This window comes from Mugil cephalus, chromosome 3 (genome assembly GCF_022458985.1).
Source record: "Mugil cephalus isolate CIBA_MC_2020 chromosome 3, CIBA_Mcephalus_1.1, whole genome shotgun sequence".
In the NCBI taxonomy this organism is placed as follows: domain Eukaryota; kingdom Metazoa; phylum Chordata; class Actinopteri; order Mugiliformes; family Mugilidae; genus Mugil; species Mugil cephalus.
Window position 1 is genome coordinate 25,800,865 of NC_061772.1, and position 470,990 is coordinate 26,271,854.

General features: G+C 41.5%; 26 protein-coding genes and 1 long non-coding RNA gene across 41 annotated transcripts; 13 read left to right on the forward strand and 14 right to left on the reverse strand.

Annotated features, from left to right (window-relative positions):
• Positions 1 to 569: 569 nt before the first annotated feature.
• Positions 570 to 5,380, reverse strand: LOC125005419 (C-type lectin domain family 4 member M-like). The gene is made up of 2 exons (XM_047580771.1): positions 5,215 to 5,380; positions 570 to 2,566 (listed from the first exon to the last, which is right to left on the reverse strand). Exons 1-2 carry the CDS (start codon positions 5,247 to 5,249, stop codon positions 745 to 747), a joined length of 1,857 nt encoding a protein of 618 aa, XP_047436727.1. The 5' UTR covers positions 5,250 to 5,380; the 3' UTR covers positions 570 to 744.
• A 5,437-nt stretch (positions 5,381 to 10,817) lies between these two features.
• tgfbrap1 (transforming growth factor, beta receptor associated protein 1) lies at positions 10,818 to 24,886 on the reverse strand. The gene is made up of 13 exons (XM_047580175.1): positions 24,613 to 24,886; positions 21,873 to 22,588; positions 20,485 to 20,679; positions 19,532 to 19,686; positions 19,344 to 19,426; positions 18,839 to 19,019; positions 18,597 to 18,757; positions 18,123 to 18,180; positions 17,871 to 18,014; positions 15,576 to 15,719; positions 14,690 to 14,849; positions 13,944 to 14,413; positions 10,818 to 11,810 (listed from the first exon to the last, which is right to left on the reverse strand). The coding sequence occupies exons 2-13, from the start codon at positions 22,567 to 22,569 to the stop codon at positions 11,622 to 11,624; spliced, it is 2,637 nt and encodes an 878-aa protein (XP_047436131.1). The 5' UTR covers positions 22,570 to 22,588; positions 24,613 to 24,886; the 3' UTR covers positions 10,818 to 11,621.
• Positions 24,887 to 26,169: 1,283 nt separating this feature from the next.
• Positions 26,170 to 39,777, forward strand: cul4a (cullin 4A). The gene is made up of 20 exons (XM_047580176.1): positions 26,170 to 26,842; positions 28,936 to 29,051; positions 29,309 to 29,412; positions 31,461 to 31,530; positions 31,616 to 31,689; positions 31,788 to 31,950; positions 32,070 to 32,159; positions 32,535 to 32,617; positions 32,950 to 33,017; positions 33,280 to 33,398; positions 34,548 to 34,740; positions 34,835 to 34,939; positions 35,031 to 35,141; positions 36,155 to 36,240; positions 36,353 to 36,460; positions 36,653 to 36,766; positions 38,140 to 38,245; positions 38,341 to 38,513; positions 38,620 to 38,772; positions 38,860 to 39,777. Exons 1-20 carry the CDS (start codon positions 26,698 to 26,700, stop codon positions 38,953 to 38,955), a joined length of 2,277 nt encoding a protein of 758 aa, XP_047436132.1. The 5' UTR covers positions 26,170 to 26,697; the 3' UTR covers positions 38,956 to 39,777.
• A 4,018-nt stretch (positions 39,778 to 43,795) lies between these two features.
• lamp1a (lysosomal associated membrane protein 1a) lies at positions 43,796 to 54,096 on the forward strand. The gene is made up of 10 exons (XM_047580577.1): positions 43,796 to 44,017; positions 44,160 to 44,232; positions 48,381 to 48,487; positions 48,571 to 48,790; positions 49,882 to 50,043; positions 50,126 to 50,328; positions 51,766 to 51,891; positions 52,770 to 52,827; positions 52,919 to 53,086; positions 53,170 to 54,096. Exons 2-10 carry the CDS (start codon positions 44,178 to 44,180, stop codon positions 53,307 to 53,309), a joined length of 1,239 nt encoding a protein of 412 aa, XP_047436533.1. The 5' UTR covers positions 43,796 to 44,017; positions 44,160 to 44,177; the 3' UTR covers positions 53,310 to 54,096.
• A 197-nt stretch (positions 54,097 to 54,293) lies between these two features.
• grtp1a (growth hormone regulated TBC protein 1a) lies at positions 54,294 to 62,094 on the reverse strand. Its single transcript, XM_047580578.1, has 8 exons — positions 61,475 to 62,094; positions 58,974 to 59,125; positions 58,724 to 58,882; positions 58,156 to 58,280; positions 56,631 to 56,727; positions 55,768 to 55,940; positions 55,081 to 55,266; positions 54,294 to 54,938 (listed from the first exon to the last, which is right to left on the reverse strand). Exons 1-8 carry the CDS (start codon positions 61,546 to 61,548, stop codon positions 54,846 to 54,848), a joined length of 1,059 nt encoding a protein of 352 aa, XP_047436534.1. The 5' UTR covers positions 61,549 to 62,094; the 3' UTR covers positions 54,294 to 54,845.
• On the reverse strand, positions 62,086 to 71,983 carry adprhl1 (ADP-ribosylhydrolase like 1). 3 transcript variants are annotated; one of them, XR_007112441.1, is made up of 10 exons: positions 71,447 to 71,983; positions 69,919 to 70,083; positions 69,714 to 69,839; positions 69,487 to 69,627; positions 68,591 to 68,718; positions 68,375 to 68,507; positions 68,116 to 68,281; positions 64,158 to 66,780; positions 63,158 to 63,399; positions 62,086 to 62,217 (listed from the first exon to the last, which is right to left on the reverse strand). XR_007112441.1 is itself a non-coding variant. In XM_047580575.1 (8 exons), the coding sequence occupies exons 1-8, from the start codon at positions 71,658 to 71,660 to the stop codon at positions 64,752 to 64,754; spliced, it is 3,102 nt and encodes a 1,033-aa protein (XP_047436531.1). In that variant the 5' UTR covers positions 71,661 to 71,983; the 3' UTR covers positions 64,148 to 64,751. The 3 variants fall into 3 exon arrangements, 1 of the variants encoding a protein (XP_047436531.1); XR_007112440.1 differs by lacking the exon at positions 62,086 to 62,217 and having other exon boundaries at positions 62,901 to 63,399; XM_047580575.1 differs by lacking the exons at positions 62,086 to 62,217; positions 63,158 to 63,399 and having other exon boundaries at positions 64,148 to 66,780.
• Positions 71,984 to 74,322: 2,339 nt separating this feature from the next.
• Positions 74,323 to 82,735, reverse strand: dcun1d2b (DCN1, defective in cullin neddylation 1, domain containing 2b). 3 transcript variants are annotated; one of them, XM_047580708.1, is made up of 7 exons: positions 82,608 to 82,735; positions 79,998 to 80,214; positions 79,754 to 79,922; positions 79,542 to 79,672; positions 79,335 to 79,417; positions 79,065 to 79,161; positions 74,323 to 76,566 (listed from the first exon to the last, which is right to left on the reverse strand). In XM_047580708.1, the coding sequence occupies exons 2-7, from the start codon at positions 80,170 to 80,172 to the stop codon at positions 76,487 to 76,489; spliced, it is 735 nt and encodes a 244-aa protein (XP_047436664.1). In that variant the 5' UTR covers positions 80,173 to 80,214; positions 82,608 to 82,735; the 3' UTR covers positions 74,323 to 76,486. The 3 variants fall into 3 exon arrangements, with proteins under 3 accessions (XP_047436664.1, XP_047436662.1, XP_047436663.1); XM_047580706.1 differs by lacking the exon at positions 82,608 to 82,735 and adding an exon at positions 81,674 to 82,012; XM_047580707.1 differs by lacking the exon at positions 82,608 to 82,735 and adding an exon at positions 80,919 to 81,058.
• Positions 81,340 to 95,291, forward strand: tmco3 (transmembrane and coiled-coil domains 3). 2 transcript variants are annotated; one of them, XM_047580705.1, is made up of 14 exons: positions 81,340 to 81,424; positions 84,889 to 85,204; positions 86,077 to 86,244; positions 86,701 to 86,880; positions 88,360 to 88,560; positions 88,642 to 88,770; positions 88,864 to 88,956; positions 89,798 to 89,984; positions 90,644 to 90,764; positions 92,166 to 92,361; positions 92,545 to 92,695; positions 92,789 to 92,868; positions 92,942 to 93,091; positions 94,073 to 95,291. In XM_047580705.1, the coding sequence occupies exons 2-14, from the start codon at positions 84,947 to 84,949 to the stop codon at positions 94,184 to 94,186; spliced, it is 2,028 nt and encodes a 675-aa protein (XP_047436661.1). In that variant the 5' UTR covers positions 81,340 to 81,424; positions 84,889 to 84,946; the 3' UTR covers positions 94,187 to 95,291. The 2 variants fall into 2 exon arrangements, with proteins under 2 accessions (XP_047436661.1, XP_047436660.1); XM_047580704.1 differs by lacking the exon at positions 81,340 to 81,424 and adding an exon at positions 82,739 to 82,882.
• A 593-nt stretch (positions 95,292 to 95,884) lies between these two features.
• LOC125005523 (potassium-transporting ATPase subunit beta-like) lies at positions 95,885 to 101,124 on the reverse strand. Its single transcript, XM_047580911.1, has 7 exons — positions 100,856 to 101,124; positions 99,309 to 99,437; positions 99,108 to 99,221; positions 98,808 to 99,013; positions 98,656 to 98,718; positions 97,295 to 97,387; positions 95,885 to 96,325 (listed from the first exon to the last, which is right to left on the reverse strand). The coding sequence occupies exons 1-7, from the start codon at positions 100,965 to 100,967 to the stop codon at positions 96,167 to 96,169; spliced, it is 876 nt and encodes a 291-aa protein (XP_047436867.1). The 5' UTR covers positions 100,968 to 101,124; the 3' UTR covers positions 95,885 to 96,166.
• Positions 101,125 to 102,177: 1,053 nt separating this feature from the next.
• On the forward strand, positions 102,178 to 108,735 carry grk1a (G protein-coupled receptor kinase 1 a). The gene is made up of 7 exons (XM_047580895.1): positions 102,178 to 102,969; positions 103,811 to 103,938; positions 104,072 to 104,229; positions 105,196 to 105,279; positions 105,707 to 105,831; positions 106,186 to 106,387; positions 107,913 to 108,735. Exons 1-7 carry the CDS (start codon positions 102,268 to 102,270, stop codon positions 108,203 to 108,205), a joined length of 1,692 nt encoding a protein of 563 aa, XP_047436851.1. The 5' UTR covers positions 102,178 to 102,267; the 3' UTR covers positions 108,206 to 108,735.
• Positions 108,736 to 109,440: 705 nt separating this feature from the next.
• On the forward strand, positions 109,441 to 131,826 carry LOC125005338 (transmembrane protein 255B). 2 transcript variants are annotated; one of them, XM_047580631.1, is made up of 9 exons: positions 109,441 to 109,716; positions 110,119 to 110,261; positions 110,346 to 110,408; positions 119,692 to 119,781; positions 120,978 to 121,058; positions 121,767 to 121,852; positions 123,483 to 123,642; positions 124,070 to 124,219; positions 126,091 to 131,826. In XM_047580631.1, exons 1-9 carry the CDS (start codon positions 109,653 to 109,655, stop codon positions 126,328 to 126,330), a joined length of 1,077 nt encoding a protein of 358 aa, XP_047436587.1. In that variant the 5' UTR covers positions 109,441 to 109,652; the 3' UTR covers positions 126,331 to 131,826. The 2 variants fall into 2 exon arrangements, with proteins under 2 accessions (XP_047436587.1, XP_047436588.1); XM_047580632.1 differs by having other exon boundaries at positions 124,073 to 124,219.
• gas6 (growth arrest-specific 6) lies at positions 130,277 to 150,553 on the reverse strand. The gene is made up of 15 exons (XM_047580630.1): positions 150,106 to 150,553; positions 148,713 to 148,873; positions 146,899 to 146,923; positions 146,747 to 146,809; positions 143,576 to 143,698; positions 141,140 to 141,259; positions 139,473 to 139,595; positions 138,052 to 138,173; positions 137,807 to 137,925; positions 136,415 to 136,604; positions 135,047 to 135,211; positions 134,776 to 134,944; positions 133,717 to 133,856; positions 133,419 to 133,620; positions 130,277 to 132,115 (listed from the first exon to the last, which is right to left on the reverse strand). The coding sequence occupies exons 1-15, from the start codon at positions 150,179 to 150,181 to the stop codon at positions 131,961 to 131,963; spliced, it is 1,953 nt and encodes a 650-aa protein (XP_047436586.1). The 5' UTR covers positions 150,182 to 150,553; the 3' UTR covers positions 130,277 to 131,960.
• A 2,153-nt stretch (positions 150,554 to 152,706) lies between these two features.
• Positions 152,707 to 163,495, reverse strand: pros1 (protein S). 2 transcript variants are annotated; one of them, XM_047581600.1, is made up of 15 exons: positions 163,326 to 163,344; positions 163,000 to 163,132; positions 162,332 to 162,489; positions 161,583 to 161,607; positions 161,397 to 161,480; positions 161,191 to 161,313; positions 160,987 to 161,112; positions 159,541 to 159,669; positions 159,222 to 159,462; positions 158,346 to 158,532; positions 157,213 to 157,377; positions 156,950 to 157,118; positions 155,845 to 155,981; positions 155,517 to 155,745; positions 152,707 to 153,727 (listed from the first exon to the last, which is right to left on the reverse strand). In XM_047581600.1, exons 1-15 carry the CDS (start codon positions 163,326 to 163,328, stop codon positions 153,555 to 153,557), a joined length of 2,082 nt encoding a protein of 693 aa, XP_047437556.1. In that variant the 5' UTR covers positions 163,329 to 163,344; the 3' UTR covers positions 152,707 to 153,554. The 2 variants fall into 2 exon arrangements, with proteins under 2 accessions (XP_047437556.1, XP_047437557.1); XM_047581601.1 differs by lacking the exons at positions 152,707 to 153,727; positions 155,517 to 155,745 and having other exon boundaries at positions 155,844 to 155,981; positions 156,946 to 157,118; positions 163,326 to 163,495.
• A 2,564-nt stretch (positions 163,496 to 166,059) lies between these two features.
• Positions 166,060 to 216,182, reverse strand: rasa3 (RAS p21 protein activator 3). 5 transcript variants are annotated; one of them, XR_007112428.1, is made up of 26 exons: positions 215,876 to 216,182; positions 200,644 to 200,761; positions 197,206 to 197,309; positions 194,585 to 194,679; positions 189,867 to 189,943; positions 185,388 to 185,468; positions 185,215 to 185,287; positions 182,326 to 182,399; positions 182,129 to 182,233; positions 181,109 to 181,265; positions 180,870 to 181,018; positions 180,510 to 180,624; positions 180,339 to 180,413; positions 180,112 to 180,235; positions 177,985 to 178,091; positions 177,104 to 177,181; positions 176,858 to 176,935; positions 176,695 to 176,768; positions 174,607 to 174,666; positions 172,218 to 172,324; positions 171,357 to 171,439; positions 171,012 to 171,220; positions 170,786 to 170,889; positions 170,500 to 170,683; positions 168,712 to 170,031; positions 166,060 to 168,657 (listed from the first exon to the last, which is right to left on the reverse strand). XR_007112428.1 is itself a non-coding variant. In XM_047580338.1 (25 exons), exons 1-25 carry the CDS (start codon positions 215,928 to 215,930, stop codon positions 169,956 to 169,958), a joined length of 2,562 nt encoding a protein of 853 aa, XP_047436294.1. In that variant the 5' UTR covers positions 215,931 to 216,182; the 3' UTR covers positions 166,060 to 169,955. The 5 variants fall into 5 exon arrangements, 2 of the variants coding, with proteins under 2 accessions (XP_047436294.1, XP_047436295.1); XR_007112427.1 differs by having other exon boundaries at positions 166,060 to 168,409; positions 168,492 to 170,031; XR_007112429.1 differs by having other exon boundaries at positions 166,060 to 167,991; positions 168,284 to 170,031.
• Positions 216,183 to 224,804: 8,622 nt separating this feature from the next.
• tpp2 (tripeptidyl peptidase 2) lies at positions 224,805 to 243,221 on the forward strand. Of its 2 annotated transcripts, XM_047580569.1 has the most exons (29): positions 224,805 to 225,198; positions 226,678 to 226,806; positions 226,949 to 227,044; positions 228,178 to 228,282; positions 228,395 to 228,519; positions 228,619 to 228,782; positions 228,921 to 229,075; positions 229,164 to 229,240; positions 229,324 to 229,451; positions 230,738 to 230,986; positions 231,077 to 231,192; positions 231,279 to 231,450; positions 231,542 to 231,699; positions 231,785 to 231,861; positions 231,969 to 232,075; positions 232,631 to 232,785; positions 232,881 to 232,997; positions 233,081 to 233,181; positions 233,263 to 233,359; positions 233,446 to 233,583; positions 233,697 to 233,941; positions 235,553 to 235,631; positions 238,615 to 238,653; positions 239,136 to 239,287; positions 239,402 to 239,498; positions 239,597 to 239,727; positions 240,165 to 240,420; positions 242,098 to 242,217; positions 242,320 to 243,221. In XM_047580569.1, exons 1-29 carry the CDS (start codon positions 225,034 to 225,036, stop codon positions 242,407 to 242,409), a joined length of 3,840 nt encoding a protein of 1,279 aa, XP_047436525.1. In that variant the 5' UTR covers positions 224,805 to 225,033; the 3' UTR covers positions 242,410 to 243,221. The 2 variants fall into 2 exon arrangements, with proteins under 2 accessions (XP_047436525.1, XP_047436526.1); XM_047580570.1 differs by lacking the exon at positions 238,615 to 238,653 and having other exon boundaries at positions 224,807 to 225,198.
• Positions 243,222 to 243,609: 388 nt separating this feature from the next.
• On the reverse strand, positions 243,610 to 252,636 carry LOC125005305 (protein-lysine methyltransferase METTL21C-like). Its single transcript, XM_047580571.1, has 5 exons — positions 252,522 to 252,636; positions 251,596 to 251,723; positions 251,106 to 251,254; positions 249,383 to 249,500; positions 243,610 to 247,067 (listed from the first exon to the last, which is right to left on the reverse strand). The coding sequence occupies exons 1-5, from the start codon at positions 252,632 to 252,634 to the stop codon at positions 246,682 to 246,684; spliced, it is 894 nt and encodes a 297-aa protein (XP_047436527.1). The 5' UTR covers positions 252,635 to 252,636; the 3' UTR covers positions 243,610 to 246,681.
• A 2,356-nt stretch (positions 252,637 to 254,992) lies between these two features.
• Positions 254,993 to 257,510, reverse strand: mettl21e (methyltransferase like 21e). Its single transcript, XM_047581609.1, has 5 exons — positions 257,238 to 257,510; positions 255,883 to 256,049; positions 255,684 to 255,801; positions 255,500 to 255,597; positions 254,993 to 255,417 (listed from the first exon to the last, which is right to left on the reverse strand). The coding sequence occupies exons 1-5, from the start codon at positions 257,287 to 257,289 to the stop codon at positions 255,097 to 255,099; spliced, it is 756 nt and encodes a 251-aa protein (XP_047437565.1). The 5' UTR covers positions 257,290 to 257,510; the 3' UTR covers positions 254,993 to 255,096.
• A 214-nt stretch (positions 257,511 to 257,724) lies between these two features.
• On the reverse strand, positions 257,725 to 266,473 carry ercc5 (excision repair cross-complementation group 5). Of its 2 annotated transcripts, XM_047581606.1 has the most exons (16): positions 266,390 to 266,473; positions 266,200 to 266,294; positions 265,903 to 266,078; positions 265,678 to 265,793; positions 265,006 to 265,107; positions 264,767 to 264,848; positions 264,469 to 264,612; positions 264,172 to 264,382; positions 262,932 to 263,780; positions 262,560 to 262,834; positions 261,883 to 262,002; positions 260,979 to 261,192; positions 260,497 to 260,641; positions 259,950 to 260,150; positions 259,743 to 259,827; positions 257,725 to 258,503 (listed from the first exon to the last, which is right to left on the reverse strand). In XM_047581606.1, the coding sequence occupies exons 2-16, from the start codon at positions 266,285 to 266,287 to the stop codon at positions 257,952 to 257,954; spliced, it is 3,360 nt and encodes a 1,119-aa protein (XP_047437562.1). In that variant the 5' UTR covers positions 266,288 to 266,294; positions 266,390 to 266,473; the 3' UTR covers positions 257,725 to 257,951. The 2 variants fall into 2 exon arrangements, with proteins under 2 accessions (XP_047437562.1, XP_047437563.1); XM_047581607.1 differs by having other exon boundaries at positions 266,200 to 266,448.
• Positions 266,474 to 267,107: 634 nt separating this feature from the next.
• Positions 267,108 to 271,845, forward strand: blzf1 (basic leucine zipper nuclear factor 1). The gene is made up of 7 exons (XM_047580573.1): positions 267,108 to 267,191; positions 267,462 to 267,539; positions 268,343 to 268,803; positions 268,969 to 269,168; positions 269,349 to 269,477; positions 270,298 to 270,523; positions 270,624 to 271,845. Exons 2-7 carry the CDS (start codon positions 267,521 to 267,523, stop codon positions 270,807 to 270,809), a joined length of 1,221 nt encoding a protein of 406 aa, XP_047436529.1. The 5' UTR covers positions 267,108 to 267,191; positions 267,462 to 267,520; the 3' UTR covers positions 270,810 to 271,845.
• On the reverse strand, positions 271,770 to 273,649 carry trmt10c (tRNA methyltransferase 10C, mitochondrial RNase P subunit). The gene has a single exon (XM_047580572.1). The coding sequence runs from the start codon at positions 273,454 to 273,456 to the stop codon at positions 271,927 to 271,929; it is 1,530 nt and encodes a 509-aa protein (XP_047436528.1). The 5' UTR covers positions 273,457 to 273,649; the 3' UTR covers positions 271,770 to 271,926.
• A 204-nt stretch (positions 273,650 to 273,853) lies between these two features.
• On the forward strand, positions 273,854 to 275,658 carry txnl4b (thioredoxin-like 4B). The gene is made up of 3 exons (XM_047580574.1): positions 273,854 to 274,055; positions 274,162 to 274,313; positions 274,881 to 275,658. Exons 1-3 carry the CDS (start codon positions 273,924 to 273,926, stop codon positions 275,044 to 275,046), a joined length of 450 nt encoding a protein of 149 aa, XP_047436530.1. The 5' UTR covers positions 273,854 to 273,923; the 3' UTR covers positions 275,047 to 275,658.
• Positions 275,659 to 279,509: 3,851 nt separating this feature from the next.
• mrpl16 (mitochondrial ribosomal protein L16) lies at positions 279,510 to 281,580 on the forward strand. Its single transcript, XM_047580511.1, has 5 exons — positions 279,510 to 279,738; positions 280,058 to 280,129; positions 280,324 to 280,472; positions 280,581 to 280,874; positions 281,193 to 281,580. Exons 1-5 carry the CDS (start codon positions 279,669 to 279,671, stop codon positions 281,382 to 281,384), a joined length of 777 nt encoding a protein of 258 aa, XP_047436467.1. The 5' UTR covers positions 279,510 to 279,668; the 3' UTR covers positions 281,385 to 281,580.
• A 667-nt stretch (positions 281,581 to 282,247) lies between these two features.
• Positions 282,248 to 289,070, forward strand: LOC125004911 (centromere protein Q). Its single transcript, XM_047579739.1, has 8 exons — positions 282,248 to 282,552; positions 282,634 to 282,691; positions 282,790 to 282,901; positions 282,994 to 283,062; positions 285,520 to 285,649; positions 286,867 to 286,986; positions 287,754 to 287,828; positions 288,202 to 289,070. Exons 1-8 carry the CDS (start codon positions 282,454 to 282,456, stop codon positions 288,391 to 288,393), a joined length of 855 nt encoding a protein of 284 aa, XP_047435695.1. The 5' UTR covers positions 282,248 to 282,453; the 3' UTR covers positions 288,394 to 289,070.
• A 198-nt stretch (positions 289,071 to 289,268) lies between these two features.
• LOC125004910 (C5a anaphylatoxin chemotactic receptor 1) lies at positions 289,269 to 292,230 on the reverse strand. The gene is made up of 3 exons (XM_047579738.1): positions 292,056 to 292,230; positions 291,206 to 291,328; positions 289,269 to 290,442 (listed from the first exon to the last, which is right to left on the reverse strand). The coding sequence occupies exons 2-3, from the start codon at positions 291,299 to 291,301 to the stop codon at positions 289,504 to 289,506; spliced, it is 1,035 nt and encodes a 344-aa protein (XP_047435694.1). The 5' UTR covers positions 291,302 to 291,328; positions 292,056 to 292,230; the 3' UTR covers positions 289,269 to 289,503.
• Positions 292,231 to 315,036: 22,806 nt separating this feature from the next.
• LOC125005511 (ephrin-B2a-like) lies at positions 315,037 to 324,069 on the forward strand. The gene is made up of 5 exons (XM_047580890.1): positions 315,037 to 315,370; positions 316,253 to 316,536; positions 317,563 to 317,655; positions 321,417 to 321,524; positions 322,607 to 324,069. Exons 1-5 carry the CDS (start codon positions 315,222 to 315,224, stop codon positions 323,002 to 323,004), a joined length of 1,032 nt encoding a protein of 343 aa, XP_047436846.1. The 5' UTR covers positions 315,037 to 315,221; the 3' UTR covers positions 323,005 to 324,069.
• Positions 324,070 to 329,165: 5,096 nt separating this feature from the next.
• Positions 329,166 to 332,312, forward strand: LOC125005581. The gene is made up of 2 exons (XR_007112458.1): positions 329,166 to 329,678; positions 331,155 to 332,312. It is a non-coding gene; the product is annotated as an uncharacterized LOC125005581 (long non-coding RNA).
• Positions 332,313 to 332,973: 661 nt separating this feature from the next.
• Positions 332,974 to 467,151, forward strand: gpc5a (glypican 5a). 2 transcript variants are annotated; one of them, XM_047580685.1, is made up of 9 exons: positions 332,974 to 333,487; positions 336,942 to 337,103; positions 362,413 to 362,873; positions 362,978 to 363,211; positions 363,872 to 364,002; positions 364,116 to 364,241; positions 402,926 to 403,046; positions 418,986 to 419,148; positions 465,576 to 467,151. In XM_047580685.1, exons 1-9 carry the CDS (start codon positions 333,337 to 333,339, stop codon positions 465,731 to 465,733), a joined length of 1,707 nt encoding a protein of 568 aa, XP_047436641.1. In that variant the 5' UTR covers positions 332,974 to 333,336; the 3' UTR covers positions 465,734 to 467,151. The 2 variants fall into 2 exon arrangements, with proteins under 2 accessions (XP_047436641.1, XP_047436642.1); XM_047580686.1 differs by lacking the exons at positions 332,974 to 333,487; positions 336,942 to 337,103 and adding an exon at positions 343,324 to 343,437.
• The last annotated feature ends 3,839 nt before the right edge of the window (positions 467,152 to 470,990 follow it).

The window sequence follows — 470,990 nt, forward strand, 5'->3', positions numbered from 1 at the left end:
GGATGTTACTTATACATGTAGCACCCACATAGACCAGACCACACCTCCCCACCCCACCCCATAGCGATGACACTCCTTGAGCCATCCCCAGCAGGTTGCAACCTGACACAGACACACACACAAAAACGGTTTTGAAAACATGAAAAACAGATTTACTACATCCCAAACTGATCAAGTATGTGTGGGATGATCCACAGAGCCCTGATCAGTGTGTGTGGTTAAGGACGGTATAAACATAAGGTATAACACATAGACTGTAAAAGAATTGGATGCCAAAGTAAGTGGAGGTTATATAAGCTCCTCCTCCTCCTCCATGTTTGTGGGCGGGACTTGGGCCAAACTAAAACACTAAAATATAGGTCAAATAAATTTCTTTCAAGGACGGTTTAGTTAATACAATACTGATGTATGTTCAAGAGACATTTTGTTTTAGTTATTAGTTATGTGACCTATAAAATCAGGTTGTGACATCATGATTAACAACTCTGAAGTGGTAGTTAATAAGTGCAGTATACAAACCAACAGTTGTCAGGAAAAAATAAACACACATGTTTGAGCGTTAAAGCGTTTTTTAATTTTTTTTTTCTTTTTTTTTTCGCAAGATCAAATAACTGGTGTGGTGACATCCATGACTCATGACTGACTATTCATTTTGCACAACATACATAGGGAGAAATGCCACAGGTCGCGGGCATCAGAGGATCTTGTGTGGAAGAAGAAGAGAAGAGTGCAAGAGTCTGCCAGTTAGGTCAAATTCAGAGCAGTGGTTTCACATATGTAGTGCCGTCTGCCGACACAGACAATATCATCCCACGAGTTCATCCAATCTTTCGTTCCAATTTTTTTCGGCGGCACAATGGCAACACAGTCCTGCCCTGCTTTGTCACGGTCCCAGGAAGCAATTGCATTGTTTGGCTCCAGTTTTCGCCAGTGAATGAGACCATACTTGACTGTGGTGCCAGTGAGCCAGAAGTGGGTGCCCTCCTTCACCATGTCCTGCAAGCCGATCCACGCCGAATGGAGTTTTATTTCAGGGTGTTGCTGTACAAACTGATAAGTGAAGTTGGTCAAGAACGCCTGGTCTTCTGTAGTCAAAACTACAGCCAAATCACCACCCATGGAAAGGCAGTCCCTGCGAGCATTTTCCCACTTCCTTGGTTTCGGGGACAGGAAGAAGCAACGCGAAGCGTGTTCGGTCCAGCCAGGGATGCAGCGTGAACACTCCAGTGTGGTCTTGTTGCAGAATCTCCATAGAAAGGACAGCTTCCTGTTGAACAAGATTGAACGCTGATGTTGATTTTTTGTCGCCAGCCTTGCAGAGGTTCTCCGTTCACTGCTTAACAACAGGTGCAACTTCTTTTTATCTGCAGAAACCTTCATGATGAGGCGCAGAGATTCATTGAGGATCACATTCAATTTCCTGTTCTCCTCTTCCACAAGGTTACAGTTGCCCAGGGTTGTATTTAAAAGCTTGCTCAGCTCTTCGGTCTCCTTTTCCAACTGTGTTTTTTCTTGCGACATGTTCTTCAGCAGCTGGCTGAACCGGGTGTTTTCAGCTGACAACAAGGTGACATTGTGCAAAGTGGCATTTATGAGCAGCTTAAGTTGATCATGCTCATATCCCTGGGCAGTGAGGTTTTGAAAAGTGGAGTTCAGAAACTGTGTCAGGTACTCGTTTTCTTTGTGCATCTGCTTGAATTTGTTCCACGCAGTGAATGCCTCCTCTGCCATCGCCTGGGATTCTGCTTTCAGACTTTGCTGCCTATTCATCTGAATATAGAGGACACCAACCGCAGCACAAAGAAGCAACATCAAAATTGCAATCAAAATAAACTGACAAGTGCTCTTCAAGCAGCCTCCGCCTCTTTCGCTTCTTCTGCCTTCATTTGGAATCTCTGGGATCTTTGGGTTCTCTGGGATCTCTAGGATATCGGGAATATCTGGGATTTCTGGGATCTCTGGGATCTCTAGGATATCTGGGATCTCTGGGATCTCTAGGATCTCTGGAATCTCTGGGATATCTGGGATCTTTGGGGTCTTTGGAATCTCTGTAACCTCTGGGATCTCTGGGGTATTTGGAATCTCTGTAACCTCTGGGATCTCTGGGGTCTTTGGAATCTCTGGGACCTCTGGGATCTCTGGGGTCTTTTGGATCTCTGAGATCTCTGGGATCTCTGGGGTCTTTGGAATCTCTGGGACCTCTGGGATCTCTGGGGTCTTTTGGATCTCTGAGATCTCTGGGGTCTTTGGGGTCTTTGGGGTCTTTGGAATCTCTGGGACCTCTGGGGTCTTTGGATTCTCTGGGATCTCTGGGATCTCTGGGACCTCTGGGATCACTGGGGTCTTTGGAATCTCTGGAACCTCTAGGATCTCTGGGGTCTTTGGGATCTCTGAGATATCTGTGATCTCTGGGACCTCTGGGATATCTGAGGTCTTTGGAATCTCTTGGATCTCTGAGATATCTGTGACCTCTGGGACCTCTGGGACATCTGAGGTCTTTGGAATCTCTTGGGTGTCTGAGATATCTGTGATCTCTGGCACATTTTCCACTTGATCTTCATCAGTACTAAAGAAAAAATAAGTTGTACTGTCAGATAAATAAAATATTTTATTTACAGGTTATTGGTATATTCTCAAAATCCACATATTTTTATATAATCTCTTTAGGCCCATCAATTATTTTACATATAAACTTCTGTTATGAAATTAACCCATAAGAGATCCCGGGTACATTTTTTATTTTCAAGACATTTTGGCTGTGTTTTTTACAACTGCTGTGTCCATTTCTTGAATAAGTAAACTGGCTAAGATACAGGAAAAACAACACATTCTTTCCTTGGGACAAAAAAAGTCCTCTTGAAAACCTTTGAAAATGCTTTTTTTTGATCCCACATTTATCTTAACATGAACAAATGCATTTCTCTAGGTTGAGATTTCATTGTGGACTACTGGCCTTTAATTGCATTTTTATAGTTACTATTTCCCCTTTCAGTGCAGGCGACAAAATTTCACGCTTTGTACGGTTTTCTGCAAGGGTGCCATGCTATTGAAATGATGAGCGTGTGTCGCTTTTTTCTCTTAGAAGGCCACAAACTGCGTTATAAACTAATTCAATAATAAAAAATGTTGTAGAGCAAGAGCCAAAACAAATTTGCACTTTGTTTCGGGTCTTGCTCTGGTTGTTTATGTGCTCCTCATCCTCCTCCCAGGACTCTGAGGCTCACATGGAGGAGGCCTCAGAGGTAGAAACAAACCAGCTGGAGTCCAGCTCTGACATATGTGAAGATGAGAACGGAGGGGAGATGGATAAACGCAGGGGAGGGATGGACTACCACAAACACTGTGATGCTCCACTATATACCAGAAGCCAGAGGGGACCTACACATGCTGCGACCCGATTCCAGCTTTGCACTACTGCTGATGGATGAAATCCTTTAGCATATTGTGGACACGGAGGAACTGCATCCTTACATGTGGCTGCTTGTTTTGACCTGTGTTCACAGGTCAAAAACCGAATCAACTCTCATGCTCTGCAGTGACAAATCAAGATGATTTCATGTCCCACAAGAGATTTCACCACATCTGCCGAACACTGCGGTTCGACAACAAGCTTCCTGACCCCGATACCGTAGTGACAAGCTATCTGCGGATGGATGCACCCCATGTTGATGCGGTTAAGCCCGGATGGGGACATCTGCGTGGATGAACAGTTTGTCCCATTCAGAGGCAGGTAAGACTTCAGGCAGTGCATGCCAAAAAGATGGCCAAACATGGAATAAAGATATAAAGAGATTATATAACCTATAATCTCAAAACGTATGTCTGGAGACTGCAGGTGAACGTAGGTATAGCAGCTGCGGAAGTCAAGGGCTCCAGGGACACATCATTACTTGTGATAATTTTTTCGTTTTTTACCTCGTTCGCACTGACAGACGAGCTGCTCAGGAGAGAACTGGCCCTGGTTGGCACAATTCACCAAAAACAAACCTGACCTTCTCATTTGCTCATTTTGACCCTCTTCTACAACTTGGTTGAAATGTGGCCATCCTAGCAGCAGCAGCAGAAAACCAGACTGGATGAAGCTTTAACATTGAAGAGGTGGGAGAAAAGCTGGTGACCCCACACATCAAAGAAGAGAGAGCGCCATCACTGCTCAGTCGCTGCAGGAATAGCTGCAAATCTGCAGGTGCTGCTACAGGCGCCTCTGTCATCAGTAATAGTCACGTCAGGAGGCCTTTTACACAGACATAATTGAAAGAGCTGGCAGCACCTGCTGCAAATGTGGAAGGTGCACATGCAAGAAGCAAAATCTGTCCATTTGCTGCCTCTGCTCCACTCGAGCTCGAGTACTCTCACACCCAGACACATACACTATCTTTGTCTCTGTCTCTGTTTCTGTTGCTGCCCATCATTGACCCATGTGAGGCCCTTAAAATAAATATTCAGTAAAATGTGTTTTTTGTTTTTTCGATAAAAGATTTTGGCGTTTTATAAACATTAGCCTTTAAAGGCTTTACAACAAATAAATAATAATTATTGAATATGTATAGTTCAGACTGAAGTAATTTTTAAAGACTGACCTATTTAAAGTGGAGGGAAATATAATACTTTATAACAGTATTTAGGAAGAGGACATTGTATATCCTTAGGATATATAAGTGTGTGAACAAACAGTGAACAAAGTGTATATAAGAGTTTTCATTCAAATTTGCCATTACAGAAAAAAATAGCGATGCATCAAAATCAATGTTGCTGCCAAACATTGAACCATCTGAGGCCCTTAAAATAATGATAAGTAAATATTCAGTGAAATGTGAATTACGGAAATTAATATTAATATTTTAATTTCTTTTTTTTTGCTGAATTATTTGGAGTTTTGCAAACATATTGGCCAGTGTTAAACTTGTAAAGGCCTTGCACAGATTTGTAACATAATTTGTACTAAATCAATAAAACATAAACTGAGAGCAAACACAAAATAATCATTCTTTTATATGTATAGTTAAGGCTGAAGTAGTTTTAAATGACTGAGTCCTTTAAAGTGGAAAAAAATATTACTTTTACTTTTTTGTCATTAGGGACACATGATTTTAAAGGATCTCTTAAGGGTTAACTTGCATGTTTATGCTAAATATAACAAATATTCGTACAATTTGTGATTTATTTACTAAGAGTTAACTGTACAACCTAAATTTAGATGATAATGCTAGTTACCTCAGTGTCACTTGAATCTCCTCTGTGTCAGCCATGGCTTCTCTCAGTTTTAGTTAGGTTTCTCTTTTTTTTCCTCCAGTGCTGTTCATTTTTGTTTTTGTTTTTTTTACCCTCCAAACGCAGGACATGCAGTGGCGCTAGATGGGGGCAAAACCTCCTCCAAGAATCGCCACCGGCCACAAAAAAAAAATCAGTCAAACGGTTGCCATGGTTGCCGTTTTCTTTCCCACTGGTTGTCGTAGCAACGCAATACGCCCTGTGGAATTTCCGAGATGTCGTTGGTCATGTCTCGCGAGATAGAGCGATATTTACTTAAACAGTTAGTTTGGATTTTCTTTCATTTTTCCTTTTTTTATTTTTATGTTATGTATGTTTTTTTGTATTTGTGTGAAAAAAGTGAAAAAAGTAGAAGTAGAGAAATAAAAATTAAAAACCCGAATAGCGAGAGACGACTGTTGATTTGGTGTTAGCATCGTTGTTAGCTACGTTTACGTTAGCATTCTCGTTTAAAGTTTAGTTTAGCTCTTACGTTTCATTTTCATTTTTTTTTTAGTATACTTCTGTCAAATTACATTATAGTGACAAAATTAGTTTTTGTTACCCAATATACAATATATATTATTAAATTTATTTAGCTTGTAAAATTATATATATTTTACAATATCAATAAAAAGTACAATGTTTTTCTTGTTTTACAAAAACATTTGAATATGACTTAGGCAATTATACTAGTGGGCTAACAATTTAAATAATAAATATTTAACTTAAGAACAACCCATTAAAAGCTACCAACCACCTGTAACAGCAGTTTTCTTCTGCATAATCATTGGTTGTGTGAATGTTATAGGCAAATACTTTAGCCTTTATACGGTTAAATGGATGCTATTTGCAGCGGTGATATAAGTTACAAAATATTTACAGATTCACAAGAGCCCTTTTAATTTGCACTTTTAATACACTTTCAGTTCAGCATATATTTTGCAAAAAACAAAACACAAGAGACGTTTTCACTGCAGGACTTTCACGAGTTTACACTTGCTTGCCAGTTCATTGGGTACATCAGTGAAAACGTGTATATTCTAATTCAACCCAGTATCATGGTTTGTATGTATCCATACGTTTTTATTATTTTGTCAACCCTTTGTTAGTCAGTTGTGTTGGCTAAATAATTTTATGGTAGCATTTTATGGTTTGGCTCAGTTTAACGACACCACAAACCACACCATCCAAAATAAGGGCTGAATTACTACTTTGCTCATCAGTTTTATATCCTGAATGAGGAAACATTATGAGCAGGGAAAAAGTCTTTTCTACTGACATTAATGTTTGACATGATTTTAAAAGTTGACTGTGAAAATCCCTTTTGAATGCCTTTTCAGCTTCAAGTGGGAAGAACGTTGCACATCTTCACATGTGGATGTCTACAAACACCAGCGCATAATTAAGTACGTTCTCGCTTTGAGTGACAGTCGTATCCGGAACAAATAGCGCAGAGTTGCTTGAGCGAGTCTCAAGTGCTGCTATGCTTGGAATGCAACGTGACAAACCTGGGCCCGCCCACCAACCATTATACACCTAAAACTGTCACCGAAAGTCTGCACCATGTGTGGTCCATCATTCTTTATTCTTCTCTCTGCCATCGTTGGTCCTGTCTATGGACTTTACATCTATGCAGGTCTGGGGGACTCTGTTTAGTTTCCACCTGCTGAAAAGTGCAAGAATGTGGGGGTCTCCGTCAGGCTGATGCACCTTTGTGAGGATAAGAGCCGGAGACTGGACGGGTGTTGGTTGAAGTATAACATGTTTTGGAGTGATTTTGATGGAAAAACAGCATTAAACCATTAATCTATGAATGTTATGCAATAATCAAACCTATCTCCAAGATGAACAATTAAAAATCTCTCTCTTATCTCTCTTCAGGATCACTACTTAAATTTATGAACACAAAACAGACAGCTGTGAATGTGACATGCCACGTATCAATTCTTTATATATTTACCCTGTTTTGTTGTTGTTTTTTGTAGCAGTTCCAGCAACATCCACCTCCAGCAGGACAGCAACTCCTACCCCTCATCATGACAAGTCACCTGCTACTAAAACAGGTTTTATTTATTTTATTTACATTTTATATTTATATGAAGCTAAATTATTTACAATGTACTGTAACAACCTTGTTTTTTTATTTTTAACAACCTTTTTTTTTTATTGTTCTTTATCATTGTATTTTCACATTTGGAATTTAAAAAACTTCATGGATTTTTTGTTGGTGTCAGATTATTTATAACATATTGGTGATGAACTCTGGTCAGAACCCCCCCCGGCTCGGAAATTTGTGTTTGGGGGCCACAGTAGACTCTAGAATCGCCTCTGCTCCAGAGCGCTGAAGTTACGGCTTTAACCTTTTAATCGTGACACCTCTTTCAAAGAAATGGACGTCGGCTTCACCGGGAACGTTCTTCACAGTCTCGTCATCACAGAGCTCGGCTTCGTCCTCCCCTGCTCCCAGAAACGCTGTGTAACGTGTCAGATAACGGTAAAGTGCAGCTTGGACCTCATGAATGTTCCCCCTCAGACGAGCGTGGCTGTGAGCAGGTGCATAATATGTTTATTTAGCGTTAACAGTCAGGATCAGGGACATGCTCCTAAATATACGCCGGAGGTGACGCTTTGCCGGGGAAAACATGTCTAACTGTGTCGCACAATTTGAAAAACTCTTTGTTATCTGAGGCGGCAAGAGACGCACAAACTCCAACAACGGAGGAATGAGGGAAAACCTTGACAGAAACTAAACATGATTATGTAAATCGGCTGTACTTGGAATTCACTCACAGTCTGAATCACTGTTTACCTCCATGCTTTTCTTTGGTCTTATTTAACAGTATTCTGTTGTCCAGATTTACAAGGCTGAGACTTTTTCTAATTATCTGTAACAAAACAGACATTAGTTAATGAAGTCTCAGTTGTCTGGGCTATTACAAAAAGAAAAAAGAGAAAAAACATTGACGTTTGTTTAGTCTGGTTCCTTGAGCTACGGATGTTAGCAAAACTGCAACACATCTCAGTTTGACTCACTTTCAAATTCACAGCTTATGCAAAGCATCTGTTAGAAGAATTTCAGTGTAGCTCACTTAACGGGCCTCCTTGTATAACTTAAAATAACAACACAGAGAGAAGTTATGAGAAGTGCACCAATCAGCCATAACATTAAAACCACTGTCAGGAGAAGTAAATAACATTTAAACCGTCCTGTGCCAATTCAGTCTTCTGCTGGGAAACTTTCATTCAGGTGGATGTCAGACATGTAGCATCCACAAATGTTTTAGGAAGCGGTTATAAAAGCTGAGATGTATCAAGTTGAACTATATGAGCTCGGCCATCAGAGTTGTGGATGATAAAAGGTTTCGTTTTCTCACAGTATGGTGCATTTAAGTGTTAAATTGTCCCAATCAGCAACTTAACGTGGAGATGTAGTGGAAAGGTCGTACTCAGTCGCAGTACGCCTGATGTAGTGTTAAGCATCATAGGTTTGTAATTCAGTGTCTTTTTTTTTTTAATCACACAGCTCCAGTGAAAGGCCGTGGTATAAGTCAGTAATTATGTGTGATGTGGGAAAGACATAAAATCAAGCTTATTGGGAGAGAAGTTTATGAAGTATATATAAAAAATTAAAATCCTTCAGTAGAGTAAGGGTAAAGGAGTGATTTCCACGATTCAGTGGATCAGACTGTGTGTTTTTAACTTGTTGTATATTACTGCCACCTTCTGGTCAACTCATCCTTCCGTGGCCTCACTGACCCTAACGAGTTTTCAACAAAACACAACGAGAGTGTGAAATGATTCAATAATCGTACCGTTTTAAACACCAATCAGTCATAATGATATAATGTACGTCTCTTTAGAGAATGGACATGGTGTCCTGTGACGTCTGGAAACAGGATGTTGTTAGTGGGGGCCTGTGGATTAAGGGGCGGGGCCTCTGTGGATCCTCCCACGGATACTTGATCAGTTTGGGATCTAGTTAATTTAGAGTCCAGGTCAACGCTTTGTGATGTTCTTGTGCATGTCTGTGTCAGGCTGCATCCTGAGACCATCAAGTAATGTGATTTCTATGGGGTGGGGGGGGGTGTCTGGTCTGGTCTAGGTGGGTGCTACATGTCTAAGTAACATCCACACAAATGAAAACCAGGTCCAAAAGTTTCCCAGCAGAACGCTGAATTATCACAAGATGATTTAAATGTTATTCACTGCTCCTGTCAGTGGTTTTAATGTTGTGGCTGATCGGTGTGAAGCCGTGAGGCAGATTTGTCCGGCTCAGTTTCTTCATCTGTCAGAATCACTTCATTTTCAGTTTCTACCTCCTTCCCCGCTCTCGTCCAATAATCCCTTTTTTCCTGCCTCCTCTGAGCCGATCAATTCCTCGAGCTTTAAATTCATGACGTGTCCGTCACTCCACTTTTATTCTGTCTGTCCTGCACATTTCTCTAGTCCCTCATCATCTGGGACACAGCTCCATGATGCCGTCCATCACAATAAAACATGCTCTTACACCCGAGCTAAACGCTAAAACTGAGCAAATCTTTCATAACCGTGTTACTTTATATTTTGGGGATCAAGTACAATTATTTCAGGATGACACCATTTCCACTCATTTAACATTTTAGAGATATTGCACAGATCCATGATGGTGAGCGGCGAAGATCCACTCATGATTTATTTTACTCAAAGCCATAAGCCAGACAGAAACGGAGCTTGATGTCGAGCCGCTTGCAGATTCCCACTGGGCCACGACATCAGCCGTCATGTTCCACAACGTTTCATGAGCAAAGAGTTATTTTATTCTGCACAAGGTTTAGAAGAATCTGATTGGTCCTTGATGTAGTACGAGCACTGACTCTCCCGGGTTACACTCAGTGACGATTAGTGGGAACCAACGTAAGACGACGTTTCATCAGTTTGATAATAAAAGTTACTGGAAATCCGACGAGTTCGGATCAATTCACCGTCTGCTCGTTCTTATGGTCGAGGGCAGAAAAGCAGCAGCAACAATGAGACCAGATCAGAACCAAACACTGTGAAAGACCCACGGAAGAAGGAAGGAAGGAAGGAAGGGAGGGAGGAAGGAAGGAAGGAAAGGAGGGAGGAAGGAAGGAAGGAAACGTGGAGGGAGGGAGGGAAGGAAGGACGGAAGGAAGGAAGGGAAGGAGTTAAGGAAGGAAGGGAGGGAGGGAGGGAGGGAAGGAAGGAAGGCAGTGTGGAGGGAAGGGAGGAAGGAAGGAAGCGTGGAAGGAGGGAGGGAGGGAAGGAAGGAAGCAAGGAAGGAAGGAAGGAGGGACGGACAAAGGGAAGCAAAGAGGGAAGAAGGGAAGGAGTTAAGGAAGGAAGGACAGAGGGAAGAAAGGAAAGGAAGGAAGGATGCAAGGAAATGAAGGAAGGAAGGCAGTGTGGAGGAAGGGAAGGAAGGAAGGAGGGAAGGAAAGAGGGAAGCAAGGAAGGAGTTTAGGAAGGAAATAAGGACAGATTGAGGGAAGAAAGAAAGGACAGGGGAGTAAGGAAGGAAGGATGATGGACGGAAGGAAGCATGGAGGGAGGGAGGGAAGGACAGAGGGAAGCAAGGAGTTAAGGAAGGAAAGAAAGATGGAGAGAAGGAGAGAGGGAAGCAAGGAAGGAAGGAAGAAAGGAGTTAAGGAAGGAAGGAGTTCAGGGAGAAACAAAAGTAGGAAGGAAGGAGGAATCTGATTGGTCCTTGATGTAGTTTGAGCACTGACTCAGTGACGATTAGTGGGACCAACATAAGACGACGTTTTATCAGTTCGATAACAACGTTACTGGAAAACCAACGAGTTCGGATCAATTCACCGACTGAGATGTGACGTCTGCTCGTTCGTTCTTACGGTCGAGGGCAGAAAAGCAGCAGCAACAACGAGACCAGATCAGAACCAAACACTGTGAAAGACCCACATAACAGACTCGTTTCAATCATGGGTCTTTGTAGTATTTCACATTAAAACCTAACGCTGCAATGTGCAACTTAGGACAGAATTAATACGACACTCGTCTATGAGTTGATTAGAGCAGAGCTGTGACGGCTGTAATGCTTTTCATGCGCAACAAGGACTGAAATATCGTGTGTTCAAGCGGTTTTGTCGGGTTTAAAGTGTATAAGAGGAGACGGGACGGGCACAGAACTGAAACGTTTTTTTTTGACTCTGTGGTATAAATGCAGCACATGAATAAATAGCTGAAATCATCAGTTCCTTCTCTGCGCACATTCGCACTGGCCCAGCTTCCTGTTTGTGTTTCTGGTTCTTCTTCCCGCTGAGGAAAGATGTGTTTCTGTGCTTTATTTTTTAATTTTTTTTCCTCGGTGCGTCCCGCTGTTGTCCCGTCACACGAAGGGTCCGTGTGTCTCACGTGTGGTTACTGCTGTTAGTCAACTGTCTCTTAGTGGGAGAGTCTCTGACTCTCTGTGCGACACAGTGAGTGTGGACGGGGACGCCGCCGGGAAGACACACCACGGCCGGGTCGCTGAAGGTGTTGTGGCACAGGTGACATCCTTTCTTCTCCGACACAAAGATGGGCTTCTTACGCTCCTTCAGCTGCAGAGGAGGAGAAATAAATAATAAAGTAAAACAAGAGACGAGTTAAGACAAATAAACTACGGAGACTCAATTATGTAGTTATTTTATAAAGGAGGGAAGGAAGGAAGGAAGAGAGGAAGGAAGGAAGGAAGGAAGGAAGAAGTTAAGGAAGGAAGGAACAGAGGAAGGTTGGAGGGACGGAAGGAAGAAAGGATGGAGCGAAGGACGGAGGGAAGAATGGAGGGAACCAAGGAAAGAAGAGAGGAAGGAAGTTGAGGAAGGAATGAAGGAAGGAAGTATGAGGGAGAGATGGAGGGAAGGAAGGAAGAATAGACCGAGAGAAGGAGGAAAGGTAGGAAGGACGGATGGAAGGAGTTAAGGTAGGAAGGAGAGAAGAACGAGGGAAGGATGGAGGGAAGCAAGGACGGAAGGATGGAAGCAAGGAAGGAAGGATGGAAGGAAGGAAGGAGGGATGGAGGGAGGAGGGAAGGAAGGAAGAGAGAAAGGGAAGGAGGGAAGGTAAAAAGGACAGAAAGAAGGAGTTAAGGAGGGAAGGATGAGGGAAGGATGGAGGGAAGGAAGCAAGGAAGGAAGGATGGAAGGAATGAGTTAAGGAAGGAAGGAAGAGTGGACAGGAGGGTGGAGGCAAGGAAGGAAGCGTGGAGAGAAGGATGGAGGGGAGGAAGGAAGGAAGGAAGGAAGGAAGGAAGGATGGAAGGAGTTAAGGAAGGAGGAAAGGATGAGGGAATGACGGAGGGAAGTAAGGAAGGAGGGATGAGGGAAGGAGGGAAGAAGGAAGGGAGGGAGGAAGGAAGGAAGGAAGTACAGAGGGAAGGAGGAAAGGTAGGAAGGACAGAGTGAAGGAGTTAAGGAAGAAAGGATGAGGGAAGGACAGAGGGAAGCAAGGAAAGATGAAGGGAAGGATGGAGAGAAGGAAGCAAGGAGGGAGGATGGAAGGAATGAGTTAAGGAAGGAAGGAAGAGTAGAGGGGAGGGGAGGACGGAGGGAAGGAAGGAAAGAGTTAAGGAAGGAAGTGTGGAGAGAAGAATGGAGGGAAGGAAGAAAGGAAGGAGCGAAGGACGGAGGGAAGAATGGAGGGAACCAAGGAAAGAAGAGAGGAAGGAAGTTGAGGAAGGAATGAAGGAAGGAAGTATGAGGGAGAGATGGAGGGAAGGAAGGAAGAATAGACCGAGAGAAGGAGGAAAGGTAGGAAGGACGGATGGAAGGAGTTAAGGTAGGAAGGAGAGAAGAACGAGGGAAGGATGGAGGGAAGCAAGGAAGGAAGGATGGAAGGAAGGAAGGAGGGATGGAGGGAGGAGGGAAGGAAGGAAGAGAGAAAGGGAAGGAGGGAAGGTAAAAAGGACAGAAAGAAGGAGTTAAGGAGGGAAGGATGAGGGAAGGATGGAGGGAAGGAAGCAAGGAAGGAAGGATGGAAGGAATGAGTTAAGGAAGGAAGGAAGAGTGGACAGGAGGGCGGAGGCAAGGAAGGAAAGAGTTAAGGAAGGAGGCGTGGAGAGAAGGATGGAGGGGAGGAAGGAAGGAAGGAAGGAAGGAAGGAAGGAAGGAAGGACGGATGGAAGAAGTTAAGGAAGGAGGAAAGGATGAGGGAATGACGGAGGGAAGTAAGGAAGGAGGGATGAGGGAAGGAGGGAAGAAGGAAGGGAGGGAGGAAGGAAGGAAGGAAGTACAGAGGGAAGGAGGAAAGGTAGGAAGGACAGAGTGAAGGAGTTAAGGAAGAAAGGATGAGGGAAGGACAGAGGGAAGCAAGGAAAGATGAAGGGAAGGATGGAGAGAAGGAAGCAAGGAGGGAGGATGGAAGGAATGAGTTAAGGAAGGAAGGAAGAGTGGAGGGGAGGGGAGGACGGAGGGAAGGAAGGAAAGAGTTAAGGAAGGAAGTGTGGAGAGAAGAATGGAGGGAAGGAAGAAAGGAAGGATGCATGAAGCAAGGATGAGTGGAGGAAGGAAGGAAGGAAGGAAGGATGCATGAAGCAAGGAAGGACAGATCTGTTTACTGGTTTAAAACATTAAAGGACTAATCTTTACAGCGTTTCTTTCATTTAGTTAAACCAGGATTTCTCTTCATACTCGTCAGTATTAAAGGAGCCGTGGCTCCGTCTACTAGAACCACCAGGACCGTGGTGTGTTCCTCACCCTGTCGTGGAGCAGCTGCAGGTTTTCCGTGTGCGCTAACCCCAGAGCGATCTGCGAGGTGCGGCAGGTGTGCACGCTGGCCCTGATGGCTCGATTCAGGAACGGCCTCAGCAGCTGCAGCGACCATCCCTCCGGGAGCATCCTCAGGACACGGACGGCGTCGAACACCTCGCCGTGTCGATTCAGGAGGTCGACCGCCGCCATCTCCAGCTCCCCACTGCTACCACTACCTCCTCCACCTCCTGCTCCTCCCGAGCCACTTCCATCCAGATACACTCCCAGGAGCAGGTGAAATAGCTGCTGTCGGTACGACGAGTCTCGGCTGGAAGAGGCCCAGACGCAGAAGGCCTCGGCGGACGGGAAGTCTCTGAGCTGGTGCACCAGTATGTGCAGCGCTTTGTCGTGCTCCTCCAGTTTTCCATGTAGTGTTGCACGTTCTGGCAGCAGCTGTTCACACTTCTCCACTTTACCTGAACACAGAGAAAACACAAGGTTAAGTTTAAGATCTATAGAGAGAAAACCAAGTCCGATATTATTTAACTTGAATGTTTCCATATTTCACAACAGGAAAACAGTTTCTACGCCGTATTTTAGTGATCTAACAAACAACAACCAACAAAGTGAGGTAATAATTCTTAATTTAGCGCGACACTTCCTGCTTCTTCCATATATCTTAAACTGATTTATTGGTCGGCTGATTTAAATAAGATTGTACCCCAAAATAGAAAGACAGCTGGTAATCTCACCTAAAAGAAACTGTACACGGTACAGGCTGGACTCCCTGAGCAGGGCTTGGAGCTTGTCCCTGGCTTTGTTCAGCCGCTCTTTGTCTCTCGGCGACTCGGACAACAGCGACAGGACCCTCTCCAGGTACAACACGGCCAGGTGAGTGTGCAGCTTCTCCTTCTGCATTGAAAAAAAACAGACAGGACACGTTCAAGTTCGGATGAAAAAAATAGTAAAAATCTGAACAAGTTATCCTGAAACAATCCTATATAAAAAATGAACTTGGCTCAGTGCTTTTTCCACTCAATTAATATGAATATTAACAAAAACTACATCACAAAAGAATATATATATTAAAAAAAACTAAAGAGGGAATGACCTCATGTGATTTAGTTTAGTGTTGTGTGTTCTGCTTTTGGGGTCTGGGACAAAACAACCCGAATTCACCGAGCTCATAGGTGCGTCTCACTGACCTACTTTCCCAAAATAAACTCATATTTAGACTGTGGTTTAAACTCTGTGACTGAAGTGTCTATAATAATAATAATAATAATAATGATAATAATAATAATCGTAACAACAAAGCCGTTCAACACATCAAAGAACCGACACCGCAGGGAAATTCCACTCGCTGCGCTTGCTTTACTTGCCAGGAAGATCAACTTCTGAGTCAGCTACAAAACCACAACAATACTTCAACTCTGTCAACACTGAAGCAGAACCTCAGCCAAATGTTTTTTCTCTCTCTTTCTTTTTGTGCGTTTGTGTTTTAATCAATCTGTCTGTCTGCAACTTGGTCAATGCGCTTCGAAAATACGATCCTGCATTTTATCTGAGCCTGAAAGCTCGACGCGTCTCACTCATTCTCATTAACAGTTTTTTTTAATTGTTCTTTAATAAATGTACCTGTATCCGTTTCTCCAGCACCAGATGTTCTACGTACAGAAGCAACGCCTGGCTGTGTTTTCCCAGGTAGGCGGTCACATCGTCGGGATTCAGCTCCGGATGCTCTTTACCGATGGGACGCTTGGTGAAAATGTGGACACCTATCTATGGACAAAAAGGGAAAGAGGGGGAGGTTATTATAACAGCAACTTATATTGTTATAGCATGACATCTTTTTTAATGTCGATAATCGTGGTATTAAAAAATGAAAATGCCCGTTTGATAAAATATCGTGTGACTTAAACACAGTGTGCGTTTTAAATCTGCCCCAGTTTTTGTCCGTTCTACTGATTTTTTGAGTGTAATTCATCCCCCAAAAGAGAGAAAATGACATAAATAAAGTTCGGTGTGTACTTATTTTGTGATACCACACAACAACTTAGCAATTAGCTTAGCACATATACAAGAACTAAAAAACGCTGCATATTCTCAGTTGGGATATTTGTGCTCCTCAGCGTGGCGGCTTCATAACAGATAAGAGTTATATATATATATGAACGCAAATCCCATCGGGGCTCAACGGTGCAGGTAGTGAACGGAGAAAAAACAGCTGCTCATCACCCGAGAGACCAGATTCAATTCCCCCGCTGTCAGAGACGGTATTTCACGACCGCCCTAATGTCGACACTGAACAACACACCGCAAAAAACAAAATGTGGTTTGTTTCATCCACTCAAGTGTGCGTTGTTTTCCCCATTTTATTTTTTATTAGTAGTCACGTGTCAGCAATGTTGCATATAAACCGCTTCGCAGTTTGTTAACAGTGTGATGTTTTTTTGAGGGGCGGGGCTTAGCTGGAGGCAAAACATCTTCGACACTGTAAACACCAGTTAGCAAATATCTCAACAGGCTGTTTTGGCAAGAATGGATGAGGAAAATTTATATTTTATAGAATATACTGATACACTCACTGTCCAAGACTGTGAGTGTTATTTTAAAAAGTTGACTCTGACTGATGAGACTATATTCACTGACCCCGACACTCTCACTGACTCGATGGACGATTTGACCAAAGGACACAAAGGAGACGAAGTCTGGTCTGTTTTTATCAAGTGAAGCCACTTAAACAAAGATATTACAAGAAGAAAGTGTGGAGGGTAACGTAGTAAATGCAACTTCTGCTTGGACGCCACTGAAACATACAACTAATGTTGCGTTAGCTAGCAGTTAGCATTAGCATTAACATGTAACAAGAATCCTCCAAATAATGATTAAATTTTCACGAATTTCACGATTTATTCTAACCCATAAGTTTATCCAGGCTGAAACTGATGATGCTTTACATATTAATCTTATCTAATATGAGGTGTGTGCGTTGTTAAATGTGTCACTCCAGTCCTTTCTTTTAATCGCCAAATCCAAACCAAAGTTTCCAAGACTGGCAGTGGCTGGTATGTGATAAAACTTCAAGTTAGTGTTTTTTTAGATTTTGATTTTGCCCCCCCCACCCAAAAAAAGTGAGTGTCAAAACAGATGCTTGACACTGTTTTGCCTCCAGCTAACGTTGCTAACGTTGTGACGTCACAGTGACGTAGACCATGAAGAGGTCGCATCTTCATAACATTGTTACTCATTTTGACCCGGTTTCTCTTTAACGGTGTATTTTTGCTGGTTATTACTTATTTTTGTTTTACTTTAATCTCGTTTTATTTTATCTTTCTTGTGTTTTCTATGAGTGTTTACTCTTATGTGCAATGAAGCTACTGTGACAAAGTAATTTCCCTCGTGGATCATTAAAGTCAGTCTAAGTAATAAGACCTAAACAAAAGAAGGGCGTCTCAGGAAGATACACATTTTCTGTTTCATCCAGATGTCTTCACATTTGGATTGTTGAAGTTTCATTGAGAAAATGATTCTTTCCATCACAACATTATCACAGGTGATATGATACCATTCATCTGTTCTTGGGACGTCAGGTTTAAGCCACTTCTTTGTATTTGTTTTTCTTGGAACTAAACTTAAAATTCCAAATAAATATTATCATATAATAGTATTATATACTGTAATAATATTAATACTTAGAGTAGTTGAGCGTACAAATCCAAAAACAATTTGGTACCAGTTAAAAATGTTGTCTGTTCCAAAAATAGCCACTAATTCTGTGAAGACCTTTTACCAGATAATATTTATTTTTGGAAAGGACCAAAACAAGTGACTGGCTTCCTGGGAATGTTTTTCTTTTTTCTATTTCTAGGTTTCTAGGGCAGAGAATCAACTTAATTTGACTGCAGAGTTAAATTTTTTTTGTTAACCTACGGTGGGATCCTTCCGTAAGGCCCAGTCCGCGTACTTCCACACCAGGTCCAGGTTGGAGGAGGAGCACAGGAAGTCCACGATGTACTCGTACAGGTCGGATCTCGTGGAGTCCTGCAGATCCCCATCGACCACGCGAATCCACAGCTGTCAGGAAATAAAAAAAGAAAAGAAAAAGAATATGTTTAAAGTCCGAAACATGAGGTTACAGCAGATTTTTTCTATGAGAACTGATAAAAATTCAGGCGTACGTACCTGAAGTGCTGCTGAATCCTGACCATTATAGTGATAGAGCAGCCCAAGTGCAAAATATCTAAGACATAAAGAGAATAAAAAGACTGAGTGAAGCAAAGATACATTTATTTTATTTTTTTTTGTACAGTAACTAAACTGGACACAGTAATAAAGATTTAATTAACAGCCCGGTCCAGGAAAAGTATTTACCCAACAAATCTCAATCTGCTCCTCCTTTAGGAATTTGTGTATTTTACAGCTGCAATAATTAACGAAAATTACCCCGATTCCCACAAGATATCCCCCCGAGTGTTATTTTTCTTTTTGCTAATTACCACATCACGATTGCACATGACCACACTGGGATTAATAATTCTGGTTAATCAGTCTTTATATGGCAGCCGAAGCAAACACAAACAATAATGCAAAGGTTTTGAAATGTGTGAAATTAAAGAGTTTCAGTTTCTACAGAAATAATTTGTTTGAACTACACACTTGTGATATTTCTCCAGCCACGGGACGCTGTCCGCGAGCACGCAGGCGTTGTCTGACGCCAGGAGGTCCAGGAGGCTGTCGTGATCCTGTTCGGCGTAAAGCTTCAGCAGCGCCGTGTCCACGTCCTCCCTGCAGCCGTTAGCCACCTCCGTGCTTCGTACCTGCGAGCACACGCGAAATAAAAATGTTAACAAAACGTATCCGACGAGTGAAACCGAAAATGCTTTTAAAATTCCGGTTACCTCTCCTAAATAACTGATGAGGAATTTCTTGTATCTGAGCACTTTCTCCTGGTCGCCCTGCGCCAGCTGGTTGAGATCGGCAAACTCGTGGAGAGGAGGGTGGCAGCGCGTGAACGAAGACGAGGCCGGCAGCAGTAACGGGTAGAGAGAGATCAGCTCCCGCACGTCCAGCTGACCCTTCCTGAAGACGTGATGGTGAGATTACAGCTGAACTAAACACGTCCACGCAATCCTCAATGTTTACGATCATTTTAAATTATATTAGTCTGGCAGTTCAATAGTATAAATACACCGACCTGACTACTTATGTGCAGTATTTGCTGTTTCCAATACAAGATTAACTCCAGAAAATAAATTCTTAGACACTCACAGCTTGATTTGTAGTGTATAAAGGAAAATGTCAGGTCTGAATATTTACTTTTAAGACTCAAATCAGACTTTTTATCACAGGTAAAAACAAACTTAACTCAATAAAAGCTGGGAAATGATCAAAGTAGACTCATACTTGAAGTGTTCCTTCGCTTCCAGAAACTGAAGTTGTCCAAACTGTATGAAGCCGGCCTGCTGCAGGATTCTTCTGTGCAAAATCTACAGGAAGCGAAAAATATAGATATAGATAATATAGCTGGTGCAGAAATACTGTCAATATTTGTCTTGCAAACACGATATATTTTAACCGTCCTGGTTCGTTACCTGGAACTTGTCTTTGGGTATATTTCTCTGCGCCCCCTCGGTGAGGACGAGCGCCTCCTCCACCCTGTGACCAGCCAGTAAGTCTTGAATCTGTCTCTCCAGAGGCAGCGGCACCAGGACGTAAACGGCCTTAGTGGACGCCAGAATGACCTTCCCTAAAAAAAAAAAAAAAAAAAACAAGTCAGGCACCATTTCACAAGTGCCCTGTTTATGAAGATGACTTCATTAATTTTAATCCAGTGTCTCTCTCTCTTAGTCTTTAAAAAGCTCTGGAAGGAGACAGTTTTATGTGCGTCTGTTATTTCCAAACGACCGCAGGCAAACCAGAGATAACGCGCAGCACATCAAAATCCTCCAAGAGAGTTTCCTGCTTCAGCTCAATTTCAAGTAAAATGTGTTTCACTTGAAATCTCCAGAGCAGAACATGACTTCAGCTGCTTTTTATTATTATTATTATGATTATTATTTATGATAACACCCAGCCTTAGCATTTCCTGGAATAGGAAATGGTTTGAAGTGCTGCAGATCCCATTAAGAAGTACAGGGTTTTTGGTTTCATTGTCCAGTTTGCCAACGCCAGACTATTTGTTAAGCAGTGGGCTGCTTTCTGCTTTTGATTATTCAGGGAACTGTGCGCAACCAAGAAAGGCCATTAAGAGACAAAAACACATTAGATGTTATAAGTGGGAATGTCCCGATCGGACAGAAACCAGGACTAGGATCCTCGTAGCACAAAAACATCTTATTCCTCTTTGTTGTCGGACTCAAAGCTGCCAAAAAAAAATCATAGTAGAAGCCTGAGTGTATTTCTGCAGTAACTATGATTATTTAAAATCAGACTGGTAGATACTGAATATTAAAAGATTCTGGACATCCTAAGTTACAATAGCCACAAATGCTCGATTGAACTTTAATAAATAAACAGCTAATTAGACCTAAGGGTGTGAGGGCACCTTCGAAGTCTTGAAGAATGTGTCCGTCCCTGAATGAAAGGGTCTGTTTGAGCTGTTGGTCCAACATGCTGTGGATGGTGATGAAGCTTTCATCCAGAGCCACCACGTACGGGAAACACACGGCGGCGCCGATCACGCTCTCCGACCAGTTGACCGGCGCCCGCTGAGACGTCCCCTCGGCGTTGGCAAACATTCCTGGAGGGAGGTGGTGGGATGTGGAGATGCAGGTTTAGAAGATGAAGCAGGACGTGACAAGGCAGCGTTTACTTTAACAACCAAAAAACAAAAACAAATAAAAGAAAACAAGCTGACGCAGAAAAGCTGTGAAAACTACAGAAGATGTCTCACAACTAATTAACTAAATATTAAATATTCCACATTAGTTTCATATAACTATTTATGTCCAGGTATTTGATTACACAACATTCAAAACATTCTGCGCCCCGAGACTTTGTTTCAGACCAATTTTCAATGTAGCGCTGCTAAACACACATGATGCGACTGAGTCACTGTGACATTTGGTGAAGATGGAAATATCTGAAAAATGAAGCAACAGAACGCGAGAGGACTTTTGCCAATAAAAGTTGTTTTGGGTTTATTTTTTTTTTAGGGTGATTAGACTGGGACAGTCCCTGCTTTGTATGACATGTCCCTCGGGTAAAGCTGTCCCCAATTTTAGCTGTTTATGTATGAGAAAAGAAAAAGGTTTTGCACAGATTACAATTGTTACTGTAGCCAGTTGCGCTGCTATTGACATTACAGACGTTCATATTTAAACAGAAATTTGATTAAGTACCAATAAATAAATCAAACCGTAATCGTCTTAAAAAATTGTTCCTTCACTCATGTTGATAACATTTAGTTCTCTTTGTGTTGTTTTTATCTCTGAGCTGTAAATATCCCCGGATTTCCGCATCAGTAGTCAGTGCGAACACGGGGGCCATGCAAACCTGTTTTACTATTAGTGTGTGATTATTCTACAGTGTTTACTCATCATCACGGTAAAATAGTGAATCCTTAGTGAAGCGGTAGAAAATGTTGTGAACACGTGAAATATGGTAATATACCGTCAGAATTTTGAAAAATTAGCATGAAATACATTTTTTATCATACCCGCCGAGCCCTATTAAAGACAATTAATCATAAAAAATAAATAAAAAAATACAGATTTTAACCCTTAAATCGTAAAACTATGAAACTATTTGAGCTCACTGGAGGCATTCATGCAAATAAAATGGAAAACACAAGCATGACAACTGCTAAAAACACTAAGCTCACCATCTTTTAGAGACGTTCAGATTCATACATCTCATTTAAATCACACATGAACCAGTTATAGTTCATAGCAGCTTCATGACAACCGTCCTCCTGACCCTGCGTTGACTCACCCAGGCCACCAGGTGCTGCTAAGAGGAACTCCTCCCGGTTGATCCTCTTCACGATGGGCCTCCTCTCCTCGCTGTTGTAAGGGAAAAGCTCCTGGGAGGCTCCCGTGCTGTAGTTCAGGATCACGTACTGCGAGGTGAGCGCGAGGCACAGGAAGTAACCGTCCAGGCTGACGGCGCAGGGCTGCTCGGGGGTGCTCACCTCTTTCACCAGCTGCACCCTGTCCTCGTGCACCATGTAAATCTGCACCGTCCGGCGCTTGGAGGAGAGCACGCCCATTTCCACGCAGAAGGGGTCCCCGTTCACCGGGTTCTCGTTGATGCAGAAAGACGTGACGCCTCTGATCTTGGCTCCGCCCCCCGCCGCGGACGGGACGGTCTCCAGCGTGACCATGTCGACGAGGAACACCATCCCGTCGCAGAGCACGATCAGGCGCTCCAAGGCGGACGCGGCGCGCAGCTCCGCCACCGGCTTCTTGAGGCCGAGGTATTTGTGCAGCAGCTTCTGAGCCGAGTAGCTCGGCTTGCCCTTGGAGGAGGTGGCCTCGTCCAGCAGGAAGTGGTGGATGAAGCAGTCGTTGGTGCCCACGTACAGGTGCTTCCCGCAGCATTCGATGCACTCGATGTTGATGCGAGCTTTGTCGCCCATGAGGAGGTCTCGCTCCACGGCGGGGACAAGCTCAAAAGCCTTCACGCTCATCTCGGCCACGGCATCTAAACTGGAAGATGAGATAAAGAGGCAGAACAGACGTCAACGAAGCCGCAGATGAGTTGAAATGATCAATATGAAAGAACATTTTCCTGCCATGCATTATTAATTCACCGGGAACAGGGCAGGATACAGTAGATGCGCCTCTTATTCGCAAAAAAAAAGCGCTCAACTTTGCAGCTTTCTAGACACATTTTTATAATTATATGCTGTGTGTTGGCAAAATACGTGAATGAAAGGCACTTTCTAATCTTTAAGACATTCCCGTCTCTTAGAGCGACATTTCCTGCAAAGCACTGCAACCCGTTTAACACGACAGATGACTTTAGATCACCCGTGCCTTTGTCACATCTAGATTAGATTATCGCAGTTCCCATGTACGGTGGCTTGCATCAGTTCTCTCTGAACTGCATCACGCCAGCTTTAGCTTCCCCTTACTGGCCGCCTGTCCGCTTTCGTATTGGTTTTAAACTTCTCTTAATTGTTTTTTTCCAGGCCTCAATGGTCTTGCCCCTTTATATTTATCTGAGCCATGTGCCCACACCTCGACCAGAGGAGCAGCTGCTAAACTCTGGGACAGTATCCCTTTCTACAATAGAGCCTCGCAGTCCTTAGAGACTTTTAAATCCTTCCTAAAAACCCACTTCTTCTTCCTGGCATTTCCTAAGTCAGCACACAGTAATTTTAAGCAGTTTTTACTGGACCCTCGTTTGTCACACTGGGGGGTAAAAGCGGCGAAGGCGTTGGATGTGGAGGTACGGGGGGGGGGGGAGCTGACTGCATATCTGCATCACAATCTTAGTGTCTCAGTCCGGAGAAAACCTTGATCGGGTCCCGGACAGAGTCAACCATCAGCAGGTGTCGGTGGGAAGTGAGGGGGGGGGGGGGAATGTGATCTGCAGCGATCTTCACGGGGAGCTGTTATTCCAGCAACGGTCTTGACCGAAGCCGGTGCCGTTAGGACGCCGAAAGCAGATAAGATCGGGATTGTTTGGTCTTTGGGGGGAGAAGACGCATTTCTTTTTTGCACGACTACTCTGTTATATCGGATAATTCATTAATTAACCCAAACCTCATGCTTGAGACCAGTTAAGACGTCTTTGTGCATTTGTGTTGTTTAGAATAGAATCGACCTTCACAATCAAAAATATCGACACCGAGTCCGATATCCCAAGAAAAAGTGTTTCTTTTATGTGCAACTAAGATACTGCGACCAAATAATTTCCCTTGTGGCTCATTAAAGTCTAAGTATAAAATGCCCACACCTGAGATACTCAGAGATGCACTCGACATCCAGGTACATGGTGAAAATACATCACAGTGCCCATCACAGGCACCTAGACCAAGTAGATCATGTCAACATGTTTGTTGTCAAAGTTCAATTCTAACCTGAAGGCTACTCAGTCTAGTTTAAGTGCAGGTTTGTTTTTTTTTAATGTGATTTACTCAGATTTTGAGTTGACTTGTTGCTTTGCACAGATTGTATTTAACTGCTCTGATTAGAGAGAAGTAATCTTATTAAATTCTTATGCAGAGGTGTAAAATACATTTTAAATAATTATAAATAAATGTTAAAGTCATAATTTTCATATACACAAGCGGACGTCTACAAGTATCGATATCGGTATCGGGTTATTAGCCTTGGTATTAGTATCAGATCGAAAGGGAAAATTTGTGGTAGCGCTAGCTTCCCAAATCCAGAGGCTAACAGCAGCAGCATAAAGTTTACTGCACACTTTAAATGTGGGGCATTCACTTGGCATCATAACGTAGATTTATCGAGTGAGGACGTAGTTGTGGTTGTTGTTATTCTTTTATTTAAAAAAAACGTGGCTTCCGGGGCCAGCTAACTCTGGCTGCGCTAATGCTAGCGTGCTAATTAAGGCTAAAATGGCTAAATGATTGCTTGGTCATCGTTGAGTCCAAAACACGGTTGTGCCTTTAAGTTAGAGCAGAATGAGCCTGTTCAGACGTTTTAACGTGGTGCACCGGGAAACCGGGTCCCTGCCCCGGTTTCTCCGGGATGATACCTACCGATGCAGAGAGCACTCAGGACGGATGGGCAAGACAGACAGACAGGCCGGGACACCACACACCGACGAGCCTCAAAACAGCGGCCGCGAAATGTGTTTATAGCTAAACATCAACGTAGCCATGGTGCTCGGGGTCGGCCCCGCACTGGCAGGCTGAAAATACGGCTTGTACGGTGGCGTTAGGTATTTCTTTCCCAGGATAAAAAACGCCTCCCATTTACATTGAAGCCCCACTGGTTGCAGGTGACACAGCGGTGCGTTCAGGAGCGTCATAGCCAGTAGGAATAAAAGTTATTACAGACCGTTTCTCAACGCAGCGCAAAAAAAAATAAAACGTTTATTATTATTATAGTTGTTTGTTGTTATTATTATTGTCATTGCCCGGTTGAAACTGAGGCCATGTTAATCTTCTCTGTCTGTGTCGATTTCTGGTTATCTTATGTGCTGCCTGATCAAGCACATGGACCCTGCGAAAGGATGACACGCAAATTCGTGAAGCCTTTCCACATTTTTAAGTATTTTAAAAGATCTTATCTATTCCTTTTTGTCTTGATAAAAGAATCAGCCACATCAAGTTAAATAAAGACAAAATCAACCTTTTTTTGATATCCACTATAAGTTCCTTGGTCTACGTATAACTCGTGAATATTCATATGAAAATATTCCTTAACACTTGCAACATGTAATCGCCATACTGTTTGACTTAATTAAACTTTTCTTTTTTCTTATTCAACATGATATGTTTCGGTCTGCTGCTTTTATGTGATTTTTATTTGTGAATCGCAGTCTCGCAGAGACTGAAATGAAATGTCCCAGTTGTGATATGAACGCAACTCGGCCGCTTATCACCCAAGATGCACCTGTGCTAGGGGCGTTCGATACCACTATTTTTCCTTTCGATCCGATACCAAGTAATACCAAGGCTAAAAAAATATCGACACCGACATCGACACCTTGAGACGTCTTCTTGTGAAAACGAAGATTTTTACAATAAACATTTATGGATGTAATTGTGAAAAATGTATGTTATACATCTGTATAAGAATTAAACAGGCTGATTTATTTTTAATTGGAGCAATTAGAGAAAATCTGAGCAAATCAAACTTAAAAACAAAAATAATAATACGTAAACAAAAATGAAAATGAGGAGAATCGCTCAGACTTTAATATAATTTTTTTTTGGACCAAAAGGTGCTTGAGAAGAGAAAATTATTTGTGTCAGTTGGAGTCTAAAACCTGTTAAAAAAAAAGATGTTTGTTGTCAGTGGCGAAGACAAGAGCGGCGCCTTCAGACTCATCGCACCATTTCGCTAATATTCGCTAATATTAACATGCTAAAAGGACAACAACAAAACATAAGTGCAACATCACGCAACACAAACAGACTTTCCAATTGCCCCCTAAGCCCACAATGCTTTGCGGATTTTGTCCTCCCCTATTTGTTGTGAAAGCGGGCTCGGTATCGATATTTTTTTTTGACGTGAAGATCGAGTCTAAATAACAAACAAACCAGAACGCACGTATCGACATTTTCAGTATCGATCCGCGCATCACTGGTTGTCCAACTGAAGTGGTTGAAAAGCCATTTTGTTGTTCTGGCTAAGCTACATGCTAAAGAAAGCCACCACCAATAATATGGGTCCGTCTCATCAACGCTAACTATGTCGCCTTTATTTATTATTATTATTTTTTTTGTTTAATGTCGCAAAAATACAGTAACTGAAGTCGCCGGTGTGTGTGTGTGTGTGTGTGTAAGTCGTCTTCATGGATTAGCCTGGTTTGTGGTGTGGACAAGACGAAAGGCTGGTGGCTAAAGTGTGCTGCAGCTTCAGATAACATATTGTTAACTATCTTCCTGTTTTTTTCTGATTAATTAACGGCACCCTAGCCACTTGTTTTTTTCCTTGTTTATATGTGCTCTTGAATAGCCGGTGCCTGTGCTGCCAAAACCAAAAGTCCACAGGAGGAAAAAAAAGAGGCTGTTGTTTTCTAAAAGAGGCGTCTGAACAATCTTTTGCTACCAAGTAACTTAGGGGGGGAAAAACACTTGGACCATACAGCGTTAAGCCAAAGCGCTAATCTGATAATGGCAGAGGACACACGACAGGACAAGAGGACCAGCTTCTCTGCCATAACGGAGCACAGCACCAACGGGATGGCGAGGACCTCCTCAGCTGTGGCCTCCGGCAAAAGTGGGGCTTCAAAGAAACTAGTCATCAAAAATTTCAAAGGTACTGTTGTTGTTGTTGTTGTTGTGGTTGTTCAGTTTTCTCCCCTTTTCTGCACCTAAAAAACCACATACACCTGAGTTATGTTTACAAAAAGAAACAAAACAGATGAATTGGGTTGTGCATGTGTGTTTAGCATAAATGTAAAGTTGTTGTCCAAACTGATCTGATGTGTGTTTAGATTTTGGTGATTGACATTTGTCTTCTGATTCAGATTTTGTCAAACCTCCACAGTTTATGTCACAAGTTTAAATGCAATTTATCATATTCTACTATTATTAATAGTAATAATAATGATAATAATACATTTTAGTTGTAGGTGCCCTTCAGGACGCTCAATATCACCACACAAAGTTGTTAAAATAAACAAACAATTAAAATTATACACATACATGTTTATGAAAACTTATAGGTACATAACATTTCTCTTCCAATAGACGTTACGATTTTGTCAATTCACGCCACAGGTTTACGTTACAAGTATAATTTATCAAATAATAATAATAATAATAATACATTTTATTTGTAGGTGCCCTTCAGGACGCTCAATATCACCACACAAAGTTGTTAAAATATACAAACAATTAAAATTATACACAAACAATATTCTAAAACTAAATTAAATTTAGTTAGTTGATCAATTCGTTTAAGTGGACGTCACTAATTAACATTTATCTTCCAATAGACGTTACGATTTTGTCAATTCACGCCACAGGTTTACGTTACAAGTATAATTTATCAAATAATAATAATAATAATAATAATAATACATTTTATTTGTAGGTGCCCTTCAGGACGCTCAATATCACCACACAAAGTTGTTAAAATATACAAACAATTAAAATTATAAACATACATGTTTATAAAACTTATAGGTACATTAAAAAAATCCAAATTAAATTTAGTTAGTTGATCAATTCGTTCAAGCGGACGTCACTAATTAACATTTATCTTACAATAGACGTTATGATTTTGTCAATTCACGCCACAAGTTTATGTTACAAGTATAATTTATCAAATAATCATAATAATATATTTATTTTTCGGGCACCTTTGACACAGGTCACTGTATAAATTCGTTAAAATAAAACTTTGCTAAGTTGATTAGTTGACATATCACATATCTATTTAGATTTACGTGATTGACATTTATCTTCTGATTAAATATTAGGATTTTGTCAATTGCCACGAGTTTAAATATAATTTATCAGATACTAATAATAATAATACATTTTATTTTTAGGCGCTTTTCAGGACACTGAAGGGCACAATACAACATTATTAAAATAAAACATTAAAATTACACACATACATATTTATAAAGCATAAAGGTGCATAAATATCACATAAATCACATGTAATTTCCAAATGAAATCAGTTTGTGGTTCAAGGCGTCGCATATCTGTTTAGATTCTGGTTTGATGTCCTGCTTTTATATCACAGATCTGTCTTATCTAAGGGTTGAACATGAGGAAGTTACTTATTAACATTTATCGTCTGATAGATATTTTGATTTTGTCAGTCCTCCACAGTTCACACCACAACTTTACGTTACAAGTATAATTAATCAGATAATAATAATAATACATTTTATTTATAGGCGCCTTTCAGGACAATTAAGATCACTTTACAAAATTGTTATTAAAGAATCTTATAATCTTATAATAATAATAAAAGCAATTAAAATTATACACACTGATATATTATCGTAGCAGATGTAGTATCTGTTTAATTGTTAATACCTATTATTAATGTTGGAATAATAATAATAAAAAAACATGTTTAAGTGACTTTGAACACAGACACAAAATATCCTTACATAGAAAAATTATAAATGTTTGATCCAATCTTTTGTGTAATTGTGCGAAATTTAATTGATACAGACTGTAAATGGAACCAGAAGAATTTTACGCACTTTCCACCTTGTTTAATGTTTATTTAGCAACGTACTCAAGAGTCCAAAGTGTGGATTCCAGATGTGCTACTCAGTGTTTTTGTGTATGATCTGTTTTACGTGCTCAGTACGTCTTCGTTTGTTCCTGCTCTCAGTGTGTAGATCCCGTAAACGAACCCTTGTTGCTGTTGTTTTCTAACAGACAGGCCAAAACTAGCCGAGAACTACACAGAGGACACGTGGCTGAAGCTGCGAGATGCGGTGGGAGCCATCCAGAACAGCACCTCCATCAAGTACAACCTGGAAGAGCTCTATCAGGTTCGCTTTTTTTAAAGATAAACCTGAAGTTTGACTCGTCTTAGTTGTAAGATCCTGACGTAAATGTAGTAAATGGTTAACTTTATTTGCACACAATAAACCAAACGGAGGCAAAAACAAACTCTTCACGCTTGATATAAGTTCGCAAAGTGGATTTTTGTATCTTACGTAAAGTAATTTTTAAAATATGTCATAAATCCGTTGTATCCTGTGTTCTTGTCTCCTCTCCGTGGTTCTGCTGTACCATCTCGGTGAAGGCGGTGGAGAACCTGTGCTCATATAAAGTGTCCCCAACACTGTACAAGCAGCTTCGCCAAGTCTGTGAAGATCACGTGCAGGCTCAGATCCACCAGTTTAGAGAATATCCTTTTATTTATATATAAAGCGTTGTTTGTTTAACCCTTTACCTTTTCCACTGGGTCCTATATGTGACAGCAGGAGCTTTTCGAACCAATCAGAGCTTTATGCAACCTGCAATATGTCATTAGAAAACTAATTTTGGACTGATTTCATTGATAAAAGCCAATAGAATCCGACAAAAAACAATTCAGACGAACGCAACAGGTCCTTATTTTTGTGCGGCAACTTTGATTACTCAAGAACAATCTCAGCAATTCTGACTTTTGTGACAGAAACTTTAAAAAGGGAACAAGACCATCCACCAAAATGTTCAAGAACAGCATTCAACTTACTTTGGGTTCATCCTAAATAGGCGTTTTTATGGAAGAAGGCTGGACTGATGAGAGATTAAACTCAGGGAGACATGGACCAGCTGTAGGATGGTTTGTTGTTTGGTTGAACACATTCAATACAAGATTATCAATATAGGCGACCAAGCAAATTTGTCAAACTCCTGCACACTCTCTGGTCGTAAAGCTGCGTTTTTAAATATATTATTTACTTACTCCTCTTCGTCCCCGATGGGTCATGACTGTATTCACTGTATTCAGTCCTTGGCAGCACGTTGGGCCTCTCTCCTCATGACTTTCAGGTTCATCTGATCCAGCTCTTGCGTCACAGTTGTGCACCAGGCGGTTTTGGGTTTTCTCTTACCTGGTGGCGTCCGCCTTTTAAGGATACGTCTCCTCCTCTCCTCTGTGACATGCAGGCTCCTTGTTTTTCTCGTACAGTTCATTGTTGGAGGTTTTGTTTGGGCCAAAGGATCTGGCACCTGAGGCATGAGTTGTGGGACACTTCCAGTCTCCTGAGCATCTTTCTTTTAAGGCTGTACTGCTTGTTCTGTGCTGTGAAAGCAGCCTGAGCCTTTAGCATCTTTGCCTTGACGTCTTGTGATGTTTACATGCACAGTTTTAATGGAGCTACGCTCTAAATTTGACTTTCTGATCGCGGTCCTTGTCCTAGTTTACATCCAGTCAAATAACTGACGGGAACATGTCCTCTTCCTCCTCCTCCTTCACACTCGGTGGTTCTGTTTACTCGTATGTTTTTATTCCGGGGTCATGTCCACGCGTGTTGTCTAGTTTAACTCCGATTAAGCACATACATAACAGGGAAAATCGATTTCCAATCACATTATCTGGGTGTCTTAATCGGATAAGAAGAACTCTGATTTTAGTCACGTTTACGTGCACTTAAGTTGTCCAGTTAAAGTCGGATTAAGGCAATAATTTTGTTCTTTTCACATGCATGTAAACCTATCGACTGATGAGGTTTTCGCAGGTAGGTGAAGTCTTCCACATGCTCCAGTGGTTCTTCATTCAGGATCGGGGCTTGTGGAGGTGGAGTTTACACAGATCACTTGAGTTCTGGAGGCGTTGAGTCCAACCAGTTTGTCAAAGTTGTTGAGTCTGTTAGTTTTAAACCTGCATGTTGTTGTGGTTGGTTGGTTTTATTTCCAATGGAGTCCCTTCTTTTTTTTTTTTTGCAGTTGTTTCTCTGAAGCTCAGTCAGTAGCTGTGTTTCCATTACCGTTTTTTCAAAATAAAAGCAAAATTTCTATAAAGTACTTTGTGCTTTGTACATGTTTCCATTGAAAAGTGTTTTGCGAATGAGCTGTAACTCTCGTCTTCACTTTGCGGCCAAGATGGACTTCAAATAAACCGGTCACATGACCCCCTGTTGTGACGCCGGTGATGAGAAAATGCAAAAAAAAAGTAAACGTTTATATCGATACGTCTGAAAAAACCACCTCACGAGAGCGTAAAAGTGTTGTAGCTTTAGATATTTCTTTTGAAATGTAGACGTCTCCTTCGCGATATTTAGGTTTTGTGAATTTCTAGGGGTTAATGAAACACAGCAAATGTTCAACAAGTTTTTTTTTTTTTATCTTTTATATTTGCGAATCCTGCACAGTGGGCCAGACCGCAGAGTTTTATCCTTGTCACAGGAATACTTTTAGGTTTTATGTCATAACAGAATCGACGACTTTCTCCTTAACGCGAAGCTCACAGAGTCTTTGGACAATCTTTCCTTCCTGAAGAGAATGAATCGTTGCTGGCAGGACCACTGTAGACAAACTGTAAGTTTGACAAATCTTCAATTTCCCAAAAAAAAGACCGAACACCTTAATTTATTCAATGTTTAAACTGTTCCTCTCTTTGCAGATAATGATCCGAAGTATCTTTCTCTTCCTGGATCGCACCTACGTGCTCCAGAACTCCCTGCTTCCCTCCATCTGGTAAACACACGCGCCGTTTCTAACCCGAGTTGTGTAGCTGGAAGTGTTTTTTTTTTTTTTTTTTTTGTTGAGGCTGACGTTTGTGCGTGTCGCTGCAGGGACACGGGGCTGGAGCTGTTTCGTACCCACATCGTGAGCGACGGCGCGGTTCAGAAGCGAACGGTCGAAGGCATTTTGGAGCAGATAGAGCTGGAGCGGAACGGAGAGACGGTCGATCGCAGTCTGCTGCGCAGCCTCCTGGGCATGCTGTCGGACCTGCAGGTACCTGAACGCACCCTTTTTTTTTTTTTTTTTTTTTTTTCTTTTGTTTGTTTTTTGGAGGTGGACTCGAGGTCAAAGCTTCTGACTTGGCTTCGCTTTTTTTTTTTTTTTTTGTTCAGGTTTACAAAGACTCCTTCGAGGAGAGATTCTTGACCGAGACCAATCGGCTGTACGCAGCAGAGGGACAGCGGCTGATGCAGGAGAGAGACGTGAGCGAGACCGTCACTAGATGTACACCGATCTGCCATAACATTATGACCACCTTCCTAATATCGTGTAGGTTTTACTTGTTGCCTCCGGAACAGTTTTGACTCATCAGAGAATGGACATGGACCTTCTGATGGTGTCCTATGGACAACACAATGTTATTATTAGGTGGGGGGGGGCTGCCATCATTGCTGTTGGGTGGGGGGGCCTGGTCTGGTTTAGGTGCGGCATGAAGTTTCCCAGCAAAACGTTGAATTGTCAGAAAATGGTGAAAGTTTTTTTACTTTTCCTGTTAGTGGTCATAATGTTATGCCTGATCGGTGCGTGCCTCTTTCTCACCACCCTTCATACGCATAATTTGTTTATTTAATGTCCAGGTACCCGAGTACCTGCACCACGTGGCTCGTCGGTTGGAGGAGGAGAACGATCGGATCATGAGCTACCTCGACCAGAGCACCCAGTAATTATTTCTAATTCTTTTTTTAATGATATTATTGAAGTGTGTAACAGACGCTTCTGTCTACTTGCTTTACCTGTTTAGGAGTTGGCTCTAGTCCCAGCTCACATTTCATGTATAAGCCAAGATTCATTAAAGATGTAATAGTTTAATTACAGTTTGATTTCTACATGCGTTAACATGTTTTTTTTTCATTAGCTTATAACAAATAATTGATGAACAGCAACTCTTGAACTGGAACATTTATGCTGCAGAAAAGTCAGAAAGACATTTACTTTATTTAGTTTATTAGTTTTCTTTCCTGCGTCCTTTCTTACTTTTCCCTCTTTTCACAGGAAGCCGCTAATTAGCTGCGTCGAGAAACAACTTTTAGGAGAACACATGAATGCGATACTACAAAAGGGTGCGTTTGTGTGAAATTCTCACGTGTCTGTGTGTGTGTGAGGTGGTTGTTTACATTTGTGAAGATTTTAGTTTTTTGATTTCAGTCTGTGACCGTTTTTCTTTTTTAAATTAAACCCATTCATCTGTTTGAGTCACTGACTCTAAAGTTTAAATCCTGTAATTTTTTTCCTTTTGCACATTCGATTTGGTGAAAGTGAACAAAACAATAAAATTAGCTTGTATGATGTGAAATCTAAATGAATGTGCTTGTGCATTAACAGGTCTGGGAGTTCTGCTGGATGAGAACCGGGTGACTGAGCTGGCTCTTCTCTACCAGCTCTTCAGCAAAGTGAAGGGAGGACTCCTCACACTGCTGCAGTTCTGGAGAGACTACATCAAGGTGCACGAGCAAAGCAACAGATACTCTGAATACAAGAGTTGAGATTGATCCGCGTGGTGGTAGCGTGTTTAGTATTTCCAGCTGGGGTCTTAAAAAGTCTAAAATGTAATAATCCCAATTAAATGCATTTAAAAGTTTAGCATATTTTGCATTGTTGGTCTTAAATTACATTTAGTCAAGTTTTAAATCCTTATGTCCATTTATTAGCACTTCATTTGCAGTATGACCTGAGTCCTTGAAAGAAATTCTGGGTAATTCTGATTTTCTTTATTTTTCGAACTTTGTGTAGGTCTTAAATAGGGATGAGTATCGTTAAGGTTTTATCCGATACCGGTGCCAAACCCGTAGTTGTGAAACGGTGCCGATGCTTAAAAGGTGCCTGAACTGGTGCTTAAAGAATAGAAATCATACAAACTTTGTCCAAAAGTGGTGCCTTTTTATTTTTTTTAAGCCATTTTGTGATGTGCAAGTTGAACAGAATATGAATTGAAATCATTTAAATACAACTAAGAAATAATTTAACCAATATAAAATAATATAGACAGCAGAGCGTCTGCAGAGAGTATTGGTACCAATCCCTAGTCTTAAATTTAATGGTCTTAAAAAGTCTTGAAATACACTTGTCCAAATTTTCAAATTGATTGTTTTGGATCCATAAAAAGTCGCCATTGTTGAAAGTGAAGCAGGAAGTAGAAAATGTTTTTATCTGACTGGCAAAAAAAAAGACACAGAGCCGACTGGTGTTTTTACAGAGCGAGTCAGACTGAGTAGAAATGTCTCGCACAAGCGCAGGCAAGTTTAGTTCAGATCAGATTTATTGATATATCCCGAAGGAAATTACTTTTGCAGCAGACGTCAGAGACACAGTGGACAAGGAAAACATCAGAAGACATCAGCCGAACACAATCAAATTAATAGAACATGACACGTTAAAGTGCAAAGTAGAAGTGCAAAACAATGCATAAAGTGCAAAGTTCTAAGAAATGAGAAGTAAAAGCAACGTGTAAAATAAATACAAATAAGTGAAGAGCATGAAAGTGGTACAAAGTTGAGCTCGTCTGTGGCGACATGGATGAAATAGGGAGGAGGTCAAACTCCTTATAAAGTGGACGATTAGTGCATTTAACCGCTTTTTCTCTGGTTTTTCAGTCCTTTGGTGGAGAGATCGTATGCACTCCGGAGAAAGACAAGGACATGGTGCAGGAGCTGCTGGACTTCAAGGACAAGATGGACAACGTGGCCCAGAGCTGCTTCTCACGCAACGAAGGCTTCATCAACGCCATGAAGGAGGCGTTTGAAACCTTCATCAACAAGAGGCCCAACAAGCCGGCAGAACTAATCGGTGGGTGGCTCGTTTGTGTGCGTTAACAAATCTGCACTGTCCCGTTTTACTCATTGTTTCCAGTGTGATAATGTGGTTGTTTCTTCTCATTCAGCTAAATATGTGGACTCGAAGCTACGAGCCGGGAACAAGGAGGCCACGGAGGAGGAGCTGGAGAGAATCCTGGACAAGATAATGATAATCTTCCGCTTCATTCACGGTCAGTTTACGACTTCTGAGCGCGAGCGACGAACGTTGCCTCGTTGGCCTCGGATCAGTCCTCTTGATTTTGTTTGGTTTGGTCCCTGCAGGAAAAGACGTGTTCGAAGCTTTCTACAAGAAGGACCTGGCCAAGCGCCTGCTGGTCGGCAAGAGCGCCTCCGTCGACGCGGAAAAGTCCATGCTCTCCAAGCTCAAGCACGGTAAATCTCCGGTTTGTCGCCAAAAATCCTCATCTCGCACTTGGATATAAACACATTTCTACAAAATAATGACCAATAGGTCAAATATATTATGAGAAATAAGTGGCTGCAAAAGTTTTCACTCCCTTTAGGTCAGTATTTTAGTAAAACACCCTTTCAAGCATGATGCTGCAACCACCGTGCTTCAAATGGCAAATAAACCAGCGCTATAAACTCTAATCCAGAAACAAAACATGTTGCAAAACTAATTCCCCCCGTGCTGTGTGAGTTTTTAGTAGCTCCATACCTGTCAATATTATATTACAGGTGTACGTTTCTGGCATATGTTCAATAAAGCATTTTTATTTAATATGCCAGAAATCACTTTTTCTGGCCATGTTTTATATGAAAGTAAAAGGAAGTCTTTTGACATTTGTGGTTTTAACTCGCAACTGACTCTGCTGTTACTTAAGACAAAAATCTAAATATCGTATGTATCACCTTTCAACTAAAACACATCCTGATATGATAATTGATCCATATCACTCAGCCCTTGAGTCCAGTCTGGTGTCATCAGACAAAATAACGTTTGCGCAGTTGAACTTTTTTTGACGTGACGACCCCAAGTCAAGACTTTATTTGTCTTTGCCACGGTCACAGGAAGATTTAATGAGGAACCCATGTATCCACAGTCTGTCTCATCTCTGCTGCTGAAGCTTTTAACTCGTTCAGAGTCGTACGTGTCTTAGTGACCTCGTAGAAACCTGTTTTAAAAAAACATTCATAGCCTTTTATATATTTTAAATTTTAAATAAATAAAGACGTGCCTGCACATTAAGTATTTGAGGGTTTCTCATTGACATTAACTCCTGTGTATCCTGTGGTCCTGCCCAGTTACTTGAGGGACTGAGGTGTGACGCTAAAATCTGTTATCGCGTTCACATGTACAATATGTGGTGGTGGTAATAGTGGTGGTGAGATATGAGAACAAGTCAGATGTGTTCATTTTGCGGTTTGGTTTTCACTTCCTGCAGAATGCGGCGCGGCCTTCACCAGTAAACTAGAGGGCATGTTCAAAGACATGGAGCTGTCTAAAGACATCATGATCCAGTTCAAACAGGTACTCGACTCGGAGGCTCATAAACACACAAACAGCCGTGACCTTTGATCAAGTACTTTTTTTTTTTTTTTTTTTTTTTTTTTTCATGCATAATTGTTCTGTCTCTACCCAGTACATGCAGAACCAGAGCGAGCCGAGCAATATAGAACTAACCGTTAACATCCTCACGATGGGCTACTGGCCTTCATATACCCCCATGGAGGTCCACTTACCCCCGGAGGTAAGTGGTGGGGTGGGAGGGGGGCGGGATTGCGCAATCTGAGTTATAATAAAAAGACAGAACAAGGACAAGCAGTGTCAAAACAAAAGACCTTTGCTCGTTTTTTTTTTTTTCTTATTTCCTTTATTGCAGTGTTGGTCATTAATTGATTTTTATTTTTATTTTTTTTTACCCTTTTTTATGTTTCGGTAGATGGTCAAACTCCAGGAAGTGTTCAAGCTGTTCTACCTGGGTAAGCACAGTGGGAGGAAGCTGCAGTGGCAGCCGACTCTGGGCCACGCGGTGCTAAAGGCAGAGTTTAAAGAGGTGAGGACTCAGGAAAATGTCGAAGTGAGGACTGTACTGTGCTCCCAACTTCAGTGGTTTACATCATCATAGACTGTGTCTGCTCCTCTAAAAGTGAAGCCAAAGCAGGTAGAGCTCCCCCTGGTGGGTGGCTGAATGCAGTACATGTCCTGAGCTCCACCTCCTCCTCCATGTTAGTGGATGGGACTAAAACACTAAAATACACGTCAAATACCCTTTCTCATGTTTTTTTTCAGTCATATTAAGTTAATACAATAATAAATATATATATATAATATGATATAATGTAATAAATACACTTTTTTTTTGGATAAGTTTCATTTTAGTTGGTTATTTGATGCTGTAGAAACAGGATGTGACATAATGACGACTATCAGTTGCCACGCCAACACCCCCATAAAGCAAATCCTGAGTTGTAAAAACAATTTTCAAAAATAAGTACAGTGTATAAGTCAACATTATTTTGTTGTTGGTGGAGGTGGAGTGAGTGTAGAGGAAGTGTAGTCGGGTCACCGATATCACGGCTCCACTCTGGGACCGTACTGATTCAGACTCTGACTCCAACAAGATGGTGGTGCCCATATCCCGGGAAAAAAGCTTCTGTTTGGTCGATGTGAGGAAGTGGGGGACACGTTGTCCATTTTTATACAGTCTGTGGTTTACAGGGACAATAGTCAGGGTACGTAAGTATGAAAAATAAAGAGTAGTGTATCGAAAAATATTCATGTTTCCAAGACTGTTACCACTGTCAAACTTTCTAAAACATAAAATTATGAATATCTAAGTCTGTTTTGTCAGCACAGTTAAAATAATCATTGATGGATGATTCATGTGCAACTTACAATACAAAACATGCACTGATTTTATCTGCGTTTGATCTAAACTTATTTGTATGAGCTACATTATCCAGCTTTAATGTTCTGGAAAATTGTTCAGTGACATAACAGCATATATATATATATATATATATATTCAGATTAATGAAAACACAAACGATTAATTCCATAATTTATTTACATGATACACAACTATTTACTCAAATGCCATAAATCTGATTAAAAGTCTGGACATTAGGATCTGGAAAAAGTAGAATTTTGAAATTTCAAATATGTGGGAACCTTAATGATCCACTAATAAACAATAATAACAATAATAAACCAGTTATAAGGAATAAAAAATGTCTCATTTGACCACCTCAATAAAAACCACAGCTGTGATGGATATAATTTCCTTGTATCATCCGTACACACATACATTTCTAATTTCTGAATACAACGGTGTCGATACAGTTTCTCCTTATTCCTCATCAGGTCATATTAGTTGTCGTCTTTATTCAGACTGATCTCATAGTGATTGTTTTCTTTGTCCTGCAGGGTAAGAAAGAGCTGCAGGTGTCTCTGTTCCAGACGCTGGTGCTGCTCATGTTTAACGAGGGGGAAGAGTTCAGCGTGGAGGAGATTCGCACTGCCACTGGCATAGGTTACACTTTATTTATTTATTTGTTTATTATTTTAAATATTTCGGTGTGACCGTTCTGGTGTGGTGTTTAAAACACTCTCCCGTGTGTGTCGCAGAGGAGGGAGAGCTCAAACGCACGCTTCAGTCCTTGGCCTGTGGAAAAGCTCGCGTCCTCAACAAGAACCCGCGAGGGAAAGACGTGGAGGACGGAGACCGCTTCAACTTCAACAACGACTTCAAACACAAACTGTTCCGCATCAAGATCAATCAGATCCAAATGAAGGAGACGGTAAAAAATATTAGTACTTTTTCCCATGTTTGCGATATCTTCTCATGCACACACAACGTTTGCTTGTGTTGTAAAAAAAAAAAAACAAAAACCTTTTCCCGTGCAGGTGGAGGAGCAGGTTAGCACCACGGAGCGCGTGTTTCAGGACCGCCAGTATCAGATCGACGCGGCCGTTGTGCGCATCATGAAGATGAGGAAGACGCTCAGCCACAACCTCCTGGTGTCGGAGCTCTACAACCAGCTGAAATTCCCCGTCAAGGTGACGACGCATCGCCGACCTTCTCACTTTTCGTTTCTTTAAAACCACGTAAACTCATTTTTTCCCGCTCTCCTCCCCCCTCCACAGCCGGGTGACCTGAAGAAGCGCATCGAGTCGCTCATAGACAGAGACTACATGGAGCGAGACAAGGAGACTCCGAACCAGTACCATTACGTTGCCTGAGGGGGGGCCGCCGCTGTCACCGCCGTGCTTTTTTTTTTTTTTTTACGCTCACAGCAAGCGTTAACAGCTGGCTCCCCCCTCAAATACAGGATGACAGCCCCCTCAGCCGCCTGACTCTCCTCTGGTGCCCACCTTCCACCCTCCATCCACAATCCTGGGACAGGAAAAGTCCGGACGACACAAGAGCCTCCAGAGAAACCAGAGAGTCCCAGCTGCGCTGTTCCCATTCTGCGACATCTTTTTTTAATAAAAAGTGGGATTGGGGCCCCGAGGAGCAGCCCGGGTTGTTGATGGTTGGGTTTATGTGACTTACAAATCCGCTAATGCAAAACACAACTGAAAATAACTAGCACTTTCCTCCTTTTATTATTTTCTCCTTGGGGTTGTTTTTTTTTTTTTTTTGTTTCTTCCTCCGTTGTGTTGTTGTTCTAAAAATCACTTATTTTCTATTATAGTTGGTTTGAGTTTTAAGACTTTATTTTTGTGTTATTTTACCTTTTCTGTTCTGTTCTCCTCACGAAATGGCTGCATAAACTGCTGAGTGTAAAGCTGACCCGGTTAGTCGCCTGATTTACACATCGGAGAACCAGCTTTCGAGGACACGGAAGAGGAAAGACATTGACTGTGCTGAAAGGGGCTTGGGTCGTCGTTTGCATCACGAACGCTGAGTGACGTGCAGACGAGCCACTTCGGGTATTACTTTTTGGTATCTCGTATGTTTTGACCAAAATGTCCAAATGTCAATGTGCTGACGTTTCTTTTTGTAGATCAGATTGTATTCTATGTAAGAGTGAGAAAAGTGAATAAATGGATATTTAATGATTCAGCTGATTATTTGCAGGTGAGAAGCTAGATCATCAACGCATTGCAGGGAGAAAAGACGTTATAAAGCACATTGATAATGGTGAAATAAAGACTAAAGATATCAAGATCTATCAACTTACTGGAAGATGGAAGCAAAAATTAAACATTGAACTGTCTAGAATTAAGTTGGAGATCTACAGTGACAATAAAAACTAGTCACTCTTTGTGTTTGCTTTTGTGAATAGATAATAATAGACCCCTTCATGGTTTACGTCCCTGACGTCACGGCGTTAGCTGGAGGCAAAACGGGGGGAAGCTTGAAGCGAACGCTGTCAACTGTGAAAATGTCTTGCTGTATTTTTACAACTTACATTTTTATCACATACCAGCCACTGCCAGTCGTAGACAAATTTTTCTTTTGGCTTTGGCGATTAAAAGAAAGAGACGATCATAAAGAATGTGCACACTTCATATCAGATTACACTGAAATGTAATTACATCATCGATTTTCAGCCTGGATAATGTTATGAGTTAGAATAAATTGGGACTGAAGTTAAGTTGATCATTATTTGGAGGATTCTTGTTACATGTTAATGCTAACGCAGCATTAGTTATATGTTTCAGGGGCGTCCAAGCAGAAGTTGCATTTATTACTTACACTTACGTCTTGTAATATCTTTGTTGGAGACGCTTCACTTGATGAAGACAGACCAGACTTCGTCCCCTCTGTGTCCTCCTTTCGTCAAACGTCCATCCAGCGAGTCAGAGTGTAGTGGTCGGTGAATATAGTCCCATCAGTTGGTCTTTTATAATATATAACGGTCACGGTCCCGGGGAGTGAGTGTATTAGTATATTCTCTAAAATATTTTTACATTTTCCTCGTCCATTCTTGCCAAACAGTCCGTTGAAATATGCTAACCGCCATTTACAGGCTACAAAATGTTTTGCCTCCAGTTAAGCCCCGCCCACTCAAAAAAAAATGTAACATTGTTTACAAACTGTGAAGGGGTCGATAATTACTTTGGCTCTTTACTGTCAAAAAGAAAAAAAGATTTCTACAAAGTCGTATAAAATAATTAAAAATGTATAAAGTAAAATAAGTGATTGTTTAAGTTTTTACCCCGTTCTAGTCAGTATTTAGTCTGGACAGTTTTATTCCGTTCTTTGTGAAGCTGCACAGGGGGTTCGATGTGAACAGCCACAAATATTTAAACCATGTCTGTGTAATATTTGACAAAATTTTGACTTAATTTTATTACCTTTACTAACTGGGAGAAGTATCCTCACAGCATGATGCTGCCTCCTCTTTGCTTTCACAGTGGGGACGATGTGCAGTGTTTGGTGTCCACAACATATATATATATATAAATATATATATATATGAATGTTATTTAAAAAACATTAATCTTGTAAGGCAAGAAAAGATGTCTTGAGCCACATTACAGCAGGATTTGCTAATTTACACCTGGACAGGTAAAAACTGATGGAGAAGTAAGTAATATATATATTAAAAAAAAATGCTGTAGTAATATTACAGCTTAAAAGAGATATTTTAATATCTTAGCAGTATTTTAAAGCTTTGACTGGCGAAGAACCGACTTTTAGTTGTTGTTTTTATTTTACCTTTGGGGTATATTCTATTCAGAGTCTTGGATTTTTTTTTGTATTCATTCATTTTTTTTTAGTCATTTTAAGCAAGAAACGCAGATTAACCAGTGACTGGACCTCAGAGACCGAGATGTTTTTATACCACAGCCACTTGAGACACATTTACTGCACTCTGTTAATCTGCATTTCACTTACTGTGAGTCTACTAGTTGAATTAGTAATTTAACTATGGCCACTTTTTTTTTTTTTTGTTTTACTTTATATATTTTTATTTAATTTACATTTACTCCGTGGACGTCTGCTTAAGCTTTGACAGTGAGGAGTTTTTTTTTTAGATTTTTTGTTTTTTGAAGTATACTGACAGTAAATTTAATTCACAAAAGCAATCAAATGGGGGAAAATCTCATGATAGTCTAATTTTAAGACAGGAAAACTGCATGTCTGGTGGTTAAAAAGCTTGGTAGCGTTCAGTGAGAATGTAGCAGGGTCCTGATAAGACTTGGACAGTGGCATTTAAGCGGCCTCTGCGTTCCTTCGAGGGTTTTTGCACACACTCGTGAATTGATGGAGGAGTCAGCTGACTTGCAACACATGCACTTTGAAGCTTGCTGCACAGCACAGCACAGCACAGTGTGTGCATGTGTGTGTGTCTATGTGTGTGTGTGTGTGTGTGGACTCTCACATGCTACCTCCCATTACAGTAAAAACCAAATGCTGTACTCGAGATTATGCGCCTCATAAAACGAATAATTAATCTTTAACATGCCAATAAAATGAATTTAATTCTAAACAAAACGTAATCTACTTTGTTTATTTCCTGCAAAGGCAAAACCAGAAGAGATGACTTGACACACACACACACACACACACACACTCAGGACATTTTAATGAATCAACACAGTGTGTGGCACTTGTATGACAAGTCATTTTTCAGTGTAACATTATTCCTGGAAGGAGTCTTCTCTCATTAGATGTCTTCTTACACCCGGCTGGTATGTCATACTCTACGTTATTGTTGCCGTCGCACATCGAACATACAACGAAATTACGATGACTCTCCTCAGAAGGCACAAAAGACAGAAACAGTGACATAAATTACACCCCTGAACCCATATATAGGTCCCACGGCCACAAATACTTCCTTCCTCACTCGTGCACACACTCAGTCCCTCATATAGTGCCGAGTCTAAAGTGACACTGAAGATGATTTTGCAGAAGGGATGTGGGTCCGTGAACAGGTGATGGAAGAGGATGTGTGATGTCTTTGATCTGGACTGGTAGATGTCCTTCCAGAGGTGGATTTTGGACACCAGTGACTAGTTTTTATTACCCTCTGGAGAGTTTTCTGGGCAGACGGGCCTCTAAAGTCTCTGTTGAGCCTTTTTGACGTCAGCAGTAGAGTTCATCCAGGTCCAGAAATTTAAAACTAGGCACCCTCTCCATTAGTTGCATCTCTATGTGTGTGTGTCCACAAACTCAACAGCCTCTATTTCCAGTGGTTTTATGTTGCCTGAAATCAATGATGATTTCTTCCATTTTATTAATGATCAGTTTTAACAAGTTATGTGGGAGGTTAAATACTCACCTTTTTTTTTTTTTTTGCAGTGTGAATTTGTTAATTTATTCTTTGTTTAATGGAGATGAAGTTGACCCATGAAATGTTCACAGAGGAAGTAAGAGGAGAGGAGAGGGAGGGAGGGAGGGAGGGAGGAAGGCGGCCTCACGTGACTGCACAGCTCTAAATGCTGGCGATGGGAAGTTCGGCTCTTTTCTGAGAGTCGGCTCTTTCGACAAAGCTCCTGAGAGAAGAGTCGACTCCTTCGGCTCCCGAGTGGCTCTTTCATGAATATGATCATTTCTAGCTCAATATTTTAGCCCAACACAGTAAATACACACGGTCTTGTGTGTTGAGAAGCCCTTTCACATTTAATTCGATTCTTTTTTTTTTTTTTTTATGAGAAGCCCAGTTATTCTTGTTTCATATTTCAGTAAAACTTTAACTGTGCAAACAACTAAACAAAACGCTGTCATACAAAATGATGTAGTTCTTTTTCATATAACTCCTCATCAACACTGTAATTTTTGTGGTTTTGGTTGGATTATTATTATTATATAAAAATAAATTGCAGTCTTCTATGTAATTTTCACACTTAGACCCTCTGGTGTGTCTAAAAAAATATATATATATTTTTTTGTTTATTTAGACCACTTAATAATTATAAAGTTATGTATATTCTTTCCAAATTTTATATTGTTTTTTTCACCTCTATATTCTTGTCTAAATCCGTGCTGCTGTGACATCATGGGATAAATAAATAATGTCTTAAGTAGCTTTTCTAATAATGATAATCGACTTTACGTGTCGTCATATGTGATTGGCCACGTGGGACTCGGATCTTCTGACCCACTACCAAACATCGGCTCTTTTACGCATCGCACATCAGATGCTACGGTTCACATGACGGGACATGGCTTATCCACACAGAGCGTCTCAGGCCGACATCTAACCGCACTCACTGCTCCTTTCCACCACCGAAACCTGCTGTAAAGATACGAAACGACCCTAAAAATCAATTTCCAGGCAGCAGAGGAAGCAACAACAGGAAGAAGGATAACAGCGAAGCTCCAGTTTTTTTTTTTTAGCTTAAGGTCCGTGAAGTCAAGTGCATTTTTTTTTTATTTTATTTATATAGACCCACCTGCGCCTGCAGCGGCGGCGCAACAACAACACCACCTCCTCCTTTTTTTTTAAAAAAAAGATTTATTTTATTTCTCCTTCTTCCTTAAATAGAAGCTAAAAACTTCAAGGATGACAGTCTCTCGTGGTCTGTTCGCTGTCGTCGCCGCCTGGTTTGCGGTTTTAGGTGAGTGTGTTTTTTTGTTTTGTCTTTTTTGTTTTTTTGCGGTTAACCCACTGGTCCAGCGTGTAATTGGTTTTTACTTTTCATATTTCATCTTAAAAAAACCAACCTCCTTGTTTTGTTTCGTTCTTTCCAGCACAGCCTGGTTGTCATTTTGACAACCCGCATTATCACATTGGACCTTAAACCCACATTAAAAACCATAAAATCCGAGTAGGAGAAAGTTTCACTTTGAACACCACAAAATACGTTTTTTTATCGTTTTGAAATGCAGGTCAAAAGTGTAAATTGTGAAATCAAAAGTTTACGTTGAAATTTGGCAAACAACAAAGCTATTTACAACTATTTGCATTAAAATACAGGAAATGCATCAGGCATTTTTTTTTTCAAATACTTATGACCATTTACAGGTGTCACAATAAATGATCTAAATGTCTAAATGTCTCAAATCTCTCAGATCACCCCATAGACTGTATGTAGTACAGGTGTCAAACATACGCCCAAGGCCCAAAAGCAGGAAACCGTGTTTCACTGTAAACCATAAAATATTTTATGATTATTAGGCCTAAACCATAAAATAGAAAAAATCATTTAAACCATAAAATATTTTATGGTTTACGCTGTCCGTCTTAACGGAGCCGGTTTTTTTTCAGAGGCTGAAACCGCACATTTTTGAAACCGGTTTCCAAAGTGGGAAAGTTTGAAAATGCCACCCGTTGCTTTTTCTCTTAACGCAAATAGCTATGTTATACGGTCCAAGCTTATACATGCTCCTGGTCTTTTTTTTTTTCTGGTTTCAGAGAGTGACATTACAGCGCCACGTACGGCCCGGCATGGGTACTGCAGCAGTTTCAGTCGTTTTCAGTGGTTCCGTCTAGATGCTAACATTTTTGGGGTCGCTTTTAAAAAAAATACCATCTTCGTGTGTACATGGCGTTAACAGCAGACAGCGCTTCTTCTTCTAAAGACATTTTTTTTCTAAAACATTTTTTTCAACAGACACATTAAGGATGGCAGTTATTTTCATTGATAATTTTCAGTCAACGTACTTTTCGCACTTCATTCAACTTCATGCTATGGGCCAGATTAGACCCTCTAGTGGGCCACTCTTGGCCCACGTGCCGTATGTTGACACCTGAGTTGTAACTGTTCTTCATGTTTTTTTTATGAAATAAAATTTTGAAATTTCCACCACTAGAACACGAATCAACTATCAACTATTTTGGGCTATTTTTGAATTCATTTTTTAATTTAGGCCACTTATAATTATATATAAGGCAATGTTTTTTGTTAATAATCTATCAATTTTTAGTCTATGAAATGTCAGAAAATTGTAAATCGTATTTAATTTACTTGAAAAAATGACTGAACGTTCAATCAGAGAAAGAAATTGATAATCAAATGATTGTTTTCTGGTTTCATCATACATAATATTGTACATAATAACCATAACGATAGGGTTAATTGAGCCAGATCGACAAAGTTGGTCAGTAATCTATTACTAAATAATTTCACAACTAATTTAAATATAGGGAGTTAATATTTTTAGGTTTAACATGTCACTTTTTTGTCTAATATATGAACTTTTAATTTAGAGCTGTATCTAACAATTTATTCAATAATTGTGTGATTTTTTTTTTCTAATTAAGTATATACTCTATAGTAAAAAGTCGAAATCTATTGAATTTACATCACATTTACACAAAAGTATCCAATTCTTCTATTTAACATAGTGAAGCCAACAAATACTTGGCTCTTTTTTAGTTTAAAACTTGATTAAAGCAACTGTTTATCCGTCTGTTTAATGTCCACATGCCCAAAATTATGTACTTCATAGTAGCAAAAATATTTAGCTTCAACTTTAACAGCTGTAACAGATTTAGTATTTGTTAAATACTATGTGGGAGAGCTTTAAAGATGTTGAAACTGATAAATCCATTCATTTCTAGACTAAATATGTTGGTATGAAAAGGTCCCTTGTGTTGAAGGATGAAAATGTGTCACACAGAAGTTAAGAGTTTCCTTTTTTTTTTAATTCTATCCTAACATAACGCCCAGGTTGTGTTAATGTTGTGGAGCGGCACATCGGCCTCATTGTTGTGTCATCTGAGAGCGTCACGTGACCACCGTGATGGCTTTGTTGTTGCAGGGGCCCGCTGACGGTGTCTGTTTATGACCAGTTTAATCACGCTGACGCATGCAGCTCAAACACTTACAGCGCATATTTCAGCCTCATTCTAAAATAATCAACCGTGATAGTTGTTTACCGGGAGTTCGGTTTTTGTTTTCCACAACAAACCCCATGAACGTTTCCTAAAAACAACAAGGGGCTGTTTTCTGTTTCGTATTCTACCTACAGCCTGACAGTTTGTACACACGATTTCTTTTACTTGACGATCAGGTTACAGAGTTGTGTAAAGCGCCTGCTGCGTGTTTACCGGGTGAACGGAGAGGTGACACCGGGGTCAGGTTTCGGTTGGGCAGCGTGGTGAGGACGTGCCTTGTTGACGAAGACTGAGGCACAGATTGTATAAATGGAGAAAGCACAAGACGAAGGGAAGAGAAGGGCAGGAAAGTGACAAGAAAACAAAAGAGGGGAAACTCTCAGGGAGTTATGAAATTACCAGGAACACTATAATTTATGACAGATAAGTTAATTTTATTTTCCCACCACACTTAAGTCTTTAACTAGATTATCAGTCAGAATAAAGACACAAAAAGCAAGTTAAAGGGAAACAAGCTCAATGTCATTTTAGTCATTCTGGGAAGTGTGAAGCAAGCAGTGAAACTCTTGAGTTGCGTTATGTGCGATGAAAATGGCGAAAAAGGTTTCTTAAGATAAGAGTCCTGAATATCTGCTGTGGCTTCTGGACAATATGTCGTAGGACTATGCAAACACACCCAGACAGTGAGTGGAGGACAATGGTATTAATAGTCCACAATGCAAGTGTGAAAGTTGCCAGGTTGGCTGATAAACGTTCACAGGAGTCACACTCAGGACATGTTCCTACACCTGCTACAAGTCTGCAGCAGTGGAGCTAATTAACTCTTATTATTCAACTAAGAGACGTATGTAAATCATGGGCGCCATGTTTGCTACATCAGAGGTTAGACTCTACAGTGTAACCCAATGGGGCGTATGTGTTATGTTGAAATAAATGTCTTATTTTCACCATTAACAGGTCTATAAATGTTATTGCCAATTTCTGTCAGTATGTAAAATGCCCTCGCTTAAATATTTCAGTGTTTACTTCCTTTAAATATCTTAAATGAGCCTGTAAAATGCTTTGTAGCCCAATCACCTCATCAGTCATGGAGCTGTGTTCACCTTCTCCTCAGTCTCCGTGTTCATCCATCACTGTTAAAAAGTTGGAATTACTCAGAAAAATGATAAATAATCAGAAATAGTGAAAATTAAACTGGCCTTACTATTGAATATTATCATCATAACATTAGCATGCTAGCCAAAATAACTAGTAACTGAGGCAAAGTTACGCGTCAATTAAATATGTGTATCTACATGGACATAAATTACATGCACACATGGATTTCACAGTATATATGATGGTAGCTGCTATTTTTCTAAGCCTTTAGTCTAGATAACTAGCTAGCATATGGCTAGCATAAGGCTAAGTTAACTTCAGACTTCATCCATTTGTAAAGCAGCGTTTTTGAGACCAAGGTTCACATTGATGGTGGTATGACTTTATTTTTCGTATATAAAATCTTAACATTCTCTATGAGTCAGTATTTGTTGGATGTATCAAACATGGCGCCTGTGGAACACGTGACCAGCTCAGAACCAATCAGCATAGAGGGACAGCTCAGACGGTCCATTCCCTAGTTGGCCAGACTCTCTCTTATATACAGCTCTGGTTTAGCTGTGTCTCCCTCTAGTGGTGGCTCGGGTGAACAGTTTTTTTTTTTAACTGTGGCTACTGTTGTAATCAGCACCTTTTACTAATTAGTCAAATTAACAAAATGGAAAATACACTAGTGCAAGTCACACATTTCTAACCTTAGTGTTTATCTACCTCCAAATTAAACCATATGGTTACATACTTTAATTCTCAGGTGTGTTGCATATGTGTGCATATCCTAATTACATTTTCACTTTACGTTATTTATTTATTTTTTTTATCCTCCCACAGGTTGCATTGAGGCCGTCTCCCTTGAAGTGAGGCAGGGGAACTCCACCTGCATTAAGGCCGATCTGTCTGCATCCTTTTCCATCCCCTACAACACCTCCAGCGGCAGAGTGAGTGTGCGGTGAAACAGATTTCCTCACGTTTGTCGCCGTATCTCTACATTAACACTTTGTTTATTGTCGTGTCCCCCCAGAGGACGGCGCAGATCTCTCTGCCCAACTCCACCACCGTCGACGCAGGAAGCAGCACCTGCGGCGGAGGCGGCCTGTCGCCGTGGCTGGTGGCGGTGTTCGGATCCGGCCACTCGCTCGGCCTGAGCTTTTCAACCAACGGGAGTCTGTACAGTGTCGCTAACCTGACTCTGCAGTACAACCTCAGTGACGCCGCACTTTTCCCTGACGCCAACAGCTCCGGTGAGAACAAATACCAGAATCAGTTTGAAGTTAAAGCTAAACATACCAAATAAAAACATAAAAATATTAAAAACATAAAAATATGTCAGTATGAGTACGGTCTAATGAGACTATAATACAGGTTACTGATATATATGCTGATATATATTAACTCTTGGACCATCTTGGGGACCAAAAGTTATATTTTGCTTGTTTTATTTTTTTTTTTTACGTTCAGCTCTCAATATACCGGTCAGTTTAAAGGTTAACTGTATGAATTTTTATTTTTTTTATTTTTATTCTTAACAGGCTTAATTCCAAAAGCCTGTATATTATATATAGAATAGGAGATTTGCATCATACTGACACTTTTTACACCTCGTGACCAAATTTGTCCCATTGACTCCCATTATAACCACATCTGTTTCATAATACTACACTATAATCCTGACACGTTATAGTGCTTTTTCCATTAATACCTAATCGATCTAAGCCTCTACCTTCAAAATATAGGGAAAATATGTTTTATGTGTAATGAACAACCAGAGGCAATGACATAAAGTGTCTTACCTCGCAAAATGCATAGAAATAACAAAGGTGAACACCATAAAATGATCTTAGTATATGTTAACTGCAATAATAATAATAATAATAATATATTATGATAAGTAAAGAATCAGTAAGGTTAACTGAGGTGGTTTGGAGATACAGACATTATTTTGACTCGTGTCAGGTGAAATTTTCAAGTGAAAGTTTCAGTTGCTTCTGTTGAAAGTGAAGCAGGAAGTAGAAACAAAAATGAAACCGACTGGTGAAAAAAAGACACCGTCATTCTTTTTTTTTTTTTTTTTTTTACTCACAGTGGGAGCCAGACTGTCGTAGAAATGTCTCACACTAGTGGAAACCACATGCGAAGGTCATGTCTGTATCTACGTCCTGCAGTTCTATAAAAAACACGTGAATTCAAATGAGTCGATGGTTTGACTTTGAACTCGGCATCAACTATAATTTTATCTTAAGCGCGATGTAAACATAAGAAAAAAGTGTCACTCTTTATGTAAGTTCACAGTCGGGTGAATGAAGTGAATGTTTTTTTTTTTATTGCGTCCCAGATGTGGTGACCGTGGTGTCGGCTTCAGTCGGGATCAGGGCAGCAGTCAACACCACCTACCGCTGCATGAGTCCCACCACGGTCGCAGTGGAGGACGCAAACGTCACCTTCACCGACATGAGGATGGAGGCGTACATGCCAGGAAACGACCTGAGTCCTACAGGTGAAACTGTCTCCGCGTGGTTTTTAACCTGCTTCTTTAAACGCATCTTAAATAAATTCATCATTATTTCCTGTTGTCACAGAGAGCGTGTGCGCGGCGGATCAGACCAGTACAACAGCTCCACCCTCCACCACAACCGCCACAACCGCAGCCCCCCCACAGCCGACCCCCCCGGGGACACCTGAGCGGGGCAACTACACCGTGGACAACAACGGCTCCTTGTGTCTCCTGGCCCAGATGGGACTTCAGCTCAACGTCTCCTACTTCTCCCAGTCTCAGAATAAGGTAACACAAACACTACTGCACCTCACTTTTTTTTTTTTGGTTACACTATTTTCTATTTTAAATTTCAATTTTAATTTTATTTCTTCTTTTTACTTGTGGTTCTAAAGAGTGTTTCTTTTGTATGCTAGGTCATATATAAGTATCGATACCGGTTAATATCGGTATTGGATCGATACTAGTGTGATGAGATCGATACTTTTGTGACAGTTTCTCTTCTATACGTCCAGTAAATTAATTACTCATCACAGAGTTCATGTGAGTGCAGCTTCTCTCCAAGTCTGAGCTTCTCCATCTCCTCCTGTGGTAAAATATGGACAGAGTTTGAGACTCAAATCTATGTTGAAATATTGAAATACGTTGGTACTCGGAAGAGAAGATAATTACACGTCGTGTAAAAAACTAATCGTGGGTCATTGTTTACTTATTTGCTCAACAGATTTTGTTACTGACTTCATATTATACCACTGCTGTTGTGTTGTTTACATTGGTCTATTTATATTTGTCTTATTTTGCACTAATGACTTTTTTCTATGACAAGTGTGTAGTAAAAGGGGAATTATTTCATTTTTATGCTGTTAAATTGAAATATTGAAATTAGTTAATGGAAACGGATTCATCATAATCAAATAACTAAAGGTAAAGTCATGAAGTTGTTCAATGATCACGATGTTTCAAGTGAAAAGTACTGGTGTCAGTGTGGGCGATACTAGCCTGTATTTACTTGGTATCAGATTGATACCAGAATTCCCAGTATCACCCGCCCCACTGTGGACGACTAAGCTAAGTAATTGCCCTTTAAAGTCCAAGTCTAAAGCCCTATTCGCACGGGACTAGTTTTACCTGGGGACTCCCGGCAGTCTGTAGTAATCACCTTTTGATTTTAATCCTGTGCAAATTATCTGTGATTTGTAAAGTAAAAATTACATGGAAATTACCTGCCATAATTCTCGTAACACAGACATCCTCTGATAAAACTAATCCAGTGCAAATCGACATCTATGTGGTTTAGGGGTGAGTTTTGAGACTTTTGTTTGCAGCTTTTTTTCTGTCTCTTGTGCTATAATTCCAAGTCTGGACAGATGTTATGGAGCAATGTTGCTGAACTAGTCGCCTGTTTAGACACTTGAAACCATTAAATCCACCGTTAATGTGTCCGTCTGTAAAGGTGGTTCTGATTTAAATAATAACAGCAGGATAAATAGTATCAAAAATATATTTTTATCATCCATTATCATCTGCAAAGTAATTAAAACTGCCTCTAACATGATGTAGAGTGAGAAGGAAAGTAGCAGAGCCCTAACAACGGATCATAAATTGTGTAAAAGTTTGTTTACTCCGTACGAATGTGCCACATGAAACACAAACATATATCTGAAACTCAGGACGTCCTCAGGTAAAACTAATCCTGTGCATTTTTTTTTTTGTCTATTTTACCAGACCATCCAGGAGTTATTAAACCTGAACCCCAGCCTGACGAACTCATCGGGATCATGTGAAGCCAGCAGAGCTACTTTAGTTTTGACCCAGGAGCGAATGATCGCGCTCACCTTCACCTTCACCATGGTAACTACATTTCCTTTTTTCTTTTTTAACGTCTGTTTATTGATTTTTCTGTTCCAAAACCCAAACACTACAACCACAGCAACACCCGCAGGAGTGTGAAACATAATCTCGATCAAACAAATTAAACATAAATACATTTGAAAAAGATAATAATAATATTAATACACACAATACAGGCTCTCAATACCAAGGCCTCCTTCATGTCCATATTTTTAATGAAGTCCAAGAAGTTCTCCCAAAGTTCATAGAATTTATAGGTTCTTTTTTTCCACATAAACATAAGTGAGTCTCTTAATGTTAAGCTTTATGTTTAATTCCTTAACTAAAGTCTGATAGAGGGACAATAAACATTCCTCCAACATCTAATGAACATCTGGCCTGAAGCAGACAAAGCTCAATCCTTTTCTTTTCCTTATTTGATGATACACAATTCCTGGGATATTTACCACGTATGCACAGTTTAGGACAAGAAGAGGAGGAGATCTGAGATATATAACCACAGAGCTCCAGATAATTTAATAAAGCGTGGCCTTGTATGTTTTGCACTTATCTGGGTTATTAGGATCAAACTTATTCAATTATTCCGTGGTGACATATGTTCTTATTATCCAGTTATAGTAATTTTAACCTCGTGTCTGCGTTTGAGCTTCAGAGCACATTGAACTCCACTCCTCCTCCATGATATCCTCTTGTAGATCTTGAATCCATTTCTCTTGTTTAATATCAGTATTATCATTATGATTAACTATCATATAATTTTTATAAATTAGGCCTTTAGCTAAGCGGTTTTGAGTAGATAACTTAATTTCTTATCATCTTGTGGTTTGATCAGTTTGTTTCTGTTGGTGAATGAATGTGACTCTTGTTCCCATTCACAGAACTCCAACACCAGCAAGTACCACCTGAGCGGGATCGATCTGCAAGCGAATTTATCCGGTTTGTGAACCCGGAACACGTGAAGCAAATCATTTTGTGACTTCTTGTGACTTCTTAATGAAGCTCTGACCCCTCTGGCTCTTTTCTCCAGATCCGTTCACAGCCGGTAACGACAGCCTGAACTACCTGCAGAGCACGTTGGGCCGCTCGTACATGTGCAACGCCGAGCAAACCCTGCAGGTGGCGCCGGCCTTTTCCCTCAACACGTTCAGGCTGCATGTCCAGCCCTTCGACGTCAAAACCAACCAGTTCGCCACAGGTACGAGCGTTTTTTTTTTTAACTGGCTGTTATTTTATGGGACACGTTTACCTCTTTTTTTTTTTTTTTGTTTCCGCGTCCAGCTGAGGAGTGTCAGATGGACCGAGACCAGATGCTGATCCCCATCATCGTCGGGGCGGCGCTCGCCGGCCTGGTGCTGATCGTGCTCATCGCGTATCTAATAGGCAGGAAGAGGAGCCACGCTGGATACCAGACCATCTGAAACCGACCGGACCCCTCTTCACCTGAACTCGGACCCGACCGGGGGGGAGGAACGACGGTGAACCGGAGCCTGCGGATGAGAAAAGACTGTGAACATGAAGGCGTGAATGAATGTGAGCAGTCGTTTTGCCAGGTCCTTCACCTCTGGATGTTTTTATTTTTTATTTTTTTTTGTCTGGGTGATGTTGAGAAGCTAATTTACCTGCTGGCTTTAGATGGCGCGCACCTCGGTGAAGCCTAAAAGGACTTTAAAATGAAAAGCTGGAGGGAGTTTGAATTCACCGCAGACGCAGTTTGGCTCGGATTTTTTTTTCTTGAATGGCTTTTTGTTGTTTTTAGCTGTGTCATTATTTATAAAGATCCATGCGGTTAAAGAGGTGAAATGAACTGAAAGACACGTTTTAGTCCCACAAATTAAATGTTTAAAGATAACGGTCTCATACCTGCACATGATTACAGGTGTTTTGTAAACTTTATGAGCATTAATAACACCAGGCAGCGATGCTTAAGAAAGGGAAAGATCTTAATATGTCTTCTCTAATAATATTCACTCTCAGTACAGAATAATGGAAACGTGTCCAGTGTGTTGACCTGTGTTAATAGTGTGTAGTGGTGAGGACGTATACACACGGGTTCATTTTCCATCATTGCTTTTTCCTTTAGCCTCTCGACAATAACAAAATGTTAATATGAATTTTAGTCATTTGATCTTGTATTTTTTTATAGAAAATGGTTTGATCTCATTTTCTATTATGAATCTTACTGCAAGTTAATAAAAACAGTTTAAACTAAAGCGCTGATTTAATGATGGGATTTTTGTGAAATAAACACAGATGTTCACAGTTGTTGGTTCAGGTGCACGTTACACACCAGTGTGTCGGTCTGAGCTGGGACTGGTGCCAAGGATATTTCTAGCCAGTGTAACACAATCTGAACCCTGAGAGTGAGCGTAAATAAAACAAAACAAAACAAAGCGAAGACAGTGTTGTTAGAAAGAGTGCAGCCCTTTCAGTCGTTTATATTGCTTTACCATAGTGCACTTGACTTATAACCATTAACTACATGTTAATTAAACCAATATAATTCACATTTGATCACCACAACAATGTTGTTCCAGCATTAAATATCGTCAGTCAACTAAAAGAATAATTAGCCTTCATAATATTCGTGTGAAATGCAGTCGACCGGTTCCTCTTGGCTGTGTTTACAGTGTGCGACATGTCGTTACCGCCTTAGTAGCTCAGACTTCCCGGACTAAAGTGCACAATTCCACATTTTAACAGAAGGAAATAATCATTTAAGACAAACTACATGTTAATTTCACATGGAATCATCAGTTCATACCGCACATAACTAAAAACATCCTCACATGTTCACATTTGTTGCACTGTATGATTGTCTCAAATGTTTAAGACTATAGTCTGGTGTAGTCGCTGTGACTTGGTTTAAAAAAAAAAAAAAAAAGAGGTGCAAAGAATCTGCCGGGTGTCAGTCCCACTGGAATGTGTGAAGAGGTTCGGAGAAACAGGAAGTGAAGTCAGGATTCCTCCGCGATGATTCGGGATCGGCACGTCTCCCGCAGCTTATTCAAGGTTGCCATGGAGAGGCTTCCGGGCTCAGTGAAGATTTTCTGGGAAGAGCAAAGAAACGCCAGGATTATGGGATTAAAGAAAGGAAATCACACAGGACGTCTCGTCTCCAGCGACTGATCACTCCTCGAAGGAAGGACTCTCTCTTTTAATAACGAGAAGCAATTTCTTCTTTTTTATTACCTGCATGAATGTGTGACACTCATCGACGAATCGTCCGTGCGTGATCTTCTTGAAGGCCTGGCAGATGTCTGGCAGCGAACCGGCCTCTTGAATCAGAGCCTGGTTGTGGTGGATCAGAGTCAAAGCGACGCGGAACAGGATTTTTGAGCCCTCGTAGAACAGGCAATCCCAAATCCGCAGAACTGTCTGCAGAAAAACGGCAACAAAGAAGTGAATATAGTGCTTAGTTGAAATCTGCGGCAGGAGCAGCTCTTCCTGGTTGACCACAGTGTTTGTGTGCGTGGATTAAATCTCAAGGGCGCAGTGTGATCATCTACAAGTGTTACACCCTTTTATGTGTGTTTGGTGAACAAACACATCCACACCCTCCCCGGGCCAGCAGAGGAGGATGACAACAACACGGGCTGTTGTCTGAAGTGGGTGAGCTGGACCAGTTTTAAAGAAGAGGAAGAACAAAACCAAAACAGCTCTTGCTTTTATCCTGGTCCAGTAAAAGCAGAGCAGGAATAAACACATTAGCGGCCGGTGGTTGTAGCGCAATGAATGGTGGGTTGTGTCAAAGCTTTTATTCTTTGAGAGATTAGAGGCATATTTTTTACAACAAAACAAAACTTTTGTATCTATTGTCAACCTTTTCTGAAGTTCTTGTTCCCCCTGAAGACGAGACATTTTCCCGGATGCACTCACCTCTACGGGCAGGACGTCTATGTAGAGACAGATGAACCACCGAGACACCACCAGGGTCCACATGACGTTGTGATCCATCATGAGCTGCCAGACTGGGGGCACTTTAAGCTTCACCAGCTCCCCCAACACCTCCTGGTCTGTCTTCAGCCCCATCATAGCTGGACTGTAGTAGTCTGCAACCACAAACACACACAACAATTAGAACTGGAACACAGCAACTCCACAAATATCTTAAATGGAAAACAGTTCAAATGTTTTATTTATATTCTCATTCCCTCAGCTGAGTGAGTATAAGACACTAATGAAAACACACTGTGGGTCTTAAGCCACTGACAGATAAAGACCATGTGACCCCAACAGGATTATTCTCAGCCTAGAGCAGGTGTCAAACACACAGCCCTCAGGTTGAGTTTGTAAAATTATATTCACTGCTTTTTCTTTTTAATAAAAAATAAAAATAAGTGCTATTCTTAATTTGCCTGCTAAGAGTTGAGCTCTTTTAGAAAGAGCTGCAGACAAAACACAACACTGAACCAGAACTAAACAGCAGATGGCAGCGATGCGCAGAGATGGAACTTCATTTTCTTAAACACTTTCAGGTTATTCATGAGATGTTTTGTAAAAGTATAGCTCATTAAGTGTTAACATTTTCATAATGTGCTTGTTCTGCTTTGTATTAAAACAAAAGGAAAAAAAATTAGTTGTTGATATACATAGATTACTGTGGTATTATGTTCCTGCCCTTGCCCCCTTCAGATCAAACTGGAATTTATTGGACCCTGAACTAAAACGAGGTTGACAAACCGAGCACCTACACCTGAATGAAAACCAGAGCTGTGGTTAGTTACTGTTTATACACACACCTGGTAGGATTCTACCAAGCAGAGCGTCCATCAGCCAGAAGGATTTCTCTTCATCTTTTGTGACGATCAGTAGATACCCGGCCACGAAGTTCATCCCCTGAAGACGAAGAGACACACACTGAGGTTAGCCTCAGGTCAGCCTGAGCAGACGAGAGGCAAACGAAACCACAACGAGTGCAGCCTGACTATAGGTGAATGGGTTCTATTTATACTTCACTGAAGATGCGACTGTGAAGGCGGCCGTGTTTGAATTGCAAAGCGTGATCCTCTAGTGAAAATTTGCCTGTCAAATCCTGATGATTATCATACTGAGTCCGACAGATGTTATCTGAACACAAGTTACTGGTGAGTTTTGTTAATGTAACAAAACCCCTGAACATATAAACACACCAGGGTTTTTTTTTTTTCCCCCGTATGCAAAAGCTGAATCTATGACATGACATCTTTCCTGCTGACTAAATATTTGAAGTAAGGCCTGATTATCACTACACCTATCTGAAGGTTGCTGTGGTAAATGACACCAAACTCTAAAGAAATAGTTAAACCCCACAAGTCCAGTTGTTTGGTGTTTTTTGATATACACAGATTTGCCTGCAGATCCTTCAGGTTGAAGAGTCTCCATGTAATTATCCACCACATCAGACTGAAGCTTTACTGGACTGAGATCTGGGTAATTTAGAGTCTCTAAGTCAACAATCAGCTGGCTTGTTATGTTGCTCAAACCTTTCCTGAACTATTTTTGCTGTGAGCCAGGATGAACTATCCTGCAGTAAGACGGCGCAGCCCTCTGGGAATTTGGTTTCCATAAAAAGGGTGTTCGCGGTTTGCAACAATGCCAATGTAGAGGGTACATGTCAAAGGTTTCCCAGCAGAACAGCAGAACCCAAAGAATCCCACTGCCTCCACCAGCTTTCCTTCTTCCTGTAGTGCATCATGGGGCCACGCTCCAAGCTCAAGTGATGCAATTACATTGTTTATTGCCATGTTTGTTCTGTGCTCACTGCTATAAGCATTTTAGCATAGACGGTCATTAGACTGACAGTCTCAGCCCGTATTAATGAAATGTGATGGACTGTCTTCTGACAACTTTCTATCAGAACTAGCATTAACTTGGCTGTTCGCTGGTTCACTGCTTTCTGATGCCAGGTACAAACCACTGCAGACTGGGAAACACCTCACGAGCGCTGCAGGTTTGCAGATGCTCTGACCCAGTTGTCTAGTCATAAAATGTGGCCCTTGTCAAAGTCGCACATATCCTTCTATCTGTCTATATTTACATAAACCATGCACACACAGGTATTAGTGTTATACATAATGTTAAGGCGGTTCTTACTACAAAACTATATAACATAATAAAATAAGACAGGAGACTGTCACCGTTCTAATACAAATGAAAACACTGAATGATGATTCAAGGACCTTAATAATTCTAAAAGCTCTAAATGAGGAACTGAATTTCTGTATCAATTTTCAACATATGCCATTATTCAAAAACTCCTGTATCCTGGATCCTAAGCGGTTTTACCTGACAGTAGCCCACAGTGGGATTGTGGTGACCGTAGGCCAGCAGCACATTGTACAAAGGCTTCTGCAGACATGGGCTGGATGTCTTGCGGAACAAGACGTTGTCTGGAAACGTCCGGTTCAAGTCTGAAAGAAGTGGAGAACCGCAGACGCTGATCAGACTGTGTGGTTGTGTATCTGAGCGAGAAGGTAACAGCGAGCGTATTCAGCAGCGCTACAGCAAAGTTCAGCCACAAAGGAACAACTTATTTTGAGAGGGCGGTGACTCTGCACGCTGGTATTTAGGGAGTTACCCAAAAAGACTCAAAGGTGTAATCGCCACTGCTGCTACTGGATGTTTAAATGAGGGCTGTTATTTAATGCTCTACCTTCTTTGTTTTTATCTGTTGTTTGTTTCACATGTAAACGCCACGTGAAGAAAGAGCTGAAGTAAATTTTACAGTGCACTGCAACTTTTATGATGATCCGGTGTCGTTTTTGTTAGTTTTGAGGTTAGTTTGGTTTGTGCCAGTGCTTTTAAAAGGTTTGAGCAAGTGCACGAGTGAAAGAAAAACTGTTGAATGTCTGACCTGTGTTGATGGTCTCCACCAGTTTCGGGTCGTGCTGGGCTCCCAGCAGGGACTGGTAGTATCCCGGGTTCTTCTCCAGCTGGTCTTGGGCCCCACTGGCTGCCATCCAGATCAGAGTCCGGTGCTCATTGGGAATCCCCTTACGTACATAGCGCTTTACTGAGGGAGAGGGGGGGATGTTTAGTTCGCTTTTGGAGTAAGGATGAGTGAACTCTGTGAGGATGCCGGCGTCTTTTGGTTTCACACTTACATTTTACATTCTTCTGCACCTTGCTTTTTCCCTTCAGTAGTTTGGACCATTTGATGGATCTTCGCGTGAGCACAACCAGATACTCAGACATGAGATCTTCATACGACTCATAATCAAAGTCCTCCGAGCGCTCGAAGCCGTACGGATCCACACTGGGTCAAAAAGAACAAAGTTACAAACTACATCAGTGGCCAAGAAAGACAACAGTGGAAACATTTTTGTATTCAAGTGCTTTTAGTTGTGTACTCCAAACCTACTAGGTCCCAAACTGATCAAGTATCTATTGGATGCAGTTGAATAAGTCTGATCCACAGAGGCCCCCACCCTCAACTCACATGAACTTAAGGCCCCCACTTTCCACAGAACTCCCTCAGAAGGCCCGTGTCTAATCTCTGATGAGTCACAACTGTTTTGGAAGCACAAGGGAAACCCACACAGCATTTGGCAGGTGGTGGTGTTTCTTGTGTAGCATGTCTACTACCTAGTGTTGCATGGTTGTAGGTGGCTCAGCGTAATGCCTTAGGTAACACGATAATCCTCCTGCAGCTTAACCCTTCAACAAGAGCAAAGTCATCCCTGAAGAAGAAATGCACCTAAACATCCTTAGTAGCCCACTGCATGTGTTTTACCTGTACTGTACTGAAGCACAACGTTCTCTGCAGGGCAAAGCCACTTTATTGTGACATACAACACACACAAACAGCAAACTCTGAGTGGAAAGAAAATTGTAAACATGCAGACTTTCTCATTTGTAAGTGTCCTTGTTGCCAAAACAAAGGCGAGGGTACACAGTAGACATGTCATTGGGGAGTTTATCCACTTGGCAAGTGTTAGTTTGAGTTATCACTGTGTGTTTGAACTACACAACAGCTCCTGTCCTTATTTAAAAAAAAAAAAAAAAAAGACATCAGTTTTAATAGTGGATTCTAAACACATACAAAAATAAACAGGTTTGATATGAACCTTTTGGTTTTATTTGTGTTTCCAGTTTTTGGTGCACTCTCATTAGTGTACATCAGCGTCTCTAAAGTTTAATGTTAACGAGGTGGACAACATATATGAAAGATGAACACAAATAATGTAAATTGGCAACTCTCTGAAACAGGTTTAAATAAAAGTGAACATTAGAATCTGCTCAAAAGTAGGATTTAATTACAATAAATATGAATAAAGTTTATTTACCTGCAACTACAGCTTTTTGGTCATATAAAAACATGTACCATGAGATGAAGTTGTTCACTAGAGTACAAGAATCTAGTGAACAACTTCATCTCATGGTGCCAAGTGAACCACCTGTGGCTTAATACAGCTAAAACAAAAGAAGCTGTTGTTGATTTTTGGAGGTCCAGCCCTCACCTGCAGCTTATAACCATCAACAGAGAGTGTGTGGGACTGGTTCAGACCTACAAGTACCTGGGTCTACATCAGATCCGTCTCTATTTACACAGGAGACTAAGGTCGTTTAATTGTTGCTGGTGCCCTCTTCTACGCTGATACTCTGAGGTACGAGCATAGCTGGAGTCCCATAAGCTCTACAACGCCTCCCTGTGAGGAACCAACTGGACTTTGATAGAATATATAGTTTTACTATTTGTTTACAGTATTTTTTACAGTATTTTTAGACCTCTGGTTCACTGTCTATATAATCAGGTGGGTTAATTGGCGCAGGTGCGCACATTGGGGAAGCAATACTGTGTTTGATGGTGCCAAAGAGTGCAACGTGTAGAGTGCACCATGAATGTAGTGTGTAGTGCTGCGTCTAAAGTAAATCAGCATAAGGAAAAGTTTGGAAAATCTTGCTGTTTTTGTATTGGTACACTTACACCTGTACTTATAGCAGTACAGTATGTGCAGATAGTAGCAAGGTAGCCACTATACTATTATTATTATTATTATTATTATTATTATTATTATTATTATTCTATGCTATTACTATATTAAATAAATACGTTTGGTCCCTGCAGACACTTACTCAGGACTCTGACCACCCATCCTCACACTTTATTGGGGACATTTATACTGTATCTTATATTGAAATTAATTAATACATTTTTTTTTACCCTACTATGTATATGTATTTTTTCTTCTTCTTCTTTAAATCGCACATTTGTACATTTTATGTTTAAGTTGCTGCATCGTATGGTTCTGAGGAAGCTAATTTCAATTTCGCGTATGTGTCGCACAAACCAGAATTGACAATAACACTGACTTACTTTACTTATATAAAAATATAAATAAAGTTTATAAAACAAGTTTGTGAACTCTAAGCAGTTATCGCGATTTTTTAAAAAATACAACGAGATTTAACTAAATTACCGTTAACGGTGCTAACGCCTCTAGTAACGGTCAACGGTCAATTAAGTTTACTGGTTTAAATTGCCATAAAAAGAAGAATAAAATTGTTAATTATTTCTATGTTTTTATGGGCATGTGGTTTTGTGGACTTGCAATAACTTCCTTGCCCTCCATAATGTATAGTTTTAAACTTTTTTTAATGTTACCTGTTCACTCTGTCTTTAGCTCTGCCGTCGGGGGAGCGGCTCCCGTTGGTCGCTTGGGTTTTGTTCTTCTCCATTTACCTCTTCTTCTGCTCCAGTGATAATAACCTGAAAAAAAACCTTCCTAGTCTTCAACCATGGGTCTGCCGAGTTAATATCTTCAAACGGACAAAGTTTACAGCAAACGCGAAACCCGAAATTGTTGTCGAGGTAAATAAAGCTCGACGGTCACTTTCTCCATGTTTGCGTGCGGAGGGAAACGGGACAGGGACGTGTTTTTTTTCCTGGGGATTATAAACATGCTATTCTCGACCAGGGAGAGCCGTGAAAAGCATTTTTTTTTTACACTTCTTCCATCCACCACGAAGTCGTTTAAGCTCCTCTTGCTCGGTTAGTAGTAGTTTATCGACCCACCGACGCTCACAGCCGCGTGAAACGGTTTTATCGGCATCCACATGCACCTGCCGCTGGTCCTCGGATCCTCGGAGTTCAAACAAGTGGTCCGGAGCTCTGACAAGAACATCCAAACATTACGGGTTGGCTGATGAGATCCGACGGTGTCCCAGATGGTTGGTTACTTTCTCCCGGATCCTCTTGTCCGGAGAAAAACTCCGTGGAAGATTTCGGAAGACGCGTGACGTTTGCCCCGGGACACCCAGTTCTAATGGTGCATTCAGGTGAATCCAGTAAAGTCCTGGATTAGGTGGCGCATTTACGACGCTTTGAGCAGGGAAAAAAATGTAGAGCTGCAGTAGAACAAGAGAAGAGGAGAACATGTGCATCGGGTTTAGGTTTTAAATAATTAAGTTCGGTTGATGATGTTTTTAGAGTTGAAAATTCTCACAAAACGTATTATTAGCCATGTCTTCATTTTGCTCCGCTTTTTCTAACAACTGGTGCTGTTATGTCGTACAGCACTTAAAGGCACAATGACGTTATGAAGCCACGCCCTCTCTAGCACAGCCACGTAGCACAGGTGTAAACACCTCACAACGTGCTGCATGGTACAATAAAACGTGATTCAGACGTGGCCGGTGTATGGTTGGACTCCTGTGATATAAAGGTAATTCAAGCTAAACAGAAAATAAACAAAAATAAATGTGGTAGCCTGAAAAACGTCTGAGACTCAACAGTTTATCTCAGCTGTCTTCTACACTGTGGACTCTGCGACAACACAGCTTCACTTTTGGTAAAGTCACAGCGGAATAACTTGCACAAACTCAAAGTATCAGATGTCAAAATGATTATGTGGTGATAAGAGATTCTGAAGCACACCATGGCCAATGTTATCTCCAAAATACTTAACTTTTACCACACTTTTGTACAGCTATGACTAAAGTTAACGCTGATGAAATGGTAGGCCTGTTTGCAAATTGTTGCTAAAAATATTCTGGTATTTTATTGTGCCTCTTCTAGGTGCAGCTGACTTTTTGTTTCATGTGGTGATTCATAAAGTAGTTGACAGAAACTGATGATGACTCAAATACCTTTAAACTAAGTAGTGTCTGTGTGTGTTTAAGCTATAAGACTGTGTGTATATTTGGAATCACAGTGGATCTGTAGAAAACCAAGCAAGCAAATTTGTCCAGAGCCACATTTAACGTTTCCTAAATCAAATTACTTAAAATCTGATTAGAGCGTTTCTGCCCTCCATGCGCACATGACCATTCAGTGACGACAGCATACTCCTTATCATCAGTCCCTGGCAAGATTAGCCCGGGGATGGACAGATGATGGATCATGTAGGCCTGGGGCTCTTATCCTCTTGTGGAAATACCGATCCAAATGCAGCCTCATGCTTCTGCACTGGTGTAATCCTGCCAGTGGGCGGGGTTGTTGGATCAGTGGCTTGGACCAAAGTTCCAGCTACTGGCATGTTTGGCACCACATGCGACCATTCATCTTCTCCAGACAAGCGTCACTTTGTCCTTTTTAGACACAGCAAAATCCAGTGTAAGTGTGTGTGTGTGTTATTAACTCTGAACTATTCTGTAAGTCTACACACAAAAATATATATTTTTTTACGTTATTTCAACATCTATATGAGAGATCCTGCATCATGGTAAACAACTTTATTACATAGTGACAATAATTTAAATAAATTATGCAGCATTAACCGTGCTATCATACATTTGATAGGTTTATTTAACAAAAATGGCCAGTATCTTCATTCAAGTATAATACTATGGTTTCTATAATATTCAGAGAGAAAGAAAATAATCTAACATGTATTGCTAAAAGAAAATGTGTTGATCCATTAACGCATACAGGTTCTTGGATTGAAGTTTGTTCATATAGTAATAGACCCTTTCATGGACCACGTCGCAGTGACATCACGGCGTTAGCTGGAGGAAAAACACGGGGTTGTGAAGCAAACAGTGTCATTGTCGGGAAAAACCGGGAAAAAGTCATCTTGTTATTTTTTGGGGGCCAAAAAACCAAAAAAGCAACAATACCAAATTGAACTTTTATCGCATACCAGGTAAGATTAATATCTAATACACAATCATTTTCAGCATGGATAACGTTATGGGTTAGGGTAAATTGTGACTGAAATAACATTAACTTAATCATTATTTCTTGATACATGCTAACGCTAACCGCAAGCTATGTTAGTTGTGTGTTTCATGGGTGTCCAATCAGAAGTTGCATTTATTACATTACCCTCCACAGTGGTTTCACTTACTTCTTGTAATATCTTTGTAGGAGAGGCTTCTCTTGATAAAGACAGACCAGACTTCGTCCCCTCTGTGTCCTCCTTTGCTCAAATCGTCCATCCAGTGAGTGAGAGTGTAGGGGTCGTCCCATCAGTACGAGTCAACTTTTGTATTAGTATATTCTCTAAAATACGTGTTTTCTTCATCCATTCTTGCCAAAACAGTCTTTTGTAATATTCTAACCACTGTTTACAAACTACAGTGTTTGAGATGTTTTGCATCCAGTTAAACCCCACGTCTCAAAAAAAACTCATAACTGTTTACAAACTGTGAAGGAGTCTATAGTAAATGAAGTTGGCTGTAGCAACATTTCAACCTTGACACGCTCTTGGTAAAAGCCACAGTAAATGTTGTAAGCCACTTAAAAGTTATCAGCCAAATCACAATGTTGAAGGACATTGAATGTGAAAATAATCTTTGCATCCATATTGCAAAGATTAGTAATGTATGCACAAGATAAGTGCAGTAGATATTGTTCGTTTGCTCTGCATGTGCAGCTTAAAACAAACTTGTTCTTTTGTAGTTGCTGTGTGAAGCTGCACTGAGAGTTAATCTCTCACTACCTAGAAATTAAAGGTGTCCGTAAATCGTATGATTTTGGGTTTATATGTTTGTTTGACTGAAGGATCCCCGTAGTTAATTGTTTTGTACTTTGGTCTCAGTTTTGTGTTGCCTCTCTCTGGACGAATCTCTGTTTGTGTTACAGTCTCTTTGTCTTCAAAAGCAGCGTCTTCACAAAGTCTTGTGAAAAAACTTTGTGGCAAACAAGTCTGTTTTCTTTCTTCTAGTATTACTTCTTTTTCCTCTTCGGCCTCGCTGTTCCTTTCTCTTGGTTTACCCTCTTCTGGTTTGTTTCTTGTTATTGCATCAAAGCTGATGTCACGAAACGTTTCCATTGTCTCTAACACAGCGGACGTAGAAGCATCGGATTGTGATGGTGGAGTTACAGCTTGTTGGTTCTGCGCCAGTTGAAAGGAGGAATCGTTGTGATCAACCCTGTAAACACGTGGGATGACATACTTGGGCAGCCCTCTTTGAGTGGCCATAGGCTCCAGGGGATTTTGTTCTCCATTTTCAATGGGGTCATGACATGCGTCCATGGAAAAGCCTTTGATTTTTGGTTCTAAGTTGCCTTCAGTTGTTGTAGTGGAGGATTCACTTGTGACCGACACACTGTGAGAGTGTGGTTGACCTCCACAAGAACTTTCTTTTATTTTCCTTGATATCTTGTCCAGGTTTTGACTTTCTTCAGCCTCAGGTTTATTGTGGTGCAGCTGTTGCTCTGGGGAGGAATCGACGCATGTGCACCACACAGGAGAGGAGGTGGTGATGGTCGCCGCATTAACGTTCAATGGGGCTTCATCCTTGGGAAGAAGCACGAAAGGTTGCGGGAGTGACCACTCTGTCACGGAAGTTAAACAGAGCACCTCCAGACATCCACGTCTTAATCCGTTGGCGATACACTGAGTTTCCTCGGCTGCAGTCTGAAATTTATCAAAGTCCTCGGCCCCCGAATGTTTAACATCAGTGTCATAAACTCGGTCCTGGTTTAATGAAGAGTGAACGCTGTGATCTGAAAGTTGGTCTGCTTCCAATTTATTATTTTCTTCTGTGTATGACTTCACTTTTGTTAAAATGTCTGCTCCCTGATCTGGTTTTTGTTCTTGCCCATTTGTGATTCGATTTCCTTCCAACTTCTCTCCCGCTGGTTCAATATTTATTTGCTTCTGCGGGTTTTGTTTGTGGACACTTTGATCTCTCACTTGTTTCTCTCGTTCAAGACAAGCCACCTTCTCTTTTATATTAGTTGCTAGCTTGACTCCTCCGGGAGGCTTTCCGTGTAAACATTTCAAGTCGCTCCCCTTGCGTACGGTGGCTATGGCCTCGAACTTCTCCATTAAGGAAGGTAAGAGGCCCCCCTTTCCAACGAGTCTGGGTTTGATCTGCGTTTTCAGTCCCTGTTCCTTCTGCTCAGCCATCACAAACTTAGCCACCATATCCTTCACGCTGCCTTGTCTCTTTATGTCTTGTGCTCTTTTAGCTTTTCCCTTTTTTTGCACGTCACGTTCATCGTCTTTGGTTGGGTTCACGTGACCCTGAACTCCTCTTTTGGAGGACAGACTTCCTACCTCCCTCTGGTGGGTGATGGTGGGTTTGGGTGTGGTCCTTGTGAATTTGGATTGCAGGAGCTGGAATGTGGTAATGCGCCTGGGTATCAAGTCTCCCGCTCTTTGATCGCCTCCACACCTTCTTGGCAGCTTGTTTGTTTGTGGAGCCAACGAGCACTTTTCAGAGCTGTCGGGACTGGTCTCAGGAGTTTCCCCACGGTTCATTTTCCCAGGAAGCTGAGCCATCTTGCCGCCTGCCTGAAGCTGAGTCACTGAAGTCTGACAGTCTGCGTTCGTTTGTGCTGGAATACCGACTGACTTCTCCGGGTTACTGTGTCTGGTGGTCCACATGGGAAGATCCTGTGTTAGGTATCGCAGAAGACTCTCGAGAATCCCTCGAAGCACCGGGTGGCTTTTGGGGTCTCTAATCAACTTCCTCAGTGTACTGCCATTGGGGCTGATAGTGGTTTTCACAGAATCTGGTCTACAGAAAATAGAGGAGATGCAAAACTTAATCCCTGCTCCTAAATCTATTCTCTAAAAGCAGATAGCAGCAGCATGAACAAGAATTTTTTGGGGGGGAGCTATTAGTGTATAAAAGGGTGGGATTATACTGTTAGGGAGGGCTTGATCTCCTTTACTGACATAACTGCTTCTTGTTTCGACTTATATGACTTATATTATTAATCAGTCGGCCTAAATAATTCCTGTAATTGTACCGGATGTTCAACGAACGATCCCACCCCTGCAGCAAAACAGAGGAGGTAAATAAAATGTTCAGACTTGAAGTGAAACCGTGTGAACTTGTCATAAATGATTAGTTCAGGGGAGTGTTGAAGAGACTGTGATAAAAAGAGGAAATCTGGCAGATAAGGAAGAAGCTTTCAACATAAATGTCGCAGTTAAGGTAAAGAAAGACGGGCACATTATATGAGTCCATTTTAATTGTCATGCCATTTTAATATCAACCATGTAGCGGTGCTCTGACAGTATAGTATCCGATAAGAGCGACATCATGCGGAAAACAATTAATCATAGTATAAGAAAACATGGCTGCCATCTCAATGTCAGTGTTTATTAAAGCATTTCATAATTTCTACCACATCTCACATGCACTGATAGATAAATAGATCTGTTTAAATGTATTTACTTGTTCCGGTTCTTTAGATTCGAGTTAATATTTTTAGATAAAAGCAGGAAAGTGCCGAGCCTAATGTTAATCAATTAGGCTTCGCACAAAAAGTGGCAAGATTTTGCTCAGTTGGACAGCATAAGAATGTGCTTTATGTTAATACAGATTAGCTACAGAGAAGGTAAAGGTCGGATAAAGAAAATACATTTTTCTTTTCCCCAAATATCTTATTGGAGCTGTTATTGGAGTCATAGGTGTTGTGTCCCATGGCGTCAGAAAGTTAAGATTTATGTGTAGTAAACTGATAACAGACGTTGTACCGGACAGCTAGCATTCCAGATCCTTCTAGATATCCAAAAACGCGAAAGAAAGGAGACAGCAGCTTCCACGTTTTAGCCAGAGATGGTCTACAATCTACTTTCTGAACATCTGTAGATGCCTGAGAAACCTCACAGACATATTGCCACTACTTTTAGATGCCCCCTTGGTTCCACATTTATAGCGAGATGTGATTTTGCTCTTACAATTCATGTCAGATGTGTGGCGGAGAGGTGAGGAGAGGACCCTCCTAAAACTACTGAGACACTACAAGGCAGCGTGAGACAGAGGTGAAGCAGTATTTTTTTAGAGTCGAGTGCAGTTCTGCTGATAGCCAGTTGAGTTCAGGCCAGTGAAGATGAGGATTACTTGTCTATGCATTTCTCTGAAGATGCCGCCTTGAACAGCGCTTCCCCCAGCTCCTCCAGGCGTTCTCGTTTGTCCAAATCCTGGTACAGGCCTGGAGGAACCTGGCTCAGGCCGTGCATGAGGCCATAGAGACAAGCCGCAATCAGGCCTGTGGCTTCGCTCTCACCTGTAAGAGAGAGAGTTTATACAAGATGCGCAGTTTAGCGTAGCTTTAGCGTTAATTATGCGGCACGGAGGTCAGGACTGCTGCAGTTCTCACCTCCGTGGAACATGGCTCGTTTACACAACTCGGCCCAGTCGCTCCCCGCAGCCAGAAGGGCGTCGTAAGCTATCATGGGGGCGTCATGACCTCTCCGACCCGCACGGCCTTCTGAGCTCCAGCGCTTGTATGTCTGCATGGACGAAGAAGAAAACTGTAAGGAACGCGGACCTGTCGGAATAAAAAGCTGAAGAAAAAGCCTGAAAAAGGACTTACTTTGTCTGTCTCCTCGGCGTCGTAGCGATCCGGGAAGGAAGGTTTGTTCTGCCCCTCCTTGTCGATCTCTCGCTCTTCGAGGTAAAACTGCCACTTGGCCTCAAAATAGAACCAGTTTTCCTGATACTCTGCGTAACAATGCACAGACGTGTGCATTAACACAACTTAATAGAAACTTGTTTTGCACAGCCTCTTTTTCCAACTTGTTCCTGTTTTTTTTCTATGAAGAAAATAAAGAACCGTAACATTCACTACCAGTCAAAAGTTTTAGAGCAGCACTCAGCATCCTCTGGAATAGTTTGTCAGAGATTCATCCTACAGCAAGATAATGACCAAAAACTTTCATCGAAGCTATAGACTCCTTCACAGTTTGTAAACTGTCCATTCTTGTTTTGGCAAGAACGGACAAGGAAAACGTATAATACAGTCACTCTCCATGACTGTGTTGTTTAAAAAAAAGTTGACTCATACTGATTGGACTACATTCAACGACCCCTACACTCTCACTCACTGGATGGATGATTTGACCAAAGTAGGACACATAGGGGACGAAGTCTGGTCTGTCTTTAAGTGACACACATTTCTGGGAACTTGCTCCGCAAAATTGCAAAGAAAAATATTTGATTTCCATTTTAGAAAGAAAGAATGTCACTAGTGTGTTCACACACCAATGATTTCATGATTATCTTCAGTTGTTTATTTGGTCTATTCTCTCATTTCAGAGTAAAATGAGACATTAAACTGCATACATTTCGATAAAAAAAATAAAGAAATATCGGCGTGTTCTAAAACTTTTGACGAGTTTTGTAAATTAAAGCAAGCATATTTATTACCAAAATCCTGAGGAGAATCAATTAAACATTTATACACAAGAGCACAGACGGAGACCGTCTAACCTGCCATGTGTCGTATGGTCTTCTTGCAATACTCCTCAGCTCGGGGGATGACTTTCATGAGGTCCCGGCCCCAGTTCACAACAGGCTTCCCCTGGATGGCGTAGGATGCAAACAGCGCTGTTGTCAGGGAACCTAGGAAGCCTGAAGCCACGAGAGCAAATCACTGTTAATGCAAGTAAAGGAGCATAAATAATATTTTATTGTTGGTGGTTAGATAACGCTATCACCTGTAGGGTGGTTGTGCGTCATTCTGCCAACCTCAATGCTGACCTCCACCAGGTTTTCTAGCCTCTCAGGTTGCCAGTATCGCATACCCACACACATGGCTTTAGCAGCTGCTCCGAACCCAGACCCTGCACATACATTAATATTAATATTATTACGCCGGCCTCATAAAATAGAAATTATGTATGTCTTAAATCCTCCAATGACCTTTTTCATTGAAAGGTGTGTGCCAGGCGAGAAGGAAGTTGTGAGGTTTGAGGTGAACGCAGCCCTCCACGGTTGCAGGATCAGGAGCTCTGCCCTGGAGGGAAACCATGGCTTCAACGTAGAGACGCACCAGCTCCCGGTACAGATCCTCCAGACACCAGTAATCTGAACACACACACACACACACACACACACACACACACACACACACACAGCGGTTGAGAGTCATCCACGACTGGCATGCAAGGCGAGATGAGTGGCACTGCGATGGGGCTAAGTTTAGCCTCAGCTCGCCACACCGCAGATTAGGACCGGCATGCCTGCGGTGGAAGTGGAGATACTTCCACACGCCGACATGAGGTCGACTCGGATTCACGAGCAGGGTTCACAACCGCGGCGCTAGAATGTGCGCACTGTATATGAGACGCAGAGGGAGGCAGCATCATCTGTGAGGTAGCGATACAGGACGTCTGGAGGATGAAGGAGAACTGACATGTTCATCTATGCCATGCTGTTCTTGTCATCTATGCCATGCTCTTCTTGTCTTTCTCATTGAATTCAAGTACAGAACTGTTGTGTTATATTTCCTTTAGCTTTGACGTGTCTTAATTGTAATTTCAGCACAACATATAGTAATAAGTTGGGAAGAAATTGGTTAAAAATATGTCACACAGAATCAGGTGATGCTTTAAAAATAGTCCACCAGACCTGGAAAAGATAAAAGATGCCAAAGGAAAACATAAATAACGTGCAATACACTCCATACGTACATTGTGCGTGTGTGTGTAATGTGCAGGCATGCTGCAACGTGGTTAAATAGGGCTTCCTAATCTCAAAATATGCCATCACCATTTTTATTTTTTCCTCTCCAGGACCAATGTCATTGGCTTTGAGCCTCATCTGCAGCCAAACATGAAACCAGCAGATTACAGAAGAGTCCGACCGGCTATAGTTCAGCAAAGGGGAGACGAGGATCAGCTTTTTATCGTCTATTTTGGACTCTTTTGTCCCGGCAACTCCAAGCCACACTGCTGGGGGGGGTTTCGATATGACATTTGGGTGAGGGCATTCGTAGTAAAGTGATGCAGAGATGAATTGAAGAGGTGGTATGTCAGCAGGTAAGGGATTAGCAGCTTCCACTGACTGTATGGAAAGACATATTCTAGGTTTTCTAAATGTGAGAAGATAAAAGTCAGTTGTTTCTCTAAGACTTAATATAAAAGCCCATGTGGTACAGAGTGTAGCTGCTAGAAAATCCCTAAATAAGACCAGACCAGACTTGCCCTCTCCCGATGATAAATATAAAATAATCCATAAAAAGAAACTAAATTTGATTTGAAAAGTGTTAAAAAATAAAGAATTAAACGCAAAAAAAAAGGAACAGTTTTATACTGTGCTGTAAAATAGAATTAAGAGAGATATATTCAGATTTTACATTAAACATTTTAAAACATAGGAAAGATTAGGTTCGTGTTTAATCGCATTAATCGTAAGTTCTTTCGCTTCTTGACGTCAACCCTAACCGTACCTGTCACGAGCGCCTCTGCTGTGGTCATATGCATCAGCGCCGCATCACTCAGTGGCCAGTTATCAGGGTCCAGCTTCAGGGCTGCCAGTCCCCCCAGAGAGGCCAGCTCCTCCTGGATCTTCTTGCCCGAGGTGCAGCTCTCCCAGCGGCCCTTTCTGTAGCCCAGGGCGTCTCCAGCACATCCCAGAATCATGGCGGCCTTGAATTTCTCCATGATGATGCTGGGCGTTTGTTGGTGTTTGTATTCTCCTGAACGTTGTAGTCACACTGAAATTCAGATTTTAAAAAAAAAAGAAAAGAAAAGAAAAGAAAACTCCTTTGTGGCGTTTTTTTACAAACTCTGTAGACACACGGTCACATAAAAGAAAAAGACACAACAAACTCTCTCGACTCCAAACATCCTGAAGAACTTCCTCCTCTGTCTCTGCTGCTTAACAGCACGACCCAAACATCCCACTCACTAGCTCCTCACACACAAAAAAGGGTTGGCAAACAGCAAACAAACACACACACACACAGTATAAGCATCACGTTATCAGCTACAGCTTCTTTGTGTTGGGGCGGCGGCGGGTTCAGTTCGAGCGATCAGGTGTCTCCTAAAAAGGCAATCCCCGTGGTCCCGGAGCCTAAAAGGCTGAATAGCCGGGGTGTAGAGTGCTAATGCTAATGTGCTGCGGGGCTGGACCGCGTTGACATCCCACCAGCCCCCCAGGGCAGGGGAGGGAGGGGAGGGAGGGGAGGGAGGAGGAAGGGGGGTAAGAATGGAGCATCATCCCAACTGATGCCCCTAATCCGTACGTCACTATTTTAAACTTCTTTATGAATCATCTTTTGTTACCTGGCATGAGCCAATCTGCTCTCGCCTTCAGTAAAGTCCAGAGGTGTGTGTGTGTTTTATAAATATATATATATGTATAGATATATATAGATATTTTTTTTTGCCCATCACTTTCTCAGATGATGAGATGTGGACCCGAAACCACAGTAACAGCAGACAAAGCATTTCCAGAAGAGCCAGTGGTGGTGGTGATGATACTCAGCAGGAATGCAACCTGATAAGGGACAACTGTTACCCAGCAGACACACACACACACACACACACACACACACACACGGACACACACTGCTGCAGGACAGCTGGTTCTCAGCAGGAATGTAAAGATTTTTGTTGCTCCATTTTGATATCTCTCTGAAATATTATGTAATACTTTGCATACACAACCACTGGCTCCAGAGCTGCAGTGGACTCACAACGACTTTTACATGAGGTAACACTTTAAAACAACTTTTTTCCACTAATCTAAGGCATTAATATTTCCATACCAGTAATCAGACTACTTGATTTAAGTTACTGTGCGTTACTATTCTTCCCATTATATATTATTGCTTTCTTCTTGCGTCTCCAGCAGTGACGTCACGTATGCAACAAGTCACGTTCTCAGCATGAGGAGAACTCACGTGTGATATCACGCAGCGACACAAACGTAAACAATAATGGAGGAAAGAGAAGAGAAGTGGTTGGAGGAGAAGCTCGGAGGCCGAATGGTCAGAGGTTTACTTCCCCCGGATTAAAAAATACATAAATAAATTAAACTTAATTGACCCTAAGTCAAGACCAAGACCTGAAAAAGACATTTTGATCTAACTTAGTTACTTTAGTTAGTTACTTTTTAAAGGAGTAATCAGTAACTGGATTACTTTTTCCAGGACACTGTGGCAACACTGGTTGCAGCCACACCAGATGCTTCCATCCCCACTTGACGTTAAGCCAGATTAAAATAAATTTGTTGCTTTTGCGTGAGCGAAGATAAAAACACTCACTGGCCAGTTCATTAGCTGATCAGCCATATTAGTTTGTTTGAGTTCTTTTTGTCTACGAGTGTGAAATCCTCTCAAGGTTTGAGTCATTTTTACACCAAAATGTTCTCTGACATTTTTATTAAAAGTCAAAAAATATGTTTTCTTATGTTCATTATGATCATGTCTTTACAAAATCCATAATTATTTATTATTGAAATGACCACTGATTAATAAAAGTGACTTCATCCACCTTCTAATTAGTAAAACTATAATAAAAAGAGCTTATTCATAATTAGTTTTGATTGTTTTCTTTTTTGTTGAGATAAACACAACAGATATTTTTATATGGAAAATAACTAATTGTAGCTGTGTCCCAGAGTTACTCATTACAAACACATGACACTCCACCTCTGAAGTAAATGTGTTAAATCTAAATCACACGACCTGCTCCAAGGTTTGTTCTTTCTCCTCTTTCTTAGTTATTTAATATAAAGTAGTGTGTGAGTCAAGTGAGGATGTATTTATATCAGCAGTGTTCCCACTATATATATATTTATAAATAACTTTCAATTTACTCAATTGTATATATATATAATATTTAGAAGAACTTTTTTTTTTTTAACGTAAAAATGACATGCAGTGATTGGTTATAGTTGGTTATGTTGATTTTAGGCCTGAAAACAGACAAAATTTCAAAAATTTTCAATATTGACCCAGAAAATGAATGAACCCAGGAGGATAAAATTCTCCAGTGTTTTTTTTTGTTGTTGTTTTTTTCAAATGAACCCAAAAGGTCACTGGTGAAAATAAATTACAAACCACAGTGGGCTACAGACACCACATTAAACTACGAAGCCTTTTAACTTCTTGAAGCTATTTAAGTTGTAGAAAATGTGTAGAATGATTTAATAAAATGTTGAAACTGTGCTGTGGTGTTAGCAGTGATGCCTCATAGTAAGAAGTATCTTGGGTTTGAATCCATCTGGGGCCTTTGTTTGTGGAGTTTGCATGTTGTCCCTGTTCCCACCCTTAAAAGACACGCTGGTTAGGTTGATAGAAGTGCATCTGCTACAACACAGTTTAAAAACCACATGCTTTATTGACAACATTTTTCAAGAAAATGATGGTATGGTATGTTTCTGTGACGAAACATATTATTTTGTAAATGCTAAGGTTTTCTTGCCGGCAAAAAATAATAAAAATAATAATAATAATAATAATAATAATACTGTTTTTAAGAGAAGAAGACCACACATTTGACAACGTACCAAAACGTACCATATTAGCAAACTGAACACTGAAAGGCGTTTTCTCGCTCCTGAACCTGAGGATGTCAGGTTTTTTTTTTTTTTTTTCCTCCTCACATTTCTCCGTCTGTGTGCGACGCTTTGACAGCGTCTGCAACAGTCAGAAACACTTAACCCAGCTAACACGTATGTAACCTAGTTACTATGATGACATCTTAAATCGGCTCCTTTCTCATTCAAATTCAGTCTGGGGCTGAATTCCTAATCAAAAGCTGATTTACCTCCTTTTTTTTTTGTGTCTACATTCACACACACCAACCACAGATTATGACTGATTTTTGGATGCATGAACATTATTGTGTTCTTCAACCCTAATGAGATCTCCTGCAAGTGGCTGATGCATCTTGTTTTCAACACACAGCAAAAACTCAAATGTCTGTTCAGAAACAGAACAGGAAGCTACGTGCTAGAAAGACTAGTACCTGAGCTCTACCTTCTGTCACCGCATGTAGCATAAAAAAAAATAACAATAATAATAATAAATTAAAATGAAATAAAAGAAAAAAAAAAAGCAGTGCAGCTCTGACCTCTATTGGTTAAAAAGACTCAAGTTTGTGATGTAGCGTTTTTAACTGAGGCGTGCAGTAACACACAGCCGCCGCTAGGTGGCAGCACACGCACTGTTCATTGCTTCCTCTCTACTCATCCACAAAAAAAAGCAACAGGTGTCTCCAAAAATTAAAAAATAAAAAGTGTAAACGAACAGTTAAAACACTCCATGGCTGTGATGTAGATGTTCATTAAAAAAAAAAATATATATATGTAAGTGAAACCTACTGTCATGTAAACTCAAAGGCTGTACACAGTGCTGCAAAGAAAACAAACATTAACAGAAAAAAAGTGTAGATCAGTGCAGTTTGTAGAGGTGACCAGTCATTATCACCTGGATAATAGAAAACAGTCCAGAAATGTTTCTCTTTGCGTCCGATTACGCGCTGCAAAGGGAAAAACAATGGCGATCTTAAATGCGTCTTAAGTACCAATATGATTATAAACCAATCCTCACCAAGTTTTTTTCTCACATAAACTATTATTTTTTTTTTCTTACTTCTGTAACAATACGACTCTGCTGGTGCCAAGCTCAGAAACATGCTGCTTACGTCCCAAATTCTCAGTCTGAATACAAAACGTGGATCTGGATGTTTTTTTTTTTCCCGCTGCCGGTCGGTAAAAGGCGAATCATAATATCCTAACTTATATTAATAAAACCTAATGAAAATATTTAGCATTGTGTCCTAAAAGAGGAGATATCTTTAACTCCCCCCACATCCTCCACCACCACCAATCGCACACACACGCACACAAACATACTATCACGCATTCCTCTGCTCTCTTTGTGATTGTCGGAGAGCATCACAAAATAATGTAGTTCGCTTTAGTTCCTCCTCCGCAGCGTCAGCACATGCAGATTGGTTTCATTCACGAGAGTCCTACTGCATCTATAACTTAATCCTCTGCATGTGCTAAAAAAGAAAGAAAGAAAGAAATAAAGAAACTGAGAGAAAGAAAAAGCCGACTCTCACTGCGCCAATGGTGCTCGTTGGTGAGTCCACAGTTCAAAGCTACAACCACTGGGAGTTTGAGTGATGAGCGAACGCATCACTTCCATATTGCAATCCCAAAGTCTGTCCAGGCCAGTAGACGGCAACAAAATCTTATTTATTTTTTTTACTTTCGGTTGATTCCCTTCCTGCTTTCCTCTCTCCGGACCAGCTCTCCATCCAGGTCGCGCCCCCTCTCTTTTCTCCGTCCGAGGCGTCTTATGCAGTTGGAAGAACAATCGTGAAGACAAGCTGCTCATACAGGCTCATTGGGGAAGTTGTCTCTTTTTTTTTTTTGGCTCATTTGTATCAAAAACCTCATTCAAAGAAAAGAAAAAAACTGGAAGAAACACAAACTCCTGTGTCCCGCAGCACAAAGCCCGGGACCGACATTATGTCACGCTGCGTTTACTTCCTGTCACGATTGGCCGAGCGAACTCCACAAAGTCGTCGATGAGGACAGGCCAGGCCCCTGAAGACAGACGAGAGACGAGAGACGAGACAGAGGGAAAAGAGAGGGCTTTATCAGTTACATCCAACAGGGTTCAGTCTTCTTACCTTGAGGCAGAGCTGGATTCTCGTGAGATCACAAGATCACACAACAATCTTATATTGTCGGGCTTGAAGCTACGGGACTGTGACTGAAACACAGCGGTGTGAACCAATGTGTGGTGCAACGAGTATTAGATTTTCTTCACGAAAGACGCCAAGAAACATGCATTTGACTGATGGTACGCACATGATGTCACAGCTAGCTGAAATCTCCATGGTTACGACCAATGAGAGACAAAACGTGACATTTGAACGTGGAGATTAGCAGCATTAGTTTGAATCATAGGCTTTAATAGCATCTATATTGTAAAATTAATTAAAAAAAGAAAAGGTGAAGAGCTGTTGTGGGATTGACTGAACCAACAGATTTGAAAAGCAGTCAGAGATATATTTTTATATATCTGCCAAAGAAAAGAATAGTAAATCGATGCATTATGAAGAAACAGCTGGAATCCAGACACTGAAACCTGGTGTTGTGGTTCACATTTAGTGTCAGGTTATATTAATTTATGCCGTATTTTCTAATGAAGTCATATCTTAAGTTACTTATCAAGTTACCTTCGTGGAGGGCTGTCAGTTAAGTTTATGGATGTTGTTGTTTTGCTGTAGTTATGGCCGACAGTAACTATGTCAGTTCCAACAATAAATGACAATAAAACAATAAAAGGAATATTTATGATCACTTCTCGTCAGTATTTTATCGCTAACCTTACTCCTCAGTAAAACTCTTAGCATCTTTTATTTAGCTACATTTATCATAACTTAAACTAACTGAAACTGAGGCTAATACACTTTTCCAAATCCACACTAACTCATATGGATCATTGCTGAGTCCAGTTGTCTTTAATTTGATCTGATAATCCACATTTTTCCAAGTATTTCTGTATTTACTAATGGATTTCACCATGTTTTTGCCACTCAGGGGGCGTGGCCCCCAGCGGCAGTGACGTCAGCGCATACCATCTATACTGAGACTGTGTTGCGTGTCCTCTTCAGCGCTCTCCTCCTGTGTCATAGGGTTTGTTTATATGATTGCTTGATGGTATTCCTACCTTGTCTGTGCAGTTTTCAAGAACCACTCCCCAGATGTTTTTGTCTAACAAAACCATCAGGTTCTACATATGATTTAACTCCCCAGCAAAGTTCACCTAGAAGTTAGAGCCTATGTTGTCTGAGAGGCCGACGATCTTTCTTGTGTTGATGTTAAATGCTGTGGACGGACTAAAGAAATCGGACGAGATTGAAAATATTTATATTTTTAAAAGTGAAGGGAGGCATGTTTCCTCAACGCTCATGGACGTTACACCCTTGTTTATAGGAAAATGTGATTCAGGGCGTATTCACACCAGGAAAGTCCGATAGTTCACTTGTTTTGATTTTAAAAAAATAAATAAATAAATAAATTGGATTCACGCTGCATTTTTGGACAACTGGGCCAACATTGTAAACAAATCCACGTGTGTCCCGTAGCTGCTCAGTCAGCTGATATATGCTCTCCTCTGACTATATATCGAGGAGGCAGCGCGTCATTCTGAAACGAATGAATGAATGAATAGATGAATGAATAAATGAATGAAACAACCAATGACCGACCGATCACAACATTTTTTGTAACTTTTTTGTTCCTGGTATACCAGTTAGCAATTTAATCACACATTTTAGTTTTTTTCTTGTTTTTGCAGACGACACTGTTGCTTATTTTTCCTTTGGACACCTGCGGCGAATGGATTATATCAAGTTCGTTTAACTTCACGACATTGGCGGCCTTGAAGTTAAACAAACTTAATATAATTTAAATATTAAACATTTAAGAGTGGGTTGAATGGAATGGAAATTTAAGTTTTTTCCTTAGATTTGGAGTTATTCTGAATGTACATGATGTAAAAAAGGACATTATTTCTGTTCATTAAATGCGGGATGCCCTACACGTGTCGGGTTTTTGTGTGTTGTATTGGTGGTTTCAAAGGCGGTGTCAGTTTTTCCATAAGATATTAATGACATTAAAAGGTACTGTTGTCCTGAAAAGTTCCCCCTTGTGTGTACGGTGATTTGTTACAAACAGAAGCCCCGTCTAATCCAAAAAGGCGCTCAGATGTTGCATTTGGTTCAGAAAAGGTTCGGATTACATTCACAGGACAAACAAAGCGGAGCAGGGTTCGTTACGGACTCCGGTGGGGACGAAACAAGTGAACTGAGTCCCAGCTGCAGAGGTGGTCTCGGTCCACTTGTTTGGTCCGCACCAGTCCGTTGATTTGTATTCAAACCTACCCAAAAGGTCCGACCGCACCAGAGAAAAGGTCCGTTACAAGCGGACTAAACGAGCCTGGTGTAAATACGACCTCAATGTTGCAGTTTGTGTGGGATGAGGTTAAAACCAACCCACTGGGAGCACAACTCGCGTCACCTTCATGAGCTCACCTTCCTCGTCGTAGTTTGACATGTCGTCTGCAATCATGTTGCCGAAGTCGAGAAGAAGGTTCCATGTGTCCTTGGGAATCGAGCGCTTGTGGTGCTCCTGAACGCAGCACAGAGGAAGAAAAGAACAGTCTTTAATAAACAGGAGCAACGTGAAATCTGTTGTAATTTGTAGATAGATGGATAGATCTCTCAAGAGATCACAGAAATCTATTCATGCACTCATGCAAATACACAAGAACGTACGGGGAGAAAAGGAAACTTCAGACTCACCAGCAGGAAACGGTTCCAGAGATCTAAGAACTTGAAGCGACCTGTGAGAACTAGGTTCCAGTAAGCCACAGCCATCTCTAGGTCTAGGAACAAGACCACATGACCATTTTCAGTATGGGATATTTAATTTTTTTTTTTTTGGATGATTTTGATTAGAAATCCAGTTTTTAAAACTTGCATTTTGGGATGACAATCTGTTCTGCGTACCTAAACCTTTCTGGCCTGGGTTCTTGGCAAAATTGAAGGTAAACTGGTAGAAGTCCTTGAACTTTCCCGTGTCTTTCAGCTCTTGCTCTAGTCTGGGAAGGATCGCCTTGAGTTTCTCGGGACTGTCGCAGCTAGAGAGAACACAAAAGTACGACGTTTTAAATCCTTGTAAGGCTCGACACCGACTGCCATGATAAATGTCGTGTTCTCACCCGAGCTCGGCCATGCCGTCCAGGAACTCTTTCCTGCTGAACTCGCACTGCGTGGCGGCTCTGAACTTCCACGCCACCACGAGGATGCTCATGCTCGCCGGGTCCAGGGTCAGGTCATCGCAGAACTGCTGGATCCCGTCTATACCGATCTTATTATCATCCTGGGGGTCTGCGGAGACGGATGAAGTTGAGTAAGCATGACAACAGTCAAACGAAAAGAGGACGACGCTCGCCCGACACTCGCCTTTGTATCTGTTGTAGAGCTGCTCCAGCTTCCTGCGGTCCACGGAGGTTTTCATGGATTCTTTGTAGTAGAGGTCTGGGTTCTGGAAGTAGTTGTCCGTGGCAACTTCTAGTTTCCAGTCATTCTGCGTCAGGCAGTACACGGCTGTCCTCTCCCCGGCCTGCGTGAAGGACATGAACTGCCGAACCTTGTCCTTCTGCGACGACTTCAACTTGTGCTGTGAAGCGGCAACGCACGCGTCAATTAAAACACACAAACTAATCAAAACAACAATAAGTAGGGCTGGGGAAAAAGATCGATATCGCAATGTATCGCGATACGATATCGATTTTGAATGTCTTAATATGATTTTAAAAGGAAAAGTCACGTTTTGGGTTGATCGTGAACGAGCATGGTGTTGGCGGCAGCAAAACTTCAAACGGCATCAAAATTTAAAGCTGATACTTGGATGCACTTTCAAATGGTAGAAGAAACCAATAAGCTGCTGGACAAAGAGTTTGCAGCTTGAAAACTGTGTTTTGACATTTAAAAAGAAAGAAACGTGCCACTTTTTGCAACGAATTAGTATTCTCATCTGATTTGCATACAACTTGTATTTTAAGCAGCATTTAAAACATATGCAAATATATAAATAATATCACAATAATATATGGTATCATAATACAATCTTATGGTGAAGTCTTTGCCAATACCCACAACTAATAACAAGACAGAGTTTGGACTCAGGTCCTTTTGAAAGACAGTAACACCACTAGTCTAGAGAAGTGAATCGCCATGTTTCTGTGACAGTCTGGTCAGGTGCCCACTTTTCCAGGTGTTGTTAACGCAGCTTTGAATAAATGTGACGCAAACGAGTGCATGTGGAGTTCAAGAGCGCACGTAAACAAAAGTTTTAGTCAAATATGTGATTTGCATTCAAACCTGGAGAGAGAGTTGCTGTAGCTACACGTTATGATCCAAGTTTTCGTTCTAGGGGCGATGAATGGTCGGGTGTGCATGTCATTAAAAAAAAAAAAAAAAGTAAAAGACGTGCAACAACCTCTGTGGGCAGCTCAAGTGCACAGCAAAGGATGCACCGCCACGAGGTCCCGTTACTTTTACAAAAAACACACAAAAACAAAATCGTCCTCTTATTTTAACGCACAGTAGACGAATTACCGAGGAGGCTGCAAAAAAAAAAAAATTGCACGTCCTTTGCACAACTGCAGACCTGACCCACCCGATGATCAAAAAGCAAATTCACCGTGACAGGCCAAGTGCTCGGCGACCCAGTTTTTCCTGGTCAGGGAGGGAAGGAGAAGGAAAGGAAGGAGGGGAAGGAGAAGGGAGGGAAGGGGAGGAGGGGGGCGTTTGATCCTGCAGGCTCTCCTGACCCAGGGCAGCAGCAGCAGCAGCAGCAGCACAGGCGAGCTACCAAAAAGGGAAAGGTACGTGGTGCAAGTGCGTGTCTCAAAATACCATCAACTGACCTTCCATTTCCCCTCATATTCCCGACACACACACACATACACACACATACACACACCACCCTGACAATGCGACACTTGGCCGAGGACACCCCGGCCCTGAATATCGCGGTGCCCCTTTAACCTTAATGACAACCGCTATCAAGTTGTTAACCCTGTTAAACGGCGTTAAACAACTCCCTCCGGTTCCTCAATTTTAATCGTACCTACCATTTTATCACCCGCTGTTTTGGCCAAGTTGATATTCAATTTATCCCAATGTGCGCATGCGCGACACGAACTGCGCTACTGTACGGCGAGGGGGCTCATGGGAAAGCGAGTTCAGTAGCACTGCACTGCAACAGGGCCTGCCGTTAGCTTTCTGTGTTAGCCGAGCCAAACACATGGCAAAACACTTACTTTATTGTTAAGTAACACACACCCCACTGTCATGTGTTCAAAGTTAAGTGTCTCAATATTTCTGATAAAATCCTAAAACGTAGTGTTACAACACCGTAAACACAGTTTAGAGTGAGAGCAGTCGATGAAAACTCGCTGTACTAGTTTAAAACGGGGTGTTGTTGTCGTTTACAACAAAAACACATCAGGTTAAACAACTATTTAAACATTTTTAAATCAAATTAACCCCAAAGAAGGCACAGCAAATAAAAAACAACATTATTAAAACACTTGACACTATCAAGCGGAAACTATCACGTCTAAAAAAAAACTACAACTCCCATATCAAATCTGATAAAGATGTTTCGGAAGTAATCTGGGCGATGGATCTTAAAAAAATATATATATTATTGTCCCGGTTATATCCAGTTGCAACGTTTGTTAAGTTTCAGCTTCGGGTTGTGTTTTGTTTTTTTTTTTAACTGGAGACAGTTTCCAGAACAGAGAAATAAATAAAGAAAGAGAGAGGAGTCGTAGCTGTCAACATTCATGACTTGGCTAATGTTAGCAGAGTTGTGCTAGTCTGGAGTGAGTGTTTACGGACTCAGCTGTGAGCCGGAGCAGCTCGGTGACAGCTCCCAGGAATTCAGAGACTAGTTCAGAGACTAGTTTCAGCTTTAGCAGACTAACGCAGACTGAACTTTACACGCAGTTTAAGCCAAGTTTTCAGTAGGGATAAAGCAGGCAGGCAGCACGTCGGGCTTACCTGGACTGAGGCAGCGTGTCCGGCCTCCTGTAGCCTGCTGATAGCTCCGCTGCAGGTCGAGAGTAAACATGAAGTTGGTCGCCAAGTGAAAAAACGGTGAACGCCTGCACCGACGCTGGCTCCAGCTATGTGGCAGGAGGAGGAGGGGTGTCTGTGGTGGTGTCGGTGCGGCACAACACCATGATTGTTCCCCTCTTCTTCTTCTCCTCCTCCTCCTCCTCTTCCTCCTTCTTCCTTCAGTCGTGGAGTCAAGAACCGGGACACTCATTTCTCAGGTAGTTGCTGTTTTCTTTTCCGTGAAAGGATTTAATAATAATAATGTACGTGTGTGTGTATGTATGTGTGTGTCCTAGCGATCACGTTTGTTTCCTGGTTCCTTCATGTAGGACTGGTGATGTAGTTATTGCATGTATAAGTCAAATATGTTCTCATCTGTTATAAAACAGCCTTTGTCTGTTTAGTAATTAGAGCGAGTCAGTGATCAGTGGTGGAAAATACTGCTAAATAATCACTGTTTTACTGTAATGCTTCCAATCTATTATATTTTGCAGAATCTGTGTGCATTTATTGCATTAAGCTTGCTACTAGCAGTACTAGCAGTTTTACCAGAGTAAAAGTTGTCAATGCAGGATTTTTACTTTTAAAATAACAAAAAAAATACATGTATTTAATTTGAGTATTGCCTATCTATCTATCTATCTATCTATCTATCTATCTATCTATCTATCTATCTATCTGAGGGGTTCATATACACTTACTTCTCCTGCACTAAATCATAGCTTCATGAAGTTTGTGATATTAAATATTAGTTTAAAACAACAACGAGAGCTGTTGATTCAACTGTGTTTTCAGTATTAGAGGCTGCGGTTTATAGTACTAGTGACCTGTGTTATTTACTTATTATTTTGACTACCCCATTTTAGTCAGTCAGGCTTTTTAACTTCTTTTTTAATTTCAAAATACACAGTGTGTCCATACAGTTTGATTACAAGCTCTCTGTTAAGCCAAACATAATAACAGATTTAGTGCAGTGTCCATTTTTCAAAGTTTAGGACTAAGTTTAGGACGTCTTTAAATGTCCCTGTGTTTGTGTTGTTGCGTAGAACAGTGGTGCTACTGGTTTTTTTAGTGACAGCAGCAGAGCGGCCGTGTCCGTGTCAGACGCAGGAGAAGTCTGAAAGGCAAACAACACTCGGCTTGACTCATCCTCACGACTGTGCGGATCAGCTTGGCCGCGAGCCGGTCGTCTGTATTCTTAGTTAAAAAGGTTCATTGTAATAGTGAACTGGGATCATGTTCCTGAGTTTTGTGTGAAGAGAAATGTCACAGCGGGAGCGTCTGCAGCAATCAGGGCTGGAATTTATACACCTGACATGCTCGGTGTAGTCACGGCCCTATTAGGACACATTAGAAACCCCTTCGAGTGTGACCGCACCCTCCCTAAAGATTAACCAGCCCGTTAAGATTGTAAGAAAACAATATGAAAGATATGAAAGAGATTGTGTGTATGACATGAAGTCTCGTGCAGTAGTTTCTGCCACATCCTGTGCTTTGAGTGGCAGCTTCTCTATCTTTATTATTTTTGTTCTGTCAGCAAATCTGAGAAGTCGACCAAAACTAACTATTTCTAATCCAGTCTCTCAGAACCAGTTGCTTTGCTTGTCTGAAGCAGAGGACGGAGCTCATTGATTAAAGTCAAGATGTAGATCTTAAAAAAATCAAGTCACAAATGCGCTGATCAGCCACAACATTAAAACCACTGACAGGAGAAGTAAATGACATTTAAACTAATTTAATGTTCTGCAGGGAAACTTGTGGACCTGACATTCATTCGTGTGGATGTTACTTAGACATGTGCCACCCACCTAGACCAGACCAGACCAGACACCCCCCCACCCTAGATTAATGACAGCAGCCATCCCCACCAGGATGCAGCCTGACACAGGCTCTATATACAGCACACGTGTGGTGCAATTACAGTAAAGCAAAAATGATGCTTTTAGGATATTGGTTAAACTCCCAAGGTGAACAAGTGCAAGGGAATTGTTTGTATGCAGTGGAGGAATTTTATGTTTAAAATGTACATGTTAATAATTAACAAAGTTATCCAGGTCTTGGTTGAGCCTAGACTGAGATACTCTTACTGTTTCTGGAAGCATTGGAGTAAATATTTGTTTGTGTTTCTCTGTCTGAGTTTATCTGGACCATGCTGTTCTGATTTAAAATTAAGTTTAAACATACATCCTAACCTAACGCTCTTTTCCTTTTTTACTACTTGCAGCTAATGAACTCTTCATCAAACCCCACACCCTGGTGAAGGCAGAGAAGCAGCAGTTTGGATGCAGGTTGTGTGTTGTCTGCTGTGCCTTGGCCTGGCGCAGGCGCTCGCCGTGCTGCACAGAGACCAGGTGGCCCAGCATGCCATCAAGCTGTATCGGACCAAGGGGGCCACACACGGCAACGGCTGGGTGGCTGGAAGCTGCAAGCGGCTGGTGGGTCTCCTGCGCCAGAAGAACGTGGTGGTCAAGAAGCTGGCGGCTGCTGCTAATGCCGTTAGAAGAGACAAAAGCCTCTCGGAGCCTGAGAAACACTTCCAGGTAAAAACCGGTGGAACAAAAGGGAACATTTAATGGGACTAGATACATCCTATTTGGTGCAACAACAATACATGTTTATATTTCATTGTAGTTCAGTTCTCACACACACACGAGAAGATGACCTGGTTAGATTAGCGCTGCGACACACAATGACTTTCATTATGTGTGAATGAGTCAGTCCAGGGAACATTTACAGCCCAATGTGACGATGTAAAGGGTATATAAATATAAATATAAAGATATAAAGATATAAAGTATCGTTTTAGTTAGTTATTTGACACTATAGAAACAGGATGTGACACGATGGAGACACCAGTTGCCATGTCAAGTGCTCCGTGAAGTGGCCCTAAAGGACTGTGACAGTTGTAAAAACTATTTTAAAATACGTACAGTGTATATAATCCAACATTTCCTTGTATCTGTGGAAGGTAGCGCAGAGCGTAGCATTAACTAAACGAAACCTGAGTGAGTCTATGGGCTGGATCAGTAACATAACAGAACAATAACCTATAAACTCCAAGTATTTGTTTTAGTGCAAAGACGTACATGATGAAAATGTTTACATACAATGAACTATCCATTAACAAAGTAATTCATGACAACAACCTGACATTTTTTAAGAAAAATAAGCGCAATTTCAGTCCGTTGCTGTTTCTTGTTGTAATTCCCATGGACAAATTAGAAATAGGTGCAGATTTTTATTGAAAAATTGCAACTAATGTCTTCTGGGTTATTTTCAAACTTTGCAAATTCCCTCCACGGGCCAGATTGGACCATATGTTTGACACCTTCTTGCACTACAAGTGGATTATGTTTCTTAAAGTAGTGTCTCTTGTTACCTGACTGAGTGTCGTCTGTCTGTTTGCATTAAGGTTCACACTCTGGAGGTTTTCCAAAAGGAGCTGAACGAGAGCGAGCACCTGGTGTTCCAGGCGCTGCACAGCCTGCAGAGGGCGCTACAGGGAGACTACAGGGACGTGGTAAACATGAAGGAGAGCAGCAGGCAGAGGCTGGAGGCCCTCAGAGAGGCAGCCATCAAGGTGAGTGGTGTGTTTAACCGGTCTGGGTGAACTCTGGGTGGTGTTTCCGATTTAAATATCGTGCAGTATGTAGAGTTCTCTGTGGAGATCTACAGTTTTCTATGTTTTAGAAGTAGCTATGAAATAAAAGAAACTATTCTATACTATTCATAGCAGACTAATCTTAACACTTGTGTACATGATGCACACATAATAAAACATAAAAATAAAAAATAAAAATGTGGATTCCTTCATTTTTTTCAGTTTGCATAAAATGCAAGACTCGTATCACTTCTCTAATTACAAACTAATTAAAATATGAGCAAAATCTGTACATTTTTAGATATTTGCCCTCTTATATCCATTAAATTAAGCGTAAAACATGTTATATATCAGGCTGCATGTACTATGAGTGTTTTTACTGCACGCTGCCTCATGCTTCTTAATAACACGTTGGGTTCTGTTGTCCCACTTCAGGAAGAACAGGAATACGTGGAGCTGGTGGCCGCTGAGAAACACCAGCAGGAAGCAGCGAAGAGCGCTCTGGCCCAGAACAAGACCCTGTCCATGCTGGACGAGATCCTGGAGGACGTGAGGAAGGCGGCCGACCGACTGGAGGAGGAGATCGAGGAGCACGCGTTCGACAACAACAAACAGGTCGGCGCTTTTCACAGAGACACTGCGGTGTGATACGCGTCGATGGAATCGCTCTCAGATTAAATTTTTATCTAGCAGTAATATTTATTGAGAGTGTAAAAGTGTCTCAGCGAGGCATTTTATATCTTCAGTTCTACGTCCTCGTCTGTAACTTTCCACAAAGTAAGTAAAGAGCTCATTGGCCACTGCCCTCACGTGCTCTCTAGCTAGCGAATCGCTGCTAAGACGGCGGAGTAATTAAAAAACTGGCTGCCTTTGTGGAGTAAAACATGCACGGTGTATTTTTGACAACGTGAAATGAGCATCCTTCCTGTGTGTGTTGTTGTGCGTCTGACTCTACACACACCTCTTATAAGTCTATCAATAAGCCCACTAGTTAACTGCACACAACGTGCTGAGGGGAAACGTTTGTCAGGCTTCTGTTTCTTTCTGTACATTTCTTTTGTCATGGAAAAGTGCATCAGAGAGATCGGAAGTCGCAGGGTTTTTTCTGTGTTTCTAGAGGCAGTGAGGCATAGGCCATGTTATTTCTCTAAATCTATGCAATGTTCATGCATATTCACATATTTTGGACTATTACAGAGTAAAGATAAAAACAACAATAATTTGGGGGATTTGAATTGTGATGGTCTCAACCTCTCGTTAAAGTCAGTACTTGTTAACAACATTTGTGTATATATACACACAAATTAAATATAATATGCATCAATATACACTCACCAGCCACTTTATTAGGTACACCTTGCTAGTAAAAGGTTGAAGCCTCCTTTTTCCTTCAGAGCTGCCTTAATTCTTCATGGCAAACTCTCGACAAGGTGTTGGAAATATTCCTCAGAGATTTTGGTCCATATTGACATGATGGCATCACACAGTTTCTGCAGGTTTGTCGGCTGAACATGTATGACGTCAATCTCCTGTTCCACCACATCACAAAGGTGAAATATTGGATTGAGGCCATTCGAGTACAGTGAATTCATTGTCATGTTCAAGAAACCATGTTTGAGATGATATGAGCTTTGTGACATGGTGCATTATCCTGCTGGAAGCTACACTGTGGTCATAAAGGGATGGACATGGTCAGCAACAATGCTGAGGTTGTACCTAATAAAGTGGCCAGTGAGTGAATAATTTAATATTTTTTAGGAATTTTAAAGGGCAGATTATAATCGGCACATCCGAGCAAATTTGTGGTTGCACAGTGTAATTGTTGAAATGACACAATTTGAAATGTGGATACGTTGTGATTTCATCGTACATTATTTATGAATATGAGTTGCTACAGTTCAACCAGTTTTATTGTAAGGTACGTTTCTGTACGGTCTTATAAATTCGTGCTCCATGTCCCGACTTTTATCTTTGAGCGCCTTCCTGAGTGGGACCCAGGAGAACTTTAATGTCTGTATCTACTGACACAACTCCTGTGTGAAGCTCAGACGGACGGATAAATATTCTGAATGTCCACTCCCATCGTTTGTGTAGATGAAAGGAGTGAACGTGGAAGCAGTGCTGAGGGTGGAGGAAGACGAGGAGAATGGAGGGAAGAGGAAGAACAAATCCAGCAAGAAAGAGGTGGAGGACAACTTTGGACTGAGCATGCTCATCGACTCGCAGAACAACCAGTATGTTCTGACCAAACCACGGGACTCCACGATGCCCAGAGCCGACCATCACTTCATCAAGGTCCGTTATCAGCTCAGCGTTTTATCCTTTTGATTTTCACACAGTGGAAGCATTAGTTTTTTTTTTTTATGTTTTATTCAGGACCTGGTGTCTGTGGTGATGTTGTCTCTGCCCTGTGGCTGGCTCTGCACTCTGGTGGGTCTTCCTCCCATGTTTGGATACATCATCTGTGGGGTCCTGCTCGGCCCGTCTGGCCTCAACAGCATCAAGGTGTGTGTTTGTGTGTGTGTTTGTGTGCGATTTCCAGTGTCAGCAGATGAGACTTAAACACTGACTTAATGTCTTAATGTGTGCGTCTTATAGTCCATGGTTCAGGTGGAGACTCTGGGGGAGTTGGGGGTTTTCTTCACTCTGTTTGTGGTGGGACTGGAGTTCTCACCTGAGAGGCTTCGAAAGGTAAATCATCACATTTTAATTTTTAATGCCTTTCTGTATGGGCAACACTCCTAAAATTAATTAATTAATTAATTAAAGCTAGAGTCATAGCAGTATTTAGGCTCCCTGCACTTTTTGATATTAGTAGTTAATAAGTAGTTATTTAAGTTTCATGTTAAAAAAGCAAAAACAAAAAATGCTAAAGAAGTCATTTTACCTTTTCTAAAAAGAACATAACAAGAAAACAGACGTTAAGTGATTTATTTATTTACCAGACGTTTTTATTGTCGGAGGCTACTTTCTGACTTTTATTTTTTAACCACCTTATTAGAAAGAACATTAGATTAAATTTATTTTTGTTTTAGAATAAAGAAGAAGAAAATAAATATTTCCTTTTTATTGTTTCCTAATTGGATTTAAGGATAAAAAAAAAAAACAAATAATCTTTATTTTGTTCCAGTTTTTGTTTCTGATTTTAAAAGCAAACTTGTTATAGAACCATTTGGTTGCTCATAGGGTTTAAATATCATTAATTTCCAGAGGGAAATGAGGAGAAATTACCTCAGATGGGTGTGTGCATTTTTATTTTTTATTTTATTTATTTATTTATTTTTGGTCAAAACCAAATGCACTAAATGCAAAACCAAAAAAGGAGGTAAATAAACCTTTCTTTTGTTCTGTCGTCTAAAAATACAAAGATAATATTTAACTTTATTTCTTTTTATGCAATTTACAAGTGATTTTTCTAAAAGCAAACTACGAAAAAAGAAGTAAAGGGACCCTGATCATGCTTTTATATTCAGACTTTTTTGGAAAGAGGTTTTTCAGAAATCGTGTTGTTGGTGTGTGTCTGTTTGTGTAGGTGTGGAAGACGTCCGTCCAGGGCTCCTGCTACCTGAGTCTACTGATGGTGGCGGCCGGTTTGTTGTGGGGTCAAGTCCTGCGTATCCGACCCACCCAGACTGTCTTCATATCCACCTGTCTGTCCCTGTCCAGCACTCCACTGGTGTCTCGCTTCCTAGCAGGAGGAAGCAGGGGGGACAAGGAAGGTATGTGGGTGTGATTCAATGTAACAATGTTGAAATGTGTTGTGTTTCTATTATTTTGAATCATACATATGAATTAAATTATTATCACCTTTCTGAAGGAGTTTTAACACAAACCAAACATTTGAACAGATTTAATTCAGCACTTTCAACTAGAATATATTAGAATGTATTTGGTTTTCACTACTGTACCTAATGTTTTGGCATTATACTGTTCAAAGCTCCTCCTTCCACTCATCTTCTTCTTCCTCTCTTCTTCCATCTCATCTTTCTCGTTACTTCCGTTTTCCCTTCTTCTCCTCTTCCTCCTCCTTCACCCTCTTCCCCATTCTTCTTCTTTTCTCATTTATGTTTCCTCCTTCCTTACTTTTCTTCCTTCTTCTCCTCCTTCCTCATCTACTTCTCCCTTTTCATGTCCTCTTTTATCTCTTCCTCCTTCTCCTCTTCCATCTTCTCATCCTTCTTCTTGCTTCTCCTCTTCTTCCCTTTTCTTGTCCTGTTCCTCATCCCCTTTCTTCTTCTTCTTCTTCTTCTTCTTCCCTTGCTCCTTTGCTAACTCGTCCCCCTGTATATACTAGTTTGTCCCGTGGGCTGTGTTGACAGTTTGGTTGTAGGGGACGTTCAGCTCACCTGTTCTTTCCGTTGACATGGTAACGTGGCAGGTGACCTCCTGGACTACAGCAGCGTCCTCCTCGGGATGTTAGTGATGCAGGACGTGCAGCTCGGCCTCTTCATCGCTGTCATGCCGACTCTGATCCAGGCACAGAGCGGAGACCTGGACAGGTCCGTTTAAGTCTTTTTCTTGTAATGGTGCGCTCCATTTGTACTCAGAAGTCGGAATTTCAGAGTTCAGAGTTGGAATTTTCAACTGGAATGCCCCTCGAAGTCGGATTTTCTACTCAGAAAGTCATGGGCTGTGTCTGAAATCGCCCCCTAACCCCTATATAGTGCACTATATAGGGGTTAGGGGGCGCCATTTTGTAGTGGCGTCCGAAACCTAACTAAAAATTTCCCATAAAGCATTGCAAAAACTAGTGACCAACGGGTGGTGGATATCCCATCATGCAGTGCGTCTGTAACGGCGCCGCCGTTAATGGCCGTTAGTGACTGTTAAGTGAGACACATTTTAAAATTTCGTCGCGAAAATATGAAACATAACTTTATTTTTTATTTCATGAACATCGCACAACATTATCACGTTTTAGTATTGTGTAAATCATAATGTTATAACCAGGTTAGCCGCAGCAGTCTGATACGAAATGATGTGACCGTGGATATGGCTGTGACGGCAGCGATGTCATTAACCGCGCGTCAAACGATGATACGTGTAAAGTCCGAAAGCTGCTGGGATTGAGCTCATTATATAATGAAACCCCGCATAGGAAGTAGAGGTTAAGGAGTGGGCGAACGATTTCGGACACAGGCTATACAGTCAATGGAAACAGGTAGGATGGGTAGAATCCTCACTAATTACCCCCGAGTTGAGTTACCAAGATGGCCGCCCCGTCGGTAAACAGTAAGTAGAAGGTCCTGAAACGTTCCGTTTATTAGCGCGTCTGATTAAATCAGTCGTACAGACAGTATTTTAACACATACATATGTAGAAAGTATGTTACTGTGTAATTTAACTTTTTCATGTGCTATATGGGAACTAACTTACAAGTCCATGTCGCGCTAACAGTGGCTAAAACCATAGCTTGGTAAAACCACAACAGTGCGAAACACCATCGTGGCAAACTGCGATTAATAGTGTGTTTTTCTTTCTACAATTAAAAGCTATTGAATATATTTTTTATATATAAATTTCTGCCTCTGTGGTTTTGTAGATTTCATCACTGTAAATAATTCTAGTAAAAAACTCATGACTTAAAGTTATGTTTCACTTAAAATTTGTTGACTAGGCTTACATTTAGTTTAACATTATAGCAATAATATTAGTTAATATCAAGAAATTAAAGAACTTATAACTGATTTATTACAAATTTCACTCTGCACTCAAAAAAAAGTAAATATTAAACACACCAAGTTTCCACCAAATTATATTCGGACAAGGTAAGCGCTTTTTATGGACACGGCTACCTTGTTTTCCAACTACTGTAACTTGAACTGCCTTTCGAGGTAAATGTAACGCACCGTAAGTGTACACTAATCACGAAGCATCATAATCACCTCCTCCTCCTCCAGCTTTCTGTTTGGGAGCCTCCATGTCCTGAGTCTCCTGGTCCAGGTCCTGGTGTCTCTGGCCGTCGTGCTGCTGCTCTGCTCGCTGCTCAGATCCTTCCTCATCGGCCCTTATTACAAGAAGCTGCACACGGAGAGCAAAGGCAACAAGGAGATCCTGGTCCTGGGGACGGCTGCTTTTGTCTTCTTCATGCTGACGGTATTCTCTTTGTTTTTAATCTCTGCTGGGGGAGTTTCATTGCAGCCAGTGACGCCAACAGACTGAATAAACTGATGAGGAAAGCTGGCGCTGTTATTGGCTGCAGACAGGAAACTTTTGAAGTGGTGGTGGAGCGGAGGACACTAAACATACTGTAATATATCTATCTGTTGGATGCTGTAGGTAACAGAGTTTCTGGATGTGTCCATGGAGCTGGGCTGTTTCCTCGCTGGAGCTTTGTTGTCCTCGCAGGGTCACATGGTCACGGCGGAGGTCATGGGATGCATCGAGCCAATCAGAGATTTCCTCGCCATCATCTTCTTTGCATCCATCGGTCAGGCTCAGGATCATCTCTGACAGATCTGTCTATGACGGTGTTTTCATGCTCTTTACTTGACTTCTCTTGTGTGTCTGTGCGATGCTGCAGGCCTCCACGTGTTCCCGACGTTTGTGCTCTACGAACTCACCATCCTGATGGTGCTGACACTCACACTCGTCATTATGAAGGTATTTTTTATTTTATTCCTGCTCTTCTGCATTTCCTGTTTCCCTCTTCACCTGACTTCTCGCTACCTTCCAGTTCGTTATGGCCGTGCTGGTGCTGTCGGCCATCTTGCCTCCGGGCTCTCGACACATTCGGTGGGTCGTCTCGGCCGGTCTGGCTCAGGTCAGCGAGTTCTCCTTCGTCCTGAGCAGCCGTGCACGCCGAGCCGGCATCATCTCCAGAGAGGTCAGTGGTGATTTAAGCATCCACTACGGCAGTGGTCTCCAACTTTTTTTTGCACTATGGACCAGTCACCGTGTATATAGCAAATCTACTCTACTCTATTGCTCCAAAGGGTTGTCTTTTGGTGCAGGGGCTTTATCTCTATGTTCTTCCTTAGAAAGACTGTAGCCAAATATAACACAGAGTGGGTTTGGACCAAATGAATAGTCCAAGTAGAACTCTTGGTATTTTCTTTTAACCCTTAAACATTCTGCTGTGTCATATGTGACATAGCAGTAGCTTTTTGAACCAATCAGAGCTCTGAACACAAGTAGAGTAAATGATAAATGCTGCATGCAATATGTCTTTTTCTTCTGATCCCATCGATAAAAGTCATTGTAGGATTCAACCAACACATGTTTTCAAAACAAAAACATTCACAGACGGACCAGACAACTTCCTATTTTTTAACTGTGACTTTACTCCAGAACAAAACCACTTAGTGATTCTGACTTTTGTGACTCTTTGAGAAGAGATCAGGATCATGTATGAGCTCCAAAATGTACATGAACAGCATTTAATTTACTTTTGCTCTGTCCTGAATAGGCACTTTTTCAAAAAGTCTAGAATAATAAGAGGTTAAAATGCAGCTTTTTCTTTTTGTTGACACTCTCGGTGTCTCCTTCTGTCTCATCAAAAGTTCTGCCGAGAGCTTTTTGCTCATTTTGCCCGGGGTTCAGTTGACGGTGTTTTTGTGTGTGTCTGTGTCAGGCTGCTTCCATCAAGGGGTGTCATTGCTCTGGGGTGGGGGGGTCTGGTCTGGTCTAGGTGGGTGTTACATGTCTAAGTAACATCCTCATGTATGAATGCCAGGTCCAAAAGTTTCCCAGCAGAACATCGTATTATCACAAGATGGTTTAAATGGTATTCACTTCTCCAGTCAGCGGTCATTATGTTGTGGCTGATCGGTGTATTTCTTTGTTCTGCCCCTCTGTCCCCTCCCAGGTTTACCTGCTGGTCCTCAGTGTCACCACTCTCAGTTTACTGCTGGCTCCTCTGCTGTGGAGAGTTTCCACACACAAGTGGGTCCCGCGCGCCGAAAGGAAAACAATCACGTGACCACACCGAGCACAGGGCCTTAAAGGCTCCCGTGTTAGTTATCACGAGTCTCACTTCATTCCTACTCGACCAAACGTTCCTTTTCTCCTCCGTCTTTATTTAAGGAGACTCGTTATGCTGCTACAGAGGAGAAAATGGAAAAAACGCCTCCTTCGGACTGTTAATAAATAAAGTTTTACATGAAGGCACTTCATACTCTGTTAGACATCACACACACTAACAATCACTGACCTCTTTCATGGGTTGATGGGAAGCACATCTGCTTCACAGGTAAGAAGAAAAGCACAAAGGAGAAGAGAAGCAGAAAAGAGAAGCAGAGATATTTGTTCTTCTGTTCTTTTCAGCCACTTGAAGTCTGAGAAGTATGAGTTTGTAGAAATCACACGGACCAAATCAGTCCGTTCAACTCTGTGTATTGTTTCTGTTTTTTTTTTATCTACATTCTTCCTAAAAATGACATTATTATTATTCTGTATAACTGTTATCTCGTTTCAGATTCTGCTTCTGATTGAAGTGAAAACCTGCATTTAACCGACTGTACTTGTAGTTTGTTCTGATCATCGTAGTACTGTGAATTTGGGTGTGGTGACTCCTGGTGTTACAGAGAAACTTAAGAATCTCTGTTTTGTCAAATTTTAGAAAAAGAAAAAAGAAAACGCTACACTATACTGCACTGTAACCTGACGCTAATAAAACATGATACTAGGGAGCAGAGATCCAACTGATTTAAGGAAGAACTGCACTAGTTGCACCACTGAATGTCAAACTAATGTGCCTGCAAAACACGTCCCTGCACTAAATCCAAGACACGGAGTGGAATTTTCTCTCTATAAACGTCCTTGTCTTATAATTTTACAACGTGCAATGTTAATGTGTGTCTCACAGCCGATTTATACTGAATGATTTAATATTTTTTTGCTTTAATTTTCCTGCAGTGTGTCAACAACGAGGCTGTTTTGAGTTTTACATGTCTGTGCCGATGACCAATCTCTGTCTCCGCAAGGGACAAAAGAAACGGCTGTTCTCATCCAGATGTTCATGTTTTTTTTTTTTGTTTTTTTTTTAAATCGTCACCTTGGTTTGTTTTATTTATTAAAAATAAGTTGACAAAGACGTATTTACTCTGAAATGCATGAGTGCTTTCTTTCTCTGGGGGGGGAAATGAATCGTCAAGCAGTTTTATTGAGTCCTTTCATCAAAAGATTTTGGTCTTGTGTCATCTTAAATAAAATAAAAATAAAAGTTATATTTATTTATTTGGTGCAAGTTATAGATTTAGTTAATTTGAGGCGATGTTTAAAAGCACAAAAGAGCCAAAAATATTCTCTATTTTACAGTTTTGTTTTTTTACAGGATTTGCACAGTTTTTGTGTTAAAAATATGTCTTTCTTTTGAATATTAGTGTGCAGCTATATCCTTCTTCACCCTGTGTGCAGTCGAATCAAGCGGAGGGAAGAAGATGAATGGATGAATGAATCTTCGCCACGATAATCTTTTTCGGCTAAACACTGCACACGTCTCTGTGTGTGTGTGTCTGTGTGTGTGTGTGCCAGCACACCTGCAACATGTAAGCTAATTACCCACAAACGCTGCAGTCAGCACATTTCTAATACACGTCGCCATCATCATCATCATCATCATCATCATCCTATTAGAAGGAGCCAGTTACACACACAGATACGAGTGACTATGCCAAACTGGAGTTGTGATTAATTTTATTTAGAAACTCAATATTTCACGTAGATACATTTGACTCAACTTATTGTCAGATTTATAGATGGTGGATGTCAGAAAATCAGGAATCGCTCGGAAAATCACGTCTTTAAAAAGCACCACACTGCGCAGAGATTTACAAGCAAACTTTTTAACTTTAGGATCGTGTTGAACTCAAGTGGGTTTTTAAAGCTTTATTAAATATTCACGACTCATCCGCAGACGCCTGATACCCAAAGGTTGAGTATTTCAACAATTAGCAGTTTGTCATTTCACTGCCTTGAGGTAGAAGATGACTTTCCCCTCGTAGGGGTCGTGGAAGTTTTCGTAGCTGATCACGTCCGAGACGACTCTGCACTGGATCTTGGCGTGTTTCTCTCCGACCAGGCTGAACCGGACGGCCACCAGTGGGTTGACATAGGTCGGCTGGAGTAAAAGGAAGAGGGTTAATGGGACACGGGTCTGATTTTCTAGGATGATATGACACAATTTACAGAGATACTTTGGTGGAAATGCACCACTCTGCATGTTTCTATGATTAACACAAAGCTACAATATATTTTTAGGGACATTTTTGTTTTTGTTCATTGGGGCAAAATGTTTACTCTTCATTTCACTGCCATTTTGGCTGTGATCGTGCATATGGCACAATTTTTTGTAACAAAGTCTATCTCTACACATATTTTAAAATTCAAAAAAAAAAAATTATTTAAAAATTTGTGTAGATATATACAAAATATATACTTTGAATACTATCTATTTATCAAGTTAGCTTTGCTTAGCTTGGCGTGAACCACTAGCCTAGCGTAGCCTAGCCTAGCTTATATTTCATTTCTACTTAGATGTAACATTATTGTTAATTAAGGAGCTTTAATGATCTGGTTGCTCTTTGACAGAGCTGTTGACTCTCTTGTTTGTGCTAAGCTAAGCTAAACAGTGGTGCATTGTTTTGTTTTTTTCAGTAAGGAGCACGTAAGTGTTAAAATTTAATCACAGGTTGAGTTATTTATGACTGATCTGACACATTTCTTCTGCCACTATATGGAATTTATTGCTTGTGTGACAATAATTTCAACATTTGTAGAGACACCTGTTTCTTAAGCTGATTTTAAATCAAAAGTATTTTAATATGCCGATTGTTTGTTGTCATTAAGTTAAATACCTTTATTCAGGGAAGTTAACTGAGCTAAGCTAAGGATTAACTGTAGCTGATGGTCCCCGTTGAGGTGTCCCAGATCTTTAACTTAGTTAATTAAAATGCTGATTTATTTAATAATGAGCACCATGTAAGACCTGTACCTAACAGGCATATTAAAGGTGTTACAATTAAATTTAAACACAGAGCCCCAAGATACTACTATTTTTAGTCCATAAGTAGATTCTGATGGATTTTACCTGCGCCAGTCTTCCATAGTAAGGGAAGTACGAGAGATCCATAATCCCCCTGTCAGGGAAATACTCAATTTTGGCCACGTTGTTTTCTCCCTCCTGTAAGAAAAACATAAACGATTAATCATTTAAGCATTTAACCTCTTGAGACTTAAGCTTTTGTTTGCTATGCATTTTTAATTTCTCCATTTCTCTTTATTTGGGACTAACAAGATCTAAGCTCTATAAAAACCAAGCATCCTCTTTGAACAGGAAGTAGTTTTTTGGAAAAATGAAGTCCTCATGCATGGACACAGGGGTTATTTCACTCAATATTATAATGAAATTACTGATATGTAACAAAATATGTTAATGTGCATGTCCAATGTCTTCAGTACGTGATAACTTTTAATAGAATTTGCGTATTGACTCCGTCACCGTTTGTAAACAATGTGACGTTTTTTGAGGGGCGGGGCTTAACTGGATGCAACACATCTCCAACAGGAATCCTGTAAATGGCAGATAACATGTTTGAATGGATCGTAGTAAATGCAACTTCTGCTGGAGCACCCCTGAAACATACAACTATCGTTATGTTAGCTCGTGGTTAGCATTAGCATTCATGCGTAAAAAGAATCCCCTAAATAATGATTAACTTAACGTAATTTCAGTCGCATAACACATAACGTTATCCAGGCTGAACTGATGATGCATCAGTGTGCGAGTTGTTGATCGTCTCACTACAATTTTAATCGCCAAAGCCAAACCAAAGTTGTCTACAACTGGCAGTGGATGTTATGTGATTAAACTACAACTTAGTGTTTTTGGTTTTTTCGCTTTTATCAACCAAAAATACAGCAAGACGACATTTCCATGGTTGGAAGTGACAAACTTGGCCTCAAGTTCCCTCTGTTTTGCCTCCAGCTAACATCCTGATGTCACAGTGACGTAGACCCTGAACGTAAAACTGTAAAGAAGAACTGTAAAATTTGATGAGGTTTTGTACCTTGTCCACTTTTGTTACGCGATGAATGAATGAGCTGAAATGCCCACTTTAATGTTTTTACACCAACTATCTAGTTAAGAGGATAAAAATTTAAATGGAGCAGAATAAGGAGGTTCCACAAACCTAAAACTTAATGTCCCCATATGAGGACGCAGGGTCTTGGGAGGTTAAGGATGAACTCAACTAGTCAGTTCAGTCAGCCAGAAGTAGCTGGCCAATGAAAACAGTCATTTCAAATTCATAGGGGCAAACAGTGGTTGTTGAGTTTGAGAAAAGATGGGAAATGTAGGATTCAGTGCTTTATCCTGGGATCTGTGGCATCAATTATGATCACACTTTCTTTTAAAAGCTCACAATGTTTTTCTTTGCTGCCGTCACTCACCAGTATGGTGCAGTTGACGTATGGAGGAAGGGTTGTTGTATTAGTCGGCAAAAAGTCGATGATCTGCAAAATAATAGAAGAAATGTCTTTAGTCATTAGGCTCATTTTATGTGATTTTAAAAAAATAATAATAATCAGCAACACAAACGCACCCTGTTCATCTTGATGACGACACAAGGCATGGTGCAGTTGTAGCCAAAGGTCGGGTCCTCGGTTCCTGAGCAGGCTCCCAGCATGCTTTGAGTGAAGGGACACGCCCACTTGGTGTGATGAGGTGCAGTGAAGCTCTTCTGGATGAAGTACTTGCCCTTGGTGCAGTTGTACTGGTTACACTCCAGCTGCTTGGTGTCATTGTAGGCTGAGGGTTCAGAGACGGCAAACAAACATATGAACGTGCTTTTTTAATTATTAACATTATTAAATTTGACTAGAATTCACAGAAAAATACTGACGCTCCAGGAACTTATGAAGGATGTTGGACATCTTCATCCAACTGGCCTTGTTGGACGTGTTGTAGGTGATTTCAATGTCTTCCTCCCCGTAAGTGTCCGGCCACACCATCACCCCTGAGCGAGCAAACAGAGAGCTCGTTAAAATATGCAGAGGTTTAATTTATGATTCATTTATTAATTTATTTGTTGTTTTTGTTTTACCCGGGGATTTTAGCCGGTCTTGGTAGTCGGGGGCGTACGGATTCAAGGTGTACATGAGGACCCAGATGGCCAAAGAGAAGAGGGCGGTCATCACCACGTAGAAGGCCGCATAATACAGACTGATGTAGACTGTGGGTTACACATATATAAATAAATAAATAAATAAATAAATAAAACATGTATTTGCAGTATACTGTACGATAGAGAGTTCTGCTTGACCTTCTGAGTCCTGGCGTCCTCATATGGGGACGTTATGTTTTAGGGTCGTGGCAGCTTATTCTGCTTCATTTAGACCTTTTGTCTGCCATGTACTGGTGGCAGCACACTTGTTTAAATATTCTTATTAGCTTTTCTAGTTTGATATGCCATGTAAATTTAACAAATTACCAAGTACTTGTTTGAGGACACTGGGATTTCATCGTTTCCAATTTTGGTATTGCATTAAAATAAGCTTTTTTTTAAAATTATTTTGGTACACATTGGTGACTTAAATTGTAATATACAGTGAAATAAGATGATGGTTATTTTTCTTAGGTCCTACTAAATCAAAATACCTGAAGATCTACCTGAAGGTCTCAGGAGGTTAAGCTGAGAACACAGAGAGGTCAAGGTGTCCTTTGTCGATAAGAACCAAGTTTTAATCTGATTGTAAAATCAAACACTGAGAGAACAAAGCTTATCATAACATAGCTTATCTCTCTTTGTCCACATGCTGCAAACACTCATGTCTCTTCTGTGATCTTAAAAGGGCACTTTTAGTCACCTGCCTTAAAGGACAGTAATTTTGCAGGTTTATATAAATATACAAGATACATCAGTTATTTTCATCTCTAGATCTACATTATTATCTATCTTTTTTTAATTGTTATTACTTACCGGCAATTGTATTAATATTATTTTTTTTTCAGACTATTTCAGTTATTTGGGTTCAAGTTTCTTTATTGTGATATGTGTGTTGCACATACAAACGAAATTTGTTTGAGTATACACACACGTAATATAAAAATATAAAAATGCGGCAATTGCAGTGCATAGAGCAGTAGATGTCAGGGGCCACGTCAAGTCTTTATTAACAATTTACTCCATGTTATAAACTCGAGTGTAATAATCCAAGGGATGCAAGGGAAATTACCGTAGTGACACCATATTAGCTGTAAAGCGCAGCAGATTTCAGAAACCAAATTTTTCCTGTGACGTAATTACAGCGGGTTAATCCTTGCAGTTCTCCATTTTACAATGGGACAAATATATATATATATTTTAAAGATGGAAATCAGTTATTCCAGATGAACAAACTAACATTAAGACATTTCAAAGCACTTTTATCAGTTGTGTAACCTTCAAAATGTTCTAAATCAGCAATAGAAAGAAAAAGATACATTTCAAAGATCACTACAACAATAAAACTCCTCTACATACGCTGATGCTAAATATTTCCTCAGTAATGCAACAAACTCTTGACTGATACGTCAGATAAATGCGTTTCCTGCTCCGTGTATTCCCAGACTGTATGAGAAGGCTTCATGACTTTGTTATTTTATTCTTACCCCACTTCTCTGGTGTTCTCCCCATGAACGTCCCATTTTCCGAGTTCCAGACAAAACGGCCAAAGTCTTCACATCGCTGCCCACAAGTCCTCTTCTCCTTCAGGGTGGCCATGATGAAACTCCTCTGTGGACCTTTCCTTTCCTTCACTCGACTCTACTTATTACTTAGACTCTTCTCTGTCCTGTTCCTCCCCAATCTCATTCTCTTCTGCACTTAAAGCTAGAACTCACTCCCTGGACGTCCCTTCGCAGTGTGATGCATGTGTTATCTCTCGTTCAGTATTTGTTGGGCCAAGATAACGTGAGTGTGCAGGAAAGGGGCAGATGTAGGAGCAGGTAAACCTCCTTCATCGGTGGTGACGTCCTTCACTCCCTGGAGAAACTTCCGGATCACCTTGAACAGGCTCCTAGTGACAATCATGAAGGTGAATGACTCTGGATAATTTGGTTGGTAAAAAAAGGTCTCACTTGTGTCTCTAAAACAGTTGTGACTCATCAGAGGGTGTCCTATGTTGCCTGGAAACAGGAAGTTGTTGGTGGCTTTGGGTCCTTTGGGTTGAGGGACCATCATACATCGTGCATCATGATCAGTTTGGGATCTTGTGAATTTGGAGGCCAGGTCAACACCTTGTGCTGTTTTTTGAGTTGTTCCGTTTTGCATGTGTCAGGCTGGATCCTGTTGCCATCAAGGAGTTTCATTGCCATTGCGTTGGGGTCTGGTCTAGGTGGGTGCTACAAGTAACATCTGCAGGTCTGCATTCAGTTGAACTTAACTGCTTCCTCGTGTACATGTCATCGTTTGAGTCGTACCACCTCGTCGTTCAGTGCGACAGAAAGATTTGGTCTTGCAGAGGGACTTAGCAAAGTAGAGGCAAATCTGAGGGCCTGATTTTATTAAAGGAACCAGCTTTGCATGCTTGGTATTAAGAGGACAATTCATCGTTGGTCAAATCTTAAAAAGATCCAACAATGAAACTATTGTACTAGATTAATTTTGTACCACTCTTGAATTATTGCAGGTTTTGATCTTGCATTTGTGTCATTACCAGCCCACTGGTGACATGAACGCCATCTTTATTCCTGCTCTACCTCTTTTCTTCTCCATTTGTATTAACATGCCTTCACTCTATCTTGTTCACTGAGTCTTAGAGTAACTCCTTGTTCCCTCCTCATCCCCTACACATGGGTTACCACAGGATAAAAGCATTACAGCGATACAGCGTGGATAAATCCCCTTGGGGAAAGATGATGAGTCAGGTAGATCTGCATGTGTGTCGGCATGTGGGTTTTAGCATGATCACTGGAGAGGAAGTCACTGCGACTCTTTGGTGGACGTCCACAGCGAGCTCTTCTTCCAGATCTCTGCAGGAAGAAGAAATCCACATCTCAATCACACATTTTCCAATATCACCATGGATATTGGTGACTTGACGACGGTGGTGGCCAACTCGGCCTACATCTCGGCCCGCGGGAGCTTCGATGGCACCGCAAACCCGGCGTCCAACCGGGACAAGAAGTACCACTCGCGCTTGAAGCTGCCTCACATCACGGTGTGCGAGAGTCTCCGGGAGACGCTGGACCTGGGTTTTCAGACGGTCTGCGTGGAGCAGCCCATCGGCAAACGTCTGTTTCAGGAGTTCCTCGACTCCATCAACGAGTACAAAGGCCCATGCCGCCTGTGGAAGGATATCGAAGAGTACAACGGCGCCGAGGACGAAGACAGAGTTAAAAAAGCGAGCAAGATGCTGTCACGGTACATGGAGCCTGACGCCAAGTATTTCTGCCCCTTTCTGCCGGAAAATGGCATCACAAAGGTCAAAGAGAAACACCAAGACCCCGGAGACGATCTCTTCAACGAGACCCTGGACAACGTGATGGACTTTCTCAAGGAGGTGCCATACACTTTCTTCCTGGAGAGTATGTATCTGAAGAGGTTCCTGCAGTGGAAGTGGCTGGAGATGCAACCCATGGGAGAGGATTGGTTCTTGGAATTTCGTGTGTTGGGGAAAGGGGGCTTCGGAGAAGTGTCTGCCTGTCAGACGAAGGCTACAGGGAAACTGTACGCCTGCAAAAAGCTCAACAAGAAGAGGCTGAAGAAGAGAAAAGGCTTTGAGGTAACAAGTCGAACTGTATGATTAGAGGATGAGATGCCATAATTTCTATTTAATTTGTCTCTTGTTGTGCAGTACATTCATGTACGTCTCCCTAATCCTATCTTAACAACACAACGGGGATTTGGATTATGTGATTAGTCCTCTCCGGATTAATAAAGTTTGATCTCCTTATGTCTCGCAATCCAAAACAGAAATGACAAGAATCTGACAATATCAGAAAGAAAAATGTTTTTTTTTTTTTATGTCATTGAGTCCAGGTAACAGACTGTATCAACACTGCAATTTAAAAGTTGTATAACAATCTGCTGTGTAGTCTTTACATTACAAATTATTGTTTACATTACATAATTTGAAGCTCTACACTTATGTACAATTTTAATTAAATGTTAAATGCTAATCCACTATACACTCTACTGCACATGTGTCAGTGAGAAGTCAGCCGAAAGCAAAAACTTGTACTTAGATGAGACTTATTGAACTTCATAGTTAGCTTACTAACTGTGACGGAGGCTGCATAAATACCAGATTGATCGTATATTTCCCTCCTAATTTGTAGCTTCAGGGATAGTAGCAGCTTGCTAGTTTTTTACCATCCACTGCTTGACATCTGATAGAAAAATGACACTTATCCGATCCATTGACGGGGAAACACATTTTACAGTAAAAGACATATATTATCATAGTTTTTATCATCAGATATCAGTTTTAGCTCGTCTTATTCATAGAAAATAAACAACACTTGGCTTGGGATTTGATCTTGAGAAGCTCTATATCTACAAGCATGACGTTATTAACCCACAGTCCTGTGGACGTACTCACTGCTGCCCTCTCCTGCCTGTAGGGGGCGATGGTGGAGAAAAGGATCCTGGCTCGAGTTCACAGCAGATTCATCGTCTCTTTGGCTTACGCCTTCCAGTCTAAGACAGAGTTGTGTCTGGTCATGACCATCATGAACGGAGGAGACCTGAGGTTAGATCAACATTTCTTTTATTATATTTTTGTCTACTTCCTCCTCACTTCCTCTGATCCAGCTTCCTGTAATTTAGACAAGTTAAAACCCAAACAGAAATGTGTATGACCCTTGTTTCTCTTGTGCCGCCAGGTATCACATCTATAATGTGGATGAGAACAACCCAGGCTTTGATGAGCCGCGGGCCTGTTACTACGCTGCCCAGATCATCCAGGGCATGGAGCACCTCCACCAGAAGAGGATCATCTACAGAGACCTCAAACCTGAAAACGTTCTGCTGGATAACCAAGGTCACACACCTGCAAACAACAACAACAAAAACAGCTAGAGCTGATTCATACATTATTACAAGGAGGTCAATAGATAATTATGGTATCTACAGGATTTTACAAAATGTAAACCAATCATGTGAAACATGTTTATTAAAGCATCTCAAGGAGCTTTAAAAAGTAATTTTGCAGCTTGCTAAGACAGGGCCCTAACTTCTAGTGACTGCATTTGCAACATTATTGGTTACTACAGACAAATAGCTCATAACATTCGTTTTTTCCTCCATTTTGTTTGACCTCGTCTCAGAAATCAAGAAAATAAGCATGTTCTCTGCAGCTAGGCTCAACATAAATCTCATTTATCATATTGGTTGCACTTTGAATACCTCAGTTTATACTAGAATTTGGCATAAATTAAGCTATATCGGGCAACAGTTTGACATTTAGTTAGTTAGCAAAACTAATCTTCTTTATTGTTTATTACTATGGGATTTATAAACCCCAAAATACGGATAGCTAGGTTAACGTTAGTAGGAAGACTGTATGTGGAGAGAAATATGTAATCTAGGTCTGTCCAAGCACCTTAAAGCCTCACTAATTACCACATAATATATTGTTACAGAGTATAGAAAAACCCTTTGCTGTTTAATGGGTGACTTCCTGGAAAGAAATCCACATTAACTGGTAGTCAAGCTAACGGCTAACCACAAGGAAATGGGTGTTGTTCTACTTAAGATCATTTATTAAAATCAATCAAATCTACATCTTGGCTGCATTTCGGTGCTTACACCTGTGTCCTTCTGACATTTCAGCTCCTCCTCTTGACTTTAAAAATGTGTTTCCAGCCTCGTGAGGTCAAAACACTCGTCAGTACAATCTTCACACACACTTTGTTTCACGCCTAACACAAGGACATGTGTGAATTCTTACGCTGCTGCAGGTCAACTTTGGTATCGGTGACGTGAACGGCTCTGTTTGCTCTCGCAGGTAACGTTCGTATCTCTGACCTTGGTCTGGCGGTGGAGCTGGCCGACGATCAGTTCAAAATCAAGGGCTACGCCGGCACCCCAGGTCAGTAAAAAAAAAAAATATATATATAAAATAAATAAACGTATTGCATTTAAAACGTCATCTTCAAACGACATTCACCATTTTTCTTCCAACAGGATTTGTAAGAACAATAACAAAACCAATAGTTTTACAGTGTAGATATTTCTCACTGTGTAAATAATAATTGACATTTACCTCGTTAGGTGTAAAACAATCATGCTCTGAATATAAAAGGAAACTATCCAATACAGCGATTATTAAATGCAGCACATTTTAGATTACCAGCACTTATAAACACATATGATAAACTGCAGTTAAAGGTTAAAGAGCAACGTAACACACAGTGCAGTACAAAGAAAACTAAATATTTATTTGTTTATTTGTGCATATATCCAAAAATCACCTGGGTTTGGTGTATCTTATGAACGTTTCACACATCTTTTTGCAGGTTTCATGGCTCCAGAGCTCCTGAAAGGAGAGGAGTATGACTACTCTGTGGATTATTTCACTCTGGGGGTCACCCTGTATGAGTTTCTGGCTGCCAAGGGGCCCTTCAGGACCCGAGGAGAGAAGGTGGATTATCTGACATTTTTTTGTCTTTATCACTCCTCACAGTCAAATAAAACAGTAAAATAGATTCATAATAAATTCAGAATTGAGGAGCTCTACATTGCCGACTTGTGCCCCGATGCTAACACTGCAGGATTCAGCTTTGTAGTTATTAATTACACATGTTTAAGTGCAAGGCAGTGGAATGCAATTAACATCTGACCAGGAGTAAGAGGCAGCAAGTGCAGAGTATGTAGCTGATATTAGACGGGTGCAGACTAGATTCATGACTCTTTAATGTTCAGAAAGGATCATGGTTTGTGGATGTAGTTTATGATTCTGTCAAACTGGACTGAAACACTTTTTCTTTTATTTAAGATAGAGAACAAGGTGGTGAAGAAGCGCATCTTGAACGATCCGGTGTCGTATCCAGAGAAGTTCAGTGAGAACGCCCGGTCCATCTGCGAAGGCCTTCTGTGCAAAGAGGTCGACAAGAGGATGGGCTTCAGGAACGGGTCGTGTGATGAGCTGAGGGCGCATCCATTCTTCAGCGACATCAACTGGAGGAAACTGAACGCAGGTCAGCTCTTAACCAGCCACCTGCAGTGTCATTTACATCAGTTAGTCCAGTATTTTGTACAGTCTCGGCCACTCACTCGAAACATTTTATTAAATTATTTGTGGAAATAATGGATGGAAGAGGATTCACTTGATTGGCAATTTTTCATATTTACTTGATCTGTTTTTACTTCGAGCAGTGACTCAGCTCTGAATCTGATAAAAAATGCATCTTCACAGACATTTTCACAGAGTTTTTGTTTTTGTGTTTCAGGTATACTGTCCTTTATAATGTGTTTTTTTTATTTATGATTTGGTGTAATATTCTGTTTGTCACTGGATGTTTGACAAAACGGAATTCTGTAGAGCCCCATAATGAGGACTTGAAACGAGACAAAACTATAGTCATCCCTCAATTATCCATTAAACAGCTCCATAATGACTAAAACCTGCAACACAATCATGTTACTATGGAAGTGTATTAGGGTCGCCCATGAGAAAAAAAATTAGAGGTTGAATTTTTTTCATCATGAGGAAAAAGTAAAAATTTCCAGGAAAAAAAGTGTAAATTTTGAGAAAAAAAGGCAAAATACAATTTTGAGAAAAAGTTAAAATTTCGAGAAAAAAGTAGAAAATAAACCTTTAAACTAGAAATACCACATGGAGTATTGGTGGTACCATACACATACAGTACTGCCAGTTTAAAGGTGTAGTTTCTACTTTCGATTTTTTTTCTCGAAATTTTGACTTTTTTCTTAAATGAAATTTCACTTTTTTCTCAAAATTTGAACTTTCTTTCTTTAAATATTAGATTTTTTTTTTTGCAAATTTTTTTAATTAAATTATTTGTGGAAATAATGGATGGAAGAGCATTCACTTGATTCGCAATTTTTAATATTTGCTTGATCTGTTTCTACTTCGAAGTGACTCAGCTCTGAATCTGATAAAAATTAACCTTCACAAACATTTTCACAGAGTTTTTGTTTTTGTGTTTCAGGTATACTATCCTTTATAATGTGAGGAGGTAGAATTACTTTCATCATGAGAAAAAAGTCAAAATTTCCAGGAAAAAAAAGTGTAAATTTTGAGAAAAAAAGGCAAAATACAGTTTCAAGAAAAAAGTAGAAAGTAGACCTTTAGTACTGCGATTTTAAAGGTCTAGTTTCTACTTTCGACTTTTTTTCTTGACATTTTGACTTTTTTTCTTGAAATTTTAGATTTTTTTTCATGAAATTACACCTTTTTTTCTCAAAATTTGAACTTTTTTTTTTGAAATATTAAATTTTTTTTCCCCGCAAAATTTCCTTTTTTTTTTTTTTTTTGCAAAATTTTGACTTTTTTCTCAAAGTGCATGATGAAAAAAATCAAATTCATCTTCTTCAAATTTTGTTTCTCCTGGGTGGCCCTAATACTCTTCCCTATTTTACACTGCTCAAATAACTGATATTCTAAGCATCAGACTGTGAGATTTGATCTGTGTCATCTTTCTTGTCATGATAAATGTAGAAAAGTAAGAAAAAAGACTCAACAACTACTTGTCTCCTCAGGGATCCTTCCTCCCCCTTTCGTGCCAGACTCCAAGACGGTTTACGCCAAGGACATCGATGACGTCGGGGCGTTCTCCACGGTTAAAGGCGTGCAGCTGGAGGACAAGGATATGGAGTTTTTTGACGAGTTCGCCTCCGGGAACATCTCCATCCCCTGGCAGGAGGAGATGATTGAGACCGGGATCTACGGGGAGCTCACGGTCTGGGGTCCCAGCGGCACTTTGCCCAACGACCTGCGGCGTGAATCCATCCTGGAGCAGCCGCCCAAGTCCTCCACCTGCACGGTGTCGTGAGAGGACTTTATATGAACTGTCAGTAAATGAGGTCAGCAGAGGCTAGTGGTGGGGATTTGTTTATTCTTACCAGCAGTGCAGCTCTAAATATGAACACAAGTTTACAATACTATTGCACTTTTTCCCCCCAGTTTTTAATGCTGCAGTGCTAGCCACAGCTTCACAGTACTGTTATTTAACCTGTCGGCATCTGACAAATGCTTTAAAAGCCTTTCACAGTAAAAGTGTGTGCCCTTCATCTGTTTACAGACAGTTTATTCTTTTAATTTGCACCTTATAATCGTTTCTATCACTGTTAGATTTTTATTTGAAGGAAAAACTGTATAATTTTAACCCTTTGGGTTTTATCTGACTGCTATATGAGCGCAGTGCTTCAGATGTGTTTAATTCGTTGACAACAGTGTAAATAAAATAAGCTTTTATGTAATTCTCCAGAGATGTTGAGTTTTAATAAAAGAAAAATGCCGTTGAAACCAGTGTGTTGTGTACAATATAAATCGATTTATACAGATACAGTAAAGACATCTGTACATGAGCAAAGTAATTATCTATTAATTTTAATTCAGGGTGTTAGAAGCAGTTTCAAAAGAATAAAGTGAGAGGAAGAATTAGCAGCTGTGCATGAAGTCAACTCCTGGAACTCAATCAAGGAGGCTGGTGTAATAAGTTCTTTAACTTTACTGAAAATTGTTATTATTCTATGTGCAGACTTTTGAGTTTAGTAGTAGTAGTTTTTAATTCACTAGTATTTTTTCTAACTGTTTTTGCAGGTTGATGGAGCTATGCATTAGAAAACAGAATAATGTGCAAGCTTTCATGGTCACTAAACTGAGGCGACCAGTTTGCTTTTCAAGTGTCAGACAGTGGAGGGCGCTATAGTCACATATTCATACTAGTTCCACATCATCCCTGCAGCATCATGACCAGTCATGCAGGGATTCAGCAGCCTCTTCTCATAAAAACTCAATAAACTCATCTCTCCAGATCATGTTTTTTTATTACGCAATCTGAAGTTTGTTTTGTTTTTTTCACCAAATTCTATCAATTATTTTTGCACAAATCAACCTGGAGTTGTATTAAACTTAAGTAAGTAGGATAATTTAATAATTTATCACCGAGGCGAATACAAGAAGCTGATTGGTTTCTCAACCCCCTCCCTCCTTTTCTTTCTTTCTCTCTCTCTGTCCACTGGTCTTGAAGTAAAGTTAAAACCCTCCAGGGCTCAGAGTCAGACGTGGTCACAGTTTACTGGAAGTCGTCGCTCTCGCTCATCAACCCAACGTGTGGATTATAAAGACGAAAGAATTCTCTCCGGACTCACAGGAGGATGAGGACTCTGTTTTGAATCAACAGGAACAGAAGCTGCCTCCGTTTAAACGTCGGCTCATCTGCCCGGTCTGAGCTTTTTTTTTTTATTTTTATTTCAGAGCCATTTTACTTTTACAACATGCAGCAGCCTGAGACCCCACGCACAGCTCGGCAGCCGGCCACAGAAATAGTGGATCCAGCAGGTAAAACACCAACTTTTAATAGTAATCATGTTTATATCTAGTCTGCTTTAGTTCAGTATCACTGTGTGTGCATAAAGGCTGCTTCATCTACAGGTGCATGTGCATTTACTCAGGTACTTTATACTCTACTACACTACAGATGGAAAATATAATTATTTCACTCAACTATATCTATTTCACTTCCTCTTATTAGTTAGAAATGTGTGATAGCTGCAATTATTCTCTTAGAAAATAGTTTCTGGACACAAATTTCCAAATAAAAACATATTATTTTGCATGTCTGTTAAATATCGTTCCAGTTGAGTTTTTATTTGTTTGTAGTGATACAGAACTTGGATTCAGACGCTTCAGGGTGATTCAGTGATCGTGATGTCTTCTTTTTTGTTTCTTCCTCCCGTTCAGCTCAGTACAAGCGTCGAGGGAAAACAGCCCTGTGGGTGACGGTGTCCCTGCTGGCAATGGCTCTGGTGGTTCTGACCGTGGGTCTGATCTCGGCCACTCGCACCGACAACGTGCCCGTCGCAGGATATTACGCCGGCATCACCGTGAGTGACGACCGCCTCCACGGCCCCTGCGTTCCTTTATACCTGATTCATTCATCTGATCCTTTCTCGTGTGGTCTCTTTCAGCTCAGCTTTGGAGCATTTCTGGGCATCGTCGGCATCCACCTGGTGGAAAACCGCCGGCCCATGGTGAGTCTGGGCCAAAGTTTTGTGTCAAAGTCAAACATTGATGATGAATTCATTTGTATTATTCATTTAAGAAGAACTTTATAAGACATATAAGACATCAGTTTCCACCCTGAGGTTCGTGACCCCCACATGTGGTCACGAGATGAATCTGAGTGGTCGTAACAGCTGAAGGTCAGTTAAGTTCACAGGTTAAATATTTAGCTTTGCCGCTAACGTGTCTTAGGTGGAGGATTTTTTGGCATGTGGGAAGTCACACTCATACATGTGGACGTTTATTAACTTATTGGTTCCATCTGTGTGTTTCTGCAATGTTCACATTGCATAAAATGTTTTGACATATTTAGATTTGTTTAGATTTTCACAATTCGTAATCGCAAACTGAAAGTAGGAAACGTGCAGTGCAACGTTTTGATAAATGGTAAAGATGATTGCAGCCGCATTGTCGACTGGTTAGATTCCAGACCCACAATCAGGTGGAACAAACACAGAATTAGGCTAATAAAGCGGGTTAGGAAGAAGGCAGATGAACGAAACCAGTTTGTTTACAATAAAAAATTTATAGCGCAATGTTCCATTCACACCTCGGCCTCCTGTTCTCTGTCAAGGTGACTCCTCTCATCCTTTGAGCTTCGTAACATGTTCTAAAAATGGGACATTGTTCCAGGAAAACAGGACACACACATATATATTTATATTTATATATTTATGCATGCTCTATAAATTACAGGATTATGTTACAAACTCACCAAACTGTTTTACCGGAAATTTCAGTTATGAGCCAGAAGCAAATCTGATTACTCGATGGCAGCGTAATGTTTTCTTGGTCTTTGTTCCCGGGTCAGCGTACGTGACTGGATGTGTGGTCGTGGGGGGAGTGAATCCATTTGTCCCTGGACTTCAGTGGCAAGTGGAGAAATTACATTAGTATTGGTCAGCTGCTGACAGGGCTCAGGTATAATGTCATTTAAGCGCTTCTCTGTAACGAGGGGTTCAAAGTATCACAACATCAATGACTCCAGATGATAGGCACTTACCAGTGGACTAAAAACCTTTCTGAAATGATTATTACTTAGAAAAAGGAGGCTTTATAAGATTCTCTATACCCTAACTTGGTGGAAAAGTACCTTTTTTACACTGATTTCAACCAGTTTGTGACAACAATCAGGTGGTTGATGAATCCAGTGCCATTCAGAGACCAGTGGCAACCAGAACTGTTATTTAAGTAGTATAGTCAGTATCACGTTTGCATGAAGAGGACACCAGTGACACAGAAACTTCAGCACACTGAGACTCCTTGTTTTGAACCCTGAATTTGTTTTACTATTCGTTTTATGTTTGAAGCACTTAATTGATGTGTTACATCGTCAAGATTTCTTGTAGAAATAAAATGTTATTATTTTTTTAATTAATAGAGAATAAGACACTAAACCGACCACCAACTAAACAAATAAGCATAAGTAATTTCCCTCGTGGATCGTTAAAGTCTAAGTCTAAGTAAGTATGATCAAATTGTTTTTTATGTCTTACTTGTATTCTGCCTTACTTGTAGTATGTCTTTCATATATATAGCTTTATATATATATTTGTCATACATACAACTTTTACACAGAAAGTAACAGCTACAAAAAGATGAACACAGTATGAAAATATTATTATTGTCGACATAAGACAGTGGTCACCAGAACAAAATAAATAATTTCTAGTCCAGAAACATCAGTTTGGGCCGTTGACATTAGCAGGTTTTGTTAGCCACATCGCAAGCTAAATATTTACGCTAACATTAGCTTCAACATTAACAAGCTGTTTCGTAACAATATATCATTTACATATCATATCATCAGCATTAAATGAAAAATATCTTTAAGGATAAAGATTAATTGCTGTGTTTGGTGAACACATTGTTATTATGAGGTGTACATTTTGTAAAAACAGGAGAAAGTCGCTAATGTTAGCAGACAGTCAGAAAGCTAGCGAAATGAAACCCATACTTTTTACAACATAGGCCTCACTGAAACTACACATTTATTTAACTGTGTTTGGAATTATTGTAATAAGTTACATCATTAACCTAACGGTCAGTTCATTAAAATAATTAAACACAACTGTAAAAAACAAAGTGCATTATCAGTACGTTGTATTAAATATCATGGACTACATTTTGTTAGCCTAATGTCGGTTAGCATTAGGATTTTGTCCTGTTTTGTTACAAAAATGTAAAATAATGTTAATTATTTAGCTAGCTAACAAAGCTAACTCATGTCAACATCAAAATGATGATATTATAATATTGTTATATGAATGTAACCGCTATTCACTTCTTAATTTGCATTAGGAATTATGAAAACAAAAAGATAGCAGCAGTTGCTAAGAGAAGCAACGTTTAGCTAAAAGTCAAAAAGAATTAATCAAGAAAAGGCTTTTCTGAAGGCTTTATTTCAGTGTCTCCTGCAGCATCCATATCTATAGCGTAAAAAGCATGTTCCCTGTGGCCGCCACCATGACTGTGCTACCTGAGTTTCTGTGTGTGTGTGTGTTGTGAATTTTTCATGCTGCGTCCAGTCCAGGGTGTCATGTACCTGGTCAGGTCAGATTATGCTGCAGTGTACCGCATCTAATCCGGTGTATGAACGTACCCATCCTGTTGCTTCAAAGTGAAGCAGCACCTGTGTGTGCATACATCAGACATGGTCCAATACGAGCAAATTTTATCATAAAAATGGTTTTAATCAGTTTTAATTTGGTAGATTTGCTACTAGCGTAGTTTAAGTCCTTGTCTAGTGTTTTAAACGTGTGAACACAGGAAAGACAACTACCTTCTGTCTCTCACACCTCTTTAAACTTTAATGGCGCAGTCGCTGCCACACAGGCGCTGGTCTACGGTGTCTCTGATGAGACACGATGTTGGCTCTCATGCAGCCGGTGTCGTCTTCCCTCCAGCATTTGAAGCTCCTGCTGTAACACGAGATCTGACCGGCGGAGCAAGACCGCTCATTAAAGAACAACTAATACCTGCCTCGGTGCCGCCGACACCTGAGAGCTCTGGGCCTTGTATTGCTTCCTGGGCCGCTCAACCCTTTCCGTCCTCTGACCTGATGAAACCCCCAAGCTGGAGGATTTGAACTTTGAATTCACAGCACTTTTTAAACAGCGTTCACAGGTGACACTTACATACTAAGTGGCACACAATGAAAAGATAATATAATCCTATAAAACATATGACAATAAAGTCTTTAAACACAATGATAAACGAGTGATAAAATACTAAATGAGTAAGAACTTAAGGGCCCTGTGCCTGTTGTACCTCTGTACCCTCTATACGTCATCGCGTACATTGCAGGTAAACAATGGGCAGCAAAGTGTATTTTTTTTTAACACTTTCAGTTCATTGATGACCTGAAGAAAGGAGCGGTGATACCCCCGCTCTTTCAAAAGGCTGCAGATATTACAATAAATCGCTGTGACTTACACAGTGCCTGATATCTGCCGCCGAATCTCCTCTTCTCCTCGGATGCGAGCAGCTCAGGGTCCAATGGACAATCCTCATTTTTCCCAGTCCCACCATTGGATCACTGGACTCGACAATGATCCACATGAACTAGTATGGATTTGAAAAAGTGGATTAGCCTCAGTTTCAGTTATGATAAATGTAGCTAAATAAAAGATGCTAATGCATTACTGAGAAGTAATGTTAGCCAAAACACCAACATCCACAAACTTATCTGACAGCCCTCCTGAATGTAACTTAAGAAGTTGCTTAAGGTATGTCTTCATCAAAAAATACATAAAAAAAAACTATACATACAGTATATGAATTAATATTACCTGACACAAAATGTGAACCACAACACCAGGTTTCTGTGCCTGGATTCCAGTTGTTTCTTCATGATGCAACAATCCATTTACTTCTCTGTTCTTTGGCAGTAGGAGATATCTGTAAAAATACATCTGTGACTGCTTTTCAAATCTGTTGGTTCAGTTAATTGCACAACAGCTCTTCACCTCTTTTAAATCAATTTTACAATTTAGACACTATTAAAGTCTATGATTCAAGCTAATACTGCTAATCTCCATGTTCAACTGTCACTTTGTGCCACTCAGTGGCCGTAACCATGGAGACTATAAGGATGTCACAGATGCAAAACCTAAGGTCACAGCTGTCATCAGGTGGCCATCAAAACATGAATTAGTATTATAAAGGAATACAATTTTACCCTCTATATAGGCCCACTTTGTTAGCCACATCTAATTTCCTCCTTGTTGTTTACATCGGTCTGAGATCAGGAAATTAAATTAGTTCTTTTTGTTATTACTTGGTTTTAGAAACAGGAGCTCACTATAATCCACTAATAAAAAAAGTTAACTAAATCCTGATGGCATAAAACAGGAATTAGGCAGAAGACAGATCAGATTTAAACTATCAGATGTGTCTCCAGGTTTCAGTGTTTCAAAAACAGTCCTCCTTTGTGGAATAAAACTTTCATTTTGTCTTTTAAAAAAGATCCTGCAGCGCGACATTGTGCCCGTATATCTACTTTTATCCTGCCGCTCTCTCTGATAACAGGCTCCACTGCTCTGATACTCCTTGAGATTTCTTTATGGCTAAATGCTTCATGTAGCTCGTGTTCCTCGTTCAGACGTCCTCGTGGTCACCTTGCAGAACCTCTAAAGAGGCCGTATTTTACCCAACAGGCCGTGGAACCATTTCTTCCCATTAGCAGTGTTGTCCGGGTGTGGTCATGATTGGACGCTGGACCACTGAGCAGGGGAAGAAGACCTTGCAGCGGTCAGCAGCTTTAGTTACCCAGCCTGATAGGTATCTTTACAAAAGACATAAAATTCATCTTTATCTCGTTGTCACTTATGTCTTTTTTCTTTTCTCAGAAACTTCTTTTATTGGTATCATGCTCGGATCCTAAAGGAGACTTGGTTTATTAACAGTGTGACAAGAGGTATTCAGCTTTTTCATTTACTTCAACAAAAGAACATATTTTAAAACATGCAATTAAAACTAAAAGTTTAGACATAATGCATGCATTTGAGGGTAAAAAGCACTACTTTGAATTAGAAAGACATGGGACAAATTTCAAAAAGTGTTGCTCGTTTCACAATTAAAACATCTCATCTCATCTTCTACTCCCGTTTATCCTCACCAGGGTCGAAGTGGTAGAATTAAACCAATTTTTCTTTCTTTCTTTGCGTTTTTCAGGCCAAGGATCCCCAAACTGGGGGAGACAATAAGTACAGAGTACAAAAGTAAATACTTTATGTGTTCTACTGTATATTAAATAAACTTAATGCTATTTATAAATATAATTATTATTATAATTTTGCATTCAATATTAAGCCATCCCTAATCCCCTTACTAAAATATGTTGGATTCATGTGTATTTAAAGAAATTTAAATACACCCTGTGTATGATGATAATACATTTTTTAAAACCTGGATCCAACAGGGGGAAAGTTAACTGGAGCATTCAGCTGCTGAAAAGCCTAAAATGAGCCTCAGGAGTCAGTTGAGACCAAAAAAAGTTTTAACCAAAGACGTGACGTGACGTGAGTGATGATGTTGATCTCTATCTACAACTATTCACTAAAAAGTTTTTGACTTAAAAGGTGACGCTGTAGTATGTCATTACGTTCCACTGCTCTCATGTAGCCATACATTAGTTCAGGATTATTATTTTTTAATATGAGCACTTTATACTTGAGTATGAAACAGAAATTTATTAAGTAAATGACTTCTTCAGCATTGCTGTATTTTAAACTTTCGCCATTAACATAACTCCTGAAGGTATAAACCCATCTAGTGTATGTGAGCCCGTCTTTAATCCTTTACGGTATTTGATTTTTCAGTATTGTGGGAGGTTTGGGGGTTTAGGTGGACTGGATATTTTATGTGCCGGGCAGCTGGTGCTAAGGTAATGTGAAGTAATGCAGTTGTCAGGCTCTATTGTCTCTGCCGCTGCCCTCATCTCCCACTTGCTGCCCATAAAAACCAGGGTCATTTAAACCGGTAATGAAGTGGAGAGTGTGGGCCAGTGGCAGATAAAAACCCACCCAGAAAAACGCTTATCTGCCCGTTGCCTGGCTCTTATTTCACTTTGCTGTGGAAAATTAATTCTAAAAATCGACCCGTTTTTAATATCCCGTTAACATTTCCTCATCAAATAAACAGATCAGTTTGCTTTAAGCATTTACGCCAACAGATCAGCAGCCATGTTTGTCTGTTTTTATTATTGTTTTTTTTTTTTTTGTATTTCACATAAGTTAAACATACTGTAGATCATATTCAGTGATTTTACTTGTTCATTTAGTTGTCAAACATGAGATTTTCAAAGTGCAAACATTACAGTGAATATATTAACTGTAATTTTTTAATAAAATTGTTACACAAAACTAATTAGCAGATGGCTGCAATGTGCCAAAATTAATTCTTAATACATTTCAAGTTAATTACATTGTTTTGTTAAAGTATCGTCTTTATCGGTCACGTGTGTTCTATTACACGCCCCCTCCGTCGCCATTTTGGATGATTTACCAGAGCATCAACAAAACGTGAGCAGACGAGCAGGGCAGGTTTAACTGAGGACGGGAAATGGAAAAACGAGCGGATACCGAGGCAAATTCAGCAAAGATGCCAGGAACAGGTACTTGGCCACGTTGGTCACTATAAATAATATCAATCAGAGGACAAACAGCTGGAGCTCCAACTTGTTCCCTGGACATCACGAACTATCTGGTACATGAAATAAGTGCTCATAAGTGCTTGTTCTCATTTCGACTGTAGGTGAAAACACGCAAAACCAAAGACACGGAACCAAAATGCAGGGTAAAAAAAACAAGTCTGTCTTGTGTCATTAACTAGAGAGCAAAGGCTACAAAAGTTGATGCTGATCATCATCATGTAATGATACTGTAATGATCACATCAAAACTGTCATAAATATATTTTGTTGTTCTCTTAATCTTACTTTCATTTAATTTATATCCTCTATTGGCTTGTCAGCGTGTTGTGGAACAGTAGTCAATAACACCAGAGTTATGTAAAATGTCACTTTATTGTTAAAGCAGGTTCAAACATTTTAGTTTTGAGTGTAAATAAAGTTTGGAACTTGTACTCGATTCATCTGTCGTGTCTTTAAATTATAACTCGTTTGTGAGCCCTTTCTCTAGTTTCTTCCACATCTGTAGCAGCTAGCTAACACCAAAATAAACATTTTAATTACTATCGCAACTGTGCTTCATCCTGTAGTCTACCCACCAAAATGGCGCTGATGACCCAGAATGCATTGCGGCTTTGCGAACGTGACGTCACCTGTCAAAGACCGTTGAACGTTAACGTTTTCATTCATTATTACACAGGATGAGATCCGAGACATTAACACATTTAGAAGCTCAAGTCAGCTACCAGCTAGCAAGACACCAGCTAACTAGCCTAGCTAACGGCAGTATGGGTATATTTGCACTAAAACAAAGTAAAAATGTCAGAGTTGGCCATTATTATGTTACAGGTATGCACACTTAAGGGCTGCATATAGCTCCCTGAACTAAAATTAATACGACAACCTTGTTTTATTATTTTTAATATCATTATGTTCAAAATGTGTGGATATTTGAAGCAGCAATGCACACAGAAAGTCGGTGTTTGGTGTTTTGAAACATCAGCCATTAGTCATGAGGACACCGCTGCTAAGAAACGGTCTGTGTCGACCGTCAGGACTGGGATCTGCAATGATACAGTACTAGAGGAACATGGAATCTGTGCAGATTAATGAGTGGTTCTTTAATAACTCATATATGTCCAGAAACACCAGAATCAAGGTGTGAAAAATGTTCTCCATAAAAACAAGAAACCAAGTCCATTTGGCTTTATTATTATTTTTTTTTTCCTTTGGGAACCTGACCTGGATGACTGAGAACATTTGCAGACAAGAGTCGTCTGCACCTGTTGCATATTTTAATTGATAGTTTCACATAATTTCGACCAGAAACGGTGTTCACACCTGTGCAGGTTTCCAGTGATTTAATGATTTGTTTTCTTCATACCTCGCTGGTCGGCCTCATTTGAGGTAAAGGTGATTTTTTTAAAATATTTATATATTATATTAATGATATGCATGTCCTGTTAGAATAAAATGTCAAATGTCATTTCAACTTTCCACAAAACAAGGACCAACATAGACACATAGACAGATAAATACCATGTAATGTGCAAGATCAGACATTCAAAAATGGATTTATTTGTATAAATTACATTACTTTGTCCCTTTCCCTGCACCTCCTGAGGTGTGACTGATTGGGGTAATTAAGCCCATGCACCGACCACAGACACTTGACAAGTGGAGGTGCAGAGGAGCAGATCACTGATAACATTAACTATGCAGCGAAATAGAAACCTCCTCCATGAAAAACGGGCCCGTCGCCAAGTTTTGCAAAAAAACTAACTCCTTTCATGCCTTTTTTTTTTTTTTTTTTTACTTTGGTGACAAGAGAAATAGACGGTGGCGGGCGTTTGAGCCCCAGAAGATAAAGAAAAAAGTTTTATAAACCAGATTTTAAACCACTTGCGTTTAAAAAAGTTTCACTGCCATTTCACTTGTCTTGTTCTTACTTTTTTTTTTTTGTGGTGACAAACTGCTACTAGTGTCATCTGGTGTTACTGAGCAGGAGGTTCGGTCCAGGAGGAGCGATTGAACTGATTGAACTGACAGATGCTCAGTGATAAAGTTTATGATCAGACATCTGTGATCAGCCAGCTGGGTCTGCTTCTCCCTTCTCTCTGCGTGGGTGGGATATCAGAAAATTACCGTCTGTTACTGTGGGAACCTTCAACGAGAAGCAACGTCGGTCAGCTTGTTCGAAAAAATACATTGTGGATGTGTGTGTGTGTGTGTGTGTTAGACTGGGGGAATTACATTGACCTTGCTTGTACAGAAGGCCGTCCTTCTGAGCCACGCGCTGATTCTTTGCCTGTAAATCAGCCACAAAGCGACTCTACGTTGGCACGGCAAGAACAAGAAACCGTACATTTCCCTTTATCGTCCTGCAGCCCAGACGCTGCAAACACCAGCAGAGATACAGAGCTCACTCACACACTTGTAAAATGTCAAGTTTTCGGCTTCTTACAATACAGATTCCTGCATATTAATCAATAAAATAACAAATAAAACAACGATATGTGCCAAAAGTGTGTTTCCAATCCATAAAACTCAAGTTGTACTTTCTCATGACGATGCCTTGATTTGTGTATTTTGTTGTTAATGTTATTTATTTGTCTCTTCTAGCTCGTTGCAGCAATAATCTTCATCAGTATCGGAGTCATCGCCTCTTTCTTCTGTGCCATCGTGGATGGGATCATCGCTTCAGAGTTCATTGTGAGTGTCGCATGTTTTTTTTTTACAAGACTGTGCTGCAAAAGACAGAATCGCTCAACATCAGGGGCGTCACTAGGTTTTAAGGACGGGGGGAGGCCTTTGCCCCCAGGAGATGCACGGGAAAAAAATTTCACAAACAGCTAAAGAAGACTGAGAATTTATCTTTAAACTCATTGCAAATAAAAACACAAGTTCCAACAGTGACTATTAATAACTGATCAACTTAGAGGCGTGACTTTCGCTCACAACACAATAATTATTTGCTCCCAAATATTTTGCACAGATTACATGTGTGACTAAAATTTTTCAAGCCCTGAAAAATATTGCTTAATTACTTGAATTAGATTAATATTGATGAGTGGAACGGATCGGATAAGGATGCACTGAAGAGAAATGGACAGATTTATGATCATATTTAAGTGATTGTATATAATTATTTATTTAAACTCATTCTTTTTTTTTGCAAAAATAAGTAAATAAATAAAACGTCAAATTATTTAGGGGTGCTTAAGTGTTAAATATTAAGTAAATAGGCCTAACGACGCCAGTTCCTGACATCTCTTTTTGTTTAAATGAACTCAGACCAACATTTAATTACTGATTATGAAGTTACTGAACAGGTTTTTCTGCTGAAATACAGGTGAAGACTCCACATCGACCGATATCGGCGCTCCGCCTGCACGGATCCTTTAGGTCACCTGAGGAAGCTGCATCCTAAAAAATTGAATGCACACATTTAAAAAACAATTTAGAGTAAATTCAAGGGCAGAGGTCAAATCAGGCCTTATTTTAACGAGCGTGTAAATGCTGATCAGAGTCTCTGATATCGATCAGCGGAGCAGCCAGATCAAACCTGTGCAGATGTATTTATTTATGGCGCGCTCGCAGGGGCAGTTAAAGTCATAAGTGATTGCACATTCGAGCTTCGGACAGTGCAAAATTATTTTATTAGCTTTTGCACTTTTCATTAAGTCCAGTGAGGCTGAACGTGGAGGTGGTTTTGTGGTCCTGTGCAGGGGAGAAGGTCTGAGCAGATACGCGTTGTAAAACCTTCGCTCGCTGCAGAGGATGGATGGAATAACAACAAGTCAGGCTTCAAATGCAAATTTAACATGAAATCATGGTTAGCTGCAAAGAAATGTGTTAAAAATCCTGATTCCTGCTTATTTTTTGTTTTATCTCCTCTTGTCTTTCAGGACATACGGCCCTTGGAGGAGGACATGTGTGACTTTTACTCCAGTGGTGCAGGCTACTCCTATGACAGCTACTACACCGAGGTGCTGCTCATAATACTGTGTAATCAGAGATCACTCCTCACTCAGCGAATAATACACACATTAGACGCACTAGTGAAAATAATCTCTAGACTCTAGTAAACCTGAGCGAGCTTCATGGCTTCTCTTAATGTTCGGTTTATGCTAATTCGGCCGCGTGATGATCGTTTTGGAGGCTCTGCTTTGCATTGAATTAAACACTGAAGCCTATGTGTGTCATCACAACGCATTTGTACCAAAAAACACATCCTCCAAATTTAAAAAAAACAAAACAAACAAACAGAAAAACAGTTGAATCACTGAGCTAAGATTGAGTACAGGGCTGATATATTAAAATGCAATGTTTTCACTACTGTGCCCAATGAACTGGAAAGTGAGTGCATGTGTCGATAATCCACTTTGGACTAATATATGACTGTAATCTGAGGCTTTGCAGGCTTTTGTTGCCAATTAGAAATTTTCAGAAAGTGTGTAGTGGCATCTAGTGGTCACACACTGTTACTGCATCAATGTTTTATTATTATAATTTTATCATTCATTCATTTTCTGTAACCATTTGTCCTCTGCTGGACAAGTGGTCTAACGAGCATGTCTGGTTTATTTTCCTTAAATTAAATCATGAGCAAACATCAGTCCCTGTCACAGGAATCGACATGTTGTCAGTTTCGTTTCCAGGTCCGTCTTTAACCGTTCAGACCTCTGACCCTGCAGGTAACGTGCCGCTCATTCGACAAGGCCTGCAAGCTGAAGCTGAGGAGCAACACCTGCTACTGCTGCTACCTGTACAACTGTGAGAGGTGAGCAACGCTTAAACCTGCAGTTATCATGTATGTATCAGGGGGCGGAGCCTTCTGTGCACAGGAGGCTTTGATTGACAGGTCTAGTGTTAAACGATGCACTGTTGAGTGAAGTGATGAATGACAGGTAACATCTTTTACCTCCATTTATCCCTTTACTAAAATATGTTGGGTTCATGTTAATGTGTATTTAAAGAAATTTAAATATGTGGGGGGGATTAGAAAAAAAAAAAATAAATTTATATATAAAAATGTCTAATCAACCAAAGATTTTTCGACCCCTCTGCGATACCTTTGTGGGCTTTATCTGCTTTACGTCATATTTTCCAAACAACCATGAAAACTGTTTTCTGTTCATTTAGTTTTTGTTCAATTTTGTGTTTTATATTCTTATAGTTATGCAAAAATACAGTAGAGCAGGGGCCTGGTTTGAAAACATCCTAAATATGAGAAGCAGCTGCAAAAAAAAGGAGACACTGCTCCTTGAATGGGATCATTTTGTCTCTTTCTCGCATTAAAATCTTTTTTTTCTCTCTCTTTCTCCGCTGACTTTTAAATTGTCCGTAAACTCCTAAATACATTTATACAAATTCAAGATCACAACTGTTAAAGTGATCACATTCAAAGAGTCTCGAGATAAGAAAGAACATATATATAGATAGATATGGACAAAGATATAGACATAAGAATACGAATAAAAATAAAACAATAAAATAAAATATGAAGAATAGGAATGAGGTAGTAGTAAAAAATTAGAAAATAAAGTAAAAAATGTACAGTATCGGTTTTTGTTTTTGAGAAAAAACAACATATTTGACGCATTTCCTTCAATTTCCAAGTGCTTTACATCACGTTTTACAGAGATGAACTTCTCCCAGTTTATTTCAGCACACTAATTATTTGTCTTTGCCTATTTTTATGTGTTATATTTTTTATAATTATGCGCAAATAGAGTAGGGGCTTAGTTTAGCACTATTCTTAGAAAAATCACTTATAAAGAGACGCTGACAGGCATCATTTAGACTCTTTCCTGCTTTGAAATCTGTTCTTTCTTCTTCCTCTTTCAAGTTCTAAATCGACTTCAAACTCTTAAACACACTCTCCCTCCTCCCTCCTCCCTCCGCACATCTACATCACCGCTCCGCTACGATCCGATCAAAGGCCGCCTGCTCGTAAAGCGAGTGATGGATGGCGTCGTTCTTTACGCTGCTCACTCGCTGAAAGGCTAGAAATAAAAAACACATGTGAAACACGGTGGAAAAGTTCGAGGTGAAGGAACAGAAGGAATTTTTTATGACATTTCAAGGCAGAAACTGACTTAAATAAAAAAACTGAGCCGTTAGTGGCGTGTATTACACCTGCCAAGTCAAACTGTCAAGCTGCTGATGTTTCATAATGACAATGTTAAGTCATTAACAGCTTCATGCAGAAACTTTGAACAATGTTCTGTAGTTTAAGTAGATAAATTTCTATACATGATCTTTTTTAGAGGATATTTAATTTTCATGGACTCCTTGCAATTACACCACGGACCACTAGGGGGTCCCCGGACTGATTTAGACCATACAAGTTCACAGATGTACTAACACCTGCCCTCCTCCTCCTCCTCCTCCTCCTCCTCCTCCTCCAGCACAGAGTACCACACCCAGTACTACGAGTTCACCGGGGTCAACAGCTGCTGGGACGTGATCCACCTGCACCGTCTGCTCTGGGCCTCGGTGGTGCTCAACGTGGTCTGTTTGTTCCTGGGCATCATCACGGCCGCCATGCTGGGAGCGTTCAAGGACATGGTGAGCAGAAGAAATAAAGAGGCTGTTTAAAGAAGAAGAAAATGTAAAGTTGGTCTAAGGCCTGAGCAAAAATCACACGGCTAAAACAGGTGTTCAAGGCAGCACTGAGGGTTTTTCATTATACTTGGTACCTTATTGCCCACAGGGAAAATATAAAGTGAGGCTTTGAACAACGTAAACCCCCTAAACACCTGTGTGTAAAAGCTCAAGTCGTCTGTTAGCACATTATTTTAATTGCAGCTTTTAGAAGAACCTGCTTCAAAGCTTTGAAAAGAATCAAAAGACACAAACTCAAAGTTTATTTCACCGCCTGTAATGTTCAGTTTCTCATTCAAAGACACGGCTAGAAACCTCTTATTTTGTTGATCTCATGGTCCTGACTTTACGGCTTCAGCTCCCGCTTGACGTGTTTTCATGTTTCCTGCAGCAGAAGCCGACTCCTCAGATGGCTCCCAGCCCGGCGCCACCGCCTCACATCCTCTACAACCCGACCCAGCACATGCTCACCTACCCCGGCTTCTGTCCTTCGGGGCAGACGCTGCCCGCCTACCCCAACTACCCCCCCATCCCCATGCAGGTAGGGGGCTCAGACCAAAACACATATAACAACATATTGTTATTGTTGTTTTTAAAAGGGCCCACTTTGCTTTTTAGTGTATTTTATCCAGCAGTTCCACACGACTATTAGGGCCCATGAAAAAGAAAAATGAGACGAGGAAGATTTATTTATTTTAATCATGCACTTGCAGAAAAAAAGTGTGTTGGTTTTCTTGATGAGAGATGAGTGTGTTACCAAAAACTTAGCTTAGCACAAAGAGTAATAAAGCGGGGAACATGTTGTTGCCTGGTTTTTTAAGTACACTTAAAAAATTTAGCTAAACCTTGTTTAGGGTGTTAGCATGCTAATTAGCAGTGGAATCAAACAGCTGATGCTAATAGGGATGTTTTGTTTTTTTTTAATTTTGACCTAATAAGGCCACTGAAAATGGACAAAACCCGTTTTATGACTCTTTGTGCTAAGCTAAGTTAGCTATTTGTAACGCTAGCTTTGTCTTCTCATCTCTCGTCAAGAAACCCAACAAACGAGAATGAATTAATGAATGAATGAATTTATTTTGAACAAAAATTAAAATAAAAAGTAAAAAAGGAAAGAAAATACCATGGTCAGTTGGAAAAGGAGCAGGAAGACGTATAAACTTAGTAACTTCTACCCCGTTATCACCTTGTGATTCAAAGCAATGCTGCATGTCCCCATTTATAATGAATGGATTTAATATGCAAAATGTACTGATGTATAAACAATCAACTGCACCAATATATAGTATATAATAACACCATATACATCATCAATAAGTCAATTTCAATGTAATATATATATGTATTTGGCCGCTCTTAATATAACTTCCCAAATATGCTAAACATTTTCTTGAAGAGCTAGCATCATAAGTATCACCAGTACTAATGATACCAGCTGTTTTGAGACTGTGTATGCTCGTTAGGCTAATTGGTGACTCTAAATTGACCCCAGGTGTGCGTGTGACTGCGAATGGTTGTATGTCCCATTGTTAGCCCCTCGATAGGCTGGCAACTTGTCGAGGGTGGACCCCGCCTCTCGCCCGATGCTAGCTGGGATAGGCTCCAGCAACCCCCGCGACCCTAGTGCAATATTAAGCGGTACTATTAAGCGGAAGATGAGATGAGAAGAGAAAACAAGGGACTCAATAGTTTGACTAAAAGTCACGACATCCTTGTTAACATTAGCTGTACTTTGGAGTTTTTATTTGGCTAGTTAGCATGCTAACACCTTAAACATACCCAGTAGCATTCGTTTATGACTTCTCCTGGCCTTTTTTTTTTTGAGAGAACATGTTGAAAACAGGAATGTCTGATTTATGTTTTACAAACAGGTGCCATGAGGTAAAATGTGAGATGAGCTGTTGTTTTATTTCAAATTCATCTCTCAGAGATCGATTATCAACCCTTTATTGGGCAAGGAACCAAATATGGTAACTTCGACACACATTATAAAATGCATCAGCCGATCAGAGAAGATCAAGGAAACATCCTCAGGTCAAATGTGGCGTTCAGGGTCCACCTCTGCATGAAAGCTGAGTGTAACTACTTCATTAGGTACCATGAAGAAGTGTTCTAACGTTGTCTTATGTGAATATGTCGACAAATGTCTGAATTGTGTTCAAATGCTCTAAACACGTTTACATTTGTTTATCACTTTCGGGCATGGAACCATATATTTCCAAGTATCTCAATGTGTGTAAGGGGTTAAATAGCTTTGCTGATATTTATCTGTGTCTGTTACCCAAGAACCACACACAGAATAAAATGAAAACCAGATTTCACATGAATTATTCTCAGTCATATTTGGCTTGGTCTCCACATACCGACGTAACCTCCCCCGTCTCTCCCCCGTCTCTCCTCCTCCCCCCACAGCACAACAGCAACTACCAGGCACCTGCTACCCCCCAGATGATCCCCGAAGGAGGCCCGGCCTCCAGCTCTTGCCCGTCCGAGGAGACCCAGAACCAGCAGCCCCCCCAGGTCCCGACCCAGCCTCAGAACCAGGGAGCCGGGAACCAGGACCCAGGAGGCTACATGCTGACCCCCAACGCCCCCGTCCTCTACGCCTCTTCCTACGGCCCCTTTGAGAAACCTCCGCCTTACGCCTGTTGAGGCCCCTCGGAGGAGGAGGAGGAGGATGAGGATGATGTTTTCCACCTGGTCCGACAGTAGCACAAGACATTTCGTAGGTTGACCTCGCAGAAAGAAAAAACCACTAAATGAGAGCGTCACAAACCTGCTGATTAACGTTGATCTGAACAGACGCATATTTATAGATTTAAGTCGTGTGATTGTGTAGACGTGAGTAAGCTGTTCCCTGCGTATTTATTTATTTATTTATTTAAAGGAATATGCTTATTCACTTCCTTTATCGAGATGTTGCTACAGCCGGCAGCTGGTTAGCTTAGCTTAGCATAAAGACTGGAAGCAGGGGAAACAAATCGGGACAAGATTAAAAAAAAAACTGAAGTGAATAAGCACATTTTACCCTAAAATGTCACACTCTTCCTTTAAACCTAAAGCTGGCCTTTGGATGCGGGCGTATTCCCTACACACACACACACACATATATATATATAAATTGTATAGTAAGTGTATTGTTGTACACTTGACCGTCTAGTAGTTACCTACCCTCCCTTTACCAACACTTTTTATCTATCTTTTAGCAATTTAAACCCCCAAAAATGATTAAAATTATATATATATATGAAAAAATCTCAAGTTTATGTGTCAGATACTTTATGTTTGTTTGTTGACTGTCTAAATAGCTCTTTAAATAAAAACAAAACCCACCTTTCCTACAAATACATCCAGAAAATCAATCTCAAGATTGATCTTAAATTGGAAAAAGAAATGTTTATACGTCTTTATATCATTTCTGTGTTTATATTCTTGTTATCTATAATGAAAAATATTACAACTGTTATCAAGAATAATAAAGTATGTCAGGGCTCGTATCCATGTCCCCGTTAAATAGGGAAAAGTCACTAAATATCAAACAAATAAATATGTAAATCATATATTTAGAGACATTAAATGGAGTCAAATCGACCCCGAACATAACAGGAGGTTAAATCCTTTCAGACGGGATTATTTACAGGATTTGTTGCATCGTCTCACTACACTCTCCGCTGTACGTGCAATTAAAAGGGCTTTTTCTCTAAATGTGAAGTGGAGAGTAAATGGCACTGATGTTGTTGTTGTTGTTGTTGTCAATTGATTTGTGTGGATTATTTAATGTGCACTTTACAGTCAATGTGTGTGTTATTGATGATGCATGTAAACTGCTGTAGGGGAGGGTTTGTGTAGCTGCTGCTGCTGCTGCTGCTGCTGCTGTTGTGTAATAATGTTCAACTAGCACCTGTAAGAAGTTCATACATTACATTCATGCGTGTGGAGTAAGGGCTTTTACAAACAAACAAACAATTTAAAGGAAGAATTCAATATTTTGGAAGCTTCAGTAGCTTCAGCAGCCTCTTAGCTTAGCATAAAAATGTAAAAATCTGTTGACCTTTAAAACTCAGAAACGCATCACATCCATACAAAAAACTTACAGTTTTATATTTTACAGACGAAGCCAGAGAAAAGAGAGCAAACACATTTCCTGAACATGTTAAACTTTTCCTTTAAAGGGCATTTAAAGGCATCACAAGTTCGACTCCTACGACTGATACCGACCGGATCGTTTCATATTAAAAGTGAGGCTGTGTATATTTTTGAAAAAAAAAATTAAAAAAAAAGGACATAATCGTGTTTAAATCATCAGCAATAAACTCAGTACACTCTGCTCCGGTCTGTCTCTGCCTGGTGTTTAGTTTATGTGCAGTACTTTACATCTCTGTATTAACACACACTGGTTCAGTGACCTGTGTTTATTGAGGCAACAGCAGCCAAAGTTAAACAGACTTTCTTTAAACTAAACTGTTTCCCAAGTGTGTGATAATGTAGATGGTTATAAACGGAGCGTGCAGGTTCATTCTTGATTTTTTTTAACTTGTATAACCTTTAACATAATAACCTGCAAAGCTCAATAACACAAGCACAAAAACGAATGAAATAACCAACATTTTATGCCTATAATGGGGAAATGGCTCATTTTAGTGTTGAACACTAAAAAATCACAAATTTGACCATTTACCTCATAAATTAAACCCTAATATTGCAGAATGCATGATTTTATTGTGTTACGGCTGAGAGATTAAAAAATATTTAGTTATAATGAAAGTCAATGGGAATTTTTTAAAAATCTGATGCTATTCAAAAACTAATAATGCGATTAACTCAACATTTTAGATGATCTTGTTCATGCCCAAGACGGATCTGAAAACAAAAATGCCCCAGCCACCCAACATGAGTTTTATGAAATATAGCTAATGTTTCATGTAAAAAAATTAGTGACTTCAAGTAATGAAACTGGAATTAAAGGGGTTTAAATTCCTCCATGTGACTGAATGTTTGGTAGATTCGTAAAGTGCTGAAGTGGTTTAAGAGATTTATGTAGAAAAAATCAGAAACTATCTAGAAAAGGATACAAAACCCTAAAATTCTTAAAATTTGTCCACCATATTTAACCAAACCTCAGCGGACAAAAACATCCATCTCCAAATACTGCTATAAAAACTTAACTGACACAAACTGTTGGATTTTCTTCACAGTGAAGTGCAGTGAGATAAGTGGCCCGTGTTTTTATTTTCTTTGTCTATTTTTCTCATAAATGAAAACCTAATATTGAAGAATGAATAATTTTACTGTGTCGTGGCTGAGAAATCATAAAATGTAGTCATGATGGAAGTCAATGGGAAATTTTTGTGCACTAAGGTTACAAGGTGGGTAGTAAGTTTTAAATCTGATGCTACACAAAAAACTAATAATTTAAAATATATATATGAAAAAAACAGTGACTTCCAGAAATTAAACTGGAATTTACAGGGTTAAAATTCCTCAAAATGATAGAATTTTTGGTAAATTTGCAAAGTGCTCAAATGAGATTTATGTAGAAAAAATCTGAAAAATTAAGTTTTATAGCAATTTTTGAACATGGATGTTTTAGTAGTAGTAGTATATTTTTTTGTTGTGTTCTGTTGACCTATTAGAATTATTATTATTATTTTTTTATTGTGCCATATGCACCAACACACCCAAAAATGGCAGTAAAAAAGAAAAAGGAAAATGGACAAAAATGGCCCTAAAGTTGCCTGAGGGTTAAATCATGTAAATGCATCTTTGACAGCTCATATAAAAATGGTACGCTACATAGATTTATTTGTTTTCTTGTCGTGTTTTAAGGCTGAGATAAGCGCCCACTTTTTGTATCATTGATTTGTTTTGTCATGTTATTTTTTGTGTTATTTGTGAAAATGTGAAGAGTTAAAATATATAACAGAAGAACATGTTGCTTCTCCTGCTGAGGTTAAAACCTGGACCATTAATTGTGAAGAACAAGACACCACCAAGGTTAATGTGAACATCTGTGGGTTCACCACCTACAGATGTTCCTAATAAAAACAAAAACTGGTTCATTTAGAGCCAAAGAGGCCACTTGGAAACTTGACAAGTCTGGTTGTTGAACACAATTTTTTTCTTGTAGACTCTAGCAGTTAAATTAATAATCCTGATTTTTCCAAACTCAAAATATCAAGAAGTTCACTAAACTTGCAAAAAGTGGTTTGAAAATGTTGCCTTATTTGTGTTTTTAGTTGAGTCTAAGCAACAGTTTTTACAGTGTATAATAATCTAGTTTTGACTTTTTTTTTTATTATTTCTAGCAGAACATGTGGCTGGTGAGGAACAGACAGTGAAGTGTATCTAACAGAAACCACACAGTGAACAAATAGTTTTTTTTTTTTTTGAAAATACTCTATAATGTTCATACAGCTGCTTTTATTTTATTTTTTTTTTTAAATAGGATTTTCACTGATGAGTGAAGTTAAAACTCAAAAGGCAGACTCCTCTCAGCATTGTACACATACTGGCAGTTACAGTGAAAAATAAAAACTATAGAGAAGTTCCAAGATACAACACGTGATAAAAAATAAAAATGAACAATAATGAGTCGAGCTCTTAGATTTCAGGCATTCATTCATCAAGAAAACTATAAAATGATACATTACAAAGGAAGTCAAACCACACTGGAGCCCTTTTGGCATTCTCAATCACAGACGCTCCGACGACATTCTTCTTTTTGTTTTTGTTTGTGTTTTTGAATAAGCACCTAGAAAATAAAATTAAGTCCCTAAAAAGGTTGTTGCTACTTTGATCCCTGGCTATTGCTCTCGACGGTCTCTCACTTTGGGGGAAAAGGAATCACAGATTTGTCATTCTACTAAAAAAATAAAAATAATAATTATAATAATAATAATAATAATAACAAAATAGCAGATGAAGAAGAAGAAGAAGTTGAGAGACTTTTTCTTTTAACTTTGGATCAACTCAAATGTGCAGAAATCTCCCAGGGAACATAAGGTAGTATTTTGCTTCCTGTTCTTTTTTCATAAAGCATTGTACAGTCACATTATTTACATATTCAGTATAATACAGCGCACTCTCTCTTTTTTTTTTTTTTTTATTCTCAGTAGCTTGTGTGGTGCGGTCGATGCAGTGCTTCCTGTCTCCCTGTGCTTCTGTGGCTAATCCGTTACCATCATCATCATCATCATCATCATCAGGTTGGTTCATGGCAGCCGTTAACTGTGACTGTGACGTTTGAGGGACAGAAGACGTTATCTGGTGTTAGTGTTAGTCAGCTCTTGAACAGTGACTTTTCAACGGCGGCGATCGCTGGGGGTTAAGTGTTTTGTTTTTTGTCGGGTTGTTACAGTACTGCATCTTGGCGTCCGGGAGCGGAAGGGAAGCTTGACGGCAAAGTTTTGCGTTGGTGGTTGTTTAAGTAGGCACATGGTTGAGTTTTTTTAAAGGTCGCAGGCGGACGCGGTTGCGCTTCTTTAGTCGAGGGGGGGGTTGAATGGCTTTTTTTTTTTTTTTTTTTTTCCCCCGTGTGCGCGCGCGACCGCCTGCGACGATGTGCAAGCTTTTTGTATTGAACACAAAGACGTGCCTAACACCACGCCTCCACCTGAGGAGGGAGGAGAAGGGGGAGGAGGGGGATGCAGCTCGTTGGGGGCGAACGCGATTTATCAGCCCCCAGTCGAATAACCCGAGGTAACTCGAGGTTAATCTGAGCACCTGTTGGCATATTTTCTCTGAGTAGGGCTGCTCATGTAGGACTATTTATCTGGTCCCTATACATAAACATATATATGTATATTTTTTTCCTTTCACTTGATTTATAACTTGATCATTTCAAGCTTTGTGAATGTGATCTTTAGGTGAGCTGGATATAAGGGAGTCACCCCCACCCTGCCTGAAAAGGCTGCAGTCGATCTGCATTTTTTTAAAAACAGGATCCGGGTTCGGCCTTTTTACGAGGATTGTGACACGATGGGCAGTTTTTGAGGCAATGTCATGCAGCTCCCACATCCTTTTTTTTTTTTTTTTTTAGAACATGGGGATGTTGCTCATTGACGGACGTAATTGTGAGACAACAGTAAAAGGACGAGAGGGTGCGTCTGAGCTAATGCACCGTGATAACTGCTTTTTTTTTAGTTATAATCTAATCCTAAAACTCCTCCCTCCCCAACTTGCCAGAGCTTTTTTTAATTTTTTTTTTAATATATATATAATTATTATTTTTTTATTGGATGTCATTCCCATTGCCTCAGTGAACTGCTTTGTGGAATCGCCGGTCACTGGTTGGAGGAGTCCAGCAGGGGGCAGGAGTGCGAGCGGATGTCGTTGTGCTTGTGGACGGCCTGGTCCAGGTCCAGGCGCTGCCCGTTCACACTGACCTCCATGCAGCCGCTGTAGGGAGCCGACACCGGCGTGGACACCAGAGGGACGTCTGAAAGGGGAAGGAAGGGACGAACGAACGACACGTGAGTCAACACACAACAACTGGAGTCACGGTTTGTTTACTCAGGAACCAGTGGGAGCAAACGTGACAAATATAGACCGAATATATACAGAAACAAATGTGAAATGAGAGCAGCGCACGTGTTTTTACAGTCATGTTTGTGCGCTACTCTGGGCTTTTACTTTGTCTATATTGTAGATTTTTGTTCATTCAACAGATACGATTATTATATTCTAGTTCAGATATACACAAAAACTAAACTACATTCACAGTAATAACACAAAAATGCAGCAGGACTAAGAAACAAGCAACAAATAAATAAATAAAAGAAAGAAAAATATTTTTTTTTTAATTGTGTATTGCTGCTATAGTTTTTATTTGTATTGCTACCGAAACCAGAGAACTGCATTTTGTTGTGTTTTTACCAGGCAATGACAATAAAACTTCTCACTCAATGATTAAATTAAATTAAATTAATCACTTAGACTTTTTTTTTTTTAAATTAATACAGTCAGAACTTTAGATTTCTGAAGCAGATGTCTCATTGCGTCTCACTGTGATCAAAGATTAAAGGAAGTGCATTAGACTAGTGTATATATATATATGTGACATAGTAAGCTATGGAGTTCCTCAGGGTTCTGTTCTAGGACCAATATTATTCACACTATGCATGTTTCCCTTAAGCAATATTATTAGAAAGCACAGCGTAAACTTCCAGTGCTACGCAGATGACACTCAGCTGTATTTATCCATGAAACCAGATGAAACTAGTTCAACTCCAAGCAGATATTTTCTACTTTTCTTTAGATTCTTTAGCTAATCAATGGCATTACGTTGGCCTCCAGTCAACTGAATGTCAATACTGGAGAAAAAAATGTGATACTGATATAGAAATAAAATAAAAGTTTGCGTATACTGGAGATATTTTTCTGAAATTACTTTATGACATTTCTTAAATGAAGCCTTTTCGAGTCAAATTCATTTCAACTATCATTTTCTTTCTTGTTTTATTTTACTCTGTCCTCTCTATTTTACTCTATTTTACTTTATCCTCCTTGTTTATCCTCCTCCATCCTTGTTTTTAATTCATGTGCTTGTTTTCTGGTGTGTTTTTAATTGTTGTATGAGCCTTTGTAAAGCAAAGGGTTGTTAGAAATAAAGTACATTTACATCAAAGTTTTATTTTTTGGGGAAAATACCTGACTTTAAGTACATGGAAGTGAGCTGAGTTTCCTCCCTTAAGTGTACTGTACATAGACAAAGGTGTTATAACATAAGTGAGTCTCCTCACCAGGGAGGCCTCCTATAAAGGTGGTGGACTGCGACAGGAGGTCCGTAGGAACTTCTGCGTCTTCGCTCCGTCCGAGCGCGTAGTCGACCGACAGTAGCGTCTGGTTGCCTGATATCACCACCTCGATTTTGTGACTCCGACCGTCGCACGTGGGCACAGGAGAGCTGGCGATGACGACGTTGCCCACAGACACCAGGACAAACTGAAGACACACACACACACACACACAAGAAGGAGTAAGTTTTCATATCAAACGCCCGGATATACGTGAACGGATAACGCTCGTGGTTCCACTCACGTCTCGCCACTCGTCCGTTAGGGGATTGTAGTCGGACAGAGAGACGGAGAGGGGGACTCTGTCCTGGTAAACGAGAGCAAACAAAACCCCGATGCCGGAAACCGGACGCAGGGTCAACGCGACGCTCAGGTTCTGTGATTCTGGAGAAGAAGGAGGAGACGAGCGGGTGATAAACCTCATCATAAACAAAAATGAAGAGTTGAGAAAAACATCGAAAGTCACAGTTATCCAAACAAATTGTGACTAACTCCTTCAGGAAGTTATGTAAGATCCCCCCCCCCCACCACCACCAAACGTGCTTTGCATAACACACACAAACACAAACAACAGTGTTGGGCAACTTACGTCAAAAACATAATGCATCACTTATTACTTGCTACTGAAATTTCAAAGTAATTAGCTACATCATAATATCACTATATTACTACTATTGTAAAGGCATTATATTACTTTAAAGTTAGTTTCACTAACAATATCTGGAAATATGGACTTTGTGTTCTCAGTAGATCTTATTGCATTCAGTGTAGCTCAGAGGTCTTCAACGTTTTTCTGTAAAAATAATACACAGGTTCAAATAATCATATATACATATATTTATATATAGCTGCAATTGTTGCAGTGTGGATTTCACCTGGGCACTGAATGACTAGAATGACTTTGGCCAGTGACCAGAGTCAGTGTGTAACATGCGACCTTGTGATTGGCTCAGCAGCGGTAGGGGGCGGGGCCTACTGTGACCAGGGGAGGCTTAGATTGACAGGTCTAAATGTGACTGCTCCTGTTTAGCTGACTGAAAGATAACGTCTTTTGCCACCATTTATTTTCCTTTACTAAAATATGTCGGATTCGTGTTAATGTGCATTTAGAGAAATTGAAATTTTTAGGGGAAAATTAAAAAAAATATGTATAAAAAATGTCTAATCAACCCAAATAGCTTGTTCCCCCCAATCAGCTGTTCTCTAACCGGAAGTTAACATTTGCTTGGACTTTTTTTCTCCTCTGCTAATTTTGAATTTGTGTAAAAATACACAACTTAATTAATTTAATTAATTTCTGCACCATAGCTGATGTTGAAGAGAGCGAAGCCGGTGCCGGGGAAATACGCTCCGGGCTCCTCCGAGCTGAAACACTGCATGTTCTCGTTGGCGCGAATGGTTTCCTGGATGGAGGTGTCTTCGCCCGTGAGCCAGCTCCAGTCCCTCATGCAGCCGTCCAGACGGGGGTTCACCTTTTTCACGTGACGAAGCAGTGACAGTTGTGTAATGCGTAAATAGAAACGTACTTTTAGTGCATTTTCAAAGAAGATACACAAGCACATACAAACAGACACCTGATTGACGAGGCCGTCCTCTTTGAAGGGGACCCCCCCCACGGTGAGGTTCAGCTCGTGCATCCCCTTGTTGAGCGTGAACAGGTCACCGTTCACAGCGATCTTCATCACGGCCTCCCTGTCGATCTTGATGACCAGGCTCCGGCCCTGCTCCTCCACAGATATCTGAGATAAAAAAGAGAGAGTCATTTAAGGAGCTTCCAGGCAGCTGATAACAGTAACTCCTTATTAATTATTCCAGTTTATTACTTTCATATTGTTGCTTTCTTCTTGCGAGACGTCACGTATGCAACAAGTCATGTTGTCGGTATGAGGAGAACTCACATGTGATACCACACAGTGACACAAACGTAAACAACAGTGGAGGCAGAAAATTCTCTACAAGACAAGACTTTGGAGTTGAAGAAGTTGTACATGGAGTTTATTTATATTTATTTATTTATTTATTAATTGGTGGGGGGTAATCTAACTTAATTACTTTTGAAATCAACGTTTTAAAGGGGTAATCAGTAATCTGATTACTTTTTCAAGGTAACACCAAGCTGATATTGCTGAAGTTGCCTGTGACTAGAGGTGGGTAAGGTTTAAGGTTTTATTCGATACTTTTGAGACAGTCGCTTCATAAAGAATTAAAAAAAACATACAAACTCTGTCCAAAAAATGGTGCCTTTTTATTTTTTGAGGCATTTTGTGACGTGCAAGTTAAACAGAAATATTAATTTAGATGATATAAATACAAAACAAAACATAATTACATAAAGACATAAAGACGCTTTCTTTAAAAAAAAATAAATAAAATGCTATGCATCCGAATCAGAATCGACTTTATTGCCAAGTGTCCTCAGACGTTTAAAAAAATCGGAGGTGTTACCTCCTTTTTCACAATGTCTCCTTCCAGCACTTATTGCAGGTTGCAGAGTCTGCATCTTTTGATGCGAAGTGCAGCCAAACTTTGAACCGCTTTGAAGGTTCACTTCCATCCATGCAGGTGAAAAAGTGGCTAATTAAAAATTCAACGTGGACCCCTTTACTTCTTAGAGCCTTACATTCGGTGCCTTTCAGCCCTCAACCTGACTAAAAACATTCTTATTATCATTTATGTACTTTTTCTACGTTTCTTTTTCAATAGTTTATTATTTTTTGTCTATTCTACATAAACTTATCACTATTTTTTTTTATTTTTATTTATTTTTTCTGTTTTGTTCCTTATTATTTCTTGTTTATATTATTCGTATTGCACTTCACTCCTTAGTATGTCTTGTTAAATGTTATCAGTGGCACTGATAACCTATGTTGCTTTCTGGTCTGGTTACCACCGCTAGCGTCAGCCCCATCCCAGCCCGCGACAGCCGACAGAAAACCTCCGACCTTTCTCCAGTGGCCGTCGTTGACGATGGGTCCGCTGCTCGTGACTCTGCTGACCGTCCCGTACTTCAGCTGCAGCTCCAGCTTCCCTTTGTGCATCGCCAGCACGATCCAGGAGCTGTTCAGATGACCTCCGGCGAAGAAGATCACCCCCTCTTTGTCGTAGGTGCGGAAGTCGAATTCTGCTGAAAATCTAGGAAGTTCGGGGAGCAGCGACGGATGAAGTGAGGGAGGTGGGAAACAGAAAATCCCTTTTAACAACCAGTGCATTTTATCTCGGCGCTCACAATAAAGTTGGCGGCATTTTCATCTTTCATCCATGTTCGCCTACTTAAAGGGATGAACCACCCCTGTGTGAAATTTAATAACTATATTCCCCACTGACTGTTTATACTATGGACAAACCCATCATGACGTCATCTACTGGATTCTTAACCTCAAAAATGAAGCCTGCAGTGGGCTGGATGAAGAAACTCCAAATATGGGCGGAGCTAAAGCAGCCTGGACGTTGAGACCCGCCCACCCAACTCAACAGTTGTCATGAAAAGCGAAATAAACTACTGAGATCAAAATCATTTGTTGTACCAGGCTGTAAACATGTTTAATAATGCTGTAAAGTTGGGCTTTTTTAACATGGGGGTCAATGGGGATTTGCTCCTTTTTGGAGCCTCAAGTGGCCACTTGAAGAACTGCAGCTTTCTGAACTCACTCACTCAGACCTGGAGGTGAGAAAAAGCTTAGCATAGACGTTGTAATGTAGTGTTGTCAGTCATTTTCCTAATTACTTCACATCAAGTACAAACGTCAATGCAGTTAATGCAGGAAAATTCTTGAGTTTATTTTTCAGTTTTGCGAAGGACAGGCTGACTGGCAACCGATTGGACCAATTTAAAGATGATTTTTCTCACTTCTCCAACTCTGGGGCAATACGGTGAGTGACTAAATTTCACTCACGCCACATATGATATTGCTCAAGCTGAAAAATGATAAAAACCCACCGCACATAGACTTTAAAAGAGATTAGTAATCTATGAATACGTGAGGCAAAGGCAGGCTGCTCTGCTTCAATTAGCGACCAATCAGAAAACGTCAGCGACCAATCGGCCAATCAGAAAATAGTATATGTTGTTGCCAGGTGAAATAGGAAAGCTTCCACAAATACGTGAAAACATGCATCCCTCAAAGAAGAAGTGGAAGTCTGTCATCTCGTAATCACTTCATCATTTAATTTATTATTATTATTATTATTGTTATTATTATTTTATTATAGTCCCAAGCAAAAAAATCTCACTCCAAGCTAAATTCAAAACGTGAGACCCCTGCGTCAACACAACAGTTAAAGTCAACTAGAAGCTGCTTATATCAAGTAAGTTATTTTTAAACACGTTTTCTCACCCTGTGTGAACCTTGCGGCGAAAACGCAGCCTGACCACCGGCACGCCGCTGAACATTCGGCCCAGATACAGCGAGCGATCGTTCCTCTTCAGGGACGGTGACATGCAGGGAGTCATAGGCTGGAGGGGAGGACAGACACACAACCACCACCTTAAGAGAACAATTATAAAGGCTGCAAACTGAGTCATACAAAAAAAAAAACTACATGTATGTATGTGCATGTGTAATCAGTTAATGTATTTCACCTTACAGCTCCTGCGGTCCTGCGCCAGCTTCATGCCCTGACGACCATCACAGAAGCAAAGGAAACTACCTGCAGTGTTCAGACACTCCTCTGCGCACACCCCCGCCTCACACTCATCGACGTCTGAATGGTTAAGAGGAATCAAATACAGAGATGAGATCGAAATGACGATTAGACGACGGGGGGATTACAGGGAAGCAAGAGAGTGTACGAGGTTATCAGAGTCACATCAGAGCAGGAAATAGTCGAAACATGTTTTCAAAAAAAAATAAAAAATTGTTCCACAAGAATCCATGAGAAAAGAAAAATCCCGGTCAACATATCAGGGAATGTAAACAACACTCGAGTCAAGTGGGCTTTGACGTTGACTGGGTGGTATCTCCTGCTTCATATATGACCTTACATGGCCATAAAGAGAGCGGCCGTAACGAGCGTTAACTCTCTGAGGAGGGACGCTGAGGTTATGAAAAGTCTGGTTTTCCACTGCAAAGCTAAAAAAGACACACGGGGGGATTAATGGCTTTGATACGAGTCTGAATTTATTTCCCAAGTTGTTTTCAACAGTTTTGTTCGACCACCTGTTTTCTAAAAAGCCTCCAAAACTGTTTTGGACAAACAGCCATAACATTATGACTGCCTCCAAAACAGTTGAGACTCACCAGGGAACGGACATGGGCCTTCTGAGGGTGTCCTCTGGTGTGAGGCTACACAACGTTGTTAATGGGGAGGATTTGGGTCCTATGGGTTGAGGGGAGGGGCCTCTGCGGATCATCTTTCAGATACTAAATCAGTTTGGGATGTTGTGAAGGTGAAGGCCATGTCAACACTTTGTTTTTTTGTTCTTTGAGTTGTTCCTAAACCATTGTTGTGTGTGTGTCTGTGTCAAAGAGTGTCGTTGCTATGGGGTGGGGGGTGCCTGGTCTGGTCTAGGTGGGCGCTACAAATCTAAGTAACATCCACATGAATAAATGCCAGGTCCAAAAGCTTCCCTGCAGAACCCTGAATTGTCACAAGATGGTTGAAATGTTATTCATATTCCCCTGTAGGTGGTTTTAATGTTGTGGCGGATTGGTGTAAGTGCACATTTGTATTTATATCTGTAGTTCTTGACCATAGTCCTTGAGATTTGAGTGCTAACTGATGCTAACAAACCTTTGCTTATATTTTGTGTAGTGCGTTTTAACATCACTGAGTCTATTTTGTCGTATTTATAGACGTGAAGCCTCCAAAGGTGAATTTTTCTCAGGACATGAATCCAGATTACCCACGAGTTGATGGTGACCTCTGCATTCCTTCCCCGACCCCACAACGCAGCTGCATCAAGTCCTGCTGAGACTAAAGCTGCTCCCGCAGTCAAACCGTACTGAAACTACAGTACGTGCTTCATTCATTCGCGTGCGTGGCGGTTTTTAACGCACTCACCGACGCAGCTCTTGGTTTCGTTGTCGTACACGTAGCCGGCGTCGCACAAGCAGTCGTAGCCGCCCTGGTTGTTCTCGCATCGCGCCGTCCCGCACACGCTCTTGTCCTCACACTCGTCCACATCTGAAAGACACAAAAACGGTTTGAGGAGTGGGAACGGAACATGAATGAATCTGCTGAAGCAAAACTAAAATGACAAAAAAAACGGGTTAATTGTACGACAGTGTTTGACAACATCACATTTGGAGAATTAACCATAGATGATTCTTGGACCACTTAAGTTACACTGACAATAAAATAAATATTTACAGAGAACACTTTTGGGAGCCATTAAACGAGAAGGAAATATGAACTATGAATAAGTTGCTGAGGGTTTACAAAAGGATTGTTTGCGTAACATGAATTTGTGCGGCCGTAAGCCATTTAATCTGGAAATCTGGCTCTACAGATGTAATTATATCACACAACAACCCAGTGGAACAACACTAACGCTGAGTTATAAGAGGTGCCTCAGCCACAAATCCATCATGACCTAAATAATGAAAAGTTAATTAGAAACAATTACACAACATTACCTGCACAAACTACACGAGAAGATCCACACCAAGTGTCGCAAAATCTTTCGTTGATTAAACATTTTTTATATATATTTTTTTTAACTTAAATTTAAATTTCTTTGAATATACATTAACACGAATTAGTAGCAAATGGACAGTATAATACTGAATACATAATGATACAATGACAACAATGTATATTTTAGGGGTGGAGTCGAATTCAGAAAGGTACAAACAGCGTTTGCTTATTTCAAATACTTATTTTGAACAAATTATTTGTATTAGAGAACAAGACAAACATCCTATAAAAAAGCTGCTTTTCATCATGTGACCACAGTGAATATTTGTGCGTCTGCCCAGGTTGAGTGACGTTCAGGGGTCGGGGTGAAAAGTCTCAATAGCACTAGTGATGACTTAACTGCATCACTAGTTTTGTCGGATGTTTTTTTTTCTTTTTACCTTAAGTCGGTGGCGAAAGCAGCAAATAACTTTGGGAAGCAGAGTTTCGAGACGTCTGCAGTCAGGTTCTCTCATGTTAGCATTCGTTAGCTCGGTAATTAACACTATGGTATCTATTGGTAATGGTAAATAATAAACAGCCTTGCTTTTATATAGCACTTTTCTACCTATTGGTACTCAAAGCACTTTACAGTCATAGAGGTTCAGTGTCTTGCTCAAGGACACTTCGGCATGTGGTGCAGTCTGGGGATTGAACCGCTAACCTCTCTACCTACTGAGCTCCTATTATCTCCCACAAGCACCGAATCATCATCAGAGTCATGTTCTCCCGCCTTCAAATCAGCCTAAATCACCTCAATTTAATGAAAAACATCAACCAATACTACACATACATCCATAACTATTATAAGGGCTAATTAACAAATACACATTTTTACACATGCATATGCTAAATTAGAAGTGCAACTAAAGAAACACTTACACGAATACTACCTACTATAGGCTGAGTTTAATATAGAACATATATAACAGGCAGGGGGTCCCTACTTAATCTCTCCATCAGTTTAAAGGTCCATGGTCTGAGAAACGTTGCAGACCCCTGATTTACTGTCACCGTTGTGACTCCAGATGTTAGATTATCTCGTGAATTACCGTTACACGTGTGGCGTCCCTCCAACACGTAGCCTTGGCGACAGGAGCAGCGGTAACTTCCCATAGTGTTGTTGCACTCGTGGTCACACCCTCCATTTCTCTTGCTGCACTCATCGACATCTGCAAGCGGGATGGAAGCAACGTGAACGCAGGAAAAACGGCATCATGTCTGCGTGTGTGTTTGTGTGCGTGTGTTTGTGTGTGTGTGTGCAGCATGAGGCCAGGCTGGCTCGTGTGAACAGTTCCCGAATGAATTCATTCACTGGACTCATTTACTGTAACTGATTTTTTAAAGTGTAACAGCCGTATGAACAGTATGAACGTCCACTTTGATACAGTTTCACTTAAGTGTGCTTTTGTTTACTGCCGTCGAAATAACCGGGCGCGCTGTGTCCAAGTGTTGCAGCCGAATGTTTAGGAGGAGCGCGGTCGTCAAGTGGAAAAGGCTCGGTCCGAGTCAAACCGAGTCTGTGTTGGTTTTCCTCTCTCAGTAAGGTGGCAGGATGAGTCACAGTGGAAATGTGTGCAATAGAAGCTGTGCCATAAATCAGACAAACACTCCCTTTTTTGTGTATAACTTACTTTACTGTTCCTGTTTATCTGCTTTAGTGGCCGCTCCATTTTCCTCCTCTGCCATCTATATACAGTAACTAGCTTTGACCTTTGAGGGACATGGATTCCCGTTGTGGACCCAGTGACCTCGGTTCCAGTAAATGCAGTTCACATTGACCCCGACGCACCATTCACACGTTATTAACAACAGCAGCGCATGCATTCTGACAATAAAAGCCGAGCGTAAATGTGACACAGACGCACCACAAACTGAAGTTCTTGTTTGCGTCTGCACATATTTAAAAAAAGTTTTGTATTTCTATATGTGCAGCTGTGGAACGGGCTGGGTGCTTCGAAGATCACCGGGTTCATTTAGTCACATTCACACACATTCAGGACTAAACTTATGGGAGGTTGTGTTTCTGTGAAAGGAACAAAGAAACTAATGAATCTGATTGAAAGTTTACATTTAAATGAGCAATTAAGGTCAGTATGTTAAAAAAATTTAATGAAACATGTTAATTTGATTGTTATACTCGTTGTGTGGTCATGAAATGTCTACAAACGTTTCATTTTTTTCCGTTTTGTTTGTATGAAGGAATTGTATGTTAGCCAACAGCTATTTTATTTCATTTCATTTTATTATTATCTTCATGTTGCTGCTTACTATGTTGTTTTTTAAATTAAGTAAATTGATTCTTGGGGTAAAGGGACAGATTATATAAGATTATTCGTCTTTCTGCTCACTTTTCATTCAGATTTGGGAACGTTTGTGTTTATATTGATTTTTTTTAGTAAATAAAACAAAATGATTTATTTTCTTTTGTCTGTAAATATGTACATATTATATTTATGTTAAAGAGGTGTCTGATATACATTTAAATATATACAGTAATATGGGAATTGAAATATCGATGTATTTACGTGACGTCACAGCTAGCTGAAGTCTCCATGGTTACGGCCGCTGAGCGGCAAAAAGTGACGGTTGAAGATGGAGATTAGCCGCATTAGTTTGAATCAGAGGCTTTAATAGCGTCAAAATTGTAAAATGAATTTAAAAAAAAAAAGGGTGAGGAGTGAGATAACAGAGAGTCAGAGATATATTTTTACAGATATGTCCGACTGCTAAAGAAAAGAGAAGTAAATGTATCGCTGCATTACGAAGAAACAACTGGAATCCAGACACAGAAACCTGGTGTTGCGGTTCAGTGGCGTAGTTACAGTAACTATTTCAGTTCCAACAATTAACAACAATAAAATAATAAACAGAATACTTGCGCTCACTCCTCGTCATCCTCTTAATGTCCGGTCGGATGCTACAGTATCGTGTGGCTAACGTTGCTTCTCAGTAAAGCTCTTAGCGTTAGCATCTTTTATTTAGCTTCATTTATCACAACTGAAATGACGTAAAACTAACTTAAACTAAGTGAAACTGGGGCTAATCCACTTTTTCAAATCCATACTAGTTCGTATGGATCGCTGTCGAGTCTAATTGTCCTTAATTTGATCTGATAATCCACATTTTTCCGCCCGGTTTCACTGTATGTAGCGTCGCATTTCACTGTTTTAGCCACTCAGGGGGGGGCGTGGCCTTGGGGCGGAAGTGACGTCAATGCATGGCCTCTACTTTTACTCCCTACTACTATTGTGATGTTTAGTCATTCAATGTCACAAGTTAAATGATATTTAATGGTATTATTTAGGATATAAATGATAAACTGACGAGATGGAAAGCCAGGCCAGAGCTGTCTGTCAGAATCAAGGTCACAGCGATGACATCTTTGCAGATGCGCTGGATGTGACTCTGCAAAAACTCAACCTCTGCCGAGGTCTGGTACACCGCGTCCAACCACACATTCTCTCCTTCCACAGTGATGACAGTACCTTTCTCACATCTGGCTCCTGTCCAGCCTGTAAAGCAGTGACACAGGAAGTCGCCCTTCTTGTCCTCGCAGCGCACCATACCTCTGACGTTGCAGGGATTGGGAGAGCACTGGTCTGGGATATCTTTGAAGTGGGAGCAAAGACAGAGGTTAGAAAGAAAAGTTATCAGTGCTTTAAAAATCAAATCTGTGCAACTCAGACAAAGTGGGTGTAACTGTACACCGTGACCGACACAGGAAGGGCATCTCTTCATGTTTCATATATCAGGGGTTCAATATAAATAGCCTCATGCTGTCTAAGCTCTCCTTCTGGAGATGCCCTAATTCAGTCCTTCCCAGCGTACCTGTCCTCCACCTCTCAATAAATGGATCAGATTAATATATAACTTTCTCTTCCTTTTGAGTTGCGTTCCACTCTTCTATTGAATATTTTCACTTAAGCCTCAGTTCTTTTTCACGCCAAGTGTTTTCTCTCCGCACGCAGTTTCTTTTTCGTTGAAGTGGCGTTTGAGCGCCTGACAAGTCTGGGCATGTTAGAGTTGGGAGTTCAGAGAAAGACAGGAAAGGACAGTGTCTGGAAAAAAACGAAAGCAGCAAGAGAGAAAGACAAAGAGAGAAAAGCTCACATGTGAGAAGCTGCTGAAAAACAGGTCAATTACTTCTGGATGATAGTGATGTTTGACACCACCGATTTCATTTCCAATCCGATACCTAATTCACTCTGGTATCGGCGATACCGATTCGATACCACTGCTTTGTGTAAATACACCCTAATGTGTCTGGCAAACCTAAAAAAAAGTAGTGTATTTCAAATCATAGCTTCATAAAGAATACAAGACATAAGAGAAATGTAGTTATTTATTTTAACCTGTTTAAAAGTATATTGAAGTAGTGGCCTAATTTACTATATAGCCAAACAAAAAGAAAAAACAGAGGACAAAAAAGGAGTAAAATAACAAGACCATTGAAATAAATTTCACTAAGAACTACTATAAAATGAAAACCGGCATCTTAATTGTGACCCTCTCCTCTCCTCATCATCCTGAGAATGGATTTTTGAGCATAAATACCAGGTATCGGAAGTATCGATATTCCAGCATCGATCCACACATCACTACTGGGTGATAAAAGAACAAAACTGCACTCTAATACTATATGTGATACACGAATATGTCCACATTAGCACCTTCACGGGATATTTTAGAAAGGATTATCTACACGGACCCACTTTGACATTAAATCTGAGCTACACACAGACACAATGTTACTGTTGGTTTTTGCTTATTAAAGGCTCCAGATGTGTTAAACTTCTTTTATCATCCATTTAAAGTGCATGCAGGTGCTCAGTCAGCTTTCTCATGCAGACGACGCTGAATGCAGACAGTCAATTGTCTAATCGTCAAATTAATGTATGGCTTCCAAGAAACGGATGAGCCCAGCAATCCATTAATCCTGAGTGGGACAGACAGTAAGTTAAAACAATAAAAACCTTCAAGTTGGCCCATCACACTCGGTCTTCTTATTGTATTGGACAGCAAATAGCACTGCTCACTGATCCCTGTGTGCGATGGTTAACTGTGTCCATTACTGGACAGTTTTGAACAGATAAAGGCTTAATTTAACCTTTATAAAAACATCTGCCATGATTAAACTGACTATTAACACTTTACAGAAGAGCTTAGATCAGACACATGAGTAAAATTTTAAATATAACAAGGCACAAGGCATCTGACATTACTCCAACCCAAGTGAACCCTGGCTCCTTGATATTGATAATTTGCCATCCATTAGCAAAGCTGGGGTAACCACAGCAGGTTCACTGTTTCCTGTGCTTTAGATTTCAGTGGTCCCTTAACAGCAAGGAGTAGAAGTGGGGAAAAATATCAATATCGTAGTATATTTTGATATGTTTTCTTCTGATACAATATCAACTTTGAATGTCTTAATATTGATTTTAAAAGAAAAAGTCACCACTTTTTCTCTACAAGTACGATAAATTGGAAATGGATTAATATAACAGTATGTTTTTGACTGAGTTTGTCCAATGAATTATCACTATCATCTGATCTGCACAAACACAACTTTCTCAGTGAAGTATGTGGAATATTGCAATAGATCGCAATCTCATAATATCGCAATAATGTATCATATCATGACTCAGGTATCGTGGTACGTATTGCAAAGTCCTTGCCAATACACACCCCTAGCAAGCAGAATTAAACTTGTGTAATAAAGCACACACTGTGCTGCCCCCATTTTAGAAACATCCTGTGACATAGTGTGTATCCTACAGAGTGTTTTATAGCAATATGCTTCTCAATTCATTCATAAAAGAGTGCACTGCAGACTGAACAGACAGAAGCAGGGCAGTGTGGTGTGCTTAAAATAAGTATAACGGTATAGGATAATATAATAAGCAGTACAGTATGTGTATCCACTAATTCCATAAATGGCCATCGCCTGCTTTGGTACCGGTGCACCACCCAGACTGCACTGAGACAGCAAAGAAAAAGGATGAGACGGACGGAGCAATGGTGAGAAAGAGATGCTGTGCTGACAGCTGGTGAAAAAAAAAAAAGCACTACCGTATCTTTAAGTGCCACGATGCTGCAGCTGAGTCATGGAAACCCAGAGATCTCTCAGCCAATAGCAGTAAAGCCGGGTCGGTACCGGCCTCTTGTATCCTGATGCAGCAGAAATCCTATGCTCCAATCACATCAGCTCTTTTTCTTTCTTTCTTTTTTTTTTTTTTATTGCGTCACTCCTCCGCTGAGGAGACTCACGAAGAAGCTGGCGCAGTCGAGTGAGACGAGTGAGTAAGCGTGTGTGTGACGACTGAAGGGGTGTGTCACTCATTCACCGGTGTGCAGCATCGCCGTGGCCAAAATGCTGCAATGTTACTCATAGATACCTGCGCTCACGCACACAGGAGACGACGAGGTTTGGTCGGATGCGTCACGCTGCAAAAAGCCGACCGAGGGAATTTCGGCGCATCTTCCCTTTGACTACATTTTTTAAATCGGAGAGATTGTCCCGTGTGCAATGCAGAGCAACGATGCTGCAGTGCAGCACAAAACCTGCAACACTCTAGATGTAGTAATATTTTGCCCAGTGAACGGAGGAAGAAGGAGGGATGAGGAAAGGCTCGATAAGCAACGGGTAAAACACTTACTGTGGACACATGTGATCAGATCCTGCTTTTTCTTTTCAGAACCTCCAAACTTATCCATGCAGGCTAAAGAAAAGACAAAAAAACACATATAATCAGTCAGGTTGTCCCAGTTAAGCAGATGTGAAGGGTTTTTAGATAGAACGATAGCTTACCTACATACTTGGGATAGAAGTAGTCCTGAATCAGGGGGAAGAGATGGAAAAACAGAGAGAGTTGAGTTACTTAGGCGCATAAACAAAAGTCTAAACAGGATATTCTAATCTAAATAAACGCTTAAACAGGGGGTTCACACATTAATCCTCAACACAGTCTTTTATAATAGCTGTCTGCGCGTGTTCTTAATCGTCAAATCTGTGGTCTGTGTACGAGCGATTACAGCGTGATCTCTGAGATCAGCTCTGATCTGTCTAATAGGCGCAGCCCTTTGCCAGGGGCTTCCTGAGAATTCTCTGCATTCCTGATATTAGCAGCATCCCTCCCGCCTCTTGGCTGCAGCACTCCTCCACATGTAGGTCAGAATTTCAGGAGATATACTAATGAAAAAGGGCCGGCTTTAGTAGCTGCAGTAGGCGACAGATGCAGCAGGCTTTACTAGCTGAATGCAGTCTTATAAAGAGGGAATAATAATCATGCAAAGGTCTGGTAAGAACTCGAGATAAAGCTTCATCGTTTCCAAAGTTAGATGCAATAAAACTTGACCCTAAACGTCGTGACAACGTCTTTAGAGGTGACCCATCACATGTCACACACAAGGGCAATTATGAGAACAGAGGAACCCCCCCCACATTCTCTCCTGTTCCCTTTCCCTGCAGAGCCAGAAAAGCTGCAGCAGGAGAAAGTGCAGAGTCAGAGATGGGCACATGGAGAATGAATAATGCAGCTATGAATGAGACTGCAGCTTTGTGTCACGACATTTTTTAGGAAACTACAGCCACGCAAGACTGAAGAGTGAATCAAACGTCACGAACTTCACCTTAACAACTAAAGCCCCCCCCCTCCCACCCACCACCCCACCCCCAGCTCAGCTCCATTTAACCTCCATCAGTCCTTCAGCTTCTACGTCTGTCTCCGTTTGACTAATCTCCCAACTAACCTCTGAGTCACTGATTGCCTCATTCACAGCATCAAACCTTAAACGTCCCAGTACAAATCTCCCGACATTTTAAAGGGGATTTGCGCATAATCTGCTCTAGATCTTCATCAGAAGGTGCAAATTCTCTCAGCCCAAGTTTTTTTTAGACACGTCAGGCTTTTTCAAATCTCTGCCACTCGTTTTGCACATTCGTCACATGTAGCGGGACGCGTTCAACGGGCTTATGCGTTCACATGGGTTGTGCATTAATGACTTCACAAGAGAAACTAATCCACGGGAAAACGTTTCCTGGACCGTACCACGTTGTTTGTTGTTAAATGTCAAAGGGAAAGAAATGACTGTAGGAATGTGCGGATCAGAGCAGCAACGTGCGCGTTGGCTTGGGCTGCGTTGAATTGTCACATGTTGCATCACTCATGCATGCTAGAGAAGAGCCGCGGAGGGAAAAAAAGCTATCCAGGTGTTTGGCATTTGGCAGCGGCCGAAGCGGAGCCAAACTTTTTTTTTTCAGCAAATGCAAAACACTCAAGTGTCTTTGCAAAGCTGCACAGCTCGGGGACTCTGACTCAGTATCTCCCCACAGACACAAACAAAGAGACAGAAAGCAAAGGCCACGTCCTTGACATGGGGTACGTTATGCGTCCCGACAGCCATCAGCATAAAAGACTTATTGGAGCATGAACAGAATCAGACCAAACAATGAATCATTAGTCTACTTGTCACTTCATAGTCATCAGTTTACAGTCAGTGTGACCGGGATGTAAACAACCTTGGGCGGACGAAGGCTGTTTTCACTTAGTCTGAGGTTTAACTGCACGTGACCTTGACAGAAAATACAATTTGTTTTTTGTCATCCATTTAACACACGCTCACCGTCTCCGGGTCGTTCTCAAACACTTCTCTGGCCTCCTCTTTGCTGCACTTCTCCTCCACGCACTCCCTCTCCAAGTGCCCTTGCTTCGTCTCCTCGAAGACTTGATTCGCCCTCCTGTGTCTGCTCAGGAACTGGCTCGCCTCTTGCGGCGACAATGAAACTAGAAACAGGGGGAAATCAACAAGTTGATTAGTCTACAGGAGCACGGAGAGGTCAGACGACTCTTTGGAGTTGAGTAATGCGTTGGCAACGGGGGGGAAAAAAAAATAGGGTTGCGAAACAAGCCCTCTGTGAAACTGTCAACAGTGTTAATAACCTAGACAGTGTATCATCATCAGCCAAACGTCAAAAAAAAAAGAGGGTGTTAACCCTTTATAGGGCACTCATTGAAATTCTAAATGTCAGCCCTGAAGTGTTACTACAAGGATATGAATAGACTTGCTTACTCTAGTGAAATCTAATTAACTTCCGCGTAGAACATAAAGATCAATGAAGTTAACATTCATGGTTCCTTGCTCTGAAGTCGTAAACAAATGTAAGGGCTGATTCAGGCACGTGTCAACATTATCACATTAGACAACATCAGGTCACTTCTTCATGGCACCTAATAAAGTAGTTATGTTCGGCTTTCGTGCAGAGGTGGATCTCGCAGACCACATTTGACATGAGGATGTTTCCTTGAGCTTTGCTGACTGGCTGCGGGTGAACCACATGCTTCTAAACCTCACTGAGAGGATACACCGGGATGCAATTTAAAAATGTGCTGAAGTTACCAAATATGGTTCCTTGCCCCATAAAGGGTAGGGATGCGCGTATCGATCCAGAAATACTGATACTTCCAATCTAGAGACATGCTTTTTGCAATCGACCCTCGCATCTAAATACCGATACTGAGTCCACTTTCACAAGAAATATTACTAATACTTCAATGACAATCCAAAAATGTGAAATAAAAAGCATGAGAGAGACGGACAGATCTCCGCAACGGAGGCACATAAATCGATAATAATAGAGAATGGAGAATGAGACCTTTGTCGTCAAAGCTGTGTCAAGTTTTAAGCTGAAGATCACTCCATCTGGTCCAAAAAGAATTATATCAAAGTCAGATTTTTTCAGTTGCTGATTCGCAAAGATTATCTTCAATTGCTCTGATATCAAAAAAAACAGTCAGCTTGTTTAATTCTTATATTTTTTTCACATTTACATTCACAAATGTTCACTGTAAAAGTCATAATTTTCATATACACAAATAGGTATCAAAAAAGTATCGATATCGGGTATCGAGTTATTAGCGTTAGTATCGAATCGAAAGGAACGAATAGTGGCATCGAACACCCCCTTGTAAAGGGTTAAGCAGCCAGCTAGCCGCCTAGCATGTGATTGTTTACTTACTGCAGAGGGACCAGCGGACGGCCAGCAGGACGAGGAGGGCGGCCGGTGGAAGGATCTTAGTCGGGGTCAACCGCATTGTTCAATTGCTGTGTGTATTTTTTGGCTTGGTTTTTTGCCCCCTTTTTTTTTTTTTTGCGCCACGCTTGACAAACTTTCTCCTGTCCCGCGTCGTAGCCGACTCTGCTCCCGTGTCCGTGTCTCGGCGTCGGTGTGCAAAAAAAAAAAAAACAAAACCCCTAAAACATAAAAAAAAAACAAAAACAAACAAAAAAACGCCGCTCACGACGGACGCGGAAGAATTAACCGAGCTCCGTCCTCTGCATAGCGGTGTGTCCGGGGCTGAAAGTGTGGAAGTGTGGCGTGATAAGTCCTCCGTGGAGAAGAGGCACCGGAGAGACGCTGCACGCCTCCTCTGCTGCTGCTGGAGGGGGGAGTTGCTCTATGGCAGGAGAGTTTCAAACGATGCAGAGTAGACACCTCTTCATCCCTCCCTCTCCTCCTCCTCCTCCTCCTCCTCCTCCTCCTCAGTGTGTGTGTGTGCATCATCACGCTAGAAAAAAAAATGCATCTATATATCAAAAAATTAACACCAACCGAATTAGATCCAGATGTGCAGTGGTGGCCACCACCATGCACTTTACTGTATTTTCACACAGATAAAGCAAAAATAAAAAATAAATGTGCATGTTAAATTAATTTCATATACCTAAAATTAAAAAAGAAGCAGAATGCCGCATTTCACTGTATGGATTAAAAATCAGGCATAACATTATGACCACTGACAGGAAAATATCTTTGTTGCAAAAAAAGCAGTGTTCTGCTTTTTGGGAAACTTTTAGACCTGGCGTTCATCTATGTCAGGGGTGTCGAACTCATTTTAGTTCAGGGGCCACACATACAGCCCAATTTTACCTCAAGTGGGGCCGGGCCAGTTACCCCCAATAGCTTACAACCTGGTAAATAACGACAACTCCAAATGTTTCCTTTTGCTTTAGTGCAAAAAAAAGTACCGCTACATGTAATGAACAACTGTGAAGATTTTCAGCTAATATCTCCAGTGTAATTTTTTTGCAAATTCATCCCACGGGCCAGATTGGACCCTCTGGCGGGCCGGTTTTGGCCCCCGGGCCTTGTGTTTGACACCCCTGATCTATGTGCATGGTTACATGTAACCCCCCACCCCATAACATTATGACCACCTTCCTCATATCGCTTCTGGAAAGCGATATGAGGTCATAATGTTATGCCTGATTGGTCTAAAAGCAGCTTTTTTGTGTGAAATACATTCACTACTGCAGCTACCAAGATTTGCATCCATGAAGTAAAAGAAAATTCTAATTAGAATAGAATTAATAGAATAAATTTTGAGTGGATGGACACATAATAGTGTTTATTGATGTGTGCCTACTTGACTGAAATAAACCCAAAAAACGAATAAAAATAAAAATCTCAAGTGTAGCACCTGATGCATTAACCTTCCTCTTGTCATCCAGGTCAAACTTGACCCCGTTTAAAACGTAAAATTGATATAAATGTGATCTACTGCCCATGGATTCTTCAAAGAAGTGTCCAGTATTTAGTAATTAGTTGACAAAGAGGTTGGATGAAAATGTTTAACCCAGAACTGGGTGATCCACTTCATTTAAGGTCAAACAAATAAACAAACAGGACAAAGGTTGCATGGTCAAAGTAATGTTTGACGGCTGCTGTGTAGATTTCAGAGTATCGCTTCTGGTATAAATAAGGACTATATGAGTGGCTAAAAAACTATATTATAATAAATAAAATGAGGAAAATGAGTTTGGGTAGATTATCAGATTTATTATACAGTTACCACCCAACACTATCTATATATATATATATATATAAGCTGTTAAATTCAACATTAAAAATCAGTTTTTACTTTAAAATATAAATAATACCATACAACAGTTCACGTATTCTCTGCTGAGGGACATCCCTTGTGCTAAAAGCGCTTTTACTTTCTTCTTAGTGATGCTTCAGTGGAATCGCTATTTCACAATAAAAATGAGTTTTAGACCTGCTTTTCTTTCTGTTTCATTTTTCCTGAATCTTGTGCAATCTGTGTCCATGTTCCATTTCTCCTTTCTTCAGTCCTTTCGTTCCATTTCCCATAAACAGTTTTTTTGCATTCCAGCGGCTGAAAACACCGGTAGGTTTTAAAGTGCTCCTCGTCCACACCAGCAAATTATTTTGGCAAGAATGATTCTGGTGTGACAGAAATGTTACAGCTGAGTTTGAAAGAATTCAATGAAAACACGATTTTTAAAGGTCCAAAGTGGAACGTTGGCGGTGATCTTCGCTGTTCACCGTATGAGTTTCAATGAAAGAGAAGCCAGATTAAAATAAAACACACCAGGGTGAATCAGTGTTTTGTAAATGATTCGTGAGTTTGTTGTGTCAGCAAAGTGTTAAGATTGAAGAAGTCGCTGTAATGACGGTCACAAGAAAGATTTTAGGACGAGATACTGACTTTATGGAAACGATTACATCATTTGCAGCGTTGTTATTCGCACATTTCATACCGTGATGAGCACTTTCTGCTTATGCCGTTAAAAGGAAGAGAAGGAAAACGCAAAATGAAATAAGGCTTCTTTAATGCATTTCTTAAACACAACACAAACAAAACACTGAGCAGCTACATTTAAGTTATATATTAAAGGTGGCTCGTCTTATATACAGGGTCAATCCTAGACATGAGAACAACACGAGCTGAACGTGACTTGAGAGGTGACAACGACTGGTGGCGTGCAACACATTTATAAAGCATGTTTCTAAACAAATATTTCATGTAACGTGTCCGGACAGCAGAGCTCCAGCCAGGGGCGATGACTCAATCAGCCAAAAAAACCCTACATAAGTGGATTAAAAGCTTCGAGGCTCAACTTTCTCCTCCGTCGGCCACGACATCAGCCTCAACTAAGTGTCACCAGATGTTTGATGATTGAACCGCGGGGTCAAATACGCAGGGGGTCTCTCAGCCTGGTCCGCGCTGACCACTTGTTTTAATCTACTAGAAAAACACAACCACCTGTTGCTCAACTCGTGGTACGTGATCTACAGAGCTCAGCTCTTTTTTCTTTTTTTTCCCTCCAAGTTTCTTGGAAATCACTTAACTTATTTGCGAGAAACTGCTACAACTATGTCATTCAGCTTCGGACTAACTCAGCTGGCAAGCCAGCTTCCGTCGTGACTCACTAAAAACAAAAAAAAGGGAATAAAGTACTCCTGGGCATGAAATATAAACACTGTATGGATGAACAGAACAAGACAAATGTTAAAATAAATTGTCTACCTCTATCTTCTCTTCTTGCCACTTCTCCTCCTCCTCTAGATTCTTTTCCAAAATATCCCAAGAGGTGGATTCCTGTGGGATGCTGCTCCTCGTCGAGGGCTTTTTTTTTTTTTTTTGTGGTTGCTAATCGAGGTCACTTTCCGTGCGGGTGCAGTGCATCGGAAGGGACGGGAGGACAGGAGTGGGACTTGATGCTGTTGTGTTTGCCGAGAGCTTCGTCGAAGTCTAGCTGCTTGCCGTTGACGGCGATGTCCATGCAGCCGTGGTAAAAGGCCGTCACGGGGGTGTCGGGTAACGGGACGTTGTCTGGAAGGAAGAACGAGGAGGATAGACACAAAAAAGAAAATGTAGCTCAGGAAAAAGTTCAAGAAGGAACATCTGCTCCTTTGTGCTCTGGTTCCTTTCCTCTACGGTTTGGGACTAATAACGCTGCCCTGATTCCTCATCTCATCTGATTTCCCATCTCTCTTCATTCTCAATATCACAAATAATCTACTTGAATTCAAGGTAAATCCAACTCCACCAGTGTCTAGACCCCATTAGGAAGTCATATCTCTATATTCCTTCATCCTCTCGGATTCAGCTTCATTATATCTTCACCTTAACCAAAACACTTTCCTTGCTTTAGTCCCACAGAATATATAGCCCATAATATGATGGTTATCATAATCCCAGAAATTACACTTGAATTTAGAGCTGCAGACTCTTCTAACGTTGTTCAAACTGGTTAAAAGCAACTAATCAAATGTATTTTAAACCAGTCGGCCATTTTGATTTCCACTAAACTATCTCAACAATCCATTACAGAAACAATCTCCTCCTGACTGTAGTGATCGCTGAGCTTTCCTCTAGCACCACCGTGAGGCTGACGTTTGGATTTCACTGAAACATCAGTGTGACGTGAGACATTCACGTTCCTCTCGTTGTGAATTAAATTTTTTTGGGTGATCTCTCAACCTCATGTGGTCCAGTAAAATGTTTTGACATTCCCGTTGCCCTCAGTTGTAGCATTAATAATAAGCATGTGCTCACAGTTTAAGTGTGATAATGATAAACGTGACACCTGCTAAACATCAGCTTAAAAGTGCTGAAGCATTTTGAGGTTAAACCACCTTCCAGATACTGTATTTAAGTTTATTTATTTAAGTTTGACTTCATTTACATTTGTTCAAAATACAAATCATTTTGATATTTTTCATTAATAAACTTTATGTAAGTGGCTCAACAAATGTTCTTATGAAGACCCTCACAACGCACAATTTGCTCGTTTTACGTAGATTATTATGAATTCTGGGTAAATCCCACCAACCAACCAACATTAAGATAAGAATTAAGTTAATGTTAGTGATATCAGTGGTTAATTACTTCAGGTTTTATATTGTTGTCGAAAGTAAAATGACTGGAGACTCTTGATGTAATTTGGAATTAACAATAGCAAATACTTCGTATGTGAAACTAATGTTAGCAAGATGTTTTAAAACAACTGATTGAGATTATTGACTGTCATTTAAAGTAAGTAGAGATGTGTTTTTTTCCTCTACGCAATGTTAGCTTACGGAGCTAACGCCTGTTAGCCGTTAGCTAACACTGTTAGCAAGGGGTTTTAGCTGTAAGTTGGCCATGCACTGATAAAAATATGGTTCTCCATCTACTTTGTTGCTACAACATTAATTCTATAAGTAAAGTCAATTTACTTTTGCAGATGATTCCAACTTACTTTTAGAACTTCACTTCAAAAAACTGCTTTTATTTTATTTTTTTTAATTTATTTTATTTAGTCCTTACATGAAACACCTCCATGATTGGAAAGGAGCAGCAAGAAGAAAATGTTTTATCTGTCCCCTACTTGAACAATTAAAAAAACAAAGTGCATATTGACAATTTCTTTTGCATTTACACATTTTTTTTTTAAATTGTTATATTTGTGCATATTTGTGTGAGTTAAACTTAATGCAAAAGTAAACTGACTTTACTTACAGCATTAATGTTGTACCATCTACGGGATAAAATGATGCAAAAGTTGCCTTACTTTTTTTAAGTAGATGTATTTATATCAGTGTAGAGCATGTAGGGTTCATTTTTGTACTTTACCAACCTGGTATTCCACCAATGTACGTCCTGATGGGGTTCTGCATAGTGGCGTTGAGTTGCGTCAGTGCCTCCCGAAGTGTGTCGGACATCGAGTAGCTAACAGTGGAGGAGTTGGCTGAGATCTGGATGTCTGTTGGAGTCACAGTCAGCTGCACCGTGAGCCGCTCAGGGTAACACAACATCAGGGAGTCCAGCGTTGCCACGGCGACGCCATCCAAGAACACTTGTAGGTTCTGTAAAAAAAGGAGGCCAATAAAAGTTAAATCGCGCACAAAGGTGTGTAGAAAATCCGTCTGCGCTTATATTTGAACTAAAGTGGGATTAAAACTCACAGCCTCTTGTTCCTCCTGTGTTACCACGGCGACCGACAGGGGGACTGTGTTGTTGTGGACGAGAGCAAAGAGGACGCCTGTGCTGCTAGACGGACGTATGTTCATCTTCACATCCACCGTCCAGCTCCCAGAGTCACCTAGACACACACACACGATCACAAACACGGAAATAACTAATATCCTTCTAACAAAGAATTTCATTGGCAAGGATCTAACGATATGATACGTATCACGATACTTCACGATACGATACGTATCGCGATACTTTAGTCATGATACGATACATTATTGCGATGTTGTGACTTTACGATATATTGCAATATTACCCTGCAAAATCATTGGTTGATTGGACATTTATATATTTTTTTCCCATTTCTCCCACAAATTTAAATTTATTTAAATACACATTAACATGGATGTATTTTAGTGAAAGGATAAGGGATACCTTAATACTGAATGCAAGATCGTAATAATAATGAATATTTATAAATAGCATTTGAATGAGTTTAACACAGTTGGTCCCTACTTAATCTCCTACTTAATCTTGGCCTGAAAAACGTTGAAGATCCCTTCTCTACATCATAGTTCACTGAGAAATTTTAAATGCAGCTTAAAATACATGTTATATATACGTACATCAGATCCCAGCGATAATTCACTGGCAAATTGAATCAAAAAGTCAAATTAATCCAAATGACCCGTTACCAATTTATTGCACTTGTACAGAAAAAGTGGAGGTGGAGGTGCAGACGACGTTCACGATCGGATACAACTTTTTCTTTTTATTTAAAAATCGATATTAAAACATTTGAAATAGTATCGGAAGAAAAAAAATCACAATATATTAGCGTATCAGTATTTTTTCCCACCCCTAGAGCACAGTCTTACGGACTCTGTGACAAAGCCAACTGGCCCCTTTTTGTGTTAATATTTCCGCTCCCTATGGTCACGTATTTAATTTTCCTCTGAACTCGTAATAACCCGAAATAATAATAATACTCCTCTTGCTACCAAGGAACCAACCTCAAAACTACACGTTGCAGTCGCCACTGATGCCAAATCACCCCCCCGCAGGGATTAATAAAACATAACTTAACTTACTCACTGTAGTCTATGTTGAAGTGAGCCAGTCCTTCCCCAGAGAAGAAAGACCCTCGTTCCACGTACACAAAGCAGTGTTTGCTCTTCTTCTCCTGGATGACCTCCTTCACTCCAGACGCCCCCTGGTTCATCAGGTTCCAGCCGCGGATGCAGCCGTCGAGTCGAGGGTTGATCTAGAAAAGAGCGCAGCAGCGGTGTGATTGTCCTCATCGTACGTATCTATTACGGTTTAGTTGTGATTTAGTGTGAATGCAGATCAGATCTTACTGGCTTGATGACGTTGTCGGTGCGGTTCGGCAGACCGGCGATGTAGACTTTGGTCTCCAGTTTGCCGTTGACTGAAGTGAAGAGACTCTCGGGGCTGTTGATGCTCATCACTGCCTCCTTGCTGATCTTCACACTGATGCTGCTCTCCAGCTCATCCACAGAGATCTGCGTGTTATGCACAACATTCGTTACACACCACACTCTAAAAAAGTGTGTTTGTGCAGGAGTTGAAGTAATGTAATTTTTTTTGCACTGAGTTTTCTGCCTCAGTCATGGCAGCTTATGTTTAAAATTACACTTTGTTCAATTAACCTACTGTTTTTATTCAAGTCAAAGTGTGTGATTTTCTTTAGGTTTTGTTTTTGTGACATTTTTGGGGATTTTTTCAGGAACACATTTAGCTCCTTTTGGCCAAATGTGTTTTTTATTCTAGTTTTTCTAGTAGTTTTTTTGTCCTGAAAATCATAAATAAATCAATTTATTGGGTTTAATATTGTAATAGTGTAATTTCTGCCTCATTAGATTAATATACTGACGCATTATTTTCAAACACACGTCATCTTAATTGTGCATATTTTCATAACATCTTACTACTCTGTAGTTTGCTGACAACTTGTTAAATCCATAGTTTACAATATTTTCTGCATAACTGATAAAAGTACATATATTGGGCCAAAAGCCGTAATGTGAATAAATTCACATCAAATTGTTTAGAAAGTATTTTAAATGTATTTAACAACCTAAAAACTACACACTAAGTTTACTATAAAAACTACATTTCCTGAATCCATGCTTTTATGTTGCTATTATGTTATTAAGCAACTGTATTTTAGCAATTTTTAGCAAATAATTTATTAGAAAAATTAAAAATTTCTAAGTGGATATTCCTTAAATTTAAGTTGTATTAATGTAATCTCTCTATTGTGTTAATCTAAACACTTAATTAAACTGTGTGTTACCAATCGAGGTAATTTTTTACACTGTAACAACACACTGAACACAGTTAAACACCAGGGCACATGTTGCCGTAACTCAATGCATTTTCCATCGGTTAATTTTATCGATTCACTGACTTGTCATTCGCCATCGGGGGGAACGAGCTGATCATATGTCGGGCCAGAGGCGTTTCTTACCACATGCCACTGTCCATCATTGATGGCCTTTCCTCCGCTGGTAACCTTGAACGTGTGCTGGTTTTTGAACTGGACTTCGATGCGACCGCCCCTCAGGCCCAACATGAACCACGAGTCCTGGGAGGACTCTGCATACAGGACGACTCCCTCTGGGTCAAATGTACGGAGGTCGAACTCGGCCGCAAACCTGCCGGTACACAGACATGTGAGTTTACACAGCGATCGAAACCGTAGCCTCCTTTTTTTTTTTTTTTTTCATCGTAGACAGGAAAGTGGTATTTGGCATTTATTGTTATTACTTGGCTAAAGGGCATGGTCATCTTGTCCTTTGCACAAAAGGAGTTCAGCTTTTTATTTCTTTGACATTTGACCAGTTTCCAGGCGTTTCGCAAAAAAAAAAAAAAAAAAAACTCTCTTGCAATGTTATCTACAAAACAAATACTTCAACCTGCTGAATGATGCCTGATGTCTTAAAGCCACAACTTTTTAAGTTTTTTCTTCTAGGCTGTTGTAACTGGTACGTACATTAAACTGAATTCATTCACAAAACAGTAATATTATTAGATTCAATGAAGTAAGATTCACTTTTAAGGAGGTCAACACATTCAGTGTAATTATATCCACAGCCTTTATATCCAATGTAAACCTAAACTTTATAGGCAAAGTGTGATAAAAATCCTTCTAGAAACACGCCACGTAGCTTCATCGGTGTTGAAATAATCTTCAGTTTCAACCACTCATCCAGGAAAAACAAAATTGTGGAACATGCAGCTTGTGTTTGCGTCCCCTGCAATCTGCCCTAAATTGATTACAACACTTTTAAAAATCCTTTAAATAAATAATGACACTGTATTTACGCGTGTGCGGACCACCCACCTCGTGTTCTCTGGCAGGCGGAAGCGCAGATAGATGACAGGAAGGCCGGCGAACTGCTCTCCCAAGTAGAGCATCTCCGGGTGCTTGTGGTCGTGCAGCTCGACGCAGACGGGGATGGCCTCGCAGCGCTGCTGGTCGGCCGCCAGGCGGAAGCCCTGGCGGCCGTTGCAGTGACACGTGTAGCTGCCCACCGTGTTCATGCAAAGCTCCTCACACGCGTTCAGCTCGCACTCGTCCACATCTGCAACGACAGGAAAAAGGACGATCGAATACTCTGACTTCAGGGGACACGACAGGAGCAATGAACCGGTGTTCTCACCGTTGCAAGTCTTGGACGTGAAGTTGTATTTAAATCCCTGGGGACACTGGCAGTCAAACATGCCCGGGACGTTGACGCATCTGGCGGGTCTTTCGCAGATACTGGGGTACAACATGCATTCGTTGATATCTGGAAAACAGCATGCCTGTTTTTATTTTATTGGTTTACACATTAATTCAGATAGAAAACAAAAAGATGTGTAAGATGGGGCACCACCACCAAACGCACACCAGTTCACACTGGGAGCAAGGTGAGTTAAGTGTCTTGCACTCTAAAAAAGAGTGAGAGTTTACACAAAAGAAACAATTAACAACTTTACATGTATTCTTCTGTACATTTGTCCCAAGAAACATTTAAACTTGGATCTATGGAAGGTTTACAAAAGATGAGCCATAAGGATAAAATTGCAACGATAAAAACAAAGCTTTTACAGCTGACTCAAAATTAGCAGGAGAGAGCTTTTTAAAATTGAGTTGGTAATTTCCATTTGATTGAACCTCTGTAAGTTATTTTAAATTGTAGCTGAGATGTTCAACAGATGGGAGGTCAGAGTTCAGTAAGTTAAACACAAATAAGGCGATCTGAAGTTGATCTACAGTGAGGATGATGAAGTCAAAGTATAGGAACCAGTTTAGTGGGATCGGTGCTAATAAATGTATATTAATACCTCTGTGTTAATCAGGGAACGGATCATTCAGTCCACACTTTTATAACAGTTTCATGCAGAGTCAGTAAACTGCTGAATGTCACATAAGACCCAGCAAAAAACAAGCAGTAAGCAAACTTATTAGCTGTTTTTTTAGTAGTTTAGAAATAGTATTACACATCTTTGATTTGTAGTAATCGTCGAAGGAAGCTTGACGTTTGAAGATGACCCACTAAGCTTGGAGTCATTTTCCGATTCTCGTTTACGGGCTGTTTTTTATATAATGTCCACAGGCAACCGAAAAAAAAAAAAAAAAAGAAAAATGAACAAAGCAAATTTGCCAAACTGACTGCATGAGTCCATGTTTGTAAAGACTTTGTACCCAGAAAGACCTCAAAGATAAACAGTGAATGAACTTCCCGCAGAAAAACAAAACAAAACAGAACGCACCGAAATGTGCGGCAAGTCGACAACGAGCATCTGAAAACTGGGAGCAGGTTCTCATCCTGTTTACAGCCCCCTGCACCATCTTTTCAGATGTTAAAAAGTTTTCCACAACTGGTTACATAAGGGGTCAACTCAATAACACAGGGTTTTGGGCCCCGAGGACGACAGCTGCTGGAGTTTTCATTTGGAAGTGTGCGGGGTTCCACCGTCTATATAAATAAATAAGTGAGAACGATGCGCGGTGTGTTGGCTCAGCTGCCGTGCATTGTGTAGACTTTGTAGGTGTTGCATTTTCACCAAAGGGACCATAAAACAGCCATTAACACAGACACAGAGTATGGGTTCAGGCTCACCAATGCAGTTGATGTTGTCAATGCTGCGGTAGCCCTCTTCACACTTGCAGTGGAAACTACCAGGGATGTTCAGACATATTTGGTTGCACCCGGCTGGCAACTCTGGATCCGAACACTCGTCAATGTCTGCGAACACATCGCAAAGAAACATACATGAGTGCCATGGTTAATAATAATAAGCCTAAACGATGCATGCGTACGCACCATCCTCGCAGCGCGGGCCCTTCCAGCCGGGCTTACAGTCACATCTGTAGGAGGCCTGGCCGTCCACGCAGCGCTCTGAGCCCTCCCTGTAGCAGGGATACGGCGTGCACTGGTCGCTGATCTCTGGTTTCAGACACAAACACACAAGGATGTCATTTCACAGATGCAACAAACTAAAAGGCTTACTAAAGTGTAAAGCCTCTCACCCGTCACGCACGTGCGAAGGTCCGACGGGATGTCGACGACCGAGTCCGGGTTGCCGATGCCGACTCGGTGCGAACCCAGACACGCTGCAACAGACAACGTTCTTTGAGAGCGTGAACGGTTTAGTGGCAAGCAACACAGAAATGACAGAAGACGTAAAGACGCTACGCTGAATTCTGCAAACTTACCAACATATTTAGGGTAGAAGTATTCCTGGGAAAAGACAGAACGAACAGCCAACAATTTGAGATTAAAAAAAAAGAATGAAGACAGAAAAGTGGGAAATTAAATGTTATGCATGTCAAAAAAAAGCATCTGTTAATTTTTAACCTATCTTTTCCCAAGATGCATTATTTATTATTTTTTTTTTTGCATTTATAGATGGTTAAAGAAAAGATATGGAAAATTGAGGAAAGTGCTGAGGACGTTTTCTGTTGCAACGTATTTTAGCTCAAGCTTGAGCTCTAAGATAAGATAAGATAAGATAAGATAAGATAATGGGACATACCCAAAGTAAATTGAATGGTTTTGGTGAACATTTTGGAGCTCATGCATAGTCTTGGTCTCTTTTTAAAGCTAAGACTCTGAAGTTTCTATCACAAAAGTCAGAATCACTCTAAGTGGTTTTGTTCTGGAGTTATCAACGTTGGCACAGTTAAAAATTAACAAGATGTTGGGTTCAGCCTAATTTTTGTGTTTTGATTTAATGTGTTTTTGTGTCGGCTGCATTGGCTGAATCCTATAATGAATTTTATCAATGAAATCAGAAGAAAATCAGCTTTCCAACGGCATATTGCACAGAGCTGTGACTGGTTCAAAAAGCCACTGCTGTCCTGTGTACGACCCAGCACGTCCCGTATTCTCCTTCATTACATTTCACTTCATCCACCGTTGTGAGATGTGTTTTTTTGCCCAAACAGGCCACGGCCGCTCTCACCGTCTCGGGCTCGTTCTCGAAGATCTCCCTGGCCTCCTCCTTGTTGCACAGCTCCTCGATGCACTCCCTCTCCAGGTTGCCTTTCTTGCTCTCCTCGAACAGAGAGTTGGCTCGCCTGCTTCTGCTCAGGAACTGGCTGGCCGTGCTCTGGCCCAGGACTAGGACACAAACGCACTCATTCAAAAATTCACAGCAAAGCCACTGTACCTGTGCTTGGTGAGAACTGCCGCTTGCATGCGTGGAATCAGACACAAAACCTCTTACTCTGCAGATTTAATTTAATACAACCAGGAACATGCAGCTACATTATAATAAAACATGACTGATCCCTGCAGGAATTTAACTCCTCTGTTCCCTAGTGACAGATGGCTCATGCCTCCACGGACCAAACTAATTACTCTTTTATAAACTGGCCTGAAAAAAAAAAAGGGGGGGTCATTGCATTGCGAAATTTTCCCAGAAATGACCTGTTGTTGTTGCTGTTGTAACAGGCGACTCACATTGTCCAAGCATTGTTTGACGGTGTGGTGGAAGGAGTCATGACACCCCCCCCCCCCTTCAGCACTTTTTTTTCTGCCAACGTAGTTAAAAGTGAGGATTTCTGGGAACTGATCGAACTCTAGATCAACGTGAAACAAAAACAAAATAAACCCCTAAAACGTACTTACATCGATACGCATCGACGAGAGCCACAAGTAACACGAGACAAGCCAAGGGTTCCCCAAGAGCCCGCTTCTTTCTCCACATAGTCGAGCCGTTCTTCCTGCAAGGCCACGGGGTTTGGCTCTGGGTGCAGACTGGCTTGAGCACAGGTCCGTGTGAGGGGGGGAAAAAAAAAACTTTATTCTTCCCGAAAGTGTTTTCGTAAAAAGGGGAGAGGGAGTGAGTGAGTGAGAGAGAGAGAGAGAGAGAGAGAGAGAGGGGGGAGAGCTGTGAGAGGAGGCCGCTAGGAAGCGCTGCTGCTACTGCTACTGCTAACTCACTACTCACCCACCATTGTTTACTCATCTGAACTCAAGCAGAAAATAGGTTTACACAAAAACACACCACGCCCGCACAGACGCGCCCCGACCACAAACAAAGGGGTTTCTGGATAGATGGAGATGCATTGTCGAGGAAATCACAAAGAATAAAATAGTCCGGCTTAGTACAAAACGATGACCAAACACGTTGGAAGTCTGGGCCGTTGCTAGGCAACCGACAACAAAAATGGCCGCTACCTGTTTTTTTTTTTTTGTTTTGTTTTTTTCCTTGAGCAGGGGCGTCAAACTCATTTTTTTTAGTTCCGGGGGCGGAACAATAACAATAAACAATAAACAAACCCCCCGTTTGTTTTAGTGAGAACAAATAAATTACTAAATTAAATTGTTGATATTTTTAAAGGCAAGCTGAAGACTTACCTTTTTTAGTTTGGCTTTTAATTGAATCTACTCATTTACTCATTTCCTGTTTCATTTTTTTTTAATCTCTTTTACTGTTTCAGTAGTTAGCAATTTTATAATGTTTTTTTTTCATAACCTTATTTTTATTATTTTTTACGATATTTATTCATTTATCTATTTTTTTTTACTCTTAGGTCTATATACTATATAGCCTTGTCTAGTTAAGTTATTTATTAAATATTTATCTTTTGCACTGACGGGAGAGCTGTACCTCACTTTCGTTGTGCAATGTATATTGTTATATGCTACCGTGCAATGACAATAAAGACTCTAATCTCTAATCTAATACTACTTTTAGGGTTTTTAGGATGTAATTTTTATCCAGCCTCACCTACGTACAATAGCGTTTCCACAGTTCATGCTCCTGTTCTAATGAATATTGTTTTATTTGTTCTACATAATGATTTTTTGAAAGTCGCGTATCTGTTTGTGCATGCGTGTTTGTGTGTCTGTGTTGGAGGAGGGTGGTTGGAGGGGATTGCGGGGCAGAGGTGGGATTATTGTATACAGCACTTTGTGCTATTTTTTGTATGAAAAGTGCTTTACAAATAAAGTGATTGAATGACTGATTGATTGATTGTTTACATTTCGTAAAACACCCTTTAAACCTTTTCAAGTGTAACTTGTAACACGTTGCTGTCTTTTGTTTAGTTCTTGGTCTCAGTGTTGTGTTCTGTCCACTTCTCTGACTTAAACAGTGGACAAATTAATGATGGCAGTTATTTTCATAGAAAATTTGCAGTTTTCTAAATAATTTTTCCACTTTGCAAATTCATGCTGCGGGCCAGATTAGACCCTCTGGTGGTTCACATGTTTGACACCTGTGACTTAGACTTTAATGATCCACAAGGGAAGTTGCTTGGTCACAGAAGTTTGTTATACAACTGGATAGAGTTTGGTATAAAAGAAGTTCTGTGTCGTTCACTACATGAGTGAAGCTGAATCAGTCCACCGGAGGATGAGCTCTTCTGCCCCTCTAATGTTTGATGTTGTCGGTGTGATGGATTGTCCATAATGGAGGGAAGTTTGTCCAGAGTCCTCATGTTCCTCACTGAGACAAACAACTCAAACTCCCTACCAATCACATGTCCAGCCTTCGGATCAATTTGTTGAGCTTACTGATGTCTTTTGCTGATACTACTCCCCCAACAAACCACATAGCAAACCACAACTTCCTCATAAAGTCTACCCCGACCCTTCTTGTCCAAAGCATCACAGTTGTCCCTCCAGTCCAGTCTGTTGTTCATGTAGGTACTTGTAGTGGTCCCCTACTTCCACCTCCGGGTCCTGGATGATGATGGGCTCTGTTGGTGTCCCCTTCCTCCTTAAGTCATTGACCAGCTCCTTGGTCTTGTCCACATTCAGGAGTAGGTGGTTTGCCCGGGACAACACCACACAGTCTGTGACCAGTGTCCTATACGCCACCTCCTGGCCATCTCTGATACACTCAATCATTGCAGAGTCATCAGAGAACGTCTGCAGGTGGCAGCACCCAGAGCTGTACCAGAAATCAGAGACATAAAGTGAACTTACTTAGAATTATGAGTCTTTAATGTTTTAACATTATGTAAGTTTGATTTATAGTGTATTTCATTTATTAAAATACATACACACTCTTCTAACTTATGTCTTGGAAGTTTCCAAGGCTGCTAACAATCATTAGTTAAATTAAAGCTACTTGAACGAATCTAAACGTGGCGTTAAAAAGTAAATAATGAGAAACCAAGTGCAAAGCATGTGACTAGGTGTAAGAATAAAGTCTGAATTATGAGGAAAGTCTGACTGTTGCTAGGTAACAAAATTGGCCACTACCCGTTTCCCTGCCTACCGTTATTAGTTTTTAAATGTTTTCAATTTCTCACATTTCAAAGTTATAGAACTGGACAATTATACTTTATATAAATACGCAGATACTCCTTTGACTATGCTGGCTGAAAACTGCATCAACTGCAAAATTACAAGTAGATTTCTTAAGTCTCGGAGGTTGGAGGTTTGGGTTTAGGTCTAAAATAAAGGGTCATGGTTATTTATTAAAATAAACAATTAAGGAAAATCAGAACAAACCCCAAAGCAAATTGATCCATCAATCCACTAGACTGATGCGAAAGTCTGACTGTTGCTAGGCAACAAAATTGGCCGTCCAAGGATGACAACACCCACTAATGTCATGTCATGAGCCCAACAAACCCACTACAGCTTCACACACGAGTAGATAACGCCTTCCCAAGTCTATCGCCTGACAAATCTGATTGTGAGCGTGAATACAAAAATGACACAGACACAACATTTGCATTAATATTGGTTTCATTTAGTTATTCAGGGGAAAAAAAACACACACATCACATGTTCCAATTCCATTCATTCAACTGTACACGGAACAGGTTAAACAGGCTTATTTTAATACTTTTAAAATATTTGTACAAAATACACTGTTCTCCCTTTATAATATGTGTTTATCCGAAGAGGCATTTTACTGCAGAAGGTCAGCAGGTGTGCATTGTTAACTTGTGACCGTTTGACAGGCTAACCGAGGGCTCGTTAATATTATTGCATGCTGAAACACCGTTATTGCAAAACTCATTTGTTTGCTTCTTTTTTTCTTTTGTAACTTGCCAATCCTTGCATCGAGTCAGCTGATATTTCTGGGAGGGTTTCGCCGACAATGATAATCATAATAAATATAAACCTGAGGAGAGTTAGTAATTGGTTAAAGCAACGCTGCTCTCTTTCTTCAATGTTGTATCTGTACATAAAATAATCGTGGACAATATATTGGCAAAGGTTTCTCAAAAAAGGAGCAGCGGTTCTATACAAGAGGAAAGAGGGGATACACAATGAGGCCAGAGTAGAGTAACAGTGTCTTTAGTATAATTACAGGCAGTGATTATTTTTAATAAGTGACACTCTGCCTTTTTTGACCTGTAACACTGGGTAAAATCGATTGGCAATACAACCCGTCATGTCAGAAACACACACAAACGCACACACATACACACACACATCAGTCACTCAGCTCAGATGCACAGCGAGATTTCTGTATGACAAGACACAGATAGAAAACAGAGTCAAACTGCTGCAAACCTTCGTCGCAGTTCAACATATTTGACAAAAAAAAAAAAAAAAAAGTCACTGGAATAATTGCTCATCTGTTTTTAAAACAGTATAGGTTTTAATATGTATGTATATATATATATATGTATATTTTTAAAAAAACATATCTAAACAATTATTATTTTTTGTTTTTGTTTTCAAAAAGTGAATTTTAGAAAAGTAATGACTGGCACTGTTTGGGATTCTGTGATCACGGGATCTCCCGCGACGCTACATAGACAAGAACTTATTTATTTATTTTTTTTTTTTGGAAAATACGATATATGTCTGTGGCTCGTTGAAGCTACCGTCACAGTGGCTACAACTACACTTCACATGCATGCACCGGTTGGGAAATTTGAACGTCAGCGAGGATGGCCGTCTTTGGAAAGGGGGGCGCGACACTGAACCTGGTTAACGACAACGAATCCTGTACCTTCCACAACCAGCTCCTCACAGGGAACAAAATAGACTTTAAAACTGGAGGGGGCAGCGTTTCTCGAAATTTCAAAAAAAAAAAGAGTCAGACGTTGATGGGCAGCCAACAGGGCAATCAGTGTCCATTTCAGACGAGCACATGAAGCTTAAAAACATTCCCTGTCATGGTTGAAGGGTAGGTAGTTTGGCATTTCTACTTTCACAGAGTGTATCTGAGTGTATGCTGAGCAGTGATCATAGCCTTGGTGATATTTATTGCCATGTCAACCACAGTTAAATTAACTCCAGAGCAACACAGGCCTAGGGGTTCTACATGCAAGCTCAGCAAGCCGGCTGTGTGGTAACAACATCTGTGCGCCCTTAATGAAATCCATCCACCTATTTTAAACATGCCTCATGTTTCAATGCGTTAACCTTAAAGGGATACGCCACCTCTATGTGAAATTTAGTGACTCGCCATATTCCCCAGAGTTGGATAATTTCTCCAGAGTCATAATCCGGCATCCCGCCTGTTAACATTAGCTTAGCATTGGTGCTGTAATGTTGTGTCGCTAAGTAGCCAGTGGTTCGCAAAAGTGATAAATAAACTCAAGAATTTTCCTAATTACTTTTTGTAATGTTGATGCAATTAATATGAAGGGATTACCTAGGGCAGATATAGATTTGGGACTATATCTTGGGACGCAGCACCTGAAAACCCTCAACTTGGGGCTATATCTTGGGACATAGAACCTTAAAACCCCCTACTTGGGACTATATCTTGAGATGCAGCACCTGAAAACCCCCTACTTGGGACTACATCTTGGGACACAGCACCTGAAAACCCTCAACTTGGGACTATATCTTGGGACGTTGCATCTGAAAACCCCCTACTTGGGAATATATCGGGACACAGCACCTGAAAACCCTCAACTTGGGACTATATCTTGGGACGTTGCATCTGAAAACCCCCTACTTGGGACTACATCTTGGGACGCAGCACCTGAAAACCCTCAACTTGGGGCTATATCTTGGGACATAGAACCTTAAAACCCCCTACTTGGGACTACATCTTGGGACGTAGCATCTGAAAACCCCCTACTTGGGACTACATCTTGGGACGCAGCACCTGAAAACCCCCTACTTGGGAATATATCGGGACGTTGCATCTGAAAACCCCCTACTTGGGAATATATCTTGGGATGCAGCACCTTAAAACCCCCAACTTCCGGTGTGGTTGGTTTTCAGGTGCTGTGAGTGTCTTTGAGCGGTGCTCAGACTTTTGCGAACGCCTTGCTAATTGGCAACTCTACATTACAGCGCCTATGCTAAGCTAAAGCTAACAACTTTAGCTTAGCATTTAGATAAGGACAATACCTGAACTGGTTTAAAAATGCCTTTTCTCACTGAAAATTTAGATGAGGTAAATACCTGAACTGATTTAAAAATGCCTTTTCTCACTGAAAGTGAGTGGGTGAGTGACTAAATTTCACAAAAGTGAGGCGTATCCCTTACACGACTTCAGTAATGCAAATAATTAATCTTTCGATTTCTGACCAATTTTCAATTTTGCATTTCGTGAGGGTAGATGTTACGGCAGAGTTGACATGCTGAATGTAAATAGAAGGCGCAAATGCACCAAAAAGATGAAAATCAAGTTGGAATCCACTAAATCTGACGTTTAACTTCAAATAGCACAAATAGCATAGTCGCACAGGGATTTACCAGTCCCAGCAGAACAAGTGAAACGTGGAAGCCTGAACTGTAGCACACCACTGATAGGGATTCAAAAAAACGTAAATTTGTGCGCGGAGTGATTTTTGATGGCTAACGTCAAGCTTCTCTGGGCTGTGTTTGGTCCCCGACGATCCCTTATTGTGTCCCCTCGACCTTCACAGCCTTCCTGAGGAGGATGGGGGGCGAAGCTTTAAAAAAAAACAAAAACAAAAAAAAAACTACTAGAAGAAGAAACAAACGGTGCAACACGGGGAAAAAAATTAAAGTCCGTCCTTCCTTCTAGACTTTGGTCTGTCAGACGTGAAATACAACGGAACGTTTTCAACAACAACCGTTAAAACAACCAAATATAAATCAAACCGATAAAAGAAGCTTGTTCATCCGCAGATTTGGAGGCGATTAAAGTGCGTGTTGGTCACTGTCAAAACTGTCCAGTGAAAAGAGTTTGTCCTCTCGTCACGTCGCAGAAAGAAAGGAGACCCAAACAGATCCGTGGTGGTCTGATCAACTCTTCATTCATATCCCTCCTTTCCTCTTCAACTGATCCTCTGAGGTCTGTTTTTCCGAATTTGGAGCGATGTCCATCTTCACAGCTTTCTTTTTTTTTTTTTTTTAAATCTAGGCAAAGAGTCTTAAACTGTCATTTTCCTAAAACTGAACAAACCAGTTAAGATTTTTTATTATTATTATTATTATTTTTTTTTTTTTAGCAAATCAGCTTCTTTGCGTCCAGAAATGTCTTTTTAAAAAGTGATTTCACTTCATCGGAAATAAGGACTCTGCTGATGTGTTTGTTTTTAAGGAAAAAAAACAAAGATTTAAAACTCGATGCTAGACACGGAGATTCGTTCAGATGGATTTTTTCTCCTCCGTGAAAGAAAACGATGCTGTGTCCGGGGGCCTCACAGAGACAGAGACAGTATGCGGGGATGCCGCGGCTAGATGGAGTAGGTGGAGCTCTCGGACTGCTGGTGGATGTAGCACTGGAAAGTCTTGTCTCCGATCGGATGCTCCCTGTGGAAAGAAAGATGGAGTCTTGGTGAGTGGGGAGCAGAAGCCATAACAACTAAAATCTGAAAACAGGTGTATTTAAATGCATTTATTATTAACAGGTGTCGGTGGCGCCACCTGCTGGCACAAAAAATAATGCTGAAACACAGTAAATATACTTCAATCCAGCCATAACATTATGACCACCTTCCTAATATTGTGTAGGTTTCCCTTGTGGCTCCTTGTGGCCTTTGGATCCTATGGTTTGAGGGGAGGGGTCTCTATAGTGGATCCAAGGAGTGTCATTCCTATGGGGTTGGTGTCCCTGGTCTGGTCTAGGTGGACGCTACATGTCTAGGTAACATCGCTTTACAAGAAACGTTCCCAGCAGGTCATTGCATCGTAACAAGCTGCTGCTGTCAGTGGTTTTAAAGTTGTGGCTGATCGGTGTACAACATAACTTGAAGTGCACAACAACAAAACGACACATACTGGCTGCCTATCTTCGTCTTCTTGAACTTGTCCCGTTTGTACTTGGTGTGCTGCTGCTCCAGCGTCTGCACGGCCGACACGATCATCTTCAGGGTCTTGTACGTCTCCTGCGGGTCATCGATGACAAAGCTGGAGTACTCCTCCTGTTCAGGGCCGTCGTACACGGACTTGCTGCCGCAGGCCTCTGCGGTGGAGGACAAACGGGAGGGCGTTAAGCAGATTAAAAAAAGGAACTATGTGAAACTAAAACACGCAGGAACGCAAAAGGGTGAAAGTGTTTCCCGACCTTGCATCTTGATCAGTTTGGTCATGTATGTGCTGAACAGGGAATAAATCCTCTCGGTCTCTCTGTCTCCATCTACGTCCAGCTGGATGTTTGCTGGTAGACCACTGGAAAAAAAAATAAAAAATAAAAATAAAAATAGATGCACGCAGGAAATGAGAGAGCGGAAACAGAGGAACAAAAGGAATTCTGATGAGGGATGGGGGTTTTTAACGGCTCTTTAACGTACCCAGTGCAGGGCGTGCACCCGGGGGCCGCGTCCGCCGAGAGCTTGCAGCAGAGCCAGTGGCCGTTGAGGTAGGCGGAAGGATGGTAGGTGCTCAGGCGTTTGCGGTTGCATTGGCTGACTTTGGTCAGGATGTCGATCCAGTCGCGCGCCTCCACACAGTTGTTGGCCTGGATGTAGAGCGCCCGCTCTGGCTGGATAACCTGGAACATCTGGAGGAGGGAGAGAGTGGACAGTGATGTGTGAGTGGGGAGGGGGGGGGGGACTCGGAAACACTCTCAAGGGGGATTTGGGCCAAATCCTCGAAGCTCAAAATATCCCGAGCTCCAAGCTGCGTGGAGTCCTTACATTTTTCATCTTGAAAGACTCCTCCTCCAGCCTCTCCACTGCCAGAATGTTCTCTATGGGAATGCTGCAAAGAGCTCCCTCGCCTGGAGGAAACGGGAAACACACCAGTCACAAACAAAGTATCTGATATGTTTAATAGGTGAAATGGTAAAATATGTTCTTAATGCATGTTTTAGAATTAAATAATACCCATAATATACACTGAGTCTTGTTTTATTGGTGTTTTGGCAACTTCTACATTAAAAAGTATAAAGAATATGAGCTCCTCTTAGATAATAATAATAAAAAAATGATTCAGTTACACATTGTTGTAATTTCTTACAGGATTTCTGTGTGTTTAATTACAATGACAGAGACAATGTGTAAGTCAGATATCAAATTGAGTTCCTGGAAATGTATTGAAATGCTACGTGTCTATGTTTTGGAACTACACTGCAGTTTAAACTTCACACAAAGAAAAGAAAACTATATTCAGAGCTTCATTTATATTCCAAGCTCTTTCTGCAGTTCGTTGTTCACTATGATCTGAAATCTAATCTACTCACTTTATTTATTTATTTTTTGCAAGTGTGTGCACATTTGTGCCCTGCATCGTAAAAAAAAAAAAAAATTCTTGAGTGCAAACGCACAACAAAACCTGTTACAAATTGTGCGCACGTGAGGAATTTAGGAAAAACGGCTGATGTTCACGTTTCGCCCCCGAGCTTGTTTGAACGCAAACTTCAACTTAATCTCCGACACATGTGCCGGGATGATGAGTGTGCGGCCTAAACGTGCACTCAGCAGATTCCCACCTTCCCACCTTCCAGCGCGCACATGACGACACACAAACAGACGACGGAAACGAGCGCTCGCCCTCACCTTTGGTTCTGTGGTAGGTGAACTCGTGGTTCGTGAGGCGAAACCATCTCTTCTTGAAGTTCTTGATGCCGAACCGGTTTCTCCCTTGTGCTCTTTTTATCATGAATCTGAGGAGAAGTGGGGAGAACGAAGATGGATGAAAACTCTCATGCTTAAATATACCACAGTTCTCTGAGTGCACCTCTTAATGTATAAGACTATACATTAGATGCTTAATATAAAACTATTGCTAAGCTTCTTTATGCTTCTGTGCACATGCTACTTGCAGTTATTTGGGCTAAATGTTGCTGTGCATGTTAAAATAAAATCGTAGCTGGAGCGGCCGATCGGAGGTACCGGTGTTTTTTGCGTATTTGTACCTCGTTTCCTATAGATCGCGTGTGAACTGTCGCTGAACTGACGCAGGACCAGTCCAGACAGCTGTTGGCTTCTGTTTATTTCAGTGCATTGCGAAAATCAGCTTGCAGAGACTTGAAACTTGAGCAGCCGTCACACTGTCTGATTCATGCTCATATTTATATCCACACACAGGGAGAGTGTGTGTGTGTGTGTGTGTGTTAAAGGGAACAAGAATCCTTTATCTAATTAGTTGTTCAACACAGAGGACATATGACACTGTTTCAGTCCCAGTATTAATCATTCTTTGCCACTTTTTGCTTCCTTTTGATAAAAATCCTCAGTTTGATTGTCTCACTGTCTCTTACTGCAGCGCTTTGTTTTGCAGTTTGCAGCTTCTCCACCAACAAATAGGTGAAGTCAACTACAATGTCCTCTAGGAAGCTTCTGATCTCTGCAAGCTAATCGAAATAAATGGAACCGACGGTTGTCTGCAACTGTAACTCAATCCATAAACGTCTGACAGTGCAGGTTAAATTAAAGGTTTGTCTTATTTTAAGGTATTAATATGTGTCTTGACTGATCTCCTTGCAAGTGGGTCCGTGCATGTTCTGGTCAGTGTAATTTTCCGTTCAGAAAAGGACGTTAAAAAACAAAAGATTAGCGATTTTAATATTCAAAAATGAAAATTTCAGGGTCGAGAATGGATAAACAAAACTTAAAAAAAAAAACGCTCACTTTTAAATTTCTGTTTCTAAAAACAAAAAATAAAAATGTGAATAAAAGAAAATTAAAGTTTTATTTATCCCTTCTGGATCCTGATAAAGAAAAATGCCTTGATTGTCAAACTTGACCTTTGAAATTTAAAATGAAAAGCAAATAACTGCTCATTTTTACTTTTTTTTTTACATCCTTTTCTGGACGGAAAATTCAACGACCAAAACATTCACAGACCCTAGTGGCCACGTCCCACCGACTCAGCTGACGTCCTCTAAAGCAGCTCGTCCTTGTAGCTTTTAACTTTATAAACAATAAATAAACCTAAACTAGTCGCATATCGATATGTTGGGACATGTGCAAAAATAGCCATGTTTAGCTATTTACTTCCTCATTATTTTACCGTTATTACCCAAGATATTTGTTTGACTGCAACAAACGGATCAGTTCACTACCATAAGAGATAAATTCACTAATAAAACAGCTCATATCCCCTAAAGTTATCCTGAAATTGTCGACAGCAGGATATTATTTTGTACTTGTAGCGTTGTTACACTAGACGTGAGCTCAGATACCGTCGTGTTGTTTGATACAATAAAGGTGAACACTTGCAATCGGATCACTCAGGACACATGTTAGTACCAGGTTGTATTTGTTGTTGAAACATGACAAAAAAAAAAAAAAAACAACAACAAAAAAAAGCCCCACCAGTATTGTCATTTAAGACAGAGTAAACAGCAGGATGTCTTTGCTTGTTTAAACTTTAAAGGCCAAAGGATACATGGAATATGAAGCGTATACAAACACTGGACGCTACTACTGTCCTACTGATGCCTGATGCCTTTGGAGCTGTGCTGGACAGACTCTAATGTGTGCAGCTTTAGTGCGACCTACACACACACAAAAAAAAAGGGTGTAAAGGGTCAGGATGTGGGCAGATATGAAATCCCAGAAATGTTTGTACAGTAAACCAACCCCCTGCTGTCACTGTCACACCAAGCATGTCTGGCATGGCGAGGAACGAGAAGGGGGGGGGCACGAGCTCTGGTGACGCCTCCCGTGTAAGCAGCTTGACGGTTGACACTTTACTTTACACTGTCCCTGAACGCATCGAATGCGGCGTCGAGGAAGTTTAACGGCACCTCGACGGATATAAAACACAGACCAGATATAAAGTAAAGTGCAGCAGCATCTACAGCAGCGGTGTGTGATGTCGGTGGGAGAGAAGAGTAGCCGGCCTGGTTTTTTTGGGGGGTGGGGGGGGGGTGTCACAGTGCACACAAGAGGAGTAGGGGAGGGTCACAAGGGCAATGTTTTTATATAGACAAGCTCTTACCTGCCCTTCGTGCCTTTTGACCCCTTCCCATCAACCCTCTTTATAGTGAGTTTTACACTCCTACGCCCCCGGTAGCAGAAACAAGAAAGGGTGGGGATTGGTGATGAGAGAGGGCGGCTGGCACGACTACCGTCAACAGGAAACTGTCTTCTCCTCTTTAACAGCCTCATTAGAAAAAAATTAATGCCACTTCCTGCTCCGCTTTCCCGCCTAATATGCATCGTTACCGTGGATTTCCACTTTGGAAATAAGACCATGAAGGGGTCACAAGTGTAATTTCGCTGTAACTCAAAGGGACCGGACACACCAAACCCGAGATTAAACAAAAAAAATTAAAAAAAGCTGCCTCGCGTCGCCTGTTTCTGGACCGGAGAGTTAAACCGCACCAAGGCTACAGCCGCTAAAAGAAACCAGGAAGTTGGAGCTGTGAAAATATTGTTGCATTTGAATGTTCAGATTAAAGGAAGATGAAAAAAAAAGCAGCAGACAGCGCGTGACCGCTTGACTCCATCGTTTTGTTTAGTTTTGTTTTTTTCTCTCGTGCTCTGGTTCTAACCCGAACAGACAATCTGTGTGATCTCCCTCACCGACACGCTCTGTTTTCTTTCTTAATTCATCGCGCTGAATCACCTGAAGTCGCCTGAATCGCCCGGTCAGACTAGAGCCGACTAGTGCGGGACACACGGCGTCACGGCGAGCTGCTTATCGACGGGCTGACGGCGGTCGGATCGGTGTGTCACGGCCCTCGGAGGACAAGATTAACAGCGCCTCTGACATTTTTCAACAAAAAAATATAAAAGCATTAACGGACTAGCATCTTTAAAACTGAGACAATTTAGCTAAAAAGTTTTATTACTGTTGGACTTTGTATTTTACTTCCTCATTCTTATTCTTATTTTATTTTATTCTTATGTCTTGTTCATATATTTCTCTTTTTTATCTCAAAATAATTTCCCTGCAGGGATCAATAAAGATCTTGAATCTTGAATCACTACTTTTACAGTTTACACCGATCAGACATAACATTATGACCACCTTCCTAATATTGTGTACGTCTCCCTTGTGCCTCCAAAACAGTCGTGACTCATCAGAGAATGGACATGGACCTTCTGATTTTGTCCTGTGGTGTCTGGCTACATAATGTTGTTAGTGGGGGGCCTTTGGGTGCTAAGGGTTGAGAGGAGGAGCCTCTACAGTGGATCATCCCACAGACACTTGATCAGTTTGGGATCTAGTGAATTTGGAGGCCAGGTCAACATCTTGTGCTGTTCTTTGAGTTGTTCCTAAACTGTTTTTGTGTGTTTGCGTCCTGCTGGTGACGTCTGCTGCCATTGAGGGGTGTCATTGCTATGTGGTGGGGGGGGTCTTGTCTGGTCTAGGTGGGTGCTACACGTCTAAGTAACATCCACATTAATACCAGGTCCAAAAGTTTCCCAGCAGAACAATAAACTGTCACAGGATGATCAATGTTATTCACGTCTCTCCTCTCAGTGGTCATAATGTTGTGGCTGATCGGTGTAATATTATTAATTTAATTTGTACAAATGCTTTTATACGTCCTCTAAAACGATACTCAACTGTCAGCGACCGCTCATTTGGTCTCTATGTGTTTCATGATATCTCATTGTTTTTCCGTAGACCAAATGCAAACCGAGCCTCTCTGCTATAAATTTCACAAAATAATCTGCATTAGTGTTCATGTAGTAATTCGCTCGGTGCCAACAGTTTGTCAGCACGTCAGTAGCTCACTTCTCCCGAGTGGGGAGACATCGTCTGCGTCATGAAAGTTCGGAGGACGCTCGCAATAACCGTTTTAAACAGTATCACGTGAACGCAGCATAAGCTAACCAGATGTACGCGTGGCTTCACATTTATCATTCACATGTGAGCGCTACCAGGCGGCTCGTGTTTAACTTTGTGCTTGTTTTCCTGTCTAAAGGTAGAAGACGAAGCGGAGACAGCTTTAATAAACTGTAACTGAAGCTATTTGATTAGCAGTTAGAATAGACTGTGACTGAATGTAGGAAATTCCAGGAGTTGTTCATCTATTTTTTCTATAAATGTCACAACAAGACAGTAGCGTCTTACCCCTCTTTGAGCATGATCGGCGTTTCAATACTCTTCTGATCCCATTTCCCAGAGGTGGAGATCAGGTCCAGGAACTGCAGAGGCCAACAACAGACGAATATTTGATTGTTTCTCTACAAACATGGCAAAGAGAGCGGCCGCATGTGGGCGAAAACAAACTCACATTCTTCACAGCGTCCGCATACTTCTGCTCATTGAAGTAGTCGTAAAACGCAGCCATGTAAGACTCTTTGAAATTGGCCTTGAAAGGAAAAGTATGTAAAGAAAGATTGAGGGGGGGGAGAAAAAAAAGAGGTCAGCAAGTCGTGTTTGTTTATGACTAAAATTAAAATCAGGTCAAGGTTAGTTGCAGGGAATGAAAATAGAAAAAATAAATAAATAAATAAATAAATGACTTGAGAGGACTCACAGATTTAGACTTGGCAAGACTTCCCAGGGTCTGGATCGTCTTGGAGATGAGGGTGAGGGTTCGTGAGGTGGCGGGATCCTAAAGACACAGGAAGTGAGTAAAGACTTAACAGTTTTGTTTTTTTCAGCCTTCAGAGGGAAAAGTGACTTAAAAAAAAAAAAAGAAGATGCAATTAAAAAACACTGTCACTGTCAGTCTCGCTTGGTTGTACTTTTAAGGGACAAAACCGAAAAAGAAAAACTTGAAGTTTTAACACATAACAGCTGCTGCCAGTCGTAGACAACTTTGGTTGGACATGATTAAAAGATTGTTCTGTTTGCAGTGCACATGTGATGCCAGGTAAGATTAATATCAGATATGTCATCATTTTTAGCCTGGATAACGTCAGGCTAAGGGGTTAAGGCTAAACTGTGTCTGAAATAACGTTAAGTTAATCGTTATTTGGAGGATTCTTGACACATGCTAATGTAACATGCTAATGCTAATGCTAAGCGCGAGCGGATGCAAAGGTAGTTGCTTGTTTCAGTGGGTGTCCAAGCAGAAGTAGCATCTGCTACTTTACTCTCCACATTGTTTCCACTATCTTTGTTGAAGAGGCTTCACTTGATAAAGACGGACCTGTCTTCGCCTCCTCTTTGTCCTCCTTTGGTTAAATCGTCCATCCAGTCAGTGAGAGTGTCGGGGTCGGTGAATATAGTCAGTCATGGTCTCGGGGAGCGATTGTATCAGTATATTCTATAAAATATAGGTTTCCCCTCGTCCATTCTTGCCAAAAGAGTCCGTTTAAATATGCTAATTGCCGCTTACAGGATACAGCGTTGGAGCTGTTTTGCCTCCAGCTAAGCCCCGCCCCTAAAAAAAGAAAACACGAATAAACTCACCGGATGATGCGGCCGTAGATGGAACAGGTTCGGGGAGAGGATGGCTGGGGCGAAGAAACGCAGGAAGATGAAGCTGCTCACCGCCGTGAATCGGACGTCTTGGTCGACTAGAGAGCAAGAAACGAGGACCCGTCACTAAACTTCAATCGCACATAATGTGACACACATGGAGCTATTGTTTTCTTGCAACATGCTGCAAGATGAGATAACATTGGTGCAACATGTACTGAGGAATATTATTTAGATTATCGTGCCAGATTAAGGAGCACGACATTCGAAACATGTTGAAACAGAGACAACACGTCAACACGGGATGCGCGCGGCAACAACTGGAAGTGATTTGATTTTGATTTGATATGGTCTTTATTTTTTCTCAAGTCCATCAACACATAAAAGCAAGTACAAGTTGCATCAGTTACCAACAACAACATAAAAAAATTCCATAAAGACAAAAAAAAATAATAATCTAGTTTGAGAAGCTAACCTTTTCTTGCTCTGCCCTCTTTATATCAGGTTATTACGTACAAAAACAAGACAAAAAACATTGTTTTGAACATTATAAACATTCAACATAATTACGTGTAAGAGTCTAAAATTCTCCAAATTCTTATTTACTAAGTAAAACCTATATTTGTCATGTTATTGCACATTTTAATTTCCATTAATACAGATAATGGGGTTTTTGAATTTGAGTTTCCCTCTTAAATCATATTTGTTGCCACTTTTTTCAAATAAATCTTTTTTGGTTGATTCTAAGCTTTAAATAAAATTATAGCAGTTTTAAAATGTACTAGGAAACTTCAGGGAGTGTGACTTCAACAACAGCTGATTTGTATGATGCTCCAGATATTATTTACTATCCTTAAGTGAGACTTTAATACCATTAATACCTGTTAACAGCAGTATGCTAGCTAATATTAGCCTCTGAGTACGTACTTGTAGATTCATTATTATTGAAGTTGAAGAGCGTCACCACTAAACCGGAAAATCCCTCAGCTTTCCAAGAAGTCTATTCTCAATTCCCCCCCATGTCCACCATCTAAATCCATTTTTATCTGTTTGTCAGTTTTATCTGTGCACATCTGTGACTGTGTGTGTGTGTGTGAATTTTGTCTTATTGCTCCCAGTGCAGTGACAATTAAAGATTCTGTTGGATGAAAAAGGAGCGATATGAGAGATTTTAAATCCTAAATATGAAACGAGTTTCACAATAAAGCCGGGGGGGACAGCCCTGATTATTCTCAGATCTGTAAACTCAGCCTGCCAGAAGCTATTACGAGCTCTGACTCTGTTGAGACTTTTAAGAAACCATCTTTATTCCTTGGGCTTAAATTGGCATTTGATCTGTTTTTTATTCTTTCATCTGATCACCCTGGGTGTTAATAGCTTTTGATTTCTTTATTTTGCATGTTTTATATGACATGCTGCATGCACTTTGCTTTGAAAGGTGCTATATAAATGAACTAAACCAAAACTCTCAGATAATCTAGACTGAATGTCTGTACAGAGATGAGTCTGGACCTGATTCCACCACCGATTTCCAGGAGGGAATGAAATCAAGGATTGAAACTCGTGAAGTCTGGACCCGAAATATGAAAATCTTTTATTTTCTACTTTGCATTTTGTTTAGCAACCTAAAAACAAACACTGATTTGGTAAATATGGCGTTAACTGGGCACTACTTCAAGTAATAAGAACGAGCTGTTACTCTGGATTAATTTTTGCCGAATAAATATGTTTTTTAGCTGCTTTTTATATTCCTTGTTAGTGTTTGTATATGTAAATACCAGATGTGTGTTTTCTAAAATAACTTGGCCAGATGCCTGCTATAAAACCTAGTGTACGTCTGTGACTGCAGTTCCCCGTCACGGCCAACCGGAGGCAGCGCAGCACAAGACACACACTCTATAGAGCGCGTATAAACCTTTAAGGAGTGTGTAGGAGGGTTAAGTGGTTTCAGGTTTGACACGCACAGCAGAACACACAAAAAAAAGCCTCGCCGTGATCCCGAGCGAAAAACAGAATAAAGCGTCCTTGGAACATCCTGTTCTGTCTTTTATTTTCCCGTTTGCCTATTATCACCTTTATTCCAAGCGCTTTTTTAAATTCATTCACGAGGCGAGTTACCTTGGAAACGAGTGGCGGCCGACTCTCGCAGAGAGAAGAAGATGTCGCACATGACGGTGGGACAGCGGACGCCGGAGGTCGTGATGACGTTGAAGATCCGGTCGACATAGTGACGAAGGTTTTCCTGGAGAGGAGGAGGAGGATGGAGGATGGAGGAGGAGGTCAGACAACAGTCAAACACAAACAAACAAGTAACACAGACTCTTCTTGCGTCTTCTTCTTCTTACCCTGTTTGTCTCCAGGTTCTCCGACTCTTTCAGCTTGACTGGGTCGATTTCACAAGGCTTGTGTTCTGCACAGATCTGGGACAGTTTTCAGAAACATTAAAATATCTGTTTATGAGATGCAGATATGGTGATTAACAGAAGAAGACGCGGGGGCTGTTGTAACGACCTTACCTCATCTATGATCGGTTTGAGCGTCACTTGCAGATAGTGCATGCCTGCCAGCTTCATGGTCTCATCGATGCACTTAGAAGTCAGCGAGTTTCCCCGAAAAATGGTGTTTGGATCTCTGCAAATGAGGAAGTGTGTTTTTGAAGTGCAAGTTTCATTTAAGAGCCAGAGTAAATTATATCACAGCGACTGTTAAATCACATAAAACCCAACGACCTTTTACAGTTATCTCAATAAAACTGGGATCCAAAAATAGAGTTCATTCCCAAAATCTTCCCCCCAAAAAAATAAGTCATTTAGTTTTTTTTTTTTAAGCCTTTGGTTGGTCGGGTTGGTTTCTGGTTCGAGGGATGAGTCACTCACTGTGTGCGGTTGACTTCAGCATGAGCGATGGAGCTGATGAAAGGCACTATTTTGCCATAATGAAGAAAGAGACGAACGAGTGGGATGGCGGCTTCCTGCTTCTCTCGACACACCTCCCCCAGAATGTGAGCCGTGGACGCCGACACGGGCTGAACGCAGGGGAGGCAAACGGTCAACGATACGGGGTCTAAATATAAATGCCCACAAGGAAAGAAGAAGAGGCGTCTGGCCCAACGTACCTCTACGTTAGCAGAGGACAACAGCAGGTCCCTGAGGGGGGTGTAGTGTTCGGAGGGGAAAACGTGGTCCTCGGTGTAAACGATGTTCAGACGCAGAGAGCCGAGCTCCTCCACCTTCACGGACTTCCCTCCGTTTTCCCTGGGCTGCAGAAAGTACCTAAAAGAATATATATAGAAGAACAAAATTTTTTTTTATTCACAAACGAGTAAGTTTAAAACCGATTTTTCTACATTTGGAATTTTTTTTTTCGCATCTTTTAGCTTAAGTGTTTTGATTCCTTTCTCTCATTAATTTAATTTCTTCTGATAAATCAAAAAAAATATATAAAAAAATAGCAAAGGACACAACAGAACAGCAGGTGGTGAAGATGTAGAATATTTAGCAGCTGGTGGAGACCAAAACAGAGGTAAAATAGAGAGACTATGAATTAGTCTGTGTCAACAAGAATCACTTTTCCGAACGCAGGCTATAGTCGTTCTGTGGTCTGTATACGTCTGTATAACCGTCTCATCAGAATTTCGATGAACTAAACGATTATTCCACTTTGAATTGAGCTTTACAGACCACACAGTTTTTATTCTCCTTCATATTTCCAATGCTTTTTTTTTTTTTTTCCTAGAAATATGTAATCCTATAAAAAAAAAAATACTAAAAAACAACAAGCTGTGCCAGGTAAGAGGCGATGACAAGAATGAAATAACTTACGCTCGGCTAATTTAAATGAAAAGCTTAAAGAGCGATGTGATGTGTCTCTCCCGTTGCCGTGGCAACCCCAATTAAAAAATAAATAAATAAATAAATCGATGGCTAATAATAACTGAACCGAAGCGGCCCAGCTGCAGCAAGAGGTTACGGTGCAGAGCTCGCTCCGTGGAAAAAGACATAAAACAGACCTGAAGTGATGACTGGGTTCGAAAAAGGGGGAAGAGGGGAGGACGGGGGACGACGGGGGAGGACGGGGGAGGACGGGGGAGGACGGGGGAGGACGGGGACGGGGACGGGGGTTCTGCTCCTCTCACCATGCGTCGTGGACTCCAGCCTGACCCAGTACCCGCAGGGGAACACGCACGCCTCCCAGGAACTCGTCCCCGAACTTCAAGTTGCTGGCGTTCCACAGATCCACTCTGAAGAGGAATCACACGGCGCCGTTAAAAGACGACAAAAGACGCAGTAAGAGAAGTTCATTCAAGTCCGATCGTGGCCACCACGGACTCACCTCAGGGCCAGTTTGTCCACGTCCTCTTCTTCGACATCGAACTGCCGCTTCGTGTAGCTCAGCGGCCGCGTCACCTAGAAACAGGGAGAGGAAACTTCAGGATTTGATGTCACGTGTGGAGAAACAGGAGCTTGAATCTGTCGACTACACGGATCAAAACTCTTTAGATTTAGGACATTAATCTGGTTCAGCTTTCAGTGCAACAGGAACAGGAATGGTTTGTTACAGGTGGTTTTGCATGTGGCTTGGGTTCAGTGTCATGACGTGCAACATGAGGCGAGACCTGGACCCTACAGAGGCTGCACAGATTACATCAGCTGGTCTGTATGTTCGGCTCCGTTCGGTAACTCTAGGAAAGCTGGACGGGGCCGTAGAAGGGTCCCTGGTCCAGATCTAGGAGATGATACTAACACTCTACCCAGGCTCTTGTCAGTGCAGATACTCAGCATTTCTGTTTCCCACACTGAGACCTGATGTGTTTTCAAAGTGTTCTTTTATATCTTTTGAGCATAATTGTCACATTATTTTGCTGAAAAACTGCAGATGTTTTGTTTCTAATCTTCACTATCTGGCAGATCTGGGTCTAAATCTGGATCACGGTACGTTCAGAGAAATAAGAAAATTCAATTTGAAGTAATAAAGACAAAAAAAAAAAAAAAAATGGAGGGGGGGATAATCACATGACAGGAAGATGATAGATGGCCATGTTTGCATGACGATCCCTGTGTATGAGGGCTGCTGCAGGGTATGCGCACAGTTGTGTTCATGTGGTGGCCAGGAACAAATAAGACCGTCTTGTCAGTTAGAAATCAATGGGCCAGATTGTTTGGTTTGTCTGAATCAATCATACTCTTGTCCTGCTGTCTGCTGGCTCTGCAGCGAAGAGGCCAGAGGGAGGAGCGTCAGGGCAGTGCTGCAGCGAGCGCGGGGTTATAGAGGGCAGAGTGGAAGGGGAAGAGCGTTTGTGTACGAAAAACATCCACACATACGTGTATGTGTATAAGATCATGAATTTAAATGAATGTAAACTGTGTTAATAAAACATAATTCTTGGCAAATAAATTAATACAGTGTTACCAGTTTTGTTCTTTAGCATGAGCTAATGTTATTCTGCTACGTAGCTAGCTTTTACTTGCTAATTGGCAACACATGCTAACGTTTACAAGGAAAAAAAATGCATTTATTATCACCAACTTCATGATAAATGTAAAGAAAATGTATAAATCGTGTCTTTAAGTCAGCATAGAAGCAGAAAATAGGAACTGATTATACAGAGAGTGTTACCAGTTTAGTTTTTTACCACGAGCTTATGTTATTCTGCTACCTAGCTAGCTTTTAGCTGCTAATTCACGACACATGCTAATGTTTACTAGTAAGAAATACATTTATTATCACCATCTTAACGATAAATGTAAAGAAAATGTATGAATTGTGTCTTTAAATCAGCTCCCAGAGAAAAACACTGGTAGCATTAATGTGTTTCCATTAGTTTTTTTAGCTTTTAGTGTTTTTAGTATGAATAAAAAACATAATTCTTGACAAATAATTTATACAGTGTTACCAGTTTAGTTTTTTACCACGAGCTAATGTTATTCAGCTACCTAACTAGCTTTTAGTTGCTAACTCACAACATATGCTAATGTTTACCATTAAAAAATACATTTATTATTATTATTAACGATGAATGTAAAGCAAATGTATGAATCAGGTCGTTAAGTCAGCCTGGAAGCCGGCTCGACAAAAATATCTGCAGCAGAAAGTTGGAACTGATTATGCTCCAGGAAATATCTGAGGGGACAATCAAATCGTTTGGATGTGCGTTAAGTTCATCTGAGGGACACAGGGTTTAATTTGTTTAAAACAAAATGGCTCCAACTGTTTCCAGTTGAACCTGGAGGTATTTTCTTTTCTCTGTATCGGCGCCGAAATGTGCCTCATAATAAAATCCAAATGGTGCGTTACCCGACTCATATTCTGACAATAATTGAGTCAATTCTATGCGAGGCTAATTTAGCTCGTAGCTGAAACTGAATATCCTGCAGCCTGCAATGATGATTGAACCTAATCAGCAGAACTTGATCACAAGCTGGGCCGGAGTTTGGGATCTTCAGATATATTCATGTTTTATAGCTGCTCCTTTTTTTTTTTAATAATTGTGTAGTGAAAAAACTACGCAAGGCAGCGCCCGAGACATAATGAACACAGAAGTTGCAGTAATGCAGTCTGCCTAATAGGCCGCGTGAGTAAGCGTCTCCTGTTATTCTGCCTCATTGCACGTCAGCTCAGACTTCTGGAGAAACTTCTTATCACTTAACACCAAAAACATGAAAAAATATCACCCGCTTAAACAGGTGCAGATAAAATACTACCATGGAAGTGTAATTTAATATCTTGGAACATATGATCAGAAATATGGTCAAGAATACGTGGACTATGTCTCCATGGGAGTTTCTAATGAACTAAAACTGCATTTTACTTGCAAAAATGCAATAATAATGCTAATTTTATCCAGTTTCACATCAAATTAATTGATAACTGATGTTTTTACGTAGATAAATCTGAATCTATAATGAAAAGAATTTGTTTAAATGGATTAAAATGCGTTAATTTTCCTCAAAATCAATGAAAATCTTACTTATGAAACTTAAGGTATCAATAAACGTTTTATTTTTTATTGTTTTGGATCAACTTGTCCTGAAACAAGTGATTGAAAATACGATAATTTAGATATTAATTTATTAAACTGACCCATTAATGATTATTTATAGATGCTTAAGGTACAATTATATAGTTTCATAGTGGCTGAAGGAAGTAAACTCTTCTGGAAGTTTAGTTTTCATGTGTCCACACACTTAAAAAAAACTAATATAAAAACAAACATTTAACTACCTCGAAATAGAAAACCTCCTCAAACTGCGGGTTGTTGGTTTTCCTCTTTGCCTTCGTCTTCTTGGCTTCCGACCTAAGACAAACAGAATAGAGATAAAAGACGCACGTTTATCAGAAAAATGAACCGCGTCATGCACCGAGTTGTGCGCGTCGACCGGCCGACGCGTCCTCACCTTGAAGGGCCTAATAAGGAGACGGCAGCGTAGGGATCGCACTGGCCGTTGACGATGGGAAGACCTTGACACTCCAACACTCTGCAGAAACGCACACAAACCGGACGTCAATAGATAAGCACAACACACACATTAACACGATAAATTAAATTTTAAGAATCTCCATCTGAATATTACGGATCTAAACGCCCTCAGAGGACTCTTAAAACCCCATTACACTCCGTGTTATCACGTAATCTAATGTACTGTCAGTGCCCTGGAGAGTTGACACCCAATCCCACATTTCTGCAGAGCTTCATAGAAGCTCAGGTCTCCAGCCGACTCCTCATGGGAACAACGGGGGTAAAACTATGGGAAGATATTTTTCCAGGAAGCAAGGAGATAACTGAGTTCACGCTGCCTTGGTCACGACCCAAAACACTGATCGTTTTTTCTCTGAAGCCTGGAACATTATCAGACAACTGCAGCTTTGATTATGCGAGTTTATTTTGGAGATGCTCGTTGCTAAAAATGGCCTCGGTGGGAGCTTTGACGTCACAATTTAATTTAAAAAAAAGGGATGCGACTTGGGGTATGACGCTCGCTTGTTTACTGTGAGCGGTTTTGCGTACTACGACAGAGAGCTATTTTAAAAACCCTGAAACCCATGAAAACTTGGCCTCGGATCAGCTGAAAGGGATAAAACTCCCGACTCGTTTTAAGGGAGAAAACAGAACGTAAATGTCGTAATAAATAAATACATAAATACGTGGTGTCGTCTGTTAAGGAGCCTGCAGAGGACGAGACAGTGTGTCACACTTGGAACTCAGAAACAACGGCGGTATGAGGGTTCGCACACAGTCCGGAAATAACCAGATTGAACTTTTGTCAGAATTCAGCTGTAAACAAAATCAACCCCACGGGGTTTAGATGAGGAGTACTTAGTTATTTTTTTTTGTTATGATGAACCCAAAAACCGAAATCCCACCACCAAAGATTGTGTATGAGATCGGGTGGGGTTGAGTTCTTGTCTATCTATCTATGACATCATGCTGTAAGGGGATTAGAACCCATCGCCTTTTTCAACTTTTGATATTTCAACCCCATGCTGATTTCTGTCGTCCGTCCATCTGTCTCTCTGTCTGTCTGTCTCTCTGTCTCTGTGTCTGTCTCTCTGTCTCTGTCTCTCTGTCTGTCTTTCTGTCTCTGTGTCTGTCTGTCTCTGTGTGTCTATAACAGGGGATTAGAACCCATCGGGATGAATCACTTCCTGCGAGTCCTGGTGATGCACCACTAGTCACACCGCATGTTGAATTACACAGAAAACCACCATCGCACCTCGACAGACACACATGCATCAGCTTGCGCCATCGTGCTGACACACAGACTCACACACACACACACACACACACACACACACAGACACACACACACACACACACACACACACAGACACACACACATACCTAGGTACAGATCCCTAATAAGGAACAGGGAGTGGGCTGGGTTAAGCGTTGCTAATGCCAGAGCACTTCCTGTCCGGTAAGCTTGTTTATATAACCCCTGCTTGGCCTACTATCCATCTCTCTGTGTGTGTGTGTGTGTGTGTGTGTGTGTGTGTGTGTGTGTCTCTGACTGTCTCATGTGTGTTTGCGAGCGCTGACATGGCAGACGGTGGTGGCGGTGGAGCGGACCTTTGTTTTAGTTGACGTTACTCATATTAGTGTAATGTGTTTCCCTTTATCACCCACGTTTCCTGTAAAAATAAAATATTTCGCAGACATAAAAGGGAAACTAATTACATCATAGCCCCCTCCTTCCCCCCTCCCCCGAAGAAAACAACCCCCGAAGAGGATGCCAGTATGAGTCAACGTCATCGCACTTCTTATGTTAAATGAGTGTCTCTCCTCCAGCCACTTTACAGCTACGCGGGATATTTTACTTCATACGACCTTAACTCTAAATTTAAAGGGGAGCGCCACCGATGCTGCTCAAAGTTCATGGCAGCAGTCGGGGGGGGGGCGTGAGGGTGGGGTGGTGTAATTGTGAAACTTGTTGGGCAAGGACTTTTGCGACTCCAGTGCCATGCCACCTCGAGCGAAGTCATCGGAGCGGGGGAGTTTTTGCGGTTTAAGGATCGAAAATGAGAAATCTGAGGGTGTGAAGAAAGAAAGAAATGACTTTACAGTAACAACCTCCACACCCACCCTCTGCACCCAAGTGCCACTCATCTCCAGACTGGCCTGAGGTAGCTGAGCTACACTGCTGGTGGTCGAGTTGCATCGTGCGTAACGCGAAACGCAAAAAGAAGAAGAAGAGGAATGTCAATAAATCAGCTTCTTTTAAAATGTCCATTGTGAGTCTGATAATGCGATATCCTCAGAGTTTTCTGCATAAAAATGACTCAGAACAAGTCTTCAAGTCTTGAAAGCAGACCAAGAGAAGCTTTATATTTTAGTATTTGTTTGTTGTGTTCATAAAAATGACCCAATGTTACATATCAGTGAGGTGCAAAAGTGGAAATCAATTCAAAGGCTAAACTAGCAGGCGAGGACTTCACAATATGTATCGCGATACTTGAGTCACGATACGATACATTATAGCGATATTATGATACTGATACTTAAAATACCAGATGACAGTGATAATTCATTGGGCAAATTGAGACAAAAAACCAATATCAACCCAAATGATTCATTTCCAATTTATTGCATTTGTGCAGAATAGTGATGTTTTGATTTCCTTTCTGACCCGATACCGATACTAAAATTCAGGCTGGTATCGCAGATACCGATACTTTTTGTAAACACACCCTAATGTGTAATGAGACTCACACAAGTTTGTCGAAAGTACGTGTGGACGCGAACAAATGATCCATTTTCTTGAACGAACAAACGCAAAAGCTTAATATTTTCGTTTCACTTGTTCGATTTTAGGACTTTTGAGTCTTTTTTAGTAGTGAAAACACTTTAAAGTGGCACTGAACGCGCTCTAAGTTCAACACTAAACGAGTGACGAGTGAATCACTTCACTTAACTGTAAGTGCACAAATATTATTAGAAAGACTCATTCTTGGTAAGACACCAGCTCTGACTCCCACGCTGTAGAAAGAAGATGTGAATGAACTGTGGACGGACGTCACATCACCACCACCACCACCACCACGTCACCGTTACCTATCCGTGGTCAGCGAAGCTGAATGGACGCCGCTCTCTGTTTTTTTTTTGTCTCACACACACACACACACACACACACACACACACACACACACACACACACACACACACACGTGTCTTTCTAGAGAAATCGGATGAGATGACCTCCTGCTCTCGGCTCTAAGCTCCTTATACACTGTGTGCTCTGGGAACGGAGCCATGTTGGCTCATCATCAGCCTTTACAGAGGCTGGGAAGCCAACAAACACACACACACACACACGCATATATATATATGTGTTAGGGCTGTCGTGGTTGACGATAATTGTTAAAAAAAATTAATTAAATTGCTTTAAAAAAACATGATAATACTGTGTAATATTGTGTAAATGATCCAGTGCCACTTGAACACAGTGTGTGTTTTACATCTGCCCCCATCGTCTTCCATTCTTCGGTTATTTTGAGTCTAATTCATCTCCCAAAATTAAAATTAGAAATCAGAAAACCATTATTTGTCCCATAATGGGGAAACTGCAGGTTGCAGAGTGGACGGTATATAAAAAAAAATTTAAAAAAAGAGGTAAAGAGGAAAAAAAGAGAGAAAACGACTAATAAAATAAAGTTAAAGATGCATTTACATTTTTGTCGATGTCGTGATAAAACAGCATATTGTTAATTACTGTGGCATTTTTTTTAATCGTTAAGTGAAAACCTGATATCGTGACAGCCCTAATATATATATACAGTGAAAAATCCATCCATGAGGGGCCACGTTCATCCACAACCACACACAGAAACAATGTTTTGTTCTCATGTTTGACGTCATAACCTCCACGTATAATTAGAGAGGAGAAGCTCAAACCTATTGCAACAAACTATGCACTGTGCACAGGTATAAAACACAGTGAGACTTAATCATTTCAATGTAAAAGTGTTTTTGTATTAATATATCTTGGAAGTTTGTTGTAACTCTTACATGTTCCTTTTCTGGTATGTGTATATATATTTACAGGATATGTGTGAATGCATGTGCCATCGTTAACTGATTATTAAAAATAATAAAGTGTCAAGTTAAAGTCAGAATAGTATCATGTCTAAATGCATTTCAAATGAAAGGAATGCGACGTCGTGTGTCCGTCTGCGTCTCCAAATAGCTGCTCGAGGATTAAAACTTTCTTTTCAGGGTTCAGGTAAGAATTAGATTTCCGTTTTGGTTTAGGATTACACACCCAGTTGGAATGGGGTAAGGAGTGAGGACAAGGGGAAACAATGATGTCAGCGAGTGTCCTGTGTGTGTGTCGCTGTGTGTGTGTGTGTGTGTGTGTGTGTGTGTGTGTGTGACTTACCGTGTGGCCAGTTTATGGCTGATGACCCCACTGTCCGTGATGACTTCACTGAGACGCAGCTCCAAGTGAACTTTTCCCTGCAGAGCAGAAAAATGCTTGTTATACTTACTGTTGTTGTTCAGATTCATATTAAATTTAATTTCTATAGTGTTAATATGACTAAAAAATATGTATATCACAGTATTTAACAATATTCTTAGGGTATTTTTTTCATTCATAATCACGTGTTCACAACATTTTCTACTGGTTGAGAGAGGAATTCATGCAGTAGATTGACTAAGGACTATTTTACAGTGATGATGAGTAAATATTGTAGAATAATTCCACACTGGTAGTAAAACAGGTTTGTGTGGCCCCGTGTTAGCATTGACTGCTGATGTGAAAATCTGGAGACATTTACAGCAAAGAAAAAAGAAAAATTAAATGTTTATTTTTACATATTTATTCATATTTAAACATATTTAAACTACTATGTCAGTGTGATCAGTTCCCGTAATGGTTGTAGTCTGCGCGCAACATGTTTTTTCCTCATTCATAAAAAGCTAAAATTGGGAACACGTTTTGAGGAGAGCTATAGCCGGGGGACAGGTCGTCCAAAACGAGGACTGTCCCCAGACAACCGACATGACACCTTCTTCTTTTTTTTGGTACAAGTCTTCTGCCACTTCCTTTCCTTTCCTTCCTTTAGTCCAGTCTGAATCTGTGTCTTGCGGCGCAGCGTTCATATCGTTGTACAATCAAATATAAATACCAGTATTCTGTATGAACCGGTGTGACACCCAGCTCTGCTTAATAACAACACAAATTGTCTCCAGGTGCCTCTTAAACCCGAGGTCTCCACAGCACCACACTCCCTTTTACACTAAGTGCAGAAGCTGAAACGAGGCCGTCCGGGTAGAGACATTTCTTTCACCGTCCACTGAATGCAGCACTTTTTCAGTTTCTTTTGTGTGCGAGGGGAAATCAGACTTTTTTTTTGACGCAAGTTCATCTGAACCTAATCCACCTCTGAAAACCTGTTGAGGCTCGGTGATAATCCATCAACTGGTTCAACCACTGATCTCATCCCATAAAAAACACGTAATCCTTTACAGATTTACACCGGGGCAGACGTCGTATTATACATCGCGTATGAGACGGGTGGAGGGGGGGGGGGATAAGTGATAAAAAAATAAATAAAAATGTAATTCAGAGAAAGTCGAGACGTGAACGAGTGGCATTCCTCCACCGCCGGAGCGAAATAGCCGTGAGGCCCGAGCGTCACGCCGAAGCTATTTCACCTCTGAAGTGATTAGATTAATGACATAATGACAGTGTAGCGGTGCAGCTGTCTAGAAAAAGCTCCATTAATTAGCAGCATCAGTATGCAAACTCACAGGCGTTCGCTCTCTCTCTGCAGAGGGGGACAAACACAAGCACTTCCACGCACACATGTGCGGACGGGGCCAAACAATGTGTCCTCTATTGAAAAGAGAAGAGAGACACTCTATCTTCCTACTTCATTTGATCCATCTCCTTCTCTCTTCTCTCTCTCTCTTCTCTCTCACACATCCTTCCTCTCCCCGGCTCCTCGGATGAATGTGTCTCTGTTTCGGATCCCTGCTCCGGGGCGACACACACCCATCTGTCTGCAGATGTTACTGTTCACTGTTCTGCCGCGTCTCTCCCGGCGCTCTGTGCGTGTCTGTGTGTGGGTGAGCGAGACGGCCCGAACAGTGAATAGTAGAAAACGCTGCACATGTGCTAAATAAAAGCGCGTTGGACCGGGGCCAAACATGCACTCCACTCCCGCACGCGCATCGCTGGAAGATTTTAGCAATACGAAAAAATGACGCACTGGATCACAGAGGTTTGTTATGTAGTTTAATGAGAAACACGTCATTCAGATGTGAGTCTAAAACTCGGCCCTATTAAGGGCTTTACGTATTAGTTGCTATTAAAGTGGCTTTTAAACGCCTGCACTTGCAGCACAAAAAACGCGTGCATTTACATTTACGCTTTCACGCCGACGTGTCGCCTCTTGCACATCGGATTTAACCTCGATTCAGTTTTGTGCTCAGACTGCAGTCGAGACGTGTGACTGGTCGAGGGTTTGCAGGAAGTAGGATTTCATCGGGACGTGGACACTTTCTGTCAGTGCATTTACATGCACATAAAAAAAAAATATAAAAAAAATGATTGCCTTAATCCGACTTCAGCTGGAAAACTTAAGTGCGTGTAAACACCCACATACACCCAGATAATACGACTGGAAATCGTTACTCTCCGTCATGTAAATGCCTTGATCAGATTTTGACCGGATGGCGAGTGTGTGCCTGCTCCACGACGTACGACCCCGGGACAAAAAGAAAGCCGCCACCTGAGGGATGACGCCATCTTATCTGCTCCATAAGCAGCGTGCACATTACTGAATCATTCTCCGTGTTATTGTTGTCTGATACGCAGGTCTGACACATGAGTGACTATCTTTTATTACAGGATGTAAAGTGCCAACCGGAAAGTTGGTCGAATTAACCCGCTGACGAGACGCGCATCGTCACCTAGTGTGGAGGAGGAGGAGGACGTGTTTCCCGTAAGTTTATTTGATTTGAATGTAAACTGGGACAAGCGGCGCATTCAGAAAGTCGAATTTAGAGCACGGCTCCGTTAAAAGCCGCGCATGTAAACGCGCTGCGTGATTCATGTGCCATTGTTCTGAGGGTAAACTGGTCCAGGCAGACTCAGCTTGATTCATTTGTTTCCACCAGAAGAAGAAACGTACACAAGAGTTTCTCCTGGTATCGGAACAATGAAGGTTGGGTGAGAAAGCGCATTTAGTTTCCTGAGGACTTCACCTTTAAATGCACAAAATATCAACACGTCTTGCTGCTAACTTTCCAGCATTTTAGTGTGACTAATGTTTTAATGTGCATTTTATTCACGTAGACCGACATCAGTGTCAGCAAAGCCGCCGTAAACAGAGCGACATCGTGAATTAAAAGTGAACATTTCACTCAGAACCTTCTTTCAGTCCCTGAAGTGAAATGAGCAGCTTTCATCCGCTCTATCCCACAAAAAAAAAACCATCGACACGTTCCCGGGACGTCCTGTTATTACGGTCGACGGCAAAACAAAACTACAGCACGCAGTCCAGGCGTGCACTTCGCCGTCTACCACAGCCAGCCTGTTGGTTATTCATTCATTCATGACAAATGGAAAAAAATATCGGCCGCTCGTTTCGCTGGTTCCTCGGACGATTCTCAGGCTTTGGGTGACTTTGACCCTGCGGGCTGCATTGTTTCGGGTGCACACACACGCGCTGTGTTTGTTTGGGTTTTGCCCTGATTCGAACATTAACACATTGGCACCGTCACACATGTGCACGTGTACTGCGATCAGCCACAACATTAAAACCACTGACAGGAGAAGGAAATAACATTCAGTGTTCTGCTGGGAAAAGGCCCATGTCCATTCTCTGATGAGTCGCAACCGTTTTGCACCATATTAGGAAGGTGGTCATAATGTTATGCCTGACCTGTGTATATATATATATATATATGCATATCCCGTATGCAAGATGAGCAGCTTTATGAGTGCACATTCTTAACAAACCTCCCAAAAGAATAAGAAACTAACTGAGAAGCAGGTTGAGAAACGTTTCCCGTTTAGTTCTCACCACCAGGTGTTTGTTTGTTGTCTTTACTTTGCACGTTTTCCTAAAGGAACAGTGACCAGCACCAACGTATGAAAGTCAAGTTGCTAATAACAACAAAACAGAGGTGAAATTACCTGAACTAATTCCACCAGCACAACTTTGAGTCACGTTCTGCTCATCTCTCTAAGTTAGCGTCAAAAACACTAAACACTGCCTGATGATCTATTTATTTTTTTCCCGCCTTGGAAGCGACGCTCGTAGCTGCTTTGCTGTAGGTTGAGGGATTAGACATCCCTCATTTCTGGGGACAGTCCCCGTGTTGGATGACCTGTCCCCCGGGTAAACCTCTCCCTGAAAATTTAAGCTTTTTATGAATGAGAAAAAAGTTATTACAGTTATTACTGTCCTGACATTACAGACATAGGAGTTTAAACATGTTTAAATGTGAATAAATATGACAAAATAAATGAAACCGTTATTATACCTGTTTCTTCATTTCATCTTGATAACATTTAATTCTTTTTTCTTTCAAGCTGTAAATGTCCCTGGATTTTCACATCAGCAACACAGGGTCATGCAAACCTGTTTTACTACTAGTGTGGGATTATTCTACAATATTTAGTCATCATCACTGTAAAATAGTCCATCCTTAGTTGATCTACTGCATTAATTCCTCCCTCCACTGAAGAAAGTGTTGTGAACATGTGATTATGCATGAAAAAAAAACATAATATACCGTCAGAATATAGAAAAATACCATATTTGGTCAAACCGCCCAGCAATACTTTAGGGGAAAAAAACAGAAACTATTGTCGTAGTTTGCATTAAGTGGAGAAACTCATAATAAAGGTAAAAGTCAGATTCTCAGAGGTAAATATATTTATAATTTCTGGTTTAGTTTATACAGTAAAGGTTGATGTGAAGTATTTAACCCCAGATTTATGTGTTATTCCGACGTATTTCAAGGCTGAAAAGTAAAAGCAGGGAGTACAAAGCGTTGTAGAGAGGGCGCTCCGTCTTTAAAAAAAAAAAAAATAATGAAGCTTTTATTTTTTTCACCGTTCACTGTTCACTGTGTACTGACCTGCACTTCTGAGTCAGCGCTGACAGGTTGTAGCTGGAACCAGGTGTCTTTCCCGTGATATTTCTGCAGGTCCTCCTTCTTCACTGCAACTTTGCCTACGCACACACACACACACACACACACAGACACACACACACAAAAACACAAAGACAAATGATCTCAAAACACAGCTCACATCACGCTTTCCAAAGAACAGGCCGTACGTCAGAACGCACACTCACCCGCCGCTCACATGTCTGCTCATGTACTCTAAATCCACACAGATTTTTTTTTTTTTTTTTTTCCTGGAGCAGAAACACCGCTACAGAAAGTGCACCTCAGTGGCCTGGAAATGACCCCCCCTCCCTCCTCGGTTATTATTATTTCTACCCTGAAACTAGCAAACGCCCACTCGGGTTCACAAGAATCACAAACAAGAGATGCAAAGATTTTTTTTTTTTTTCAGTTTGTGGTCCGTGGTGATCAAACCCACCGGCAGTCGCACACCGACACACCCAATGACACCGATAAAAAAAACATCCGCCGACAGCGACACACCCTGTCACTTGCACTTCTGTTTGGAAACGTTATTCAGCGATTCGTGCAGAGGTGCAAGGAACAAGAGAGGCACAAGGGAGTTAGAGAAAAAGGGATTAAACCAGAGGGAGAAATAACGAAGCAAAATTAAATAAGAGTGAAGAGATAAACACGAATAAAGGGGCGGCATGAAATGTGTCACGCAATACTCCGCTAAGAAGAAACAGACCGACCGATAATTAGATTTAGCTCAGGGAAGGTAAGTGACTTGATAGGACATTTTATTATTTCTGAAAGCTGGAAAAGCATCAAATTTCCCAGGGAAGGATCAGAAAATAGCTAAATAAGTACTTAAAGCAATTAAAATGACGCACAAGCTGCCTCCTCCAACAACAGCGACCGTTAAAGGACCAGAAATGCAAGATGTTATTAAGGCGTCGAGACGGAAACGTACAAGAAAAAAAAAAACAAAATCCTGTCAACTGTGAGTGAAAACAAAACAGGAAGAAAACATTTTTTTTTTTTTATTATGCGTGTGCGTCTACTACTTGCTGAGTCGGTGCTTTTTGTCGAATGTAATCTATGGGAACTTGCACACAATCACATTACATCCTTTCAGCGTGAGGGAATCAAACTGAGTCACACAGGAGCAGACACAGATGCGCCATGTGATACATTCCTTCTAAAGAAACAGCTATTTAAGGTATTTTATTTTTTTTTTCCCCGATTCGACTTCCCTGAGCGATGCCACGGCCAAAAAAGCACAGCGGCTAACCCCGGCTGCAGCCTTTTTTTTTTTATTTTTAGCCACATTCTGCTGACTCTGCATGTTGCCGTGGAGACTGAGGACCCGGGCGGGCCAATCGGGAGCGTCGGCCAATGGCGACGCGGCAGGAAGTGAAAAGCGCGGTCGCGTTCCGACGATCGGGGTTTGATTGGTGCCCGGCGACGCGACGCGATCGCACCTGTGGCCCCTCGGCTCACGGAAATATTCACCTGCTAAATTATTTAGGATCACGTGAATTATTTACACCGGTTTAAAAAATGCAGTGAGTTTTTAGTCATATTACGCAGAACAACTTTAGAGCTGCCACTAAGAGTTATTTTCAGTAAACTGCAGTGATTTACTAAATGGTACATGTTGTTTTATTCTAGGAGTCAAACCAGGGGATGGTCCAGATGACAAACTCAAATTGTGTAGCTTGTACTTGTGTAGAGTTTGACTGTAAATCTGAAGCTTTTCTGTCTTTTTTTGGGTTTACTTTTTATTTCTATGTACTGCTCATGGATAGGGTTGTCTAATGTTTTATATAGGATGAGCAATAATAAGTTATGGCGTCAGCCTATTCCAGGGGTTTTTCAGGCCAAGGACTGATCCCAAACTGATGGAGAGAATAAATAGGGACCCGATACCTACTATATGTGTTCTATATTAAATTCGGCCTTGTGCTATTTATAAATATACATTATTATTATCATTTTGCATTCAATAGTGAGCTACTCAAATAATACAAAGGTTCAATTTTTTTTATTTTTTTTTTATTTTAATCTAAGTACCAATCACATGCAGGTTAATAATGACAAAGCATTTATTTATATTTAAAATTAAAACTGTCAATCTGTTAATTATTTTCTTTATCTGTCATATATATATATATATATATATATTCTTGACCGTTTTAACTTTAAACATAGCTAAGTACTAACATACTAAAATATGTTGGATTTATGTTCATGTGTATTTAAAGAAATTTGTGGGGAAAATTAAAAAAATATATATATAAAATAAAAATAATGAAATAATATATATAAAAATGTGTAATCAACCAAAAGTAGCAGTACCTCCATGGACCCTGTTGAAGACCTTCGGCCTCCCTTTGTGTGTAAAAACTGATTATGTCCTGATGAACTTCGGGTTTATTTTTCCTTTTACTTTGTGACTGAAAATGACTGAAAACTGAAACACGTTGCTAATTGTACTTCATGCACGACTTTTAAATAGTTTGCTTGTTTTAAAGCTCTATCCAAGCTCAACATGTGCAAAAAAGAGTTGATTATTATTATTATTTTTTTGTTGAAACAAGGTGGAGCTGTCGTCTACCCACCGATGCTGGAGTCCCTCCTGAAGACGTCCCTGTCGAAGATGTAGAAGGAGAGGTGTCTGAAGCTCCGCGGGATCTCGCAGTAGAAGTCCTCCCCGTAGAACGGACTGGAGGAGGGAGGACGAGAGCGAAATACTTAGTGAGCGCTGGTATTAAAAGCAGCAGCAGCAACAAAAACAGATCTCTAAGTATATCAGCATTTGATTCAGATTGACTGAAATTCCTTTTGTTCACTCTTTTTCTAATATGTTTTACATGGTTCATTTAAATTTATTTGTCACAGAAGTGGAGAATTAGGTAAGAAATATATACAAACAAAAAAAACAACAAAAAAATACAAAATATACACGAATATAACAGGACATTCAGTGTAAACAGTGTGGGCTGGGAATTTTTTAAAAAAATGCTAAAAAATTGAGTATAATATGATTGCTAAAATATTAAATGTGAGTGCAAGATAGGCAGTGCAAAAAAAAAAAAGTAGATTATTACATGTTTTCAGTTTGTGTATCTTAAATGATTATTAATACATTCTCTGATATGAACAGATTTTTTCTCTGTGCAGAAATACAGTTAATTTCACCATAAAAGGGTAAAGGATCAAAAACGAGCCTATTTCGTAATAATAACAACACTTTCCTCTACTGAGAAATCATGTTGTTCTTTCTATAAATATATATCAGAGGAGTATTTTTTTGTATTTTTGTTCTGGCGGTTTAATGATTTACGTGCGGATTTCAAAGCCGATCCCCTCATCGCCGCCTTCTATCTGTGGCACCAGCACATGTGAATAAGTTAACTGACTCATCGATTGGCTAATCTGTAAACCAATCCTGCCTCCGTGACGTCCTTCGCCGTCACAGCAGAGCAAAGCAAACCGGCGAACAGCCACTATCTCCTCTCTAACCTCCTTCAGACATAATTGATTTCTGTCCATTTAACGCTTCACGTACAGAAAATAAAAACCCCGCGGGGGCGTTTACATCTCTTCCGGGAGTCACGTGCATCGCCTCGTAAAACAAAAGGCCCGTTTGTGGCCGAGAGGTTGGAAGGTACCGGCTTCCTCCTCCTCCTCGTCCTCCTCCTCCTTCACCTAAACGACGACCTCGCAAATCACAGGAATGAGAATCTCGTGAGCGGAGCCCTCGGGGGGGACGGCTGCTGATAATTACCGACTTCTCCTGTCACTCAGCAGACGCAGGAAGACAGAGGCATGACTGCGTTTATCACACATGATGCCAGGTCCTTCTATGAATCAGTTCTGTCCTTAATCGGATAAAATCTATGAGATCTGCTGTCAAAAAAAATAAATAATATTAATAATGATAGTAACTGTATGAACCAGCGTTTCTGCTTTTAATGCTGAATTTTCTACACTTTGATATGTGGTTTGTTTTCACGCAGGATGAGCAGCTTTATGAGATATATATATATATATATATATAAGTGCACTCATTTTCTGTATTTTCTTACTTAAATTAAATGCTGCCTTGTTTGTTTGCTCTTATTTTTCTTATTCTTTAGTCGACCCGTATGTTTTGCACTGTTTGTGTGATTGCTGAATGTTTCTGCTGCTGTTAATAATGACAGTTTCCCCACTGTGGGATGAATAAATATCTTATCTTTCCTGCAGAGCTTTTCTCCTTTTAATGCAACCTTTTTCCTGCTCCGTCCATTTTTACACTTGCCAGTCGCCTCTTTAGAATAATTCACCTCGATTTTAAATCTTTAAATCATCATAAAATGTGTTTTTTTATCAAGAAACTGTGGTTAGGATTTGACTTTTATTAGGGGAGCATCAAACCACAATATCACTGGTTTCCCTCTGCCTACGTCCATAAAAAAATAAAATACACATACATAAAAACGCCTTGCATAGCGCTCCCTGCTCTGTGTGTGTGTGTGCAGATGGACGAGTTAACTGCAAGGTTCACACCTGTTTTCATTTTTCTTTTTTTCCACCGACGCGCAAATATTTGCAGAGTCAACAACCGAGAACCACTGACCAATCAAACGTGCATTTAAAACGCAGTCGCATTGCGTAACGTGTTCAGCGAGCGGGGGCAGTTACACGTTTAATTGTTGCACCGCGAAGAGGGAACCGAAATTTGGACTCGAGTCAGAAATCGCAACGCTGCTGACACACCACAAACCGCAGTCGTCTGCTCGGACGTCACGCAGCACCGCGCCGCTCATCAGGGAAAAAATCAGATCCTTAAAAATCATTTTTAAAAAGTACAGTATAAGTACAACAATCAGGCGTAACATTACGACCACACGTCTAATTTTACTGCCTGTTTACTTACGACTAAGCTGGTGTTTCTGTGCTGTTGTTGAGCAGCTTACAACACGTGAGAAAAGGAAGCAAATGTTTTGTTTTTTTTGTTTTTTTTGCCTGTGCATCATTCACATTAATTAAAAACAGAACAAACACGGGCCGTGTCACACTGACACGTCTAAAACAACACGTTTCGTGCTTCACCTCCCAAAAATGTGGCTGCTAACGTCGCCCTCAGCGCAAACTGAATCTGCAGGTTTCACGCTTAATTTCAGACACATCTCAGATTATGTGCGATTCAAAAAAGACACAAGCTTCTCCCAGATTTAGGCCGACACACACCGATCAGGCAAAACATTATGACTAATTGTGACTAATATTGTGTAGCCACAAAAAACCTCAATGATAAATACAGCGGTGTCTTAATGTCTCTTTTAATGTTATGATTTGTACTGGATTAATATTTTATTTTAAGGTGTATGTTGTGTCTTGTCTGTAACTTTTTATGCAGCTGCTGTTTAAAATAAAATAAAAAAAAAATAAACTATTCTGACTCATCAGAGAATGGATATGGTTCAGTTTATGCTTCTCAATAGTTTTATTCTTTTTGTTTTGGGATGTTTGTTTGCATATATATGTAAACACTGATCAGGCATAACAATATGACCCCCTGTCTAATATTGTGTAGGTCTCCCCTTGTGTCTCCAAAACAGTTGTGTCTCATCAGAGAATGGACATGGGCCTTCTGAGGGTGTCCTGTGGTGTCTGGTAACACAATGTTGTTAGTGGTGGGGGGGTCTTTGGGTCCTATATGTTGAGGGGAGGGGCGTCTGTGGATCATCCCACAGATACTTGATCAGTTTGGGATCTAGTGAACTTGGAGGCCAGGTCAACACCTCGTGCCTTGTGTGAGTTGTTCTTAAAACGGTTTTGTGTGTGTGTGTCTGTGGGGTGGGGTGGGGTTGGGTTGGGGTGGGGGTGCCTGGTCTGGTCTAGGTGGGTGCTGCAAGTCCACAAAAGTGACGTCCACATAAATAAAAAGCCAGGTTACAACATTTCCCAGCAGAACACTGTACTGTCACAGGACGGTTTTTAAATGTCATTCACTCCTCCCGCTGGTGGTTTTAATGTTGCGGCTGATCGGTGCACAGCTGACAACGTACCACAGTGACTTCTCCACGATCTTGGTTCTGAAGACCTCCTCCTGGTCCAGGTTGACGGTGCAGTAACAGTCCCTCATCCTGTTCGGCCCCGGGTACGGAGGGATGTTTTTTGCTTCTCCTGCACAAATAAAAACAGAAGGAGGTTGTGGTTCGCTGCTGAAGCAACAAAAAAAAACACACAAACAAAGTGCTTATTCAGACTATAAGAGATCACTTCATTTACATGATGTGAGTTAAGCTCACACCTGCTTCAGCTTTGAGCTCTGGCAGCGCGTGAACCGTCTTCAACGCGTTTCGCTGTCGTTGCGTCAGCTCGTGTAATGAGCTTTAGCGCTTCGGCACTTTTTTACACTGTGGTCTTTTTTAGACGCACACAAATAACACGCACACATGTGAAAAAACTGCTTCTGTGTTGACTGACATGTGAATGAAAAAAAGAAAAAGAAAAAATCTGCGTGGGACATTTCCTTAACTCTCCAATCTGCTCATCAAATGTGTTGAAGATAACACTCCCTTCTTGCAAGAATGTGGTCCAACCACCCACAGAGACTGACACACACACACACACAATCACACACAAACACACACAAACAAACGCTAAACACAAAAGGTGGTGCTCCTGTCCCGCGGGGCCAATATATCCTCTGAAATGAAGCTGTCCTCTGTTTCTTATTCCCCCCCCAAACCAGCGTTTTTGCCGGCGTTTTGTGCCAATAATTGTCTGACGCTGGTAAAAGTGACGCGGCTAACGCGTCTCACACTATGATTCCTGGCTTTAATAAGTAACTTCTTCACAAGTGGAAGCACGAGATGGCGGGTCAGAAAAACAAAATGATGCTTTCTCTCCTCTGAAGCGACCGCGTTTCCGTCCTTCGGGTCGAAAAAATCCAATCAATAGTTGCATTGAGGAGATTTGAAGAGGAACAAACACCTGAAAGGTGTTTCTGTGCTAGGTCATAGGTCACAAAAGACTTTTTTCATATATTTTTAATATTTTTATCCCCAAAATTTAACACAAATCCAACATATTTCACATTTCACACTAGACCTGTCAATCGAAGCTTCCTGTACACAGTAGGCCCCGCCCCTTTCTGCTGATGAGCCAATCACGAGGTCAGTGCAGCTCACTCCCATCAGCTCAACTACCGAGGTCAAAAAGTTCACTTTCTCTACCACATTTAGTTGTGTTTAAAGGTAAAGGTATGTATGTTTACTGACATTTTAATCTGTATTATCTGAATATCTTAATACTGAGTGTAAAATTATGATAATATCTATAAATAGCAGTAGTTTAATATAAAACACATATAGTAGGTAGGGGGTCACTGCTTAATCTCTCATCAGTTCACGGTGTTCGGTATTTGTGGTTCATCAGTTTGTGTTGTGCTGTTTCTATTATTTTTACGTTTTAGTCAGTGGACCAGTCGTCCAGTTTAACAACATTCTCTAAAATGATAACGCAGCAGAATTACCGCCTCCCTCACACCGTTTTAAAACATCGAGTCGAAACCGTCACGAAGGATTTATTAATGAGACAACTGGACAATAAATGGGGTCGCAACGGGATGAGATCTTTACGGCATGTGGACTGTCTGGGATGACATTACAGTCTATTATTAGCGTTGTTTTTTGTTATAGGCCACAAACATTATTGAGACGTCGGCCTGCGAAGTTTTCGTCTTTAACGATGTGATTCAGGTCGATCCCTTTTTCCATCCATGCCCTGGTGGCTAATAACAAGACAAACAAACAGAAAACACGTCATAAACAAACTAAATTCAAATCAAACGCCCACTGAGGTGCTCAGGGGTTAAGATCACGCGGGGATGGGGAGAAAAACATCCGTTGTCCAGGCTAAAAAAAAGACATTTAGTGTGGTTTATTAAGAGTAGTAAAGAGAAAACCTCTCTTACCCTGGTAAAAAAACAAACAAAAAAAACATAACCCTTCCCAGTGCCTATCTCACCTGTGCCTTTCTTCCTTTATTTACAACCTCACCTTGTGTGCCCCAGTTACATAATGCCTTCAAAATAAAAGCACTGACTAATAATCAAAAATAAACAGAAATGCTGATGTATTTATAAACCTACTCATCTAAGCTTGAAAAACAAATAGAACAAAAAGCTAATATTTAAACAAGATTGCAAAAGAATAACAAAAAGCTCCAACACATGTTGCTGCACAAAGACATGTGTTATACTCCACGTGTGACAATATAACTGAATGACATATAAAACAATACGGTTATCGGTTAAAATGTGAATATAATTTGCAACTAAATAAACCTTCTTGATGTAAAAGGGGACGAGAAAAATAATAAAGGAAAAAAAACATGATGCAGGACCATATGTTAACTAAAAACTTCTGTTATTACAGAAGCTTCTGGAGGCGAGAAAAGGAAGAAACAACAAAATCTGCCACTTCCAATAAATACGCCACAAATGAACATTTCCCAAAAACCTAATCTCCTTATCACAGCGCCACACGAGAAGGAAGTCCTGGTGCAGCAACAATCAGAAGCGAGTATCAGAGGTGAGTAATCATTTCAGAGGACAACGTGCACTTAAATGGTTTTCGGATGCAACCTGTGATGTGTTTACACACTTGAAGCCAAATGTCCAAATGTCACCAATTAAGCTCTCGACTGGTCCTGGGAGTGTAAATATCATTTTTGTTTTTGCTGAGATAAACATCCTCCTCCTCCTCCTCCTCCTTCTATGTGGGGTTTGTAATACAACTCTGTGTTTTGACTGCTTGTCTGGAGGCTCTCGCTCTGCCTGAATCGTTACACAACAATGCCATTCATTCACAAGTCAAGGAGACACCTGAGATGCGCAAACGCGGCTTCTACTTGTTGTTGCAGACACTCGGCTCCATCTGCGTTTACGTGCGAGGTGACGCAACTCTCCCCCCCGACTATCTCTGCCTTGATCCCTTTCGCCTCCCCGCTGTTATTAGACCTCCCTCCCGCCTCTTTACTCTCTTTTTTTTTTTTTTTTTCTCACTGTAATCCTCCTGCGCTCCCGAATTCCCCTCCAATCTCCGCTCCTCATTCGCCCGCTCCCGTTCATTCATTCGTTCGCGGGGCCTGTGATTGTCCCTTGATTGGATTGAGCCGTCCAGGTCACCCAAGTAACCAAAACACCGCGGGGGATTAGCGCGGCTTTCCCCGGCTTTGTGTGTGTGTGTTTTAAATGACTTACAACGTCAAAAGGAAAAAAAAAAAGAAAACACTGGAGAGCACAACACATCTACTAAAACAGGAGACGGTTTATATGACGTTCGTCTTTTTATGTACACCTTGTACCCAAGAGACAACTTCCAGGTCAGAGCGATGACGTTAATGCATGTAGTGCAAAAAAAACTGCAGTTCATAAAGTGGCCACTTGAGGCAAATCCCCATAGACCCCCATGTTAAAAAAACAACAACTTTACAGCGTTATTAAACATGTTTACAGCCTGATTCGAAAAACGATCTTGATCTCAACAGTTTATTTCGCCATTTTTTCTCTAACTCATTCATTTTTTTTTGATTAAGGTTTAAAATTATGCATAATTAATTAAGGGCGTTCCTGCTTTGAGTGACAGGCCGTAGCCCGAGCTAACAGGTAGCGAAGAGTTTGGGTGGGCGGGTCTAAACGTCCAACACGACACCCATGTCCATATTTGGAGTATGGATGACGGTGGCAAATTAGGCCACGCCCCCATTTGGGTGAAAATATACAATTATTGCCTTAATCGGACTATAACAGGAGACAGTAAGTGCACGTAAACACGTTACTCCAATTAAAATCTCATTATCCGATCGAGACACCCAGATAATGCGATTGGAATTGGAGTTTCCAATCGGATAATGCGTGTGCGCATGCTCCACAACCGTAAAAGAAGACCGTAGAAGAAGAGGAACAAAGCCGCTAGAAGGGATAGCGCGGATCTTACCTGCACCAGAATTAGCACGAACATTGCGTACGAGATTTAAAAATGTGCTATTATCCGTCTGGTTGTTGTTTGAAATGCCGGTCCGCCGCATGAACGACTCTAGTTTATTATATCACGTGATAGGTCAACCCGGAAATCGGGCCGTATTTACGTGGTATTAACCCGCTGAAAAGACACGTATCGCCACCTAGTGTGGAGGAGGAGAACAGTTATTATTATTTTCTTGCGCTGCATGTAAACTGGGACAAGGACTGTAGTGAGAAAGTCGAATTTTGAGCATAGCTTCATTAAGCTCTGCATGTAAACGCACTGCGTGTATATTTTGTTACTAGAAAGTGGCTAGCAGACATATATATATAATGTCATTGCCAACGTTAAATAGAAAAAAATTAAAAAATGGGGGTCTTATGTCCATCTAGCCTACTCAGCTCAGCATCAACATTCACTACTTTGACTTTATAACTAACAACTCTGATGACTGACATTGGCTAACGTTAGCATCATCATGATGCAAGTGTTTCTCTAAACCATTTTTACATTTTTCTGTATTTTCCAACTCATGTCAATACAGCAAGAAAAACAGAAATGGCAGAAACAGTCAGCATCGAGCCGTCTTCAATTTCCTTTTACTTTTCTGACTGATGTGCAAATATTTGCAACATCAACAACTGAAAATTACTGACCGATCAAATATGCATTGAAAGTCATCCAGAGTATCCCTTTATTGATCCCCGCAGGGAAATTATTTTTATGGAAAAAAAAAAAGACACAGACATTTAGCTAAAGAGTCTTGTTCACAAGTAGATGTTTGTTTTTGTTTTTTTTTTAGGTTTTAAATGTTACCTGAAGACACGACCAAAGAACTGGATTGAAAGCAGGTGTCAAAATCACAACACTGTGGATGCAAAAAGCGAAGTTGTGCATGTTGTGCATAACGAAAAAGCAAGTTTTCTAGCAACTGAAAAACAAATGTTGTTGTGAAATTGCTTTTGTGCAAAGGCAAAGTCAGAGTCATAGCACAACACCACAACACTGTGGTTTTCAACAAAAAAGCAAACCAACAAATCTGGAGGAGGGGTGGGGGGGGGGGGGGGGGGGGGGGGCGACGGCACGCAGCTGCATGGTTCACACGCCCTCCGACTGTGTAAGCCGAAACCTGAGCGTAGCCACGGCTAACGTTAGCAGGCCGGCAAACGCACAACATGTGAGACAAGTCTGAAATGACCAAGAGTCGTGTTTCTTTTCTTTGCCCCCACCACCACCCGACACCCACCAACGCCTTCCGGTGGCAAGTCAGGACATCCCAAACCAGCCGGGGCTCAATGAGAACAATATCAATAACTGTAGTTTTGCATAACGGGCCCGACGCTGCGTTCGAGCACCTGAACGCGTCCCCTTGGTAAACTCAGCAGAGCAGGTCACATGCTTCCAGCTGCAGGAGAACGCAGAGCAAACACCATAAAGGCAAATGCTCACCGCGTTCTCATACTTCATGTCCCGTATCTCTAATCGGCCTCTGATGCGGTTAGAGAATCATTTAGCAGCGAGATGAAAAGACAATCTGACAGGAATACAGCAAAGTGTGCCATCTTGCCACTTCCTGTTGAGACGCTTGGACGCTTTTTAAGATTTGGGAATCAACAGTGGATAAGTAGCGGCCACCGGGGACTTGAGAGCAGTTGGGGAGGGGGGGGGGGGTGTTATCCCAGTTTGCGGGTTCAACGTTTGATGGAGTGTGTAATCGTCCTTTTCTTTCATTTTCGGTTTTCAAAATGAATCTGATTTCCCGTGAATTTTCTCTTCCCTTTTTTCGTTTCTCCTTCTTTCACCTTTAGCTTCTCCCCCCCTCCACAACCAAAACCCTCTGAGAACATCTTGCCCCAGTATCTGAGCACATCTTGACACGTGCGTCTCATGTTTTTGAAAAACACAAGGGTTAATGCCGTAACAGCCCCCCCCCCGGGGAAGAAGGCAAGAAAGTGAAAGGGAGCGAATCGACGCACTAGAAAGACACGAGGAAGAAGAAAACCAGAAGAAAGTGAACGGAAGGGATGTGGAAACATGACTGACTGAAGCAACGTAATTTGGGGAGTGAATGTGTGGCTTTGCCCTCCCCCTCTGTGCCCTCTGTTGCCTGGTTTGAGTCGGCCACACTCGTGCGTACAGTCGAGTCTGATCTCCTCCGACGTGAACACGTTGGTGGTGGTGGTGGTGAGGGGTGAGGGGGGGGGATGCACATGCTTTTGGGTGGCTGTGTGCTCAACCGGGAGGCCCTGGGAAACGCAGGCTCTGAGAGGAGGAAGGGGAGGTGGGAGGTTGTTAGCGAGAAGAAAAATACAAGCAGTGTACTCAATCAAGGGGTGGGAGAGGAGGGAGAGAAGTCAGCCAGATAGAAAACTGGAGAGCAGCTAGCTTTGGAGAAAGGCTACAACAGGAAATGAGATGAGGAGAAAGGAATTTTCAACTCAATCCAAGACGGAGTTTAAAAGCAGCGAACAACCCAGTTACCCCTGAGAGAGAGAGAGAGAGGGAGAGAGAGGGGGAGAGAGGCGGGGAAGACAGGGAGAGGGACGCCGTGAGAATGGAAAGGAGGAGTGGACCTCGTTTATGTTAAAACCTCCTGAGACCCTGCGTCCTCATATGGGGACATTAAGTTTTAGGTTAGTGGCAGCTTCTTGTTATGCTTCATTTAAACTTTTATCCGCTCAACCAGACGCTAAGGCTGCGGGGTGCGATATTTTACGTATATTACGGTATTTATTTTTTTTATTTTTTCTGTGATGATGAGTAAATATAGAATGCATGGCTCCGTGACATTACGTCACGGGGCTGTTTGCTGATGTGAAAATCTGGAGACATTCACAGCTCAGAGAAGAAACAGGGACGATTACAGTTTAATTCATTTTGACATATTTTTTCATATTTAAACTCCTACGTCTGTGATGTCAATAGCAGCACGACAGGCTACCGTAATAACTGTAGTCTGCGCGCAACATATTTTTTTTTCCTCATTCATAAAAAGCTAAAATTGGGCACTTTTTCGGGGGCCAGCTAAAACAACTGCCACCTTTTTTTTGGCACAAGTCTTCTGTTGTACTTTCTGTTGTACCTTTCCATCTTCACCTCGCAGTGACTCAGTCGCACCATTTGTGTTTAGAAGCGCTACATTGAAAATGGTCCGATCTGAACCAGTGACTCAAATACACCGATACGCCAGTATATTCAAAATTTACGTCATAACGGAAAAAAAAATATCCGGCATTTCAGCGGATTCATTCTGACGTAACAAAAGTGGACAACGTACGAAACCTCATTAAATTTTATGTTTATTAAGGTTTCTAGTTCTATAATACAAGCAAATCCTATCAATAGTAACGAGCTATAACTATATAGGATTTTATTATAATATTGAGTAAAATAATCCGTGTCCACACACGAGGACATATTTTTCTTTTCCAAAAACTACTTCCTGCTTCTTCTTCTTTTTTTTTATGATGCCCAATTAAGAGAAATGGAGAAATTAAAAATGCGAAGCAAACAAAAGCTCAGGTCTCAGGAAGTGAACCCGCTGGAAATGCTTTCTTTTGAGGTTTTTTAGATAAAGAGGCAAAACCAGAACCGAAACAAGGCATTACTGTCATTCTGAAAAAAATGACTTGTCATAAAAACATCACACACACACACACATGAACGCGCGTGAAGGCCTTCTCTCTGTGGATACTCTGAGCAGACGCTTTGATCCTGCAATAAAATACCATCAAAACCACGGCCCGCGTTATCATTAGCTCATTATCGGTTCATTTCTCAGTCAGGTTTTCCGTGATCTTACTTTCAACTCGGACTAATGTGCTTTGTGAAACGAGAAAAAAACCATCAAAACACAAATCTGAGGCGCTTGTGAGAGACGGATGCAAACAAGAAACGGATAAGATCTGTGCAGCAGACGGTGAGATATGCCGATATCAGTCCCTGCTACGGGCGGAACTCACAAAAGCAACTACAACCAACCCTTCCCCATAATTGCAACTCGATAGCAGCGTCTATTGTTTGACCAAGCAGACGCCCACGCCTTTCGAACTTAAAAAACTCCAAATCAGTGCTTGGCTGTGAGGAAATGCTGGTGTGTCGGCTCTGGTCAGAATTACAGGTCATGTGATTTCCATTTCAGACAAAAAACAACAAAAAAATCTCAAAAACTTGCACAACCTTACTTATGAGTAAGCTGATCTTTATGTGCTTTTATTGAGGAGCCTCCTTAAAGCGGCTCATAACAGGTGAGAAAATACAGCAAAAATGTTTTTGCCCGTGCATCATTCACATTAATTACAAACAGAATAAACGCGACTGTGCCACAGTGACACCACTAAAACAACACATCTCACGCTACGCCTCCCAAAAACTTAATTATTAGAAGGCAGATAGATGTGATAATATTTCCTTCTCAACGAGCCGAGACGTGGTCTTAGCTTTCAATTTCCAAAAGCAGATGTGGTTAAAGAAAACGGCCACATTTTAAACCTCTCTGTGCCGAGTTCCTCTAACGCCTCTCCCCGCCCACACTGAATCTGCACCTAATTTAAGCTACGTTTATGTCTCCGAACTCAGATTACAGATGGACATGGGTCTTCTGAGGGTGTCTGGAAACAGGATGTAGTTAGTCGGGGGTCTCTATGGGTTGAGGGGAGGGGCCTCTGTGGATCATCCCAGTGGGATCTGTTCTTCATGTTTTTGTTGTTGTTCCTAAAGCGTTTTTCTTTGTGTGTTCTCGTGTCAAGCTGCATCCTGCTGCCATCAAGGATTTCTATGGGGTGGGGGGGGTGTCTGGTCTGGTCTGGTCTGGTCTAGGTGGGGGCTACATGTCTAAGTAACATTCACACGAATGAATATCAGGTCCAAAAGTTTCCCAGGACAACACTGAAGTGTCATAAGATGGTCAACGTTGTGGATTTCTCCTGTCAGTGGTTTTAATGTTGTGGCTGCTTTTTATGCTTATTTTGACTATAAAAAATACAGAAAATAACCAGTGACTAAGAGTTTTGGTCTATTTTTTCTAGAATACTACCAATATCCGGCTATTATTTACAATTAACTGAACATTATTAGTGTAAAAACCTTCAGGGAGAGAAAAGAGCAACAGACTTCAGAAACTGCTAGTGTTTTTTTCCCATAACCGTGATGTAATCACAGAATCCAAAGTGTGATTGTGCAAACGTGATGCCGGAGACACATCCGTTTCTTTAGAGACACCGGAGAATGAATCAAACTCAGAACTGTCCTCTAACGAAGCGAAGCAGCACGTCAGCATCTTACCACCGACCAAACCAGCCCGACACTTTCAAAACGCCGCTCGTCGCTAATTGACAAGTAAAAACCCACAGTGCATCTATCCAGACGTTCCACAAAACCACAACATTTGTTTTGTGGGGCGGTGGGGGTGGGGGTGGGGTTTCCGTGGGGGGAAAAGAAGTAAAAAAAAAAAAAAAAACACGGTTAAAGACTCGCTGTGCTGCACACAGGCGTCTCTGATAAACCAGCATTCAGTTACTGATCAAACTCTCTCTCTGTGTGTCCGGTGCCGCCCGGAGCTAATGTTCACACAGATCCGTTAGTCTCAATGGACAAACTCAAGTAAAGAAGTAGAAAGCATATAAACGTCAAGTCACACCGCGTTGGGAAAGTCAGATTTAAAATGAAAATCGCATCAGAGTTCAGGATGTGAAGAAAAACTGGAGCTGTGAATCAGGCCATTGAATCATGGGGACATGTGTAAAGCATGTGATTCTTCAGGTTCTCTTAAAAACAAAGGAAAAAATCCAAAACTATCCTAAATGAACTATCCTAAACCCTTTAATAAACAGGGATAACCAAGGCCTTTCCACTCACACAGTCTGCATCAGGGAACAGAGATATTCTGTTTTCTGGGATAATAATAATAAGAGAAGAAAAAAAAAAACATTGAATATGCTAAAATAAGTTGAGCAAGCCGGGGTTTCGCGTGCAGCAAAGAGAAGATATGATATCTTTTGCAAGCACAGGAAAGGGTGAGTGAGTCCCCACATGTGGCAAGTTCACATTGGTGGTGTCGCCAGACGAGGGAAACGCTGTGTTGCAAAACCTGATTTAATCTAACTGAAGTCGCTTTGCTTTTACACAACATACTTTCTCGCGGAGCTCCTCTCGGCCACCGCCGAGTGTTTTCATGCTTATGTCATTGTTAGCAGGTAGAGGTCGTCCCAGTCGACTACTTCCACCCACGGGGGCATGTGAAGGACGTGGCGAAGGAGCGGCGTGCTGGGGAGAGCCCACCCCCACCCCTCCACCCCTCCACCCCCCCCGGGTCCTTTTATTTACCCCCCGCTGACCCTGCATGCTGGCCCTGTGGCGACACTTCCACACTATTCCTGGTACTGCGGTTCTCCTCGAGGAAACGTCGCCGAGCGGAGAGAGAGAGCGGGGCGGCCCCAGCCCGGATTATTCCACCGGCCTAACGGTGCGTGGACCGAAACACGGACTGCGTCTAAACAGTCAACACGCGTGTTGTTTACAGAAAACGACTTCGCCTTCGAGGACAAAAACAGAGAGCTGTAGATGAGAGGCGCAGATGAATAAAACTAACTGAGAGTGCATAGATGTGAGCGTTTCTAACCCCTCCTTCACCCTCACCCCGTCACTTTTCCTATTCAGTCTGGACCGGAGGAAGTTTGGGAACCTCTTGGCCAGCTGTCAAAGAAGGAGGAGGAGGTGGGGGGGTGGATTTGTCACTTCAAACCGAAGTTTCGCTACCCAGCCTTGAGAGTCTTGAACTGAGCTGCCCGCTCCCGCCACTCCAGGACCTCCGACACTTTTTTCGTCTTTTTTCCCTTGCTCGGCGTTCCACCCCGCGTCTATTTTCACCGCGTCTAAAATTACACTCGTATTGTTACAGCGGCACTAAATAGTAACAACGCGGCGCGGAGCCAAAACCTATAATAAAGCCCATAAAAGCAGCTCAGGTCAAACGGCTTCGAGAGAAGAAGTGATCCCAGACGGTGCCAACATCCCCCACCCCACACGACCTATCCCTGGCTGCATCGCCCAGAGACTAGGATCTAAACCTTTCACTTCAGCAGAACAACAGGAAACTGAACATACGCGGGAGCATAACTGCAAAATGTAAATGTATGCAAATACGACTACAACAAATTTGTTCACGTCCCCCGCGCAACAGTTGGATCGACGACACCAGATAAACTTCCTCCAGTTCACAAACACGCTGGTTCCCCTTTTAGTTTCCCATGTTAAGCTTTAAAGCTGCTGCAGTCAATATCTTTATATTGACATTGGGTCAAAATGACTGTGCGAGATGTGAAAGCAGTCACTCATAGCGACGCGTACACGCATATCTCTTCTTCTTTGTCTCCCGAGTGCTTTTTAGTGTCTTTTTCATTGACTACTTGTTTTGGTTTCACAGCCCCCAGCTTTTCTGTTTTGGTTCAGTCTGAGCGAAGAGGAAAATTTAGCAGCTGAAGAGACACATATTTGTCCTGCAAATAAACATTAACAAGGTTACAGGGGTGTGTAAATGGGAAACGGTTTGCTAATGCGTTCGAAACGCTGACGTAAAAAGTCGATAATTGTCTCATTGTTTGAATATATGATGCTTAAAAGTGGCAGAACAATCACTTAGTGCAGGTTTAAATATTGCAATCCCACAGCGTCAAACTATATATATTCTAAATTGTTCCATCTCGTAATTCTCCAGTAAGCGATTTGCGGGTTATTTGCACATTTCCTCACTGGACGTCTTTTGTTTAACTGAGTTTGTTTGTGTATCCCTGTGTTAGCTGGGGCTTTAATACCAATATATATTCACATATATCACTCCATAGCGCCAACAACTGTCAAAACCATCACAAGATAAATTTAAGTCAGGGGTTTTCAACGTTTTTCGCGCCAAAGACCCTCTACCTCCTATATGTTTTCTATATTAAACTCGGCCTTGTGCAAATTATAAATATACAGTATTATTATACCATATTATTATTTTTTTAGCAATCCATTTTGGCTTCAATAGTTGAGCGGATGGGAGCGAGCTGCACTGTTAGCTTCTCTTGTGCTAATGTTAACGGCGTTGAGCCATCACTGGAGTGCTGACTGAAAGATAACGCCTTCTGCCTCCATTTATCCCTTTACTAAAATATATTGGAATCACGATAATGGGTATTAAAAGAAATTTAAATTTGCAGGGAAAAATTCAAAAAATACATAAAAATGTCTAATCAACCAAAGATTTTGCGAACCCCCTGCAGTACCTCCGTGGATCCACTAGGGGTCATGGACCCCCTGTTGAAGACCTATGCTTTAGGTTAAGTTTGTGTCCACCGAACGGCTGGCATGTTAAGTTTTATATATTTCTTTAAAGAGGTCCTCAGTCATTAGCGCAAAAGACGTCGCTGCTTTACGCGTTTTCCTGCACCGGTCCAACGATGTTTCTATCAGCAACAGGGAAGTCAAATGCCCATATGTTGCAGTTAATTAGTGTGAAAAGTCCCGTCTCCAGCTGTGCCGCTGAGAATTCCCGTCTCTGCGAGCGCTGACAGACGAAGCACAGTCTGCTCCTGTATGAGGAGACACCACCTCTGTCCCTCCGTCTGCGTCTCACTACATCTGCTTTGTATTAGCTTGTTGCCATGCAGGAAAAAACAATTCTTTTGTAGCGTATTCCAGCCAATCAGGGAGTGAACTGGGGGTAGTTTCCTGTTTCCTGTGTTCCCCCAGACAGCGCGGACTCGGGCCCAGTAGCCCTGTTCGGTTTCCGACATTCGTGTGTTCCTCCAGGAAACTGAGAACAGTCATCACCTGGCGGAGCGCAACAATAATACGTCTTCTCCCCCTGTCTTTGGCTCTCCCGTCTTCGAGTATGTGGCAGACCTTCAGCTCTGAGTCATCAGCCGGGCCCCTCTCTTGCCAAACCACAAGACTTTGATGAAAACAATGTGATGCAAGCATTACATACACATTACTGGGAGAGAGCGCCTCTGGGATCAGACTGACAGCGAGTATGGCCGCTGCCGGGTAACAACCCGGCGTTAACTCTTCATGTACGCCAGTAGTCACAACATAGCCGCAAAACACATCCCTCAGGACAAAGGGGGTTTAAAATGTGGAGGAATCCTCGTGTGCTGCACACCTTTCAGAGCGTGAGAGCTATCGGCACTATCTACAAATTTATTGTTAATTATTTTCTTGGTTGGACTTTGGTCTTCAAACTGTATCTATAAAACATGGTACGGCAAAAGAAAACACAGTTTGATATGGAAACAGAAGTCCTAAATGAAGGAATGTAATGAAAAATGTCCATTACACTGTAGCTAAGGCCACAAACACCTCTCTGGGTTTGAATGTTGAATATCTTTGTATTTGAAAGTGTTTTTTTGCTTGAAAACACACTTTAGAAATTTGTCAGATTGTGCAAATAGTTGCAAAATGTTCATGTCTTCTAACTAAACACTGCACTTTGTTACAATACGCGGTATAAGTGTTTATACCAAAACAAGTGTAATAATAAAGCTACCTTTATTAGCTAAAAGACAAATTCTGCATTCACAGGTAAATATGAGTAACTACTACAATATAACACAACATTACACAACACTCACACAGGTCATTTTTCTCGGCTGTCTTTCGATGCTTTAAGTAGAACTTGGCCGCGATGACCTTTTAATAACTGCACCTCTATTTTCTGGCGTGGTCCCTAAGGAGGGACTGTATCTAGGAAAGGAATCTACGGCGGAGAAAGATCCTTAAGTCATTCAGCTTTTAGTCACAGGAACTCAAAGCCGCCGGATGACTAAACACTCATTCAGAAAGTGCAGCAATCTAATGAGGCCTTTGTGATTTAAATATTACAACTCTCCCTAGGGCCCCGAGCACATTATCTCGCTGGAGGTTGGACTATTTGATAAACTTGGCTCGAGGTTCTCCAGCTGTTTTTTCCAGGGACTCCGGAGCCAAGTTTGACAGCAGGTAAAGGAGCTTTAAAAGCACACGGCCTGACTCTGAGCCACCGTCCAACGCTGGCTGGCATCTCCACAAAGCCCCACACTGCTCCTGTGTGTGTTTGTTGTCATTTTTCTCCCCCCTCTGCTCATCCCCTCTGTCCCGTGTTTGGAGTCAAAACAAACTGGACGGCACAGCCAGGGCGACGTGGGTGCCAGATGACAGTGAAAAGGGAAGGAGACAGTTCCAAATGTCCCATATTGACCCGAGATAACACGGGAAGTGTTAGAGTGCTCTGAATGGTCAGATAATAATAATAATAATACTAAAAAAATGCACCTAAAAACAAACATACGGTGTATTACTCCAGTTAAAACTAACTCAACTTGTCAAACTAAACTATTTCTAGTTGGTTTTAAATCGGTGTTGTGCAAAAGTGTCCAGCTTCTCTGACATTCTGTGCACAAAATGAATTATTAATCAGGAAAAGATAAATGAATGATGAATCAGTGTCCATGTGAAGAGGGTCTGTGTAACAGAAAAAAAAAATGCCAGATTCCTTCTGTCTTCATTTATATCATTATCTGCCGTGATCCGTTAAGTATCCGGAGGTTTATTACTACTAGTTTTACATTATTAATCCGACTATAACCCTTCCTGAGCCTCAGCTGTAAGCTGCACTCATGCCTCCATTCATAAGATATGCATGCACCACATGCCTCCTACAAACCAGGGGTACCCACTGGAGAGCAGCTTGATATCTAAATATAGAAATCTGGGCTAACAATCAATAGCTACACAGTCATGCACAAAGCTTTCGGGAGGGGGTAGTGCGGAAAGAGCAATAGCCTGAATGGCTGGCTGCAGTTTAAGGTGTAATAATGCTTCATTAAATCTCTAATGTTAAGCAGAAAAAGCATCTGGATGTACATATTTGCAGCTGCGGAGCCTTTATGTTGCACAGCCTGCTCTGAATCGGTTCAGGTCTAAGCACACATGATCTGGATCCAAACACCAGCTGCCAAATTCCCACAGTCTCACACAAGCCTTTTCTATTTATTTGTATTTCCTCTCCTTTCTTTTCTTTTCTTTTCTTTTCGGTTTTTTTACAATTTGCGGTCTCAATCTGAGCGCTGAGAGGAAAGCGTGTGATTTGAATTACAATAACAGACACAGATCTGGGTCCCTCCGGTCTCCAGCCATCACCGACTGCTTTCCCCGTTAATGGGGAGCCATTCATTGAAGGCGCTCCGACTGGGGGGGTAGGGATTTTTTTTTTTGTTTTGTTTTGTTTTGGGGTTTTTTCCCCTCTTACCTATTTTTATTTTAACGCTCTGGAAAACCCGCAGACCTTCCTCTTCTACCGCCATGCTTTCTCCTTTCCCTTTTGACGACTAAACGAAGACAGTCCTCCAGTCCCCCGGTCTGTTCTGGCCTCTCCAGCGCGCGGATAATCCAGAGGTTTTGCACATCTATGCGCTCCGGACAGCGATCATACTCCGGCCCGACAACTACTGCTGCTGACTGGTTGAGATCAAGCGAGTGGATTCAGCTTTAGACCCGCAGCAGCAGCAGCAGCGGCAGCAGCAGCAGCAGCAGCAGCGCCTCCGGAGGTGTGGCTCCACAAAGACCCTGCCCACACATAGGTATGGAGTGTGAACCGTGCCCAGTAGTGGCAGCGCAGAGGAAGTGCTGCCACAGAGGAGTGCGAGTGCACTGTGCACCAGTGTTGGGGCATGTTGCGTCGATAAGATAATGCATTACTTAGTAATGGTGCGTTACATTTGTGCTCAGAAGTCAGAATTTCCGAGTAGAGGGTATTGCACGTGACGTCACAGCTAGCTGAAGTCTCCATGGTTACGGCCACTGAAAAAAAAAAGCAAAAAAGTGACAGATGAACATGCAGATTAGCAGCATTAGCTTGAATCATAGGCTTTAATAATAGCGTCTAAATTGTAAAATTAATTTAAAAAGAAAACGAAGAGCTGTTCTGTGATTGAGGGTACGACTGCCAAAGAAAAGAGAAGTAAATGGATCAATGAATTACAAAAAAAAAACAACTGGAATCCAGGCACAGAAACCTGGTGTTTTGGTTCACATTTAATGTCAGGTGATATTAATTTATGCTGTGTTTGATTAAGTGCTTTTGATTAAGTCATATCTTAAGTTACTTCTTAAGCTACGTCCTGGAGGGCTGTCAGATAAGTTTGTGGATGTTGTTGTTGTTTTGGCGTAGTTACGGCCGACACTATTTCAGTTTCGTCTAGTCATCCTCTTAACGTCCATTCATATGCTACAGTATTATATGACTCACGTTACTTCTCAGTAAAGCTCTTAGCGTTAGCACCTTTTATTTAGGTACATTTCTCATAATGAAATTACCTAAAACTAACTGACACTAAGTGAAACTAAGGCTAGGCCACTTTTCAAAATCCCAACTAGTTCGTTTGGGTCATTGTTGAGTCCAATTGCCCTTAATTTGATATGATAATCCACATTTTTCCTCGTTTCACTGTATTTACTGATACATTTCACTGTATTTTTCCCACTCAGAGGGGCGTGGCCCCAGGCAGCAGTAACGTCAACGCATACCCTCTATTGTGGGTTGGAATTTTTAACTGGAATGTTCCAAGAAGTCAGATTATCTGCTCAGAAAGTCATAGAATCCTCACTTCCCCCAAGTTGAGTTACCAAGATGCCTCCAATTCTTCCCGTTGTCCAACCAATGATAAATCATGACCTCACCATCCCTAACGATTACGTGACGTCATCTGGAAGCGACAGATACTGGTACCTACAAAGGTGCTGTGTCTTTTTTACAAGTCAAATTCATTTTTGCTTCTACATCCTGCTTCACTTTTAACAACAGCGAATAATGGAGAAGCATGAGATGTCCCAATCAAGTTATTTTGCCTCCTGATCTGATTCCAGCCTTTAAATATTCAGTATCGTCTGACCTGAACCCCAATCCAATCTTGAACAAACACAATTTCCTCCCCTGGAGTTTTTAATAACGGCTTTATTTTAAATCTATTCTTCTGGATCACGTGTGCACCGTGTTACTGTATTAAGTTCAAAAAATAACACTGGAAAGTTAATATAGAGGAGAGGGCAGCATGAAACTTGTCTCCAGAGAACCTGTGTTCAACGTCATTAACTCTGTAAATTTCTCCGGAACATTATTCGCTTGACGCTGTCTCCAGGAAACTTTTGTCATTTTTCAAACTGTGGTTTGGTGAATCAAGTTGGAAGAACTGAATGTCAGTCTCCTAAAAACACCTTGCCAAACATGCACAATGCACCAGTCATTTTCCAGAGTAACAGTACGTAAGTTGACACAGTAGAAATGTTTAATCATGTTATTTTGGTTTCATTTTCTTCTTCTTAGATTTTTTTGGCAGTTATGACACTATCCAACCACTGCTAAAACAAAAGAAGAAGAAGACGTCTTGGTGGTTTTGGTTTGTGCTAAACTGAAATAACCACAAAAGATTGGGTTTGGCTGAAACTCCATACTGAGCCAATCATCTTAAAAATGCCTGGAACTGCCCTGATATCAATCATCCCTAAGCCTGGACCAAGTCTTTTAATCTGAACTGTGTTTTTAAGGAACTTCATGTTTTGTAATTTTGGTGGCAGCTCCTAGTTCATCAAAAGTATCATCAGTGCCAGAAACAGTGACTTCTAACCTTTTAGTTCTTCTGTGGCATTAATCGCCCCTCATACATATATAACGGCCTCATAAGGTTGGTGAGACTCTGGAGGAGAAGGGTTTATATTTATTCTCACTACAACTGTATTGTGTGGCCACCACCAAGCTCATTAAAATGAAATTAAAAACAACCCTCAGCACCTGAAGATCACCAAATGATGAACCTCAAAAGAGAGGGAACATCCTTGTAGTTAATTTCATCTGTCTCTATCCGTGAGCCCCACAGAAGCTCGTAATTTATTTGAATCACCTCCAAATGCCAATCAAACAATCCTGGAGGGAAAACGAAGCCAGCGGAAACTTAACCTCCGTTGCCAGGGTAATTATCGAGCCACATTAGAAATGTTTCTTGCAGGCGGTCACAACAGGGCTGCAGTGGCCTGGAAAGAGCAAAGTGGTCCCTGTTTTCCTGTTGACGCTGATCTCGGGCCAAATTAAACAGATGGAAGAATGAACGAGGTGCCGGCCTACGCAGCGGGAAGGAATGTCAGGACAGGATTTAAGATCTATTCAGGTGAATGGCGAATCATCATCACCACCACCACCATCATCATCATCATCATCAGGCCACGCTCAAGCCCACTGGGCCACGCCTTCTGAGATCACTGACCACATTCCTCAAAATAGCCCCGACTCCGGCCTCGACCGCTGCACTAGCCCAGCCCGGCAGAGATGCAGGGCTAAAGAAGAGTCGGACGAGCTCTCTGCAGCTTCTGGCGAACGCGCCGGGATTAGGCGACTCCTTTAGATCAGCTCTAAATCTAATTATGTGGCAATGTGTCCCGTTGGCGCGTCAGACCCTCGTCAAGAAGAGCAACTGCACACACACACACATCAGCGACCATCATGTGTAAGCTGCTGTAAACCGAACATGGAAATTACAGAGCCTAAATAAGATAATGAGGGACTGGAACATGAAGTATTTCCATTTTACGCCACTTTACTCGATGCATCTGAAAGGTCAAAACTGTGCTACTCTTTAGTCTGCTAGACTCTGACGGCTTCATTTTCTTTTTACTTTGCAGACTTGTATCCAGTGAATCCAGTTTTTACTTTTTTTTTTTTTGCTTGAGGCCACTTGAAAGCTCTGTTGAGGCCTCTTGTCATGTTTCACATGATCATCTCACAACCCCTTCAGATTTATCTAATGGCTCCTTCGAGGGGCCTCGTTCCCCTCGTCCGGGAACATCTGGACAGAAACTGACTAAGTGTATGTAAAATTAGTCCTGTCTGGGGAAGCACTATAACTCACCTGGTGAGCAGGGGACCCCACAAACCGGGGCTATCCTTAATCCTTACTGCAGTGGTGCAGGTTTGATTCCACTTTTTTATCACTGCAAAAGTGAAATGCTGAAATAACTAGCAATCAAAGGACTTCAACATTCATTCATTCATTCATTCATTTTCTATAACCACTTGTCCTCTGGAGGGTAACAGGGGCTGCAGCCTTTCCCTGCTGTCATTAGGTGGGGTACATCTTGGACAAGTCTCCAGTCTTTTTATGATTAAAGTATAGAAAGTGTAGAAAACGATACATAGAAAAGTGGCCAGCAGTGTGTGCAGTAGTCAGCCCCCACCCCACCCTCGCGCTTGACTTTTACATACAAGAAAAAGCTCAACTTTTTTCCACCACAGCCTGAAGGTGCATATTGTGTCTGTGGGTGCATATCGGTGATGCAGCCGACAACACAGTTTGCAAGAGTTTGACTATCATCTCCTCTAAAACTGTACTTATTTTCATAGATAATCACCATGGCATTAGCCGTTCTGTGCAAGTATTCTCTCAAGATGAGATTATATTGAAGAAAAATAACCCCTTCACGTTGGCCACATCCTGTCAGCTGCATGTTTGTTGCATCGAGTCGTAGCTATAAGGTCGAGCAACTACGCTCTTGCTTCATTCATAGTTGATTTAGCACAGCAGGTGAATTGAGATCCATTATATTCCCGTGCATAAATGTAACCCCAGTCAAATGACCATTATATAAGACGCTACGGTCAGGATAAACTAAGTAAAAGTGCTGACATACAAATCTATGAACAAAGCAGGGAACCAGACAATTAACTCTGTTTTTTTTTTGTTTGTTTTGTTTTTTTTACAGCTGTATGTCATGCATGGCATCACACAAGGAAATAAAACTTTAAAGATGTTTATGACATGCATTATTGCAGTTTGGCTAAAGCGAGACTACGCCCTGTGGTGAACCACAAGCGCGTGTGTGTGTGTTTGTGTGTGTGTGTGCGCAACTGTGAGACCATGTGTGTCTGTTAATGGTGTAAAACAGAGAAACGAGCCCAGCCCTTCACATTTTACCAAAGGAAATTAACAGAAAGGCATTAAAAATGTGCGTCCTACAGCTGTGACATCAAACAATGAGGGTGCACGAGTGTGCGTAAGCCTGCATGTGTGACAATGCAAAGCCACCGACTGAAAGAGGAAGAGGCAGATGCTGATTATAAGCAGATTAGTGAAAGGATGCTCACTGTTGGTTTATTTGCGCACAAGCCAAGCGTCAGAACAAGGTCTGAGGGCGTTGGCGCACTTAACAACCACCCGCTCCGCTCGGTGCCTTGCGCTTTTTTTGCCGTCCGAGCAAACGCCGCGGCGTTCAGCGCGCTCATGTGCGTGGACACGATTGATGTGACAGAGACACGGGCTATCGAGTTGAGCAGATGGCGATTGGCATGTGCAAAGTTAATCTGGTATTATGGAGAAGACAAATAAAAGCTCCACAAATGCAGCACCGGTCAAATCCACATGTATGTAACATGGCATGTGACCAATAAAAGCTTTATTTGAGGTTTTGGTGCTTGCATCTTTAATAAATCCAACGCATTGAGCATAACTTCCATATTGAACAGATCTGGTTTGTTTTCCCGCTTCTCCAATGTCAACATTGCATCTGTAGGAAATAAAAGGAGCAGAAAACTGAAATCATGTGGTCGGGTTAAAAACAAACAAACAAACAACTAAATACCGATACATGTAGGAATGCTGATACCACTTCCTAGACGCTTTCATGTAAAACAATGATTCACAGCTACAGGCTTCTGTTCAGCCTTAGACCATGAATAAGGATATATAAATAAAGATATGTTGTTATTACACATCTCACCCTGTTGATGTCTACTTGCATTAAGTAACAAGAGTGTTTCAATGGTTTTGATGGTGATTGTGAGGTAAATCTCCACTACATTGTCCCTGACCGTGTTACATATTGGTTTATTATTATGAACTGCAGCTGCAGAGCTGCTAAACTTCAGCTTCAGCTCGGTGTCAACAAGCACAACAACCACATAATGCGGCAACCACATAGTGGTGCTATAGCGCCACCCAGTGTGCACTTACCGAGGTTTACAGAGCAGCACGCGTACACACGATCCGTCATTACATCACAAACCAGCTGCCTAATGTTTTGTAGGTACCTTCCGCTGCAGCAGCTTGACTGTCGCTGCATATTTGAGCCTTTCCAGCTCATTAACCTGTCGCCGGCTCACTGCTTTTCCTTCTCTGGATCACGTTTGATTAGTTCTGTCAACAGCAAACTTCACAAAAGCTACATTTTTTGAGATGCTGTGACACTTGTTATCACAATTAGGCCCTTGTCAAAGTCGCTCCGATCCTTCCTCTTGTCCATTTCTCCCGTCTTCTAACACATCAGCTTTAAGGAGAAAGTGTTCACTTGCTGGATAGTATACACCGATCAGGCATAACATTATGACCACCTGCCTAATATTGTGTAGGTCTTCCAAGGCCTCCCTAGGATGGCTGCTGCCATCAGGGAGTGTCATTAATATGGGGTAGGTGTGCCTGGTCTGGTCTAGGTGGGTGCTATATATCTAAGTAACATCCACACTAATGAATGAATGCCAGGTCCAAAAGTTTCCCAGCAGAACATTGAATTGTCACGAGATGGTCGATGTTATTTACTTCTCCTGTCAGTGGTCATAATGTTGTGCCTGATCGGTGTATATATGGACAATTTTTGCACTCCTGTCAACTCATATAACACAGGTTATTTTGACAATTGCCCTTTGCAATATGCTGCATGTAATCTCGTATTCACAGCTAGAGTGCTGCTGTACATATTTGGAGCCTTTGAAGGGATCTTTTGAGTGAAAACAGAACAAGCATGACAGTGGAGCGGGAGATGTTTACTGAGTTTCATTTTGATCTGGGCCTAAAATACAAAGGTATTGAAACAGTGCTTTGACAGTAGGCACAGGTTTGATATTAGTGAGAGACTAATATCATAGTTAGTCAGTAACATGACTCTCTTGTTATGAACGCAGACACAACTAAACAACACCGGTCCAACCAGACATTGCAAAAATTTGTCACAAAACGTTTTGTTTTCCTTTCTTTTTTTCAATCACGGGCGCCGTTTTGTGAGATCTTGCAAAAGTTTGTTATTTTTTGACGAACCTTGTTATTTTTTGACGAATGTCCCTTATTGGGCTCCGTAGAATAGAATAGAATAGAATAGAATAGAATAGAATAGAATAGAAATTAAACAGCAAAATCAACATAAGTAATACCAGCAGTAGGAGCAGTGCAAATGGAAGACTGGTGATATATATATAAGACTGTATTAACCTCGTGAGAGCTGAGCTTTAGTTTGGAATGCGTCCTAATTTAATTAAGGTCTTTAGGTATTTGTGATTAATAGGACCTAAGAAGTACAACAAATAAGCATCATCTTTAAACTGGAAGTAGGTTTTGAAAAAAATGAGTCACCAATGTGTAGAAAAATATAAAACAGGTTAACTGTTTAATGCAAAAGCAGAACTAGAAACAATGAAATCCTAACATCCTCAAACGAGTACTTGTGAATATCTCAAATTTAAATGTCATATCCAACTAGAACAGCAAATAATGCATTGACCCTTCGCTACCAGTACATGGCAGACAAAAATGTCTCCTTATGAGGACAACAGGGCTAAATAAAGCAGAATAAGCTGCAACAAACCTAAACCCTGATGTCCCCATATGAGGACGCCAGGTCTCAGGAGGTTAACATGCATGTCTGTGCTGAAAAGCAGCAGTGAACAGTGCAAAAAGAATGTGTAGTGGTTGTAGTTAGTATATAATTGTGCGACTTTTTGAGTTTAACATAGTTGATCACATTTAGGCTGTTTTCAGGCCTAAAATCAACGTGGCCATTCCCCACATGGCATTTTTAGGTAAAAGATTCTTCTATATTGTAGTAACACTGTTGACATGTGATACATCCACACTTCGCACACACACACACAATACTTTATATTACATAACTAAGGAAGAAGAGGAAGAACATACCTGGGAGCAGGTCACGTGATTTAGATTTAACACACTTCCTGGAAAGGTCAATGTAATGAGTTTGTAATGGGTAACTTCGTTGAAAAAGATTTCTCGGACACAGATACAATTTGTTTTGTTTTGTTTTTTCCGTATAAAATTTAAAATAGAAATGTCTGTCATGATTATCTCAACTTAACAAAAAGAACACAATCAAAACACATTTTGAATAAACTAATTTTATTATTGTTTAGCTAACTGAAAGGGGGTTTCTATTAAATTCAGATGTTATTTAGTTGACATGTGAGTGATATCTAGTCATTTTTTGTTAAGAAGTGATTATTTACATAATAAATGTATAAAGGATTTTGTAAAGAAATGAACAGAAAGGCATCATTTGTTTTACTTTTAATGAAAATGTGTGCAAGGTATATCCCATGGACTTCAATTACTGTACTGTTTAGGCCTTCTTCATGTCTGCTCCTATAACTTCCTCTCATTTTTCCAACTTTTAACAGCTTGGACTTACTCCCTCCCGTTGTTCCTGCCATTTCCTGTTCATTTTTTTTTTTTGCTTTTAATTATTGATCTCATGGTTAAATGTGGTGGTTATATGGATGATCGTTTTTAAATTCAGATGTGAGTGATATCTAGTCATTTTTAATTAAGAAGTGATTATTTACATAGTAAATAATTGTGGATTTTGTAAAGACATGATCATAACGAACAAAAAATGGATCATTTGTTTTACTTTTAATGAAAATGTGTGCAAGGTATATCCCATGGACTTCAATTACTGTACTGTTTAGGCCTTCTTCATGTCTGCTCCTATGACTTCCTCTCATTTTTCCAACTTTTAATAGCTTGGACTTACTCCCTCCCGTTGTTCCTGCCATTTCCTGTTCATTTTTTTTGCTTTTAATTATTGATCCCATGGTTAAATGTGGTGGTTATATGGATGATCGTTTTTAAATTCAGATGTGAGTGATATCTAGTCATTTTTAATTAAGAAGTGATTATTTACATAGTAAATAATTATGGATTTTGTAAAGACATGATCATAACGAACAAAAAATGGATCATTTGTTTTACTTTTAATGAAAATGTGTGCAAGGTATATCCCATGGACTTCAATTACTGTACTGTTTAGGCCTTCTTCATGTCTGCTCCTATAACTTCCTCTCATTTTTCCAACTTTTAATAGCTTGGACTTACTCCCTCCCGTTGTTCCTGCCATTTCCTGTTCATTTTTTTTTTGCTTTTAATTATTGATCCCATGGTTAAATGTGGTGGTTATATGGATGATCGTTTTTTAATAGGCCTGTTCTTTGGCCCTTGAGGTCACGGAGTGATGTGGCCGCAGACACGGCCCCTTTAACCAGCTTCTCCTCCCCGTCTCTCCCACCGTGTTTCTCTCTCCGTCTCTCTCTCTCGTCTCTTCCCCATTTCGCTGCTTTGTTTTCATTGTCGCTCCCCTCCGATCATGGCTGCTCATTCTACCGAAGAACCGTTCCCCTTCCACGGGCTGCTCCCCAAAAAAGAAACCGGCGCCGCCTCTTACCTCACCAGGTTCCCGGAGTACGATGGCCGGGGGGTGCTCATCGCCATCCTGGACACCGGCGTGGACCCCGGGGCCCCCGGCATGCAGGTAAAACCCCGAGCGGTGCCTCGTGTTAGCCGGGTCGGAGGAAGGTAGCATGAAGCTAAAGCTAAAGGCCCGACTCATTCACAACAGCCGGTGCACGGGGGGAAAAAAAACACACAAAAACAGTGACAGTTGGCGTCGTAGCTTTCGTGACAACCAAATCAATACGAAGTAGATAGTAACGTGAACATTTTCCGGTTATTAAAATGCGTTTATGTGTTAATGCCGTGGACGGAAAAAGCACTTAACGGCTGCTGCCTAGTAAGTCTGCACACATGCTAGTTTGATTAGCATTGAAGCTAGGGGTGACCAGACGTCCCCGACTTCTGGGGACGGTCCCCGTTTTGGATGACATGTCCCCCGGATGAAGCTGTCCCCGAAAATGTCTCCAATTTTAGCGTTTTATGAATGAGAAGGGAAAATATGTTGCGCGCAGACGACAACAACAGTTATTACGGTAGCCAGAAAGGAAAAGCTTGCAGACTACAATCATTACGGTAGCCCGCTATTGACATTACAGACATAGCAGTTTAAATATGTTTAAAATGAATAAATATGTCAAAATAATCCGTATTTATCCTCGTTTCTTCATTTCACCTTGATACAATTTAATGATTTTGTATCTCCGAGCTGTAAATGTTGTAAATTCATGATATACGAGCTTTCCCCTTCTAAGTTTACAATTTATTTTATTTCATTCAATCATATTTTATTTTTCTCAGTTATATAAATCTATACCTATATGTTTTATCTTGTGTGCTATATTACTGTATATACTATATGTTATTTTATCTTATCTTATCTTATGTCCCGGCGTTCGTTTCAGAAATCTGATCACCTTAGTTGAAGCGAACAGCTGAAACAAAAAGCCTTCAGGCCTTTTCATCGGTCACAGTTTGGCTTAGCAGTCGTTTAGCATTTCAAATATTGTGATTATGTTGGCTGTAGCTTGCCAGTTAACCGTGAAGTGAGTGTTAATTAATTGCCCAGTCACACTGCTATAAATTTACTTCGCTGGCTGCACAATACTAAATAGACCAGTGAGAAGCAGCTAATATCTCTATATTTATGTCTCTGTATCTTGGTTAGACGGCACATCCTCGTGCTACAGTAACGTCAGCCATTTATTTTTAATCCGTCACCTTGCTTCATGTGAACTTCAGAGGGCAGAGGCTGAATCTGACTCCTTCAGTGTGAGTAAACAAATCTGTGTAAAGGGTTACGCTGCCGTTACGAGACACTGGAAGTATTTTCACCCTTCGGGACAGTTTATGCATCACTCGAATTCAGAACGACAGGGTTGTGAATTATTTATTTTTATTTCCACAGCCCCCCCACACCCCCCTACCTCCACTCTCAGGAGTAATAGGAGACGTAGTTACTGAGTGTGTGTCCATCTGAATACCCCTGATTGATTGATTGATTGATTGATTGATTGATTGATTGATTGATTGCTTCCTGGACTACTTCTTCTCTCTGCAGATCACTACTGAGGGGAAGCCAAAGATTGTCGACATCATTGACACAACAGGCAGCGGTGACGTGAACATGAGCACCGTGACAGAGCCCAAAGATGGGACAATCGCCGGCCTCTCCGGGAGGACGCTTAAGGTCAGAGACGTTCTGCTTAATATTGAGATAAAGGAGTGAAGGAGCAGCCCGTCACATGTTCTATTACGGGCATTGTCCTACATCTGAAAGTCGTTTTTTTTTGATGATATGTCGTCACACTGGGGCTTTTTATGTCTTCCAGATCCCTCCCGCCTGGGTCAATCCATCTGGGAAGTATCGCATTGGAGTTAAAAATGGCTACGAGTTCTTCCCTAAGGCTCTTAAAGAAAGAATACAGGTAGGAAGATGTGATATAACTCTTAATAGGGCTGTCAGAGTTATGATTTTTTTACTAATCATACGACAGCATGAATGGAAAAACAGTCCAAAGTGAACATTTTGGAGCTCATGCATTGCATTAGTCTCTTTTGAAAGCTTAGACTGTGAAGTTTCTATCACAAAAGTCAGATCACTCCAAGTGGTTTTGTTCTTGAGTAATCAAAGTTGGCACACAGTTAAAAACAAAAACAAAAAATAGAAGTTGTAGGGTTCTCCTTAATTTATTTTTTGTTTTGGAAAAGATGCATTGCTTGTGTCGGCTGTGGTTGAATTCTATAACGTCTTTTATCAATGAAATCAGAAGAAAACTACATATTGCAGCATTTACTCAAATGCAACTCGTGTACAGAGCTCTGATTGGTTCAGAAAGCTACTGCTGTCCCATATAGACCAGTTCATGGCCATTAATCATTATTGATACATGCTAATGCTAACAGATAGCTAATGCATTGTTAGTTGTATGTTTCAGGGTTGCCCAAGCAGAATTTGCGTTTACTATGTTACCCTCCAGGGTGGTTCCACTTACTTATTGTAATATCTTTGTTGGAGAGGCTTCACTTGATAAAGACAGACCAGACTTTGTCCCCTCTCTGTGTCCTCCTTCGGTCAAATCGTCCATCCAGTGAGTGAGAGTGTAGGGGTCCGTGAATATAGGTAACTAGTCAACTTTTTAAAATGACACTCACGGTCTCTGGGAGTGAGTTTATTAGTATATCCTCTAAAATATGAGTTTTTTGCTCTTCCATTTCGGTTGAAATATGCTAACCTGTGTTTACAGGCTATAGTGTTTGTGATGTTTTGCCTCCACTTAAGCTCCGCCCCTTAAAAAACATCACACTGTTTACAAACTGTGGAGGGTTAAAGTTTTAAGGACTTTGAACCTCATGAAGACCTCAAATGAATTTTACATTCTTTTTCACATTATCTGTACCAAATATTGTTCTTGTTCTTACCCACACTGATCTCTCCTCACTACTGCAGTGTTATTTATTCTGTTACTAGTGAATTTAGTTAATTGAGGATCCTTGAAACATATACGGCATTTACTTGTTTCACATCGGCTGCCATCGCCTCTTCGTTTTTCACTTCCAGAAAGAGCGAAAGGAGAAGATGTGGGACCCGCCGCATAGATCGGCGCTTGCCGAGGTTTGCCGCAAAACAGAAGAGTTTGACCTCGCTCATCCAACGCCCTCACAGGTCCGACCCACAACCCCGGAGCTCTCGGTGTTTAAGCGACCGTTTCTTAATCTGATTTCTCTTTTTTTTTTTTTTTTTCCTTCTAACGCTTACCTCGCTTCCTCACGACCAGATGGAGAAGTTGCAGAAAGAGGAGCTGCAGAGTCAGTCAGAGCTGCTGGCGTCGTTAGAAAAGAAGTACAGCGACCCCGGGCCTGTGTATGACTGCGTGCTTTGGCATGACGGTGTCGCATGGAAGTAAGTCGTAGCTTTTAAAGCCTCTTTTATACTCAACTCTTCACTGTCTGCTGCTACTATTTTCTAATGCTCACACGCTCCGTCACCGTTTCTCTTTAGGGCCGTAGTCGACACCTCGGAGTGCGGAGAGCTGTCCCAGTGCACCGTGCTGAGCTCGTACAGAGAGACGCAAGAGTACGCAACGCTAGGAAACGCCGAGATGCTTAACTACTCGGTTAATATCTACGACGAGGGAAACACGCTCTGCATCGTCACCAGTGGAGGTGAGCGGCCTCAGAACCTGAACATAATTCACACAAACAGGTGCTGAGGTTACACTGATTCTGCAGTTAAGGCTGCGTCAGGTCCACTGTGTGTGTTCTCCCGTGTAAATAGCTTGTGTGTGTTTTTTTTTTTGAAAGGGGCTCATGGGACACACGTGGCAAGCATCGCAGCAGGTTACTTCCCAGAGGAACCGGAGCGTAACGGCGTGGCCCCCGGTGCCCAGATTTTGGCTGTGAAGATCGGAGACACCCGCCTCAGCACCATGGAAACGGGCACAGGGCTCATCCGCGCGGTATTTGTCTTCATCAAACATACATTAAAAATTAAATAACACATAAATATAAATAATTAAAATCTGTATATCTCTGTGTCACATTAAGATGATCGAAGTAATAAACTACAAGTGCGACCTGGTGAACTACAGCTATGGGGAAGCCACCCACTGGCCCAATTCAGGGTGAGAGGTTGTTTTTGATCGTCTCAGTTGTGGCGCGTTCAGGTTTGCAGGCTGTTACTGATGGTCAGTCGTTTACATTTCAGGAGGATCTGCGAGGTGATCACAGAAGCTGTGCAGAAGCACAATGTGATTTTCGTTTCGAGTGCAGGAAACAACGGCCCCTGTCTCTCCACAGTCGGCTGCCCAGGAGGAACTACCAGCAGCGTCATAGGTACGTTGAACTGGGGGAGATATCAAACATACATTTTATTTTAAACCTTAAGTCAAGTACTTTCATTTCTATTTTAAAAATTCTTTATATAGCCACGGACACAACAGGGTCTAAGTGGCTGTAAAAATAGAATCTGGAAGTTTGTGATGTTAAGGTGCGATGTTACAGGTGAATAGGGTGAAGTTTTTAACTAATAGATATCACCATTTACCTTCTGCAGTTGGTTATTTACATGAATACAATATCTTTTTTGTATTGCAAGTTGTCTGTGAATTTGTTTTTAAATATGCAAATGAGGAGTTATCTACTTAAATATGCACTAATTTGCATACATTTCCTGAATAACGACTAAAGTAAGGTTCAAAATTCTTGTTTCATTTTGTTAATGTGTTAGATTTACAGGTATTTACAGAGGGAACTTTGGATATCTATTTTTATCACTCCATAAATCACAAAATACACTCCAAAAAAAATCAAATTTTACGATTTTAGGAGTAAAATATTATATAAATTAGGCTCTGAATGATATATTAAAAAATCCCTCAGTAAATACCTGCAGAATGTAGTTAGGAATAAATTTGTAAAGTTTGATATGTGTAAATGCTACTGAAGTGGAGATTTCTGGCTCAGTTTATGCAGAAAAAGTCATTTTGACAAAACAGCCTTTAAAGTTTTACATTGTAAAATCATGTATATTTTTATTGGAAACCACTATGAACCAAAACCAGATCTACTCAAATCCTTCAAAACATATCATATAATCATATCAATTTACATAATATCAAAATATCAGATTCAATTCTCAATAAGTTCATTCAAGTGTGAAACATGATCCATTGCTAATCGTCTCCACCTTCATCTCCTTTTTACAAAGACAAACTTCATGTTTCTTTTCTTTGACTTTTCTTGCTAATTTGAGCTTTAATTTTGTTCTTAGAGATGAATTCACAACATTTTTACATGTCCCTGGCAGAATATCCGATCATCTGATGCTTTTGAATGAATCACGTTGTCCGAAGTCGACACCAACCAATGCGAGCGGGATTTTAGCTTCATATTGCCAATGCAAAGGATATGACCATATTTGGAGTGAATTAGAGGCGCAGCACAGACAAAATGTAGTGAAATGAACTCCTAATGTGCATTTTGACTGATTTTTTTTAACTAGTTTGATAGAAGACATGTTAATGAATAAAAATAGCAAAAAATCTCCCAATTGATCCCGCCCCGTCTCGCCTTAAATAATGTAAATACCCTGAGACGTAGCCTTTATTTCTGCTCCACAGGAGTCGGAGCGTATGTGACCCCAGACATGATGGTGGCCGAGTACTCCCTGAGGGAGAAGCTGCCCCCCAACCAGTACACCTGGTCGTCCAGGGGCCCCAGCACCGACGGGGCCCTGGGCGTCAGCATCAGCGCCCCCGGCGGCGCCATCGCTTCCGTGCCCAACTGGACCCTTCGCGGTACCCAGCTGATGAACGGCACGTCCATGTCGTCCCCCAACGCCTGCGGAGGGATAGCGCTCGTCCTCTCCGGTGCGTCCGGGGTCAGATGTGGGAATATATTGCTCGCGTGGACGTATTAAATGCTAATTTGTGATTTTTTTTTTTTTGTGTGGTAAATAGGATTAAAGCAGAATGGGATCAATCCGTCTGTTCCTGCTGTGAGGAGAGCGCTGGAAAACACGGCTCTGAAGGTCGATGACATCGAGGTGTTTGCACAGGGCCACGGGATAATCCAGGTAAGTTGATTATAACAGCTGATCTCTCTTACGTTTAAATATTTTTGCCAGTGGCGTAAAGTTATCTGCTCCCCTTTTCTTCTTAGGTGGACAAGGCATTAGACTACCTCACTCAGCACGCCTCGTTACCCACAAGCCACCTAGGCTTCGCGGTGAGTGTGGGAACGCAGCGAGGCATCTACCTCAGGGACCCAGCCCACGTTCTCGCACCTTCAGATCACGGAGTGGGAATCGAGCCCATTTTCCCAGAGAACACAGGTACTTGGCAACAAAATCAAACAAAAAGCTGTTTGTTTTTTCTCTGGCGTTTTATGATTTTAAAGTCTTTCATGTTTCGTCTTTTCTTCAGGAAACTCTGAGCGTATCTCCCTGCAGCTGCACTTGGCGCTAACGTGCGCCGCCCCGTGGGTGCAGTGCCCCTCCCATCTAGAGCTGATGAACCAGTGTCGTCACGTCAACGTCCGCATCGATCCCGTGGGGCTGAGAGAGGGGGTGCACTACACAGAGGTGGGGGGAAACACTGAGATAAGAACAGAAAGGAAGGAGATCTTTGTTCTGAGCGTGTTAACGTTTTTATGTGTTTTTTTTTAAGGTGTGTGGCTACGATACAGCAGCTCCAAGCTGTGGTCCCCTATTCAGAGTTCCCATCACAGTTATTATTCCTGCAAAGTAAGTTCCCACATCAAACGAGCATTTATCTTATTCTAAGAAGTCTGTGTTCATGTCTGATTACTCTCTTTCTTTCTTTCTTTCTTTCTCTGTTTTGCTCCTGACAGAGTGACAGATTGTCGTAATCAGGACGTGTGCTTCACAGACGTCCACTTCAGACCCGGACAGATTAGACGCCACTTCATCACAGTTCCTCAGGGAGCCTCGTGGGCAGGTCGGTGTCCGTCTTTGTGATGAAAAAGGGGGATGAACAATCACCAGTAGTGTTATTCAGGATTTAAATTGTTTGTGCGTTTGTGAAAATCGTCAAAATGTGGCCTTTTAGGGCGCACTCACACTAGGCAACCGTGGTACGGTTGGAAGAGGTGGACTTGGCATTGTTGGACAAACATGTGCACAAGCTGGGGCTGCAGGATTACGGCCAAAATTATAAGCACTATTATTTTGATCAATATTGTAATCACAGTTATTCGTCATGTTAGGGAAAAACATCTGTTTTAAACAGGATTCAAGCATTTTTCAGTGCAAAAATGAAACTTTAAATTGGAATAAATGCTTAAAAATGAAAAATAAAATTCACACAAATGGTTATCTGGCTTTGGCCTTCATGCATTGCTCATACTTTGGAGTGTGTTGATTGAACAGGTTAGTTGTGTTACTCTGCCGCACTTGTTCACCTCCTGCTTTTTCTCAGCGTTGCACACGTTCCCTCCTCGCCTTCGTTTTCCCCCTTTTTTCACTTCTGTTCTCGTCTCTCTCCCTCCTGCAGAGATCACGCTGACCTCCCACTCGGGCGACGTGTCGTCAAAGTTCGTCCTTCACGCGGTGCACCTGGTGAAACAGAAGGCCTACAGAGCGAACGAATTCTACAAGTTCTCCTCGCTGCTGGAGAGAGGCTCCTTAACCGAGGCTTTCCCCGTGCTGGTATATATATATGTCGTCAAAGGCGCGCATTTATTTGACTCGAAGCTCTGATTGAAGTCATTCGCTGCATACGTTTCGTTTTATCCTCTCTCCAGTCCGGTAGAGTGGTAGAGTTTTGCATCGCGCGCTGGTGGGCGAGCCTGGGCGACGTCACGGTCGACTACAGCATCTCTTTCCACGGACTCAGCGTTTCTCCTTCGCCCCTGCACATAGTAAGAAGAGCACAGAAACTAAGCTGCGAGCCGGACGGTATCGCTTCTCTTCTGTTTGTGACTCTCGTTTGTCTCGGCCCCAGCACGCCTCGGAGGGAGTGACGAGTTTCGACGTGTCGTCGCCTCTGAGATACGAGGAGGTGTCCCCCACCATCACCCTCAAGTCGTGGGTTCAGCCTCTGAGGTGCGCACGCAGGCGTTCTCACATTTTTGCTCTTTAATTGCCGTAATTTAATTCATCATGTCGTTGTTTTTGTTGCTGCAGACCCTTAAGCTCAAAGATAAAAGCCTTGGGAATGAGGGACGTTCTGCCTAATAACAGACAACTCTATGAGATTGTCCTCACCTACAGCTTCCACCAGGTACAGCCAAAAAAAAATAACATTAGAAGCTGCTTTTGTTTTTCTATTTGCGTGATTGTTTTTTAAAAATTTTTTTCCATCTTCAGCCCAAGAGTGGAGAGGTGACGCCCAGCTGCCCGATGCTGTGTGAGCTGCTGTATGAGTCAGAGTTTGACAGTCAGCTCTGGATGCTGTTTGATCAGAACAAGAGGCTGCTGGGCTCAGGGGACGCCTACCCGCACCAGGTACGCTCTGAAGACGTTAGCTGCCTCGTATCTGGAGCCCGAGCCTCTTTCTAGAAGGCGGGATTCTGTGTTTCCGAGCGTAAACGTCTCCCTCTGCTCCGTTTGACCTCCAGTACTCTCTGAAGCTGGAAAAGGGCGACTACACCGTGCGTCTGCAGGTCCGCCACGAGCAGTCGAGCGAGCTGGAGCGCCTCAAGGACCTGCCGTTCGTCGTCTCCCACCGCCTGTCCACCACGCTCAGCCTGGACGTCTACGAGACGCACCGCGCCGCCCTCATGTCCAAGAAGAAAGCCAACTCCGTCACCTTGTGCCCCGGCGCCACGCAGCCGTTCTACGTCACGGCCCTGCCAGACGACAAGTGAGTCACGCCGGAGAAAAGCTTTCACACTGGACAACACGAAGAAACGATGCACAAACATGTAGAGATAGTATGACTCCCTCATCACAGTAGATAAACTTCAAATGTTTGAGACACGGCAGCAAAACATTTATTCACCCACTGATTTGTTTTGTTCCATTAACATGTCTTCTATCAAACTAGTTAAAAAAAAAAGCAGGAAACATGCACATTTAGGTGTTTATTTCAATACACTTTGTCTGTGTCGCGCCTCTAATTTGCTCCTAAATTTACACTGTGAGCCTCGTCTCTACCCCGACACGTGAGGTACCGTTGTGAAGCTGTTTTTAGAATAGAACAGAAAACCTTTATTTGTTCCTTTATTTGTAGGGAAATTGCAGTTTGCAACAACACACATAGGGACAGAAAAGAAAATGAGAATGAAGAGTGGACTGTATAAAAGATAAATAATAAGATAAAAAAAGAAAGAATAGAATAACCAGTGTACAAGTGTTGGCATATACACATAAAGTATTGAAACAATACAGAAAGTAACTGAATTGTAACACAAAGTATTCAGTGACAAACATAAAGTATTGAATTGCAACAAAAAGTATTGAATTGCAAACAGGTAGCCAGATATTGCACAGGGTTGTACATAATACAGAGGAAGAAGAAGAGGAGTAATAATATTGCACAAGTAGTTTGTCTGCTCCAAATATGGTCATATCCTTTGTATTCGCAACCAATCATGAAAGTAGAAAAGCTGATCGGAGCTAAACTCTCATTGGTTGGTGTCGATTTCTGGCGACGTGATTGGTTCAAAATCGTCAGACCGGTTATTCTGCCGGTCTGCGTTTATCTGAGAGGGACATTTAAAAATGCAGTGAAGTCGTCTCTAAGAAAAGATAAAGCTCAAATTGGCAAGAAAAGTCAAAGAAGAGACAGATGAAGGAGAGAAGAGGACAGACTCATCTGAGTTTATCCGGAAACTGTCTTTGGTCAAAGGAGACGATCAGTGGATCGTTCATGTTTCACGTTTGAATGAATTTATCAAAAATTTAATCTGATATTTTGATATTATAGATGCTGATATAATTATATGACGTATTTGCAGTAGATTTTGTTTTGGTACGATGATTTTACAATGTAAATCTTTAAACTTTTTTCTCAAAATGAGTTTTTCTTCATACTCTGAGTCAGAAATCTCCCCTTCAGTAGCACCTACACATATAAAACTTACCAGATTTATTCCTAACTACATTCTGCAGGTATTTACCTAGAAATCTAACACATTAACAAAATGAGACAAGGATTTTGAACCTCACTTTGCTCCATTATTCAGATTTCCATTCTTTAAATTTATGCAAATGAACACATATTTAAGTAGATAACTCCTCATTTGCATATTTAAATATAAATTCACAGAAAACTTAAAATTCAAAAAATTATTGTATTTATGTAAGTGAGACAGATACCTATTAGTTAAAAACTTAACTTTGTTGTGTCTCGCCTTAAAATAAATCATTCTGTGTCAGTGCCGTCTAATGTGTAATTTTGAGACTTTGTCCTCTCTGTTACTCTCTGTCTGTCTTTCCTTTTTTTTTTCTCCTCATCTTGTTTTTTTTTCAGGATCCCTAAGGGGACGAGTCCAGGATGTTACCTGTCAGGCTCCCTCGTTGTGCCCAAGAGCGAGTACGGCAAGAAAGCTGTGAGTGGCTCCGTTTCCTTTTTTAACGTCCAACCTTCAGAGCAGTGGTCAGTCCCGTCTGAATGACGTGTGTTTACATGGACACCGGTACCTTGGTTATGAGGCGCATCTTGGGTTTTTGATCGTATTCTGGATGTAGCGTCTACGTAGCAGGTCCCTCTATACAGTACATTATGAACAATAACAGGGAAACTGATTAGTTTTAGCTGAAAAACACAAAACGGCAATGATTGCATGAAAAAAAGTTAATGAATGTGTGAACACAATGTTCTGGTGGGAAATCCACACACGTATACTAGATCAGCCCCCCACCCAACCCCATAGCAATGACACACTGCAGCCTGACACAGACACACAAAAAAACAGTTTAGAAACAACTAAAAAAAAACATGAAAAACAGCACAAGGTGTTGACCTGGCCTCCAAATTCACTAGATCCCAAACTGATCTAGTATCTGTGGGATGATCCACAGAGGCCCCTCCCTTCAAAGACCCCCCCCACTAACAACATCCTGGTACCAGACACCACAGGACGCCCTAAGAAGCCCCATGTCCGTTCATGGACGATTGTTTTGGAGGCATGTTAGCAGCATGGTGGTCATAATGTTATGCCTGATCAGTGTACACTGATAAGTATATTTAGTTCTGTCATTACCAAAGATCAGGGCTTTGTATTGATTGTTCCTGTGAAGTAACTTAGCTGAAGACAGAAACCGGATTAAAAGCTTTTAACCTTATTCCGGTTCCTTTTGGAAGTTGACAAAACTAGGAAAGGTGCTTCTCCAGGTTTCTGAAATCAGGATGCGACATTTGCACAAACACTTGAAGTTTCTTCCTGTTAAAAGGGGAGTTGCTCTTTCTCGACCACTAGTCGCTCTGGGACTTTCAGGCTCCAGCTTCTGTAAAGCCATGTGGATTTTTATTGATGCAATATAACCCGATCATAACCAGGATACTCACGTCTTTGTAAACTCACCTGTTATAAAAATCATCGTCCTCTTTTTTATCTGGTTAATGACTAAAATATGAAAGTGCGTCTTTACCAGAAATATTTGTGGTCCTGGAGATTGGACTGGACCACTGCTTGTCTGCTCTTATCTTTTTCCTTTTTTAAGAACTCTCTCGAGCTCAACACCTTCAGACTCAGGCTGGTCAGTCACTTCTGGAGTCTTTTTAGTTAATGCATGACTTTTTTTTTTTATCTTTCTCATTCATTTGCCTTTGCCCAAAAGAAAAAAAAGATATGTGATGGATGAAACTTCTTCTCTCTATTGGCCTTAGTTGAAGCAGATTGAATAGTACCTGCTGCTTAACATTGGGCCAAAAATCAGAAATTTAATAAGAATAATAGCTGTAAAATCTACTTTTAGATGCAATGCAATGGCAAATGTTCTCTTTCCTTTTTTTTTTTTACTGCTGGACGTGCAGGTTCTCACCTATACATCTTTAAAGAGCTGAATATCTTCATATATTGTTCCACAACCCACTTGATTGAGCCCTACACACACACACACACACACACACACACACACACACACACACACACACACACACACACATAGACGCCGCGTTGACTGCTGCCTACAGGGCGGCCATCTTGGTACAGTGCTCCTGAGTGCATTAAGTTTATAGAGGAACGATGTGTCTACACAATTAAAGGTATGTGTGTGTATCAGTAAATACAACCGAGACCGGGAAAAATGTGGATTATCAAATCAAATTAAGGACAGTTGGACTTGACAATGATCCATATATAATAGTAAGGATTTGGAAAAGTGAATTAGCTTCAGTTTCAGTTGGTTTTAGGTCATTTCAGTTGATGATGTGATAAATGTAGCTGTATAAAAGATGCTAACGCTAAGAGCTTTACTGAGAAGTAACGTTAACCACACAATAATGTAGCGTTAAAAGGATGACGAGGAGTGATCAAAAATATTCCCTTTATTGTTATATTGTAATTTATTGTTGGAACTGAAATAGTTACCGTCGGCCGTAACTACACCAAAACCACAACATCTACAAACTTATCTGACAGCCCTCCACAAAGGAACTTAAGACGTAACTTAAGGTTTGACTTCATCAAAAAATACAGCATAAATGAATATTACCCGACACTAAAGTCGAACCACAACACCAGGTTTCTGTGCCTGGATTCCAGTTGTTTCTTCTTAATGCAGTGATACATTTACTTCTCTTTTCTTTGGCAGATATCTGTAAAAAGTATAAAATATATCTCTGACTGTTTTTCAAATCTGTTGGTTAAGTAAATTGCACAACAGCTCTTTACATGTTTTTAAATTAATTTCAAAATTTAGATGTTGTTAAAGCCTATGATTCAAACTAATGCTGCTCAACTATCACTTTCTGTCACTCAGTGGCCGTAACCATGGAGACTGTGACATCACAGGCGTGTCCTGTATTGTCCCCTACTTACATCATATCTGTGAATAAATGTGTGATTGATGACAGATGATAGATAATATTTATTATTAGAAATAATTTTGACAAATAAATTACATGGGCCATTATTTTAGGAAGTAAAACCAACATTTTTTTTTTTTCACCCTGTATCATAGCTACATGTGCGACGTTTGTAACAAACCGTTCGTAAATCGCTCCAAAACTCTGCGAATAATTCTCCTTTAAGATCACGTAGTACCTCTTTCCTTCGTTAGTACACATGCACTGCTGCCTCTGCTGGAACTGTACCAAGATGGTGGCGCTTTAGGCGCGTGACATGAATATTACTCCAGTATTAACTGACTCTGATGGACGTGCAACACAATATAAAAGTGTGAGCTTTTCACCAACGAGGATGACGCCACTGTTTAGCTTTACGCCGTGTGTTCTGTAGGTTCCAGGTAGGTGGACAGGCTCTGCTGGGTTTCTGAATGAAGGTTAAAGGGTGAAAATGAAGACAGAGAGAATCCTTTTTGGTGTGTTTGTCTTGTCTCTACCTTACTGTTTGTCATTCTGACCACCAGGGGCAGGCCTCTGCAAAACGACAAGGAAAGTTTAAAAAGGTACTGGATGAGCTATAAAAAAAAAAAACAACAACAAAAAAAAAACAACACTACAACAGAGCGTCCACTGCTCTCCTACCGCCTGGAAATGGCTTTTTTTCTTCATCTTACGACAGGATCTGTCACATTCACATTAATCATGTCAAAGCATGTTGATATTTCTGTACTTAAAAAAAATGCACCACTCTACCAGGAGTCAAAAAGTTTTCTGGTGGTCAGTACAATTTTGTAATATATATAATATACACTGATGACGAGTGCTACTTTTATAACTGGGTGTTATTATAAAAAGCTGTTTTTAGAACTGATTTAAACAGACGTAGCCAGAAGGAGTGTGGTGTCCTAGGACACGACTTTGGTAGGAAGAGGGTGAGGATTTGAGATGCTGCTGCAGAGTAGAAAGACAAAGGAGGTCGTGGATTTTATCGAGCGCATCCCTCAATGTTTGTTTTTTGGTTTTTTTTAAACGTGTGTCGATGCAGGATATCGCTCCCGTCATCTACCACCTGATCCCTGCTCCCAACAAGACGAAGAACGGAGGGAAGGAGAAGGACAAGGAGGCGGATAAGGAGAAGGACGTGAAGGAGGAGTTCGCAGAAGCCATGAGAGATTTGAAGATTCAGTGGATGACAAAGTGAGAGCTCGTCTGTTTTCGTTCGGCGGCGCGTTGCGAGCTTTTCCTCTTTTTTTTTTTTTTTTTTTTTTTTTGTTGCGTTTCTCACTCCCCGACAATCTGTGTCACGTTCAGGTTGGACTCCAGCAACGTCTACGACGAACTGATGGAGAGCTTCTCCGAGTATCTCCCGCTGCACGTGCAAAGGCTTCACCAGCTGGACTCAGAGAAGGTGTGAAGGAGAAAAATATGGGGAGCGCTGGCTGTAAATGGTTTTAGTTTCAGCGAACGAGAATCTGATAAGAGTTTTTGCGCTTTGCTTGCGTTCAGGAGCGCGTGAAACGTCTGAAGGAGGTGGCGTCGGCCGCGGACATCGTCGTCTCCCACATCGACCAAACAGCCTTGGCCGTTTACCTCACCATGAAGACGGACCCACGGCCGGATGCAGCCTCCATCAAGACGTATGTTGGCGCCAAATTATTAGTATTAGTGGAAACTTCTGAGTCTTAAAAAGTCTAAAATCTGATAATCCCAACGTAAGCATATTATAAGAAGAGTCAGGGCTTGAACTAGTGGTTCTGTTGCAACTGCAAAAAGAAGATCGCATTTTGTTATTTTAAAAGTAATTCTATTTTTCATGCTTTGTGTAGGTCTTAAATTTAACCCATAACGGTCTTAAAAAGTCCTAAGTTGGTCAAACCTGCAGAAGCCCTGAGTAGATTTACTGTATTATTTGAATCTGAAGGAAACTCGACATACAATACCCAGTCTCATTAAAACAACAAAAAGGAAACATTTGTGAAGCAATAATCATCAATGTCTCAACTAATAAAAGACTGATGAACCTTGAAAAACAGTAAAAACATTTCCGATGCGTCTCCTTCGTCTGCGTTTTCAGTGACATGGAGAAGCAGAAGTCGTCTCTGCTCGACGCCCTGTGCAGGAAGGGCTGCGCTCTGGCCGACCAGCTCCTGCTTCCCCCCTCGGGCCCGGACGCCACCGGCGGCGGCGGCGCCCTCGCCACCGGACACGCTGCAGCGGCGGAGGAGTCCGCGGACCAGGTTCCCAGCAGTTCTGACGACGCCAACGTGGCCAAAGCCCTGACGGACACGTTTTGGGAGGTGCAGAAGTGGGCGGAGCTAACTGACTCCAAGGTGAGCGGGATGTTGTTTTGTCATAATGACGACCGTTGGTGTGTCACGCACCATTGGCACTAGTTAGAACCCTGCTCGGCTCTTAAACTTAAACAACCAGTGCACAAAAGTAATCAAAAGGCACACAAGGTGTTCCTTTCAATTTACATCTTCATCTAGACGAAGTCTTTGTGTTGTGTTCTAGTGTTTTGTTGCTGGTGTCTCTTTGATGTCAGTATGATGTCAGTTTTTTTTTCTTTTTAGCTCTCAGGCTTCATTCTCAGGCTTTTCTTTTTATCTTTTGTTATTTTTTACAGTTCTGTCATAAACTAAAAAAAAAAAAAAACACATCCGAGTAGCGTCAAAACATTTTCTTCTTGTTCTGTTTTAGTGGTTGTTGGCTAGCGACAAATCTAGGACATCCCTGGTCCTGTCTTCATAAACTGCTGTTAGTCTTCTTCTCTGTTTGTGAGGGAAATTAAAAGCACAAGACTGTCAGTATTTCACATTTCTGCTGGTATCAGCCTCAAACACTAGTTCCTGCTGAATACACGTATCTGCTTAAACCAACCAATGAATATAAAGATAATTTCTTTTCCCAAAACAGGCTAAAAAAGGTTGTTTTTTTTAAGTTAATAGTATATTTCTGGAGACTGACTTAATTCTAATCATTTTCTGGGGGTTGAAATTGTAAATTTAAAAGTAACAGGATGATTTGTCGCTGTAATGAGGGTTTACAGCAGCAAGGTGGCGCCCATGTTCACGGTAACGAAGGAACCTGTTGGAACTAATGCAGCTTATTCTTCATGGGATCTTTTCACAGAATGTTTTTTGTCCGTCAGTTACGAGAAGGAGTGTTGTTTTTGTTGTTCGATAGCTTTTAACACTAAGCAACGAAGACAGATAAGACACTTCTAAGATGTGGTTTTAGTTTACTGGTGATTGAAACTACCGTGGATAAGATCTGGCTGAAGAGAAGTCATCTTTGAAATGACACATAAGAAGTTATCACTCGTAGCGTCTCGACCAAAACCTGATGCGCTCCTCCTCTACTGATAATACTCATAGTAAAGACTCTTTTAAAGTACTGGGAAACCTGGGCGCAGTAACACGTAGCCTCCCCCGGCGCTACTCATTTATATGACCTTTTTATTACGGATTCATCACAGACTGATGCATCCATCCACATGTGCAGCCCATACATTGCCCCCCCCCCCCCCGACAGAGTATCTGCAGCTGGAAGATGGAAAACGCTTGTTCTCTACCTCTTTTTTTTTACCTGTTTATTTTCAGTGTATACGAGTGTTAAATATTCTTTGTTACCGTTGTGTCAGTTTTTTTTTTTTATGGAGAGAAAAGGCGGTATCAGCTCCAAATATCGGCTCAGATATCTGCTGCACATGTACAGATATCAGTATCAGCCCTAAAAGAAATCCATATCGTTGGATCTCTAGTTGCTGCTGTGTCTTTTTTTTTTTTTTTTTTTTTTTTAACAGTTGGGTTAATTTTTGTTTTCACTTCCTTCTTCACTTTCAACACTGTGAAACTTTCACAGAACACGCGTCCTACAAAAGCAGCAAGAAATACTAAAGCGGAAACACACTGGTACAAAGGAGACCAATCACAGCTCTTGTGGTCTGTGATGTGATTCCTATTAATTCAGTGAATGTTAAGCTCATACGTTTTTTTTTTTTTCAGGTGTTAATGTTTTCATACAAGCACGCTCTGGTGAACAAGATGTACGGCCGAGCCTTAAAATACGCCTCAAAGATGGTGGAGGAGAAGCCCAGCAAAGAGAACATGAAGAACTGCATCCAGGTACGAGATCTAAAAAAAAAAAAATTTAAAAAAATCGTTTCGCTGCTTCGTCTCCCAGAAAGTAATTTCCTTTCCCCTTTTTTTTTTCCCCTCGTGTTCCAGCTCATGCGTCACCTTCGATGGACGCACTGCGCCACCTTCAGCGAGAACTGGCTCCCTGTCATGTACCCAGCAGACTACACACCATTCTAGGCACAGACACACACACAAACACACACATGCATGGGCAGCATGTCCACACACACACACACAAACACACACAGACACACACGGTCCATTACTTTGATAGATATCATATCCCTCTGGGTCACATGGTCCGTGAATCTGACCCACCAGCTGCCTCCCGTGATCCGTTTTTGTTTTCCGAATGTGAGCGTGAGCGAACGACAAAATAAAGGGGCCACATAAAAATGATTCGAAGTCCAAGACCTTTAAATATCACGCGGCTCAAAGCCTCAGCTGTTGGTTTGATGCTGCCGACAACAAGAAGAAGAAAAACAAACGCCTCTTGTCTTGGTTCGGTGCCGTCCTTTTTATTTTGTCGTTTTTTTTTACGCTTTCACATGCGCCCGCCCTCCATATCACACGAATAACCTCATTCTCTTGTGTAAATACTGTAAAAAAAAAATACAATACAATACAGAAAAAGGACCAGTGTGGACTCCAGTGGTGCACTTCCCAAGTGTGTGTGAACCCATCTACTCACTTCAAAACAAAAAAAAGAAAGAAAGAGCGAAGGACTTGCTGCTGCTGCACAGAGTCGCCTGATCCCTGAATTAAAAGGGAAATCCTTGGACTGATCTTAATCTCCTCTTTCTTCTTCTTCTTCTTCTTCATTATTATTATTATTATTATTATTTTTAATTGTTCCAACCAGACCGGGTTGATTAGCGTCGTCATATTTCTCACACACATAAACAGTACAGAGGTGCCTTTCTACATGTACCTTACCTTTTTTCTGATGGGACGAAGAAGTTTTTGTTTTTTTTTTGTTTTTTGTTTAAGAGAAAAAAACCTCGCGTCCCATCAGCCTCCGCGGTCAGATGCGTTTTTTTTTTTTTTACAGCTCGTTACCAGCGGCGTGACGCGGGAACCACCCGCCTCACGCCGACGGTACCCGTAACGTAAACGTGGGCGACGGCGGGACGACCTCGCGGGGCTTCAGACTACTACGCTCGCCGCAGTATTTACACACGTTTGTGTGCAGCATCCAGAATGTTGCACTTGTACACAGTGTCATAAAATGATGTACATACACACGTAACGTACGAGATATTAAGATGCAATAGGTATATAATACAAATATTATTCTAATCGATGTATTTTGCATATATGCATGTCTGTTAGAGTTAAGAAGATAAGAGAAAAAAAAAAGTTTTATGTGGAAGCAGATTTTTAGTTGTTGTTTTTTTTTGGATGGTTTTTAATCTTGAGACGAGACACTGACAATATCCACTGGTGTGATCTCCACCACGAGTGTGTGCGTGTGTGTGTTTGCAAATGACTTTATGTGTACATGTGTGCATATTTTTCTTGTACGTGAACGTTTTACCCCCCAACACAACTGAAACGACAGCCATTTACAGGGGCGTTGTTGTTGTTGCTTTAAAGGACCACACCAGGGTTTTTAATGGCTCCATCAGCTCATTCTATGATATGTTATGATCTGAATTCTGATTTTTTTTGTTTGTTTTTTGTTTTTTTTGTAGAAAGCTGTGGTCTGATATTTCTATTATTGGTTTATCTAGACTGAAACAAATACAAAGTTTAGGCTACGAGGATTTGTTAAGACGAGACTGAAACAAATACACAGAGTAAGCGTCCTTGTAACTTCTTGCTCTTTGGATTATTTCATTTTCAAACAACTGAAAAGTCGACTTTCTCATTCAACAAAAAGCTGCAAGCGACTCGTGCGTAAAACGTCCCCAAGACCTGTAAACAGACTTGTAAAATCATTAACGTTTACCCTTTTTAAAATGATATATTCGATATATATTTGGTCATTAAAATGTTAGAATGACAGACACTGGTACGGTCCTTTAAAAACATTTGGCTTGAACTGTTTAGGAAAATCTGGTTGTTTTTTTTTTGTTTTTTTTTTCGATTTACATCATTGTAATCTCTTTACATTTCCTTTTTAAATTCGTAAAAGTGTGATGTATTTTGAGCTTGATTAGTCAATAATTATTTTTTCCATGAGTCAATCAAGAAAGAGGAAAGAGACGGACGGGGTGAGGGAAGGTCCACGCATGAGAATGTAAAACCGCAGCCGCTTCCACGGCTCTCGTCCTTCGTGGGAGTTTTTTAAGCCGTGGCTTGCGTCTCTTCCTGCAGAGGGGATCGCTGGAATCTGCTGCGTTTGACTTTTGTTAGAATTTGTGCACATCAGCAGCATCATCATCATCATCATCATCTTGTGTTTGACTCCTCCAGCTTCGGCTCGGCTCTCTACAGCGCGCGTTGCCAACGACGGTCTCTCTCCGAAAAAATGGCCTTAAACTTTCACCGCAGGACTTTTCCGTCCACTTCTGGCACCGAACTGACTTCTCTCATCTCTCTCATCTGCGCTGGTGTCAGGAAAGACCTCAGAAAAAGCTTCTTTATGGATGTTGAGTGTTTATATTTATAGTCACGAGAAAAGTAAAATGCCAATATTTTAAAGAATGTTACGAGATAAGGTTGTATGCTGTTAGTATTATTTTATACCCTTTGTTTTCCTCGATGACCCCGAGCTACTGTCACACTATTTTGTGGTCACATAGGATTAAGTCACACGAACCAGAGGAAAAAAAAAAAAGAAAAAAAAAGACATCACGCTGAATAAAAACAAACGACAACAAAAAAAAATGATTTGAAAGAATTAAGGTGTTTACTCGTCTTAATTTTCTATGAGATTTTAGACATTAAAATGTAGAAAATTGGAAAAAGAAACTGGAGGAAGGTTTTAAGCAAGATTTTATTAAAGTGTAAAAAACAGAAAAAAAAGAAATAAAGATCACAAACCAAAGATGTTACATGCTTGAGACGTGCTACGTTATACAATGTGTCCTACTGTTCTATCGCAACAGAAAGTCTTGAAAGAAAAGTGTTGAAAACACTGAAGCTGACTAATGTGTTAAAGTGTCCAAACAGGATGTGATTGAGACAGATTTCTTCTCGCTCTGTGCTGACATAATTCATATGAATTCCTGTAGAAAATATTGTGTACATGTCTTTGTTGCATGTTATATCCTCATTTTCCTTTTATTTCTAGTCTGCTTCTCTGAGCTGCAGTCTTTTCTCAGTGGACAGATTATTATAAAAGTCTGGACTACAGCTAATTTAGTGAGATGAAGCTTTTATATCTGGGATTCATTTATGTGGATGTTACTCGGACATGAATCACTGGGGATGGGCGTCGATAACCGGTTCAATTCATCGATATCATTGGCCTTCGTGCTTCTCGATCCCACTTATCAGTGCCAAATCTTCACATCCCAGTCCAGATGTTGGCTGTGATGCACCTCAATGTTGTTTGCCAACCGCCATAATACAAAAGAATGAGAATCTTTACGTTGAGGCGCTTCGTTATCAACGGCAGAGAGGCTGAAATGGTCCAAAGTGGCTTCACTTCAAAGTAAAAAAGGGCCACAATTTATGCAGCACCGTGATTTCAAGCACAAAGACGCATTTGTCGACATATTAAATACGAGTCAACGAGTGCAGCTATCGCCAAGTCAGTGGCCAGTTTCCTATGTTACTTACATAAGCTCTTATCTCTTATTCAGAAACTCAGTAAAATTGTTTACACGAAACCACGAACGCCTACTTTTTCTAAACCAAAAAGTCACAGGAGGAATTGATAAGGGAAGAATCGGAAATCAATAAAGTTCTATTGATGTCCATCCCTTTTACCCCTCCCCTCAACCCATAGGACCCATGGGTCCCCCCCCCCCCTCCCCCCCCGCCAACAACCTCCTGTTACCAGACACCACAGGACACCCTCAGAAGGTCCATGTCCATTCTCTGATGAGAGTTTTGGAGACACAAGGGGAGACCTAGACAATATTAGGAAGGTGGTCATAATGTAATGGCTGCCTTAGTCACAGTTGGGTCTAATTGCCGAAGACTCGTAGATTTTCTTGCTATGTGCACAAAACGTTCAGTCAGAGGAAAGTTTCTCCTGATTCAACTCATATTTAACCTCGACGCCATTTGCAACAATCTGTAGTAACGTCTCAACGATGTTAGTCAGACATTTTGAAGATTTTTGTTTTTGCAGGCGTTGAAGCTAGACTTAATAAAACCCAAACGAGTTCCTTAGTTCCTGCCACAACAGATACTGTACGTAATGATCGTTTGAATAAAACCACATTCAAAAGAATATAGAAAACGTCTAGAAAATAGGCTTAAAGCAGAGCTCTTTCTTTAGCTGACGCCGTCGGACAAATGCAAAGTTTCTTGAGAGGCGTCTTCGGAGCCTCCTCACTCTTTGCACGTCGCCGTGTAGATCTTCATCTCTCCGTCCTCGACCAGTAAACTCGTGTTGAAGGCCTTCTTGAAGTTCTCCGTGAAGGTGAAGTCGGTCTCGAACCGGACCTTGTTGGCCCAGATCAGGGTCGTGCCCGGTCTGCAGAAGTGCTTCATGGTGACCAGGAGCTCGGGCAGGAAGTCGTGGTGGTAGACCACGTCGGCCGCCAGCACGTAGTCGTACCGGTACACGGACGACGGGTAGTTCTGCTCCAGGTCCTGGCCCCAGGACAGAGCTGCCACCTGGGGCGTGTGTCGGCAGCGCCCCCTGGTGTTCTTGCTCAAGTTGTACCTCAGGTTGGACAGGACGTCGGGGAGATCGGTGGCTGTGACCCAACCACCTGAAGACAGGTTGAACACAACAACAACATATATAACATATCTCAGGTGTGTGTCTGTGTGTGTACTTGTACAGATATCTTTCTGAGAACCAGAATAGGGATGTCCGATAATATCGGCCAACCGATAATATCGGCCGATAATATACCGATAATATCGGCCGATATTAGCCTATTTTTGTAATATCGGCCGATATCGTTATTGGTTTTACCACCGATAATGAAAACAGATAACATACTACACGGGTTGTGCTGCTGCTGCTGCTTGTGGGGTCCCGAGACATTTACCAGCACGCGATTGATGATCTTATCAAACCGCACGAGGAGCCAAAACAACAACAGAGTGTAGCTAGTGTGGCTAACAGGTTGGCTAACAGGTTGCTTGCTACCTAAAATTAGTCTGGGCGAGAAAAAAAACAAAAAAACGCCTGCATATATCGCTAAACCACATCGGTTGATTTAGTCGGAATCGGAAATTAAGAATTTGGACAATATTGGCTATCGGATGTCGGCGAAAAGTCAGGCATCCCTAGTTTTAAAGGTTAAAACTCAGTTTTAGGGTAAAGATTAGAATTAGATTATGGTTATAGTTATGGTTAGGATCAGGATTAGGGTCAGGATTAGGATTAGGGTTAGGGTTAGGATTAGGTTATAGTTATAGTTATGTTTAGGATTAGGATTAGGATTAGGGTCAGGATTGGGATTAGGATTAGGTTATGGTTATAGTTATGTTTAGGATTAGGATTAGGGTCAGGATTGGGATTAGGATTAGGGTTAGGATTAGGTTATGGTTATAGTTATGTTTAGGATTAGGTTATGGTTATGGTTATGTTTAGGATTAGGATTAGGTTATGGTTATGGTTATGGTTATGATTAGGATTAGGGCCAGGATTGGGATTAGGATTAGGGTTAGGATTAGGTTATGGTTATAGTTATGTTTAGGATTAGGATTAGGTTATGGTTATAGTTATGTTTAGGATTAGGATTAGGTTATGGTTATGGTTATGGTTATGATTAGGATTAGGGTCAGGATTAGGATTAGGTTATGGTTATAGTTATGTTTAGGATTAGGATTAGGCATTTAGTTGAGATGGTTGGGATTAGAGTGAGGGGCCAGAGAATGCATCATACCAATGAGTGTCCTCACAAAGATGGTCATACAAGAATGTGTGTGTGTGTTAGTGTGTGTTGAAAGAGTGAATAATAGTGTGTGTTGAAAGAGTGCTTAATAGTGTGTGTTGGAGGAGTGTGTGTTAGTGTGTGTTGGAGGAATGTGTGTTAGTGTGTGTTGGAGGAGTGTGTTGGAGTGTGTGTTAGTGTGTGTTGGAGGAGTGTGTGTTAATGTGTGTTGGAGGAGTGTGTGTTAGTGTGTGTTGAAGGAGTGTGTGTTAGTGTGTGTTGAAGGAGAGTGTGTTAGTGTGTGTTGGAGGAGTGTGTGTGTTGAAGGAGTGTGTGTTGGAGGAGTGTGTGTTAGTGTGTGTTGAAGGAGTGTGTGTTGGAGGAGTGTGTGTTAGTGTGTGTTGGAGGAGTGTGTGTTGGAGGAGTGTGTGTTAGTGTGTGTTGAAGGAGTGTGTGTTAGTGTGTGTTGAAGGAGTGTGTGTTGGAGGAGTGTGTGTTAGTGTGTGTTGAAGGAGTGTGTGTTAGTGTGTGTTGAAGGAGTGTGTGTTGGAGGAGTGTGTGTTAGTGTGTGTTGAAGGAGTGTGTGTTAGTGTGTGTTGGAGGAGTGTGTGTTAGTGTGTGTTGAAGGAGTGTGTGTTGAAGGAGTGTGTGTTAGTGTGTGTTGAAGGAGTGTGTGTTGGAGGAGTGTGTGTTAGTGTGTGTTGAAGGAGTGTGTGTTAGTGTGTGTTGGAGGAGTGTGTGTTAGTGTGTGTTGAAGGAGTGTGTGTTGGAGGAGTGTGTGTTAGTGTGTTTTGGAGGAGTGTGTGTTAGTGGTTAGTGTGTGTTGGAGGAGAGTGTTGGAGGAGTGTGTGTTAGTGGTTAGTGTGTGTTGGAGGAGTGTGTGTTAGTGTGTTTTGGAGGAGTGTGTGTTAGTGGTTAGTGTGTGTTGGAGGAGAGTGTTGGAGGAGTGTGTGTTAGTGGTTAGTGTGTGTTGGAGGAGTGTGTGTTAGTGTGTTTTGGAGGAGTGTGTGTTAGTGGTTAGTGTGTGTTGGAGGAGAGTGTTGGAGGAGTGTGTGTTAGTGTGTGTTGAAAGAGTGATTAATAGTGTGTGTTGAAGGAGTGTGTGTTACAATGCGTTGGAGAAGTGTGTGTTGGAGGAGAGTGTTGGAGTGTGTGCGTGTGCGTGTGTTAATGTGCGTGTGTGTGTGTTCGTGACGCACCGAGCAGCGCTGCGACCACAGACACGAGGCCGGTTCCGGCTCCGATCTCCAGGACGGCTTTGTCCACCAGACTCAGCTGATCACGGTGAGAGTCCAGGTGGTGGCACAGAGCCAGAGCCTGAGGAGCATCGGTGCTAACGTTACCTTCAGGAATAACAGACGACGCTCCGACGCTCAGTCACTGTCACCCTGTGTGTGTGTGTGTGTGTGTGTGTGTGTGTGTGTGTGTGTGTGCGTGTGTGTGTGTGTGTACATGTTTAAAGTCAGGACTTTATTTTGAATGTTATTTTAATGACACTTACACTTTGACTTTGTAAATCATTTTATTTGATAATAAAGTCATGTTGTTTTTTTTTTGTTTTTTGTTTTTTTTTGCTAATTTGCTGGTTTATTCCACAGTGTCACGGTCCTATATGTGGTTCTATAGGTTGAGGGGAGGGAGGGGACGCCTGTGGATCATTTCACAGACACTTGATCAGTTTGGGATCCAGTGAACTTGGAGGCCAGGTCGACACTTTTTGCTGTTCTTCATGTTATTTTTAGTTGTTCCTAAAGCGTTTTTCTGTGTGTGTCTGTGTCAGGCTGCATCCTGCTGGATTTACGTCTGTGTAGTACGCGTATATATGCACATAATTAAGGGTATATGGGTCAATTAATGTTTATATATATATCAGAATTACTTTATTGATCCCAGGGGGAAATTCATTTTTGTTACAGCAGCTCCTACTCAAAGTGAACCAAAGGCAATAATATTAAGAATACACAATGTAAAAAACATCAATGTAAAACCAATATAAGCTTATTCTGTATTATTGGGTTAATTTTACACCTTTTTGCTATTCGCATTTCTATTTTGATGCTAAACTGCATGGTGTTGATTTTCTTGTTGTATTTTTCAACTCAGTTTTTAAATATACAGTTATCTTCATTTCCAGCTGTATCCATATACAATTATACATATTCAGGTGTTAATTAGACTTAAAATTATTTAAAACTAACATGTTTAATTAACAAGGGCAAGACAGGACGCCATCATCAACAAAAATGCATCTTTGGAGCCTTAATGTGTAAATAATTTGCTCCGTTTAATAAAGATCCCGTACTTTTTGTATCCATACATTGTTAGTGGTCGGATCTAATGGTTATACTTTTTAATGCAGCTGTCAGTAATATATTCAATAAATATTTCTTGGCCCTCCCCTCTGATCCCTCAGGAATCATCCCCAGTAGTTGGTAGGTTCCCGTGGAATATGTTGTTGTAAAACCACTTTGATGGGATGTTATATTTAGTAGGCGTTTTAAATTATCTCCGTGGTATCTTCCAGTAATAAATCCAGTCGGATCAGGATTAATAATGTGGGTGATTATCTGATTAACACGTCCGGCTGACATGTTGATTTAGTTTTTTCTTTTCTGTTCCCTGTAGTCTGATCAGCGACGGATTCCTCAGTAGCTGCATTATTCTTAAAATCTTTTATACTTTTATAGCATTTAATAAAATACAGCATGGAACATGAACGCTGACCTCATAAACTCATAAACTCCCTTTCAAATCCTACTTTCTATCTTTTTCCTGAGCGTCTGCTCTTCCTCTCGATGCAAAAAACCAAAAAAGGTTGTGAAGTTTTTGAGGTTTGAGATCAGACCAAACAAGCGACTCTGTTTGATTTGTGACTCTAGAGCAGAGAACACTAACACGTGCAATAAACGCCACTCAACTCACCGCCGGCCATATCATGCCCCCGTACGAGTCGAGGCCTTCTTCGATGACGATCTCCTGGCCGACGTAGTTGTAAACCTCTTTACCTACTCGGAAGAAGAACCTGGGAACCCAGGCCGGTTTCTGTTGCTTCTGGGCGTCTGTTTCCGCATCTTAAAGATATAAAGTTTAAACAGTCGAGGTCTTTGCAGTGTATGCGGTCCTCTCCTTTTTCGTCTTCATGTCTCTTTTCTGTTTTTGGGTTTGTGGGATGTGCGCAAAGTTTAAAGGTTAAAGGGTCGTTTACCAGTTGTCAGCTCGTAAAACTACTGGACGTAAGGAGACAAGTTGGGAACCATATATATGGAAACTGAACGAGAGACGGACAGAAGCTCTTCTCAGATTTTTTTGACACAGTTTTTTCTTGTAATAAACCTCTTTGAATGCAAGAGAAAACTTGTCAGCCGTGATCACAGTCTGCAAATCGAATGCAAACCACAGTAGTTCATCTTACCTGGTTCCTGCACTTCATCTTCTTCTTTTTCCTCCTCCTCCTCCTCTTCCTCCTCCTCCTCTTCCTCCGTCCTCATAGAATCGGTTTCCTCCGCAACAGGCGTGGACAAAGTATCCATTTGAAATGCTCTGTTAAAGCAACAAAAGGTGCGAATACATTACATTCTATCTATGCACCGATCAGGTATAACATTATGACCGCCTCCCTAATAATTGCGTCGGTCTCCCTTGTGTCTCCAAAACAGTTGTGACTCATCGGAAGGTACATATAATCTCATACATTTTAAAGTCAGTTTATTCCACAAGTTTGTGGTCATATACGATGATCAGTATCAGCCATAACATTACGACCACCTTCCCGATTAAACCTTCAAAACGGCCGTGACTCATCAGAGAATGGATCAGATCAGTTCGGAGGCCGGGGTCAACACCTTGTGCTGTTCTGCGGTGTTTTCGCATGTGGGTCAGGCTGCATCCCGCTGCCATCAAAGAGTGTCATTGCTGTGGGGGGGTGGGAGGTGGGTGCCTGGTCTGGTTTAGGCGGATGCTACATGTCTAAGTAACGTCCAAACGAAGGAAAAGAAGTTTCCCAGCAGAACAATGAATTGTCACAAGTTGGTTTAAACGTTATTTACTTCTCCTGTCAGTGGTCTTAATGTTGTGGCTGATCAGTGTACATACTGAGAGTCTGTTACTTATATGCTATTGTAGCTTCGGCTTTTATCCAGCATTTATTTTTTTATTCTAACTTTAGTTTCATGCAGAACAACAAGCATAAAACCTCTGTTTATAATCATGTAGAGAAGATCAGTGCAGTCACAGCCCCATTACCAAACACGTCCCATGCCCCCTAACACACACACATATTCAGTATCATTTTTAAAAGTTAAATACTTATACTGAAAACTTAAAACCCATGCAACTTACCTGTGACCTCTCGACTCACCCGCCAAAGATATCGGGGCCGACTCGAACTGCATCTGGAGACCTGGGACGGCGAGGTTATAGAGTCTCAGCATCCTGCAGGACACACCCATCATCATCACAAGGGCACAAGGGTATTTTTAGAGCCCTGCTCGCTTAGAAATCGACACAGGCTGCATACGAGGGCAGAGCGCACGTAGATATTAACACAACGAGTCGAGGTGGGGGCCGAGAGGAGAAGGGGCAGAATGGCGGGAATGCGATGATATCAACAGGTCTTGGATCCAGTGATGTTCAGGGACTTCTCTGCTGGAGCCGACCGCTGGTCTGCGACCTCGCGCTGGATACGCAAACAAGGGAAGACTAATCCTTTAAACTCGGCTTTGAAACAGTTCACAGCTTGTTTAGGATTTGGCCACGAATGTGACTTGTTATGCTCCTAATGCATCACTTTTCCTCTGCAGTCTAAAATAGTCACAGGGTCGGGGGCACAGTGGAAGATAAGCCCACTGAGAAAGCAGGACCATACGCGATTTGTGTTTGGCATGAACGCGTCTTGGCGGAGAGCTGGCCGAATGTTGGTGTGTTATCACGAAACCATTTCAAACTCGCACGCCCCACAATGTCTATCGAATCTTGTAATCCCCTCTATTTTGCATTAATGAATGGTTTGTAAGTCGCTGTAGACGCAGCTATAAAAGGACATGTTTACTTGTGTGGACACCCATAAGTGGAGGCTGCAGCATAAATAGAAAATGAACAGCGAAAAAGCAGCTGTGATCATATGAAATACATCTGCATGGGATTATTGTGTATTAATTGACATTTAAAGTCTTATAAATGGCAAAATAAGAGATATAATTGCAATTCAGAAAAAAAAAATTGAAATAAATAAATAAATTACATGCTTGCTTTTGCCACACTGGCCCCAAATGGCTTCGCGCCATCGCTTTACCAGAGATGGGAGGTAACGGGATCAGACTGGCATGCAATCCCCATATATCAAGGCCCTGAAAAAATAAGGCCACTGCAGTAACATGAACCTCAATTAGACGTCCCTCGGTCGCATTTTAACAGCCTCTGTCCATAAAGTATCACCATCCCGGTGTGTCAGGTATCGTCTGACTAAGTCCACTCACATCCCAAGATGTGAAATTCATCCCGGGATCCTGGGGGTGCTCTGGTGCTTTGACAGGCAGTGTGCGTGGGGATTAGGTCATTGCCCAGCTGTGTCACGGATGTGAAGTAAGACCCGTCACGCCCCGATGACAGCGGCGGCTCCTCGGTTCACCCAAAGGTTGTTTGCTTGCTTTTAAGCGGCTGTCGAAAGAGCGGCGACGTTAACTGAGATCCCCCCCCCACACACACACACACACACACACACACACACAAGGACGCAGGCAATTTTCAGCTGCTGCGTGTTTGTTTGTCTTGACAATGTTGGCGACATTCACCGCCCTCCGCTCGGATAATGCCGCCCCTTCTCTTTCATCCAGTTCATCTCCTGCGGGCCAAACGGAACATATCAGGGCAAATTGTCAAGTGCAAGAAAACCACCCTGAAAATGCTCAAGGATTTGGAGTCAGAAATAGACACCAGGTTTCATAGGTCACATGAACAGTAAGTGACTCGCTCCAAGATAATCAAGCTAACTGGTTAGTCTCCACTTTCTGCATGACTTTGGCGGCACAAACACCCCGACGCGGCCGTGAACTTCAATTTGACCTCCTTGAAATGTTTTCCAGGTGAAGTGTTAACCTCTACTTGGCCATCGTTGATGGAAGCTTTTGACAATGCTGGCGACAACCTGATGGGCGACTTGAACTTGACTATCGACCTCCTCTTCCTGTATTGGCACACCGATGTGATGCAAGGCTATGAAAAGGGAGGGATAGGTGTTGAAACCATTCTTCCATTCTATAGTTAGCTTTCGTACTCCGCGTGTCACTGCCCCAGCTCTTATTGTAAATTTGATTAGTGAATCATAAAACTAAACTAAAAGGTTTTAAAATCATGCAGTGGTCCTGTAAGCCCACTCAATAATAGATGCACAGCATCGACGCGCTGTATCGTCCCTTTTTAACGATGATATCCAGTTGTTATTCTCTTAAATCTCTTCGAGCTGACATCCACAGACATCTGCAAAATGCATTGGTAATCTGTTCACCAGCCAATTATTTCTTTCACACACTGTGGCTACACATGCAGTGTATAAATTATGGAGAATAATTGGTGAATATATATTTATAGATAATACTGATTCCTGACGGGCTTCTGCAGGCTTTCTGGTCTCTTCTACCGGTAATAAAACCTGATCATAGCGCGCATACTCACACAGCAACAAACCCCCTATTTAAAAATCTATTCGGTCATCAGAAATCCACTGGAAAAATCCAGAGCCGATGCGTTTGCCCACATTGTGAGTGCTGTGAGCTCACCGGACCGAAACAACAAAGTGAGCCTGAAGTACCGGAGATTGATGACACCCAGTGGGAGGTTTATCCCTGAATGTGGGGCCCCCGGGCGGATTTTTATTATTCAGAAGTCACAGACACACCAACGTAACAAACAGTAAACATCAGGAGTCCTCGTGGTCCTTTGTCCTCCTGTCCTTCCTCCACGCCCGGTACAGTTTGATGCTCAGGCTGGGGAGGTCGTACAGCTCCTCCAGGTGGAAGCGCTGACGGAAGCGGTCCACAAAGCTGTTCTCCGGGTCCAGGCGGAAGCGCATCGCCCACAGGATCTGAGTGTCGTCCTGGCACAGGTAGTCAAAAGTGTCCATCAGCTCCTGCAGGTAAGGGTGGGCGTAGACCACGTCGGCCGCCAGGATGTAGTCGAAGCGGTGCGTGGCGCGGGGAAAACGCTGATCCACGCCCTGTCCCCAGACGAACTCTGTCACCTAGAAACAGAAAATGAGTCAGGGTTGATTTATCACGCACAATCTTTCGGTGCGAGCTGCAGGGGAAAACGTAAAAACCTACCAGAGGGATGTATTTGCATAGGCCCTTGGTGTTGCGTAATACATTGTACTGGAGATTCCCCAACACATCTGGTAGGTCAGTAGAGGTCACCTTAGCGCCTGGAGGGAGGCAGAGCATTAACAGAGCACGAGACACAAACAGGAACTTTTAATAAAGCCGGTAGCTGGGCTGTTTTCTCCCGTACCTAAGAGGCTGGCTACGATGGTGACGAGCCCGGTTCCAGCTCCCAGTTCAATCACGTTTTTGTCCACCAGGTTGTATTTGTCTCGGTTGGCCTCTAAGAAATGACACAGCACCATTGCCTGTGTGTGGGATGAAAAGTTTAGATCATACCGCACAGTACAGGTGGTAACGTGCGCAGGATGTAAAGTTTGAGGGCTCACCGAGGGCCAGAGCACGGCTCCATAGAGGTCTGTGGACTCTTTGATGCGGATCTGCACGTCAGAGAAGACGTATCCCTCCCAGGGCTCCGGGCCGAGGACGGACGGGTGGAAACTATGAGCCATTATAGCTTTGGCCAGCTCTGCATCCTCAGCAGCACCCGCCGCGTCTACGGGTCACACAGGTGTTAGCACAGGTGTAATACAAGTTAATACCAAAAATAAATAAGAGATGTCCAGGTGTAATTAATCATATTAATTATGACTAAATTACTTTTAGGTGAATGCAGCTTTTAATGTCAAAAAAAAAAAATAATAATAATGTTGCTCGGATCCAATAAAACTCATTCAACCAAATTTGCATGAAACAGTTCACAAGTAGTGATATACAATATATATAATGACTTTTGTTGATGTTATATTTTTGGATATGTTCAAGACATATGTTAAGATTTGAGACGACACAACCCCGCTCACAATGTTGATTAGAATCTAATTTCAGCGCTTTTTTTCTGTCTCACTTCCTGTTTAATTTTGCAGAGGAAGATTTATCTTCTCTTCACCTCATTTTCACATTTTATTATTCTGAGGCAACTATGTCTGTATGGAGGACCAACTCTGCCATAATTTAAAGTAAATTTAAAAAAAAACTACGGATATATGCCATAAATAAATAAATAAGTAGCATTTATGGCTTATATTTGGGTATTTATTTATTAATTTATTTATTATGGCATATATATGTACGTATTTATTTTTAATTATTATGTCCTCCATATTTCAGCCTCTAACTTATTTCATTTTTATTTAAAAGAACTTGGTGCTCATCTGCAAATCTGCCGCTCTGCATCTGTCCTTTGGAAGAAAGAGAAAAATGCAGGCAACAACAACATGATCATGTTTCAGGACAGCTGTGCAGCAGCGGTACGGTTTCTTTTTACTTTTTTACCTAAAACTGGAACTGATGTACTCTTAAACTAAGAGCACATCGTCACACTAACGTTTGTTTCTCTGCTCTATAAATCAAGTTTATAATTCCCCTTTGATGCTGTCGCGTTGGTTTTTTAGTCAAAGCTAATGGCTACTCGGAGCATCTGAATCACAACTTCAGTTATGCAACGCTGGCTTAGAGAAAAGGTCAGGGGAGCCCCAGAGAGCAATGATCCAAAGACTGAATGAAGTCAGGAAGTGTGTAAGAGTCCATATGTGTTATGCTTTTGTGTGTGCATAAATGTTTACATTAGATCCATGAGATTTCCATTTTTCTGCATGCAAACAAACTCTCTTAATTAGTGCATATTGCTGGGAACAAATGAATGCCACAGAACTTTCTGTTGAACATTACTACAAATTCTCACCTTCTTGTTTGGTCTTGGGTTCCTCCATGGCCTTACACTGCTGAGTTTCCATGTCAGAGGGGCGAGAGCGCCCAAATGAGGAGTTCTGCGGGGGGAAAGGCTATACGAGCCTCAGCGGTCCAGAATAAAGTCCTTTGGATTCGGGTCAGCGCGGTTCGTGACCTCCAGCGGGTTTTAAGTTACACGCAAACACAGAGTTTCCTCACTTCTTGCCCAACAATCCCACAGCGAGCCTCAACTCCACCCCATGTTTCTAGCTGCCTGTGGGCAACGATTTAAACCGCTACCCAAAGCAGAAACGGTGACTGACAGCAGCAGCTGCCCTGCTGGGACCCGGAGAGAGGAGGGGAGGAGTGACGGCTTTTAGGTCAAGATAGATGGAACAACAAAACACACACAATTTACCAGCAAGTTAAGATAGAATATGATGCACAGACGAAAGTAGATATTTATGCATATATTGTGCGTGGGTTTGCATTGAAGTGCCTGCAGAAGTGAAAGGTGAGTTATGTGCAACTTCAAAAGGATGCATCACAAAGATTTATTACAAAATAATGCCCTCACTCTCTCACATTTACCCCTAAACACAAACAGTTTACAAAATTCATATTCATATCACAGAAAAGTTCGTCAGTTAAACTCACAAATATCAAACATAACATCACACACACACTGGTTTTCAATTCATGTTTGTTTGTGTTCAGTTTGACGTCCTCACGTCTTCTTCGCCCTGCCCCGTCCTCTCGCCCGTCCTCTCCCCCTGGAGCTCTTCGCCCCGCCGCGGCCTCGGCGGTTGCCCTCGAACACGGAGCGAGCGGTAACCATGGCGACCCGCTGACCTCCATCGCTGTCCTCCCCGGAGCTGCTGCTGGTGCTGCTCGTCGTCGTCGCCTTCTGAGGGGGAGTCCTGGTGGACTGAGGGACGGTCTTTACCGGCAGCGAGTCCAGACTGGAGCCGGAGCCGACGTCCTTGAGGGGTGTAAGAGGAAACTCGGTGACCTCTGAACCCAGAAACCCTCCTCCCGCCACCGGCCGCCCCTCTTCCTTCCCTCCTCCTCCTTTCTTCGGAGTCCCTTTCTTCAATTTGGACGGGGGAGGCATTTCCTCCTCGCCGTCTTCCTCCTCCTCCTCCTCCTCTTCCTCCTCGTCTCCTCCTTCCCTCTCCTTTCTCTTCATGCAGGTCACCGCTCGGCGAAGTCTCTGGCTGCGGATCGCCTGCTTTTCATGTTGCTCCATGCGGAAGAACGAGTCGATCCGCAGCTGGGTCTGAAATAAAAAAAAAATAATTCAAAATGTAACACAAACTTAATGGAGATGTTCAAGAGAGTGGGACAAATAATAAGAGCTAATAAACACTGTTAGCCACCATAGCAGAAAGTATACTGTACATAGTTGAAGTATTTATTAAAGTAAAGTTTTGGGTTGCTTTGTATTTGTGCTACAGTTCCTTTCATCCTTTATTTTAACAAACTACCTGAGCTATTCATTTATTACTTTTCACATTCATTATTACACAGGATGAGATGTTACAATCCCTTGTGCCCAAATCCCAGACAAAACACATTTAGAAGCCAAGTCCCACTGAAGAGTCGACCAGCAGGTTAGCAGTCAGCTACCAGCTAGCAACCAACAAGAAGACACCAGCTAACTAGCCTAGCCTAACAGCTAGCAAGCAGTGTGCAGCACATCACTGGGGTTTTCAAGTGGGCATCTCCCTTCACCGATTAAGTTATGTTAGGCCCACGACACCTTAAGAAGTCCTGGAGTCCTGGTGTCACCCCCCCTTCACCACCGCGTGACTTTCAACCACCGAGAGATTAGCTTAGTCCTTTTTACTGCTATTCACCAGAATAAACAATTCAGTCAAATCAGTGGTGAGGGTGGGGGAATAAGGAAACAAACCCAGGTTCATTCATGCTTTCAGTTCGTTTATTTTAACTTAAACATCTTAGCTTGTAACTAAACTACTTACTCATTAATTTTGATTCATTTCAGTCAACTTAATAAATAGTTTCCTCCAAGCTAACTGTCTGAATTTACAGAGCTAGCTTACAAACTATGTTAACTCTTAATTATTTCACCTATTTCAACTAGCTTGTTCCTTACTTTGTCTCCTACTGGGACATGTTCACTATACATTACTGTTTCTCTATTTAAAATGTTTGTTCACATCTAATCATTTATCTGTGTATTTAGCTAAGTTAACCACATCAATTAGGCCCTGACTCGTCCAAGTCCAGTGTTTCAGCCATTTATCCGTCATCTGCAGCCATTTAAACTGGTAATTAATGATATTTAGAGCTATTTTCTACTATTTATATGTAGCCAATAATTTTAGCTGACAGGTACGGAACTTCTCTTTTGTTAAGGGGCCACAACTAAGTCATGTTCATGGGCAGTTCACTGGTTACTTATTTTTACTCCTGTTTGGTTGTTTGCTGCACAAGTACCTGCATGATATATTTTCTGATGAAATCTTAACATCACTATTTTCGGATGAGTTACCTTCTGAGTGTTAAGCTGCTTGATCACGGGCAGAAGCGCCTCCTCTGTCCTCCGACTGTTCCAGCCAAAACGACTCAGGCAGAATGTGAACGACTGGTTAAAGAAACTTTTTATACATTTACGGGCGCAAAGACACACACACACACACACACACACACACACACACACACTCACACACACACGTCTGCACACCCAGATAGAGGATATTCTTTGATCATGTCGAGCTGCGGGCGCCCCCACATGAAGGAGCTGTCGGACTCGTCGACAGCGGGCTGCAGGTAGGCCTGGGCCACAGCCGGGTTGGGAAATCCAGGCTGCAGTTTCAGGTCTTTCAGCTTCTTCTTCACCTTCGTGTGTCGAGGATCGGCCACGAGACGCTTTTTTTCCTGAACCTCAGACCACCAGTTACTGAGGAGAGGAACGCATTTAGATACAGAAACCATCCATACTTCTAACTTTTATTATTACACCTAAGGTTCACAGTAAAAGATTATCAACACCCGCGCCCTGTTTGAGACAATGTTTTGTCCCTCAAGCTATGTTCCTTACGCACATATTTCTTCCCTTTTTTCTACTTTTCACTTTGTTCTTTATTAGTTCTGTTGTTTTACCTTAAAACCTCAATAAACCGTACCCCTAATCTCTTGTGGATCATTAAAAGTCTATTTGTCTAAGTGATAAAAAACAGAAACCATCAAGAAGTGCAATATTTTTGCAAACATAACACATATTTATTGCAAATATAAGTGGATACCTGAACTGCGTTAGCGGCTCTAACCCCGGCCCTGGAAACTCATTCAGTATCTCCATGCCAGTGACGTATCCAACCCCCGGCACGCCTTCTGTGTAGTCACTTCCGAGCAGGTAAGCAAGATTAATCATTTTAGTCCTGTCCAGACCTGAATGAAAGAGAAAAAGATAAATAAAAAAAAAGAAAAAAAGAGGTGAGATAAAAAGGTTACCAAACGGTGAGGAAGAGACGAGACCTCGTGCTGTGTGATTTAGTTGCCTGTTAATTGGCGCCAACGCCAACACCTGTCTCTGATATGTGCAATATTAGCTTATCAAATTCCTGTGGTGATGTGTTATCTTCGCACTATTCGAACACTTTACGCACAGGAAAATAACACCTACTGCTGCGGCAGCTGTGCAGATAAAACTGCCTGCAGATAAAACTGCTTGCAGTTTTTTGGTAGATTTGAAAACGTGTTAAATGTGGACTGTTTAGCCGCTGACCCAGCTGGTTCTGCAGGTCACTGTACTGGTAGTGTTCCACGTATTTGTTCTGGTTGAAGAAGTTCTTGTACACGTGCCGCCCTCCGAACAGCCACACGTCCGAGTCGTCCGTGATGGTGCCGTGAGTCTGGTCGGCGCGGTCCAGAGCGGCGCACTGGGCCTCGGCCTCCATCGGCGCCACGAGGAACGGCACGCCGAACAGACGCAGCAGCTCCTGGTTAAAAACAGGAAAACAGTTCATCCGTCACTATGGTACATCGTTTTGAGAGATTACTTTTGCCAGAATTTCATAGTGTGACTTTAGGACAACAATCTTACATTTACAACCCCTTGGATGATAACAAACTTTATGCTCACGCTTCTCTGATCATCTCAGATAACGGCCTGTAGTTATCCACTCCTACATGAATGAACAATACTCCAAATTGTCTATGATTCCTCTTATATTCTCAAACTGTCCTGTAAGTCCTTCAGATTTGCTCTGGAGGTTTCAGGCCTGATTTTGTAAAGCGTCTCGAGACAATTTCTACTGTTATTGACGCTATAGAAATAAAATTGAATTGAGTTAGCTTCTTGTCATGACGGGATTAGCAGAGTTCAGCCACTTAGCAGGTTTTATTTTGGCGGTGATGTTATAAAGTGATGTATTAAATGCTGGTGCCTGGTGGCTTTAAATGTGTGAGCGAGCTGGCAAACACATCACACACAGGGCGACTCAGGGAATGTCTGGCAGAGGCGCTACAGAGAAATGTATCCCCCCAACCTGCTCTGGCCCATCTCCGTCCAGCGACAGTGCCTGAAAATTTATGTGTATTTTTCTTGTAAATCTCATCCGTCAACTGCTTTCTTAATGCGTGAGCCGCCTGTGCGTCTTCGGCTGCGTAAACAGCGGCTTTTGCGTCACCTGGCTTTCCAGGTACATCTGACCGGTGACCGTGTTCGCCATCCTCTCCTGCTGCTGCTTCTGCTCCCTCAGGCTGCTCTGCTGCGCCTGCAAAGAGCTCTCCAGAGCCTGCAGCTCGTCCTGCAGCACAACACAACACACACGCACACATGCACACATGCATCAGAGCTGCCACGTACACGTTAATCTGCCCAACAGCTGCGTCTGAAATGCAGACTACTGCAACGTTAAGAGAAATCACGTTAAAAAAAAATCACAAATTAAATTCAAACCATCAAACTTTTATCATATAAAACCATTTTTTACATTACTACATTGTTTACATTTTGTTTGTAGTACTATTGGAATATTGTACTATAATATTGTACTATTTTTTATGTGTTGTATTGACACATGTTCCTGTTATTTTTACCGCCCCATTTTAGCCAGTGGACTAATTTACTACTGCATGCTCCAGAGTGATCATATGACAGAGGAATGACCACCTCTCTGACGCTGTTTCAACATAAACTGAACATTATATATATCCATTAGATATATCCATCATGTGGATTTAATACAGGACTGTTATATCACATGCTTTAATTCCCACTGGTGTATCTAATAAACTGGCAAGTTTTAAAAAAAAAGCTGCAAAGTTTCAGTTCTAGGAAGCAGGAAGTAGAAAAGATACAAACCAAATCAAAGTGTTCCCATTCATTGGCGGCTGGAGTTTGTTTCGCCTCCGTCTCCGTTTCCTGCTCCAGTTCGCTCTCTTCACTTTGCTCCTGCTTGTCGTCTTTTTCCTCTGAATCCGGAGCAGCATCTGGTTGACTGTCACCCTCTGCCAGGCTTTCCCCTCCATCTTTCACACCATCTCTATCACGTGCAGGTTTTTTCTCTCCAACTATTACCAGCGAATCATCTGCTTCCTCCTCTGCAGATTCTTCCTCCGACACCTCAACAAAGCTTTCTGAGGAAACACACAACACACACAAGCAGCATGTTTTAAACCAGCTGCAGGTTTAAGATGTAACGAGTGCAGTGGGTCCCACCACCTGTAGCTGTACCTTCTGACTCCTCGCTGCTCTCTGACTTCATGTCATCTCCGTTCGTCTCCTCTGAAGTGAGCTTTTTATCTTCTCGTTCTGAGATCACAGGATGAACTTCAGCCTCTGCACTGAGAGGTTTCACACACAGCTCAGGGGAGAGATCGATGGGTGATGATTCTCCTCTCTCAGGCTCTTCTTCCTTCTCGGTTTGGCCGCTACTTTCTGCCCTTATGTTCCCCATCGACTCCATCGCCGCTTTGTTTCTCTGTCCAATCACTTCCTCCATCTCATCTTCAGAACTGCTGTCAAGCAAACGGTCTTTAACGTGCAAACTTAGGCCAGCTTGGCTCTTATTAAAATCTGATTTCTCTCTCGGTTTCCTGTCTTCTTCCTCTGAGCTGCCGACGACCACGTGCGTCTCAGGATGAACAGTCGCCTGCGGTTTGGTGTGGGAGCTCCCCGTCTCGTTCAGACGTTCGGCGGTTCCATCTCCCTCCTCGGTCAGAGCTCGCTGGATCGCCAGCAGCGTACGCGGGGACACGCCGCCGTTCTCCTCATCGGGGCCCGCCTTCTCCTCGTCCGAGCTGTCGTTCATAGCGGCCTGGATGGCGCTGAGCGTCCGAGGCGACGGTGGTGACGACTCTCCCCGAGGCGGTTTCGACTCAGAGGGTTTGGAGTCTTCTGAAGTGGTGGCCCGCGCTTCCTCCTCCTTTTCTTCCTCCTCCTCCTCCTCCTCCTCCTCACAGACGGGACGCCACAGGGGCTCGGGTTTGTCCGCCGCCCGTTTCCTGCAGCCCGACAGGGAGCTCCCGGACCAGGGCGCGGCCGCAGGTTGACTCTCGGAGGCAGTCTCACTCTTTTTGGAGCCTTGCATGTGAAAACAAAGAAATTATTTTTACTTTCATTTATTTTTTTATTTGTTTGTTTGCAGCATGTACTGAGAGTGGAACTATTCATAACAATAAAGCAGCTGCAGCATTCAACTGATTACACTATAACAATGGTTTCCTAGTCTTAGTAAACTCTTGTAGTACTCCAGAAATGGGGTTAAGTTTCCTTAAAAGACTGCTGAGAGTCTTTAAAGGCGCATGTAATTTTCTCAAGTTTCAGAAAGTGCATAATATCTCTAAATTTTCTTGGAAAGCTGGGTGGTGTTTGCTCATTCAATGTGAGAAGTATGAGGCATCTTGCAATTAGGGAAGGGAAAGTTATGACTATGCGAGTTTTGCCTTTAAACATATCACCACAGGTGACTCACCTTTTATAAGAATATAGTGCGAATTGTCTTCTGAAACCAGTCGATGTGACTCCACGCTGTGACTCTGCTGGTCTCCGCCCTCCTCGTAGAGCTGCGGCGCGTTGCCGGCGCGCTGCTGGCTCATCTCTTTCTCCACACACTCCAGACGCTGGTTCAGACGGTTCCTCTGCAGCAGACCGGCCAGCTGGTACTGGGAAAAGTCCCCTGAATGCTGAGGGGGGAGCGTGGAGCGGAGGAGTCAGCGTTTGAGTGTAACGAAGACGGAGCCAATTGTGCTCGACTGTGGGCGAAATGTACCTCTGGAGGTTTGTGAAACATGGTCCGCCGTCTTTTAGCGAACTCCTTCATGTCTTTGAGTATCTCGTGTTTCATTTCGGGGGGCAGGCTGGCAAAGTCCTCTGAGTTGATGTCCACTGAGTTGGGGTTGTCAAAAAATTCTCCCTGAGACACAACGAGAAATCCAGCTTAAACTGTCATATACAAAGAAAGGCTGCCAACGTACAGTACTAATATACATATAAAATACCTTCAGAACAAGTGACTTGTAGCGGTGAGTGTGTATTAGTTGATGCTTTTCGGGAAGTGAATATTTTACCTGACATGCGTGATGACTGTCAACCATGTACCCCAACTCTGTCTCTTCTTCCCCTTCCCCCTCCTCCTCCTCCTCCTCTGAGCTGCAAAGAGCAGGGATCACATTAAAACGATTATAGACCCAGTATTTAAGGTAAAAATACATGCATGCATGGTTAACATTAGCTTGTCCCTGAGTAAACAAAAGGAGAATTTGGTGTGAAAAAGAAAAGAAAAAAAAAACACAAAGAAAAAGCAAACCTGCTTTTAGATTTCTCCTCCGGAGGCGGCAGCGCTGGAAGAACGTACATGTCGTCGATCTCATCTCTCCTCACGCTTGAGAGGCTGGGCAGAGGATCCTTACTGAGGAGAAATGTGGGATACTTTAGACAGAAGCACTGAGAACTCAATGATTGTTTATTCTTTATTCTTTATTCGGATCCCCATTAGCTGCCACTCTTCCTGGCGTCCGCGTACCACAAAGTGATACAAAAGCACAATGTATTACACAGACATCTGAACCAAGAAGTTGAAAACGTTTACAGGACAAAAACAAAACATATCACGTAGATGTCAATTAAGTGATCCAAATTAAAAACACTTCCATGCAAAAGTCTAATAAACCGTTCATTAGTATCTCATTCCCTCATAGATGGTGAAGTTGCTTGTTGTTACTGTAATAGTCTCTCATAGCTTCCTTGGGACTTGCCTTGCAGAGTAAATTGGTGATTGTCCCAGGTAACATACTCCACATTGTGATTCAATACATTCAAAACCGATATTGCATCGGAAGAAAAAATATCGATATATTGCCATATCGATATTTTTTTCCCATCCCTTTTTAATTTATGCAGAGAAAAAAAATCCTTTTGCCAAATTATTCTGATCACCTAGGGATGAGTGCTTTTCACCCCCCTACGACTCCTTCCTTACCTGTTATCTCCAAGTGCAGCTTTGATGGCTTGTCTCTTCAGGAAGGTCTTAAGAAGCTTCTCATTTGTCTGCTTGGACTCACGGGTCAACTCCTCTTTCCTCTGCCTCCTCAGAGCCTGCAGGAGACCCCCGGTGAAAGCAAGGACGGAAGACAGGACACTAGATATTCTCAGCTTTGCAACTGTGATATTCAAAATCTGTTTCTTCCTCATGCATCCCACTTACCAGGGTCTGCTTCTTCAGCAGCGGTGCGTCCCCGTCAAACACAAAGACGGGCCTGATGCGGAAGAAGAGCAGCTTACAGATGCGGTTGAAGAGGGTGAGGAGGTGCGCGTTCTGGACGCTGTTGCCTTCACGGTCCCTCACCCCCTTCACTGCCTGGTTGAGCCATATGCTGATGTCTGAGGGGGTCTAGTTAAGGTTGAGCTGAGGCTTAACGCAAGTCAGAAACGCACATATTAACAAGAAGTGGCAGGACCCTGCTAGAAATACAAATAATGCATCACCTCCAGTTTAGGATACCGACAGCGAGGATCTTCCCTTCCAGTGTCTCAGGGTTGATGGGTCTCCCTGTGCTCTCCAGTAGCCTCCACAGTCCGTGCACTCCCATGATGACACTAACCCGGGGAAATATTAAAAATAAATAAATAAATATAAAAATATTAAAAAATGAAAAACAATAACAAATTCGATATGCCTCACTAAAATCTACCTTCACCGGAAAAAATCACTGGAGCATGAAAAACAAAAAACATCACAGCGGAACTTTTAAAAAGTGGTTGCAACCGTATTTTTCTTCCGTAAAGCAAATACAGACATCGCGCATGAGTTCCGGGATATTCACGTGTGAGGTTTATTAGACGGTTACACAGCCGGCTTTTGATGAGAAAATCAATTTTTTAATGTAGTTTTTATTATTGTTCTTTTTTTTCAATTTTATGAACACAGATATTAAGAAAAACAGACAAAACAAAATACAAAACAACAAAGTTCTACCCCCAAACTAACAGTGACCACTAACATTCATTCTTACATAAGCTATAACCCTGGGAGTTATCTGCCCTTTAATTTATCTCATGTATGCGCTTCTCGTTTACTTAGCTGCTGACGTCTTTGTATTTACTTATTTCTTTATTACGGTATTGTAAACACAGTATTGCGTAGCATACACGACACAGGTTTTTCTGCCGAGCGTGGGTTTTTTACTCTCCTCAGCACGACTATCAAGGCTTGACTTGTACACGTACTAACTTGTTTACGACATTCAATACAGAATGTTATACTTATTTGTGCTTTAATCTACTGACAGCGTGTCGCCTTTGTGTGTTGGTGCTGCGAGAGAAGAGAGAAGAGCGGTGTCCAGACAGGAAGTTTTGCCTGAAAGACTAAACTCGGGGCTAATACAGGTCTCGTCTGCCCACGAGAGGCCAACTGTTTCCGGTGGCAAAATAAACAGCTGCTTACACCGAGTTAACTGAGGGGGGAGAGGAGGCTACCAGCAGGACTATTACCCGGTATGTAAACGCAGTACTTTATTATGAACCCATAATATTTGTTCAAACATTATTCCGGGGAGAGTTTTCCGTTCATTTGTCTTGGTAGCATCCACGTTTGTTTTTAACTTGCGTTGATAATTAGCCGCTTTGTTTTAGCTAAGATTAGCGAGTTAGCTTGTTGTTAGCTAGTTATCAGTACCACAGGTATTAGCCGTTACTTTTGACTATTGGTTTTCTTTTATCACACAAAAACAAAGAAGTGCTAACAACGATATATTGTGTCCTCAGGATTAAGGGTCAACGGCACAGATTTTTTTTTTATCTGAAGTAACACGTCCACCTCCACCATGACTACAGCCGTGAGAAGTAAGTAATGCTTTGTTTCCTGTTGTTATATTTGTCATACGGTCGCTGTTAAAGTGAATGAAAACCGCAAGAAGGTGTTGACTAACCACTTCTGTTTGGGCAGACACCAAGAGTTGTTCAGCTTTTCCCTGTACTGCTCGGATACGGTTTAGTATAAAGCTGTAAACATGCTCGATTTAATCAGTTTCAACAAGATAATGAATCTACTCAGATTTTAATGCTTTGCTGCACCACATGTATTTAACTGGGAACACAAAAACATTACTCAATGTACTTTCCATTATGGTACTGGAAAGGGACTTTCTGATTATATGATTATGATCTTGGACATGTTTCGCCGCTCATTCATTCAAGTGTTTTTTTTTTCAGTTTTTAAAAACAAGTAGAAAGTTTAGGTTTTTATCAGGGTCATCTGCGGGTGGGGCCCACCTGAAACTCACATGACTAGACTCAAATGGATCCTGTTATCTGTGAGTTTCATAATTGTCCTCTCTGATTTTGATAAAACTAGTCTTTTAAAACTGAAAATCAGTCATTTAGAGTGGTATGAGCTATTTTGATGAGTAGCAAAACAGCTGCAGGAAACCTAACAAGCTGCGTTAAGTTTGTTTTGTGGGTGGACTGCGTTGATTGTACTTTGGCATCTGCTTGACACAATAAAGCGTTTGACTGTGTGGTTTGTCCCTGGAAAAAAACCTTAATTCAGTGCATGACGTGTGTATCTGTTATATAAGAATGATTATCGTCGACTGAACAGCTCTGGATATGTTTAAGTGTAAACATGGCCTAATGTGTATCCTCAGGTTCAGCCCGGGTGCCTGTACGAGGTGCAGGCGATGGCATGGAAACAGAAAAACCAGCAGCCACCCTGGAGGTTATCACAGACACACGACCTCCGAGTCCATCCGAGGTTCCCCTCTTGAAGATAGCTAGCCCAAAACACAGCCCAAAATCCTCCCATCTCGCCCAGCCTGCCGCCCACCAGCCCCTCGGCGTGCTCCACTTGGGTAAGGTGAGTCGAGAGGCTTGCACAGAAGTGGAAGCTGTGAGAATTGTCATCCCGCGATCTGCTATTAGCCGAAGTAGTCGCACAGGACCTGTCGAGGGGAAAGGGGAGGCTGGGCAGCAGTCTGAGGAGCAAGGCTCTCCTCCACTACCACTGGTGGAGGACTGGAGAGGACAGCTGCAGAAGCTGCTGAACTCTGAACGCAGGCTGCTGCAGGACAAGGAAGGCCTTTCCAATCAGCTCCGCGTGCAGACAGAGGTAAGGCCCTGATGACATGGACATATATGATATGAAGTGATACACAGTCAGGTTATACTGTTTAATATTCAGTGTATATTAAAGGTTTTCATAAGTGTAACAGTGATCTGCAAACAAGTTTTTAAGTTTTACAGGCTATTAATGTTTACTAACTCCGTGTGTCAGGTGAACCGTGAGCTGAAGAAACTGCTGGTGGCTTCGGTGGGCGATGACCTTCAGTACCACTTTGAGCGCATGGCACGAGAGAAGAACCAGCTGATTCTGGAGAACGAGGCTCTGGGCCGGTCTCTGGCACACACCGCCGAGCAGCTGGAGCGAATGAGCATCCAGTGCGACGTTTGGAGGAGCAAGTTCCTGGCCAGCAGGTATAGTAAAAAAGTTATTGGAATCTCATCTAATTAAACAAAACTTTTGTATATTGTAAGATAATTCCACGTAGCTAGAGTAAGATAAATGCATTTAGAACATGATTTATCTACTGGTATCAGTAAGAGGACATGGTTCTCTTCTTTGCGCTGACGCTTGCATCATTGTTGTCTCCTCAGAGTCATGGCAGAGGAACTGACCAATGCCAGAGCAGCTCTGCAGAGACAGACCAGAGAGGCACAAGGAGCAATTCAAGACCTGCTGTTGGAGAGAGAGGAGTTCTCCAGAGACATGATGCTTACCCACAGGTAACACTTAATTAAGTATTTATTGTAACGTCTTACAACTTGAAAATCCTCACGGTCATGGACAGGACACTGCGTTAACTTAAGGTCATCAGGGCTGAATGGGTTCTGCAGCCACTAGTTAACTAATACGCTCTACTTGCATCATTCCTGCATGATCCAGCATTTTAAGAAAATAGTTCTGCTGTTCTGTGTCCACCGTCTGGTGACCATTAAAAACGTGTGATGTGTACTTTACCTACATTTTAATAGCCCATCTATTATAGCACATATATGTTTAACAAATTACAAGTTTATTTTTAGAATAATAAAATTATTTATTTTTATTTCATAAATTTGAACTACTAGACATTTAGGGTTCTGTTTGTTTTTCATTAGGAACATGTGGTTCCTACTTGTAACTAACAGAACTACCTGCAAGGGGGGGCACATGTTAAGGCCGTGTTGTACATGGGTAACAAAGTTACGCCTGTCCATCTGTTCCGTTCAGGGAGAAGTGTGCGCACGTTTGTGATGTGTCACTCGTGATTGCATTGTAATTAGTTAGTTGGAAATTGCACAACGAAGTTCATTTTTCACTGTAACACAGCGGATATTTAAATATTCAGACCAGATTAAATCAATGGCTGTCTGGGGTTGTGGGCAGCAGGTTACAGTTTCACAGCTTTTGTCACAGATACTAAATCATGAGTGACGCAGTGTTGACCTGTCTGCTGTTGTAGGCAACTTCAATGCTCCATTTTAAAAGAACTATTGTGTACAGCTAAAAGGGCCAGATAGACCCCACGATAAGTCTTTGCATTGATTGCCTTTGTGTCTTCAGATCTCTGGAGCAGCTCCTGGTGTCTCTGCAGTGGGGCAGACAGCAGACATACTACCCCAGTGCACAGCCCCTCAGTACTGGAGAGCTGGCAGCAGCCAATCACAAGCTGGCAGATGCCATTAACTCCCACCTCCTGGGGAACACCAGCAGCAGCAGTGTAGTGAAAAGCAGCAGTGCAGCTGTTGAGCAGCTGTGCAGCACACCAGCAGAAAAGATGGCTGAGAAGGTACCAACTCTATATCACTGTACAAATCTTACCCCTCAAGATACTTGTCTAACATTTTTATTAGGTGATTCATAAATGTGTTACTTGTTTTCCTTTGCAGGTACTGAAGATTTTAGATCCAATTTCCTGCTCGGAAGACAAAGCAGAGCCTCCACTCAGTGACTCCACACCCGCAAACTTCCTGAGCAGCAAGAAGAGCATCGGCAGGTTCCACCCTTACACCCGCTATGAGAACATTACCTTTAACTGCTGTGAGCGCTGCACTGGAGACATCCTGGTGCTCTAGAAGGTCCAAGGGAAGCCGGGATGTCCCTGCCTGACACGACAGCAGCCACAGAGCTGATTTCAAATGACTGAGTGTATTCTGAGGAGTATTGATGCTGTATGTTGAGGGTTTCTTCAGTCAACAGCAGAAGTTGGCTGCTCTTGACCCCATTGCTTGTGGTTTGCGTGACTATTAGATTTATACCATTTCAGGGGAAGGTTTTAAACACTATCAACCTGCTGTTTATTTTTGCAGTCTGTGACTTGAAAGGTCAAAATAAGGAAATTAACTCGTTTGTTTTGGAATTGTGATGTGTTAATGATAAAATTGAATGCATTTCAGAGCCATTTAAACCACGGAGGGTGATGTTTATTACTGAGAAGTGGGTTTTTAGCTCGTTGTTGCGCAGCGAACAGACACTTTTACGAGCGTGCGCTCGTTCAAACGTGAACAGCGGCTACTCATAATTTACTGAGCAAAAAAGGCTTTAATGCACAGTGTGAGGTAGAGTTGACTAGTCAGTCTGTTGCAGAATAATGGACTGAATGCACTGTGACTGAAAATAAGGCAGGATGTCTCCACAAGCCTCCACTTCCTCTGTATTATGGTGCTATCACATTTGAGAAAAATGGATGAATATATAAACATTTTGCATACGGCATACTGTAAATGGATTATAATAATATACATTCAGTATTTTGGACGTGGACTTATGGTACTACAATAAATTATTATTGTGCAGTAGTATCATTCAAAGAAAGGCCGAATTATATTTATTTGCATTGAGTTGGGATATATTTTGTTTTTATTTAAAAAAAAAAACAAACATAAGACTGTTACCATGAAATGAATGGTTACGTAACGCATATGCCTTTCTGTGATTCTTTAAAGCTGTATAATGTTTTAGCTTATTTCATGTGTATGACAAGTTTGCTCTTTGCAGTAATGACTGTATCATTTACACTGAATGTACACTAGAAATAGTTTTGTACATCTTTTGTTTTTAATGTACGACTTAAATAAAAACCAAAGCAGTTTGTACGTTGCGAAACCGGCACTGGATTTCAAAGTGGCACGTTACAACATTTTATTCAACAGTTTTTTAAATTTCATTTGAACATACATGTCCTTCCTAACCTTACTCATCATGTCCCCATATCTTTGATTTGCCTGCCCTTTTCCTTCCTTCCATGGTACTCTTAGACGAAGTCCGCACTTTGGTTGCAGCTGGTGTATTTTTTCTGTCGCTGGCCAATCCAGACGTTCTGTCTCTTCTAGTGAACTCCACCTCTTTCTGGGACTTGTAGAAACTCTGGCTTTTAAATGTCTTTACACTTGTCTTCAGCCTGTCCCCATCCTCTTGCGGTCGACCGTTGAACCCCTTACGTATTCTCTTTTTCTGTGCCTGCTTCGGGTGGAAGCCGTCGTGCTTCCTCTGAGGCACGAACTTCAACGCCTCTTCCCAGTTTCCCGTTTCCTTCAGAGTGAGCATGATGCAGATCATCTGGTCCAGAGTCAGATTTTTGGTTCCTATCTCCCAGTGGAGATGCTCATCCAGCGGTAGACGGGCTGTGGCCAAGTTCAGACGCTTGGCGTTAGCCAACGCTAAGCCTGACTGGATCGACCGGTCCACCAGAGCTCCGATGATGTAGACCTTGGAGTGGTCGAAGGTGCGGAGGACGTTAGGGGAGTCGGCCGTGAGGTATACGAGCTGCTCTCGGGGGAACACGTCGATGTGTGGGCGGTCGGTGCCAGTGATAAATATCCGTTCCCAGGTCTCTGCACCGTATTGTTTGAGCAGCTCCTTCATGTAGCCCCCGTCTGGCTGCAGGTTGCAGAAATGGAGGTGGTAGGGGTCGGTAGCACGCCGGTTCCACGCTTCCACATCCTGCAGCTGGGAGACGGTGTTCTCCAACTCCCGCCTGCTCATGTTGGACTCGTAGCTCATGTCAAACACCAGCGGCTGACCGAACAACATGGCCTGAGCGCTCCTCCACGCCAGCAGATTGTCCAGGGTGCGGTTCCAGAACTGGAGCACGAATGTGTTTTTTAACTCCTGCGCTTCCTCAGCATCGCCCTCGCGTTCTCTCTTCTCCTTCATCCAGGCTTCTCGTTCCGCCTTCTTCTGCTGCTGCTTCACCTTGCGAGTCAGTTTGTGGTTCTCCTTCTGAGCCAGGTACTTCAGGTACTTCTTACTGGCGGACTTGGTGGTGAGCTTTGCCAGCGTCTGAAGCTCCTCATCCGTGATCTCCTGCGGTACTTGCTTGCCAGCTTGCTGCCACATCCAGACAAGATCTCGAATTGCCTCCAAGGAAGCGGCCTCACTTAAATCCCCTCTTGGTTCTTTTAGGTTTTCACCATCATCACTTGCTTCAGCTTCACTGCTGACTTGCTTACTCTCAAATGCTGCTTGGGATCTCATCACAGATTTCCATCCGTCCAGGTCCAACGTCTCCTTGTCTTTGGATTCATCTTCTTCTATATGAAGAACATCTTTCCCCGGAGAGGTTCCCGTACTGAAGGGGCGACTGAGGACGGATACTCTGTGATGGCAGGAGCTGTGGACCAGGAGAAAACCGCTCATTTGCCTCTTGGTACCATACGATGCCGAAAAACGACTGCAGTTTCGGAATACATTGCAAGCTTGGGTAGCGAAGAGTCGTAGCATGGCTATAAATCCCTTTAAAGTTGCTTCAAAAGTGAAACTATAAATATAAACCCTCACTACTGGATTGTCTCTGTGCTTCGGAGAAAAAAAGTTTCACGAATCCGCATCTTGACCGATAAAACACTCAAAATTAAACATGTGTCAATGGTCCGGTATATCAACTACCGGGGGAAGGTCACGTTGTTACTTGGTGTCACACTCTAATGTTCCGTAATGAAACGCATCGAGGTGGTACGTGGTATGTTTGTCAAGAAGAAAATAACAACATGTTTTAATGTGTAATAAAGTTCAACTCAATATCCGGAGGCATCAATATACTTATATAATTAATTATGCTAGCTGTGTTTTTCCAATCTTACATAAATATAGTTTCCAGACGGACATTTTATGCTGTCGGACGACAGAAATTACGCAATTTCCTTTTTACTCGTAGCACCAGCGGCGAAGCTAATATTTTAGCCACGAGAATGAGTTTGTTTTTGCCCAAATTAACTTGCAAAAAAGACATAGATGAAGTTATCAAAGGCGTCGCGGAAAAGGTCGTGGTTTTGAGGTTTGGCAGAGACGAAGACTCGGTTTGTCTGCAGATCGATGAAATTGTAAGTTCGTTAACGTCAATATAAATAAACTACCATTTTTGTGCTCATTTGTCATTTCGGTTTTTATCATCATCATTATTATTGTTGTTGTTGTTTTTTTTTGCAGCTGTCAAAAACTGCGCACGACTTGAGCAACATGGCTTCCATCTACATCGTGGACGTGGATAAAGCTCCCATCTACACACGATATTTTGACATCAGTTACATCCCCTCCACTGTTTTCTTCTTCAACGGGCAGCACATGAAAGTGGATTATGGGTGAGCGAATTAATTAATTGACCTATTAAAAAAAAAAGCCCCAAACACCAAGAAACATTCATGTTATTTTCAAAAAGAAAGTTAGAATAAGGTTTAAGGTGTTTGTTGTCATATGCACAATTTAAAAAACAGCAGGTTGTACCTTATTAAAAAGTTCTTACTTTGCAGTTTTCCCTCACTAACAACACTAAATCAATAAAGAAAATAAGGTGTAAGAGAAATCTGAAAGAAAAAAGCTTCTTTGCTCTTTTTGTACATTTGTTCATAGTTCATTCTGCACTGTAATTCTGTTTTCTATTAAAATGTGTGCTTATACTATTTTTTTAACTGGATTTTACTTATATTTTATCTTAATCTTATTTTATTTTATCTTCTTCTTTTTACTTGTTCTCAAGAGTGTTTTTATTTGCTACTAACTACTGTGATCAAGCAATTTCCCAATGATCACTATACAATAAGTAATTGAAACAACCATCCAAAACACAAAACTCTTTAAGGCAACTACTTATATACTTGTTATGTATGTGTTATAATTGAGCAAGTGTCTGATAATTGTTCTTTTTTCAGTTCTCCAGATCACACCAAGTTCGTCGGCAGCTTCAAGACCAAGCAAGATTTCAAGGACCTTATCGAAGTGATCTACAGAGGAGCCATGCGAGGGAAAATGATTGTTCAGAGTCCAATAGATCCGCAAAATATTCCCAAATATGATCTTCTCTACCACGGGATTTAGAGCCAACACTACTACTATTTAAGAGAAATAGCTTTGACTTTCCGCCACTAAGCAACACTGTTTTCAAGGCTGATGTGTTTCAGGGTGAGTGACTTGTAAATGTTTTTTTTATTTTCTTGAGAGAGTGAATTACAGACATTGGCCTTTACTCCCTCTGGTTTTTATTTGTTTGTCCCTTTGCATGCAAATGACATTGAACAATATAAATAACACAAGATGCAAACCTGCAGCAAAAGTGGTTTTGCAAATGATTCATAAGGAAGGACGTGTATAGAATCAGACCTCAGGTATTTAAACACTTGGTCCTTCCTGTTTACACAGAGTATTAACAACCAAACAACTGTAAAGGTATGTTAACCAAGGTTTCACAGTGTTGCGCAGAAGTTTCACAGGTTGTGTGTTTTGCAATTTTGACCGTGGAGTTACACATGTCATATGTTTCGATAGTTATGACTTTTGACTAACAAAGTTTTTTGTTTTCTTATGAAAATGTCTTGTGCCATTTTGATGTTTCCCATGGAAAACAGTTGTAGACAGCAGAGAGATGCTACTTAATTTATCCGGTGAACATGCTTTGCTGTTAATATAATAAAATTTGATCCACAAACTTTCTTAACAGTCTCTGTAAGTTTGGTTTGTTCTGCAGAAGAAGCGAGAAGGTCTGGGTTTAACCCTGCAGGCGTCCTCTTTATGTTGTCTCTATATATAGTCTCTCTCTATATATATCTGTGATTTCTGTGGGTGCTGTGGTTGCCTCCTACAGTAAAAACGTGCTGGTTTAACTGATGTCTCTCAACTGGCTGAGTAGTGAGTTGCCATTCAAGATTCAAGATCACTTTATTGATCCCTGCAGGGAAACAGTTTTGTCCAAGAGTCTCAAAATAACAGAGAACATAAATGTGACCAGACACAGACATTAGGATGCGAGTCAAGGAAAAATAAGATAAAGATGAAACAATCTTAAAAATAGTGTAAGAATGAAGTAGTTTAGTTACAAAAAATGTACTGAAAATATACAGTCCAATCTACAATCACAGACATGAGATATATAGATATTTTTAAAGTGTCTCAAAACCAGACTCAGAATCATTCATACCTATGGCAAATTTAGAATCACCAATCAACCAAACGAGCATTTCTTTAGACAGTGGGAGGAAGTCCTGAGCTGAAATGACACTGACACTCATTCCATGGAGGCGACACTTCCACATTCATGGTATTGAACATGTATGAGGAAGCGGACACGTTGCATACTTCACCGAGCAGCAGATGGACAGGATAGATTACTCCACTGCTTCAGCAACACTAAGAGGAAACTGCAAATCCACTTTTTTCAGTCGCCGCTTCCTTTAAAGGATGATTATTGTAAGACTGTCCTATATTGCAATATTAGTGAGTATGCACTTCTGAGAGGTGTTGAAGTGTATAGCTCGACAGCCTCTTACAAAAATGCTGTGAGTTACATCACCAAACCAGCCGGGCACTTCCTCCTACCACATGGTCAGTTTATGGTTAATTTTAAAAGGAATTGTATGTCATGTAGGCATGTGATTGCAAAGCTCTGACATGTTCAGCTCTGACATGGCATGTTATCAGGTGTTGTAAGAGCCACTGAATTTCAAAACAGCTCGAAGTTGCTGCTTAGGCTCATGGTTTTAGTTTATTTAAAAATGATTATTATGTTTGTCCTCTAACTTGGTTGTGTTCGTTATATGTGCATCAAATATGACTTTGCACGAATGAGACCAGTTTTTAGGGCATGGATATCTGCACTGACTGATACATTACATCTTGAAAGGATTCGGTATGCTCTAGATAGATGGATAGATAGATAGATAGATAGATAGATAGATAGATAGATAGATAGATAGATAGATAGATAGATAGATAGATAGATAGATAGATAGATAGATAGGTTGGTAGATAGGTTGGTTGGTTGGTTGGTTGATTGATTGATTGATTGATTGATTGATCCCCAAAGGGAAATGAGGTTGTCACAGCAGTCCGGTATTTGAGTACAATAAAATACAATACAATAAAATACTGAGGTATGAAAATAAAAGCAAAGGTAAAAACACAGAATAGGACAAGGACACTTAAAAAACACAAGATACATAGGTAGATAAGGTGCAGTGGCAAGATGATGGCAGTAGTACCGATGATATGATGGTAGTGTTATTGTAACTACAGTATATAATAGTAGTATAGTGTATAATATAATAATATAATATATAACAGAGTATATAATAGTAATAAAAGTATGTAGTACTAATAATGGCAGCTGCAGCAGTATGCAATAATAATGATAATAATAATAATAAGAAGAAGAATATACACATAGAAATGTGTCATATGTGCAAGGTGGCCATACATAATTGCAAGCAGCGGTTTGATTGAGTCAGTCTTCAGTTTGTCCAGTGTTTTGTGGAGGGGGTGAGAGGGATTGTCCATGATTGCCAGCAGCTTTGCCAGCATCCTGTCCTCCACCACCTCCTCCAGGGTGACAAGCTTCGAGCCAACAACAGACTCTGCCTTTCTGATGAGTTTGTTCAGTCTGTCGGCGTCCTTTGTCTTGATGCCTGCACCCCAGGACACCACAGCGAAGAAGATGGTGCTCGCCACAACAGACTGATAGAACATCTGCAGCATCTTGTTGCAGACATTGAAGGACCCGATCCTCCTCGGGAAGTAAAGTCGGCTCAGGCCCTTCTTGTAGACGCCCTCTGTGTTGGTGGACCAGTCCAGTTTATTGTCCAGTGAGACCCCCAGGTACTTGTACGCTCCACATCCGTCCCACCGATGCAGACAGGAGAGAGCAGGGGCTTGTTCCTCCTGAAGTCCACCACCATCTCCTTCGTCTTCGTCACATGCAGCTGCAGGTGGTTCTCCCCACACCACTTCACAAAGCGGTCAACCAGGTCCCTGTACCGGACTGAAGTGTTGGGTCTGCCCAGGGAGGAGTAGGCCTTCTGCATCAGGTAGATGATTGCATCATCAACGTCAGCATGGGGCTGATATGCAAACTGCAGGGGGTCATGTGATGGGCGCACCAGCGGTCTGAGGTGTGCCAGGACCGGTTGTTGCTGGGAGAAGCAGTGGAAGCAGTAGAGGGGCCACCAGAGGTGTTGAGGTCGGAGTTGAACCTATTGAGAACAAGTTCAGCTCTTTGGCGCGTTGTTCATCCCCCTCCACTGCTCCCCCACCTCTCCTCTGGAAGCTGATGATCTCTCTCATCCCTCTCCAGACGTCCCTGGTGTTGTTTTCTTCCAGTTTGTGCTGCAGTTTCCTCCTGTAGTTGTCCTTGCTCTCCCTGATGGTGCGTTTGAGCACCCTTGGTACTCTTTTGAGTTCTGCTCAGTCCCCTGATCTAAAGGCCCTCTTCTTCTTGTTGAGAAGGGCCTTCAGGTCGCTGGTTACCCACCGTTTGTTGTTTGGGTAGCAGCGGACCTCTTTAGTCGGGATGGTGTTGTCAATGCAGAACCCAATGTACTCAGAGACACAGTCAGTCATGCCGTCAATGTCCTCACCATGTGGCTCATAAAGAGCGTCCCAGTCTGTGTCCTCCAGCGCTCCACGTAGTGTGTCCATTGCCTCAGGAGACCGTTTCCTCACCGTCCTCACTGCAACTGGGTGCCCGCTGAACCACAGGCTTGTACGATGGTGAGAGCAGGACTAGGTTGTGGTCTGACCTGCCCAGTGGTTGGGAGTGTGGATGACAGAGACACGTGGTTAAAGTCACCTGTGATGATGATGAAGGCCCCAGGTTGTTGAGTTTGTAGTCCAGTTGTTTTGCTGTTCACGAGCACGGCAAGGCCCCCTCCTTTCTTCTTGCCGGTCACGGTGGTGTCTCCGTCGGCTCGAACCGTCTGGAAGCCGGGGATGGCGACGTTGGAGTCCGGTATCTGCTCGTGCAGCCACGTTTCCGTGAAGCACATGATACTGGACTGGTCTGTACTCCCTCTATCATCATTAATAATAATAAGAATCATCATCATAATCAGAATCAGCTTTATTGGCCAAGTATGCACAAACAAGGAATTTGACTCTGGTCACTTTGCTCAGTGGGACAAGGAAATCACTTAAATAAGCATGAAAATAAAAGCGCAAGAAAATAGAAAATTAGACTTTCAGAATAAAATAATAGTAGAAGCAGTACCAGTATTTTCTAATTTTGCATTTACATTACAGTTGTACAATGTGTTTGTTTACAATGGAAATGAGGCAATGTTTATTCCAAGAACGATTACACAGCTGATTTACTGTTGCTTCGTATATTGCAATTGCCATTGCCAATATGGCATATCAGTTTCCGTTTCGTCATTGTATGAAATAAATTAAACTATAAAAATGGTCTGAAATGTGGTCTCGAGTCACGTATTAAATACAATACGTGTGCGTGCCATGCTGTAGATTTGTTTAAATTTATTTTTTATTTTATTATGAAAACCGGTTTTTCGGAAGCGCTTCTTCCTTCCTCGGCCGGAAATGACGCGGATATGGCGGCGACCTTGCAAAGCGTGGAGTCCGTAACAATTTAATCAGAAAAACACGTACAGTGCAGATATATGGACCACATAAAGTAATAGTTTCGTGTTTATAGTTCGTATTTCAACGTTAGCGTCATGAATTACCTCCTTAAAGCGGTTGTCGGCGGATTGAACGGTGTCTGTGGAGCCCATGGTCACCAACAAGGTAATGGAGGTTAACGTTGTGTATATCAGGGACGTCAAAATCATTTTAGTTTTTGCGGGGTCAGACCAGTAACATAACAGCATAAAAAAATTGTACTAAAACAAAATTTCCATTTGTTTCTCTTACTAAAACAGTGCACAAATTAGGGATAGCAGTTATTTTCATTGATAAATTGCAGTCGTATAGATGTAACTTTTGCAAATTCATGCTGTGCTTTTGTCCCGAGCAGCACTAAATGATATTTCAGTTTACTGCTTTTTTTTTTTTTTTTTTTTTGCCAAGCATCATGCAAAGATGTGTCTCATTTTCCTCTCCGTAGGTTCTTTGCACAGCTGTTTGAAAATTATCACCGCAGGGATGAAGACATATGTAATCCCTCCAGACTACAGTGGTAATGATCTATCTCCTCCTGTTTTATTTCTTGTATATTATTTGTAAGTGATGATATTGAATGTATGAATGTGCACAGCAGACGCAAAGACGTGGATAAACACATTCTAAGGAGTTCTATCTTAATGTTTGGTCCATATTTTACTTCATGATTCCCTTCTCGTTTTATTTATTTATTTACATTTACCTCCATAGATGTGGTGCTGCCGGAAAAACCCAAGTTGAAGTTTATGAACAAGGCGCCTAACTTTAAAAACCCCAAGAAAATGTTCAGGAGACTTCGGGATATCCAAGGCCCAACTAAGGGAGGACAGAACTTCACTACCGGACAATATGGTATTGTGGTGAGTGCATTTATTTTCTGCAGACTCTGTTCTTTAGAAATATCAGCAGTATTGCAGTTTAAAAGCATTAAATTCACTTCCCTCTTTCTTTATTTCTGTGATGGTCAGGCTTTCGGTGGGGGATACCTCCATTTTGGTCACATAGAGATGATGCGTCTTACCATCAATCGTAAAATGGATGCCAGGACGACCTTTGCCAAGTGGCGCTTTAATCCTCCGAATAAGCCCATCACACGGAAAAGCCTGGGCCACCGCATGGGTGGGGGCAAAGGAGCCATCGACCATTATGTGACGCCAATTCGTAGCGGCCGTTTGATTGTGGAGGTGGGCGGAAAGGTGGAGCTGGCGGAGGTGGAGAGCATTTTGACTGAAGTGGCAAAGAAGCTGCCCTTCCCTGCCAAGGTGACAATGCAGATTATGTACACAATGTTAACAATGAGAATTTACCCACTGTGGTATGAATAAAGTCTTATCTTATCTTAGTCACTTCCTGCTTATACTGTGTAAGTTTAACAACCCGATAAACTGACGGACGATTATAGTGTATGTGTACAATGAATAGTAAGTAGGAAAAGGGCTGATCTCCTAAAACTCTGATCTCAGCAAAATATTGCTTAATTATTTGAAAACGTATTTGGTCTCAAATAAATTGACTTTTTTAATGAACAGTTTCTCTGTATTATATTAATATTTATGTATTTTTTTTTTACTTTATTTCAGGTTGTGAGCCGAGAGAGCTTGGCAGCCATGAGACAGGAGCAGGCGGAAAGGGAGCAGAACAACCAGAATCCTTGGACCTTTAAACGTATAGCGCAGGGCAACATGCTGGGTATCAGAAGAGTGCTCAGCCCCTTAGACCTGCGCCACCAAGGACGCTTCACGGGCAAATTCTACTTCCCAGACAGGGTGTGAAGAAATGAAAGGACAATAACTCTCAGTCATATTTGTGCATCTTCCTCCTTCTTCTTCTTCTTATTCTTCTTTTTTTTAATTGGTTAAGTTGACATTTTGTGAAAGAGATTTGTTTTGTCTCGTCTCTGCTTATAAAAAATATATGCTGTATATCAGTTTTGCTTGAGGCTCAAGTTATTAAAGCATATATGAAGCATTTGTAGTGAATGTAATGGAGAACAATGCGTCTGGATTCAAGGTGTAAAAAGTGCAGTTGGACACATGATAAAGGATGGTGAATCCCTGGTAAAAATGTAAATGTGTATACAGAGAACAAAGGGCAAAGACAAAATGTCACAATGTGGTTCAGGTTATTTATAATGGATTTTGATGCTGTCTGAAATAATGTCCACACTGCATTGTACTGATGTTCCGAGGACTTTCCCTCGACTCTGCTGTAGTCAGAAACTAGTGTCACTGTTTTAATGACTAATGTTTCAAATATAAGCAACTCAGGCATTTTTTTTTCTGTTTTTACAGAAAGTCAAACAGACACGATATATTATAAGAATACATGTGAAAAATAAACCACTACTAGCATGACTACTACGCCCAAAATGGCTTTCATCGCCAGGTGGTTTAAAAGCCCTGTGCCTGGTCTCACAGGTAGCGTTCACTTGCAACTTTTTATCACACTGAACTTTATGTTCCATTTTACTGAAGTTACTATTTATTTTTTTTGGTACGACTCGGAATAAATAAATCCAGCTAGAGTTATAAATTATTTTTTTTGTAATAGTGTTTCATTTCTCTGCCTGACAAGTCACGCTCAGGGTAAAAAAAAAATAAACCCATTCTTTTTACAGCGCATGCGCGTTGTTAAGGAAACGGTTCGAAATCAGCAGCGCGAAAACAGGTCGGTTTTCTGAAAGTAAAAACACGTTTAGTTTTCGATTTTAGACACTTAAATGTGAACCATACCGTCGTGTCAACTTTAAATAATTAGTTTATGTCTGGACTTTAATTACTTGAAAAGCTTTCGTTCGTTGTTACTCGCGTCTTATTCGTTCATTGTTGCTAGCTAGCAAAAATGAAACCTGTGCGAGGTTCTGACCGGGCACCATCAAAAGCACCCAAATCAAAACACAAGAAGAAGACAGAGGAGAAACCTGGGGCAACAACTACACAGGTAAAAATAAAATACCGGTCTATAAGTAAGTTATCCCCTCAGGTTAACTTGCTGCTAACTCGAATAATGTTCTAACTTCAGGACCAGGAGTCCAATGGCAAGAAGATCATGCAACGTAAATCAGCACAGAAGAGGAAAGGTTAGGACAAGCTTTTACTTTGGTGTTAAATCTTACAGGGATACGTATAAAGCAAACCACACCATTATGTTTTCCTTAATTGACTCTTTCCCTGATAGCTGAGGGAGATTCGTCTTCACTCCTCAACAAAGTCAAAGTTCAGGACAACTGGAAGCCGATGTCAAGGTCCTCCATCATTGCTCTGGAGAACATATTGGACTTATCAATACTGTGAGTTTTTTTTTTTTTTACTAATAATGTTAACAAACCTGGATGGGACAGTTTCAGTTAGTGAATAATGGTGAAAATGTCTTTGTTCACAGCGCAACTCTTCCTTTGAGGCAAACGAATAAGAAAGAGAGCCAGGAACACCTGAACATAATGAAGAAAAGGTGAGCTACGAGTCAGGAGTTTAAAAATGTAAATAATTTACATTGACCTAATGTCAGATAAGTTACACATTTACTAACCCCTCCCTTTACACATTTAATGATTAGGAGTCATGTTAGCTGTGATTTGCTGCACTGCAAGTAGTTTTATTGTCTGTAACAGGTAACAAGTGGAAAAATAATCTGAATCACAATTAGAAAAAACTTTATTTATTCCCTACGGGCAATAAGGAGGGCAAATAGTGGCACATTAAAAGGGAGAAGAGAAGAAATACACAAAGGCGGGTGGGTAAAAGCAGCAGATTGTGCAACCTTTGGTTGCTGTGGAGGTAATAAGGCAGAAGAATTCATGTAAGAGTCGAGATGTGTAGTAATATGAATATAAAAAAATGTAAAAGTAAATTCAGTGCAGCAATAAATAATCTGTAGTGTGATGTAAATTAAAAGCAGCAATTAAAAAAAAGCAAATATATTACAGCAGAATGAGCAGAAAATTTGACAATGACATTAATACTGCACAATGAAGACATTGTAGCATTGCACAATGTGTCGATCTTATTGTAACCACAGACAGCGGAACCAGCGACCAGATGGCAGCCAGCCACTCAAAAAGCTGGAAACAAGTTTTCATACTGGTTTGCAATGGTAACACTCACACTAAGTCTGGGGCCTGTTTGAACACACACGTCCGTCCATTAAACAAACCTCCCTAGAACCTGCCTAACAGAAACTTTAGCTATTCCATCTTCAGGAGTGTGTTGGGCTCGAGGCGACTTTAAAGGCAACAATCAGCCAACAACCTCCCGCCAGGGATCAAAATTCCCACCCAGGTTTTACTCCCAAACTCAGAAAATAAAAAAACAACAAATGAGTGCCCGACGTAAAAGAGTAGAAGCAGCATTAGCTGCACAGTCCCCTGCCTGGGTAAGGAAGCAGTTTAAACTGCAAAGGCAAAACACAAACTTGGGTGCAATACCAACTGTTATTTAAAGCACAACAACCTGGGTGACCAACAAGCAGAACAGCAACTCCTCTTTATGAAGTCACCCCTAACTAAAAGCAACTCACAATGAGTGGAACTGAAATCAGAAACAAACTAAACTGGTCTCAACAAAATCCAAAGTAATAAAACGCGTACACAAAGCCAGCGGCCATAACACACGCACATCCAAAAAGTGTTATCCACAGGGTGCTGGATCATGAAAGGTGCCGCTGCACAAGCTCCCATTTAGACTTTTATTGTTTTGTTGAATTATGTAATGTAATACCTGAGTCATTTCCTGTAGGGTTTAGTCTGATCAGGTCTCAGTCTGTTGTAACAAAAACAGATAAGTGTTGCACGTATTAGTTTGATATGTCCAGGCAACTATAACTCCATAGCTTTGACTTTGATTGTGATTTGATTTAGCTGGTTTTTATGTTGCGTATCACTTTTTGTGGTTTCAGTTCCACAGAAGTAACGAATTTCCATGAATTCTCTTGCTATCGCTCATTTTTTGCCACACGTTTCTGTGGTTTATTCTGTCTCGTTTTTTGTTCCCTCTCTCAGCTCTGGCAAGCAAATAATTTCTAAATCACATAAAGTGAATTCCTACTGGTGCACGACTGTCACCACAGACATCACATTTAGAACTCTGGTTATACCATGAAGTTTATTTATGTAGATAAACCTGGCACTGGTTTTCTTAATAAGTACAGTGTGACCTTTGCTGGGCAAGAGCTTTAATGTAATTGACATTCACGTGCCTCTGAGACTCAGTGGGGTTTGTTCAGACCTTGCATTAAGATCTCATAGTAAGCTGAAAGCTACAAGGACAAAATCAAACATTTAAGAGGCTCTCATATACTAATGAACAAACATCACAGTGTTTTTTCTTTTTTTAGGCAATCATTTGTTACCTGTTGTTTTTAAAACTCACAGTAGCACCACATCCGGTGGATTTAATGGATGCAAATTGTATTTTTAATTTTTTTTGTTTGTGGGTGACACAAACCATCAAGCAGAACAACAACTCCTCTTTAAAGATACCGGACGAGCCCCCAATTTTGTTACGTCCCCAGAAGGAATCCAGGGGATGCGGGTAGTAACAAAATGAAAATCACCCGGGCAAAAGGAAGAGAAGCAAACTTATTTTAAAGGAACTTGAAGCGAGAAGCTGGTCACAAAACTAAAAGCAATTCACAACGTGAGGAACAGAAAACAGAAACAAACTAAACTGGTCTCAACAAAAACTGAAGAAACAAAGTATCACACTGGAGAGAGAACACAAAACACACACACAAAGCCATTAAATCACTGAGTACAGGTGACCTTTAATGCAACGTTTACATGCTAAGTCTACCTGGTGATGTTGAGATTAGGGTGTGGGAGGTTGAGCATGTGTCATTTTGATTCCAGTGAAATCTGATAAACGAGCATGAAACATTTTTCTTTTTTTTTTCTCTTTTTTTTTTTTTTAGCTTCCTTGCTCAATGCGAACAGCTCAGAGTCCCAGTGCAGAAACTCAAAGATTTAGAGCATTCATCTCGCCGACACCAGGAAGAGACCAAGAAGTCAGTGCTTGCAAAGAAGACTCTCACTAAATTGGAGGTGAGAAACACTGTGGTTTGTCACCTGCATGTCTCTAGGACGATAAACTATCTCACATCCCGCTGCGATTCTCTTCATTCTGCCTGCTGTGGCCGAGCTGTAATCACACTTTATGGTGCTTTTCACGCCTCACCAAGACGACTCAGTTCAGTTGGGAAATTTAGTTTTTTTGTTTTTCTTTTCGTTTCTGCGGTTCTGCTTTCACATTGTAATTTCTGAAGCACATCAAACTTTCAGCAGCAACGTCATTGGTTAAATGGGGCGCTCGTTGATTGGACGATGTAACGGGAGAAATCCCTCTCTCTCAACCTGAAAAAAACAAACAAACGTTCGGTCTAAAGAAAGTCGACTGTCAGCAGCTCTGAATACAAACGGCAAACATGGAGCGGCATCACGCACCGACCAGTAACTGATAAGTAACGTTACCATTATAACAAATCCATTTTTCCACAAGGAGTTTATTCTTTTAAATGTGCAAATGCAAGCACAAAACGGTGCTTCATAAAATACAAGTGGAGGCTTTTTGAAAGTGGACGTTAGCCATTAGCAAGCTGTGTTCTAGCTTCAATACAATAACTGTCAGTTGCATTCACGCTGCCAGAGTTCACACCTGCTCAAACCAAGTAGACTATCGGAGGACTCTGGTCCGTTTAAAGCAGACCAAACAGCTCTGGTGTAAAAGTGACCTTAGAGTTCTGCTGAACGCAGAGATATTTATACCTGTGCGCTCGTAGCTCTGGCTCGCTTTCATCAATGGCGACTGGATACAAGTCATACAAATGTTTCCAGACTTCCTTAGTTAACCTTACATGACACTTTATTAATCCAAAACCAATCAACTTGAAAATTGCAAAGATGGAGAAGCAGCCGGAAATACTAACGCAGAACTAACTAACCAACTACCACTCAGACCAGTCACAGCTCTTGCAACGTGTTGTTACATTTCTGGGAAGGTGCACGTCAGCTATGGCGCTAGTCTCTGCGTAGGTGTCTGCATCGTCGCCGTAGCTTCTGTGTCAGCTTAAATTCAGAAGTACAAACTGCCTATAAAACAGAGGCAAAGCTCACCCAAAATGCTAAGCAGCCTGCCTGGCAGTTTTTATAGAATAAAATAACACTTTTATAATGTCAAAACTAAGCAGATCTACAAGTAATGAAAATAATCTAAAACGCATGGTAAGTTAATTAATTCCGTGATGTGTTTTTTATGTATTCAGGAAGGTTTGAAGACTGTGGGCCGTGATCTGGAGAGGACAGAGGAGCAGAATGTGTCCTTACAGCATTCATGCAGTATCCTGAGAGACCAGGTAGAGGAGGAGGTGGACCGAGCTGAAAAGGTGCAATATTTGTTCTTTTTGTATCGTTCCCACTCACGGAATAATTTAATTTCTTTTTTTTTTATTTTCTTTTTGTGGGTGACACAAAGACAAAGAAAAAAAAGAATCTCGGTACATATCCAAGGAACTTGGACTCAAGAGTGAAGTAACATGATCCTTGTGATAATACAAAAAATGGCCTTGACTCAAGAATTTTATCTCGAAGTTTCTCGAAAATGTTTCATAATACGATTAGAGGATCATTTTTTAATATTTGAAAGCGCCTTCAGTGTCTTCTTTACATGATGGACAGAAGTATTCTGACATTTGATGGACTGGTTGATGGAGGCATACAAGCGCGATTGTTCTTCGTGATTATTGTAGTTTTTAACTTTTAACTCCTCAGCTTCCACTTCTACATAGACATTTCATTTATGCCGACATTGCAGTTTAAGTGACCCAAAACCATGTTTGGACCATTGGCACACGAAGAAAGTTTCCACCACATTTTTCACGCACAGTTATCAGACATGTGTATGCGTGTGTCATGCTGTTTTTGTTGAACAGAATGGTGAAATGTGGCTGAAATGTAGTTCTTGTGCAGGATCTGACACAATACAGTCTTGAGAAAATGTGTCTGAGCCAGAAAATAAAGGAAATGTTAACAGCATAGTTGATACCAGAGCAAAGATAGATTAGCAGGGTGTTCATTTACCTCAACTCTTTGATGATGTGATAAAAAACTAAAATAATTTTCATGCAGAACCTTTCTTCCTGTCTTCAAATAGATGTTACTAACAACAGAACAAGCAGTTCTCAGCCTTCCACCTCTCCCAGCACGAGAAGATGAAACAACATTAGAGGTGATGCTGCACAAAGGACATCTTCACGACACCTGCATTATCTGACCATTTTGCACCATTATTCAAAGAATTCATCAGTTTGGTTTCCGTTGTGTTTTTATGAATAAAAAATTGTCAGTAGGAACTTCCTCTCTGTAACAGGAAATGTAACAGGAACGTCTAGGCATGTTCCCTGTGGTGAAACGTCTTTTAACATTGTGTAATCCTGTGTTGCGAACACCCAGACAGAACATGACAATTTCAAATAAAAAAAGCTTTGCCTTGTAGTTCATAGCTCGCAGCCCATCAGCTCCCATGACACAGAACCAGAGTATTTTGCAGATGACTACCATGATACTCATATATTTATTAACCTGCTTCTCGCTTTCCTCAGGCCCGGTTGAGTGAGATGATACCAGATGGTGTCGCTGAGGCCACTGCCCGGAAACTGGGAAAAATCCTGCAGCAACCAGAGGCCGACCGGGATGACCAGGTGCTGCTTCTCCAGGCACAAAAACACGCTGCTCGGCTCTTCAGCCCTGGCTCCATATACAACCGTGGTGCACTTAGTTCAGCGGGAACGTAGACAAATCTCTCAAAGTAACCAAATGTCAAAAAATTTGCACGTTATCCACGTGTTATCTTGTATCATCTACTATTGTGCAGATAGCATTCATTTGCAAAATTAGTTGCTCCCCCATCTGTGGTTGCTTTTGCGGTTTCTTATAAATCTATGCAGATTGTGCACCTGGCAGTTGTTATGTGCAACTTTATTTATGAGTGAATCCTTTGATAGAAGGAAAATTTAGATGCCAGGATAATAAAATCTGTTGATATTGCATATAAACAACTTTATTTTGCTTGCTTTACACAAGTATAAGCTGAAGGCAAATATATGTCTTGAACACGTCCAATCAGGCACTATAATCCAATGTGTTAGATGATGTGTGATACAGGATACTTTTATGAAAGACAGGTCACGCTTTGGAAAAGAATAGAGAAGCTGCGTGTGTATAAAGTCAAGTCCAGTCCTGAGATTCACAATGAGATAAGAGTTCTACAACATATTTACTACTACTTAGGTGCGATATTGTGTATGTTTATCTTTGCATAAATTCAGAAGTTTGGACTGCCGCCTAGTTAGTTGGAACAGGGCCACGAAGTGCACCATCCTGAATGAATCCATGCAACAGAGGTTGATATGAAGCCAGGAAACTGACAATAAAATGACGCCTTGTCATGTTTGGTTTATGATTTACCATGCCAAGTGTTCTATGAATGCCTATGAATCAACGGACAAGATGATTCATAAGTAAATTCTTGTGGACAGTTATGACCCTGCCTTCAGCATGCCCAAACAGAGACATGTTTTTCTTCATAACTCACTGTAGAAACTAAACCCAGCTCCTTCTTTGATGAGTTGTGCGCTCTTCCTTTTGCATTGACAAATCACGACAGTCCTGTCTTTAAAGTAAACTTTATTGTGCTTTCTGTACAAAGTGCTTGTTTAATACAAAATAACAAAAAATGTGTGCAATCAAACTGAAATACATTCACGATCACTCTGAAGAACAGAACGTCACCAACTTCTTAATTTCCTGTCACTTACAAACCTATTGGGGAACATAACATATTTACATAAACTTTAATAATGTGTTTTATTTACACTTATTCTTACTCGGATGAGATATTTGTGCTACATTTGCGAGTTCTTGAGTGACTTCCTTCGTATGGACTCTGATGACTCGTCGTTGAAAAGCCGTTCGACTGTGGAAAGGAGTGAAGCTTTGATAGCCCGTCCTAAGCCTCTGGCAGCAAACACGTACAGCACGGGGTTGAGGGCGCATTTTATGTACACCAAGTACAGCGATATGTATTTGCCATAAAATGCATTTTTAGATAATTTGGGGTTTCCAATGGACAAGGCCTGCAAGAACCGACAAACAAAATAGGGCACCCAGCAGGTGAGGAAAAGGAGCATGGTGATGAAGAGCACTTGGTACATCCTAGTCATCTTACGAGCAATTGACGGGGAGGTGGGGGAGGTTGGTGTTAAGGGCACTGATTGCTTAAGAGTAAGGAAGACTGCCAGGTTACTTCCCAGGAACACAAGCAGGGGCAACATGAAACCTGCCACAGTTTCCGTAACAAACAAACCCATGTTGAAGCCTCCGCTCTCCAGGCAGTGGTACGTTCCGTTTTTGAATTCTTGCAGGACAGCGAAATAAAGGTACGGGGCAGACAGACCAGTGGCCATTGTCCACAAGATGCCACAGACCAGAGGAACGGCCCAGTAAGGCCTTTTCAGTCGAGCCCACACGGGCCTCAGCAGACACAAGCATCGCTCCAGGGCCACAGCACAGAGCAGGAAAGCGGAGGCGTACAATCCCAGCCCTCGAAGGAACATGATCACGTGGCAGAAGACCTCTCCGAATGGCCAGCTGTAGTTAATCAGATAGCCCAACATGAGGGGGGTCCGCAGGAGGAGCACCAAGTCGGCCAGGGCCAGGTTCAGCACGTAGACTCTGAAGCTGCTGGCCGCACGCGTCTCCTCGCCGCTGCCCCTGCGCATCCGGATCCGACGGCTCCGAAACCCAAGCGCCCAAACCACCAGGCCGTTCAGCGGTACGCCCACCTTGAGTTAGGAACAGAACAACATGGCAAACAGTTACCTCAAAGTTCATTTCTGATCCCACACAGATGTCCGGAGCTGTGAAAATAAGTATAAAGTCACCAGCTAACTTGATTTAAAGGTAAAAAAAACCTCCACCTACAGATCTACAGATCTCATTTTCTCAGCCAGTCTGAAGGATATCTCTGCTAGCTCTTCCTCTTCTTCCAGTCTTTGTGCTAAGCCAAGCTAACCAGCTGCAGGTTGTAGCTACATATTTACTTCCCAGAGTAAATATTCTTCCAACTGTTTTCCTTCTTTTGCGACCAGCTTTCTTGGATGTTTTTGTTCTGGGGGTTAGTCTAGTTAAAGTCCGATGAAGGCGTATACATGATGCAGAAAATAAATTTCCAATCGCATTATCTGAGTGTCTTAATCAGTATGTTTACATGCAAATGGAAATGGAAAATGGAAATCACAGTTCTCCTTATCCATTTAAGATAAGCCAGATAAGGTGACTGGAAATCAGTTTTCTCCAGCATGTTAGCTCATGTGCAGATGCGCTGGTGTGTGACCCCCAAAAAAAAAGCTGGTTGCAGAAGAATGATATGCATCTTAGCTGCACCAAAAGTGGCGCGTTTACCTGCGCTTTGTCGGATTAAGGCAATACTTTGTTTTTTTTTTTTTTTTTTTTAATGTGCATGTCAGCGTATTGTATTTAATTGCAGTGGTGTTGTCCACTATTTCTAGCTCAGCTCGGCTCTGCAGCCTTTCTCGGTTTTCTCACCAGGAAGATGACGAGAGTGACTGTAAATTGGATTCCTCTCGAAACGTCCGAGTCCCAAATGCTGCTGGAGCTGCTCACAGACTGGTTCGCTGCCATTGTGCCGATGGTCAAGCAGGAGATGAGCTGAAACGCAAAAGATTACAGCTTCGTGTCATTTCACCAGAAACTTTGTGTTGGCACATAATAGAAGAAAAAAAAAAAAAAAAAAAAACATTTTGCTCCTCCTAAATAAATATGACTGAATGATGTCCACACCACATATCAGCGTGACATCATGGACTTCCTTCCTTGCATTTGTTCAGTATGTTTCTTGTTTCTGCGAACTCCTCTGATTCACAGTTCGCAGTAAGAGATAAAGCAAGCGGGTGTCCTTACCCGTTAACCCCTGCATGTTTACCCCCAAAACCCTATTCCAATGAAACTGAATGATTAACCAAGTGATGATGGTGTTTTGTAGGATAATGTGATTTGTACATTCAAGTCATATACAAACTTGCAGTGGTTGTGTCAGGTGCAATGCCGTTGATGAGTAAAGAGAAAGGAATCCTTTTTTTTTTTTAAACTATAGCCCCAGGGCCTCGCATGGACGTACATCGAGACCAAGCCTGTTTCTGTTGAGCTGCATGCAAACATTCCTGCGTTAATGAACACACCTTCTTTGATCTCCCCAGAGCAGCAGCATTAACCAGTGCCAAAATTACTGATAGCAGTGGTGGCATAGTGATTAAAAGCTGGCAAAGTTTGCCAGCACCTACCGTAACCAAGGCGTCTAAGAAACACGACCTACAACCCGTGTCCTAAAAGTCACATCATGCAATTTGGATGCCGATTTAAAGAGTTTTGTCCTTACCTCCTTTATTCGCGCTGTACGTGGGAGCAATGGAGCAGCAGATACAGATAGAGGGAGTGCCTGCTGGCTTTTATAAACTGCAATCTCTCTCTCTCTCTCTATCTCTCTCTCTCTCTCACACTCACCCACTCTCTCTTTTTCTTTCCTGTGTGAGAATGAGATTGCGACACATGTCCTTCCTACAAAAAATTTTCAACAATTGAACCACTTCTTTGCTCTGGTTCTTCAAGTTTGTCAGCTGCGGTTTGTAATGTTCAGAAAATGTCAAAGCAAAGAAAAGATGCACATCAAAGAGACTTAAAAAGCTAGAAAACATTTCATTATTTGCTTTTAGATTTCATTAATTATCATTATCTTATCTATCTTTTTTATATTCACTTTGTATTTTATTAAATTGAAGAGTATGAGGGATGTGGCAGGAAGTTAATGTCCTGTTACGTACGTGCCTGTTATTGAACGGAAAATGTGCCATTTACATTATTTCCATCTTAGACACCTATTGATCTTTCACACTTCCATGGTTTCTTTTTCTTTCTTTGGGTTTTTTTTTTGTTTTTTTTGACATTTCATCTTTTTCCATTTGTTTCTGATGATTTGTGATGTTTTTTTAAACGAGTCACCACAAGCTTCCTTTTCTCAAACGTGGTACCCACAGCTGACTGGTGTGAAGCGGAAACAGATTATTTATGTATAAGAACCACAGAACTTAATATACTAGTCCCTCCGAGTTACAATTTAAACATTTTAATACATGTTATTACTATAATCACTATTATTAATAATATTTTTGTCTTAACTTGGATTAGCCATTACTTTTTTGGCCCTTTTTTATTCTTCTATAGTACTTGAGGAGATGCTTTAAAAACCTACAGAAACCAGACTTCCCTCTGGCCCAGATACTGCTTATAGAGAAGATGAAATATCTGAGACCACCATCAGTAACTTCCGTTAAGCGTTTTTCTCTTGTCTACATCTTTAATGACAGTAGCACTCGAGCTGCATCGACTCCACTACTGTAGAGTTTGTCTTGATAATCATCTTCTTCTTGATCAGACTCGAGTTGTTCTCTCTGTGTCTGTTCTTCTACTTGCGTGGCGCCACCACAGTCAGATCTGACTTTCATTCATTAGTGAAAAATGCTTTTATCCATACGTTGTGAAATGTTGCTATGTTTTAGCAACCTCTTGTGGTGTAGTGCTACTCATTCCTCTGAGTCAACATCCCTCTTTTGTAAATATAGCTTTCTATCTCTCAGTGAAACAAACGTGATGTACTTACAGTGCCTATAAAGAGCACTCGCCTCCGTGGTCATTATAATTTGACTTTTTGACAAGAATTTAGACCAAAAAAAAGTCTGTCAAAGTGCAAACTAATTAAAAACATAAAGTATTCTCCCCCTTCCAGTTGGTATTTTGTAGACGCGCCTTTGACCACATTCGCAGCTCAAAGTCTGCATAGGTCTCAGTCAGACTTGAGCACCTGAACGCGACAATGTCACCCCATTCTTTGCAAAACTCTAAACTGCCCTTTTCAACTTCTGCCGCTTAAAGTGTTACTGGAAAATAAATCTTCTCGCCATCCGTCCAAACATCCTGATGCTGCCACCACCATGTGGTGATGTGCTGTGTTACATAATCAAGAAGCTCTGTTTTCTGGTCTCATCAGACCAAAGACCAGACCTCAGAGTCCAAGTATCAAACATACGACCTGCAGGCCAAAAGAGATCCACCAGAGGGACTAATCTTGCCGGCAAGTGCATAAATTACACAAAGACTCCAGATTTTTAACGAAAATACCTGCGATTCTTAATTTGTCACTAACTTCACCAGGGTCAAGCACCAAATCCTGCAAAGTCAGTTTCTCTCTGCTTATTAAATCACCCGCAGCACAAAACAATGTGAAATTTAATTTATTTTTAAAGAAATTTACCTGTTCTTCTTTGCACTAAAGCAAATGGAAAAGATCAAATTGGGCTGAATGTGGCCCCCGAACCTAAATGAGTTTGACCCCCCCTGCCTTGAGGTCTCCATTAGGCTGCACCTTTGGTGTCAGTGTTTTAGCGTTGCCCTGCACTACCACCTTGTAAACCTTGAGTCTCCCTGTCAGGGATCTGTCTTCTGCACCCAGTTCTTGGCAGCTAATCCCTGGGCGTCTCCTGCTCGTTCTCCCTGCCCCTCTCCTCTGGTTGGTTCAACTCACCTGCAACCCATTTTTTTTTTCTACTTCCTGTCCGCTACTTGACTCTTTTTTTTTTTTTTTTTTTTTTTACCATTGTTTTTTTCCAGTTTGCTTGGATGAGCCAAGATCAGCCTGTACCAACCTCCAGACCTAGTGCAACAACCACCTTCCAGTCTCCAACTATTTTTCACCTCTTTTTTTCTTTTTATTTCCTTACATTAAACTACTCTAAGCACTGATGGGCCTTTCTGTGTAGAGTTTGCATGTTCTCTCGGGGTACTACTCCAGCGTCCTCCCGTCCTTCCGTCCAAAGACTCGTTAGGTTAATTTGTGATTCTAAACTGGCTCTAGTTGTGAAAGGTTATCTGTCTCCCTGCGTTAGCGCTGTAATAGACTGGAGACCTGTCCAGGGTGCACCCCGCCTCTCACCCGGTGACTGCTGGGATAGGCTCCAGCCTCCCACAGTCCTCCAGAGGACAAGCAGTTCCAGAAAATGAAAGTTGGATTAAACTGCTCTGTGTCAGTGTTTGCATTTGGGTCCAGTCTTGAGGAAACTTAACACTTCTCATGATCTGATGCTGAGAAAGGTCGTGTTTTCTTAACAAACCACCGTGTCACTTTAAACACTTCTTCCGTGGAACGGACTCAGCTGTTTTCATAAGATATGTGTCCACATGCCCCGAAGCATGAATCAAAATTGACACATGGAAAATGTAATCTGTCAGTCGGATTAGGAGGTCTTTATTAACATTAAACTCAGTCCACATAGAGTCAAGCATCGTCTTTTCAAACACTTGTTGTTTTCCTACCACTGTGTTTTATTATTCTTTCCAGAAAAGGGATTAGATCTAAGAGTTTGCATGGTTACTCAGTGGTTTCCATCGAACGGGTCGCACCATCTATAGCAGTGTGATTGAAAATTCCTTCCTAATGGGCCAGTCTGTTCTGACTGAGGTGGTTACATGAGGCATTTTTGCTCTCACAGGGCTGTTATTACAATTTATTAGTGGAGTACCCTTCATTCGTTCTGTATTTTACGTGTCATAACTTTGTAATCTCCTAAACTTTATTAATTCGTTTAAATTGTTTAGGATTTCCCATCAAGTCAAGTCAACTTTATTGTCAAGTCTGACATGTGCAACACAATACAGGATTGAAATTACCGTCCTCAAAAGTCTACGGTACAGCAGCTAAACAAAAAGAATGTAAACAATAATGTGCAAACGTTGAGAATATATAAAAATATAAAACTGACAGCCTGGTGGATGAAGCCGTCCCTCAGTCTGCTGGTCCTGGCCCGCAGACTCCGCAATCTCCTTCCTAAAGGCAGCAGACTCAGGAAGCTGTGTGACAGGTGGGTGGCATCAATGCAGAGGACCTTGCGCGTGAGCCGGGTGTTGCAAGTGTCCTGGAGGGAAAGGAGAGAGGCACCGATTATCAATTCAGCTGCTCTCACTGTGCTCTGGAGCGTCTTTCGGCAGGATGCGGTGCTCGATGGTGTCTCTGTAGACGGTGCACGTGATGGGGGCTGGGGCTCTGGCTTTAGTCAGTTTGTGGAGGAAGTGGAGGCGCTGTTGAGCCTTCTTGGCCGGTGATGCTTGGTTGGTGTCGCAGGAGACGTCCTCTGTGACGTGCACACCCAGGAACTTGTTGCTGCTCACCCTCTCCACAGCAGCACCGTTGATGGACAGAGGAGCATGCTGGGTGTGCGCTCTCCTGAAGTCCACAACAATCTCTTTTGTCTTGTCCACATTCAGAGACAGATTGTTGTGTGTGGACCACGTGGCCAAGTGTCTCACCTCACTCCTGTAGTCTGTCTCATCCCCGTTGCTGATGAGACCCACCACAGTCGTATCATCCGCAAACTTGATGAGGAGGTTGGAGTTGTGCATCTTTGTGCAGTCGTGAGTCAGCAGGGTGAAGAGGAGGGGGCTCAAAACACATCTCTGGGGGGCCCCACGTGATCAGGGTGATGGTGCTTGATGTGTTGCTGCCGACCCGAACTGAGCCACTTGCACAGTGAGGTGTTGAGTCCCAGCCGGTCCAGTTTGTAGATCAGCTGTTGAGGGAGGATTGTGTTGAATGCTGAGCTAAAGTCCATGAACAGTATGCTGACGTATGAGTCCTTAGTGTGTGAGGGGTGAGTGGAGGGCAGTGGAGATGGTGTCGTCGGTTGATCGGTTGGACCGATATGCAAACTGGAGGGGGTCCAGGGAAGACTTGATGTGACGCATGACGAGCCGCTCGAAGCACTTTACCAGGATGGGAGTGAGTGCTACCGGACGGTAGTCGTTGAAGCAGGAGGGAGACGACTTCTTCTGGACCGGGATGACGGTGGTGGGTTTGAAGCAGGGTGGGGACGACGGCCTGACTCAGTGAGATGTTGAAGACATCTGTTAGTTCAGCTGCACAGTCTCTCAGTACACGATCAGGTACGTTGTCTGGGCCTGGAGTTTTTTATGTGTGTCTGATCCTGCTGAGGGATCTCCTCACACTGTCCGGGCTCAGCGTCAGCGTCTGGTCACCTGGAGGGGGTGGGGTCTCGTGTGCAGGGGTGGCATCACCCGCAATGCAGCCGCAGCCCGACTGGGCTGGTTAGTTAGTGGACATTGTTCAGAATGGACTGGAGTTTGTTTAAGATCCTTGCCTCTGCCACCACAGCGCCCACCTTCTGAATTATGTGATTTTTTTTTACAGTTGTGAGGAGCACACCACAGTGTAGAAAAAGGTCTATGTGTGTCAACCACCTCCCCGCGGTTGCAGACTGTATACAGTCACGGTTCATTGATAAGGATGATGTTTGTGGTTGTGGTTTAACATTAACATACGCTCTCATTGTTGTCTTTGACGACAGCTGACTGCTCTACTATACAGTTTTCATTTAAAGACGGTCTTTATGTTAACATGCAATAGTTGATCTTTACCAGTAGATGGCGGTGCAGCTCATTAAGTTTAAAACCATGAGCGGATGAACTGTTCAGTCTTTTCTGGCTTGATGTGTTAATTAAGGGGGGATCTGAAAATTTAAAGAGTCTAAAAGAAATTAGATGTTTGTTTCAGTCATTGTATTTAAACATTTGTGAATCAATTCATCGTCAATTCAACACATACATAGATTAAAAAAAAAATATGTTGGCATTATAGAGATTTTATGATGATTTATTTCCTTTTTTCTTGTTTTTGTTCAGTGAATCACACGAAGAAGATGAAGAACGCGGCTAGAACCATTTCCGTGTTTGTTTTTTCATTCAAAGCAACTAATTACAAAGCAACTAAAAGACAAAAGCCCATAAAGAAGTCTGTTTCAGATGGACTGAAATGAGAAAAATCTGAAAAGTAGTTAGTTTCCAATTTGTGCAAAGCTGTATTTATGTGTAGGAACAGCTGCACATATGTGTATCAAACAAGCAAAGTTAATAAACTGTAAGATTTTGACAAACAGAGATATTAAAGAAACGATGAACGAAACAGAAACAGGTGTAGCTGGAATGTTGCCATGACGATTTTCTGTAATTATATAATTATAAGTCTATAATAAAGAGGAAACTTGAGAGTAAATATTGGCAACAGTGCTAATGGGAACAAAAGAGAGCAGACTGACATGGTGGGAAGAACTGACGAAAATAAACAGAACCTGTGAACAGATCTTCCCTATTGAACCGAAGCTTAATTAGAGAGTAAAACAGCATATGGTGTCATTTAAAAAGTATTTACAACCCATCTACATTTTTGTGTTAAAAATCCCGTGGATGTTCCCACACAAGTCCTGAGAGTAGACAAAGAGACCCAAAACAAACAAATGAAAGGAAAATGTTACACTTTGGTATTTGTTTATTCAGAGAAACTAGCCAATATTACATATCTGTGAGGTGCAAAATAAAGTGCGCCTCTAGGATTACAAGTTAATTTCAAGGCCAAATTAGAGTCCATCTCTTCAGAAGCGTTTCCAATCAACGTAATGAGACTTGGGTTTAAATTTTCTTTAAAATAATCAAGGATTTGTTTCAGTTTGATCTTCACAACACATGTTTGTGGAAGTGTATGATGGCAAGAACAAAGTAGCTTTCTGGGGATCCAGGGAAAAGGTGGGATTGTTGCTCATCAGTAGAGAAAATGCTACGAAACATCTCTTAAGAGTTTTAAATCAACAAATTCACCCCTCACCCCTAAAATCCACCGGGTCCGTCCGCATTGCGTATTGTAAGCGTCGCGTCATTGCGGGTAATACGCCCCCATTAAAGTTAATGTATCAACCTCCACCGGTTCCGTAGTGCTCCGTTTCAGACGCGTCCCAGAAGCGTCTCGACGCTCGGCTACGCGGGCATTACGCCTCTGTTCTATTTTTGACGCTCGATGCGAGCCACACGCATCAAGCTGGACAGAGAGCGGATCGTTCGGACAGGAAGTCAGACAGAAATTGTACAGCGAATCCGGTCGTTTTTGAAAATAAAACACCATGAGCAGACTCCGGATCGTATTTCCTGTCGCTAGATCAACATTACGCTATCATTCCGTAGCAGTTCTAATTTTGACGGAGCCGTTGCTAAACCGCGCCAAGCTCAACAGAGCAGATTACACCAGGACAGGAAATCCGACACAGAATCAACGTAAAACACTTCTGCCCCCTTTCAGAATAAAACACAATACGCGGTTCACATAACCTCACAACTTCACATCAATATTACGTCATGGCCGAAGTGGAGTAGCATAAAATCATTTATGATACAACACATTCTTTTTATAAGGACAATACAAGAAAGGACAAAGCCTGGAATGTAATCCCGCGGTCTCGTGTACGTCCAGGATTATTGCGTGATCATGTGATCTCGTGTGAATATGGCTGGTATGGCAATGAATTCTGAATTATGCCAACGATGTGCGGACATCTGTCCGTGAGCTGAATCTGAAAAAGAGACTTGGTCGCGCCCAAAAACTTATGTTTTTCTGAGTTAAATAACGTTTTGGAACTCCTCACATCTCACTGAAGTGGCTCTGTGTTGGGGAATGGGCTAAAATACCTCCATGCTGCTGTAGACGACTGATCAGCAGATACCGAAAATGTTTAGCTGCTGCACAATGGGGTCACAGCAGATACCGAAAAGGAGGGGTCATTTACTTGTAACAATTCACCTTTTCAGGTTGAAGTTACTTACACACAAGGGGGTTCTTTTCAGGATAAATATTTCCCTTTAAGTGAAATGAATAATATACAGAAAGTATAACCCACACTTTTTCCATAAACCCATAGAAAAAAAACACACAAAAATCCGTCATGGAAATATGGGGTCCCTCATTTAATTAACAGAAATAAGGTCTTGTTTTAACTCCTTTTAACCCCTCTTAAATGTCTTTTAAATTACATTAAGTTAGTCCCCATAATCCAATTGGCGCTGGTGTCCAGATGAAAAATAAGCAATAAGTTTGTTCCAAAAGGAACAGGAGAAAAACAAAAAATGTGCGATCGATCGCTACTGGTATACCAGAACAAAAAAGAAAACAAAAGCCTCAATCTCACCCAGATCCAGACAGAGCGATAAATCCCTCCGGGAAAGGCTCTCCCGTCCTCTCCTCGCTTGGCATGCCGAGGGTCGGTCGGGTAGGAACCATCCACAGTAGATGATTCCCCATAGCCCGCTCACCAATGTCTTTTCTTGAGGTTACTTAAAATTATTTTGTTCTGGCTAACTGGACAAGCTACGTCTTTTAGGTCCTGCTATAGGTCCACACTTAGTCCTTTGTTCGCTTTCGCGGTCTCCTGCTTTTCCCCCCCTTCCGCCACGACACATCCTCCATATATAACCTTTCCGGTTATCACATAGATCAATTAATGTACAATTACAATTACAATCAAAAATCCCACATAGGAGGCAATCATTGTCTCAATTGTCCGATTAGCCCTTTCTGTTAAGTTAGCTTGTGGGTGGTAACTGGTTGTAAATTTTTGTGTCACTCCCCAGGTCTTACAGAGGTTAGCCATTTCATGGCCAGTGAACTGGGGTCCTCGATCCGACACTAGCTCTTGAGGGACACCAACGTGAGTGAAGATCTCATCATTAAGGATGTTGGCGACGCGATGAGCCTTGCTGTCTTTGAGGGGAAACATCTCCACCCACTTTGTGAAATAATCTACAATCATGAGCTGCATGAAACCAGCAGACTTTTGGTTTTCTGCCTTATACGCCTGACACGTAAGGCAGCATCTTACATGGCTCCACACATCCTCCTGGATCGAGGGCCACCACGCCACTTCAAAGATTTTCAAGAGGGTTTTAAGTCGGCCAAGGTGTCCACTCAAAGGATGATTGTGAAAATATTCCAGAAGGCAGGCCGTCAGAGCTTTAGGGACAACAAACTGGTATTTGTCACCTCCCTCTATAGGGGACTTTCGGTACACAAGTCCTTGTACCACAGTGAAGCCCACCCTTCCTGGTCTATCAGTGCCAGATGCAGAGTTTAATAGATCTTTAATCTCTAGATCTTTCCCTTGAGCCTCTTGTATCTCTGCCAGAGAAGTTGGAAGACCAAAGGCATCTCTAGCGATGTGTGTAGCTACATAAGCTGCAGAGATGTTGGGTGGAAAAACAGCTCTGGACAGGGCGTCAGGCATGATGTTTTGCAGACCTTTCCGGTATTGGATGTTAAACTGGAACTGCTGGAGCCTCAGGATCCACCATGTCAAAACGGGATGAGGTTTTTGGACAGTTAAAATCCCGGGTTAAGGCAGCATGGTCAGTGAGGACTGTGAATTCCTTTCCTTCTAGGAAGTGGCGCCACTTTTCAACAGCCCATACTACTGCCAGATATTCTTTTTTTGAAGTATGAGTAATTACACTCTGCCCCTTTCAACCCCTGGGAAGCATAAGCTATTACTCTCTCCTGTACTAACACTGCTCCTAGTCCTACATCACTGGCATCAGTATGTACTTCAAAGGAAAGCAAGAGGTCTGGCTGAGCTAGGATGGGAGCACTGACCAGGGCCTGTTTTAGCTGTTCAAACCTCTTCTGGCATTCGGCCGTCCAGGTCCACATCCACTTCTTGCCTGGTCAGGCGATGGAGGGGAGCTGTAATGTCAGCAAAGTGAGAAATTAACTTATGATACCATCCCACTAAACCAAGGAATCTCTGTAATGCCTTAACGTTGGTGGGTGTTAGATATTCTGTCACTGCCATTGTTTTCCCTGGGTCCACCTGTACACCTTTCTCCGACACAACATGGCCTAGGAACTTCAGTTCCTTACAGAAAAAGTGACACTTTTTTAGGTTGAGGGTCAGATTGGTCTCATGAAGCTTTGCCATCACAGCTGTCAGGTCCTTGAGGTGTTGCTCAGGCGTGGGTGAAAAGACCATGACGTCATCAATGTACACAAAACAGATTCGCCCTCTCAGCTCCCCCAGGACCTTCTCCATCAGACGCTGGAAAGTGGCACCTGCGTTTTTCAAACCAAAGGGCATACATCTGAATTGGTAGAGGCCTATTGGTGTGATTACTACGGTTTTGGCTTTGCTGTCTTCCGCCATCGCCACTTGCCAATACCCAGGTTTTAAGTCGTGGGAGCTGAAGACTGCAGCTGAGAAAGAAAAGGATAGAAAGTATAACCCCTCAGGTCCTTCACGCCATAGGTTCGGTCTCCAAGATTAATAATTGTTGAGGTCTTTGTTAGAAAATCTAGACCTAAAATTAGGGGAAATGCGAGGTTGGTATCGTCAATAATGTACGTCTCTAACGACCACAGCATGCCATGCCAATCATACAGTAGCTGTACCTTTCCTAAAGCTTCGTGGCAGGTTTTCCCATCTGCCAGGGCAAAGCTTTGGTTTTCACCTGGCCTAATTTTTTCTCCACTGTGTGCCACCTCCAACCACTGACTATGTCGCATAAGGGAATATGTACAGGCAGTGTCAAAAACAGCATTACATCGCCTTCCCCTCACCTCAGTGAGGACGTGTAGCAGCGTTGTTGTTGTTTTCTTTCGTTGCTGCACAACTGTAGAAACATCAGCGGGCCTTTTAGATGACCACTTTTTTTGTGGTTTCTTTGTCATTTTCTCCTTTGCTTTCTGTTTATCAACCTTCCCCCGGGTTTCCACTTAAGACAAAGGGCACGATAGTCATAGGCAAAGTCCCTTAGACACTGGATTAGGAAGCTGCACCATATCTCTAAGTTTTTCTTCGACCTCAGAGAGATAATCTGGAGGTAGGAAAGCTGCCTGGAAGGCTTCTTTAAAATCTACCCAACTGTGGACCCTGTTTCTAACGACGCTCCACCAACTGTGTGCTGGCCCTTTAAGAACTGGACAGTGCTCCGACAAGCTCTGCGTCGCTTACTGGCCGGACAGCGAGGAAACTTTCACACTGATCCACAAAATTAAGGACATCCGCCACCTCGCGGGACCCGCTAAAGGTAGGGAATTCCATGTGCACGGCGGGTTTGGCATATAACACCTGGGCTCTAGAAGTCTGGCCGCTCATGGACGCGTTAGGGTTTGCACTGGGAGTAAGAGGTGAAATTGAGGGCTGTAGTTGTGGCTCTGCAGCTGAGGTTAAGGGTTGGGACGAATTTGCGGCTAAGAAAAGGGGTCTCTGGCTGTTCTTAGAAACCAAGTTTGGGGTGCTATGAGGGGAGCACAATAGTTTATCACGAGCACTTGAGGATTCTGGGATGTAAACATAAGTCAGAGGAGCAGTTTGGCACGAAGTGGACCGAACATCCCATGGGTGAGGAGTTGCCTCGGTGTTAAAGAGGGACCGTGAGGCAGTAGCGAGGCTGGCGCGCTTCAGCTTCTCCAATTCTGTCTTCTACTTCCCATCACATCGCTGAAGGCACTCTTCAAAGTTTTTTAGGGTGGTCAGCATCTTATGCTCAAGCATTTGCATGCTTCGGTCTATTGAACCTCTGAGGTTTTCTTCTCTATTTCAGGGGGCTACTGACTGAATCTCTAAAATCAGTCTCTAGGGTTTTAACCTTCTCAATGACTGTCCCTAAATCAGCACTTAACATATTTAAAGCAGGGAGGGTAAGGAAAGAAGTAACATCTCTCTCTAGTTCTTGTTCTTCCTGCTTGTCAGCATCCGATAAATAAAGAGAACTAATCAGTGAGGTAACTTCGCCAATTGAATTTCTCCTAGTAACCCAAGTGTCCCCAGTTCTATACTTCTGTTGACTAGACTCTACCTCAGATCTAGGAGTAGAAGCCCTAGTTTCTGTCATCCTTGCTGTTGTCGACATTAATAAAAGTAAATTCAACTGAGTTAATTCAGGCAAGGCAAAAGGAAATAATACACGCTCTTATATTGTAAGTATGTTCAGAATTGAAAGAAACAGTTTTCAGTCACAAAAAGGTAAATCAACTCGCATTTCCTGCTCCCTGTACAGGCCACCATCTGTAACAATTCACCTTTTCGGGTTGAAGTTACCTACACTCAACGGGGATCTTTTCAGGATAATTATTTCCCTTTAAGTGAAGTGAATAATATACAGAAAGAAGACCCACACTATTCCCATAAACCCATAGAAAAAAAATTACACAAAAATCTGTCATGTATATATGGGGTCCCTCCCTAAGTTAGTCCGACTCCGCGGCCGTTGATGCCTTATAATCCAATCGGCGCTGGTGTCCAAATGAAAAATAGGCAATAAGTTTGTTCCAAAAGGAACAGGAGAAAAACAAAAATGTGCGATCGATCGCTACTGGTATACCAGAACAAAAAAGGAAACAAAAGCCTCGATCTCACCCGGATCCAGACAGAGCGATAAAGCGGGAAAGCCTCTCCCGTCCGCTCCTTGCTTGGCATGTCGAGGGTCGGTCAGTTAGGTGGGGAAGAGACCCGCCAAAACGATCCACAGTAGATGATTCCCCATAGCCCGCTCACCAATGCCTTTTCTTAAGGTTACTTAAAATTATTTCGTTTTGGCTAACTAGACAAGCTACGTCTTTTAGGTCCTGCTATAGGTCCACACTTAGTCCTTTGTTCGCTTTTGCGGTCTCCCGCTTCTCCCCTCTTCCGCCACGACACATCCTCCATATAAAATCTTTCCCGTTATCACATAGATCAATTAATGTACAATTACAATCAGACAGACCATATCATACCTCATCATATTCAGTGAAAATTTAATTCTTCATATAATAGAGAAAACACGCTGTTTTACTACAACTTCTATTTTATTGCTTTACGGGCTACGCTTGATTAATGTTTCATTTATTTTTGGTGACACCGTCACAGTGTCTTCTAGAAGAAGAAGAAAATCATTTGTTGCCTTTATGCTTTTGCACACTTTTAAATTTGACCACTGCATCTTTACCCATCCATTCAACCCAGCTGCTTTCATCGCCCCTTGAGTTCAAAGGGTTGGGTGTCTTACTCAAGGGGGATCTTTGGCTTCAAATGATGAGGGGGGAAAACGCTGCTTATTCATTCTACTCTCGCACATTTCTTCATATTGTCTCAGGGATTCAAACCAATTCTCAGCATTACAGTTTGTCTGGTGCAGGAAGGGCGAGGTCTGTATTAAAAAAACACCTCCCCAACAGTCAAGAGTGAAGTTTCTTATTCTTTTCAAGGGGAACGTGATTCCTTCTGAGTTTTATACCATGTTGTCATCACGTTTCTTTATTTCTAGTGTGGTGATAGATGGAAGCCGTTTATATCACTTATAGTAAAGCTGATCTTCAGGGAACCAGTCGTGGTAGAATAATGAGAAATATATACATATTTAAAGTGGTTTGTGGAATTGAATCATAACCAGCGTTGGTCTTTCCATTTCTGAAGCTCACCTACACTTCCTTTAAACCTGCTAATTTTAGACGCACGGGGTTTTGATCGGGGGAAACCGGGTGCAATAGCGTGAAAGAGCAGGAATAAAAGACGTCTGTCTGCTTTGTGGCTTTTTGTTGCCCTTTCAGTTAACCCAATAATTTCGCATTGCTGTTGTAGAACAGATGTCTGTAATAAAATGAAAATCAAATCTTTTGAAGAATAAAGAAACTCCATCAGTGTGGTTTTTCTGAAATTTTCCCGGCGATGCACTGTACGTCGCTCTTTGAGGATACACAGGCCAAGAAAACAGGATGACGGCATAGAAGAGCTGGAAATGTTATCAGATCGTATCAGCTGTGCGTCTGTCGGCCTCTTATGCATATCCCACACTGACAGGAAAACAGAGCGTCAGGCACTTTTGGTGCCCACGTGGAAACAAGGCGCCGCGCCGCACCGCAGAAGCACAGAGAAAAAGAAAGTATGCTTTTCTTCTTTGCTGTAAATGGACAACGCCGCGCCGCGCGCTGGCTTTCATTTCTGGTTCACCCTATTAGCAGCTTATGAAAGCAGGTGAGGTTAGGAGCGAAGGTGATCAATATTTAACGACGTGCGTTTTTGTCCCTTCAGTTAAAGTTCAAGATAAGATTAGAATCAGACACCTAAATGTGACAGACGCACACTTCTTTCTGTCTATCAAAACATAAACTCTATTTTCACGAGATAAGACGGTTTCTGACGAAGAGAACATGCAAATTTTTTTTTTAATGAAAGGGGGAAACTTATGCAGAAACTTTCTTCCTAAATTTGTAATCTCTGAGAGGAGGCGACTCAAAGCCAGGCACCAGAAGTGAGGACTGCAAACACATTGAGAATTTCCAGTATGTGTAGGGGGGGTCCCCTGATGCAACTGCTCCTTCCCCCGCCTCCTCACGTACTTTCAACCTTTTCCCTTCGATTACTACATAACTGATCTCTGAGCTTGTGTGTTCTTTCTGACACGCTCATATGGATGTGAGTACAGCAGTTTGCATGAAGCCTCAATGAGCAGTCAGTGAGTAAGTTAGGGCAATGATGCCAGCGCTGGAGATGGAAGGGTGTGTGTGTGTGAGAGAGAGAGTTGGGGGGGGGGGGGGTTTGTGAGAAAGGATGGGACGGCACCTGTCTTCTCAGAAACGGAGCAGTATGACTTGCCCCGTTACCGGGTTACAACAAGCAAACAAAGCAGGAGCTATAAGGCTGGCCCAGTTTATTGGTGGCGTCTGTGTTGTGTTGTGTTGAGGATTGTGGGGTCACAGTCATTTAGTGCATAAGGGTCTCTTTCAAAATCCCCAACTGGTGGCATTCCTATAACTGACAAACTGAAATTCAATTCATTTCTCGACCCTGCATTGTCATAATGCTCATCATCAGGGAGGGAGGGAGGGAGGGGGGGGAGGGAGGGGGGGGGCTTGATAAGAAATTGGTAGTTAATATCATATTGAGTAAAAGTGCAATTCTGAAGATAACAGTGGCTTCTATGAAATGAGCAGCAGTAGAAAATACCCTGAGAAGTCTCTTTCGTCCAGAGTCAAAATGTTGCGAAACACTTCCTCTTACATCCTTGTTTTCAGTGACATACATCATATAATCTCACAAGAATCCAAAAGCCGCTGGTGGTTTTTTTACCCATCCAGGGGAATCTTTTAACCTCTCTCTCTCTCCCCGAAGGACTGGAGAGAGTTTGTTTGTTGTCACGATTCCCAGATGATTCACCCAATTAAGTTTTGGTTTGATTTTTTCCATAAACTCATGTGTGAATGGTTTCTGTGACAATGGGCTTAACTGTATGTGTTCTATATTAAACTCGGCCTAGTGCTATTTATAAATACACAGTATTATTATGATTTTACATTCAATATTAAGCTATCCCTTATCACTTTACTAAAATATGCTGGAGTCATGTTAATGTATATTTAAAGAAATTTAAATTTGTGGCGGACAATTAAATATACATATATATAAAATGTCTAATCAACCAAACATTTTGTGACCGCCCCGCCCCTGCTGTGTCTTCGCTGGGGTCGCGGACCCCCTGTTGAAGACCTACTCTATGCTCTAATGCCGTCATATGTTTGTGACCAAATACCTGGAAAACTAAAGGCACTTTCATCATAACAGTTAGCTATGCTACGGGCACAAACGCACAGTACATATGCTAAACGCCAGCATCGCCATTGTTTTGTCTTGCACACATTATTTAGCTCGATGCTACGCTAGAAGCCTCAAAAGGGGCCTCCTCAGGTAGAACCAGATCTTGTTCTTCCCCAGATAAAAATAGCTCATTTTCATCCACTTGTCTGCAGGCGCTTAGGTTGGCTGGCGACAGACCAAGCATGATAATACACATGTACCTCTTCCGAGCAGTGCCTTCCACTTCCTCAAGAGGAGTCCCACGGGATTCCCAGCCTCGTCGAGATACGTAATTCCCGTTGGCTGCGGCTGATGAAAAACTCCAAACAACTAAGCTAAGTTTGCTCAGCCAGAAAATGCCACTTCTTAGTCGAGAAGCAAGAAATTAAGCTTGGCCAACAACTACGTGGAAGTCTCTTCACCCATATCCGTCCATATCCAGCCTCAATTTGACCAGTGGGAGGAATCTTGAATGCATTGTACTAGGGGTGGGCGACATGACGATATTAAATCGTGAACGATTACAACGTGAAGACGATCTGTGTAGCGGTAGCCGCGCGGAGAGCCATGGCTGAAGGCGAAACGGAGTTGGTTGGTTCCTCAACTGATGAAGCACAGGCAAATGTTCTGTGCAAAGCTTGCACGAAACAGGTTAAACGCCTGCTTAAAGTAGTTGACCCGCGGTGAGAGCTGCCCAGCCGAAAGTACTTGTACAGCACCGCCATGCCACGTCTCTTAAACTTGAGTGTTTTGCATGTGCAGGCAAAACTGCGACTATTGAAAATAAAATCAGTTAAGAAAGGTTCTTTGGACTAAATTGTCTTGTTTTTCATTTTTCAATTTAAGATCGTGATAAAATCGAAATCGTGATTTTATTTTTAAAAAATCGTGATATGATATTTTTGCCATATCGCCCACCCCTACATTGTACATGTTTTTTTTCTACAGTCTATGAGGCCCATAGTTTAATAAGACTGACAAACCGTTAGCTTAGTGTCGCTAAAGCGAAGGTGGAATGAAAGGATGGAGCCTCAGAGAACACAAACCCAAACACACTATGGAAAAGGCTCTATTCAACTTATTAGGCGACTTTCCACTTGGTCAGCAAACATAAAAAAAAAAAAAAAAACATTTCAAAGATATGAAGACCATTCATTTGGAACTTATCATTCCCATTGAGGCCACCTTAAATAGTGCTAAAGATACAAAATACGAATAAAAAATATGTAAAATAAAATACGTCATTTTCCCAGTAAAAGTAAAAGTGTAACATAATAGAGTTTCAAGTCCTCTTTATTACAGCAGTTTATTTATTTATTTTAGGAAAGAAACACTGAACAAAAGCTTCAGGCAGTTTGAGCTAATCGAGTTCAGTTCCACATCTAACTATCTCAAAGTTGGTGTTCATTTATTGCGTGACTATAATGACTCACGTCCATTTTGAGCTAAATTACCTCCAGCGTTATTAAATCTCTCCATATGTCACATTTAAAACCCGCGTGGGGATGAGGAAGGAAGTTGTTTTTTGTTAACACACGTCACTCAGAACCAGCCACGCATGGCGTCTGTTTTCCTCTTAAACTTCTTAAAGTTTTTGAATACGTAATTGAGTTCAAATGTATGTTGTCAAACATGCTGTTTTCTCTTTGACAACCCGTGCTGCCGTCATCACGTCGCACACAACCGTGAATAACCCATTTAATATATATATTCTCTTCCGTAGGCAGCATTTACATAAAAGACAAATGTCACTTTACTGCAAACGTCTTGAGTGATTTTCTTCTACAATAGTCATTCTGTTCGAAGGGGATTTCTTTACATGAGTCACACGAGTGTGTATAAAAGACATGTAAACCCACATGCTGATTTACTGTTCAATGGGAGAGAGGCAAACACGGAGGGAGGAGTGAAAGGAGAAGAGAGTCAAGACAGAGAACACCGGCAGAAAGAGGAAGTGAACTCGATGTGGAGACAGGTCAGTAGCAAACTAACATTTCAACAAATGCACACACAGACTTGCTTCCTGACAACGGCTCGACTTCAATTCTTAACCAAACTCCACCTGTTACATCCTGTTATTGCTTTTTATTCTCTCTGGAGAGATGCAGCAGACATAAGAAAAAAAAAAAACTTCTACCGATATTCTCAGCTCAGTCTCACACCGAGACTCTATCAATCTCTTCAAAAACCGTCCAGCCGCCTGGTTAAACTGCACTCTTTTCGTATCTAATCTGGACAACGTAGACGCACGCACAAACGTGATTCAGAAATTTGTGATCTAAATGTCTAAAATTATGCGTTTATCATGTAAGATGTATGGTGAGAAGGTTGAAAGTGCTCAATAGGTATCTTCTAGAAAACATAACAAATCAAAAAAAAGGATTAAAACCAACCAATCTGGACTTTTTGAGTTTTTTTTTGTCGTCTCCCCTTCTTGTCAAAGTAGCTTCTTCAGTTTCAGATGACGAATGGGGAGTTATGGTTTCTATTAGTTATGCAATGTGGCGTGTATTGACGTCACCGGCATGGCTGATAAAAAATGTCTTCACTAAAACTGAACCAATCCATCTGCCTTGGTTTTAGCTTTGTTTGTTTGTTTTTTTGTTGTTGTTTTGTTTTTTAATATACAATGACTTGTGGAATGGGAGTTATCACAGACTCAAAAGAGGGGAATTTCTTTTCTAATTAAGGAGTCAAATTTATTGCTAAACTCAACATTTTAAAGTCTTTAAAGTCAGGACTGATTTTCCCTTCACAATAAAAGTAAAATTAGTTGTTGTTTTTTTTAAAATTAAATAAAAGAGACGCATGGTTTTCAGATGCAATAATCTTCACAGTGTTTAATAATGCTGCTGTTGTATAAAATGGTTTCATAAAGCCAACCACTGACAAGTGTCTGTCCCCCCCTGCAGGACGTGCTCAACAGCAACGGTGAGCGAAGCATGGGAGTGACGCAACAGCTTTCAGTCCCAGGTTGAGGTTAATGCTAATCGTGATAGGGGTTTTTCATTACCAGACACCTAACATGTTAGCATTAGCTTCACGCTGGGAGACTGCATCCGCCTCTAATGGAGCCAATAAAGAGAGAAGATTGACTCATCTTACAGCTGTGGAATACGACGCTTAGACGGACCAAGGGTGTAGTGGACTAACACTGAGTCACTGCCATCGACAGGGTCATCCGCAGGACGCTGAGACTTTAATGTTTTTCTTTGATTCCAAGTTAGGATATTTGATATTTGAGCTACAGTAAACACTTAGTCATCTTGTCTGCCTCATGCAGACCTCATCTTCTTTTTTATCCTTCCACTCAGGATATTTGATACAAAGTCTAATTGACTATATTTCCACCACAGCACATGCAGCTGTATGGTTGGTTAAGATGTTTTGTGGAAGCAGTGCATAAACATGAGAAGGGGTCTGAGCATCTAAAATAAGTTAAAAGCTCGCCCCTGTTGTATTTTCAGACCAGATCCAGGATGACAGGATGTCCATTAAATGTTGTAGCTTTAAAAATCAATCAGATATTGAGGTAAGTAATAATATATTTTAATGTTCTTCCATCAGAGGTACCTGGATCAGAGATAGCAGAAGAAAGTGAGGAAAAGGAAAAAAATCAGAAACATGTTACTGGTTTTATTCTAATTTATTTTACCTTTGAAGTAGTGATACCTTAACTTCTGTTGTGTTTTAATGCTGCCTGTTAAGTGCAAAATCTGAATGCATGACGAGGAAATAAAATCAGTCAAAAACATCTAAAGCTTGTGTGTTTGAAGCTTTTTCTTTTTTCTTTTTTTTTTTTGAGCAAAGCCAAATTTCAGACTTGTACAAATTCGTGTTTACATGAGAAAACATTTCTGCATCTGCTCTCTCTCTCTGTTAGTGTTTGTGTCTGTGTGTGTGTGTAGTCCATGTCGAGGTTTTAAATGAATTATAAATATGAAAAGATGTTTCCAGCTCTTTGAACGAATGCATGCGGCTCGGTCTGTTGCCGAACAGAGACGCAGACGTTTCTGTGCGGGCGAAATGTTCGGTCGTCATTTGTGGCGCTTTAGTCTTATGACTAATCTTTTAAACCACTTTGTCATTAATTCAGATCCCCTGAAAATGAGGGGAATTGCAGCCTGGGCTCCATACATACACAGAATATACAGGACTTTAAATGTAATGATCCTCATTGAAACAAACAAACAAACAAAAAAATTCTTCCACTGGATGTAGAAGGGGGGAATTTCTCAAGATGATCTTACCTTTTACTGTAAAACCTCACAGTCATCTCTGTGACCTCCTTAAAGTGTGTGTGTCCTGGATAGAGAAGGTTCATTTAAGATGATCACTGAGTTTTGTCACCACATTAGTGGTGGCTAACCCTAACCCCAACAAAACTACAAAGGGACCGATCAATCAAACGTGCACGCTCTTGTTCTGAATGTAAGATTGAGGACTTTGATTCTAATTGAAAACTAAGAAATCACGACTATTCACAACCTTTGCCATGAAGCTCAAAACTGAACTCAGGTGTAGTAAATTCAGTTGATTGGACAGGATTTGGAAAGGCATAACACCTTATCTATAAAAGGTCTCACTATTGACGGTGAATGCCAGAGCACAAACCAAGCATGAAGTCAAGGGAATTGTCTGTAGACCTGCGATGCAGGATTGTCTGGAGGCACAAAATCTGGGGAACGTTCCAGAAAGATTTCTGCTGCTTCAAACGTCCCAGTGAGCACAGTGGCCTCCATCATCAGAAGAAATGGAAGAAGTTTGGAACCATCAGGACTCTTCCTGGAGCTGGTTGAACGTCTAAACTGAGCGGGAGAGAAGGGAACGTAATCAGGGAGGTGACCAAGAACCTGACAGTGTCTATGTCAGAGCTCCAGCATTTCTCTGTGGAGAGAGCAGAACCTTCCATCAGTCAGGCCTGTATGGTAGCCACTCCTTCGTATCCCTCATGGAGTTTGCACCTGAAGGACTCTTAGACCATGAGAAACACAATTCTCTGGTCGGATGAGACAAACACTGAACTCTTTAGTGTGAATACCGGGCGTCATGTTTGGAGGAAACCAGGAACTGCTCATCACCAGGTCGATACCGTCCCTACAGTGAAGCAAGGGGTTGGCAGCATCATGCTGTGGGAATGTTTTTCAGTGAGGCTTAAACTCAACTTTATTGATCCCTTTGGGACGACTCCCTCAGGGAAATTTCCAGCAGCTACATACAAAATAGAGATAAGAGAAATATACTCTTAACAGATTAAATTACAAATAACAAATATTGCACAGTGGGTGGGTGACTACCACTACTCCTTCTCTTCTGTCCTCTGTGGCCTATCTCCTCCTCCCCACTGAGTGAGGAGTTGTAGAGCCTGATGGCATGAGGAACAAAGGTAGGAGGCTAGTCAGGATAGAGGGAAAGATGAATTCAGCAATGTACAGAAACATCCTGGATGAAAACTTGTCTTCAGACTGAGGCGCCAGTTAATCCAAGCTAAGATATCAAAAGAGTGGCTTCAGGACAAGTCTGTGAATGTCCTCGAGAGGCCCAGTCAGAGCCCAGACCTGAATCTGATTGAACATCTCTGGAGAGATCTGAAAATGGCTGCACACCGACGCTTCCCATCCAACCCATGAAGGAGCTTGAGAGGTGCTGCAAAGAGGAATCGGCAAAACTGCCCAAAGATGGGTGGGCTAAGCCTGTGGCATCATATTCAAAAAGACCTGAGGCTGTAATTTCTACCAAAGATGCATCAAGAGAGTACTGAGCAACGGCTGTGAATACTTATTTAACCTTCATTTAACCAGATACTGTAAAGCCCATTGAGATCGTAATCTGTTTTTCAAGGGTGACCTGGCCAAGAAGGCCGAAGCACACCTTCACAAGTTATGGATACATCACATCAAATAGAGCAGCAATTAAACATAAATAAAACACGATGGCAGAGACCATTAAAAACAGAGGCTCTGTATAACTAATGCTGTCCATCCTTTAGGAACGGTTTTTTATTTTTAATAAATTTGCAAAAATCTTTTTTTTTTCACTATGGGGTTCACCATTCTGGGGTTTTGTTTGCAGAAGTTTGAGGGAAAAAAATCATTTAATCAATTTTGGAATGAGGCTGTAACATAAAATGTGGAAAAAGTGAAGCACAGTGAATACATTACAGACATACACTGTATATTTAGACTTTTTTGATTTTATTCATCCACAAGGGAAATTGCCTGGTCACAGTAGCTGCACATAAAAAAACACTCTTGAGAGCCACAAGTAACAAAGATATAATAAAATAAGAAAAAAATCCAGTAAAATAGCATAAGCAAAAAATCAAAACACGAGTAAATACTCAGGAAGGATTAATAAGGTGCATTAATATGAATTAATTCTGGTATGGTGGGGGTGATGGATTGTCCATGATGGAGAGCAGTTTGTCCAGTGTCCTCTTGTCCCTCACTGAGTTATATGTCTCCAAATTATCACATGTCCAGCCTTCGGATCAATGTGTTGATCCTACTGACGTCTTTTCTGCTGGTGCTATTCCCCCAACAAACCACAGCAAAGACCAGGACACTCAGACAGACTGGTAGAAAGACTCTAGTAACTCACTGCACACACTGAAAGACCTGAACTTCCTGAGAAGGTAGAGTCTGCTCATGGTTTTATTGTCCACAGCATCACAGTTGTCCATATGGTCCAGATTGTTGTTCATGTAGGTACTTTTAGTGGTCCCCTACTTCCACCTCCAGGCCCTGAATGATGATGGGCTCTGCTCATGTCCTCTATGTCCTTAAGTCAATGACCAGCTCCTTGGTCTTGTCCACATTGAGGAGTAGGTGGTTTGCTTGGGACGACACCAAACAGTCTGTGATCATTGTCCTCTTGTCCATCTCTAATACGCTCAGCCACTGCAGAGTCATCAGAGAACATCTGCAGGTGGCAGGACCCAGCACCTCTTTTCTTTTAGTACCGTATACACGAACATAAAGACTTTAAGTTAGGTGAACAAACACAAAATGTAGCTCGAACGTAGCTTAATGTTACTCTGATCAAACAACCCTTGTTAAGTGCAATGATGCCGGTAACTCGTTACTCTAATCTGACTCTAATCTGAACACTTTTTTTAAATTTATTTATTTTTTAAAGTAATGAGTAATCTAACACGTTGTTATTTCCATCCCATTGATCAGATAAAAGTTACTTATCCAAGTACATGCAATGTTTTGCCGAAGGGAGATTACAAGTTAATAAAGTAACCTGTAATCTTATTTAGTTACTTTTCAAATCAAGTAATCAGTAATTATGTAATTAAGTCTATTCAGGTTCAATTTAAAGGGTATGTTCATTTGAATTAAAACCCTTAATTCACTGAACTCACCCTGGCATTTTATTTATACATCCATCTTCACTTTATGACGATAAAGTTCAATCTAATCTAACAAAAGCAAATATTTCTGGAAAGGGCAGAGAACATTTAATAAGAAATAATCTATAATGCAAGACAAATCCTTAGACATTTATTGAGAAAAAAATCCATAAAAGTCACATTTTTATTGAGAAAAAACAAGCTTAGGCTTATTTATAAATAATAATAATAATAATAATAATAATAAACTTAACCCATTGGATGTTGTAGCCTTTTAATTTCTACAAATGTGCGTTTTAAAATCTTTTTAGACCGGATAAAAACAACTTTACGCCTTAACATTAAAAAATAGGTGATTTTTAATGTTCATATATGTTAATATATATGTCAGTATCTTAATTTGAAGACATTTACCAGTCGATGTGGTCTCTTTTACGCATGAGCCCGCAGCCTATATATGGGCGGTCCGGTCCGGTCAGCTGACGCCTAAAATACTCCACACAATCTCCGTCCTCAGTACACGGGTTTGGTCACACGAATGAATTTCTGGCCAATTACGCACAATGTGGAAAATTTCATGCCAGCGCCGGAGGAAGACTTTCAACTTGGTGGAATTTCACTCGGGAACGTGTCCTGTGCGCGCACCTGGAGCCACCGGAGACATGCAGAGGGGAGCGATCTCACGCACTTTTGACTGTGTTTTATGATACTGAGCCGCCGTGTGCCCCGCGATTTGATTCCTGTGATGGGGAGAAGGACATGGAGCTGCGGTGCCGGGATCCTGCTGGCCGTCATTTGCTCATGTGGCGCCGTCACTCTGGAGTCCATCCACTGGAGCAGCTCCAATGCAAAGTTAGTCGATGAATCAATTTCTGATGAAGTAACTCTCTGTTGCTGCTTTGTTTGAGTTGTGTCACCAGGCTGATGAAGAGCTGCAGTTTTGGGTATTTATCTAAACGACGCTGAGTGGAGCTTAGTTTGGATTTGTGTAATTGACAGATAATTGGCGAGTGACAGGTTCGAGAAGGGATTAGATATAAGATACATGTTCACATTCTTCTCAGATGCCTGGATTAGCTGTTGTTTTATGACATGTCAAACTGAAGAAATCAACTAAATCAGCACTTATTTTATCTGCATTCATTTAATGCATTACATCCAAATATTATGTGCTTATTGATATTAGATTCAACTTTATTGTCATTGCACATGTTTAAGTGCAGGTCAGTGAAATGCATCCAAACAGAAGTGTAAAGTATGCACACGTGTTCAGATATACATGTGAATTTAAACTGAATTAAAACAGTCTACACAATGACCCCTGGCAGCAGGATATGTGCAGATATAACAGCAGGATTTTTACAGTATAAAACTATTTATAGGGGTTTATTTGGATTTATTTTTAACTCACCAAATCTCATTGCTTAATAATTTTCTGCTGACTGACGAATGACCTCATGTTGAAGTTAAAAAACTGAACATCTTCAGTTTTGGCCTGTTCTTCAAAGATGAAAAAAAAAAGCCATTTAAGATGTCATGAGGGGCATTTTCCACCATTTTATACTTCCTAATTATTGACTTATCATATAATCCTTAAAGATTTTGCAGAGTTTAAAGCCTCAAAATACATATTCTACTATAAAGCAAATATTAAACAGTTGTATTGTTTAACCACATTGTTTTTGAAGTAGAATTATTTCCTCTTTTTCCCTCCTGCCGCCCTCTCACACGCAGATTTACTCCCGGTCGTGGCCTCGTCCTGTATCCTCAGATAGGAGACAAGATGGACATCGTGTGTCCCCGGGCAGATGCTTCCTCTGGGGGACAGGAGGAGTTTTACAGGATCTTCCTGGTTTCTCGGGGTCAGCTGGAGAGCTGCGCCATCGACAAGACGGACACGGCTCTCCTGAACTGCGACAAGCCTTACCGGGACGTGAAGTTCACGTTCAAGTTTCAGGAGTTCAGCCCCAACCTCTGGGGGCTGGAGTTCCTCAAGGGGAGGGATTATTATATCACCTGTGAGTAAAAAATGAAGCCGCGTTGTCCCCGAGCGCCGCACGTGTTCGTGTGCGCGTCGCGGCTCGCGATGCACGAGAAACACGAAGCGGCTGCTCTCTTCCTACAGGTGGAGCGGCAATTGGCTCAGTGCTTGCAACGGTTTCCATATATCTCGTGGGTAAAGAGGACGCCTCATCACCCTCCTCGGCTCCCTCTCAGTTTGTCAGATTGTGTGAGAGTCAAATCAAAAAAAAAAAAAAAAAACGGGGCCTTGTTATTGGGCCGCTGTCGGTTAAACCAGCATCTTAGTGGCAAGCGATGCATGAGATACAGAGCAAGTCTGACCGTGTAGCCTCACCCGCTTCGCCACGCTCTGACAGCACACTTTGCCCTGGCAGGCCAGTGTGATTCCAGGGGCTTACATGCCCCAAATCACACAAGGCTTTTACAGCATCAGGCAGATTTGATGGGGGCTTTCATGGCAACGTAGCTTGTAGCCTGTGATGTGGTTATCTGACCTAAATGCTGCTAACAAGTCTTCGTGTGTGTGTGTGTGTGTGTGTGTCTGAGTGTGAGTGACAGGGGTGAACCAGAGTTCTTGGTGTGAGGTTTTGAATGCAAGTTTAGTTTCTGCTGTATTTATTTCTTGAAAGGGCTTAAATATTTATTATTTCGTTGGTTGATAGGTTCAGCAAGAATAGCTTCCAGTTCATGAGGAAAACCGAGCTAACGTGCAGCATAAATTAATAGTTTTATCATAACTCTCTCTTTATGTTGAAGTATTTTCTCTGCAGCCTTACTTGCATGTGTGTGATCATCCATATGCTGCGCGTAACATCTTTATTTGTGCTGTGTGTGCTTCTTTCTTTTTTTTTTTTTTTTTCTTGCATAAGTGATGCAAGATTTGGCAACAGGCTGAACCATCTGCTAAGAAATCCTAATGAAACCACGGATTGCTTCGATAGACACGTCTTAAGGTGATTACTTGAAAGTTTAAATATAATTGAACGCTCACTTCCCCCCTCCCTCCTATCTCTGTTTATCAGCCACATCTACAGGCACTCTGCAAGGTCTGGATAACACTAGCGGGGGGGCGTGCAGGACCAAATCCATGAAGCTGGTGCTGAGAGTCGGCCAGAGTAAGCGCTTGGTGTTTGTGCATGTGTGCGGCTGTAAGTGGCGAATGGCTACTGAAGTTTCATTGAGGTATGTTATTCGTGTGATGCAATGATTTTATCTTCTCCCCCCGATTTGCTAAGTGGTCAGATGATCTCCATCACGCACTCGCTCTCCTGAAGAGAGATTGCCGTCGTGAATTATCTGAAATCCCTAATTCAAACCAGCAGCAGCTTAGAGCCATCAGATTTATCTCGCATGCGATCGGGACAGTCGGTGTCTTTTTTTTCTGTATTAACATCAGAATAGCCAATAGTCCTTTTCCATCAAACGTCTATCACACACATTAAAAATTTAATAAAGCTGGCATCCACATCCTCCCCCTCCTTACTTTAAATGTCCTGAGGATCACACAGATGATTAGATTTCTATTCATCTTCTATCAGTGCACCATTATGTTTCATTTTATGAGCTTTATGATAAACGTATTTGTCTGTAACGCCACGTAATCAGGGAAATTAGACAGACGCCCTCTTTCTGCATGTTTCTCGAAAACCTTAAAGGCCAAATCTATGAAAGGCCCTGGATGTTTTTTTTTCTTCAGAAATGTGAAGTATTATTAACTTGAATTATTCATTAGTTTGAGTTAGAGATGAAATAAAATAAAATAAATCAGCATTTCGCATGTTTCTCAAATGATCAGAACTGAGAGAGAACACGGGCTGTTTTTTTTTTTTTTTTTTTTTTTTTTTTACCCCGCTGTGTTTACCAACACTGTTGGTGTAAACAAACAGTTAACAGCTAGGGAGAATATTAATAACTGGGATCTAGTTGTAATCTTGTTTTAATCCCGACATATATTAAAAATCCTGTCAATCAGTTTTCGGGAGTCGACGCAGCTATGTCGGATTTGGATTTACAGATTCTGCCTCTTAGACTCTCAACGTGCGGTTATTTTGTGCAGAGGAAATGTGGCGTGAGTACTTAAATATTCATGCGAATGGCGAATGAATAATAATGCACTGGAAGAAAAAAAAAAATACTAAAAAAATACCAGTATGAAGTAAGCTAATTACAGGAGGAATCCTCGTAAATGTGCACCGTCCTCATAAATTAATAAGTTAAACGGAAGGAAACATTTTACTTTAGTTTATTTTTCACTGACTCTTAAAACCATATTGTACATGCGAGTCTATTTTGATAGAATTCTTGGTTTTATTACTATTTAGTGCTCCATCTTTTTTTAAATGTTACATGTGAGAGACTTAAAAAAAATCTGAGACACATTCAAATTATTTACTGAAGTTAAAGTATCTTTAAACACAAGTAAAATCGTCTGCTAAGGCAGTGGTTTCCAACCTTTTCCAACTCAGGAAAAAATTTCTCAGCCCTCCTTCGACTCTAATAAATATGGAGGCCATATAATGTGTTCTCTTTTTTTTATATATATATTTAAGATTGAACATAGAGGACTGAACTGAATACAGGAGAAACATGTTGGAAGCTCCACAGTCACAGCATCTGTAACATGTTGCAACATCTTCACCATCACTGTTTTCAAGGAGCTGTCCATCAGCACCACACAGATATCACACATGACTAAACAAGGGGCTAATTAACAAATGATTCATAAATAACAGTATCCTTCTACATTCTCATATATAACAATCTGACGTCTAAAATCAGATGCAAACAAAATCCAAATATCAAAAGGAGCCCATTAAATCGATAGGCTTAGAAATAAACCCGACATAAAGATGATGTAAATTCTGCTCGTTTCGAGCCAAACTTCAATTTCAGCAAACATCAAAGAAACTAAGAGAGAAACTAAAATTAAAACATTGCACTCTTACTTGTGGCTTTTTCCCCTTTAAAATAAAAACTGCAGTGGATCATATTAGGATGTCATGGCGTTGGTGTTGGACTTTCAGAACACAACCAAAAAAAAAACCCAAATATGAAATGAAATGAATTGGCGGCCCACTTGCAATACTTTGGCGGCCCACCAGGGGGCTGCGGCCCACATGTTGGGAGTCACTGTGCTCAGGAAAGAGGTTTAAGCAACACAACTCCTCAAACTGACAACGCTCCTTTTGTTATATTATCACATGATGTCCATTGGTTTCCAAAATAAAAGCTGTTTTGAGGTAGTGACCTGCACACGTAGCCGACGTCGATGCAAGTCGTTTATAGTTGTACCTCACCAGTCTTACTCTGTAACAACTCCACCCAAACACTATTCAGTGTCTTTTTTAAATTTTTTTACCAGTCTTTAACAAACTTTTTGTTTCCTGCTTCACTCTCAACAATGGCAGCTGAAGCTTTCGCCAAACATTTTGCAGAACGCGACTCATTCCACTGCCTGTATCTCCTCAAACCTCCTCAGTGAATCTCACTCATGCTTTACTGATCCAAAACAATCAGTTTGAAAACTGCGGAGATGGAGAAGCAGAAACGCGCTGGACCAATCACAGGCTCTGCGTAGGCTGTAGCCTCTTTTTAACGCGTGAGTTTCCGCCTCTAACAGTTGACGGATCTTAAAAGGGAGAAGGAGTGGAAAGATATCATCCTCATATCTGTTTGAAGTTTTTTTTTTTTTTATTTTGTGTTGAATCCTTTTAATCATTTGAACAGTTAATTAGATTAAACATTACTTGGGGTATTTTAGCCTCTTTTTTTTTTGCTAGGATCAAATTTTCTTTAATGTAAAACTAAGCTACTGTGACAAAGTAATTTCCCTCGTGGAGCATTAAAGTCAATCACTAAACCACATTTTAGTTTCCGTTTTCAGACATTTGAAACATTACAACAGGCACCGAATACATGACGGTTTTTATAAACGGTCAAAAGGAAGAAAGCTTGGGAACCAGCGGCTTCATTTTTAATTATTTTTTATTTATTAGCAGCTTTAGAGAGTCATAAGTCATTACTATGTTTTTTTAAACATGTACTTAAACCAACTTTCTCCTCTGTCAGTTTGAATTAGTAAAAGGGTGTTAAACTTTTAATCTTAAATTAATCTCATTGAATTCATTAAAAGTCATTTTAAATCTCTGTACATGATCTGATTCACTTAGTTTCCCCCTAGTTTGACGTCATAAATAAAGCAGAATATTTCTGGTTTAAAAAAATTAAAAAAATTAAATCCAATAAAAGAATTAGTTACTTTCCACCAATGTTACAGAAAGTAACGTTTTTATTATTTAAAATCCAAAAGGAAGCGAATAATAAAATATTATTGATCTATTAAGAAGAGGTGGGATAAAATAAATGTATACTTCCTTTTATTTATTTTCATTTACTGTTATTTATGTTTCTTGTGTCCATCACTCTATGATTATTTATTTATTCATTTATTACATGTTCAAATTAACTAAACTAAACTCAGACTGCAGCTGATGTTCATTTCCCATAATTCCTCTTGGAAAAACCCCAGGGAAAAAACTGAAACCGGTGAATTCACTTAAACGCGTGTGGGAGGAGGAAGTGAACGCACTAGTGATAGTTTTTCCACTGAATAAAACAGTGAGAGTCCCGGTTGTGACTCAAACTGCAATAAAAATTACCCTTGTGGTGTGGCTTGGGTGAGAAGAATGGTTTCCCTGATTCTCCTCTGATGCATTTTAGCCTAAATGACTGAACGACTGTTGGTGCAGAAACAAACAGTCCGAAAAGAAAGACGCTCGACGTGGGGAAACGTTGCAGCAGAGGCATTTTGACGTGATATAACCCCACAGTGAGTCTGGGGACGTGGTGCTTACATCTTTGTGCGTTTCTGTTGCAGACTCTTCAGATCCGTCCTCAACGCTTCAGGAGTCCCCCACCAGATTCCCGCCCACGCGACCAAAGTCCAAGGCTAAGGACGCCTCGGCGAAGGAAAAGGACATAAAAAGTAAAGTTGGTATAAGGACAAACTAAAAAGCATTGCACACGTGTACCGCTGCTGGACATTTTCAAAGGCTCCGCAATCTGCTCAACCTTTACACTTTGTTACCAGTGTATTTACCAGTTTATTATAGATAGATAGATAGATAGATAGATAGATAGATAGATAGATAGATAGATAGATAGATAGATAGATATTGAGCAACAAGAGACTGACACAAACTCTGACATTATTTTAAGGCTTGAAACTGATAGAGAGATTAAGTAGGGAACTCCCCCACCTACCATATGTGTTCTATATTAAACTCGGCTGAGTGCTATTTATAAATATACGTTATTATTATCAAAATTGCATCATTTTGCATTCAGTATGAACTTATTCAAATAATACACAGGTTTATTTCAAACATTAGCAGGCAACAGTAGGGCGGCCGTGCAATGGCGTAAACATACCTGACATAAACATACCTAACGTTAGCGGCTGTACTTTTAGCTTTTCTTCTGCTAATGTTGCAGCATGCGTCTTAACCTGGAGACTGAATAGGCTCTCAGCCAGTTGCAGCCTCCTGATTGCCTCCACTTATACCCTTTAGTAAAATATGTTGGATTCGTGTTAATGCGTATGTAAAGAAATTTAAATTTGTGAAGGGAAAATAAGTGCCTTCATGGACCCCTAGTGGTCGCAGACCCCCTGTTGAAGACCTATGGCCTATATAAATGTATATAAATGTGTTCTGCTCCTTAAAGGGAAGGATTTGCCCCTTTATTCATCTGCAAACGCAATAAACTTAATAATAAATAAAACAAAAGACTGCAAATAGTAATCTACTCATGTTGGTGACTGACTGAATCAAGGAACTTTATTTTTCGACACTGCTGCTGCTTCCAATCTGCATCAGAACCTCCAGCGTCGTGTCAAAGGCGCCGGGCTGTTTACCAGTGTGACACTAAACATTAGAGAATCTCGTCCTGCGTCCAGCTTTGACTGCATGTTTTTAGCCTGTCCCAGGGCCTTCAGATCACCATGTCACATGCTTTTATCTCAGTTTCTCCTCTTTCCCCCATCCCTCCTTTCGTGCCTCGCGGCAGACGGGGACTCGGTCGACGAACAAACCGACACCGGCGGCGGTGACGACGGCGGCCCAGAGCCGGGCATGTTGGTTTGGATCGCGTGCGGCTGCGTGATCTTCCTCCTGGCCATCGCCGTCGTGCTGGCCGTGATGTGGAGGTACCACCGGCGCCGCCTCGTCCCAGACGGCCAGCGGTCCGCCTCCATGTCCCTCAACACGTTGCCTGTGCCGAAGCGGGACAGCATCAGCAGCGACAACAACGGCTCGGACCGCAGCGACGTCGTCTTTCCTCTGCGGGCCTCCGACACCATGATCTGTCGACACTACGAGCGCGTGAGCAGCGACTACGGGCCTCCTGTTTACATCGTTCAGGAGATACCACCTCAGAGTCCCACCAACATCTACTACAAAGTCTAATGGCGGCTGCTCCGATTGGCGCTATTTTTGCTGCTGTGGTGGTGACCCTGAATTTTTTCAGTCAAGGAATGTGGGGAGCTCATGTGAAGAGCTGCGTTGTCCCGTCCATGCACTCTAACCGGACAAATGCCAGTCCTGTTCTTCTTCGCACTGCTCCAGGAAACCGTTTGTCGTCTTGATTCAGTGAGGAGAGGAATGTGGCCCATCATGACCATTGACTGTATATACTTATGGACAAACCCATCGTGACGTCGCCCATTGGATTCTGAACCTCAGAAATGAAGCCCAAAGTAGGTTGAGCCCACGGTTGCCATGTTGGATGAGCTTTACTCCGCCCACACCTGGAAACTCCAAATATGGACATGGGGGTCGTGCCCAGCTCTCCACTACCTGTTAGCTCAGGCTACCTACCACCTGGCATTGAAAGCGGGAATAATTACGCAGAAGTTTAAACCTTAATAAAAAACAAACGAATGAGTTACAAAAAGTAGTTTTTGTACCAGGCTGTGAACATGTTTAATAATGCTGTAAAGTCTGGCTTTTTAACATGGGGCTCTATGGGGATTTGCTCCCTTTTGGAACCAGCCTCAAGTGGCCACTCGATGAACTGCAGTTTTTTTGCACTTCCACGTGGGCTTCGTAGCTCAGACCTGGAAGTTGCCGCCTGATAATGACAGACATTAGTAGTTTATTTATTTATTTATTTATTGGTGAGATATGTGTGGAAGCGTGAGTAGTTTTGCACTGTCGCCACATGTGGCAGCTTCAGATGTACAGTAAATGTGTAGTTTTTATTTAATTTATTGACAAATCGTGGGTGAAAAAAAAGACTGGCATTGCACTTAAATACACTACGTTTACAAGCACTTATGTACACCGATCAGCCGTAACATTAAAACCACTGACAGGAGAAGTAAATAACATTTGAACAATCTTCTGACAATTAATTTTTCTGCTGGGAAACTTCTGGACCTGGCATTCATTCATGCACAACCCACCTCATAACAGTGACACTCCTTGATGGCAGCAGCCTGACACAGACACACACATAAAACACTTTAGGAATAATAATAAAAAACATGAAGAACACCATGAGGTGTTGACCTGGCCTCCAAATTCACTAGATCCCAAACTGATCAAGTATCTGTGGGATGATCCACAGAGGCCCCTCCCCTCAAAGGCCCCCACTAACAACATCCTGTTACCAGACACCACAGGGCACCTTCAGAAGGCCCATGTCTATTCTCAGAGGAAACTGTTTTGGAGGCACAAGGAGAGACCTACACATTATTAGGAAGGTGGTCATAATGTTGTGCCTGATCGGTGTATAACGGTTTCAGAACTGAATTGTGTGAAGTTTGTTTGAAATGCTGTGAAGTGAAAAATCTTGATTTTTGTGGCGTTTATTCAAGTAAAAATGACTCAAAGGGATCCGCTCAGTCTCTGTGATTCAGATGTAAATAACGGCGTTTCAAAAAAAAACGATGACACGTTGTAAAACTGTGTCAGTTTTAAAACGTTTTCCTTCTGCTTCTGTAACATGAGAGAAGTGAGAGACACACGGACGGAAAATGCAGAGAAATGAAAGTTTGAATCAGAACAGATGCAGATAAATCACAGTTCACGCCCTCTGTGTTATTTATGGAGACGAAATCACTAAGCAGCGCAGGCCATGATGTCTGCGAGTATGCGCACACTTATTGTTGCAGACATATTGTTATGGTCTGATTATAATATAATTTATTTATATGTTTTGTTTTGCATATCGTCAGTGACTGTTTTCAGTCCATCTTCATAGTATTTTCAAATATATTTTCTTCAAAATCTACAAGTCCACATATGTGGATTCATACTTGATGCTACGGATCATGTTAAAATAATTAGTTCAAGAGAATCCTCTGAATATTTTTTGAGGTGTTGGAGGCAGGATGTCTCCTCCTGTCACTGTTAATAGTGCTCCAGGGAAAACTATTGTCATGCAGTCAACAGCTTTGTGAGTTTGAAACCATCTCCTATTAGGTTGAATGAATAAAACCAAATAACCACAGCTGGATGAGATTTCTGGGAACATGAAGATAATATTTTTTCAAATAGCAGAGTTTATAGTAATATTAATAATATCCAATTTTCACTGATTCTCTCACAGCTGGAAAAAAAAAAAAAGAAGCTCCAGTGTCGTTTCCTGAAATATGGCAAATTTGCACCTCTGAGCAAACAAAACAAAACACACTTTTTGCTTAAGAACATTTAATTGTCCCAGAGTCTCTCCTGTGGCGCAGTTTCTAGGCATCCGTGGGCGAACGTGTTTCATGCTCCTTCAGCCACATCATGCCGCACATTTTCAACCTGTCAGCTTCCGTGAGCTCCCTCTCCACCAGGGGAGCAAGACTGGAGGATCTCCGGGACATGTGCTCCGTGCGTCAAACGGGGGGAAACTTCTCGCGTATTAAGAAATGTTGTCTTTTAATGCAAAATTAAACGGCTTTGCTTGACAAAATCTGCAGGATTAGGCTGCAATTCTCCACGATGTGTGCACAAACTTTAACGAAGAGCTGCAGACGACGGGCGTGGACGTATTTTCCTGCAGCTAAATGCAATTTCTGCTGTGCATTTCAAACACTGGCGATGGAATTGATAGAAAAATATGTCAAAGCTTCATATTGAAAGCTACTTTCTTTAACTGGCCTAATAGACTCAACATGTTATCGCTTTAATAAGCCACGCTGCATCTTATTCACACATTTCTGCGTGGTGCAGAAACAATATAACACAAATTAGCTTCTGACTCCGAAACGTTGCAGAGCACGCTCGCCCGTCTCCGCGCGGGTCCTCCCACCCCCCCCCTCCCTCGCTCGAAGTGATCCTTGCTCTTGCGAGATGTTTTTGTCCTGCGTGAGGCTCCGCAGCTGAATGGGCCGCGGTCGGGTGAGGTGAGTTCAGTTGACCCCGGGGTCACGCCGAGACAATGGCGGCCGGGCCTCTATAGGAAGAACAAAACAGAGACACCCGGGCTCATGGCCCCCGCTGAGGGGAGGGGCTTAGATATGGTAGGCCATCTTAGGAAAAAAAGGGGGCAGAAGTGGTGCTGCATCAGGAGGGGAAGTTTTGGATCTCAAATTCAGGCTTGAATAGGACAAGTGTGGCGTTTTAAAGTGTCCGTTATAGCAGCTCTGCAGCAGCTTTATCGTGCAAAACCGACCGAATGGTTTCCTGTGTGTGTGTTAGCGTTCGAGCATTTTTCCCTCCACATCTGCATCCCAAAATAATTTAAAATATCACATTAAGAGTTGTCATGCTGACATGCTTTTGAACGTGATTCCTGCTCTGCTGCACAAACCTCTGGCTATCGTTTTCTGCAGAGAGCACCGGGCTCGGAGTGGAGGGGGAGGTCTAATAAGGAGAGCCGTAAGCTTTTATCTGACCCCATGGGACGATGTGAGGTCTACAACCTCCCTGTGTCCACCCACCCCCCACCTCACTTCCATATGCAGAGGAACTACTCTCTTTGTGTGGGGGGTTGGGGGGTCATGACTGAGCGCTAACACTCCCACAGTGTGCTCAGAGAAGTGGAGGAGGACAGCTATGTGTATACATATATATATATATGTGTGTGTGTGTAGATATATTTATATGAAGTCGAGAAAAAGCTTGAAACCACCTGAGCAGAGGACTTTCGAAACACTGGCAAGCGTCACAGGAAACACGCGAGGAAATGTTAAACCCTCGATAAGCTCCGGTGCATGTTTGCTTCCAACTTTTTTTTCTAGACGACAGAAACTGCCAAGGAAGTGTTCAGTGCTTCCTCTTACAGTGTTACTATAGTACAGTATCTAGTTTTATAGTTCCCTCTGCTGGCCAGCTCCTATACTGTATCACGCTCTTAATGTTTGCAACAATTTAAATGATTTAACGTATTTCAATAGATCGTTAAAAAAAACGGAGGAAAGCATGTTTTTTTTTTTGTTGTTGTTTTTTTTCCAAACCATAAAGCACATCTGTCACTCAAGAGTGAGATGCAAATTAGCAATGAGCTGTTGCAGTTCTAGTACTTGGCCCTGAAATGTATAATAACCCTTCATAATACATTTTCTCAAATCTCCTGTTTTATTTTTAGCACCCGAGCGTTTCGGTGCAATTGGAGAAAAAGTGGAATCGAATTTTGGGATCCCTCGTTCCTTTGTTATTAAATTTCATTGCATTGGAGGTTGGTGGGTGAAAAGGACTTCTTCTATGGTTTTATTTGACTGTGTGCTTTACATGTTTCTCCTGTGAACAAGGAAATCACTGACTGTTGGTCGTTTTTAACCTGTTCTTAAAGCCACAAGGAGAAATCGTACCTCTAGTTTTCAGCGGCGCAAGAACGAACTAAACCTGTTTTTCTCTCGACAGACACAGAACATTTAAAAATACAATAAAAACAACGGTTTATTTCACTTTTATGTGAAGATGTTTCGTTGGCTGAAACACCCGAAATGTGGAAGGAGATTTTTGTATTTGTCTTTTATAAAAACTTGCTTTTTTTTTTTTAAATTAATTTATTATTATTGGAAGAAGAATTCAATGCAATGCAAGTAATGTGAAGTAAAAAATACTCAAAATACCTCAAAACTGTTTGGTGCCTGAGTGCTTTTATTACATTATTCTCCTCCATTCGTAGCCTTATTCCTTTTCCAGCTGAAAATGGGTCAAAAATATTTAGGTGTGGCCTTCCAGTTACACGCTGCATTAATCCTTAACTAAAAGGAGATGGACTAAATCATATTACCAGGTAAAATAATCCACAAGAATGTGTCTAATGCAGGAACACATTTTATAACAAATTAAAAAAACTAAAAGAAATCAGCATTTATGAGCATTTGTTCAATAAAGGCCACACGGATGTCGCACCACAAATCATTACAATTTCTCCAAATGCAGAAAAGTTGTTAAAAAGCGTTTTAACGATTACAAACAAATATGCAACTAAAGTGGTCAGAAGTTTGAGTCTTAACTAGATGCAGGAAAACAATGTGGAGTCTGACATCCTGTCTGTCTGTGGGCCCTGAATTTGTTGCAGTGCTCTTCAGATGTGGTTCGATGCTCATTGGTGTGAAGTCTCTAAAACATCCAGCTGTTTTGTTTTAAATCCGAGAAGAAAGCCAAGAGTGAGCATATTGTGAACAGTAAAAATGTACGAGCTCATAAAATCACAGGAGCCTGTCCTAATCCTGAAGATTTTATGAACGTCAACGACTTAAATGTGCCATAATTTATAACTCTGTCCAAACTATCTGAAGTTTTAACTGTTATGGTTATTGTAAGAAAAGGAACAGTTGGCCACAGTTTACCTTGAACAGTTTCTAACACAAATAAACAGATTCATTTAAAGAAACACCTAAAACATCTATAATTTGTCACCACAGTTCTTATCTGTTTAATTAGTTTGCCTTTCCAAAAGTTAGTTTAATTATTCTAGCATAATTACATGTTTTGCGTTACATATATATATATTTACATGTTATTTATCTTAAGTTGAACTTATTTTTGCAAAACAGTTTATACAATTTCCATGTAAGCTTTGTTTAAGAGTAAAGTTGACTAATAGAAAGAGAACCAACTTTTTTTATTAGTTAAATAAACAGTAATTTGGATGCTTTAATCTGTTTTGACTAAACTAAATAAATACATTTATTTATTAAAAATAGTTTCAGGACATTTAAAGACAAAAATATTTTTAAAACAAATGTTTTACTGTCACTGTAACAAAAGGCAACTTTTAACTTCATCCCCTTGCACCTAAACCATGTCTATGATAATAATGTAATTAATGTAATGTAATGCAATTAATAAATGTTTCTTTACTGTATTTATTTGCTTTATTTGGCCTGCATATAAGTAAATCCACAATATTAGAATAAATTGTCTTTGTGATTAAAACATTTCAACAAAACATGTTTAATTTTAAAACGATATATAAATAAAAGCTGTTTTCTTTTTTTATTTATTCACTTTTAAATCTAAGAGGTATAGGTCGACGTGTATTAAAATTACGTACTTTAAGCTAATTTCCAAGTAGCAACAGGTTAATTTATATATAAATATATATTTATTAGGTAATTAGTTCCTATCTGCGCTATTATATATATATTTAAAAAAAAAATCAAATGAATATAACGCCCATGGTGTAAGATTTTATACACAGCCTATATGTGGAAATGCATAAACTTAAGGTGCCATAAGGTGCGTAATAAGCTGCTCTCCGTTATGCGTGCGAATGATTTCTGTATTAATGGGGTGGTGAAAAACAGCAAGCGTGTTTCCCTGTCCTTCCTCTGGAGAGGTGGAGGCTGTTTGCTTGGAGATGTGGGTCGGAAGTACCGTAGTTTATGTATGCTAATATGGGAGTTGGGGGTTGTAGCTAGATATTTACGTTCAGTGGGAGCCGCCCTTCATTCACCCACATGGTTACCAACTGGTCGCCTTCGCGCCACTTTCCCAACCCCGCAATCATCTTTTTACGCAGCGTATCTGGGCCACAAACGCACCCATGGTCGGCTCGGGTGTCACTTCACGTCTCGTTTTAGTCCGCCGCTAGAAAAGTTTGCGGGATAGTTGCGTATTTATTCGCCTCTTTTTGTCGGCGAGAGACTACACGGCAGCCCGAGCAAGTGAGCGAAGATGGTGGATTTCGGCTGGTGAGTGTCTACCGAGCGCATGTTTATCGGCAAGGAAGTCGTTTTTTTTTTTTTTTTTTTTTTTTTCAATGTGTGTGTGTTTTTTTTGTGTGTGAGGGGGTTATTATTTAATGTTTTGTTTCACGCGTGTATTGCATCTTTTTTTTTTTTTTTTACTTGGCTTTCATTATCGCACCGCAACCAAACGTTAACGCAGGGGGAAGATATGTTGGCGATGAAAACAGTGAGTGCACCGTGAGGCGCATGGCAGCCCCCTCGGCTCCACCATTGAGGGAATGAGGGAGATTTGAAAAAGCTGGAGCTCGCTCCGCTCCGCTTCTTTTTTTTTTATGTATATATATATATATATATATTAGCAACTAGTTGGGAAAAATATTCCACCCTCTCGGCAACGACTTGGGGAGCAAACGCGGCGCTCGTATATTTGAAAAGTTAGTTTGTTTGTCAATTTGCTGCTCGGTCTCGAGTGCAGTGGTGTGTGAGTTAAAGTGCCCCCCAGAACAAAGCAGCAGCACATGGGGCAGCTACAGGCCGCGCGGTTTAGCCTACATAGCTTAGCCGCATAAACATAAAAGTTCCTTATCAGAGACCTAACGTAACATTCATGGGTCGAGTTTCTTTACTGAGGTTTGGACGGGGCGAGAAACCAAGCGCCACATATGTAGTTGGTGTATATGTATATATTTAAATATATTTTTTCAAAACGTGGGGGCTCGTTTGTTGTTGGCTAATGGCTAATCAGTGTCGTCAAACTCTGGATTTATTAGCTTGTAAATGACATTTAAAAACGAGTTGGGAGGTTCTAGTAGAACCAGCCTCGACTGTCCGTGTACATTTCAGAGTTGTAGCTGGGTGGGGGGGATATATTTGCCATGTTTTCGTGAAGCTAACTACAACAGTAGCTAAGCTACTTAGCTGCTAGCCACTGCTGCTCCTACACGGACGCTAGCCTTGTTTTCTAGTGCGCCGTGATTTCCACCCTCATCCCCCTTTTACGAACAAACAACACGCAAACTCTTATATTTTACCGTGCGACGTGACATTTAAGTTTAGCCTGTTTGGGTTTTTAAAAGTCGTTTATGTGCTAAGGTTGGCGCACTTCGAGGCGCCATGTTAAAACAAGGTGGGGGAGGGGTGAACAACACTGCTCTGTGCGCATGCGCCCCACGCGTCGCAGGGGCCGCAGGTTGTGCTGCTCATTCATGTTTTCACTGACCTCGTGTTGCTTCAATAAACCACAACACGTCGACTGCGATCTGTACATTTATAATCAATCAACCGATGCTAGTCAAGCGCGCTAATGGCGGGGAAATCCTGACACCGTCCGTGTTTTAGATTTATACACGAATCACACGTGCGCACGTATCAGCCTGTATGGGTAACTTGTTGCAGTGCTGAATTATCATTATCACCATCTAACTGCATTTGTGCACTCTCTCTCTTTTTTTTTTTTTTCTTTCTCCCCTTAAATTTCAGATCCACCATCCACAAGGTCCAAGACCCTCAAGCCAAGTTTCGCCACGGAGCAGCGGGACCATCTCTCCTGCTGTGATCTGTCTGTGTATTGTCAAAGTGCTTACAGTGCAGGTAGTACTATGCAATACCTACTGCAGTGGAGGCACTTACAGCAATATCCAGACACTGGTGTGGCGTGCCCGCTTTTAATGTAACATGTCGTTTTTTGAAGTACTGTCTTTGTGCTAAGGTGCATCTAGTGCAGATAGTGAAATAGACTAGCACCTACTGCCCTAAGTGCTCCTTCTGGCATAAGGGGCTGTGATATGCGCCACCAGACAATATTTTTTTTTTTATCTCTAATTGGGCTCTTAATATCTCGCAGTTCTCTGCTAGTTTTGCATAGTTGCACTACAAGAATAGATGAGTTGTGCAAATCTATGCAAAACTGATGGTGGCCTGCTTGCTCTCCACCTGTTAGATTTTTATTTTGTTTTTGGGGGTGTCGTATCAAATATAATCTGATATAATACACCAGTAATGTTTTTTTTTTTTTTAAATAAACCAGGAGTGTTTGACAGCTCGCACCCGGAGATCTCAGTTTCAGCAGTACTAAAGTGCTTATAGTGCAGGTAGTGTGTTTTCCCTATCTACTGCAATGTAAGCACTTGAAGTATTTCTAACTGCATCTTTCTAAACCCAGATGTGTATTTATAAAAAAAAAAAAAAAAAAAAAAAAGCAACATGGACAGACCTGTTAATCATTGCCTGGTCAGTTTTGCTGGTTTGCATTCAGCTTTAACAGATGTTTGCTGTGCAAATCCATGCAAAACTGACTATGCTGATGAACTGTTTCCTACAGAGTGGGCTTGGGGTTTATTTTTTTTTTTCCCTCGGAGTGTGTGGTGGGTTTCTGCACATGGCTTCACTGTCTGGAGATGTCCCTTCCCGTGCAGGTGGGGATTTGTAGCAATGCTGTGTACCTGGAGGGTATTGCACTTGTCCCGGCCTGTATAGGAACGAGGAGACGGAGCTGACCTGGACTTTTACCCTCATTAATAAAAACTACTGCATTCGACTGTGAAATGTTTTCTCTCTTTGACAATCGATGTAATGCATCTGTTTTATGCTGGTTAATTGTAATGTTGCTTGAAACTTATTAAACACTTTTTAAAGACATATTTCATCCTGTCTTCTTTATCGTGTCAGTGTCTAATTAATAGTGTGATAATACAACCTCAAAATAAACCAAATATAGGCTTGAATTATTGGCATTACTTAAATTACATTTCTCATACACTGCCCGAACCCAGCAAACAATATGTGGTCATTGAGTTTTCTTTTACTGTTATATAAATTGAGTTATTATAAATAAATGTTATAATTTATTGTTTTACAAAGGGGAACAATAAATTGTGTGGCTACATATTTTGTAAGTTTTATGACCGATCCACCCCAGAAATATTAAAATGGACGGCAATGGGTGTTTAATGTGCATAGAGTATTTTTAGCTAAACGTTTAAGCTCAATAAATTTGACTTGTATCATTTGGGATTTGTTGAAGGCACAGGAAATGTATTTTCACATTCACAATCCCCATAAATCGTAGACATGATGCCGTTGTAAATTATTTTAAATTATACAGTGAAAAGAAAAAGCTAAATTGCTCATATTATTTTACTCATCAAAGTCATTACACACAAAATTATACAATATGAATAGCAAAACTAATTTCTGTGTCACGTTTTTTTTAAGCACATAAACTAAACGTGTCACAAATCACCCTTTTACGATAAATCACGGCTCGGTGTTGGAGAGGCGCGTCCGCTAGATGGCGCTGTCGGGCTGCGCGTCGCATGCAGCCTCCTGGCGCAGGTAACGCTGCGGTACCGCCTCTCCTGTCGGTCCAACCAACTTGGACAACATGCCGCTCTCACACAAGACAAGTCACACCGCAGCAACTTTCTGACCGAGTCTGGATTTAAAGGTTTTTTACCCGGAGCGTCACCCCACAACAACAACACACACACACACACACACACAAACTCCACACCAGGGTCCACGCTGAATCCTGACTCGTGAGATGCGAACTCACCTGATACCTGGTGTCTAGGGGGGTTTTGGAGAAGCGTGACTTTTTAAATATTCTTCTTTTTTAGTTATTATTTTTTTTCTTGGAGCACTTACTCTGGATTTTATTAAGATGAACGTCCAGTGGACCTGCTGCCTTTATCTCCTGGTTTGTTGCGTCGGATCTGGACTCGGGATCCCAAACAAATGCGACGAAGTGAGCAAAGTTTTCCAACTCAAGCAAATTGGACCGGTACAGCTGCTGCCTTCAAGTCCCAGATCAGGTATGTTAAGAGTTTTTTGCTCCAAGGCTGAGCTCAAAACCAGACAATAACGCAGATTTATTCGCTCACATCTTCATATATTTCTTTTTTTTTTTTTTTTCCACGCACCAGACACCGACTGAGAGAAACGCAACGCCTTCCTATTAAGATCTGTAACTGCTTTGTAGATTTTAACCTGTAATTTATTTTCCTTTTTAATTAAGCTTCTCTTTGCAGTTATGAAAAAACAAAAAAACAAAAAATAAAAACGCACGCAGTTTATTCACACGTCAGGTGTTTGTCTGCACAATAACAATAGGATGTAACAATAACTACTGGAGGATGATCATTGCATCTTTTTTGTTTTGTGCAGAATAAAACTCAAAAGTCAGTTCTTAAAAGTCATATCTGCTCTTAATTAATGCTCAAAATTGAGTCTTGGTGCTCTCAGCTCAGGTGCTTCATGCTGAGCAATAGTTTATAGTCAAAAACGTGTTTGCTATGAAAAAAATAAATAAAAAAACTTGTGTTGTTTTAACCCTGAAACTAAAGCTGCTGAGATTACTCACTGGTCCTGGTGAAAAAGTGACTCAACACTCCCCCTCCCACCCTCTCTCCCTCCCTCCCTCCTTCCTTTTGGGTGTTTACAGCAGATAAGTGGCTTTCTGGGATAAACAGGAATTATTCTGAGTAAAGTTAGGTAAACTAGGCCTCACTTAACTTTCTGAACGCCACCCACGATAATCTGTGTAAGAGTTTCGGGAGGAGGAGGAGGGGGGGTGGATTTCGGGGTGTGGAAATTTAATGCGAGGCTGTCATAGACTGGGTAAATCTCAGTGTTGACTACCATCCTGCCACAAACTGCTCCCTGTAAACTCCAATTTCCTTGCTGCTGCTGCTGCTGCTGCTGCTGCGAGGATTCAATTGAGAGAAAACCCTCAAATACCTCCTAAACCTCTAAATAACCCTTGTAATGCCACGGCCACCGCTCCTGCCCCGTAAACGAGCCCGTGTTGATTTAAGCCCCCGTGCTGTTTCACTGCAAGATTGCAAACTGGAAAGTACTTTACTCTGAGATGAATTCTGCCTCCTTTTTAGCGACGATAAGATCCTGATGCAGAAGATGCTGCTGTGAAAAACAAAAAAAAAAAAACTACCGCTGACCTTTCTGGCAGCCTCTCATGCCTAAAAACGTTTTCCAAGTCCAAATTCATCTTGATAATGAGAAGATGTAAATTGACATAGATTAATGCTCCTGATATTACATCACTAAGTAAATGGGAGATAACAAGAGCTTTGGTTTGGACTTTAAATGTGATTTGAGGAGTTTATCTATAATTAAGTCTAAGTTTGTGGAAAGAGAGAGAGAGAAACGTCCCCCAGACATTCCAGGAATCTGAGAGAAGGTAGAGCTGTTTCCACGTTTTGATAAGAAGAGCCTTCGGTCCAGTCCAGGCCAGAACGCAGCGAGTCAGAGGTCCACCGCCTCGGCCAAAAACCGCAGCGTTGGAAGTGGAGATAGTTCTGTGAAGCATCTGGGTTAAAGAAGCAAGACCTCGGGGCGCTTTCATGTTGTCTGTCTTATCTGGGAGACTTTGAATTCCTCCACGTGTGCCATCACCTGCTCCGCTCCCTCCACCTCCTCCTCCTCCTCCTCCTCCTCCTCCTCCTCCTCCTCTTTGCTCTCGCAGGCAGCTGATAGCGTCTCTGGCAGCGGCTCCCCCCTCGCCCTGCCTAGGCACGTCGGGGAGGCCGAGGCTTTTTTTGGGACGCTTCTAAAGATGTTTGGATTGTCCCGTGCTTGTGCAAGATTGCTTACATTTGCAGGTAGTGGAAGAATCTGAAAGACATCAGTCGGGAGAGTCGATAAGGCTTTGAATCAGATCTCTCTCCCGCTCCACTAAAGGGTTCTTCTTATGTGCTGTAAAAAAAAAATAAGAAAAAATAAAAAAACCACGAGCGTTGTTTGTCTTCCTCAGCTGTCTGCGACTTTGAAGTAATTCACGTTTTTCAGAATCAGCTGCTGATGTTTCACGTGGATATGACACATTTCCTAATCATTTTAAACAGCAGGCATCAAATATCATCATGTGTTATTTTTTTTTTATACGTCTCTAGGATGCTCGTAGCCGGGCCCATCTCTCGGTTCCAGTGTATTTTTTTTGTCCTCAGCTTAACAAACCATCATCAGACTTCATTCTTGCTTAACCTTTAACACGTTTATGATCATGAGCACGTTAGCATTTAGCTAACGGCATGACTGAGCTGCCGATGTTCTCCTGCCGACGAAGTGAGCCGAGGCTGGGAGTGACTTTTAGAGACCAGACACTTATTCATAGCTGCGGGCAGTCTGGGCTGTCAAAATCCACCTGATTTGACACCCTGTCTGCGGAATGAGTAAATGAAAGTGGAGCGCCCTAAAGACAGCTCGCAAATCCCTAACCCAGTTTACGCCTTTCATGTCTTCGCAGTAAATATGAGTCACAGAGGTAAGCGTTTGTACAGGAATAATAAATAAATAAATAAATAAAAAAACAAGAGATTACCAAACATTTCACAAGTTTCATGATCATAAGTGTTTCCTGATCCTAAATGACTCTACCGTATGTTTGCAAGATGCACCAAATTAATAACATGGATCATTTTTTACTCAACTTATAATGATAATATGTGAGAGACCCAAACTGGGGCTGCACAACAAACTCGTTTCAGACTTATAATTTAATGTCACTCTCCTCTGCTGATTGTAATTACTTTACACTGATTACACTGATTCTTAATATTATGTAGGTCTCACTTTTGTCTCTAAGACAGTTGTTACTCCTCAGAGAATGGACATGGACCTTCTGAGGGTGTCCTGTGGGGTCTGGGGACAGGATATTGAGCGGAGGGGCCTTTGTAGATTATCCCATCAGTTTGGGATCTAGTGACTTTGGAAGCCAGGTCAACACCTTGTGCTGTTCTTCATGTTTTGTTTTTGTAGTTGTTCCTAAAGTGTTTGTGTGTCTGCATCCTGCTAAGGATGGCTGCTGCTAATAACAAGCGTCATTGCTGTGGGGTGGGGCAGCTCGGTCTGGTCTAGGTGGGTGGCACATGTCTAAGTAACATCCACATGAATGTCAGGCCAAGAGTTTTCTAGCAGAAATTTAATTTTCACAAGATGATTAATGTTGCCACTGTTGTGTCTGATCGGTGTGTGTTTCCCTATAATCCTTGTGCAATATTTACATGTTTCACTATCCAGTACTTGGGCAACAACTTCAACACTGTACTAGTGGCATTTATTTTACTTTTGTGTTTTATTCTATTTGTACTTTTACTCCGTTTCCTTGCAGCTGTCACTTCATGGGAGCATTGAAGTACCTATGAAGTTTTCAGATTCTGCTGAAATCCCACAAAGTAACCGCAAAACATGTAACTCTTGTCTTCCTGGCCGCCACCCGTGACGTCAACATTCGATCTTTATCTCCCTCAGGTTCAGACCTTCAGGTTTGCACGACCAAGAACCTGACATGCTGCACCAAGAAGATGGAGGAGAAGTACCAGGTGGCGGCCCGGAGAGACGTCCAGAACCTCCTGCAGGCGTCCAGCTCCAGCCTCAAGCTGCTCATATCGCGCAACGTGGCCGCGTTTCAAGGTACCGGGCCGACTGCTCCGTGCGTGTTTACGCGTCGCCGCTGTTGATAGACGCGTGCCCGAGCGCAGATGCCATCGTGAAATCCGTGTGTTTGTGCGTATTCCCGAGCCGGAGTATACTTTGAGGGTTTGTGTGGGTGCTGTAAAAACAGTGGATGAGTTGGTGTGTGTGTTTGTGTGTGTGTGTGGAGCCACTTCAGAGCAAACAGAGCCGGGTCTGTCCCCCTTCCACATCTCCCAGCTCCATCTGATCTTCAGATTAGATAGTCTCGCTGTTCCTGGTAGAGGCCGCCTGCGAGGGTGACGTCTGTCAGGGACAAGGACCTGGGGCTTCTACTTATGAACTCACTTCTCTGTCCTGCTAAACTGTGTCCCGCTAATGAAATCAAACCCTCATCCGACCCTCATGTTTGCGCATGATCTCATCGCGGAGTGGACATCCATCCCTTCGCTTTTCTATTGTTTTCCATTCCTCACCATCCATTCACTCAGCGGCGACTTACAGGTAGCGACTTGCCTCCTTCTCCCTCTTTCCCTGTGCTCTCTTGCTCAGTGTGGGATGTTTCCTCCGCTCTATCTGTCAGATGGCGACTGGAACGGGTGGGCAACAAACACAGAGCTTATGACTTCAATGTACAGCCTTAGACATGTCATTAAACCAATTCACTTTAACGACGTCTCCCAGTTTAAAGACACACTCTTATCCTCCCCCCTAAACTCAAATGATTTATAGGAGAGTCTCGCGTGATCACAGTGTTTTTTAGGCTGCGGTCTGCGGGGGCAATGCCCCGTCTTCCCCGGTCGGGCATTTCGTGCGTCTGTTCAGGCTCTGGAGCTGCGATAAGATACTTGGTGCAGCATCTTTTGGTTTCGCTGTTTAAAGTAGGACAGCTATTTTCACTTAACTGAATAAACTTATCAAGGATTAGTTAAAGGAGAGTGATTTGTTGTGACCTTTGTTTAATGCACATTTGGAAGTCTAGTTTGAGGCCAGCGGGAAGGTTAATCTGGGATCAAACTAAAAGTGAACCACAGTGTCCAGGATCACTGTTAGGGAGGACAGAAAGAAGAGCCACGTGCAGCAGCGCTGTACGTTAACCTTTGATTACATACATTTAATTTGACAGGAGGAAAAATCCGTCATCCGTCTTAAGCGCTGAACGTTACCGACTCGCAATTCAGCAAGTCAAGCGAGGAGCTGCTCGAAGATATATACACAAAATGAGCAGCACTCACATGGTTTCGTCTGTGGAATGGCCCCCCCCCGCCCCGCCCCACCCCACCCCACCCCACCCTGCCAAACCAAACAGAGTTCCCCGTCAACACCGGCTTCCATCAGTCAACAAACACTGGCGGCTGCTTCCAACATCCAGCCTGCATAACACAAGTGGCAACAGACGTTCAGTAATTTAGGAGCATATTAGAGTCACAGCTGCACTGGAACCGCTCCGAATATTAGATGTATTAAATCATTATGGCGTGTTAAGCTGTTTTTGTGACGCTTTTTTAGAAAAAAAAATCCTTTTAATTCGGACCAAACCAGGGCTGCAGCAAACAACTGCATTTTGTGTTATTTGTGTTTGTATTCTCTTCATTTATTCAGTCAGTTTCTTTGGCGTCTGAATCTCCGCAGTCATCAAGGAGTGTCACTGCTATGGGTCTAGTTGTACAGTTTCCCAGTACAACAGAGTGGTTTTAATGTTGTGGCTGATCGGTGAATGTTCAGTTCAACCATATGCATTAAATGTATAAGTTTTCTGCATGATTTCTTTTTTCCCCGCTGACTTCATTTGGTGACTTGTTGGTGCACTAGCGCCACCATCTGTCTATCAGGTGAATGTTTGAAATGATCAAATATATGACGTTCAGACAGATCACATCTTCTCCTGTTATTGTTTTGATCGTTTAGAGCATTGGTTTTCAACATGGAGTCAGCGACCCCCTAGGGGGTCCGTGGAGGTACTGCAGTGGGGTCGCAAAATCTTTGGTTGATTAGACATTTTTTATATATATATTTTTTTTCTTTAATTTCCAAATTTAAATTTCTTTAAACACACATTAACATGAATCCAACATATTTCAGTAAAGCGATAAATGGAGGCAGAAGACGTTATCTTTCAGTCGGTGATACAGGAGCTGTCTCAACAGCGCACTGTTTTAAACAGAGCACTGCTATAAACCTGTCAATCTAAGCCTCCTGTACACAGTCGGCCCCGCCCCTATCACTGCTCAGCCAATCACGAGGCTGCATACAGTATCCACGCCGCAATGTTAGCCAAAGAGGAGCTAACGGTGCAGCTTGCTCCCATCAGCCAACTATTGAGCTTTGTCACTTCAACAAAAAATAGAACCTGCGTATTGTTTGAATAGCTTAATTTTGAATGCAGAATGATGATAATAATGCATGTTTATAAATACCACTAGGCCGAGTTTGATATAGAACACATATAGGAGGTAGGGGGTCCCTACTTGGTCCTTGGTCTGAAAAACGTTAAAGACCCCTGGTTTACAAAGATCACTAAGCGTAGTGATCAATCTGGACGTAGTAAACCCAGTTACCTGCAAAGTATCCCTCTTCACCATTTGAGTAAATCTGCGCTGATGAAAGCTGATACTTGTTCAGACGTGGATGCAGACTCTTTGGCTCGCAGCCTGCAGTCTGTTTACGCGCAGCAGAGCCACCCACGTGGCTTTGTTCTGTTTGGCTGTAGACGTTTTAAGAAGCTTTGTCACATGGACAAGACCTGCCGCAGCACAGTATGTATGGGAAGCATGGAGGGACAGAAACGTCTCAGATCTCAAAAGAGTTGGGGAAAAAAAGAAGTGTTTTGCAGTTCATGTTCAGACGTAAACGAATCGCAAGTCGAGCATTTAATACGTTTCTCCTAACTAGGGAGCGCTCAGTGACGCTGAATTAATATGAGTGAATTGTTTCTTATTCATCTTGAGTGACTGCGGGTTTTGTTTAGGGTGTTTTTCAGATTGTAATGAAAGTGGAGAAGGGCCAGCAACCGTACAGGTCGACTTGAAACTGAAATAAAACTCGACGTTGCCCGGGTGCCCTCAAAACACTCAACAGTTTTTGTGGTGCGTAGGAGGAAAATGGACGGGGAAGATGTGTCTCTTGGTGGATGGTTGGTGGGTGAGCAGAAAAACAAGCCCTATGGATTTAGTCTCCAAATGATTGGCAGCCTGCACTGTAATTTGAGAGACAACAGAGTGTATAATGCATTACAACCACAGACAAGAGGAAGGAGTTAAAAGGGAGGAAGGCTAATGTGGTCATTTGTTTTCTGCAAAGCCTTCAATTAGGTATCTTTTATATGATTTAGCTGAGGGGAGAGGGGGTGAAAACATTGAAGGAATGTAGCTGGATAACAGCCTGAAACACTCAGGAGACACTGAGAAATAAAATGCAACCATAAAATTCTATTTAAGACATTTTGTTTTTTTCCCCTGAGTTAATGCTTGCTGCACTGCAGTTGGAAAAAAATAAATAAATAAATAACTTTAAGCGGATCTTTAATGCAAAAAAATGCTCTGTAGTTTAACGTAATGAGTAGCGCAAATAAGTGAAAACAAGCATTTGAGCTGTTAATTATGAGTTGAGCTTCAAAGCAAAGCTCATCACGCTGTTATGGCTCATTAGATTTTTTCTCTGTTCTTCAGAGATACGTGTCACAATGTTTCAATATCCCGTCCTTAAATGAACCCGACCGCTGTCTTTCAGGTCATTTCACATTTGAGAGATAGCGTGATGGCTGTTGATGGGGAGCTGTCATGAGACGGCTTTTGAGCTTTCCAGCACATCACTTTTTTTTTTTTTCTTCCCCTGCCTCCCCTCCCCTCCCACTCCTGGTCTGTTAGTAAGTCTCTGAGGACTGCATGTTTTCATTCGCCGGTTGTGAGGCTTCTCCGTCCCAACAACGCACAAATATGCAGCCCGCTGAGCGGGGCTCCGGGGGAGATCCTTTTTCATCTCGTGCAGGTTTGTCTTACATCCATGGCAACCGACCTGTGCAATCCAGAGCGCCCCGTAGGGTTGGAGCCACGTAAAACTCAAACAGAACCTGCTCTGAATCAGGTGTTGAGACGCCCGTGAGAGCGCTTCGAGGACGGCTTCTCAAATCCTAGCAAAAAATCATCTCTGAGATCACCACATGAAAGTTTTGCCCTTGCCTGGGAGAAGCTTTGATTTGGAGGATTTACTTGGAGAGAAGAGGAGTGGGGAGGAGAGTATTGCATTACACTCAATACATGAACTCAAGGATATTCGGGTTTTTTGAATTCCTGAATAATAAGTCCATCCCTGCAGATCTTGAAGTCTGTTAACCTGAAATCAGCAACACGTTGATGAATTACGGCACACATTCAAAGGGACTAAATCCTGAATCTACACTTTTGTGCGCAATTACATTACATCATGTGTTATCCCAAAAGTGGTCTTTGCTTCAGATCTTTCTAAAGAATGGCTTCCCTTCACTTTTGTGCGGTTTGACGAGATGAGTGAATCAGCTCTCAGATGACTCAGCTCAGTTCTAAAAGCTCCGTCCAAAGGTAAACACGCATCCACCTGCCATCGCCTCTAAACCTCAAACAAACCATAGCTTTAAGTACTGATTAGAGGCTGACAGTGAGACGCACAATAATCCATATTTAGTTTATTTGATCTCGACAGAAACAGGAGCCGTGTCGTGTTAATCTGAGCCATTACTTCCTGGAGGCTTTGTGAAACGTTGTTAGATTATTATCTTTGCTTAGTTTTGAATTTAAAAAGAGAGACACAAAGGTTTAATTAGTAGACTTTAGAAGTGTGGATAGACCTCTCGTGATATATCTCCAGCTCTAGAGGAGGATTAAGCTTCTCTGTTTATGCTATTCTCCGTTAGCAGCAACTGCAACCTCCCTTTTTTCATCTATTTACTATTATTTTTTTAGTTATTATCATTGTTTATTTAATTTTTTTCAAGGGAGGATAATGATGTGTAGCTGTACAATTCTAAGAACATACATTTATTTTGCTAACTGTTTCCTACCATTGCTTGCCTGAATGGGGAAAAAAACAAAATCCTGTTCAATTAGCAAAGTTGGAAAAAAAAAAGACAAGTGATGATATTAGAATATGAGGCAGCCTGTGAGTTCCTTCATGCTCTCAGCTGTTTATGCTAAGCTAGGCTACTCATCTCCTCTCTGGGTTGGTGCATTTAGAGCCATCAGCTTCTTGCATGCAGCATCCTCTCACAGTGAATTTACAAGCGTGCAGTTAGTCAGTATTTCCTAGGAACAAAGGCAATTAAAATGGATGACCAATAATAATAAAAACAACAACAAAAAAAGATTTATATGTAACCCATAATTCATCTGAAAGCCTCCACCAGCCAGTACTACATGACCACTTGATGAGCAAGTCCAGACCGGCTGTTATAAATTTACTTCTCCTGCTACTTTAATGTGTGTGTCACAAAGCTGTTGTGACCATTAACACTCTGTGGCTTGAGGTCTTTCTTCCAGTCAGTGTGTCATTTTGGTTTCCAGCCTTGGAAGAAAAACATTTCTAGAGAACACGAGGATCCGACAGACGCACTCAAGTCAGTCTTAACATTTTTTTTCCTCTTTTTTTTATTTGCATTGCTTCTAATTAATGGCTGCTACTGTTTTACCAGGGACTCAAGTGGAGCTGATAAATGAATGAAAGATTAAACGGGTGGGACTGACTGCAGGGATCGCTGAAGTGCAAAGCTAGCCTGTTGTCCTCATGACTTGCAATTCGCACTCATAAATGCTAATTTCTGTTTACCAGCTTTTAAACGTACCCACTGGCAATGTCTTTACTCTTAAATTTTGAAGAGGAACACAGCTCAATGGCAGCAGCCCCACAGTTTGACGATCAGCTGTAAAATTAGCTTAGCACGCTGGGTGCCAAACAGACTAGGAGCTTTCAGCAAAGAGGGTCCGTGTATGTTTTTGGTCATTGAATTTTCCGTTCCAAAAAATAAGTGGTTATTTAATTTTTATTTAAAATTCAAAAATTAAAATTGAAATTCCAGACATTTTTCTTTATCAGTGTTTATCAGAATAAACAAAATTTTAAAAAACAGTCGATTTTCATTTTCTATTTCTAAAAACAAAAAAATAAAATCTTTTTTTTTCTCGTTTTTTCCGTTTTGCCATAGTGTGCAACCGGAAGTTCTCATTTTCAAAGTAAGAGCACGTAAAAAAGACGGCGCTGCGTAAGAGAAGTTGATGGACATGGATCAGTACGTCGTTTTTCGAAACAATAAAGGAGACTCGGTGAAAAGGACATGACTGCAGAAGAACTAAGCTGCACATTTCAGGTAAAACTAAAAATATCTACATATAACCATGGAGTAGTTAGCTACTAGCTAACATTACTCCGATATGCGTGGAGAGATTTCTGCAGATAACAAGCCTTGTTTTGCCATGTCAAAAATCACGTCAGAGTAAGGTTCCAGAGACATTTTAGCCTGGGCTAGCTAAGGAAACCAGAGGTAGAAATCATATATTTGGGCGCTTTTGCCATAAACACGGCACCGTCCTCATACATGCTCTTAGTTTGAAAACGACAACTTCCGGTTGCAAAATGTGGGAAAAAAAGGGCTTTTTTTGTTTCTGTCGTCTTACGATTTTAGTTTCTATTTTTAGAAACAGAAAATGAAAATCTGATAGTTCTTAAAGTTTTTTTGTTTATCCCTTCTCAACGCTGATAATGAAAAACGCCATTAATTTTAATTTTTGAATTTTAAAATGAAAATCAAATAGCCGCTCGTATCCTTTTCTGAAAAGAAAATCCAATGACCAAAACATGCACGGACCAAAGAGGAGGGTGTAAAGTTGTCTTTGATTGGTACTGATTAGACAGATGATGTAAGTCTTCGTGTAGACGTTCTATTTCAGGGTATAAATGCTGGTTAAGTCCAGTAAAGTCACCAGTCCACTACTGGCTGACGCCCACGTGAACCGCAGCATCCTGGGTTTGCATCCTATAAAAAAATATTTTTAACACAATGGATGATGTCAGTCTGCAAGTCTCAAATAGACTGGAGGAGCATGAATTTTCATCTGTGACCGACCGCAACAGAGAAAGAGTTCAGTTGTGTGCAATGCCACAACTTACTGTACACATGCAAATATTGAATAGTGTTGATGCAAAGTAGGATTGACCTTTTTTTCCCTTCCTTTGTGACATTGTATTTTCAACATACTGTTATATTTTGAGGCATCTCTGTCTTTATTTCCTCATCTTTGGAAGCCTCCAAGTCCATTATTCATCCAGTTTGTTTGGGCCTTAAGGCAGGTTCTGCAATATTTCTACTTCTCCTTAAGAGAGCCAGTTAAAAAACTGCAGTGTTGGACACTCCTCTCTTCAGAGCCCCGAGCAAATAGTGTAAAACATAAAGAAAACAATCAGGACACAACTTGTGTTTATTATTACCAAAGGGTCAGTTAAGGCTGGAATCCATAACGGTGTCTGTTACATGGACACATAGATGAATTTAAAACATTGCAATTCTTAGGATCTCTTGTAGTTTTTCAGGTTTCACTTAAGTATTTGCACGTTGTCCCCTTCTTAGTTGATGACATTTTCAGGATATTCTACTAATATTCTGCTAAGATGTGGGCAAACAATCTGGTGCATTCTCTTAAATTAGATGCTTCTTCGCTCAGTGTGCGTAATGCAAACTCTGGCCTGTTTGCTAATAACTCACATGACTCATGCTACATGAGATCGACGCTCTGGGAGTGACGGCCGGGATGCGGCCGAACGCTTAACGAATGGCTCCTCTGCAGAGTTCATTCCTCAGAGAATGTCAGGCTCAAAACAGTAACAGATAATGTGCTGCGACCAGCTCTGACCAGCACTGCATCACTGACTACAGTAACGCAGTGTTTGCTTCCAGTAAAGTTTCTATGTTGGTCGCAAATTGGCCGCTCGCCTCAGTCTGGGGAAAATATGCAGCTTTTTATAGGACTCTGCATTTTAGGATCTTTTGTCTAGGATATGAACATTCCTCGGGCTCCTCTCAGAGACGGCAGGCTGCTTTTAAAATGATCATGTCCAAAAAAGATGTTTCTAGTTGTGAAATATAACTTAATACTACAACATAAGAGGTAAAAATATCTGTAGCTTTTTTTTTTAACAGTCTGTCTCTCATTTGGCTGCTTCCCCATGTTAGTCCAAGCTCAATTATCTCAACAACTATTGGATTAATTGCCCTCAAATTATATTTAGACATTCATGATCCCCTCAGGATAAAAACTAAACTTCTTCCACTGACTGATCGGTTTTATAAAATCTTGTAAAAACATTGGAGGGCAGCCCAGCCATAAAATGTTTGCGGGAGAACATTGGTCTGGAGTCGCTCGGTTGGGAGCTGATTATGCTCTGGCAAAGATCTGCCGGGCTTGTTTAGACGGGCTTCATTGTACTGATAGACAGAACAACGGCATAGTCATACAAGTCATCTGAGCGACGTGGAATTGAATTAGTTTACAACAAAATGACTCTCTCTCTGATATCCAAATGGACTCAGCAAACTCAAATTCTGAGAAGACATAAATCCGGCCACGTAAGGCAAGAAATACTTCAACACCTAGGGAATAGATTAGTATTACATTTTAGATATTTCTCAACGTTTTTTTGGTGCCTCAATTTTACTGAAGTATTGGGATGAATTGAAATTGGGTTCTGATCCCTGCAAGGAACATGGTGTGGTGCTTAGAAAAACAGAATATAGTTTTTAATATTAAAATGCTTTCATTGGCATAAACCGCTGTCAGGAGAAGTAAATAACATCAACCATCTTGTGACAATGCACTGTTCTGATACAGGCACACACACACAAAAATGGTTTAAGAATAAAAGAAAAAAGCCATGAAGAACAGCACAAGGTGTTGACCTGGCCTCTAAATTCACTAGATCCCAAACTGATCAAGTGTCTGTGGGATGATCCACAGAGGCCCCTCCCCTCAACCCATAGGACCCAAAGACCCCCACTAACAGCATCCTGTTACCAGACACCGTAGGAGACCCATGTCCATTCTCTGATGAGTCAAACTGTTTTGGAGGCACAAGGGGAGACCTACACAATATTAGGAAGGTGGTCATAATGTTATGCCTCATTGACTTACAGTGGTTCTTCTTCTGAGCCCACTGTGTTGCTCAGAACAGAATTGAGGGACTGTTTTTGTTAAAGTGAACACCTCTGTAGGGTCTGTTACATGCTTGGATAGAGAGGGGTATTTATTGGTCTCTGTTTGCCAAGAAATGACTTTGACCAAATTCCTGCAAAATCTAATGTCTACACATTAGCGAATATTAGAATTATTAGAATTAGAAAACCTTTACTTGTCCCATAATGGGGAAATAGCAGCTTGCAGCTGCAGAAAAATAACAAGAATAGACAAGAGCAGACTGTATAAAAGATAACTAATGAGACAGAAATAGATAGAATTAACAATACACAAGTATTGGCACATATACACAGATAATGATTGTCAGATATTGCACAGAGCTGTACACAGTACAGAGTAAGTGGTGAATGGTGAGTGTGTTGAACCTTGAGGAGTAATAACATGGCACACACACATTAGCATGCTGTAATGTGATTATGGTGAATATTACACACACTAAACAACATCATGTCGGTGTTTTCATAGTGAGCATGTTAGCTCCTGTTTAGCATTAATCTCGGTGCGCTCCCGTCCTTGAATAGCTCCACACGGCACAACACAACACCTGTAAACCCGCGGTCCCCACACAAAGATCTTTTTGTCGAGCACAAAAAGATATGAATTAATCTTTGTGAGTGTGCAATGAAAGACGAGAACATCTGCTAGTAAAAAGATTTCGAACTAACCTTGTAGACAGTGTGAAGGACGAAGGTGTGATCAAAGCGCGCGTAAGCTGAATAAAATGAGTGGTCGCCGGATTTGTTTGAAGATTTCATAGGTTAATTCTCACAACTAGTCTTCAAATCCAACCTCCACTCTGGTTCTTTGTGTTGGACCTTTCATTTTGCAGACTCTTTGTCCGCCGGGTCTTCAGCCGTCCCGTCTTTGTTGTCAGCCTTAGCAGCGTTAGTGTGGGTATACGTATGGGTGTGGGTGTGTGCATGTCAGCCATCGCAGGGGCCTCTCTTCGAGATTCCCACAGAATTTGAGCTTGGCTTTGTGATTCAAGGCCGGACAGTTGATCCAGGGGAGGACAGAGGCTGAAAGAAGAATGCGAAGAAGAAGAAGAATGACCGACTGAAGGAGAGAAAGTTGGGAGGACGCCAGATGCTATTGAAAGTCTTTGCACACTGTTTGAAGTCAGAGGATGAGGATTTAGAGGGAAGCAGGATTATTCAGAGTCAATACCCTTCTTTGCAGTTTGGGCCGCTGCAGAGAAACAATGTATTCAGACTGACTGAGGCTGCTCTCCCTCTCTGTCATCTCCAGTGTCAGCTCCTGTGTCAGACATGCTGGTTAGCGCTGCACTTTTTTTTGTACTCGCAGGTATTGTTTGACATTTCGGGCAGATACACTCGTTTGTTTTTCTTGCGGAAAGCCCGAAGATTGACGACGCTTTCATATGCTTACACCTGGAGCCGCAACCGGCACTTGATTTACTTTGCAGAGCAGGAAATCAATCTGTGTCTTCGTTGGCTAAAGGGAACCTCTAAATCCCACCAGTTAGCACCATTGACTGTTTATACTATGGACAAACCCATCATGACGTCACCCATTGGATTCTGAACCTCGAAAAGCGAAGCCCAAAGTGGGCGGGGCCCGCGGTCGCCATGTTGGATGAGCTTTACTCCACCCACACTCAGATTCTCCAAATGTATGTGGATCCTGGATATGTTTACACGTTTATAGAGAACTGAGATCTGATCTAAAGCCAGGTGTGAACAGACGTACTTGGTCAATTTACCCAGGATGCACCAGGCAGTTGTGCCAGATGGGAAATTAACTTATATCGTATTGTCGCTTTAAACTGATCGTATTTTGACCCAAACTATGTATTGAGTCTGTACTAAAACTATGTGTAAGGAAATCTCACGCCAGATCAGTGCATTTAAAAACAAAACTATTCTATGCACATGGAACTGCAATAACCTAAAGTAAAGGAAGAAACACAGAAGCTTTATTCATTGTCACAGTTAAACACAGACACCCAGTCAGCTGCACCTCTTTGCACAATCGCTCTTTCTGTCCTTAACTGTTAAAATAAAAGCACTGGAACTAGACTACTGCTATTACTTCTCCAGTCTCACTTAATTTTTTTAAGTTTCTTGTGGTGCCAATGAGGATCCAGCCAGGGGGTATGAGCAGGTCAGTTTCTGGTGATGGGTGAGGTCTACACTACCGGTCAAAAGTTTTAGAACAACACGCAGTATCCTCTGGTGTAGTTGGTCAGGTTGGGCTTCATCCTACAGCAAGATAATGACCCAAAACTCTAAAAAACGGAGAAAAAACAAGATGGAAAGCTTGAAAACATGGAGTGGCACGCGGCCCAGTCTCTAGACTTTAACCTCATGGAGCTGATTTGTGATGAACTGGACAGAAGAGTGAAAGCAAAGCTCCCGACACACAGGTGACACACATTTCTGGGAACTTCTGCAACAAAAATTGGGAAGAAAAACATTTGATTTCCATTTTAGAAAGAAGGAATGTCACAAGTGTGTTCACATGTTAAATCAGACAAAGATGGTGACTGTGCTATGATGGAGTCTCTGCTTTCATTTCAGAGTAAAATGAGACATTAAACTACATACATTTCAATAAAAAAGAAAGAAAGAAATATTGGAGTGTTGTAAAACCTTTGACCAGTTGTGTATACTCAACACGACTGGGGTTCAACCTATCATATAAGGCCTTTTTTAAACAAATATTTATGGCCCTGAACTATGTCTTACATCAATTTTTCTGCAGAATCATTGACTGTAACAGGATTTTTTTCCCGAGTGAGACTGAGATTTAGTTTATTTTCAGTGATTTGCAGAACACAAACCTAAAGCCTTTCGTATTGTTTTTGTTTTTACTCACGAAGATCATCATCCGACCGAGTGATGTTGCTAATTGCAGACTCCCGATCACCGTGTGTGTGTGTGTTCGGTTTCCTGCCGCTCGCTGGGATCTATTTCATATGATGCGCTCACTCCGGTCCTGCGCTATTTCTGTGGCGGAAGCGGACGCCCGGCTAACGCACACTCTTGCCAACGTGAACGCACGCCCACGCCGACTTTCACCATCTCACATTTTGTCTCTGTCTCTCTTTCACACACACACACACACACACACACTTTCACCACACACTGCACTGCAGCCATTCACCGCATAGAGATGAGCCCCTAAAAATACACACACTTGTCAGCACTTTTACGCTGTCTCCTGTGTGCCTGTTTGAAATGGAGATTTATGGCTTCTGGCTGTTGTCTTAAGGCCATTTTCTAGTTTAGATGATACAGCATGTGGCTGAACGGGAACTTTCTTTGACAGATATACACATTTTTCTCCTTTTAGACATTTAGATAGAGTTGAGCAGTGTGGAGGCCGGCAGGGTAATATACCAGTGTGATGTTTGTGCAGCAGAACTGACTGTGCAGCTACAAAAAAAAAAAAAAAAAAAAAAAGAAACAGTTAACAGTGTACAGCAAAGACTGGACTGGAACAACTTTCCAGCCAGAGCATTTTACTTTAATCTGGTGGTATGTTAAGTGACTGGTTTGGGCCGTAATAGGCTCTTTTTCTGGAGGAACTGCTCAACCAAGATTCTTTAAATAATTCAGATGTCCAGTTTATGGGTAAACACAGAAACTCCTGGGATTTCACCACAAACATGCTGCAGCTTTAATAAACACATCATTATGCCTTTTTTTTCAGCCCTGTATCTTATTAGGACTAGTTCCTCTGGATTGTACTTGCAGTACTTTGGAGACAAATCTCCTTTTTTTTTTTCTGTGAGTCAAATGGAAGGAAGTATTTCCCAAGTCAGGAAGGAGCCTTTAGGGAGTTACGTTATTGTTATCTCTGTATTTAAATCCTCCACACAGCAACACACCAAGCCTCCTCTCCGCTCCTTACTCCCTTCCTCTTCATATCACCGTTCTCCCCTACATGGCAGAAACGAGCATAATTGTTCTGCTTATCAAAATTATCCTGACATGAATGACAAATGAATGTTTTTTGTGTTTTTTTTTTTTGCTGCTGGGAGTCTAGTTTCTGGTGGGCTGTTCGATAAGACCATCTGATAAAAACATGTTAATCCCTCCCTGATTAGTCCCCTTGGAAATGTTGTTTCCTTTGTCTGATTCACATAATTAAGGCATAATGGGACAATCACAGCGTCTCATCTTGTCACGTTCGTCATCGCACGATAGTTTTGTAAACTTTTAAATAAGCTCCGCCGCTGCTCTCAGACCTGGTGTGTCGATGGATCGTGCAGGTTGGCCGCGAGTTACCACAGTGGTGACATGCAAAGTTTGGTTATCTTGGATTTCACACTTCCATGAAAGCGCAATTATGTTAGTGCGAATGAGAATCCTGCTGCAACAAAATCAAAATCAAAGATCTGGTTGAGTTTAAAACCTGATATAACATTTCACTTGGGGATGCTTTAGTAAAATAATGTGAAACCAATGCAAATTACTGAATTTAAAGGCCAAATGTTACATAAAAGTGAAGCACCCCGGACGAAGTATTATGATTCAGAGCTGCTTTTCCTCCTCTGGACTTTTTTTCACCATTAATGGCAAAATTTAGTCCCAAGTTTATCAATGTACACTATCGGTTAGATCAGCATCAGTATCCTCTGGTATAGTTGGTCAGAGCTTCATCCTACAGCAAGATAATGACTCAAAACTTTAGTCCAAGCTCTACCAGAACTACCTCAAGATAAAAACTAGGAGAGGACCATGGCCCAGTCCCTAGACTTTAACCCCATGGAGCTGGTTTGTGATGAACTGGACAGAAGAGTGAAAGCAAAGCTCCCTACATACAAGTGACACACATTTCTGGTTAGAACTCTCTGAAAAATATTTGATTTCCATTTTAGAAAGAAAGAATGTGTTCACATGTTAAATCAGACAAAGATCGTTACTGTGATGAGAGTTTAGAATATATTTTGGGTTATATATTGATTCCATGATTTACTTTTTCTTGTTGTTGTTTATTTGATCTACGCTTTCATTTAACGTAAAGTAAAATGAGATATTAAACTTCATACTTTTCAGTAAAAAAGAATCTTACGAGATAAGAGCAGGATTATCTGCCAGGAGAAGCTCTGTAGAAATCGCGATGATGCAGCAGGACATTGACTCCAAACATGGAAACAGATTTATTAAAGAGTAGCTGCGTTTTCATTACAGTTTTTCACTAAATAAAAGTGATATTTCTGAAATTTTGATAAAGTACTTTGTACGTGTTTCCATTGAAAGGTATCACAGGTGCAAATGAGCTGTAACTCTCAAATTAAAAGTCACTTTGAGGAAGATGGACTTCACATGACCCCCTGTGTCATCTCCTTGCAATACACTGTTATATCAATATATCATGAGAGCGTAAAAATGTTTTAGTGATATTTTAGAGGTTTTTTAAAATGTAGGTGTTTCCATTACTAGTTTTTATTGTGATATTTAAGTTTTGCGAGTTTCTAGGGGTAATGGAAACGCGACAAATGATAGCAGTCCAAACATCCCAGGAATATGGCTGAGCTGAGGCAATTCTGTTTGGAGGAATTGACCTGCAGCTGCCTCAAATGTTTGTTTGAGGTTATTGCTGCCAAAGCAGAAGCCAAGGCTCAGTTCACACACCAGCACTGGCAAAATGTATTTGATAAAGAAACAAACAATTGTAGTTATTCAAGTGTTATTTCCTCATTTTATTCGCCTATAATTCTAATACTTCCAATACTTCCAATGCAGTTTATTTATAAAGCACTATTTTCAGTAAACACAAATGTTTCCAAAATGCTGTACAGTAAAATAGACAGTACAGTAAAAAATGATAACCATAATAAATATAATAAATAAAATATGTGTGCACATAAAAAGGAACAACCTCTGTGGTGTTAAAAACCCAGGAAAAGATGTGAGTTTTAAGAAGAGCTTTAAAATAAGACTTTGAGGAGGTCTGTCTAATATGCAGCTCGGTCCCCTCTGAGCTTCAGCCTGAGAGATTGGCTGGTGTGTAGAGGTGCACTAGTTCAGAGAGGTGCTCAGAAATACTTGAGGTAGACGATGATAAGACCAGATTTTGATGCCAGGTAAAGCAGAAAAAACAACTTTTTCTTGAGTGGCTACCAGGCGTTGTACAGACTAGTCAGTTTTGTAGACTTCACTGCTCTGCCATGAGCCTTCAAGCATCATGTCGACTACGATAACAACACAGATGCCTCCGAGAAGACAGGTGAAAAGCCACTGGGTGAGCTGAAAAGACATCCGCTAACGCTAGCAGATCCTCTGGACGGCAGTCAGTTAACAACTTCACCAAATGCCCTGTGGTAACTAGAGAGAAGGAGGCTGCACATCAACAAATAGTTTGGAGAAGGATTTTTCAACCCATCATCTAACATGCTGTGGAGTACTATATAAAAGCTACTGGCGCTGAGTTGCTGCCTGTTTTTATACAGGCTATACATACCTGCAGCGCACAGATCTGTCTGTTCTCAGCATATGCATTCAGAAAGCATGACTTTCTACTGTATTTTTTATTTATTTTATTTTATTTTAGTGATGTTATCATGACTTTCATCACGTAACACTTGACTTTAATAAATCTGAAGTCGTGCAACCTCTAGCGGCTGCTGCGGCAATTAGAAGTTTATCAACAACACAATGGCCTCTTCTTTTGTTGGCCGGTCAGCAGAGTGAAATTACACAGCTTTCCAGACCCTTGAACCTAATGTCCCTTATCATCTTTTTTGTAATTATCCAGTTCAATAGAGTAATCACCGGCGTGCTGTGTGCATTAGGGTCCCTTTTCAGGCTCATGACAGCCCCGTTTGGCTCCTTCGCTGGCATCTAACGGCTCCCAGAGGGCAGCCGCAGGAAAACCCTTAACAGCCTCGCGCACACAGCCACCTTTGAAAGCTAATGAAAGCTTTATTATGATGTTATTATTTTGTAAGCAGTTTGCTCGCCCTCACATTTTGCACGGATTTCTACGTATGTGTCGACTCTGCCCACTCTCCGACCTGACGTGTGTCTCTGCTCGTGCAGCATGTATGAATGGACTGTTGACCTACATCTACCACACACATGCAATGCAATGATTCACACTCCTTTTCTAGGGAAGGGGGGGCGTCAGAACTGCTACCTTCCTAACCCGTGCATATTTGTCAAAGCCTTCATTATAAAGCCATTTTGATGTGGGGACTCAGTTTTTTGTCTCCAAAAAAAAATGGGGCGATCCGCACATTTTGACTGTGTAAACAGATTTACGTCCTCGCGACGTGAGTAATAGAAGTACATACTCTCACACTTCCCCTACAAGAAGCACTCGTGCCCCACTTTATTGACCCTCCCTGCTTCTGTTCCTGAACGGCATATTAAAGGCTATGTTCACAGCGGAGCTCTGTGCTCTTTGAAGTGTTCAAGGGCTGCAACAGATCCTCAAATATTGACTTTTAAGCCTTCTGGAGGAAAAGGGAGAGCAGGGAAAGATAAAGCAGGGAGGAGATGGAGAGAAACACGGCTCACACGGAGACAGACGGACGCGCTGACAGACTGAGGGAAGTGTCTTTTGTTGTTGTAGCTCAGGTGGGAGTTGTCAGCTGAATTTGCTTTGGCTAAATATACGTTTGTCATCTGCTAATGTGTGACGTGAGTGTTTATTGATGTGGTGGAGGAATTACACAGAGATAAGGGCTGGTGGTGAGCTGAGCCAGACGCCATAAATAAATAGAAATTACTCAATTTATCCTGTTAGTTATGTTCCTTTCCTTTCCTTTCCTTTCCTTTCCTTTCCTTTCCTTTCCTTTCCTTTCCTTTCCTTTCCTTTCTGATCATTCCCTTTAGTTTCCTTTCATTTCCTTTCCTTTCATTCCCTTTAATTTCCTTTCCTTTTCTTTCCCTTCTTTTCCTATCTTTCCTTTCCTTTTGTTTCTTTTCTGATCTTTTCTTTCCTTTCATTCCCTTTAGTTTCCTTTCCTTTCCTTTCCCTTCTTTTTCGATCTTTCTTTCCCTTCCTTTCCTTTAATTTCCAATTTTGTTTCCAATCTTTCCTTTTCTTTCTCTTTCCTTTTCCTTCTTTTCCAATATTTCCTTTCGTTTGCTTTCTAATCTTTCCTTTCCTTTCTGATCTTTCCTTTCTTTTTGTCTTTCCATTCCTTTCCTTTTGTTTCTCTATCTTTTCCTTTTCCTTCTTTTCCTTTCATTTGTCTGTCCTTTCGTTTCCCTTTCCTTTCATTTCCTTTCCTTTCTTTTCTGATATTTCCTTTCCTTTCATTCCCTTTTCCTTCCTTTCCTTTGCTTTCCCTTTGTTTCCCTTCTTTTCCGATCTGTCCTTTCTTTTCTGATCTTTCCTTTCCTTTCCTTTCCTTTCCTTTCCTTTCCTTTCCTTTCCTTTCGTTTCCCTTCTTTTCCGATCTTTCCTTTACTTTCTGATCTTTCCTTTCTCTTTGTCTTTCCATTCCTTTCCTTTTGTTTCTCTATCTTTTCCTTTTCCTTCTTTTCCTTTCATTTGTCTTTCCTTTCGTTTCCCTTCCCTTCTTTTCTGATATTTCCTTTCCTTTCATTCCCTTTCCCTTCCTTTCCTTTGCTTTCCCTTTGTTTCCCCTCTTTTCCGATCTTTCCTTTAGTTTCTCTTTCCTCTCCTTTCCTTCCCCTGCATACTTTTCAGCCAAATAAATCACAGCCCACCCTCCTCCATCCCTCTCCGAGAGAAAACCCTGAGCCAGAGCAAACTCCTGTAACACCTCTGAGCAGGCGACTGTTTTCAGTTTCAAACAATGCCCCCTTTATTGAAACCCGAAGACGGAAGGTAAAGAAAACATCTCGGGGCTTTGTAACTTTTCTCAGGAACCCTGTTTCTCTGCAGCCCGCGGGTCACAGCGACTGCACTGTTGCCAAGTTGAAAAGACGGCAGATGAAGAATCCATGAGGTCGAAACGTATGTTGAGAAACAGTTTGTTTTGCCCGTGCCCCCCCCCCCCCCCCTCCATCGCCCCCCCACCCTCCTCCATCGCCCCCCCACCCTTATACTCATACAAACATGATTCCACACGCCCCTACAACAAACACCGGCACACTCAGAAGGCAGTTTCACTCGGTGTCTTGTTTGTAAATCACCGAGCTCACCCACACACCCTGAATATAACACTTGTGTGCGTCACCTCAATCTCCTGCTAAATCTGGGTTCTTCCCGTCTACGTGTGCGTGTTTGTTTGTGCCCTGATGCAACGTCTGATTCATTCGTCTTATCTGCGTTCTGTGTTTTCTCTCGTGTTCATTTACATCCAGCTACACGTACACAGACGAGACAAGTCAACAGAAACCTGGAAAGCTCCGCGTCGCGCTGCTACTTTCCTCTTCATCACAGAATAACGCGCTTTGTGAAAATTTGTCACGGCTGAAACAAGACTGTTTAAAACTCTTATCAGAACCCAGACAGTCCCGCATTGAGCAAACTTTACTGAGTAAGTGCTTTTAAATTTGGGAAAGTGTGACGCTGTGTCTTGCAGCGATTGCAGGCAGGTTTATTTTTTATGTTCTATATCCAGCAGCTTAAAAAGACTCGGTCAGACCGAGTTTACAGCCTGAGAGGAAGGCAGGCCGCAAATTAAGGTAAATCTTTGGGATTTTTTTGGGATAGTGACATACATAGATTCTTGATTTGAGGCCAGAAAGGAAGCTCTGACATAACCAGGTACTGTAGAACCACATGTGGCAACAGTTGCTTTTATGGGTCTGTAATTTCTGATTTATTACGCCTCTGCTGCAGCGACAGCCGTGGCCAGGGGTATTATGTTTCCGGGTTGTCCGTCCGTTCTCATAAAGGCAGTGTCTTAGGAAGGCTTTGTGGGAATTTGTTCAAGTTTGGCACAAAATGTCATCTTGGACTTGTGAAATTTACTCACTCGCCGTATTCCCCAGAGTTGGATAAGTGAGAAATAATCGGTGAATCGGACCAGACGTTGTCCTAATCTTTAGCTGAGAGTTGCCAATTAGGCAGTCGTTCGCAAAAGTGGTAAATAAACTCAAGAACTTTCCTAATTACTTCTTGTTACCGGTACATTCACGTCGAGTACAAACGACAAAGCCGTTAACACGAAGGGATTGCCTGGGGCGGATTAAAACTATATGGGACTATATTCTGGCAAAGCAAAGACACCACGCGGCACCTGAAAACCAGTCACGTGGGTGTGTTGGCGGAAGTTGGGGGTTTTCAGGTGCTGTGTCTGTGCTAAGCTAAAGCTAACAGCTGCGCCCCCAGATCAGGACAACTCTGGCGAATACGGTGAGTGATTAAATTTCACATCGGGGTGGCGTGTCCCTTTATTATTGGTCACATTTTAGGCCGTAAGCCTGAAATTAATAAGCTAACTCTGACAATTTTATATTTATTTGAACCTAATTAGTTAACTCCTAAAGTTGTTCTGTACATATACACCGATCATAACATTGCGACCCTAATATCGTGCAGGTCTCTCCCTTGTGACTCTGAAACAGTGGTGACTCATCAGGTCTGGTCTAGGTGGGAGCTACATGTCTAAGTAGCATCCACACAAATGGGTGCCAGGTCCAAAAGTTTCCCACCAGAACATTGACTTGTCACAAGATGGTGGTCAGCGTTTTTCACTTCTCACGTCTGTGGTTTTAATGTTGTGGCTGATTGGTGTATTATGAATGATTATGAGTCACACGTAAATTGCAACTTGACTGGTTGGGGGAGGCAAACCGCTGCGAGGTGGTTTCCCAGAAAGAACTGTGAAAAATTGTTACTGCTTCACTTTACTTCTGTGAAAGCAACGAGTGTTTTCAGTTTCTTCCAACCGGTTAATCCTGCCTCTAACTGTAAGGTGCTGTTTATCAGCAGCACATCAGCTGAACATGCAAAACTGCGTCTACAGACGAGCTCACAATTAAATTTACGTACAGAAATATATTTCAGTTATAAGTGACTATTAATGAACTTCTTAACGGTGAGAAATTATCTAGAAAATGTATGGAAAAAGTTGCAACTACAAAATAAACTACTACCACTCACGCTGCTCTGCATAAGAAAAGAAAAACATAGAATAGCTTCTCTACTAGATTGTCTTTTAAGTTGTGCAACTACCAGCATTTGACTTTTTTTATATATGTATATCTATATATATATACACACACACATATATATATATATATATATATGTGTATATATATATATATACATACATATATATATATATATGCGTTAGTCACCGTAAACATCTCCTGCAGAAACACAGTCATCAAACTCCATCCTGGAACATCAAAGGGCGCGGGTGCTTTTTGTCTCCCGTCCTCTAACATCCCACAGCGAAGACATAGTTTTGTGTTGACTGCACCGGCTGTGCCAGCAACACAAGCCATTGACTTTCATTGTGCGCCTCCTGCTCTGGGATGGAGCTGAACCCGCAGCGCCACTGACTCATCCTCTCTCTCTAGATGGAGAGTGGCCTTTTCTGCAGCCTATCAGATGTCACAGGGCTCCTCTGTTGTGGTCGCAGCCATTCACAGCGGATGAATCACATTAATAAAAGCCATCTTTTGCGTCGCTCTGCGGCTCCGGCTGAGGTCAGCTGGTGGCATTTGAGCGCTCGGAACCTGAAGACGCGGCAGGCTTCAAACAAACTGCTGGATATTCATGTGCTCTGTTCGTGCATTACAGTGCACATTTAAGGGATGCGTCAAGTGTTACACATCTACTGCATGCACTTTAGCTTCATGCTAATTATTATTAGAGATGCAGCTGGAGAGCAGGAGCTTTTTGGTATTTTGTTTGTGTTTAAAGTCAACCAAAAAGGCTCATCTTATTTCTCGCCCTGCTGACTAATCCTCTCCCTCAGTGACTTGTTGACAGCTGCGGTGCTCCTCAAGCCGTTTATCAGCCGATCTCGTGGTTGAGTTTGTAGTTGAAACAAAAACTATTTTCACAGTTTCATTCTTTTAGTCATTGCAGAAAAACAGAGCCGTGTACACGTGTCACATAATCCTGGCCTTGATATCTAATGACGGTTTGTTTGTTTGAACGGACTGTGGGCAGAGTTACATTTTTTAATTTGAGTAATTTGTAGGCGTTAAAATTGACACCCGGAGCAAATCGGGCTGACTAACGAGCAGCAGCGAGAGAGGAAGAGGAAGAGACTCGGATCTGTCACTGGAGCCGTCTTTATGTTTTATCACTTATATTACTAGACCTCGAAGTCTTGCCAAAGTATAAAAATAAACATGTTGTTGGGAGCATGAGGCACATGACCAGTTTGTTGTAGCAGGCTGCTCTGATACCTTATGTTCTTATTGAAATGAAAAATGTCTCCCTCTGGTGGCGGAATCGACACTCTGTATTTCCTCATCAGCTAATTTCTCAAATATATAAACTCTTCAAACACTTTTATTGTGTGTTACACTACATTAAGTATGATGATAAAATATATATGTACATTTCACTTCACGTTTTATTATAATATGTCAAAATACCACTGCTTCCGTCTGCACCGATCACATATACAGGGACACATGGAGAGAAATGGCATAAACAACATTTTTTATTTTTTTTTTTTATCCTAGTTTAGTGCCAACTGCCAGAGGCCCTGACCTCAAGTGTAACTCATCACCCGGTTAGCTACCCCTGTCACAGTTAACCCGATCAGCCTACATTAAAGAAAATGAGAAGTGCAGCAATTATGGGAGAAAGGAAGAAAATTGGATCAAATTTAAAAGCCTTTTAGATGTGGAGAAAGCTCGGCTATGGAGGAATTCAAATGAGGGCGCTTTGTGATTGGTATATAATAGCCAATATATCTGGATGATAGCCAGGGATCCTTTTAAACACGAATTGTTCATAAATCAAAATTTATTTACCAGTCCGGCAGATGAGGGAGGAAATCTGCGCAGTGTGATTGGTGGCATGCTGTAATGGCTCCTTGTAGAGACTCTAAATGAAGGACGAGGGGAAGGGGAATGAAAGTTTTTCCTCTTATTTTTTCTTTTAATTGACCCCAGGCAAAACAGGTCCATAAAATCAAAATAAAATGTGCTGAAATATTCCGACGCTCGCATGAAACCTGCATAATAACCGCTTTAACATTTATGTTTCTCGCTAAAACTTCTCCACGTCACAGTACAAGTGTGGGTTTCCTAAATCTCTTTCACACCGATCAGGCATAACATTATAACCACCCTCCGAATATTGTGTAGGTCTCCCCTTGTGCCTCTAAAACAGTTGTGCCTAATCAGAGAATGGACATGGGTCTTCTGAGGACGTCCTGTGTGGGGCCTTTGGATGCTATGGGTTGAGGGGAGGGACCTCTGTGGATCATCACACTGATACTTGATCAGTTTGGGATCTAGTGAATTTGGAGGAGTGTCATTGCTGTGGGGTGGGGGCGCCTGGTCTGATCTAGGTGGAGTAACATCCACATGAATGGATTCCAGGTCCAAAAGTTTCCCAGAATAAGATTATCACTTCTCCTGTTGTGGCAGATCGGTGTATATATATAAAACTGGTTGTTTTCATGTTAGAAACCTCCTTAGATTGTCCCGTAGATGTCCCTCCTCGTAAACACGCCATAACAGCTCTCCACCTTGCATCTCCTACGATACCCGCCGCGCGTCCAGCTGCTGCAAAGTTAATCACAGAAGAGCAGACTTTCGGTGAAGGAATAATAAGTCACCGAGTGTTTTTCCATCGAGACGCTTCAGCCTCTTCCACGCGGTTCATCCGGTCTTCAAACATCCCCGCTCTCCTCTTATCGGCTGGGTCACTGACACTTGCGCAACGCACACAGGATAAACAAAAAAAACATTTTGTGGCGTCCTCATTGTATCTGTTTAAGAGACCCAGCGGCTCTTTAACATGTCCCTGTAATCACAGCTCTCTTAAGGGACGTCTCTTTCTGTGTCTGTGTCTGTGTCGGTGCTCGGAGGTGGATTTATCAGAGCTTATTTCAGCTGAGAGAAGTCTGTGAGATGAGCGCGGTGATATAGCTGAGCCCACATTAAAAGCCCTGTATACACCATAACATTATGACCACCTTCAAACCAAAGCGATGAATCATGAGCAGCATCTTTTGCTGGTTACAGCAGTTTTTCCTCCTCCTCCTTAACTCTGATGCATTAGTCCATCTTTTCCACGTTTCCTGTCTTATTCCCGTCCTCAGGCGTCCCCCGGAGCCTCGCTGCCGGTCAAGGCCTCCGGGTGAGAGTCGCAGCTCCATGCTTTTTTTAAAAAAATTTTCTTTGGTGAAAAATAACATCGTAGCTCGTTTAGGAAGCACAGTTACAGATTCACATTATTGCTCAAGACTTTTTAGTCTTAGTCTGGTCTGGTCTAGTCTCCTAGGAAGAAGAAAAGCAGAGACACTCTTGTTTACTGCCGCACAGATATCCGTTATGCGGTTTGACAGGTGGGCTTCATTAACTCGATAATCGAATGTGGTTAACCTCCCCCCTCCTCTCCCGAAGCATGTGTTGTAATCCCTGTGGGACCCCTCATAACTCTGCCGGCTCTGCCTCACACACCTGAGGGCTGTAATAATCTCAAACTGTACTCCTTCCTTGAGCACATATTTCTTTTTTCTTTTTTTTCTTTTCTGCTTTGCTCTACACGCCTCCTATCTGTTTCACGTTCGCTCACAGCTGCTGCTCTTGTCGGTGCTGATCTTTACACATCGTCTCTTCCTTTATTTATTTATTTTTTTATAATGCTGTTCCCAGACCACAGTGCTCGCTGAGTTTTTTCTTTTCTCTTCCACGTCTAAAGGCACGTCTTTTGATATCTTGTTATCGCATCACACGACATCAGATTCGGTTCCCTTCACCTCGGACTCTGCGCCTGTGGGCGGGCCAGACCCCCCCCCCCCACCATGCCCCCCCCCCGTCACGGTCGCCCCTCACCAGGGGGCTTTCGGTCAATCTTTCCACATCGTCGGGTATTTTACGGCACTGTGGACCGTCTAAGCCCTCATCACACTGGTTATCCCCTCTCAGACTCCCCCGGGCCGGCTCCAGCCACGCACCCTCACTATTGCCTCACAACTCATGATAAGCACATGATGTGAGAATGGCCATGGCTCAGGTATTAGCTCAGACAAAAAAAAAACAGAGAGACAAAGGGATAATGGCAAACTTGTTGAACATTTTCTATTGTGCTGCGATTATTCCTTTTGTGGAAAGATCATGCAGTAACGCCTGTTATTGTGATATTTTGCGACAATTCTTCTTTCAAATCTAGACATTTTCTGCGTCCTACATATAAACCTTGTGACCTCCAGTGTATTTCTGACACACCTAGACATTTGTTCCTCCTTACGCGGCCGCCAGATGCCGTAATCCAATATAATCTGCGCACTTTTGCCAAACGACCACTCCTAAAACATACACATACAAAGCATTTTACTCCCCGTGTTTGCTTTCGTTGTTTTTTCTGAGCGCCGACTCTCATGAAGCAGCTCTTCATCCACATTTGTGGAGTCATGATTCCTTTCACATGTATTTTATGTAAAAAGAACGGAAATTATCACAGTGTTTGATTCTCTGAGGTATTAATGTGTAACGCTCCTGTTCTTCATCTCGCTCGCCTCTCTTAACCTTTGCTCACTCTCATTTCCGTCTCTTAACCTCCTCTCTGCTCCTCTCTTTGATAGATGTAGTCCATTTGTTAACAGACTATATATAGATATATATATAGTAGTTGTGTTCATATTGGATCACAGCAGTTCCTGCTCCAATGTGCTGTAACCTCTTTTATTTCGTGTTTTTCTTTGTCAGCTAAACTTTTGATTAGAGAACAAATTGCTACCCCACATGTACTCTCTCTGGAAAGATGGAGGAAGCTGCAAAACCCTGCTGGGAACCTCAGCTTCTCTTCTCTTCTCTTCTCTTCTCTTCTCTTCTCTTCTCTTCTCTTCTCTTCTCTTCTCTTCTCTTCTCTTCTCTTCTCTTCTCTACAGGGGGACTGAAATCCACGCTGAAGTACTCTCAGCTCTTTCCCCTCGTTTCCTCTCGACTCTCAAACGACGTCCAACGCAGCCCCCGACTTTTCCAGACGATAACGTGTTGAAATGATTGCGCTCCCTCTGCAATCCTCAGCCTTTCCTTGATCCCTCCTTGTCTGTCCCACAGATGCGTTCGAGGCTCTGATGAGGCAGGCGGAGAATCACACCAACGCCGTCCTCCAGGAGTCCTTCCGCCACATGGCTGATCAGGCCATGGGCGCCGTGCGGGAGCTCTTCACCGACATCGGCCTCTTCCTGCTGGGCTCCGAGCTCAGCGTTGATGAACTGGTGCAGCGGTTCTTCGACGCCCTCTTCCCAGTGGTCTACGGTCACCTCATCAACCCGGGCCGCGGCGACATGTCGCCGGGCTACGGCGAGTGCGTGAGGTCGTCGAGCCGCGACGTGAGGCCGTTCGGCGGGGCGCCCGGCCTCCTGGCCGATCAGATCGCTCGCTCCGGCGTCTCCGGGAAGCTCCTGCTTCAAGCGCTGAACCTCGGCATCGAGGTCATCAATACCACGGACCACTTACAGCTGAGCCGCGAGTGCAGGCGGGCCCTCCTCAAGATGCAGTACTGTCCTCACTGCCAGGTATGGATGCACGGAGCTGAAGCGCATCGATCTGAATAATGAATTAGCGAGTTGTTTTTTTTTCCTTACTGGCAGCACAGGTCTCACAGCAATTTACTCTGCAGGGCTTAACCCAGGCCAAGCCCTGCATGGGCTACTGCCTCAACGTGAAGCGGGGGTGCTTGGCGAGCATGGCGGAGATCGACCCCCACTGGAGGGAATTCGTGCACTCGCTGGAGGGTCTGTCGGAGAGGATGCGCGGGCCTCAGGATCTCGAGCAGGTCCTCCTGGGAGTCCATGCGCTGGTTCGCGAGGCCATCGGACACGCTCAGAAACACGGACCCCGCCTCTCAGCACAGGTTCAAATCATTTACATCGTTTGTGACGGGAGACTCATGTGTTTAGGGTGTTAAGACTAAATATAAATTGCTTGACAACTGCACATATCGGACACACACACACACACAAAAAACAGGTTAATCAGAGAAGTAAAAACTCAAAATACACCCAGGAGTATTCGCTTCAGTGCACTCAGAAAGTATTTAAACCTCCACACATGGGAGGCTATATCTGGAGCAAACATCTACTCCTCAGGCTACCAGTCGTTTATCCTCTTTTGCTGGCGCTCTTTATCCACATCATCTTCCGTAAAAGTGCAGCCATGAAGTCTTTATTTTCTCACGTATCTTTCTTTCTGTTTTGATGCCGTTTTGTTGAGGATGAAAGCCCCGGGTTGTTCCTGAATGACACTGTGCTAATTGAGGCCCCACAGCTCCATCTAGTGGTCGACCAGAGCGGCAGCCGCCTAACAGAGCGAACATGCAGCACGTTGAGAAATTGGAGATGATAGGCTTGGCTGCACTGATGGCCTCTGTGTAAACATCTGTCACCCAGAGGGCCAAAATAAAGCCCGTTTGTCATGCGCCACTGAAGTTTAACAAGATTCGTAAACTCTTAAAAATGTGCGCTCCTCCCTGTGTGTTTAGGCTTTAATTTGTGTCTGTCTCTCTGGGTAATAGGTGCACAAACTGTGCGGCTCACCAAGCTGGAAGCCGGCGGAGTCAGTCAGCATCCAGCACAGCAGCAGAGAGTCTATCCCTCTTAAAGCTCCTGTCAGAGTGTTGGGAGACTCGTTCGCCACCAGGAGAAGGTAACACGAGAAAAAAAAAAAAAAAAAAAGTGTCACTTTCAAATCTGTGGTTGTCAAATCTGCAATTAATATGCAAAACACTTCATCGTGTGCGGGCTGCTGCTTTTTTTCAGGGAGTTTCTCGGCAGTCTGCGGCTGTACCGGACGTATTACGGCGGCCTGGCGGATCAGCTGTGTGTGAATGACCTTGCATCCAGCGACGGGATGTCCTGCTGGAACGGAACCAGTATTGTGAAAAGGTTAGTTTTAAAGACGCCGGTAATAAAAGACGTCGGTTGGGTGAAAATTTTAATAAAAACAGACATAAGGTGTATTTGCAAAGCGATCAAAAGCTTTCTTTTGAAAGTTATTTCCTGTGTTTGGTGTGGAAGCATCTAAATTCGTGCAGGTATTTTCTTCTATTTATCTTCCGTCTCTGAAATTGTCATTTCACAGACTTGCGTGATAATTCATGTACTTTCACATCCCCAAAAAGTGATGCTACAGTTAAACTGAAGAATAGAGTCGAGCTTCCTTTAGTCTGAAGGTTCACTTGATAAAACTAGACAGAAAGAAAGAAAGAAAATCCCCTTTCACTCAAAATCCGTTTTGCTTATTGTTTCTCCTCTGGGATGTTTGGGCGCCACCGTGCAGGATGATGTACGTGCAGAATTTGACACCGGAAAGCTGCTTCTGGCAGCTTCTCTGCGCTCACCTTAAATCTGAGATTAACATAACAGCTAGACTGGAAGATGGTCCTGGTTGAAAATGCAACTCGGGGGATTTGGTAATTTCATCGCAGCGGTTTCCGTCAGGATAATAAACTGGGTCTTAGTTACTTATTAATTAATGGACATTAAAATCGCTGGGACAGAGATCTGGTTCCTGGTTCAAGACTTTATGAACTTGTCCTGATCAACTTTTCAAATGGTGTATTATGATGGCTATAGTTAAATTTAGCGAACAAGGATAATATACACTGATCAGCCATAACATTAAGACCACCTTTTGAATATGGGCCTCTATGGTGGATCAGTTTCAGATTTAGTGAATTTGGAGGCCAGGTCAACACTTACAGGGGATGCTGCCATCAAATAGTGTCATTGCTATAGGGTGGATGTGCCTGGACTGGTCTTGGTGGGTGCTACATGTCTGAGTAACATCCACACAAATGCCAGAAGTCCAAAAGTTTCCCAGCAGAACATTGTATCGTCACGATGTTATTTATTTTTCCCTGTAAGTGGTCGTAATGTTGTGGCTGATCGTTGCACTTGCACATGCGTGGCCTTTTCTAGTGAAGCATCACTCGTCATGTGGCGAGGTTAAAGGTTTTCAGCTGCAGAGATTTCTCACTGTGCTTCCCTGACATCAATAAGCTGTTTGCACACCACTTGACCCCGGTGACCCCGCCCTCCCCTCCCCTCACATATGAACCCCCCCCCACTCCCCACACCCCCCCCCACCCCCCCCCCCACACACCATGGCAACGATGTAGAATTCATCAGCTGGTTCGCGCCCACCTTCATAGATCTTGGTTATGAATGGTCGTGAACCGGAGCAGACAAACTGGCTTCGTTCACAGTATCCGTCAGCGGCCTTGTCTCCATTACATCACAGCCCTCCATCTCACCCGTGCTGTCATCACTCAAGGACGCCCCCATATATCCTCAGCCTGGGGTTGTTCCTCTTAACTGTCAGCCCCGCTGCCAGCGCTATAGACGCGGCAGGTGGGCCCTCTATTTCAAACCACGCTGAGGTTGGAGTTGCCAGTTCAGGTTAGACGGTCCATTGTAAGGGATGACAGCCGCGCTGAGATTGTTTCTCAGACGCCGCCTGTCTGAAAAAAAAAAAAAAAAAAAAAAAGAACAAGAAGAGGGAGAGGGGGAGAAGGTCTTCTTTGGCAGCCTTCTTGGCAACCAGATACATTCACAGACTTCTGAATATGTGGCTGGTGTTGCTCATCAGAATGGCATCGCTATGGAGACGGGATTATCAAGGTTAACTTTCATTCAAGTGTTGACAATTTGCTCTTCATCTTTAGCTGTTTTCTACCAGAACACCTCAAGTTTCTATTACAAAGGTGGCAGCCATCTCTGAGAACAGAGATGCTTCTTGTGTGCTGGAGAGAAAAAAAAAAAAGAGGGGGCAGGCCAGCAGGCTGCAGGCTGTCTATCATCTCTGGCAGCAGCCTCCAGGAAATGTTTATGGTCCGTGGGCGTCTCTCGGCTGTTTAACCCTCCCCTCGCTCTTTTTTCCACATTTACACTAGCACTTATTGATAGGGGCTGACTCACCTCGGGGGCCGGCTCGCAGCTCGACTCCGTTTTTTGATTCGGTCATTACCAAATCAGAGGAAGAAGAAGAAAAAGGGATTGAGAGACATTAAGAATCGGAGGAGACAAGGCTCTGAGGAGACTATCGAGCCGAGTCCCTGCAGCTTAGCGGGCTTCCTGCCGATCTGCAACCCTGTGCTGCTTTCTATTAGCCTACAACCATAGCTGAGTGGCTGGGAGTCAACACAAGCCGAGACAAAAGCAATAAATAACCTCCTGCCTACGGGTCATAACCCAACATCCACCGAGAGAGAGGGGAATAAAACTCACTGCCGGATGGTGGCTGATTTACAGAGGCTTATCGAGGCCTCGGAGACCTTAAACGATTGGTTCAGTCGCTCTGCCTGCATGTGTGTGTGTGTGGATGCAACTGTACATGGATGTGTGTGTGTGTGTGGATGCCTTTTATAACATGTCTTTGTGTGTGCGGGCACAGATTGTTTTATGGTCTTAAGGAAGCAGTGAGTTGCACCAGAGCTTTGTCTTTTTTAATAATAATGGAGGGAGAAAAAAAAGGCAGAGGGCAGAAAACACGACACGAGAGCTCGAGATTTAAGGGAGATTTGATGCACGTCCGCATCTGGGTCCCTGGTAAACAAAAAGATAAAGAACAATCAGATAAGATCATAGAGGAAGAACACACACGGCTTTCATCTCGACGTCTCTGTGAATGTAGATGATGGGGTCTCGCTTCGGGGGAGAATTTGTAAACACTTTCTTTCTTTCTTTCTTTCTCTCCGTCTCCTGGTTTGTCCCTCGCTTACACGCTCAAACCGGCAGGGGAGAGGAAAAAAAAAAAAGAAGAAGGATTTGAGAATAATTTTTTTCAATAAGTATTACGGATTATTAACAGTTTTGTGACAGTGCGTTTGACCTGAAATAATTCCATATTGAATCTTTGCATGGAAGTGACACGGTGTACCGGCTGCTGAGGTTTCACCGTGCACGCGGCAGGAATGAAAAATTATTCCAAGCAAGAGAAAATAATTAAATCCCTTTTTTTTCAAACACCTGCAGAACTATCCACCTCATGTTTTATGTGCTTTGCTCCAGTTTACCACGTCAATGTTGTGTTGGGATTAAATGCCCTCATTGAATTATTTATTTTAGAATATTTAGACTGTTTAAGTTCTTCTTTATATAAATAATCGAGATGAATGATGCTACTGTGTTCATGGTCCATATGAGAAGTGTAGTTCTCTTAAGGCGTCAGAACCATTGCGGAAAAAGTGGAACACCAGTCACGGCTCAAACAGTAGAAAATGTGGAGATAGTGATAGAAATATGACGTCCGTTACGTTGAGGCGTCTGTCTGGAGTCGACTGCAGAACCGGAGGCTGATCAGGACACTGGGAGGACAGGAGAACCAGGAACAGAGACAGTCACTGTGAACTAGCAGTTTGGTGGTTTGGTGGAGGGTTGATGGCCGTTAGTGGACCCAACAAAGACCATGTCTCTCCTGTTGAGGCACTCGTGGTCAGTTGTGTCCCGCTGAAGAATGGGTCCAATTCCAATAGTCTGCCATTACGTCTTCTAAAGTAAAACTGTGTCTGCTGGATCCATAGTTGTACAGTTCCTACACGTATATTGTGGTGAAGAGGAAGGACCTGGATGCAGACACCGGGGTCAGGAAAGAAAAGAACTTTAGTGGAGCTTAAAAAAATCAGAGGCACAGATACGGTTCGCGGAGGACTAGCAGGGTGGTGGTGGACCATTGGCTTGTGGTAGTTCAGGCCCAGTCGCAGCAGGATGGCACGAGGGCCATACCTTCCTGTTGAGACCCTGAAGAATGGCTCCATTTCAGGCCTGAGCCGCAGTTTGTAGTTGTCATTATGCTCTCTTGTGTCCATCGTTGTTCAGTTTGTACTGTTATGCCGTGCGGTCGAGAGGTAGGAGCCAAGTGCAGACACCAGGGGAGGCGGGAGCAGGAAATGAAGGAACTTAAGAAAATCCGGAACAAAAAGTGCAAAAGTCTCAGGGTAAAGGAGTCCAAATAATAAAGTAAATAACATATAAAACTTCAAAACAGCCGAAAAGTGAGGACCGGCCAAAATGTCCTCACGTTGCACAAACGTCCTCAGTCTGATGGTGTAAAACTTAAACTGGTTCTCGGAAAGAAAGCTGTACAAGTGTACACACACACACACACACACACACACACACACACACACACACACACACACACACACACACAACAAACACAGGGTTTGACAGGGTTTGTCATGGTGATGTGCGGATCAATATTGAAATATCGACACTTCCGATACTTCAGTCATTCGAGGTGATGTAGGAACACAGTGGAAAGTAACTAAACTTTCCACTGAGTTGTGGCAACACAACAAACCTTGTGAAACACCTCAGGTTAAACCACAACACAGAATACGAGACATTTATGATGAGGAGGACAGAAGAGGAAAGAACAGAGTCACAATTAAGATGCAAGTTTCATTCTATGGTAGTTCTTAATAGTTAAACAATTTATTTTAACAGCCTCATTGTTTTACCTATACTTTTTTTTTTAGTGTTTGTGTTCTTTTTTGCATTAACTTGTCTGTAAATGAGCTCAATATAGTACAATTTGAAATAAATAAATAAATGACTCTGATGTCTTGTATCCTATATGAAGCTATGATTTGAAATACACTATTTTCTTTTTTTTTTGTTTGTTTGTTTGATTTACCAGACACATCGAGGTGTATTTACACAAAGTATCGATATTGAATTGGTATCGCCGATACCAGCCTGAATTTTACTCAGTATCGGTGGTGTCGAACATCACTAGTTTATCAAGATAAAGGTGAAACTAGTGGCAGAGGAACACACAAGGAGTCAATCAACCAATGAATTAGGGGGAAATGCACAAAGTAAAGTAGGAAACGGAACAGGAAACAAACATGGTCACGACTGAGGTAACTAAGCAGAGAACGGAAACGATGATGCAAAAAATTATTTAGATCAGGTCAGGGCGGTGGAAACAGTTTAACTTTTGAAGCTCTTAACTCGCTAGCGGACAATGAGCAGCAGCTCTAATGTTCTTTCTCTTTGAACTTTGTTTCTGGATTCCACCAGCTCTCAGTGGAAATATCTGGCTATTTAGCCACTATGTTTATCAGCTAGTTGCCAACTTCTGTCTGCTGTTTAGTGCTGAGCTGTGAAATTTTAAAGCTTTTCATGCTCAAAACAGCTGCGGGCTATAAAACCAATTAGCTCCACGATACTAAAGAAAAAAAAAAAACCCAATAGCTGAGGGGGAAATGCAGTGATGGGTGATATTACTACGAGTGACCTCATTCATGTATCAAAAATATGTCTATAGCCGTTTTAAATTTGAAATAAATAATAATAATTATAAAAAAAAAAGATAAGTAAGGTGGTTTAAAAAGTTTTCAGCAACAGTATAAATTTAAAAAGAAAAAAAGAAAAAAAAAAGATGATCCGTAACCAATCCTGGAGAATATTCATACGAAGGTTGGAGAGACTGTTAAGCCGCCCTCATGTTTGTCACACAGCAAGACAGATTAGAGAGATCTGGAGATTTATGTTGCTGGACAGCAGGAGATAAAAATGAAAACAGTAAAACATCCCTCAAACAGGTTGGAGACACAGTCCTCGCAGGCTGGGCAGAAAGGTTACAACATTCCCACATGCTTTTTCTCCATCTGTCATGGATACACACACACACACAGAGAAGGAAGGGCAGGTTGCCATGAGTTAATCGCTCTTTAAACACACATACAGACACACACACACACACAGCAGTCACGGTGGCGGTCGAGTCTTGGGAAAAGAGTGACACCGGAGTGCTGCTACATTTTGCTTTTTTCTGTTTCCCAGTTTGGAGTGACAGACTGACAAAAAACAAAAATGACATCAGTCACACTCATCTTTTTTATTCCCCGCCCTTTTACACATTTACCTGTTAGTTCAGTTTGACACTGCATTTTAAAACTTTTATATGTGAGCATGTGCAAGGCGACAAATCTAATATTGGGATGTATTTTATTATAACAAGTCCTCTTCTTTTCCCCTTTCCGGTGGATGGAAAAAAAAAAAAAAAAAAGCAGGAGTTATAGCAGTACTAAAAAGCTCCAGCCTCAACAAGTAAGAGATGTTTTATTCATGATTACCTCCTCCGGTGTGGACTCGCTTTAATTTCTCCCCACCTGCAGTTTGTCTCACGGCTGCCAACACACACCAGGTGTCTGGCGGCGTGTTTATGTTTTCAAAGTGCCTTTTTCTAATTGAGTACAACAGTTTTTTGGGGGTATTTTTTTCCTTAATAAGGCAACTGACCTTGCGTGCTGCTGGAGTTTAACGCAAAGTGATGAGTGCTGCGGGATGGATGCGGCGGGTCGGTATCAAAAAAGATGCTCCGAGACACCGAGAGGCGCTTTTGAGCGTGGCCTTTTCGTTTAATAGGCCACCCTTATGCTGGAGTGGCTGTCTGAACGCTGACCTTCCACCTTCGCCGTGTCTTCGCTGCCCGGTTAATCCTGAAGAGGTTAATCACATGGTAATAAGGGCCGTGGAGTTGTACGGCAGCCTTCTTCGCAGCCTGTGGCCTGTTTGCAGAGGAACACATTCATTCTCTAAATCTAGTTCCATATTGCTTCCATCCCTGTGTTGTTGTTTTTTTTTTTATCATGACTTTTATTCGACTTTATTCCTTCATTTGGCTAATTTTCACTTCAGATCACCACTATGTGCGAAGCTCAGGTGATTTGCCCCGGATTAACTGAAATGACAGCATTTAAGCTCTGTTAATAGGAATCCACTGCAGAAGCATCAAGAGCTTATATCGTGGTCTGCACTGGGAACATACCTCCTGATTTGAGGATTGTGTGAATCTTGCTGCAAAATCAATTCACCTTTGAACCCTGAATATAAGCACTTTGTGGCCCCCCATCACAGCTTGCATTCAAGGAAAATTTTCTTCCTGTTTTGGTATTTGAGAAAATCTGATAAATCTGCTGCATGCAGAAATAAAGTGCTCACACTGCTCTTAAGGACCGTGACGCATCCCAAAGTGGTAACATTGACTTGGAAATTCTGGTGGGGCCATGCAGGAAAATCTTATAATGCACTCCAGAAAAAATATCAGAATCAATACCCTCACAACAAAAACACAGTAGCGAGTGAGAGAGGGGACCACAGCACCTGAAGACAAACAGGTGGTGATAAAATTGCACCTGAGGACAAAATTGCAGCTGAATAATACCATCACACAAACAATGCCAATCTGATGACATATATCAATTGCACCTGGTCTCACTATATGAAATACTCAAGATCGAAACTATAACGTGACAACAACAACAACAACAAAAAACATGATTCATGGTGTGAACAGCACACACTCAATACACAGCAATCAATATACAAAGTCACCAGACATAATAGCCAAATAGACATTTCAGTTCCACAGACAACTAAACAACTATGCACCAGTTGTGCGTTACACAAATTCAACTATAAATCAAACAATATATAAGTTACACTATTCCATTCAAATCCATTTAGATTTAAAATAAACTAGAATTTATTGATGAGCTCCCGGTTAACCAAGTTTTTCCCTTAAATCACTCCTGGTTGAATGACAAAGTGAGTCTCTGAATCTCACACTAGCCAGGCAGCCAACTCTATTCACCATGCAATGGTGAATAGAGTTGGCTGCGAATGAATGAAATGTCAATTGGCTCCCAGTATGTTAAGTTAGCCAAGCTAGCGAGACCTGTGCAGTGCCCGTCTCCTTGCTTCACATCAGCCAATGTGAATCGTCTGAACTTCAGGCCTAACTGCCCAACCTGAACCGTGCCCTGTGCACATGCATGCCGGTGCAGCAGTTCACCAGTCCACAGCACTGCAGGCCAGGGACATCTCGGCTGTGCCCCACCAAGCGGAAACGGAGCAGCATCAGGCACAACGAACTATTCACACAACTTCACTATAAAAAGTGTCTACAGAGGAAATCATGTTCATCATATACGAACATTTCAACGGGGACAGAGTTTATTACTTATTAACTAAAGCGCAACATCATTTTTGACACAGGAAAACTTATGAAAGCTTATGATCCTCGTCTGCTTATGAACATGAATTTGTTGAGAAATAACAACTGTTAATTCCCCATTTTTTACACAATCATACCTCCCCAACTCTCAAATAAGTATTTGTATTAAAAAAAAATTAATTCAAAAAAGTGAATTAATTACAATCTTTTGCCCTTATTTCATATGAACCCAATTATTTTCTTACTCAGTGTAATAACAAAGCTTTATGGTCATTTCTATTGTTTTCGGTCCAGTTTCTAGAAAAGGAAGTGTTTTCATTTTCATTTCCTTAAACTGGGACTTGATGAAGTCACAAGGGAAGAGCGCATTAAATCTATTTGTTATTAATTTTCCCTACATTGTACAATGTCGCAGGAGTAAATTTGGCCAAATGGTGGTGTCTATCAGGGGAACACAGTCTTGGAACACGCTGCCAGCTCACCTGAAACCGTGACAATTACCTTTTAAAAAGACCCATAAACAGTGGTTGAAAACAAGCCAAACCTGATCTCATGGGTAACATCTTCGTCTTTTCTATCTTGTGTATGGACTTTTAACCTTGAAGTGAATCGGGACTTATTTTTTGTACAATATTTTTTACATGTGGTGTATAGTCTGCATGGTTTTGAAGATCCCTGCCTCAGCTAAAATTTAACAGCTGTGCTAACTGTGGCATATTTATATTGATGCTTTTTGCTCAATATGTTGATTAATGTGCACTGTCCTAATCAAATAAATAATAAACATGGTATCCTGTGGAGCATTCAGAGTAAAAAAAAAAATAATTATCCAATGTCAAACTCATGCAACATGTATTAGAGGGCTCTTCAGATGCGCGGCCTCAGATAAACACACTATCACAGCTGGTTATCTTTGTTCAGTGCACACGTGACGCTCTTCATCCATTAATAAACCTGCTGGTGAAGCTGTGGTGTCACATTCAGTAAAATGACTGTGGTCATTACGGCTGTGAATCCTAAAGGATTGTGTAGTGGGAGGGGAGGTGGGTGGGTGGCTGGAGGTGCTGCTCTAGCTGTCTTTGACCATTAGGTGGAGCTCTGCACTTTGAGTTCCTCTCACTCTCGCGCACACACACACACAAACACCAGAGACATGCCAGATTGCTGATCACGGCTCCTCTGCATCTGTTTTGATGATATATACTATGCAATGGTGGTTCTTATCCATGTCGTCCCTGGCAGTGACAGACAGAAAACAAAATTTAAATGATAAACAGACAAGCTGCAGAACATCAAGTTTCACCGCCGCTGCTTCCTCCTCCTCCTCCTCCTCCTCCTCCTCCTCCTCCTCCTGCGTTCGTTTGCAGCGTTGAACTGACCTAATTTCGAACGGGAAGGAATAACCTTTTAAACATGCACTGTCAAATATATTATGCATAGCTGTCCTCTTAGTCACTCTCATGCGAGAAAGTAGGAGAGTTGTTTCCCTCCAACCCATGGAAAAAAAAAAAAAAAACAACTTGAAATAAGTGTGGTATAGAATTCCCAGCACCTCAAAGGCTACCAACAGTTTGTGAAGTTGCATTTAATATTAAGATATCTCTCTTCTCCTTCCAGTGCCTTGTACTCGCGGTAATAACATCAAGCGTGATTCTGCGCCGGCTCGAAAACCGTAAATTCGCAAATTTACACGTCCTAAAATTAGACAAAAGAGAGATGGAGGGAGGTGGGTGGGCTGATTGGGCGGTTTTCGATTGAGAGAGGGAAGAGAGAGGGGAGAAAGATGAGAGGCAGAGGAAGAGGAGAGGGGACGTTCTTGAAAAGCTCCTCTGTATTGCGACAGCTGGCTACTGCAGATAACCACAAAACCACTGGAGCACTTGAGGTCTGGGTGCTGCATGGCTAGAGTTCCACTCCAACATGACCTTATATCCTGCCTGGGTTTAGACGCAGGGGCTCGGGCGGAGTACCACATCCTGACGATTATCCCAAGTGACAGAATCAAGAACTCTGTCTGGCTGACTAAATTGAGTTCATAAGTCCCTCTCGTAGGGGCGAGTGTGCGTGTGCGCACACATGCATGTTTCCTCCCTTCTCCCTCCCCCCGGACAATTTTAACGTCTCAAATTATGCACGATTGCTCCGAACAGATAAATTTTCAATCTCTGGAAATAGAGAGATTTATTCGTATATTTGTGTTCAGATATTATCCGTGATGTCGCCACAGTTGCTGCCAGTGAGAGGCGGTAAACTGAGAGTTGGCCGGTGCTGGTGGTGGTGGTGGTGGTGGTGACGACGATGCGCATGTGTGTGCGCGTCTGCCTCGTCCCATTCATTTTTCAGCATGCCCACTCCCTTTTGGTTCTCGAGCGCCGACTCCCCGCCCACCCTCCACTCCCCCCACCTCCCCCACCTGCCACCACGAGTTGGACGCCTGCCTCCAGCATCTGGAGCAGGCTGTGACCCCGCGGTGTGCCAGGTAGCAGGACATTAACAGCCAAGGCCCTTATTGTTCACTGATGAGCTGTCAGAGCACACACACACACACACACACACACACACAACCTCACCCTCGACTGCGATATCCGCCTGCCTCTGTCCTCCGCCGAGCACACGCCCTCGCTCCCCACGGAGTGCTCTTCCTTTAGCTCCGATATAAATCAGGGGCGGCTGAAAAACACAGAACAAAGAGTAGGAAAAAATGGGAAGTTAATGCTCGTAAAGCGCGAGCAGAGGTATCGCCTTCGGTGGGAAAACGCGGGGCCCTATTTGTCTCATCATAAAAGATTGGTAAAGAATTGGAGAGGCTGAGAGGGTGAAAAAAAGGAAAAAAAAGGAAAGGAGTCCTGTCTTGTGATATAATCACAAGGACACAGCAGTATTGTTTTGATAACAAAAGAAGTTTCTTGCTGTTCTGAGCAGGAATCATTTTACACCGTGGGCCAGTAAACAATAGACTAATAGAGCAATTTCCGTAATGGACATCTACAATAAAGCTGCTGTTATTACTTTTCTTGTTACTTGCACAAAGACTTAGCGGGTTTTACTTTTCTGCTACTAAGACTTTCATAAATGTCAGAGTGAATACAAGACAAAAGCAGTAGAATCTAACGCAGAAACGAATTAGACTTGCGCGCCCTTATCAAATCGACTCCGCCACCACTTGTGGACCATGTCCACGTTGAGTTCTGCTCCAGAAGAGACTTAACTCCTCCTCTCTCGCAGGATCGCGGCTGTAAACAAAGGCTCGTATCTTCGTATGATTGTCTCGGTTTATCTCGCGGCTGCAGGCTTTTGACGGCTGCACGTGGCGCCCCGTGTTCCTCTCATTTGTTAACTAAACATGCCTCCCGTTTACAGACACAAAGTGAAAAATGTCGTAGTCATTAAGTATTCATTACCTGTGCAGTTTGTTTCTTCTTTATGCACTTTTGGTCTGGAGAATATTCTGCATAATGCGTAGGTGGCTCTCATTTGGAATATTGACAGCTTTTATACGGAGCTGCTCCGTGTGTTATCACATGCTGCTTCACAGAAAAAGTTACAACCTGTTAATCTCCATATGTTTCATGCATTCTTTTTTTTTTTCTCTGTAGTCTCAGTAGTATAATTCTTCTGTCAAAAGAAACAGCGTGGCAGTCCTTGGAGGTCTTTTCTGCCTTTTATCAGAGTCTGTGCCCACAGAAGACTCAGCACCTCTTTATAAGTGAAAACCTCCCTTTTAGCTCCTGACCTAAGCTGAAAGCTAGGTGTGAATATGCTCTCATTAATCTCACCTCCCACAGAAAAAGGTCCGGGGCTGGAGGCTCCCTGAAAATTAATCTAAATAGCTCTTTCATTTCTTTGACGTAAACACAAATGTCTCCAGCAACAATGTGGCACGCTGCGGGATGCCCTCGGACCAGACTCTGCTCTCTTATCGTTGTCCCCCCTAATGTTGTCCTGCAGTTTCTATGGAAACCGAGTCGGCCTTATTAAAAAAAAAGAAAAAAGTTTCACCTTCTCTGAGTCTGCCCTTTACCTGACAGCCAAGATAAACGAGCAAGGTCCTGGGAGGAAGGCAACACAAACATGCATCTCTGCTCAGTGGCCCGTGCTCATTGGCTCTCTGCTGGAAGCCCTTATTTACCTTAATGCTGGGAGGGGGGGCGAGAATGGGGGAGGCTTGAGGTGGAGCAGTCGGCGGGAAATGTGTGTGTGTGTTTGTGTGTGTGTGTGTGTGGGGGGGTGATATTGTGATTACACACAATACCTCTCATCAACAACCTTGAACCGCGCGGCAATAAAAAAAAAAAAAAAAGAAGAAGAAGCAAAAGGAGCAAACAACTCTTTCTGGCCCCCATAATGCACGCGGGCCAGATGATGTCATATGTCACCTTCAGCTAATGAAGGTGATGATGACATGCATGAGCGCCGCATACGTTCACCATCTGCTCGGTTCCACCGCGCTGGAGCCGCTCCCCACAATGCTGCAGAGAGGAGTCGGGGCACGTCCGTACCGCGGCGCGAGTGTCCCATGGCGCGTGTGAGAAACCGCTGCCTGCATCCAGATGACTCGCTGCGAGTTTAATCATAGCTTCACACCGCAAAGCCACTAAAGTCACAAGTCTCCGAGACCGCCTTTTGTTTTCTTATATTTATATATATGTGTATTATGTCACCTAATCCAGTCGAGTGATATAATAGTGGTCACCAGTGGAACAATAATTGCAACTTGAAAGCAACATCACCTGTTACTAGCTCCCAATAATGCTAATATTGAGTCAATAAATGATGCGTAACTAACCTGGCTAGTTGTAAGTATTAGTATATTTTGTTTAATTCAAAAATCTGCAAACATAAAGTTTTAAAAACATAGGGTTAAAAGAAACTACCGGGATACAAATGATCCACCACAAATGAATCTGAAGAGATTCATAACAGACACACAGATACATGAAATGAGTACATGCTCTCTACTATTTATGTATTTGAATTCATTCCCATTGGAGAATCAAGTGGTTGCAGAAACAGCAGTCCTGACGTTTCAATAATTTATGTGGTGAGATATTTAAAGAAATATAAGTCTGTTTCAAGTAAGAGGACTAGTGTTTTGACCGGAGCAAAGCTGGATGTGAAATAAGGCTGCGTTTATTTTTTATTTCATTTATTTATGTTTTTTTTTAATTTATTTTTTATTTTATTTGTGACATGCATATGAAATTTGAAATGTCGTGTGTAGTGCTTTTTAAATAAATTTTATTAGTAAAAAAAAAAGAAGAAAAGAGCCCAATGTGTGATCTTCAAACTGATGCTGTGTAGTACAAAATATATTTACAATAATTTATAACACTTGAAAGCAGCAACTCTTCACATTTCAGAAGCTGGAACCAACTGCTTGACACATTATTAATTTATTTATCAATCACAGAAACAGAAATGTGCTCAGATATAATACCGATGTTTGATTGTGGTACTCTGAATACCACAATATTAGAAATATTTATATTAGAAAGTTAAGATTCCAAATGATAATTTGGAAAAAAGCAAAACTCAAGATGGGACTGATTAACCAGATTCTGGTTGTTACATTAGACGCGTTACACAATAGTCTTTTGCTGATTTTGTTTGTCCAACTCCTAGATAAAAACACAAAATCTTATGCTAAACAGTTACAAAAAACATAAAAAATTAAAATGCTCAGCACATTATCATTTAAGTCAGTTTTTAATCAGAGGTGGCAAAAATCACCGGTTCCAGCTTTTTAAATGAATTAATAATGAAAGTTATCCCTTGTAATATGACTGACATCTGCAGACATTAGGAACAATCCATGCTGATCCTACTCTGGTGGCCCACAGCTACTACAGCTACAACAGCGACACTAGCTGCATTAATGGGGATAAAAGAATAAAAAAAATAAAAGATCATAAAAAAAAAAGACTCTGAAGATACTTCTATACAAGGCTGATACAGTGAATCAATAAACAAGTGTTGCGATAAAAGAGACACTTTGTTAACAAATAGAAAGGCTAAAAGTAGTAGTAATACAACAAAATGAACACAAAAGTATAAAGACGTATCACAGGCATGTCAGTCCAATCTTCCCAATCATTTATATGACATTTTGCTGCGACTCGTGCCATCTCCACAGCCCGCTCGTGCACAGAGGGCGCCCCCACAGAGGGCTCCACGGGCCTAAGCAGATGTTTGGACTCGTAGCTGATCATTTTCTCACTGAAATGAGGACTCGCAATTACAATCAATCGAGCTGTTTATTATTATTTATTAGCTTCAGTCTGTAGTCTCTTGTTAAATAGTCCGTGAGACTGAAATGACAAATGGTATATTTCACAAACCCCTTGCCGGTGATGCTTATTCTTCATCCTGCACCCACCCCCCCCACCCCGTCTTATTTCGTCGGGACAATTACACCGGGAGGGAGAAAGCCACTTTGTTGTGGCTGCAGGTTTGATTGACAGGTGCTTGACTCCAGCTGTTGAGCTGAGTGTAAAAAGCGGAGTGTCGGTGACTGCAGATGATCTTTGGATAACATCAGATGGCCTTTGAGAGCAGCAGAAATCAGTCTCCGTGGGGCTACTCTCCCGCTCTTGTCATGTCTTGACACTTTTTTCTCCCCCCCCCCCCCTCCCTCTGTCTCTTTTTCTATCCCCGTCTCTTTCTCTCTGTTCGTCTGGTGAGTGGAGTTTCTGCGAGTTGGCAGCCTGTATCTGATCCTGAGGTAATTTACTGGTGGCGATAAGGAAGTGGTGCGCACAGACTTTCGTTATAGTCCTTTCTGACAGGGCAATCTGAAGCCCCGTGGAGGCTAAATTGGAGGAGGGGAGTTTTGACTGCAGATAGAGGCAAGAAACGTGCTTTGTTATTATACAAATCCAACGCGCCGAGATTGAGCGCGTAAACAATTACGAGCGACTGCAGGTTTAATTTTTCGTGACGCGTCTGGATTCGCGCGGAGCGGAGGTAGCGGCCGAGTAATGGCTGCGGCAGAAAGTGAAGGGTAGAGTGTGTTTGTTTTCTCTTTTGTTAATGAGCTGGCGAGGACCTTGGCCGTGGCAACAAATGGACGCTTATTTGCACAATTTCGGTTGTCCACTTATTCCTGACGTGTAATTTTGTTGCTGATTTCACGAGAATGGCGACGGAACTTTTGACTTTTTTGCCTTTGCCCATACGAACTTGCTTTTGCTTCTATGTGCATATTACGTACAGCTGTGTGTGTGTTTTGTCGGGTCCGGTTTTGCCCAGCAGAGCTCTTTTTTTTTTTTTTTTTTTTTTCCTCTATCTCAGGGAGACAGGCCAGGCAGACCAGGGTCATTGCCTCAGGGGTATCTTGGAGAAATGCTTCTCTGCTGTGGGCAAGTAGAAATCTGAAAGAGACCCTAAATCAAGACACAGAGCCCCATGAATCATGTCAGCGGCTGAGCTGAAGAAGAGGGATGGGACCATCTGTAGCAGCATATGAATGGCTAACTGACTCACAGTGCTGTTGACACAAGCTGAAGAAGTGTGAAGAGGTTGTGAAGATTAGCGTTGGCGCTCGCTGCATAGCCTGGACCTGCTTCAGTCAAAAAATGAGCAAACCCAAATACGCCGCCTGCCCCATTCGTCACTCTGACATTTTACAGAATTGAGCGGGCGAATCTTTTTTTTTTTTTTTTTTTTTTTGCGTGTGTGTGTTGTAAAATAAGACGAATTCTCATTTCAACACATCCAGAACACCTGAACTCAAGCTGTGTGAATTGTTTGCCCGCTTCTTCCTGAGGGTTTCATTATTTTTTTTTTTTTCCTCCTCTGTTAACGGCTTTTTCAGCATCTTGACTGAGCAGTTATGAATTCATAAGATGCTCCACAGAATGATTGCGGAAGCCTTCATATACCAGGCGTGTCAAACATACAGCCTGGGGGCCAAAACCGGCCCCGCCAGACGGCCCTGATGTGGCCCCGCGGAATGAATTTGCAAAGTGCGAAAATGACATTGGAGGCATTAACTGCAATTTTTCAATAAAAGCAGGTGTTATTCCCAATCTGTCCACTAGGGGGCACACTGTTGTAGTAAGAGTATATTAGAGAGAGTCCAGCTCGACTCAAATCATGGGCGCCATGTTTGCTACATCGGAGGGAAGATTCTCCAGTGTAACCCTATGGGGCGGATGTGCTATGAATAAATTTTATTGCCAACGTCTGTTAATATATAAAAGGTCCTCACTTAAATATTCCAGCGTCTACTTACTTTAAATATCTTAAATGAGCCTGTAAAAATGCTTTGTAGCCCAATCACCTCATCAGTCATGGAGCTGTGTTTACCTTCTCCTCAGTCTCCGTGTCCATCGCCAATAAATGTTTGAAATTACTTCGAAAAATTATAAATACTCAGAAATAGTGAAAATTAAACTAGTCTTACTGTTATTTAGTGTTATCATTATAACATTAGCACCTAGCATAAGTAGTAACCCAAGTAAAGTTACGTGTCAATTAAATTTGTCTTTCTACATGAACATAAATTACATGCACACATGGGTTTCACAGTATATATGATGGTAGCTGCTATTTTTCTAAGCTTTTAGTCTAGATAACTAGCTAGCATAGGGCTAGCATAAGGCTAGCATAAAGCTTGGTCAACTTCAAACTTCCTTCATTTGTAAAGTGGCGTTTTTGAGAACAAGGTTCACATTAATGATGGTATGACTTTATTTTTCCTACATAAAATCTTAACAAACGTCAAACAGAGACATTGATATTTACCTCATCACATAATAGGAAGAATTCAGTTGACATCCATTTCTTCCTTTTAATCTTCTGCTCCCATAAGTTTCTCCGTTTTTTGTTCACTGGGGAAACAGTGGAGTTTTTTCCCCTTTCCCAATCCTGAGCACTGTGGCATATTTTAACTTTGAATCCAACTTTATTCTCTGTTATTGACACTTCTCTGTGGGTGAATATTGGTTAGATGTATCTAACATGGCGCCCATGAAACAAGTGACCAGCTCAGAACCAATCAGCATAGAGGGACAGCTCAGACGGTCCATCACCTGGTTGGACAGACTCTCTCTAATATACGGCTCATGGACATAACTAAACACAGAGATCATAGACTGGAAATGAAGATGGATGTCGGAACTGCAACTCAAAAGTGAAACCAAAGCAAGTAGAGCTCCCCCTGGTGACTTACTGCAGTATTGGTCATAAGCTCCACCCCTTTAATGTTAGTGGATGGGACACAAATTAATACTTTTTCAAGGATGTTTTTGGTCATTTTAGGCAGTTAATATAATACTCATGTATACTCAAGTGTCCATTTTTTCTAATAAGCTTTGTGCTTCGTGGCACCTGAATTAAAATGACATCATTTTAAAGGTTAGTTGATAAATTGATCAGATGATCAACAGGAAACTGGGTTCACACTCTGACGTGACAATAAACAAACAGCATGTAATTGATTTGAAATTGTTGGTCGGGGCAAAAGCAATTTGTCTCTTTCTGGAAGGCTGAATGATCACTGGATTAATAAGTGGTGAAAATAATTGAGCATATTAGCTCTGCAAGGTTTGTAATTACGTTAAATACATATCGATATGTGGTTTAAGTTTTAATTTCTTAGTAGATTGATTTGTACCATATTAAAAACATGCCTCTTGAGCTCCGTTAATGTAAGAGGACTAATAAATGTAACCTGTACACGGTACGTTCTGAGAGGTCGTCCTTGGCAAAAAAAAAAAAAGATGATTCGATGAATCGTCCATCCGTCCCCGACTGTTGCGTCAATCACTTTGCTTCTCACTGTCGTTGTCGTCGTAACACGTTGTCACACATAGAACACGGCCCTAGTTTTTTCCACGTGAAGTCGACTGTTGCTCATCTACAACCGCGTAGCTTGAAGATGGATGGTCATGTGATCTCATAAACCTCAAGAGAATCCTCTTAGTGTATTTTTTTTTGTGCTGCTGTAGCAGTTTGTTCAGAGACGAAATGTCTTCTGTGTCCTCCCCTGGTGAGCGTCTCCTTTGGTGTTTCTCATTGAGCGTGAGTTTCCACTCCGGCGTTCGATAAGGTGATCTACTAGGATTTAATATTTATGATGTGAATTAGGCTGTTGTATGCCCGGTACTCAAATGGGCTTGACGTGATACTTTACTCTGATAAGCCATAACATTATGACCACCTTCCTGATATTGTGTAGGTCTCCCTTGTGTCTCTGAAACAGTTGTGGCTCATCAGAGAATGGACATGGGCCTCCTGAGGGTGTCCTGAGGTGTCTGGTAACACAATGTTGCTAACAGGGGCCTTTGAGAGGAGGGGCCTCAGCGAATTATCCCAGAGAGATGGAGAATTTGGAGGCCAGGTCAACACCTTGTGCTGTTATTCAGTTTTTAGTTGTTCCTAAAGCATTTTTGTGTCTGTGTCAGGCTGCATCCTGGTGTCATTGCTATGGGTGAGGGTGTCTGGTCTGGTCTAGGTGGGTGCTACATGACTAAGTAACATCCATACCAATGCCAGGTCCAAAAGTTTCCCAGCAGAAATTGTTATTTTAATATTATTCACTCGAAAATAATCGTGAAATAACTTTGGAAAACAAACTTGTCGACGTCCAGCATTGTATTAGTGACATAAAAGCGTCCCTCTTCTATTAAATTAAGTAGATTTTGACTATCTGAAAGTAAAAGATGCTGTTTAAATGCAGTTTATGCTTAGGGTCAAGCTTGGGAACTGAGAATTAATTGTCTCTCTGAAGCAAGTTATTTCACCATCTAGTGTGAAATAACGGTGAAGTCATTGTTTTGACTTTTAAATTGCACTGACACGGTGCTGTCACATAAGAACCTTGTGGCAATGATAAATTGTTCTGTTTGAGAAAGGGCTGAATAAAAACCGCTGTGCCCGGCTCTGAGGGCATGTTGTTAAAGCGCAGTAACGCGACAGATGATAATCACAAAACTTTGTGGCCAACCCGAGGGCTTGTTGCTTAATTTTTTTTTCACCAAATGAGTGAACTCATCAAACCCATCAGCATACAAGCCACACCGAGGGCATGGAGTGGTATTTACAAAGGCGTTTCAAGCGCATAAACGGGACGTGTTGTTAAATGCTTCTTGTAACGTAGCTGAAAATCAGTTTGTGCTCTTCAAATGAATAAACATGTGAGTTTAGCTCAAAAGTGTTCATTTTGTCTTCTTTTAACTTTCAGTAATGGTGTTTGATTCTACAAAACAAAGAAAACAGGAAAACAAAACAAAACGAATAAAACGAAAATGCAAAGAAGGACACCATAACCATCCCAGAAAACAAAACATAGACATCGCAGTCAAACCCTTCAAAAAACTCCGCAAACTTTTAGTGCACCCAAAAGATATGATAAAAACGGATAAAAAAAATCATTTACGAGATACCCCAACATAAGAAAAAAAGAACACGGGAAGGAAACCGAGAAGGAAACAACAGGTTGACTCACAAGAACACAGAAAGAAAAAGCAGAAGAATAAAATCTTAAATCAACCGTATCAGATCATTGCAACAGTCACATTATGGACTGAACCGGAGTCATTAAATCAGAAAATAACAAATTCAAGCGCTAGATTAACATCGAGATCATAATCGAGATGAGGGAGCATTCATGGAAATGGAAAAACAGTTTGTTATTTTCAACGTCAAACAAAAAACACATTTCAATTTCTATTTCTAATATTCTATTTAATGATTTGGTGAAATATAAAAGATTTTTAAAAAATGGTCTCGGCTGCTATTCTGATATTTTGTTTATTGTTATTCTGTGACCTGGAAGTACACTGGCTAATTGGCTGAGTGAGGAAGCACCGCGGTGAAGTCATTTGCGATGTGTGCGGAAGTGACCATATATGGTAACTTGGCCAATAAAGGGGAAGTGGACTGAAATGGAGTCTTAGAGGCAACAAGCGAGTCTGTGCAAAAGACGAGGACATATTTACTGACATGCATCCATGTCCACTGACAGCTAAAATATAGACAGAAACTTAAAAGTACGTGCTAGACTGAATGACTTCAGGGCCACAGAAAAACGAGAGATTAAACATCAAAATCAAAATAGCCGTTGAGACCATTTTTCAAAAAAGTTGTATATTTCACCAAAACATTAAATTAAATATTAGAAACAGAGATCGAATTCTGTTTTTTGTTTGACACTGACAAACAAGTAATGAACTGTTTTTCCGTTTTATTGATTTTCCGGTCTGAATTGAAATTCAAATAAGGGAATCATACATGGACCAGGCTCTCCCACACATGGGACTTTGTCCTCCAGAGACCATGGGACAGCAGGGAATGATACAGACTGGCTCGCGCACACATTGGCATCTGTCTGCGAGACCGGGACGATGGGGGCCACGCCTACAGGAGGAACACCTTTTAAAAGTGACTTGCACTACTAACAGATGACGCCTCTGAAAGAAAACTGCAGGTGACAGTCAAAACATGTCAGGTATATTCCCTCTGTCGTACCAAAAGAATCAAACACCATGATTGAAAACATGTAACTGTAATCGCACTTTGTAGAATTGTGCGAGCGCATCATGCAAAACTGGTTAGGCTTGTTTGTTGAATGTTTTGTTGAATATGGTAATTCTGAATCATCTAAATCTTATTCAGCTTTAATAAATGAGTTGTTTCAAGCTGTTTTTTTTTTTTTTTTTTTTTTCCCGTAAACAATGAATTCAGCTTTGGGGCACAGCATCCAAAGGAAGCTTTGTTTCTTCCTTAATTACACAAAGAAAGTTAAACTGAAGCCCAATCTGAGGGGATTGACTGATTTCGAGTCAAATGGGAAGTGATTGAGAGAGAGGTGTAGTTGTCATGCACATCGGGGAGGTTACAGCGGTGGTCTTAAAGCGCCACGTTCGGGCTAAAGAGTGACTGTTGCATGGTCCTCCTTACGAGTGTGGGGAGATGCTGTGTGGAAACATAAACAGATAAACCCATTAGAGGATGGAGAGAGCGGGAGGGAGAGAACCCTGCGTGATCACTCAACTGCAAAATTGACTGTCTCTGAAGAAGGATTTGCGTATGATGTGCAAGGAAAATGTTAAACAACATGAAAAATATGTTAACTCAGTCTCTCCCAGCTCTGTTGTTGGGTTCATTTTTCCGCGTAGCCAGATAAACACCAGATCTATCCGTCTCCTGTTTATTAGCGACACCGAGCTAAAAACGAAGGCAGTCTGTTACAATAAATCCTTTTTCATTAAGGCTATAAATCAGGGCTGTTGTAGTAAATTAAGAAGCTGAGTAAACCATAGCTTACCACATTTGCTCCTGTTGCAGCCCCTAAGAGCCGTGATGGATGGAAATGGACCTTTCAGTCTGATTGTAAAAAAGCAATCTCCATTCAAAGAATTCCACAGGTCTGGTCTTTGTAATGGGTCAATGTTTAGAATATAGCAGTGAATCTGACCGATGTGGGCATAATGCGTGCGTCACAACTCAACAGTTTGACTTACGGCCATGTGGAAAAAAGTAAGTGCGTCCCATAAACCCTCTTTGAAACAGTACTTACAGATAAAAGTGATATACTCAAACATAAAATTGACTTTTACGGCCGCAAACCACATTCAGATACAACACAGTTCAGAGATTTGTGTGTAGTTAAGGCCATATGTAATTGAAAATGGTACAAAGACAAGATATCAAGGCTCCTTTTGACTACGATGCCTGCAGCAAATCAAAAAAAGTTAACAGAGGCATGTTTACCACTGCGTTGCATCACCTCTTCTTTTGACACCACTGTATGCATTTGGGAATCGACGAGACCAGCAGCTGTTGTTTTAGAAGTGAAATATTTTCCCATTGTTGCTTGACACAGGATTTGTTGCTTTTTCATTTTATTACACGCCTTGTGTTTTCAGTGGATCAGAGGCTGGAACGTCGTGCAGGCTCCTGCTATTGGGATATGTGCAGAATGTTTGTTTTAGGAGGAGGAGCAGTAATTACATTTATATAGCCAAAAAAAAATTTGTAAGTGGATTAAAACATTCTCATTAGCCTTTACTCTTTACATGCCTCAAAATGTCATTCAGCATCATAGATTGTATAAAAATGGATCAGCTCCTCAAAAGTGAAGCGAGTAGAGCTCCCCCTGGTGGCTATAGGTCATAAGCTCCGCCTCGTCCATGTTAGCGGATGAGACTTGGGCCAAACTAAAACACTAATATTCACGTCAAATATTTATTTTTTTCAAGGATGGTTTCTGTGAATTTCACATGGTTAATACAATACTGATGCATACTGAAGTATAAAGTTCATTTTAGTTTATTTGAAGCTCCAGGCGTCACCACACTTTTTTTTTTTTTGTTGATGCCGCCACATTGGCAGGAAAACTCTGAGGCACAATGAACAGCCCCAGCGCTGATTTCAGGCCGTCACAGTTTACTGCACTTTAAATAGATACAAAATGACCAGTACAAGGCAAAACTCGACAGATTACATATCACGGACTATTATCAATGCCCCAGATGTTTGAGAATTAAAACAGCCAGTGGGGACAGTGTTCCTGACCTGTAGTATCTGGATATGTAGAACTACCTCATTAACTGATAGCATTTAAGAGCCCGGAGGAGGCCAAATGGACGCAGTCAGGCTTCATGATACACATCAAGATTTGAAATTTGTCGATTAAAAACAGCGTCTCTTTGTCATAACGGCAGCATAATGTAACGAGCTAATCACTGAGATAAATAGTCTCTGCCATATGCCGATCTTCTCTGACGTTAACACAGTTTAAATGAATGTCTAAATGCAGCACAACATACAGCAATGTAACAAAGTAACAAGTAACTGTTTAATCTTCAATTTCTTTCTCTCTGTAGTGCTGAATGAGTAACATCCTTTATAAACATGAGCCTAATTTGCCTTTATGAGAAGAAATCTGTCGGACATCGTGTTAAAAACTATGCTAAATAAATACTAACAAAATATTATGAAAACGCTGGATCTGTCCTTGATGGAAAGTGATGGCTACACAAGAGAAATCTGTTTCTCGAGGGATCCCACCGCTCTGTTTTCTGCCTCTTGTGCGTTTTGCTCCAGTAATCTGCTGCCTTTGGATATTTGGACCAATCCTATGACACGATATAAACTATAAAACAATTTCCACTTTGCTTGTCCCTGATTATTCTGGCACAACAGACCCAGGTTAATTAGTTAGTTGCTCGCAGTTGTCAACCGAATAGTCATTAGAAGAGTGAGCTTTCCTGCCAATATGGCGGCGTCGTGATTAACGGCGCATGATGACTACCAGTTTCCATACCAACCACTCCTTGAAGTGGTCCCATAGGGTTGTGACAGTTGGAAAAAGACACAAATTAATCAGTACAATCCAACATTTCTTCTGTAACTGGTGGAGGTAGAGCGGAGCGCAGCATTAATTAAACGAAAACGCAAGGAGGAAGTGTGGTCGGGTCATTAGTAACTGTTGAATCTGTTGGAAATATTACAGTTGAGGGACGGCACTGAACTGAAACAACAGGAGAAGGTGACCTAGATGGACCTGTGCTCTCAGCGGGGGCGCACACGCATTTCGACTTTGTTCGTTTTTTTCAAACACTGTTCGAAGAACTGACTTTGATGACTTTGACGTCACACGAGCCGATATCTACCCTGGGGTTAGTTCCAGCCAGAGGGAAACGATAGGATCAGTTGTTTTCATGGTTATAAGGCGCCAACAATTTCCTATTGAATAAATTATCAAAGGTTCACTCCGACCCTTTCAGTCGAATTAGAAATAACTTCCTTTCATGCTGGATCAGGCCTGTCTGTTACATCTGGCATTTGTTTTTATTGTAATTATTACTGGAATACTAGTGTAAACACAGCCGGTCTATAATTAAAATGAGCAAGGCCTTCACTGAAAAAAGACACAAAAGATGTTTTCCATATCACGACCACCAATGCACTCACTCTTTACAGCGGTTACACACTCAGCAAGACCTGAGAAATCAGTTTTGTTGAGGCGGCAAGAACAAGAATAAAATTCATTCTGGCCAAGTAATTTATAATTTACGACAAACTCAAGTGCAGAATTCCTGGAAAGTCCGCGAATCCTTTCCATGAATTATTAGCCATTTGTGCGTCTTTGACATCGTACAGGTTCTCGTATTTTCTCACCAGCTCGGCCAGCTGCTCCTCAAATTGTCCATCGCACAACCAGGGGGAAAAAAAAGGGGCAGGGATGACAGCATTTCCGCTTTTCTCCATTAACCACGCCCACTTCCAGTTTTTTTTTTTTACCAATCACAAAATAGTGATTGGTATAAATAGGAGATATGCCCTCTCTGTTTTTTGCCGAGTATGAAACAAGCTTTTACCCAGAGGAAGAATTTTAAATTCTGATTGGTCAGATCACGGGGCTGTTGCTCACTTGACCTCAGTCCAAGTTAAATAAGCTTGGATCCAAAGACGTGGTTCTTTTTCTGTCTCTACCTGTTTTAATGTATCATGGCCATTAATAAATGATAAAATGTTCATACTTTGCTGATATTCCTGACGTACAGAAACATTTCATCTTGCTGTGTACATTGTGTCTTTGTCTCTGTAGCTGCTCTTCTCTCATCCAAGGATGCCTGTCATTCTTTTTAATCCGAAGACGACTCAAATCATTCCGACCTTTGCTTTATAGCTGTCATTCACCTCTGAGCCTTCGGGTGCTGTTGGCGCTTTAAGCCATTAGCTGCAGTTGTTTTTCTCTCCTTCAGTCCATATAGCCGCTGTTGCGCTGTGATTGAAAAGAAGAATGGTGCTGAGAGCAAATATCCACAAGCAGCTTCACAGGGGTGATTAGACTGTTGGTATTTTGGTCCCTTTTGCCAAAGTGTTGTTTACCGCTGCGGATCTCCAGCGTTTTCCTCAGAGGTGTAGTGACAGTGCGGCGGATCCGAGTTGCTGCGGCTGGAGATGCAGCAGATGTGGCTACTTGTTCTCGCCAGCTGTGGTAAAATAATCAAAGACGTGAGGACAGAAGCCCGGACACACAGCGCAATCTGGAGGTTTTAAACACCGAGCCTGGTGTTGTCTGCGCGGAACCTTAAATATTTAGTGCGGCGTCAGAAAATGCACACTGGGCAATAAGCTGTAACACCAACACCAGTCTATAAACACTGTTATAGATTCATCTCTGCATGCGACCGCTCTCTGTTGTCTCTGTTTTCACGTTGTTATACAGACACAGAACTGAAGCCATGTTGGTGAGGATCCTCTTTACAGACAGAATCGAGGGGTGGAATGATTATTGTGACCCACAACTCTCTGAGCAAACATGCCATGAGAGTGAGATACATTTCAAATCGTCTGAGGCTAATCCTTTAAAGGCCCCGACACACCATATCAACATCAAAGAAGTTCTAGCAGCAGAGGCCGAGTGTGACGCTGCTTCACATCGCCCAAGTCTGTGTGTGCCCCGATGTCCTCGCCGCTTTTTTTTACTTCTGTCGCTTCCCTTTCTCTTCCTGCGCGCTGGTTCGACATGCCGAACAGCCGGTCAGAGCGATCTCTCACACTGACAGACCGATCAGGCTTAACATTACGACCACTTTCCTCCCGCAGGCGACGGCTCCTGTCGTCCCCACAGCCATTAGAATACACAACTCTAAGTGCGGTTAATGGGGTGGCTGATTGCCGACTAGGTGTGTCACTGCTGTAAGGCGTTTTCTTTTTGTTATCCTTCTTCAACCTTTCATATTTTCACCCTTCATCATGATGTTTTTTGTTGTTGTTGTCCGCGGGTCGGTGTCCTGATCATTACTCGGTTTAGGTGACTGCGACATTCCAGAATTTAAGTGGAGTCCCAATATAGACACCTCCTGCCTCAGATTTATAGATGAGTGTCAGATTTCTCTTATCTGTTTGTACATCACAGCAGCGACGCCGCATGAACGGATCGAACATCATCAGAGAGATTTAATTCCCCCTCTCTGTACACGTGTTTGCATCCTTTCATGCCCCTTTGTAAATACACAGCGGTGATGAGGAGGTTCACCTCGTGCAACCACTGGCAAGGTGCTCCGTGCAATTTCTGCTTTTATTTTGCCACCGTGACGGTTGAAGCGAGCGTAAAAGGCTTTGCTCGGGAGGTGGCTCTGCTAAATGTGTGTTACTGAAAGGGAGAAGACTACTGAGGCTCCTTTCAACTACGGCATGCTGTCTACCAACCCGACTTTAAATGCACTGCAGCTTGTAGGAGAAGACGCACACAGCTCGAGCTGACCTTTCTCTGTACCAGGTGCATCTCTGATGTACAGCTGCATGTTTGAGGAGGTTTCAGAACGCTTTGAGTTGGCCATACTACCTTTGAGCTTATACTCTATAGGCCTATAGTGCTTATAACTATACCTTATTATTATCATTTTACATTCAATATTAAGCTATTTAAATAATAGACAGGTTATATATTATTTTTTTTTCAATTGCAAACATATGCAACAGTAGTGTGGCCATTAAAAAAATATGTAAAAAGTCTAGTCAACCAAAGACTTTGCAACCCTGCTGCAGTACCTCCGTGGACCCCCTAGGGGTCGCAGGCTCCCTGTTGAAGACCAATGCTCTAAGAGCCAGATCTACAAAGATCCCAAATTGTGTCTCCTAACTTACATGAACAATCTGGAGTTTTGCATGTGGGCTGCAACTGCGGTTTGCGGGTGATTTAAGACTGATTGTGTAAATAACAGACATATGTAAATGAGCTAAATAAAAGAGGCCCACACAATAGTCATTGTAGACCACGGCAAACTCATATGAAACATCTGATCCATTTGGATATTTACCAAATAAAAAAAAAATAATGTGCTTCATGGGGTAACATCTAGTTGCAAAATGAAGATGAGTGAAATCCTCCTTGCTGTAATAACAGCAGCATATGTGTGCACAACCTTTTGGGACATCTTAAATATAGACGTAGTTTCTATGAGCAAACTTGCTTTAAGGTTTGATAAATCGCTTTGCATGTGCTAAATTACTATATTTGCATTTTCTTCCCCCAGCACATGCAAACCTGCGTGTAAACGCCCCATATTGCGAATTCATTGAGGTAAATGTGCTGGATGCCGACACGCTATTTTGCACCTTTGAAAGATGCAACCCTTAGTGTGTTAGTAAATCACTTTGTACGTTTTTGTTTTGCATGCGCAATTAGTTTGCACACATTTTTATACACTCAGACCTTAAGTAGATCTGGCCCTTAGACAGTGTTTTGTTATACATACAGCGTGTTTTTGTAATGTGGGAAGAAGCCGGAGCCCCGGAGCCCTGCGGGTTCAAATCCTTCTTGCTGCGAGGCGACGGTGCGAACCACTGCCCCACTGTGCCGTTATTTAGGAAGTGCACAAAGCTACATCAGACCTCACATTGATTTTAAATTTCTGCACAGATTATGTGCATGCCCCCTGCTCCCACCCTTAAAGGTAAAGGACTGATCAGTTACGGACAGTGAGAGTTGCTGCACAGCTGAGCCTAGTATTGAAGCATTAGTTGTTAACACGCTGCTTAAATAACCCAACACAAGAGTGCTTTCAGCGCGCGTCTCGACGCCTTATTACAATATTTTCCTCTCCTTTGGCTCCAGGACTCAGCTGGATAGATGCCCTGTTTTGAAACAGGTTGTCTGAGAGGAAGCCCAATCATTGTTCAAGTGTTTACTTTAAACCTGACATCCTCGCTGCCTCCACTGTTTAATAGCCCGGGAATAAGGGCGTTGCTGCGTGCTTGTTGATTTGTTTATGCCTGTTTACAAAAACTCTTCATAAATTTGTAATAATCCTACCGGCGCTTGTCCTCGGCATCTTCGTGAAGCAGGTGTTGAGATCTGGACGCGGCCGGTCAGAGGATGAAGATGGCACAGACGACTAAGCCTCTTAAGTTTCGTGCCAGACAGGACAAAAAAATCTTTTCATCAGAGTGATGATTTGGATAATCTGCACTGGATTGAGACCAAGGAATGAGCGCATTAAATTCTGCAGAATATTTATTTGGGTTTTGCACTTAAATAAAACATTCACACGGATGGAAAGAGATGCAGTATCTGTGCGTTGTAAAGAGATACGGCAGGACAGTTTTTTGGACGCGAGCATGTTGATCACTGATATCATAAAAGCCCTGATGTGTCTTTTTATCGTCGGCTCCTGCTCTTACAACATCTGTTAATCCTGAACCTTATTGCCCTTATGAGGCATTAACATCTTTAAAATGCTCCTCTTTTTGGTGACCATCTGCTTTTATGGCGCCATTGTACCTTCTAGATAGCCGAGTTTTCCATTTGTCCTTATTACCGTCCATAAAAATCAAATATTTAAGAGCCATTATAAAAGTTCCATTGCTGTTTGAGGACTTCTGATATCTATTTGGCATTAACAGCGAGCATGATGCAGTTGCTCATATATGCAGAGCCACTTAGCTTTACGGGAACGTTATTGGCCCAATATAACACTCTCTTTACAACCCTAATAATGGATCTCTGTGAGTGTGAGCTTGGTGTCATTTTGGCACGTCGTGTGCTGGCACTTCAGTAAATATCCTTAAAAAGCTGCTCACACAGCGAAGCCCCACAAGTATTTGGACTTTGAAGCGAAACAGTCAAAATGTGACTTAACTGTTAGACCTTCGTTCAAGTGGTTCAACAAAAACATTGAATTAACCGTGTAGGAATTACAGCCATTTGGAGCTGTCCCTCCATTATCGCAGACTCAAAAGTAATTGGACAAACTGGCGTGATTATATGCTTCAGTCACGTCTTGATTGCTTCGTTGCTGAACCTCTGTGTTGCAACAACAATCCCTGCTCACATGCTGCTGGTTGTATACACTCGTCGTGGCCACCAAGGTGAGGCTGGTCCACCTGGGAACTTGTAGCAACAGCAAACTGCTCTGCAAACAAGTTGGCACAATGAAACTAAACACGGAGCAGTCAATATGCATCCAGCCACAATTCCACATAGTCTTTGTTCTTTGTATATCTGAAATGTCAAAATGTGCCATTGATGTTTATCTGTTGACATCAAAGTGTAGCGGTGGTGGTGCTGTTGCTACTAGGAGAGTCGGTGAATGAATAAATTCATGTATTGACTTGACCCCTGCAGTTGTGCAGACTCTATTCTGCTAGGGCACGCCCGACCCCTCTTGTGCTGGGATCTTGTGTCTTTGTGCCCTTTAAACACGGTGTGTGCTGTGTTTTTTCCCCCAAGTGTTGCACGCTGCTAACTCATCAATGAATAAACAGACACCGAGTGAAGGAAGTATCTCTCCAAAGGTGTCACCGTTCAAGAGACTAAACGGGGACGTGAGGCATTAGAAGTGTAAACCAGTAAAAAAAAAACATCTATTGTATAAATATGGACAATGTGTCCTTGCATTGGCCCAACCTGATGTTATTCTCTCAGGGATACGGACGGACTCACTCACATTTTGGTTTAATTAATACTACGCTCTGCTCTTCCTTAACCAGTTCCAAGGAAACCTTGGTTATAGACTGTACATATTTTTTATTCTACAACTCTCACAGTCCCACTTGACGGCTTTGTGGAGCGGTTGGCATGGCAACTGGCCGTCGCCTCATTGTGTCGCATTGTATTTCCAGAGCGTCAAATAAGTAACTAAAACAACACTTATCAGAAAATTTGACACCTGGATATGCATCAACATTATATTAATCACCTAAAACGACAATTATTTGTACTTTAGTTTGGCCCATGACCCATCTACTAACATGGAGGGGGTGGAGCTTATGACCTATTCTGCAGCCAGTCACCAGGGGGAGCTCTACCTGCTTTGGCTTCTCTTTTATAAAACCAATGTAATACTTGATTGACATTTATACAAAACTCAAAACTTATTCATACACTCACAGACACTACCTGCACTTTATTCTTGTATTTCTATTTTTTTTCTAACCACTGTATGCTGTTGTGCATCCTGATCTCTTAGAGAGAGCTTCCTTTTTTTGTGTGTATTTGTGTGTTTTTGTATCGTCTGGCTTGGGTCTTGTATGCTACACCACTAAATCTTCACATCACGCTGGTTTTGATATTCAGCATTTGTTTAAAACAACTGAGAAAGAACTGTGGTTTTACGTCGGAAGCTGTCATTTGTAGTACTGTTGTGTTATGTTGTGTTGTACTGACAAATGTTCTGTCTATCATTTTGACCCCATTTTAGACAGCGGACTAGTAAACACGAACACTATTTTGTTTAATTCAACACAGACACAAACCACATCCTCCAAAATGATCATCCAATTGACTTGCCACCTTATATATTCTATTAGAACGAATTTGTTATCACTAATGTACCTAATGTTTTGGCAAATTATACACAGTCCATTTGCTCTGCTGAATAGATTATGGAGGGAGCACAATTACTGCCTGCATTAAACTTACTGGCAGCATTTATCCAAATCCAGTATGTTTCAACATCATGATCACGTAGTTTATTTGTCCAGATGTTGAAATAAATTTGTATTTCACTATAACCACACACGTCATGCATCCCAAATCGTGGTAAACCTAGACTTTTAATAGATTTAATAGATAATAGAAAACAAACTAAAGCAAACAGTGTGATTTTTCTGCTAACGTCTGATAAATACGCTTGTTGACAGTATTCAGCTAAGACCTTGACATTTCCAGTGCTTTGTGCGGTTAAGTAAACACAACAATGAAAAGCGTGAATTATGCTCTAGCTGCTGATTTTGGAAGGAAACATAAAAGACGGATAATCTTGTGACAATATAGCGTTCTGCTGGGAAACTTTTAGACCTGATATTTATTAGTGTGGGTGTTAGTTAGACATGTAGCACCAACCTTAGACCAGACCAGGAACAACTCAGAAAGCACAAGGTGTTGACCTGGCCTCTAAATTTTCTGTATCTGTGGGATGCACTGGAACAAGTCTGATCCACAGTGGCCTCTCGACTGAACTGAACCCATAGGATCCAAAGGTTCCCCAATAACAACACTCTGTTCCCAGACACCACAGGACACCGAATATTAGGAAGGTGGTCATAATGTTATGCCTGATCGGTGTATGTTTACTACAGTCGTGCACAGTTTAGAAAAGGGAAAGCATTTTAAAAACTGAACAAAACAGTTGTCAATCTCCGTCTGTCACAGGCTGAACGCTCATATCTATGTGTTGAGGAGCTGTGATAACAAGCAGCCGGCCAGTTTGACTTCCTCTTACCAGTACATTTGTGCACTTTGTCTTTTTTTACTTTGACACTGCAAGCAACAAACGTTACAAAACGACCAAACCGGCCAGTTCACTGAGCTCACTACGCCCAGTGAGTCGCCGCTTGTAGCTTAATGCCTTCACCGCCGCTGGTGTAAACCATGTATGAGGAGTTTCTGTTGTCGTGCCTTAAATGTACCCTTAGCTGCCAGCCGTTCCCACAGGAGGCTGATGGGTTTGCACTTCCGTGAATTAGCCACAAAGGCATAACTTGAAGCGGGCATATCATTCAGCTGCTTTGCAAGGAAAACACTGTCATTATCATAACTTTCTTCTCTGAGCTCAGCGTTGCTTTCTTCGCTCGTTTAATGAGTGCACTTGTATTTTTTTCTCTTCTCTTGAATGACTGTGTTCATGAATCCCTAATTAATCCGTCTCTTTGTAAGAGCACGCCCCGACATCTCGGCACAACAGTGTAAGTACAGAGCCCTGACCCAAAATGCCCAGCGACCAACTACCAGAACACATTAATTACGGCTGCTACATTGCTCGAACGACTCCGTCTGCCTCATTCCATTGTGTCTCCCTGGCACAAGTCAGAGCAACCTTAAGGCTCAGGGCTTCTTAGTAATTGGAACAAACATGGCAGTAGTGATGTTTGGAGCTAAGTCTTTGCCAGAGGCACAGCTGACTGCTGTAATATTATCCTCTTTGTCAAAGCTCACAGTAAAGGTACACAGTTATATATCATGAGAACAACTCAACAGAATCTGTCTGGGAAAGTATTGTCACTCAATTTATATGATTATAGGCGGTTTAGGCTTCTGACGCAGAAGATACGGCGACAGCACAGACCCAGACTACGTGTCGCAGTGACCGCAAGAACTGTGATTAGCCTGCTTTGTGGTAGCATGTTTCCTCTTTAGTATTTTCAGTGAAGATAGAACACATCAAGGAAAGGTTAACTGAGCAGGTTTGGACAAACACACTGGTCCAACTGGTTCGATGTCATTAGCCTTCATGCTTATCGATTCCCCTTATTGATTGTTTTCGTGACAAATCTTTACCTCAAAGCACATCGTTCACATCACGTCACGACAAAGGGAAACGCGATGGCAGAGAGAGTGAAACGGTGGCTTCACTTCACCAGAAGGGACCGTGACAGTGCAACGTGCAATTTATTGTAATTTCAAACAAGGGTGGCAACACCGCCAAACAAGATGAAGCATTTGTTGACGACACACGGCATTAAATACAGAGAGTGCCATGGTTGCGACGATCTCCGGTCAACAAGGCCCGGAGGATCCAGTGACCAATTTCCTAGTTACTGACTTACACAAGCTCTTATCTTTTGTTTAGAAACTCAACCCTTGTTCAGAAACTTTGAATTTCACCAATGGGGATCAATCTGATAACTGATAACAATCTTATCAGTACGATTTCTGTTGTTTTCACGAAACCGCGAACGCCTACATTTTCTAAATCCAAAATTCACAGAAAGAATTGCTAAGGGAAGAATCAGACTGATAATCAGAATTGATAATGACAGTGGTATTGACCGTTGTTGAAAGTGAAGCAGGAAGTAGAAGCATAAATTAACTCGACTGTCTAAAAAGACACAGCACCTACTAGGGTGTCGTTGCTACAGAGCGAGATTTATGAGCGTACAAGTATAAATGACTCACATGTCCCGTCGTACCCTAAAAGAGCCTTTAGTCAAAAACAAAATAAAAATAATATTCTTTCAGATATATCTGATAATATCTGAAGTATTAAATAATTTGACGAGGACATCTTGATTATTTAATCACGTTGATGTGTCTGTATATTGTGGATGCCTCTTACCTGTTAAGACATTCAGCTCAGGGTTATTGTACCGAGCAGATGTTTGTTTGAAGCACAGTCCCCTTGTTGGTTTTTATACATTAAGCCGCATATGCTCCATTGTCTTGCCTCAAGTATTTTCCCCTTTGAGCTTAAGTGAACAGGCTGGTCTGAAGTGGCGGGCTCTCCCAGATCCTCTCTGCACTCGGCAGTGAGCCAGGAGGACTTTTGTTTCCTCAGTGAGAACTGGAAGGCAGGTATTGCCTTCTAGCCCACTAACCGCAAGCTTGCTTTGTTTCTCACTCAGCCAACCATGAACAGTGTGCATGCTCTGCCTCCTTCATTCTCCCGAGCCACTCAGCTTCTCCCTCCATAACATTTTGATGAAGGTTCTCTCAGGAAAAACACATTTCTGTATTTAGGCAGCTTTGGATTTTACACTTTTTTTTTAAAGAATTGCTCCTTGTTTATAGTTTCTTGAAGCAGTTTTTTAAGAACTTAGCTTTGCAAATTCTGACAACTTCGCCTTAAAATAACAGATCTTATTCATCACCTTCAGGAAATACACTTGTGAACTCACAGTTTATTGACAGGTGGTGTGATTTCCAATAATGCTGCTTTATTCACATGCGTGTGCAGCTGTGACTCGTGATAGATGCCCGACGGCAGCAGAAGGTGCACTAACAGATGTAAAACGGTGAGAGCAGAGTGTGACCTGCTAGTACAATGATGTTGTTTGGCAGCCTTTAAAGAAAAAATAAAAAAATAAACAAGCAACAAAAAGAAAGGAAAGGAATATGTGATGTATCCAATTCTGCATGTTTTGTGAGTTTGAGGTTAACAAAACCTGTGGCTTAAGAAAAAAGAAATGGACTAAGTCAAGATCTTCACCAACACATGCAATCACGGTGTGAAACTGTGAAAAGGGTCACATGCTGATGAACCCACGGAGAATCTGCAGCTTCCTTCGGCTTTGTAGAGCTTTATTTCAGCTTATTGTTGTGTGTGGCTCACAGCTTTACACACAGACGCACGCAAACACACACACACACACTGTTACTGGCAGCACTGGCTTTTAAAACCTTCTGTACACTACCTGATCTGAAACAGAAATAGACAGATAGTAGGATCAAACCTGGACAAAGGTGACTATTGGATCAAAGCGCATTTAGCAGGCGGTCAGAGATACACATGTGTATGAATGATAATTTTGATGTGTTAACAGCTGACAGCTTAAACTTAAACTCAACACAACATTAAAGCACCACAGGACACCCTCAGATGGCCCAACAGTTATGGAGACTTAAACAATATTAGGAAGGTGGTCATAATGTTATGCAAGATCGGTGTACAGAGCACTGGCTTTATTCATATATCTATTTGGACTGGATAGAGGTTTTTCTATTTTGCATCCTCTGTGCACCTTTCATCATTCCTCCATTTGGCCTGGTTTTCTATATCGGCAGCGTCTTTTGTTACACTGCTTATGCAGCAGGACTGCAGAAGAGGTTTTCGTCAATCATTTTGCCTATTTGCATGTTCACTGAGCTCCCGGCGCCGTGGGATGAAACCCCCTCGAGATATTTTATTTTCCTCCAAACCTGGCGGTCACATTCAGCCATGTTCCCAACCCCGTCCTCGTCGCTGTCCTAATCAAAGTGACACAGATACGATCAACACATTAGACACGGATTGGGGATAGGCATGCATCAATCGTGCACGCCCTGTGTGTTTTTTTATTTATTTTTTATTTTTATGAACAACCATGGTATTACAGTGCACTGTAGCGGCCATGTCTCCCGAAGAGTCATGCTCCTCCAGCGCTGTGATCAGAGTAAATAACTTTGCACCAAAAGAGGATTTCTTTGTCCCGGCCGTGAATGTTTTGCATTTACAGTAAAGCAAAGTTGAATGAGATGGGGGGTAAAAACCGAGAGTAAAATGATTGAAGTTTTCAATCTAGGGGCCAAAACGCAGTGTGAGTGGAGATGAGATTCAAACCAAGCTTCCCTTTGGGGAAAACAGTATGGATTATATGATCCCGTTGGCCCACAGAGACACAGGCAATCACTCCGCTGGTTGATATCCTCTTGTAGTTTGTGCTTGATGCGTCTTCACTCACCTTGAAGAACATGTGGTGACTATGATCAGTGTTTTTTTTTTTTTTTTTTTTTTTTATTTCTGGTAACTTTTAAGGAGCAGACCCTTATTTTCTGGGTTTGCAACCTCCCGAGAGTCTTCACGCCGCATCGCCGTCCCTGCAGCATGTTACAGGAGATTGTATGTATTTCAGACTATGGCTCCCAGTGGCATAATGAAAAACATTTCCTATTGAATGCATACAGGATGAGGCGCCTGTGTGTGTGTGCATATCTATTATGCTTTATACATGCTTCCACATTTAACTGCCTTCACGTTTGTGCGTTCATGCAGTCTCCACAATGTAAAACAGTTTTTAGTTGCATGCATGCTTTCCATGCAGACACGGGGAGTTTACATATTATCATTGGCGGAGCTGGGAACAGATGGCTCTGATGTAATCTCTTCAATATGGCCTCAGAAAGAAGGAAAAGACAGCAGCAAAGGTCATGAAGATGTCAATGTTGTGAGATTATGAAAGGCTGCAAGTACACACGGACCAAGTAATCTTTCTTTAAAATTGATTTTTCACTTTTATTTATTTATTTATTTAGTTTAACAACGGTCCCTTTAGCAATTTATTGGAGCACCAGGCCCAGCAAGGACTGTGTCCATTCCAGTTCTCACACAGTCTCAATCTCGGCAGATGCGTCCAGGGATTAAACAAAGATGGATCCCAGCTCCAGGATACACAGTTCAGGTGCAGCTTAGTGCCAACACACCGGTGTCCAGTCACAGGCGCCTGCTGCGCCGAACAAGCACGACTATGGCACCGATGTTTCAGTTGATCAGACGGTTTAGATGCACAAGAGAAGCCAAGTTACTCAGAGATGTTGTGTTATGGCAATTCCTTTTAAATAGTATACAATTTAAACAATTTCACTTTTACTACACACAATTATTTTAGCAAAAAAGGTCATTAGTGCAAAGTAAGAAAAAGGAACAATGTAACAAAAATATGTAATTGTCTTCTGTTGAGTATTGATGCATTTCAGTAACGGGGTCAGTGCCAGTTGTGCGATGCTGCTGTGACGCTAGGATGCGGGTGTCAAACTCTGTCCATATCACATCTTTTACTACCTGATGTAAATAGAATTGGAGAATAGAAGACAAACTGTAACAAAAGTATTGATCTCATCACGCTGGTATTGATCTGATGCTGATATTGGCCTTGGTATCGATGCTATCGATATTTAGCCCTAGTTGTGGCACATCAGCTAACATGGAGTGGGTGGAGCTTATGAGCTATACTGCAGCCAGACACCAGGGGGAGCTCTACTTGCTTTGGCTTCACTTTTGAGTTGTTGTTCACCCTTCATCTTTACACAGTCTACAATCTGCACCGAAAAGTGCTACTGGAACAATACCGCAAAGCCATCGGATGGGTCCGTGGCCTGTTTGAATTTGCCAGCATAAGCTAGCAGGAAGAATCACAAACCATTTTAAAGAGCCGCCTCCTGTGGGTGACTTCCCAACACACACATCACACCACATCTGTTTCTCTTCTCGGACACTGGTTCATTAAGCTGATCAGCCAATCAGAATGATCTTTGTTGCCAGTGTGCGTCGCTGCATTTTAAAAATGCTGAACTGGCTAAAAGGCTGCTGTCAGGGGACTGACTAGAGGCAACAGCGTGGGATACACCACAGAAACTGTCTGGGCGTATCACAGCCCCAAGTTCAATAATTTCATTTTAGATCCAATATTCAAATTACATTTCAAGGGAAGCGAGCGCGTTTGAGCCTAGACGACACAGATAATACACTATATAATTTTGTTACATAAATCTGCAGAACAAAGTCACATTTACAAATATAACTTCTGTGCCATCTGTGTCTGCTCTCTAAATTAGCAAAGCACTGCCACTGCAGACTGATTTTAAATGTCGTCTTTAATATTTAATTTTACGCAGCTGCTCGTAGACAGACAGCAGCCAGAGATGGAGAGGACGGAGGCCGCATAGAGAAAGGAGCTTAATAAGAAAATTAGTGGCGATAACCCACTAACTGCTGATAAAAAGAAAAAGAAACAGTATTGAACAGCAGCTGTATTTTTCTCAAACTAATCAAACTCTTAGCTCTGATTTACTGGAAATTAACATCACAATTACCTCTCAAGGACCCAGACATCTTGACTGAATATGAATTCTGCCACCCACCTTTCCTTTTAAATAAATTAAGCTTCCATGCTTCTGCATTTTATTTATTCATACTTTTTTTCTCTCTTTCTGACCTTGCGTTGCTTCATGATCACACATCCAATTTGCAGCAGCCGCCTCAAACCACCTCGTTATGGCCGCTCGATGTTTTCTTGTGTTTTATTTTTTAATTCTCAAATTCTTATAATCAGGTTCAAAGGGACACGCCGCCGTCTGCGCTTTGTCACGGCGAACACGTGTTTCACTAAGAGCTCCGGTTGTTCAACACTGAGTGACTTTGCCTTGATCTACTAGTTTGATTAAATGATATGCTGGAGATTGAGATGCGAGCGAAACCGCCGCCATGGCCAGAGGTATTACAGCTGACAGGCTGCATTCAGGCTGAAGAGTGAGGAGTCCTTGAGGTGAACTGGAACCTATTACCAAGCTATAACAACAATGAGCTGCTTTAAAACAAAGATTAATGCTCCATTGAAATGTTGACGCACAGATCATAAACGAGCTGCCGTGTTCACTGTGTTCTTTGGTTTAATTTCTAAGAAAGTGACATAAAGGGTGTTTGGCTTTTACAAACCGCACATGCGATAGCGACCGACCACTGCACTGCAGCAGAGACACACATTCGCGCACGCGTGTGCAGTGAATCATGTTTAGCCAACACCACAAATCCCACTTTAACCCCAGGGAATGCCGACGAATGAATTATGCCATCACCTTTGTATGAGTCCAGAATATTTATCATCTTTTAGCACTGCTCCCCCCCCACAAGAAGAAGAAGAGATAATAAATTAGATTTAGTTCAGTAGCCCTAGTGTTTCCAGTTTGCTTTTCATCACCACTGTATTCATTCCTCTGCGGTGGAAGGAGGATTCTCTGCTTAAACGAATGTACTTTATTGTCAAAAGACGCCACGCTCCAAGTGCTTACCCCGTGGATAAAATGGCAAAAATGTAAAAGTATTAACAGTAAAAAATTTACTTAAGTATCGAATTAATACTTCATTACTACAGCCTAGTGGATTTAAACGCCTCTATAGGGCCATAAGATAAATCTGTGGTGAAGTGAGATGAGATAGAAAAGCCAAAGGTGTCTTTATACGTGTCTTTAGTCTTGTTTTGAATAGATGAAATCACTTCTATGTCAGTGATTATAGCAAACAAGTAAAGTGGAATAAAAGAAACTATTTACCTCTGAAATGTACCATGTGCGCCATAAAACTGATACACTCGTCGTGCTTAGTTACTTTCTGGCTCTGTTTGTCTGACATATGACTTACGGAGCCCTCTCTCCTCTGTGTTTGGTTCACAGCTACACCCTCCGCGTGGTCGGCAATGGGATCAAAGCTCAGAGCACCAACCCCGAAGTCAAAGTGAAGGAAGCCGACCCGGTTACAAACCAGATCATTGACAAACTGAAACACATCAATCAGGTGAGACCCTTGCATGATTTCTTAAAGAGTCTATATTTCCACCTGTCTGTCTGTAAAGCAAATGGTAACGATCTCCTCAGCCCCGTGTTTTTCTTTGTGAGTCAACGGAACGTTAAGGTGTTTCTTGTCGGCCGATACTAAAGCTCAATCACTTTGTCTTTAATTCCCAACAAAATAACCTCCCCCTCCCCCCTCCCTCCCTCCGTCATATTACTGGTAAATACTGAGTCATAGAAAACCAGTCTGAAATGCAAAATCATTTCTGGGCAACGAATGAAAGCCAAATCAATGGTTACGCATTTAGAAACCCATTTGATCTGGTTTGTGTGCAGTCATATTTACAAAATTCTTTTTCCGCTCTTTGTTGAAATCAATGTAACTGTTCTATCGCCCCGGTCTGCTTTAATGCACGTTCGCGGCGCTGTGCCTCCTCTCAGCGCTGTTTATCTCTCAGGATGATGAGATTAGAGCAATTTACGGGAACACTCTCTCTTCTGTAGCTTCGCGAGCAGCAGCGGTAGGTGCCTTGGGGTTGTTGCTCTGCAGCAGCAGCAGAGGCAGCTTCACATGTCGGCTGCTTTGGTTTCCCTGGTGGCAGGCTGAAGGCCAGGTCATCTCTCTTGACCTCGTGCTGGCACCCCCTCCCTGACTAATTCACACCATCTGTGGGGTGTCAGAACACATAAATCTATATCATAACCATCTGAAAGCCCCTGATCTGCCTCGTTGACATTCACTGTGTGCGTGTGTCTTCTTGCTGTTTGTGTCTTAAATGCGTTTATCTGCTGCATATGATTTACTGCAACTACGCCGAAGGAAGATTATGAGCATAAACCAGATTATGCAATCATTCATAATCTGCTGAGAGTTTTGCTCGTACTCACCTATTTTTACTGTACATTGTTCTCTTTCCCGTTCTGGTTATTTTAATAATTACTCATTTTCATTTTCATTCATCTAATTGATCATTGGCCAGTGATTCACTTACAACTGTACCCTACAATTATTCACCGTGGGCAGCATTTACATTAATTAGCAAGATTTCAATACATCAACACCATCACCAGCTTCAATGGAAGACCTTTTTTTTTTGTGGATAATCAGCCATAACATTATAACCACTGACCACTGAGAATTGAATAACACTGATAATTTTGTGCCCCATGTCCATTCTCTGATGAGGAAGGTGGTCATAATGTTATGCCTGATTGGTGTGTATGATGAATACGTTAAGATCAAATAAGATCCTTTCCAAAGGATGATGTTTTGGCCACAAGCTGTAGAAACAACATGGACACTTGATTGTAATTAATGTTGATTAGTTGTATTTTTGACTCGTTAGCTGCTAAATCCTCCATTGCAGTTTACTCTGTAGATTTAGAAAGTCTAGGTTTTCGTTTGTTCCAAAGGTGTGAGTGCATTCACAGTACAAACAGGTATCTGATCGGCTGTTCAAAATTCTCTTTTTATTGAATTAAAAAACCTATTGATTAGAGATGCAGAAGAAGAACCCTTCCAGACTTAATTAAATTAGATAACAAATACATTCAGTTATGTGATGTTTAAAAAAAAAAAAACATTTTGTCTACACATGTTTACATCAGTATTAACACAATATACAGATTTAACTTTCACTTGTAACGTAGGTGTGAAACAGGCTCTTAATTGTATTTATAAATGTTTATCAGCGTGAACTCTCTGTGTCAAAAAAAAAGAATCTTGTATTTTTTTTATTTTTTTTTTATTCCCTTTCAGAGTTTCATTTTCATCTTTTCTTCACCTCTGCTGTGTTTTCAAAGTTAAAAAATCTAGTGAGCTTGTTTGTGGCATTGCAAGTGTTGAAAAAGTGACACTTGGGCACCGCGTGTGATATGAAGCTCGTTATCAGTTTACTCTCCCACCTGAGCGGCAAGTCTTTGGCGTGTGAACAAACTTACTGAGGAAGGTCTGACTCGTGAGAAACACTCACAGTCTGACATTTCGTTTCACATTCGCAGCTTGTACAATCATTGCTGCACAGAAATGTGTTTTTTTTTTTTTTTTTTACTTCTTCTTCTTCAGTGCTCCAGCGTCTAAAATTTTGTCTAAAATTTCCAGGAACAACACGGAGCCTGTGACAATTTCTGCCCAACTTTTACCGGGAACGATTTTCTGAGTTAACTTGAAAATAAAAATAGACATATATTATCAATATGCACATAAATAACGAGGGATGTGTGGGACGACATGTCTAACACTGACACACTGTCAGTCAGTCGTCCTCAAGAGCTGAAATGAGAATGTATTTGCAAAACTGCATTAAATGTAAAGACATAGCAACTGAAACCACAGCTGGTTAACATGTTTTTTATTATGCTGAATTCCTGTCATTCCAGCTGTTGCAATATACAAAGACACAATCAGACTGCCTTTAATATTGTATTTGGCCTATAAAAACTAGTGACTGGCTCAACAGGCTGTTAAAATATGTTTTAAAATGTGACATACGATGTTTTCTGACACTCTGGTGCAGTAGCTCGTGTCAGTGTCAGCCTTTCTGTAGGTTAGCGGGTTCGCTGTTCGCTCTACCAGTTTGATCCGTACTGAAATATCAGCTATTGTATTGATTGTCGTGTTATTTTATACCGGCTTTACGGCCCCTGAGGAAGACTCCTAATGACTTTTGTGTTCTCATTTAACTCCAGCTCCACAGTGAGGTTGCAATTTGTTCTTTTAAATGAAGTGTTTTGACAACTACTGCATGCGGTGTTATGGAATATGCTACATGTTCTTGTCCACTTTGGGATAAATTGGACTAACGTTAACAGTTTAATAGTTGAACAAGGTGAATGAATGGAGCAGATAGGGACGGGAGCCACTGGATTCAAGATGCTGGTGGTGGTGGTGGAGGAGGAGGAGGAGGGCTGTAGGATGGCATGGGAAAGAAAAAGTGGTTTGGAGAATGGAGCTGCTGAAAAAGCCTTAATTGACCGCAGTGAAATAGAGACAAATCTTCTTAACAGATCTCCCTTATTGGACTTTTTCCTAAGTTTCACTTTGGTGTCCAATCAAATAGTTGCAAACTTGTTAGCAAATAGCACAAATTAAGGTGAAATTAGAGCACGTTGGAATCAAGCGGCAACTTCCAGGTCTGAGCGATGAAGCCCATGTGGAAAAAAAGAAAAAAAAGAACTGCAGTTCATCGAGTGGCCACTTGAGGCTCCAAAAGGCAGAAATTCCCCAGAGACCCCCATGTTAAAAAGCCCAACTTTACAGCATTATTAAACATGTTTACTGCCTGGTTCGAAAAACGGGTTTGGTCTCAATAGTTTATTTCACTATTCATGAATTTTTTTCTAACTCATTTGTTTACTTTATATGAAGGTTTAAAATTCTGCATAATTAAGGGCGTTCCCGCTTTGAGCAAACAGGTAGCAGAGAGTTGAGTGGACTGGTCTCAGTGTCCGACATGATCCCCCACGTCCATCTTTGGAGTATCCGACTGTGGTCGGATCCAACATGGCGACTGCAGGCTCCGCCCACTTCAGGCTTCATTTTTGAGGACAATCCAATAGGTGACGTCACAACGGGTTTGTCTGTAGTATATACAGTCAATGGTGGAAACTAACATCACCCTGTTAGGATTGTCTTTGTGAACCTGCTGCCAGACGTTAGACTTTTTATTCTCCGAAGCTGCAGCGTAAGCAACACGTTAGTAGAACACAGAGCAGCTCTGGTACAGGTGTCTGCACAGATGCATCCTGGCACAGAAGTATTCATAGCCCATGAGTACAAGTTGCCATGCCAACCGCTCCATGAAGCAACCCAGTAGGGCCGTGAGAATAGGAAAAAAAAAAAATAAACGAATGTCTAATCCAACATTTCTTTGGAATTGGTGGAGGTAGAGCTAATTGCTATGCTAATGAAATGAACTTGCTGGCGGGAACTAGCGTCAGTTTGGGCAATACGAGGAACTGGGGAAACGAGTTGTTCATATTTATAAAGTCTATGGTCTGAACTTTGAAAATATCATTCATTTACAAAGTTTTGATCTTCAGTAACAAATCATCATTTATGAGACATAACTGTTTGGCTGGGCTTCCAATAAACTGAGGCTATATTCCACCTGTGCCTTTTGCTGCTAGTCATCCCTCTGTCCTACCACGTTACTTCTTCTCTCCACTGCTGACTATCCAACAAAGGCCCAAAAAGCATAAATAAACAGAATCAAACTTTCATTGAGTCATTTATATTTGATGGATAAAGCCAAACCTCATCTAATACCTTCTAATTGTAATAACTGGATGTTTCATAGTGAACCGTGATTTTTTTATAAACTCTGGAGACACTGGTAACAACGGCCGCTCTTTTCAATTTTCTTCGCCAGTAGAGTCAATTTAAAATCTCGTTCAGAAGTGTCTGGCTGAATGCGATGGGTGGTCAAAAAGCAGTTTTGGGTGGAAAAGAGAGCCCTCAGCAGTGTTAAGGCCTACTTGTGCTGAAATACAACATTTGCCCCTCTGCACCAAGTGCTGTTTGCCAAATCTTCACAGTCCGTGCCAGAACTGCCTCCAGCGCATGCAGATGGAATAAAAATAAAGACACTGTGCTGATGCAGGAGGGTAAATAATGAACCTTGCCTGCTTTGTATGTGGTCATGATGGTGGCCGTCCACATCGGTGTTCAGTGAGCTGTTCCTTGCTGTGAGGTTTCGTTTCAGTTTGTGGGAATACAAGATGCAAATAACCAAAAATTAGTTATACCAACATCTGCAGAACACGGGAGCCAAATTACTTTCCATCATTGGGTCAAACTGATTCTCAAATGGAAGTGGTTTGTTTTTAGACTCGTGAGCCTCCTGCATGCTAATAATGCACACACTTGCAAAATAAGGTATCCCCTCGGTGAGTGTTTTCCAAATTGCTGTTCCACAATGGACACTGAGAGTATTAACAAAAACGCTGCAGACTTATTCCTGATGAGGCTCCGCTCCACTACGATTCACTTGATTTAAAACACAGAACTACAGCTGTGGTAGTTAGTGCTACGCTAACGTGCGTATCGTCTCTGTGCTCTTTCAGTAGCAAAGGCACGATGTTGTTGTTGTATTGATTGCCGCTGTCCTATAAACCAGCTGTTTGTCGGCTTCTATAATTTGGAAAACTCACACATGTGTCTGAAAGCAGAAAGAGAAACTCAAATTACCCCTGGGAAGCCATGAAGTCTTTTATGAGGCAATAAGTTGCAACCAGGGACCAATAGAGGCCACTGGGGTGTCGTCTCCTTGATCAAATGTTTTCTTTTCTCCTTTTTTTTTTTTTTATAAATAAACCTTTGATATGTTTAGAATTTCTCTTTTTCAATAAAAAAAAAAAATGCAACACATTCAACATGTAGTGTGTGAAAATGCTTAAAAGTATGTTTCCTGTTCCTGAGCATCCTTTCTGGTGCCATGTAGTAGCGTTGTGAGTGCCGCGGGGGGCGTAGCCGTGTAAATGCAGCCAATCAGCGACATCCAATCTGATGCAAAACGGGCAATTATCACCGCAAGCAGAATCACATCATCGGCGGTAGTGGAGTGTTGAAATCTCACCTCCAAAATCCATTTGAGAGGAAAGGTTTGATGGAAAACGAGCAGGATTAGGACTAAGATACCGTAGTGATTTATTATTATTATTATTATATATGCATACAGTATGTTATTTCACCAAAAGGTTGAGTTCGGCTAATTGTAATTGTCAAGTGTAACACTCTTCACAGTGTGTGGAGTTTCCTAGAAACATGTTTGTAGATTTGTATATATGTACAGGTGGCTGTGCAATTCGCAATAAATCATTTTCAATGAGAAAGTAATTCCAAAACCTGGCATCAGACAGATTTACTGAAATATTTAAGTGGTCTCTACATTTTTGATGTCGTAAAAGCAGGACTTTGTCTTTAATTTCTTGGCATCAGATATTTTATGAAACGAGTACTTATTAGTTATAAATGGGCTGCGTTTATTTGTATTTGTTAGAAGGTTTCCATGAAATCATGATTAAATAGCCCCCGGGAGTGCCGAGGCATTTCTGAATCAGTGGATGTTTGTAAAAGAGCAAATTAGTTTACACAGCGTCTGTCAGAAGAAATACAAAAGCCGAGCCGACTTGTAGCGAGCGGAGGAAGGTGAATCGGTGCAAACGTTGCCGCGTGTAAGAGCTGCAGACCTTTGTATCGTACATCTGCTGCGATTCATTTAGCAGCTTGTGTTTCCACAGTCCTCGAGTCTAGTTTGCATTATCGTCTCGCTGGGACTTTGATTTGCAAATTGTTCTGATTGGCATCTCATTAAGCTGCTGAAGTGCGGCACAAGTGTCAGCCAGCGTGTTTGACCTGAATTGCCATTTAACATCAATTTCAAACTGATGTTTTATTCCGCTGCTGTTTTAAAGGTGTTGATGGCGCGCGTTGTGAGGCCCGTGGTGTAGTTCTACACAGCGTGGAGTTCTGGGAACTGGCACGCGGGTGATTCACTGGCAGTGTGCGGTTGTCGTGTTGTTTTGCGTTGAATGACGATTCTTTGAAATCTCGATTTATTGTGGTGGAGGTGCAGCGACTGCAGGGCGGAGGGCGTATAGTGTGGAGGTCAGTTGCAGCTCATTTTATGATCAGCGAAAACATCAATTACACATACGAGTGCGCACACGCAATTCCTCTGCACACGTGAGTGACGGTGCACATCTGTGTGTAAACCTCACTGTATGTATGTATGTATCACTCCTGTAAATCACCGTAGCATTGGTGCACCTTATTAATATGACGAAGCTCGCCTCAGAGAACATGTGCATCTGCGCATGAATGCCAAGAGAAAGATGGAAGCGTTCGCTGAAATATGGATGAAGGCGAGAGGTGAAATCCTATTATATTTAAAGACACCACTGTTGGACAGTTTTATGAGGACAAGAATGACTTGTCCATGCAAATGCTGATTTTCATGTTTTACATCTACATATCAGACGGTCGTCACCATTTCCATATATTCGCCCCTGACCTTGGCTAACCACGGCGCTTCAAGCGGCTTTTCCTGGGACCAAATGTAAATGTATGATTACTTATTCCACCGCCAAGACTGCAGGAAAACACATAGCGGCAACACCACTATTGACGAATTCATCATGCAATCTGCGCGTACAAACTCTAGATTTCATCATCTTGCTCATCAGCAGCTCTGTCCCATGAATTATTTGTGGCTCCTCTCCTCCTTGCCTGTCCTCTCCTCTTGATGTGGTAAAACCCATCAAGAATCTATAAGTAGGCCCTGTCCCTGTGTCTCTCAATCAAAATCAGGGGCAAGCAGCTCCTCGCCCAGTCTACAGGCTGAATTATTTACCAGTCATTGATGTGGTGGTTGACCAGCAGTTTTGCTTGTGAATAATTCATGCCCCCCTCTCCTTTAAGTCGAAAGGATTAACACTGAGAATATATTCACATTTTATTCGTCACGCTGCCAGATTTGCATTCCGCCGTGTGACGTCTGACTAAAAGGCTCAGTGGACGTGGCGTAAAGAAATTCAGTTTGTTTGTCATTAATTCCCGTTTGTGTCCAGCGTGGAATCCGTAAAGACGGTGTCGAGACTCTGCAAGTAATCGGAGACGAATCCTCAAAGCCTGCAGCGTTTTTGGCCCGCGCTCGTTGTGTCCGTCATTATGATCACAAAGCGACTGCAGTAAGCAAAAAACACTCCACGACAAACAGACGATAAGCCGCGTACCTGTAGATAACTTTATCTCGGGTGATTACATGTGCTAACTGTAGAGCAGCGTAATCCCCTCTCTTTAATCAGCCGTTCCGCGACATATTGCAACATACAACCAAATCCCATTTAATAATACAATATATAATGGATTATCAGCCACCTCAGAGATGAATTACATCCGCAGGGAGGTAGTCGTTCTGCCTTAGAAGATGGGACATGTAACAGAATAACAAAGTGTTAAATTTGAACATTTTTCGTACCGAATATCACAAAATGTGGTTGTACCGACCGGTCGAGTTGTAGAATCTACTGCTGTGCCATGACTAGCTGAAGATAAGATCTGGTTTTAATGTTCATTTCTTATAATTCTTCTAAGAAATGACCCACACCTGTCTTTAAATTGCTTTTTAGGTCAATTGTCCTAAACCCAAATTGGATGCGAATATCCTCAAGTTAAAGCGGACATTCTGCACTTTAAACTTATAAACCTGTCACTTATTTGTACTTGTTGAAAATAAGGGTCAGTTTCCAGCTGTATATGAACATGGCTGTGTTTTATATATATATGTATATATATATGTATATGTATATATATATATATATACATATACACATATACAAGTCAAATGGATTTAAATAGGTAACTGAAAACACTTAAAGTTGAGAAACGCGGTGATCATGGTTAAATGATAAGGCTGGCATTACTCTACATTTTCCTGCTCTCAGGAAAGTCCTCTTAAAATCCCATTAACCAGTACTTCCTGATCTTGTTTAGGGCTCAGCCCCAAGGCAGTGGCTCTGAAGATATACGCAACTCTTTAAAAACAGGTCATGGATATATGCTTAAAGGAAAATCATTTCCTGTTGCAAGTGGTCACTGTAGTTGTAGAAAAATGACAATAAAAACAGTAAAAAAAAAAAGAAAAGAAAAAGAAGAAGTGGAAAAAGTGCATTAGTCTGGAGCTTTTTTTTTCCAAACTGCAGATTAATAATTAAAGCACCAGGATGATATATGTGCAATTGTCTCACAATAAATAACAATGTTGTTATGAAGGTCCGTATCAACTCAGATGTATTTAATTTTAATAGTGTTTTGACAAGAATGGAGCCTGTTGCAAATGAAAGGGCTGCTTTAGTTTTAATGTGGCGGTGAGACCACTTTATTGTTGGATTTTCATCAGGTTTTTCCGGCGAACACAAAAACAAATGAGTTTGAATTACAGGTTGTGTGTTTGTTTAAATGATCAGTGTTTTAATTTCTCCTCTCGCTGACCCGGTGCCTCCGTTGCCGCTGCACTTGGTCCGGACAAACACGCTGCTAGCGCCGCCGCAGAGAGGGAAATTGGAAAAGACAGTGTGTGTCTCAGGAGCCGACTCACATCCTGACACTTTCTTCCCTCTGACTGGCAAATATGATCACTGTAAGATCTCTGCCCCCACCCACTATTTACAGATAGTAGAGCGTGTTCAAAGAGAATACTAATGGGCATAAAATCCACACACAGCTTGACTGAACCCTTGGATCGCTGAAAGCGTGATTCGCTTTCCCACATGACACCCGGCTCCTCTTTAGGGTATGTACCCTGTACACATACTGTATACGTAACCTGATGGTGTAATCTTTTACTTGTCACTGTCAGTTCTTCCGACACCCAGCAGCGTTTTTGAGACTAAATCTACTTTAGTGGGAGGAGGAGGAGGAGGAGGAGGGTTATTTATGTGGGCTGGATGTGGCTTCGTAGGCAGGATGAATATAGTAATAATGACCGTTCATTTATAAGATGCAGTAACATGGCCGTCACTTTGCTCCATTACTGTAGATGTAGCAAAAGCACGGACCTTAATGGTGTGAGGTCACAAATTGTAGTTGACAGCTGAGTGTAAATTTTATGCATTAGACAGCAGCACAGTGACCTTTTCCGTGTTTCGGATGCCGAAACAGTGGTAAGGTCTCCTATTATTAATATACACGTTAAACATGTGCATTTAGAGAGAAAAATACAATCATTTTAGTTTTACCCTTTTTTTTTCTTTTTTCTAACTTCAGAATAATATGTCAATATGCGGGTTAAAATAAAACTTTGGCACTTTGGAGCTCTGAGCCTCGAGAAATAAACTCCAGACTTCCTACTTCCGAGGCACAGTTGGATGGGGGTCTGCCTGTGCATGTTTGAGGGCAATATTCATTATTCTGGCTACCTGTGGGGAGGAACTGCCTCTGAAATGGGTGGCGTGTGATTTAATGCTCCGGTAACGTTTTCCAGATGGCAGCGGTGAGAAAAGTGTGGGGGCCGGATGACTGGTGTCCTTGATGATGCTCTGGGCTTCCTTATGCAGCAGGTTATGAAGATATCACAGAGCCATAGCGGGTCTGTTGCCAGCGAATGTTTGATGCGGGCTTTCCAGTGTTTTGCTGCAGATTCCGGTCCCGTACAGTCAGAACTGCCTAACCATATACTGTCAGAGTATACACTCTCTGTGGCGCATTGATGAAAGTTAAGCCTAGACTCGGTTCCCAAGCCAAATCTTTTGAGACGCCTCACAGTCTTTGTTGTGGTTTTCTAAGCTGGTGGAGGAAGCAGCTGGCATTATGAAATTTGTGATGTGCACAGCGGTGAGTTTAGGAGTTTATAAAAATATATAAGGGCTGCTTTTTAGGGTGGGGATTGAATGTTAACAAAAAAAAAAAAAAAGCAGGGACGAAGAATATATCGAAACAACAAATATGTCCCAATAAATCAGTGTTTATACAGTTGGCAGTAGAGCAGGGGTGTCAAACTCATTTTAATTCAGGGGTCATGTATAGTGCCAGACCAGTCGCATAATAGCATAATTACCTATGAATAACTCTTAAGTTTCCATTTGGTTTAGTGCAAATAAGTACATTATGAAAATTTGAACATTTATTGAGCTATCCTTTCAAAAACACATTTTCATCTTAAGAAAAAAAGAGCAATTTCCGCACATTGTTGCCATCTGCTGTTTAGTTCTGTGTCTTGGTGTCGCGTTATATCTGCGCCTCTTAATAAAACTGTGGCAAAATTAGAATTAGCCATTAATTAACTCCATTTTTGTCACCTTCTGACTTCGCTAATTCATGCTGATTCATATCGCTGGCCAGATCGGACCATCTGGGGTGATGCTTTTTGGCCCACAGGCCGTATGTTTGACACCCCTGCGGTAGAGCTTTAATTCTCACAAAGACGTCACTAACGCACTGGTATTTGGCAGGTACGATGGCTCTGATATAAGCATGCTAACATCTTCTAATCAGCACTGAAGATGAAGGACAGCCAGGTCTGGGGGGCATGTTTTGCAGGTGTGTGCTGATATCGTAAAACAAAGCATCGAACAAATGTGACATTTTAACCCTGATGAAGACTCTGGAGAAGACGCCCGGAGGATCAACGCAGTCATTAGAATTCATCCTCGGGGCACAATGGATATTTGCACCATATTTAATGAAAATCTGCCTTGACTGGCATAATGGAAAGACTGACAAATGATGATTGGCATCGCGGAGGTCGGTAAGGTTAGCATGACAAAGAAAAATCATATCTCCACTTAAGCTTGTATAAATCGTACTGGCAGGAGAGGAGGTAGTGCTTGACAGTGCAGTAAAAACCCAGTCATCAGTGACCTTTATTCTTAGTCTTAGTAGTTGTTATGGTGAGAGTTGAACCTGAACTACAGTTTAATACTTATAACGGTAAAAAAAAAAAAAACCTTTGCAAATACTGATTATTTTGTCAGACATTTAACTTGGTACAAATTAGTTTTCAGTCTGACTTTTTGAGCCCACGCTGCAGGAAACATTACATCTGCATTAAGTGCATCATATTCAAATTTAATAATCACAGCAGCACACAGTGACCAAGGCCCCCTCATGCCAAGGACGTTATATAATCTGTTTTTCCGAAAATGAATGAAGATGACAAAATGCATCAGAGCTGCTCGTTATGTTTAATTGAATTTTATAAAATGCTTTAAATACAAATAAATAAATTTGTTTTAAGAATAAGTCAACCAAATAATGAAATACACCAGCAACGGGGATTAACATCTTTCTTAAACATTATTAGCTATAAAGGTCACTTAAATAAGTCCATAGTTTGAGCAACGTGACGCATCCACCTTGGCTACAAGAAGGATGCATCATGTTCATTGACTGTATATACTTATGGACAAACCCATCGTGACGTCACCCATTGGATTCTGACCCTCAAAGTGGGCGGAGCCATGTAGGTTGAGCTTTACTCCGCCCACACTTGGATATTCCAAATAAATGACAAATTCCATCGTGTGGATCCTCAGTGCCATGTTACTGGACCTTGTGTATGTGTGTGAGCACATTTTGTGCGTGTGCATGCATGTGTGGGTCTGTTTGTGGGGTTGGTTTTTATTTTTTATTGTAATGTTTTATGTTTTTTATTTAGTTTGAAGCACTTTCTCATGCAATTTGTATGGAAAGTGCTATATAAATAAAGTTTTATTTGATTCGATATGTATATAGGGTTCATGTCAGACATTGTCAGACCCGCGCACCCAACTCTCTGCTAGCTCAGGCTAACACCTGTCACTCAAAGCGGAAACGCCCTTAATTACGCAGAATTTTAAATCTCAATAAAAAAAATAAACGAATGAGTTAGAAAAAAACCTGCCCCGTACAGTTGTCATGAAAAGTGAAATAAACTATGGAGACCAAAATCGTTTTTTGCACCAGGCTGTAAACATGTTTAATAATGCTGTGAAGATGGGCTTTTTAACATGGGGGTCTATGGGGATTTGCTCCCTTTTGGAGCCTCAAGTGGCCACTCGACGAACTGCATTTATTTGCACTTGACATGTACTTCATTACTGAGACCCAGAGGTTGCTGCTTGGTCATGTCACTCAAAACCTCATCTCATCATCACGAGATTAATATCCAAAAGAAAAAAAAAAGGGGGGGAAACTAGGGCAGCTGAATTTTTTTGTAACTTAATCATGAAAACCATTTCTAAACGGCTGCAAGCCGCAACTGATGGAGTCAATAAAGGCACAAAATCCTTCAAATAAACTGACATGGATTCAAAGCAGAATAGCCACAGCATTTATTTCTATTTGTCTTTCTGCCCTCGTACTTTGATATTTTCTGCCATTCTTGAGGTTTTTGAGTGAACTCCAGTATAGTTCAGTGGTGCACAAAAAGAACTCGCTGCCTCCATATCTCCTGCCTCTCGTCAGTGGGAATCCCCTACCCACCGGAAATAACAGCCTCTTTCCATACAGTGTTAGTCCTGTGCTTATGGCGAGGAAGCCCTGTATTGTAACTATCTATAAAATTCACCACTTATATGGAAGAAGTGTACGGTGGTAATCCGGAGTTGGCCAGTGCCAGAGGGTTTGGTCACCGCTCACATTTACTATAATAAAAGAAACTCAACAGAAGAGCAACTGGGCTAATGGAAATACGATTGCTGCAATTAGTTCCTATTCCCCGTGTTTCTCTTTCTAAATTCTTAAACGGTAACTTTTATCCAGTCCATGGTTAATTAGTTCCAATTAGATGTGTTTTAATGAAACAGATGGTCAAAACTATTTGAATTTTCAGTGCGTGCAGCCACGGCAAATTAACCGAGAACATGGAACAACAATATGTCTATTAATCAGATGGAAATGTCCTTCTCTGTTAAATAAATCTCTCCAGTTCTTCCCTTGGTTCAGGTAAAAAAAAAAAAAAAAAACAACAAAAAAAGCTGTTTTGTCCAAAAATTTCAGGAGCAATTTCAGCATTTTGTGGTTGCATGTTGTCTCAAGGGAAGAGTGGGAGAAAACAAATGAATGTATCTGCCAGTCAGGGCGGTTAAAACGTGCTGAGTTACCCAAACCTGTGCATGCTCCTACAATCACCACGCAATGTTTTTCTATTTGTTAAGTTAATCATACATAACAAGGGTGCAGATAATGAATTTATCATTATCTGGAGTTAAAAGAGAAGAAGATGTCCAGTTTGCCGAGGGACATACAGAGCATGCAGCAGTGGAGTTTATTAGCACAGTTTGTTTGAGGGGGAGAAGAAGAAGAAGAAAAAAAAAGAGTAATTGATCTTATTTGGTTGTCACCAAGTCTCCACACACTGCAATAACAGCCAGAGGCCTGCCCAAGGGGGTCTAGCCAGAGTTTGACTGAATCAAAGCACCTGTCTTCCAGCCGCTGTTAGACAAAACCCCCATGTCATTCACTGAAGAGAGGCTAATAACACAGTTAGGCAGTTCAGGCTCGTTTCATTGTGTGTCAGAAGGAGCTCTACGGCCGTTCAATACAATCAAACGGAGGGCCTGCTACTCTCCCCGGCCCCGGAAAGCTAAAGAATCGAGTAGGCCGCTGCCGGACACGCTCGGTGAAACGTGATGAATGTTTTCTCTGGAACGAGTGAGCTTGCTTTGAAATATAATTAGCTAATAAGACGTGATTAATGAAATTACTGCTGTTAGGTGCAAATTAAATAATCTGCCGGGGACGAAGCTAAAAGCAGTCGTTTATTCTTAATATTAAAATTTAAAAAGTTTCTGGACAGCTGAACGTCCCGCAGAGCCAACTTTCAGCTCCAACGTTGAGGAAGCTGTTTTGGTTTCATATCTGGCGTCTCCCTCCCACTTTTTTTTTTGTCTTGACTCATTTTTATGTGGCGCTTTCATTTGGGTCTTTTCAGTGTTTATGGGGGTGATGTTCTTGAGGATGGCAATATACAGCCGTATTTACCGACCACAAACCACATGAAAAAGGGCCGAAACCAATAAGAATCAATACCTTCTCACTCTTCTCTCATAGCGGTGGCTCTCAGGCCAGTGGCTCATTTTGAAATATATATGGGAACCTACTTCATATCATTTGACGACAGGTGAAATAATTTCACATAAGTGTTGTAGTTTGTAGCAAATAACACATTTGCACAGAGAAACGCAAAACACCAGGTTTTGTTTTTTTTATTAGGAAGGTACTTAAATTCTAAAATATGGCGTCTTACCTTCCTCTTCCTCCAAAGACAAACATAGATCATAGGTTGTGTCAAGTCACCAGTGATAATCCTCCTCCAAAATTTATAGAGAAAAAACCTCTGACCTGAGACTTTGCTTGTAGGTCATGTAGCAGAGTCCAACTGTGATTTAAAAAGCACTGGCTCATTTTCAGGTTCTTGCACATGTGAGCAGCATGACATGCACAAACAAGACAAAAAAAAAAAAAATAAAACAATGCCCACTATGAGGAGCTGCTCGGGTGCATCTTAACCTTTTGACTTCATGCAGGTGGTGAATAGGTAAATTTCCAGATGCACATTGTTTCCCATGTGCGAGCCATGTTATCGTGTTGCCGTTTCCGTCCTCTAACACCTGCACCGTGAGGAACGACGACCACATTCGGTCCTGGCACCACAGTTATAATTACACAGTTACATCATATTTTGAACATCTGGTCACATTCATGAGAAATGGAAACGCAGTTTTGCAGGCAACGCTCGTGGAAGGAACTGCACAGGTTCGGCATTCTCCATCTTCTGACGTGACGCCGTTTAGCAGGCTCGGCTCAGATACGTCCCAGCTCAACCACGGCAGCAGCCCCGGAACTTCCCCCTCCCCGGCACTCAACCAGAGCGCCATGCTTATTAGCATAGACACCACCTTTCTGATCAACACGAAGCAGTCTCTCTTGTTTCCAATGACGGGCCATGAATTTAAATGAGACAATTAGCTTATCCATTTCCCCTGGTGTCGAGTTCACAGAGTCTTTGATTGAGATTCTGCTGCGCAGCAATGCAGCAGAAAGTTTAGCTGCCCTGCAGGCTGCTGCAGCCGAGGGGGATGTGTCACGTCGCTCGGACTGTGGATTTGTTTAAGTTTGTAGTTGATAATGTTCAGGGTGTATGTTAATCCTCATAGGTGGTGTGTTTTATTGTTTAGTGGAATTATTCAAAAGAAAAATAAACACATTCATGTATTTGTATTTGAAGGATTTTTAGAAAATCCAATTAAAATCAACATTTTTTGGGATGCAGCAAATGTCACGGCACTAATGTCTGCCTAAATAACTTGCTGCAGCGCATTAGTTCACGGTGGCTGATTGGCAACATACAGCAATGAGCAGCTCTGATGAATTTTGTTGTCTTTATTCATTTTCGGGGGAGAAAAAAATGGTGATGTTTTTCCTTTTCCTGATTTTTTTTTCCTTTCTGTTTTTCACAACCAGCTGTTGCAAGGAAAATCCATCCCCAAATTGGGCTCGCTGGACCAGATCGAAACGGGAAGCGGGGACGGGGAGGGACGCTACAGCGGGGACTGCGACGATGAGGACGGATGCGTCGGCTCAGGCGGGGGCGAGGTGAAGAGGAAAGTCTCCAGAGTCTCCAAGCGTAAGTCTCGCCCTTTTCTTATTTTATTGATCAGTCGGCCTGTTGAACATGCAGAGCCGCTCGTCACACGGGGACACACATGTTTCTCTAAGACATGCAACAGCAACAACACAGCGTTTGACTTAAATGACTGTCCTTGGTGGCATGTTTGCATTTCTTGCTTTTTGATGCACAGGGCCTGCACATAAAGTAGCTAGGAGTTGGTGCAAAGAATCTCTCTTTGCCGGAATAAGGCAAATAATCAGTGAAATAATATAACTTAACACCCAAGTGAGGCGGCGAGCCGTATCTTTATATGCACTTATAATGCGTGCGTTAACCAGTTTCCTTTTGGAAGACGCAGACTGTCAAATGGAGAACTAGCTTTTGATCGCCAGTGAAGACCTCCAGTCACTCTGCTATATTTTAATAAGAGTTGCTCCAGTCTCCATTTTTATGACGGCAGTAATAATAGTCATTAAAGATAATAGTTGCTATGGGGACGTTATTGCAATCAAGGCCTGTTACTTTAAAAATTATCGCTCCTCAGTGAATCAGTAACCCCTGATGAATCATAGCGGCCGAGCTCTCCTCTTCATTTTGTTACCTTTCACACTCTCCCCTCAGCACATGAATTTCTCCTCTCTCCTCTCCTCTCCTCTCCATCAAACATGCTAACAACCTGATTAATCACCTCGCTCATTTTGCCTATGGCGACAGCGAGGGACGGGAAGGGGGGGGGGTCATCCAAACAAGCCATTCTATCCGTGTAAATGTTTCCTCAACTGCTTGTCAGTCTGACTCAAGGCTTCCGCGGCTCCGGCTCCGGCTCCGGCTCAGGCTCAGGGAAGCCGGTTTAACAATCGCTCATCTGAGGCTGTAGGGGAGGCTCTGACATTTATCACCCATTACTGTAGAGCCGCCCTTTCCTTGTCACGGGCCAGATCAGCCTGTCGACCATATTTATGACCCACTGTCTGCTGTGACCTCTGTCGAGTGTCTGTCCCCCGCTGCCTGACCCTTGCACAAACCCCGAGGACTCTCCTCCTGAAGCCGACATCTGGTCAGTCCCTGCAGGGTTTCTGCAGTTACAGCCACAAAAAAAGTTGTCTTGAGGTGTTTTTGTTTGGGTTTGGTGTAGAATTAAATGATTAAATTATTAATTATTAAAACTTGCTAAAACTTTAAAACAGCTGTGTGGATTTTTTTTTTTTTTTTTACTGCAAAATTGTCACAAGATAGCGGTCATAATGTTGTGGCTGATCAGCGTGCGTACGAGCACTTAGTAAGAACAGAATTTTTGCTCGGACACCACCCATCCCTGTTGCTGTTTGGCTCATTTGCTTGCTCTACACTTGCTGATAAGAACACATTCTCCGGCTTGGAGATGGAGTTGTAGTGAGAATAGCAATTAAAGGAGGATCCTGTAGTTATCAGAGAAAACCCGTGTTCACCCTTTCACTCCGAATCCAGACCACTGCCAAGAGCTTGTTGCTGAGGGAGTTCAGATAATGCCTCATTCAGCCTGATCCCATGCACGCTGACGGCACACAGGTTCACTAGTTATGCATCTATCTATCTATCTATCTATCTATCTATCTATCTATCTATCTATCTATCTATCTATCTATCTATCTATCTATCTATCTATCTATCTATCTATCTATCTATCTATCTATCTATCTATCTATCTAGCCATGTTGCTCTGGTTTTGGTCTCAACCACCTTTTGTCTTTTTAATAATAGCAAAAAAATAATATATATATTTTTTCTTTATTGGTCCCTCATTAGTGAGATTCTTTCTCTGCATGTGACCCCTCCATTAGGATTAGAGGTGCTACACTGGGACCAGAGTGCTGCCACTTGTAGGGTCCAGTTTAGGGGTTAGGTTGCTCAAAGTACCTCAGCCATGGACACGGGGGTATGCAGACTTCTCTGCCCACTCACTACGTCTTTCTGCTGTTTATTGCTCAGCCCGCAGTAAACGGATGAATCTTGCATTAGGAGCGGACTCCGTACTGTACAAGTGAAGCTGGAGCTGGGCAGCCAAACAATTAAAACAGTAAGCTTAGATTTATTTAAGTATCCGTTGAGCCGTGGAGAGCTGCAGGTTGAGGTGATAATCCTCTGTAGGTTCATCAGTAATTATGTTTTGACACATTATTCTGACAGAAAAACACAACCTGATTGCAGCCACTTTGAGGAACCAACGGCAAGGACAGGTGCTGCCGGTTTAATTGAATCGTTGTTTACTCGCTGCTGGTTTTGACTTCTCCCGAGTTCCCACATCCTCTTCCAGCAACAGAGTTTGTAAATTGGCTGCTGCGAGGTTAAATCGCTGTGGTGCGGATACAGTATTAATGAACGCTGTTAGTTCTTGTTTCTGTCTGCGTCACACTTCAAAAGAGGGAGCTGTGCAGACGTCAGTGAAATATAAAAGCAGAGAACCGGTAAAGAAATAAAGAAATAAAATAAATGCATGCAGGTGAGATTAAAAACAGCAACAGCAGGAAAAAAAAAACACAATGTGCCAATAACATAACTCCCACATTGGAGCTGAGCGATAGTGAGTGAAATCATATTTAGAGTGAGAAAGATTTCCTGTACGCTGAAACGGCGAGTGAGAAGAATATGTGATGTGTTGGTTTGAGTCCTGATCTTTTTTTCAGTGTTTGTTCAGTAAAAAAAATATATATATAAATAAAAGACTGTACAGAAAATACAAGATATATTGTGTAATATTCCCAGCAGTCACTCTCTGACGAGCGTGGCAGTCTATCAAGGTGAATTGAGTACAGTTACGCAGAGCCTAAAGACCGTGTATAATTTGATTTGACTGCTTTCTCTGCAATTATTCATAATCCTTCTCCTTTGTGTCTTTGATATGTATCAGCCGAACATGCTGACGATAGATCGGTATGATAAGGAGATCAAATGGGATCAGCTGAATACTGACGCTACGAGCCCGATTTAAGGGGATTATCCTCATTATGCAGAATTACTGTTGTGTGAAAATGTTACGTATGTGACGAGGAAACAATGTGAGCCATGCATCCTTAAAAAAAAACAACAACAACTATTTTTTCTTTTCATATTTAGCCACTGCAGCAAAGCTGTATTCACAGCATCAGCCTGCTGTTCTGGAAAGAAACCTTTTTTTTTTTTAATTATTTTTTACTAAATTAGGCTGATCTCTTATTATTTTTTTGTGTGTGAATTATTAAAAGCCACATTGTGAAAACAGAAGACTGATCTGCTTCATCCTGCTCCATATGAAGGTGCACCGACTCCGCACAGGTCATCGGTTAACGCTGACTAATGCAAAAAAAAAAGAAAAATGTTATGCAAGACATAAAAGACAAGAGCGTGCATCCAGGATCTTTCCTCAAAACCAGACCCTGTTTATAAACTTTGCACAGACCTGCCACCTGCCACTTCCTTATTAAATATCATGAGCATTTAATACTCATGAGCAGCTCAATGTCAGAATAACTGTAAAATATCAGTGTGTTGCAGCTGGTTACAAAGCATCAAAACTGGCACCAACTATAAAAAGGAATAGGAATATTAAGTCTTGCAACGTATCGCATGTCTGTTCAGGAGCAGTTTTAGTGCAGGTGGTGTTTGTGTGTCTGTGTTTTCTACCACTAGCACTACTTTTAAGTCACTTCTCATTGTAATTCAATGGTTCTAACATGGGAAAGAGAATTCCAGACGTCTGCAAATAAGGTTCAGCCTAAAAATCTCAAGTAGCTGCGATGAGACGATTTACTGCCGCAGCTCGTCTTTATGATTGCACCTGATGAGATAATTACACACCTGGTTTAATAAGACAAAAAAAAAAAAAAAAAAAAAAATGACATCGCTTTGAATGGAATGAATTCAGATTTGCCATTTCGGGGCTTTTAGCTATTAATCACTACAGAGGGAACACAGCAAACACGGTCTCGGCCACGCTGCCGGCTTCGTGCAGGTGCACTGCTAAGCAGGTACCGTGTTTGCCGTTTTCCCCTTCTGTTTTCAGGTAATTAGTCATAAACCAACATATTTTATTCCAATTTTTGCCCTGATGACGGTCACAGACTCGCGGGAGTAATTGCCGTTCATCACGAGGGCAAAATAAGTACAACCTGTGCGAGGTGTGGGATCCATCAAAGTGGGACTTTTCAGTCCGAAGCACCAACGAAAAATCTGAAAAAGAAAATCAAAGGAGAAGCCGTGATTCATAGGTCTGCAGGCTACTGATGTTGTGCAAAGTCAAATCATAAGAATATCCCGTTCTAATTTCCTCTGAGAACTGACTTGACAAAGTCACTGAGAGACACTCACCATGTATTTCTGCTTTCATTTCTTCAAATATTGTGTCGAGACGCTCAAAGTGATCTCAAAAGCTTTTTTTTTTAAATTAACATCCTGCTGTACTACACCACAAATCTTAAACTCAGTCACTAACACGACAATAAGATGCTTATTCCGTGTCTTTGTGTTCTCACGTTCGCTGGTTTCCTTTGTCCACACGTCAGTGTGTCACTCGTCACCTCCCTCCTTCATTCATGTCAGAAGAAGCTGCTGCACTAAAGGCATATATACCCAGGATTAAGTCGACACTATCAGGCTCCTTACGTAACATAAAAAATAACAAAAGGAAAAGCTAATAGAAACTCTGCCTCCACTTTACTGCATGTTACGTTTCACAATGTAACAGAGAACACAAAATTAGTTTGTAATTAACATAACAATATACTGTACGTCGATCAGGCGTAACATTATGACCACCTTCTGAGGGTGTCCTCCTGTGGATGTTGTTAGTGGGGGGGGGGGGGGGGGGGGCTGTGTGTTAAAGGGATCATCCCACAGATACTTGATCAGTTTGGGATCTAGTTTAATTTGGAGGCCAGGTCAACAGCTTTTTGAGTTGCTCCTAAATTGTTTTTGTGTCTGTGTGAGGCTGCATCCTGCTGCCATCAAGGAGTGTCACTACTATGGACTGGGGGGTGCCTGGTCTGGTCTGGTCTGGTCTAGGTGGGTGCTACATGTCTAAGTAACGTCCCCATGAATGAATGCCAGGTCCAAACGTGTCCCAGCAGAACGCTGAATTGTCACAAGATGATTTAAATGTTATTTCCTTGCCATGCCAGTTGTTTTAATGTTGTGACTAATAAGTTGAACAGGAATCTGCTCCAGGTTTCTTCCCTTGAAAGAAGACGGAATGAGAGAGAGGAGAGGAGATAAACATACTCTCTCTAATAGATATATACAGTACATGAGACTCAAACATACATGTGGAATCTTATTGTTATACAAGTACAAGATAGAGCTGATGATGTAACATAAGAGGTTGAAAATTAATATAAACGAGAGCACAGGACTATTATACGATAGTTCTGAGCACAGCTGAGATAATGTTTGTCTCTTGGGCACTGTAAATGGGATGCACGTCACTGTGAATAAGACAAATACAACATGGATACATGGATGTAAATACCATTGAGAGATTAGCTGGACTTTCTTCTGGAGGTTTGTAATATCCATCTCAGAACGGTTAGAGAACGCTGCCAGGTGGGCCGCTAGCGAATTGAAAACAATCTGCACTTGGTCATGTCCCGCTCAGCTGCATCTGCAGAAAGGGCAGACACTCGCCACTTGGCACAACATTTTCCGTCTTGCCTTCGTGGTCCGCGAATAACGCTTCAGCCGCCGCAGTCATCGGCTCCTTTACCCTCCAACCATGAGCAGGGGCTTGTTGTGCTGCGTGATTTGTTGTCGGTATTGGCTTGGTGCAAAGACCTTTCTGTCAGCTCCGGGTTGTTTTTAGCTTGTTGTGTTCCTCCGCTCACATCCTGCTGCATCGAGTTTGATGAAGTGGTGCCGAATGCTGCAATAACACTTGTAATTTACACAAAAAAATAAAGATACAGCTGTTCACTCGTCCCTCCCGAGAATAAGATGCTCTCAACTTTTTTTTTTACCAGGCTGCCTGTTTTCTGCTGTCTATGTCAGGCTGGTGAACGTGTTGACAGCAGGCTATATTAGCTTGTTGCTAACACTGCTGCATACATTTTAATGACTGTAACACGCATCTATGGTTTGTAGCTATATGCTGTATTCACTGAACTCTTAGAGAGCTGTGGAACACGTGTTGGGATAAGTCTCTGGATAATGGACTGGATTCTGACTCTGCTATCCATTTAGCTGTTCTGGTATCAATGCTGACACAAGGTCCTTTTTACACAAACAACAGTTTAGAGAAAGATAAATCATGGTTTTCCTCTGTCATCCACCACTAACCCTAGATGTTTGTGATCCATTGACATCGCCTGCAGCGGAGAACATCTAAGAGGTGCTCCAGCCCCGACCAAACAACTAGAGGCCACTTCTCTGGCCTGGCGCTGTTAGTTAGTTTATCAACTAAAAGTGTCTCAGCAGGAGATTATTTTATGTCACCTATATTATTCTACCTCACGGGCACGTGCTAAATGAGTGGTATATGCAGCAGCTGCATGTAGAACTCCTCCGCTACTATGTTGCATGATAATGACAGGGGATTTAATGAAACCAATTCTCTGCCATAAATGATGAGGTGTTGTATATAAGTCTAGAGGAGAGAGGGATGTGAGGGATGGAGAATTACATCAAGGCCAATTTGTTGGACATATACAATCATAGGTTTTTATCACAGGGAGTCGTGCAGAGGTTTCCTACCAGGCCCTGTAGTGATTGAACCTGGCTGTGTCTATTAGAAAGGTCTTTATCCTCATTACAGTGTGAGATCAAATTAGGTCACCCGCTGTGACTCCTGCCCTCTACTGCTACGGTAATAATGGGATCAGATCATTTGCAGCAGAAAGTCTTAGAAGCTTCTGACCAGCGAGCTTCACTGCGCGAACGCCTAGGTTGCCTCATTATGACCTGATTAAATTAACCCACTGAGCTAATTAATAAAGGACTAATTCATCAAATACTCTGCAAGAGTGTAGCGTTACATCTGCCAAAAAGTGTGATAGTGTAACTACCTGCGGTGTGTGTTGACTACTTAGCGATGAAGTACATGTGCTTGTACGTTTTTTTTGGCTACTTGCTGCTCATGGAAACACATTCTGGTTGATCCATGTGAATCCGAAGATTGTAGGTCACATTGTGTTGAATGGAGGGGCTGTCAAAATTAACGCAATAATAACCAGTTTATGGAAATTCCTCTGAACTCCGCTAATTATTTAATTAAGGCATGCACCTTCTCTTATTATGACCTTGTAGTTGAACCAGAAAGTGTCTGTGAAGGTTCTCAGTCATCCAGGTCATGGTAATCCAGACGTATCCAAATATCTAAAACTATCCAGCCGTTAATGGGAATTAGTTGCACCAATTTCTGCTTCTTACAGAAAAGACTCACGCAAGTTTCTCATGGGTTTCTATGCACAGTTTCCAATTTAAACCTCAACTTCCCACCAGACCCTCGGAGAAGTGGCAAAACCTCTTCTCAAAACTCATTTTTAAACGCCTTTTGGGAAAGCAGAAAGTGGTCAAAGCTGTAGTTACACCGTGGAAAGCAAGCAGATTCTGAAGTGTGGGCAGTAAATCTTTTTACATGAAGTGAACAGGCACATTTGTCCACTTCCTTGCTGATAAAAGTAATGAAAACTTGAAAAAAAATTCCTTCTAGTGACATTTAAAGCAGATAAAAGAAAGTAATTGACATTGCTATTGACATTTAATACCACAAGGCTTAAATTTAGACCTTGGCTCTTGGATTTTCTTTAAAAAAAAAAGAAAGAAAAAAAAAACACCATCACAACTGTCAAGAGCAGAAGCTTGTCACCATCACAGTAGGAGCATTAAAGCTACACAGCACAATTAAATAACACTAGACTCCCAGTCTGGCTGTCTCACACAGGGGAATAGCACCATCCAGCTCCTGTCCAACATGGAAACCCCTGTCAGACATCGGAGTCTTGTAGCTGAAGGGACATGTGTGTCAATACACCACCAAAGCTCAGCTGAGGGCTGGGAACAACACCAGAGGCACAAAGCACCAGCTACTGAAGACAGAGCTGTCACTGTGCGTCTGGAAGCCGAAACAGATGAAGCCGAAGACAGTGTGGGTTAGACAGCGGTGGATTACACGGCAGTGCACTGCGAAAATAACTCCATAACAAATAAAAGCCCTGCATTGGAAATATGACGGGAGTAGTATGGAATAAATCCATATCAAGTGTCAGAGTCTACATAATAATAATAACAAAAAAAAAATCCTGCCAGTGTTATTTTGCTGTCATTATCAAGTTTAGCTAATGTCACAACTGAAAATGATGCTACAGGAGCTGCTGTTGTTGGGTTGGAGGGAAACTCTGACCCATCTTTTTGTGACCTTAGATGTTTAGATCGCACATATTCTGTTTGTGTTTTAGCTAACAAACATGGCGCTGTTGTATTTTACCTCCTAGATGTCATCGTTTTAGACTGGCGCTGTCCATGGTGCTGTTTTACTTTACCTCTTAGATATCAATGTTTTTGAATGATCGTTTGAGGCTGGCGCTGTCCATGGTGCTGAAAACTGAGGTTTCATTTTGTTATGTTGAATTAGCGTTAGACATTTTAACTTTTTTTTTGTGTCTTTGCATGCGAGCGGAAATATTTCAATACTGTATCAGATTTTTTTAAAAAACACTATATTGATTCATATAATTTCATTCATTTCAAGTGTCATTCATTCATTTTCTATAACTTCTCATACACGTACAGCCTATTAATGCACACCAGTGAATATTATCCTGATGGGTGGTTCAGTTCTTTCGTGACCCTGTTGTATCAGGGAGCTAAATAAAAGAAAGTTTTCAATGTGGAAAAAAAATAAAAAAATAAAAAAAATCTTATCAGCTCAGCTGGAGTCTGGATGAATAATCAGAAGACAGTGCAGCCCTGGCGAATCCTTCAAAGGTCTCGCACTGTACAAGGTCCGCAGCGCAACAAGAGGCTTCATCAGAAACCCTGAGGAATTGAGATGAAAAACTGCTGCTCTCAAAGTAGATCACGTAACTGCATCTCCACTTGCCGTTCCATACCAACCGTCTCCGAGACGCACAGAGTGGATGCATGACCGTCTCAGTCATTCAGTCGGTTCATAATGGGGGCTACCATCAGTCACTTCGGCTACATGCGAGCCATCAAGCCGCACGTAAAGAGGATCTGCAGATATGACACGAGGAAGCCATTTGGAGTGGAAACATGTGGTTGGGTGGAAGCAAATGGAGGGAGAATAATTAGAAGTGAAGGGGTTAGACTATCAAATCCACACAACCGGTAGGAGGCAGGGGAGCCAAGTAGAAGAGCAGAGGCAGCAACTCACATGGTGGTTTTCTACCTTATAAACCTACATACCACTCTGGTAAGATGTTCAGCTGCAAAGTGAAATATACATTTTTAAAATAAATAAATAGAAAATCCTCACAGAGATCTCACCATCCGACGTCCATCACCACTTACTGCAGCTAGAGACAGTTGAGGTTAGCGTCAAGGGCGGTATATGACACACGAAGCATTCATGAGTACATTAGTAAAATGGCTCCTGTCATCAGCAGACAGATGAGGTGGCTGCCAGACACTGCCAGGAAAAGACACCATCTGCCATTGTGCAGGGCTTATGCAGAAAATGATTTGGCCAGGAGGATATATTCTTCATTCAGCATTTTTTGAGAAGTTGATCTTCCTCATAGACAGTATTTTAATAATATTTTCACAAGGGCAGGAAAAGAGGGTAAAAAAAAAAAGTGGCAGATTATTATTATTATTATTTTTACCATTTAGAAACAATAATTTTCCTTCATTTTATTTTTATTAATACAATAAGAAATATCCTGGGGGGGAAAAAGTCTTGGTTCCCTGTGGAACAAAAGCCACATGATAAATTGGGTGCAGTGTTATTATTTTTAATATAAAATATGACTTTTACTGTGGGCTTACAACTACTCAAATGTGGTGATTCATCACTGATGTAGGCCGCTGAGTGACAAATTTTGTGGATAAAGCCCGGAGATAATCACTCACCACAAGGATAGCTATCTAATGTCAAGGAATAGGGTTTCAACCATTAGTTTGTGTTTTTTTTTTTTTCTGTTATAGCACAGCCAATTTATTTAGGTTCATAAAGCTCTGTTGGAAGAAATAAAGATTCCCCATACGTCAGTGGATTCTTGAGCTGAAAAACATTTATATTCAATTCTAGACCTCACAGTTCAGCAGTTATGGGCAGAAAGTGTTTCTTCTGACGCCACTGGCCAATGTTCGCTGTTTACCTGAACCCTGACACCGATCCAACAACTGCAGTCTCTTTAATAAATGCTGCACAGCACTGTAGTTTTAGTTACATGTTAATTTCCTCACAACTACACATTTAAAAACATGGTATCACAAAAGCCTGCAAATTTTGCATAAAACTTAAATGCATTCCTCCATTTTATTCTGATGCTCTGAGCTAAAACTGCGCCTAAGTAGCTTTGGTTACTAATTTTTTTGTTTTGTTATTGTTTTCATGTGAACATATGAGTTTTATGCTAATGTCGCCTGTCAGTTAAACGTATTCTACCTTGATATGCCCTAGATTACCAAACTATCTCAAACAGCATATTAACCCCACTGCCTCCTACTCATCCAGTGATTGTTTCGAGGTTTTAGCTTCACTGCGGGATTAGTTTTATGTAAGCAGTCTCCCGTGACTCATCATGAATGCCTCCCCCGTTTGCTGTGGGCTTATCTAACTCATATGGATAATCGTGCTCCTTTTTCAACGGCCCGCTTTCAACTACTGGAAAATGATAGACGGACGTGTGTAACTTAGTTGTCAAAATAAATGTAGGTAAAACACATTGTCTTTCCTGGAGACGTGAACATTTCAGAGATCGTAGATTTTGTCACTTTTGCGACAGATTACAGTAAAGGTGAAGTAAGTCTCTCTTATCAGGTATCGAACACAGACTGCAGTTACCACACACATCATGTTGTGTGGCAGGCCTACCTTTTAAATAGTCAAGGCCACCTTGTTTATTTCGTGGTCTTCCGCAGGTAGCCGAAAGAAAATTAAAAGACATTGTGATATTTGCGGCTGCTTGTTTTTGAACCGATGGGTGGGGGAAAGCACAGTTTCACATCAGTAAGCTGCAAAGGAGGCAGATGAAAGCCTACAGATTAATATCTGCTGTGTATCAACATATGGTCACGGCTCAGATTGGATTCTGTTTCAGATGAAATACACTCTTAGTGTATGTGCTTTGAACGGCGTCGGCCGCTCTAACTCAAACATGCCCGGATGAAAATGAAATGAAATGAAATTGCTTTTTGATTTGCCACAGTAAACATAATGACATTTTTATTGTAAGATAATAGAAACTTTGCATTTTCTTTATCATTTCCCTTCCAGGTGTTTGAGGGTTTTTTTTTTTTTTTGTAGGTTTGTTTTTTTTTAACCACAGTGAGTTGTCATTATCTTCCAACAGCACATTCCCGTTTTTCAATCATTTTCTCATACTTTGCATGATTTAATGGCTGGCTTAATGGGCTGCGGCTTGAATGTGGAAGGACATCTCATTGTGTTAATGAACCATGAAAAGGGCAAGCACACATCATTGTGCGAATTGTTTTAATAATCTGCTCGGTGGCGCACGCGCCATCCACCAAAAGTCTGCTCCGTCAATAAGCACAGATGCCGAATGTTTCATTTAGACAACTTACTCTCCAGCGGCCCGTCAATCGACTCTGACCCTGTTCCCTCCCCATCTCTCCGCTTCTCTCCGGCTCTTTCTAAATACGCTGCCAAGTGGATATACTCAGGCCTATAGGACTGATTTAATGAACATCTTAAGCCTTATTCGGGTGTTGATCATTGACACGGTCGCATGTTTCATATTGTATAAGTTGTGTTTATTGTCAGCTTTATGAAAAGCACACCTGAGCCTTTAACAGTTTGCTGTCTCTGAAGCTAAGCTAACTGCTTCCTGATCAGTAAATCCCTTCGTAATGTGTTCAACACTGACCAGGATCCCTGTTTACTGACCTCGGTTTTTACCTGAGCATTAAAAAAACACGCCGTAAAGAGACATAACATGTTAGGTAGAAAGGAAGAAAGGAAGAAAGGAAAGCTAGCGTCTTCACTTGACTCCACAACAAGACCGCGAATGCCTTTTCAGGCCGAGTGGAGTGGAGACGAGAGGAGTGAAGGAGATGGAGGAAGAAAGATAAGGACATGATTACTAATGGCTTACGTGGCTGATGCGCTCAGTTTGGCAGGAATGTGAACCACGGGTTAATTGCAAAATATAACTGTCTTAGTTCGACGCTGCTACATTTTGATGGAATATTTCCACAACGATAAATGCAGCTGAGTTTTACCGTGAAGCCCGGTGCTTGGGTTAGGAAGGAGACTGATTTAAGACTGTATTCGTAAAAGCGAGCTGCAAGTCGACGTTGAGGTTTAGGGGCTTATTGCATCAAGAACTAACAGCGGCATCTTTACCTTTACTCTATTTCTTTCTCTCAACTCTTCCTGGTTCACCGTAATCATAAAAAAAATATTTTTTTTTATATTCTGTAATTAATAAGAGCGGATGTTTGGATGATACTAACTGGAAAATTCCCAGCTCACATTATTATTAAGTCTGCCTGCTAGACATTTTTTAAACCTAACACATTCCTACTGCTGCTTATGAAATAGTCATTACTTTTTTGTAATGTGTCCACTGAGCTTCAGCAGTGCTAACACGCTCACAGTGACGCTGCTAACTTGCTAACGTTAGCAGCCTTCGCGGTTGCGGGGTTAGCGCGACATTTCCTAGCCATCCAGTCTAATAGGTCTCCTGAACCAAACTGGTATGCTAGTCACTGCTGCCATCCACTGAGCCACATTTCACTGCAGAATAGCTTGGAAAACATTTGAAGTGTAGCTTTAGTAAAAAAAAAAAAAAAGATTCTATTTCTCTGCCATACAGAGGCCATTTCGTGTTTGAGAGTGGGCAGAAAGTGCTTGTGGCTGTTCTAAAGTCCACTTCACCCAGGGTTTAATAATATAAATCATCTCTTTCTGTTGGGCAAGAAACCAAGAATGTTATTTCTCTTTCATAAAAACCCATTTGCAATTAAATATCACATCTCCTTTTCTTAGAGAATAGTGTAAAGCAGCCCTACGGAAACATGAAAGTAGACTTTTCATGACCTGCACCACTTGTCAACAGGGTGACATATGACAGGCAGGGTTTGTCTCCTTCTTCTTCATGTCCTCTGAACATTTCCCTCAGCCTTCATCCTCAGACCTCCAAGGTCATCCTTAGATGTGCATCAGCAGTCTTGGCAGGCCCACGCACCACTCTCTCCTATCATCCCTTCGCTCTGGCTCGCCAGGCAGAAACGGATGTCTCTGTCTGCTGCAAAAGCCTTCACCTCGAGCTCTTTTTTTTTTTTCAACACTATGCACGACCCCGGCCACATCCATACACAAGCGCGCTCGGACACATCTGCACTCCCACGCGCACCCTCGCAAACACAGACAGAAGCGCCTCACTTGAACCGGTGAAAATCTGAGTCGCCCAACAGGAACAAGGTGTCTGAATCTACTCAGACTGATGTTCTGTGTTGACCTTCAGTGATAATGGATGAGAAATAATGGAAAAGGCTGATATCCGGGAAGAAAACATTGGCGCGGGCGGCAGCTTCGTGTTTGTCACGACCGAGTGAAGAGGGAAGGTTATATTTCGGGTGTTAAGTTGTGATTGTGATTTTCTTGCGACGCCACCGTTACATTATCATTAAAAACATGAATTCTGAAGGGACTCTTGTCTGGCTTCAGATAGATTCATGCAGATTAAATAATCTGCTTTTGATTGCCTTGTCCTGGAGAGCACTGGAACAAGGAACATCTTTACAGGTACAAACCTGCTCAGAGTTCACCTTTATTTTGAGCAATGCTGAATAAAAACCGACGTATTAGCTGCATCGTCCTACTTTTTGTTAGTTTTCAAGAAATACCGTAATACAGATAAAAGATGTGCATCATACATCCGGAATCAGCGTGCACGTATTCCGCCCATCCAGTGCTTTGTCATGTGGGATGTAATCTTCATTATTCTCTAAATTGATGTTGATTTAATAAAACAAAAAAAAAAAAAAAAGTGCGTCTTTGCAGTCCATTATCTCCGCTGTCTTCGATCGATCAGTTCCGTAACGTGTTCCTCCATTTTTCAAACCAGAAGGAGAAACATCGCCTGCCACTTTATTTGTATTTAAATCATGAGTCTGTGCTAAATGAAGTTGTTTGTGCATATTGGACTTACAGTCGGACAAAATCTAAACCCCGTAACAAACTAGTCCTGTGATAATGGTTCCCATCATTCAAAGAAAATTAAAGAATAAATACTAACACAGAGCTGTAAAGCTAATAGTTTTCTCATACAAGAACAGATGTTTAGTTTACTAATGTGTAATTGTTGCATGGCTTTTCTTTTGGACATTAGGAACAAATGCCAGGCATTCATTCAGAAGGGCCCCCAAACTGATGGAGAGATTAGGTAGAGACCCCCTATAACCTACTATATGTGTTCTATATTAAACTAGTGCTATTTATAATATGCATTCAATATTAAGCTATTAAAATAATACACAGGTTCAAATATTTCTTTAGTTTGTATGTCAAATGTGTGCAACTGTAGTGGGCTGTACAATTGCCATAAACACAAACATACCTCATTGACAGATTCAAGTTTTAAACATGTAGACAGCGAATCACCAAACCATCCGATGACGGCACATTCTCCTGCATTAATGAGACGTCTGACCCTGATGAGAAGCACACAACTCTTGTAACCTTGGATGAATGGATGATGATGGGAGCAGGCTGCACTGTTGGCTTCGCTTTTGCTAACATTGCACATGTACAGTATATAAAATGTCTAATCAACCACAGATTAAGCGATCCCCCCCTGCAGCACCTCTGTAGACCCCCTGTTGAAGACCTCTGCTCTAAGCTGATGGCTTCCTGCTGATCTTATGGCCATGCGCCAGCGCTCTAAGCCCGAAGGTTGCTCTGCTGACTTGAACTCTGTTAACCAGAAGGCCGACGGACTAGAATGTAGTCGGCGTATTTCCTGGAAGCTTCAGGAGATAATGGATGCTTTGTTACACAGCCCATTATCCTGCTGGAAGTAGCCTTTTGAAGGAGGGTAGGCTGCAGCCGTGGAGGAATGCTCACGCTCAGCCGCTAAGAATGGTGTAGCATTTAAATGACGCTCACTTGGCTTTAAGCTGCCTAACGTGTGCCAAGAAACACTCACACCGCCATCGCTCGCTTGTTTCTCTGACGCGCTCTAGGTACATCCAGGGTGCTGTGTACAACGAATATCTCGTGCAGCAGTTTGCAACAGGTTTCGAATGGGGCCACAATTCCGCCGTCTTGTTTCGGCGAGCGCACGCCCTCCGTATACTCATTTCCTTCGTGACAGCATGCAGCAGTGGAACCTCAAAGGCTCCTTTCGGCTCCAAAGCTTTGTCAAAGTTCAACGTGATGTGGCACCGAATGCTTTTCCGCATCTTGCTGTTGTGCTGCACTTCTATTCATACACTTGTGGCCTTTCCTGTTTGTTGGGTCAATCTCACCAATTTGCTTTGACCTCAAAAAACGGACGCAACCGTCTAACTGCTGCTGACTGCATGTTGCTCTCTACCACTTCAGTCACTGTGATGTGCAAGAACTAGAAAGCACTTATCCTCCTGATTAACCGAAACAGTGCGGCAGCCTTGTTTAAGGCGTAATCACATCATTCGCTCCTAAGTTTGTGCTAAAAAGAAAAAAAATAATTGAAATCACAGAAAAGCATTAACACCGCGCTGCTTTCTGCGCCGCCGAGGCTGAGAACAAGACAGAATATCTGACAGCGATAACCATCTGGAGCAGAAAGTGTAGCCGTGTCAACAGTAGTGCAACCGCACGATCGTATCAGTCAGATATCAGAGAGCAGATATGTGTCAGTGATCTGTGATCCCCCTGTGGGAGTCGCAGCTTTTTTTTTTTTTTCCCGGGTTTGCCTCCTCAAGACCCACAATTACTCATTTTCATCGTCAGAGTGATTGAATGTCACAACACTGTGTGCAGCTCTCACACACACCGAAACACTCTGGCTTCCCTCAAATCACACAGACGTTTAATGGGCGAGGAGACGGTCAACAGCACACACACCAGCAAAAAAAAAAAAAAAAAAAAAAAAAAAAGGCACATGATACATGGGAAGGTTTTCTGAGAATTAAGAGGTTGAGACCAGTGTTGGGAAATAAAATTTAATGTTTGAATTGATGTATAAAATAATTAAAACATAAAGTGACCGAGGGAATTCTGTAATAATTACTCAGCTTTTATAATAATACATTTAAAATGAATTATGTTGCACTGTGATAAAAACTTCTGACTATATGTTGCTGTTATTGTGTTCACATGTAAAAATAAGATAAGATTAAAATAAGATAACATATGGATTTTACTTTTCCGTGTGAGGAAATTAAGGTAATTGAGGAAATACCATCCTGGACTAAAAATTAATTATTATTATTATTAGAAGGGACTGTGGATGTGGATTTGGCTGCATTGGAAGTAATGACATTGAGATGCCAGATCTCAATGATCTTGTCAACATTATGACAAGAGAAATAAATAACATTCAACCATCTGGTGATGATTCATTGTTCTGCTGGGAAACTTTTGGACCTGGCATTCATTCGTGTGGATGTTACTCAGACATGTAGCACCCACCTAGACCAGATGAGGCACCCCCGCCCCATAGCAATGACACTATTAGATGGCAGGAGACATCCCCAGCACAGGCACACAGAAATCAACTCAAACTCAAACTCAAAAAGAAAAAACATGAAGAAACAGTACAAAGGTGTTGACCTGGCCTCCAAATTCACTAGATCCCAAACTGATCATGGAATGATCCACAGAGGCTCCTCCCCTCAACCCATAGGACCTGAAGACCCCCCCACTAACAACATTCCTTTGCCAGACGCCACAGGACACCTTCCGAAGGTCCATGTCCGTTCTCTGATGGACTGTTTTGGAGGCACTAGGGAAACCTACACAATATGATTCGGGAGGTGGTCATAATGTTATGCCTGATCGGTGTAATCTGCGCTAATAAAATGTTGAGGTTTGCTTTTTGAGGTGGTTTTGAAATGCTCTAGTGCTTCATTGGTTGGGATAAACACCAGTAAATAAAAATTCTGCGTTAGACGTTGGCGAGTGCACACTTTATCGCTCTTACATTTCACGTCGTCGAACTAACTGGTGATTTATGCTCGCCGTCCGTTACGTACGCGGGGCTCCTCTCCCTCGCTCTTGACACAGCTTGCAGAGCCGGCGAACAGATACGTCTTGTTGATGGATCCTTTTGAACGCAGCCTCCACGACAAAAAGCAGAATGCACTGGCTGATGGGAGCAACAGCCAACGGAATATTTAACAGGAAACAAATGATGTTTCCCCCCCAGTCGGCTCATGAATTCACTGATAGCACACAGCGCTAACCTTCACTTCGGATTAAACAGGAGTTGACCCCACGGCACGGACAGCTGCCATTGTCTGTCTGTAAATGAAACCAGTCTATCCACCAAAAGGATAACACCTAGTCGACCTTTGCTCCTCAGCCCTCCTTCTTCTGCCTCTTTCATATTTGTTCAAAGGCTCAAGAAGAAGTTGTTGCTACTTAATTCGGTGAAACTTCAAATGCTTGAATTGGCTTGCATGTTGTATTCTCGACACATAAAACAGGCGGCCGTACAAAAATCCTATAAAAGGATGTTGTTTAAATTAGAGCAGAATATCATGTTTCTGTGGTTGTTTTTCTAATTTTCCACCTAAAAGTCACTAGATATTTGCATTAATGTATCCTCACATCCTTATGTGACATGTTATCTTTTTGTTGTGGGTATTTATTGCCATAAACAGCTTCTTCTTCTTCTTCTTTTTCTTTTTTTTAATGCCGCCCACTTGTCAGAATCTCCTGAGAAAGACATTTTAATGAGAATTACTACCTGGTTTTAAATAAAGCAAAATGAAATACGTGATATTTGTGAAGGCTGATAAGTCATTACGCCGCCGGAGGATGTAAACAACGAGCCGAGCTGGATTTAATTGCCAGAATATTTGGGAGAACGTTGAAGTCGCGCTGCTGCTCTCGTGCGCGTGTCGTCCTGATGCGGGAGGCAATAAGGAAATCAGAAAAGTGTCGCGAATGTTTGTTTGTCGAGGTTTTGATGAAGAATAACTGTGGGTTTCAGCCTTAATGGAGGAACAAACTGACATCTGCACCAGGCAAACGGCGCGTGGAGTAAACATGAGTCGCCTGTCGGAGCTGGAGCCTCGTTAAAGTAAACAGTTTAACCGGCTTTTGTGCCTCTTCTTTTCCATCTCGGGTCAGAATGAATATTTTCGCCTGATTGCCTCCTTTGAATCAGTGATTGGACATTAAAAAGGCACACGAAGCCAAAACTGGACCAACTGGTGCACACAAGAGATTTTTTCCTTTTGTGTTTTTTCTGTATTCTTTATTCATTTTCAATTAACTTTGAGGGTGCAACACATTTTGGGAATAGCACTTTTTTTTCACCGCCTAAAGACCTGAATTATGAATGCTGAATTAATTGACTCGTATCCACCTCTGCCAAAGCCACAAGAGGAAAAAAAAAAAGCGCAGCCATAAAACAAATGTTCTGGGTGTTAGTGAAAACCTCCTAATAGGGTCAGCTCGCGGAAGCTGTTTAATGGCTTCAGCCCGCTTTCTGTCGGGGAAGGGTGAACATTTACTCCGTGGTAATTGTCAAATCAAACATGACAGCCGAGTGTTCTGACATAAACACATTGTTAGCTCGAGTTGTGAAGGAAATACACCGACAGGATCCTCGGTGCCGTCGTGACAGTCTGTTTATTGTTGCCGTGTGCTTCCTTGGGCAAAAACACAATGGAGCCGTGTGCTTGTTCCTCAAAGGAATCGCAGTAATGCCTCGCTGACCTCAGCGCTTAACTTGAAATTGATTTAATTGCTATTCAGAGACACTTTTCGTGCATAGTGAAACGAAGTCAAAGATAACGTTTTGAGCAATTAAATTCTCCATTAAGCCTTATATTGAAAGTGTCTATTAAGTCTCCAACTGCATTTTGAATTATACACTTGAAGGCAGCCTTGACATTGCCTTTATTATGTATTCCTTGTGGACTCCAGAACCTCCGCACACTGAAGAGGTTTTATTATATTTCATACATCTGACAGGGAATGAATGGAAGGATTCACATCTTGTAATACTCAAGAAAGCAGCATTCAAATGAAAACTGAAATTTTTTTTGCAACAATTCCGCTCCAGCTTCCAGTCAGATTAAAATAAGTGTGTACTCAAACAACAGTGAAAGTCATTGCTGCGTCGAGGAGTTGTTGGGCCGTGTGTGATAAAGATGTTGTGCTTCAGTTGAGTTTAACATCCTCGACCTTTTGCAGACCCTAACGCCGTAGCCTGACTCACCTCCCCAGAAATGTAAATACGCATCACAGCACAAGAGCTGCGATTGGTCCTCTTCAGCTTTTGTGTTTCTGGCTTTTCAGTTTTCGAATTCATTGTTTTGGATCAATAAGGATAGAACACGTCCAGGGAAGGTTAACTGAGGAGGTTCAGAGACACAAACATTCGTTTTAGTTTAGTTTATTTCACACCACCATTTACATAATACAAGTTTTGCTCGTGTTATACAAAGAATCCTTTAAAAGTGTGAAATGGGGGTATCCAGAGGAAGCTATTTAAAGTTTTTACAGTTTTTCTCGGTCGCTTTGGTCCAATTCTCGAATCATCCCCGACGTTTGCAAAACAGTAAGTGCATTTCTCAAAACAAATAAAGTCAGTCTCTTGCTCAAAATCCTTAGTTCATAAATCAAAAGTGAATGGACAAATCGGTGCCATCAGAATGACAAGCCCTCGTGTCACCGTGTACGGATAAGACAGTCAGATTGCTTAGTCATGTTGTCAGTATAACACTGGAGGGATGTTCGGATGTAAACTACGTTTTGACGACAGTTATTATGAATTGCAAGAGACTGGATACGATTCGCATTTACGCTTTTACTCTTTGTACTGTAATTGGTTGACAGACCAATGTTATTGTGATACACAAAGGAAAAGGCAGCACTACATAACACAAAAAATAAAACCAGGAAACCATAAGTAGAAACGTGAACATTGAATAGGTTCATGAGATGCACCTTCGTTAGATTAAGTCAATTCACCTGGGAGCAATTTACCCATTAAAGACAGATTGAGAAAATACTTGACATATTACGACAACTTGTTCAACCTTCTTGTGTGTAAAGACTTCTGCGATGAACTAATGCCTAACTGTTGTTGTAGTTTGAGACAATCCAACACAGACCCATTATGATACATTTTTATCAACACGACATAAGTAATTGTAAATGTAGGAAATGGCAGAGAATTGTACAGAATCATTTGCACGGAGGCACCAAAGCATTTGAAACTTGTTCAAAGGAATGAGAAACTGCTTCTTTGATGTTGCTCGAGTGACGATTGAACAGGTAGTTTTGAGAATTTTAATTTTGATCTGAGAAATGTACCAAAGCGACTGAATAAAACTGTGATAGGTCCCAGTTTCCCACAAATAACAGAGAAGATATTGACCAGATATCCTTAACATAAAGCTACATATAAACAGACATATAATAGAGATAATCCCAGCATTCTGGTTCCATTTGTTTGTTGGTACAGTCAATATATAATAACAGATCTGATATAATCAGTAAGTTAAACATACATTGATAGGAGTTGTATTTTTAATGTTTAGTGAAGCTAGTGCATCTTAGCCTTCCAGTGATTTTGGATTTGCACGACTCGTCTTCAGCCAAATTTCGGTGAAAGTTTCAGTTGCCGTTTTTGAAAGTGAAGCAAAAAAGACACAGCGTCCATCTAAAATAACTGTACTGGCCGTACGTTACACTGTCTGTCTGTGTCCAGTGAAGGTATGAACAATGCTTGAGTGACTGTTGGTTCAGTTTTCTTCACTATTGGATCAAATGTGTCTGCGTTAAAGCAAAGTTGTTGTTTCATTTACAACCATTTTAGGTGATATTGATGAATATGTTTTAAAATTTGAGCGGCTTCTATTACGCTGAAGGAGACATATCAGTTGAAAGCAGCCTTGACGTTGCCTTTATTATGGTCTATTCTTTACAGACTCTCAAACCTCTCCACACTGAAGCGGTTTTTATTGCATTTCATACGTTTTTCAGCTTCCAGTCAGATTAAAATAACGTGCACTCAAACGATATAATGAAAACTTCGAGTTGTTGGACTGTGAGTTTAACTTCGCCTCATGTAACTAAATCTAAATCTTTTCTCTTTTGATAACTTTTCTTTCTTATTGGAGCGAAATGTTCCCGTAGACTGAGAGACTGTTGGTTCAGTCTGTTTCACTGTGTGAAGTTGTTGTTTAATTTAAAACCACTTAAGATTATATATTATACTTTTTTTTTTTTTTTTTTTTTTTTTTTAATTTTAGCAACTCACGCTTTTATTACGCTAAAGGAAACATATTGAGGCAATCCTCCAAACGTGTGTCTCTCTCTTAAAGTTATGGACCTTTCAAAATATTTAGTGTTCCACTACTTTAAATACAATATATTTAGAAAAAAAAAGGGCACACTAGTATTGTATTTTGTATTGAATTTTAATCTTCCAGTGCTTCATAGTACAAACTTGGTGTATGCACAGTAAAGATGTTTTTAGGAACAGTCAACACGATGGTGCTTCTTGTCTCACAGTCACAGAAATATGGATCATTATCATGCTTCTAATGCAGTTATTGCATTTCTGTTGACGGTAACAATCAGGAGTTGCATTACCCAAAGGAGGAAATCACTAAAATGACAGTGTAATTACTATCTATCATGCATATTTGCGACTTTGGTTCTCAGTTACTGCCTGGGGCAACTTTTCTGTTCTTCCAGTTGTCCCTGGAGACTGGTCAAAGATATACATTTGAAATGATTATCTTGGAAATGGCTTCAGCTGTGTAATGGTATACACGTGACGTCACAGCGAGTGGATGTCTCCGTGGTTACGGCCACTGAGTGGCAAAAAGTGACAGCTGTTGTGCAACTGTTGTCTGTACCAACAGATTTTAAAAGCAGTCAGAGATATATTTTTACAGATTTCTCCTACTGTCAGAAAATAGAGAAGTAAATGGATTTCTGCATTAGAAAGAAACAACTGGAATCCAGGCTCAGAAACCTGGTGTTGTGGTTCACATTTAGTATCATATTAATATTAACTTATGCTGTATTTTTTGATGAAGTCAAACCTTAAGTTACTTCTTAAGTTACGTCCTGGAGGGCTGTCAGATAAGTTTCACCATGTTGTTGTTTTGCCTTAGTTATGGCCGACAGTAACTATTTCAGCTCCAACACTAAATAACAATAATATAATAAACAGAATATTTCTGATCATTCCTCGTCATCCTTTTAACGTCTGGTCAGAAGCTACAGTATTGTATGTCTAATGTTACTTCTCAGTAAAGCTCCTAGCGTTAGCATCTTTTATTTAGCTGCATTTATCGTAACTGAACTGAACTGAAACTAACTTAAAATAACTTAAACAGAGACTAAACCACTTTTTCACATAATGGGACAGTCCAGTACAAAGGCTTTAGAGCTAGTACCAAAAGGTCATACTTTAGTATGAGTAGGTTTGGTAGTTTGGTAGTTTGCATGGATCGTTGTCGAGTCCAATCGTCTAGAATTTGTTCAGATAACAATGTAACAATTTGAATGGATATTTTTGAGGTATTTCAACTTGGCTAGTATTGAGTACAGGCCACAAGACATTTCTGGTTAAGGTCCAGCTAAATTACTTTAGTGCAAGCAACATGTGTAATATAATAATAATGCATCGGTTTTATATTGCGCTTTATCATAGACACTCAAAGTCGCTTACATTGGATGCATTGCCCTGGTGGTGGTAAACTACCTCAGTAGTAACAGCTGCCCTGAGGCAGACTAATGGAAACGTGGCTCCCAATCCACCGACCACCAGACACGATGGACAGACCATAGGGCAGCGGAATTGAACGACCGGCCTTTCACACATTGGAGCTCTTTTATCAGAGAAAGCAGAAAATTACTGCTTCTAGATATTCTAACTTATTTCTTTTCCTTTCACTCTACTCAAAAAAAAATGTTCATGCAAATTGTTATTTTTTTTTAGTACAATATTTATCTAAGTAAGTTGTGCTAAATGAATTAAGAGAATTCATGTATCATGGAATTGAAACAACTTATTTTCATCTAGACCAACGTGTTTAATTAAGTTAAAAACTCATTATAATCCGTACACATAACAAACTTTTTTTCTTTTGTACAGAAAAAGCTCTTTATTTTGAGTTTTACTTTCATGAGTCATTTTTTTAGAGTGTAAAATATATATATATATAGATATATATGTGTAGGATTAGTGGTTGTAGAGTGGTTGTGTCTTGTTCCCTTTGGAAAAGCATATTCCTGTTTGAGCAGAATCTGAGAGGATGGACATCCATTATCTCCGGTGCTGTGGAAGCAGAGAGAGGATTATCTGACTCCTGCAGGTTTAGCTGGCGTCCCACAGTTTGCAGACATCAAGATCCATCTCCCGGCTGTCGATCAGAGTCTGGCGCGTGTCTCCATTAGCACCTTGTGGCAGATGTTTTCCATCCACCATCCATCGCTTAGTGTCACACATCCTTAATTGGGCATGGTAATTATCCAATCGCACAATATTAAGTGTCCTATTTGAGGAAATGCGGTTGCTGAAAATGAATAGTTATTGATCGCCAACACTGACATTCAACTTACTCCTTTTCACACATTAGCCTAGCATTGATTGCTGGCAGCACTTCCTGTGTGCAATACGGAGAATCGACCAGATTCCTAATGTGTGGTCCGGGCTTGACCATTAGAACCATTCATTATCAAGCTCGCCATCCGCAGACTTGTCACCGAGGCCTGGTGGGAATCTGGCAACAAGACATGATTGTGACTCTGAGGCAGAAATTCTTTGCAGAAAGATTTAGGTTCTCCAGTTTCTATCAGCAGACTTCTGCATAGTTAATTAACTAAAGTCTATAGCTCAGTGTATGGGTTTGTTGCAGCTTAGAATATGTATGAGTGTTTGTTTTTTTTATGCATGTGAGTTGGCATCGGGTTTATGTAGAATTATGTGCATTAAGCTTGTGGATTTAGATTCAGATTCATATGTTGTTGCTGTTTTATTTCATTATTTTTACGGTCTGTTATTAATAGAATATTTATGAAATAAGTTGAAAAATTGATCTCTAACCTAACTAGAATATTTATCCACCTCATGCTGGGAGCTCATAAGGATCTGCAGTGGCCAAGGCAGGATTAACACGTCTCGGGGGGGGCCCTCGAGGGCAAAAAATTGCCATAATTGCTCCCTCAGACGAAACATTGCAACCGTCCATACATCCATAGAGCTGTATGCTTGTGTTGGACCACTTCTATGTAGCCTATCTGCAAAGTTCTTTTTATAAATTTGTTCAAGAACGCTTGATTAAAGCAGCATTCGGTTTAGATTTGGCGACACCTGTGGTCACCGCTGGTAACAGCAAGCACCAGAAATACAACACAAAAGCAAATTTATGTTTGCACAGGCCGACAAACAGCAGTCAATCCGTTATTAGCCTTTGTTGATCATACTATTATAAAGAGCAGCGTGATCTGAGTTATGCAGTCTGTAGTCATGCATTAAGCAGAAGTAATAGTAGCAGTAGTAGGAAGTCTTCACAGAAAAAAACATCTGCATTATGGCTCTGAATGCGTCAACAGTGAGAATAGTATAAATTTGGTTAGTAGAAGAAAGAATGGATTACATGTTACATTATTTCCATGTGAAACCTTTGCCCTTCTTGACAAAATAGAAATCAAGCCTGGGAAAGGAAGACGGTGCCAAAACAGTAATTTCACAGTGATTAGGTGGTTGTTACCAGAATAAAACTGGTGATTATTTCGGCAACTTTGAACCACTTTAATCCTCACAAATCCCAATAAATAAACGCATTTCCCCCAAATGTGCTACCTTTACTACCATTTCATTCTCTTTGAACTTCAAGACACATTTTTTGATATAATATACACCGATGTGACCACTGTCCTAATGGTGTGTAGGTCTCCCTTGTGCCTCCGAAACAGCTGTGACTCATCGGAGAGTGGACATTAACTTTCTGAGGGTGTCCTGTGGCGTCTGGTAACAGGATGTTGACGGCGGTTTTTATTTTCTTTTCATTTCAACCGTATAGAGCAGGTTCAGCACACAGTGAGATGAGAGGACGTACCTCCAAGACCATAGAGCTTATGCAGTCCTTGCACAGCAGTGCAAAACCGCGCAGACGGTCCAAGAACGAGAGAAAGACGGCAACAATACAGAGAGCATCAAACACTCTGGGAGACAATGCAATAAGAGAGCAGCGCTGACTAATGAGCGGACTAACAGAGCATGAGGTAGGGTGATTGTAAACGTTTGACTGATTAGCAGCGGAGTGTGTGCAAAGGGCCGAGTACAGATTATGATATTATTGCAGTGGAGGGTCCTATGGGTTGGGGGGATGGGGGGCTCTGGGGATCGTCCCACAGATACCTGATCACTTTGGAATCCAGTGAATTTAGAGGCCAGGTCAACACCTCGTGCTGTTTTCATGTTTTTTTTTAGTTTAGTTCGTTTCTGCATGTGTCAGGCTTCACCTTCCTCCCATCAAGGAGTCATTGGGCTGGTCTGGTCTAAGTGGGTGCTACACGTCTAAGTAACATCCACATGAATAAATGCCGGGTCCAAAAGTTTCCCAGCATTTGATTTGTCACATGATGATCAATGTTATTTACTTCTCTTGTCAGTGGTTTTAATGTTGTGGCTGATGTGTGTACATTGCTGTACTATTAGTACTATTATTGTTCTATATATTGTAGTGTTATTTCGTACTTTTCCTTTTCCGTTTTCCCTTTTTACTTATCCTTCCGTCCTGGCCAGTTGCCCTCTGTCCAAATACGAACGCAGTCAGGTGTGTGCAGCTCGATTTCATTGCTTATATCGCTTGTCCGCACAAGCAATCTCTTTATGTTCTGCATTTATGGGTAACCTGGGCTTGCTGGGGGTCCAAAGTTTGGGGGGGAGATCTATCATCGTAACACAGGTAGGCAGTTTAATAACACTGCCGTGGACTCCTGAGAGGAGCCAGGCATTTATTTAATGTAACATGGGCAATGTTGGGGGGCTGACAGATGGCCCGGGCTGGAAAAATGATGTCCCGTTTCCTTTTTGCCTGCTTGAGTTCGCGGGACAGAAAGAAGCTTGAGAAGGAAATTGCTGCCTTTAACTCTCTGTAGGGATTAAAATATAAATGTAAATGAGGGCTTTGAAAATTGAAATTTTACTTTGTGTGCATTTCTTAGAATTTAATAAAAACTATTGGATTATAAATCGTCTAAATCCCACTGCTCTTACTTAATGAAGCCTACATTAATCCAGGTGGAATATATGAATACAGTTGAACTTGAACTGATCTTTAGAATCTATCTTTAAAGGCTTTGTCCTCCAGAATTTGTTCCACCGTATACCTCTAACAAGGCTTTTCCAAATGGACCTTGGGCATAATTACTGCATAATTACTGCATGGATTACATTTACCGCTACAGTTCTTCTGCTTCTTCTAATTCATGCAGCGTGACATCCTTATACGACACACAATTCACACGGAGGTGGTCTGGTGAACAAAAAGCAGCCACATGACGGTCGAAGCGTGGGCTCACATCTGCGTTTTTACTCTCTACTTTCTTTATTTTAGTCAAATACAATATGTAAATAAATGCTTGCGTGTGATTACGTTTTGGAGACCACGGCGTCGGTTTAAATGGACGGATTTCTTCCTTCAGTTACTCGTAATTGTCTCGCTGCAGTCGGTAGCACTGAAACGCTTTTTAGTTTTTTTTCTACCTCAACGTTAACTTCATTGTTCCCACAGGGATGTTGTTCTTCCAGGCAGCTAAATCACGGGAAACACACAGACTTGAAGACAAAGCATGAATAAAATATGCACATGAAAACACGGCCTGTATAAAAAAATACATTTCCACACTCTCGTGAGCAAAATGTGTTGTACAGCGAACCGCCATCATTCCTAAGCTCCGCCGAGATCATCACGCTGCAGCATCACATGGAGGATGATCATGATCATCAGATGACTCCTCCTGGGCATTTTTCCGTACAATCATTTTTATATTAGAGTCCTAATTGCCCGTATGAACGCGATTACACTTTCATATAGAGAAATAAACAATTAGACCATAATTACTGCACTGCCGAGCCTTGAACGACCATCACAGGTTTAAACGGATACTGGATCGGATTATTTTATTAAAAAACAGTAACATATGCTGTTTCTTGATATAATTTGGAGTCGCCTTTGACATTAAATTTGGAAACTCTATTTGAGTATTTCATTTCTTACAGCCAAGTAATCTTCTTCAAATAAATCTTAAAAGAATGACTGAGGTCGGGGTCCTCCGTACACAATAACAACAGAAGCTTAATTACTATTAATGTCAAATATCTTTTATTCAGAAAAAATACCAGGTTCGTCCTGGCAGCAGATCGGCATTGGTAAAAAGAGTTTTAAAAAAGAAAAGGGGTCCTCTGGATCTTGGTTCTTTCCAAACCAGCCAAGATGTTTGTGCTGTAGTTTTCTAATAAATATTTCACATGAAGCTATAAAGGCTTTTTTTTTTTTTTTTCACACAAATCTCCACCCTGACATACGAAGATTGCTCCTCCGACAGTTTATCTGTTGCATGTTTATATGGCATGATTTTAAAATATTCTGCCCCCCATCCCCCCACCCACCACCACCACCCTCCTGTGACATTTGTCAAGATTGCGATGCGGTGTTGCTGTAGAATGCTGTGTGCTGGCTGCGTGTACGCTGCCTCACAGTGATGCCCCCCCTCATCGCGTGGAAACTTTGCTGTGGCTAGCAGCCCGCTTGTAAATCATGCATATTGGATGAGACATGCAGCAGATGAGCCTGGGCCCTCCAGTCAGGCCTAGCATTAATTAAATATCAATTGGCCCTGCTTCCGTACCTCATTTCATGCCACATTCACACCTTGTCTGGGCTTGCAGAGGGAAAGTTAAAATGAAAGTTGTGGCCTTGCTGCTTCATGCAATTTGCAGCTCTGCTCGATTCCAGCCAGATGTTGTGATCCTGTGAATTCTGACTTGATTTTCTACATGGAGCGCGCAAAAGAAAAAACCACAACAAACAGCCTGGAGTTGAATTTACACACAGTAACATACTGTACTGGGGGTAAAAAAAAACAATCTAATATGAGAAATCATTGCAGCTAATTGCCAGTTTAAAGCTCCATTACGTTGTTAAAATGAAAAACTGTGTTAAATCAAACATATCTAGCAAAGTAACATCTCACTTATCAACTCAAATGATGGAAAAGATTGTCACTGTTTTCAGAGAAAGAAGGAAAAGTACGTAGGTGCAGTTGTATCTGAGGTGTTGATGTAAAATCTAAAGTGTCACTTGCAAAAACATCCCTGTTCTCTTTATAGAAAAATAAATCCCTAATCAAATCAAATCTGCAGTGCCGTCATAATCACACATGATAGAGAGATTTTTTGCCTCTGCACCGACTTTAAATGATCGTTTAGTGTTTCCGTTCATCTCTCTTTGTGGATCCAAGTCGTCTGAAACGGTTCCTTTTAAAAATAGAATGAAAGTAAAAGTGAGTAAAAGTTGCCCTTCATCATCCAAGAACACTCTGACACGTCGAAAGTCAGCTGTCACTCATCGTTTGACTGCTCTTGTGTACTGTTTGTTTCAAAATACAAAGCTTTTTTTGACGGCGCGCTGTCAGCTCACAGTTTTTTTTTTTTGTTGTTTTTTTTTTAAGGCGCTGCAACAACCTTGAAAATAACTGTGTAAGATGAAGGCAACAAATCGTTTGCTTTAATGGGTGACGAGGAAACAAAGATTCATCGATCTCTGCGTTAGAACTTAGCTGAGGTTTCATGACCTCAAACGTTCTCTTTTTAATTAATTAATGTAACAATCAATACAACTTTTTTTTCATATAAAGAAAAAGTTTGTTAAAAAAAAAATTGACACAGTTACATTCAGGTTACAAATTTGTCGAACTTGACGGTAACCACTGTGAAATGTGTTGCCTACACATATGTGACCTTGGAAGTACACAAGTCAGTTTACACCGATCAGGCATAACATTATGACCACCTTCCTAACATTGTGTAGGTTTCATCTTGTTGCCTCCAAAACAGACTCATCAGAGAGTGGACATGGGTCTTCTGAGGGCGTCCTGTGGTGTTTGGTAACAGGATGTTGTTAGTGGGGGCCTTTGGGTCCTATGGGTGACATAATATCCACATCCTGACAACTGAATTGACGATGTTATTTACTTCTCCTGTCAGTGGTTTTAATGTTGTGGCTGATCGGTGTATAGTGTTGCCTTTTTCTCTTTTTTTTTGTCTTTAGCTGCACTGCTCAGTCCAGAAGTTTATATTTTAGATCACACTCCTAGCTGACACTTCACAGAAAAGTCTGCTGCACTGTTCACCTTGGAGTCCTTTTGATGATGTCCAAGGGATTCCCCCTAATCCTCTGAGGTGTAGGGTGGAGGGCACTTTCTTCCTGCTGAGGGGATTGAGCCACTTAATGGATCACAAAGTTAATCAAGCGCAGGGAGGCCCTCACTGAACTGGAGGAATAGGTTGTACCATTAGACCCTGAGAGTCCTCTGGGACACACACACCACTTTTCTTAAAGCCGCCATCGCAAATACTGTCTATTGTCAGTTTCATTAGGCGCAAAAAATATAGTAAAAACTTCTATACGGACAATATTAGTTGATTAAAACTATATAAATCACATTTTTTTTTGCTTTAACTTGTAGAGTGAGATGTATGCTAATGCAGCCATAGCCAATTGGAGGCAGATTACGGGTACAACTCACTTCACATTACTCCACAGTCACAGTCCACTCCACAGCCACAGTGTTCAAGGGTGGATGAGGCTGTAGGTGCTGCAGTGAGTTTGAACATGCACACAGCGATCAACAGACTGCAGGATAGTGATGTTAGCAGAGCAGGTAGGTGCTAAACAAGAGGAAGTTATTTATATTCAGGATTCATGTTTAGGATTTGCATATAATTGCCTCAGTTGTAGCTTAAAGGAGGCACAAATCTGTTCAATCAAGCCTGACATTTGTTACTCTATAAAAGGAAACATGCATGGGAATATGTGCCCTCCTCTGCATTTAATTATGACTGTATTTATGTTCTGAAATTAGGTCCAAACAGATCGGTGGTGTTTTTTTTTTCCCCCTTCTTTCCTTGCATGTTCTCTACTTAGTACGTGATGCTTCTGTTCACACAGGCAAGACATTTGTTGTTGAGAGAAATGTTCCACTCTCCTCTTTCACGTACAAAAGTAATGTGGTGTTGCCTGCGCCGCAACCTCAATCGAGACCGCCTCATTGTCCGTGTGAGATAGCCCTGAAAGGTTTGTGTAAAAAAAGGTCAGAACTGTTGCTTCTTTCAGAGGTGGGGAAGTTCACGTTTGATGAACTCCTCCTCACAGTCTCGCCTTTTGTGAGCTGTTTGAAAACATTTGGGCCGAGGTGAGTCCGCACAAGGCGACAAATGGCTGCAGTCAAATCAGATCGAGAAAAAAAAAATACCGAGAAGGCGCGAGAATGGAACGGTTTAGTGTTTCCGCCCGAGTCACTGTTGATTTACTGCAGCCAACTGTGATCGTTTCTAAACATTACCAAGTATTTTTCCTTTCAAACGAGATTCAAAGGTCATATTTACACACTGAAACTAACCATAACATAAGACTTGTAGCTGTGATTAACATTGTGACCTCAGCGTGTTTAGTTGTCACAAGATGGTCAACGTTATTCACCTGCCAGTTGTGGCTGATTGGTGTATAATGGGTTGAGTTTTGGTGGATGTATTCAGATGAGAACGTTTCCATGTCTTTACTTTTTTAGTTTGGAGGACAACGTTCTCTGCACCTTTCCGTGGCGTAGTTTTTTGTTGGTTTGTTTGTTTTTTTAGGTGAGACAAAAACTCTAATCTATATGCTTTTTTAGGGGTTAGGGATATAAATGAGTATGTTGCAGAACGTCGCTGTTTCATTTAATTAACTATTAGAGCGCCCAGTTTTACTTTTATGCACGCTTCTTATCTAACTGACACTTTGAACAGCGACACACTCAAATGCTCAACCACAGCCTAATGCACAGTGCAGGTTTGACAGTGATAAAAATAGCATTCACTCACAAATGTAATCAGAACATGTAGAGGCAGTTTTGTAAAATAGTTGATTTTTTTTACTAAATACTCCAAATCCTGCTAATGAAATGTCAACACAGACGTGCTAATCTCACGTTATTTCATTCAGTGGCTTGATGATAACTATGTTTGGCTGAGGATGAGGGAACTGTGTAATACCGTATTTCACGTAACATGTAGAGGGGCACTGTTTTACGCATCGTAAAATCCTCAAGAATTAGAGACGAACAGAGAATTGCCAAAACTGTTAAGAAGAATGTTTTTATAATAAGATAAAAAAGAGAAAGGAGAAAACGCCACCGACACGGAATTGGTTATTTTTTTGTTGATAAGTTGACACGTTGATGAAAATTGTTTTGCAGACTCGGTGAAACCTTTTGAATCTCACCGAGCAAAACCTCGCTCACAACTCTGCCTCTAAAGAAGTCAAAAAGGCACGCATACTTCCAGGAGGGTTCTTTGTTCGCCAGCTTTTAACTTTCATTTTGTTTTGAAACGCTGTGAATCTTTTGGTGAGTAAATGCTGCTGGAGAAGTTTTCAAGGTCACTTTTTGATTTGCTTCACTTTGCACTCTTTCTTTTTCTGAAATTGCTGCAAGATATGATGAATTTTACTGTGTTTTCTCTTCTATGTGCATTCGTTTTCAAATGGCACATGTTTTTAAAAAGCTTTTTTTATGAAGTCCACAAACTAAATGAAAGTAGAATATGCACAATTTTACTGGACACCTTTTACAAAACACATTTAATAGCCTAGCCCAACTGATAAGCTGACCATGAGGCTAACAGTCAGCTACCAACAAGCAACCAACAAGAAGACACCCGCTAACTAGCCTAGCCTAACAGCAGCAGGTAAGAAGTGATGGGACGTGTGACCACACTTCACCCCGACGCCTAAGAACGAATTCTCTGATGAGTCACAACTGTTTTGGAGGCACAAGGGAAACCATAATGTTACGCCTGATTGGTGTATGTTGATTCACCAATCATCCCAAATTACACTTATAAAGGAAGAAAAGCTGATTGTGTGTTCTAGCTGTTTCTTAGTCTTGATGCTCCTGAGCACTTTCTATGAGATCTTCATCTTCAGTGAGGCGAGTAGCCATCAGTGGCCTAATCACCCATGAGCAATTCCACAGCTGGTCTGATGAATTTTGGCCAAGGCTTTCGGTGTCTGTGATCCCTGGGAATAATGCTCAAAGCTGCCTGTGTTTATCTAAAGGTTAATGGAAGGTTAATAAGAGAGGGAACGGCGCAAAATTCTAAAATCTTATTATGCAAATTGTGTTTTCTGAAGAAGTAATATCTGCCTGTGATGTGACTACCACTAATTAGCGGATTGTCTCTCCGCACTGGTAAAAACAGAGCCACCTCTGAGGTACAATTTGTCAAAGAAATACCGTCATTTATATGAATCTGACACGTGCTGATTACTCACACTGTGAAATAAGTCCTGATCAAGGTGTTTCATTAATGCCGACGGAACTGACGGCGAGCCGCTCGGCTTAGCAGCCTCTTCCGTTTTTAATTAACTCATCTGCGCGGGTGTGTGCAGGCTTTATTATGTACACAGTCTAAACAGCGACAAGCGTGTTCCGATTGGTTGCTGATGCAGTTAACAGTACGCTGAGCTCAGCATCTAACCTGTACACAGACCTGAAGAGAGTGCAATACATCCCTCTGACTCATTCACGTCACATTATTTTATTTTTATTTTTTTTAGAGGAGCAAATTCTTTTTTACGTAGTTTATCAATACTTCAGCACACCTGTTCTTCTTCAAGGAGCCGGCAGAACGAAACATGTTTTCAAGAGCCTTCATGTTCCTGCTCATAGTTTGATGCATTTCTAAAAACCAGAGATGAAATAGCTGGATGACCTTGTGCTTTTTTATGCAACAGCTGAGGCTTTTGTTGTTGCTGCTGATGCTGCTGCTGCTGCAGGAAGTTAACTTCAGCGAGGGTCTGCTCTGAAGATACAAGCCGGTGCTTATAATGAGAAGGAAAGTGGAAGATGGTGCAGGGCAGGTTTGCAGAGACCTTTACCACCACATGTCAATTTGATCAGGCCCGTATGTTTTGTTTTCCTCCGTGGGAAAAAAGGAACTGTGCATGAAAAATTGAACACATCCCCTCCTTCTGTTAACACCCTCTGACTTCATCTGATACAATATTAACAGGGTTGTTTTCAAGCCTGTGGTTATCATTCACCAGGAAACAAGAAATGCGAAGGACAGTTTTTTGTTTTTTTTCACATCTTCCTGTAAAATTGTTCACATAATCAATCAAGTAGATTCACTATAGTCTCATATAAACCCATCTGCCACAACATTATAACCACTGACGGGACAGAAATCAATAACATTGACGATCTTGTGACATTCAGTGTTCTGCTGGGAAACTTGTGGACCTGCCATTCATTCATGTGGATGCTACTTAGACATGCACCACCCACCTAAACCAGACCAGACACTCCTTGAGCATAAAGAACAGCACAAGGTAGATCCCACTAGATCCCAAACAAGTATCTGTGAGATGATCCACAGAGGCCCCCTCCCTTCAACCCAACGTTCTGGTGCCAGACACCACAGGGCACCCTCAAATCCCGATGCACCTGAACTTTGTGGGAGGTAAAAGGGAGATCTAAACAATATTATTCAGGTGGTTTTATTGTTGTGGTTGATGAAAGCATATTTGTCCAACACCCATATTTAGCAAACTGTAACCTACTAAGTCGCTTCACGCATGATAATGGGATTTATTTATTATGTATTCATGGATATATTGCCCATTATCATAAATATGACGCTTTCCTAATATTTACAGCACGTGTGTTCAGGGATGTTGCCTCATTTTACTATCAGTAGTTTGCTCTGCGGCTCCAAATGTATGGAAAATGCGCCTGTCCAAAGAGCACTGTGCTAAGAAAAGGTGTGGACACAGAACCGGTGCAGTTCTGTGAGTTTTCCACACTGATTTGTATTCCGCCTGTGTGTGCAACCTGAGAGTGACTGACTGGCGGTCAGAGCCCAGTATTGACTGCTCTGAGGATGTAATAGAGGCTGGGGTGATGGGATCCTGGACATGAACACTCTCTCTGTGGCATGTGCAGCAGAGCCATACAGGATATAACCAAGGCACTTAATCATTCTGTTGGCTCCATGCAGAGATGCACTGGCCCCTGTGTTTTAGAATAATGTCTCTGCCTTGAATTAGATGCCATTGATCCTGCTTTTCTCTGTAATTGTGAAAACAGAATGGATGCGGGCTTTATCGGGAGTCAGACCAGACATTTCAAATACTTTAGCTTTAAGTACAGGGGGGTAAATTAAATAAGACAAAAGACAAGATGGCAAGAATCGAAGGGGACTTCAAGAAAATGTTTAACTCAGGAGAACATTGTCTTTGTTTTAGTTATTCAAATACACTGGAGTAACCGTGCTGCGATGACGGCTGCAATAAAGCAGGAGTAGATGTCTGTTTATGTCTTCACCATCCAAATTGGCGTTGTGTTGTGTGGTCAGTAAACACAGCGAGTTTGTGTTTACCAACCTGGTCTCTGATTGTGTTTGAGTAAGGGGTCGAGACATGCCATGAATTCCCCATCAAAGAGTCCAACGTTGCATCCAGACGAAGGGAGTTAGGAATTTGTTGTTACTTTTCGGTCCATTAGATATTAGGTACGTCTGCTTTTAAAGTTGAGCTTGCTGAGTCTAAGTCTGTTGCCTATTGCTATTCAATCCAATGACAACGCTAAAGCCCACTATGAATTCCTGCTGTTGGGTATTTCAGGTGTAACTGAACACTGCTGTAGCTTATTTCTCTCTTCTGTAGAGCTCCCTTTGCTGTCTCAAAACACAAGATAGAGGCACACTGTATGAATCAGGGGCCCAGTAAATACATTATGTCCTATTGTATTCTATGGTGCTTAAAAGCTATTTTTATAGGTTCATATATTTAGCAGGAACCAATACAACAAACAAACAAGACTAAAGGCTTATTTAGGGTACTAGACGGTAAAAGATGGTAACCTTCAGACGTAGCCTGCCCCGGTGCCGGCCATTTACAGAAGGTTTTCATAGCGCATCACTTGTGCGTCATAAATCCAGGCAAGGTAAACAAAGCACACGTATCAAAGTAGATTGTGGAAAAAGGTGAATTAGTGTTGTGTTTTTGGCTGGACCAACAGGGCAGACTGTGAAAAACTTTTGGAATTTTATAGACTGGCAAAAGTTATTATAAATCAGAGAGAACAATGCCAAAATCAGACTAAAAGAGGCGCTTCCTGTTAGTGAAGCTGAAGCAGGATCTACGAGGCAAAAGTCTGGACAACATCCGAATTTGTTTGGCTCATTTCTTGTCAGTTCATTGAAATGTTAATAGCAGCGTATCTTAATTTTGTACTGTAATAATGATAATTCATATCAAGCTACCACATGTGACATTATTGATTTATATCTGATCCTAACCATCCTTAATAGCCTGCTGGAGAAGCGACACCGTTCTTATATTGTAGAACTAAAATCTGCTGTATTTCTAATTGTTTTCCAGGTAAAAAGTCTGACCTTAATCAAAAGGATGTCTCAGATTGTCATCTGTTGGTAGCTTGATGTGAATTATATCATCATTACACTAGAAAATTAGTTAAGAGCTGTTGCTATCAACCTTTCAGCTACCTGACAAGAAATGGGCCAAACAAAATCAGATCTTGTCCAGACTTTTGCCTCGTAGATTCTAGTTTATCTTCGCTAACCACAAGTTCCTCTGATAACTTTTGGCATTGTTATCGCTGATTTGTAATAATTTCTGGCAGTCTATAAAATTCCAAATATTTTTTTGCCGTCTACCCGGTTGGTAAAACCAAAAACACAGCAACAGTTCACCATTTTCCACGATCTACTTCAGCCCATGCGCTTTGGTCCGAGTGCCTCCAACTCCCAGATTTATGGCATCTTGTGAAAACCCTTTTACTTGTGTGCATGTCGTTCTGGCTCACTCTATTAAAACACCACCCAAACGCTAGTTGCCACAGTGTCTTTTCTGCCAGTCAGGTTTTGTCTCTACTTCCTGTCTCATTTTCATCAATGGCGACTGAAGCTTTTTCCAAAAGTTTGCCGAGACCGTTGTCGATAAGGTTGGCGCAGAAGCTTAGACCGCCTATAAGGCTGCACTTGCAGGCTTCTGAAACAGCATAGTCGTGCTCTGAGCTAAATCCAAGACGGCGACGGTGGGTGCCACCCACACTGAGCATCTATGCCGCTTTCAGGAGATCTCTAGGTAACACTGCTGAGCTCAGCTTTGTTTTCATTCACCAGCATTTGAATGGTAGTCAACTTCAAGCACAAAGCAGCATTTAACATGAAAAAATTTCAATTCAAGTCAGTTTCGAGCTGATGCTGTTAAATTAAATGTATGAACACATTTCAGGTCAATTATCTGACAGCTGTTAAAACCTTTCATCAAAAGCTACGGATATCAACCTCAGGATGACGGTAGCGGTATAGTCACAGGATCATTTAAATCATTAAGCTCGTCCTCTAAGCTCCAAGAATGTCATGAATATCCAAATTTCCGTCGCAGTCTATGCTAGAGGATTTTAACCTAAGCAGTGAACTAACAGAAGAGCAGAAGTAGGGCAGCCAGCATGCACGATAGCACAGCCTCAGTGTTTTATACTGTAAGATATTTTTGTTTAAAGCATGCAAACTCAAAGATTTGATTCTGTTGAGGGAATCTAGTTGCACTGATTGAGGCGCGCGCTCATGTGGTGCTGCTCCTAGAGCACAGGCATCGACGGCAGCTGAGAAATTCAGACGTGACAAATGTTGATTGTGTCGCCACTGAGAAATAAAAGAAAACAAGAAAGGACAATTCACGGTGGATCAATCATCATAAGATGGTTATTCATTAAACGCTGTAATTGCACAGACAATGTAAATGAATGAAATTTTGCAAAATAATATGATTTCTTTCCGGATAAAGAGTTAATTTATTCCGTTTTCCGTGGGTGTCTGAGTCTAATTGAAAGGGGATGCTGTCTCCGACTCAGAGCTATATTCATTTGTTCTCTTAGAGAATGGGAGCACTCAGCCTTCTCACCGAGAGGTCTCAGGTGGTTTCTCTTCATTTAGCTTCTTTCCTCAGTTGATCTCATTCTTGTGTAAACAAAACAATTGCGAGGGAAAGCGAGGCTGGAAATATGCATTTGTCTTATTATTTACACTTATTTAGCTCGCCATGCACTGTACGCTGTACGTAGATAGAACTATACAGTGATGAATAAAATTCGTTTTAAAAATCTTAAAACAAAACTGGCACTTATAAATGTGGAATTGCCTGCATGGAAGTGAGTTTTACAGTGTGAACAGGATAATCAGTGCATTCTTCTTTTTTATTCTTTTTCTACAAACACACTGAAGGGGTGAACTGTTGTGTCTTCTCAGTACGACTGATGATGTAGCCCTCAGTCGAGGGAAATCTGCAATCACACCAAAAACTAGATATAAACATCTTCGCTGGAGATATGATGACACCATAAATCTATGTCTCGCTGTCTGGGATGATAGACAGGATTCGGGACAGATGGATCTTTTTCTTTGACACACACATTTTTCCCTATTTGTGCGAGTCCCAGAAATAGGAGCCTTTTTATTTATTTATTTTTTAGGAGCTTTTACCGTCAAGATTAATGGAGATACCAGAGAGGATGGCAGCAAAGTGTGAGGCAAAGTCTTAATGAAGTCTGTACTGGGTTTTCCGCAAAAGAGGACCAATGCAATGACAACAAATGCCAACGACACAATATGTCACACATGTCACCGTAAACTTTGCGAGCCGTGACATGACAATTCACGACATAAAACTATTTTAGAGCATCATAACATATTGCTCTGTGAAAAGTTTGTTTTTAATGCAAATGCTTGTGAGGGGACTTCATATATCATTAGTCAGACAAAAAGAGCACAGCATAGCTTTTCAGGTCAGAGACTGAGCTCCAGACTATGAATACACAGATCAGCCACAACATTAAAACCACCTGCCTCATTCTGTTTAGGGCTGTCAGGGCGGTAAGTTTTAGATCCAGCCACAGAATGATGTTCCTAATAAAACCCCCAACCGGTCATTAAGGACTGAAGGAGCTATTTTGAATGATGGGTAATCCATCTTCAAGAAAGTTCACTTCCCCGTGTTGTTTTCCCCTTGGTTTTGACTGAAATCTCTTTCTTTGTGTTCTGGCTTTGTTCCAGACCTTTGACCATATAGAAAATTTATAACTGGACCTTTGATAAAAAAAACAAAAAGACAACACCCATTGGTATACATTTTTAATACAGGCCTGCCAACAAAGCAATGTATTTTTCAAGCCCCTTCTTTTTATATATATATATCACTTTAAAAACAAGACCTAAACAGCAGCCGTGTTTCGCACACATATCTATAATTTGTGACGTGATTCGTCAAACACCTGCGCTTGTTTGTCCCTGTTTTATGATTAATTCTATTTCCAATTTTTTTTCCAATACAGTGTTTCCAGGCTTTCACAATGACACTTTCTTCTCACTTAAATTCTGTGTTAAACAGTTGGTCTCAAAACCCATAATAGTGAAACATTGTTACACAAGGTTATGACTAACCTGCTCCCATAAATACTCACTATTCACAAAATGGGTAAAAAATAAGTCTATTTTCAAAGGTTTAAACCTTCAGCAGGGGCCAATACAACAAACAAACAAAACGAAGTCTGCACTAGCATCCTTGTGAAACAGCGTAGCAGTGCTCTGAGCTAAATCCATGATGGCGCCGTCGGGTGCCACCCACACTGAGCTTCAAAACCGCTTTCAGGAGCCCTATAGGTGGCGCTGCTGACCCCGGATTTACACCGGACACAAAACGTTTTATTTTTCCTTGATTAAGAGGGTCAGTTTTGCTTGATGCTTGAAAACTGCATCAATATGAGTCGATGAGTAGAATGGTTCAGGCAGGAAGTCCCTCGTTTGAAAACATAATACTATGTGCAGACTTTTACTGTGTAACATCAACATGATGTATTGGTTTCAACACGGTTCAACTTGGCTTTCAAATAATGAAACAAAATTCACTTTAAATCTTAAACTAAAACGAACTAAATGGCTCCTGCAGGCAGTTTCTTTTTTCTCCATCTAAATTTCTTCATTTAATATTACCCTTCACACTTACAGGCCAATCAGGTTCCTGTAGAGGGATCATCTTATGGTTATGCAGTGGTCATAATGCAAATAAGAGTTTTGTTTGAGAATATATATATATGCGCTGACCATCTTTGTTATAATATGCCAGCATTCAAATGGTAGTTAACTTTAAATACAAAGCAGCAAAGACAGGAAGGAATTAATCAATTAATTTAATCAATTTCTTGTCAATTATCCATAGTAGTTAAAACATTTCATCAAATACTATAAATATGAACCTCAAGATGATGGTAGATGTATAGTCACAGGACCATTTAAGTCATTAAGCTCATCCTGTCAGCACCATGAATGTCATGAATGTCCATTATGCCGTTATTCATCTCATTTTATGAATATTTTGACTTGAATCTCTTTCTTTGTGTGCTGGCTCTGTTCCAGACGTCTGCCCATACAGACAATGTACTGTATAACTGGAACAAAATAGTATCATATCAATGATTTGTGATGTGATTTGTCAAACATCTGCACTCGTTTATCCCCGTCGTGTTTTGCGTTGCATAATTGTTAAAAAGCTTCCAGGCTTTCACCGTCACAACACTTGCGGTTATCTGTCTTAATTCTGCCTCGACAATAATATGCGTCGTCTGCTTTTTTTGCAAAAATAGCTGCTGCTGCTAGATCTTGATTATTTTTCTCGACTAAAACGATACAGTCCCAAAACAAAGCAATACATAATGTCGGTGATGATGCTAAAGAGGCTAAGGAAGGGGTGTAATAAGAGTTTCTGGTCACACTTAAGGTTAAAAAATACAGATGGTTACGCGTGTGTTTGAAGATTTCTCTCAGAATATGCAGTACAAGAACATTTGCTTTAAACTCATCTTGTCATCAACCATGACATTATTTTTGTCAGACGCTTATTTAGGATCAAAACATTAATCTCCATTCTGTCTGTACACTGAACTATTATTTCCTCCCTTCGTTACCATCAAACTATATAGAAACATCTAAGAAAAGAAGAGTTACGAAATGCTGGTATAATTCCTACCTGTTCACGGAGGATTGAAAAGAAAATCCTACGGCCTTCCTCAGGTTCAGTCCTCAGGTTTATTTCTGGCACCAGGCAGGCTAATAACGCTGTCAAATAACACGAAAAAATCAATGTGGTTAAATGGTGGTGAAGCTCCTAACCCAGATGAGAGCTGACAGCGAGCTGAAGGGTCCTGGCCCTTTCGCAACTGGATCGGTTCGTTCTGAAAAGAGAGATAACCCCAGCTGAAGAGTATTCACACAAACTTACATTACCTGATACATGTGTTCAGAATCCAGCCGCGGACTCGGTTTTTATTATGATGCAAAGACTGGTGTGAAGAGGAATGAGAGCATTAAAGTGGAGAGAGTTGAGCATTATTGTAAGGTCAGAAATGCATATTTTACTGACTACCAGCGGGCTGGTAATGTCCGATCACATTCGTTCAGTGGATGCTTTAGAAACAGCTTTCACTACTTTACCATCTCAGCCTAATCTTTACAGAAACTTTGGCAATATTGATTTCCTAAGACGCCATGTCACGCTCAAGTATGCTTACAGCGATCTTTCATTGTAGACTAAATTATTCTCTCTGTAAAGTTCTGCTCATAACAAGGAAAAAGACATTTCAGTCAGAACCAACTGTTTCAACATTTTTAACAAATGGTCGGTTTTTGGAGGGGAGGATTGGGAAGCTCTAATGTAACTTCCCAGAAATGTATATGGGTGTGGTTTACAACAGATCAGGTATAACATTATGACCACCTTTCTGATATTGTGTAGGTATATGGTCTGGTCTAGGTGGATGCTACATGTCTAAGTAACATCCACATAAATTAATGGCAAGTTTCCCAGCAGAACATTGTATTCACGTCTCCTGTCAGTGGTTTTTATGTTGTGGCAGATCAATGAATGCATATTCAGGAAAGGAACTAATCTCTGTAATGAATGACTGTCACCACTTATTACTTACTCAACCATATTTTACGACAAAAACTAAATTCTAGCTACAATGTGGATGTTTCTCCAATTTATGGCAGTGAGAGTAATTACACAAACAGACCAAGGACCCACAAACTGATGGAGAGTTTAAACAGGGACCCACTACCTATTATATGTTTTCTATATTAAACTCGTCCTAGTGCTATTTATAAATATATCATTTTGCATTTATTATTAAGCTATCCTTTATCCCTTTTTTAAAATATGTTGGATTCATGTTAATTTGTATTTAAAGAGATTTAAATGTGTGGGTGAAAATTAAATATATATATATATATATGTATATATATATTAATATATATAAATTCAAATAATAGAAAGTGTATATGTGTAAGATAAGTTAATGAATAATGACATATAAGACAATGGATGTCAGTATTGTGTGTACAATATATTTTCTAATGTAGTTTTATACATCATACTTAGTGTATATCGTCGTTATTGTATATATATATATATATGTACATATATATAAAATGTCAAATCAATCAAAGAAAGTGTGACCCCCCTGCAGTGCCTGTTGAAGATAAACGGTCTAGATCGAGGAAAAGCCACATCAACGACAATGGATGTCAGTCATCTGTGTCGATCACAGACTATAACCCTTCTTCTAAATGCAGAGGTCCTTTTTTATCCAACCATCACCACCATACTTCTAGCTGCTGGAGCCTACTCAGTCGGTTTTTGGCAAGTGCAGCGTAACGGACGTTCATTTTGTGTTAACGGCCCACACTATAGGTTTAATTCTAAGACAGCAAGACAGCGGCAGCTCATTCTCCAAATGTGTCTCTATCATGTTACTTTTCCTTGTGTGCTGTCAGATTTATAATTGGTCTTATACTGTTTTTAGCACCAAGCTGAAATCCATTGCAGTGATGGATAATGAGCTGACAATTTCCACGTGGGAAGAAAAACTCTCCATAGTGTAAAACTTATAACCGAAAGCCGCTGTGAAGTTTGACAAAGCCGGGCTGTTCATAATAACCTTGTTACTCAAACAGGCGAGCAGAAGATGTGAACACACAAGACTGACCCTCTTAATCAAACAAAAGGCTCCTTCCATCACTGCGGTTAGGTATTTCCTTCCAGGTGCAGTTAGTGTGGTATTGATCATTGTTGGTCTAAGTCCTCAGGAATCAGCTTGTATTGATTTCACTTCAGTTGTAAGCCTCTCTTTCTGACCTACGTCTCTCTTCGGGGCAAGCACCTTTTCCAACATCCCTAACCTCGCTGCTGAGGGTTTACTAAAACACGTCATTGCATCAGTAGGTTCCGAGCAAATTACTAAAAATCATTCGTACTTGGATTCCATAAAAAGGGAGACCATTACGGCTCTTTAAAGCCATTAGCTTTTGAAGACTATATTTGCTATGGCCGCAAATATTTCACAAGAACTGCTGTCTCCTCGGCTTGTTATACAGAGTGATGCAGTTTTGCTTTTAGAGAGGTAATATGCTACTTCGCCCGGACCTTCATTATCATTCATAAAAAGAACCCACTCATAGCCAGAAGATTCAGTGGAGTTGATGGCAGCTATTAATAGCTGCACTGCAGGCAGTCGATACTGTGTGTGTATGTGAGCTATTAAGTAACATGTCTGTGTTTGCAATCACCTCCAGTGTGTAGGTGCCAAATGAAGAGACATCCATTGCTCACGTTATTTTATTTTATTTTATTTTATTTTTAATAGAGGGTATGTAATGACGTCACTTCCGCCCCGGGCCACGCCCCTCTGAGTGGCAAAAGCATGGTGAAATGCAGCGAGAACGATTATAAAATCAAATTAAGGACAGTTGGACTCGACAATGATCGAAACGACCTGGTATGGATTTGGAAAAGTGGATTAGCGTCAGTTTCAGTTAGTTTCAGTTATGATAAATGTAGCTAAATGAAAGATGCTAACGCTAAGAGCTTTACTGAGAAGTAAAGTTAGTCATATAACACTGTAGCGTCGGACCAGAGGTTAAAAGGATGACGAGGGTTGATCGCAAATATTAACAATTGTTTGTTTTATTGTTATTTATTGTTGAAACTGAAATAGTTACCGTCGGCCGTAACTATGCGAAAACACCAACATCCACAAACTTATCTTATCTTATCTGACAGACCTCCAGGACGTAACTTAAGAAGTAATTTAAGGTATGACTTCATCAAAAAAAAAGAAAGAGATTAATAGTACCTGACATGAAATGTGAATCATAATTCCAGGTATCTGTGTCTAGATTTCAGTTGTTTCTTCATAATGCAGCGATACATTTACTTTTCTGTTCTTTGGCTTTCAGACGGCCTGTAAAAATATATCTCTGAGTGCTTTTCGGGTCGGTTGGTTTAGTCAATCGCACAACAGCTCTTCACCTGACTTTAAAGGCATTTAATTGAAATTAATTTTACAATCTAGACCCTATTAAAGCCTATGATTCAAGCTAATGCTGCTAATCTCCATGCCCAACTGTCACTTTTTGCCACTCAGTGGCCGTAACCATGGAAACTTCCGCTTGCTGTGACGTCACGTGCTACTTTCTATACACAGCTGGGTATCGACAAATTCCATTCAGATTTTTTTTTGGTTTTGCACCTGTGCATGATGCATACACCTAACGGTACCCTAAAATATAACTTAGCAACTACTGTTGAGTGTTCCTTCTTTGTTAATTAATCATATACATCGATCAGGCATAACATTATGACCACCTTCCTAATATTGGATAAGTCTCCCTTTTGCCTCCGGTTTAGGAACAACTCAAAAAGAAATTGATTGAGGTGTTGAAGTGCAGTGCTCTTGGGTAAGGAGACTGTCTGTGAGCCTTATACCTTTAAATAGGTGTCCTGGGGACTCCTCAGCAGTGAATCGATAAGCAGTTAACTTAAGAACACGATCATATGCTCTAACAGTTGCTCGCATGTGTTTCATTACATGAGTCAAAAGCATAATCGATTATTCATATGAGGATATGACATGAAAATCTGTAAATTAGGCTGCCACAGTCTAAAATGTGGCTTTATTAGAAGCAACCAGATTAGCTTTCATTAAACTGGATTAGAGCTGTATGATTATAGGTTGCTACTATATCCTGCTCAGGACAGGAAAAGGAATTTCAGAACATTTCTGCTGCACCATAAAAGCGAAATTTAATCCACAAAGTACAAATACCCTCTGCAGCTTGGTCTTATTTTTTCTGCTAGTAAGATAAACTTTGACAGACTTTATAGACTTTCAAAGGGCTTGGGTTAGTCTAGTCCTGCCTTTAACAGAATTATGACCCTCGGGCCAAAGTGGAAAAGCTCGAAAAGTTCTGGAGCAGCCGGTCATCTATTGGGGTTCGGCATCTCTCCGTCCCTGTGGGGATAAACCAAGATGCAGTCTGAGGTGTCCTGAAGTAACATCAGCAGGGCTAAAGAGAATGCTCTATTTCACTTGGCAAGGGACACTGAATTCCCCCCTCAACACTTCAGGCCTCCAAAGAGATGTAAACAGGAAGATGGATGTTGACAGCTGGTGTAGTGCAGTTGTCTGAATTGATATCTGTTAAGGTGTAATTCCAAGAGTGCAGACACGTGGGGGTGATTGAGTTCAAGTTCAGGCAGTTTGAGGTATATAATGTTAAAGTTGGATGTGGAAAAGGCTGGGTCATGGGCCAGTTGTTCCATTTTTCATGACCTTATATAGAGTACGGTATATGTCAGCTTCTTTTCACTTTAATGTTATTCTTATACTACAAATAATTCAGAAGACAAACAAAATCATTTAGTTACTTACCCAAATAATACGCTTAATGCAGTGTCGTTGTCTTTATACAAACCTGCCCAGCCGTGATGGGCTGATGGCAATCAGCCATAACATTATGACCTAATATTGTTAAGGTTTCCCTTGTGCCTTAAATTAAAATGAAAACATTTCCTGTACTACCTCTTGTCAAAGATACTATTTTTTATTTTATTTTACTAATTTGTAATGCCTGTGTATGCGTTCGGACTTAACATCTCACTATAACCACTCTGTTTGTGGCTGTTGACACAAAGCGGCGCCCTAACACGCTCCCTGTTGCACCTCGGGGGGGGGGCGGTTGACTGAAGGTGCTCCGTTGTTGCATCAGCTCACTATTAATAGGGTACTGGCAAATTAACCAACTCCCTTAATGGCTTAGTTGGAGCAGTGCTGTATTGCACATGTGTGAAGCATTACGGCTTATAATTATCAAAAAAATAAATAAAATAAAAAAAGACTTGTTGGTTTGTTCAAAGGGTTCAGGGAATTTAGTAAATATTTGAGGAAGTCATAGAATGGTTTATACTTCATTCAGTTTATACTCAGGGATTTCAGGAACTCACGAATGAAAGCCAAAAGTCTCCCAGCAGAACATTAAATTGTCACAAGATGGTTTAAATGTTATTTACTTTTCCTTTAAGTGGTTTTAATATTATGGCAGATTAGTGTAAGTATAAGTCGTATTAATAAATCCAACAATAAATCAATGACACAGCAACTGGTTTCATTACAATGAACATGGGCACTGTAGTTTATGTCCATTAATACCAGTTAAGAGACTAAATGTGTTGAAAATAGTCCCCAACAAAATCACAGTTTAAATAATGTTTGCTTACTTTGCAGTGAATCTATATAAATGTATACAGGATATATATTTAATCGTCTCAGGAAAGTTTTGAGAGTCACGCTGACCCTTTTTTTTTTTTTTATTTACTAATAAATGTCAAATGAACCTGTCTCCTGGACGTCTTGATGTATTCCCACCGATAATGAGCATCCTTCTGACTGGCAATGTTGGTTTTTGGCTCTCTCTCCTCAGCGGGTCCAGATGTGGCCGGTGATCACAAACATCATCATCATTATCATCATCCACCTGTCAAGGATTCGGAAATAAAGGGCAGATCCGGGAGCCTCGGACCGACGGGAGCCACCTGGGTCCTGGTGCTGCCTTGTTTACATATGCTCCTGGCCTTGTAACAGCTGCCTTCTTGCAGCGTGAAACTTTTAGACTTGATTTCAAGGTTATTTATGCAGAAATTAAAGGGCCAGCGGACGAGAACAAGCTACGGACTGTCACGGACCCCCCCCACTTCCACGCTGTGCACGGAGCAAACACTTAACGGTGGCGTGGAATTTATAAGACTGTATGGATTTGGAAAGATGAAATTGATTATTTTTTATCTGTTACCGCAAATTCATTAACACTAACAATGACTTATTTATAACAGGTGATGTATAAAAAAAAAAAAAAAGGCAAGAGTAAATGTTTGGTATTAATTCAATTGTATCGCATTCAGTTTATATCTGTATTTGTATATGTAAGGATTCATTTGTTTATCACATTATTCATTACAGGCAGTAAATCATCTCCACGGCTCTTGCAGTTGCGATATTTGTGGCCTTATATCTTTTCAAAACAGCGTTGACGTTTATTAATCATTTATTTATACAGAAGTGCTTCAGATTGTGCGTTCAGATCAGTGCAGGTATTGCAGGTATCCACTGTATGTTGTACATTTTGCTAATAACAAAAAAAGAACTAGAAACATCTGCTTCTCTCTTCAGTTGTAACACCTGCCTCGCTGTCCAGAATGTACTTAATTGGTATATTTAAATTGTTAAACTGCCCTGTAATGGTACTGCTGAGAGTACTAGTGAAAGCAGAGGGGCTGGCAGGTGGAAGTGGGACAGGCGGGGGGGCAAGTGAGTGGATTAATACTCCTTTCTTCTTTAGAAATAGATTAGTTTCCTCAGGAGTCCATTATCATCTTTCAAACTCAATCCTCCTCGGCCTTCGCAGGCTTGGATAAGGGGCTGATAGCTCCCGGAGCCACTGGTGAGGAAGAATCCAATTGCTTCCTCTTGCTACCTGACTGCATGCTCCTGGCGTGTTGCTGACAGGCTTCCGTACAGAGAAAAGTCAAATTATTTGTTTCACATATGCCATGCCTGTCTGGTCAGAGGCTGAGCGAGAAAAGTACTCGCGCTACTGAAAATTGGTTCTCTGGCTCACATGTAGGGGGGAACGATTTGTGGGAAGAAAGATTTTTTTTTCAGATGATACCAGAGCAGAAATTGTGACTGCTTATATTCAGCATACAGACATACAGTTCAGTGCTATTAAACATTAATACAGTTTTTTTGTTGTTGTTTTTACTATTTGCTAAAAAAAAAAACATGTCAAAGTTACAGCTGTGAAACGAACCTGGGCTCAGGGTGCTGTTTTAATTAGAGGGTATTCACATCCAAACCGGAGGAAAGGCGTTGGAGCTCTCCTCATTTTTTTCAAGGGAACAAAAGTGCAGGACTAAATGGAACCATTCACAGGCCTCAAGAATAGAAAAACCGGATTAGACCTTGTCAAAGTGCTGATTAAACACCTAAAAAAAAAAAAATCCAAACCAGTTTCATTCTTTGTAGAGATGAAGCTCATAGAGGAATTTCTCATGATCCAAACGCATAGAGCAGTGGTCATCAACTACATTTGTCCAAGGGCCAGAATTTTACTCTGCAGACACTGAGGACCAGGTGCTCCCGTAAACAAATAAAATAAATTATGTATCCTAAGTAATATATTATTGATATATTAATTTTCCTTACACATTTCTGTTATTTTTTTTTTTAGCCTTTGTTTCATATTACCTTTACTGCCACTAGGGGCCATTTGCTATATGTTAGGCTTCATATTTGTGAGTCTTCCGGCCTCTCGCATGCAACGTTGCACTTTTTTTGGCTCGTCCCCGAGTGTATGTCACACTGAAGATATTGCCCATGTACAGTGGTGGAACAAAAGCTTTCAGACACCCCGTGCATTTGTGAAATATTGCATTCAGAATCACTCTTAGGTCTTCAAGTGCAATTTCTTTTAGTACAGTCACAGACAAAATGCTGAACTAAACCTAAAAAACTCATTAAAAACTTGAAATTGATTGGTTCCATCAAAATGCATAAGAAAGTTGGTGTATTGGGTCATTTTGGTACTAGTGATCCACTAATGAAGGCTAAAACAAAGAACCTAATGCAGAAAACACGCCTGAAGATGCAGATTCTGATGCAGAAAGGGTACAGTTGCCGCCAGATGCAGTCCTTAAGCGGTTGGATCCTCTCTGCAGAAATGCAGATGAACCAACAGCTTGGAAGACAAACCAAGATCTGGGCATCCAGGGCTTTCTTCAGCAAGAAACGACCCCATCCTGATCTGGATGTGCAGGGAAAGCCGCCGAATGACATCACAGGAGCTCCAACAGCAGTAGTCAAACCAAACTGGTGTCCAGTGTTCAACCCGCACTGTACGTGTTTGACTTTTAGATCATGGTTTAAGGTCCTACAAGGCTGTCAAGAAGCCCCTGATCAACAAGAGACAGAGGTTAGCCCGGCGTCATTGGGCCCAAGAACACAACAACCAGACAGTCAGGAACTGGAAGAAGATTCTGTGGTCAGATGAGTTCAGCTTTCAGCTTTATCTTCCTCATACTAATGTGAGGGTACGTAGAAGACCAGACGCAGCATTACCTCCAGCTTGTGCAGTACCTACTGTCAAACACCGTAGAGGCAGCGTCATGGTTCGTGGATGCATGAGTGCTGTTGGTGTTGATCATTTCATCAAGATAAGATGCCACAAGCCACACATCCAGCTGAACTTGGCTGCAGCCTCATTGAAAATCTGTGGTGGATTATCAAAAGGTCTGTTTCAAAGCGCAAACCAAAGATTTTAGAAAAATTAAAAGTATTAATTCAAGAAGAATGGGACAAGATTACCCCTCAACGATGTGAAAGGCTTGTGGGGAACACGCCAGCCAACTTTTTTTCCACCACTGTCTGTGCTCACCACGTTCAGATCAACGTACGCCTTTAAAGCTGCTTCCTCTTACATGAACGCCTGAGAGGAACCGACTGTCACACCAGGACTGCTTACCCATTAAACCTGATATTAAAAAAACAAACAAACAAAAAAAATAGCGTTGTAGGGGAAATGTAACTTCTCCTATTGACACAGTGTGTCAGTGTTATGATTTTCTTGGTTATTTGTATATGTTTGTTCACTTCCATTTGATGTAAAGAATAACATTTCTAATAACTACTGTTACTGAGACGCTTATTGAGCAGAGAAAAAAGTCCAGGCGCGGAGATATGTGAAAAACTAATATAGGTAAAATGAGCGTGTGAAGCAATAAAAGAAATGTTAAGTGGGAGCAAGAAATTTATCCTTATGTTTGATTGAAGGCACAAGCTGCTCTTCAGATTAATATTTAATATTCTGGGGGCCGGATGGAAAGTCTAGACTGCCAGTTTGACGTTCATGGACATAGAGCACAATATCCCTAAACCAGATGGCTAAAGTGAAGTGATATGTGTTGGTTAACTCTTTCTGTTCTCGCCAGAATTAACCTGTGCCTACTTCATGCTCTTGTGAAAACTGTAACGTGACACGGCAACACTCGTAGAGCTTAGGCAGTTTATACGGTTGTGTGAAAACAATCGTGGAGCTTTTGAAGGACAAGAAACTGAATACTCTGCCAGGGAATCTGAAAAGCAGCTCGCGCCTTCAATCCAAGAAAAGGATACACTTGTTGCTTTCAATTAACATTTATTTATTTTTTTTATATTGCTTCACATTCTCATTTTATTTGTATTTGTTTCTTCACAAATGTCCTTGCCTGGCCTTTTTTCACCACAAAATTAAAAGAAGGACGCAGCAACCGGGCTGATCGAGCGTGAAGACAAAACAAAAAGGTGCAAAAACACTGCAGTAAAGGCCTGGCAAAGCATCACCGAGGAGTTCGTTGGTGATTTCGTTGTTTCCAGCATATTGAAAACTGACATTTTATTTATTATTATGTTAATTCGTCCGTTTACACCCGAGTTCCTGAGAATAAGGGGCAGTGAATTAAAATGCAAATTATGTGTAATTTCATCCCCTTGAATTAAAACTGAGAGTCTGCACTTTAAGCCCATGCTTATTGTATCAATGAATATATTACTAAAATAAAAAAAAATAAACACTTTGCGGTGCAGCCGAGAGTATATGATACGATATACGAAAGTATATAGATTTGTACTGAAAAATATTAATGATGGTATCTGCTCATCTTCACGCAGAACCAAACTATACAAAAAAGCAAACTGTATTTCATCTCTAGCTTCACCTCAAGTTCCTTTTCTTCCAGCTGCAGCTTGTTATTTTCTCCTGAGGTGTCGTGTTTGATCATGTACAATCATATTTGAAAACCCTGCGACCTTCCTCATACTGTGGTTGGGTTAAATAGCATCCACAGTAATTGTTGCCATTAGTCATTTTCATCTTTAATACACCAGGTTGGACTGATGGTGATGTCCGTGCAAGGTTGTTTGGAGCTTTTCCAGCTATAAGGTTTAGACACGTAATTCGTTATGTTCAGCCAACAACGTGTTATTTGTAACCGAGTTTATAAAGACTTTAACTGTCAGTGTTGTTTTTTTGCTCAGACTCTAAAACTACAATAGTCACCTCTTAACTATCTTAATGCAGTTGTCTTGACGGCTGAACAAGTCACGGCTGCTCCCCCACACCAATTATCTCACAGGTTGGCCCGTGCGCCCCCCAACTTCAAAGTCAGTATTGTCATTTGAACAAACGCGATAATGGCGCCATTAGAGAACAATCTCCAACTAGATGTCAGGCAGCAGACACGGAGACAAAGGTGCCTCGAGGCTAAATATAGATACCAGGTTATACTGGTTGTTCTGTGCTTAAAAGAAAGGAGTTCACTTCATTGTCTTGTGCGATTATTTTCGCCACAGAGCGGGGCGGTTATCGGGAGGAGGGAGGAGAGTCGCCTGGTGCATCCTGCCGACACTGCATCTTACTAACATGTTTACTTTCTATTATCCCGTTTTGGAGAGCAAATGTGTGATTTGAAAAAAGCAATCCCTGCAGTGCATGTGGTTCTGCTTCTTTTTTTCTTTTTTTTTTTTCATTGGTCCAATTTGTATTACAGCTTGGGGTTTATTTTTATAGGTCGATGCCTGAGTCTGGTATAAAGGAGTACACGCTGAAGTAACTGGTTAAAATAGGTCAAATGGTGAAACTAACACAGCCAGAGAGCTTGTAAACAATCTTCCTCCCCTCTTCCACTGATTGGTAATCATTTTTGGGGAAGGTAAAATGTGTCATCGGTCTCACAATTAGCAGGGATCATTTTCTGGTTCATCTCTGATCTGCTGTACAGTTTGTGCAATTTGTGCAAAGTGTTTT

What these genes read in the sequence shown, in the direction of transcription:
- LOC125005419 (XM_047580771.1), bottom strand. Translation starts at nt 5,249, where the DNA reads ATGGCTGACACAGAGGAGATTCAAGTGACACTGAG. An exon ending in GAGATTCAAGTGACACTGAG is followed by an intron (nt 2,567 to 5,214) that starts GTAACTAGCATT and finishes TTTTTTCTTTAG; the next exon opens with TACTGATGAAGATCAAGTGG.
- tgfbrap1 (XM_047580175.1), bottom strand. Translation starts at nt 22,569, where the DNA reads ATGAGCGTGAAGGCTTTTGAGCTTGTCCCCGCCGTGGAGCGAGACCTC. An exon ending in AGCAGCACCTGGTGGCCTGG is followed by an intron (nt 20,680 to 21,872) that starts GTGAGTCAACGC and finishes ACCTCCCTCCAG; the next exon opens with GAATGTTTGCCAACGCCGAG. An exon ending in TGCTGGAGAAACGGATACAG is followed by an intron (nt 14,850 to 15,575) that starts GTACATTTATTA and finishes TTTTCAATGCAG; the next exon opens with AAGGAGAAGCTGCACACTCA.
- cul4a (XM_047580176.1), top strand. Translation starts at nt 26,698, where the DNA reads ATGGCAGAGGACACACGACAGGACAAGAGGACCAGCTTCTCTGCCATA. An exon ending in TCTGGAGAGACTACATCAAG is followed by an intron (nt 33,399 to 34,547) that starts GTGCACGAGCAA and finishes CTGGTTTTTCAG; the next exon opens with TCCTTTGGTGGAGAGATCGT. An exon ending in GCTCTCCAAGCTCAAGCACG is followed by an intron (nt 35,142 to 36,154) that starts GTAAATCTCCGG and finishes CACTTCCTGCAG; the next exon opens with AATGCGGCGCGGCCTTCACC.
- lamp1a (XM_047580577.1), top strand. Translation starts at nt 44,178, where the DNA reads ATGACAGTCTCTCGTGGTCTGTTCGCTGTCGTCGCCGCCTGGTTTGCG. An exon ending in CGCCTGGTTTGCGGTTTTAG is followed by an intron (nt 44,233 to 48,380) that starts GTGAGTGTGTTT and finishes ATCCTCCCACAG; the next exon opens with GTTGCATTGAGGCCGTCTCC. An exon ending in CCCTGACGCCAACAGCTCCG is followed by an intron (nt 48,791 to 49,881) that starts GTGAGAACAAAT and finishes ATTGCGTCCCAG; the next exon opens with ATGTGGTGACCGTGGTGTCG.
- grtp1a (XM_047580578.1), bottom strand. Translation starts at nt 61,548, where the DNA reads ATGGAGAAGAACAAAACCCAAGCGACCAACGGGAGCCGCTCCCCCGAC. An exon ending in GGTGGAGACCATCAACACAG is followed by an intron (nt 58,281 to 58,723) that starts GTCAGACATTCA and finishes CACTTCTTTCAG; the next exon opens with ACTTGAACCGGACGTTTCCA. An exon ending in CCACTGTGGGCTACTGTCAG is followed by an intron (nt 56,728 to 58,155) that starts GTAAAACCGCTT and finishes CTTCGTCTTCAG; the next exon opens with GGGATGAACTTCGTGGCCGG.
- adprhl1 (XM_047580575.1), bottom strand. Translation starts at nt 71,660, where the DNA reads ATGGAGAAATTCAAGGCCGCCATGATTCTGGGATGTGCTGGAGACGCC. An exon ending in CACACCTTTCAATGAAAAAG is followed by an intron (nt 69,840 to 69,918) that starts GTCATTGGAGGA and finishes ATGTATGTGCAG; the next exon opens with GGTCTGGGTTCGGAGCAGCT. An exon ending in GACGCACAACCACCCTACAG is followed by an intron (nt 69,628 to 69,713) that starts GTGATAGCGTTA and finishes TCGTGGCTTCAG; the next exon opens with GCTTCCTAGGTTCCCTGACA.
- dcun1d2b (XM_047580706.1), bottom strand. An exon ending in GCTCTACAACAGATACAAAG is followed by an intron (nt 79,923 to 79,997) that starts GCGAGTGTCGGG and finishes CCGTCTCCGCAG; the next exon opens with ACCCCCAGGATGATAATAAG. An exon ending in GACGGCATGGCCGAGCTCGG is followed by an intron (nt 79,673 to 79,753) that starts GTGAGAACACGA and finishes TGTTCTCTCTAG; the next exon opens with CTGCGACAGTCCCGAGAAAC.
- tmco3 (XM_047580705.1), top strand. Translation starts at nt 84,947, where the DNA reads ATGCAGGTTGTGTGTTGTCTGCTGTGCCTTGGCCTGGCGCAGGCGCTC. An exon ending in AGCCTGAGAAACACTTCCAG is followed by an intron (nt 85,205 to 86,076) that starts GTAAAAACCGGT and finishes GTTTGCATTAAG; the next exon opens with GTTCACACTCTGGAGGTTTT. An exon ending in TTGTCTTCTTCATGCTGACG is followed by an intron (nt 92,362 to 92,544) that starts GTATTCTCTTTG and finishes TGGATGCTGTAG; the next exon opens with GTAACAGAGTTTCTGGATGT.
- LOC125005523 (XM_047580911.1), bottom strand. Translation starts at nt 100,967, where the DNA reads ATGGCCACCCTGAAGGAGAAGAGGACTTGTGGGCAGCGATGTGAAGAC. An exon ending in GAGAACACCAGAGAAGTGGG is followed by an intron (nt 99,438 to 100,855) that starts GTAAGAATAAAA and finishes TGTAACCCACAG; the next exon opens with TCTACATCAGTCTGTATTAT. An exon ending in AGACCGGCTAAAATCCCCGG is followed by an intron (nt 99,222 to 99,308) that starts GTAAAACAAAAA and finishes TTGCTCGCTCAG; the next exon opens with GGGTGATGGTGTGGCCGGAC.
- grk1a (XM_047580895.1), top strand. Translation starts at nt 102,268, where the DNA reads ATGGATATTGGTGACTTGACGACGGTGGTGGCCAACTCGGCCTACATC. An exon ending in AGAAGAGAAAAGGCTTTGAG is followed by an intron (nt 102,970 to 103,810) that starts GTAACAAGTCGA and finishes TCCTGCCTGTAG; the next exon opens with GGGGCGATGGTGGAGAAAAG. An exon ending in TCAGGACCCGAGGAGAGAAG is followed by an intron (nt 105,832 to 106,185) that starts GTGGATTATCTG and finishes CTTTTATTTAAG; the next exon opens with ATAGAGAACAAGGTGGTGAA.
- LOC125005338 (XM_047580631.1), top strand. Translation starts at nt 109,653, where the DNA reads ATGCAGCAGCCTGAGACCCCACGCACAGCTCGGCAGCCGGCCACAGAA. An exon ending in TCATCGCTTCAGAGTTCATT is followed by an intron (nt 119,782 to 120,977) that starts GTGAGTGTCGCA and finishes CTTGTCTTTCAG; the next exon opens with GACATACGGCCCTTGGAGGA. An exon ending in ATGACAGCTACTACACCGAG is followed by an intron (nt 121,059 to 121,766) that starts GTGCTGCTCATA and finishes CTGACCCTGCAG; the next exon opens with GTAACGTGCCGCTCATTCGA.
- gas6 (XM_047580630.1), bottom strand. Translation starts at nt 150,181, where the DNA reads ATGCGGTTGACCCCGACTAAGATCCTTCCACCGGCCGCCCTCCTCGTC. An exon ending in GGGACGCCACACGTGTAACG is followed by an intron (nt 139,596 to 141,139) that starts GTAATTCACGAG and finishes TGTGTCTTTCAG; the next exon opens with ATGTGGACGAGTGTGAGGAC. An exon ending in AGGACCGCAGGAGCTGTAAG is followed by an intron (nt 137,926 to 138,051) that starts GTGAAATACATT and finishes CCTCCCCTCCAG; the next exon opens with CCTATGACTCCCTGCATGTC.
- pros1 (XM_047581600.1), bottom strand. An exon ending in TCTCGTCGATGCGTATCGAT is followed by an intron (nt 162,490 to 162,999) that starts GTAAGTACGTTT and finishes TTTGTGTCCTAG; the next exon opens with TCCTGGGCCAGAGCACGGCC. An exon ending in TCACTTCAACATAGACTACA is followed by an intron (nt 155,982 to 156,949) that starts GTGAGTAAGTTA and finishes GTGTGTGTCTAG; the next exon opens with GTGACTCTGGGAGCTGGACG.
- rasa3 (XM_047580338.1), bottom strand. Translation starts at nt 215,930, where the DNA reads ATGGCGGTAGAAGAGGAAGGTCTGCGGGTTTTCCAGAGCGTTAAAATA. An exon ending in TCCTTATTAGGCCCTTCAAG is followed by an intron (nt 185,288 to 185,387) that starts GTGAGGACGCGT and finishes TGTTTGTCTTAG; the next exon opens with GTCGGAAGCCAAGAAGACGA. An exon ending in ATCTACGGCCGCATCATCCG is followed by an intron (nt 177,182 to 177,984) that starts GTGAGTTTATTC and finishes CTGTGTCTTTAG; the next exon opens with GATCCCGCCACCTCACGAAC.
- tpp2 (XM_047580569.1), top strand. Translation starts at nt 225,034, where the DNA reads ATGGCTGCTCATTCTACCGAAGAACCGTTCCCCTTCCACGGGCTGCTC. An exon ending in AGGGCCACGGGATAATCCAG is followed by an intron (nt 231,193 to 231,278) that starts GTAAGTTGATTA and finishes TTTTCTTCTTAG; the next exon opens with GTGGACAAGGCATTAGACTA. An exon ending in AGGGGGTGCACTACACAGAG is followed by an intron (nt 231,700 to 231,784) that starts GTGGGGGGAAAC and finishes TTTTTTTTTAAG; the next exon opens with GTGTGTGGCTACGATACAGC.
- LOC125005305 (XM_047580571.1), bottom strand. Translation starts at nt 252,634, where the DNA reads ATGATGGGTGTGTCCTGCAGGATGCTGAGACTCTATAACCTCGCCGTC. An exon ending in GGTGAGTCGAGAGGTCACAG is followed by an intron (nt 251,724 to 252,521) that starts GTAAGTTGCATG and finishes TTGCTTTAACAG; the next exon opens with AGCATTTCAAATGGATACTT. An exon ending in TGTGGTCGCAGCGCTGCTCG is followed by an intron (nt 247,068 to 249,382) that starts GTGCGTCACGAA and finishes ACCTGTCTTCAG; the next exon opens with GTGGTTGGGTCACAGCCACC.
- mettl21e (XM_047581609.1), bottom strand. Translation starts at nt 257,289, where the DNA reads ATGGAAACTCAGCAGTGTAAGGCCATGGAGGAACCCAAGACCAAACAA. An exon ending in ACCCAAGACCAAACAAGAAG is followed by an intron (nt 256,050 to 257,237) that starts GTGAGAATTTGT and finishes TGTGACCCGTAG; the next exon opens with ACGCGGCGGGTGCTGCTGAG. An exon ending in GAGCCGTGCTCTGGCCCTCG is followed by an intron (nt 255,802 to 255,882) that starts GTGAGCCCTCAA and finishes TCCCACACACAG; the next exon opens with GCAATGGTGCTGTGTCATTT.
- ercc5 (XM_047581606.1), bottom strand. Translation starts at nt 266,287, where the DNA reads ATGGGAGTGCACGGACTGTGGAGGCTACTGGAGAGCACAGGGAGACCC. An exon ending in GCACTATATTCTTATAAAAG is followed by an intron (nt 263,781 to 264,171) that starts GTGAGTCACCTG and finishes TTCACATGCAAG; the next exon opens with GCTCCAAAAAGAGTGAGACT. An exon ending in GAGCCGCTAACGCAGTTCAG is followed by an intron (nt 260,151 to 260,496) that starts GTATCCACTTAT and finishes TCCTCTCCTCAG; the next exon opens with TAACTGGTGGTCTGAGGTTC.
- blzf1 (XM_047580573.1), top strand. An exon ending in AGCTCCGCGTGCAGACAGAG is followed by an intron (nt 268,804 to 268,968) that starts GTAAGGCCCTGA and finishes TCCGTGTGTCAG; the next exon opens with GTGAACCGTGAGCTGAAGAA. An exon ending in AGCAAGTTCCTGGCCAGCAG is followed by an intron (nt 269,169 to 269,348) that starts GTATAGTAAAAA and finishes TTGTCTCCTCAG; the next exon opens with AGTCATGGCAGAGGAACTGA.
- trmt10c (XM_047580572.1), bottom strand. Translation starts at nt 273,456, where the DNA reads ATGCTACGACTCTTCGCTACCCAAGCTTGCAATGTATTCCGAAACTGC.
- txnl4b (XM_047580574.1), top strand. Translation starts at nt 273,924, where the DNA reads ATGAGTTTGTTTTTGCCCAAATTAACTTGCAAAAAAGACATAGATGAA. An exon ending in GTCTGCAGATCGATGAAATT is followed by an intron (nt 274,056 to 274,161) that starts GTAAGTTCGTTA and finishes TTTTTTTTGCAG; the next exon opens with CTGTCAAAAACTGCGCACGA. An exon ending in CACATGAAAGTGGATTATGG is followed by an intron (nt 274,314 to 274,880) that starts GTGAGCGAATTA and finishes TTCTTTTTTCAG; the next exon opens with TTCTCCAGATCACACCAAGT.
- mrpl16 (XM_047580511.1), top strand. Translation starts at nt 279,669, where the DNA reads ATGAATTACCTCCTTAAAGCGGTTGTCGGCGGATTGAACGGTGTCTGT. An exon ending in AGCCCATGGTCACCAACAAG is followed by an intron (nt 279,739 to 280,057) that starts GTAATGGAGGTT and finishes TCCTCTCCGTAG; the next exon opens with GTTCTTTGCACAGCTGTTTG. An exon ending in CCGGACAATATGGTATTGTG is followed by an intron (nt 280,473 to 280,580) that starts GTGAGTGCATTT and finishes TGTGATGGTCAG; the next exon opens with GCTTTCGGTGGGGGATACCT.
- LOC125004911 (XM_047579739.1), top strand. Translation starts at nt 282,454, where the DNA reads ATGAAACCTGTGCGAGGTTCTGACCGGGCACCATCAAAAGCACCCAAA. An exon ending in ATATTGGACTTATCAATACT is followed by an intron (nt 282,902 to 282,993) that starts GTGAGTTTTTTT and finishes CTTTGTTCACAG; the next exon opens with CGCAACTCTTCCTTTGAGGC. An exon ending in AGGTGGACCGAGCTGAAAAG is followed by an intron (nt 286,987 to 287,753) that starts GTGCAATATTTG and finishes GTCTTCAAATAG; the next exon opens with ATGTTACTAACAACAGAACA.
- LOC125004910 (XM_047579738.1), bottom strand. Translation starts at nt 291,301, where the DNA reads ATGGCAGCGAACCAGTCTGTGAGCAGCTCCAGCAGCATTTGGGACTCG. An exon ending in TCACTCTCGTCATCTTCCTG is followed by an intron (nt 290,443 to 291,205) that starts GTGAGAAAACCG and finishes TCCTAACTCAAG; the next exon opens with GTGGGCGTACCGCTGAACGG.
- LOC125005511 (XM_047580890.1), top strand. Translation starts at nt 315,222, where the DNA reads ATGATACTGAGCCGCCGTGTGCCCCGCGATTTGATTCCTGTGATGGGG. An exon ending in TGGAGCAGCTCCAATGCAAA is followed by an intron (nt 315,371 to 316,252) that starts GTTAGTCGATGA and finishes TCTCACACGCAG; the next exon opens with ATTTACTCCCGGTCGTGGCC. An exon ending in GAGGGATTATTATATCACCT is followed by an intron (nt 316,537 to 317,562) that starts GTGAGTAAAAAA and finishes TCTGTTTATCAG; the next exon opens with CCACATCTACAGGCACTCTG.
- gpc5a (XM_047580685.1), top strand. Translation starts at nt 333,337, where the DNA reads ATGAACGTCCAGTGGACCTGCTGCCTTTATCTCCTGGTTTGTTGCGTC. An exon ending in GGAACCAGTATTGTGAAAAG is followed by an intron (nt 364,242 to 402,925) that starts GTTAGTTTTAAA and finishes TTTGGTTCACAG; the next exon opens with CTACACCCTCCGCGTGGTCG. An exon ending in AACTGAAACACATCAATCAG is followed by an intron (nt 403,047 to 418,985) that starts GTGAGACCCTTG and finishes TTTCACAACCAG; the next exon opens with CTGTTGCAAGGAAAATCCAT.